Source organism: Lineus longissimus, chromosome 6 (assembly GCF_910592395.1).
Source record: "Lineus longissimus chromosome 6, tnLinLong1.2, whole genome shotgun sequence".
Lineage (NCBI taxonomy): Eukaryota > Metazoa > Nemertea > Pilidiophora > Heteronemertea > Lineidae > Lineus > Lineus longissimus.
Genome location: NC_088313.1, coordinates 16,205,152 through 16,709,764, shown reverse-complemented (window position 1 = coordinate 16,709,764; position 504,613 = coordinate 16,205,152). Strand labels below are relative to the sequence as shown.

The window sequence follows — 504,613 nt, the reverse complement described above, 5'->3', positions numbered from 1 at the left end:
CCTTAATTAGGCTCCCGTCGGCTGGTGTGGCAGATAATACGGGTGAAATAAAACTTTGAAATGAAATCATAGCCACCGATCGATCTCTTTTCTCACTCAAATCATTGTCAATTGAACAGAAACCTTAGGAGGATATGCAATCTGTGAGTCAGGGCCCATCTCCTAACCTTCTTATATCAAGGCTTTTCGTGTAAGTCCCATGAAGTACCAGCCAGAGACTTGGTTTAGCACAAGTTCCCAACGGAAGCTCGCTGACATTTCCTCTGGCTAATAGGCCGTCCGACACCAGTCATTCATAACCGACTGAACTGGAAGAATGCTGGGTAGCTCTGTACGTTCAACCACCAAAATGTACGTTCCACCGACGGCGATAAGAGACACTGAGCCTGCTAATTGTCTTACCTTTATGGATGCATCAGTGAAACCAGAGGGTCTTGCATTCCTGGGAGAGACAAAGAAAATCAAAGACTGACCCATCTTTGACATGTTTGATGGAACCGTGTCCAAGATATGATGGCAAATAAAACTTGATATTGCTTTAAATTGACATAAGAACCTGATGATTAATCGTCAAGTGTGCACTGCATGATTCCAGGCGTTTTAGTCGTGCCACTCCGTAGATTCGGATTGGCGAGTATGAGATCAAGGCTACCCTCAGGTGATTACTGTATGTAAAAGGCAGGTACACAGAAAGCAGTCGCAATTCTTTCCTGGAACACACGCTCGGTATTTGTAAAGTAGACTTGCTGAGAGATGCACTCCAAACAAAATGACATTGCTTCTTTGCCTTATCACAAATAGCTGTTAATTACAGGGATATGTACCAGATGCTTCATCCCCGCATCAGTGTGAATATCAATTTGAAGAAAGACACGCCGCAGCTCATCTGCGATCTGCCTGAAAGCACGTGAGCATGTCGTCGAAAACACGTTTGGAGGTCACGTAGTATTGATATTCACTCATTATCGTGACGGTTGATCCGATATTACTCGTTCAAATAAGACATGGTCGGATTGATTAGAAAGTATTTGGGGCTTCTGGTGGTGACGTGTCCCTGGGCAGTTGATTAGCTACAGTGTTGGCAATATAGATGTTCTCGTCTTTCGTATTTCTGACGTATCGCCCAAGACTCCTGTGATGACCTCAAATCAGCGACTTGATTTCATCACGTGCTTTCTTCAGGCTATAACAGCCTATATGGTAAACAACTCAATATCGTCGCAATTTTTTAAAAGTATTGACACAACTAAGTCGATGAAGTGTTGGGATAATCAGTTGCCTATAACCACGAAATGAGCTGAGTACCATTTGCCCATACAAATTTTCATCCACATCAGAAACGAAAACTTGTCTTCAGCTTTAGGGGTATGGTAGGCCTACTCAAGAGCTTTTAACTCGTGGACAACAGCGTACCAAAACTTCTTGTTATCCGTCCTTTGCAGACAATGCATTGACATTTCACGATAGACTGCTTTTCATCCGCTTTAAGATATGAAAAACGTTATCATTGTACAGAATATTTCGAGTAGTAAAAATCATTACGACGTGCTTAGCCTCAAAGGAACTTGGGCAGACTTTATGGTGTTTAAAACAAAGGCAAAAGTAATACGCCATCCCGCTGAGGCGTTTGTAACTTAGGGCGAACAGATAAAAGGAAACGACTCGATACTAATATTGTGTTGACACCTTAAAACAGCCTTAGTTGCGAATGTGCATGTTTTTACGTTAACAGCAATTTTCGGTAAACTTTTGCTCTGGTGTCTTAGAGAATATATGGATTAAAATCTTAACACGATATTACCATTTAGAATAATACGATAAGAGGCGGTCTTACGTCTTTTACTTATTAATACTTAGTAGATAGAAGTAGATGTGCCGAAATCTTGTAGTTAAAAGAACAGAAAATCGCGTCAGTCGATCTGAATATTTTCGCTGACAAAGTTGGCTTATACAAAAGTTTATTTCTGTCCTAAACTGTCGTACTCTTTGGCATCCAACATGTATCCGCTATCCTCCGTGAGAAAAAAGTGGTACTATCTGCACGCTGGATAATTCCAGTAAATATTGCAGAGATTGCAATGCTGTGGCAACATCCTCTATGGTATTTACACAACGTTAATGATTTCTCTAGGACTGTTCATCCCGAGATTGCTCACCTGTGCAAATGATGTATCGACACATTAACGGATCAATTCTACCCCGTTATCGTTTTTCATTTCAATTCCTTAAAGTGCGTTTTATACGTCATTGTTATTATATGATGTATAGGTGAATGTGGAAAAAACTGCAAGTCGAAAACAAACATAATCAAATTTATTTAGATTTTGCCCTACCCATTTAATGATTGCAACTTATTTAACACTGTACGACCGTGGAATAAATAGGTCCGTTCCAATTCATACGTTGCTGAACGTGGTCTCCACAGAGGCACTCAAATGCGTCAACACGGTGCAGAAAATACGATACGAAGAGTACCTGCGACCAGATGTGATTGACAATTTCTGACCAGATCGGGGGTCGAACCATCGATACTTGGATTGTGAGCAGGCAGAATCCCTGACAACTCCCCCCCCAAAAGGTCATCACTCCTGCCAACCGGTTCTATGGCTCACCCTGCCCAAAACCCCTCCATAAGCATGAGTCTGCGATCAAACCACCGCTCTCCATGCGTGATTTCCTCGGTAACGATTTCTTGACAATTCTTCAACATCTTGATCTATATTCCTTTGATACATCAACAAAGGAAACGTCTTTTTCACCTTTTAATTTCTGTTCATTTTTAGATGTGTACAGCTCTCATGTTGTGCTTATTTAAGTTGCCTGACTGCTTTCTACAAAAAGTTAATCCACGATCAGATACGCATTCTACTCGAAGGTGTTAAACTGCCCGATCTAGTATCAGTAGGATTTGTAGCCGATTCACAGAGGAAAATGCAAAAAATTTCGAACCAGCTGTCGAAATCTGTCACTTTGTTGATGATAGTTACCAAATGTTACCACCTTCTTACAGTAAATCACTAAAAACGATGTAAACCACCAGTCAGGATTTTTATGGCTGACAGATGTTTTTTCTTTGGATTTGGTATTGATGAGTTGGGTCAAACAATAGATTCTCGAACACCTCTCACGCTATGCGTGAGGCGGCTCTGCTAGAAGGAATGATCCCGCCATTGTCAATATGAATTAAAACATGTCAGTGTTACATGTAACTTCGTTGTATATCAATCAGTGTGAGCCAATCGATTCCTTCGGACTGGCAATCACCAATTTCTTTTTCATCATCACACGTGCTTTATTTTTTGGCTGTCAGTCACATTTGGCAGTTTGAAATGTATCGGCAGAGAAGACGGCGTTCAACATAATGTTAAGAGTCTGTAGTGTTATATTATCTGAGTTAACTCTATATTTTTTCTTCTGTATTTTATGTCGAGATTGAAAATTTACCAGTGTCGATTTCTTTCGCCTCAAAGCAAAACATCTTTTTCACTTCCGCTCGATAGAAAGGCAGCGTGCAACTATAGATGATAAAGTTAAAGCAGTAATTGCTGAAGGAAAATAGACTGCATAAATTGCTTATGAAAATGAAAAATTGAATGTTGGTCTGGCTGTTAGAGTTGCGTAGGGTAGTGAGGTAGAACCCAACACAAACCGCTGGCGTCAGGAGCGCGATGTAAGAGAGGGAGACTATCATAGTATTGACGATGAGCTTGGTTTGAATTGTCTCTTTCCTTTTCCCTGTAAGTTTGAACTGATTGTGCGCTAGCGATATGCCAACTAGGATAGAAATGTTGGCCATTATGATAACGACAACTGGGCCGTAGAAATATAAGAGTCTGTCCAACTGGCGTAACCATAACTCAGTGGTCACCGAGACATCGAAAGTACACTTTTTCCTGCCACCGAAGTCTAACACACCAAAAGTCACAGGTCTGTACAACGACGAAGTCAGACCGATACCAAAGATGATAAGTATAACGTTCCTACGGCGGGTGGTAGTAATGCTTTTCCTTTTCAATGGGAAACACACTACAATCGCCCTCTCCAGAGAATACGTTGCAATTAGAAATCCGGATAAATTAATTGCGGAGTAGACCAGATAGCCTAATATCTTACACGACGTGAGCGAAACTGTTGTCAAGTCAAAACTGACTTTTCCTTCTGTAATGTAATTGAGACCGACGGCTACCCAGATTATGAAACCGATGAAGATGACGCTCATGGTATCGGTAATGGCTAAGCAGCCGAGGTACTGCACAGCCGCGTCCCCTCTGTTTCTCACCCTTAAGAACACGACCAGGGAGAGAAGGTTCCCAAAGATACCAATGACTGCAACAACGATGGTCACATACCCTTGTATGAAAGCAATGACGGATTCAAACACGTCTACGTCACCGCTCCCCTTTGTTAACTCCGTGGCTGTGAAACTGAAGAGTTCTAGATTTGTCATGGTTCACGCAACATCGATCGTCGATCACAACCAAACAGCAAAGTAGTATCAATTAACCAGTGTACTGCAAGTCTATGGCATTGTTCAATCTGATGTGTTGACTCCTGCACGCCCGATGAAGGCTTTACGAATGAACAAATAGCAAAGCAAAGCTTCGGAATGGGGTGGTGATCTCAACAGAATTGCTAGACAAAGGAAATGCTACCAGTCTGATATTTACCGGAACCTTAATCAAAATGAAGGCAAAAACGAACCTCATGACTGTAAACTTTCCGTTTTGAATTACTGTGAGCTATTTTAGTTTCATCAAAGTCTTTTGTGAAGCGTATTAAAATTAATCAAACTTCTAAAAGCACGCAATGTCTATTTAATGATGTTTTCATCACGCCTAACGAACTATAAATATCGTTGTGAATAAAGCAAAGGTCGTTCTCTTCTCGGCTGCAATAACGTTAATTTTCGGAAGTGGCAGTAGACATGGTACGGTTATACCAATGGGCTGATCTTCTTGAAAACCAACATCATCTTCTAATATTTCAACTGTGTTGCTTTCCTCGAATTGAAAAAAGTCCTCTTGACCAACTGCGCATTAGCCACCGTTGCTTAAAAAAAGTCTAATATTCTCGATAGCCAGCATCATTTTGAAGAAAGAGAGGAAATCCACAGAAGAGTGGATACCTTCCTGTTACACTTTGAGCCGATTATTCGGATGAAAGCTTGAGATCTAATGGATAAACCATTACGAGCAATGCTCTCAATCTCTCCTTTAAAAGCAAAGGTTAGCGCTAAAAGGCGTGTATCTAGATACTCTAAGTGCTCTTTAAAAACTGTATTATCAGTGGGGTGGTAGGGCCATTTGCGTTTTCGTTCACACTAAACACTTAGACCTGGACGAGTACAAATTGGCCATGTGACTGCTGACAACCATGTTACCAACGTGACAAGCGTGGAGTTCACAGGTTTTATACATGATTTATTGTGTTCCTCCGCAATGCAATGTACTTTTGACAACTTCGCATACTTTGATAAGTATTTACCAACGAACTGCTTTGGTGTATCCAGTATTCGGCACGTCAGCTGTTATCTCCGAATTGTAATTACTGTTAGTAGAATTGGCAGTGAAATCTATGAAAGCCAAAAGCAAATGTGTATTTCTGGGAACATCAATAAGCGCTGAACAGTTTTGAAATTTCTTTTCTTCAACACTTTGGTAAGCAATAAAACAGCATGTTTGATTAGACATGATAAACCTTGTTTTTCATATCCTGAGGCGTCGCCTTATCCCAATCAACATGATTAACTCGATTTCAATAAAAACCTCTTCGGAAATTGCGTTAATTCGAAGCGCGGCCCCTGCTCAGCAAGTCCCGAGTAAACAATAGTTGACGTATTGGATACCTTAGCCTGTGTAGACACAGCCCACTGAGATTTGCGGTAGGAAATCAATAAAACGACAGAATAACATGTATCAATATTTGTGAAAGATTTCGTTTCTTGTCGATGGACCCAATATTGAACAGCGCTAAGATAACTGAAGCAGTTTTTATCTTTGATACCTATTCGTTTTGTCGAATAAAAAACGTTTAGACAGTGCCATGGTCTAATGAAATCGAAAATACTACATCCGAAATTATGACTGGCTTAGTGTAGGAGCGGCCCAGTTCTAATTTGCTGTTACACCGATTGCTTCGGGATAGCGTCCACCATCCTCCATTTCGTTTGCCATTCAGCTCGTCACAGAATACGCCTTCGATATCACTAATGACGGGCTCCTGGCAATACCAATTGAATTCTCATCGATAATGTTGAAATATCCATCTCATAAAATGAACGTCTTCAAGACTGGCAACTTTCGCTAGCATGAAAATACGGTCTTTAATTGCACTCAGAGCATCTAGACTTCTACCTCTCCCACATTAGTGCACTGTCGCATACCGTACACCTTCCGTCATCACATGGTGAGCCCCCTACTTATCAAATTTCAAGAAACGTCCCTATAAACCGGTGTGCAAGGGATAGTAGTCCTAGGGCTGATAGTCCGTGTAACAATAGCCCGCATTGCTAAATGTTTTGGTTAGGGTTAGCGGTACAATAGATCATGCTGCTTAATTGGTCAAATACAATGCTACCGGACTATGACTCCAGGGGGACTATATCCGCTGTCACACCGGCACTTTGACGATAAATTGTCCATGGGTATTAAACACGTCATCGGTCAATTATGGCGAACTTGACTTGACGGAGCATGATGGCCAAGTCCTTGTATATTGCCGCACTTTATACACGAGTCAATTAGCAATGCATTATCGACCAGTCACGGGAAAACATACCGAGCTGAGAGAAAACAAAACACACTCTCAAGGCGGTGAACAAGGCTAATAGGAGGTTAGTGGGTGGCTTTGTCCATCGTGTTTGAAGTGGGTTTTGGCGGGCCCTTGACACAATTGACGTCAGCGGGTATATCTCACATAAATCTGCCAAAACTCCCTCTTGTACAAAACTTTACCGTAGAACATCAGAATGGTTAGTGGAGAGGTCGCGTTGTACACATTCTCAGATACGTGTAGTTGACTTGATCCCGCGGAACTGCTTCGTCAAAAACCCGATACCATATCGACAATATTGTCCTGGTTGGGCAAATAACCGATAATTCTTATTGGAAGATAGAATTAAATTACGTTTAAAATCGAGTGCGCTTTTCCGCTAGGGGCACAAGAAGAAATTGGAAATTCAGTTCTCAAACGAATTAGTGGTTAGCATTTTTCTTCCCTTTTAAGAATATTGGTGACAGTGGGGATGATAAGGTATTTGGCAGCGGTTACGTTATATAAGAGAAGGACGTATTCTTTCCCAACTTGATACACAAAATCTGATACATGCGTAGGTTAGGACATGTTTTCCGATATTGAGTTCGAACTAGTCGATGTTCATGTCCATGTTGCTGAGGAAAAAAATCACTACATAGTGAAAGGTGGAAGCGAGCTGGATGTGACAGTGTGACAGTGTGACATTGTGACAGTTGTCAATGGTATGGCTATCCTAAACCCAGCCATAACCGTCAGAAGATTCGGAAAAGTAGATTCTGTAATAAGGAGTAAAAACTTAATATCTAATTTCGCTACATGTGTAAATGAACAATAGGGCCTATGGCCAGGCAGTTTCTTTATCTCTCGTCAGGTATACCAGCGCGTTGCATCCCGTTATCTTTTTCTACCCGACATGTAAGCCGTTGCCTACATCGCTGGTCGAATACAGTCCAGCGTGTCTCGGTCATGGAGATATCAACCCGCTTGTTTTGGTGCTGTAAAAACCCGCTTGGTATTCATGATGCCACTACTGCCATGATGGACTATCTAGTTTCTGACATTGAAGACGATAAGGTCTGCATTAATCCTTCCATTGTTGCGTGTTACAGTCACGTTTTGATTAAACTGTGGCCCTGGGTGCAATACAACACGCGCTGCTAATTTTGAAACGTAGCTCCTTTTAAAATTATAATCGGTTTCCTACTTTGGACGTGTGTGGCTGAGATAGGTGGTGCAAAGGTGCAATGTGGGAGACATTTTTCATTATCGTAACACAATTTTAATCAGTTTTTTCAACTTTAAAGTTCCTTTAAGACACAAACCATGTCAATCAACTTTAAAATTTGTACACGTCGATCGAGGCGTCTCATTTTCCCCGATAACACCACCGGTTTTGAAACGTTCACCTAGGAGTGCGTTTCAATCAAAATCCACCCCCTAAAGTTTAAAAAAGCGGCCATGACGTTGTTCGTTTCGTCCCAATATCAAATTAATCACGCTTCAAAATTTATTAAAAAAGCTGAGATTTATCGTAAGCTCTTGATTGGAGGCTTTGAGGTTATTTTACATCAGGTTTAGATATGATCGATTCTCCGCCAGGGAATCTCAATATCAGAAATGCGCGGCCAACTCTCGCGAGATTTCAAGGATGACGAGATGAACCAAAAATGGATGAGACAGAGCGGGATGCCATCTGATTCTGAAATTGATTGGTCATCAAGGTCACACCGAGCAACCTCGGCGTAAATCATTGGAAGACATTAGATTTATGGCGCAATGATCAGAAAGAGTGCTATCCAGCACCTTCATCGATCACTCGACAAGGTTCCCAAGGCTCCGTCTGAGATCGCAACGTCTTTTCTACCGTTGTAGATTTGACTTCTTATTGGGGTCAGATGAAACAGCCTACAGGCGTGCTTGGGAACTAAACACATATTTTGGTAATTAAATGACATTTTCCTTGATTGATATTACAAGAACCATCATCGTACATGTAGGTGATAATAATGAAATGAAAGTAAAGCAGGAACGTCAAGATCGAAAAATAGAGAAAGAAAATGTTTTCTTTTAGAAATCGTCAGACTTTCATGAGTTTGACGCAAAGTCATCCTTGCTCTTAATCTTTAAGGGAAGAGGACCGGCTAAATACAAAATAACCTTTTCTCTTAAGCCTACCACCGATCTTTTGAAAAAAATGTGTTACAATCTTGAAAATATCATTACGCCCCTCGTTGGTGTAGAATCATAACTTTGAAGTTCACCTAGTAATCGTATCACTGCGACTGATGCTAAAAATATATGTGATTTAAAAGAACGAACTTGATAAGTTCATTTTCAGCAAAACACATTCAAAAAAAAAGTTAATGCTTCTTTCCTAAGCTCTGAAACAGCAATTAATTGGCTTTCATTTCTTGACTTGAAATTAGGTCATGATGTCGAGGAAAAAAAACATTTTATCTTTAGTTGGATTTGCTGTTCATCTGCCGGAAGTTTCTTTTCTTCTTTTTCGCCTGCGTTCTCGATCATAGTGCATAGCACCCGCTGAATATGCGTCATAAAATTGCCAGCTGCGTCCGTCTTCAGTGTGGAATTTTCCCACAGCTGGGGATTGGATTGGTGACAGTCAGGGAGTTCCTGCAAGTGGAACTTGCAAGGCGGAGAAACAGTCTACCCAATGGAAGATTATTTTAAGACGAATCGAATGGATATGAGAAAATAAGACAATTGCAATCGACAGTATCTGTGATCAAAAGTTGCATTAAGATCGCCAGATGATCGCTCCTTGCTTTCTTATATCATCACTCAATAGACCGTCCTTGGAGTCAATCATAAATGACCCATCATTTATTTAATGTTCATTTTTCACTCAAAGTGTCTGAAGTTCATTAGGGCAATGATTCACTATCCATCCACTACAGACTGCTTCACTTGCATTAGTTTATAATTAGAGACCGCTCTGTCCTATTCATAACCTGATAAATAAGAAAGTCATGTAACCGGCAACATAGTGATTGGCGCATCGAAATAACATTCAGAATAATTTATAAGTTACGTTGAGATCGCATTCGAAAGAAGTGTGTTAAAAACGCTTCTTTTGAAAGACGATGTGCTTCAACATGTGCCCAAAAATTCCGCTATTCAATGTTTCGTCGCTTAGAATGGAAATGATTTCCCCAGAGTCCGAGTACTCTACGACCTTTTCGATTTTTTTTATGCGTATGGTCTGGTCTCCGATGAGGGGATTCTTCTCAACCGATTTTCTAAGAGCCATAATGATGTCATAACGACCAGTAGTTTAAGGAATTTCGATAGCGCACGGTCTTCTTACAAGAGGGTGGTTAGTTCGCCAGGCTGGGATGTGGACTATGATGGATCTGTGCTTACACGATCGATTCATCATCCATAGTCGTGAATTATTCACGAGTCACTTATCTCTCACAATGCCAACTAAAGGCTGTCTTCGGAAAAAAATACTAAAGGAACAGTAAATTTGAAGCGTGGCTCAGTTTGAATGTGTAATCATGGCAAATGACGATAAATAACACACAAAATGACAGGTTTACAACAGACTTACATTTTTGTATTTTCTGGAGTTAGACGGGTTGGTGAGCCGTTAAACTTAGTTTCGAAAGTAGCATCAAAAATGTATTTCAAGAACACATTTTGGTAATATCTCACAACTCTTCTTTCTATGGAGATTACAGTTCAGGTGAGATACTATCATTGCAGTGGCGCCGCATTTCTTCGTATAGACTATTGACAGTCTTCGCTAAATAACGCCTTTATACTTCTCGCCTTCTAATTGTTGACATGCCAGCGTGAGGAGTGACCAAATCGTTCGTCCACGGCTTATCAAAATAATGCAGCGTTCATTGCAAAGCCTCCTGTACTCATTTGACATCGGCATGAAATGCTATCGCGGTTTGGTATCTCAGTTAATTAAGAGTCTATACGGCCACATCATCTTATTCATGGTCTATGGTCCGGCTATAAATTATTTCAATGCGCATCTTCCATCATGATTGACTAAAGAACCGTGGAAAGAAGGTATCAAAGAATAGCTAAATCACACCATATTTGACGGGAAGGCTATGAGAGAATTTTTAATGCGATGGGTAAATGTGTGTAGGCGATTGAAATGACGGAGTACGGCTGTTAAGAGTGTTAGCAAGGATACTCACAAAAAGATACGAAACCACGTTTTATATACATGTACAAGGTGCATCTTTGACATTAGTATATGACTTTTGGTCGCATGGTATATTTCGATGATGACAAATGACCCGTGTTACCGAAGATAAACATGATATATGGGCAGTCGTAGCAGACACCAATGGAAGTACGTGGATGAGTCCGATTTGTCATAACTGGGGGCAAAATCAGCCATGATCGAAAATGCCATCGGATGTTCTCGTAGAAAAACGGTAACTGATGACGAGACGTGTAATTGTTGGTTGGGTTCTAACCAGTCTCGTACACAGCCATTAAGATCATCGCCGGTTCCCCTGTCTCAAGGTCTGCATGATTGTTGCTTCGTCTTTTGCACACCGAAGCGATCGACCAGATAGGCGCGTGGTTTTACTATTGTGCGTTCTAACGTCTAAAGTTTATCTTTAACGAATGTTTGATCGACAAATAACATTCAGAAAAAGGTTCCATATTGTATACGTGACCGTGAAGAAAAACATATTGGCGAAATGGCGTGCTGAGGTTATGATTATTGTTTATCATAAAGATAGAAGTAGTTTTAATTTGTTGCCTTTAGATTCGAGGGCCATTATCGTACATCACGAAGTGAGCACAAAAAACACAAGCTCGCAACGCTAGATATCTAAATCCGATTAAAGAGTAATGGCATCGCGCATCTTCGTCACGGTTTCTAAAAAAAACTAAGTCCAAAATCACCACAAATTACTTTAAATACGCCTTATTACCTTGAGTTACTTCGCATTTTGATTTCATTTCTTTGAAAAAACGTAAGAGCATTGGCGCGTAAGTGACCTTCATGCAACCCCAAGAACTAAAGAAAAACACCGTCGATAAAAAAGATAAATGGGTAAAATGATGGCGATATGAACCTTGTGTGAAATAGAGCGAATTTTTATTTCACACACGCCTCAGATCACCATGATGGACGAAGATCCAATAATACCAGAAACCGTGCGCCACTGTCAGAGTTTTTATTGTATACCAGTTTTTTCTTCTTCTATTACATCTGAACATTTTGTCTCATGGTGCGCTCTACGAATATCAGATGAATCTACCAATTCTTAAGTGTGCTTATACATGTATGCGTTCGGTCAAATCCCAAGGGCTAATCCGACCAAACCCGAGCAGTCCATTGACTGACTGTTTATATAGACCACTCAGATTGTCAGACATGGACATTTAGCGCGAGACGTAAACAAGCCGTCCAACAGCTGACGGTGTGATTCCCCCCGGTGTTTTGATTTCAGAGACTAGATCCGTCGCAGCTGATTCGGGCGCTGCGAAGCGTAACCCGGACGAGAAATCAATATTTTTCAATATTCGGATGTTAATAGTGAAGAAGACACGTCAAAAGAAATTGTCAAAATAGGGATAGTTCGTCGTGTTCATTATAATTGTGCCACAGAAGGTCTGATTCAAGATCAAACAACATTGCGAAAGGGTCCTTCAGAAGGCGTCGTCTTTTTACAGAAGCATGGACTTGATATTTCCGATATACCAGAAGTCCGTTCCACTGCTTAGGAATTATATGTTCCGATTTGGTGCACAGTTAATTGGTACAAGGCAAAAGAAACCTACGCCAAGATTAGGATCCTTAAAATATAATATTACATTTTTTTTCTCTCAAAACACCGTCTCCGCGCGATATTTGTCCTGCTTACCTAGCAAAGAAAACGGGATTAGAGAACTAGCCAAAGTCTTGTGATATGACCTCTAAAACATGGTAGGTTATTGGGAATTTTCATCCTAAAGTACAGTCCTTGTCGGTGCGGTACATCAAGGGCCAATATAGGAGACGACCCGACAAAGATAATATCTATTACTAGTGGGAGTCTTACATGTTTAGGCATTTCTAACAAGCTACTGTGTCTAAGGAGCTTTAGGCCAAATCGCCTCCACACCACAAGTAAATAGTCTGAAGAAGGGAGAATGTTTAATTAGGAAACCTCGTGGCTGTGTCCCATTAGCAAATGGATCTATATTGAGCCATCAGTATGATCAATGTTCTGATCTCACGACGTGACTGCGAAAGGTGATGAGAGCTTACCAGGGAGGCAGTAGAAGTGTCTGCTGGTTTGCCGACCACAGACCCGATGTGGTCGTAGGATATCGTATTATTCTGTGGAACAAGGGTTGCTTGTCATTGATGAAAATTGTGTGGTAAGGCTGATTATTGATCTTCGGGAGTAATCGTGAGAGAATAAGGGGATTTAGTTATGGGAGAGAGGGCGGAAATAAGAGCCAATAGTGAGGTTTCGCAACCGCCCGGTTAGGCCCTTCAACGACGTTTCTCTATTGTTCAGGTAAACTCACACAATAGATAAACGTCGTCGTAGGGCCTAAACGGGTGGTTGCGAAACCTCACTATTGACCGGAAGACGGCGACGATTCAGAGACTACATTGCGCTAACGGTATAGGCTTCCACTGAATGCGATTTTGCTTGAATCGCACAGGGCATGCGTAATCGCAGAACAAAATCCATCTTTGGGTATGCAATGCGGCGTATACTAACAAAGCCAGACGCGATTTTTTTAAGGGAAAGTATGGATCTCTTTGAGAAACAGCAATACTGTTATGACAGTGCATTTTTTGTTGTTCAACCTGCATCCACCGGAAAAAAGCGGAATTGACCATTACTATTAGAAGATAAGCTGTTAAGAGCAGTGGACATGGGTATCAGCTTCTATTGACTATTCGCAGGTATTATTGCGATGCACTTGTTCATCCGTCTAATATTGATGTCCACAAGGAAAGTGTGTTACGTTCATCACAGCTTAGGCTTTAAATTTTTTGGTAAATTACGTTTTTTGCCTCACAGTAAAAGAGATTTCAGGCCTGACCCAATACACGGTCTTTTGTCGTTAGACAAAGTTACCACACGATAAATCAGTTATCAACATTTTAAAAATAGTATTTGGTATGACCTCATTTCTATGTCATCAAATTCTTTTTGACTAAATTGGACAATTCGATACGTCTTTCTAATCAAGTTGTAAATAATTATGAAGTATGATTGCATCAATTTCGTTGCCTTTCCCCCAATAGTTGCTTAACTGTACATAGACGGGACATGAGTTCAGCAATGGAGTTCGGCCGCTATAAGGTTACTGTTCTCTAATGTGAAGACATGGGTTACATCGCGTCTCGTTGCATTTTGCGGTGGCATGATTTATCGATTACACCACATGCGTGAACAGTCTTTACAATCTAATAAATGCTGTATCCATTATTTAAATACGTCGTTTGCTTTTCGACCTGGTTTGCAGTGGACGCATAGCACTCGAGGTTATAGCCATAACCATCCATATCCGCCCAATCATTCCGGTACAAGGACATCGTTTTTGCCCTTGTGTAACTGTCAATTGTGGTTGAAGTTACATTGACCTGGCTAGTAGAATCCGTCAGTTCGTAATTACGGTATTGTTCGGGAATTTGAGAATCGCTTGAGGCGCCCAAAACTTTATGACCTGGTACCAGAAAGAGCCTGATTGAAGGTTTGGGGTCGCCACTGGCGGTGCATGTAGCCTCGTATCGTTCCTGGAACAAATAGGAAATAGGAAATTTTAGCATTTACTTTCAAGTTTTATACTTTTTCAAAATACATGTACATTGTACATCACTTTGGTTTGCGATAGATTAAGCCAACGTATACTTCCTTTGTCGACTGTGGATCGTCATGCAATCGGACCATGTCTGGCATATTCCATCATCGCTGAAATGTACGAAATCACAACCTCTATCACTACAGCATGTTGCCATGTCTACCTGCTCAAAGAGTTTTTTAATGGAGGTGCTGAACCCTAACGTAAAAAGGTGTGCCTTAGCTCTGCCATGTATGATTTAACGATAATTGAGTAGCTACATGTACTTGATTTTATTTTCAGAAACGCAAGTTTCGAAATCCATGCTATAAGCGATAGGCTATCACTCACCGTTCGGTTACTCCTGGCTACCTCAATCGTAACTTCCAGTGGAACCATACTAATGACCTTAATGATGATGCTGGTGACATCGTCGCCGGAGGAGGCGCTACAAACGTAATATGTTTCACTTCCCACGGGCTGGTTGACCTTGGTGTCGATAAAGCCAAGAGCCCCGATGCGAAAAGGCGGATAGGGGAGCTCAACTTGCTCCACCTTCGTGATGTCACCATTTGCGTCATTGACCGAGGCCAGTCTAGCGATTGCCATGTGTGGTGCCGTATCGACTCCCAAGGCCGCGCAAGTTAGCCCACGCATCCCCTCTGGTATGCGATAGTTCAAACCAACCGTCACCATGTCTAAGCCCTGCCGTTTCTGGTATCCCATCTGCAAAAGCGGTTTGTTCATGGCTGATGACTCAACACGCATTGGGAGTCGCTTTGAAATGTCCTTGAACTGTAGGCTAGTAAAAACATACATGTAGATGTCTTCTGGTCCGATTGCGAGCGTACACATAGCCGAAATGACAGCGCCGTCGAAAGGAAGAGACGACCCCAGTTGCACATCCAGTTCTGAAGTCAACGTTTTGAATCCGTTTGCACTGGAGTTCGTGCGACGGAAATCAAATTTTTTTGGCTCGCCATTTGCCCTGTAAACATAAATCAAAACCTTAAATGTTTTTGAACGATGAAATGTTTCGCTGTACAAAAACATTTATCGTTTGGTTTCAAAACAAATATCATGAATAGATATGTAGGCCCACATTTTTTATATGGTGCATGAACCTGCATAAATAAAATTTCGGAACGGAGAAGAAAAGGAACTTGCAGAAAGACGCAGACAAAACATACCTTGGTGCACCTTCACCGAATGTCGAATACATTATGTTCGTCTCATTCCATTGGTAGATTGGGGAAAAGGCTTGTCTCTCAATTTCTCCTAACTTCCCGTCGTCCCTGAACGTGATTCCATATCTCAATAGGAAGCTGTCATATTTGTCTAAACTGTACGCTCTCTTTGGAAACACAGACACAGCTGGGATCGCAATACCTTAAATGAATTGTAAAAAAAAAGATGTTAGGTGATCAGTCATTAGGTGTAAAATGATAACAGGTTCCAATTCGTCTACTGATTTTAGATGCTATACAAGCTTCAGATGAATGTAGGGATAATGAATGATAGAGGGAGGTCACCTAAGACTTTGGCTTTTATTTTTACTTCAATGATGAGGTCTTCGCCTTTATTATATAAGCATCAACTACGGAAGAAAAAATGACAATTGACATGTATTCATCCGCATGTAGTACATGTATTTATAGGAATACAACCAGATAAGCACATCACGAGACTATTGTTGTGTTCAGGTAGGCGTGGTAGCTGGAAATTAATGATATGATGTAGGTGTTTATGCTAGTACGCTCCGACTCTATGTGATCCTATTCTAAAACATCATCAGACCTAAGACTCGGCATGTGTTCTGTGTAAATGTACCTTCTTCGAAAATACGCCGGAGGCTGGGAAATCCGACCCACAACAATAAGGTGTTGCATGGGTGTTGGCTCCGCAATCCCAGCGAAAGAGACGAACTTTTCACTCCTTTTAGTGATGCAATGATGATAACGTAGTCATCGCCATCTTGGGACTTGGTGGCTTGGGTTGAGCCGTCATCTATCATTTCATCTGAAGGAAACAAATGTTATACAGTATGTTGAGAATATAAAACAAGGCTATTCCAATACATGTATATCCGAAAATCTTAAGCTAATATGGCTCAGGGAGATAGCTCACGCAGAATGCACGCGAGTCGGAAGGTTGTATTTCAAAGTCGTTTAATCTTATTATATTTAGCTAACCGCACAGCAGGAGTTGCGTAAAATTACCAGAGCGGTCTGTAACAAACTCAGAGCTTACACTGCACCCGTTTTAGATTGACAATTGGCTGAATTTCGACACGAGAGCACAACAAAAATGAGAGGAAGTTTACCTCTAACAACAATAGGTGTTCCGTCTATACTCATCGCGACATCGAGTTTGTATATTGACCTCAATTTTATTTCCATAAAGTTGGCATCACCAAGCTCCGGCTCCACGCCCACTTTGACAACTTGCAGTGGTTTCACAGGACCAATGCAATGCTCTGTGCCTGCAGTGGTAGATAGCTGAAAGAAGCGACGGAAACTCACAAAGTCGAATAAATGTCTCGATCCACTTAAGTGTTGTTAATGCTTTGCTGGCCACTACAGTTATTCGATCCACTTAAGTGTTGTTAATGCTTTGCTGGCCACTACAGTTATTCGATCCACTTAAGTGTTGTTAATGCTTTGCTGGCCACTGCAGTTATTCGATCCACTTAAGTGTTGTTAATGCTTTGCTGGCCACTGCAGTTATTATTGGTGATACAATTTTTCAAATATCGATTTTGCTCATGCATTACTATTCCCTTTCACTACTTGTGCAGTTGTTCGGGGAAATGGAAGAGGTGCCACCATATTATGTAATCACCCGTCACCCCTTCAATTAACTTGCGACAAGTTCGATAAGAAATGGATGAACGATTTGGCGTACGAATAAAATATCTTTTGTGTTTGAGTGAACATCAGAAATCGATCGGTCAAATCAAATGTATATATAGATGCAAAAGAACCAACCTTCAGTAGTACAGACAACAGGATTGCGAGGCAGAGGGCTGGTATCGAATGGGTGACCATTGTGGTATCGAGTAGCAACACCGACTGTCAACAGCAGAGGAATAGTTCAGTCGAGACGGCAATGACCAAAATTAACATTTACTGTAATATCAATAATTGGCCAATCGGAATATAATTTTCTGTAAAGCGGGAGTGATTTAACATATGAAGCAATTGACACAATTCACTTCCCTAGCTGACGCGGGAAACTGACAGCCTGGTGAAACTAAGTAATGTCCAAAGACAAACCGAGGCTACAAACCATGGGGAGGCCGCTGGGAGGAGGATACTCGACGAATACAAAATAATAGTCTGTGCCGTCTCTGTTCACTGGGATATCACATTTCCAAAAGACAAATGAAATCGTGTTATTGTTACAAATTTATATTCCTTCCTCTCACAAGGAAGTCTCTCAGATTACAAGTGCATTTATCAATGACTCTTTCGATGAAAATCTAGTTGAACTCAAGGCTTTGCATTGTTCATGAATTGCTGCAGTAGTTGTTCATGTTTTGTATGAAGTAGTATCAAAACGTAATGAAATCGTAACTAGGACAACACGATCATATTGAAGGCAATTCGGAAAAGGTCACATCCACTCGAAAACATAACATAGACCATTCACAAAATCATGTTGAAGAGGAATAATAGTCAATATACATGTCGTAGTCAGAAGAATTGTAGACGTCGTCGTTGAAATACCAAATCTCATTGGTCGCTAATTCTCGCTGGTGGAGGTTAGAAGCAATACACCAGAGAGTAAAGCCGTCGGAATCATGACCCTCTTGAAGAAACTCTTCCCAAAAGAATGACACAGTCTTTTCTGCAGTCGTTCTGGAGCTTGTTGAAACATTGAGCTTGCCCGATTGATCCATTAGTTCAAATTGCTCGTACTCCTGTTGGACCTTTGCTGCGTCAATATATGCACCGTTGTAGGTTACATTCGCCTCTGGAACAAGGAATATCCTCATAGTTGGCTTTGGCGAACCCGTGGCTGTGCATGTGGCCTCATATCGTTCCTGGAAGAAACAGATAAACACTACAAGTGCGGGGAGGGACTTTATGTTCTTGCTCAGCCATACGATGGCCAACTTGGTGGACATTGTTAGATTAATATTAGTAAGTTGATAATATTCTGGCAACGCAAGACAAACCGTCTTCAATTTTGTCATGTTGTTGGTGATTGGCGAATAACCTTGCCTCTTTTTAAGTGGCGTCTTTGAAGTTCCTTTTGTGGGAAGAAGAAGCCCAATTCGTTGCCACAGAATATTCAGATAACAACATGCATCACCAAAATATTGTGTTCAGCGCTCACCGTAGTGCTAAGACTTGTATCAGTTATACAGACGTTCAATATAATCAACTATGCATGTACGATCAATACTATTGCACTAGGTAATTTACAGGTGTTGAGGTGTTCCTCGCCAAAATTGCAGTTGTTGGTATCATTTCAACCAATAAAAAGTGATAACGGGAAGGGTACCTTACCTTTTTCTCCCTATTTTCTTCAATGTTGACCTTTACTGGAATAATGCTGATTACTTTTATGACAGTTGTCGTGACCTTATTTGCGGTAGATGCACTTAAAACGTAATATGCTTCACTCCCTAATGGCAGATCAATTTTGAATTCTTCAAAGGCCATGGGCCCGAAGTGAGACCCCGGAAGAAGCAGATCCACTTGCTTCAATTTCGTGACATCACCTATGACGTTACTAAGGGATGGCAATTCGGCTACGGCTATGACAGGGGCATTCTCCAATCCTACGGCAATGCATTTCAACCCACGTGACTCGGCGGGGGTTTCGTAATTCAATCCAACGATCAGCATATTAAAACTTCCCTTTTTTTGGTAGCCAAGAGAGAACGTATTCAGGTTCCATGATAGCTGCTCGACGCCCATTGGTATATCATCAGTGTCGGTGTAGTGAAGGCTCGTATAGACGTACACATATATTCTGTTCTTCTGCTGCGGACTTTCAGGTCCGACTTTAAACGTAAATTCGACGTATAGGACAGAGCCATCCATAGGGAAAGAATCACCAAGGCGTTCTTCCAGCTCTGCGGTCAAGGTTATATACCCGCTTGGACTTGTGCTCGAGTGTTGTCGTTCATCAAATTTGGGCTTATATTGCTCAAACCTGAGATAAAGAGCAATCTATCATATAAAATGACCAACAGTTTTGTTGACAGTTTTGTTAATGACCCAGTCCATTCGTCACGTATGACGTACAGTTTTGCCGACAGTTTTTCATGACCCATTTTTAATTAACTATATATATATCAATATATGTTGTCAGCCATTTTTTATAGCAATGGCAACCTGTGCTTAGAAATTTTAGCGTATAGAGCCAATTACCTTTCTTCATCCCCAGGGTGCATAGTACCCCGGATTATGTTGTCCTCATGCCAATGAAACGGCTGGCTGAAGTAACCGATGGCACTGGCATTATGAGCCACTAATCCTCCGCTACCCTCGTAAGTGACGCTGTACTTCAATACAACACTATCATCTTTTTCAACTCTGTATCCACGCTTTGGCATCTCAGTAACCACTGGGAAGCTGACACCTGCAAGCATAAAGTAATAATACAAATTTTACTTGATTACTCTTTTGGATCGCTTTTATTGCTCATTAAACTTTTCAACTAGTATATACCTTTTTACCAATGCTGTGCATTATGCCCATTCTCTCATATACGGCGGTTACCTTCCATCGGGCTGACCGCAACTGACTTGGTGAACGTGTGATTTTCATGTAGGCTAACATCGTACTGTGAATGTGCTGTTATAATTTTGATGATGACCACCTTGAGAAATAGTGTTTGCTTTCTTGTGAATCGCTCTGCTTTCCACCCTAGTCAGACGAGAAGCTGTGTTTAACTTAAGTGTGGCTCGTTAGGCTAAGACAATTTATGAGTTGAAATTTACTACACCGTCATACCTTTTTCAAACATATCTCGAAGGGCATCAAAATATAACCATACCGCCACTGTGTTGCGCGGGTGTTGTGTCAGCAGTCCAATCCCCAGCAAAGATGTGTTCATAGGTTTCGCTGAGGCAATGAGGATCATGTGGCTATCGCCTTGGCGAAATTTCCTTGCCTTGATCACACTGCCGTCATCTGAAAATACGAAAAGTCAAACATCGTGACAGGTTATGTGAGCTTTGATAGGAGTGGCTCTGGCAATGACACAATTTTTTCAGAAATTTGGCTTGACTAGAACATCGCTGCATCGCAATACCTTCTCATCAATCACAGAGAACGGCTGCTCCACACTGATTACTGCCCCTTATCAGACTTACAACAGTGTACATGTATATACATTATATTCACAGCTAACGACTGTGAATAGATCGTAACCGGATCACCAGAACGTAGTAGACCTATAATAGGCACTATTGTTAAAATTTGGGAGTAAAATGCATGGACAGAAGCTGATTGAAGGTCAGATTGCGTTGTGCCATCCCGAGTTAAGTTAATACATTTGTAGTATAAACTCGAAGATACAAAACGATTGAATCGTCAGTTCAAACACGGAAGAAAAGTATTAAAATCGCGTTTACCATTAAATACAATAGGTATGTCATCTAGACGCAAATGAACTTCCACAGCATAAGCTGACCTCAGACTGATCTGGATGTCACTGGCTGCATGATTGTTTGGGGATGCCATCACACTGGTTACTTCTGCTATTTCAACAGGAATGACGATGTCTTTCAGGTCTTCGGCAATGCAACCCTGAAAGTCATAGCATAGTAAAAAGTTTTTAAAAACTTGTATATTTCCTGGAGTTAATAGGAACTCCACTGGCATCACTGTACTGAAACCTCTAATTCGTACTTTTAGTTGGAATTTTGCATATAAGTATATAAAATACGCATTTTTCGAGGGCAATATGGTTTTTTCTTGCCCGAAAAATGTGACGAGCGGTCCATAAATAATGATATTTTCGCGGCAACATCAGATTTTATGCCCGGTTACATGACGTTGTCTGTCCAATGAAGCGAGGGGGTTCGCCCTGGTCATGTAATAAATGGCATCGTATACACACACGTCTATGCAGTGATGCATGCGATGAATACGCAATGCACGAAGAAGCAAAAATGTTATGTTATGACTTGCATTTGTGGCTTATAGTTGGAACGTGGGCTGCTGGATTGAATAGAGGGCTGCATTCACGGGGCTTTTACCTGTTTTTGCATCGGAGCGTAAGATATGTTTACTAACCTTGAGTAACCCACTGAGCAAGACTGTCAGGAAAATGACCAAAATCCAGTGGGCCATCATTTTAAGTTCCTTTGCTGATTGAATACACTGGAGTCAGGTGAAATCCGCAATGAACTAGATGATTTACGAGTGACTTGTTTGCACAGGACTAAATGACGCATCGCATAACTCCATACTCCGAACGTCGAGCTTCGTCGTTCGTAAGGGTTGCCTGCCTATAATATATTTGGTGCAATCAAAATGACTTACATTACGACCTGATTATGAACGATTCAGATTCCATTTGCTGAACCGTTCGCTAATTCGAAGTAGATAATCGTTCTCACATTTATGTATGGTACATATCTCCTATGCCACCGTGATCCCTACTAAATGCCAGGTTAGCGCAGTTTTGATTAACATAAAACGACATTTTATTCGAAAGGTCGTCCCAAAATCGGAATTACTGGATTGAAAACAAGACCAAAACACATATACCGACTTATGATTTAGATCACACAGGACATCTATATAGTCGCTGAACAACCCGAGCACAAATTGTTGTGCAAATTTTGCGTCCTCAATATTCATCAGCTATAAATCGTATTTACTCCAAGATATTAACCATCAGAGCACTGATTTATTGAGAAGTGACTGTCTATGGCCGGAACATTAATTGCTTATTAATTGCAATACCATCATTCAGTGGCAAAACTGGTATAGGTTTATGGATACGGATTAGTGGCAGCATGATTCGGACAAGGGTGGCAGTAAAGCATGGCTGAGGCAACTCCATTCTGACGCCATTCTCGGTACTAATGACTTGATTCATAAAGCTGTGCAGACGAAATCGATATATCTCACAGGATAGGTTAGATGAATTTACGACTCCGACTCTGACTCGCCCTTGAGACTGAATCTCGGTCAATTACTGGCAGCTTCAATGGAACTAAATAGACGAACGCTTTCCCACAGACGAAACGCATTGCTTTTAAATGATCTTACTGGCATTTTAATTGGAAGTTTGCACCCCCCCCCACCTCCTCCCCACGCACACACCCCGACCCCCACCCCCGAGTGGAATCCCGCCCTTTCTGTAACCGACATTATGATAAAGAGAACACACTCTTGATCAATAGCTGAATTGGGTAGATGTACTGATGTGAAAATCCCTGTGGGAGGACGGGATTTCGCGAAAAGCATCCATAGAATGTATGCATTGCCTTACTCTGAGATCTAATTAGCTCGATTCCGTGTCATAATCGCAAGGTTGCCCAGAACATTTCACACTCTTTATAAAGAACATTCTAACTCGTCGCATTGAACCGGAACATTCATTAGGCTATCTGAAGGGATGATGAGGCATCCCGAGGACGTGAAGAGAAAACTTCTTAGAAATATAGTAATCATGTTTTTTTCTGCGGTGACTGCTGTACATTACGAAAGGATAAAATAGCTGGCTGAGATTAGATAATGTATAGACACCTTTCTGCTCACTTCGACGCGTCCATGAGCTTGCCGTGGCATTTGGATCTGTGAAATGAAAGAATAAAGACATGGAACAGAAACGAAGCGGGACATGGATGGGTATGAATTAGAATTCAAGCACTGGCGACACCTGAAATATTGGCTAAATGGGCTCATAATCATTAAATACGATAGAGATTCAATTTGCGATCAAGTAACCTCTTTCTGGAAGATATCCACGATTGCCCTGTACACAATCTACTCAAAAAGCGATTGTACAGCAAACCCCCCCCCCCGTAAAATTGCGAATAATGTGCCATAAACAAGAAAAACGGTCACCATGTAAACCATTCAGCCATTTCTTACCAAATCCCGAGAGTCTCCAACACGTAATTACGTATCTTAATTAACGCGAGCGCCGTTAATAGAGCTGATATTATTCGCGTTAACGCTGGCTGATAAACCGCCTGATACGCAGCGTATTCATATAGTTCCTGATTAAATGTTCTGATATAACCATAGTCAGCAGAGATGAAATGATTGTCGGTGTATTACATGATAACGTGGTTGTCCGCTGGTGATTAATGCTACCAAATTGGCTGTATTACCAACCAAAGGAAGCGGCTCGACCTCCTGTACATGGACGTTGTCATACGTGATACGTTTTTTCCCCATGTTGTGGCTTTGGGTTGTGGACAAACACAAGGAACATCTGCACGACAGATTGACATCTTGTCAGAATGATGAGAACATTAATTGACTTTATATCAAAATACTGTAAACCGCAAAATGTTCGCATTTCTTTAATTGTACAATTCGCGAAAATAAAAAATAAAAGAATAAATTTCGCCGCGATTTTTCGCGTAGCCGGAGATATATACATTTTGATCAAGGTTAACGATACTCAGGTGCAGGAGAAAGTCGTTCACCTTTCCACATCATGTTTATGAATTCTACGAAAAAAACCGAGAATATCCCGTGGGCTTGTTTTATCCGAGGTCATGACATTTTCAAATGGTTTGATATCTAGCAGGAGTTCCAAACAGCCACTATATACAAAATTACGGATGATCTTCCTCAGATGTATGTAAACCGATATGAGGTACTTCTCCTATTAACTGCACCTTTGCGTTCTCGTGGATATTCTTATAACGATACGGCGTTTTTATAATCATAATTATGAATATTGTATAGGTTGAAAAAATCCATTGTCCCTCAGGTTATATCTTTGGTAATTGAACAGCTTTTCCCCCATAACTCGTGTCCTTGTTTGTTTCTGTCACGAGATACAGTGGATTATTGCACATGATGATGAAAAAACTGCCCCTCTGATAAAATCGTGAACAACAATGACCTAAGCCCTGCCGTAGTCATGGTTATAATCCTTCTTCTCACTCTCATAAATTTTTGATCAGGACATGCTTGCTTATTTTTTGTCTAATCTGCTTACAAAGACGATGTACATGGTGAGACTGCTGGGCTGTTATCACGCAGAGCTGAACAAAAATTTGTGAAACCTCTTATCTGAGGCACATATTCTCGAATAATTGAAAGCGAATCTCTATTTCCAATCAGTAAATCTTGAAGTTCATTTAATTAATAGAGGATACTTATAGTAAAGCATTTCCATAGAACGCAGTGGTTTTAGAAATAGGGAAATGAATTTTGTCGCTCATGCTGAGGCGTATCGTTAATTTCTTTAGATCCATTAGGATTTCTTGTCAATGATGTATGTACAGCAATGAGGATTGTCGGGCCAGGGTTGCGAGGGATGCAACGCGATCCGCGTTGAATCCTTTGACTGCGTAAGTGATTGAGACTGCATCGTATGGGCGCCATAAGTCAAATATCGACCCTCCCTAGAGATCTCGGCTGATGTACAGTTCACCATCATCATGATACTAAATAAGTGGTTGTTCCCGTACACAAGTAATATACCTCTGATCGTTTACTCAATGGACACAAGATACGCCATATCATCATAGCTTCTGAAGAATTTACACTCCGTATTTTGCCATACGCCACTATAAGGCATTTACGAGCTAACGTGACAACAGGAAAGCAGCTGGAGTAGATGGTGACCTTATCGAACCATTCCTTATCAGTTCAATGTTCATCGAAATAACAGCTGTGTGAACTGTTTGTTATCCAGCCAACAGACTGCAAACTAAGATCGCCTAACAACTCGTTCTGGAAAAAATCAAAGGAACTATTATATCACAGACCTTTGCATGTCGTGATTCATGGAAATAACAAATACTCTGAGCACATAATTAACAGTTTAATCTTACAAACAGTCGTGATGTCGCGCTTGTTAGTCTGCGAAGATTACCATGACGATCACAGGATGATGTAATGAGCCGCAGGAATATCCACAGGATGATGCAAATGAGCCACAGGAATCATTTAATGTAGTACCCGGAACTGTCGACTCTGATGGCTTGTGTCAATAAAGTGATGCCATGGTATGTCATTCATGTTAAGGGATAATGCCTTGTGTTTCAATCGTTAAACAGATTTTGTGAGCGGGTAAGCTACAAGATTATACCCAACGGAGTTATCAACTGTAATCGTCAGAGATGCCAGTTTTGGCGCCGATGGCCATTCGCTGCACTATAGCAAGATGCTAGTTCCAGGGTCATCATCAGCTGACCTCATACAGGGCGACCCCAAAAAATGTAACCCACAAAATGCTTATTTCATAATCACTTATACTCAAACTTTAGATTGTTTTGCACATTATAGCCACAGTTAGATGCCTCAACACTGCATGTCGGAATGTAAGATGTGTCTCCGTATTGGGGACATCAGCGGATTCGATCAGCGATCAATAAACCGATGGTCACCCACCCAAGCGACGTGATGTTTATTGAGCATCTTGGTTCTAAGTGGGCTGAATGCGAGTCGATTTCCATCTGGTCGACTGTACCACAGTCGGGGCTATCGATAAAGCGATAAAACCAATGAAGCGTGGGCAGTTGACGCTTAAAGACTTTTCTTCGATGGGTGGTCATCTAAGGAGTCATCAGCTGACGATTTCAAAAGTGTCCTGTCATGAACCACATTTTTTCATCGGATGTTAGGCATAAACCGCCGTACAGAAGAGGCGGGGCGTAAGAGTGCCGGTGTAGCATCGAAAGTTTCCTCTGGAAAGAAGTTTTGACGGATTTGAGACCATTGGGACCACAACCGTCAATGCCTCAGTAAATCCGCCATTCTCGGCTGTCATGCGTGCGTAAAAGGAAATACTGAAAATGATGTCCGTTCTTACAACAACTGAACGGCTACATGGCATAGTGGTTAGGAAATTAAAGATCAAGTGCCGTAGCCGGGTCGCAGGTTCGAACCCGGTGTAAAAGGAATGGACGTCCTAGGAATGCAGGACCCCATACAATAGCTGTGTATTGTCACCGAATGTGGTTAATGGTTTGTTTAGGGTTTGCTACATAATCTTCAACAAAGGAGCTCGGCGACTCTATTCACTTTAACAAAAGGACCGGACATAGATTCCGGGGGACTCGCATTTCTTTCACACCGGTTCAGGAAAAATTGTTCCTCTTTCTTAGACGTTTCTCCATTGAACTTGTTGTTTGTTCAGTCAAGTGAGACTTATTGCTTGGTGTTCGACGACGTAACGTAACGCATGTATTGAATGGTAGTTCCTGGCTATAGTGCAAGGTGAACACATGTTGTGTGGTCACTCCGCTGTACAAGTTGGAGGCTTCAGTGTACGAACATCGAAAATCTTAATGATATATTGAACAAGTGGGATTTTTCTGGTGAATCCTGTGATATAGTTGGGCACGTTGTGGTGTCCTTTGGTAGGTATGGTGTATTATCTTAAACATGTTAAAGAGCACGTGAAATTGTACGGTAAACTTCATATCCAGGATTGAGGTTATTCTACGTGCCAAGCTACATGTAGGTTTATAGCTGCTGACTACTCTATACATTACATGTCGGAATGTTCTTCGGTATGTGTCCCGTACGAATGTAATATGGTACTACATGAAATATGCGATTGCTCCTGGTATGGTCTTAAGGGCATTTATTAGATAGAAATCTATTACCATGATTACGTCTGATGAGTCGCAACGAGACTCCATGGTTTTCATTTCCAGTAGACGGATATCTATCAATACGATTTCACACCTGTTGGCCTATTGGCCATCTCAAATCGATCAATATCCACTATCGCATTTTCTCTTCATGTATGCTTCATGTCATTTAATCAATCAAAGTGACACCAAATTATTCTGATAAAACAGTCATATTATGACTGATTTTAGAGAGGAAAAAAGGACCAGCTGACTCCATGCTCTGAACAAACCATATTATATTGACGTTCCCACTAAAGTAGAATCAGTATGTCAACAATTTTTTATTTCGTATTCAATTTTATATTCTGTATTCCGCCAAAAATGTCAGAGTTTAGCAAAAATTTCCATCCGCTATACGTAAAATGTCATCAGTGGAAGCTGCTTTAGACAACACGGCATCGCGGAAGAATGTCGGGAGATATTCGAAACTTCCCCGGACACCAATCGTGAGGACATTGAGTATTGAGGCGGCTTGCCGTTATTGAATGCCATATCAAATGGCAAAACATGTCGTGATCTAATGAATGAATTGTGGTATGAATGAAATGCTGCAGTCAGCTCATCGTATTTCTTCTATTTGCCTTCGTCTTTATGGTAAACAGGCAACGGGAGCTCTCAAGGCACGGACACGAGGAATGTGCTGAGCCAAACAGCAGAAAGACGTGGTACATGTGTGTCCATTAGCCATGAGCGTTACGCCTTCAGCTTTCCGTAGAGCGTTACGTATGTGTTTCGCTAAGGCTGACGGCCTCTTTTGTAACAAAAAGTGGGATATGCCTTGGCCGCTAAGGTAAACTAGCTGCGGAAACTCCTCTCAGGCACGAAGATGATAATTTGCCGAGTTTGATAGCTAGGAACACCACGCCTTTGGATTTGTGCGGACAGTTACGTTTATCTGTGATGAGGATATCATGGCCGTCGCCAGGATTTGATATCATTTCATGGGCTGCCAGGAGTTCGAAAGGAGGTTTTTTTTCCCAAGAATACAAGCTGGGGTCAATTCTAAAAATGTAATACTGCTGGGCATTTCGAGGTCAATTTCAAAGGTTCTAGTCCTATGTCATGTTTTTGATTGATAAAAACAGATCGTCTTAACGATAGGCCAGCTCAGTCAACCACGGACCTAAATTATTTTGTACCAGTATTAGGGTCCGTGGCTCCACCTTCTGATTACAAGAGCTTTTGCCTTGCTTTGTGATGTTAGACAGAAAAATCACACAGACAGTCGTTTCTGGAACAATAATATTTGCTTTAACGAACATCAATCAAGATCATAGCACATTGGAACGATGGGCATACACATTAACTAGTTATCCAAGTTTAGCTTTTTTGAAGAACACCCATGCATTCAGATTTGGTTTAAGCTGTCACACTCTTCTCGCTCGCGGCTGCAGAGAAACGAGTTAGTTGAACTCTAAGAGAGCCAGGATAACAGACAGATGGTCATTGATCAAGTCTTCGATGTTGGAGATCACTTTCTTTCGCAGCTCCGTCACCAGGTACTCCCGTCACCGCCGCTTGGTCCGCTCACCCGTATGATCGACGCATTTGCAAAGTCAATAGCGGACAGGACAGCAAGGATAGTAGTGAGGATAACAGTTCATCTCATCAGTTCAGTTCATCATTGCGTTTTATCACTCTTGGTAACTTATTGTGCGATTCATTTGCATAAAAAGGAAAATAGTGTTCTGTTTGATAACAATAAGTTTAGTACATCATTACATATCAAGAAGGAATTACTCTTGTCCGTACGACCCTGGATCAAAAAAATAAATGGAACGTAACAAAATTATATAATCGAGGAAAAAGCAGCCTCCGTCATCATCCATTTAGTATTTCCGCATAAGTTAGGTTACGTTTATTACCACGGATAAGACCTTTGCGTTAAGTGCTGTAATAAACCAAGTATCGTGGTAAGTAAAACATTTTGACAGCTTTAATCTACATGTGTAATTGATTAATTGATTGATTGATATGATGATTGGCAGTTTTGTGATGGAGCATCCATTACAGTTTCGATGCTGTCTTATTTTGGACAAAGAAAGTGATTTATGAAGACATTGAAAACGTAGAGTGGAGTATTCATCAAACTCCTCAATGCAGATGGTGTGTCATCCGACGCGTCAGAAACACTTCTACAAACATGCTGCCTACAAAGTATTTTGAAAACAAACCACTAAGTGAAGACGAGCCTTCTTCAACATTTGCTTGAAGCGTTTCATTTCCTGTTTGAAGTTTCATCGGATTAGAAAAGTTTTAAAGAAGGTGTTACAGCACAATATCCTGCCTGTGCCTTCTTTCTTGATACTTTTTAAGCCTAATAGTAAACGCAATGACAGAAAATTTGTCGCTGGTAATTCTCTACCGAATTCAATTAAAATATGAAGGAGGAAGTGCATGGTTGCATGAATTCTATCAGTCGCGTTCACAAACCCTGCAAATTTGCGTGAGCTTCAATTCGCACAGAATCAACATTTATGCAAAGGCATTTGGTAAGAAATGAAAGATAGCTTGTCCCCCTTGGGTTTGATGTGCATACATGAGTTTGATTCCGTACATGTCAGCCAACAGCTCCTTACTTCAAAACGTGTTTTAATTTATTAAATGAAATGAAAAGTGTCGATCAACCCTCACTCTATTGGAATAAACAAAATTCTGCCTAAAGCTAGCTCTAAAATATGCATTAAATGTATTTCATTGTCCTAGGAGAAACTAAAAGAGTGTCTGAAGCACTGTAAGTCATTATGTTCTGGTCGATCCTGTGACATGCGCAAATATTGTCTATATCACAAGTTAATGATAAATCAGTATCAAAACATATTTTGGTTCTGGATCAGTGTTTGGGTTGAGACAACATACCTCTTTTGCCACTAAATGCGGCCAAAATCAGATTAAAAAAAACGTTTTGCACGACGGCTCATTCAGATTCGGTGCAATGTCACAATGAGGCTTGACATGGCCTTAGTCAACTTCCTTGAGATCTCGAAATAGATGGGAAAGCACTGTGGTTTAAAATCCTTGGTAATCCACATGCCTGGTCTAACAAATTGACCACTTGTACTCCGAGTTGATTTATTGGTTCTTCTTGTAGATCCATCTAGTTGATTTTGAATAAACATCGGGTGTTTGCCAGGACGAACTGAGTCAATAATTCAGGGCAAATAAATTTACCCGTGCACATGCTGTCGTGAGCAGCGCAGTTCTATCCGCCACTGAGAAGGAAGGACGACTTAGTTTATGAACATTCTGAGTCCCAGTTGTCGTACAATAGCACAGTGGATGATTAAAACGTGTAATTTCAAACGCTTACTAGTATTTTCCTCTTCGAGATTTGCTGTCGTCCTTCCGAATGTGTTTTCAGAACATTCTATAGGTAATGCCATGGGTTAGAATCAGGAAGTCTGCACGTATCTAGAAATCGAACTTAAATCAGATTACACTTATCAAAACTTAACCTTCGGCTATTATGTATCAAGTGCCGATGAGATTCCGAAGCAGTTTCACCAATTTGCGGAACTAATACATCAGCGTCGTCAAGTCAATGCATTTCATTATCATGAAATGATAAATTCAATCTCCTTTAAAATTCAGGGTTCATTTTGTCATCTTGAATCCCATGGGATTTCTCAAATGTCAATCAGCGATCATTCTAATCGTAAATCGATCCGCGAATTGTGACATGGGAGAATTGCTGTTAGGAAAGGCCGACGCGCTTTGCTCATATAAACTGTGACATTTCAAATGAGAAAGAATGTTATCATTTGATATCCAACATTAGCCACAGCACTTTGTGTACATTTAGTATGTTAAAAAAGTAGATCCCAGCCAAAAATAAATCATCCCAGTTACATTTACTGCCGCTTCAAATACCATCATCTTCTTTTATTGTCGTCCAGACAGAGCCTGACAACTTCAGGTGTTCAAATCAACATTCAAAGCACATCGCTCACTACAAAATTAACGGCCGATCGAGAATTTGTCCCAACACTTCAAAGACTCACTAATAATACCATTTTAACTTTCATGTCTGTTTTAGACTTTCGCATCTTGTTCGTTAGCTGTAAACTTGAGTCGATCGCGATCACTCAGCAACAGAATATCATATTTATTTTGGTTTTTCAACAACCACGAATGATTTTGCGTTGTTTTGGCCATGAGGCTTTCAGATATGTATACACAAGCCACATTTCCGCCCAGATAAATTTGACCTGAATATCATAGATTCCGCAGTTGATAGGATTTAACAGTCATCTTGTGTTGATCATCATAAACATATTCCTCCGATGAGCTGACGTCCCTATTCTCTATTTGATTATTATTAATATCACATGTATGTTGTATTCATTGATTTTCATATGAATTGACATCAATCTTTGCTTGTGCTAACTCAAGTAATTGATCGGGTCACTGAAAGTCACCAATGTCTATTGGATCAGATTACAAAACTAAGAGTTTATTTGATTAGTAATTTACTAAGCCTATATGATGTCTATGTGCTTTCTCAGAGAATGCCTCATAACGTTCACCAGCAATAACCACGACATTACAGAGGTTTCGCACTCTTCCGGCTCCTGCTCCGATTTCATCTCAGAGACTGAATTGCATACACTCATCCAGTTATATTTCGATTTAGTTCAACTGATGAACGTTTTCATATATGTAGACTGAGTCCACCTGCATCTTTACAACAATTTATTAAACCTGTTCATAAGACGGATATAACGAAGTCGATCCAAGTCGTAGGCCATCACCACGACATAATCATTTCCGTATACTCCGGACGGCCTCGTTCCTCACCATAAGGAGACCCAATTAGGACTGACGCAACGAACTGCCCATGGGAGTCTACATTTCCGGCGTATGCACAGGTCTGATCCAAAATTTAAAATACTCTTGTACAAGTACATGTTCATGAACACGCAGTTTATTAGTGTAAAAGCGTTCGCCAGTTCAGTTAAATCGAAGCAGTCATTAGACATGTTAGACGACTGTAATTCACTTTCAAAGTTGAAATCGGAGTGACAGTCGTAAATGATTCGCAGCCGCTGTATTTACTTGATACGCGGGGAAACCATTAAAATGAACCACATCGTCAGTTTGATTGATTTTGACTTAGTTTTCCACAAGAATGGATGTCTTTCGCGTGACTTTCTCAAATACTTTTCTCTCTATTGTTGGGTGAACTTCGAGTTGGATGAAATTTATATCATACAGCAATCCAGAGGACTGTAATAAGCCAAATTTTGTATCTCACAAAAAATTATTTATTTAAATTTTTTTTCACAAATTTTATTTCGGAATACGAAATTTTTCAGTTTTTCCATGAAAAAATATTTTCACGATTTTTTTTCCGAGGATTACACCCGTAAAAATATTGTATGCTGTTATGTTTTTATGAACGTACTATCTTCATATATATATGGTTCACGGCTTGCGTTACCAGTTGAATATCAATTTACTTGCCACGAACCTTTCCAGTTTCATGTACTCACGTTACACAGAAATGCATTCTTGAGACGGCGCTTCATTTTCCTTGGTTCAACAAAGGGCTCTATTCTTCTTTACTACATGTAAGATAGAACGGTACCATCCATCAATGTCACCCCGTGCATTGAGATTGCACGTCACGATATCCCAACTATTATATTAAATTTCTATCCCGAGACAGCGTATGATTTGGATCAGAATAGGGCGGCTTGGATCAGAATAGGTTGGCAAATTAAGACCGGATGTGACTGAATTGAAATTCTAGTTAGAAATTCGCTATGAACTTAAACACATATCTCTTCTACTTTGTTGGAAATTCGCTACTTCATGTTACGTAGAAAAAAAAAATGTATATGTTCTAAAGAAAGAAAACCTAACTAAAACTAATTGATTGTTCAAATTGTCAGCTGGTAATAGTATGATAAACAACTACATATTAACACGTGTTTTCCACTGTCTTCCTGTGTTCAGCTTTCTGTCATTGATTTTCTGATAACCGGGTGGTACGTGTTCTCATGACGAATTGTATTTATCTTTCGATCTTATTACATTTAAACAGATTTCAAATGACGACATAAATGGATTTTTAATTTGATTTTAATCCAATTCAATTGTCATGTATTACATGAAGAGCTGTAACCAGATCATATCCCGTACCGATATTGTAACCTGCAAAGCCGTATTTGTAAATGGACTTGGTTTTAAACAAACAATTATATTCATCAATGACGGTTAAAAAACTTGTAAAAATGTGCCTTTTTACAGCTACCAGTCACACGGTGACCCGATCCGGCTGCAAAAATGTGTCCTCTATACGGCAAAGTATATGTCCATTCACGCCGGATGGCCAAGCCATCAGTAAACACGTTAGCAAAAATCTTATACGTTAATATTACAGCTGGAGTGAAAAACGACATATCGGCATAATGATTTCACTTACACTGTAAGGATCTATAAACGTTCTATCTTTTAAGCGAGCTGCATCTTAACTATAAAGATATTGGAAGCGTCGATTACAGTCGATAATTTGAATTGATCCATCAAATAAAACCTGAAACTGGCATAAAAGATTGAAATGCATTGTCTATAGGCAGTGCACTGTACGGCATTTCTACCACACGTATACATGAATGCACTGTGTGCCTGCAGCAGTCCAGAGCGCGTTTCGACCTGGACTTTTACGGCAAACAATCCGTATACTGCTAACGCCTCTGCTGCATCCGGCAAAGGATTCCTTCAGCCGAGTGCGTGATCGAGACCGTATGGGTGGTCATGCCCCGGGAACCTGGCAATCAATTGGACAACATCTGCGCCATTGTGTAAATATTGGGCTCTTGGCGAGAAGGACGAAGCATTCTTTTGTCGTACATGTGACAACTAGAAGTGCCGTTAGGTACCCGACCTCATGCCAACAATGTTTAAACTGTCCCCAAGTATGAACGTTTGTTTTCAAATTGCTGGAGTTTGTTTAATCATGATAAAACCTAAGAAAGTTCAGATCAGAAGAAAAAGCACGGTGAACTGAATTAACAAGAAAGCCACCACACTCATCAATTAATTGTCACAACGTTTAACTCGATGGTGACATCGAATGAACTTGCGGTCATATCGAGTACAGATCAATCGAAGGATCAAGAAAATGCACTAATGATGGATAGACTTTCTCTTAATTAATTATCGTTTAACATTTCGAAAGACACCTCGGTGCAGCGGGGTTAATTAGTCTTGAGATCAACTGACGGTATGACAAGGCGGATTATCCCTTGAATATGCTTCTTCCTCACTAGTTTCATTAGTAAACTACTTTTCTGTTCGACGCTTTTCTAATTCTATTTCAACTCTTAGACAGCTGAAAATTCGTCATTGGTTATTTTGAGCACGCACATCTCCGTGCTGGGGAATTTCGCACCTATGGAGTGCAACCGAGGTATCATGTGGCAGAGTTTGGGCGTGCGGAGTGTCTGCGTTTTGGTCGCGTCTGTCAGGAAGTACCAGACGAGAAACAACCAGCGAACACCAGCACCAAGAATTTGACATGGATTTGGGTTGAACTTGCTGCCGCTGCGTGGGTTTATCTCCTGGTCGTCGTCTGACTTTTTTCTTTCTTTTCAGACGGCCAACCCCGAAATATCTTAAGAAGTGTGTTGCTGGTTCACGCACTTTTGCATGACACTTATAAACTCAGTGCCTGAAATCCTAGGCGTAAATTGGACTGGAGCGAAAGGAAAGATTTTGATATACCGTACAAAATTCTGATTGTAATTCCTGGCGTCATCCTTCCACCATAAAACTAACTTTAAGTACCTTATAGCTGTCTAGTCAACACTACGTTTAGAGAATGGTACTCTTAAGGGTAATAAATGGTCTGAACAGCAACGAAGGGGATAAAATAAACGAGGCAACGGGGAACTTAACTAATAGTACATTCATCACCTCTATCACTTGTGGGGTATTTACTTGAGTGTGCTCAGGCATAAATATAAAATCAGGCTCCTTTAAAGGCAGATACAGCGATATTTACACTGTCCTCTGTTTTTGACTCATTTTAAGTACGGTAGCGGTTTATCGCCTGTGCGGCCTTGGCTAGCTGTAAGTATCCTACAAATTTCCAAGTGCACCCTTCTCATATGGGTATAATGATACAAGCTGAAACAAATATGATCAAACCGTTCTTTTATCTGCTGACAACCGCCTAAAACGAGATAATCAAATGATTTTATCATTGTCACATTCATATGAGCGATGTGACGTCACGAGGCGGCTATTGCTTGATTTGATAATCATTCGATTAGCTATCTTCCCATTTGTAGAAATCGTTTGGTGTTGAATCGAAAATAGACACGATTCTGCCTAAGGGCCTTGGATGACATGCGATGCCGAATGCGAAATCTTCCATATTCTGCCAATCGTGGAGCTCATTCATCGTCTTCGTAGGAGTATCCGCCCCGCACCAGTGCTAGTGCTAAAACTCCTTAATGCGAAATGTCCCGGGTGTATTTCTCTTCCTCTCTCTGCAAGATATGGAATCAGCATCTGCATCAGAAATGGATTATGCTGTCGCTATCTCGTCGTTATAAAAAAAGCTTGGCGTACGGAACCTATCGGGTTTTCTTTAACTTAGCTCATTACACCGGGTACTTCTTTCCCACCTGTGTCCTATCACTCCTTTCAGTCGATAGCTGCGTTCAGCCTTACAACCCCCATCTTAACAGAGATAGCAGTTTTGTCGCGTTTGGAGGAATATAAAAAATCGAATGCATTTAATACCAAACTGACATTAATGGCAGTGAAACTGGCAGCAGTCGCGATTTACCTACATGTAGGTCTAGATGACAACAATGTTGTTTTTCTATAATTCCTCAATGTATCATCGCCTCTGGTTATACACGTAATGATCGTAAATCGTAATGATAAGATACAATTATGGCAATGCTATTTGTGCGGATTATAGCTTGGGGAAAGAGGTAAATGTCACATCTTGAATACAGGAAAGACCCGGTTGATCAAAGTCAGTTGACCTACGACTACATTGCGTTCGTTTTACTTTCTTAAAGTTATCTCATTCAGTTAAATCCAGTAAACGCAACTCCAAGTTATAGTTAGCTCCAATCACAAAATCTCCAATTTAAAACTTTCGGTTGAGGATAAATTAGATCTGAACAACTAGGCCAAGGGAACGGATTGTCATACATGTTTTTTTCCTCGATCCCGTGGCTTGGTAAGCAGATAAACGAGAGTCTAGGGATAGTTCTCCCTTTGCCATGTCGGAATGACGCATCTAACCTTCCTTCCACTCCAATCCATGTCACCCAACATCAATGGAGGCGTTGCACTTAGTCAAATGTCAAGTCGCGAAGATGTTAATTTCTTATTTATAAAGCAAGACAGATGTTTAGGATATTCCTTTTAAGAAATACCGGATTTCCTTTGGTTTAGCGGCAGCTGCTTTTGCTCTACAAACGTAGAGCATGTTCTAAACTTATCCGGGAATCGGGAAATCGTTTTTTTTTTATCATCATGAAATTTTGATCATTTGTACTTTGTCGTGCGTAGCTTCTCGTAAAGATTGCGAAACCTGCCTATTGTCTACTCATAGGAAGCCATCAGCGTATTTTGCCACGGTGGACCATTCGCATTGAAACTGGACTCCTCCTCCTCGAAACACATTTCGCGTAACGTTATCCCTGTCTTCCTCGCTCCGACCTGTTGATTGCCCAAGTTGACCACATCTCTAGCGATTCGTATTCATCTCGCCATGCCTGCCGGAACCCTGCCGGAGCCTGACATGTTTCGGGTGCCACGCGAGCATGTCCAGGCTAAATTGCTCTGTGCCTCTGGCGGGTTTCATAATCAGGCAATAAGCAAATTGAATGGAAAGGTCACTACTTTCATTCGGTTGTTCATCATGTGACGCGAGTAATGTTGACATATGTTTGGCATGAGACGATGACTGGAGTAGTCGACAAATCCATAAAAATCTTCCTCCCATAGAAGGCATTTGGATCGTACCTAAAATACACTCTGAGTGTTCTTTAGGAAGCTGCTTTGGCTATGTTAGGATAGTTTCAAATGTACACTCTGATTGTATTATAGGAATAATAAAGACCTGCAGTTGGAGGATGTGGAAAACTCATCCGTTTCATAACATCTTCTGTGCTGCCCACGTGCGACAGAAGGACGGCTTTCGCTGATGAATCTACGGGCAACTCGTGTCGGCCGATCTGCAGTGTGACGCCAAAGCAAGAGCGAATGTCATGGCAACGGGAAAACATACAATTTGGTCAAATGAAGATCTGACCTTTAAGAAACTTTGTTGTCTGTCGGTCTGTCGACTTCGACCTTCTATCATGTTTTGCATGTGCGTCGCACTTTAGTCGCGTAATAATTAAGACCTTATCGAATCTGCCCATTGAGGCAAATCCATATGTTGTCATTTTCATTTCCTGTAAATACCCTGTAATGAAATATAATTATATTTATCGTACTGTAGCAAAGAGATATACCCCAGGTAAGTACCTTCAAGCTAATTAGAACGTGGTATTTAGATTTGATATGAGAAGAAGCGGGAGATTCGACTGTCTCAGCCAAATGTAAACAGAAATCAATCAATGAATTATACTCATCCGCAATTTTATACGTCAGCTCGGCGGGATACCATTACAATTTAGAGTAGTTTTGGTAGGGAGGACGTGTTATTTCAGCCATGATGCGATTTGTTACCATAGTCGGCTCCATGAGTATTAAATGCCCACATCCTTTTAAGCGGTTGTGCGGAAGCTACTCGCCCGATTTCTTCAGAGTTTTCCTAAATTTATTTTTGGGACCCAACATAGTTTCCAGGTTTAAAATGTGGATATCAAGTTTATCTTTGTTCATTGCAACCCTTCGACATTTGTTTGGTATGGTATGGACAGGCAAAATCAATGTATTACGTTGTACGCGAATACACACAACAAGATTGGTTCGCAACCATAGTAACAGATATGTTGATCTCTATCCTCAAAGAGTGCAGGAAGTGTTCTTTATAGTTGTCAATGCCGACACGTATTATACACTTGAATTTGTGAATCTGTAATGAAATAATTGATTCTCGGGCACTCCCGTTTTCTCCTCGGCCGAGATGCAGGTAATCGTCACTCACAAAGCCAAACTTGATCAGGATGTCACTAAGCTTGATTTGACCAGGTTAGATGCTAATGATGAAGATCGAGGAAAAGAACTTCAATAAGACTCTGCGATTGCCATATCGTTATGATTGTGCACCTCACCAGTAATACCAGCCACAATCTTTGCTCAGCCCCTCTCATGATTAAAGGAGGATATAGCAATACTGTCCGTATGACATTTTACAGTTACTCTGTGGCATAACTCAGGTCATTTCAGAGAGCAATTATTCATCATCCAACTCCTATCTAAGACTTTCTCAGACGTGTAATGCAATACATCCCATTTGGCGAGAAATCGAATCAGTTATCACGACCAAAGGATTCGACTGTGACTCGATAAAGGGTGCCAGGGGTCTCTTATGAAGGCTTAGCCAACCACATCGAATAATGTAACGTAATAAACCAAGAAAGAACACGGGCGCAGTGCATCCGAGTCCTGACTCGAGGATGGAAGTTGACCAATTTTGTGACAGAGCTATTTCTATGCTACATGGTCTTAAGCAAAAGAACAACGCTCTGACAGTACCGAAAGAAACATCAACAGACAGCTGGTATCAGAATGAAATGGCGAGTTAGTTTGTTACGATACCGGCCGTTGGTTATTTCGGTCGACAATAATACGAATGCTAATTTAAAAGTTATGACGTCCATTACTACAATTAGAGAAACATCATCTGCCTTATATAACAATTTATTGTAGGCAGTTCAAATTGTAAATCATTCGAAAATCCAATCAGTGTACAACCTGGGTCAAAACTTATACAAAATAGGCCAAAGTCAGCCTCGTTCTGGATTGACCTAGTTTGTGTACTATCTAGTGCATTCCAGTTTCAATGCACTATGATCTCAGATAGTGCACTGATAGCTGGGGTCATTATTTGAATAATGTTTAACCTTACACGAACATGATGGACTACTATCTTCTGTTGCCTTTACATTACACCTCAAACAGCCATTAGGCGTAAAGACAGCTGTTTGTCTCTGTTTATAATGGTTTTTCGCAAAGTGCCATCCATTTTTCTTCACGAAATAAAAATTGAAATGCATACCCTGTAGAATAAGATTAGTTCGTCCCCGACATGCCTGTCACTCCCAATCATCGCGAGACTTCCAGAGCCACAGTAATTTTGCCTCATCCCCTAAACCTCATTCGACATTTTACGGGAAATTTGGCACGCGCTGCGAAGCGTAGAAAGGTCGAAACAAGCGCAATCATGTCCCGCGGTCATATTTATCTGTTATCATATTTGCTACACGATGACATGAAGTAGCCTACATGGCAGTTGTCTTGGTACAGATAGGAGGTGAGGGTACCACTTGTAACATCATTTCCCCACCACGCCACCCAATCCAACTTGCGGCGTGGCTCGATTTGACTCACATTCACTATACAACACGCCCGAGTGGCCCACGTGGTCTTTTGACTTTACCTCATGGTAACTTGTACTAGACCGGGTTGTGTCGCTCAAGTTGAGTTGAAATCCGATCCTAAGATTGTTTCCAGTACATTAAATATTATGACCAGTAAATTGTTTCGTTCCTCAGTGGTCTCATGAATCAAAATTTATAGGGTAAGATTATCATGCATCATAACTTTAATATGCCGCTTTTAGTTTAAGAGCCAAAAGGCTGCGATGTTAAGAAATTCGGCGCCGCAGCAATTTTGAGGATATAATTGCTCTTATCGTTGATACTGACCCAATCCATTCGAATGATATCGAATTGCTCCGGTCACTGCCCTCAGAGTGTAACGCCCAGAAGCGTGTTCTTGGTGCCTTTGGCATTGCGGATAGCTTCGTCGCACTGTCAGCCGGGGTTCCTCTTCTGAGTTTCTTGTTGATACGGCATATCGAATTATCACTCTTGTGTGCTGTCACGAACAGGTAGTAGGTAATTCATCTCATGACACCTTATTCTTCTTATTATTCTTACTCAGATCTGCTGTCCCCTGCAAGGCGTGCTCGTTTGGTTGGTTCAGTTGCTGGCATAAGCGCAGGTCTGGTATTTAGTGATGGCATACTCGCCATGCACATTCCTCAAACAGGAGGTTATGACTTACGATCAGATATTGCCCAATAAGAATAAATCTATCACGCTTGCTCGGCGCAGCCATACGGAGCCTTGAGGAGCACGGACTTCTGACAGGCCACACCATCCTGTCACATGAAAGGAAGTTGCAAATTATTTCAGCTTGAGGAAAATAGTTTATGATATGAAGCACACACACTTGTTGTAATTTGGTTTCATACGTGTAAAAGCTTTAGAAAAAAGGAATCAACTCATCACGGTCATACAACAAGAGAATACCTAAGTAATATCTTCTTTTGGAACAAACTTGACTGATTGACGCATGATCACATCGATTCTCCAGGGTAACATAAGGTGCGTCTGGTCTTCATCTGTCCTGATGAATTTCGCCTTTTTCAGGCGGATAATTATTATGTGGCTTTGGACACAAATCTAGAATTCCATTAGCTCAGAGGCGGATATCAGAGACAGTGATTCCCGGGAGGATTCGCACTTTTTACGGCCAAGAGTTTTCGTGACTAAACGAATGAAAAAGGTTGTTTTTTTACGTTTGAATAGATCTATCAGGTTGGATATTTTTTCTTCTGCGTCTGTGAGTTTCTTAGCAGAAAAGGTCATAAGTATCAAACACCATTGAGGGAGAAAACACCTGATATTCATTTCGAGTGTGAGGATGGCTTCTTGGTTTGACATAATGTCCAATCAGTGTGCTTGTTGCTTCGTATTCAACATTGTCCAATCAGAGTATTTGTTACATCGCTAAATTTTTATCAGCAACTACAGTCGCAAGGTATGAACATTGACTCGAGTTGATAACGTTCTCCGTGGATCTGAAAGTTCTGTATTCTTTCCTTCAGCATGATAAGACAACTGAGAAGTTGTATTCCATTTGATCGTAACATTGGTAGCATTGTTATCTTCTTTGAGATATAACGATATAACCTTTCATCATGAAATAGTGCGAGAAAAGAGGCATCCACTTACTAATGGTTTTTTCTCGTTATGGCCACTATAGTGAATATCCATATTCTTTTGCAAAACTTTTAAAAGAGGGGCACTAATGGCAATAATGGTAAAATAACTCAAGAACAGTACGATCGGCGACCGTTAGGGAGAAACGAATACAATGTGAGGTATCGAATGAACGATGCCAATGATGCTCATGGGACTGACCTATCCATTTATTCAAAGTGCTAACTTAATCCTGTTGTTCTTCACCATAATGTCTGATGATATGTAGTCGAGGGGTTTCTGAACCAAGAGATTCTTTGCTGTTAACTTCGCCGAACTGCAAAAAGTTCACTCTCACAAAATACTTGATTTATCATCTCTTGGCTTGATAATTTGATGTTGTCTTACCCGTGCTCCGAACTGTCAACCACGACTTTTAGCAACTGAATTGCTAGACAAATACAGCCCCTCCCCTTGATGACTCCATCAGAGCGATTTTAGAAAGCATAATGTATTCGCCTCACTATCTTTATGGTTTTCGATAGCTTAGATATGAAATATACAATAAGTTACATTCTTCTCTCCACAATCAATTGCTTTGAACTGAAGGCTCTGCGCTTCTTTCGCTCAGGTGGTTGCTCAAACAAGCAGAAAGGTACGCTATCACTAGGACTCTCGCATAGCCTGATATGTCGAAGTTGATTAATGAGAAAGTCAGCCTGGTAATGCTGTTAGATTTTATCAGTCAGATAGCCCGTTGTTGGTGGACCGTGCCGTTCGTATGAGGTAATGGAAGGACGGGCATGAATACAAGGAGTGAGCGGCCGGGTATAGCGTCTGTTCCCGTATCTGATTGGGGCAATATTTTGGCGAGAAATAAATCTTTGTCCTGACCGGGACTGGTGATCCCTTCTCATTTATCGATGAGCGACGGTAAAATCTGGTCTCGCCTTCTCGATAATGTCATAATGATAACCAGTTCAGAACCCGAGGAAAATAGGAACCACCTGCCTTTCAGGATTTTGTGCGGCGGTGACCGAACTTAGAAATCGTAGCACTCTAGTGAGGATAATTACAGTCTTTGACAATGGTGCGACAAATAGCTGGAGACGCGGTGATATACCCACTGAGGCTTATTTTCTTTTGCTGCGAATGTAAAAAACGAAGCAATATTAAAACTTTTCCTATAATGCCCAACTGATGAATGTAAGCAGGATATGAAGACATTACAGATGCAATGACAAAGCCTCGTAAGGTAGTCGGCATGGCACTAATTGTGACCAGTCCATCGTCATCACTAAAAGGCCGTCTTAAGGGATTTGCGAAGTAATTTGATGATGGACATTCTGTCTGGTGGAGCGATGGCAATGCTTCTTCGAGCAACGGCATATCTCGTGTTTTCAGTCAGGGGCAAGACGCAATAGAATTTCTTCTATAGCTTTTTTCTATAGCCCTAAACAACGTTTAGACAACCAAGGACATAGAAAGCCACAAATAACTGTAGAAAGTTCTGCCTTTTACACTTTCGATTCATCAAAGGACATCATTTTAAAGCAAACGACTCCCCTGGCCTTGTTTTTAGTGAAGGCATCTCGTGTTTTTCCTATTCATCTCGCTAATGGATCATCCGTCCTGTCATCGGAATTCTATATCGAACTCTGAATTTAGCTGAAAGAGATGTAGCTCAGGTGTGATTTCACGGATAACAATTATCATTAGTCAGTTTAGCATAGCGTACAAAAATAGAAATTGAGAAGGTACGGTTTGATAGAATCGTGGGTAAAAAAACATGATTTTCTCGCTATTAAAGGCTATTTTGTGTGAGATACTGAGATACTTGAAGGAAGTTAACCAATCCGGGCCGAGCCTAAAGGTGGATAGCGTCCCATCATTCGTATCAAATATTGCTCTGCTTTATGCGTCTCATAGGGCATCTGTTAGAATAGTCAGATTGCCTTTTTGTGACTTGTAAAAACCTTTCACAATCCTTTGATCACTCATTCCTCTGCAATATTAAGATTGCTGACAGACACCCCATCGCGACTTCGGCAAAAAAAGACCACACTGGTAGAATATCAATAGAAACTCTTCTCGGAAAGAAGCTTCTTTTCCGGCGAAGGAACACAGAATCCGGGCACCAGGCGTTTGAAGTCGGAGCCTAATTGGCCCCAATCGTCTATTTTTATCAATTATTTTGTGGCCATATCTTCCGTTGGGTATAATACTAGCATGTGGCTACGTAAATGGTTGGCATGCCTTCTCGGCGGTGGACAAAAATTGGCGATGGCTTGAAGGTAATGATTTGTCACCGGCATCACCTTCCGTTATTTTCGGCTTTGTAATGCATTCCTGCCTCTTGGGATACAGGTATGAGCCCTCAGAAACCTCTTCCACTTTATGTGGGTTTCGTACTTACCCGGGCGTGAATAACGATGTTTTTGGTCTCATCATATAACCTTTCGTGTTGCCTGGGTCTTATAATGTGACCGATTTCGTCTGGGAGCCATATACCATATATAACTGGCGATAATGACGAACCGAGTCGTACTCGCTCACGTCTGGGGTCAATCAGTGGTGAACCACAACTCTCTACTCTTAACATGTGTATGTTATTGTAATGTAAATTAACAATCTTTTATTAAGTTTAATCTTTACCTGATATTATGGATGTGTATAAATTAACAATAGAAATGTTCCGATCTCTTCCAAAACATGACGAGAACCGTATTATAACCTTTGTTTTGTTAATTATGTTCCTCATTCCCCATGTGTCCCTAACTGGTAACAGTAATCAGAGACTGTCTATAATGTAATGAACGAGCCAGCTCTTCAATATTCCCACGTGTTTAGTCCGGCTGACTTCAGCTAACAGGCTCACTACGGATTGCAAAGGTAGGAGAGACAACCCGGTGTGTCTGGAAGATTTACGATAGCCAGGGGACCGCTCATAATTCCCGTAGCCGTCGGGTTTACTGAGAGACGATGCGACAAATCAGCGACCTCTGATTTCGTTGCCCCGACATTTCCATCCGACTAAAAGTCATTGTCATGTTCAATCTATTCTAGGTCTTTTATGGTCATTACCTCGACGAGATTTAATTTGCTCAAAGATATTTCAACACTTTTGGGCTCTAGTCTAACTGCATCTTCGATGACAAGCAGAAATCTCTTCTTCTTGAATAAATTGGTCGCGCCAAACTGAGAATAAATAATACCGGCACATGAGTAAATACTGGGCCGGCAATGGAACACGATAATCTGGAATTTCAAACAGAAATAGTTAATGAGAAATTAATACATGTATAATTTAATTTACCGTACACCAAACCTTTACCCGATGCCCCTCTTCCATCAAGCATATATTATCTCTATTTTCTTGGTTTCATAGGTTTACAGTAAATAAGCAATCGGCAAGTGAGCCATGGTTTAGGAAGTGCAGACAAGTACATTCCATAATACAATCTATTATAATGACATATCAATATAATCGCCATCTTTTCAACAACAACAATTTTATTCATTAGGCTAGCGTTGAGTCGTTGCCTATTGACAATTCCAAATATCAACTCGTCATGCCAATTACCAGATCGTCAGAAGGCGGATTGCTCTAAAGATAGTATGATTAATGTTACATTTATGAGATGCTTTGTCATAATTTGAAATATGGCGCCAACTCACTGACAGATAGGTTCTACCGAAACAAGAGCCCTAAAACGGGAAGTTCATTCTTATCGTCGATACTCGGGTATGGTAGTCCCCGGAATAGAAAAATTTAACATATCGCTGTGTTTAGATTTAGATTTGATTTACCTATGACTTTGAATAGATGTACATGTAAGCTTACCTTTTTTTGAATAATGAATAATAAAATAATGCTGATTAAGGTGTCATTAACAATGAAATAGTTACTATATTCATTCGCACACATGTAATTACAGTTCACTGATGTCGCACGCACGACATCACACTATGATAAATCGTGATTAGATAATGAAAATGACAGATTTTTTGTCTCGCACCAACACTGAGACAGCGAAATATCTGATTAGAAAATTACTTTTCTGGTTTTTACATGTTATGTGACGGCAAGCATGTATGTAGCATATGTGGGTAATTTCGGCCTGCCGTGTTGCTGGCCAAAGCGAGTCCTTATTTTCAATCGCCGTCACTCAACGAGCATCTCAGTTCGCGTTGAGACAGTCAAGTAGGTGATATTACCAGAAAATGTAATTCATAGTAGAGTGTCGCAGCTTGTATTCATCCTACTGCGTACTAATATACGATATGAGGAACACATCTCAATAGCTGATAAGTATCAGAAGGATCAGAATTCGGGCATGCAACACTGTTTGAAAGTTTGGCCTCTAGGCTATTGCATGTGCCAAATGACATTAAATGAGAAGATGATATGTTTGATGTAATGGTTGGCTTCATCCTTGATCAATAGTCTAGACATGGACCATCTCAACCAGCACTCACTACATGTATTTGTATTTATCATATGGTAATTCAATATCTTCTATTCTTTGTAAATCAAATCTGTAAGAATTTATCATCTCCTACTGTAGACCGCTAAATTTCGCGAACGTTTGTTTTGCGTATTTCGCGAACGGCCTTGATAAAGTTGATTATTTACATGTGGTACGAAATCCAATAACCCAGGCCTTCAAAAGTTAACCTGCCTTCTTGTGAACTCACTATCTCTGTAATGATTTAAGACATAATCCAAAACTATTTCGTGTAAGCTAACCATGTTGTCTTCTTTGACTGATTGTTTCTCCGATATTGGAAATCAGTTGATTTTGAACCAATTGAATTAGCCCCAGTACCAGGAAGCAAGTTTAAATGGTTTAGTAGGAGCCGATAGCACGTAGGGAATTCGTGCACTTGAGTAGACTCAGTCCGATTTTTTTAACACGCATTGTGATTTATTGTCTTGACTATTTAACCTTTTGTTTGATAAGTCAGATCTTGTTTGTCTTCAAGTAAATTGTCGTGAAATGCAAATAGTACTAATACCGGGAACCAAATTTAAACGGATTAGGATGAAGCTTGAACGTGCACTAAAAGATCTATTTTTGAATTCGCTTAGGATTCGCTGGATGATGTATTGTTTTGCAATTTATCTTAAGGTGGCTTTGGTTATTCAATTGAAATAGCCCAAGTATCGGGAAGCAACGATTTAAATGGATTTAGAAGAAAATAGAAAATGAACACGAAAACTCTCAGATTTGTTACTATACTTCAATGGCAGTATATGATCAATCGTTGACATTTGTATTATTCCTTTAGCGGATTCCGTGGTGTCTCGATATCAGGAACTGAAGAATACTAGTGAGATTTGCCCGACGCCCCCCCCCCTTGGAAGAGGCTTATTAAATATTCTTTTTTGTTCAACTCATCAAGTTCTTCCTTCTTTGTATCATTCAGATTGACCAGATAAAACTTACGAAGTTGCTGTCTTCTGTACGATCGAGTCGAACGGAAGTGAACAAGCTATACTTGGATAGGCCAACATTCTAACTTGGCCTTCATTCGCTGATGAGTTTTACAGAAGTCCGTAGCACGAGTTATGAAGGTGAGGTTATCATCTTAAATTTATTTCATTTAGGCTACACAAGCCTTTAAAAAATGGTGTGCAGAGCAAACGGATTTGGACCACACTTAGTACGTACCATATCCATAAACTTAGCGACTTTGATTGAGCTGTCAGTGCAGACCAGTTGACCAAATGAAATTCAATGGGTGAAATAAAAAATTAGTGCTTAAATGTTTAACATATTGTGAAACTATCAAATACGTTGAAAAGCACGACCAGAAAACCTCATATTTGTACCGATATCTTGTGCTTTCAGGTTACATCAATGCAAGTTTCAGCAATGGATCGTTCGATATCCTCATCCAGGGCCTGCAGGACGATTTTAACCAATCAGAAGCCTCCTTGAATTCTACGCAGGATGGCTACTCCCTCCCTGGTGCTATAGTAACTGGCGCTCTACTTTCTTCAATCATCTGTATGACAATAAGTGGAAACGTGCTAGTCCTTCTTGCAGTTTTTGTGAATTCTCATCTCAGGAGTACAACCAATATCTTCATAGTGAATTTAGCCGTAGCAGACTTACTATTAGGGACGATAGTCCTGCCATTTAGTGCCAGTAAAGAGATCGTAAATTATTGGGCGTTTGGGCAGACCTTCTGTGATATTTGGGCGGCTGTGGATGTACTGTGTTGCACGGCCTCAATCATGAGCCTTTGTGTAATAAGCCTAGATCGATACATAGGCGTTACCAGGCCTTTGCAGCACTCATCTATCATGACTGAAAAACGCGCCATCTTGATTGTGCTGGCCGTTTGGATTCTCTCCACCGCTATATCAGTGGCGCCACTTGTTGGCTGGAAGGAACCACCTGACCAAAGTCCTGGCGTGTGCACAGTGACAGAACAACTTGGTTACGTATTATTCTCAGTTTCGTGGTCATTTTATATTCCTTTGGTGATAATACTACTTGTATATTTTCGTATTTATCGCGAAGCGTTAAAACAGTCCAAATTTCTCTCAACGGGGATTAAAACATCACGAAGCAAAGACGACGCAAGCGCAATTACGTTGCGGATACACACAGGTCGGACTATGGATAGCGTAGCGAACAAGGAAACACGATACACCAGTAGTAGTTCGAGTGAACATTCGGAAAGTTCAGGCAGGAAGTACCATTCAAGGCTCACGCTGGCGGGCAAAATGGCGAAATTCAAACGGGAGAAAAAAGCCGCGCAGACCTTAGGAATTGTTGTGGGGATATTCATTCTGTGCTGGTTCCCTTTCTTCTTTATTCTTCCACTAGGTGAGTATAAAACTTTAGCGGTTAGTAAGGTTTTGCAGGCAGGCGACCGATTGATGTTTACGTTCTCAAAATGCTAGCATGAGGATACACAATATTCGGTCGCTTCTTTGAAAATGAAAGGTTTTGAGTCTTTGTTAATAAAATCCTCGTGCTGTAAACAGAAACGTTGTTAAGACCTGAAACATGAAGCAAGAATCAAAACGTAAGGCTGTTAAACCTCGCTAACTTATGAAGTTTGGCCCTGATAACCTAGGAGACATTCCATCCGTATCGATGCGAATTGTCGCGGTACATCCGTATTCGTAACTGTGGCAAAAATCAATGTTCGACTCATTATCTCATTGTTGGCATGAAGAGCAAAAGCTGACACCACCTGAGTCTAATCAGTTAGAAGAAAAGCTGTCCGACCTTGTCTTCCACCCCCTTAGCCTGTGTAGTCGGAACCGGCGTGGCTAATTTACGTGTTTCTACCGTAATGTGACATAATGATTCCGAGAGCGTTCCGTGTTGGATAACAACGTGACACAAAGAGGCGCAAGAATCTGGTGTTTTACAGCATTACAGAAGGCCGCTAACGAACGCAATCACATTGCTATCTATCTTAATTACCGGTCGAACAACAGGTTTTAACTTTAAAGACGGTCTTTCATTATGTATTTGAAGACCTTTCACAAAATCAGTGGCAAAATGTAACCGTCTGAACCTCTCTCGGGAATTACCATAAACAAATAGCGATAGACTCTGTCTCCAATTAGTAGAAGGTAAGTCGAAGGCGGTGGCGAAAAAAAGGAGCCTCTCCGAATACCAATTTTGCCGGTTATTGAAATTAGACATCAATGCCCATAAATACTTTCGCGGTCTGCCGCAAACACCTCCCGAAATGGAAAGTTTTACATTTCAAAAAGAATAGAATGTTTACTTCTATATCCCTGCCTTCTTTTCGCCCTTTATGGCGACTGTACGTGATCTGAATATATTCGCTGGAACGTATTCGTCCATTAAAAAAATATTACTTCAGACAAGATACTTCAAATAAGACACAACGAAACCAGCGGCCGAAATTAAAATATATAGTTAAAATTTATAGTAACGGACATCAGATTGGTCCTCTATAAACTTAAACTTGTCTTCGACCTGATTGTAAGAAAATGGTAGATTCGTTGACAAGGAACGCTGATGACCCTTTGGCCTTGTTGAGAAGAAAGTTAACACTCGAGTCAAACCAATTCGTCATTAAAAGTAGGCGATTCATTGGACATGACTTTGGTGGGTTTCCGACGTGATTGATTTCTTCCGTGGTGATTACTACCTTGATTGGCCAGATTCCGTGCTGCATCGTGATTGTCCGATGCTCTCGTATCGCGCAGTTAACACTCCGTAGGTTTCAAAGTTACTGACCGTGTGTCGTCCGCAAACGAAATCGATAACTAGAACTTTAAATCATCGAATAATTATCAGGAGTTGAATGGAGCATATCTTGAGCTATAGAACTTTCAGAATTTTAATGCACTGATATTTTTGATATTTTTAACAAAAAGGTGCAACTTTTCATAAATATATAGGATTAAGTTCCTACAGTGGTGACTGTAACAATTTCCTTCCACTCTGTCCGATGGCAGACGTCAGGTGATCGGGAAGGTTCAATAGAACCGTCCTTACTTTTCACAGTCAAGAAGATGCCTCTTGACGAGAAGTATGTAGCTGTTTGTCTCGTCTCTTCACTTCATCAGAAAAAAATATCTTCTCCCAACCTACGTGTATTGCAACTAAATTGACCCATCACGAATAGAAAAAAATCTTGTATCAGACCAATTTACCGAGACGTAGGTGTACATGAATCGAGGGACTAATTTGTAAAAGAATATATCAAGTGAAGGTACATCTTTGTACTAGTCTATGAAGTGAGCTTATTAGCATCCCGTAAAAAAAGTGGATTGTGCAAACAAATTCCGTGTTTTTTCCTCAATATATCATTGAATCCTTTACGTAACAAAAGGTGGGAAACAATTTTAACATTCTCACCCACGACTAACGCACTCACTTGACACAAAATCAAAGCAGTATTACAAAGTTTCCGTCTCTGAATCCTATGGAGACGGACGTCTTTGTTCTATCGACTGATAACAAATTCTCTTTGGGGAGTGGACCAGCGCTGAATCATACACGAATCAAAGTTATTCATTTCAGTTGAGTGTCAAGGTTAGATAGATATCACAAATATAGATAATACTCAGTTTTTCAAGAGCAGTATCATGCTTTGTCAACCCACAAGCCCTTTACAATTGTTTACGTTGTGGTTTTTGTCTATTCTTTGTCTATTCTTCGCATCTTCTCTTGTTAATTCTACACCCTTGCTCTCTTCAAGATACCATCAATAGTTGGCATATATTTTTAGTTGAAAGTTTTGTAGGCATAGCTGTGATGTTCTCGCTCTATTCATCACTTTCTTTTACGAACCTGCACTTGATCGTTACAAGAAATGTACGTAAGACAAATAGGCAAGCCTATAAACCATATTGTTTGCTAACAATATAGGTTTGAAATATGACTTGACTTTCAACGTTTGGTATAATCTTTTTGGTCTGTGACAAACCTACACATGACAGCAGATTAACAGAAACGTACCAAGAATGTTATGCAAAACTAAATCAAAACTACTTCTGAGGAAGGTATCCCTCTTCAAAAACTTTTCACCTGCGTATGGGAATTGTTAAACCTGATTGAAATATGAGAATTTGCATGGCCGGTGGGAGGTCCCGTGTGCACTATCGAAAATGGATGACGATGAACTCAAAAGGTCAAAAGGTTTTGCTCTTTGGCAACCTCAATACCTGAAACCAAGAATTATTAAAGATTAGGATTTCGGAACTTCAGAAAAGCCAAAGGTTTTTCCTTTTTGAAAAGGGTTCCTTAACTCTTTTTGATAAAAAGCAACAGACACCTTTGACAAGAAGCCTTTTCATAAGGCAATTTTCGAAATACCTCTGGAAATAAAGTAAGGAAAGAAACACGAATATCATCGCATTGTACCAAAATACCAATATTGTACACCAATAGAGCCATTCTGTGAACAAAAAAACTGCATAGCATGCTGTCCAATAGCTAAACATGACAAGCCATCACAGCTGTTTGAGATGTCTCTGACATCCAGTACATGTGATTGGCTTGATTCTGTAGGTTTTTTCGTTCTTCAGTTGTAGGCTCATCTCTCCTCTCTCGTTCGATATCGTGCACTTTTTCCTTTCATGACTGATGCTGGCAAATGTGTTTGCTTTCCTGGAGAGCTAAATTGATTAGAGTGATGATCTGTTTAATTACATTTTTAATGATACGCAGTCAACAATGGCATTCAAGGTTACATAGCTCGAGTGATTAAGGTCGCAATCCATCGATCATACAAATGACATTTCTTTTCTCCATATTCCCCAATGTAAAGTCTGTTCCGTTAATGTTTTGGGTGTCGTAATCATCACTATCAAGGTTCTCCTTTTCTGCTATCATTGGCAGCAATCCAGAATCGAGTTATTCACTCTAAAAGCCTACTGATTCTACTTTAATTGTTTCCGCTGCAGTCGTAGCTACGGAATAATCGATCTTCTTAGACTTATGTTCAGGCTACTGGCAAGTCGAGGTTGAGGAGGAACGTAAATGACAAACAGCATTTATGACTGGGGGTGGGTTAATGGATTTCTTCGAAAAAAAACTGAGGTAAAGTTAAGTTCATTATGTTATGTGATCGATTTTGGACCCCCCCCCCCCCCCCCACCACCACCACCACCATTATGCTTGAGCTGGTGATCATAAAGATTACCAGTATCATAATTTAGTAGTGATTGGATTCGTAATCGAACCATCACTACAAATATATATAACTGTTTGATCGTGTTCCGCAATTACCGTGATTTAGCCGACCCTATACCCACCTGACAATTCCCCAGTGGCTGTCACGCGAGTGAAAGTATCCTCAGCCATGCATCAAGTTTCCAAACGCACTTTGCTCAATCCAGACACGCCGCAGTCGAGTTGTAACATGAGACATAACAAAATATATTGGAGGAGGCAGCTAAGTAAGCACACCATCTTGATTGCGATTCAAGGCTTTTTAACTCCTACCTCAAGTATACACTATGAGAAATATGCGAGAAGGAGAAAGTGGGTTGAAAAGCCTGGCGTAAGAAGATTGAGTCGACAGGTTTCGCACTGAATGGATTTTTCGATAGATATCTCTCAAATTGTGTCTAGACTTGGGCGACATGTTCAAACTTCGACAATCGTGGACCTGCGGGATTTGCTGATCGATGGCGGGATGATAGTCAAAAGACCTGAGAAGCAGCAGAGAGTGGATTGGTTGTTCGTGCTTTTGTTATGAGAAATGATGTAGGGAGCCTGCGATAGACCCAGGATCTTCAAAGATTGCCTCAGGCAGAATTCCGTTGGGGTAGTAAGAATGGGGACTTTGACAGTGGTTTCTATTTCACGCTGTTTGTGACACACTCCACTTACCAAATTCCTGGCTCTTCACTGTCCTTCGGATAAGACTTGAAGCCATGGTTCCTTGTATCTGGTGTCTATGCCAAGGCAAGGAAAATACCCTACCAGGTGTAAAACATGAGAAGCTTGCGATGGGCTCTACCTCTAGCCGAAGACTGAGTGACAGGCCAATGAACCCAATTGACCACTAATAGTATTGTACGTAAATAAAAGCTCATCCCGCCTTGGATGAGATATACTCCATGAAAAAATAACACTTTGACCTGAAATGTAGTAAATGGACGCGTTGTGTGACCTTGTAACTCTGACGGGCTGTGATTATGCCAACCAATCCCTCTCCCCTACTGGCACCAAGGCGATATCCAAAAGGCGCCTGTCCGTCACGAACTGTAAATAGAGGTCATCTTTCATCCCATGTTTATAGAGTTGTGTGACCCTCTGTTCGCGTGATGAACTAATGTGTTATGGGATGAATGGATCAATCGGGATATGGAGGGCGACAGCACCATTTGACCTAATGTTGATAATTTGGTATTATGGAATTGCAGTTAATCCTGTCCTTACTATTCCGGTCATTTGAGCAGAAAACCCATCTCCTGTCAATGGTGATGTATGGCGACGCAATATTGGCTATGTTTGTGGTTAAGATATTACTGGGCGTTATGAAATGATAATGCGTTTTTCTAGAACCGGTATCCCGGGGAAGCCGAGAAATCGAGTGTAATCGAATTGGAATGTACGTGGGGTCTACTCCAGATTACATCTAAATCATCGAAAATACTTCCCATCGTTTTAGAGGATAGCTCAAGTATCCCGGCAGATCGTTGCATCTTATATTTACCGCTGCCTCACTTACAATACAATTACTAGCAACGATGATTATTTATGACGCCCCAGTCTATCAGCTTTGTGGTAGAACACAATCAATGACAAAACCAAATCATCAAGTTGCCACCCATTAACACAGCTAACGAGCAGAAGAACACATTATGGCAGATTTATAATCTCTAACTGGCTCGATAATGAAATTGTCTTGGCCAATTGTTAGGTTGTTTATTACATTAAGTGAAGCCTGGGAATATTTTTAGCTTAGCATCTCTTGTCGATATCGGCGAATTGGCGTAGTTGAGAGAACCCCTACTTAGCGATAATGGCAAACCTTCTGATGTACTGTAAAAACACCTTTGAGATGAGATGATACCATTCTCTTCCAAGCTGCTAACGCTAATTCCTACATTAAATGTAGTCCCTATATACGCTGATTGAAAACAGATCATCTTCCAGCAAGGAAAGCCTATAAAGAATAATTTGTTCTAAACATGTATCTAGAAGACATTATTAGGTAGGTCCTATCAAAAAACGTGCAACCATCATGTAAATGATAGACTAACATTGCTTAAAGAAATTGGACTCTTTTCCTTCGTGACTTCCTCATAACCTTAACCGGAAATTAGCCAAATCATGTTTTCTCTCTTTTTCTCACATAATATTTTTTTAATTTATCATCTATTATAGAATAATTCGAAAGCAAATGATACTGCTGATACGCGGTGTTATCGAAGAACTCCCTTGACTGAATGATGACGACGGCTTTTATTTCAAATGGAAGATACCGTGTGTGAATGTTGGCCCGGGTAAATCGCTTGCGGTTCCATTCGTATTTTTTATTCGTTTCTCGCAATCAAGCGATTTCTCCTCTGGGATATGGTTTGGGTGCGTCAACACGAACACGGTACCAAATCCGTGGTCGTACCAACCGGAAGGTACTGTTTATGTTTCCCCTGTGTCTCATCAGGCGACAATAAACACACGTAACGAACGCAATAACTTCGTCCAAAATTAAAAATACCTTTTATTGTCAGAACCCATTATGGGTCCATCTATTTTGAAAGGATTGGTCCAGCTCTGAAACATTTTGTAATTGCCGCAAGATAAAGAATGCATTATCAAACAAAGGTTGCATTTTTGTGTCAGAAACCACATTTGATATAAGAATACCTCGGAGTTACTATATGTACCTGCTTACTTCTTTACGTCGTCGTCAGAATCGTGAAAATACGAAGCTTAAATACCACGTTCGGATTATGATATTTGATTCACGACTGTCTCATCTTTACCGTAAGAATAATGGTGTGTAATTTGTGTGGTATCTCCTACAAAACGTTTTCAGATTGAATTTTTACCAATGCAATGATGAAAATACGGACTTAGAATATTGTTTATAAGTCCGTGATAAAACCAAGCAGGGACTAGTTCTCTCACAGTGAAAGGGTGAATTAGATAAGCAAGAAAATAAATTGATTTTGTCGAAGAAGCCACAAAAACAGAACCATGTTGATAAAGTGTCATATCTCCATTTTAAAAGTCCCAAACGACTGCTTGTTCATCAGACAGTATCTTTCAGCGGTGCGGCGCAAGTCAGAGACGAGTTAAATTGTCTCATTACAAACGCTTCAGTGGCATCACCGCTAATTTCATAAACTCATTATTATATCAAAATAAAATTGGCAGTTTCATCACCATATCTCCAGCCGATCTTGAATAGTCAATAATCTGATAATGCGTTATCTTGTTGACGGGAAATAATCTGGCTTTGTCCGAGAGATTTGCTGGCGAACAAAATAATCTGGAAGGATAAAATGAAGCACCCGGGGAAAGGCATATCTTCTTCTGGGGAGACTGCTTCGGTAATGATATCAATGTCTAGCTGTGAATGCCAATCTGTCCACATCAGCATCAAAGAACATTCCTTTGAAGGCAGTTTCCGGCATTTGTGGCGTAAAGTGAAAATAGCGGCGTCCCTGTGGATGATGTTAATGTTGAACACTTCGAGGCGCAATCACCGGACTCGTCGTTCAAATCGGGCAGTTTGTTAAAGTTTTGAAAATCTCATTACCCAATCTCCCGTATTTGCAATTTTGAGTCATTTCATGCTCGTAACCAAGATGTTTCGCCGATCTATTGAACTTAAGGTTTCTTTTGCTGCTCAAAATATGTCATCATGTGGTAAACGCTGTCAGAAGTATTTCATAACAAGTTTTGACAGGCTTACATCTCTTGGTCTATGATTGTGAGTTCGACCTGTATCGTTTAAGTCGGGGAACAACAGTGTGCGCCTACTCCGGAATATAAATAGCAGCCTCTGAGTGATTGCTTCTCAAATTGGAGATCGCAGACTGCCTGAAGAGGCGCAACGTTATATTCTGTCCGTACAGGCACAAAACTAATTCGCAAACTATGTGACCATGGTGGCCTACACTCGTCCTTTGAAGAACGAGGATGTTACCTGTTCTGGCATGTCGTCCTTCTGGCAACTGGGTGGCCTTGTGATCTCCGAGCCTTGTAAGTCAGATGTCGAACCTATTTAGTAACCAGCTGCACTGATAACCAGCCCAAGGATACCAATCATGTGTCAGAAGACCATCCTCTAACAAGCTGAAGGGTCGTATTCCCTCTCATTGTACTAACAATATGTATAATCAACCTCATGGCATCGCCTAATGGAGACAATATAATTACTCGAACATAAACAATCTCGGCAACTTTTCATTCATCCTTGTGCAATCCCTGCCCTCGGCCCGGCTATCCTCTTCAAGGTCAGCCCCAATTACTAATATGACCCGGGACTTTCATAAGTGGGTTATGATTATCAGATCAAAGAATGGTCGGAATTCTTGTGTTTGTTCAGAAACTCCTTCCCTCGATCAGTTTGGGCCCAGATTCCACACTAGTCTTAGTACTACCCCCCCCCCCCGAAGTCATGTCTTCCTGTATTCATAAATTTCGATCATATGACATGTCCTAGCATTGCCCCGTCCCAGGAGTTGTTTGTCGTAGCTCTACATCGTTTTACGATTGGGAAATAACGCTTTCGCCCCTTAGACGACGTGTTCATAAATCATGACTATCTCATCGGACATGTCCAATTAGGCTTTGCAGGAAAAGACCAATGCAAAATTGCTTATCACTATCATGGAGAGTCTTGTCTCCTTGCATCAGATCCCCACGGTCTCATTTATACTCCTACTAGCGGTCTTAAGCGCTATGTCAAATCTTATCTATCACCTATGAGTGTCCTCAGTGTCCTTACGGACACTTGGTTTATTGAAGGTGGGGTGTGCTTTCGGCTAGTTGAAATCGCTATTCGCAGAGCAGTTCACGAGTTTCCGTTGTAAGTTCACCGGCCATTCAAAAACATGGAAAAGAACCAGTCGTTTCATTTGAAGCTTAGTATTTTTCGCTTCCCTTGTTGGTGCGTCGATACGGTATATACCACTAGTCCATTTTAACGATTACCAGTGCAGAGCTGGACTAGCATCTTCTACCTGTAATGCTACTTTCGAACTCTATTGACGAAAGCCCTTTTGACGAAAGTCTTGAAAGGCGAACACCTTGGCAAGAATAACATGGATGACCGGGGCTCAACTCGAGGATCAATTCAACATGCTTGGATTGCTAAATTGACTATCCGGAGGCTGAAGCAGCTTTTCACAACGCTAGACGAGAATAACCTGTGCACTAATGTGTGCAACTACATGAAATACATACGTTTGTCTAATCTAGATATGGTGGAACATCTCAAGTTAAACAGACATACAGCTGAGTGGATAAGCCGGATCGACTAGTCTACAGCGTTCGGTAAGATGGACGGCCGTAAACGGTATTCACTCGCTTGGCTGGCGCTGAGTGGAAACCCTCTGGCCCGGCAAGTAGCTTTGGTGGAATGTGAGACTAGATGACACGGAGACATCAATAAATGCGTCAGTATTAACCCAAGGCTCGAATTTGTCAATCATACGCGCCAGTCAGCAACACAGACAAGCCTGTCATAAATCGCCGACAACTCAACAGTCGAGGTGGAGATTATAAAGCTATTTTTATTGGCATCTCCTCATTCTTTGTGTGTCTCTTCTTTCGGTAGCAGGAGTTAGGCTGTTCCCCACATTTCCGTGTTTCCGTACAATTAGACAGCGAGAGACACCATGACTTTCCGATAGGGATAAATACAGAAAAACGAGTCAGTCTGTCTTTCAGCGTTCCTAAACAATGAGGAGTAACACTCATAAACGGAAACTCTCAAAAACGTTACACCTGCACAGCAGTTCGCCTTCTCTTACGCACGTTTTTCTCATTCGCCATCTCATACATGTACCTCTTCAACAACATGATCTAGGAAATACATCCCCACACATCTCGAGCCCTGAGGGTACTCTTTAGATATATGATCGTTTCTTCGAGACGGCTTTTTCATTTGAACCCACCAGTTGAACCCACCAGAGGGAGTTGGTCAATTCTTTGCGGAGAGTGTGATTATCCGGACATCATTAGTTTGGAGTTTGTAGGTCCGGTACGTGCAAGTGTACAAGGTATACATGAAGCGAATACTTTTAGGTTTTGGGTATTTGACATGAAAATAAAGATCGAGGAACATACCAATGTGGTACTGTAACCATTCTTTTAGGTAGAAGTCAATGTCATGGAGAAAACCTTTCATCCGAAATTCTTTTTGGTGGTACAAGCGCAATTCCAGCGCTTCTCAAAGAATATTCGAGCAATATCCTGCCCACGGCAGATATCATTTCTGGTAGGGTAAGTGTGACTTTGATGATGATTGAGAAAAGTTTTAAGTTTGCAGTTTGTGTATATCATCAACTGTGGTGACTTGAAACGCTGGCCAGCTTCTCTATCACATACGATTGACTGTGGAGTCGACGTTAACATGATGAGAATTGGAAAACGTGACTTGCGGGACTTCTTATTCTGACTCAGTAACCTTATCTGGCTTTGACCAGTCATCTAGACGGTTACGTGACAAATAGTTGACAATTATGTCTGGCAGTTCATACTGATTGACCATTTGTCGCTGAGATGACGGCGGAAGCTATTTTTGTGCTTTCTTTGCAATCTCGAGGGGAAGTCGCTGCGGGAAATAGTTCTGTCTCAGATTCAATATAGAGTATTGATGATATTTGTAAATGTCGGTTGAATGAAAAATTAGTGTCCGCTATTAATACCATTTGTAGACAAATGCAAAATAACTGTCAGCTATGTATTCGAAAATGAATGAAAAATGACTGTGAGCTATCAATACTATTTGTCAATGAATGCAAAATGTTTCGTTAGAACCATAATGGTTACTCCTTCTAATAATTCTACGAGAATATAACAATAGTCTTATCACTTTTGCTGCAACTTGTAATTGTGGGGTCCATGCAGTTGCGGAGCACGGCGAGAACTGGTGCTAATGCCTGTCAAACTGGTCGAGTTGGGTTCGTTGGAAGGGCTTTTGCCACCGACACTTCTTCTAGAGTTCTTTCCTTGATCCAACTCACTCACCGATGGGCGCTTGTTGACAAAACAAGCTCCCTTCACCCGGATGTACGCATGTCATGCCATTGGTCCGTTCTGCGAATGCCAGTTCAATTTGCTCGAAATTAAAACCAGTGAAGCGTAAATCCCTGATCGTGAGTCTCAAACGACCGCCTGGATATTGAAATCAGTAGATTTGAATTTCAGTTCGTTCTTTGTTTATTCTTGGCCCAGCAGTTTGATTCACTGTTTTCTTTCGATCAAGAACAGATTCGCGTGGCTTTGGATGTTCTAAAACCAGACAACCATTGTGTGTCTTTCTGATGATATTCACAACGAAATTTCACCAATAATCGAGGGTTTTATCACAGGACAGAAGTCTAAAGACGCTCAAATTCGACACTTGGTTAGGCATCTTTCTTGAAATTATACAACATTTGTTTTTAGATTCGCCGATTCGCTTAATCAAATCAACTAATTTGGGCTAACAAAATGTTCATATGCTTGACGACATGCTCGGATAACGTACTTTTTACCTCTAAAAAAGAAAGAGACCTTCTGAGACCTTTCGTCATCAAATCATAAGACAGTGGTTGAATTATCATGAAACGCAATTTTTTTACTTGTAAATACTCATCAATCAATCCGTATCTTCCAGCAACAGCAGGTCGTCATTCCGTCACCAGCCAATCATGGCGTTATGTTCTTTTAGGAATTAATAAAATCGTAACTCCTGAATTTCTGCAAACCGCAAAAAAATTCGCGAGTTTCATATTTTCGCTGATATGTGAATAATCTCGATTCACTAAAAAATGAAAATCGCGAAATATTTTTTTATACGAACGGAAGAATTATTTCGTACTCCGCCATTTTTTCAAGACAATTTTGCAAAATAGGCACGGACATTTGGCAACCTACAGTTTTTATGTTTTAATTAATCACAAAATCCAGACCATGTACATGTACATGAATCTTGGCAATGATGAAAACTCATATTGAAAATTTGATAATCTTTTCCCTCAAAGTGGGAAAATTGGATTGGGGCTCCATGGGATATGATGAGAAGAGGAATAACCTGAACGAGTTTCAGGCTAAATCAAATCACGTCCGTTTTACCCTGAATTGCTTTGTGTGGCCCACAGCAACATATTTTAGATTTGTTTTCAATGTGAAGCATTATATTCACAAACGTGACACGATGTTACTGTAGTTGTTATAAGCTTTTTTCCTGCGCGATACCGGTTTAACATCTGAAGTGTTGTTTCTGATATTTTAGTATTTTCATTCAATAGGCAACTAAAGGTACCATGACCTTTCAATGTATAACTTACCCAAACAACCAAGAGAAACACTCTGCCACGGAAACACACAAAAAAAATCCACCGGCACTCCTCAATCCGGTATCAAGCTTCTAAATCAATATGTAATGGCAATTACCTATGAACCTCGGTCAGATAGGTATAAAATAACCTTTGGATAACGGTCATAAAAGTATGTCGGTATTCATGGTCTGCGTCGAAATGACCGAAGGGAACGGTCAAAAACGTTATGTGTTCATGATCGACGTCGAAATAACCAACGGTAATAATCGTTATGTGTATTCATCGTCTACGTGTAATTTCGACTGAAACGATATCGCAGGTCAGTCACTGAATGGAAAGCAATTGTTTAGCTTTAGGTGGGTGACCGGGTTCATCTTGGCCAAGAGCTCAAGAAGAAAGTGACAGTTAGTATACATTTTTACATACCCCAACTAAGACATGTATATTTTATCTCGTTGCAGGTGCTCTCTGTCCACGCTGCTACATCCCCGACCTACTCTTCAAGGTATTCTTCTGGCTAGGCTACTGTAACTCCATGATGAATCCAATAATCTATGCATGTTCTAGCAGAGAATTCAAGCGGGCCTTCAAACGGATTCTGAAGTGCCAATTCAGGCGACGGCCTCGGACCTTCCTTGACCACGAGATCAGTACGGCGACTGAGATCATGCGACTTTCCGTGGGGAATAGTATCAATAATTCAAGAAAAAGGGGCTTAAGTTCTGAAAATGTTATGCACAATAATCGTTGGATGAAGAAAAGTTTGAGTAGTAATTTCTCTATGAGTAGACGATCATCCATTGAGGAGAGCCCAATTCTGCCTCTGCGGATGATGCTTGATAGGTCACGGCGCCGGAAGGACATAAGTGAGGCATGTTCTGATGAGGAGGACACGACGTATCTGGGGGATGCGTCGGATGAAGAACAGCAAGCGGAAAGGGGACAAACTACGAAAAAACTTACCGGGTCCAAATCATTATTGGGTGGCTTATCGTGTAGTAAAGTGAACAATAATAACCAAAATGGCCGAGTTAGGGATGGAATTCATACTAGTATGAATCCTGTCCCTGACATCAAAATATTTGATGTATCAGAGAAATCAACTGCTTGCTCACGTCCGCAACAGGATTTGTTTGCCACGTCACAGAATCAGTGCTCAAGTAACGTAGTGACGTCAGATCTTTCCGGCCATGGAACGTCGCGGTATAAAACAGGATACTCAAAAGGGATGCCAAGAGCAAGAAGTGGTTACTGGTGATAACCTCTGTGCAGGGCAATTGCATCAGTGATTATCTCACCTTATTCATGAATGTGCTATTTTAGACCAGTGTTGCATTGTTGAGTTCATTTGTTGAGTTGTTGAGTTGTTGAGTTGTGTATGTATACGGTTCCGTTGGTATTTGTACGTAGTGTGAAGTACATGTACAGACAACTGTCTTCTCGGGGGGGGGGGGGGGGGGGGCAGACAATTGATGAAGTACAATCCGCCAGTATGTCGGCCTCAGTTTGAGTGACGATCTTAAGGTATCTACGTCATAACAGAGCTCGTTAAATGGACTTCGCGAGCTCAAAGCCTTGTGAGTCAAGATGTTCTCAATTGTGAAACACGGACCTGTTCTCAATTATTCAAATTAAGGCAGATTCATTTCTAAGGATTACTTTAAAGCTCCTTAGTTTCCACAAAGAGAGAAGTGAATCAGTGAATTGCTAAATTAAATTTGGGATTAAATGCTATTTCAGCGGAGAATTTAGACCAGAAACTGAGACGCAATCGTGTTGTCGATAGAGGGAGCTATTTTTCAATGGAATCCATTAACCACGTGGGTACACGTTACTAATTTGTTTTCTTGACAAACCCATGTACCAAAATCATTCTTGAAAAATAAGAACATAGAGGAATAAAATCAGACTTGGCATTTTACGCCCGTTAAATCACTTTTATCTGTACAGAAATCGGAATTTGTAGATTACTCCAATGATATGGCACAAGGGCTGATCGATATGATGGTAGTTGAAGCACAAGTAGGGGATTTAAAATCAATTTATTGGTAATTGGAGCCTGTTAAAAGAAATCAGACGGATCACTATCAATTTCCTTAACTTCACGAGATGCCCTCGGCCGGGGAAGGCGGGTGCATGGATATAATATGAACAACACTTCATACACGTATGTTGTTAAAGGCAGAAGGATTTTGCAGAACATTTCATGTAGGTTCACGGTCATTTCCTGATAAAACCCACAGGCGTTGAATTCACCCAAAACGGAAAAAGATGCAAGACGAAGAACGTGTTTGAGCCATAACACATGTCTATGTCTGTAAATAACTGTGAAAAGAGGAGAGACTTGAGGAAGCACACTGTAGTTCGGGTTACCGAAATTAATAGGCGATAGGCACATGTTGTCATAATCATTAAACTCTCCTGGTAGGCCTATCAACCATCGCATTTGGTATCATCGCTATCCTCATCGACGTCATCTTAAAACACATCAAGTCATATCATCTTTAGCACCGATCATCATGATAGCAATGATTGGCAGGTTTAACCATCATTACGAAAAAAGGACGAAGGTCTGTTACGGTAGTGTCATCGGGTCAGGCATGCGCGAATTCAGTAACTGTACACGACACCTGGCGAGGGATCGGTGAAAGCTTCCAAAGTTCTTTTTACTTCTCACTGTTCGTAGCTCTTCGCAAGCGTTGCAAAACCTGCCTATCATTGCCAAAACAAATCATATACACTCTTAGAGATAACGTTGCTTTTAGCTTTTGAATATTGAACCTTTAGGAACATTTGACCAACTACCTGCACCCGGTGGAGGTCTTTCAGCACGTTTTGCTGAAAGGCCTCTACGGATTGATACTTGTAGTTGTGTTGGGCGAAAAATGCGTTTATTTCTAGGCGTGTAGAGTGTGTCTCGACAACAACTGGCCGGATTGTCAGCTCTTTCTATACTTTCGGCCCAACATTGAAGAAATTTCTGACGCTCCTGGTTATCAGAGTTTTTATCCACAGCCAATTCATCTGAACATCCAATTTCAAGACAAATTACAATACATCATCACCTCGTCTGAAGATGGCAGGCGACATCTAGTCTCGGCTACCGTTCACGGTTCTGGTAAAAGAACTTAGTGTCGTGAAGTAGCTAATAAAGAATCTATGCGCGAGGTTGACAATTTGTTTTGCGTCTGCCTCCTGCAGACTTGTCAAATGATGCAATCCTGGGTGAGATATTATCCCGTCTCGACAGACGCATCAAGGTTTTCGGGCCGCCAGCAGACTAGACAGATTACCCGGTCGACAGTGTAAAATTCCATTTTGACCACTTCTCGGGCGGTCAAGGTCGCATGATGTATGTACCACGTCACGACAACAAGTGCAGGTCACCATCAAAGAACTTCCGCATGTCCACTCTACACTATTGAGTGGTACAAACTCGACAAAATCGGCCAGAATTCGAACTCGTGTATAACGAAGATGCTGGCCATGGATAGTTCTCAAATCAGTGCTCATACAATGTAAGCCTACATGTACTTTATTGAGAGCTTTTGTCATTAGCGTACAAGAAAAACTTATATGAGGCAGGTTCTGCAATGCCTACTGACGACGAACTATAAACTAAAAATGTCTGTCGTGTCATCAAGTCATGAACTAATTAATTTTCGTGTGGTGACACAAATCCTCTTATCTGTACGTATTTGTACGAGGAATTGGGAAAATTGTTGTATATTTGCATACATTGTACGTGGTCGTTCATAGCTCCTCGTAGTAAGGGTTGGAAAACGTGCCTATCAAAATATTCATTGATTGTAACAGTGTTTATAATACTGTATATTATATGATAATCGAATGTTTGCATTTGTAAATTGTTTGTAATAAATTGTTATATTTGAAATGAAAATGTATACCTTCTGAGTTGTCATTGCAAAGTTACCCCTGGACATTTACGGCGGGGCAGGCAAGTGTCGTGACTGGCAAATTTACAGTAGAGAAATCAACACAATGGCAAGTATTATTACGCGTGAATCGATTAACATCCATATTGTCAAGCTTCTCCACCAGCTTGAGGTTGCCAATTTCTCCTGCAGTGGGTTGAGAGAGAAGTGTCTTGCTCCAGAACACAGCATATAACAATGCAGATCCGTCGGAGAGTTGAACCTACTACGACCTCCTGATTTTAAGCGCGGTGCGCTACCTCGGATTAGCCCAGTTATTCATACTCCCAGAGCTTCCTAATCACAATTCCAATTTAAGGAAGAGCCGAGAGTCTGAGTGTCAGACACGATTGCCATCTATGGAATATCGATTCCATCAGAATTGTGGAAGGCACTTAAACTTATTAGCAGGAACCATGTTCTTCACAATGGCATCACAAACTCCAACGCTGGGCAAGGAGTTGCCCATTCGTCGTTTTTGTCGTTAATGTAAACTTGTAGGATGTAATGAAAAACATGAAGGAAATCCGAGGCCCATGCTATTATGCAAGAAGCCTTATTGTTGCGTTGTATGAAAGAATCCTTATGGCGAAAAGGTGTTATTTTAGCAAATATAAATCCTAACACTAACTCTAAACATTTTAACATGGTATTTTAGGCCCTATAGAGGTTCCTCACGTGACGTTTTGACGGCCACCTGCCAATGCATTTCCTTCACGTCGTGACCACGTGTGACGGCCAAAGTAGCTTCACGTGACGGGCGGATCCGAAGCCTCATTCTGATTGTCCTCAATTACGCTCTCTAATTTTATTCGTACTTCCGAACTCGACTTTACTACCCTCCGCCCCTCTACTTTTGGACTTAAATCGATCCTTTTTGGACCTAAATCGATCCTTTCACTGCTTTCAAAGGCATCATCATCTGAATGTTCAAAGTCATTTTCGCTTTCGTGTTTACTCCTTTTGACGAACATAGGTGGCGCTAATGTCTCAACGACCAAGAGAATCCACACTGTAAAGAATGGTAGAGAAAAAGTCAGTCGTCTATCACACAAACGGAAATGAACAGGTTTTACCCCCAAGACAAGAAACACTGACTTTCAGAGGGGAACATCTGATGTAAGCGTGTACCAAGCATTGCTAGATCACTTTTAAAGTTACACTTTCTCTATTACGCCTAAATTACGCATTTTACATAAAATACATGTACTTGAAAATACCAGTAAGACCAGTCACTTACCTAATAATATCAAAACTGCTGCCGCGCTAGAGAGATAGAAACCAGGGTGTATCTTGATATTCAGGGTGTAAAATGGTACTTCGGTCCCAGCAAATATCTTCGTGATGAAAATAATAGTGTTCATTACCCCGACAAGCACGAAGACGGATATTTTACTGATCCATGACATGACCTCGTGTGTCGGGAAATAGTAACTGGCCCGAACGCTGAAGCTGGTAATGAAGCCAATCACGACAAGACCACAGCATATAAGGTTCGGTGCGCTGAAAATAACTTTCATTAGAAACGGACACCAGATGCGGAAATTGAAGTCTATAAAGTCGAAATCGAACAGGTTGAAGACACTGCTTTTCAACATCTTTATGAGATCTCTCCATAGTTTGATGAACTCTGGCGAGATGATGGTGGGCAGAAGCTCCTTAAGGTTCAGGTCTATATCAAAGATGCAATCTTTGCTGTCCTTTTCAATCTCGTCTTGAAGGACCATTGTGCTGTTGCTCTCGGAATGCAGTATTGCTCTGAAAGAGAAGGAGGTCAAACATGTTTAGAAAGAGATGGTAGTTGATTTTACGTGTTGTTCTGTTATTCCAATTTAGGGAACTAGACATACGTCCAAGTCGGATTCAAGCTTAGTTACCACAATCGGAAGAGTTGAATTCACCCTAGTTGGCCAGTATTACAGGTTTGAACCAAGAACGGTAAAGGAACTTACAACTTAACTCACTACTACTCTTGCTGAATACAAACACGAGATACAGTACCGATGCTCACCCAAATGAGTATGCAGCTGTCTGCTTTTAGAATAAAGTTAATGGTGGTCACAATTTAGAATCCCCAAAACTCGGGGACCAACGAATCTGCATTTGAAGGGTTACCAATTTGACCAAGGCATATATCATACTAAATACTTACATAAGTCTGGCCCACTTTGGTTTCATGATGGGGTCAAATGTCATCCATTCGTACGTAAACGCCATGATAGACAGCACAACCGCAATAATGGTGATCATAAGACACAGAATCCAGGCTCTAGGTGGCGCTGTATCCATCATGGAGGCGCGAAACATCTTCATTCTCTTGAGTGACTCATCTAAAGTCTCCGTGACCTTTTTTATCTTGGTTCGAGTTCTGGCTGATCGCCGCCTGAGATCTTTCTGGTCGGGGATGTGCAGTTTCCTCCGGATGTTTTCGTCACTGCCGACGCGCTTAATCAGCTTCCTTTTATCTGAAACGCCTGTAGATAACATCGAAATCAAAATCAACCGCAAAACACCACTTTTCTTTAATTGCTAACATTAGATATGACCGAAATGGAGATAAAAGACAGGGAGTTCGTTTGATCATAATATGGAGGCGTCGTAAACTGATTAGAATGACTCAAGTTAGAATATCCCACATTTCATATAACTCCTGTAGCAGCACGGCATGTTGTATTGTGTACGGTAAGCGCTTCACTACATTGATTCGTAGGAGTTCCAACGTTTTCAGACCAGCCAGAGGAAAATGACCTATGGGTATCCAAGGCAGAAGAACAATACAGACAAAATAATAGCCACCACAAAGCTGATGTCTTCTGTAGAAGCGGGGTGGAAAATGATCAAGAAGGTGTAAGTGGGAATGGGGAGGAAGGAAGAAGGAGAAGAAGAAGTTACTACCTACCAGTGCTTAAGACAATTGGTTCTTCTTCACCCGGTCTAAGTATCGAAAACACTGCCTGGAGGAAGAAGATGACCGAAGCTACTACAGCGCAAGCATATCCTCCTTCAACAAGCGGCCAACCTCTCTCCTTGACAAGTTCAGCAGTAGTAAGAGGAAGACCATCGGCGATAACCGCAAGCTATGCAACGAAAGGAAAACGATATCTATGAACAGTCCTGTATCAAAATCTGATACAATGTGAAGACATTCATTGACCATTGCACAGGGTCCATTTAACTCGTACGATGCTATCTGCACAGGTTACGAACGTGTACCTTGAGCACTTCAAATAAATGCAGAGTGATATGAAGTTGATGGAGAGCAGACATCGGTTTGTTTGTTGACCATGGACAAAAAGCGCACACCAATAAATGTAGTACAGTACGTCTAGTTCATCGAAACGACTCCGTTTGCGTGTGGACCCACTGGTTACACCCTTTCTAAAACCAGGGTATCATGACTAACATTCTCGCTTACCATAGGTCCCCAAACTTCGAAGAGCACCAACCCGAATGAATTGACGACCAAATGCAAGGTAGCCGTGCCGAGGACTAGGCATGATTTCTTTATTCCCATGAGAACATTCCCACTGCGGAGCTTCCTGGGCCAGAAGGCGAAGAAGATGACAATGATGCCGGTGATGATCACGGGCATGAGGAACATTATCTGGAAGTTAATAAAGACTTTAACATAAGACAGGCTGAAGGCATACAGTGTAGTCGTTGGCGAGACATATAGAGTTAGGGATATTGCGATGGAAGACAGACAATGTAGTCATCCACATAAAAGACAAAGGTACCGACGCGATAAAGACTTTGACATATGATCCGCTGAAGACATACAGTGTAGTCATTGGCGTATAAGATGAATAGAAATAAGGACATTGAGAGGGAAGGTCAATAATGTAGTCATCTACATAGAAGACAAATGTACAGACACGGTACAGACTTAGACTAAGATACGCTGAAGACATGCAGTGTATAAGACACATAGAAATAGCTGAGATGGAAGACACACAACGCAGTCATTCGCATAAAAGTCAAAGGACATGTCTCTTTTATGAAGAACTGAGAAAATTTAAGAATAAAAAGCCGACAAGTCGATCAGCGACAAAGTATGTTTCGGCAAGGTCCACGATCAATACCACCTCGTGGTCTGTATGTTTAAAAAACCATGAATTATTGTAACAATTGTTGTCAATGATAGAAGAGGCATCTCAAAGATAACCGAGGTACTTACCATACCCATGTTCTCCAGCGTTATTCCAACCATCAATGGTTTCTTTACATCGTTCACAACGCCCTTAACCTTTCTCAAGGTCGACCCCAGTCGGTAGAACTGTGACTTGTATGACAAAGCTTTACGTGCGAAGTTCCTCATGTACCTAGCAATCCTGAGAATCTGCTTCGTGGCTTGCCCTACACCTGGGATGATCACTGCCACGGCGGCGCCGGCCGCTGCACCAGCCATTTGCTCACAGGTAATGTCCTTAAACTCCTTCTCCGCCATCTCGATACAACGCGTTAACTCCGATGTAACATCAGTGATTGACTGGTTAAACTTCCTTATTGTCTCCATCAGTGTGTCTAGCTGTGGGTCATTTTCGAAATGTATTCTGAACCAGGGTAACGGGAGTGCTGATGCTGCTAATACCAAGCCGCACAGCGACAGAATCACCGCAATAACTTCACTCAATCGCAGCCACTTTCCGATCTGGGTAAAGTTCTTCATGAAGCCAGCCAGCCAAGCTACTTTATAGCTGGCCCGCTTTTTCTTTTCCGTGACGGAGGTGGAAAGAGAGAAGCCAAAAATCGGAATGACCATGGCAAACAACCCCAGCGTATAAAGCGGTACTTCGACCCAGACCACGTCAGTGAGCAAGTGTACCAGTGTTAATGCATTGATGATGACGTACATTAAACAAGCTTTGATAGGAGAAGGTATCTTCTTCTTCTTAACCTTTTTTATCTGATAGATGATGAAACCCATAAGAATGAGACAGAGGATAAGCTGCAGTATCCGCTCCACGACTGCTCTCCAGACACCCAGGCTGTTTGGGTTGCGGTGGATGGCTTCTGGTGAGAGGAAGATGAGAGCCGCTACGTTCAGACAGAGGGCCGAGATTGGTGGGACAAGGCAAAGCAACTTCACGGTACGAGTTGACGTGTTTTGCTTTTGTTGAGATATTCTGCAAAGATACAATACTTTAAACAATACTGGATGCCCATATAAATTTCATGTTAGATTTATGGTATCAAATATGTGGCGGTCTCAGCGACTTTTCTGCAGCACGAATCTACACAAAGATACCAAAGGAAAGGCAGACCATTAGTATCAAATATGGTCCTGTGGCCGACTGGGTGCCCATGGTTTTACCTAGACCATTATACACTGGAGCAACTTCGGCAGCAGTTTCCAAAATCCTGTCGATAAGGTTGGGGACGGACATATTAGTATATGTACCTAACGGTTTCGTAGCATAACAACACAACATCATGCAGCTAAATTTGGAATGTGATATCGTGCCGAAAGCTTACTTAGACATGTCAGAGAATACAGCGGATCCACAGCATGAAAATATTTCGACTAATCAACTTACGGGGCCGCTTCTAAGTTAATAACTGGAGTCCAGGTCTCGTCACAATCTTTGTGGGGGTTTCTATCATAGTTGAGCCAAGCATGGTCGGCAAATCCAGGTATTTTGAAGATGATTAACATGATGACACCACTAGCAAGAGTTACAGCAAACAGATCTGAAAAAGGTACGTTCGTCATTGTAATAAAAAGCTGTATCTGAACACAAAAGAAATTGTGTGATTGTAGATTACGTTTGTAGTTGTACTTCGTTTTACACAGATGGTACTTGATGTACGTTGCCACTGACGTACAGTGTGAAAAGCAAGGCAAGCCATGTGCCACTGTTCGAAATATCAGAAAGAAATAAAAAAATTAAGACATCGATTTTAACCAATGGCATTTGCTATTATTGTTGAATGATTTGTCACTTGTGATTATGGTGTTGAAGAACATACTTACAAAGGTAAGCTATTGCCCATGTATTAGACCATGTATCAGCAATGAACGTCTCGGCTGGGGTTGAATAGGAGGAGCAGACAATCAATATTAGGACAGTCCTTGCTAGTAATGGATGCAGGTCTATCTGCGCCATGAACGTACTGGAGGACTCTAGGGCCCCATTCAGGGAAGACCACGTCACCACTGCGTCGCCGGCAACCACAAGACTTGCTATCACCTCGAAGGCGAAACGTCTGTAATATAAAGAAAACTGCGAGAGTGAACCCATTTATCTTGCCACTGATGCTGTTTCGACTGCGTCCCAAGTCATTCGCAGGCAGCAATTGGATTGATGACAGACTCTATTTTTCAGAGAAAAGTTAGTTTTAGCGAATGTTTTCGCCTTAAATTGCTTTCATTGGGATTATTGTACCGGTACTGATATTGTAAGAGATATGACACTTAATCTTAAATTCTTTCTTCCTGGTCTTTTCATATATCTCGAATCTTCCTCACCATAAATTTAGATTCATTGACAAATCTCCCAACTTACATGTATTCCATGACTCCAGCAACATAGTCCTCCCAGCTGTAGCCTCCAACTCCCCGCAAGGCAACCGGTGGAAATATCAGATGGATCGAGAGCACTGCGAAGGCAGCGATGAAGTATGCAAACCGAATAAACCCGAGGATGCACCCAGTGACATTGAGGAGCATTGCGCTCGATGCCTCCTTCATAGTAGGTCTGCTCCATGGTCCTTGGACTCGAACTTTCCTCACGGAGACTCGTGACCACCAGCTGGAGACGCTGGACAACCGGTTGAGGTTGCCACTGGATCGGGTACTCAAACGGAGACTGCGGAAACGCCCTGCAATGATGAATTTTTCAAACGGATTACGCGACGAATGTGGCTTTATAACTTAGAGGGGTACGCGGTTCGTTCACATACATTTACTGTTGGTCCAACTATATCTAGTTCCTATTTCTAACGCCAGGCCATGCCAATAGTCAGCCATAATGCATGATACATGCATGCATGCTTGCGTTTTATTTGTATACAATTGGTGCGTGTTAATTTGGGGTATGTTTACATAAGGTTTGTCGTATGAGAATAATACGAGGATGGTGTGTTATTTCAATCATCGCTAATCTTTAAAAAACACCAAGTTTTCTCTGGTGACAGCACGGCAGTGGCGTATGTCATTTTCATGGAAACGACCACCAAAATAAACAAACGGCGAAAGCCTTTAAAGGCTTTCGCCGTTTGTTTATACGTTGTAAAGAATGAAATCAGGATCCATATGCTATCATTATATATGCAATATATATGCAAATGTTTTCGCTGTATGTCACCTGACATAACTGAGTGCTGGCGCGTTTGATCTCATTCCGGGGTGGGAGGGGGTATATTTGACCCGTCAGCTTTAAGCGGGGGTGATTAAGATGTTGATTGGAAGGTTTGTAAAATCTCTTTTACTAACACTGATAATCATGCGCGAAATCTTACGAACTGAGCAACAACGAAATGACCCAAATCACCGAATAATATCTTACCTGGGCTTTCGACCCGTAACATCTCCATGTTATTGTGATAGTGTCGTAAATCAATTTCACTGGCCGTTTTATTTGGAAAGGAGGAGTTCCAATAACATTCGCTTGGCATTTGCTTCTTTACTAGCATTTACTAGTATTTTCGTCTTATAGTATATCGTAGTATTCAATATGTCATCTACCGGCTTCACTGACATTGTGACATTCCTGTTTTGGACTTTTACTTATGAATGAATGATAACCCTTCAGGCCTACTCACTATTGCCCAACTACGGTTTTGTGATGAATAATGTTAGTAAGATACAACGAATTTGGTTTGTTTACAAACGAATTACACATCCGCCAGTAAAATTACTACACATTTGAATAGGTGCTATTATCTGAGAAACAAAATCACAAGCCTACTTTTCCTAAATTAGCGGTGCTTCAGTGAGATCTTTCTGGGAATTATCACAACCTCTGAGTTCTCGTGAAATTGGACGATATCGGATGAATTTATCAAAAACAACAATGTTCGAAAAGTACATGTGAGCGGTACTAAATATTGTGAGCTGAACTGATGTGAAATATTCGATTATGGCTCGAGACTAGTGCTATTACTGCGAACTGAATTGGATGGATTGAGTGGTGAATTAATTGCTTTCACAAAGCGTGTATCTTTCAGAAGGTTCTTCGGATGCGTACGCACATAGATACATGTATACGCATTTGCCGATTTCACCTACATGTACTCCCGGGGATATTTGAAACTGCGAGAATTCTTCAGGTGGACTAAATATACTATCACATTGGCAGGAAGTTGTCGAAAATTGCGAGTCACTCCCGCCTCATATTCCATTTAATGACCGGAGAAATAATCCAACTTAATTATCAGTCACTTCACACTCCTAGCAAATTATTGCGACCGCATCCTCCGCGCAAATCCGGAAGTTGAATTTAAAATTTGGTCACGTCCCGAAAAAAATTTAAACTTTGGAAGTGCTTAATTGGAAATAGTGACTTCCACTGATCGTTGGTAACAATCATGAATGAGACGAGGTCTGCAACTGAAATTAGTCTAGGTACATGTATATCTAAATATAGATAGATGCCTGTCAGATTTGTGTGGACATGAACATATTGTAAACGGTGATCTAGATCCATCACTGCAGTCGATGTCAATTCAGTGGCTCTAATAGGTGTAATCATGAAGACAAGCATGCCGTTTATAATTATGATTGGATAATTGTCTTTCGTTTTCAATCAATGGCCTATATCCTACATTGTCTGGTAGTGGTCCTGAGCTAAATAGCTCTTCGATGAAATGAAAACAATCGGGAGGCTCGTTCAAACAACATCGCTGCTTTGCGTAGCTTACCCGAGACAAATGCAATGCAAAGGGATGAACATCCGTTCGGGTCAGGTCGGTTAATTCCGACTTGCCGAATTCATATTCCGACGCTAGGCACGTCGGCGCCTAGATTTTGATCGTGCGTCGGACGCGAAATCACATCGGCATCAATTTTCTTATTGCACGTCGTACACCAATAGTCATGCGTCGGAACATGAGCGGTTCAGTTTTACGCGATCCTGGAGATACAAAAGATGCATTCTTGGCTTTGGTCCCCTTCCCGCTCATGGCCAAAAATTTTGCGATTCAGCAAAAGCAAAGACGCTAAAAAATGGTGAAGCCAACTTTTCAACCGGCCACTCCTTTCCTGTTATTACATGTAATTGAATCACGTACTATCAAAAGCTATATACCAAGAGGTGCATATCGTAATGCAGTTTCAAAGTTGAACAAAGTCGATCAAAAAGTGAGTTTGGGTGAAGATTAAAAACTGCTTACCTTCGCGGAGTGCCATGTTGGAGCTTCAATCTGCCCACAGACGGAACGATCAAAGCATCCACTTGTCCCGACCATTTCCGAACATAAATTACGACACGCGAAGGTTGCCGAATGGTTGGACCGGAACACTGACCTCACCAGCTTATCAGGTGATTGTCTATAATCATGTTCTGGTTCTCTACAGACAATAAGTGGCATCGAGGTTGATAATAATGGCAACCATTTTATTTCCCGGTATGATAATGAGCAGATAAGGACATGAGTGGCATCAATCAGCTGAAAATATATTCTCACTTCTCCTCAGAGCTACTTTTGCCTTGGTTAATCCATATTAGGACATTGTATGATTGAAAATTGGTATGACTGATATCCAGTTCTCATATCCCATTTCTGAGCATGGCGGCACAGTGTTCCGCATTGGGTAGGTTTAGATCGGCCCGGACTCCCGAGAACGCTGTGAACGATTTGAACGTTGGCGTTATATTAACTTGGCGTTATGTTCAGTTAAGCCCATTTGACTCGGCACTAAGTTGGTGGCTAACTTGTTTTAAACAACCACGCCCTGGAGAAAAAAGATAGAATGTTTCCGTACCGTTCTTAAAATTTTGTTCCAAACGAGCTGCATTTTCGGCTAAGGTGTGAGAAGTATTCACAACCAACAAGGAAGGAAGGAGTTTTGTTTTTCTTCGAGGAAGAATTAGAGTTTATTCATTTTTCTGTTACCGAATGAAAATGAACTACTGTTTGTAAGAATGCCACTCAATGTGGATGGAGCTAAGATCGCCCGATGCTGTACTGTAGTCGTTGCATTCGAGATATAAGCTTACAAGTAGTTTTTTATAGGGATCGTGGTACACAGAAACACATACATATTATATCTACCATGCGCATCAGCTTTCTGTCTTCCCTTCAAGCTCTGCAAAGTTCGCATATTAAAGATTTGTTTTATTGTCTTGAATAATACTCAGTGAGGTCAACACGAAATATAATTGCTCTCTGTCATACCTAACGTAAAACCACATGTTCTTATCTTACACATTTCCTTTCAAAGCAATCCTCACGCGCTTCCAAAACAGCTCCCTTTCACGTTTCAAAGTGGACAGAAATGGTTTGGTCTCAGGCCATTCGAAGCAGGGCGCGCCCAATCTCACCAAAGACTTGGGCAAGTCACTTCGTTTCTTACCCATCAGAACGAGCACGAATTTTCTGATGTTCTTCAATTCGCTTTTCTCACGTATTTCCGGCCACTGGTTCTCGATGAAGTCGTCAGTCACAATGACTAAGTAATGCTTGACATCGAACCCATGGTCCTTAATCTGTTTCCACAACGGGATAAACCGGGGACCCGCCGGCCACTGCAGGCTGATCTTCATTTTGTGGTTCTGCAGCATTTCCTCCAAGTGCTGGTTTGCCCATTGCATTATATGCTGTTCCTCCATGTTATAGATGATGTAGGCACCGGTTTTTCCCGAGATCTGGGTATCTGCATCTACCCTAAGCAGGGCGTGTTGCTCGTCATTTACTTGTGAACCTTCTTCCCCGCTGCTTACCCTTCTTTCCAACCACCAGTATTTTATATTGACCCAGTTGCAGTATACAATCAAAGCAACGATGGCCATGATCATGGCCAGGGCGATTATGAACAGCAGAGCAATGAGAGGTACATACTGGCTGCATTGCCACCAATACGCATCATAGTCAACCACCCTTTGCCCGAAACCAGCAACAGGACCACCGCAGATTATCGAATCCATATCCAAGACGATGCCACTTGAATTGACCTTACGAAGCCATCTTGAAAACCCTAAAAGGTCGCAATTGCAGTAAAACGGGTTACCGGCGAGTGTAATTGTTATGTTATTCACTTCGGTGTACATTGACAATGCACTAGATTCAATGTACATTATATTGTTGTCGGAAAGACCCAGGTATCCACCATTTTGAAGCGTTGGTAGTGATTCTTTAATGATATATGCGATATGGTTATTTATTAGAGTAAGTTGTTTAAGCGCTTTCAGATTTTTAAAAAAGGGCAACTGTTCATTGCTAATATCAGTTTCTCCGAGGATCAGTTGTTGCAGCGAGGTCTCTTGGTCTTTGAATAAAACAGAAGTATTAAGCCCGATTGGTATCTCTGTGTGAGTAACGCTGAAACCCGATAGGTCGAGATTTTCTAGACTTGTCAACCCATGAAGGAGGTACGGAGACGCCACTAAAGTTCCTTGAGGCTGGCCCATTGATAATGTTTTCAAATTTCGAAGATCACTAAACGATCCATTTTCAATGGTAAGAACTTTCTCCTGTGCTGAGTCCAAGTTGAGTTCCAAAAGGAGGTGGAGTCCTCTAAAGGTTCCAGTAACTATCTTTGTGATTTCGTTGTTCGTTAAGGTCAAATTGCACAGTTTGGTGAGCCCTTGGAATGTACCCGGTTCTATGTTGACGATTTTACACTCAGATATTCGTAAGCTCGCTAGGTTGTTGTTTTTGGCAAATGTTTCTGGGGTGAGAGACCGATTGACTTGAGGTTGACATTGATCAATATTTAAACTCACTAGGTTTTCACCATACATTTTGATGGCTGATATGATTTTATCAAATGACGTCTGTGTACAGCAGATTGAGCTAGTTTTACCCGCCGTGGTATCTTTGCAGCCAACTGGTAGGGCGGCATCGAAGTTCCCAGTTCTTTCCGCGGCAGTGCAAACATGGGCTTGCATGTAGACATGGCAGAAGACGATCATGGCGATCAAAATACATTTTCTTGGTTCGCTTAGCTGAAGAAGAGAAAAAAGTTTGTTGAGCGTGGTGACGTACAAGCTAAGACGTTCGCCTCTAAATCCGAGGGTCGTGTGTTCGAACACCGGTCTGGTCGCCTCTTTGTCCTTTGGAAATCGTAATCATGAAGTTAAGTGATGAATTTATGGCAGTCAACCCACCCGAGTGCCTCTGTGGGTACCTATAATAGCGCCAGATCTTGTGAAGCGCTTTGATACAGACTTTGGTCAGGGGAAAGCGCTGTATGACATTGTAAGTAAACGTCCCTTTCCGACATAACGATATGGGACGCAACATGAGAAATTCTATAATTGATGAAAAAGAAACACAGGCCAGGAACATGCGTCGGCCAAAAGAAGTCAGTTATGTTCAGAAGTTATTGCCTTTTTATAGCCAAAGATTTTGAAAATTCTTTGAGAGCCAGTCGGTCATGGACGAATACTCTTAAGCATAATACCACGTCAAAGAGAAGGTTTCCTTCCCCTGACGGTGTACCTCTGGTCATCCGGAGCCTGTATCCAGGACCAGCTATACGGTGACCAGAATCAACTACTGACTACGGCATTCGTCGCAGGAACCTACAAGTAACTATCCATCTAAGAAGGCAGCAGAAGAAGAAGGCTTCACTGTGAGGAAGCCGTCGATTTAAGGGACTCTGTGGTAGCTAGGTAGGCATGATTAAGTTATCCAAAGTAACCAATAGGGGTCTCTCCCATTTCTCAGTACGTCAAATCAATATGGCCAATTTACCCCCCCCCCCCCCCCCCCCCCGCTCCATATGTCCCCTGTTATACTTGTTTTTATAGCAGGTATAGTATTGGGATGGATCTAAATGCTGGGAGGGCCAACTTAACATAACGACCTCACTATCTTTGAATATGTTGGTAATGCTTGCAAAGCCTTCTGTCTGTATTTGGCGAAATTGTACATGTCAATCCTTTTTTGTCAAAGCTCCCAATTTCCTATGTGTTTTGTGCATATTTGATTTTCGGTTAACTTACCCACATAGCGAATACGATACCAGTACTATTCTCAGAGATGGCCGTTTCATGAGTTCCGTGATTGCGCAATTGAGATTTATATCCCTCGTGAAAGCACAGTATGAAACTCATTTACTACATAAGATATAAGTCTATGGTGTGTGTACTCTTAAAATCATTGATCACACTGTCCTAGTTCGGTCGAGTGTTGATAGTTTTATCAATACAAGCCCTTCGGCGGATTCGATCCACTTGGGCTGAAAGGGTGGATGTCGTCCTGGGTGCCGACAAATGGTACCCAAGTTCGAGTTCGACTGGACAATAAGCACCCTGGGTGCCATTACACTAGACAAACAGCACCCAGCTTCTTTTTGCCTGGCTTACGGATCTTAGGGACGAGGGCGTTTCTAGCAATCTCGTTTTATCTCGCGCCGTGGTACTTGCGGCATTAGCAGTGCGCGAAATAAAAAGAACAGATAAACAGAAAAAAACGCGTCAAATATAACCCCGCGGTTGTGGCTAGGGTAACCTTGGTAAATTTGTTCATGGACTTTCTGTGGCGAGGAGTCATTATATCCAATGTTTGTGTGTAGTATTGGGTGATGTGTATCTTCGAACACATGTTTGTAGACATTTAATTTCACTGATTTTTTTCACTGAAAACACCAGCAACACATTGATGCCTCTTGCACGAAAATTCGCTATGCCGTCGCCGAGCAATCGGCTTCGCAAAATGTCATCGTTGACGGACTGAGCTAATGATCACTAACATGTGAATCAACAGTCTCCTTTCGTTTTGTGATTGAACGTGTACAGTAATATGCACGAAACATTAAGTTTATAACTTAAGTATCTGTGTCAGTACACTTGATCTGTTTAATTAGGTAATCATGATCAACTGCATGCGGCATTGATTAAATATAGCAAATACTCAGTTGAGGACTTTGAAGCAGCCCAACGATCGGCAGAAGTTATAACAAAATTTCAAGATTGCATCCGGTTTCGCATGCGTATTACGGAACTCGTTTGAGCTCGTTTATACGCATGCGTAGCCGGATAAAAATCTTGAAATTTGGTTTTAGTTTTTACCAATCGCTAGCGCTGCGCTGATTAAAAGTCCCCAAATGAGAGTTTTGCTGATGTTCACCACTCACGACGCGTACCTTTCCACGAAAAAGAAGCCACACCGTATAGAAAGGGTAAAACTACAATAACGTCGTATCAAAATGCCAAGAATAAATGCATTGCATTGTCTGTATTATTACCGGCGTAAAACTGGTAGTAGGAGAATTCTGAGGAAGCAGACTGCTTCTACACCCCGGACGCAGTGGACCGGCCTCGTTCCTCACCCTAAAGAGACTAACTGCTTCAGGCATTTGGGCATGACTAACTCTCCAACTCGCCACTTTCCAAACGGCAAAGATTTATTGTCACACTGCGGTATCAACAAGCATCTGACGCAGCTGATATCTCAAGGTCGTCTGCTCACTAACGTTAAACGTAAATAGAACACGTGGCCGCAGTGACCTTGAAGAGGGCACAGACGACATTTGAACACCGATGAGCGCACATCAAATCCGACTCGAAAGTGAAATCCTTCTTGGTCTTGCCGACTAGGGAGAATGTTGACGGGAGTTCGGCTTCCGTAGACAAGTGGTAGAGGAATTCCGGTGGTGTGTTGTCAGACGGGTACCAACCAAAGGCTGCAAGGAGTGAAATCAAGATTATGTCACAAACTTGCTCCGTGGCCATGCTGGCTTCCACGCCCGAAATAAGTAAATGCATTTTATCGACAATAGTCTTCCTACCAATGCTACCATAACTAAGTACATGTATAAAATTGACTTGATGACACCACAGACCTTCTTCGTACATGTACATGTACTTCGAACTGTCGTTCGTACGGTTTCGAAAACCGTACGAACAACTGGCAAAGAGATAATTGCTTCACGTTTAAAAACATTTATGATACATTTCATCGCATCAGAGATCTGATAGGCCTACTGAGAAATATCAATGCATCTTACGCGTCATGATCCTAACATACATATGCTTATCAGCGGCAGCAGCAGCAGTGCAAACGTCAGACTTCAGCTGACAATCGCCTGTCCACTTTGTCCACACGTACGAGCGACAGTTCGCCCGACTGGTGCATTCCCATGCGCACAGCTTGATGGTCCGCCGGGGAAGCTGCAGGAGGTTGGTACCAAGGCAGTCACCAGCTGAGTATGTGTAGCCGCGGACAATGTCTGAAGGATGAAACAAGAAAATCTAGACGGTGAAGGCGTTTCTCTTGTTTGTTGGTGAAATCAAAATCTTTAGTCCGAGACACGTAGTGGCCCATGCTGGTGCCAGGCCGATAGATATTGGCGGTGCTTGAATAATTTAGGCTTGTTGTCACCTATCATCCGCATTTTACCTCTTCTTGCTATTTGTCTCTCCTGTTTATGCTACACTATTAAGAGATACATTTTGTACTTGTTAACTGTAGATATTTGTTTTTAAAAACCCGTACTCTCACAACCAACACCAACAACGACGGACAAGATCGCGTAACCAAAAAGTTTGGAAACCCGGCCTAGAGTTTGGAAAAGTCAGTTTTTACAAACTGTCCACACTAGATGGATGGATCCTCATAGTTCAATACAAATTGCGTTGGGTTGGGACATCTCCCTCCGACAGTGCCAAATAAAACAAATCTAATGCAGGGGCCTATACATACCAAAGCTACCAGTCTTGTCAAAGAAGTTATTTGCTATATTGCCCAAATTAGCGTTGGCGCATGTCATAGATTTCGGATAGCAAATACCTCCTGCATGCCAATTAGCTGACACACAGAACGACCTTGTCGTGCACCAGGAAAGGCAGTTCGACAGGGTCTTGCCCGGTAGGTAAGCCAAGTCGCCACCGGGGCAATCCGATGCGGGCCTGTGAAAAAAGTCTGAAAAAAAAGAGCGACTAGTGTGATGCGGGGCAGAAATGCACCCAAAAGCAACTTTTCTGTCCTACATTGGGCAATGCATGAATTGCATTGGGCTGGCGTTGTTACGGCCATGTTATTTACATGGCCATTCGGCCAGTTGCGTATCCCTGGCCATGGGATTTCACGATGGTCTTTCAGTTTTGTTCGATAAAGTGCGATGGGGCTTCATTTAGAGGGTTCCATGATAATTACTCTACAACTGACTAGACATACATGACACACCTCTTGAATGGTGGCAATGTTAGTGCCGCCGTGCGAGTTGGCCAGCAGATTCACGTTGAGTACTCTGACATAGAATTCTTGAGACTGCCTTAATTACCAAGCAATAAACTCGCAAGTATTCTTAGGAGCTACATGTACCGCAGAATTTTACGACGGTCGTGAATAAGTTTAATGGACTCATTTCTATATAGTTATTAACGGAGGTGGATGAATAGCCTGGGCCGAGCAGAAAAACATATTAGAAGCTCAGACTTTAGTTCGACGACCGGAATTTGCGTCAAGCGAATGGTGATGTCGCCTCAAAATCGTGAAATATGATATTTTTATGAAATCACACCCAAGACGACGCATATTGAAAGCGTTTCTATTCTGGTCCACACACGAATAAAAAGCGTCCTTTCAACGGCATTTAGTACAATTATCTGTCCTGCTTAGATTCGCAGCAAAGCTTGGTACAACCGGATCGATCTCTTACCCTGATAACTTACACCTCGAAGGCCAAACAAATCAAAATTGCACCTATATAGGAAGTCGTTAATCTCTCGTTACATCAACTCAAGCAGATTATTAGGAAAATCAAGTATTACAGCGGAATGGCTTTCCTGGTGACAGGAATTATCCGGATGGAAACAAACTGTTGCTGATGACAACGCTAAACGCTAGCCATATCCACTGACAAAACTTTGTGAGATAAAAACTTACGTTGTCAGTATAGGTAAAATATTAGACCCAGTCCGGCCGGATGCGGAAGGGCTTGTATAGAAGTCCGTAGGATTGATGATGGATGTCTTCTAAATACACCGGACTGGCCAATCCCACTGTACAAGAGGGCTCATTTCGTCAGCATCGGCGAACTATCTTCTAATTGGCCAAAAGATTTAACGGAACCCCCAACTCCCATACGGAGGAGCAGCCAAAGACGTTACACCGTCATAATGGAGACCGAAGCTCGACAAATTCAACATGATAATAGAATTAGATCAGTAGGCCTACATCTTACCAAATGGAAGCATATCGAAGAAGTGGCTTTGTGCATCCGCCGTGGAAACTGTCGCGCACGAGTCCGACATCAAGCTGCATGTCCCCGTCTCGTGCCACATAAACGCCACGCAGTTGCTCACCCCAGAGCACGCATCGGAGCATTGTTTCAGGGTCGTGCCTGCCGTGCTGCTTATCTGGGTTGCCCCTGTGCATGTTCCTTGGCGGTAGATTGTGCCGAGTCCAACGGAATCTGAAACGGAAACGTCCTACAAAGGCTACCTCAAAAAGCTCACTGTTAAATTTTCATATCTATGAGTTACCTGCTTCATTAAATTACACCAATTTGATCGTTAAATGCGCTATAGCAGATTTAATTCGATGAAAAATTTCATGTTTGAAAATCGACGACCATAAACCCCCAAAACACCAACATGAACGCCTCTACATCCCACTATTATATTCCGTACGGTGTTGGACAATGGGATAGGCGTTCGCGTTTGCGTTTCGGGGGCATTGCGAAAAACCCCAGTTATGAAAACGCCCATCAATTCAAATGACTTTAATTGAATATTGACACGGCTTCGTCAGTCGGAGTTGGAGTTGTTGGTGCGTAATTACCTCTCTACATTATTGACGTACCTGGAATGGTAAACGCAGCGGCAGCTAAAATAAAAGACAAAGCAAGTGATTACATATAGACAATATATTGCTATGCTGATCGTTTTCAATAATTTTTTGCCATTCTTTAATTATATTTTCTGTAGTCACAGAGTCATTCTGAGGTATATACTAATTGTACTATAGACAAAGAGTCGATAAGACAGTCATCACCTCTTGGTGGTTCTATCTCAAGGTACGCACTTCGATTTAAGAAATTGATACCTCACTGGAGGTGTCGACCAAAACCACGAGGGTAGAGCTAACATGTAGAACCCCTGCTTCCATACCAACCCAAGCGGTTGTGGTTGCGAAACTAAAACTTCTGCGCGCCATAACATAGAAAAAGAGACCTCGTTGCTGTAAGTTGTTGTAAAACAACCCGTGACAAAAGGGGACTTTGCAAAACGGGGACTTTAGTTGGCTATCTAGACGTATAACAAATTTGAATTTCTGTGGCGGCAATATGATATTATGCGTGGTGATGAATGACATTAATATCCATTCTTAAATGAACATTGCCATCCTGAGATCAGGTTTTTGGAAATATCGAGAGGGGGAGTAGGCCCTATATATATACATTATATATACATGTATATTGCAAATCACTGGTTTCGTCAGAATGAAGCACTGCCAGTTTTACAGAATGTTTACCGGGGTACAATCATACAGCATAACGGCTTCATCGCATCTGACTGATTTTGCAGTAGAACATGAGGTCTTGAATAATTGCTAAACAAAACATTTGCATTCGCCAGTTGTCAACTTCTCAATGAGAGTTTGATGGATGGAGTTTAATTCACGCCGTTGCCTTACAGGCAGCTCGGCAGGAAAGACTCGAGAAATCGAAATATTTCATTGAATACACGCGCATTAGGCATTCCGCATTAACCCCAAATTAAAAATGCTTCTTTTTACAAGAAAATATCGTGCGCACCAAGAGCAATACAAAAAAAATTAAATTGGTCCTAACCCGGTATTATAGTTATGACTTCGGCCTCATAAAACCAATTTGGGATGAATGAAAATTATGATCAAAAACCTTGGAATCTCAAAATGTGCAACTATTAAGGCCTATACACCGTTCATTTTGTTTGTCTCTATTTACAATGTATTGTATATTGTATATTCCCATCTTCGTCCCTATCGCTATCATCATTAGAACTTTATAAGCGAGCTCGACTTATACTCAATTATAGCAGACTCCAGATTACAAATGTATAATGGACTTTTTGAAAAAAGTAACAATTAATGAAAGTATTTTATCAACTTACCCGACTGCCCCATCAGAAGGAGGGCCCCCGCAAAAAGTGCTAAACCGTTCGTCAAGGTAGATTGGCTCATTTTTATCACTTTCGCCCTCAACGCGGCTCTTAATGTCATGTGTCCTTCTTCAGGGTGAAAAACGACTGAAACCCGTCCGATAAACGCCGCCGCTCATAAATGTATATCTTGGTGATATTGATTACAAAAAATATAACAATGTACGCATTAGTACGTTTGACTGGCCTGAGGCATCGGAGACTAACAATAAAATCCTGATTAGGAATCATGGTACATGTTATGTACGTTGTGTTTCAACCATGAGGATTGATTGCCCACGGCAACAAGCATCCTTTAAAAACCGGCGAGGCGAAATGGCTAGGCTGTCAAGTTGACGAGGAGTCGTTCCGACTTTCTGGCAAGAAAGTATTTTGCGGGCAAATCGGCGCTGAACATCTTGACCAGCAATGTATTGACATTGCTACATCGCGCGTCGAGTGTATGGGCGGAGGTAACGGAGGCAATACCGCTGGAAGTTCAGTATGGTGCTGAACGGAGCGGGTATAACACCAATGACTTTTTAATATCAGGACATATTTGCGTGTTCCACCTAGTCATACAGAGGCGACATCTATTCTTGAACATGAAAACTAACTGTCCGAAGACAACGATCTGATTGTGATAGTCCGTCAGTGCTATCGCAGTTGCACAGGTTGGTATGTAAGACCACCAAGGGACAACTGGATCACTTGATTGTGCTCCTAATGAGCTGTATAAAACACGAAACAATGACACCATGACGAGTGAGAAAGACGTTTTATCGAGTAATCTTGTCGGAGGGTTCTAGGGACAGATCATTCTGTTTCATGCCGGGAGGCATCACAGTAGATTACGTGTTCGACACTTTGTAATCACGCTGCGTACGTTCCCTCTCAGCCAGTCGACATGGTTTGAGATGATCCTCTGATCTGTTGAACGATGTCTTCTGATTCCAGTTCATTTTAAATGTATGACTTGCTTCCTTTCGATCGTTGCTACCCCAGGTTGTCATTGATCATTGCCCCCGAAGTTTTGAACTCCACTACACCGAACCGGAGCCGGGTAGAAAGCTCCGGACGGAGTATCTCTGATAGTTCCGAATGGTGGTCGATAAGCCGCTGCATTAACTTTCTTACATTACTCGTAGGACTGATGGATCTGTAGCTTCTGGAATTTGGGAACGGGGATCATGATTGCTTCTCGCCATATCTGTGGCCATGTGTCCCTGTCTTCCAGCTAACACGGTAGATGTGAAGAACAATGTCAAATGATTTTCTGGGCATCTCACTGGTAATGTCAGCCGAGCTGGGACATTTCACGAGTTTCAGCTCCTTCCTAATGAAGAGTTTAGTCATTATTTCCTTATTTGAAATGTACAGTATGATCACAATCTATCAGCGAAGTCAGTTTGACATTTTCTTGTACATCCAGCAATCTGGTCCGGTTTGGAGATCTGGCTTGTCTTCGATTGTACAGCAAGCTAGGACCACAATCTGGTCTCGCTGGAGTCCGTTTAGAGATGGCTGTTCATCGATTGTACACACCAAGCTAACTGGTCTCGCTGAAGACAGTTTCGAGTGGCTTCTTTGATTGTACAACAAGATCACAACCATGCCAGTCTCGCTGAAGACGGTTTTTAGTACAGCTGCTGAGTAGAGGTTGCTGAAGATCGAGTTTGCAGTGGCTGCTCTTTAAAGGATGTCTCAGAAGATTACAATCTGATCCCACTATAAAAGACAATTCCGATACGTCTGCCGATTAGAGGTTGTACTACAAGATCACAATGTGGTCTCGCTGAAGGCAGTTCGGAGATGCCTGCTCTCAGAGGGCGCACCGCAAGATCACAATCTGGTTTCGATCGCTGAAGACAGTTTTGGGGAGAGTGTGCCCTTGGAGATTGCAGCGTCAGTTTCTGCTCAGTTAATAACCTCGCTCAAGGCAGTTTTGGAGCATGGCTGTTCGGAGATAGAGTATCATGGGTTAACTGGTTACAACTTTTCGGGTGGCTAGCTGTTCTTGAAAGATCCATGGAGGTATTATTAAGATAATACCTCCATGAAAGATCCATATGCAATATCCCTTATAGATTTTGTACTTAAGGCGACAATCCAACCTACATGTATTTTAAGACGATTTGGATGAACAGTTCTCAACATCTGCAAGGACACAACCTAGAGACTCTGTACAGAACTGGAACAAGGCCACGTCTTAGGGGACTATTTCACAATGTCACAATCTAGCACATCGTTCTTCATCAGTGATGGTACAGCTCAAGGACATTTCCATGAAATTCCTTCTTTAACCGTTGCCTACAAGGCAATCTGGATTCTCTGAAACATGTTTTGAAGCATGGTTTTGCCTTTAACATGTCACATGCTGAACTGTAACGTCACAATCAGCGAATCTTACACTGAAGACAGGAGTCTTACACGGAAGACATTGTGGAACTGTCCTTATCTTTGGGGCTCAAGTCTTTGGTGTTCACAAGCTTAAAAACTGCAATAATACCACGTGAAAAACAGCAGCATTCTGATATTTAGACAAGAAATTGACAGGAATACTTACTACATAATATCATATAATTAATGTATCTACAGCAAGACTGCAGCCGATTTTCAAAATACAAGCTGTGGGTTGTACATAATCTTAGCACGAAGCGCTTTACAGCTTAAATTTTGTAGTCTTTACCAAAGGGCTAGATGCACCCAAAAAATGCAAAATGCTCCTCCCAAGACAACTCTGATAAAGAGAGTCTGACACAGGTTTTGACATGAAGTAGAATATGTCCTATTCTCATGCATAATCCATGTTCTAATCCTCTAAATCTGTACAGTAGAAAATTATCGAGATCACCAAGGTCTACTGGATTTACACACAAATCTTTTTGGAATGTAATTTCAGGGCAGTTTCCAGACTACAGTCCCTGCTGATTCACATCCATGCCGGGTCACATAAGTCAGTGTTATTGAAACCTATGATGATTATTTAGCTTGTTAACATGTATTACCTAAAGTATAAAGGTTAGTCTGAGATACATGCATTCTACAGGACTTTTAATAAACTGCACATTAGACATGCATAGATCACTTGGGTACTCAAAGTAAAGTACAATATTGCCATTGAAAATAATCGAACAAAGTCATTAATTCATTCAATGAAGACACTTGTACTCGTACTTAGGTGTTGTATCGGATCACAGAGGAAGTGGCATCACTAAAAACACTCTGCGACCTCACACAAAATTTTTTCGATTTTTGGTTTATCACTCTCTTGTATTTGTCATAGATGCAGAGAGCTTACGTACATATTTGCCATCCAACCTGCCTTGCGTAGTGTGAAAGCCTGAGTTAAGTAGAGTAGTCAGCATAAGAACTTTAATCAAACACTTCCAAGCCTGAATAGCAATAAAATATGCAAAGGTCGAGAATATTTTCAATAAAATCTCACAATGACCGAACTAAATATAAAACTCTTTCATATACCCCCTAGTTTAGAAATGCCAAGGTTACTGTTACAAATATTGCGAGAAGTGCAGGTGTTTTTGCAACACGATGAATTTTCTTTTTTTTCTTTTCACCTGTTTAACAGGTTTTAACAATTCTCAGGTCAAGAGCTTCAAGTAATCACCGCCTCTTCATGTTCTCTTCCAAATATTGATGCATGCATTAATACCAGCTGAAACACAGGTATTGTTGTCGAGCCACCCCACACAGCTGACGCCATTTGGGGCGTGGGCACCTGGAAAGAGATAACAGGGGACAATAATTCAGTAAATACATTGGAAATCACTACCAAATGTAAAATAAAATTGGAGTAAAATAATATTTCTGTGTTTACAATCTGGATCTGGATCTGGATGATAATCGACAAACCTCCAGTTGGAGTATGACGTCGATGAGGTATGGAGTCCACTATAGGCTACTGTCCACCTATGTGGGATCTTTTACTTGCCCTGGCATAGACACTCTACGGCTTTTAGTCTCATCCGACAGACCCTCGAGTATTTCATACGTTAATGTACGTGTTGTGAAGAGCCAGGAATTTTTAGTTCCTTGAAAGCCATGCCGGTTCATCCAGAAATACAATCCTGGGTTCTCCCCGGGATCGAACCCGGGCCCTATTGCGTGGTAGCCAGCAGTGTTAACCACTAGGCTATGAGGCTCCCCAATAACTGCCATTAACTCACCTTTTTTAATATACATCCCTTCAATGCCTTTGTTGACATCATAGAAGACGAGGTTGGTATCCAGGGAACCGGACACCACACTCTGACTATCTGGGCTGAAGGCTACACAATTGATCTTAGCTGTGTGCTTGGCCCACATATCACTTTGGAGAATCTGTAAGAGATATACCATAATGCAGATAATCAATAAAGTAGACCAGCTGATGTGACCAGTTCAAATGAAATGAAAATACTGGGTCAGGCCAGACAAACCACAACCCCCAATTGAAACCCTGTCAATAAAAAGTTGTCTTACACTGAAATCAGCCGTGCTGTAAAGTGTGGTCTTCCTCCCAGCATCTGTGGCCACGAAGTATTGTCCATCGGGTGAAAACGCAACAGCTGTCACATCACCGCGGTGTTCTAAGACAATCTGATTCTCCACCAGCTTGCTACCCTCTACAGTGTAGATGTGCGTCTTCTTGTCCTGAAAGAACAAAGATGAAATGAAAATTTAAGAACAAGTCATCGGATATCTCCAGAGGTGATATCATGCCCTTGGGATCCAACTCTGGCCGTTGTCCACTTTTGGTCTTTCTGTGCAAGTTGTTCACTTTTGGTCTTTCTGTGCAAGTTGTCCACTTTTGGTCTTTCTGTGCAAGTTGTCCACTTTTGGTCTTTCTGTGCAAGTTGTCCACTTTTGGTCTTTCTGTGCAAGTTGTCCACTTTTGGTCTTTCTGTGCAAGTTGTCCACTTTTGGTCTTTCTGTGCAAGTTGTCCACTTTTGGTCTTCCACAAGTCCCACAAGTACAGAATGAGTAATACTTCAGACAGGGAGATCTTCACGAAAGAGAGCATGCAGTAGAAGGTCTTCCTACAAACAGTACACGGACCGTAAGGGCTGTCCCTCCTCTTGTTATGTCAAACCGCTTTCACTGATGAACATGGATACTCCATTTCTGATAGCGGCGACAAGTTACAAAGTTTGTGTGACGTCACAGAGTGTTAGTCACGTCACACATCCTGATACTTACATCTCCCCCAATTGCCACTGTATTCCCTGAAGGACTGACTGCGGCACAAGATGCAGCATATGGCACCGCGTGCTTTATCGCAACCTCGCCATTCTTGAACAACACAACCTGAAAGGAAAATAGCAAGGATTGATGTTTTTGATGAAGAATGAGAATGAATATAATCGTTCCGAGTCAAACTGACAGGTAGTACTATAAAAAGCTAAATTTCCCAACTCGAAGTGCTGAAGAGAGTTTTTCAGTACTTATCTAAAGCAGTGTCACCACGTACATGGCCGTAAGACATACCTCTTTGAGGCAAGCGACTACCACAATTCCATTGGGACCTGTAGCAACACCCTGTGGTTGAGAATCGAGTTTAACAGAATTGCTGAAAAAAAGGAAAAAAGGGGTGCATTGAGCAAGAACTTTTCAGTGCCAATGCCGGAAGACATGTTATCACCACGCTGTGTGTTTTATCGCCGTTTACATCACAACACAAAATGGACCGAAAATTTACGAATGTCCTCCCCTTTTTGTGTATTTATAAAATTAATGACTCCATACGGTGATTTGTTTATGGCCATAACTCCTGCAATTTTCGCAATAAGAGCTTCAAAATCCAACCAGTGGTAATTTAGTACTATGTCTTCAGTCTCAAACATGATAAAACGTCACTCACCCGTATTTTTTCTCCGAAACTGATGAGAAGAACACAAGATCATCAATACCCACAGTAACTAAGGAATCCCCATCGAGTGCCATATCAAATACTTGGTTCGAGTGACCATCGCCTTCCATTACTTCGCTAGTACTCGTTTCCATATCCCAATAAAGTGAGCAATGTTAAGGAAAAATGTATGCTTCAGTGAAATATCAGTCCTGCTGACAAGCTAAAATGCACTAGCCCCACATACAAATGATATTTGGCATGGACCTGTCAATGCATTTTTCCAGCCCATAAAACAACTGACCCCAGACAGTTGATACAAGGACAAAATGTAATTCTCTTAGTCAGCTTTATAGCCCTAACATGTTCTAAGGTGGCACTGACTTCGGTCACCAATCAATACCTCAGTGGTTTAAGAAACTTGCCACGTTAACAGTGACAATGACAACATATGACCTGTGATCTCTCTCTCAAGCTAAAAAGGATATCAATTCGACCAGAGCCATCAGCTGTGAAGAGAGTCTTTCCATCTTCAGTTGGTGCTAATGCGTAGATGCCTGAATTGTGACCCTGAAAACAATTACAACATTTATGTAGCATTATATGAAGGCCGGTCTATTTGGCAAGCCGCTCGCCGAACAGGCATCTTTTTTTGTCCTGTTTGGAGAGCCGCTTGCCAAACAGCACTAAAAAGCCACCCTGTTCAGCCAGCCGGGCTTGCCAAACAGGTAAAAAATCTACCATGTTTGGCGAGCTGGAGACTTTACTTTAATATTAATGAGTTCGGCTCTCCATTCAGGACAAGAAAAAGTCGCTGTTTGGTAAGCCGGGCTTGCCAAATAGTCACTTCTTTATATGAAAAGTACTAATTTAACGAGCGTGTCAGCCAGTCAATTCAATTAAAAACCAGCAAGAAGAGACAAACGACCCAGATTTTTTAAATTGTGTTTCCTACCCAGTGTGGAATACTTATCCCGCTCTGGTACAGGCACCAACATACAGGTGCTCAAGTCATTGGGTGATATGAATAAAGACTAGCAAATGCTTTTATCTAAAACTCCATGTACATTTACACTAGGCCTTTCTGTACAAAATTGAAGTAAAAGCATTTGCTAGTCTTTATTCATATCACCCATTGTCAGTCCAGGATTGACCCTACAACTTCAGCCATTTTGTTTTCTCAGGTTTTCGAGTTAGCCCAGACGAAGTTCATTGGCCTTACCTTGATAATCCTAGATGGAGCATCAGGACATTCTGGGTTGATGTAGTTGAGGTAGCCTGCCAGTGATATAGTCACTAAGTAGTGTTCATCCATCCAAATAGCACCAAGTTGCATGTCCTCAATTGCCGAGCCAATCGTAGTGGTGCTGTAAGAGATAATGATTTTAAGGGACTGTCCGATAATTCCAATGTGCATCACAATCGAACAATGATAGGAAAGGAGAGAGGGTTAAGAAATATATTTTGGATTGCGGCACCGTAATGAAAATGAAGGGCAACCATTTTGATTGTTACTTCCTTCCGAACTAAGAATAATGCAAATATTAGTGACACATTTTCTGTTCCTTGTATTTCAGCAAACTGCTAGGTCAGACAAAGCAGAACTTTTTTTATACCTGAGAAGGTCTCGGGAAGCTACATCCCAGATTCTGACTGTCTTGTCCCCAGATGCCGTGGCCACCTTCGTGCCATCAGGTTTGAAAGCAAGCTGAAATACGATAATAGAGACACTGAATCGTTGGGAAGAAGGCAGAAATCAACTCCGGGGCCACTGTAGGAAGACAAAGAAATAACCACCGATGGGCCAGGTAATGCAAGGCACAATCAGAGATGCTTGTGGGGAGAGGACCAAGGCCCTTGCCAGTTGTTTCTCTCCTTGGCGTCAAAGGAAAGGTCGAAATACAATAATACATTGAAGACATTAGTTCTGGTAATGAAACACATAAATAAACGACTTATTGTTGACAAATAGAATACTGTTAACCTGGAAATATTTGTGCGACTTCTACATGTATATTCACTTTTACAGATAATCGTGAAAATACATGGTTTTGACAGATTAAAAGTTGTCCTTTAGTAACTTATTCGAGCAATTAGCATTCCACTTATATATGGAAGGTATCAATGCTGCTAATGATATCATGTGGCGTCCTACTCACAGCATAAATCCCACCTTTGTGAGCCTTGCCATCTCCACCGTCTAACTTGCCTATGTTTTCTGCCGTTTTTCCATCATAAACAAAAGCCTGGAAAGAGTAACAACAAAAGATTAATGTAAATACGCAACCAGGTCTCTTTTTAGGCTATGAAGATGTACCGCCATGTTCCTTCAATAATAGGCAAAGAAGGGCCCACTGTGACTGTGACTCATATTGTATAAGGAAACACGTAACAGATCTTCCTTATTGAGGAGAGAGACTACATGGTTTCGATTACGATTTCCATTAATCTCAAATTAGTCTCATGAGCACAAAGTCACAATCTGAAGGACAAAGTCACAATCTGAAGGACAAAGTCACAATCAAAGGGACAAAGTCACAAAGAGAAGGTCAAGATAATCACATTTTAATTTCTACTCCTCCAGCAAATGGCTTTGGACACTTCTTACCTTTCCGTCTGAGCTGGAAGTTATGAAAACACTACCGTCAGGTGAGTAACGAACACAGTTGACAAAATTGGTATGGTCCTGAAAAAAAAGTAGTCAGAGAATTAGATTAGAAATTATTTCAGAAGGGGTGTCACTTTTCGTAAATGGATCAAGGTCTCGACAGAGGAACTCTATGTATAGGGTATAAAGGACCTGCTCATCAAATGCAAAACTTGAGCTCAACTTTGGAGAGCAGAGGGATAATGTGACAAGGCTGGGTTCCCATGAAACTGGACAGAGTGTCGTCAGACACCTCTACAAGGTTGTAACCACAAACCTTGTATGGAGAGGAGGAACACCCTGATGAAGTAATGGGTGATAGGAATAAAGACTAGCAAATGCTTTTACTCCGGTTTTGTACAGGAAGGCCTAGTGTAAATGTACATGGAGATTTAGATAAAAGCATTTGCTAGTCTTTATTCATATCACCCAATAACCCAGACACCTGAGGTAGAGAGAGGAACAGCTACAAATTTTGCTTCGAATGCAAAATTGTTGATTGAAACTCGGAGAGTTGTTTGACACCTTTAAGACTGGGTTCTAACACATGTACTACCTCAGACAAAGAGTTAAGCGGTCCTCCCTCCCCACGATAGGGGGAAAAAGCCCATAGCACAATCATATCACCTTCAGTGTACACTTGAATTTGCATGGCGGCCCCTCGTGGAACCCTGCCACATTGTCTTCAGAACCTGTGACCACTTGATACGGACGGCTTTGTTTGATGTCACACGAATTGATGCTCTTGCTGTGCCCAATGATTTCTCCACTGGTTGTACCAGTGTCACAAAATATGGCCGTCCCATATCTGGAATCAGTAAATGTGTTGATGAATAGAAATAGGATTATTCATATCAGGTCATCAGATGTGTAATTCAATGCGGTAATATATCCTTTGTGCTATTTAGGCTACTGTTATTCAAATTATATTGATTGCTTCTCCTATGCTGTATTGAGATAAGTGGCAGGAGATCATAATACATGATTGGTCTAGATAATTCATTCATAAATATACTCCCTACACACAACAATACTGTGAATCACCAAAGCATCGCCCCTTTTATTTTGAGTAACGCAAACAAATTTATTTCTAGTTTTTATTATTCACTCTTAGTGGATACAACAAGCCAGACTGACTTTGCAAAAAGTTTTCCAAATGATAGCAGGCACCCTGCCTCAAACCACTCACTTTCCTCGTCCTTCGCCAACAATAACCAGGCGTTTGCTATCCTCGGTCCATGCTATATCCTTGATCGTTCCACCCAAAGCCTGGTATTCAGCTTTCATTTTGTGGTCTTTGTTGACCGTGTCCCAAATTTGGACCTTACCACTCGCATCTTGAATAAAAATTAGGTGAAGGTCAGCAACAACTTTTCATTTTCTTCGGTTAAAAAATGTCTTGGGAAGGGATAATTCTAATAGTACATGTACATTTGTATCATGGCTTACTTGAAACAGTGGAACCTCCCTTAGCGGGCACCTCTCTTCAAGGACACTAGATTTGGTCCCAATTTGGTTGTTCCCAATCCATTTGACTTCTCTAATCAGGACACTTCTCTTCTAAGTACAGCACTCATCAATCCCATGTCCTCAATAGAGAGGTTCTACTGTAATTACTTTGAACATGTCCTTTTAAAACTGGAACAATTTACCCTATTAGACTAGAAAAAGCAATCATCATCATCATCATCATCGAAGGATCCTGTTGACTATTATTTCAGATAAAACTTTAGAGCTCTGTTCAAATGTTTTTAACGGGTGTGGTTTTAGGTGTATGCACATAATCCTTTTTGGCGAATTCAGAACACTTTTAAAGACTCAGGGAATACGTTTGAATGCCATGTTTCAACCCACCTCCAGATGCAATGTAGTATCCACTTGGGGAATATTTAGCAACAGAGGCATCCTTGGTATGCCGCCGGTACAGGTCACAGTCTTGAGGGTTCTGAAAATTCAAAATGAAAATAATTTGTTGCAGGCACAGAAAAATGTTAGAATGAATGAAGTTTTTCTGACAGGCATTTTTGACAACCAAGGACTGTCAGTTAATGCCAGCCTAATCATTTTGATAATGATGTTGAAAATGCTTTTCTGCTGCAATTTAAGTCTTTACCTCAGCATTTCTGATGATCACTTGAGAGGAGTAGGTGTAGAGTAAGATCTTATGTTGAGGATCTTTGGTAATCACCACAGAGCGTCCTCGCTTAGTCTTTGGAAGTGGTGCAAAACACCTGTCTGAAACAAGAGAGGGGAAAATTGCACTGCCGAAAATTAATTTCCACAAATAGAAAGACACATCACTTTTTTCATCTGAGAAGATACTTCATTTATGTCCTATCCCATCATCCGTACACACTGGTCCACTAAGTACACAAACGCGGCTGACCGGATTGATATATTTTAAATGGACTGCGTAACTACTGTTATATTTTCACAGGTTACAAAAGTAAGAAGTCCTGAATTTGCCTTCTAACGTCCGGATCCTTTATTCTAAAACTGTTTCACAAGATTTAACACCCCAAAGTCATAGTTGATAAAGTAGTTCGTCGGGATGACGATTCGTGCACGACTAGAAAGACTCGGGAGCCTGGAATAACTGTAATGACTGCCTCTGATAACTAACTCTCTCTGCAGAGAGCGTGCAGACACGCTGTTTTATATCCACGTGCAGCTTTGTCTGCACCAATCAGGGGGCAACGTTGATGCGTCTCCATCCAATGAGGAGCCGCATCAATGTTGACGTAATTGATCACGTAATTGATCACGCTGGGGAGAATGGAGAATTATAAGACCTTGGGAATTTTTCCAGGATTATCCACCAGTATCTTATCTGAACCCAGTTCCAATAATCCCGCACACTTAATTCCAAGAATTACACATTACAGTGCTACTCATAAGAAAGGTTTTACAATTACTATACAAATTACAACACTACTACCAGAACACTAACAATGACAATGAAAAATAGATTTTTAAATTGACTGGAGGCCAAACACCCCCGGTCCAACACAGACAAAAGGGCTTTGGTTGCATCCAGACCAGGCCATCTATATCTCACCCAACAACATGATATGACCTATTTTTTTGGGACACCCTGTCGGTCTATGTACATCATGTACACAACACATATACAATGTATACACTCATGATATACTGGGAGGCACGCCCCAATTAGACTATCGGTTGCACACTTATTTCACACCAACACTAGATGCATCTGCACTGTCCTCAATGCTGTTGATTATAGGTATCTTAAAATCAAACTTTACAAACCTAATTCAAAAGGCATGTTGAGAAAATGAGAGTTATTTCAAAGAAGTAAAGCCGGCAAATGCGGAAGTAAATTACTCAAGTCCCGGGCAAGCGCAGTTCGTCGACGATGTCCATATTTGGCATAGCAGAATTATAGGGCAATCACCGCATATTTTATGAAAATGAGCAAACCTTTCTCGTTTAGTTCTATCGAGAATGGTACAAATCGCGGTTTGGTAAATACTTTCAAAATTCATGAACCACAGAAAAAACAACCCATGCAAGTCATGGATAGAGAGGTATTTATGGTGTGGTTGAAAGCATGGGCACTTCCAGGCACTGTCGATGGGGACTGACTGGATACCCAATGGGGTAGAGGAGTGTTTACAGTTTGGATATGTGTATTTTGTATACTCTGAATACTGTGTATTATTACCATACACAACAACACTGTATTGTTACACACTACTGACACAGTCGCACAGTGTACTGTACATACACAGGAGCAACTGCAGAATAGCCGGGACACTCTGTGCTAAATGATAGGAATGTGTACATAATGTACAGAGGGACAGAGTGTACATAATGTACAGAGCTACTACTGTCCCGGCTATTCTGCAGTTAGGCCCTCGTGTTGAAAGATAATCACTCCGTATCGTCTCGACATCTGATCATAAGGCATTCATTCGGCGGCCTATTTGAATGAGATTTCTTGATGATAGGCCTAAACGTCCAGGGTGGTGTGATATTACAATTGTATTTATTGTAACGTTTTGCTATATCTGATATTGTAGTGGCATTTATTTACGTCATGAGTCATGACGCCATTAAAAAATGGCAATGATGTTACGCGCAATCTAAAAATCTTACCACGATGTGGCGATACGTCACAACTCGCTGGACAGTCGTAATATTCAACACTCAGTGCATGACAGAACTGGCATCTAGCCATCTAGCCATCTAGCCATCTATCATCCTGGTGAGCTTGGTATTTCAATTCAAACCCCGGCACAGGTGAAAACAGAAAAGCCTACTGAGCTAGGTCATATGATTATGATGTCAATGTCTGGTCCAGCTTCAATAATTCCAGGGCTCCTGAATAACAATATTTTTGGCCCATTTTTGATAACATACCCCCATCTGTAAACCTAAAATTAAATCTTGCTTGTTTTCAGCAGTCTCTCTCCATAAGAATTCGAGATGTCAATCCTCACATTGTCTGCTCACTATGTGCTGGTTATTTCATTGATGCGACAACTATTGCAGAGTGTTTACACACATGTAAGATATACATTTAATCTCATCATGTTTGATGGCGAGCTAATACCAGCAGTCAATTAGAGGCAGTATTGATCTGGCCTACCACCCAGTGCAGCCTTATGAGCACCAAGCTAAAGGCTTGATTTAGCTGTATATGATGTAAATTAGGGATATTTGATATGATTTGTGGGTAAGGGTGTCATAAAAACAGCAAACAAATTTTGAAATGTGCTTTTGATGTTTGGTTCCAGTTCTTCGATATTTCATAGCTGTGATCAAAGTGTTTCTCCCCTTGATATTGTTTCAGTTTGTAAAAGCTGCATAGTGAAGTACCTACAGACTACGAAGAACTGTCCACAATGCAGTACAAAGGTTCATGAGACACAGCCCCTGCTCAACTTACGGCCAGACCGAGTTATGCAAGACATTGTTTATAAACTAGTGCCAGAACTTTATGACAGTAAGTATGTTTTAATTTGCAATGCATTTGATAAAGCCCAATTCATGTGCAGTATATCAGGCTGATCAGGATAGTTGATTTTTTCTGGTTTGTACTCTACCCATAAATGCATGCAGTCATGGATTGTACTGTGAACTTCAGACACCCTCATTGTTAAACCCAAGGCCCTTTTATTTCAAACAGGTGAAGAAAGACGCATTGAAGACTTCAATCGGGCAAGAGGCATTGCAATTCACAAGAAAGATGAGGTGGAAAATGGTGATATGGCTCCAGCTGTCAAAAATATATGCAACTTGCCTGATGGTCATCACTATTATCGTGATGAACTGGTGTCGATGTGCTTTGATCGATTCAGGTTAGTTTGATAAGGACATTATAGGTAGAACATCGCCTTAGTTTGATCGTTTACTAGGCATGGTTTAGGTCAATAACTATCAGAAAACCCTTCTTCTGACCATACCATGTCGATTGGCTGTTCGGTAAAAGGGGAGTAGACCCCCTGGTTTTGCACCTGTCAGACTACAATGTTACCTTGTTTGATTTCAGTGTGACTGCCAAATTCAATGATAACCTCATTTATAGATTACCGTGCCTGGAAAAAAAGTTTGTTCGGTGTTCCGTTCGGACCTGTGTCTCCCATCTCCAGAAGTTACTAAGTGGAAGACTAAATATTCCAAGGACATTAGAGGTAATGTGTTGTTCAAGGACAATGTTGTTGCCAACAAACAGTTGATTTGTTCAGGATATATGCAGCTTGAAATGCTTATGTGGAGATAAGCATATTCTTACTAATGTCTTATTCATATCAATGTACTATCAAATAGATCCAGAAATACTTTCTCAAATTCCTCACTGCCACAGGTATGTCCAGAAGTATCAATCGGGATTTCAAGCTGGCCCAATCAACAAAACAGAACAAAAATGTGAAATTTTTGGCCCATTTCTTATTTTCAGATTGAGATAGTTTGCGGAGAACAAGTTGTGCCTTCAGACTTCAACATCAAGCAAGTCTGGCTCATGTTATGGCAAGGACGGGTAAGTGATGAAGCCTGTCGACTCTAGCAAAGTAAAGAACGAGAAATAACCATCGAGAAACTTGATTTGTTCATCCATTTCTAACCTACATCTTATTGATCAGATTTATGTAGAGTTCAGGTTTTCACATGGAACGCATCACTTTTCACTTGTCATAAGTGACACCCTTTTGAAAGCCTTTTTCAAGAATCAGATGTTACGTACGTACATACCTTTATATCTATTTTTCAGCCTTCACCATTGAGAATGTTCTATCAAGTCCGGCCAAACAGATATATCCCCAATAACTTTATCAAATTGAGAGAACAAGACAATAGCTTAAATGCCCAAGAATGGACAGGTGAACTGTAAATTGCCATAAAGAACAGTCATGATGTGCATTTGCCAATGAAATCCGTTCTTCAGCTCTTGTGTTTTGCTTATCATGTGTCAAGATTCTCGTTCCACGAGTGCATTTAACAAACTAGATTTGATGTGATCTGATTTTCTAAGGAATATTCTTGTCAGGGAACTCTTGATTGTACATGTATTTGTAAATATACTGTAAATTGGAATAAATGTAACTATATTTTTAAATGCTTCTTTAACTCATTTGGTTGTTACGATCAAACAGAATTGAAAAGATTGGCCTAACCTTGTCATTGTCATATCAGTTAGGACAATTTTTACATGTATCTTGCAGAGCTGACCAACATATACATGTATTGACTGTCTTGCAGGACTACAATGTAACTCATTCTCCCAAGACAACAGAAACTTACTGTTTTGCAGGCCAAACTCTTCTAGCCAAGATATGGTTGTGAGAACTACATTGTGTTCCGGCCAGATGATGGTGTACGCAAAAATGAGCGGACTCGCCCATATACAGGATGTGGAAACCTATGACCATAAAAAACTTCCTGTGCAAGCACATCAAAGACTTTGCAATCTCTCAACGATGGTCACTAAGCTCAGACTCTGAAATATTTGAATGGGGGGGGGAAGAATCCTTAATATTGCGTTTTTCAACCAGGTGTCCAAATAGGGCAATAAGAGCTCCTGGGCTGTCCTTTCACCTGCCTTGGCATATGCTCCAGATACAAGGAATTTCAGTTTTATATATCATTTGAAGGACATCAACGATTTGCAAGGTGAATGTGTCGAGTCAAGAGTCCAGTTTGATTGACATTTGACAAGAAGCCCACACCGTCTTGCAACCTAAGCGGTTCCGAATGCACATGGACTGCAATGCAGCTGCAACCCCACATCATTTCCAATGCCAATTTGCTCATTGACTTTATAATGCAAACTACATGTAGAGATTTCTCCAGATAAATTATTACGAACAACAAAGACATACTTGAATACAAACTATGATATTATTTGCACTCCTGTAACTTCATTCAACAATTTGTACCAATGTTTACAACAACAAATCAACACCTAAAAAGACATGTACATGTACATTGTAATGTGTAATATACACAGTGTGTACTAACAGTTGGTAAAAAGGTCTTTGTACCATTTTGAAGGCCATTGTTTATATTAAAATTAATATTTTTTGCAATAATATTACGTTACCCTTGCATACAAAATTACATGTATAATACACGTTGGTGAATTACTATTGGTTCAACGAGCTGAACAACATAAATCATGGCAGTGTAAAAACTTGATAGTACTAATACATGCACATCCAACAAAACATCTCTGATCACCAGATCAGATCTTCATACATTGCCATTGATATTGCACAACAGTTCTGAATTTTAAAAAAAATGTGACAAAGTATAAATGCAAGTTGCTCGGGAACAGGGTCAAAACATTATCTGAGAAACAGGATAAATTACAAAGTAACAGAAACCAAATGGTAAGCGATACCACAAAAAATGTACTTATACACAAGTCGAGTGACAAATAACTGAACAACTGGCTTCCCATTTCACAAGTGACTGCCCAGGCCAAAATGGCACTGCCACAGTTTCGCCTCATTGTCCTTGAAGGATGGAAATAAAGGAATAAATGCTCCTTCGGCCACAGCAGTCCCTTGTGAAATAAAGAGGAAATAATCAGACAAGCTGAAATCTATACAACTCACGACATTCATACATGTATTTCTCAGTTGATTATAACTATTTACAAAATGCTGCCTTTTCGTTTGCTGGTTGTTGGGAGACTCATTCCCGTTTCTAACTTCTATTGCTAGCACATTATTGCCACCACCCAAAGCGCCAAAAAAAAAAGTCCGAACAGATCAATCTGTAACAACATCGACGACAAAATTGCCAAAATACACCTTAATAGCAAAATATTCTTCGTCTTACAATGGTCAATGCTGTTGTCTACATTCTGAAAAGCTTCGTGCATTGTGCACAAGATGTGATTCAGTTGTAACGGCCGATATGGTAGTTAGTGAGTTGTCACGACTTAGGATTACAACAAATGACCAATGCTAATTTATCGGCATTGTTCGTAAGAGTTGCTTTGATTCTTAATGAATACCATGCTTATTCAAAATCACTATCTTGTTTTACAATAATATATCAGGGTAATGCCTCTAGAGAATAGTGCATTTACCACTATTGACTTGATTTGTTTCCTCAACAGTCTTGACTAAGTCAAGTTCATGCGGTTCTTTAATCTGCGCGACATCAACAAAATCCAAACCATCCGATTTGTTAAACTCTTCGGATTTGAGTATATCTCCGCCGTCAATCATAGCAACCGTAGTTTCAATGACAGGCCGATCCAACATCTGCTTCGTGGCAAGGCGTGTCTTTCTTGTCACAGACGGACGGATACCCATTGTTTCCTTCTTGTTAAAACTCGGAGAGGACTGCACCGTTTTCAACTTGAGGGAGTTTTGCATGCCTGGTCTCATTGGGGTACATTTTCTATATGCTGCCTTCATGTGATTGCCACCAACTGGCGTCAGGAATTCCGGGGTGTCCGAAGTCAATAGCTCAATCTGGGATTTAACTTTTTTCCTCAACAGCACACGTGGGGATTCCATACTAGGTGTGGCATACACAGAGGTATCCATTTTAGCCTTCTTAGCTACATTACATGGCGATGGAGTCTTCTCTGCTGATCTTCTCTTTCTGATGCAAGAGGGTGCCTCAGTAAGGTCGGCACCTGCTGCAGCATTCTTTCTTGTGGTAGATGGTGTTTTAGTCAGCTGGATTCTTGAAGGCGTCTGACTTGATGTCTTTGACTTCGACTGGGATACCATTTCCGAAACTACGGAAGTGCCGAGTTCATTACTGACCAACGAATCTCTGGGAGTCTTTTCAACTGGAGCTTTTATGTTTACTGTTGAAGTTTGGAGTTGGTCTGAAGTGTTGCCTAAGGCATTGGGGGCCATGGACTCGAGTGTCTTGGGCGTTTGAGCTCGCTCCTCAGAACCTTGTGGGACAGACGACTGGGTCAATGTCTTCTTTACACTCACACGTACCAAATCCATGTTTGTGGCAGATCTTGATGCCGTTTTTGTTCTTGCTCCTCTAGGTGACAAGACAATATCGGACGATATTTTGTGGAGCGTAGCATTTGGACTGTTCTTAGATATTTTAGGTGACAGACTAACCAGATCTTTCACAAATACAGTCTCCTCAGACTCTGCTGTTCTTTTTACAGTGCGAGGTTTCAGAGACGTAGTGGAACTAGCTCTCTTCACGACAGCTGGAGATTTACTTTTTTGCTTAGCTTTAGCAGCAGAAGACATTGTAGCTCTTTGAACAGAACCAACCTTAGCAGGCACAGCATTCTGTGCAACCACAGAACCCTTTGAAGCATTACCTGGCGCCTCAATAACTTTCTTTCTTGGCGCAACCACTGGTTTTACAGGTTGAGTGTTCATGGCTTTGGGCAGCATGGACTGACGACGTGTCTTTATAGGACTGAACTGAGCTTGTTTAGTGGGTCTTGGTGGTCTGCTGCTAGGTTTGACTATCTTTGTGTCTGTAAGATTATCAGCAATTCTTTCATTAACCTTCTTCTTATAGACAGATCTTTGTCGAGTTGACACTGGCGGTTTAACTTTGGGTGGCATCATGGAGGAACGACGGCTAGCTGCAGATTTCACCATCTGCTCTTTTGGTGCTTCAACCTTCTTCTGGTAGACAGAAGACCGACGTGTTCGGCGAGGTGAAAGTTCCATGGGAATGAAGCTGGAAAACTCTGGTATGTTGAACACTGTTGACCTGAAAAGATTAGACATAATTTCATGCAACTAATTGCAAAATTAGTTTTTCAATCAATATGCATATGCCACCTGTGAACAAAACGACTGTCAGTTAATCTCAGGCCTGGTATTGGTAAGGTACTTTGACTCACCGCAAGCATGGAAAAAATCTTAAGAGAAGTACTTATTCACTGACACTTTTGTCAAGAAAAATCACCTTGAACAAATTTCCCTTGACCGTTAATCTCACTTGTAGTTGTAAGCCTTTTATTCACAACATGACTATACAAGATGTACAACAATATGACATATTTCTGACGGCGACTTTTTACTCACCTTCGAGTAACGCGTCTGTTTTGACATGGTGAAGGCACTTTGAATGTGTCCTCAGAAGGCGAGAACCATCCTGGTGTTTTGGTGACCCTGGTTGATCTTTTAGGGATCTTTGGAGTTTTGAAGGCCTCAGGAGATCTGAAAACGAATGAAATTGATTTGAAATAAGAGACTAAATGAGTTGAGCACAAACACTTTTGGTCTAACTGACACAAACTGGAATGATTATTGTTAGAAACTGGCATTGTTTTAGACTAAATGTCTCTACTGGCATTGTCTAAGAGTGACTGTCTTAGTCCAGATCACACATCGAAGCAAACTGAACAAGCCAAATCTGTCACTGTGATTGACCTCGGTTGGACAATTGAATGAGTACTCATGCAATCAGATCAAATTCTAATTTCTAACAGCAAATGATTCAAATTTACCCATTGGCATCATCCTCTAATTGCTTGGATGCCGACCTATCAGATGGTGTCTTCCTTGCTGCTGATATTGGGGTATGTAATTGTGACATGTGTGAACGCCCAATTCTTTTAGGGGTTTTTCCTCTTGGCGGCATGGTATGGGTTCCTGAAAAAAAATATAGTGCATAAAGTTATTTACAAGGGTCCTTAGGTGACACTACACTACATGGAATGGAATCATCACTACACTGCATGCATAATGCATGCACTATGCACTATGCACTATGCATGCAGGTATACTAGCGTAGTCGGTGCAAAAAATGTGTGTATCAGGAGATTTCTTTGTCACTTTGGTGTTTATTTCGTGCAACAAATAGACGTTATATTTCGCATCTTTACCCGGTGGTGAGATCTTTCAAACATTAACTTGATTTTGTTGAAACGGCTTCGCAGACCCTCAGAAATATCGGTTTGTTTACAAATTCTGACACACATGCACAAATCACAACAAATCGTAGTAAAACTCTAACGTCTTTTTGCACTATCATGAAGTTGACCTTAGGGTCATCACTAAAAATAGAAACCAGTTTAACGTCATTCCAGTTTTGACCAATGAATGAAAAGAACATGGTAATTTAAATTCGAGCCGGCCTCATTGCGCGCAAGCACCTGCTAATTACTGCGCGTGTGGATAGCTTTGTTATTGAATAGCATGTATGTGTTTTTAACTATTTTATGTATGTGTATGTAAAATAATATATATTACATATATATTTTAGATCATTTTTAAGTGTGTGATTACTCAGAAATTGGGATGAATATGATATAATAAAACTATTTTTTTATCGGAGGCTCATTATGCCAATTCACGCATCTAGGCCATTTCAAGTTTTTAGCGCGGATTCGAGCGACAGCTTCTACTTGTCGTTTTATTTCATTTTCAGGAAGTTCATCGTGTTTTCGTCTATTCATTGCTCTTGCATTAAAACGAATACAGTATATATCATCTGTAGAAGTAATAATTTTAATGTAAATTAATGTTTTAAAGGGTAGGTCAGTAAAAGTAATCGCAAAATTTGATTGCAACAATGCGCGCATCGAATATACAACAAAACCAGTGCATTATTGTGTACAAAATGTACACAGCTCAGTAGGCTCACAGGGTGGCCCAGAATTATTGGAAACCAGAGTATTGTGCATTAAGTTGACAGTAACCGTTTCCGATGATGGGACACAGGGAAAATAATTTTGGGCCACCCTGTAGATGTTAGTTGTTAGGTTTAGTCGGGGAGCTGCGTTGCCAATGCCGGCAACTTGAGTCTGAGATCCAGAATGCGTTATTCAGAATCAGATTGAATGAATGTGAGCAATTAAAATTCGAACATCAACATGACTTTGACTTGTTTCACCGAGGAGGCCAAACCCGACATTACTCTATTAGCTTATAGGGCCTTATGACATCACAGGAACAATGTAGGAGGCGTAACTTTGAAAACCAACAGGGTGATGTAACCTGTTGGGTCACTGCTTGAGAATGGAGATTGCCATCCTATTCTGTCACTTCTTCACCAGTTTAAAAGAATGTTTTATGGGAATTATGGGTCTTGTATTTCAGGAATAAATAAATGTCTCAGCGATGTCATTGTATGGGAAATTGGTTGTTATAAAAAGAAATGGTGCAGATGGTCAGTTCTTCACCTTGACTCAGACATCTTGTCTGTTTGGAAGGTAAGAAAAAAGTAAAAAATGACTTATGAATTTCAGTACATACATGTATCTGGGGCCGATAGATAAAAGAGCCACATCATCTTTCAGGATTTCGCTATTGATGTACACAGGTTTTCAAGAAGTTACTTGAAATTGATTGTAAACAGCTACAGTTGTTCTTTTATAAAGCATACAATAGAGTAGTGAAATGCCAGTCTGATTAACAAAGTACATGTATTAGAAAATAATTCAAACTAAATGTTCAGTGATCTTATTTTGAACATCTTTGCTTCTAGGTCTACAGCATGCGACATAAGGATCCAACTTCCTAATGTTTCAAAAGAGCATTGTCGTCTCGACGTCAATCAGGATGGTGCAGTAAGTTCCCTCTCTTAGTTTCTCTGGGACTGCTGTTTGTGCTATATCAATATCCCACGTACGACTACGAGTGCAAGAGTTGGATACTGGAAGATGTGATTGAATGATTGAATTCTTGTGAGACAAGACAAGTCACTGTCTTCCTTCGTTGGTGTGAAACTGAAAGCTGACTTGTGTCCTAATGTTGATAGTGAATGTGGCACCACATAGTTATCATATACATCTGCATCCGTTATTTGCAAAACATTCCTGTCCTGTCCGCGATAGTTACTAAAAAAATGTACTTTATAGTATATAGATGACTATTGTCTACATAAAATAATCTGAAGAGCCATGTTAATTTGGCCATTACGTGTGTACTGTATTTGACCTAGTGATGTTACCCATGTTATTTGATCTCTCAATCCAAATGAGCTCAGGCTGTGGCAAACGAAAATTTTGGACAATTACTTCTTGACATTATAACAGTAATGTCCTGGTTCTCTTTCACAGGTTTTTCTCACCAACCTGAGTCAGGTCAACCCAACAATTCTCAACAAGAGTCCTGTGATGCAGACTGTTGTCGTCAATCACATGGATGTCCTCACAATTGTGGATCGGTCGTTCCGATACGAGTTTCCTCCAGGTTCGCCTCATCGGAGCCCACCTGTCTCTCCTGCCAAGACAACACCAGCGGAATCTCCAGTGAAGGAGTCGCCAGCAAAGGTAATATTTAGGTTTATAGCTGGGTCCAGTCTGTCTGGAAATAGTCTTACATTTGGTAATGGGGTATTAGATCTTAATTGTACACGTACTCTACAAGTACTATAGTTGAGACTTGTAATTTACTTAAAATTGTTTAGTTTAGCAAAGTGAATTAGCATAAAATCTGTGTGGGTTAAATATTCATATTTTTTTGAAAATCATGTTTGCAGACTCCCAAAAATGATAGTTTAAAGGTTGCTACACCGAAACCTAAAACTCCAAAGGCTGCAACACCGAAACCTAAAACTCCAAAGGCTGCAACACCAAAGCCAGCTACTCCAAAGGCTGCAACACCAAAGCCAGCTACTCCAAAGGCTGCAACACCAAAGCCAGCTACTCCAAAGGCTGCAACACCAAAACCAGCGACTCCAAAGGCTGCAACACCAAAGCCAGCTACTCCAAAGGCTGCAACACCAAAGCCAGTTACTCCAAAGCCAGCTACTCCAAAGGCTGCAACACCAAAGCCAGCTACTCCAAAGGCTGCAACACAGAAGCTAGTTACTCCAAAGGTTGTTAAACCAAAATCCAAAACTCCAAAGGCTGTCACTCCGAAGCGATCATCTCCATCTGGTAGGTTCCAGTTGCAAGTTTTATATATTATTGACTCCTCTCATGACCTTTTGGCATAGTAAGTTGTCGGTTGAAATTAGGTAGTGTTTGTCTAAAAGTGACTGAGTACACTGTACAGATACATGTACTTTGTTTCTTTGTCTCGACCACTGAAATATGCTCTAGGTGTTAATATGTGAACTCAAATCAATCATTGATCTTTTTTTCTCCAATTTTCAGGACCTCCGTCTGCTAAGAAGGGCAAGAAGTCTACCCCTCCAAGTACCAAAGGAAAAAGGAAGAGTTCAACTGGCAGGGTAAGTATATGTTAGCATTGGCATTTCTAGTAAATTAGAAAGGGTTGTACTGGCATCGCTAAAGTATACATTGTCACTCAAATCAGATTTTGTTATATTTGGCATCATTCAAAGCTCACCAGCCCATAATCCAGGACTTTTTCCATTGGCTGATGCCTTTGATTTTGAATCTATACACAATGCTCAAACTTTTTCAGCCGCCATTCGGTAGCCCTCGAAGCCCAAGCAAGACGCCACTGAAGACTGGAATATCAAATCTCCGTCGACTGTCTAAGCCAGTTGAAGAAGTTGATGAGCCTGTGCCAAGTCCAGTCATTACCCCAAAACGTGAGTTAAGTTTTTACAGCTGTCCTGATGTCTACTTGTGTATCAAGTGTCATTCATTTGGTGGTGATGTGTGAAGATGATAAAGTAAGACAATTTAAACGAGACCATATGGATCTATAGAAGCAAAATATTTGACTTTATGCAGCAAAACTTTCTCTGTCTATTTCAGGGTCTTCCTCGGGAAAGAAGGGCGTTAAGAGAAAGTCCATGGAAAGCTATCAGCTTGGTCCAGATGCCAAGAGGAAACGAGTGTCCTTTGGGCCAAATCTTAGTCCTGAGCAGTTCTACAAGACCCTTCCTCCAAACACGCCTCTTAGGAAAGGTGCCACTCCTAACCGTCGGTCACTGCCTGCTTCACGAACCCCTAGGCATGCTCCTATTGTTGAGGAAAGTCCGCAGAACCTCAAGAGAACTCCTAAAGCAGCCACACCTAAAGCTCCATCTCCCAAGGCTTCACCAAAGACTCCAAAAGGCAAGAAGTCTCCAGCAAAGTCCAACACCACCCCAGTTGATGAAGCAGACACTAGTTTAGACTTGTTCTCGGCAACTCCCAATACCACTCCTCGGGGACGATCACCTAAAGCAAGGACCGTCACTAAAGCAGCCAACCAAGATGTCAGTTTTACGGGTATTGAAGACTTGTTTGCATCTCCAAAGTCGAAGACCCCAGCGAAGTCGCCAAAAGCAAAAACTCCTGTCAAGTCGCCAAAACAGTTAACTCCTGCAAAGTCTCCCAAAGCAGCAACTCCGGCAAAGTCTCCTATGGAAGGGCCAAGGACTAAGACACCAACCAGGTCTCCTGAAACTAAGACTCCAGCAAAGACCCCCAAGACCAAGACCCCAGCCAAGTCGCCTAAACTAGCTTCACCTGAACCTGTAGCTGTGGCTGCCGTAGAGTCACCAAAAGCCAAGACCCCAGTCAAGTCTCCCAAGGCAAAGACCCCAGCTAAATCTCCTAAGGGAAAGACCCCAGCCAAGTCGCCTGCAAAGACCCCAGAACCTGCAGATATAAGTTTTACTGGTATGGGAGACATGTTTGCGACCCCCAAGCAAAAGACCCCTGCAAAGAAGAAAACTCCTGCTTCAAAGAGGAAGAAGTCCATCTTGATCGTGAAGACCCCTTCCCCTGTGAAGAAAACACCAGAAAAGCCTGTTAGTGGTTCATTGGATATTCCTACAATTACTATTCAGCCAGCAACTCCACTTACCAAGTCACCTACTCCAAAAAAGAAGACGCCTGCCAAGTCTCCAAAACAGAAGACACCCAAGGTGAAAACTCCAAAATCTGTTAAAAAGAGGAAATCTATCTTGACTGTCAAGACCCCATCTCCTCCTGCCAAGAAGGTGAAGACGATTGCAACGCCATCAGATCGTATCAGCACTCCCCCTACAGATATCAAGAAGGCTGTTGCACTCAGAGCTATCCATGGTAAAGCTGCTACCCCCAAGTTGAGTGCGTCGATGAAACGAGCTGCTACACCAAAACGTATTGGAACACCCAAAGTGAAAACTCCGGCTGCCTTGAAGAAATCAACAAAGAAGACGTGGTCACAGGTGGTTCGAAGTGGCGTTGCTATGACAGGAGTTGCCAAGCAGAAGTCTGCCAAGAAAGCAAAGAATGTTGCTGCCATCAAGACTGGTCTTGACAAGAGGTCACCAAAGGTTTGTTTCTATATTCGTTACATTTCATTTACTGTGAATTTGTTGTATCCTTTATGACTTTACTTAACCTTTTAAAAAGTGTGATCAAGTTGTTGATGTGAAAGGTTCTCACAAATGAGAGAAGAAAGTCTTCAACACAATGTCAGATTTTATTGTACCTTGGTCATCCCGATGCTCACTTTTAGTAAACTGTAGATGTATCCATAACTTGATTTTTGTGCCAATTATCTACCCTATTCTTCTTCAGGTTCCACCAAAGACACCAAGAACCAAAAAAGTCATTAGTGCGTTACAAACAACTGGCCACATCGATTCACCAGCTGCTATTATCATCCGCAAAAAGCTTGCCAAAACTCCAAAACCGTTGCCCAAGAAGGGGAGAAAGACTGTTGGAACAAAGGTACTTGGATTATTTCTGTTGCTTGTAGATAATCTCTGCCAGATTGAGTGAAGCTGGCTAGAAATGTTGTCCCCCGCCCACCCACACTTTCAACAAAAGTGCTGCTTTTGAAACATAATATTCAGGTTGCCTTGTATTGCATATTTTACTCTCTTCTTTTCAGAAGACAGTTGATGATGCCGATACTAGTTTCACCGGGCTGAAGGACTTATTCAACACACCAGAGGTTGTGAAGACTACTCCCAAAACAAAAACACCGAAGTCTGCAAAGAAGACTCCAAAACCAAAGACACCCAAGTCAGTCAAGAAGACTCCAAAACCAACAACACCTGCCGCAAAGACCCCAAAGTCTTCTAAGAAAAGCCCAGCTACCCCACAATCTGCCTATTCTACGCTGCCATCGACTCCTCAGCATCCTAATGAGATGGTTGTGTCGCCACTTTCTGTAGAAACGCCATATGGAGGAAGTCCCATTGCCATGCGGAAGACATTCAAGACACCTCGCAACCAGAAGGACATGCAGGCAGATGGTATCAAACGTCTGTTTGCATCTCCAAAGCCTGATAAAGTTGAGGCTGGTACTCCATCTCCTGCTGGCATGAAAAGAATCTTGAAGACGCCCAAGATTAAGAAAGCACCTATTGGCTCTCCTGATCTCTCCGGCATTAAGGACATGATGGCTTCCCCCGAGGTCCCAGCGCGTGCTGTTGGTGGAAAGAGGAAAAGAGATTCCGTTGATGGCTCCCCTGCCCCAGCTGGCAAGCGTGCTAAAGTGTCGGCAGCTACCCCGGCAAAGATTGCAACTCCCAAAAAGGCAACACCAAAGAAGACTGCTACACCTAAGAAAGCTGCTACACCTCCAGCCACCACACCTAAGAAGGCTGCTTCACCTAAAGCCCCCGCATCTAAGAAGGCTGCTACACCTAAGAAAGCTGCTACACCTAAAGCCCCCGCAGCTAAGAAGGCTGCTACACCTAAAGCCCCCACACCTAAGAAGGCTGCTTCACCAAAAGCCCCCACACCAAAGAAGGCTGCTACCCCCACGGTCACCACACCTAAGCTCCCAACGCCCAAGAAGGCTGCTACACCTAAATCTGCCACAATTCAAAAGCCTGTGACACCAGCTGTTGAGGTAATATCATCTGTAGAGGAGCCCACACCTGTGAAGAAGCCCAAAACAACTAGAGGTAGAAAGGGCTCCAAGAAGGCAGTAACTCCAGTGAAAGTACCTACCCCGGTTAAAGAAGCCACTCCAGCGAAATCCCCTAAGGTCACAAGAAGTCGTCGTGGTACCAAGAAGGCAGCCTCACCCGTGATGGCTGTGAAAGAAAAGAAAGCAGGTGAGCACAGGCACAGCTACGCTTGCAATAGAGTATCGGCTATCAGTAACACTTTGAAAAGTCATGCTACATTGTTGTTCCATTCTACAGACCTAGATTTAACAATAAAATTGTTGTGTTTGTGTGTCCGCAAAAAACAATCATGAATGATTTAAACACCGGGGATGGGATCTTTCCCACACACCTGCAAGAGTTACTGGACATGATCTTGCAGGTTGATAGAAAGATGATATGTGTGACTTGTTCTTTTTCAGCTGCGACCAAGAAGACTTCCAAAGCCAAGAAAATCGTTGAAAATGTGCTGGAGGCTGTTGAAGAACCCAAGCCAGCCACTCCAAAGGTACTTGAAAAAGAAATTTTGTAATGAAATAAATGCCTTCTTGCTCCCCAAACTGAGCTCGGGGTCCTGTACTTGTTTCAAACGATTGTCTGATGAACCATTTACACTGACTGAACATCAACGGAGGTTCAGCAATTTGAGAGTACTGTTGTGGAACTATTCTAGCCACGGTTTTGATATGAGCTATTCTCTTTCAGCCCACAAAAGGAAAGAAGAGTAAGAAGGCTGCAGCATCGTCAGAAGTTGATGTTCAGGTGGTTGAATCTCCAAAACCAGCCAGGGTCTCACGGCGACAAGGAAAAGCAGGCACGCCTAAAGCAACCCCTGCCAAGAAAGTTAAAGGTAGTCGTCGTAAAGCTGCTGTTGAGGAAGATGTGCCTGTTGAAGTAGCGCAATCACCGTCCCCAGTCCCAGTGAAAGCTGCAAAGGGTGGACGACGTGGCAAGGCTAGTGTTAAATCTGCAACACCAAAACCTGCAAGAGGACAACATGGTCAAGTTGTGGTGGAGAGGCCGGTCACCCCAGAAGCAGTTGCACCTAAGCCAGTCAAGGGTGGTCGCAAAGGCCAGAAAGCTGCTGCAACAAGTCCTTTGGCATCCCCAGCTGAGGTGAAGAAGGCGGCTGCGAAAGGGAAGAAGGCGGCTGCGAAAGGGAAGAAGGCTGTTCCAGCAAGTCCTTTGGCATCTCCACCCAAGGCTAGGAGCACCAGAGGAAAACCAGCTGCCTCTCCGAAGGTTGTCTCTACACCGGCAAAGAAGACTGCTGCGAAAGGAAAGAAGGCAGCTAAGGCTCCAGTGTCTCCTGTCGCAGTTGCCGTGGTCACCCCTGTGAAAGCTGTTGGCAGGTGAGGATATGTTTATTATTTGCCTGGTATTTTTTCAATATTACAAAAATAAGGGCCCGGTTTGTTCAGCAGCTTACATGTATAAACTTCCATTTTAGACGCGGGGGTAAGCGAAAGGCTGTTGTTGATGACAGCCCAGTTCCAGTAAAGAAGATCATTGTGGAATCGCCAAAACCAGCTACTCCCAAGCAGACACGGTAAGAACAAAATGAAGGAAACTAGAGAAATTCTGACAAAAAGCTGTCTTTTGGGCAAGTTGAATTCATTTGATCTTTCATGAGTTTTGAGAAAGCAGTTCAAATGGCAGAGCTACATTAGAAATAACTTGAAAGACACCGACAGTCAACATCCAATCCATTGTGTTTTTATTTTCAGTGGAAGAAAAGCATCTGCTACTGTCAATTCAAAAGCAAAGAAATCGAACGCTAAGGTAGAGGAAGTGCCTGTTACTGAAAAGGCGTCCAGGGGGAAAAAACGTACTGCCCCTGAAACCGTTGAACCATCTCCAAAGAAACAACGTGCAACAAGAGGCAAGCCAGCGAAGTCTCCGAAAGCTAAATCGCCAGCTCCCAAAAGATCAACGCGGTCACGCAAATAGACAATACTATTGAATCGAACTTTTTTGGGGGACGGGCATTCAGAAATAATTGATATCAATTTTGAATTTGCAGCTAGAAAAGTCGTGGCATGGCCTGCGGTGTATTTTACTCGACTATAAGATCATAGAATTGAAGAGATGTGGTTTTTCTTCATGACCACAATGTGCAGGCAATCATCACAGTGCATAATTATAAATGAGAGTTATAACCAGTTGATATAGAAATAGATATATTTGTATTCAGTGACTCCTGTCAGTCTTCCATATCATGATGCGACTGCTACTGATTGTGACAGTAATTATTTATTTGTGCTGTATGCACATCACAAATTTGTAAATATTTCATATAATTTAGCTCGATTTCATTGGTTATGTCACACCAGAAAACAATTCTAATTGTAAACTACATGTTAAACTTTCATGGAAGATGATCTGTATAAACATGAATTATGAAATGGTAGTTTATAAAGGTACATGTATGCCAAATTAAACATTTGGTAGTGTTTCAATAGAAGGCAAGAGAGTATGGCTTGTTTTGCATTCTGCTGATACATGTATATTGTATATCAACTCCCTCCATACCCAACAAATAATGTATGAAGGATACTGTTTTGTCAGTAATTGGTTTCCATTCCAACCTGATTGATTCCCAGTTGGCTTTGATTGTACAGTCTCAGTTTGTTAGCCTTTCAACATGTGCAATGACCTTGAAACTTGTACCGCATAGGGTATGTAATTGTTGAAGGTTTTGTATCTAGTAGTAGTACATTGTATTTATGTTTGTTGTACAAACATTTATTGCATTTTAGTTGTCAATACTGCCATTTCTTATATTCCTGAGTGTATTTTAGGTAAATTTTATACAGATTTCAAATGTAATTTTCTTAGATTTTATTGCATTTCACCAAGAATAGATAAAGACTTCTTTATTTTATTTTTGATTTCATTGATTCAAATCATTTGCTCATTTCGTGTCACATCAATCGTATCAAAAACCGACTCATGAATTTTTCAAGATCAGCAACTCATAATACCAATTATAGTACAGTACAGTTGAACTTCTGAAAAATTTGTGAGTTGCTTGTGTACATGTTCATGTTTGTATACTCATTTTACTATCGTAAATTTGTGTTCATTTCATAGAAGCTATGATCTGTGTTGTACATTTTGTGTAATATAGGAGTGTGTCTAGACTGTGAGGGTTGCGTAAATGAATAATCAAACGGATGTCATAAAAATATTCCATTAAATGCATTTTGTCTCGCCTTATTTCTGCCACACTTCGGTTTTTACTTTGCCAATTGAAATTAAACAAAATCTGATGAGTTTCAGTCAAACTAAAAAGCAGCGAGATGTATTGCTGTTTTCACCATTCACGCATCTTGACCTATCAAGGGGGAAATATTCGCAAATTTATCTGCACATTCCTATTGAATGATCACATCAGAATTATGTCAATTTAAACCCTTGAAGTTTCAAGATGCATTCACGGGTCATAGTGGAAAGGGATATTGTAGTATAAAGGCTGTTCTAAGGACGACATTTTGCCACAGAAAATATTTGTCTTTTCTTTGACATGTTCAGCACACTTGCATTGCTGTTTGAGAGAAATATATTTTGATCCGTGCAAAACCTCAGGATTTTTAACATGGTCTATTTTTATCCAGGTTTGATGAGAAAGAAGTATGTACATGTAAATAGAATGAAATTCATTATTAAACAATGTAATATGATATAATGTTTTTATTTCTTAATTCCAATGTCAAACTCAGTTGGCCAGGATTTGACACCCAAGGATGTTTGGACTCAAAATCTTGGTATTGATTCTGACAAGTATGAAGGATTGAAGTGATTGATGAAAGTCTAACCCATACAGCCACAATCTCTGACCATGATTTGGATAGCCCTGGCCCCTGAACCCGCCTCCCCTGTATGGTCTTCCATTCTGACAAAATTATGAATCCCAACCCCCCATCAATTTACCATCATTTGACAGTGACTCTCAAAGTTTTGCATGTCTACTCACAATTAAAGGAAAGCAGGCTGACTAAAGCCTATAGGATTTATTCTGAGGGTAAGGCTTCTAGGATCTGCACTTGCCAGGATGCTAATCTAATTGAATTCCTGGAAGAGTGACATTCCAAGGTCAAGGCCATTTGACGATTGTTGGTCACCTGACCAGCGGCCATATTGTTATTCGCTTGAGACGGGAGGAATTTTACTCGTCATAGATCCTAAATCATCGGCCAAACCAATAATTATTTCATTATAAAATTTGTATCGAGTGGAAGATAATCACTCAATCTTCAAAATGTGGAAAGTCAGAGAGATAGCCGACAAAGTGTAAGTGAAATAGAAGGATAAGTTGAGGGGGGTTGGTCCCGGCTATCGTATATGTGTAGCTATGCAGTGCATTTAGTATAATGGTTGTGTATTTTTGACGCGAAGCAGACAGAGTGACACGTCAATGACAGAATTCCTCGCATATCCTGCAAAATAGGCAATAACCTATCCCTTTGCCAGTGAATACACAACCCTCATCATTTATTGAATACGTTATTCTGTCTCAGACTATGTAGGATACACTTTTTGCAGCGTTTTGTTATGTTAGTTTTTGTTGGGGATAGAATTTTTTTGACAAGTGTGAGTCACTCATCAAATAAATTTGTTAACTCCCATGAAAGCCTTGACTATCCTCAAACTGTTAAACAAAAGATCGACGCCCACCACACGCCACCCATTGCATTTATGCGCAGGCTAGCCACCTGCAGGATGGGGAAGTCCACCCGCACAACAGAATACGCGCCTCAGTTCAGGTCCGACTTTACTCGAATCCCTGCGTAACCGTAAAACAAGTGGCAGCCGTTAGAAACTGAAGTTCGCTGTATTTGCATTCACTTTAGAATGATGGTAGTCCATGGAATGGCATACTCGCAAAGCGAGAATTGGAATACTCAGGAATGTGAAAAGACCGTAGGGGCCTAGGCCTACATGTTGTTAGGTGACAGTCCTGATTAGGCCTACATGTACCCTACCCAATCACTTTTACATAGGTCCAAGGGCCAGGGTCTACCAATTCAGTCAGTTTGGTGATAAATGAGGTTTGCAGTACAATATCTTTAATAGGTGTTATACTGTTAATAAAATCCATTTTGTCCATTTATGGATGCGTGTGGATGACTAATGAATTGTATATTCATGGGGTTCTACTGCTAGTGCTATGCTGTTCCTGGCTGTATTATATTGGCACAAATGCACATCTGCTTCAATTGTCGGTATGGGCATGTGCAATGTATGACTGTAATTTCTAATGACGACATCTGGTGCCTTTCTACAGCAACTGGGCATTTTAGTTTCAAGCGCATCTCGGTGTCAGTATCTGCCACAATGATAATGATCAATATCAATGATTGAAAAACTGTTTTCAAGATCGATTGTTCAGGTGGCAGAAGTTACAATCAGAACCTGAGCTTATCAGCCAATCATCTTGTCCGGCCAATTCTCAATATCGTGGGTAAACATAACACATGATCTTGAATATGCCATCCGGTCATGCCATCATTCAAATCAAATACTGTTCACGATTTGCTGCACAAATCAAGTTAGAAATGTGAATGCATTTGGCCAATTCTCAATATCGTGGGTAAACATAACACATGATCTTGAATATGCCATCCGGTCATGCCATCATTCAAATCAAATACTGTTCACGATTTGCTGCACAAATCAAGTTAGAAATGTGAATGCATTTGTCCATTCCATGATATTGGTTTCTTAGAATGCTGTATCTTTTCTCTCGCCTTTCAGCACCAATGTGGTGATGAACTATTCTGAGGTCGAAGCCAAAGTGCGAGAAGCCACCAATGATGATCCTTGGGGGCCGACTGGGACGCTAAAGTCAGAGATCGCTCAATACACATTCACTTATGAACATTTCCCTGAGGTGATGGGTATGCTTTGGAAGAGGATGTTACATGATAATAACAAGAAAAACTGGAGACGCGTTTACAAGGCAAGTTTGATTGATTTATCACAATGTAGCAATTTGATATTTTTGACTAAGAATCTGGACTGTGATTACTTGGATTGGATGAACTGGTTGGAGTTTGGATTGGAGGTGCAGTGGTCACTATTTATACTGGACTTTAGTTTATGGTAGTTGGTGCACTCCTAAATGGCCTTCTTGCTTTCTCAAATCTTCTTTCAGTTACACACTCCCCAGTACAGAAGGCCGGAATGGCTCGATATGGATAACTCGGAGCCTACTGCAAAGGATAAGGTCTAAAACAAACTGTCTGTCAGTCATCTGGAGACTTGAATATTCTAATGCATTCTTTTCTGTTTTTAGTCACTTTTACTGCTGTCTTACCTCATCAAAAACGGATCGGAACGCGTTGTGACCAGTGCCCGTGAGCACCTGTACGATCTACGCAGCTTAGAGGGATACACGTTTACAGATGAATTTGGAAAAGATCAGGGTTTAAATGGTGGGTATCAGCTTTACACGCAGGAGTAGGGACGGTTTATGACATTAGAAGACGACAATTTTTTGAAAGGTACTGCGAGTCGTTGACTGAAGTAGTTCTCTGAGCTTCCACCTGCTCAATTCAAAGCAAACCAGAATATCTGGGAGTAATAATTTCAGTTTGATCATGAACTACATGTATTGCTTTGAACATTGAAAATATTGAAAAGTGCAAACAGATTTTTGAAAGTTTGATAAATTGTTTCTTTTCAGTTCGCCAGAAAACAAAAGACCTTCTAGAATTTATACAGAGTGATGACCGGTTACGAGAAGAGAGGAAGCTGGCAAAGAAAAATAAGGATAAATACGTTGGCATGTCTAAAGAGTCTCTTTCTGGGAATTACAGTAAGTGTAATGCAAGCATCAAGATTTGAACCATTTTCCTTTAGCTTTGTGTGCTTCAGACCGTGTGGGACGGGGGAAAACTGTTATGGCCGAGTCCATTGTTTGCTCTGCCCGATGACTATGGGATCTTCACGCTAAAGCCTTCCCTCGTGGGGTTCCGAAAAGAACATTGCTCATGCTTAAGTAAAACTGGTTCTACTTTGTAGGTGATCGATACGATGAAGAACCTAAGAGAGTGGAGAAGCCTTCACAGTTGGATTCAAAATTAGACAATTTTGACGACTGGGACAAAGGCAATCGATCAAAAGCAGTTGAAGCGCTGGACAAAGTGAAAGAGTTTTGGAATAATCGCCGAAGGAGTTTTGATGACACTCCCGATCACAGGTAAGAATCAACAAACATGATCCGTATTATTCATTTTGACTTAGGTTCCTTGGTGACTGGTTCTAGCTGTGACGGTTCGAATGATAGATGGATATCAATTTGTAGTGAAAATCACCTCTGCAGCTGCTGCCTCAGAGAAACAGCTGCAGTATTTCTCTTTCTGCCCGAGGGTATGGTATTGTCCTGCTGTCTGCCTGTGATCATACATGCAACTCTAGCCAAGTGCTCTGTTCACCAACAACACTCGATGACCATGTTTCTTGATACTTTCCTGAATGGCTTACTCAATTTCATGAGCAGAATTATGGGTTATACTGAAATAAAAAGGTATCTAACAGTGTTTGTGAGGGGTCATTTGTGGATGAGTTGTGACCTATTCACCATTTATGTATGAGGTCCTTCGGAAAGTCTTGAGTGTTATGTCCGACCATCGTTATTTAAAATTGTCATCCTCAGTTTTGGTTTTGCAAGGTGTCCTCTGCTTAATTTCAGTCCTGCTTTCAATGCATATTTCCTAGCACACTGACCACACAATCTTGGCTTTTCCACCACAGGGTCACCCCCTGCTTCCTTCGCTTTTATGCATGCCCTTGAGGAAGCACTAATAACACCGAAGGCTGACTTGGTCCGCTTTGATTGTTTCACTAATCCTTCAAATTTTGACAGTTACTACGAATTTAATGATTTTCAAGCAAAGTTGTGAATTGCCAAATAATGGGTCCCTATTTAAGAGAATTGATATTATCAATTCACTTGTTTCCTGCTGTTGCATGTATATAAATTATATCCTGCATAACTTCTGTTGAATGTATTTTGTGATAATTTGTGTTGCTAACCCGTTCTCTTTAAATCTTGATATCTTTTAGTCAAATTGGTAGCACTGAGGACCCCCCATATCGCAGGTTGGTCATTTTGTCAACATCGGAAAAAGAGAACGTTCGTCAGCCAAGTCTGAGCAGTGACTTGCTTGAAGAACATTTTCATAGTTTTTTTATGGTGCATTTTGAAATAATGCGTTGTTACACTATCATTACAATTGTTAGACAATCTTTGTACACCTCTGGTAGTGATTCTGTTGGGTGATTTTTTTAGGGTGGGCAACTCAAGTCTTATAAAATTCAAGAGTGTGGGGACGTTCTTGAAGTCCTTGTGACTGTTGAAAACGTTGTTATCTTCCTTATGTACATTCTATTCTGTTGGATTCAAAAGTAAGAATTTGAATCCTCATTCCCAAGTGTTATGAACATTGGATGACAAATGGCGATGCCTTCGGTATTTTCTCAATTCGGACATCGGCCTCAGTGAAATGTGATTTTAAGCTAAAACAAAGAAATCTAACTCCTCCATATAATTTTTGAATGACATTACAACTACAAGTGAACAAACTCATCAGAATAGTTCGGTTGTCATCAGTCATTCACCTAGTTATTCGTTATTTTGCAGGGTTATTCTTGAGTAAGCCAATCAATCCCATTCCATAATATCTTGGGTTATCCCTTAGTCTAGTTAGGTCATCCATCCCTAGTCTTGTCAAAGCTGCTAGTATATGTTGTCACTCCCTGGGCTAGATAAAGTTTTCCTTTAAATCCAAACTAGAGTGTCTGTGTGGTCCTGTGTGATGTTACCATCCGTTCCTTGTTTGTCTGGGCTCTTGCCTCACCAGGTCCTTCCTTCCTCTGATCACTTGATTGGTTCATGTCCTATTTATCACAAGTCACTTGTTTAGAAAAAATTCGGAGGGGGAGAGAATGCATAGAAAGTGTTCGCGGGTGCTGTAGTCCCAAGAAATTGTTATGGGACACTGCCTGTGAAATCTTCTGGAGAAAAAGATTCATGGAATTGTAATGTATGATTATGAAGGAAAAATCTGGGGATATCAGTATATTTTGTTAAAAATGAATTATACTTACAAAAATCTTTTAATCCAGGAACATTTTAAGTGAAGATCTACATGTATTTGGATCTATGGATGACCCGAAGAGTTTAAGACAAGTTCTCTCAGCCATACAAAGCAAACGATACTCTGTTGTGTAAGAGTATGACTTTCTTGATAAGAAATGTATGGGGTCTGTTTAAAGGTATTCCATTATGGGCTTGGACTGCGCTTGGTGGGGTGATGATAAAATGAAAGGTCCCAGAATGATGAGCTTCCACTGCATGAGAAAAACAGGCAAAATTGTTGTTTGGTGAAAATGGTGAAGAGATTGGCCAAGTCAATGAGGTAGCTGTGTTGATGCCAAAATCAGTAGCGTTGGTTGCAGAAGTGGTCGAGTGCCTGGTTGCTGTTTTCGGTTTGGGTAGTATTGGGAAGGTTGTTATGTTTGATGAAGTGAGGTTCAAATTGTGCAGTATTTCTTTGAAAAGTATCGCCAGTGGGGTGGGGTGTGTGCGAAGCAGTGATACATGTAAAAGTACTGTATTTTGTGTTGAGGTGTACAAAGATTGATCTCCCGGTTAAAAAGTCAATTATACTCTGCATAATACATGCAATTTTTGTTGTACATGTGCATTTCTGATCGGAATGAGCAACCACAAACCTTTCTGTTTCATGTTAGCGCCTATCAGTACCACCTGCACCCTGGCTTCATTCTGACTCGATTCCAGAAACGACGTATATTCCTTCTGAGCAATGCCTGGCCAACATGACCCTCCATGCATGCATCGATGTCATCCCTGACCCTGTGTCTCCTTTCCCCCTCATGCTTGGCCCTTTCCGGAGGGTTTTTGTAACTCATGAAAAAAGTTGGGTTCTTGCGCCAGTGAGGAGCCTGTCATGTGTCTTCAAAATCTCATAGTGTAAGAAGAAGGGAAGAACTGGAAGAAAAAAACTGTTTACAATGTGGACAGTCACATAGCATGCATGTCAGGAGAGTGGTTAAAAGCACATCCTTTCAGCAGCATTTATCTAGTTGTGGTGTTGGTGGCCTCGTGAGCATGCCATGTAATTAAATGATCGGTCTGCTCTGTGGGGTCGAAAGGTACAAGGCAATTTTTGTAGCGGCGATTAAGAAGTGGGTCATTGATTTAATTTCTAATAGAAGTTTTTTAGAGTAAAAGTTTGCACCATGTTTTTCGTATTCTAATTGTTCAACTATTTGAGTATGACCTAGATAGTAAGGTATATATATTGGCACTATTGTTTTCTAATAAAAATGCAGTTTTAGGCCACCTATCCTGTTCAAAACTTAAACTGTTGTTCCTGTTCATTGATTGAGTAATGTTAGTACTTTCTTATCCTCAAGTTGATACCTGTGCTGGTTCTCAGCGTTATTGACCTACATTACAAGTGGGCAGACGTCTTCCTGCTTTGATAATGATGCCATGACCTCCTGTTATACTGTAAACCAAAAAATATTTGCATGCCTTTTATTTTGTGTTTACAGATATCACTAACGTGTATGGCTCAAAAAAAATTTATTGAAATCACTTTCACCGCTCTGTCAAAACGCTAAAGCTTATTCCAGCCCTGTCTAAAGATGTAACCTTCAATTGACACGTACCCTGAACTTATCAAAGTCTTACTTGAGTCTTGATATTTGATAATGACTCAACAAAGTTCTCAACAAGTGTATGATATTTATCTTTGCAGTAATGATGAAGATTATCCCGACGAGAGAGACAGTAACGGCAAATACGAATTCAAGGATGATGACGAGGAATTTACGCATAAAGTGGAGCGAACACATACGACAAAGACAGAAAAAATTACAACAAATCGACGATCTAGAGGCAATAATAAAAAAATAGATTTAGGGGCAGCATCATCATATGGAGGAGACAGAGACTCTGTGGTAAGTCCATATGTACCCTTGTCCTATGAAATCTATAATGCTGGTCATTCAGGATAGAGTTTTGCATCGAAGTTTCCCCAATTCCGGATCATGCCTCAGCCTTTTTTTCTTCTTTTTCTTGTTTCAGTCATGGATGTGTCATGATCGCACCTCAGTTGGCTGAATTGGGGTCTCAAAACAAATATCTGACTTAGTGGAGGAAACTATGCTACTTCGAATCAATCTGCAATCGTTAATATGTTGACATGTTTCTTTCAGAGTCAAACATCTATATCAAGTGACCCTGGTCCACATCTCATAGACACATCACCAAGTAAAAGAAGTGATCCATTCGGAGAGGAATTGACCACTAATGCAAATGGTGACTTCGCTGATTTTGATTCCTTATCTCGAGCCCGGACAGTTTCACAATGTAAGTTTACTATTAGAAAGAATGAGCAGATGTATTCCATGTCGAATAGTGTTCAGAAAGTACACTCAATTATCCAATTGAGCTACTGTCGACGTCCTCGACTCTCGTCTGTTGGCAGATTTCCCCCCTGGCCAATCTCCATCACAGAGTTCTCACGTTGCTTTGTATAGCATTTCACTCGGACATTATTGCTCAAAACCCAAAGAAGTCTGACTTTTGATGACAGCATCTTTTTGTTCTTTTCAGCTTCAAATGATTTTGGAGACTTTGCTGCTTTCGGTTCACAGAAAACCCCAACAAGGTAAGTGACATGGATTGATGTCTGGGCGCCTTGATATTTCTTGAACTGATAAGACTGGTCATGTAAGAGCAAATTCAGCTAGTGTTGGTACCGACTACATTTACAAGGACCTATTGATGTTCGCACATTATCAGAAGACCGGCATTGCAAGTGTAAGCAGCCATTTTGTTTCCACCATTCTTCGTTGCGACATAAAAATAATGATATTTGATCTTTTTCAGCCCATCAAACGAATTTGGTGATTTTGCCGCCTTCAATGCTAGTTCAACAAAAACTCAACAAACTACGGCGTTACAAACGACAACAGTGACAAAGTCATCGTCGGTGGATTTATTATCGGGACTGTCAATGCCCGCGTCTCAGCCCCTCATGCCATCATCACAACCCATCCAGCCAGTGCCGTCGGGAATGGCGCTAGGCCTACAACAACAAACGACGCCCGCCCCAGGCATGATGTCTCCGGTCTCGCCACCGATGGGTATGGCACCCATGATGGCGCCAATGGGACAATCAAATATGGCTGGTATGAATATGGTAAACCAGCAGGGAATGATGGGAGCTAATGTGGCTTCTATGAACATGGTAAGTGCTAAAATGTCATTTTTGTTCTAAAAGTAAATGTTAGCAAAATATGTCCAATCTGTCATAGATTTTTAGTTGTCATTTCACACATTGCTGTCACATAATGATAAAACTGCATCAAAATATTTCGCACGTAAAGAATATGTGATTCTGAATCTGAGGCTGTTTGACATGACTTTATAATGAGGAGAGAGAAAAAACTATGTTGATACATGTAGGATAGCCCGTTTAGAAGACCTTAAATGTTCGAATTCTACATTTGTGGTATCAGACTGAAATTGACACTAGTGTCAACACATCGTCTGTGCCAAACGAGGAAGCGAGTTTGTTGAGTGTTGACTCTGTTAGTGTGAGTACTGTTGTAGCTTTATGTATGGTGTACCATCGGCTTGTACCTTTCATACTCTCCTCAGACAATCGTTGTGCTTGGCTGAAATGGCATTTTATTCCTCTCTAGCTGAATTTCAAGAAGCAATTGATGGGTTCTCATGCAATTTCTAAAGGAATGAATGCCATTTTGGCCACGGTACAACCTTTTGCTGAGGAGAGTACTGAGTAGCTGCTAGAAAAATAGAATAGCTTGATTCTGTTGCTTTGCAAAACAAGAAAGTACTAGTTCAGGGGATGTGGGCATCTTTCAGAGTCTTTTCAATTTGAAAATGAATTGCAGCCTGTTTTGGCAAATTTTTCTGGATCATTTTAGCCTATAGCTATAGTTTAGTTTCAAATTCAATTGGGTACCTGGTAGTTGTGGTACTGGTAGTGGCCCTGGTCTGGAAATTTAATGGGTTATTCGTTTTTAAAATGAATAGGTGGGTCCATAAAATATGATATGAATCATGAATGATTATCTACATCATTGATTGATCATCTGCAGATGGAGATCCAAATATGGAAATGACTTTACTGAGCTCTGTCAATCCAGCTGCGACATTTAGTGAAGATAGTACGTCATGAGAGCAAGGCAACCTTTAATACTTGATCTGGTAATATGATATCTGAATGAACAACGAATCGCTGGAAATCAGGGGCTGACAGTGATTTTCGTTGTATTTGTGACTAGATAATGGTACATTTACGCTGAGAGTGAGACTCGACATCTACTCTAGCTTCTGGGCGATAACGTGTTTAGCCTTCTTTTGTGCTTGTTCTGTTGTGTGCACGTTTGTTGTATCTCTGTCAGGGTATGACTAGTCCTTCCGCCAACATGACGCCTAACCAGATGCGAGCTCAACAGATGCAACAACAACAACAACTACAACAACAACAACAACAACAACAACAACAACAACCAATGCAGCAGGGTTACTTTCCTATGCAACAGCAGCCCAATATGATGGGCCAGGGAATGATGATGCAGCCGCAAATGATGAACCAGGTTTGTATGTGAAGATAACGAGGGAATGGGAACTGCAGAAAATACCAATTACAGTAGAACCTCTCTATTAAGGATACCCTCGGGACTGACAAGTGCTGTCCTTAAAGAGAGGTGTCCTGATTAGAGGGGTCAAATTGAATGGAAACAGCCAATTTGGGACCAAACCTAGTGTCCTTAATAGAGAGGTTGTCCTTGATAGAGAGGTATCCGCTAAGGGAGATTCCACTGTCCTAATTTGCTACTGATTATTCATTCTGTTTGTTTTGTGTTATGATGACAGCTGACAGAAAGAGATAAAAAAAGACAATATTTTCAATCGAAGGCAGTCTCCTGCACCAGTGAGCAGTAAATCGAGAGGGGTAGGGCTTTGGCTTTTTAGAGACGTTGAAACTTTGAAAATGGCATGAAAAGGCCACTTGGTGAGAATTGTCACTCTTCCTGTGAAACCTACTGAAACAGACTTGTTCAGATCTCTTTCCTTGTCAGTTGGTTGTCTGCATGATCATTTTATACTTGGTCATCTTAAACTTTGTATATGACTCTCCTTCATAGAAGCACATTGCAATTATCTAGAATAGGATCACCTTGAATATCCGCTAGCCACTTGTAAAAGTTGCCAGTGTGGTTTTTGTAAAATGTAAATATCAGTGTTGTGTTTTATTTTTTGCTTAAATTTTTTAGCTTAAAAATCTGAAATCTGTACCTCCAAAATTTTGTTTTACAAGAGGCATTCATTCTTGTAATTTTCATGATTATTCAGTGATGCCGATCAAGATATTCCTTGATTATTTCTTTGATCACAGATTCAGATCTCTACATTTCTTTTACAATTCCTTTAAAAAGCACCCCCTTTTTGTGTGGCAGTGTGAAATATAGTTTTGCTGGCATCTTGGCTGATTATCAATTGTTGCCAAAAGAGTATACTTCATTGCCATTGGCAGTGTGCCTGTCAGTACATCATGTTGTCTAGTGCATGGTATGTGGTGTTTCAGCATCATTTTGACATTCCTATTCATGCCTAGTACAACCTGTTTAATCTTGGGTGTGGAATTATTATTGGCATGATGATATACCTTGGTCTATGATGTTTGTGTTATCTTGGAAAACAGAAGGTTCAGATATGGTCTTATATAAGTTGGAAACTTCTGCCCTGCTGTGGACTGTACTAAAAACTTCAGAAGAGCTGTGATTCATTCCTTTTGCTGCAATAGGCATCAGCGCTCGACATTTCTATCTATCGATGAGAATGTGATGAAGTTACAGGACGGGGGGAAAATTATTATTGGAACATATAGAATGAACGTGGATTACCTGTTGTATCATTGGTCTTGAAGATAGATTTGAATATCAATACTCCTTTCTGCTATGTGCATATCGACCATATCCGAACCCATCATCGGATTGAACTCGCCTAGTCATCGGTGACGGTCTAATATAAACCGAGCATTTCCCTCTCCCGACAGATGGGCATGCAACAACAACAAACCCCTGGGGTACAGCCTGTGATGTCATCAATGTCTGCCACCTCATCTGCTGCTTCGACTCCTTCAAAAACTAGTGCACTTTCCATGTCATCAACGGTAAGAGGGGCAACACAGCCGATTTGCTTTTGCACATGAATTTGCTGTTCAGCGATTGTTATGCATCATGTTTTCTGCCAAGCTGCTTTCAGTTCTAATTGGCTCATTTCCTCCCAGTCCTATATTCACATTTTCTATGGAACAGCAGTTGTCAAGTTTGTAGCAATGAAAAATGATGCATAACAATTCCCAAACAGCAAAAATTTTGATGTGAAGCAAGTCACTTTCTGGAAAAACTGCACACGCCATTCCACGCTTAGAATTCTTCCCTTTAGGTGCCCGTAAATGAGTAATAAAATCACTGTGACCTACCGTCATGATCGCCTTCAATGGAAATATCTCGTTTGCTGTGGTCATCACAGGTGCCATTAACCAGAATCATTGATTGCACCGACCTACGATCAGAATCGGACCCAGCGGTCTTGACCCTCAGAGCAGCGGCGATCATAATCGTAGGTTGCAGCAGCAGAAATTGTTTGTTTGCGTGGTGCTGTATTATTTTATTTCCCATTTTCATTTTTGAATTACTCTCGGGATTCAAAGGATGTATCAATGCAAGCCTCTGTTTCGTGCCCGGATTTTCATGGCAAGAGGTATTTTCTGTTGCCATCAAAACATTTGGTGGTGGCTCGTCATTGAAAATGGTGCTATGTACATATAATGATTAATAATTTATTGTAAAAAACCTCCAAATAAGGAGCAGACAACACAAATATGCAATAAAAATCATACACAGAGAACGAATCAAAAAAAAAAAAAAAAAAAAAAAAATACAATTTTAAAGAATCTAAAAATTGGTGGAAGGAATTCTTCATTTGTATGCATTTTATAATTGTGATCAATGATTATAAATGGTAAATGGAAATATCTGTAATTGCTATTTCTTAGTACTTCTGAAAATATTTTGAATAATACCTATAAAAGGCCTCATGAAATACTGTATGTAGTCTTCACAATCACATGGTACTGTTGTACTGTCACTTTGTCTGTAGCCGATCAAGGCCTCTCGATCGAATTGAGTCTACTCTTTAAACTCCCTTCTTGGTAAATTGTGATTAAAACCACCTGTGAAGATCTCAACATGACTCTTCCTTTTTTTCAGAAGATGAACAACACCTGGTCTAATACTGGCAGTATAGATATAAGTCTAAACGACCTCAGTCCGGCAAGCAAGTACCAAAAACATCAGGCACCCTCTATTAACCAGCTTCAGCAACAGCAGTCTCCAGTCATGCCAGGTGAGTAGAAAAGGTGGTGACTCTCGGCAATGGGAGAAACTACTCTTGGCTGTATTTCTAGTTACAACCATGTCTCCTGTCAATGGCATACCTGTAGGTTATTTTTGAGAATTCCTGTCTTTTTAAATACTAGTTGGAGATATGAAATAGATGAAAATAGATCTTATTGTTAGCTCAAAGATCGTTTTGCTTCTCCTCAAAAGGTTACAGTGAATTTGGGAACTTTCGGCCCAACAATTCTGTGATGAATTATCAAGGTAATGATTGCAATCATTCTTGTCCATGCATTCAAATTCATTTTGATTACTTTATATATACTTTATATTTTCTTCGGGTAACATATTTGTCTACTTTGTGCCAATGTGGCAAACTTTTCCCCCGTGCAATTGTGTGTGGCTTTGGTTCCATGCATGACCACACAGTTCCCTGGGGTAATGAACTTCTTATCCCATTCAGATTTGTTTATGTGGTATTTTAGAGACAAGTTGTCCTTTGATCATAATTTCATTCTGGTGAAGGTTTTGCATGTTGTCTCTTCATTCAACTTTATATATCACTTTGATTGTCTGTGTTAAACATTGCTTCTGAATCTGAAATTACCCAGGGGGGTCTTTATTGCTTCCTGGAATACCTTAGTCTCAATTTCAAGATCTCTAGTTTTCAAAATCTGAGACAAGATAAAGGAAGAAAGAATGTTTGGGTGTTCTTGAATCATAGGTTCTTTATATGTCCTTGTTGGGTTTCTTGTTTTCCAGTCTGGTGATTGGATCATGTCAGGTTGTGCATGTTGACTGATAAGTAGATTCTTTTCAGGTTCAGACTTGCATGGTGCATGAACAAAGAGAATATAACAGAAAAAACCTAGTCTTGATCATCACCTCATCATGCCAAAATCACTCATACCATTCATACCTCTTGCCTCGCTAGTTCAGTTATCTCAAAGGTTGTTCCCCTCGACCAAGATCACGACGTGTTTACGAGCATCTAATATGTCCTATTCTCCCTCCAGCCTTGAAACTGTCCAGGAGAACTTGCGCACCCCTCGCCTTCTTCAAATACCGTCAGTATTCAATTCAATACTAATTGCCTGGTATGGTTGGCAAGGGTTCATGTGCAAGGGTTGGGTTTGGTTCAAGGGATTGGTGTATTGTCAAAATATAGTATACCAACGTTTAAGTACCCGATGTTTAAAGATGTTATCCTTGTGGCGATGGGAACTGTCTGGAATCGACAACGACAGTTACAATGTACTTTATACCACTTGCTGTTGGTTTCGTTCTCCAATTCCTGATTGTCATATCATTCTTGGCAGAGTCAGTCCTATCTTATAAGGGATTTCACCAGACCAGTTCACATGTTTGTTCGTGGTTGCACTTTTCCGACATTGGTCAAATATGGTAGTAGTCTGGTGACACTCTCCTCCAAAATGTGTTTAGTTTGTAGAGGTGAATTGATTTAGAGAGAAAGATGACCTTTTTGTCATCACTCACTCGGTCTTTTCAAATATGAACCTTTCTAATACTACCCATTATACAGTCATGTGAAGAAGCTCTGCAGAGTCCCCCGCCTTCGAATTTTGAACGATAGAGCTGCAGAGACTCGCTTGGGCAGCTCTCTAGAGACCACAGGCTCAACTGCTGACCATTTGCTTCAATGTATTTTCAGGTGTGGGAGGTCAGCCAAACAACATGTATGTAACTAATCAACAAGGTTACAGTAGCCAAGGGCTCACACAAGGCATGCAACAGATGAATATGGGACAGGCAAATATGGGTAAGTTTCAGAGTCAGTTACTGTTGTAAAGTAATTGTAAAACCTTTCTTATGAGTAGCACTGTAATGTGTAATTCTTGGAATTAAGTGTGCGGGATTATTGGATTTGGGTTTAGATAAGATACCGGTGGATAATCGTGGAAAATTCGCACGGTCTACTTTTAATCCTCCATTCTCCCCAGCGTGATCAATTACGTGATCAATTACGTCAGCATTGATGCGGCTCCTCATTGGATGGAGACGCATCAACGTTGCCCCCTGATTGGTGCAGACAAAGCTGCGCGTGGATACAAAACAGCTATCCGCACGCTCTCGGCAGAGAGAGAGAGATAGAGAGAGTCCCGAGTATTTCTAATCACGTGCACGAATCGTCATCCCGACGAACTATTTTATCAATTATGACTTTGGTGTGTATAATTTTGTGAAGCAGTGTTAGAATAAAGGATCCGGACGTTAGAAGGCAAATTCAGCTTCTTACTTTTATAACCTGTGGAAATACGACATTACCATGGGGGGTGTGGTCTCTCTTTTAACAATTTGGCGGTTGGCAGTAGTGCCTGGTGTAAAAAGCACTTTGAAAGCATCCATGTTGGTTTGTTCTGCAGTCTTTGAGTGGCTTCATGTCGGATAGTGACCATTTCTCTCTTTTGCTTTCAGGCATGAACGTTCCCCCTAGTGGTGTCCAGATGGGCCTGGTCGGTACAGGCATGACCATGCAGACAATGTCCATGAACACTGCCAAAATGCAGCAACGAGCAGACCAGGCGTTCGGTACCCTCGGAAACTTCAAGTGAGCACTGTTTCCGATTCTCGAATTAGGTAAATGTCATCGGAGGTACATTGGTCTATGGCTGTGAGGAGGATCTGGGGGCGTCACCAGTCCAGGATAAGTTTTCAGGCTATGTGTGCACGTGTGGAGAATCTCCATTTGAATCCTACTCCTTGAGCGCTGTGTCTAAAACTCTTGAGGAGTTGTGTGAAACAGAGGTTTCAAACTCTCTCGACTTGGCAATGTCTCTTTAGCCCTGCTCATTATAGTGCGTCATAGAGAATAGCAAGTAATCCAACTTTTCCATATGAGGGCTCTGTTAGGTGTGAGGGCTCTGTTAGGTATTTATGTTGTGTTGAAGAAACATGCCCAGTCAGCACATTTCCACTTCCTTCTCTGTTGGCCGTTATCACTGAAGCAATTCCTACATTGAAGATTTTGAGTACCAAGATTGGAAAGAATTATTCAATCTTTTAAGTTCTAAGATTTTAGTATTTTAGATGGGCTGTATTATGACTAACAGTGTTGAAACTGGACATGTGCTAATCGTTTTGTCAGTTTGTTATCATTTTTGTGTTTGTCTTTGTTAAGAAAAAATGATAATGTAAAAATTAACCTACAAATGACTTTACAGATGGATAGGCATTTTATTTAACGCAAGTTGTAACTGCCATGTATAAAGATAGCACCAATTACTATTGCACTAAAGACACTACACTGAAGAGTGTATGATAGTCGTTCTAACACCCATCGATTACAATGTAGCATGTATTATACACAGCGCCTCGTTTTGGCAACAGCAGTCTGAATTTTTCAATCGAGAAATCGACGATGCAAGAGCTACAGCCGTAGAGAGTTTTCAATATATTTTGTTCGGATAACTTGTTTAAACTTAGGTGTGATAGTAGTGAAATTGACACTGCCCTGTTGGGTCTCTGTACTAAAATGGAGACCGTATATCCGCTCTTGATTTCAGTAAAGAGACAGCACAGTGTTGATTCCTCAAATAAATTGTATGTCATGGCTGAAATTTACATTCCTCAAATCAAGGCGAAAATTTCCCGAGATATATTTTTGTAAGACAGATAATCAGCCACTAATGAGGGGTGGGTACATTGGTTCGGTATGCCGAGATGGTCTATATCTCAAAGCTTGGCCCACGCACGACAAATTTTTGTATATATGTATGAAACGGGGGACCAGTGTTTTCAACTCATTCAAGACTTTATTTCAAGCCATGGCTCTGGAGTTCTAGCGTGTTAGGGGGATGAGAAATGAGTGCAACTCATTTTTTAACTGTTCTTTTATCATCCAGTAAATGACATATCTTCTTTTTCGCATGCTGTGGGTGCATAAACTTGCTGGGTCAAGTCACCCACAAACTAGCCATGGAATCCATTCCAAAAATCTCTCAACTTCTGTCATGTCCCCAGTCTCAGGCAGAAGCAATCATATGCGCAGTGCACAGGTAAAATGCCCCAATAGAATACGTAATCTTCTATATTTATTAAAATCTATCTTTGTAATGAATTTCATCTGTATCAGTTTGGAGTTCAATCTGATCAGATGTCGAATGTTCTTCCTACTAGGCTACATGTATGTAGCCGATGGGATTCCTACTAGACTACATGTATGTAGCCGATGGGATTCCTACTAGACTACATGTATGTAGCCGATGGGACTCCTACTAGACTACATGTATGTAGCCGATGGGACTCCTACTAGACTACATGTATGTAGCCGATGGGATTCCTACTAGGCTACATGTATGTAGCCGATGGGACTCCTACTAGACTACATGTATGTAGCCAATGGAATTCCTACTAGACTACATGTATGTAGCCAATGGAATTCCTTCTAGACTACATGTAGCCAATGGGAATACATTATTATGATTTGGGCGAGTGACTCAATTATATATTTCTTTGTTAATATCACTTATGTTGTTGTTTCCCAATGCTTTCTCTAACGCTTCTAAAATCAACAAGTTACTGGTTGTTTGCGATTATCATAAAGTTTTGGTGAAAAAAATATCAGTGCTTTGGTCACAAGAAAAATGAAAAACGTGCATCTCACTTGAGCGACTGACTGCAGATTCAGAATGTGTATCCCTGTCCCTATCATTCCACAGTGATATGTTTGGTTCATAAACATCAGGTTTCCATATCTTCACTGTAGAAGCACTCAGGAGCCCTCATGACTTTCTGGTTTGCAGCATTGGCTGTGAAATGTTACATTCTATCATAATGCAGGCGGCCAACTTGACAGTCATGATGGCTCCTGAGAATGTTTACAGTAGCGTGGTGAGTTATTTCATTCCAAGTATGATCTTAAATGATGTTGCATTGTTAGTACATGTATCTGTAAACTCTGTGTCCCTTCTTCCCCTCTCCATATGTTCTAATAATCATTACTATAAAGTTTGTGTCCCGAGAAAAAAATACTTCAGCCCCTCTCATCTTGGACAGGTATGTGTTGAAACGACCCGCTTTCACTCGATTTGTTCTGTGATCAGTTTATTGGGCCTGAAAATATGACTTGAGCACTGCAAGCGCTATAGTCAGGCCTTGGAACAAAAGCGGCAAGCCTGATATAGGGCGAGTGAGGCTATTACTCAAGGTGTGACAGGGTTGCTTGGAGTTGGAAATGATTTGTTTGTGTGAGTTATTGTTTCTGTACATATTGTTTGTGTTACCTGTGAGTGTTTTGAAGATACAAACAAGTCTGTGAACATGGATAAGAGTCGTTCGACCGAAGACAATAATGTTATTATGTATATGCATTGCTGATCTACTCTCAATGAAATGACATTCTTGAACATAACTATTTATTCAGGCCGACCGTACTGTCAAACTATAGCTTCATGAACTCTCGACAGAAGGAAGTTTCACTCAACCGATCTACATTTTAGCAACAATGGTTTTCACTGACATTTGTTCACAAATTAAAAACATGTACATAAATTTGCATGACCAGGTGGTCATGAATGACATTCCATATGAAAACGAATTTGTTTGGTCATTGGCTGTTAAAGAAGTTGGTCTCTTTGGCTCGCCCTTTCAAATTAAACTACAGGTACATGAATCTGCTCTAGACTTTGATTATTAGAATTGGCAGCTGAGTATATTGTTTGTGATGTTTTAACGTTAGAAGAAATAGTTTGGTCCGTTTTGAAAAAATGAGTAGCCTGGGGCAGACAGGTTGTTCCAAAAAGAACTTCTGAATGAGGTTTGATGAAATCATGCGTGGTTCTTGGAAGTGTAAATTTAAGGGCCAGTGGCACAGAGTGACTGAATCGGATGTGTCTTCTTCATAAGTTCTTTTTGGAACCATCTGGAATGATATAGATTTTTAAACTGATTTGTTACAAAAAAATGAGTTAATGTAGTGTTTCACAATTTGTTGTTGCACTTGTAAGACTTTAAAATGATTCTCTTCTGAAATCTTTTAAGACAGGGGGTTAGTTTGTAAAATTTCCCACTTGTTTTAACATTTTGTTGATATAGAAACTACAGGTCACAAATTGTCATCCCTATCCTCTGTTAATGAGGTAGTCCATCACATGACTGACTGTACATGTATATTGGTAGAGTATAAATGCTAGGTTGCAGGCAATATGATAATGATCAAATTTGCTGTTTTGAATAAACAAACTAATCCTCTATCATTTTGAACAGCTCATGCCTTTTCTTTGCAATTTTTATAATCAGTTCCTTATTTTGTATGCTCTCTCAGACCTGTTGAGACAAAAAAATAGGGACAAACTAGCATGAACTTCTGGTAAACTCGCCTAATGCATTGGAGAGGTTATGGCATGTACGTTTCCCTCAACCTTCCCCTTGTAAATTTTATTCACTCATTCTTGGAAAGCTCAATCGTGTGGCCATCTTGAATTTTCACGGTCTGCGGTCACTTCACCAGTTGGTCTTCACTCCCTCCTGGAAGGAGTGGACCCAATGTGTGTTGTGACTGTTAACCTTGTTGGGCCAGGATGGATTCGTGATGAGCAGGACTGTTCTGAAATCTGAAAAGTGGGGAACTTTGTCCAGTTCCCTGGATGTGCATGTATGCTGGTGTAAAAAGGCATGATTGTCCGAAGTGTACAAAGGTAAATTGTATATCCTAGTAGTTAATATATCTATGTAAATGTACACTCTTTGTTATAGAAAAATGAATTATATTCAAACACACATCTGTATAAATGAAGTATTTGTATGGTATCACATGATACGTAAAATACATCACCACTCTGTAAATATTATAATATTGCGTTCTACTTGTTATTTTAATACATCTCTTGGTTCTATCGGATTGCATACTGGGCTGAAAGACATCTACTACTAGTCCAGACTCCTTGTGACACGTCTTCACTTCGAAGTTCCGTATCGGGCTTTTTGCAGCCTCTGATCTTCAAGTTTCTGATTGAGATGAATAATTCAGACATGAGTCCCGGTCAGCCAGCATGGAAAACACTTAATGAAATCACATGACTAGACGTTGGCTAGTTCTGAAATGCCCCTCTGATATCAATCTGAATCCCTTTCTTTCATATCAACACACTTCGTCACCCGTTCAGAAACGGCCATGAAAGGTAGCAGACTGCAATAATTGCAGCAATTGGTACTGCTATTGCCATCTGGTGTGTGGAAGCTGAGTTACAATAGTCATCTGTGCAGAGACAGAAATAAATCGGTTTGCCTGTGACAGGATCCGTCTTGGAACTGCAACCAGACCAGCTTACTGATGAGTTGCCTGAAACATGCAAGTGAGAAGATAAAAATTATGAATGTGACTTCTTATAAATGAATGAATGTAACTTCTTTAAAATGTACGACAGTCCTTGGTGGGGATAACTGATTTGGACACATGTTTCTAACAAACAGTACTCACCCGTTTTCTGTCTGAATTCGGTCATATTTGCCTTCTCAAGACACTTTCTAGTGGCATGGGCAACTCCTGAAAAGTAACCAAATACATCTAGAATGATATATGATGCTAAAAAGTCTGATCACACCATCCGATCCTGCGTTAGGAGAAAAATAACACCACCACCACCACCACCAAAGGATCTTGATCGTAGATCTACGTGGTCCAAATCCTCCCTCTTTGAGCTGGTTATCGGAGTCTCATGGACTTCATGAAAGAACTACGCCATCGCCATCTTCAGGGCACGGTAGAAACTGAAAAGACCGCCGTTCAGAATATGAAAGAACTACGCCATCGCCATCTTCAGGGTAAGGTAGGAACTGAACGACCAAACAGTATTTTCACGGTCTTTTCAGTTCTTATCTTTCCCTGAAGATGGCGATGGCGTAGTTCTTTCGTGAAGTCCATGAGACTCCGATAACCAGCTCAAAGGGGAGGGGGATTTGGGCCACGTAGATCTACGTTGTTCGAGGCTGAAGGTGTTTAAAAGACTCAATCAAGCAACATTACAGATCAGAAGGGCTACGTAGATCTACGTGGTACGGCGCAGAAGGTGTTAACAAGTCACTGATTGTGCCCTTGCCGTGAAGGAGTTCATTCTGTACGATGCATCAAAACTGTCCCTTGAGCAAGACAAGGGAGAGAACTAAGTCCAGATTTCGATATCATCTACACAGATCTACTGGTCTGCATGATCTCGTGACAATCCATGCTGTGCTCTCACCCTCTTTCCATTCCTTGTAGCATCCATAACATCCCGTTTCCAGATGAGCCACGGGGAATTTGTAGTGGATCACCGGACAGTCCATCCTCGCTGCTTCACAGACAAAGCATATTAGGTCAGGGTGGGCTGTGGTTGTGGGAGTCGTCCGATTGATACCTGTGGTTAGAGGAGAATATGGGTGAGATTAAACACTCCACATAAATCCTGTCCCGAGGGGGCTAACGTTTATTAGAGAAATGAGGGATGAATTATTATTATTCTGGTGTTGTCTTGAAAAGAAACATCAAACACAGCACATAGTCCTTGAGAAACTAATACAATACACTTCCCAAGCACTGTTTCCATTGGCCTTCTTAACCGACAAAATAATCTGGGGACTTACCATCACCTGCTGCTTGAGCCAAGAAGACGAACGTCATCAGACAGCAGACGGCAAGATTCAAGTTTGACTTCTTGACTAAGACTTCTGATGACATTTGGAAGCTCGCTCTCATAATGTGGGACATCTGTTTCATCTGCGAATCACAATAGCATCATCGAAACGGACAGGAAATACACAAACAGATATTCCAGTGGATTCCACCCATCATCGCGAATCAATGGGTGCATGCCGTGCCGCAGCGGGAAATCCGCTGCGCCCGGTCCTCATACCCATAGGGCATACTGAATTTCCAGCGGTATTGCCTCCGTAGACCCTCATTGCTCAGCTTCAAGATAACGCGGGAGGCAATGCTGCTGGAAGTTCAGTGTATGGGGAGGTTGGGAGTATAGCTCCATTATCATTCATATTGTACACTCCGAACGCAGTGGGCCGCGATTACATGTATGATGACTAATGGACTGCCTCAGGAGTTTACAGTTGGCGTATCTATAGGATTTCCTATAACGAAAATGCAAATCTTCCAATTGATTGAGTTTTGAAAAAACACACCGCAATAATGATTTGCAGCATCGTTCCTTTATTAGGCGAATGGCTGTATCGAATTATCATCTTCGAATGCTTTTGTGACATGAGATTGAGGCGTTTCCTATCTCTGTTCAGTGGGTGTTTCCAGTTTGAAATTATTGATTGTCTATTTTTACCAATTTGACGGGAAAAAACGCAATGCTAATAATATGCGGACAGTATTATACGGTAATACTGTTACTTCCTTCGGCACCGTTTCTGAATTGGGTGCATTTACGGCTATCTGTGTTTGAGTGCGGCAGCAGAAAATGATATATTTAGATTCATGTACAAGCTAAATGATATAAAATACCCTCGTTTTTCAATTCTTAGTCTCCTTCTCTAAATTTGAATTGAATTGAATTATATGGTCAATCCTTAATTGTTACAGTCGTTTAAACTTGCAACAAATCCTTATATTTGCAACTACAAATCTTTGTTCTCAGCATGCGGTCGCAGAAATTGATGTCAATAGATATTAAAAGTCACCTACCTTCTTCAGTACTCAAAAATTGCACTCCATTGCTACAGCGAACAGATACCAGCCTCATCAAATGCACCCAGCGTCTGTTTTCTCGATACTAACATGACTACACACGAATACAGCCAAACCCTGCATCACCAGAGAATAGGCCGATTAATGACAGACCAAACGGGAGCAGTCCGTGACGCAATTTGTTTGATTATGTTGCCTAGCAACTGCTTGGATGTGAGCGATTTGCAGAAAATACTGTATTATCAGTGGTGACCGATCTCTTTTCTTGGTGTGTGGTACATTGGTCATGTCCGCCCAATGATGTTGAGCAATTTTATGTCCATGTTGTGAGTGAAATTAGTCGCGCTGTCATGCATGCAACCCCAGAATTTCACTTGACCTCTGTGACCTTGAAAAGTAGGTCAAATAAAAAAACGCAGGTACATATTATGACGTTATCCAAGGACATATCAAACTTCTACACACCGCGGTACCCGACCCAGTGGAAGCACCGGCCGAAATAGAAAATTCCCAGCCTATCTACTACAGGACAGGACAGGACAGAAAGTGTCCCATCCTCGGTCCTCCCTCCTCAGTGGTCACCTAAATCCTACACCCAAGTTTCCCTCTAAATCACAGTGAGCTATATCAATGCGATAAACTATCCCAGGCATTCTACTGCATGACATAAATAGCATCAAGAGTGGAGTGGCCCGTACTCCGTCTCTCGATATTTCATAGAGTGAAAGCTATGAGGATGGTGGTTTGGTGTGGAGAAGTTATGTTTTAAACGGATGTGAAGAGAGACTTGCGCCAACGGCTCTGCTTTAGGAGTGTATAGGCTACGGCACCTAGGCTACACCCTTTTCCCGGCTCTTTTCTCCCTGGAGTGTGTGTATAATAAAGTCATTCGGATAAAAACCTAGAACTATGCAACAATGTAGGCCTATAGTACTGAAGCGCAATATTCGATGTTGATAATGGCAATATTAATGCCATGCATACATAAATAACTCGTGAATGGAACCCCAGCAGACGACACTAAATGACGTCATTCATTGATCGCATACATTAGCCAGCCGGTTTATAGTCAATCTATTCCGCCTCGCATTCAGCTTGCCCCAGTAGCACAATCGGTCAGCGCGTCGTACTTATAAGCAGTACTCCCGCGTGTGCGGGTAGACTGAGATATGCGAAGGTTGTGAGTTCGATCCTCACCTGGGGCATAGCATTTTTTATTCTTTTATTTCTTTTTTTTATATCATTTTCTCATTTTATTTCTATTTTTTTCTGAAACTAGGCGATATACCAAGACTCTGAATCCAAAGATCATGCGTTCCTCTATTCTAATTAGAGAATTTGATTAAGTATAGTAGTTTTTCACCAAGATTTTTAATGACCATTTCAGAAATGGGAATGGTGTTGTCGCTTGTTGACCAGAATGAAGATTAAATGGAAAGAGGGTTATGACGCCATTTTTTCGATCAACTTGCAACACTACCGTGTCTTTAGATAATGAGAGGGGCAGTCTGTAGGGCCTCTATACATTGTAGATCTCGTAAGAGGGAATCCGCGATCCCTTGTGTGTCAAGATGTCATCTTTAGTCTCGCGCACATAAAATGAACTTCCGAGTACTTTCTCGCGACTGATTCTCGTATGGTACTTCTGTCAAACTCCCAATGAGTCAAATTTTGATAATTTTCATCAGCCAAAAAATGACGTAAATCACCCAGTTTGTGTTTCATTGCGACTGTTAGTAATTCAGATTTTACATATGCATTTGTAGCTTTGTTTCAGACAGTTTGAATAGAGCTTGATCGCTATGATTTTGTGACAAAAGTGTATTTTGAGATTTTGATTTGGGGCAAACCAAAAGCGAAAGCCTATGAGTAGGCCTATGATGAAAACAAAAAAGGGGAATGTCAGGTGGGCTTCGTTGGCCTGGGGCTTTATAGCTGGCACCGGCATTAGCCTGGGTCTGGGGGAAGAAGAAATTCCAAGAAGCATTACACTTCTAAAGGATACAAGCTCAACGCTTGCCCCCCCCTCCCCAGGCATCCTAATGTCGGGATGATACTCTGGCCTACCCTTACTTAGGCACTGTCAAACTGTCAAACAAGCAAACAACCCATTGCCTGCCTCAGCAAGTTCTAGGGCTGTGCTCACCTTGGTTCTATTGCGTAATCACTTTCTGTCGAGAAGGGCGGCTGGGTCTCACTCACTGCAATAAATTGGCATTTCGTTGATATCTGTGCCGCTCAGAAGATTTAATTTCATGTTTTATCTCAAATAAAGTTAAGAATGCCTTACTTTTAGCATCCAATACTCAACTATGGCCGACATCAATGACGGGGGAGGAGAGTATTTGCATCTTTATTGCCCCACAGAAGATGCAGAGGAGGAGGCATCAGATGATGTTGCAGGCGACCAAGAAGAAAGGATTCAATATCTCAGAGAATCTTGTGTAAGGAACACAATCCTCAAAACACAGAAATCTTCAATTTGATGTTCCTAGTTCTGTGATAAGTCAAACTTACTACACTGTCCGTCCAATGAATGTGGAAACAGATGTTTTAGTAGCCAAACAAAACTATCAAAATCACTCGGCAGTAAAAGGGTTAACTGGTTGATAACCTTGTGAATTGCAATTATCATTGAACAAGCCAGAGTAGAAATTGCCTGGTCGATCTCAGCTCTTAATTCATTGACAAATTGTAGACATTTTTTCAAACTTTTCATGATGTTGGTTTTCTCAGGCTATGGTACATAGATTCGTGATGTCAAACCTTGAACCAATTGATAAATTGTTGTTGTTTTTTGCAGCTCCAAGGTGACACATGTAGTTACTGATTTAGATTCCCTGGACCAAGCTGAAAGACTTCTACAACTTTCAGCCATAAAGGACAACTTCATTGTTATTTCTTCATCTTGGATAACCGACTGTCTGAAAGCAGGCAAAGTTGTCCCCATCAAGGCAGCACAAATGCTAAAACCGAACAAAGAGGTATAGTCATCATTGTTGTTTCTTGATCTTTATAAGGAAAAAAATAGGTCTATCCCTCCCTAACCATATCAGAGCATGGTCAATTTTGTTTGTGTTGCTTTGAAATGAATCACCCATTATCTGTACAATCCCTTATCAAACCTAAAGGAAAAACAGCAAAACAATGCTTTTAGACTTTAAGGAATCAGTACCAAACTGAAGGTATTGGTTGTCTCGCCATACCCTGCGAGGATGGAGATAAAATGTTGGCTAAAACCGAGGCACCTCATTGGGGTTTTGGGCAAAGTTGATGACATGTATGATATCTTTTCAATGCTATTCCTCAAAACTTTTTCAGTCTGATACGACAGCTGAAGAAGGCCAGGGTGATCCGTCCATGCCAGAATATGTCTGTCAACGTGCTAACCCACTTCACCACCACAACAAGATATTTACGGTGAGTTCAGAATGATTACGAGAACCTAGCACAATTTGGAATCATCTATCAAAGTGTCGCATGAGGAAAGCTTCCAAAAGTCTTATCAGAACCATACATATGAAAGAAACCCATCTTCTATTCCCAGCCTCTTTCAGATGTCAAAAGATACAGAGCATTCCTAATGATAAAGGAAAGCAGATGTACTGTGAAAGCTCTCTTGAGTTTCCACTCCCTAGACTTTGCTAGTTGTTTAGACAAACATATCTTTCTCATTGATAAATTTTAAGGAAACTTGTCAACTTGAACTTTTTCAGGATGCCTTGGAAGTCCTTGAGAAGTTTGCAGACATGCGAGATGAGGGAAGTGACTATTCCCGAGCCCTTGCCTTCAGGCGTGGTGCCTGTACATTGAAGTGTCTTCCGAAAAAAGTCAGCGATATCAAGGAAATAGAAGGTCTTCCGGATATTGGAGGTCATGTGAAACGAGTTGTGAAGGAAATACTCGATGAAGGGTTTTGTACTGAAGTTGAGGAAATCCGTCAAAGTGAAAAGTTCAAGACTTTGAAGGTACATGAAATATAAAGGCTTTTTCAATGAATATAGGTAAAAGCAACAGTGCACCAATCATCAATCAATCAATCCATTGATCAATCAATCAATCAAATATTTACAGCTTCTTACTCTTATTTAGGCTTCACTGAATATCTTAAAGGGTTCGTGTTACTTCGCAGCTCCTTCTAACTCAACATACATGCTAGTCCTCTCTGTGTTGTAGGAATTCACTGGTGTGTATGGAGTCGGACCAGCAACTGCCAAGAAATGGATGAACCTTGGATTCCGTAGTGTCTACGATGTAATAGACAGCGATGAAGTATTCGATCCCCGAATTACTGAGGGTAAGAGCTTTCCTTTGTGGTGTAAACCTCTAAATTGACAAATAAATAGATGTGATCTTTGCACGTCCACCCCCGGTTACAAATGTGACCTTATTTTTGGACCATGATTATGGATCATGTCTGGTTTGGGGAAAATGTCACCTTGTCTTGACTGCACTTTGTGAGGTATGCCCAGATAATGTCATCTGATGTCAATCCCGATCTTATTCAAAAACGTACATGTACATGTATGTCCCATCGCATCGAAGTTAGGAGGGCTTAAGATATATCAGGCAAACAGTAAAATAGGCCATGCAGTTTAAGAGGTTTCAAACTTTTGCTTTCCAGGTTTAACCTATCGCCATGATCTTAACTCCTTGGTGAGCAAGGTTGAAGCTGTGTATATTGAAGATATGGTGAGGGAGGTCGCGGAGAGTATACTCCCTGGTGTCACTGTGCAGGTCACAGGTGGATTTAGGAGGTGAGAACAATATTCATTCACATTTGCTCTTTGTTTGCTTTTGTGTTAATTGCTGTAGTTTCTTGCTGATTTTAATCTTTATCTTCCCCCATTGATTTCAGGGGCAAGGAGATGGGTCATGATGTTGACCTTCTCATCACTCATCCCGAGGACGGTATGGAAAAAGGAATTCTATCACAAGTCATTGACAAACTGACAGCAAAAAATATCATTCTACACGGCGGCTTAGAAAAGAGTACGTACAGAGAGGAAATTTTATCCAAAAGGCACGACTCTAAACAAACTCCAAAAACTACATTCGATCACTTTGAAAAGTTCATCGGGATAATGCGAATACCAAAAATTTCACCAACGGATGAAACTCGGCAAAAAAGACCAAAATTGGAACCGTATATTGGGAAAGGTGCAAGCGGGATTCGATTGGATAGTTGTGAGCGTGATTGGGCAGCACGGCGCGTTGATTTGATTGTGGTTCCTCAGCGGCAATATTACTACGCACTTTTCGGCTGGACGGGAAGTCGGCAGTTCAATCGTTCGGCTCGTCTGTACGCGTTACGGAAGATGAATATGAAACTTACGAGCCATGGATTGTTTGATTACAGCAAGGTACGTAAATGAGGCACTAAGTGAGATTTTTCCCACGGATTTAACAAGCTGGTGAAGAGAGACGTCTTTGATATCTCATGTTTGCCTATTAATTGCATGCTAGTTGATCATGACCACCGTCTATTGACTGACAACAAACATTTTTTCCGAGTGGCACTCCTTTCAGATCAAAAGCATCACACTGAGCTAGCTGAATCCGGCACTTTATATTTGAACATTATATCATAATGTAAGGTAAGTTGGTACAATTATCATCCCAGCACAGCCTCTACGTCTACTGTGCTGTTCTCTACACTGTAGGTTGTATAATTACACCACTTTACCTTACAATTTTGCTGTTTTCTGCACTGTAGGTAGTATGATTGTATCACTTTACCTGACAGTGCATGTTGATAATTTCAGGGTGAATCGATTCCTGCAGACAGTGAAAAGGAAGTCTTTAGGAACTTGCAGCTGACTTACCGAGAGCCATCGGAGAGAAACGCCTGACAGGTAAGAGAAAATGTCAGTGGTCACATTCTCATGGTGGTTTGAGAAATCAGAACAAAGTCTATAGATGGCGATACTGAAATATTCTTTGATCATGGAATTGATGAAGATCATGTGGTGTGCAGCGCTAAGGAGAGTATGGCTACCTGGTACTGATGACTGGGGAACGTTTCTGATCGTTTGATTTTCACGATCTGCTGCAGATGTGTTTATGACTTCTTAAGAAGGGTTTTGGGGGCCCGACTCATGTACTCCCTTTGGCTATATGCCTGATAGCAAGTATGGATCAAATCTATACTTGCTGCTAGGGCCACAGACAAATTCTTTAACTATGAACATGGACATGTAAGTGATGATTAGTGATGTCTCGCTCAGTCTGTAAGTTCGTTATGTTCCCTTGAGGTTGGTTGCCTCGGAAGCTATTAGATTATGACAAATTTCCTCCGCTCCCTTGGCAGGTAAATTTGAAAATTAGATTTAACTGCCACCTTAAATAGATGGATTGAAATTGAATTTGTTTGCCTGAATAATTTATTGCTGGCATCCCTTGTGACATGTACCCCGGTAGGTATGACTCCATAAAATCCTATGAAGTGATTTCATCTCACCTCTCGGTGCATGACAAATGAAAAAAAGTCAAATTTTTAATTTTCCGAACTTTTATTTTGGCAGAATGAGAAATTTCTTTCAAATTTTCTAACCAGAAAGTTTTTTTGTGATATTGATTTTCGTAAATCGCGAATATTTGCATAATCCGTGAAAATAAAACGCACACAGAAATTTAGCTGTTTACAGTAATGCCAATAACGTGTTCTATAATCGATCCAATTGCTGAACTGCCGGATGGCCCACAGCTTTCATCCTAATGGTCACTTCCTTGGGCCATTTATAAGACTGACAGGCTTCCTGTATGACATGGTGGATTACTAGTATATATAAATCAGGTATTTGACAATTTTTTGCTGACCCATGACATTTGACTGAGGTCGAAATTATCTTTATCACATTTTATCACCGTAAAGCATCATTTTAGTATTGCTTGATGGTCTTATTTTTGTACAATAAGCCTGTACAATGCCCTAACTTCCAAGTGGTGGGTCTTACAAAACACCCTCTCCTCAGACTTGCATGTTTTGAATCAAGTTGTCTGTCACTTTCACAAGTAAAATAGGCAGATGTTAGTCTTTTCAATCTTATCAAGTATACAGCCTCTTGACAAACTTAGCCCTGCTTGGAGACAACAATAGCGAGTTTCCGCATCGCTTACGATTACGATTACGATTACGATTTGTGTTTGACGTCATCGATTTTTGGTGCTACGTCATCCCCAGCGAAATCGTCGATGGTACTTTCGTCTCGTTCTTACGAGGATTCCGGCTGATCTTCGTAAGTCGAAAAACGATTACATGGATTAGCGAAAAGCCTATTTTCCACGCTACATATCAAATTCAAGGTGAAATATTCATTGAAGAATACTTCAGAACATATCTGTCAAACATAGGAACTGCATTTAATGTGATCGACGGCGATTTTGATCATGTTTTAGCGCCGAGAAAAGTGCACCCAGAGCATGAGAGCAGAGTATAGGGCCTATACTACAGTACACCAAGTCGTTGGTGTGAATGCGGAAACTAACTAAATTTCTGGTTCATGCCGGTTTTGAGAGTATTACGATTACGACTTTGAAATCGTAATCGTAATCGTAAGCGATGCGGAAACTCCCTCATAGCTGAATTCCACCATGTAAGAATGACGAAACAAAAAAAATCATCAAATAATTCCTGATGGCATCCAACCTGCCAATCCTGTTTTTCTTGTCTCGCTAATGACCGACAATTCAGTCTGTCATTTTTGTTTAAATTTGAAACCTCCGGAGATTGGCGATGTTCGTGTAATTGCCAGGATGTTCCTGTTGACGTGACTGGCGTATAATTGAGCTGCTTGGTGGCAGACTCTTGTACATGTTAATCTGTCCTGAAGATGTTTGGCCGTGAATCATGGGTAAGAGTCTGTTGTTGCTGGTGACAAGATGAGGTGAAATAAAGTTTGAAAAACTAGCATTTTACTCTGTTGAAAAATAGAGATCTGGCAATGACCTGGTCTGTTTGTTTCACTGACTCATCTAACAAATGAAACCTACCATTACTGTATTAAAGTAATCCACTTGTCGCATGTGGATAAAGGGAACAGAAACGGGAAAACGGAAAAAATCTCAGATCTTTTTTTCTTCACGAAAATAATTGTATAAGTCATTTCAACTTCCTTGGGTTTTTTAGAGCTATAATAGTTGTGTAAATCATCATATGAGGTGATTTTACTAATGGTTTTCTTATTGAGAAACAAGTCTTATGAGATTGTAGTGTGTTCTAAAGTCCATATCTCAATCAATTCTCAAAGCGTCTGATGACAGTCATATATTATTTTGAATGTAATGTAGTGTCAATCAGCCCACACCAATAACTCAAGGACTGTCTTTTGCCCCAAGCACCCTCTTTCACGCAAGTGGGTCAGATAAGAAACAAGACTATGATAGAGTAGACGAACATCACATCAAATAATTATGTCTGTATCATAGTGTATGATCTGCAGTTAAAATGAGATAATACTCCTCCACAAGAATTATCTCACTATCATCAAATATGGATGAGAAAATCTATATTCACTTTGATAGAAACTCAACAATTCCCCTCAAACAACTGTTATCAGCTGTCTAAACACTCTATTCTCCTCCGTTTTGTCAACAAGCCTGAACAAAGATTTTGCAATGGGCTATACTGCCAGTTCCCAAGTTGGCTATAACAGCGTTGGTAACTATCTGAGGCGAGTAGTTCGTCAATAGCGCTTGCTGGAGTGAGCTAGCGATTCACAGTTACGGTTAAGAGCTGGTCATCCAGCATCATTGGATTCGCATGATATCATCAGTAAGGTAAGAGGTTTGATTATCAATAATGTCATTGGTGTTTTCATCTCTTTGGAGACTATTGGTAACGTGTTTGATGTCATATGTTGGGAAGTATTTGTCACTTTTGAATTTTATCATCTGCTTCATGACTTTTTAGAATTTGTCGAGTATGTGGTCTTGAAGTCTTTATCCTCCCACATCTTTCACAAGCAATATTTTGTCCTTTTAGCCAAAATAACCCCCCAAAAAATCCATAAAACCTGAAAAGTCCAGAAAATGATTAAAATACCGTAACTGTTTAAACTTTTGGTTCCTTTCATAATAATTTTAATAGAGTATCACTCATTAAAACTATTGATTTCACTGACATACATCAAACCTTTTAAAGTCTTGCCTGCTAGAGCTTGGAGATACCACCAGTCTAACAATAGAATTTTGCAGTATTTTTGGCATCGGACAATATCAGGTCATTAAGCTGACTGATTTCTATCATACAGGAACATCCTGACAGGCTCACATCATCATGTTGAAAAGAATATTTTCACCTGCTGTAACTTGAAAACACCAAAATGCTTACAATAAGCTGTAATTGTTATCATATTTTGGTCTCTGTCAACCGAAAGTTGTTGAACTGACAGATATGCGAAGTTGGAACATTTTCCCATCGGAGTTGGTTGCTAAAAATTGATTGTTCTGTGGAATAGCTCCAAGCAGGAGGATGAAGGTCTTCATGCAATCTGAACTTTCCCCATCAGGGTCTCTGATATTTGATCGCAAATATCAATAATTAGCTAGATATATATGGCTTCTTTATGATTGTTTCGTGAGCATAGAAGCCCTAAGTCCACCTTTATTATGGTGAGAAGTGCATGTCGAAAACATGGAAAGTCGTTGATGTGAAAATCCCAGTTTAGTTTCAGAAAGTAGTGCAAGGAATGTATAGGAAGATACTGGAACTGGACCAGTCAGGTAGGGATCCTCAATCACTAATCGTAGGCCAATCAAGCTATAGCTAGTCAAGAACATAAATAAAGTGGCCTTATCATCTGGACTAATATTTCAATTTTCATTGTATTTGGCCCAGATCTCAATAACGTCTGACCCATATGGGATAAAAATATCCGGATTGCTCCAGACACATGGGGGAGGTGACCACACCTTATGTCTGCATTTCCCAGGTTGTCAAGAGTGGCCAGTTTGTCATTCTATTTCTAATCCGTTCCAGCACTCGCATCAGTATTCATCCCAACCTATGATGTATCTCCCCACAAGGGCCATTGAGCCAGGGCTTGATGGGGTCTTCATATTTCCATTTATAGTGATTGCAAACTGACTTTGTGTCACTTTGAAACGCAAAATCATTTGTTGCTTTTCGCCTCTGCTGCTTTTGTTGACCACTCGCTCAAGGTTGCTCGAGATAATCTCAAGTTAGTAACGTGGCTAATGGAAGTCTTTTTCTCTCCCTCTTTTTTCAAGATTATCCCGTGGAAGAGACATTTTGTGATTAACAGCATCTCTAACTAATCCTCTTGACTAATGGATCTATTTGAGTTGATTTACAAGCCCCCCTCCTACCTAAGCGACTGGCTTTCTCTGACACAAAGCTACAGGCTGTTCAAATCATAGAGGCTGGATTTATACCTCTGGTTTGTCTCTCTCTTCAATAGAGTCCAAAACGAAAGGTGTTCCAAATGCCATTGGTCCCTGTTTGATAAAGGACCACTTCATACCTCACTGTCTGTGACCAGTTCATTTGCGTACGTCAGCCTCTGTCCAATACTGCTGGCGATCTCCGGCAAACTATTCAACGCGGCTATTTTTATTGATTGATGTAACACTTGCAGTAATTCTGCTTCCTGTCACATACGCTTATCAAACTGCGCTAAAAGCTGTTTTGTTTTTAACTGCGGGTGAGAACTAGCATGTCGATTTCTATAGACGATAAATAAAGTGACGTGATGGTAATCTAGATGCATATTGCATGTTGTGGTTATCTGTTTCCACGCTTTCGTGATCTGATCACTTACGATTAGCGGAAGGTACGTGACATGATTTGTTGCATGTTCAGTTCCTGGCGTATCTTGGGGCTGCTGCAAATTTCGTGCCTTGAAGCACGTGCCCAGCTATGCCTAATATTAAACGACTGCTCTTTCACCAGCTGATGTAAGGCAGCGTAAAAAAGAATGGCCAAAAACTGAACCAAGAATGTGTGAGCTACAGAAAGTCTCATTTTTTGCCAAAGAAGGTCTCTGTGATGTGTTATAAAGCAGTTTTTATTTACATCACGAAACTGGGATTTTCCAGATCTTGTCGTCTTCTCTCAAAACTACATCAGTCTGCCGTCTGCCTGAAGTAATGGGCTCAGAGGGTGGCTCCCTTGACCTGTCATGAGATGAGGCGGCAGTGATGAAAAGAAGCTGTGACGCTACCAGTAGTCAGATACTAAATGTAGTATATAATTTATCTATCAAGGAACTTTAGTGACTCTTGAATAATGTCTGTATTTCAGATTTTCAGCTCTTTCTTGTTGATATTAAAGGTGGATGATTGAATATCAAACATGCCAAACTTAACTTTTTAGCCAGAAGCGTCTCAATACATTGTCGCCTTCTTCAGTCACAACGTACTAGTGATGTCTACTTCATCATTGTCTATGGGCTATTACTGGCCAAGCTATTAGTACGTGATATTTCTTTGTTAATGTTGTAGACCGACGTTATCACTCCCATGGCAGTTCTAACATGCCAAGCATATCACCGTAAATCGAATCACTTCCAAGTTTCCGATCGTGACTCTTTGGAAATCTGATCTGATCTTTATTTGTTATTCTCGCAGATGAGAATACTTGAGAGCGGCAATGGTAATCACATTGACTCCATGTCTGGTCGATTTGGTGATCCGGTTATGAGAGGTATCCGGATATTGGTCTGAATAACCAAATGCAGGTTTGAGAAATAATCTGTTAACACTTCCAAGGGCGAACCACACAGATCTATGAAGAAACAAATACCTTGCGCAGGTCTCCAACAGATATTATATCTGGCAATAAAACTCTCATGTCTGTGGGGCTCTTCAGATGAGGGCAATATAACATACCAATGTCAGAAAGAAGTCAACAAGACGAGCTTCCACGCCTAAAGATTATTTTGATTCGTCAGTACGTTCAAGGCGTATGATACCAAGACGATAGCATTTTTCAGCCATCAAGTAATCTAGACGAGATGTTTTCTATACGTTGTCGCTTTCAAGCCATTGTTTTGATATTTCCGATGGCTTAGATCAGCCAGTCTTATCGCATTGGTTGATATCTGATAGCCTGTTGCATTAGCCGGCGGAGACTCTGACCTTTTAAACAAAGCTTTTCTTTTCGTTCGTCTCCTCTGCAATAGCCATCATAAACAAAGCTGAATCAATCTGTAAGATGAGTCATCCCGATAACAGAATAAAGCGAGATATTGCGATCTCTTAAAGCTAGCCGCTGCCTTTTTTACTCATGAGAGCGAGCGGTTTATCCATGAGGCTATCGTTTGGATTGAAACTTTGTTGGTCTTTTGGTGCTGTTCAAGTAAAAGTTATATCAGGACATGAAAGGCCAGTTCATGGTCTAGTTTGTTCCACAAGGCTGTCTGATTTTCAGTTAGCATCCACTTTGATCGCCCATCTTATGAAAATTTGGTTCTTTCTACTGGCAGGGATTCAAACCCACAACATCACGATGATCACAGACAAAAGTCTAACCATCTACACCACCGTCCACACATACAGGTGGGTGAACATGTAACTCTACAGATAAGAAAGAACTCAGGTGATAGACCTTTCTCAATGACTTCACCATGCACAACTTAAATTTAATCTCTTTTTGTGAACGATGACAAAGTTGTCATTTTCCTGTCATTCCAACATTAGGATAGACAGAAAGATGTCTCCTCTCGGCTATAACATGTATTAGGAGTAGTGTTGACCTTTTCAGCTTCAATTGTTGGAGAATCTTTGGTGCTAGTAGTGCAGCTTTCCTTTGATCTGGCGGAACTAGTGGTAGTTCCTGCAAGGCAATTTCTAGAAAACCAGCTCTGGATAAGATCTTAAAAGCAAAGAAGGTTCCACACTGTGGAAATTGGGCTGTCATCATCATATCATTACCGGCGTCGTAACCCTATTGGATTTTTGCCGGAGGTATGGAGTCCACTATAGGCTACTGTCCACCTATGTAGGATCTTTTACTTGCCCTGGCATAGACACTCAGGTACAAGGGACCACGGCTTTTAGTCTCATCCGACAGACCCTCGAGTATTTCATACGTTAATGTACGTATTGTGAAGAGCCAGGAATTTTAGTTCCTTGAAAGCCACGCCGGTTCATCCAGAAATACAATCCTGGGTTCTCCCCGGGATCGAACCCGGGCCCTATTGCGTGGTTGCCAGCAGTGTTAACCACTAGGCTATGAGGCATCTGTGACAAAGACAAAGAACTTTGTGATGGCTTTGTGTGGCATGGCCAGCATGATGATTCCTTGATCTGATGGAGTATTAAGCTTTGATCGTGCGTGATAGATTGTCATGTTCCATACTTAATGTATATCACAATATCGTTTCATGTATCATTCAAGGACAAAAGGACAAAAGAGGTGTTTTACCACAAACAATGTCAGAAGAACCTAAAACCTCTAAACATGACCCTCAGCATCGGCGTTGCGAAAACACGGAACGGAACGGAACGGAATAATGTTACGGAATAGGGTGAAAATCCGGTCTGTAGTTTATAACTACGTAAAAAGGCAAGGTTGAGCACTTAGAGGGAGTCCGGAGATGACTTTTCCAGGCCCACATTGTTCTACTCTAGCTCTGGTGCTACATAGCCAAGAAAAGTGTGATGAAACACAACAAACGTTGACCAAAGTTATAATTTTGTTGTGTTTTCATCAATCTTGCCGACAATTGTCAGTTTTTTGGGCGCTTAGCACCAGGCCATCACCCGGGGTTTACTGTAACGACAACATCAACAACTGGCATGATCATTACGGGGCGTCTGCAGACCATATTCCGTTCCGTTCCGTTCCGTGCCTCAGCATAGCTACAGTGTGGTGTGATATTGCAAAGTCTTCCTTCGTCATCGATTACGAATTCTTCACCACATTGCAAATTATTCACGTCTGATTGGCTCAGCGACTTGTCCCCTCAAATCGAATTCTCGTCACAATTACACAAATGCTTCGCGTTGTGAATAGTGTCAATTCAGACTTGGTAAATATGCTCGAAGCTACAGGTTTGCCTCTCATCCTCAGAATTTAGTTAATACCATTGCGTCGATATCTGGTACCGTATTTTTTCCCTGGCTATCAGAGCTTATTGCGGAGCACGTTTTGCATCCTTGCGTCTCTTCAGAGTTCATTTACCTCCTGTCTCGTATCTTGAAATTCAATTTTCGTTTCGATTGAACGGAAGTGTTGAGTCGTCGATTTACCAATTTTAGCCGTTAATGTACAGGGAAAGATCTCTACCAGGTGGCAGTGCTGTAACTGAAATTTACATGCCATCGTTATCTTGCGAATTTCAGCTCGAGAACTGTCTCCAAGGTTTTTGCTTTCTTCACACCATGGCTTTATTTTTCAAATACAAGTCACATTATGCGACCCTTTGACTCTTTGCTAATTGAATCTGCTTGCACTTAGCGATATCTCTGATGAGCGGCATTGCGTTACAAAATAATCTGTTATTTAATCTGCCTTCAATGGCAGTTTCTAAAGAAAAGAATTGTTATACAGGATCAGATTACCAGAGTGAGAACTTGAGCTGGAGGCTCATCCAGAGATGTTCACTGCACAGGATTAGTGATACAGATATTAGTCGGGTGACTTGACCGAATAATCTTGACGTTTCATGATATTTCATCATACAATGAAATTCACTTTGGCCTTTGCCTTGACAATGGTCAAGCATGCCTTTCTTTTCCAATGCCTTCAGGCATTTAATCTCAAAAGCAAATATTGTGAGATAGCTCTTTATCAGCTGTATCTTTTGGCTATACAGCATTGTGAAGAAAGTTCCAGTGTGTCATAAAATTGTTTTCCTCTGTTATTATTCTCGCCGTCTATAGAAGGATGGCAAAAACTGCCTATTTGGCTGCTTTCTTGGTATACAAAAAAGAGATGATGGTGTGTTTCACCCACCATGATGGATGTGCCCTGAATGCCCGAGATTTCTTGCTGGAATGACAAAGGACTCATCTCATCATTGCGATCAGCATATTGTCAAAATGATGGATGGAACAGGTAAAAGGTCCTTGTGACAATTTATGAGAATTTCATCGGCAGTTTTTCAAATTTGCGCCAAGGGAGTGATTGGTATTCTTAACATGGACGATGATGGAGCTATTTGCAATGACTAGAAGCCAATGGAGTGTAATTCTTAAGGTGGTCATTGGGAAATTGCCAGTGTGTGATGAGATTTGAAGTATACCATGCAGGGCCATGTTCGTCCAAACAGGGTTTATCTTTAAACGTTGACTGTGGGCTTTAACCATCACTGGAATAGGTGATGATGTCGTCATCAAATGTACGCTTTTTCACTATCTAATCTGTTGGCCGTGCAACGTGGTCGCTGACGGTTACAGGTCAACAAGCACTGGGCTGATTCAACACTTTAGGCAGTGTCAACAGACAACTTTGTGAAAACTCCAGGCGGATTTTATCAGCTTTGAAACCTGACAGCTGATTTAATTGGCTTATTTCCTCAGTATTTGTCCTTTGGGTGAATATATTGCGACGGTAGTTATCAATGGAGGAACGGCATTGTAATAATATTCGCTTGTCTATTTCTTGATTTATTAGCTCATCTTTAGAGACTGATTCCAGTATGTGGATGGCTATTTCAGCTGGTTGCATGTGGACTCTTCTGATTGGCTTGATTTGTTTGTTGGAATCGACATGCAGTTACCGTTCCTGTTTCGAATGCATTTTCCATTAAAAGCAATTGTGAGCCTATTAACAATATGGTGTCATAGGTATTTCTATATGATTTTCTTGTTGATTAGATATGAGTGATTTTTGTGAATACCTCTGCACAACTTCGGGAAAAAGCTGCATTTTCATTTTACAGTGTTTAAATGAAATGGAGAGTTATGCGCTCACCCCTCTTGGGACTTGCAAAGCCTATAGCTGTAGATCAAATATCTGCATGGTTATCTAATACTTCTGAGCAGGTGAGATAGGATTCTCGCTACAGTCTTTGGAGAAGAAATATGGCTGCCCACACAAGATTCTAAACTGGCCTTATATGGTGAATTTTCAAAGTGTGAAGTCGAGGCGATAAACATACAGGTACTAATTTGATCGGGGCACGAGTTGCTTGGCAAAAAAACTGACACTTTGCTCAGAGTGGGGGTGCTATCTCCATCCCATATGCGACACTCTTCTGCTTTAATGCGGTCCCACACTACCTATTGATTTGAATGTCGTGTATTTTAAGGCGAGTATTGTTTGTTAGTTTCAGGTTTATTTGCTTAGCTTTTATCTCACTACAGCACTTCTGCTTTTCAATCCTTTTCCAGGGTTTTGGTAATCAAGAATAAATCAATACACATGTAGTCCAACATATACATGCATAGATGCTGAGATGACTTTGTAAAGTTTTCAGACCATTCTTTCAGCCTCTAACTATCTCCCTCCATTCATCTATTTTCAGAACAGAAGTCAGAAGGATTTGGCTTCAAATTAGTCCTGCAACTGGAATTGACTTCCAGCCATATTGTTCAGACATCATTTGTTGACGCAGGCATCAAGGTATGAATCTGTTCGATGTACTGTTTGGTTGCTTTGCCTGATTTTTTCACACTTGTAAGAAATGGAATATAAGACAAATGTCACCGCTGAGCGATTCTCTTGAGTCATTCAGATGGGTTTTCAATGACCAAGAACACAAATTCTGGAATTTTCCAAATTGGTTCAAGTAGTTCAAATTGGTTCAAGTAGTTGATAAATTGGTTCAAGTAGTTGATAAATCTTAGTAGTGCTTTCTAATGATATGTTGAGTATTGCTCAGCGTGCTTTTGGGTGGCGGTTATTATCCCAGTCTCGATAGAAAGTAATAATGTGGTTTCAAGGGACCCCTGCAAAGTGCTTGATCGGTAGGGAAATCAAGGAGTGGCTGGGAGTCGAACCCGCAACCTCTCGATCAAGAGACTGATGCTCTTCCCCTGCCACATTATTTATCTGTTGAGGTGATCAGCAGACACAGATAGCAATCAGACTGATGGGTCAGGGTTTGAATGAAAACTGCAATGTTGGTCCATTATTTTCACGCGGAATAAACCATTGATCCTCATTGTAAGTGATATTTACCTGAATAAAACCCGCCTCTTGTCAAATACTGTATCATTTACAAGTGTAACAAAGAGACAAAAGAGCTTTTATGGTCGATTACTGTTCAGTTTCATTGGCCAATAGTGTGTCTGATGCTGGTCTTGATTGTATGTTTATTGTAGGAGGAGCAACTGTGTTTGTTGGTACATAATAGGGATGGAAGTCAGAATCTATAACAATGTTAAAAGTCTATTTGGTCACTGTCAAAAGCATCTATTTGAGAATTCTTTCTCCCATACTGAATAAAAAGTTGTTTTGATACGGTATTGGACGGGGCGGAGTGATTCCTGACTCACAGTCATATTCACTTAGTTGTTGTGTACATATGATGTCGCTATCTCCATCAAACTGTTTTCAAAATCGCTCACATGATGTGCAGTCTGAGCGCTCTGAAAGTGAAATAATTAGCTATTTCTATCGCTGCGACTTGCAGCGTTGCCTTGACAACGTGGCAATTGTGATTGGAAAGTGGCCACAGATTAGTTAAATTGCAATCGATCATCATGTTGAAGTGACACAAATGGATTGTTAGCAAAGCACCTAATATACTTCAATGTTGGAAGACTATAAAGTCAGCCTAAATTGATTTCAACTAATCTCGAACAGCTTCATGAGAAAATGATGAATTTCTCCTTAGACATACATGTAGTAAAACATTGTGTTAGGATGTATTTGTGATATCTGTGGACTTTGGAAAAGTATATCTGTCGGTTTTTTACTTGAACTAATGAATTATGATTATCTAATTCGCTGTACTACAGGGTGTAACTGAAAGAATTCAACACCTCCACCAAAAGAGACCCAAGTGCCATGATTGAGAAATTCGAAAATGGTTTGTTGCCTTTTCGGGACGCCCTGTATTTTATTCTATTTCTATATATCTGTGTGTCTGTATTAGTCTTAAAATGTTAATAGTTTTTTAGTGTAAATATTGACTCTTGCATATTATTTTTTATGAGTTTATGGAACATCTTTTATGGTTCCTTGTGGATTGCAATTTTCTTTACTTACTGTATTGGAGATGAATTAAAGCTTGTATCGATTAAAAATACTGTATATACTTTGCCATAAAATCTGTCAGAAGGTTTCTTGTGACTTCATAGATGCGAGTGCCACTTCTGTAAAATTGATTAATTGATTGAAAGTTACAAATGACATCAATTGTGTGTTCAAATTTGGTAACTATAGCACATCTCTCAGCCAAAGTAAAACCAGTGAGCACAATGGCCCCCGGCCATTTCATTTTATAGCAATTTGTGTTGGCGAAACATCACCCGAACGATTTTTCCATTTCTCTTGGTAAAAATCTTTTCTTACTGTTTGTGATTGGCTGAGGATAAAACCACTCAAGGATGTTGTGTGAATTTTTTTTCGGGTTTTCACTTGCCAAAAACAGCTAGTGCTACTCACAGACATTGTTGATTTCATCATCTTATGTGGAACGTTTTTTTTCAATATCCATTAAGATTCACTGCCATGTGTTTTAGTTATCCCTAAGGCCACTGAATCTTTATGTCATTGTTCTCGTCACCGCACCCACCTAGTTTTGTCATTTTCACAAATCTAGGTTATTTGCAAAATTGGCCAAAGATAACTCGCTGTGTTCATCTACAAATGCAGCCCAGCTCATATGAACGAGTCTGATTGCCAAAGGAGTGGTTCTAAGTGATTGAGGGCTTCCTTGCCTGGCAGAAATTTGGTAGAGACGGATCCGTCATTCTTATTGACTGATGTGTCTGTGTCCCTGTTGTCTTGAAATAATTTGTTGATAGAGCGAAGAATTTGTTCTTTATCCGTCCATTGTCTGAAAATTTGCAGCAAATAGTTGCGGCATGGATTTAGTATTGACGCATCTTTTGATTACGTAATGGTATGAATGAAAATGTAACACAAACAGTTGTATAAAAATGTAAATCGCTGTCATGAGGAGCTATAATTTATCGCTGTTATGCTGTCTTAAAAAGTTGACGACAAACGAACTTGGTAGTCAATTTTACGTCTATCACAAGGTACGGCTATGAAATGTAGTGATATAGAATTTTTTTTCAATTTAGAGTTTTAATAAACGAACTATGACCTTGATCTGTTGATTTGTTATTTCCTAAATGGAGGAATGACAGACCTGCACTTGGCCCCAGCAGGTATTTGGTAATTCAAATCACCCAGTAGCGAAGTTGGTGAGAAGTGAAAGTATCATCAAATGCTATACGCACCAGCGGGTATTTTTTTACCAAATAATTGCCTGGGTTGAGTGTTGTTAAGCCGCATGGCCTGAACAACCAAGGCAGAACTTCCTTTTGCACGCCTCGGTTCCAGTTATTGATTATCGTGTCAGTGGCAGTTGTCTGCCTCAAGAGGGTGCGCTACAAGGAAAGGACGAGTGGACCCTTGGGGTCGATCACGCACGCCTGGATCGGAAGGATGAGAGAACTTCACTGATGGGGTCGCTGTACCCAATTATGGCATGTCTGTTATAAAGATGGAGAATGTAATTAAGGTTTTGACACCAGTTCCGTATGGTGATAAGATGGTCTCCTCTGACAGAGATCCCCGTAGATGTTTCGTCAATGTCGTCAAAGTCTTTAATTTCTAAGCATTTTCTTCCACTATCCCTCCATCTGGATTTCAGCAAGACATTAAGACGGAATGAGCTGACACAATGATTGTATTCAGTAGCGCAACCCTGAGTTAATGCTCAAATTGATGACGAGCTTAAAACGATTTCATTCGAACTGTTGATCATCTCTGCATTGAATCTTCTTTCAGTTGTATATTTCAGATATTGCCGTCTGCTTAAAATCACAGGGAGGAGGATGCTGTGTGAGTCTTGGTACTATTGACGGCATATATATCATAGCGCACGGAACTTGCTGGTTGAAATTCCCAAGTTGCTGCCACAGACCAACCTGTAATCCCTCTAATCGCTTGAAACATTTGAATAAAACAGGAATTGAGGAAATACGAAACCAGATTATATCCAATTCAAGTCACAGGGAACTTGTTGATTGCCAAAACAGTCCAATTCCAGTCACAGGGACATTGTTGTCTGTTTTATATCATGTAGAAGGTACTATGGAATTCAAGGATTTGTTGCCTTCACCAAAACATCAATCAATTGTCCTCTCTGAAAACTAATTAGGAAGCCAATGTTTGATAGTCTGTTGGTTCTCAAGATGGAGTTAAAGACGATTCTCATAGCAATATTGATGGGCCTGCTACAGACCCCGAGACATTCAGTACAGAATTCTATAGAATATGGTGCCAAATTCATCAATTTCAACAACACGTTTCATGAAGTTCAACCTAATTCCGCTTTCAAGTGCCCAGAACAGTATTTCATTTGGAACATTGACATCACATTTCTGTCCATGAATCTCACGAAAAGCTTCGCATGGAATTTGACGTCCTCTTATAGTTTTAACGACACCACGCTGAAATGGATGTCGAAGCCGGAACCATGCGACTCCATACGTCATTGTCTCGGCTACCAGTCCTGCTTATTCAAATTCGGCAACGAGTTGTGCCAGAAGGATCCACTGCCGCAGCAGAGAAAAGTTCTGCAGGTGAACTACACCTGTGCTACCGATGATCTCTACTCCCAAAAATTCCTGCCGTTTTTGTCGCAGCACTCTGGGAGTCCAAAGTTGCGTAATCAACACAGTTTGTTCATGAATGCACGAACTTTGCCAGATGAAGACATTTTGAATGGAGACTATGCAAAAGCGAATATCGCGTTCAATGTCATCAATGAGGAAGACGTGTTCATGATCGAGTGTCCCCCGGCAGCTGAGGCTAGAAATCTTGGGTAAGTTTCATTGATACTTACTAAAATGCCTTTATGATGCCTATCAGATACATTGAACAAACTCGGGAGACATCTTTTGGCAATGTACTGGGGTCTTTTTCGAAAGGGAATGTCAGGATTTGCCAGAATTGTCTGTTGGGATTTGGGATGGGGCCTTTGTTTAAATGGGATGTCTGACAGATACCCACTTCCGCCCCCCCCCCCCCCCCCGACATCCCATCCCATTTTAAAAACGAGATGACACTGTGGTTATTGCAGCTCCTCGGTCACACCACTAATGAAGCATTTGTTGGAGCAAGACCTGAGCACGGTTAGCCTAATTAGTAGCTCTTGATTACTATATTGTCTGGTCTTGTCATGCAGTAGCTGTAGCATGCTATGGAGGCGATGGAAACACAAGGAGACTGCCTGTAGCTACGCAGCCTAAGGTACAATCCAAAGGTTGTGATTTTCAACTGATAACAAAGATGATGTTGTCCTCTGAAGCCTGAGTTCTTGCCACTAAATAAACTATTTCAAGCAGTCCTTAGGATGGTGTTGGACTAATATTTTTTCTGTCTGCCAGAGAAAAAAATCCTCTTTTGAGAGTAATCTTTAGGTAAGCCCCTTGACATTAGATTGTCTAACAGCAGTAATGTTGCTGTCAGTTTTGAAGGATCGACTTCTTAAAAGATCAAATTCTTCTAATAATTTGTTTTCAGTTTCTATGGTAACTGTAGTTTGGATCCTCCAGCAAGTAAGGATGTTGCTGAAGATTTGTGGAAAGTGCTAGGAAGGTATGTAAAAGATTCTTTGCCAGTTTGAAATGGAGATTTTGTTAACCTTTCAACCTTTAATTTGCATAACTTAACTCTCTTGTCGAATCTGAGACTTTTTGCTCAGTGAACTAAAAATCTTCCTCTGAATGTCTGATAGTCTTTGCAAACAGAAACTAAACAGACATGATAAGTCCATTCATCACGAAAAAGTCATTCAGGAGAAGCAAGGCAAAATAAACGAACTACAAAACTTGTCAAAAAATATTTAGCTATTTATAGCACACATTATTGCTTAGCTAAAAACCTGCTCTGACGGTCATTGCAAATACAAACTACCCTAATATTATGATACATATATGTCCTTTCATCTAGAAAATCATCACCGTCACTTCAAAGGAGAAAGCTATTACTATCATCCTCGTGTTATTTGGATCATCTCATCCACATTTCATTAACGTTGTGATGTTTGGCGCAGAATGTGATGGTCATTCGGACGTATGATCATAAAAGTGATTAGCCATTTCTGTCATGTTGGTGGCTTTCTTGGTATTGGTCAGGTTGAGTTGGGACTTATATTTGACCCGCTCTACCAAAACTAGGCGCTTGTCGCATCTGAACTTGCCAGGTTGATACGGACTTGTTGTTCATTTCCCTATTGTAGACCTTTTGTGAAATGTGACCAAATCAGTTTGTAATAGATTTCACAAAAGGTCTACAATAGGGAAATGAACAACAAGTCCGTATCAACTTGTCAAGTTCAGATGCGACAAGCGCCTAGTTTTGGTAGAGCGAGTCACATATGAGTGATTGCAAAGACACCACACTTTTTACCATGGACAAGTTACTTTACCTAGTTGTCAGGTCCTTTGAAGTGGACGTAAAATTGAGATTCCTCGTACCAGATGACGAGATGCTACTGCTGTCTAGCAAAAGACCAAAGCTGTTTATACATGATGAAGTTCCACATCTCGTGTCCCAAACCCCCGTCGCCTGGATTAACTTATTCATGTTACATAGATATTGATGTCGTACAAATGTTGTTAGATGTAACTTTATGGTCTATAGAGCAGGCCCAAAGCTTTGCAAAATTATATTTGTAACTATTTTACTCATACTTAATACATCTAACTGATGGTCTCATTTGTCAATCATCAAAATGGAATAGTTTGACAAACTTTCCAGTTTATCCCCAGTGGAATTGATATCAGTAATTGGTTTCATCGAAATACAAGTTTGTTACTTAATTCATGAAACGGAGTGAAATGGAATGGGTATAATCATGCCGTTGAAACCAATTAATGTCAAATTCCATTACAGTCTTGAGCCCATTATCCAGCTGGTTATATCTTCTCTGATGGACTAATCAATTTGTGATGTCCATTATCTGATGGCCACCTTGATAATGGCATGGATGATGGAGTTAACTCTTAAAGGGCTGACGGCGACATCGATATTTGCAAATGGCAAAAATGTTGAAATTATCTTTAAAAGGATTGAGGTTCTTTGAGAATGTGTGACCCGCTCTACCAAAACTAGGCGCTTGTCGCATCTGAACTTGACAGGTTGATACGGACTTGTTGTTCATTTCCCTATTGTAGACCTTTTGTGAAATGTGACCAAATCAGTTTGTAATAGATTTCACAAAAGGTCTACAATAGGGAAATGAACAACAAGTCCGTATCAACCTGTCGAGTTCAGATGCGACAAGTGCCTAGTTTTGGTAGAGCGAGTCACATGTTCCAAATTCTCGAAACTTATTGACTGGGTTGACAGTCCAGGTCCAAGTCAAAATAACTGCTGATGCTAGTCACCTGAAGACTACCAATTTGACCCCTACATGTAGCTCCTGCCAGACTTTTTGTACTTGCAACTCCATGTGTTCCAGACCCAGCTGAGTCTGTCATGCTAAGATCGTGTATGTGGTCTCAAGATCCATGGCAACATAAGTAGGACATTGACAGTGCCGACATGTATCTTGTTAGCCATTAATTGAGGTCCATCTCATGTCGGATTATGGGTAATGCCATCTCCTATTCTGTGTTATCTGTTGACGCAGCAGCAAACTTGCCGAGCCCCTTCGTGACTCAGTCTACTTAATGCTATAGTGTGGCGATTGGTTTGTGGAGTGAAGACGATTAACCCTTGAATTCTTCAAAGGGAACGAAATGTGCTTTGGAATTGATATTCAGGGTGGATAAAAAACTTATGAATTTGATGTCGGTGATCCTCCTGACAATCAATCAGCGATGACACTTAGAATACCACCTGAAAAGGCTCATTGGCCTTTCCAGCCACCATGTCATGACTTTTTGGGTGCTTTCTGTCCGATGTCACCGAGAGTGCAAGATGACCATCCAGGAAAACAGTGCTTGATTCTTTTCAAATGACTAATTCTGATATTCAGTAATTTTCATTCCAGAGTTGAAACTCCCCAATGCCGACGTGAAATTCTGGATGAATACTGCGCTCATAAGTACAACAAGCATGGCGATTGTATCCCTCCATTTTTTGTCGAAAAGGTGAAAGAATGTTTAAACGAAATTGACTTAGAGAAAGAGGAGCAGTTCAGTAAAATTCCCATCCTTTTGTTCTTTGCGCACTCAACTAGAGTACATTGGATCTTCAAAATCCAAAAGTGTTGTTGATTTCATTACGAAGGGATGGAGTACTATCGCTATTCCAATGACAATATCAGTTCTGTTAGCAAATCTGCATCATCAGTCTCTGTGACATATCCTAATGATTGAATATGCTGCCTTCTTTTCCAGAGAAACTCCAGCAAGCCGCCATTTTCCTTCAACAGTCTTCCAAAGAATGGTTTCCGTCCAGATACTGCAAATTATGTCAAAGGTAACTTGTTCTGTTAATTCCCTGGATTCAAATTGTCTAATCCAGTAGCATTGATTACATGATGAGTTAAGTAATGGAAGCATTGGGATAGACGTGTGCTCATGGCTTTCAATACTCATATCATCGCTGTGCTGCATGGAAAGAGATTTCGAAGTTATAATTTCCTTTTGTTCCAAATGGGTCTGTTGTGGTCAGAGTCGCAACCAGCTGTCACAATTGCCGATATGTTCATTGGAGTCATGGAGTCAATTCTGTTTGTAGTGGTGGCATCATTCCTACTAGCCCAGGCTAGAGGGAAATTCCCTTTAGCTCAGTCGGTAGAGTGATGGCCTTAAGCGAGAGGTCCCGGGTTCAATCCCCGGTTGGACCTTGATGTTTTTCCTCTGTTACATGTTGTTATTTGCTTTGATGTATGAAAACATCTTATTCCAGTTCACCGGGATCCTCACATGAGCCTGATTCCTGCCAAAATGGGGTTTTTCCTTCTCGTACATGCCAATGCAGAAGCAGTCGTAAGTAGAATCATGATTATTTTGATTGAGAGAGCTGTTGCATCCCTGTGACCTTGAGCAAGACACTTTGCATTGATTGAAACATAGAACCATGATTCTTGACTCAAGTCATTAACTTCTGTTCATGGAATTGAACATTTTCTTTTTTTCTTGGTGCTATACTTTACTCATTATGATTCTATTTCCAGTTCCAACTTGTTGACCAGATATACCGTCCACACCATTTCTACGTCATTCACGTCGATAAAAGATCTACACAATTCCGAAAGGTAAGCTGTGCATTTGATTAAGAGGTTTGAGTCACTTACTTAACCCTATGACTCCAACAGGTGGAGCATAGGTCGCAAACAACATTTTTCACTTCCTACAGTTCTCTCAACTTGGGTCCAGTTCAAACTCTTGAGGTGGTGGCTTTAAATACTTACTTTAATCGTGTGCTCTCCACTTCAAATCAAGAAACAAATTTGTGATCTACATGTACTTTCTCATCTCAAAGATTAATCAATGTAAATGGGCAGACAGTTATATGTGAAGCTATTATTATCTGTATCTCAAAGCCCATAACGTGCCTGAAGGCAGGGACCCCCAGTTTTCGAGTTGATGCCAAATAGTAATATTGACTATCGCAAATTCGACTGTACCATTAAGTATGGATTAATTTATACTTTAAGCTTAGTATCAATACTTGGTATCATTGATATAGAATCTTGATTGGCGTCCTTTGATGCTTTTGTTTTTCAGAAAATTGGAAATTACATTAAAGAAGTTCACAAGAATGCCAAGAATATCAGAGTTATTCCGATTGAAAGGTCAGTGGTCATTTGTTTGAATATAGATCCTGTGATAGTTATCAGGTTTTGCAAATACCCTCTAAATGTTTTGAGAATACAGCAAATTAACTGTGGTGTCAGTATGATATGATTCTGTATAAATTCACCTGCAGGAAATTTCTCCTTCCTTTCAGGTCATTTTCAACGTCTTGGGGTTCATTTCAAATACTAAGAGCTGAGCTGGAGGTAAGAGTGTACACTTTAAACAGCTAAATTTTCCCAGCTGTTATATTTTTGCAGATTCTGGCGGCCATGCTGCATGATGTAAGACTGCCTAAGTCACATTTGTTTGATTTAGGCATAAGGTAAATCTGAGTAAGTCCCCAGCTTGACTTAGGCAGTTATTCCAATGACCTTCCTACACACCAGGAGATGAGACATTGAGTTAAGCACTTTTGCCACAGGTGACCCTTGTGATAAAGAGCTGACTCAGGCAAAAATATCAACTTGGCGAAAAGATAACTAATGGGCATTTATTTTATGAGGGTGACGATATACAACTGCCAAACTTTGATTATTTGGTCCTTTATGCATCTCTTGATATGTTCTAGTGCTATGAAGAACTGCTGCGGATGGGCATCTGGGATTTCATCGTCAATTTGAGCGGTTCTGACCTGGCCCTCAGAGATGTGGACGACCTTGCTGCGGCTCTCGCACCACACAGAGGTACGATTACATTCATGGGAAAATACCATGTTTATTCCTTGAGGGTCAAAAGGAGAGGCTTTCCTCACCCTTGTACATCATCAAAGGCACTGGATCTTTATCCAGTTCCTCGAAGAGGCTGAATATAGGGCCCCCATGACCCAAATTACAAACTTGTATTCTGAATGTGACTTCGCCATTAACAGAAAGTAATTTATAATGGTTTCAATATAGTGCGAAAGGACAACACGCGTCATGTCTTCAGTTCCAGCCTGCAGGACTTTCTGCAACTCACTGCATTTGGCTCAGTGTCTCCACCTTTTGCTCTGAAAAAGGCTTAATCAATATTGCTTTGTCAGGTTATAGTTTGATATGATTCTTTTGACAGGTCATACTCTCTACAAACCTCTAGGTAGACTTCCAGGTGGCGATGATACAAATAATTTTAACGTCTGGTGAGCAATTGCAAGTGGATAAGGTTCCTTCTCAGTTTTAGGCCAGAGTTTCTATTCCTGTATACAAGAGTTTCTATTCCTGTATACAGGAGTTTCTATTCCTGTATACAAGAGTTTCTATTCCTGTATACAGGAGTTTCTATTCCTGTATACAAGAGTTTCTATTCCTGTATACAGGAGTTTCTATTCCTGTATACAATAGTTTCTATTCCTGTATACAAGAGTTTCTATTCCTGTATACAAGAGTTTCTATTCCTGTATACAGGAGTTTCTATTCATGTATACGAGAGATTCTATTCCTGTATATGAGAGTTTCTATTCCTGTATACAAGAGTTTCTATTCCTGTATACAAGACTTTCTATTCCTGTATGCAAGAGTTTCTATTCCTGTATACAAGAGTTTCTATTCCTGTATACAAGAGTTTCTATTCCTGTATGCAAGAGTTTCTATTCCTGTTTGCAAGAGTTTCTATTCCTGTATATAAGAGATCATGACATTGTATGGTATGGTATGCCAGAATCATTTTGCCACAGATGCCAAATAAATACCTTGATAAAAGCAGGGCCGTGCTTTGGACTTGCCTGTCAGATGAGGGTGGGTACAAGAGTTAAAGTCCACATGATTTATTCTATATTGCTTCTCTCGCTTCTACGGTGATGGTCTTTTCTTTCAGCTGCAAATTTGCTTCGGTTGAATAAACCTATCTGGTTTGTCTTGGATAAGCCATCCAGATATGCTTGGTGAGCAGCATCTTTACAAACAAGTACTCCAGTTACACCAATCTAAGAACGCTTCTCTGAAATCGACACTAAGGCCAAGCTAGTACAAGAGGTTTTGACTATCGGGCGACTGGTGGTCACCTGAATCCATTGTCTATCCAGGTTCAGCATGTTAAATGGAGTTGAGAGACCATCTGTATTTGGAAGTGATTTTAGAATGGTGAAACTAGGGTATTTTCTGATTTACTTTTAACCTGATGGTAGTGGTAGAAGAAACTGTTGTCTTCACTACATTATATTGAGTTGAAATCAAATCTCTAACAGTTAAAGTCATGTACCAAAGTGGCATCACTTAAACAGTTGTCTGGCTTGTCAAAGTTCAGTGTAGTAAGTTTCCTTTACTACTTTCAAAAAAAGTAAGGAAAAAAGTAAGGACTTGAGTAGAAAGTCCAGTATGAATCTTTTACCTTTTGACCCTGTTGATAAATGCATAATCAATCCCAATGACTTTCTTTGTGTGTCATATCTAATTGTACACCAACTCAGCCTGTTTTAATCTTTGAGGCTTGAAGGTGCTTTCAAAATGATAACTTTGCCCTTGGAAGGAGACATAAAACTTAGACTGCTTGTGCCTTGAGGCGTTGCCAGAGCATGGATTCCGTTCTGGCCAAAGATGGAGTCACTAGGACAGCAAATCCAATTGGCCCTGACCGTATTGGAACATAAAAATGCTCATCCTGCCTTGGAGGAGGAATACTCCCTGGAAAATAACAAGAAGAATACTGATAACTGTAACCTATGTTCCTATTCATTCCAGGTACAGTTGTGGTGCACATGTTTATAACTCCTCTGCTAGGGAACAGAAATATCCTCAAGTTTCAGGCAGTTCTCAATTCAAGATAATCAGTAGGGATTTTGCCACTTTTCTTGTGTCAAATGATAGAGGTGATAAGATCAACGCGATGACCCATTACCTGCAGACCTCCATTATCCCCGATGAGAGTTACATAGCGACAATACTGCAGCATTCTCGATTCAAGTGAGTTTATAAATGTTTTTCATGAAGCAAAGTCCCCTAGCCCCGTTCCACGCACAACTCATGACACATAGTGGAGTGAGGTCAGGAGAGATGTTGCATCACCAACCAAGGTGGATGGCTCATTCTGTGACATCAACATTGAAGAGCCCGTTTCAAAATAAGCCACCCAGCTCAAATCTCTGTGACTACCAAACATGGCCGCCCGGCCTGGAAGACATGTATAGAATTACACCAAGTCTTGTATCACACTGAAAAGAGACCACCCACTCTGTTGAGGAATATCCTTTCTGGGGTTGTGGTTGATGTACTCGACCCTGTCACCAAAGTTAGGCAACGCTGAGAGCGGTTAATCAGTGGATGGGTCACCAAACTTGTTCATGTTGGTTGCAAAGTGTTATGAAACCGTGCTTATTTCAGGTCCACACTTCTGTTAAGCAGCACAACACTGCTGAAACCATTTGAGGGGGAGACTGCTAATAAACTATGCAAACATTCAGATGACGTGGACCTATGTGGAAGTGTGAGTAAACATTGTTTCGTCTTTCAGGGAACAACTCTGTGCAAATAAGCAATTAGTTTTATCAGTAGCATTACTCGCCGAGTTACATTCCTTGATGTGAAGCCTATGGGAAGAAGTGGAAGAAGATTATTTGTTTCATGATGAGAGGTCATGGGTTCGACTCCCAGTTGAGACACTTCTTGGAGCCTGTTGTTTGAGTTCAAATGATTGCCTTTTAGCTGCTCTTTGAAAACCGAGAAAGTATTTTGTGGAAAGTGAATGATATGCTTGTGTGGGGTGTATGACATGGTGTTTGGTTCTGAGGGATTGGAACATAGTCATGATAGTATACCAGTTTTTTCATCTATTTGAATCAATTCTGTATTCGTCTTCTTTTGCAGGGACCAGGAACCATCGTTCCACACGACTTCCCCAAGGTGCAGTACGAAACGAATCATTTCTACTTCGCCAGGAAGTTTAGTCCTAATCATGAAGACCGCACCAGACTTGAGGTCATTAAGTGGGCTTTAGATGGCTACTATCATGAAGTCAGCAATATACTGCCAAGGAACATGATAGGGTGAGTTATGATGTTGTTTAAATTTTCATCATCATTATCATTACGGTAATACCAGAATACATTTTGTGCGAATTGCAAAAAAGTGTGAAAATTTGGCAGTTGACAGGACTTCATCGTTGTGGAAATAGACCAATGGAACTCGGCCTCCTATACTAAGGTCTCCACCAAAGAGCAGGAGTTACCCAAACCAGATTCAAACAGACCACTTCGTGGTGAGGAATTAGGCACCAGGCTTTTCTTCCTTGCCAATAAACACAGAATTTCACCATTCAACTCTTTGGTGTCTTTCAGGCAAATGGGTGAACTGGTGATTGAGAAACTGCTTGCAGAAAGGGGTGAAAGCTATCTGATAGAACACATAAAGTTTGCGATGTTTAGGAAACTGGCACCATCTGATCCATGCTGCGAACATCCCCATGCCATGGGCAAGAAAACTGTCGATGAATTTGGATACTGGCTTGATATGGATGTGGTAGGTGTTCAAGCAAGATGTTCAATGGTCACTTGTTGAACTCTGGTTTGATTGCCTATAAATTTGACCAGTTCAATCAATCAATCAATCAACAATGTCTTATAGAGCGCCAAACTCCAGGTAAACCTGCTCAAGGCGCTACCTCCCCACCAAGAAATGCTTCCTCGAACAGCCAGGATTTTAGGAGTCGTTTAAAAGCAAGCAGCGCGTCCGCCCCCCTGATGTGCTCCGGTAGGGCATTCCACAACCGGGGACCACATGATGAGAAGCAGCGGTCACCGAATCCTGTCTTTATCCGCATACACGCCAATGACGTGTCATTAGATGACCTGGTGACACGCTGCCTCTCAACATGTTTGAGGCTCAGGTATGCAGGTGCATAACCCCGGACCACCTTGAAACACATCAGGAGGACCTTGAAAATGACACGCTGCTTCACCGGGAGCCAGTGAAGAGACCTAAGAACCGATGAGATGTGGTCATACTTTCCCAGTTGCAGACCATGTAGCTTTTATAATGGGTGTGCCGAAAAAAATAACACTGTGCCAAGTTGCTTTATAGAGTGGCAGTCTTATGATCGAGAAACGCTCCGGATACGTAAGCCCGTTGATCAGGGTTGACTCCTTGAAAAAAGTTTTGACCTTTATTTTCTCATGAACTCTCTCATTTACCCTTCAGGTCAGCAGCACCAAGGGGAAGCCAGAGAAGAAGAAACAACTGCGGGCGTCACTTGATATGGTGAAACCATCGTCATGTTACCCTGGAGGACATCTACGCATGCTCAATGTCAACACCAGGCCTGACATCATGCATCCTGAGGGACCAGATGGGTAAGCACTTGGCGTTGATGATAAGAGTCCTTTGTTCATTTGATTATACTTTATGAGACCAGTCCCTAGAACTGTTTTGGAAGTTTGTTCCTATTCAAAACATATCTGATACACATGTATTCACCACTTGTCCAAGTACCGGCCCTCAATGTTGTCAGAAATCTGATTTTTACTGGCAAATTTAATAACATGTTAGATGATACTTGAAACTCAATTTTCAGGCCACCTTGCTTGTTTCATAACTTCCCTGTGCCTGTCCAGCCATCTGGGGGCGTCTTCATGTGGGTGAACATCTACTTTCACATCAGCCCTTCTTCAAAGGCTTGTACAGGTAGGTGATGATTTTGATGAAATCTCAACAAATTTATGTTTTCAGCTATAGGTTAATTTACTCTTGTCAGATATAGAACCATTAAAAAGAGCCAGTCGGAAGCTTTCCAAAGAATGGTCTTGTCAAAAGGTTTTGATGAAAGGATGATAGGCAGAGATATGGGGTCAAATGGACGGTCTTCATGTGACTAATAGGTACAGTTGTAAGGAAAGGGTATTGTTTTGTTATCGAATGTTCAGGTTTCTTATTTCGTTTCAGATACGGAAAAGATAAACAATGCAGACAACAGAAAATACTTCAGCTTCCCAGTCGGAAGTTTGAATCGAACCTTTTCACCAGACGGTTACCCATTTATTATTGGAAGCGCCAATCCAACTGAGTCATCATCTAATATTCTCAGGCTGTTCATCACTGTGATGGATCCAAAGGGGAAGGTTCATTGCTGGAAGGATGCTGTCATGGACTTGAGCAAGTTGAAGATTTCGGAAGATGTACGTATACAAATATCTTCATTGATTATCGGTGGCTCAGATTAATATCTGCTTGAGGCATCTTCGAGAAAACGCATAAATATGGCCGGTTCCAATGCATTTCACAGTTGGGATCCCCGTGATTCAACCCCGACCTTTTACAGATGTATGCGAAGGCATTGCACAGTGCATTAGTGTCGTCTGCATTACTACATTGCGACAGTGACATATCTTTTTCAGGAAAACTCCACGATGCACACTAGCATTTTACACTGTGATCCTTTCTATGAAGGCCTCTGGACTGTCAAAGTGCGAGATGTGAGTAGGTCTATGTTGCCTGAAATGGCTAAGTGTAGTGCACTTCTTGTTTCCACAGAAAGGTTCCTTGAGTAGACCGAGAATGAATGTCAACTTTGAGACTGTATAGTGGAAGAGTATAACTGCTATATATTAAAGAACTTGTATTTCATTTTTGATAGCACTTGCTGGAGGTTGCTGTGCAATGATCAACAGCACCGTGTCAATTAAAATTTTTGTTTTTAGCTGAAGGAAGACCGTCCCTTTAACTACAAGATGTCAGTTTATCTCTATGATGAACAGAAGGAAGGAGGGATTCCATATGGTAAGTGAGGGAGATATTGACTGTTGATGCATGTACAGTAGGTCCGTGACTTAAGTTGTTAGTACTCTAGTTTCATTGATCTAAGACCACTTCATTAGTCATCATGAAATTGAAACAAAAGACTGTGCCATCTCTATACTTCCTGTAATACGGCGGTTGATGTAAACTCTGTACCCCTGTAAGCCTCTGCACACTTTTTTCTTGGGTCAGGAGCTCGACCTTAATTTGACACCATAAGTTGTCTTAAACAACTTTGTCTGTTCCAGATATTGTGAAGACATTTTGGACAGTCACCGACGTCATGTTTCTGCCTGCAACTGATTACTATAGCGACAAAAGCTCTGAAAAACCAACAAAATCCAAAAATGTAAAAAGTAAAGGCAAAAAGAAAACAAGCAACAGCAAACCTATAGCATCGAACACAAGTGATGGTAAATCGAAGATGAAAAATGTTGGTGGAAAACAGGGAACTCCTAATTCTCCTAGGAAGGGAAAGGTGCCACCAAAGGGGACAGCTTCTGATAGGCAACATGGGCCTGAACAGGAGGTAAAATGAGCTCCATCATTCTCGACACGCTTTTTGTAGAAGTTACATTCGCTGAGAATTTAGCTGTATTCAGTGCAACTGCAAAGGGTATAGTGGCTTGATCTAGTGGTGGAGGTATCTGACTCGTATTCTTGAACAAACCGGACTGGATACCTACCATGGATACATTGCTGGAGACCATGGGCATGTCACCTCAGTTCACTTTCATATCGTTTGAATGATATTGCTCAGTGAGATTTGGTAAACTTGGTGTTGTCGCCAGGGCAGACAAAAGATCTCATACCCAAGCAAATAATTGACTCCTCCCCTAGCCGAAGAAGGAGCCACAACATCAGCAACCCAAATATTTCTTCCTGGTGCTATAAATTCTCGTGCTTGTTTTTCTTTCAGAGCTAAGGTTTGTCCTCCTGTATTGCGTGCCATATTGATTGGTGCAAGGGCGGATTGGTGAAGGCTCTCTTGTCTGTTATACATACTTGGTAATGGGTGTTTTTATTGCTTCTACATATATCAAGAATGATAAAGACTATTCTTTTCAATAGCCCATCTATCCCTTTCTGACTTGTTTATCTTTGTATGAATGATACAGGTATGTTTGCATAAAGAGCTGGCAACTCACAATGCTGTTGGTCAGCAGTGGCATATTTCCATATATGCTGGAGCAAAGTTCCCGAGAGCATGAAAACCTAAGTTAAAATTACACTTCTGTGGTTGATTTACCGTTTTTTGCCAAAATTGCTTGACTTGGGGGTAAGGGAGGTCTGTTTTTTTATCGGGGAGACTTGACATAGCAGCTTCAGTGACTCGTAGGTCTTGGTCTTCAAGGAAAACCATATAGGAAAAAGTATTAGTTCTATTCGGAAGGATTTTGTGTATTTATCTGACCTAACTGGCTCCTGCTAAAGGTCTCCCTTTAAGATGGTGCCATTCATTCATCATCTGCTTTTTTTCCAGGATGTTCCCCATGAAGATATTCCCGATGATACTAAAACTGGGTGGGGCCTGCCCCATTGGAACCTGGCCACATTTAAAAGACTTATGGCCAAGATTGGCCTGAAGAACAGTGAATGCATGAAATCTGACTCCAAACACATGAAAGAGCTTGTCAAAAGAAGCAATGAATTTCGTGATGCCATTTATGGGGTGGTACGCAATAAAGAGACGTATCATCATCTTATCAACGGAGCAGTGTATGCTTATGCATATGCCAGGGAGTATTTTGGAGGATTCGGGGACAGCTCTTGGGGAAAGCCTGGTGATCAACGGGGGAATAAGGCCACTAAAGATGGGATTGAAAATTTTCTCCAACATCCTCACATTGTTGATTTCTTGAAACGAAATGGGGATGGTTTAAAAGGTATTGCAATGAAATATTTTGGTGAAAATGAAATGATGAAAAATATCATTGGTCGTATTCCAAATGAAAATCTTGGTGAACTTGCTCTGAAACTTTTTCATGAAAATAAGAATAAATTAAAAAGTGCTCTGTATAATGCCCTTGGTGATAAACAAATATTAGTCAAGGAAATGTTGGATGAATTTTTAAAAGATGAAAATGGACAACTCTTTGAACAAATTTTAAAAAACAAGAATATGAGGGGCTACTTGATGAAATTTCTCAAAGATGGAAACCTAGATAACCTGGCCAATGATTTCAAGAATTCTAAAGATCTAACACTGCTAAATGTTATCTTGTCTGATAAATTAAAAGATGGCGGGGGACTTGGGGACTTGATTGGCAGGTTTAAGGGAATTATTGGTAAGGAGTCTGATGAAAAGTCTGCCAAGCAGCAGAGTGAGGGGACGAGGATCAAAGAGAGAAGCAGAGTAATTGGAAAAGATGGCAAGAAAATGATGACTGAGAAAAGAGAAAATGCTGCTGATAAGGTGTGTATAATGTAGTTGTCATTTTGAAATAGTTTTGTAGGAAACGCAGATGTGTGGGTGAAGTTTGAGCCAATAGGGCGTTACCATTCACATTTGCTTGAAATATTTATCAGTTTGCCCGGAATCACGGTCCTTCTCATTACCCATTACTATTCATGTTTGCTTGAAATATTTATCAGTTTGCCCAGAATCACAGTCCTTCTCATTACCCATTACTATTCTTGTTTGCTTGAAATATTATCAGTTTGTCAAATCACAGTCCTTCTCATTAGCCAAATGTATGTTGCCTGCTCGAGTGAAAGATTTATAAATAAAGTTCTCCCACACCATTATGCAAAGTTATTGAAACAGTGGAAGTGACGAATTTATCCACTTTTTTTTCTCTTCACCCCATGTCTTTAACGTTTAAGCTAATGAAATACTGATGCTAATTTTAGGTCCAACCAACCAAGACACACATTGTGTCGGCCACAAAAGTCCAAGATGCCCTGATAGCCTTTGGTTTCCTTGAAGAGGCCGACAGACAAAATTATGTCCTGGATGAGCCTGTTCAAGCTGTGACCAACTGTGCCATAGCATTGATTCTGCAGACTCAATCTCTACTCAGTGATGATGAGGCACTTGGGCAAGTTATCGACTACATTCTTGAGGTTTCGGATATCAGGGTGGATGAACTTCAAAAGTGGCTTCGTCAGAAGGAAGGATTGAGGAGAGATGTGGAGGATGTTGTTACAGATGTGATTGGGAATGATGATTTGCGTGACCGTTTCATGAAAATCTTTCCGATTCGACGATTTGGTGAGAATTTCAGGACGTTCACAGAAACAGGTGGTAAGGGGCATAATACCGACAGTATCTTGATGTCTGTATTTACTAGTCTGCAGAAGTTCTCGCAGGTGATTCGTAATGTCAGAGATATCGAACAGCTTGGTGTGCAGACGTTTGAGTTCTTGAAAGGCTTGAAGTTGATATTTGAGGAATTCGTGTATGAAGTTCTTACACAGGAGCAACTCTTGACTTTTAAAGTTGCTGATAAAAAAAAATTTAAATCAGAAAACAGTGTCAAAGATAGGAATAGGATTGAAGCGCACGTTGAAAACATTATGAGAAACTATTTGCAAGTGCTGTATGGTTTTGAACAAAGTTTGTACGAACTTGAAAATATAGGAAAAGGAGATGGAGAGGAAAGACAGGATGCTGATGATGGTAATGACCATAATGTGGAAATATCTGCACCTTCCATGATCATGACAGGAGTAAGTGGGGAACAAGAACAGGACTTTACTAAGACCACTGATTTTGATTGGATCTCTGTGGGGGAGGGGGAGTTTGAAGACAAGAATAGCAGAGACTTGCATGATGAAACTGACTTAGAGTTAGAAAATATTGAAAACTTTGGGAGACCTAGAAGAAGTGAGGAACTGGATAGTGATGAAATGAATAGTGAGGAATTTGATCACGAGGAAATGAATAGTGAAAAACACGATGGAACTGATGGGAATTTCGATGAAATACATGCGGGTAGTCACGAAGACATTAGTGATTATGAACGTGATGGTATCCATGGTAACGGGGACCATAACAATTACCATAGTAACCAGGAAGAATTGGAAAGTACATCAGGTGACTTGACAGAACCTCTTCCAGATAAAGTTCTTGAAGACAGTAATCCGGCGGACACAGTGCAGGAGACAAATGGACTCCCTTTCCAACTTGACGATCGATTAAAGTCGGCCATATTGGGATATTATGAGATGTACAGCAAAACATGCAGCATGGGCGACTGTGTACAACTCTGCTGGTTGTGTATGAAAAGGTAACTTTATAAACTTATCTGTTGTGGTATCATTCTGCTGAAAGATGTCATTATCAGAGACTTCCCAGACTGCAATTCCTTCTATGACTTAATTTCTGCTCAGAAATATGTTTAACCAGTCAAACGCAGGAAAAGAACAAATTTAACAAGAGGGAGTCCATTGGTGTGCCTCCAATGTTTATAAAATTTTGAAGAACAAATTCCTTATTTTACCACTTCTGTTTCAGTAATCCTGGATTTACTACGTTGAAGGCCATCGTTAGTCTCATTGCTGGAGTTGGTATCCTCATATCTATCATGTCCTTATGGTAAGATGTGACTTTGTCCTGTTGCTTGGTGGTTGTGACTTTGTCCCGTTACATTGTGGTTGTGACTTTGTCCCGTTATATAGTGGTTGTGACTTTGTCCTTTGCAGAGTCTCTGGTTTCTCTTGTATGTGACCAAAAAATAATGTATAAGCGAAGTCTGGGAGGTTGTGACATCTCCCCAAGGCGCTTCCTTCGACATAACTCCAGCATGAATTGTTGCCTTACCATCATGTATCTATTCCTCAAAAACCTATTAGTGTTGGCTGTGAAAGTGACCCAACCAACTTAATATTCAAACATTAGAGCTATAGATGAGCCTCAATCGAACACAATTGGTATCATGAGGAAAAAGACCAAAAGGGACACCCTTATAGTTGCATGGAGACAGAGGTAAATCATCAAGTGATAAAGTAAACACTCATCGTAAATGAATTATTCGGCCTAATTAAGGAGGGCAATTCTAAAAGTCTGATTTCATATTGTCTGTTTCAGGATCGTCGGAAAGAACGGTTCGAGTTCTCCAGTGATTGTGTGGCTGTTATCAAGTGTCTCCCTCCTGTCCTCCTCTATCCTGTTTGTCATGATATACGTCTTATCAAATACTGGTACTCGACTGGAGAAAGAGGAACTTTAATGACTCTGTCACTTGAGCATTCTGAAATCCTTAAATATTGAGTTGAGAGCGAAGTGTCAACAAGGACAATACCTCCGTTACCTCTATTAAAAATACACAAATGTCGGACAGCGTCATGTAATCTTTGAGGAAGACAACTGGAGACCCTTGAGGAAAAACAATCTCGCTGTGAGAGTAGCCTGCTTTATCAAATGAAATGTGATTCAACCAGAGATCTACCTATCACAACATGTTTAGTGGTGGCAGGCACCAACGTCGAGGGCAATCAAGAGTAGTCTTTGGTGAGATCTTGTTGAATAAAATATTTCAAAACGATTCTGCTTCGTGTCAATTTTAATTGAATGTGCAGTTCAGTAGAAACTCTCTATTATTAAGCCCCCCTCTTAGGAGGGGCTCTTAAGATACACGTGTGTGCGGGAGTATATAGTGAATGATTAGAAATAAAGAGAGTAACAATTGTATATCCTACAAACAATTTTTTTTGGTATTTTTCTGAATTAACTCCGTTGAGTTTACCGATTTCTCCGCGATCTTCCGGTGGTGGTTGCTATCCCATTGGTTGAAATTAAGTTAAATTAAATTTAAATCTTCATGGGAATTCGCTACATCATATGCCTAAGAAATTGGCCAATTATATTAATATTTTTATTAGAGAAATATCCGTCCTAAATAATGACAGAAAAGGGTGGTTTATTTCAATTTTGTGTCGACATGGTCGAGGTCACGTGACATAAAAACAAAACAATCGCACACACCCGTCCAAAAAAGGCACTTTAAGAAAAATAAATACGTTTTTCCAGCTTAAAACCACACTGACGACTAAGTTATATTGGTCTACTGCCCAAATCTGAAGTATCAAAATGAATCACAAACTAGAACTAGCTCTATTTAGCTATAGTTGCGTGAAAATTTCGGGTGAGCGACGTACATTCTGTACCCTAGCGGCCAATAAATAAACTACTTTCAGCCGTCTGCTCCGGTCTCGTTAGGGAGTTTTTCCCAAATGTACGCGATGATGACGTGCCCCATTCCCCCCCCCCCCCCCCCCCCCCCAGCAGTATGACACAGAAGGGCTAGTTGACTGTCCACCTGGGGGGTTTGGGGGGAGCTTCCCCCCAACGCACTGGTAAAAACCTATGTCGACGGAGGGGGGTTTGGGGGGTGTCCCCCCATTGTAACAGCTGTAGTTGTTAGAGCTTGCACTTAACATATGCTCGTAGGGGGGTTCGGGGGAGCTCCCCCGACCTAAAGGGGGGCTCACTAAGTCCTTGACTTTACATATTATCCACTTGCTATTATCTTTGGTTCGAAGGATGGCCTGCTGGCAGTTGCTTCTGAACTGCTTTGGCACAACCAGGCGAAAGACACTTCTGTGTAACGTTATTCCAACTGTGGTGTCAGATACGCAGCACTATAGGGACAAATGGTGACGACTAGGACTAGCGGTTACTGTGTAAATGTGGTTACTACGCAACGACAACAACGCTGAAGTTTTTTTCCGGGAAATTTGATTTTCTGATTTTCTGATTAATACCTGGATAATCGTATAATCACTTATCAAAAGAAGTAAACAGAGCGACAACCAGCTTGGCAATATACATTTATATGGTAATTAAATAAGAAGTTGGTCTTCTTTGACGTTTCGGACCTTTTGGCAGACGAGAGAGATGGACTTGCACAGACGACATGCATGCATGGCTGATGCATGGATCCCTACAATACCACGCATGCACGTGGCAGGGCGCCGCGCCGTTGTTCATCAGTCGTACCATGTTTAAAGCTACCAGTTCATTTGCCTTTTTGTGTGGTGGACTTTTTACGCTGTTGTAACTTCCAGCCAGATTATCGCCACTGACATGATTTACGTTTGTGGGGTTGGTAGGCTACGACGGGCAGGCCTACAGTTTAACTTATTGAACCCTGGCCCCAGGCTGCCAGGCGGAGAGGTGTAGCGGGTGGGATGCACCATCCCGCCGTATACCTAATCCCGGGAGAGGACAAGTGTAAACATTTAAAATAACCTAGTAGGCCCTTCATGTAGTATAGAATGGCCCAGGATTTCAAAGGATTTGTATGCACATCTTTGGGGTCTATATAATATCGACAGTTGGTCTATAGGTAGGACCATATAATGTTTTGCCCGGACACTTTTTCCAAATCCAAAGGACATTTTCGACTGTTACATTTGGCCAGAGTGGGCTCTAGGCCTATACATCTAACTGGGTTTTTAATTTTTGAGTTAAAAAATGAACTAATGAAATTGGAAAACCGAAAGAAAAGACAGGTCATTATCAATATTACGATTACACCGAATTTTCCGAACCAAAATGATAGTTGCATGTACCGGCAACGTTAAGCCGTGTACATCCATGGGTGCGGTACTATCATAATGAAAGTAACGACACATCGTGAATAAACTCGTACGAAAATTTACTTTGAGAGATTAAGAAAGTCTGCATCAGCTGAAGAAATGATATATATATATATTGACATGAATAATTTATCTTTTAGGTCTCTCACCGATGAAAACAACAGGTGTACCGGAACGAAGATGAAAAGCGCCGTTCGATTTTGTGCGAGTGTCGGGTTCCTCATTCTCTTGTGTATCTTTATCATTCACATGACCACCGTCACCATCATCCTGCAGAGGAAGAGCACAACAGTCATCAAGCAGACAGTCACATCCTTGGTCAACCACATCCATCAAACGAGGAATCTTACGCAGGGTTTGGTGGTCGAATTGCGCCGCCAGAAAGACAAGGCTGTTTTCCAAATGAACGCATTTGGAAGATTTCGAAAGGAACTCTACAACAACTTACATGTCATTGACACTGATGATGCTCTTCTAGAGACACTTCCGACGTCTGAGCCGGCGATGAATGGATCGGGAAAGGTTCCGTTGTTTATACCGAAGATAATTCACCAGACGTACAGTTCTGAGGCAGCAGTCCCATGGGTGTATGCGGACTGCATCAGAAGTTGTCTTCGTGCGAATCCAGATTGGCGCTACATGTTCTGGAGCGACAAAGACGCCAGGAATTTTATAAGAGATAAATACCCAACGTATCTTGGACTGTTTGACAAGTATGACAACAAACTCTTAAAGGCCGATGCCATGCGGTATTTCGTCTTAGACTTTTACGGTGGGTTGTACATGGACATGGACATGCAGTGCCTCCGTCCGATCAAGACATTCCTATCAGAGAAGCGCTTGGTATTGGTGCCTGAGCCCCACGTCCAGAGCTTCTTGCTTTACAAGAACTTCAGCATTGTAACGAACGCTATCATGGCTTCCGAGCCGTCTCATCCATTTTTGTGGTACGTCATTGACCATCTACAGCACTTTCAGCGACACACGTCAATCAGTAATGCCATTTATGTCACTGGACCAAACATGCTCCAGAAGGTTTTAGAAGATTACCAATCACGAATTCCCTGTTTGGAGAGTAGATGCAAGGTCTTTGTAGCAGACCCTACGGAAATGATGCCGACAGTAGATAGATATATTTTCCGCCGTGTGAAAAAATTTATAAAAGACTGCATGACGAAAACAAACTTTGTAACCTTTGTGGAGTTTAAGACTTGCATTTGGGTTAAATTGAAGAATTACAACGCAACGTTGACCAACAAAAGTTACACCAACCACCTCTGGAAACACATTGGCTATATGGGTCGATTTTATGGCAAGAAAGTGTCAGTTAAAGATATTGTGGGAACTGGTAGGGAGATTGAAAGGTATGTAAGCGAGCGTTGATTTGAAAATCCTGAAGACCGTCAGGTACTTCTTATTTTGTTAGATGTGAACGGGGTGGACGGGTCGGCAGTAACAACTGGCTTGCCAATGAGTATTGAGAAAGTTGTGTGTAAATATTTCCTGATCACCTTGACTCATCAAGTGTTAACATTTACGAATTGATCTGTTTTAGCTTATCGGCTGCATTTAAATTTTAACCAGTGAAACATCCAAGAAAGTCCTGATGGGACGGCCTAAACCTATCACTGTGATGGGGATCCTCAGTTTGATCAAAACGTCATGCATTGTCATGGTCTAGGTAAGGTATTTTCATCATCCTTCGGCCGACACGCGTACTGGCTAATGGACGACTTCAAGATCAGTGCAACTGGTGTTTTGAGCAAAAACGTACATGAAAATAAAGTGCTTTTTAAATATATACTTCAACATATTGTACTAAAATACAACATGTTGAAGTCGCACTGTTTTGGCATCTTTCTTGTATAATTCAAAGTCCGCCCTCAAGCTTGGAGCACACGGATATCATGAATACAGTGGATACACGGATACAGTGAACTGCTGACGCAATGAGGCAATTTTTTCGTGGATACTTTGTTGTAACAGCTGAGGTTCAAATGCTCTCGCCAACAAGTTGCCCTGGCATCTAAAGGGTCATTGTATCTATTGAACAGGTTTTCCTTATGGCGTAAAATAATGATGACATCATGCCTTATGAATATCAGGTGTATGGCTGTTTCTCAACAGGTCCTAATGTTGGAAGGTATGGAGACATTTTATGAAATATGAATTTATTTGAACATTTACATTAATTGCATAGGCTATACTTTTCAGTACGACACAGTTTTTTTTTAATGAAAAAAGACCCTCTGGAGAGCCCAGTCATGCCAGTAGTAAAATGTATGGTTTGATACAATCCATAGCTCTCTTCAAGGTCAGGTTCGTTCAAGGATATATAATTTAGGTCATTCCTTGCACTTTTCCATTTTGGCTCAACCCTGTGATATTTATGGATCCATCAGTGGAAGACTTCTCCAAAGCATGCAAGAGATAACGCACATGTTGATATTCGACATTTATAGCCTCGGGTTTTGCCTTATTCTTACGACGATGAAGCCCGTCCAGGCTGAGCCTTCGTCATACGTTGCTCTCATAATTATCAAGATTTCGCGTCACTGCGTCATAGCTTGGAGGGGGACACTGAAAAGATGATAGGTTTATATCATGAAATCAACTACGGAAAGGTATTTTTTACGACTAATTCAAGAGGATTTGCTGCACATGATGCCACATAATATTCATCTTCAAGAGAGAGGCTAGTGATTTCCATAAACGACACTCTGCTTTCTCAAATCAGCAGGTCTCAAATATTTGCTCAAGTTCACAAACGAAAACCATTTCCAAAGAGCATTTGGCACTTTTGCAGTGGTATTTCTTCAAAAAAATCAAATATATTCTTGTCGTTTCGATGCCATTGAGTAAGAGGACGGGCGCCTGTATGAAGAATGTTGTGTACATGTAGTCGATTTTTAAATCGACTATATGATTTGGCAACATATTCCGTATAAAGCTCAATCGCAAAATTTTAGACAACCAGGTATTGTAAGTTATACAATATCAACGTATGTCCACTGGACACGCGAAGTCAGTGAATAGGTCAATGTATTACCTCGTCTTGTGTATATCACTAGCATTGTACCCATGGCGCAGGCAGGTTCAAATGGGCTATACCTTGAATAGATTGAATTGCAATAAAAATCTAATGCAATATCAAAGGAGCCATATCGAAGAGACAAATTAAACCAACCATTTGTCCACAGACTCGGACCTAGCTGTGGCGTGCTGTATGCGTGCATAATATGTAAAGTCAAGGACTTGGTGAGCCCCCCTTTAGGTCGGGGGAGCACCCCCGAACCCCCCTACGATAGCGTAACGTTTTTACCCAGTACAATGGAGGGGAAACCCCCCCCCCCCCCCAACCCCCCATGTTGGGACCATCCATAGTTCCTTAGGCATATGATGTAGCGAATTCCCATGAAGATTTAAATTAATTTAAATTTAATTTAAATTAATTTCAACCAATGGGATAGCAACCACCACCGGAAGATCGCGGAGAAGTCGGTAAACTCAACGGAGTTAATTCAGAAAAATACCAAAAAAAATTGTTTGTAGGATATACAATAGTTACTCTCTTTATTTCTCATCATTCATTTACATTATGTACTCCCGCACACACGTGTATCTTAAGAGCCCCTCCTTAGAGGAGGGCTTAATATGTAAAGTCAAGGACTTGGTGAGCCCCCCTTTAGGTCGGGGGAGCACCCCCGAACCCCCCTACGATAGCGTAACGTTTTTACCCAGTACAATGGGGGGGCCCCCCCCCCCCCCCAACCCCCCATGTTGCAGGGACCATCCATAGTTCCTTCCGACACATTTTTGTTTTGGTAATGTAATACATTGTGATTGTCCTTATTCACGGTAAATGGGTTGTCCTCATGCATTCACTTTCGAAACGCATTTTAAAATAGATGTTACGTCCTGTTAATGGGGCACGCCATCATCGCGTACATTGGGAGAAACTCCCTAACGAGACCGGAGCAGACGGCTGAAAGTAGTTAATTTATTGGCCGCTAGGGTACAGAATGTACGTCGCTCACCCGAATTTTTCACGCAACTATAGCTAAATAGAGCTAGTTCTAGTTTGTGATTCATTTTGATACTTCAGATTTGGGCAGTAGACCAATATAACTTAGTCGTCAGTGTGGTTTTAAGCTGGAAAAACGTATTTGTTTTTCTTAAAGTGCCTTTTTTGGACGGGTGTGTGCGATTGTTTTGTTTTTATGTCACGTGACCTCGACCATGTCGACACAAAATTGAAATAAACCACCCTTTTCTGTCATTATTTAGGACTGATATTTCTCTAATAAAAATATTAATATAATTGGCCAATTTCTTAGGCATATGATGTAGCGAATTCCCATGAAGATTTAAATTAATTTAAATTTAATTTAAATTAATTTCAACCAATGGGATAGCAACCACCACCGGAAGATCGCGGAGAAATCGGTAAACTCAACGGAGTTAATTCAGAAAAATACCAAAAAAAATTGTTTGTAGGATATACAATAGTTACTCTCTTTATTTCTCATCATTCATTTACATTATGTACTCCCGCACACACGTGTATCTTAAAGAGGTTGAATAGCGCCTCCAGAAGCAAGCAACAGCGCCACCCGTAACAGAAATAAGAACTGCTTACTGACGTCATGGTTTCCATATACGACATCTCATTTGCATATTTTTACAACCTTATTTACTACGAGTTATAAATATGCCAGTAGCACGTGGATCATGCCGGGCGGCGCTGTCAGGTGTTTCCACTATGGGTTACATAATCGGCTACAAAGAGGCCAGTGTTCTAGTAAATGAAGTTAGCAATGATAGCGAAAGAATGTTAGTGTATGTTACGCAGTCAATAGTGATAGTAGTGAGTTGGAGAGAGGAGAAAATGGAAAATTGAGAGAATAGTAGTATGGATTTCGAGTCCCAAGAAGAAACTTTGCAAAGTTTTCATCAAACTGATAATCATATTCCTTCCTTCTCTGTCTCCAACAATTAAAAGTTGCTGCAGTCAACCTGATGCGTTTATCCGCGAGCGAATCGACGAGACGAAGCATTTTTCAAGCATGGTACCTTACAGATCCGCAAGGGGCGCGTTACCGAAAATGTTGCAAAAATCAATAACGTGATCGTAAATATTGTCATACTTTTCAAAATGAGAGTATGTAAATGATACGCAGACGGTAAACCAATGAAAGGCCAGTATCTATTGAACCTTACAAGTGATTTGGGGGCCTTGAAACTCCTTATATTTATCAATGAAACCTTATTCCCGCCTAAGGTTTTGACCGGGCCGTCCAAAACTCCCCATTTTTTGGCGGGCCATTCCCTTTAAGAGCCCCTCCTAAGAGTTCAATGTTCAAATGTCGGTGTCCTGGGTATTTTGTGAAGAGGTAGCTTTGACGATTATTTGAGGAAAATATCAGCTTCTTCTGTCAGTGTACAACCTTGGTCAAAACTTATACAAAATAGGCCAAAGTCAGCCTCGTTCTGGATTGACCTAGTTTGTGTACTATCTAGTGCATTCCAGTTTCAATGCACTATGATCTCAGATAGTGCTTTGATAGCTGGGGTCATTATTTTAAATGACTCTGACACAGCCCAAATCTTTTTTTACCTCAATAAACATGCTTAATATTGTTAGATACATACCACACTACAATCCTAATGCAACATGTATTCCATTTAAGCACTTTTGAGAGCATAAAATGAATATGCACACCCCTTGATGTATGAGGCTTATGAATGGCTGGAGTCCACCCAGCACAGCCCCCTCCCCCTCAACTAAACTGTCAATAACATTCTTGGTGGTCAACTTGTGTATGGTATCATGATACAGCCTGGTACAGGGACCTTTCTGCTTGATTAATTACACACATTTGGGTTAATTTGTTTATACACTTGTCTGCTATAATCTCTCAAACTCAGCAGGCTGCTTGTTTGCAAGGCGGCATATTCCTTTGATCTTGTAATAGGGATAGATTTTGTTTCTGATACGTCAAGTGCAGAAGGTCAATTCCATGGTGTTGACCATGTCTTACTGTAGTGAATGAGTACAATTTACACCCTTTCTGGTCATCAACGAAGTGGCTATCACATTTTTGATGTTGCTTGTCCAGCTCATTATCAGCCGCTCATTAGCATATTGACCACAGTAACCATGATGAAACACGTGGTGGTGAAGATCAAGTGCTTCCTGCCTTGTCAATTTTGTTACATCTTTCCTGGTTCCAGTTCTTCTGAACAGGTTCCTTTGGTGGATTATATTCTTACTTCTTTTCATTACCAGCAATCCCCAACTTTATTATGCCGCTGCTAAATGCAGGCGCTACGATCGAGTTTGACACGTGACCCAATTTAGCCAATCAGAGCGTTCATCGAATAATAAAATATATTTTTAGTACAAGAAATCAATGCCTTTTGTCAGTTTTATGCCTTCAAGTTGTGGGTTTACAATTTTGAATGTGTTCCAGCTCATCAAAAGAACAGGGTTTTGTCTAGAATCACGGTTTTCCGAGTTTCTCCTTGTCAACACTGTCAGGAACCCCCCCCATCCTATCTACCTAGCCAACACCCAGACAGAGGTTACCAAATGACAGAGCTGAGAGAGCCCAAACATCTGAGGAATCCATGCAACAGCAAAAGCTTTGGCAAATATGCTGAAGAGAAGGATGCAATATAATATTTCGGGCTTGGTCACCCGCCTACCCCCCCCCTGACATGACCCTTCCCAGCCCTAGTGTCCTTAATTGAACCATCCAAAGCTAGGGATCTTAGGCCATAAAGTGGACAAATAAAGCAAGAAGTTATCAAAGGACAGTCATTCTCATATCTTCAAAGATCACTTGAGGTCCAGCTTTTCATGTATGTTGATGTTTGGACATATATTCTCTCCTCAAATCCACTTGGGACGCCAATTTGGACCCCCCTGTGGACATGGAAAAATTTTCAATTTTCCCAATGGCATGTGTTTCAGTATACTCAGTATGATGCTGCCTTCTGCAGGAGCTATCGGCAAACTAAATTTGCAAACTCTATGTGATTCAAAAAGGCCACAGAAGTCGGCCAATTTTCATGTTTTCTTAGAATTTACATTAGGAAAAATTGCAATTCACGTGGTATTTTCAACCCATAGGTGGACATGGAAAAATTTTCACCAATCAACTCAAAATTTGGCCTGCAAATGCCTTGATAGTCATAGAATCACATACGCTATCGGCAACTAGGCTTTAGTTACACAGAAAGCCGTGAGATGTCTCTCACCTCGATCTGCTATAGAAAACGTATGCTTGGCTCTGGAAGGGAGTTTGGCGCATGCGCAGCTAAAAGGTTGGGAATTGCTGGTAATGAATTCGCTATTGCAGTACAATAAATAAAATCACCCTCTCAACATCCCTAATCCATTGAATCAAGAATATCCAAATATCCAAACAATTATTTCATTCCATATTCCTTTTTTGGTCGAAAAATATAAGTCAAAGTAAGGGTAACTGAATGAATATAGGCCTACAAAGGTGAAACATTGATAATCCAATGCACATTTCAGATGGACAAACTCCACTTTCCATGCATGGCACTATTATTGTTTACATTCCTAATATAGGTAAACTAGGACATATTATGCATGAATCTATGTCAGTGGGCGGCCAAGTTTATGCTAACCAGGTATACTAAACCGAGGCTATAATCTGCCAGCAACTGGGTCACTTTGGATATCAGTTACACTTTGGCTACCCAGAGCACTCACTGCGTGCACGTCCGCAGTGACCAGGCCTCGCATGCTTTTTATTGCTCAATCGGTGTTGACATGAACAGGTTCCTGTCAGAGTGCGCATGTTCTCAACGGCTGTTATAAAACGCGGATTCCGCGGAAATCCGCGGAAAAATCTAACTTGGCTACATGGTGGCTACCTGAACCGCAGGTGAGAGTTTTTCATATTAATAGTGTGCATTGTTGTGCGCATGAAGTACTCCTGGTGACAAGGTCTTTGGGAATCCCCGTTATATGGTGCGCTGTATGCGCCGTAAATCACAAGCACCTTGTACAGTAGTTTGAAATAAACTTATACTCCAGGACGGGCCGCGAAGTAAGTTTTTGTGATTGCTAAAAATAGACTCCAATGTGCAGTCGCATATATGGTTGGTTAGGTTCGAGCTGCAAGGAGATTGTCCTAAAACATTTTCGTAGACCAGAATTCAGTTCGTCATCGACCTAGGCCTATATTTGAAGGAGGCATACCGTAACGTACATCAATCCGGGCATCAATCACACTTGAAAGCAGCCTCGTAATATGTTCCGTTAGGGAATCAGGAACCACGGTGGTGTCGAAGATAGGCCTAACATGCAAAGTTCATCAACACCAAGAAAAAAGAGGGAAGAGTCGATCGGAATGGCATGAATGGCGCTCCAGAGGATTAAAATATGACCGATGAAATATGCAGATAACTGGTAGTTCTTGCCTCCGATTTATGATTTATGTTGTTATTTGTATAATATAATTATCATTAAATATTATGCGCGTATTTACTGGCGGCTTTGTGATTTTTCCGCGGATTTCCGCGGAATCCGCGTTTTATAACAGCCGTGTTCTCAAGGTGAGACTTCGCGGTCAAAATGCTCAAAGAAAAGCCGCAACGACACCCTATTTTGGTATCAAAATTTAAAATTGTTATTATTTGGCTTTCTCAAGGTGATAAGTAGAAGTTTATAAAAATATTATTTCACCATGCATGTTAATCGTCAAGTTATAAGGCGGCAAGGTGAAATTTTCAAAATTTTCATCGATGTACAGGGTGTCTCATGTATTGTGCTGCCCCCATGTTCTCATGACTGAATTACTTGATAACAATGAAAGCTGGCCAGATGCATTCTGGAAGCGACAAGCTATTCAGAAATGTATAGGTTTATGCGTGAGAGTGATATACTGCAAGGTCGACAGCCACTTGAACAGGGGTATGCATGAAATGACGTCGCGCCATTTGTGGAGCCAGGTAGGCCCGGCCATTGCACTGGCTAGTGAGACCTTAATCAAAATACCAATAAAAGTGAAATCATAAAATATGATAATAAATGTCATTTTGAACATCATTTGACTTCATCGAATGCATTCGGGTGGATAAAGATGCTTTCATCTCAGTTCATGGACCAAAAAGGCCTCCACAGCTGAGGTGTGCTGTTACTCGAATTCCCTCTGAATTCCCTCTTGTTTTCCAGCTTCAAAGTGTATGGCATGCATGTTGAATAACTGGGTAGGCCTACCCTCGTTCTCCAAACCTGCTAATGTTCGCATATACATTTGAAAATGGACGAAGGGCCTACTGGGCCTACTGGGCCTACTGGGACTTACTAGTATACCATGTAACAACTGAAGGTTTTGTCATCTTTCTTCAGTAATACTAGCAACAGTGTGGCAAGCAGTGTAGCAAGTGAAAAGCTTACACTTTTACAGCATGTCTCAAAGTCCTGGTGCATACTGTCTCCCCCTATCCGAAGGTGACCAACAACAACTAAAAAAACAAATGATGACTAAAATAACTAAAACAGGTGATTGCCTTCTTTGGGGTGGGGAGACTTCCTCTCTGGGTTACGGTGTTTTTCGGTTCACTTTTGCTCACAAAAGATATAGGGTTAAGGTTCACCGTTTCCTTTATTTCATTGAAGACAACTTTTCACATTATGACCAGTCACTCCATGTCAGTCACACCTGTCATCACAAAACTTGTGTCAATCTTTCCCATCTCTCTCTCGAAGATGCAGGTGTAAATAATCAGGGAAAGATATGCTATAATGCTCGTCCACAGCACTGTATAGGGCATGGTGTCGCCAAGCCATGTCTTTTCTAAGTGGGTAAGAGAAAACCAGAACACATTAATTTCTGTTTAATCTTTTAATTGATAATAATATTTTTGTTTCAAAAGACGGTTTTCATGATTCATTGTTCATTGTTCTCACTAGCATATACCCATGGAGTGGGCAAAGTTGAAATGTAATATACATTAGTTAAATGGGCACGATGATTGAGCTACATTAAATTTCTAACGTTACTGAAGTTTTATTAAAGGTTAAACACGAAATTAACTGCATTTAGGGACTTATTGCTGCTATCTACATGCAACCCCCAATAGATTGATTGGAGTACGCTATTTTGCACAATGCATTGAGACCAGTGACAGCAGGTCCTGTTCCAAATAAGGCCCTCACATATTAGGCATATCACCTACCCACTCCCGTACCCAATGCCACTGTCGGACCAAAGCCAGGCGCATGGAGAGATGCAGAACGCAATTCAAACTGACAACATCAGTCAGTAACGAATAAAACAAAGAGCAAGCGCTGGCCACTGTACATATTTTGTCCATCCTGGCATAACTGTTTATTGATGCCCTGACTGCATGTTCCGGTAGGCCACTCTGCAGAATTTGCCTCATCACTCAGGTCAGTGTTTCTCGAATAGAACTAAAATAGAACAGGCTAATCATTAATCTCCCTGCTAATACCCTGCACCATGGACCAGGTTGTATAGCACTACATACGTGCTAGAAGCTAATACTGATGTGGCAGGGAGAATATGCGTGGAGTTTGTGTATGCTTTTGAGAATGAGCGGAGCTCTCCAGTCGACGTGCTCTCTGAAAAGTTGTTATTTATTCTAAAACCACGAAGATATTCGACGAATGACACCCTCAGTGACACTCTTACGTATGATCCAGACCATCGAAGCCAAAGGTTGCAAGAATTCGACGCATTTCCAAGGCCCAATTTTGAAACAAAAATTACCTCCTAAATAGCGGCCACAACGCGCATTATAGTATAGATTGTTCTTGTTCAGCATTCTGTGTGAAGGAATTAACTTGGCCTGAACGCGTATGTGTGTAGAGTGTCAATGTTTACATCCCCATGTTGATATGCAGACCCTGTTGCTTCTGCTCTGTTTACTTTTCTGCGCTTGTTGACATACCGCATCGTCTTGTAACGCTTGCTAAGTTGGCGGGAAGCATCATAGTTGGCTTTCTTGTCTTTCAGCTCAAGCAGAATCGTGAACGGTGTCTTCTTTTCAGCAATTAGATTAAGGCGCTTCGCTATCAGCTTTGTAGAACGCCCAGGTCCGAAAGTCTTTGTATGGGTGGCTGAGTGGCTTAGTCCTTTGAAATTTCGGGCATACGTTGACCCTTTCGGTGCGTAGCGAAAAACCATTGAATGAAGATTTTCGCACTGGTTGGTTGTCTTGCTGCCGTGAAGCGTCTCCAACTGTACTGGGGTGAAGTACTTATTAATGACTGCCAGGACGTTCAGAGCTTCTTCGGTACTTAGTGCGACGTATTTTCCATGTGGAAGATACCGTGGAGCGTTTCGTGGGCACCCATTACATACGAGGGAATTCTTTCTGCAGTGTGCGTGATTTCCTCTAAAACACTGGACAGAGTTCGCAACAGCCCTGTAAATGATTTCGGTTGACCTTCCTTTAGTTGTGCCCCATTTAATCTCCCAGAATATGCGGCGTCTGAGGGCTGCCAGAAACTTTCCTTTCTGCTGACTATCTTTCAGGGACTTCAACTTCAGTTGCGCTTTGTATGCCTTCTGAAATGTCCGCATTCTGTGCACCAAACAATAGAAATGCTTCAGCCTGGGAGCTTGGGGATTGTTTTGACTGTCATTCACGTCCTTCACTAGTTTTTCTAGCTGACTGCTTGCATCGCTGGTGAGGGAGCTGAGTAAAACTACTCCATTATCTGTAACTTTTTTCAGCTTTTCCTCCGCTAGTGACCGTTCCGAAGATGATATTGCCTTGCTGGAATCATAAGTTTTACAACAGTCATCGTGTTTGCAATTCTGTCGCCTGCATAGTTTGTTCGCCGTGCTTACAGCTAATACAAGTCCATGCTTTTCTTCTATCAGTCCGCAAAAAGATTGAGTTGCGGCCTCGTAGCCATGCAGATTGGCAACGGTTGTTAAAGGCCGCATCGGTTTGTCCTTCGACCACTGGCAGTTGGCCGAAGTCAAGGGCATCTTGCCGGCACAGTCTTTGGTTCTCCTTCATGGATTCCTCGTTGATTTTAATAACCTTTTCCGAATTTTTGTTCAGCTTCCTGTACAGAGTAGACGAACTAGGGGGTGTTACATTCAGAGCCGAAACTGCTAGGCGGAGATCCTGTATGCCAGCACTGCTCTTCATACAGGCCAAGGTGAGTTGCTCATTAAGTTGAGAACCAGGTTGTCCGGAACTGCTTTCAATCTCATCCGTCATCGCAAATGACTCGGGCAGCTTTCCGTGGCAAACTCTGCAGTTTAGGGCAAAGAAAACGAGTAGGCCCCTTCTACGTTCAATGGTTAACTCAGGTGGAGCCTTACCACTGCAGCTCTTGGCGTGCTCGTGTACCATCTTTAATACTGTCTTTTCCTTCTCCATTGAAATGAATACGTTTTCACTGTACTCTGATATTCTCTTGCTTGCACTTGTAGGCCGTAACTTCTGACTGGTGTTGAAGTCAAACTTCCTGGAGACGGGCAAAGTTTCTTCATCTACTCAAGTGATCGGTGGAAGAGTTGGAGGAGATTCAGCTACCTTGAGATCCTTGTTCCATGGTAACACATCTGGCTTGAACCTAAATTGATTCAAATGGCCAAACCTGCTGCTTTCCAGGCCTTTCTTTTTTCTACCACGCTGCCACATTGAGTTGCTTCGTCGTTTCTCTTGAGCTGTGTTCTGTGCAGTTGAGTTCATTTCATTCGGACACTGTTCTACTGACAGTACTGTTGCTTTTACTTGTAACGACGCCCCGACGCCCTGAGGGCGTCATATGGCGTCATGACGCCAATGACGCCCCCAGGGCGTCTGGAACGCTTCCATTTTTAAGCCCCCCTCTTAGGAGGGGCTCTGAAGATACATGCGTGAAGGAATTAGTGCATTTCCATTAGAAATTCTAACTGTATAGCTTGAAACAAAAATTTGTGGTCAAAAATGGCGCTGATAAATCTGCGGGGTAGTTTTTATGTGTCTGTGCGTCACTCCAGTGGGTCGGTGGGTCGCGCGCCCATTGGCTGATTTTCAATTTTCAAGAATTAATTTCAATTTTAGGGGTGTTCGGGGGGCCTTTCCGCCCGACACATGCCTAAAAAAATCAGGAAACATTTATTTGTATTCTAATTAGGAAAACTGCCGCCTGAATCACGCATTACTTACAAAAATGCCGACGTTTTATTTCAATTTTGCCGAGGTCACGTGACATATAGTTTATTCCACACACGCGCGCGCTCGCCTGGTAACTGTTGCCAAGACGTGTTTCTTCAGTGTTTTCTCGAAATCACACTAAATCAACAATACAATATGATCCAAATAATGCAAATACGCTTTTCGTGCCATCTAACATGCACTTGACTGCCCACTGCGCGTGCAAATTAGCGAGAAAAAATTATTGTTATTGACTTTTTTGTCAATATATACACCAGCGGAACCATTTCCACCTCGGCCGTGGCCTAATAATCCCAACAATTTTAGGGGGGTTCGGGGGGATTTATCCTCCCCGACACATACAGTTTCAGGACAGATCAAAGAATTTCATTTGCATGTCCGCCTTAACAGCTTAAATCCTGTACAAAAGTGCTGTTTATTTGCGGAATTCAATCAAAACTCGCGCAGTACAGATGACATCCATCGCCCCCCCCCCCCCAGCGGTAAATGACATGGAATTGGAAGGGCTAGTTGACTGTTCACCGGGGGGGGGGGGGGTTGGGGGGCTCCCCATTGCACTGGATAATATCATGACATCCATCGCCCCCCCCCCCCCAGCAGTATGACACAGAAGGGCTAGTTGACTGTCCACCGGGGGGGGGGGGGGGTTTGGGGGGAGCTTCCCCCCAACGCACTGGTAAAAACCAGGTACTGTTATTCACTGTAATCTACAAGAGTACTCAATTTCGACCCGGCCATTTCATTCGATAATAACCAGTTAAAAATACAGAGTTGGTAGATAATCATAAAGACATTTAGTAGAGGACAGGAAGGATCCAAGAAAGCATCCACAGAACGAACTTCTCTTTCCAAATACATAAAATTAAATAAGCTACACTACTGAACACTGACTGGACCTGGTGGTCCTGGATGATCATATGTCTCAGGCAAACTGCACTGCAAAACTTACAACTATCAATAAGACTGCAGACAATTCAGACACTGGCCCATCCAGACTGCCAGATCAAAACGTCCAGATTGAATGAACAGTCTCACGACGAGTGACCAGTCAGACCACCAGTAGGCCTTCTGGTCTCGGCAGTGGATTTCGACTGAATTCAGTGTGGACATTTCAAAGCCTTTAGGCCTATGGTGGCCAGGCTTCACCACTAACAGGGCTATAATGTACATTGCATGTAGGGCCTAGCATGCTAGGCCCTACATGTACATATGTACATGTAGAATAGCCTATATACTGTAGGTGGTATAGGCTTTTGTACATGTACAATAGCCTATACACTGTAGGTGGTATAGGCTTTTGTACATGTACAATAGCCTATACACTGTAGGTGGTGGGTCAGTGCATGCAAATCATGAATGAATGAATCATCATCTGTTCTGAATGAAGCGTCTGTGTCCGAAGCATTTTTCAGCAAGACATTTCACGCAATATGCGTGAATTTGACACTCTGCTATAATGAGACAACAATTTCTGCTCGCAAGTATTTGGAAAAGGAACATTTGGCAGAATGAGGTCGAAATCGATCGCATTTTAGATCAGTATAAAACGTCAACAGTCCCGGCGACTTCCGCCATCGATTTTGAGCTCGATGCGAGTGCACCCTCTCGGAAATACTTCACACTTACGTCAACTTTTTCGGCGGGAATATTCAAACTAACGAGTATCTCATTAAATGCATGTAATGCGCGAATGCTCTACTAATACTTCGGAACAAATTTTCAATAATGTTCATATAAAATTTAGCACTAAAATCGAATAAAACTGTTTGAAACTTGTTCTTAAATCGAGAGTGCGACACTTTGCTTCATGGCGCGCACTCGCATTATCACAAGAGCGCTGACGGGCGCACACTTTCGCGGGCCTTTTTAAGTTGTCTTTTACTTATCACATCGCCTACAAACTTCTTCTTTTTCCAGTTAAGTGCATTCTTCATTAATAGAGTAGCCTACAGGCCTATCGAACTGGTGATAAAAATGTTTTGTGCATGCGTCGTGAGAACTGAAGAAAAAAGAGAACTAAAAACAGGTTTCGAATGGTGCGCGTTTTCTTTTTTGCCTTAGGCCTTTACAAAATTGTCAAAAAAAATGTCTCTTGTGCTGTCGGAAACATGAAAAAAAGAATATCTACAAAAGCTATATCTTACCCTTGAACACTTTAAACAGTTCTCCCATCCCCCATGAGGCCAACGTTTCCTCGACGTCCATTTCAAAGATCAGCGAAAACGAAGTTTGGCTTTTGAAGCGGGTTAAAAATGGCGGCGATCGACGCTGGACGTCTGCTGTCTGGGGGCGCATTCTGATTGGTCGAAGCTTACTACTTCAAGTGGTTAATTCACAAAATCAGTGATTCTGATTGGTTGGCTGATTTTACTACTTGAAATGGTAAATAAGTATTCATGCTGTTTGGATTTCAAGTAGTTACTCTAACTATGAAAATAGTTATGTTAACTACTTATTGGTAAACGTATCGTTAACAACTTCAAATGGTAAATGATTTACTATTTAATTTTTGGAGTGTATGTCGACGGAGGGGGGTTTGGGGGGTGTCCCCCCATTGTAACAGCTGTAGTTGTTAGAGCTTGCACTTAACATATGCTCGTAGGGGGGTTCGGGGGAGCTCCCCCGACCTAAAGGGGGGCTCACTAAGTCCTTGACTTTACATATTATACTCCCGCACACACCTGTATCTTAAGAGCCCCTCCTAAAGGGGGGGCTTATAACTTTAAAATGCGTGCTCCTCCTACATGTAGCCAGGTCTCGGGCAAGGCACTTACTCGACAGGAAAGCTAGACGTTCAGCACCGTGAGCAGCTCCTTGATAAGGCCATTTCAGGTTCAGCGCGCCTCTTCAGATCAAGTATTGAAAGCTGTGGTGAGCACATAAACAGACCATGGTAACATTCATTTGAAAATCCCCTCTGGCTAACACAGCACACATAAACAATAGACCACCAATTTGACCCCAGCTCCTTACTGCGGGAAAACCCAAGTCCAGCAACCGAAAGTTAAAGTACCAAAAATACATTTTTGTTTACATTTGAACTGCACACATACGTTTGTTTACAATTTCTTTCCCCGCGAAATCTCGAACATCAGGTGACCTGCAATCGTGGATTGAAAATAACATTAACCTTAGTTCAAGGTCAACAGGTACAGGCTGTTCCAATCATCCCCCTACAGCCAGCTGTTCAACAGGTAATGTTAGCCACCCCACAGGGAGTGGAGGTAATTGATTAAGCCCCTGCATAACTAAACAGCTATGACTTGGCCTCTGTGAGTGGTAAGGAGAATTGACAGTGTCCGATTAAAAATCCCTCATTGCTGCTCCGCTGAAGTAAATTTCCGAAAATAAACATAACGTTGCATCAGGATAACATATCACCTGCAAATAAAGATGTATACAGAAGAAAGGAAATCATCAGTAAAGGAAAGAAGGAAGTCATCGCGCGTTTGAAAGTCGTCTCAGTTGATAGTACTCTTAATAAGATATGTGATAGCACTCCTAAGATCTTAAAAATTAATCCTAGCCAGATTTTAGATTTTTTTGTGATACATGTGGGCTGTACAATGTAGCGCCAAGGAAGGTCTGCAGTCGCCGTAATAGGAAATTATCACGAAGCCAGTAAATAAACAGGTTACCCTCACTTTCTACATGTAGTCTGGTAAAACTCCTTTGATGTGGAGATGTATCTGTTGTTGGTATCGGTTCAGCCGTGACGGCACCGCCAATGTTGTCTTCCTGGCTTCGGCTCGTGGATTCCTCACACGAGTCGCATATTTGTCTGCAGCAAGCCGAAAAGCAATCGCAACAGTTTCCAAAACAATCGCGGATAGTTCGTACGATATGAGACAAGACCACAATTGATTTTTTAAGCCTTTTAGCAGTTAAATTGTCAATGTTTGACCGCGACGCATCAAAGAATGCGTGGTGTTGTGAATCTGAAATTTAGATTATGTTATTCCGGACAGTCGGGCAAGTGAATGGTGAAAAATAAACTGGTGATTGACCACGGAAATTTTTTGATAATCGACAAATTATACAGACTTTGATATTTCCACTCTTTTCAGCCAACTGGCAGAAAAAACTCAAAACACGCCCCATATTACCCAATTAGCAAAATTCGAAATTATAATTTTTTCATCAAATAATTTCTTTATATCTGTAGACTGGCCACAACAAATTATTTTCAATACCTCTCCAAATATGTACTTGAGAGTTAAAAACATGCACTCGTCTTATTGATAGGCCTCGACCCTCCAACCTATGAAGATTCATTAGTGGTCTTGTCTCATATGACCTGATGGAGAAAGAAACGATGAGTAAGAAAAACACAACCTATTACCAAAATTCGTAAATAAGATTTCTGAAATACATGTACCAACAGAATCAGGACGGCTATACGCGCAGTAACTCCCATTGATATTTCCTGAACTGCAGTTCCCAGCCTTCATCTCGAGATAGAGCGTAAATGTCAGGATATTTTGCAAGATATTCTATGCATTCAACAGCTGTCCGGACCGTTGTTTTTTGCATTTTAAAAATCTCAAGCATCTCAAACGGACCACATTTCTGTTTTACAGGTATGGTACGATTTAGACAGAAAAGCCTACTGTAGTTAATCATTACATTGCCAAGAGACACCATTTTTACATTTTCATTCTGATCCATCAAATCATCATAGACTTTCTGGCCTACAATATACACACTTGACACGGGTTCTTTGCCACGTGAGGTAAACTGCTCATGCAGCACAAAATTAAGCGATGCTTTGACGGGTACAGCTAGACCATTCATGATGACTGCCTGACATTGAATGACACCACAACACACACACACATGAGGTTTTTATCAACTGCTTGAATTATTAAACGTTCAAATAAGATGATATGTTGGCCATTGCTTCCATTAGATTGTACCAATTGTCCACCGTTAGACCTATACCAATATACTGAGGTCTCTGAATGTCTGACCCGTATGTAAATTCGATCAGGCTTCCGTAAAAGGAACAACACATTCTCAAAATACGTCTGAACAAATTGGGTCTTGAATGCATCCAAATCCAAACATGGTCACTGACTTGGAACGGGGCGTTCTTTTCTATAGACGTGATCGCATGATAATTCACAATCCAGGTGAAACGTTTACAATACATCATTTATGATATTTTGGCAAATTTTGTGCTATCTTGGTTGTTCAAATGCAAAAATCAAACACCCCTTCCAAAGAATTTGCTTGGAATATGTAACTTAAAACTTACATTCACTGGAAATTGAGATAATTGCAGTACTCGTTCTTCTTTTGGGTAAGTTAGCATTTGCTTCTGCCTATCTTTCTTTGCTAATGCTGTGGTTTTCACTCAATTATAGACAGTCAACATGAAATGATGGTTACTTCTGGCTGAATTGACCCACGAATCCGTGTGGGGTTGGTAGGTTACGGGCAGGCCTACAGTTGAACCCTGGCCCCAGGCTGCCAGGCGGAGAGGTGTAGCGGATGGGATGCACCATCCCGCAGTATACCTAACCCCGGGAGAGGACAAGTGTAAACATTTAAAATAACCTAGTAGGCCCTTCATGTAGTATAGAATGGCCCAGGATTTCAAAGGATTTGTATGCACATCTTTGGGGTCTATATATTGTTTTGAATATTGCGCCTATTTTCCCAGTTATTTGCCTATCGTCACCTTTGACATGTTCTTTCGCTAACTTTAACTTGCGCGCGCGCTGAGACAACCCCGCGTCGTGAGTTGCGATGACGTAACATGCGCTTCAGCCATTTCGATTTGTCAGGGAAGGTCTTCGCGGACTTCGTCCCTCTTTTTTGTGGGTTTTTTGTAACTCTTTATGGTTTGAATCGGGAGGTTTCAAGATTCAGGTAAAAGCAAAATATGTATAGAAACCCCTAGCCCACTGTCATTCAGAATAGTTAAAGGTGTACATCAAAATCAAGGTTTGATTGTCCGTTGTCTTGAATGCTTCGCCAGAAGTTTCGATGAGTGCGCGCCTCGTGCGATGCGTACATCTATGCATTGAGCATGCACTCTGTGTATAGGAGCAACGTCTCCCAGCGATTTTACAGTACCAATATCATTATGTCATGTACTAAGTTGTGAGAATATTTAGGACTGCTTTCAATGATCTGTGTGACAGTAATATGTAGGTTTTAGTTCTCCGTGTAAGACCATGTTGTAGGAAAGACAAATTTGAGGACATTTGTATACTACAAGTATGGTTGTGATGTACTGTTTCTGATTGTGACACATGTTTGTACTATTTCAGAAAAACCCATGTTATGGTGTTAAAAGAAGATTAGAAATCGACTCCCGAATTGTTGAGTTTTCCAACCCTGTCTCCACCATTCTTTTCTGAATCCTGCTTCTGCACTGGTGAAGATCGACATGGCGCCGATGGAAGACTTAAAGAGCAAACGCAAAGGACTGCGTGCCCGTTGCACGAGGGCTATCAACCGCCTTAAAGAGAACATCGATAAGGACACGATTTCGCTGCTGAGACTTGAGCGAGAACTGGATGCCCTTGCAGCGGACTTTAGACAGGCATGTGACATCAATACTGATATGATTTCGCTGGTGGAGGAAGATTCGACGGATGCTGATGCATTTGTTCATTGGGAGGCGGAACTGATTGAGGTGTATTACAACTTTATTGATGAAGCCGCTGCCCATCAATCGAAGCTGGCCAAAGCTCGGCCACCTTCCCCGACAGCTTCTACTAGTGGGCCTGCATCCGGTGCTGCTGTCATCACGTCGCCCCCTGCTGGACTGGTTCCTGTGTCATTGCCGCCAGTCACTGCTGTCATCACGTCGCCCCCTGCTGGACTGGTTCCTGTGTCGCTGCCAAGCGGTACTACTGCTGCTGCTGCCACGACGGCCCCTCCTGGGCTGTTTTCCGCCTCGCTGCCGACTGTTCCTGCTACGTTGCCACCTGGTTTTGGTCCGCCACCCGGCTTGTCCCCAGTGATGACTGCTGCTGGTCCATTGTCGCTGTCAAGTACACCGTCCATTGGTGTACCGCTTGCCAGCCCGTCTTCGATTCGGTCTGGTGTTCGACTCTCTGCCGGAGTCGCGTTGGATCCAGAGCCCACCTTCGACCGGTGGATCGATGAACTGGTGGAGTTTCAAGAGACGGTATTGCCCGGTGGGGTCAGTGGTGAATTGACTATAGCGTCTGCCCTCTATCGCATAGAGGCGGGTAGAGACATTCCTACATTAAAGATAAAATCGTTCAGCGGTAAAGCGATCGATTATGTAGACTTTATCGATAGCTTTAAACTACACATTCATGAGAAACCACATCTCAAAGATGATGCCCGTCTTGCGCAATTGAGAATGCATCTCTCTGGTGATGCTGAACGTTTGATAGCTGGTTTAGGATGTGCAGGTGTGATGTATGCAACCGCGTTGAAACAACTTAAGGACCAATTTGGGGCCCGCAGTGTAGTTGCTCGTGCCTTTATTGATAGAATTGCAAGGGGTAAAAAGATTGATAATTCTAGAGATGCACTTCGTGATTTCTCCATTGATGTTATTAATGTCATCGCAGGTCTGCAGCGCCTCCAGTACTTCGCTGATGTGAACGCCGTTGCAACTCTACGCCGCATCGTCCAGCGTCTCCCTGATTACCTCATTGACAAGTGGCAGGACACAGCCGCCCATATTCGCGAGCGTGACCCTATACGCGCGCCATCAATAACCGATCTGTCCGATTTCCTACGCAAGAAAGTCCGGGCAAAGTGCGACCCAGACTTTGGGGATCTCCGCTCCACTGACAAGGGTGTTGCTGGTAGTAAGTATGAAAAGCAAGGTACCGGTAGTCGCTCCTTTGCTGCGCAGGCTGTCAAGTATAAGTGTTACATCTGCTCTGAGCCACACAAGGTGCCTGAGTGCCCCACATTTGTCAGTAATTCAGTCTCAGAACGTCACAATCTTGTCAAGACACATAATCTGTGTTTTTCATGTCTTGTCAGGGGTCATCGATCTAAAGACTGCAGGTCGAAGAGGAAATGTGGGAAAGCTGGATGCACTAGGTGGCATCATGTGATGCTACATGTTGACTCTCCACCTCCGATTGTCCAGTCTGCTCCTTTTTCAGGTTCTGCCACAGCGGCTATTGACAAAAATGGTATTCTGCCTGTAGTTAGGGTGTTGTTTAGGGCTGAGAATGGTAGGATCAGGCAGGGGAATGTCTTGGTTGATTCAGGGTCAACGACCAACATTATCCGGAGGGATTTTGCAAGAGGTTTGGGCCTCCAGGGCAAGAACGAGCCCATTGAAGTTCAAGTTGTTGGTGGGTCACAGCAGGGCCAGCAGGATAGTCGTAGACTAAAGTTCTAGATTTCCCATTTGGATGGAGGGGAGGAGCACTTAGTTGAGGCTCATGAGATGGATTGCACAGTATCTGAGGTCTCACCTTTGAACATGGAATATTTGCATTCATTTTCTCATCTCAGGGATTTGAACATCTCCCACCCTGGTGGTCCAGTCGACCTAATATTGGGGGTTCAGTACAGTCATCTCCACTCGGAGGAAGAGGTCAGGCGTGGATTGGATTTTGAGCCCATAGCCAAGCGCATCCCACTGGGTTGGTATGTAATCGGTTCTGAGGGGAAGGCCCCTAAGCGGCTGTCTGTGAATCTGGTTAGGAAGGTCGATATGTCTGACTTGTATGATCTGGAGGTGCTTGGGGTCAGAGCCCCAACTTGTCAATGCCCTGTTGATCCCATGTCCTCAGAGGACAGGAAGTCTCTAGCGCTGTTGGAGAGATCTGTGAGTCTGGAGGGGGACCGATACATGATCGGTTTACCCTGGAAGAGAGATCCCTGTCTCTTGCCTGACAATTATTGCCTGACCAAGAAGAGGCTAATCTCTTTGGAAAGGAGTCTGTCTCGTACTCCAGAGAAGGCTTTGCTTTATGATGCCGCCGTCGAGGAGTATGTCGACAAGGGATGGGCCGTAAGGGTTGACCCCTGTGATCTTGAGAAGAGGCCTAGGTTTTATCTGCCGCATCATGGCATATACCGTCCTGATAAACTCAGCACACCCCTAAGAGTAGTCTTTGACCCAGCTTGTCAGTTCCAGGGTGTCTCCTTAAATTCTTTTCTATATAAGGGCCCAAATTTGATTGGAAACTTGTTTGGAGTATTGCTTAGGTTCAGGGAGGACTTAGTTGCTATTGTGGGTGACATCTCTAAAATGTTCCTTCAGATTTTGTTGAAGCCTGAGGATACCGAGGTGCATCGTTTTCTGTGGCGAAACCGGGATGACACAAGAGACCCTGAAATCTTCAAGCTGACCAGAGTTGCATTTGGTGATCGATCATCCCCTGACATGGCGAGCCTAGTGATGTTGAAGATAGCTGAGCGCCACAAGACGTCTCATCCGGAGGCTGCCCAGGTCCTAGAAGAAGATCGATAAGTGGACGACCTGATACATTCCTGTGGAAAGACAGACGTTGCCCGAGGCAAGATGAGTGATCTTGATGAAATCCTAGCGACAGGGAGCTTCAGAATCAAGGAGTGGTACATTTCTCGTGGTATCGGTAAACCTGAAGGTCAGTCAGCTAGTGTGCATAGTGGTGAGTCTATTAGTCTTGGAGGTAGCGGTAACGATAGTGTCAAGACCCTTGGGGTCTCTTGGGATCATAGCACTGATTTTATTCATTTCAAGGTGAAGGATCCACCTGACTCGTCTTTGACTAAGAGGTCTGTATTGTCTCATCTGTCAACTCTCTTTGATCCACTTGGTCTTGCTACCCCAGTCACAATCACTGCCAAAATTGCCATGCAGGACATTTGGAGACTCAAGGACTTTGGTTGGGACACTGGTCTGCCCCCCGACCAGGTTCAGCGATGGAATGAGATTTTCTCCAGTTTCAAACAACTTGAGACAGTGTCTGTCCCTAGGTCAGTTAAACCAGACGACGCATTTGGAATTCCCCAACTTCATGTTTTCGGGGATGCCAGCATTCATGCATATGGGGCTGTTGCCTACATGCTGTGGCCAACAGCTGATGGTATTAGCGTCCGCCTGTTCTCGTCTAAGGCTAGGGTGGCCCCACTCCACCAAACCACAATTCCGCGCCTTGAGCTGATGGCAGCTCTCATTGCCTCACGTCTGGCTAAGACTATTCATTCTGAGCTGCGTACCAAGCCTGAGGTCCACTTGTGGTCTGATTCTGAGATTGTCCTCCACTGGGTCAAGTCTGACTCTCTCTCCTTGAAGCAATTTGTTGGGGTAAGAGTTGCTGAAATTCAGGCAACCTGGGATCCCTCAGTTTGGAAGTTTGTCCCAACAGCCCAGAATCCTGCGGATGATCTCACCAGGGGATTGACACCAGAAGAGATGGCCGGTCGCTGGATTGAGGGGCCAGAGTTTCTGAGGAAAGGAGAGACACATTGGCCAGCTCAGCCGTCGAAGATTGCTGAAAGGGATTGTGAGAAGAGACCGGAAAGACAACCCCCCAATATGTCTGCATCAGCTGTGAAGATTGTTCCACCAATCAAGTGTGAAGACTATTCAAGTTGGCCTAGACTTATCAATGTGACAGCATTGTGCCTCCGCTTCTTTGGTAATCTGAGGGCCAGGGCAAGAAAGGAGGATATAAAGACCGGAGAGCTTGAACCAGGAGAACGAGAAAGAGCTGAAAGGTACTGGGTTTCTACTGCGCAGAGAGGGCTCATTGATTGGGAAACTCGTTGCAAGGATCTGGCTCCCTTTGAGGACAATCAGGGTTTGCTCAGGGTAGGAGGTCGTCTTCGCAAGTCTCCGCTGTCCTATGATGAAAATCATCCTTTTCTCCTCCCAGCATCTTGCCACATTTCCAGATTGTTGATGAGGAATGTCCACTGGAAAAATGGACATTGCGGGTCTGAAAGTACTCTCTGCCATGGCCGGAGAAAGTACTGGTTTCTGAGAGGTCGGAATTTGGCACGTCAGATTGTTAGAGATTGTGTGGTGTGTAGGAAATTGCGCAAGTCTCCACTGGTCCCTTGGATGGCTGACCTACCCAGTGAGCGTCTTGCATTGTTTGCTCCAGTCTACAGTACTACAGGCCTTGATCTGTTTGGTCCATTCTTCCTCAAATGTGGTAGAAATAAGAGCACGAAGGCTTGGGGAGCCATCTTCACCTGTGGTACTGTAAGGGCAGTACATCTTGAGATTGTGGAAAATTTGTCCACTCAGGCATTTCTCCATGCCTTCAGGAGATTTGTCTCGCATCATGGATGGCCGTCAACTATCATCTCAGACAATGGTAGCTCCTTTATCAGCACGGAGAAGGAGCTAAGAAAACTTGTACAGGAAGGGCGAGAGCAAATTCAAAGGTTTGCCGTCCTCAACCAAGTCAAGTGGCGTTTTATAACCCCTCTAAGTCCAAACCAGGGAGGATTTTATGAATCACTTGTAAAATTGGTCAAGAAAGGTCTCAAGTTAGTTGTTGGACAACAAACCCTCACGTGGAATGAAATGTCCACAGTATTCGCGGAGGTCCAGAATCTGGTCAACTCCAGGCCATTGGGTTATAGTTCAAATGATCCCAATGATTTACAGCCCTTAACGCGCAACCACTTTCTTCTTGGAAGAGCATCGGCTGAAACGCCACAAGGTCCATTCAACCCAACCAAAAATCTCCACAAGAGATTTGAATTTACCCAGAGTTTGGTAAATCAGTTTTGGACACGGTTTGTTCGGGAATATTTGCCCACATTGCAAAGAAGGTCTAAGTGGCTTCGGAAGGACAGAGAGGTTCAGGTTGGTGACATTGTCCTTTTGGTTGATCCAAGTGCAGTGCGCGGTCAATGGGAGCTAGGTCGAATCGAAGAAGTATTCCCTGGAGACGACGGTGTCATCCGCAATGTTCGCGTCAAAGTCAAGACCGGTTTCAGGAATCGTTCAATTCAGAGATGTGTTCCTATCCTAGAGTGTGATGGTGAGGAATGTGATTTCGTTGGAAGTGAGGAGGTGGTTCATGGGGACCAATAGATATTGTGTTTTTGTGCCTATTGGTCTCGCCCCATATTCCATCATCATATTCCGTCATTCCAAGTTTAGTCTATTATAGACATTTCTATTGCTATATCATAAAAAATTAATGCGTCCGCGTTATAATCATAAGCGCGTCCTTTGGCGCCCGGAGGATGTTTTGAATATTGCGCCTATTTTCCCAGTTATTTGCCTATCGTCACCTTTGACATGTTCTTTCGTTAACTTTAACTTGCGCGCGCGCTGAGACAACCCCGCGTCGTGAGTTGCGATGACGTAACATGCGCTTCAGCCATTTCGATTTGTCAGGGAAGGTCTTCGCGGACTTCGTCCCTCTTTTTTGTGGGTTTTTTGTAACTCTTTATGGTTTGAATCGGGAGGTTTCAAGATTCAGGTAAAAGCAAAATATGTATAGAAACCCCTAGCCCACTGTCATTCAGAATAGTTAAAGGTGTACATCAAAATCAAGGTTTGATTGTCCGTTGTCTTGAATGCTTCGCCAGAAGTTTCGATGAGTGCGCGCCTCGTGCGATGCGTACATCTATGCATTGAGCATGCACTCTGTGTATAGGAGCAACGTCTCCCAGCGATTTTACAGTACCAATATCATTATGTCATGTACTAAGTTGTGAGAATATTTAGGACTGCTTTCAATGATCTGTGTGACAGTAATATGTAGGTTTTAGTTCTCCGTGTAAGACCATGTTGTAGGAAAGACAAATCTGAGGACATTTGTATACTACAAGTATGGTTGTGATGTACTGTTTCTGATTGTGACACATGTTTGTACTATTTCAGAAAACCCCATGTTATGGTGTTAAAAGAAGATTAGAAATCGACTCCCGAATTGTTGAGTTTTCCAACCCTGTCTCCACCAATATCGACAGTTGGTCTATAGGTAGGACCATATAATGTTTTGCCCGGACACTTTTTCCAAATCCAAGGGACATTTTCGACTGTTACATTGGGCAAGAGTGGGCCCTATACATGTAATTGGGTTTTTAATTTGTGAGATAAAAATGAAATAATGTCAGTAATGAAAATGGAAAACCGAAAGAAAAGACAGGTCATTATCAATAATACGATAACACCGATTTTTCCGAACCAAAATGATAGTTGCACCGGCAACGTTAAGCGGTGTAAATGGGTGCGGTACTATCATAATGAAAGTAACGACACATCGTGAATAAACTCGTACGAAAATTTACTTTGAGAGATTAAGAAAGTCTGCATCAGCTGAAGAAAGATATATATATTTATTTACATGAATACTTTATCTTTTAGGTCTCTAACAGATGAAAACAACAGGTGTACCGGAACGAAGATGAAAAGCGCCGTTCGATTTTGTGCGAGTGTCGGGTTCCTCATTCTCTTGTGTATCTTTATCATTCACATGACTGATGATGCTCTTCTAGAGCCACTTCCGACGTTTGAGCCGGCGATGAATGGATCGGGAAAGGTTCCGTTGTTTATACCGAAGATAATTCACCAGACGTACAGTTCTGAGGCAGCAGTCCCACGGGTGTATGCGGACTGCATCAGAAGTTGTCTTCGTGCGAATCCAGATTGGCGCTACATGTTCTGGAGCGACAAAGACGCCAGGAATTTTATAAGAGATAAATACCCAACGTATCTTGGACTGTTTGACAAGTATGACAACAAACTCTTAAAGGCCGATGCCATGCGGTATTTCGTCTTAGACTTTTACGGTGGGTTGTACATGGACATGGACATGCAGTGCCTCCGTCCGATCAAGACATTCCTAGCAGAGAAGCGCTTGGTATTGGTGCCTGAGCCCCACGTCCAGAGCTTCTTGCTTCACAAGAACTTCAGCATTGTAACGAACGCTATCATGGCTTCCGAGCCGTCTCATCCATTTTTGCGGTACGTCATTGACCATCTACAGCACTTTCAGCGACACACGTCAATTAATAATGCCATTTATGTTACTGGACCAAACATGCTCCAGAAGGTTTTAGAAGATTACCAATCACGAATTCCCTGTTTGGAGAGTAGATGCAAGGTCTTTGTAGCAGACCCTACGGAAATGATGCCGACAGTAGATCCATATTGGCTCCGACTTATGAAAAAATTTACAAAAGACTGCATGACGAAAACAAACTTTGTAACCTTTGTGGAGTTTAAGACTTGCATTTGGGTTCAGTTGAAGAATTACAACCCATTGTTGACCAACAAAAGTTACACTAACCACGTCTGGAAACACATTGGCTATAAGGGTCCTATAAGTAGATTTTTTGGCAGGAAAGTGTCAATTAAAGATATTGTGGGAACTGGTAGGGAGATTGAAAGGTATGTAAGCGAGCGTTGATTTGAAAATCCTGAAGACCGTCAGGTACTTCTTATTTTGTTAGATGTGAACGGGGTGGACGGGTCGGCAGTAACAACTGGCTTGCCAATGAGTATTGAGAAAGTTGTGTGTAAATATTTCCTGATCACCTTGACTCATCAAGTGTTAACATTTACGAATTGATCTGTTTGAGCTTATCGGCTGCATTTAAATTTTAACCAGTGAAACATCAAAGAAAGTCCTGATGGGACGGCCTAAACCTATCACTGTGATGGGATCCTCAGTTTGATCAAAACGTCATGCATTGTCATGGTCTAGGTAAGGTATTTTCATCATCCTTCGGTCGACACGTGTGCTGGCTAATGGACGACTTCAAGGTCAGTGCAACTGGTGTTTTGAGCAAAAACGTACATAACAAGAAATGTTTTTAAAAAAAACATAGGGTGGTTGTTTTTGATATGTAAGAAATTTATTGGTGAATGGGAAAATAAGTTTTTAGAAGGAATTTGGTAGGAAGGTAATGGAAATTACCAGTACTTGTACGGTACTTTTAATGTTTATTGTATATCTGAGTGATGAAAATTATGTAATTTTCAAGTTGGAATACATGTAATGTAATTCAATTAGAAATTGGAATATTTCTTTGTTTCTTTCTGTTGCATAGGTTGCAGGGATCCCAGGGTTAAGTTTTTGATTAGACAGTGGAAATGACATTTAAGATCATCTCAGGCATAATCCGGAAGGTCCTCTGTTATAGCGTTCTTGTGCCTAAGAGAAGATGGATAATACAATGCTTATGAAAGTCAATGCGAGCAATCTATATGGCTGCATAATGCTGCCTCGGTCCACTTAAGCAGCGATATGCGCGGCATCATCTAATTTTTCTTAGGCACAAGGACGGTGTGACAGAGGAGTGTCCTGACTGGGGTAAGTTGATCTTGGATGTGAACATGTAGGTTTCAGAAGACTTTGGGTTCATAAGTGAGCATGAATTGTCAACGAGCATGATTCGCATGAGATCATGATTCAGAGCCAACTGGTAAGAAAGGCCGATTTGCAGGAGAATATGATTCGAAAGGGAGCATGATTAGTAGGTACCAAGTACCCTGGTAGGATGATTTGTAAGGAATCTGGATTTGCAAGAACATGATTTGCAATGGAGCATTAATCACAAGGGAGAATGATTCAGAAGAGACCAGGACACATAATAGTTATTTTGAATCGAGGATGAAGAGCATCTTTGATTGCTCGCATTAATTAATGCAGTTTTTGTGGAAATGGGGAAGGGTAGAGATGATGTATGACCAGTGAAAGGTAGGAAATGGAAATAGTGAATGGACATGGAGACATTTTATAAAATATGAATTTATTTTAACATTTACATTAATTGCATAGGCTATACTTTTTAGTACGACACAGTTCTTTTAAAAATAAACAAAGACCCTCTGGAGAGCCCCAAGTAGTAAAATTTATGGTTTGATACAATCCATGCTCTCGTCAAGGTCGGGTTCGTTCAAGGATATATGATTTAGGTCATTCCTTGCACTTTTCCATCTTTGGTTCATCACTGTATACGTATTTATGGATCAATCAGTGGAAGTCTTCTCCAAAGCATGCAAGAGATGACGCACATGTTGATATTCAACATTTATAGCCTCGGGTTTTGCCTTATTCTTACGACCATGAAGCCCGTCCAGGCTGAGCCTTCGTCATACGTTGCTCTCATAATTATCAAGATTTCGCGTCACTGCGTCATAGCTTGGAGGGGGACACTGAAAAGATGATAGGTTTATATCATGAAATCAACTACGGAAAGGTATTTTTACGACTAATTCAAGCATTTGGCACTTTTGCAGTGGTATTTCTGAAAAAAAATGAAATATATTCTTGTCGTTTTGATGCCATTGAGTAAGAGGACGGGCGCCTGTTTGGAGAAGGTTGTGTACATGTGATTTGGCAACATTCCGTATAAAGCTCAATCGCAAAATTTTAGACAACCAGGTATTGTAAGTTATACAAAGTATCAACGTATGTCCACTGGACACGCGAAGTCAGTGAATAGGTCAATGTATTACCTCGTCTTGTGTATTAATTATATCATATGATGGTGCAGAAGGAGTTCCCTCTCTGACGTCATTATAGGACGGGGCAGTTGCGGGGGGTGGTCGAGCAGTAACCTCGTCGTAAGAAGGTGGCGGGACAGACGGGTCTTCTCCATCGGACCATCGACTGTCCGGGTCGGCTTCAATTTCGATGCCTGAAATCGAATCCGAAAATGACAAATAAACAGGCTTCACATACTTAAGAAGTAGCTTGCAATTTTCCAACAAATATTAGACCGCTTATATAGGTATCCTGGCATACTGGATGTCTTCAGTAATCGCACTTTAGTTATTGGTTTGTCAATGTATACATATACATGACAATAAAGACGTATACAGAACAAAGGAAATCATCAGTAAAGGAAAGAAGGAAGTCATCGTGCGTTTGAAAGTCGTCTCAGTTGATAGTACTCTTAATAAGATATGTGATAGCACTCCTAAGATCTTAAAAGTTAATCCTAGCCAGATTTTAGATTTTTTGTAATACATGTGGGCTGTACAATGTAGCGCCAAGGAAGGCCTGCAGTCGCCGTAATAGGAAATTATCACGAAGTCAGTAAATAAACAGGTTACCCTTACTTTCTACATGTAGTCTGGTAAAACTCCTTTGATGTGGAGATGTATCTGTTGTTGGTATCGGTTCAGCCGTGACGGCACCGCCAATGTTGTCTTCCTGGCTTCGGCTCGTGGATTCCTCACACGAGTCGCATATTTGTCTGCAGCAAGCCGAAAAGCAATCGCAACAGTTTCCAAAACAGTCGCGGATAGTTCGTACGATATGACCTGATGGAGAAAGAAACGATGAGTAAGAGAAACACAACCTATTACCTAAAATCGTAAATAAGATTTCTGAAATACATGTACCAACAGAATCAGGACGGCTATACGCGTAGTAACTCCCATTGATATTTTCTGAACGACGACTTATAAATGTAAAACACTTTGGGAATGCTGTACATTATGAAGCGCTATTTAAGAACTTGCCTTTTTTACTAGTATTGGTACGATTGCGGGATAATCTCACGCGTGTCGAGGCAAATACGGCCAGCTGGCGCTAGTGTTGGTAGCAGTTTTGGCCAATATTCAGCCGATAATATTATCAGCAGAAGGCAAGCCTTATTTTATTTTGTAACTACAACCACTTACCAAGTATTCGTTTGAATCCGTCCTTTATACACTTCACTATCAAAGTACCAGCGAAAATGACGAAACCAAAAATGATCAGGTACTGAATGATCACCAACGGTATACCTGAAAAAGTAAATACATTCTGAATAATTTTTTTCCTTGCATTTATCGTGCTCTTTTTAACATCTGAGGTAAATTCTTATTACAGATATACTATCCAAATCAAAAACCAGAGTGTGGATAGACTACCAGCCCTATAAGAATCCTGTTACGCGGAGTTCGATATTAATCCTTTAATCAAATAAACAAAAGCCCCATGTGGAAGTAATAATACATAGGTATACATGTATGAATAACAATATTAATTTGGGCTATATGTGGTATTTAACATGCATGACATTTTGCGCTTTCTGCTCTCTACAGATTCATCATCTTACAAAATAGAACATAATGGCTTGTGGGTAACTGGAAGACGGGTTTGAGTCCTTCAGATTGAACAACACAACACTGAGCATCTCAAAATATATATCGGAACTACATGTACATGTTTACCGATGACAAAGTTACGGATTACGGACTACGGATTTCGGTACCTACTCTCTTCATCGTATATTATCGTTGTGTTGGTCGTACTGTTGGGTGACGTGGTCCAGAGGGGCTGAGCGGTGGCCATCTTCATGCTAAGGAGTGGGTATGATTCGGCAGCGGCCTGCTACCTGATTGGATAAGAAATTGGAATTAGAATTAAAAAACTAAATATTCTAGATTATTAATAATTACTGAATATAATAATGGACTGTTTGCTGCAGCGGTGGTTGTTCAGTTACATGTAGGGCCTACATTCTGATGAGCACGTTGCCGCAAGGATGGAGTTGTCTCGCGGTACGGGGAGGTCCACGTCTAGTCTGAATGCGATCATGTCACTTTATACGTGTTTAATTTGGGCTCGAAGCAGAAAATGATTTGCCATGGTCTCCCATCAAGGACCATCCTGTCAGAAGTGACAAAAAATTTTCATTCTCTAGTGAATGCTAGACCTTGTACAGCTCATACATACCTTAGCCACATGCTAGCTAATGACGTCAGCATTTTATCCATAGTATTCTGAACCTCACAGTCCTTTCATCTGCCACTGAATCACTGAATCACTGAATTACCTTTGACTGTTAAATCCCCGGCCATCCTAACTATTTACCTTATAGAAGTCTAAGACTTTTCTACCACAGTACAGGCTTTTGCTTTTTCTACAGGGGAATGTATTTAAACCTACAAGTTTATATGCTAGCCCGTTCCAGTGGTCAGATTAGTAAGCCCTGTGTACGCAATATGTACAACGTAACACAAATATTGATCGGCCTAGCAATCTGAAGACTTCTGATAATTGGTATGGCTTCATTGACCTTTATTTTAGCCAAAGGTTATCACTGCTTGTAGCTTTATGCACCTTTTGACCAAGTTCAATACTAACATTTGTGACCAGTAGGCCCCATTAGCCTATCAATGTCCTGAATTATTGTTTTTCAGATTCCCCATCTAATTTATTCACGAAGTCCGCGAAAAATTGGTGGTTGAATTTTTTTTTTAAATAATGGTTTCGACAACTAGTATCCTATTTGGTTACCTGTAAGTTATCGGTATGCCCACTGTACTGGATGTCACATATAATGACATTTCGATTCAACTGAACTGAGAAATGGTTTCACATTGCAGTCGTACTCTCGAACGTTGTGATGACCTGCGACTTGGATGAGGACTTTGTTATATATAGTACAATGCATATTTGTCATGTGCATGTCCAATTTGGAAATTTTAATCGAAAACATCACTAGATGACTATAATTCAACCTTGGAGGTGAAGTCGCAACATCTTGGGTATCCGATATAGCCCCCTGTAGCCAGAGGCCAGCTAGATGCGCTGCTGCCACCAACCGTGTTAAACACACACTAAGAGTTGCTTTTTCATTCAGCAGTAGAAACTTGGCAACTGTGGGAAGGATTAGATACTGTTGTATTGGTGAGTGGAATTCTGTGGCTGATTCGTCCTCGGATAACGTTATTAGTGCGCATTTTATTTAAGGTGATAAACATTTAAAGATTGGAAAAGTACCGATCGCTTTTGATTATTATCCCTTTGAGGAAATTGCGAAGGTAGGTTTCTTCTTTAATTTTGTAAATCCTTGTCTTATAGTTGGCTGCATCTCATCTTTAAAAACCTGAAAATAAGATGATGTTGTTGATCGAATTACTTGAATGATACGTTGTTTTATGCAAGAGATATATTGTTTCAGACAGTACAACTCTTCTTGGTACGGTTATAATTTGCCGTGTGCGCCAGGTTACAAAAATGATATCAGTGTCGGCTACTCAAGGGGCGAGCATTCGCGAACAAGAGAGGACACCTTCGCCACGCTGATAAAGTGCCTTTACCAGAGAGAAGTTTTCTCGAACTGTAGTTTCTAAAATTGCAGCTCAGGGCATCTAGATTTTAAAATTCCCTGGATGGTGGACCTCTCTCCCCATGGAAAAAAATCTCGGATCCACCCCTGCATCACCAACCGCGACAATGATAAAAATAATAAGCCAGACAGTATATCAGATACGTGACAATGAGACTTTTAATCCGTGACTCTATCAGTGAGTTGATATTTGAAGATTACCGGCTGTTCATGACGTTTTGAACAAAATGGAAAAGATTAATAGATGCAGACAGAGAGCACCTTTGTATTCGAAAACGCGGTGTTGGGCTATAGTTGCACACTCCTTACACACAAAGAACATAATTATTTAAAACGAAAATTTTAACCAATCGACAGGGCCACGGGGGCATTTTCAAAGAATGATGACAGAGTGCTGCTGAAACATTGCCTTTCGTCATCATACGTGGTAGTAAAGGAATAACAAATATCGGTAATGTCCTGTCGTGTGTGCTTTTTCAAGATACGGTTATCGAATGTCATATACGATTGTTTGGCTAACAGATTGGGCAGTAAATTGTAATGGGTATTAATTGACCCTAATAATTAGTGATAAGGCCATGACACGTTCAGCTACAACGGATGTGGGCTTTGCAGTGGTGTTTTCTGGCTTTAGGCCTAATGGTCTCTCGTTGACGATAAACCATTTTTAAGGTGGCTTGTTTGGGATGAATCTAGGTAAAAAAAGCAACGGAATAAAAGACAACGGACAAAAAAGCCCGGTAAAAAAGACAACGATAAAAAAGACAACGGGTATGTCAGTACAGAAGTAAACCTTGGACGCGGTTGAAGAAACCGAATGTAGAATACTACAGACGCTGCCAGATAGCGAACTCGTTGATACCAGGATTTAGGTAAATTACTTTGGAACGCAAAGAAGAAGAGATAGAAGAGGAAGAAGAAGCAGGAGAAGCAGACAATTTTGCCAGGTTCATCTGCATCTTCTTGGTACATGTACCACTGTAGGCAACTTTTATTACGACACGGCATCGAATATGATATGACCAGTATGTCACTTTTCATTACTTACCATATTTAGTACCGGTATCAATCGATAACATTACTATACCTACTAGCATTTTCTAGCTTGCCAGAAAATCCATATTTTACATTCCTCACAGTCTCTCCTGCCATGATATACCAATTATTTCAAGTCTCTCATTAGCAGAAGATAAGCACATAACCTGCCTGTTAAAGGTGTAATTGTATTGATACATATGTTCGTATTTCCTCAGATGTAAGACGGAGCTTATCTTAAACGCAATCTTCGTATTGGTAAAGTCTGTTCATCCAAATAAACATATGTTTTGTATCCCTCTGTGTGGCTAATCTAAACACAAGGGCAGAATGAATATATAGGAACAAGGTTAGGTTTGCTGTATAATTTTCTGCAGGCCCAGCTGCCTGTCGATACATCATATATGCCAACATAATGATTTGAAAAATTTAAACTGATGTGGTATGAATTCAACGTTGATTAATGTGTTGTTACTGCAACACCAGGTGTAAATATTGTCCATATTCAATCAATGATAGTATCATTAAATACTATTGTTAAAGAGAGTAGTCTGCTCTACTTCGGCAGCTATACAGCTATCACGTAATCATCAACGCACTGGCGCGTCCATTGAGGAAAAGGTGATAGAGACTGATCGCTTTCCTCATCATCGCCGCCCGCGCCTATTAGAGAGGTTAGCTACTTTGTGACTGGAGTCGATCAGCGGGAGAAACTCCTTAAACCGTGAGATGCTGATTCGGTCAAGTTCAACGTGGCTACTCTCGGCGGCGATTGCCGAGTCACGGATCTTGGTGAGAAATTCCCCTTGAACACGATTCTCATTAAACACGATAATCCAGCAGTGTCTAGTATTTTCCAGTTAGACATCAACCTTGTCCCCTCGTTCACTACACGTCATCGTGATAACTGCCCAATGATAATCCTTGGTCTTCCTAGCTATCTTGACCTTGGTGTCAAAAGTCATCGATTCTTACATACCTGTTGGAACTAGCTTAAATTTACATCGTGACTGAAAACATAACCAAGTACCAATCAAATAGGGAAAGGGTAGCTAAAAGTGGCATTCACCATTTAGCCCCTTCTTTCAAAAATATCACAAGCCTTCATCCATCTCTATTAGGAGAAGGCTATTCAACTACTGCCGGCCCTTAATCTTCATGAGGTCATCAGAGCAGGGCAGTTCCGATAATGTTATTTGACGGCTGACTCCCATTAACCCGCGGTTTATGAGATGTGTGAGCAAGAGCTCTTGTAGCTGGGATTATGACATACAAAATGACCAGACAGAACAGGAAATCGATCTGCTTGTATGAGCGTTGTGGTACTGCCGCTCACTTTGTGCATTGCATCATATTTGGAAGAAACTTTAAAACATTTCATAAAGCAATTTTTGATATGCAGGAAGCAAGCAGTATAGTACATGTAGTTGCGCGTAAGGCGAGCAGGATGGTACTGCGCCTTCGCAATGTGCAGCGTGATTTCTGAGAAATATTGAATTCAAAAATTCAGTGCCAGTCTCAGTCTAACCCTTCTGTTCACGAGTTCCCCGTCGATGTGTCGACTGTTATTGCATTGACATCATGTCCAAATAATAGCCATATCATTATCACGGCTTTGCCTTGGTATTTGCGGCGGACATGGACCCACTTAATCATCTATATCAAACCTTTACATACATGGAGGTCGCCGGACTGGTTCGTATTTATGATGATAATATATTACACTGTCAACAATGATATACATTGTACTCTCTGTGAGGTATTACACTGTCGTTATTATGGTCATACAACTTGATTAATGGCTCTATCAGTTAAACAAACTATTGGCAACACTTTGCCAAATGTAGGGTAAACCATGAAAGCGAAAGATGATAGTAAACAGATCAATATGTGGCTTATTCTGATTAAACATTGTTTGAGATGCCACCGACTCTTATGTCGATACTGCCATTGGTACCTTCAGAGCTACCCCAGGGACCTTCCTTTGTGGTTTGTCCAGATACTGATCCAAACATCACAAGGCTGCTATTGAATTTGAGTGTCATGGAAGTACTTTGTGCAATAAGGACCCACATCGGTATGTAATCAAAAAGTCACTCAGAGAAATTAAGTCTTAAGACAGATTACAACGTAACATTAGAGTAATCATTTAAGATGAGGATGGATTGTAGATGATTTCTATGGTTCCTGCTATCGAATGCTGGACTGTGACCACCGGCACAAGAGAGAGTCAATCCATGCCCCGCACTACAGTCATCATCTGAGCCATTAGCTATGTCCCTCAGCGACGTTGACATCAGCCACATTGTTCGACATCCATAGAATGCCTTCATGTCCTCGTAACTCAGACAAAGCTGGCAATAGACTTGAGGCGATCATTCAGAAGTTGTTTAACACGTTTTTATGTCGCTGATAGAAAGGTCAAAGACGCTGACTAAACATTATCATCATCATTAGTTTTCGATATATTGGCCATTTCCATCGGCTAAGACTTAGAAATCTGTGTGAGAAAGAGGGCCATCTGGTCCGGTGAAATGTGAGATTACCAACTACAGTATATCTTACACATATTGCCTTTCAGGGGCAATTAAAAGGGGAGTAACGTGTCTCTTAGAAATGATTGATGATGTTTGAACATTTGTCTCGTCGTTAATTGGACAAATGGAACATCTTTGTTTTACGAAGCCGGTATTCATTTATCTCGAAAATACCGAATGTGCAAACGAATTAATTGCGTATTTTTTTGCCGCAATAATATGTCTTCATGGGTGCAGCGAGCGTTGTTTCTTCTTTTAAGTTTCTTAAAGGCTTGAAGACTTGAAAACTTTTGCCAACTTCGACAGTTTTCTTTAGAAACTAGTTCCGCAGTCAAGAACGTTCATGGCGTCTGATGCTGTGCCGTGGATGCAATGATTGACTTCCGTATTGATTCTGCGCGTCAAAGCTACGCCTCCATGCCAGATATTCCTAACATAGACACATGATTTGTGTGGCAATGTCCGAAGTAGGGCAGCAACCACCTTTTTGACTGATCATTAAAAAAAACACTCCTACGTTGTATTCTGATCTGCTGTGGAACCATACCATGCCGTACTAAGTTACTGGATCAATGGAACGCGATTATATGAGATGGCTAATAATGGCGACCACGATTTTTTGTTTCCTTTGACTTGTTCTTTGCGCTAGAAATTTTATATTGTCGTGAAGAGAAGTGAGTTCTTTGAATATCCTCCCACGACTTCGGCTAAGTTTCATCTCTCGGATCGTATTGCTCTTTCTAATCATGTTTTTTCTCAATCTACAACTCAAGAATTTCAATCTCGGCCAACCAATCACGTTTATATCACTTTGTAGTTTTTGCACCCTGTCAAACAAACAAATCGACTTCTGACTTCACCCACTGGCTGGTGATGTTGTTGAAATTACTTGTAATTTCTTCTTAAAGATGAATAAATGAAGTCCCTTTAGCATCGAAAGAGATATTGAGGCTTCAAAGGTACCGAAAGAAGCTTAAAACGTACTGCGCTGTATGAAAATCGGCCAGGCCTACTATAGGATTAGACTGCTGCTAAACTGAACGTGTCTCACTATACCGACAAGAGACACGCCAGACAGAATTGTATGGGCCTTGCTTTCAGTGTTTCCGATGGAAATAAGATAATCCGCCGATTCTACACATCTCATCATACTTTGGAAATCGTTTAAATTCATACATATAGGGAAAAATATATTGCGAAATAAAGTGCTGAACAGGAGAACACTCGTCCAGTTGATCTTAAGCTGCATAGGGAAAAAAACCTCCGCGGATATTTTCCGCTGATTATTCGGTCTTGTTTGAGGAGGTTTCGCAAGAGGCAGCGAAACATCTTGATCAAATATGGCCACCATTGATGGCCACCAATTACCGCTTCGGATTCCATGCTTCAGCGCTCCTTGAACGCAAGAGACCTCCGGTCTGCGGGGTTTTTTCCGATGCAGAGACCGAAAGTAGTCTTACCTGAGTCAAAGATACTTTTTTTACTGATCAGGATGACTTTGCGTGGTTGATAGATTTCTTCGTCATATTTCTACTAGCTTATTCTTTATTTGTTGCTTTTTGACGCACAATATAATGATTGCATCCGGTTACGCATGCGTATGAACAAGAATGCCTTAGTTACATGCACGGCTTGGATACCTTGGTAACTTATCAATGACAATGGCTTAACCATGCAGTCGATTTAATGCTTCTTTAGCGAAAGATTGTAGAAGGGAACGGTATTTGGCTCAGCTAAGCTATTTGGTACAGCACTATTGCTTGGAGCAAACAGTAGCACAGATATTGTCTGCATGTTTGCGTATCCTAGAAACCCCATTAACCAGAATGCATGTTATAGACCTACATTTGAAAACCTTTGCATAATAGTACAAAAGGCACAGCGTTAATCCCAAATTCAAAATGATTGTTGTTCAAGTCAGCCGTCTATTTTGACAGAAAAAAGAGTATACATTAGTTTCATTTGATTGGCATCAGCGCCTGGCGATAATGACTTCATTGATTTCCCGTCAAATGCTATGTCAGAGAAGCTCTTACTTCGACATGATTACATAGATAATACAAAGCAATCAATTGTTACTGTCAAAATAGAAAAAGGATCTGTGATTTTGTGGATGTGGTTTCGATTCTCGGACTTGGACTCATTCATGATATTTGTGATGATGAAGAGGTCAACATTTCGTCGATAATCTCACAGAAGGCAGCATTACTACATCATTGCTCTGACAAGTTGTTTGACTGCAGTCTTATTTATTTAGATTTTCCATTATTGCTGCGCTAAAACGCTTAATTACCAGGACAAAAGTTATGATTAGCGTAATGACTCTGTCAGTCATAGTCGTGGTAATGGAATGCACATTTCTTATGGGTTTTTACTGTACTGTCTCAAAGCGCTTTACATTACCTAGCCTAATTGACCATTTCAGGCCAGTTGAAATTTGTGAATGACACTGGTCGAACCTCGACTCTACGACCTCCCGATCACAAGCCAGACGCTCTTACACTGCACCACCATGCTTCCCAGTTACCATTTAATGTGGTCTTATTACATCTGACTGATCAAAATAATAAACAAAATAGCATACTTAATAGTCTTCCAAATATGGCATCGTCATTAAAGTGTAGGAGATCTGCTTGATAGGCCAATTTCAGTGCTATTCGCAAATGAAAAAACACACGTACAGTAATCATATTGTACAAAGCAGAACAATTTAAGATTAAAAAAAAAAATTCGCATATTATTCAAAGTTCAAATAGATATATACCTGTTTAGAAGAAAAATATATGTTATAAAAATGACGCGATCCTACATGTACTATACTTAAAGCTCCGTCGTCTTCCGTAATGAGTCTTCCTCATTTACACTCACGCTTGAATGGAGATAGCAGGCTCTGTTTGTGGAAATGTTCCATCAATGTTTTAAGTGAATTATCGAAAGTTGGTGGTTGAACGCCTATTTCAATTATCTTAGGAATGGGAAATAAGAGAGAAAACCAATTTAGTAGTAGCTTTTGTTGCGGTATCATTGGGTGAGACGGGGAAACCAAGAATTCAAGATACAAGTAGAAAGTCTTTGATACAAACTCTTGTTCTGCATTGATTGATTGTTTGGGGAATATCCTAGAAGATTATGATTACAATATTTGAGAAAACGGAACCTTTTTACAGAAAATCCCACAAAACGATGTGAGGTCGTTTAAACTTTGGTTTCACGCTGACCTTTTGAGAATCATTCTCATTTCAATTAAAGTTCCTTGTTGGTGGTTGAACAGTATGGAAATACTTCCATTCATACGCCTTTGATCTTGACGAAAGGTCCGATTGAACTACTTACAGGCATGACAGGATTCACAGTGGGCGTTATGTTAAAATCAAATTTCATTGGGCTTCATGCATACAATAAGAGTTTAAGAGATAACTTGCCCGCAAGTACTAGAGTATACTATCAGAAACACTCTATAATGGATATTGATGAACAGCAATAATCCCGCAACACGTTGATAGACTGGGAGCGTCACCTACTTATACAGGCTTAATAATGTTTGGCACCACTGGGACTCTGCAAGTAGCCTGTAATACAATGTCCAGCTGACAAAAAATCGATGTTCCGCCAGACTGGCTGGCATCTACAGAAATGAGAGGATTATATCTCCAAGCATGATGGACAAAACTGGCTTACCCACTTGGTTTCAAATGGACGTTTATCAATTTCTGTCCATTATTAGCAGTTTTTTAACTTTCGTTTGATTGAATCGATTTGCATATTCATATGCACTGGTTTATCATGTCTAGTGACCCCGCATCAATGGCTGTCTAATCCCCAGCGAGGTCAAAACAGACGGGGTGTTTCAATAAAAGTGGATCGTAGTTTTTCTCTAAGCACGGATTCAAGTTGCGAAAGGAAAGTGGAGGTTGGTGCAGCGGTTTCAGAACTTATCTGGATCATTCATATGCTCAAAAAGACAATAAATGTGGGTTAACCCTGAAATGGTGAAGGTTGGCCATACAAAGTTTCTGTTTTAAACAGTGCTTTTAATTGTCCCCTTTCTTCCTCTTTCTTATTCAACCGGCAAAAGGTGGTGAACTGCACCTCACACCATCAACGATTCCAGGCCGTTTTGGCTTATAACAAAGAAAACCTTTTTTTGTGCGACGCTTTGTGCCATCCTGTGCTCCCAGCCACGGTCATGGCAGCCTTTATTGACTTTGCTACTTGAGATTGTGTCACAGTTTGCCTGATTGCCCGAGATTCAGATAGCATGATCATGATAAATGAGCAAAAGTAACTGGACTACCAGAGATGTTCAATAAATACTAGCGCTAAATGAATTGATCCTCCTTCTAGCCAAATGTTGTTACATTATAAATGACCATGTACATGTACATGTGTACATGTACATGTAACTGCTGTCGCTGAATTTGCACCGACGTACAATGTACATGTACATGCAAGCTTACTATGTATTTAGTATTTTTGCAATGTACTTCTATTTCAGGTTGTGTTGATATATCAGAGAATCATTCTTCTCAGTATGAAACTACATTGCGTATCAAGTAGCCAACTTCATCTCAAACGTTACGAGTCCAATTATCATTTCTGTTTTACTTTTAGTTACTGGAGGTTAGGTGTACGAGGTTTTAAATCATTTTCTGGAGCAGTTTGGAAATTTGATTCCGATTCCTGATTAAACTTCCCGTATCTTTTAACGCCCAGAGGTACTTTCGGTATGTTCAAGCGTTATGTGTTCGATGGTGTGCTGCTTTGAAATGATTAAAGCAACAACAGACTGTAAACAGCTTTAGAAGTGCACTAAATAACTAAATAACTATACCTGTATGCTTTTGAGATGTTTCCATCAGCGGTTTCATCACCTTTTTTTATTGCAAGGCGTTGAATTTGTGTTATTCGGGGCTTATCTTATCTGACCATCACATTAGACCTTTAGTCAAATGCACTTAGTAGCTTCACCCCGCCTCGCACTTGCTTCCCTCACACGCACTGACAGTAGACACTGGCCATTATCTGTCCGAAAGCTTCGATTGATTGCATTAACGGTCACGCAAAATAATTCATTCGGTACTAATAAATATTTCTTAGTCGAAATGAAGCATAAATGCCAGCCAGTGTTCGTCCATGTCCTTTGTTTCATATCTTGATTAGATTCTTTTCTATTCACGTCATGGGCGGATGTTCTAAGTAATTACTCCTAAAATACCAGACAGACAACTTCAAATCATGCTTGGTAGCTATTAGTATTATGCCCAATCATGCTGCTAGCTAAAACGGCTATTAGCACAAAGATGTCATAATAATGATAGGTTCATTTCGCTAACCGCGTTGTAGAGACTATGGAGACCATTTGTCCTTGAATTTGAAATATATATGCGAAGCGTTCAGGTGCAAACACTCGCCTCTATCTTTTCATTTTACGAGGAAAATGTATTAGGGGGATCATTACCGACGCCGGGAAATTCATTAGAAAGTTGATACCCGGCCATATATTTCTGCTGATGAAATCGTGCAATGTCCGACAGTGGTTCGTTTAAGTATGACATTTTTTCGGAATGATCGTTCTTTACGTGTTATGGTATCATCTTTCATGGCATGTCGCTGTATTTATGCATCAACGCTTTCGCTTAGTAGTCCTGAAGACAATTCCTGTGCATTTAGTAAGCAACAGTGCTTTCGTTCAATGTATCGGTACGTATTCTCTCTTTAAAGTGCCCCTAACAATTTTAGGCAAATTTCATTGATTCAGAAAAACCATTGAAAAATTGTATATTAATAGTTATTACCAGTTATGCAACACTTTCTCACTAACGACTGGCAAAACATTTCTTTACCGATTGTGACTTCCTTGCAAACTACCGCAGGATCAATCAACGTTACATAACGCAGCGCGTGTCAGGCATGAGATCGGTGTGTTTCTAGGGACACCCTTTATATTCTGTGCAAGTTGTGACTTCCTGTGTGTTTGGCTCAGGGTGAGAAATCAAACAGCCACGATATCAATATGTGATGACACTATAATGGGAAGTAATTGACCATAAATGCCTGTTATATTACCAATGAGGCATCGATTCAGAGTTGACGTATTTATTTTGTGTTTACACAAGGGGTTTACGATGACGGAAACCTTTGGTCGCTTGCTTCAGGGACATTGGCGAATATGTTGCCCTCGATCGCGTCCCCGGGTGAAAAGGAAATTGTCAGTCAATGGTTTATTAGAAACAACTTGCCTGAAGCGAAAAACGTAAATCTTTCAGAATATGCAAAAACTTTTAAAAAACGTCTTCATGTGGGACGCCTAAGAGCAACAGATAGATCGTCTGACTTCCGACCACGACTTCAGCTTCCTGAATTCTGCTGTCTACTGATGCAAATGTCTGAAAAAGATAATTGAGCTTAATCGGCTTAACAATGACCGAGGGGAAACACTCAAAAGCGTTACACTAACACTAGATAATGTTTTCAAATTTTTTTATCGGAACAGAATTATCAATGATAACATCAAATAAAATATTTTAATAATGCACACAAAACCATTTATTTGTCAGATATTACAAAAAGTAGCCTTATTTGCATTCAATAACATTTAACAAGTTGTTCCTATTCTTAACCAGTCTACTAAAATATTTGTTACATTTTAGAAGGCGAGCTGCATGTCAAATAGATTTTCCTATATATTCAAGATGCATGTGTTTTTTTTATTTATACATGTAGGTTCACCCTCATGACCCTGGCGGTGTTGTTTTGCTGAGTACGTTTTATATGTAAAGAGTAGGCCCTTGTGTTTGATCACTGACAAGTTTGATACTGTTTTATTTGCAGTTAACGACTCAGTAAATAGATGAAAGATTCCCCCGTCGGCTTACTGACACAATACTCTTGTTTAGATTGTGTGGGCAACGCTTTATATCATGGTTATGTCAAATATTTTCTGAATCATCCGCTTGCTCAAGGCGGAAAACGCCCCACACGAAACAAAAACAAAATATGTGGAGGTTGCGTGAACTTCAGGGGACGCAATTCAAAAAACTAATTCCGTAGAATGTAAAATGGTCCTGTTTTACTGAATCAGTTTCTGTCTAATTTTTTTTCAGGTTAAATTGTAATGCTTTCGTCATGTTTTCGCCACTAGCTATTCTCAGTGTTTGATCTGCCTGTATAATTGGACTGCATATCACATTGGACAGGTTGCCTGTAGAGAGTTATCTCGCCAGGCTCATAAAACAGCCTTTATAGCGGCAAGCTTCTCCGTGTTGTTGCTTTAAAATCTAAACAAACGCATAACATTGAAGTCGCCTTTTTGTACTTTTGGAAAAAATAACTCTGATCTGAGCAAAGAGCAAAAGAGCATGAGGCACACTGCTTAACCTGTTCATATAAAGCTAAAGTATTATATTTACTAAGCGGTTTATCAACATTTTCTGACACAGAACTGAAATCAAGACATTCCTCTTCACGTTTTTAAGAAGATACGTACAGCTTAAGAACATGCTGCTTACGGACATATGCGATGAGCTTTTCCTGAGTCGTGACTGTTGTCATGTTATTTGGATGATTGATCACCCAACATGGCATTGGCATTTGAAAAGATAACAGCCTCGTGGATTTATATGCCGACATACCGACGCAGCTGGTGATCGGTCGCTTAGGCTCTCCTGACAATCGCGACCAAAACGCATGTACTCCGCATATTCGCCACTTTCCTCAAGCAGCCATTTGGGACTTCCTGACTGGTATTGACCAATCAGAAGAGAGCTATCATGCTTGTTCGGCACAGACAGCACGGCATGATCACATACAACGGTTTTAATTTGACAAAGCCTGTCACCTGACAGGAAGTCCTACATGATTTCTGCTTGAGGAAAGTGGCAAACGGGGTTTGCTGGCAGAAATGTCGCCCCGTTTAAGCCCGAGTATGTTCCTTCTAAATTCAGCTGCAGCAAACGAGTGCAGGTAAACCGGTAGAACTCTTACGACATCAACATAGTCAATAGTTAGGGAATCTTTGTCTTGCACGTTGAAGTCAAGTTGCCGATCTTCTTTTCCGACCATCCAATCCAGGTTAACGCGGTTTATGAGCACCGACGTCCTAGACTGGAAGCGTTACGTAGTAGCAGCAACGCCTCGCAGTTTACCGATAGTATTCTCCATGATGTCCAGTCTGAGGGCAGGGAAACACTGCCCCGTTGACAAACTCAGTTTAATTTCCGTTTCGTGTGACCAGAATCTCTAAAGGCTATTCGTAGATTTAAGGCCTTATGTATTCCACTTGTAAGGGCGTTTTTCCGCCTTGGTCTTGGTCGGCGACAGCACAAATACACTAGATGCCAGTGGATAGCGCAACTGCCGGGAGCGGAAGACTCACCAAAAGTCGCCAAACGCATCAGCGGGTATTTTTGATTACCAAATAACCGCTGACCGAGGAGTGAAAATGCTCTAATTGAATCAGTCCTTGATCTGTGAAGACACCGCAAATTCGATAACTTTCGTATTGGAGGCAGCCTCGACCTTTAAGGTAAAGCTTTAGTAACTCATTTACGTTACGTGATGAAAAATAATCATGCCCGTCACCTTTACTTTGAAGAAAGCAGGAAGAGCCTTTAGGCAATTGAATATAACATCAACAACAAAATTGCGTTTGCGATAACGTGAGCTAAACTACTATAGCACAAAATGAGTTTTCTACTTTAAACTTTTTCGTGTTTAGGGTAAAGATCATCAGTCAACGATGGTGGGTCCCTTTGTGTATTTTGATGAAGCTTGATGTAACGACTACGATTTCTGAGTAATCATACATGCCTACGTATATCAATATACCTCAAAGGAAAGTAGCATTATAAAATTATTTATTATTAATCACCGCCTTCGGATCTGTCCCACGCTAGCTGTCGGTTGCTAAAGACACACATATGTTGCTCTTCTTCATGGCTTCACAGCGCAACAAAAGGTACTGTAAAATCGAGTAGGTATATTTTGTATGCCAGTTTAACCTGATCCAATCGTTCAAACAGAACGACTTGATGTATTGAGAACCCAACAATAATGTACTCTTCTTTCTGCCAGTAACATTTACATTTCTCATGTTTTCCGGGAACGGTACAACGTATGCTAGTTTGTAATATTATAATGAGCACCCCTTGTGAAATCGTATCTCACATAAACAGGTGCCTTAACAATTTAATAAAGCTCGTCTTATTTGCCTTTCCCTATCGAATTTCGAATGAGATTTTATGTTTTATTTACATCTTGGTGTTTGCACAGGCAAGATCTCGGGTTAAGTTTAAATTGTAAATACAAAGTGATACATGTATATAATAGCCATTTAATACAAATATGATATTGCCTACAGTGAATTATTTTGCCTAAACACGTGAACAACCGAAGAGAGTTGATCGTTGGTGATCTGTTCCGCAGACTAAATCTTGGATTCAAGGTTTGTCATACACTTCAATCTTTCATTTCACTCAATGCTTGCTAATTTCCTACATGTCAGAAACCAACTTGTACATTCAAGTAAACTCCATTTTCCACTGGCAACAGCAAAGACAATCATTCCTGTTAAGTAACAAGCATCTACCTTATATCTGTTGAGTACCAATCCCATATTTATGACCGATATTTGGATTACAGTTAATATGGCTAAAGGCGGAAGAGTGGCTGTCACGTGCTAATCATACGCGTTAGCTGCTACGTGATAAACAACTGAATTATATAATTATTATAATCACATGTACATTCTGTACATCTTGCATATCAAATCGGGACATTACTCCTTTCCCCTTAAATATGACTCCAGTAAGATTGTGAGAGAAAACATTTTATTTGCGGTTTCGTATTGTGTTTTTGGCTGCTTTATCATTTATCATACGCATAACTGTCATACCCATTCGTTGTGACAGTTCAGTCTACTACGCCGTCGTCACTATACGTTCCAGTCCCGGGGTCCTTAGCTTTTTCTTGGGGAACTCAGTCAGCATGTCAATAAACTTTATTGCACTTTCAATGCTATTATCAATCAACTTTCAGTCCGAAGGACAGCGACAGCGCCAATCGAAAAGTCCTATCACAAAGTCTAGACCATGTCCTTAGGTTTGCATGCACATGTATACCCATCACCATTCAATTAAGGTTGACAACACATCAAGTGATTGGTTACAAAGAGCTTGGTAGTCAGGATGCAATCTTGTGCCAACCTGCGGTTTCCGCCCCAGACCACTTAGGCTGCTGATGGAAGTGTTACTGTCATCAGAGCCATGTTGATAAAGGACAAAACATGTGTAACGCCGTCACTTGCTTGTGTATTCAAGTATGACAGATATCACGCTTTCATTGACTACATGTACCGTGACCCTGGCGGTGATCATGTTGTACTTTTGATACCTGTTCCGGAGCTTGAACTATTTTTTCAAGCTTGGACGTAAGGTTAATGGTCTAATGAGGTACACTTGTGTTAAAGTATCTTGGCAATATCATAAATTATGGTGCTGAAATCAGTTAAAAAAAGGTACCACATCACTAAGCAAGCAAGTACGCTTGTAAAGGCGGTATGGGTGCAGAGTGAACATATGAGAAGGAAATGTGTCGAAGTTGTTGTTATGTGGGAAAGGTAGGAGTGCGTACTCGGTATGCAGCTTGTGATCACTGTTCCCTGCCTCTGCCTCTCATTAAGATGCTTGTGTACAGGAGGCTAATACATAAAACAGATATGCTACAACTTACAAACATTTTTATGATTATTTGTGATAATACAGTAACTACCGGCGTTGATCTGTAAATGATTCCTCGGTATTTATCAGCAATGTTTCGGTAGCCAATGTGTTCTACGTGTGGTGTACGGCTGTCTGTTTCCAGCTTACAAGCCATCAGCTCCTGGCTTGACCGTCTATCGACCAAAGGCTAATGGTTCGTGGTGATGTTCTCGGCTTATTTTACATGATGTCATTAGCCATTTCACGATAGATTAGCCGCCAATATTTGTATTGTGGGGTGATTGGCCGCTATCGATAACCCTACACAGGGTATTCCGAAAACCAGGTGTGAAAGTAAACCAATTCCATCGGAAAACACGTCCTTTCCTATTGTTTATCGGCGGAATAAAATCCATGAATACAATGTAAGTCAGTAGTAACCAATAGCTTTTGATCATCAACTTATGATAGAATATTTTGACCCAAGATGTTTTGTCCAGGGAATTTTCCCTTTCACGTCCTCGTTCGGCAACAGGTTGCTCGCAAAGGTGAACTTCCCATTGCTATGGTTTTATGTAGCTGTATAGCAAGTGAGAAGGCACTTCAGCCCTCATCGTTTGAACCCTTGGTTCACGGTTTTCTTTATCATCACTTTTTCAAAGGGAAATCACAGAAAAAAAACAGAAGAACAGTGCCTGAGAGACAAGCAAAGAATATCGACTGACGAACATAATAGTGCCACCAGGCTCTCCGGAAGTACTTTGATCTTTTAAATACAAACATAACCCGCTTTAAGTTAAACTAATTTTCAACGGAGGTATTCCTTTGCTGAAAGTATTTACCAGCACTAAGTTGGCTCGAAGATATAAACGGATGTTATTTTTGGTAATTACTTCTCCCCATGGCATGAAGTCGTGAGTTAAAAGACTTAATGTGTCTTTCAGCTGTACACCAGAATGTGGGATGTTTAAGTCCTACAGATGCTGCCTCCCTTACTCAACAGTTTAGAATAAACACTGTTAAAAGAATATGCGTAATTTGTTGAGTATTTTCGAGACGGAAACATCAGTTAACTGCTGGGCGCCCTTCGTGAATGAAGCTTTACCTCCTCTGTCTTGTGAACAGGTGAAGGCTCCGTTCAAAAAAAATTCCAAAGGCTTGGCATTTGGCAATTATGAATGAAGCACTTCTCAGAAAGATCAGGTGAATGATGTACTGTATGCACCGATTTATAACAAATAGGTCGTCTCTCGTACCCCCCAACCGGGCGGTCATTTCTTCTGATGAACCGATTACTTCTTGTTTGAAAATGGCAATGGTTTCGCTGCGCATACTGGACATATTGAAAGACATGAATTGATAGCGGAACCTGTTAGCCACTAAGGCGATGCCTACGATATCAAACCGCTGAATTCTTTAAAGTTATTTACTTTTAGAGAAATGAACGTTGAACGCTACATTACCAATGACGCTATATGAACAACAACAAAACGTTCTCGTTGCTGATATCTGCCTTCAAAGAAATGTTACCCTCACCAGGAGTTCAACTGCCTCCAAATGAGGATATGTACGACCAGAATGTGTTTCAAGAAGAAGACTCATGGCCAGTCTTTCCATTTGAAGATGCTACAGAGTTAATCTCTGTTTATTTGTCTGATGAATACGTGTCTGAATGCGCCTCATCTTGCCTGTAAAAGATGGAACATTCACTGCTCGCCTGAGGCCAATGAAAGATAAATATGCATGGCAACTGTCGCAAAATTGACAATCAGATGTACCGCTTTCGGCTAGATTTGCACATAATAAAAATACCGTGATTTCATCAAAAACAAATTGGTTCCAATCAATTGCTTTAGTCGATATATTAAGCCGTATGACATTTTTCATTTTGAACTCCTTTGCGTTTTTTTTATAGAGAAAACGTATTCTTTGTTATCGAATTGTTTAGTTTATAAAACGAATTTTATTTAATCGATGAGGGCCAATAGATAATCAATTATCCCTGTTGTGAGGCATTTACACGCATCGGATGATGAGGGAGCTTTTTAGAAACTCCCCTAGGAATATGATCAAAGATTTAGGATTTGAACATTTCTGAAAATAAAACGCTTATCGACGTATTATTGTTCAAGTGTATATTCTAAAAATAGTTTACCCAATGGCTTAATTTTCTCTTCGATATGCATTTCACCTTTTATGAAAGGCACACTAACAGAAATCGATTCTGCCGCTATTTCTGATTAAATTGTCAAAGGGACAGGTGTAAAAGAAAAGTGTAAAACAGAAATTCGAGTTGGGATTTTATTTTGTGGCGGAGGCATTTCTGTGTATACGTCCATGTACATGTACATGCACGCTATGTTCGCAATACATTTGCTGACTATTACGCGCAACATCAAATGAATGCTTATGCCAATACCACCCATATCTAATAGGTATCATTGAGTGATTCTGCAGTGATGAATGTCGTCAGATTGTCCATTACCCATGGAAAAAGTGCAAACAATAATATATCATAACAGGTGTTGAAAGTAGGCCATGATCATTGATTTCTCATTGTATATCTTTGTTTAGATGATATGTAAAATGATTAGGCCAAATAAAGAGAAAATGTTGCTAGTCATTTGCTAGGTCATTTTCTCCAAATATTTTGGGGTTTTAAGTGTTTTGTTTATTTTATTTTATTTTCAAATCACAGGTTCGTCGGCATTATCAAATACAAACTAAGTGACGATTAAAGATCTATTCATCCTTTTAAAATGCTAATATACTGGTATAGCGCTTCTCATGGTTAGTCACCGATACGCCCTTGCCCTAATTATTCTCTCACTACACCCATCAAGGTCACCCGCCATGTTACATCCGCGGTTTCTCGGGTGATATTACGCCTACTCAAAACGACAACTCCAATAATGAAACAAAATTGGTCAAATTGTCATTTTAAGAGACCTCATTACGTGAGCTGGAGTAATTTTGAGGCTGTTCGCAATGAAACCAAAGCAAAGTATAATCAGGGACAATTTGTTCGCCAGACAGAACGAGTTTTGTGCATGAGGAGGCAATGTAAATACATAATTGTTCATTGACACCATTAATACCATTGTTCATTCATATAATTTATGATGCTCGAGTATGAAAGGTTCACCTTGACACCAAATATCATCACTTCAGACCAGATATCCGAAAGCTACACAATGGAGTTTGCCTATATCAATTATTTAAATAATGTATAGGCCCAGATGTTTTTTCCAACTTTTTCTCATATGCATGTGCATACAAGCCATGTAGAAGGTCATCACAATACTTTGGTTGAGCATGGGCTTCGGACTCAAAATTGTTGGATATTGGGGCATGGCAATTGTATCTAAATCCTCGATTTTTTCTGAAAAATTCTCGTTTTTGCAAAATTCGAAAATTCCATACGTCATGATATAGTTTTTGTGCTGCAATATTGATTTCTTTAGTAAACCATGCTTTCCGCTGAAACCCAGATGGGTCACTTGCTTGATATCCACATTTCTTATTTCGGTGATGCCTAAAATCCGATTTTTATGCTCAAACTAAGCAGTTTAACCAAAAGATCCTCATGACTGTTCATTTTTCATGTTATTCGCATCGTGAAAACTCGTCAATCACTCTGATCCGAAAGATCCGCCAGTCTGTGCAAAAAATTTAACCGTGATTATGTTTACCAGGTTGACGGGAGCAAAAATTGTAAAAATTTGCGATGAAACCGAGACTGGATCGAGCGATAAGTTGAGAATCAATCTTGATTCGCATTGCAGGATTTTTGTGTTTTGACTTGGATGGTTTAATGGGAATTAACGCTTCAATCGCAATGGGCATCACAGGTCAAGTTCTGTTTCACTGAAGGAACAGCTCTTCATACGGTTGTCCAAATAACTCCCGTATGTATTATGTAACCTGTGGCGAAACACTTTCGTGATAAGACAACAATGTATACTTTCCTTCGTATCATTGATTATAACAAGAAGGCCAAATTGTTGATACGCGAACCTGCTACGTACGCAGCCTCCTTTATATCTGATTAGCAACAAGTCTACCATAAATCGAAGCTTATCAACAAAGTTAAGATGAGCCCGGTGATAAAGTTCAAAAGCATTATTAAGCAATAGCAAGCCACGTAAAAAGTATTAATCTAATACCTTCTTCAGCTTCATCAACTTCTCATCACAAAAACATAACGTACTTAGTAATTTCCCGCAATCTTAACTATACAGTGCATGATTGAAATTACCGATCTGCGCATGACTAGACACGAAACGTTTTACGACATCTCGTTACCGTAAATCTTGCTGCCCTTACGACAATTGGGAATGCAGTCACAAATCAAACTCGCCCTCAGTTGTACTGTCGGACTTCTATACACGAAATACAGTATGGAGTTGCTCACTTATTGGCTGTCGTGTCGGCGAGGTTTATATATTACTTGATTGCTTGCACTTAAGAAAGCGATGCCTACACATAAAGTGCAATGTGCCTGGCATCCTGCTCATCAATCGGTAATCTTCATTTGTCTTAGGAAGGAACCAATATTTTGATTCATTATGAACGATTTGATGGTTACTAATAGCAAGGATGTTTTATAGAACCTCCTTGCTAATAGCAAAGGCAATGTCCTTTCTATTAGCCGCACTACGCCAAAGTCATGATCATGATCAAAGTATAATGAAATAAATAATATTGAGGTCTTAACTGGCGCTTTTTCATGTTTCCCTGATCAAAGCGCTTTTGGGTCAAGTAGTGTACTTTATTACCACCGTCTCCACAGAAATCAAGCAGCGGTTTGAATGAGCAACCAGAAGGCGCTCACTTGAACTCGACCAGTCGGGGAATCAAGCAGTGACTCGACCGGCAGTTGAACACACGACCTCGGCTTTAAACGCTTCCCCGGGACCACTTAATGCCACGTAATTTATGAACCGTGAACACCATCAAAACTCATTCGAAGAAACAGATTTTGCACGGAGTCTCCTTTATCGCCCCGTACGAAAATGTGGCCATGGACCTATCTGCGAGAATAGCGGCAAATCGCCTCAATCCACATCCATTATGACGCTTTCCGCAGGAGACCCATTAATCATTACTTTGAAAGCCGACTGATCCGCGACGTCACAGATACAACATCGACCTCTGTATCTCTGTCAATGGGCGGTGATTAAATTTTACAGTTATGTCACACTATGCAAAGTGTCACAAAGTGGTGGAATTAACATGTTGACACGAGTTAAATCGTTTAGGAAAATCGATGCGCTCTCGTCCCATCTGTTTATCAACCTAGTACGTACCTTTGTAGAATTTATGCTTGGTATCAATGCCCCATTTTACTGCTTACTCAGCGATTTTCAACAACCTTATCAGATCTTTATCAGAGTCCTGGTAAAATCGCAAACCTTAATTAGCAGATCTTTATCAGAGGCCTGCAAAAATCGCAAGCAGTTACGATTCATGAGTACTCATGCGCTAGAGATTTGTTGATCAAAGGATGGGGATGTCCAGTCGATACGAGTGAAGCCAGTTAACCACCACGCCGAGGTCTTTGACGTTGCCTACGATTAGCGGTCAGTGAACGCTAGGACAAGATAATATGATATCGGTCAAGCAGTATCTTCATGTAGAAAGCTTATCGGATACATTTTGTGCACAACTCTATTTCGTTGACCGACCAAGCCACGGTCAAGGGCCGTAGCGTATGCGTTGGAGTCACCCATCACTGTGAAGTAGACATTTGACCGCGTCGTCACTTTCGATTTGAAAAGACAGCCAATAGAATTATTCAAATTGATAGAAAGCACTTTCTCTTCAAATAGCTAAATCAAATGCCCAGCCATTCCTCATTCATACGGCATGCCTCCCTCGACGAGGGTTTTCATTTTTGCTATTAAGTGGCTGGCTGACCTTTACACACTCTCGTCTGCTGTCGAAGTACTTTAATCCATGCGTGCCTCGAAAATTAATGCGTATTGATTTGAGATTCGGCTAACTCTAAAAGTTGGACAGGGGAATGGCACATATAGATTTCGAATGGATGCGTTGCTCGATGAACTCTCTTCGCTTTATACATTTAGATGCATGTATAATGAAAAAAGGAAAACCAAACAAATCATACTTTATAAATGTTATTTATTTCAACCTCCGCAAGGGAGAAATATCACATATCATATACATTTACAAATTCACATATGATACGTTTTGACATCAAAACGTTTTAATGTTTAAAAAAAAACAGCTGTAGGTTCACAATATTTGATTCATGTAATAAGTATACATGAGTGCTACTGCCTCTGAATATATTATAAGTACAATTCAATATTTGGTAGTGTACCCTTTTTTGTTGCCCATGCACCCGATATAAGCACGAACCCTCAGTCCTTGACACAGTTTGAAGGCCGTATATCGAACAGTAAAACGACTTTCGGATGGAGAATATACAATCTAACGGTCAGATAGATGCAACTATAGTCAATCACGCAACATAAATACACGACAAAAATCTAATCAACTCGAGAAAAAAAAACTCGCTGTAAGTTGTACGGTCTTTTGAAAAGAAATGAAGAATCGTACTCCTGAGATTTGATTTTGTGGCGCGGAGATTGGCTCTGCATCGAAAGGATGCTGGGTTGAATCGTGAGCTATGTCAAATCTATCGAATCACGACCGTTGTTTGAAGGATTTCACGTTCAAGATTTTGTCCTCCCCAGCAAGTAATCATGTTGCCCTTCATGTCCTTTGCATGCTAAGGACTGCTCAAGAAACACCGTTTAAAGGACTTGGGGCATTACGTTTCATTAATCTGCTCCCGAGACATAGACTAAGACTGTAAAGCCCTCCCGGAATATATCACACGCTGCTGACAAGATGAACCGTGTGGCCTTCCCGTCTCGCCAATTCCCTCGCGGAGATACGTACCATATCCATCCCGTCTCCCCAATTCCCTTGGTATCCGAACCTAATATTTACATTCTGGCGATCTCGTATCTGTATGTGAAAATCGACAGATGTGTCGACGGGTCCAAAGAAAATTTATAACCCAAGCACTAAACATGAAACTGAAAAAAGACACGCTATCCTACAATAGGTAAACTGGATTTTTATGCTGACGAAAACTCCAATAAAAACACTGCGTTAGAATTCTCCAGTAAGTTTAGTTCATTTCTTCTGAACAAATCCTCTTAAGCTGCTTTTAAAATTCAACTAACTAAAAAAATACAGCGACAGGTGATTATTTATTTCCCATTTTGCGGAATCGGATTCACCTCAGAGACAGTCCTTCATTTGAATGAAGTGTTATTGCTCTCCCGGCCTCATTTGAGTTTCAAACTACCTCGTTCGCCATCCCTCTGTGGGAACAGGCTAAGATTAACGATTGGGAAACACGTTTTGGCGTGACAGTCGGCTTCAGAAGTAAATGTCAACGTCCTTTTGGCCGCTGTAGAAAACTACATGGACCGGTTTGTTGAATGACTTCTCCAATACCCATCGAAGGTGATTTGTAGCCACTTGTACACTGAGGTCTGACGGATGGAAAACCATAAACCAATGATGATTGCTTTTTCTCGAATAGGTACTGCATGTCGACCAATTTCAAGCAAAAGGTGCATGCATATGGACTTTTCAGTGCCGGTGTGGCTCGGTTAAGTTAACATTATTACATCACATATGCCCTGGAGAAATAGCATTGTGTTATCATTCTCAACAAGGAAATGGGTAGCTACGTGCAGCAGTTACGGGATATAGCGTCACAAATCATTTCAGTTGCTTTCATGGATTCTATATCGCTTCAAAGAGCGTTATCACATTGGACCATTCAAGGCTGGTCGTGTTATGAAACGAGGTAAAAAAGAGACCAAGCGTGGTATCAAAAATCGTTCAGAGACCGAGGACACGATGGTTGAAAGTGTCACAAAATTGCCAAAATACTACTATTCTAGCTGTTGATATGAAAATAGGGGAAATCAAACGCCTTTCCTGGTGCACACTGTTGCTAAATATAAACTTCATAGCAGGAGTCAAGTGTCACTGTCTGCCCACGATTAAGGCTATACCTTCTTCTTCTCTTTTCTGTGCGTTCACTCAGACTGTCAGCGGTGTCCGCGTCTGGCGTACTCGGTGATCCTCTGCATTAATTTTCCGCCTTGTCTTCCCGTACAGTTGTTCCTGCAAGGTGGCACAATTTGGCCAGATTTCTTGTCTGAGTACTTCGTGCTGCGGGAGTCCTTGGCTATACGTGCGATGAAGGATGTTTTTCCCTAAGGGCCTTATTGTCGAAAGTGTAGAATAATTTTACGGAGATCATAGTAATTCGAAAGACAATTCGAACATAATACATATTTGTCGAATACCATACTGTAATATCCGGTGTTACCTTTTCGTACATTCATCTTATAACATAAGATACCAAAAGCATCTCATCATATTACTTTACCTAATTTCCTGAGATTTCCTTCTTTTTTCATCAACACGGCTTCTGCTATATTTATGATTATGCTTTTTTGTTGGTTAATGGAAAGGCGCATCCGGTCCGCCCGGGGTTGTTGGGGTAATCAAACACTACCTTCACCATTGGTGCATTATCCGGAGGCAGTTTTGAAATTATTTCCTCTATTACTCCAATTATTCTCTCGATTTATGGAAGAATGGGAGCAAAGATTGCCAACCATACGTTGCAAAGACGCATGCTTAGCTTCTATAACAAACTAACGATGCTTGCGCCATGTACTCAAACCAGGTGATGAATACCTTTATTCCAGATATGACACTGACCGTAATTATTTATTGTCAAAAATGTCAATTTTGTGGGATATAAATCGGAAGCAATACACCATGCGGACACCAAAGTTGGAAGAATACGATATGATAGAATCCGAGGCGAAGAAAGATTTCACTCTTGTATTAAAGAAGGGCCGACATTTTGTCACAGAAACGTGAAGAGTTACCAAAATTCAATCGAATTTCATCTCAGCACATTTGTAAGACGCAAACAAACTCCAATGAAACATACACTACGACTTTACCGAAAAAAATCCTGATGATTTATATCTTTCGACTCAATCTGGACCACACGTTCAGTTCGATCGCACAGCCAAAGGTTATTTTTCTCGGCAACTAAATCGATAAACAGCAATGAACATTAACCGCACCAGTAAACGAACAAGTCGTGAAAAAAGTCAGTTGTTCAGCGAAACATGAACTTTCATTTTCAATCTGGTGGAAGTGTTATTGATCCTGGAGTGGGGCATCAGCTGCAGGGAGAATGCACATTTGGTGGTTTGCAAGTCAAAGCTCAGATGTAAATCGAATCACACTCACCAGATAACTTCTTGGCGTGAAAGCATCATTGATTCTGCCACGGCGCACAAATTGAACGCACCTTGTAAAATGTCAAACTTCTTGAAATCAATGGCTTTTTGTCTCATGACGGGCCATTGGGGTTGCTAACGCTTACCGAAGCACTGACACGTAGAATAAGGCCACCGGCATCACTTGAAGATTCCTTCCGAGGACTATAATTCCCTTCGCACCTGCTCCACCAATCTCCAAATCACCACACCTGCGGTACAGTGATTGCGTGTTGGGCGCAGTTATGGCCAATCGCTCTAAAGGGAAGGAACAGTGGCGTGCAGCGGCAGGTAACAGCCAGCAACAAGCCCAACTAGACAAGATCAACATGACACAATTTTGTCCATCACGTTAGGCAGTTCATTGTTTGTCATAAACAGAGATTTATTTCTGTTTCGGCTAAGGTTCTGAACGTGGAAGCTGGCCAGTATTCCTGAGGCGGATTAGATATTGTGGCGAAACAAAGATAGCTTAATTTTGGAGAAAAGTCTTACCACGTTTTTGCCAAATGGTTCTGAATTCAAAAATATCACTGATATTGATTTTATGATTATGAAGTATGTCGGAATCATTGTTGGAACATTGACGACATGTTCCTTACCTCTTGAATACCACCAGAGATGCTGAGATGCCTGAGGAAATCCATATCCTTTTGCTAGCTGAGAGGCTAATGACCGCCGGTGTGCTAGCTCGCAAGGAAATATCTTTTCCTCTAGTTTCCATTAAAGTTTTATTAGTAATGATAAGTGCTGTGAGCTATTTTATATCATTGATTAAGGCATTTTGAAGGTGACCTCAATGGTAGGAGAAAAGTCGCTTTCATATCATGGGATAAATATTCAGTATCCCTAAAATTTCCTTATCAAGGAAAACAAGAGTGGGTGGCCTCCGATTAGCCAAAAATTCATTTACAACAAAGTTTCATTTTGTGAGCAAGGAACAAGGAAAAACGCCACAGGCGAATAGTGCCACAGGCGAGTAGTCTGTGGATAGTGCAGCCTGAGATGATGTACAAGCTGTTTACCAAGAAATCCCTGAGAACGCTGACCGTATTTTGAAGATTTTCAAAGAAAATACGATATTCTACCATGGGGACTGTTCTCTATTGGCATGTTATGTGCATAAGTATACATACCCTAGATTAACATGCAGCGATCGAAGTATTGAAACACTCATCACCAACTTCTCTGTGAACAGCACCAAGTGTCCATTCACTCTGCAGTCAGCCCATCGAGCAAAACTGATAGCTTAATAAGTGTTCATAGCTAAGGACCTTTTTGCTGTTAAACTGTCGCTGTGCTGCATTTATTGATGCTTAAATTTAAAAACAGATAAATTGCCTGTCACAGTATTATCATCTTAATCAAACATCACATTTAATTGAATTGCGCTGCATGAACCATCAGTGATATCTCTATTCGATTAAACCATGATATGATTGAACTACCGAAAAACTACCCGACAGGAGCAGATGGTCAGAATTGTGATAACATTTGATGCATTGGTTTTTCAGTCTCCTTCAGCAGTCATCTACAATGTCTGTGCTGATATGCCAAAGATATTTCGTATCCATGGAAATTAGGATACAGACCTGGTCGAGCCTTGGGCGGTGGTGCCCAGGACAACCACAGTGTAGATGAATACGATCCAGTAGAGATAGAAAGAAATCACCAAATGTCACCGAGTATGTCTGTCACTGCATTTCAAATTGAACTTTTGAAAACGTGATGAACGAAAGAAACCTTTAGATATAGGTGCTCCAGCACTGCGCACTCCGTGTATACTGGCGGTGCATCTCTTCAGAGTTATTCATGGTTCGTGAGAATGCAAATGCGAGTCTGTGAAAATTGTTATCGACTATCTCCTCTTAACTACAATATATACGTACACTTACAAACTACTACAAACTCGAAGAGGCAGTAACACTTCACTGCAGGACCACTCGGGCCAACACCTCAGCACCACGTGAAGAGCATGGCACGCCATTTGAAAGCCTGATGTGAATATGACTTGACCATTTATGGGTGTGAGTGGTGGAATATTGTCTCTAGATACTCTTTAACAGAAGATCTCACATTAGTTTGTCCGAAAAGAACCATCCTCCAAACGATTCCCTTGGCTTTTATTCAACCATTCACCTCATCGTTGTGTCATCTTGTAGTCTATCGTAGCCTTCGACATTTGATATCTATTTCGTTCTGAGTGCTCAAGTGAAAAGTCTTACATTGAACAGTTTCTTGTCAGCACAGAAACTTAAAAAGGGTGAAGATTTTCTGTTGTGGCAGCTGGGAACGCTCATTGAATGTCACGGGTCGAACGAATACCAGATCGAGGCACGCTCACTCTCATTTTTAGCAAAACATACATGTATTAAGGTCATTGCGCAGTTTCGAGCATTTGTTATTTCATCGTCCAGCGCGCACGCAACGAAATTTATAAGAAATCTACACATCGGATGCATAGGATGAATTTGTCTTAAAGGGAGGCTTTAGGCACGAGTCGGGTAGGCCAATTAAGTTTCACAAAGTCACCCATAGTGTTCTCTCATATTCCATAACCCATCGTAACTATTCGTGCCTGTATGAGAAATGTATAATCAGTGCTGAATCGAACACAACCCAGGATATAACTGTGCATCGTCCCATACAATGTCATAATCTCGCTCCTGCCTGTGGTGCCCCTTAAACAACTGTGCATGTAACAGTTCGATGGAAGCTTTCTGCTTTCCTACGCGATGTAAAATCCGTTGATCACCATGAAATGTCATGCAAAAGGAGCGAAGCATTTTCACTTTTACTTCGAAATTGCAATAACAAAAACCATGACAAGAGGACACTGCTTGATAACATTTTCTTCATGTGAATAAGGTCCAATGTCCCGCCCATGAATATGTATGTTGAAAAGCTATTACATCACCCAGTATTCTATCATCAGACTGAGAAAAATAGTATTAGGCACTTTGTTGGTTTGAATTGATTATACACGCTTTTGAAAACTGAACTGCTATGTCTAGCTGGGCTGACAAAGAACACTTAAGAGTTATCTTCACAGCCACGATTCAACATATCAAAGCAATCGGCGTTTGAAGAATGAGAAGGTTTGCAATTAGCCTCTAGGCCCCTTTAAGAAGATGGAAAAAGCGATGATTTTTATATTAGATTAGAAACACGTATCAGGTGACCATGTATGTAAGATCTTGATGCGTTAATTTTGTAACAGAGCGTGTAATTATAAGTTTACCGCTGACGTCACAGTGTCTTTTGTCTTCCAGTTATCTTTAACTCAGTTTCACAGAATACGTCAGTGATATGGTAGAATCATTTGAAAATGGCAGGACCATTTGAAAATAAAAACAGTAAGAATATATATTTGAGGTTAAAATCTGAAGACATCTGATTCTAGTTGCTCTTGTCTCCAACATGGCTAAATACCGCACGCTATCGTGTCAGTCATGTAAAGTATTACTTTTACTTTTACTAGAACATAACACGGGAAATATGGCGCAGATTTTGATTAAGTCTCAGATCACTCCAAGGAACATTGGAATTACACCATAGATCATTAAGAAACTCAATCGAGAACGTATAACGGACTAGTTGAACGGGCAGTCCCAATCTTCTAGAGGTGATTTAAACGCTCTCGTACTATTAACTTTGAATGATAGTAGGGCCGAACATACTGAATTGCTTTCATTTGTCATTTCCTCCGTCAGCAGCGTCGTATCCGCACCGACATCGTACGATGACTAGGTAGTGGCTTCCTGCTTCGTGGTAGTTTGCCTGAATGGGCGTGTACGCGCGTGGGCGTTTGTTCGTGTGGTTTGGATCTATGGACGCCATGTCACTTTGAGAACACAACAGCACATTTTTTGGGAGCCTCCTTACCCATCTATCGATATAGCCACAACTTCTTGCTCTTAAGATATCTCTAAACTGAGAACAGATTTAGCTATAGAGCATATCCCGCTTCGGTCGCCATCGTGACAGAACTATACGCTTGCCTCCGAATTACCAAATACCCGCCTTGACCGAGTGCATATCTTTCCGCGGCAGCTAAAGCTAGAAAGTGCTCTTCGTGAAATCATTTCGTAATGTCCAAAGCCGTCGGATTCGATGAAGCTGTTTGATAAATAATATATACAAACATCGTTTGATAAATGTTTGCCTCAGTGGACCGTGATCCGGCTTATGTTATCAAATCATGGGAACCGTCGCCAAGGTCACATGTTTTGATTAATGACGTCTGGCTAAAACTTGAAAACAATCATTCTCTCATTCGTATCTTTCATAAATGAATGTATGACTTAACGTGTACTTGTAAGCTCGTGGGTTCAGAATGCAAAAGACTGATTGTACCTTGGTGGGAAAGATTACCATAGACGACACCGAAGAGTTTTTCTTGTTCCTTTCGAAGCCTCATCTGAGACACGTATTGGAAAGGTATTAGAAGACTACACAAAGATTCCGCTCAAAAGGATAAGTCGACTTCCTTTTGGAGGCGTGGTCGCCTTCGAAAAGGACACTAAAGAACACGCGCCATCAAAGGAACGCGCAGAAAACCGACGTCAGATACACTACACGTCAACGTCAAGAGACAAACAAAAAACTTTGATTAACACTTTTTGCGGCGAGCTGTGTTGGCTTAGTGCAAAGCTCCTTGAAATGATTAATCCTTCAACATGAAATCCATCACAATACAAAGAAGTATATTTGTTTTAGGTCCAAAACTGCAGTGAATCTTCTTGAAAAACCGATACATCATTCTCGTATAAGGGGATATTCACTGGATGCAGACAGTGGAGGTTTTGGATTGAATGAAGACAAATTTATGTACCAGCCTGTCGGCCATTTGTCCTGCTGGAGTCTGCGCTCAAACCCCCGAGACATTTCCCCTCATTGGCTGAAGCAGCAGTGTATGCACGGTCATACACTACTGGCTGGATCACAAGGCGCAAAACGAAATGTGCCTAACCAGAGCGTCGCGAGCATCCGATTCTAGGACTTTCATCAACACTGTGGCAACAATATCCAAACTCTCATTTCCATTGGTTGCTATCTTGCCGACGGAAAAGAAAAGTAGTAACTGACTTTGGTTCCAGGATTTTTAGTGCTATTTCCACTCATAAAAATCATTAGAAGTACCGGAACCGAGACTGACAGTTAAATCTCGGACGTTGACTTGGAGTTGATGTAAATGTACACTGGTACTTCAGCCAATAAGGGGAAGACTGGTACATATAGTTTCAGAGGTTTTTGTGCAGGGCCGGAGAAGCGAACATTAACACAAGATTTCCTCCGGATGAGTATTTCCGGCCAAATTATCATATTTTCTCCATCAATCTGGCCAAACATCCCACACAATTTGGCTGGACTTCCTGTACACCTCCTTATATTCCACAGTAAATAAACAGGCCGTTGCGATGTTATGGTCCATTAGATAAACTCATCGATATTCGAAGTACAAATATATTCGGAATGAGAAATTTGTCCCGAATAAAAACATATTAGTTTTTCATTTGCGAACACGATGCTACAATGTACTAGGTAATTGACAGTTGTTGGAACAAATTGAAGAATGTTCGGGGTTAAAGCTTGGAAATGAATATTTCATACGGATCATGTCTTGGCACGTGGCCTCGGTATCGGGAAAAATTTCGGGCATGTTCATGCAATGATGGAAGCGCCTTGGGTTGGAGATAGATTCAAGCCGAAAGCATTTAGCTGCGGTATTAAGTTAACCTAATGCAAAGGTAAAAAAATCCATTCTTGCCAGCAGTTGATAAGAAATGAATTGTAGGCATTGGCTATAAGTCGAACTGCGTTTCATCTTTCCGATGGACTCCCTGATCGTCCAAAGGCATGCTGTCAGACAGTACCTGACTAATTCTATGCGACGAGTGACAAGACCTGAGGTCACTGTGTCAGAGCCGCCCCTGGGTCTGATTACCAGACAAACGGAATGTCCCAACAGACTCATAAATGTTATCTGAAGCAAGATTCTGGTGTTGATATCAGCAAATACATATAGTTACCACTGAGGAATTGCCCCTAAAGGATGTTATGTCGGGCCCTTGTATTGTGTAGTCTCGCAAAAACCCAATGCATTTGATTGTCGACAGATTGGTACCTTTGCGACCATTACTAATGTCGATTGACGTTGGTTTTATCGTCTGTTAGTATAATGGTGTCGGATGAAAGAAACCGATTGATGAAAAGCAGACGATCAGGAATCTCGGGTAATGCAATTACATATTGGTATAAAGTGTTTTCCCGAGTATAATGAGACGGCGACGAACTTCCTGTAAACATAGACACGTTGTCCTGGCTGAGGCACTGTTGTGCTTGAGAATAATTTTTTTTGAAAAAAATAAAACAGTTTAGGGAATCGGACGTCAAGATATCAGAAGTATCTGCTGTAGGGTGACGAAAAAAGCCAAAACCTAAGAAATAGGTAAAGCAGGACTCGAGATAAAAGATACAGAAAATGTTATAAGCAGTCATTGCAGTCTGACTGAAGCAGTACATTCATACGGTAATCCCAAAGGTACTTCACGAAACCAAGACTGATTCACACAGCAAAAGCTACACGAAGCAATCACCGACTTCGGCACGCGCAGCCGTGAGGAAGAAAAATGAATATGATGAAAGATTGGTTTTCCGAGCAACAAGTTTATAGGCAATTGAAGGGATACACACTCGGGTAAAAACAAATTTCAGAGTATGAAATGAGTGACGGCAACTACCATCTAGACAGTAAAGAAATTTGTTTATTGAATTATAAATGAGTCTCACCTGCTGAACAGAAGCTGCTTCAAGCCAAATCATCTGCTAACAAGAAATTTATTTGAATTATGAAGTTGAACAGGAACTAAAGCTTTAAACAATTAGAGGAATTAAAAACGATAGAACGAAATGAGTGGCGGTGACTATCATAACACTTGTGAAATAATGATGTTATTCATTGATTTTTTTAATGAAGCTCGCCAACTGAAAAGAATCCTACTGTATAATCAAGTCAATTTCTCGAATCTCGAACATAATTCGATACATGCCAGTGAGTGAGAATGTGGGAGTTTAGGTGTGTTAACGACAATCACACTACATTTCTCACCTACAGCTTTTCAGCATATATTTCGAATGTGACGCAGGTGTATGCAATATTTTCAAATTAGATTGAGAAACTATCTATCTGTCATCATTACAACAGTTTGTGTCATATTCTCAGTAGAAGCAGGTATTAATTTTTCACCTGCCTGTTTGCAACTGTTTTCAAGCTCGAGTACATACATGTAGAGGTAATTTATTGCGAGGGCGAAAGATGCGTTTTTTCAGCGTGCTGTTGGTCCATTCATTTTCCTAACACCAACTTCTTCATCCGGGGATTACTTAATTAGCAACTCAAAATAGCCGCACCGCACCGGAAGTGGGGAACGCATTGACCCCATGGGAGTAGAGTGTGTCCTCGCACATCATCAATCGTCTCGATTCTGTGTGCGAGGCATGGCACATTTCCCCCACAAACCACCGGCTGGGCGTTCTGATTTCCTCCATTGTCGCCAATGAGGTATTTGTTGTGTTACGGAAAGGAAGAGTCCATTGACGATGTTATTTGTTATGCAGGTGTAACACGTGCACATAATGTGGGTGAGAAACGACCTCACTGAGGGTGGACAGATTCCTGGCCGATTTGAATTGACCACTTTGAATGAAAAAAAAGAAGGCCAATAGTGTCTTCTTTCCCTTTCAGCCTAATCTACGTCAACACGATGATTTCCAGCGTAACACTCATCTGGTAGCTTGTTGTCCACTCCACGTTAACAAAAGTACGCTGACCGTCAAAGAGAATATACTGGGCAACTTCATCAAGTCGGCCTTGTCATCCAGCTAATGCATCATGATCTTGGTTGGACAGGTCCCGCTGGGTTGGACAATAAAATCTACTCGGGAGCGAAGGGCAACACTGACTGGGAATGAGAATTCCCCATTGATCTTGAGACGGATCTGAAGCAGACACTTTACCATAGGAGACAGCAACATGTTGTAGTAGACAGGTAACTTTGTCATAAATACTAATCACAGAATCTATGATCGTACAAAGAAGCATTATCTGTTAAAGACGTAATTCCAGCCACCGCAACGTGCCGTCTCGATGATTCCTCTGTTGACCTTTGTCTTCAAAGCATGAATAAATAGAACCAACTAGCTGATTTTGCCTAACCATCATTTGATGGCCAGCACTTTTTATTCAGACATTCACCCCATTCATTGGAGGCAAGTTTGCAAAAACTGCAATCCAGATGCCAGTAATGACTCGAGAGGCAACGGGGAAAACTGCCAGCCAATGACGAGATTTACTATCGGGCGGCCAGAAGCTGGCTGTAACGTTGGTCTCCCCTGACGGCAATTTGTAAACGGACGATAGATTGGACAAGATTTCATTTGACTTTTTTTTCTTCTCGCAAAGTGCTGAGCTATATTCCCATGATGGAATTTGGACGAAGACGACTTCTAGCTTTCCAGATTGCCTGATTCTTAGAAAGCAATACCAGTTTTGGTGTTCGACTGGTTTGCAATGGTATCTTTGGTGGGTTCGGTCTTGCTTTCCAAAAATCAAGATATTGGCTCAGTACGTACTGTACCTCAGTTTTGTAGAGCAACAGTATCCGTCGTGAAGTCCATGATTTGTTTTTGCAATATGTACTGATGACATCCTTTACTTCTATCAGAACCCTCAACTGTTTCCTCTTCGAGCATTGATAGATTAACGAACTGTAACATGATCACCTTCACAAATCTCCATGTCGAAGCAGATAGCAATGGCGTCTCTACCATTCAATTTCAAGGTTGCTTCAAATCATTTCTTATAGAATACAGTAGACATCCACTGCAACCGCCCATACCGTCGATCATGCCAACGTCTTCTCACAGTGTCGACAGCAAGTGAACCCCCTTATGATTTTAATAACGCATGGAAATCTGTAGACACCTTCGGCTATTATTCATAAGACAAAGAGCTAATTAGAACATAATATGTCCCCTGGGGTGTGCATGTGACGTTTCTTATCCTTGGTAGCTGTTACTCGCCCTGGCCATCCCAGTGAATGATGTTGCCGCCAAGAGGGTTTGATGTATTAGATTGGATTAGCAGCCCAACTCCAACTTTCCAATGTTCAGTTCAACTGGTTAGCAGCGTCACTACTCTCAGCCCGAGTTGATGGACATGAAGGTATTTACATCAGTTTTCAAAAAATGGCAAAGGTTCCACCCCGCTACAAAGATGTATATTTCACAGAGTGTTCTTGCCTTCAAAAGTACATCACTGGCCTTAGCGTTTCACAGAGATCCTCTCTATTTAGAAACAATAAGGAAATGCCTTGAATCCAGGCTGAGAAAGATAATCTACACATGAATTACCGATTACCACTTCCTAACTCAATTGATTTTCCAATTTGACAACACATTTTCCTCAAATATACCCATCTGATCTGTCGATTGGCAAGTTGTCCGCTTTCACTGATTTGCCGAGAGAGCAGGAAATCTATCGAATGACAAGTTGAGAAATCCCTAATTGCGTCGAGGGTGTTTATTGCTTTAGCATAAGTGCGGACTGAAGTCGTGAGATGCTAACACCACTTTTGGTTACAGAACTTGGTTAGGGTACATTTGCATTTATGAGGCATCCGCAATGAGTGCACACGGCAGAGTCTTGTCCCGCAAATGGTAAATACGTAATTGAAATTGCGATGGCGCTTGGTGTTCCCAACAGTGTTACCTAATCGGCATAAATGGTGAACATTTTGCTAGAGAAATTTGGGTTTGATAGGCTTGCTTTGTGAGGGTCTTGTCCAATTGGGGTGGGGTGGGGGGGGGGGGGGGGTGTTGGGGGTATTTTGATGCTTTGTTGAATAGCAATTTCGATGGCGCCTGTTTTCGTACCACTTGTGCTGAGCACGTTCTTGAAATGACCAAGGCAAATAAAACTCCCCTCAATCAGAGCGATAATTGAAGCATTCGTAGTCAGGTCACGTGTAACTTAGTCAAATAGGTTATACCTTATTTACTGATGGACCTATTGGTTAAACGCAAAAGTGATCGATTTTAAGAGCTACCGTGAAATGTATGAGTATTTGTCTTTCAATATGGTCATCGTTATACCAAAATAGTGAACCCTGTGGTGCGTGTACGTCAATGGGCATAAGACTTAATCAAACCTTCCTGGCTCCTGCTAGTTGTCCCTTTAATGACCATCGGTGATTGTCCTTAACTAGCAAAGCCGAGTGCCATTTCCTCAACCGGAGCCGCCGGCGTGACATGTCCGGTCATGGAAATGGCTTGTTAGGGGTGTAGTCTTATTAGTAATGAAGCATTTGGTGAACCCATGCTAAAGGCAACCGTGAAAGTCATGGTCGGGTAATACTGGCATGTATCAATGCTCAGGCACTTGTCGCCAAAGGAGAAAGTTAGTCACAGCATGGAACTGGGATCTTGCGGCTACGGAAAGCAGAAGCTGACAGTATTTTCTTTAGTAAAACAAGTTTATGGACGATTCTAAACGCTATCGTAGGGATAACTAGTTTTTTCCCCAGAATAGATATTCCTCAGTATGAGAAATAATATGGTTAAACCCAGGCTGACTCGGCGATCACTTAAATTGTTTAATAGATTCAAAAAAAATATTGTCGGGCTTTTAAATATTTTTCATATTCAAGGTCAAAAGGGCAAACAAATGATCGACAAGCTGACAGCGAGTCGTAGCTTAATTTCAGACGTAATTATAGATCCCTAAAGATTAATTTCCTTATAAAGAATTTAATTAAAACTTCATACAAAAAGGGATAATAAACCGAGGTTATCGTTAGAATAAGATAATTTCTAAAGCCTTACTCCAAAGGATCCTCCATGTTTAAGTTGAGGTTTAGATCGGATGACCTTGGTGAGCTGGAGACGTCAACTATTGACAACAAACAGTCATATGTTGAAGATAAGATGCCGGGCTTGTTCACTGGCTCTTTGATTGACGTATCTTGAATTTGCACGCTCGAGTAGGTAATCAGTTCGGTATACACGGAAAGAGAGATGGTTTAAAAGGTTCAATATGGTTTCGAGGTAGCGCGCAGGTCCGTACTTTGAATAGACTCTTCCAAAGGCAGTATCGAGAAACTGCGGGGGCTAACACTTTTTAGATCGTTAAACATGCATTAATTGGTAGGTGAGGATGTCAGTTGGCAAGGATGACTGACTAATTCTCGGTTTTAAGTCAGAAATCGATAGCTTTCAGACATGTACCTCATGAACGTGGCGATAGGATAAAAAATGAACAAGATAACCAATATGATAAATTGTCATCAATTCTTGAGCTCGAAATATCTACACATTTTGTTCAGAGTATATATTCGCCGTCTGAATGTTGCAGCGATCTTTCCTACGTTCTCTTCTGAAGGTGCTCTCGTGCATCAGAAAAACAATCCTAAAGTTCTTTTGCCATTCACCATTTTTATGGCGAATCACTTGTCTAAGCCAACCTCCATCGGGTCCACCTCTAGCCACAGGAGAGTAATTGGCAATAGCCTGACTTTCCATGGTTTGTGATTTGAACAGTCAGCCACTTGTTACATGGAGTATTGATCTTTCATTATCCGCAAATCACAAGTTAACAATTGGCTGCAAGGAATGATGTGTTATACAATGCTTTCGGCGCCTGTAGCGACGTCCGCTTACCCAATACATAAATGCATGGAGGTGAATGTCCGATTTGGCGATTTGCTTTTTCGTACAGGCCGCAATTCATTTTGTGATATATTTTTTTGGAAGTGACTATTTGGCAAGCCCGGCTTACCAAACAGCGACTTTTTCTTGTCCTGAATGGAGAGCCGAACTCATTGATATTAAAGTAAAGTCTCCAGCTCGCCAAACAGGGTAGATTTTTTACCTGTTTGGTAAGCCCGGCTGGCCGAACAGGGTGGCTTTTTAGTGCTGTTTGGCAAGCGGCTCTCCAAACAGGACAAAAAAGATGCCTGTTCGGCGAGCGGCTTGCCAAATAGACCCGGCCTATATTTCTTACTGCAAAAGTGATCACATCCCTGCATTGTGACTTTGTCCAACAGAGCAATGATAAGGACCCTGGAATAAACCTGAAGCCATTCCTTGTGCAGAAAACTGGACGTTGCCATTACAACCGTTTTCATCAAGCAAATCCTTAACCTTTCTGACACTGAGCTAGCCAATCAAAAGAATCAATTGAATTAGGAAGAACAGTGCCAATCTATTTCAGGCGCGCATGCGTAATGATGAGTGATGATGGATGGAAACAAATCTACTTTGCAGTCGTGGCAATCAAGTATAAAACAAATAAGATTAAGATGTGAGTCTACGTGGTTGACGTAGACCAGTCTGATGATGTTTGATTTATTGCAGTGTGAATAATAAATTGTTCCGGCGTTACCCTTTCACCATTGAGGATGGTTTGCATATACTTTCCGATACAGATTTTGGCGGAGCTCGTGGTCGGCGGGGCTCCTTCAGGCTTGCGTTTTAACTGACACTGTCTGCTTGTCCAAGTAGTTATAATCAGGCCAAGTCAACAGCCAAATCCTTCGTCATATGCCAAGGTCATATGCCTTGATGATGACGGCTGTGGTGGTTAAACATTCGGAATAACTCTGAAAAAATCATAATACTACGATTCTCGAGATTTTGGAACGTGGCATATTAGCGAAAATATGTCAGGCTCACTTACTTTGATATTAGTAATACGAGTCAAAATGAACACTGCTCTAGGTCCGGGAAAGCTTCTTCGTATACTGCACACGATGAATAAGAAACATGATAAGTATTTTCAGTAATAAGGTGCAAAACAGTATTCAGTATATCATTTGAAAGAATTTACGAAAGTGTTTATCAAATGAAAAATGTGGATATAGCCGTGGCCTTCGATTATCCTCCAAGCGTAACTCGTAAAAACACTGATTAAGCCGCCTATACCTTACTTAATGGCAAGCTTCGTTGCTCTAGTAACGCTCTAGCTTCTAGGGGAATCCTTCGGGATCTAAGATTTCTGATAACTTGTGCAGAGGTTGCATTGAGCAAATCTGCAGAAGATTGAGCGAAATTGAATGGAATTGGCTTTCGGTCGTGACGATATTGTAATGGGAGGTGGCTGACGAGAATGACAATGATTTTCCAATACTGTGCGCACGAGTGAGATTTTTAACGTTTTATTACCGTTCTCTGGTTTAAAGAAAAAACTGAGTTTAATCTCATCACACGTTACAATATTAAAAAGAGGTCGTCAATCTTCCATTTTCCATTCCCCCATTCTCTTCCTTCCGATGACGGATATTGAATATCTGCTGCTTGCGAGAGTGTACTGGATCGACTGAGAATCTTGTCATTTCAAGCCACATTTACAGGCCCTGTGTCAAAATGATTACCGACAACAAGAGGTGATCGCGTTGATTCGGAGTATTGCGAATATAGATGCGTTAAAATTAAATATCCGTCCGTCCTTCCTGTCCTTAAGACACGTGACATGTACTTGTATCACACCGGATATAAGTGGTGGCAGTGATTGAGATTTCCTTTCCGAATACCCTGAGCCTTTCCGGTTGGTCGTGCGCAATTAATTCTGAATGAAAGGGCACTGTGGGATAACTTATGAACCGTGGTACTGAACTTCCTTATTAGTTCCCAAGTACCACCCCCTGGGGTAGAATCTGAACGTCCGATTTATGCATCATCTTGTTTCTGAAGGTAAGAGTCGAGACAAGAGTACATTGGGAGGTGTGAAGGACATTGCGATTGGTAATCATTCCAAACAAGTTGTATATTTTTGCCATCTGGATAGGCCATATTTTGTTTCCGGCGATTTCTCATTCATACTAACTGGCATATGAGAAGATGGACACGAAATAGTAACAACCCGAAGATATCTCACAGAGTGGCGGTGAAAAAAACGTACAGAACGGATAATGTTTACTAACAGCATCAATTTACACAAATACATTGATAGATTTTATTTCGTGGCTATGGTAACTATTAAATCAAATGGTTTTCCAGATGAAATTAGTAAAAACCAAACTTCGAAGAAATCTGACCAGCAGTTCGCGCTCCAGAGCCCAGAATGGTGTGGATATAACATTACGAATGAGCTACATGTATACTATGATTCTGGTTCGACTTGTTAGGAAGAATCTGATAAGCTCAGGCAGTGTCAAGCTATTAAACATGATGGCGAATATAACTTTCGATAATAAGCAATAATTGGAGATCCACGAAGAATGTGAAATGGAGACTGAGAGTAACAACACACCCACCTTAACCATCATGGTTGTAATCGATCTGTTAAAAGAGCTCACTTTTCATAATGTCGTCTTTCATGTTCATGTGTCATTGAGCATCGCATCTCAGATGGGTTTTACCAAAGCTGAGCGATATTCCTTGCAGAAATGGATATTCTCGAAGTTTCTTGAAAGAGAAAACTCAGACAACTTAATCAGCGTGGTTTCTTTTCCAGGTCTTGATGGCATTGTTAGACTGTTATGAAGGCGGCTTCTATTTTTGGTTAGTTTGCATTGATCAGAGAAGAAGGCTTAATCGGGTCCAAAGCCGCTCTTTACATTTTAAGATGGAGACAAATGATACCAGCTTTTAAGATATCGTATACAGTTTGGATCTGTTCCTGTGAAGGATCGTAGCATAGACTAGTAGTTTCATACCATGTGTTGATATCCTGCCTTTCTGGGACAACCGAAAACCGAAAAACTTACCTGATGTTTTGCATACATCTATCAATATTCCAAGAGCTGAAAAATGAAGAAAGAAGAGAAGAAGAAAAGAAGACAATATACGATAAAAAGAGCGTGAACATGAATACAGGTGATAACAATTACCTTGATTAGTTCGCAAAAAGCCACCGAAAGTATCAACTATATTGTGTAAAAAATCACTATAGAGAGGCCCAATGAGAATCAGCGAAGTGCATTTAATTTGTTTCCTGTACCCCTTCAGGGAGAGCTTATAAAAGCTTTCCCTAGACATCTCTTCTCTATAAAAAGCATGTGTTTTATCCTGACATGCTTCGGATTTGTCGCGAAATAGGTTCCGTATCAAGGAGCTATATATGCTGATCGATGACTGCTCGGTTTTAAAGGAAATATCAAGGTTTTATCTCCTTCCGAGACACACACTTTCTGTTTTACACTACGCCTTGACTCCGACTAAAATTACCAATTGTGCAATATGATGCACACCGATTTGACTCAAGGTCAGCTGGGATGGTCATAGCAGATTTACATCGCTGAAAGAGTGATGATCCTGGCTTGTGTGATTATGAAAATCCGTTCCATTCCAATCACAGCGTGCATCACCATGCGAAAGATTTTCTACTTCCTGTAAGTTCGATAATTTTTTTAAATCGAAGTAGTTACGTATCTTGGAATCTTTTTCATTTTACCATTTCTGATTCTTGATGCATAAATTTAGAATTTTGGAGAATTGTCATTTTGTGAACAGGATAGTAAGGGAAGTTTTCTTAAAATTTCGTCACGATTATACAAAAATACATAATTCTTCAACAATGGCTTTTAAAAGCGTCTGCAGGGCTTAAAAAAGGGCCCTAGATTCTGCTCAATTAAACTTTGCCAAAAGGTAGACCCACTTAACTTTTTAGAATGTTTGGATTTGAGTACAATGTTTTTTTTATGACTTTAAGGGAAATTCAGTGGTAGAGTACGGAAGAACACTTAAGATATAGTGCAGGCAAGGCCTTTCTTTTTGTGACTGAAATCATGTTGGCATTTCGACTACTTCACCGTCAACGTTGTAAGATCTTTCAACTCAATAGACCGAGTACCAATTAGCTTCGCATTGGAGTATCAGCAAGAAACTTGTAAGTTCACATATTTCATTATCATCAGTAGGCACTTTTGCTTGATAAAAGATACAAACATATCGTTCCAACTAGTTAATTAATAAAAGCAAGTGCCTGATTCATGCTACATTGACTCTGCATGAAGGGCTTAACCTCGCTTTCCCGAATCAAAGAGATACATCGTCTCGGCCTCGAAAACGTTCCTTCTCGGCAGTCAATCAGACAATGCGACCGAGAAAAATCCCATGATTGCATTGACTGCAGCACCATTTGAGAATGGAATCGATGTTAATAATGCACCGGATGGTCCTCCGTGATTGATGTGCCTGATGAGGAAACTTTTTAAAAGAAGACAAACTCCGTTCGGTCAACAGCGTAAATTGGCAAATGAAATCTCGAATGTCCTCCGCCACTGCGTAATTACATTTTACAATTGCAAGCTGTAGCACGAGTAGTTGAATAGCGTGATCAACCGATTCCTGAATAGCGTATAGGCGTAATCAAAACATCTTTAGAGATGCAGACATTGCACTGTAACTTTCTATTGAACAATACAGAGTTGTAACTTGTAGTATATAGTTAGCAAGCTGTGGTTGATTTATTCCTTGATATCGAACACAAAAGAAACAGGGATGTTGCTTTTGACCACGATGTAATGGGCAGAAACCGACACTTTGACCAGGCCGCGGCCTTTTTTGAGAGAATCATTACTTTTTTCACCAGAGAGTATTCCACTATTTGGTCAATAACATCTGCTGAGGGATTACACGTTATTAGTCGTTAACAGGGAATTTAATATTTTGCGTCGTGAATTTAAATATCTCATTTGTGGTATTATAGATTACCAGTCGTGATAAGCGACTACTTAACTCCCAAAAAAGAGGATTCTCTGGACTAATGTAAATACTTACTCCGTTGCATCAGATCGATTGTTCGTATCGCGTGACTAATCCTACCTGTCTCATCAGTCTAAATGAGGTTAGCAAGGTAACAGCGTGTCAAGCTAGTAAGGCTGTAGATGAATCATTCAGATACTGATCTGATGATGTTATAGTTAAGGTTTTGCTACGTTTTCGATAACTAGATTCAACCTGTACAATATGTGCACATAGTTTTTCCCCTATTCACTAATGTTCCTCAGTATCAATTAAAAAAACACCTTACTTGCACCTTAAAATATATTGAGTATGTATAATTGGTTGTTGGTATGTTACTATGGAGTACATTAATTCTTCTCTAAAGAGGAAAGTAAAATTCTTAGCACATTCTACTACTTAGTAAGAGTACCTCATCTATGAATATGATATGATATTTATGATATAAAAAAACTAGTCTGAGAAAGATACCAATCCATTAGTTGTTCACATTGCGTGCCTAATCGTCATCTCTTGTCAAGGTTAGCGAGGTTACAGTGTGTCAAACTAGAGAGGCTGTCGATGCATCATTCAGATTGTTATTGATTTCTGTCAAATGCAAGTATTTTCTCCGTGTGCTGTCTCGATTAGGTACTAGTGCTGACTAATTGTCAGGTAGAAAGATTTGATGAAGCAAATTATTCTTGTCACGCACTACTTTAAGGAAAACGAGTCGAAACCACAGCGGGTCAGGTTAGATTGAAAACTGAACAACTTGACGCAAACTCATTTAGAGATTAGTGACACCGCTGAAAATGAACTACAAGTACATCTATATTGACTGATAGTAAACCTACCATCCATTGACGTCATTACTTGGCAATACAATATAATAAGTTTAAATTAATCTGATTTCGAGGGACGTATCGTGTCAATATACGCCATGTTCGTTGTATTTTCTTGTGCAGCAGTTAAATGACAACACTCGGTTCCACTGGTATAGTTATTATGCATGCAAATTTGCCGAAACTTGTCATCTATATTATAGTTGTTTACAATTCCACAACGTCATTGTTCAAATTTGTATTCACGTATCGACACAGTTAATAATTTCAAAATTCAAGTTCTATTTTAAATTTTAAATTTTTTGAACCAACGGAGTAGCCTTCCTTTAACAATGGTACATTGTAGCAACTTGATTGTTGTAATGAAACAGCCTGCAGCTATTACCTGATAACAGTATATGATACATCAAACCATATCAAAGGTGTTTATGTACTTTTCTCACTTGTGTTGAGTAACCATTACAGTATTGTACCATTGTACAGCCAATTGGCACGTGTCAGTTCAGGCTGTGCACGTACGTAACAGTCGTCGAATTTCTCTTCTGTTCATGACTTGTCGATAATTGCCTCTTATAAGGATATTATTTCTGATATTGAATTAAAAGTAAGTTGTGACAATGCATTTTGTAGTACTTTGATGGTGTTACTTCCTGAGAGCGATATTTTCCGTATAGCACAGTTTGAAATTGTCTTGTTTCTTTTGCTCGGAATGTGGGCAAAATCGTTTTTCTTTGACAGGCAAAGTCGAGTTACCCTTAGTTTTCTATGCCTTTTTTTTTCCTGGAGGGGTGGGGAGCATGGCGTTCCTTGACATTCCTTATTAGAGATCGTTTCCCGTTACTAGTTGATTAGGTCAACTCAAATTCTATCTCTGAATTACCATGGGCGCCATTTTCTGGAATTCTGTAAATATCATGAAAGCTTATTAAACATTTGAATGGAACAGGTGTTGGGTAACGCCATTGATTGATAAAATACCATGCTAATCTCTAAAAAGAACCGAATTTAAGGCTTAAGATTTCTGTAAGTCATCACCCTCTTCAAGTTATTATCATTGGACGTTTGCTTTATGGTCGACCGTGCCACTTAGTTGTGACTTATCCTTTCCCAAGGAGCGATAATCGTAGTCACTTATCTAAACAGGTGGTACTTTGAGAAATCCACCTGCCCAGGAAATTGCACATTCCGCAGCAACTTCAACTTTTGCATGTCAGTGTCGGTACCATTAACCTGATCAATAGCATGTCAGTGTCGGTACCATCAACCTGATCCATAGCATGTCAGTGTCGGTACCATTAATCCGAACAATAGCATGTCAGTGTCGGTACCATTAATCCGAACAATAGCATGTCAGTGTCGGTACCATTAATCCGAACAATAGCATGTCAGTGTCGGTACCATTAATCCGAACAATAGCATGTCAGTGTCGGTACCATCAACCTGATCAATAGCATGTCAGTGTCGGTACCATTAATCCGAACAATAGCATGTCAGTGTCGGTACCATTAACCTGATCAATAGCTGAAATTGTTATCGATGTCTTGATGTGGTATTATTTGCAAAGCATATGTGCTCGATGCTATACGTCATGATTTATCACAGGAGATATTTCTTGTCAACAACAGGTGTGTCTTCTGCTCGTGTTATCATTCTCATGATTAATGACACTCAGTCGTTAGGAATGTCATTGACTAATCTCGTAAATTCAGTCTGGCTATATGTTTGATATAAAGAATCCCACCGCAGGCAAGGTAGCGGTGGAATAAGAATTATGACCTCGTTTCCTTAATCCAAGCTTATCTTGGAACTGCTTCGTTTCGTCTTAATCTTAGACGACGAAGGTGTAATGAATAGGGTGACGTTACTCGATAAGAAACCATCGTGTTTCGTGTTGGCAATATAAAATACTCCCATAATCAACATAGTATGTATACTGTAATCTATATCATAATACTATAAGGCGGCTCGCTAAAGTGCCATTTGGGGGTCGTGTTTCGTCTCGAAATTTTGCACGTTTGCAGGTGATATGTTATCCTGATGCAACGTCATGTTTATTTTCGGAAATTTACTTCAGCGAAGCAGTAATGAGGGATTTTTAATCGGACACGGTCAATTCTCCTTATCACTCACGGAAGCCAAGCCATTGCTGTTCAGTTATGCAGGGGATTAATGAATCACCTGCACTCCCTGTTGGGTGACTAACACTACCTGTTGAACGGCTGGCTGTAGGGGGATGATTGGAACAGCCTGTACACGTGTTGACCTGCTGAACCAAGGTTAATGTTATTTTCAATCCACGATTGTAGGTCACCTGATCTTCGAGATTTCGCGGGAAAGAAATGGTAAACAAACGCATGTGTGCAGTTCAAATGTAAACAAAAATGTATTTTGATACTTTTGGTTGCTGGACTTGGGTTTTCCCGCAGTAAGGAGCTGGGGTCAAATTGATGGTCTATCGTATATTGGTACTGTATTAGCCAGAGCTAGCCCTTGATTATGAAGGGATTTTCAAATTAAGGTTACAATGGTATGTTTATGTGCTCACCACAGCTTTCAAAACTTGATGTATCTGAAGAGGCACTCTGAACTTGGCATGGCCTTATCAAGGAGCTGCTCACGGTGCTGAACTTCTAGCTTGCCTGTCGACTAAGTGCCTTGCCCGAGATCATGCTACATGTAGGAGGAGCACGCATTTTAAAGTTTTAGTAGTGATAGTGCAATTGGTCCGAGCCATTTGGAGGCCGACATGTGAAGGCCTATCTGGGTTCTCCTTCATCTCCGTATAAAAAGGGGCATATTGCTGACTAAGGAACGAGGTATATTCACATTGCCTCATCATCTCATTCGGACCAATTGATTTACTTTTATATGCACGCATACAGCACGCCACAGGGTCCGAGTCTGTGGACAAATGGTTGGTTTAATTTGTCTCTTCGATATTGCTCCTTTGATATTGCATTATATTTTCATTGCAATTCAATCTATTCAAGGTATAGCCCATTTGAACCTGCCTGCGCCACGGGTACAATGCTAGTATCAGTTATAATATCGCTTGTTTAAAGAAGAAATTCATGCAGAGCATATAGCGACAAACGGCAACAAATCAGCATCGCTTAAACAGTTTGGATTGTCAGGCGTTAAAGGATTCTGTGAGAATGAAAAAAAGAAGCAAGTAGTTTAAAATAATGATGATTCTATGACTAAATGATCAGTGATTAGTTCTTCTTCAGTGTACCTACTTCTATTGTCGCAAATACTGTAAACATTGAACTTCTCCTATCATATTTTGCAGATCAAGGTACTGCAAGATGAAACGTCGTGGCAGTCAGCATATCAAGAATCTTTGCGGGGGATTCTTTGAGGAGACGAGTAGAAGGAGTTACTTGCCGATCTGTTTTCTCAACCTTGGTCAAAAAATGACATAAGAGGCCAAACCCGGGAGATATAAAACAGGATATATCATTTTTTCCTCGCCAAAGTTTGGCACCTAAAAACATTGATCGCTAGGTATGCTAGTTTTTCCGGCCTGTGTGTTGCTGACGGAATCGGCGTGGAGACATTCCGACTGAATACGACACTGGCTTGGCCGCTTGCCCCCGGGGAACAGACTGAACGCTTCGGATAGCTACTGGGAAATGCAAATAAGTGGAATATATCAACTTCTCTGCACGTAGGATTTATATCGACGGATAGTTTCAACATGTGTGTCAGAATATACCCATAGTGTCATGACTGATAAAGAAAAAAATCACAAACGCTTTCATCTAAAGAAATGCCCAGCACACTGTTCAGAGCAGATTGCCTCATCATTTGATTGAACTCTTTAAAAAAATCAAAATGCCCGAACAGTATCTTGAACTATGATTTCAGGCTTGAACGAACAATCTTTGGAAAAAGTTGAAGGTTTAACCATTTGAGTGCAAGTTAAAGGTGGATCAAATGCCTTCCTTTAAAGTTCGATAGCATAATTATCAAAACACTTTAAAAACATTTATGTGAAGGAGGATTAACGATTTTCTCCAAAAAATGAAATATTTGTTCTTTTCGAACGTTCAATTTGCGTGCCCGTGAGAAGCAGGATCAAACATTTGTTAATTCGCTGTCTAAACATTTGTAGAGCCATTACACCGGGTTAAACTGTCCGTATCATCGATAAGCAAGGCAAAGCCATTCGCAGGATTGTTGCCGATATTCCGGAGATAGCAAGATTTGTTCGCGGTATCTTTGTCCACGATCACGGACTGGCCGCCTTGTGGTCGATACCACAGAATGGAAAATTCACGACGCGACAAAATCATTGTCTGATCCATCAGAGCCTGGTCGAAGTCAAAATTGAGTTGTTTATAGGTAGAGTGATGGACAGGGTCAGCTTGGAGTCAATCGAGCATCTATTGTATTACTAGAATTCATGGGTTTGAGGGCAGAGGCAAATCAATAAGACTGAGTGAAGATTCACCGGATACAGGAATGAGTGACATTACACGGCTGTTACGTAGAACAGCCGATTAGTATCTGGAGTAATGACAGTTAATTCGTGGCATGCAGTTGTAATTCGTATTGTTTATCATGCAAATAACTGGTATTGAGAGATTCGTTGGAATGTTTATAAACTTTCAGTGATTCTGTAGAGTACGTAGGATGGCACAATACTTTATACAGTGATTCAGGCGAGTCTGGTTTCGTCCACTGTATCAGTTAGGCTGACAAAAACCAGTAGATAATCTATTGTGTATTACAGGGATTCACGCAAATCAGTGGGATATCTATTGTGTTACAGAGATTTACGCAAATCAGTAGGATTATCAATATTGTGTTAGAGATTCATGCAAATTAGTAGGAATATCTACTCCGAGGACAGTCAAAGGATTGTGTTATAAAGTTACTCAGGGTAATCAATGGTGATGATTTGATTGAAGCGATGTTGAGTCCGTGGTGCGTGATGCAGCATATCAGGGCAAGTTCATAGGATTATTGTTACATTATGGAGAGCCATACACTGTGTAATACTTTACAACGATTGTCGGATTGTCAACTGTATCAGAATGATTAAGCTGGACCTGTAGGATTGTCTATTCTACTGTTATCCTGGATTGGTGACAGGATTATATCATTAGTATATTGGCGATGACACACAGATTCGAAACTATTTACGTATAGGCCTACATGTTTGTGGTGGATCTCGAATGGAGTGGTTCTTTAACTTGAGGAGATTAGTTGATTTTTTCTGAATTCTTCCGAGCAGCGCTTTTTCCAAGCTGGCCGCGTATAATGAGAAAACGGAGTATTCGACTGACAAATCAGTCTTATGTCCATGTTTACGTTGGTGCTACAACAAAGGATGCTAAAATGTCTCACAGAACGCCAGGGTTACCCCTGAACAAAACTGAAATGAAGCCTACGGTGGGATATTCTCCTAACGATACGACGACGGCCGAATTCACAGCATATAATCGGACGACACCGCACGGTACCCAAAACCCACTGTTTCGTCCTACGACTAGGACCACTTCAGGTGGGTCAAGCGGAAGTTTGGGGACTACAACAGATGGTGATTTTTATAATTCAACGTATACGATCTCTAGCGAATCTCATAATGCGACAAACACTACTAATGAGTCGTACAATGCAACGGACACTACTAGAGTTCCTTTTTCTACCAGTGATTATGTGAACAACCAAACCTCGAAATCAGGTCTTTCAACTTCTGATCATAATTTCACTTCTTCTGTTACAAACGCTTCTTTCCCATTGTATGAAACCTCCACTGCTATATCCAAACGAGCCACGACAGACGCTCATTCTTTTTCTAATCACACTTCAAATATTGCATTATTCAATTCCACAATAGAACTAAAGACACTTAATTCAACAGCTCAACCTGGCCCCGTCCAATCATCAACGCTCGCAAGCGACTTCGTACATTACGCCAAAACGACTCATGATAAAGGCGTCGTGGAAATAGTCTACGGCATCGGAGATTTGGCGAATGATTCCTTGACATACAATTCGACGGATAATTTCACGGATTACAATAACACGGGACTTGTTCAGATAAACTACAAACACCCAGCATTAGGAGTGGTCCTGTGTCTGTTTGTTGTTGTAGTGATTGTTGGTAACCTTTTAGTAATAGCCGCCGTTGCCAGGGAGCGCTATCTCAGAAGTGTGACGAATTACCTCATCGTTTCGTTAGCTGTTGCCGACCTTCTGGTAGGCGGGATAGTCATGCCGTTCAGTATTATTCTAGAAATGACAAACGGGGTATGGTTGTTCAATCACATCTGGTGTGATCTGTGGCATAGTTTCGATGTCCTAGGCAGCACTGGCTCCATCTTGAATCTCTGCGTCATTGCGCTAGATAGGTACTGGGCAATAACAGACCCCATCGCGTACCCAACGAAAATGAGCAACAAGCGTGTATGGATATTAATCAGTTTGGTCTGGGTGTGCTCCGCCCTGATCTCATTTCCGGCGATTCTCTGGTGGCGTGCTGTGTCTCCGCACATGAACGAGGAATCGTGTGTCTTCTCCGAAGATAGCGGTTATCTCATTTTCTCATCAATCGTATCATTCTATACTCCGCTCATCATAATGTTATTTGTTTATTATCGGATCTATAAGGCCGCCACTGCTCGGACTAAGAGTCTAATCACCGGGACTAAAGTTATTGCCCCGGATGGTGTCCGAGGCGAAGTGATGACACTGCGGATTCACCGGGGAAAGGCCGCGGTACGGAACGGCCACGTCAACATAAACTATCACCGTCCGGCATACACGGACACCGACAGAGAGACAGATAGTGCCAGCCACATGACAAGGTCGGACAGTGATGACGAGAACAGACCCGCAAGATTCATCAAGAAAAAAATACAAAAATTTGCCATTGGTAGAAAATTAAGTAAGCTGGCAAAAGAGCAGAAGGCCGCTAAGACTTTAGGAATAGTCATGGGTGTTTTTATTATCTGTTGGGTGCCGTTTTTTGTGACTAATGTCCTTTGGGCTATCTGTCGCACAGCCTGCGTGGTTCGTGCTGACATTTTCTTCCCAATTTTTACATGGTTAGGCTATCTTAACTCCGGGATGAACCCGATCATATACGCTCTCTCGATGAGAGATTTCAGGCGGGCGTTTAAGCGTCTTATGTGTAGCTGGTGTCCAAATTACAACATTCACAAGAAGGCCAAGATGTTTCAGGTCCGGAGTATGTCAACGTCGAGTTTCACAGGACCTAGTTGCGCCACTGAAAGATTCTCCACCGTGCGGTTATGACGAAGACTAAAATTAGAGCAATTAAAGGTTAAAGGGTGATGTTGGAGACAGGCCTTTACGTACTGTGGCGATATCATTAAAGGCTAAATTCATGCAATAATCAGACGGGGCCTTTTCAAGAAAGGTCATGCACTCAGCAGCTCTTGTTAAGGACAGGAACAGTATCTCATTATCAGAAACGTTATAAGAAATTGCCTGTGGTAAAGGTGATCACCATCGAATACTATAGAGATAGTAGCCGCCGATTCATCTTAGTCTTGGTCAGTCAGCCGCTGATTGTATCTCATATATGGCAGATTGCCAAATATATTATTGATTGGACGACTAAGGTATCGGTTTGGTTAAAAGAAGTTTGAAAGAACAGAGAGCGGAGGCTGGCATCGCTTTGCAACAAATTGCAAATAAGCAAACTTTCACGATTTCTTTCGTTGAAAGCACATTGAAATTTTTGACATTGAATTTTTTTTCTTCAAACCTTATTTCATAAGGTTATCTGCTGATGGCTAGTGTACATGTTTAACACTAGTTTTATTCTTAATGTATCCCTGGGTGATATCGGTTTATCTTTCAGATTCCTAAGTTTTGAAAGAAAAAATGGTGATGAAAATTTCCGTTTCTGTTATAGAATTATTGACCATAAACGACCTTTGTGGTATCGTGTAGTTAAATCTTTCTTTGGAAGGATTCAGCTGCCAATGTGTCTCGGCTTAAGTCCGAACTAGAGATGATTTATAATTTGTTCGTACGGCAAGTCTGGATTGGTCGGTTAAATAATATGAAACTTTATTTTGAAATTTCGAATTATTATTTCTGTCACGCTCTTGGACGGTTGCCCGTCTTGGCGGCTACGATGGGGATATGGGGGTCAATGTTTGTCAATAAGTTGCCTGCTACTGCCGTTGACAGAGTGTGTGATACCTTCTGTAAATTTAATGGTATGATGTATGTAAATATTAAAGGTTTGATCCATAAAGAATCTTGATCCGTGTTACATTCAAACTTCGTGTTATATTTCTTTGCTAATTACGTGAATCATTACGACGAAGGGACATTTTCGGATGGTGCCTCTTGAGATAAGAAAGAAGTTGAAGGCTATGAATGCTTCATTATGTTATAGATACTTTATTCGTGACATGTCACAGATAAATACACAGGACAATTATAATTGGTGTGAACATAAGCAAAGAATGGTGCAAACAAAAAACAACAAAACACACAACATAAAAACCTATACCGCACACAGGAGAAATCAGGTGAGAAATAATGATATTATAATAAACACAAGAAGTGAAGTATATTATTGACTTGTTCTCTTTCTGCTGGGTTAGCATCCCTGTACTCGGCGAACTCACGTATGGCACGCGCCCGCCGACGAAGGTCTTCGTCAGGCATGTATATATTATGAATGGCACAAGGATTGAGATGAAGTGTGTCCCTGGGTATATTGAGAGCTTGAGATAAAAAGGTAATATTATTTGAAACTGAAGAACCGCTGCCTCTGAGCGCGAGGTTTCCTGAGAGTTTGATAAGAATGTTTGAATGGTTCATGACCCTACTGTAGTAACTGACAAAGCGTTTTTTTAGAGTGATGTCTATAGGTGAGGAGTCCATAATGAGAGGTAAGAGATTGCCATGAGTCCAAGGATGCAAACCCAGCAGTCTCCTTGCAGCCTTTCTCCAAGCGGTGTAAAGCCCATTTGCTTGCCCGTTGCTTAAATCCCACAGTGAAGTTCCGTAGAGTGACATACAGTAACTTTGGAATAAACGAAGCCTTGTATCAATATTACAATAGTGAAATCTGGACATAAGAACATTAACTCTCCGATTAAAATCTGGCTGTAACTCCAATCAGGTGACCCAGGTGAAGCGCAGAATCCTCGGCCACAATGAGTGAGCCTTGGAATACAATGGATGGAGGATTAGCGCGCCAATCCCGGCCACCCGATTGAAAGTACAACAAATGACATTTGGAAGCATTGAATACTGTAACACTGTAAGTCTTCATTATGTTATATAAACAGGTCAAGCAACTTTATAGTAACAGCGACTGATTTTCATCGAAGACTTCTCCCGCGGATGTTTAACCTTCCCTTGCCATTTCATTCTATAAAGATTTCATCCAAGTTTTTTTCTTTCGCCTTGAAGAGAAAGTCTACAGATCTTATCAACTGCATATAGCCTGCAGTAATAGCCAAGATTACGTGATAAATAGCGAAATGAACATTGCATTTGCTACAATGATTTGTAGTGTGTGTTTTCGAGCAATAATTGTCAAGACTATAATAAATGTAAACGACGAGAAAGAAGTCATTTCGATGGAAAGAACGGGATGCCGTGGAAAGTTACGGTTACATTTCAAGACATTAATTGAATCTCCTCCGCATTTACTATCGACTATAAAGCATCCGGCATCCTATGTTACTTGGTCTCGCTTGAAGTGCGATGGAGTTTAATTGCAATTGAATATCCTCGTGTTGAACGAACAGCTAATGACAAAGGCCCATCGTGTCATAATTCGTGGATGGATTACAAAAGCCAGAATTTGGCGCCATGACAAGACCGAGAAGCTGCGCAAGCTAATGATAATATATTTATAAAGCGACCCTCTGTTGTTAGATATACATGTATGTAGCAGGGAACTTTGCTAAATAGAGAACTCTACCGCTTACTAATAGTGCACTGATTCTAATGGTTCCTACTGTATTCGCGACAACCCATCAGTTTGCTCTTTTTCTTGATTATGATAGTTTATAGCACATCTACATGTACAGTACACATTCTAGACATATAAGTAAAACCCAATTTATACTAAGAGAAACATCTCCATACATAATGATATATGCTTCTGCCCATTTCAATAAGTATCATTTTATTTTCATAAGATGTAATCATCAGAAGCATCCCCCTCGATTCAAACTTAAGTCTCTCCCCAAATGAGCCAATAAATCTTACACCGATGAGAACGCTAGCTATACTCTTCGATGTCAATCAGGTGGAAATTTCAAATTATCTTAATCGTGTTACTGTTGATTTCAAATATAAAACCGCAACGATCTTTTTTATTGCGGAGAGGCGACCGCCGCTTTCCAGATCGGTGTAAGGGAATCCCGTTGTGGGGAAACAAAGTCTGACTAGCTTAATGTTGTTATATAATTCTATGCCGTGACGTCGAAATAAACTCGGCGAAGAGCTCCGCCGCAAGAGACGCTCATTTGGGGAGGGGGGGTTAAGTCAAAGATTTTGCCATTAAGTTATGGTCGAAAAAGAAGCTTATCAGATCGGGATGCTGAATTTGACACATTTGATTGGATAAAATGTCCGAAACGTACCCAACATAAATTCTGCTTTTAGGTTTCCCTGAACAAAGGGTTTAACCCCAGCCAGGCACATTTCCAAACAAAACGCAAGACACAATCATCTCACTTACTATTAATTTCTATCAGAAACCATAATACTGTGGATGGAGACCAAATGTGACCGGAGACAAAATCACTTTTACGGCTTCTGCTAGTTTAAGCCATTTCCACGGGGCCATAACAATCAATTTTCCTATTCATTGGATAATGAATACTATTTGGCACTGTTTCGCACGTGACGGCAGTATCATTTTCGTTAATATTCTTTCTTATGATGAAGACGTATACAAATGCGATGGTCAGAGCTTCTGGTTCAGCTTTTACACAAAACCTTTGCCCCCCCCCCCGTATAAACAAGAGCTTGTTCTAACAAAGGAGACGCGTTGGGTGATTTAGGCAAGAAACGCATGGCGTAAGAGGTCATCAGCTGATGGGCGATCCTTTGGTTCTTTGACAAAACAATGGTTGAGGAAATCTCTGGCTATCTGGGAGACACCGTCTGGCAGGGTATAATCGGGACGCTCGCACTGTGCAATGTCCCTCATCAGAATGAACCTTGATATGCCAGCCAAACATTTAGCCTTCCATGGTGGATCTGAAGATAGCATCTGGACAACAACACAGCCAGTGCTCCTGGAAAGATGATATACAGAGTGATTTGGAACCCGTAGAAATAATGTCAGTGAAGTTGCCTACGTTATCTTTGATGGCATTTTACCAGAAATGAAATGAAAAGCTTGCGATGATTTAGTTCATTTTACTTACCATATATCTGTTTTTAACCCATGTCCAGAGTCTTCCAAACTGGTTAAAATCATTTCGGGCGACATAAAAAGGGGGGTTCCAGCATAAGTATGAGCTGATTTGCTAGTTTCCATTATCTTAGAGAGACCGAAATCAGCCAACTTTGCACTGTCTACGCCATCTAACAGAATGTTGCCACCTGCAGATTAAATATTTGCTGTAACGTATGGGAGGAATTATACAACAAACATATTGTGTACTCTAATTAAATCTAGTGTACTGTCTGTGCTGAATGATGCCAAGAACTCAATATCTATCATGAGAATATTCAAATTCTGAAATAAATTTTCTCCTGCCCTGGGCATTAGGATGGCAGAAGACACCTCCTTTCGATAAAACAAATCAGTGTATCACATACAGGTTACGCCAATATCGCCAGGTCATAATAACTTTGGCTTTTTATCTTGTTGGCCTTTTCGTGGAGTCCACGATCACTGCCCCTGGCATCCTTACCTTTGATATCTCGGTGGATTATCTTCAATCCATGGAGATAGCGGAGTCCTTCCATGACGTCTCTTGTATAACGCTTTGTCCTTTCCTCTGAAAATGGTGCGGCTGTTTTGTCCAGAAGATAGTCTACGGACCCCTATGATGAGAGAAAAAAGGATGAATCCGTATATTCAGCACTGTTTTCACAACTAACAGCGGTTTGTATGTGTGACAGGAACTATTTGCCTCAAAATATCAAAAGATTTAGGGAGCACCGACATCACATGGACAAAAGGGATAGCACGACTTCTACTGACAAATACCGTGCAAGCTTCGATTCCTTTTTTGATTTAGTCATTAATCGTGTTGTTTCTCGTTAAACGATACGGAAACAGAATGTATTGTTCGAGATCAACTGATGTTTGTGTAAGGTTCATCAATCATATCGCGATAGGTGGAGCAACAATAGGTATCGAGATGAAGTATGAGACAAGACCACTAAAGAATATTCATAGGTTGGAGGCCTATCAATTGGACGAGTGCATGTTTTTAACTCTCAAGTACATATTTGGAGAGGTATTGAAAAAATATTTGTTGTGGCAAGTCTACAGATATAAAGAAATTATTTGATGAAAAAATTAATTTCGAATTTTGCCAGTTTGGTAATAGGGGGCGTGTTTTGAGATTTTTCTGCCAGTTCGCTGAAAAGAGTGGAGATATCAATGTCTGTCTAATTTGTCGATTATCAAAAAATTTCCGTGGTCAACTACCAGTTTATTTTTCACCATTTACTTGCCCGACTGTCCGGAATATCATATCAAAATTTCAGATTCACAACCCCACGCAGTATTTGATGCGTCGCGGTCAAACATTGACAATTTAACTGCTAAAAGGCTTAAAAATCAATTGTGGTCTTGTCTCGTATTGATCGAGTGTAACATACCCCAGACATGTATTGCAACATGATTTGGATGAATGAGCCATTGACATGGTGACCCAGATACTGAACAATATTAGGATGCGTCAGTTGGCACAGGATATCCACTTCCCTGCAGATACTAGCTGTGATCTACAAAACGAAAATAACACGAAATTGATACAGGATGGTTATCGCAAACCGCGTTTCACATAGTCATAGATTCTATAATTCCATGAGTTCCTTAAGAGATTCCATGACGATGGGTCCAATCATTGTGCGCGTAAACATCAAAATAGTCTACTGTAGGCCATTCTACACCTCGAGTCCTCCGAAATCTCAAAAATAGGAATAGTTTACCAATTCCAATGTAGATTCTTTGATGTCTCATCATACATTCTATGTTATGCAAGCAAATATTCTTGGCCAATGGCATTGATCGAATCACATCATAAAAAAGCAATGGCTCCATCATAGAATCGATGACTATAGCGCTTGGTGGAAACGACCATGTTGTTCCATCATATTTGGTGGTGGTATAGATCAGAACGTCAGAAGCTTTCACTCCCCCTGACGAAAACAGTCATCAGAACTGAACCAATCAGGCGTAAATTAAAACTTCCTGTCAGTTTTGCTGAAGGAAGGTTGTAATAAAATGTAATATACCGTTGCATCTGGACACACCGCCTGTTTTACCGCCATATGGCTGATCCCGTTATCGACCCCTTGCTTCAGTTGATAAAGAAGGACTTCTCCAAACTGCCCCTTTCCAAGATCCTTTACTTTTTCATACTTCTCGATGTCTATATTCGCTGTAACAAAAAAGAAGGCCAGGGGTTCGATAAAATAAGTATATACATTTGTACCCTGGCTATGCCTCGTCCACATTGTATTGCTGACATCCAAGGGCACAGTTGCATTCCATCGTTGGACTATTTCTCCAAACATGGCGACCCCTTGAGCGAATGCAAACGTGCATGTACATATGCCTTCTTTACTGAAGCCGTTTGTGGTCATTGCACTCTGTGGGCAGACATACATGAACTTTCCACCAGCTAACGAGGAAACAAGGATTCGTTGTTGGAAATGTCTTACCGTTTGGCTGAGCCATCGTTTTACGTCCAGCTACACACAGATGTGGTAAAAACAAGCGATCCGACCGAAATAGTTTACTTCCCTCCTAAAGAACGTAAGAATGCCAATTGCGAATTTGAAAGTGCATGAAAAGCAGCCGACTTCGAAACTGTCTCGGTTGGGGATGACTTTCCTTTCAAAAGGACGTGCTATTAAAAACGAGTTCAGTGGGGCAGACAGTAAACACCCCTCAATACGAAGTGATAAAAAACCAGGTCGTCTTGTACATTCCAATATATATATTCGCGATAACACAAGGCGGTCGATATCTATACCAGATTTATGTATTGGGGTCACTTCAAAAAAGAAATTTAAATAAAACGAGCGTAGATTAACAAGAGACGTACAACCTACTATTACTTTGAATGCAGAAACATCATGTAATCTTTTTGCCGATGATTCTCATTATCATGATCTGCGACAGCGCTCTCGCCATCTATAATTTCTGCGTGGTGTCGCGGCAACCATTGAGAGGGATGTCTCAGAGAAAGCAGTTCTCTGGAAGAGAGGACAGAGGCCAGCACTCCGCTCCTGATAATAGCAGCGGGTAGAAAGAGCTTAAGGAAGAAGCGCGTAACACATTGTCAATTAATTTTTTATATTTACTTTAGGTTTTTGAAATAGTTATTGTACTGTGCATACAGCCATTACATTTTTCGTAATAAGTACATAACAATTTACATTACATTACCTTATGTAATCATATTATGTTTAGGTACATTTTGTGCAGATATATACAATGTGGTATCATTGTAAATGGTTAGCAAACCGACTTGACAGAAGAAGCCGCAAAATATAACCCCTTTTGTTTCGTTCAAAAACATATTCGGGATGTTTCTTGAACGTAAGGGTTCACAACCCCGGATTCGATGTCACAATGTTATATTTGCATTGTATTTTCAGGCAAAACCCCACTAATTGTCGCAACCAGTCTGCGTCCTCCAAATACTTCTCTCATCACGATGCATAAAAAAGTTCAATACAAGTAAATATAAGTACTTTTATTTAAAGGAGGGTTGATCTATTGTCATTTTCAATTCCTTAATGCCAATTTCACCATTACACCATTTTTTGGTACAACCGTGGCCTGTTCCGTAGTCACTAGTACCTCCGCTGACTCTGGACATTTCTCGATATTGTATTTCTGTAAGATTCTGGCCAGGGCAAGCTTGCTTTCCAGTAACGCAAATCGCATACCAACGCAGTTCCGGGGGCCCACCCCAAAGGCGAGGAAGGCTGCTGGATTACGATTGGCCTTTCTTTCAGGCGAGAATCTGGAAGTAATGTTAAGATGAAAACAATGACGCAAAATCCTTTGTAATGTGTGCAATACCCTAGCACACTGTGCGATGCTTTCTGGATGTGTCCCATTGCCTTTGTATGACCGCTTATAAGTATCCATTTTAAGGGGGCTAGGAGGCATTGTTGGACTGAAATTTCGCTAAGCATAGTGTAGAGATTATCATCATAACAATTTAGATTCAAAGCGATTTACTGTTTGACAGGGAACGTATTTTGTAGATAAACTGTTCAGGATTCTTACCTTTCTGGATCGAATAATGTTGTGTCCGTTGGCCCCCAGATCTCTGGATTGTTGTGTATGGAGTAAACATTCCCCTGCACACACATGCCAGCTGGTATATCCATCTCGCTAACTCTTGTGTCTTCCATGCATAATCGTGTAACAAATCTAGAAGAGGAAAACAATTTGAGGGCGATTTTGGGCAGGAGGAGGGGGTTTATCGGTAGTCTCAGTGAACAGTGACTGTTACTGTCAGAAGCGTTGGTCTAGTTTTTGAAACTTTAAGACACATAAAAATACATAAAATTTGTTTAGAGGCGTGAATTGCGCAGACCATGTACAGTGAGAGAGCAGAGGAGTCTGTGGGTCCCCTGGTGTACTTTATCATGGCCCATGGCTCCTGCGTGAAGTCCACCTTCAAGAATACGTCGATGGCGATCACATGAGTTATGTCATCGTCCTGTCGCTGCAATGTCTTCAATACAACTCTACTTTGATTAGGTTTTCTGCTGACGAAGTTGGCGCTCTAAGGCTCTGTGTCAGAGACAACTGTTACCCTGACCATTACTTTATAGAGTCCGTCTTTTTAAAACTTTAAAAAATGTTTTCCTTAGTTTCCAATGGCCGAAAACAATCAACGGTTGATTGTCTGCTAGGACTAGTGACACAGTATACAAACGTCAGTCCTTAACTTACGATGGAGCGATGGGATGCAATCTAAGGACTTCGCTGAAGACCATGTCCAGGTACTGTAGTTGTGACAGACTCTGATATTCGGGGAGATCCTAAGATAGAAAGACATTTTAATAATTGACAAATTGAACAAATTTCGGGCTTAGTCGTTAACTTAACCTGGCTGAGCAGAAAATATGAAAATTCTCGACTTGTAATAGAAAACTTTGTTACGTACCCCTGACAGTTCCTTGTCCAGCTCCTCCTGAAGTCGCCGCTGTACATCAGGGTTGGAGGCCAACTCGTGTGCGGCGTAGCTGAGAGCTGTACTTGTTGTCTCGTACCCAGCCAGCATGAACACCACCACATTGCTAACCATTTCCTGAAAGAAAAACACATGCTTCGCTTTATTTGTCGTTTTCTTGCGACTCTGAGCGGATTTTTGTTTATTTCTTTACGCTGTATTTGTGATGTTTCCAATCTAGTAAAATCGGGCAAATCAGTAAATTGTTTATGCCAATGATTGCCAGAGATGTCCTCCATCGATGTTGGATCATTTTATATGAAAGCGAACACTTTTTTTTAAAAGAGATGCAGGTAGGGGAGGGGTGAGGTGTGGTTGTGGGATTGGATGGGGGTGCGATGGCACTACCTGGTTAGTGCCACTCTTAGGATTAATAAACTTACCTGGGACGATATTTTCTTTGCAACTCTCACCCCTGCCTTAGTCGGTCGTTTTTCAGGAGCGGTTCCATTCTTCGACTTTGTGCCTTCATCAGCGTCGTCTTGCGTCATGGTCAATGCACTGTCATCGATCATTTCATCGGGCGATTCCGCATCCATCATTAACTGGAGTAAGTCAATCCTCTTCTCTGTCCCTTCGGGAATCTGAAAAAAAGTTAAATAAAAGTTAGAAGTGCTTTCTTGATACAAGGTAAACGATCAAGGGTCATGTTCAACATTTTCAAGTTAGTAACTTTTTCTAAAAATAACTTAGATGGCATTGACTGGCATTTATCAGCCTAGTCTTCAATTTTTTAAACAGTACTCACACTGTTAATTCAAAATTTAGAAACTCCACACCGGTAGTGCAATTGAACTGCGCGTCAGTCTAAAACCGCGCTCAGAAATATGTTTACCGTTTGGTGTTTTCGTTCCTTGATAACTTTCTTTGCTTGTTCGGCCATCCAGAATCCACCTAATTCAATGAATTTCTTGTCGTTTAGGAATCGGAAGAGATCGAACATCAGCTTGCCGACAATGGGGAAGGAGACTGAAAAGTTATAATTAGTACATATAATGTGCAAGATGATATAGCAATAAAGTGTTCTTCATACTTGCGTGTGGCTGTTCAGAAAACATTGCGAGTTAGTCAAGTTCTATGACTATCCTTGCCTTGTGTGTGTGGGTGTTCTGAACACATTGCAAGTAAGTCAAGTTCTATGACTGCCCATTACGGCTTGTGTGTGTGGGCGTTCTGAACACATGGCGAGTAAGTCAAGTTCTATGACTACCCTTTACGCCTTGTGTGTGTGGGCGTTCTGAACACATTGCGAGTAAGTCAAGTTCTATGACTGCCCGTTACGGCTTACGCATACACCTTGTGATTGAAGATGTTGTGCTAGTCATCAATAAGACGTAATTACCGTTAGACGAATGAACCTAACAGTGTCAAGGGACTATCGAGGGAATATTGGTTCGCTTGCAGAGCACTGTACCCAAATAATACAAGTATATACTTCATGCAACATCTCACGTGAAGTCATCAAAACAATGGCCGCCTATATTATTCCAAACACTCTCCTTCTGAGCAAGATTAAGTTCTTGATCAGTGCAACCTACCGGCAAGAAGGAAAACACACTTTCTGACTGGCGGAAGGTTGCTGAAATTCTGTTCAGCGAACACCTGGCGAGCTGATGATGTGAATTTTGATTCTTTGTTTCTTTGGGCATCAATGTCCAGACCGAAGGCAGCGGAGCTTATCACATCCATGGTTAGGCCCTGGAATAATCTAAAAGCACAACCATTCGATCACATCCACGGTTAGACCTTAGAAAAATCTAAAAAGGACAAACCGACGTTTACAACTAACAATCAACATTAAATATCGCTGGGGAAACCATGCTAGATCTTATTTAATTGAGATGTCTTAACATTAATGGGTTCTACTCAGTGTCGATTTAGAGTTAAAACGTCCCAGAGGCCATTCATATTTGAAATGCCTTCCAAACAATTGACTTACTCCATGATATTGAATGACTCTCCTGACTCCTGCTTCTCCTCGAGAAGCTCCATTAATGTGTTGACACTGTTCATCACAAGTGGGGTAGTCTGCAAAGAAATTTAGATTATTACGCTCCACAAGTACTCCTTGGGTACCCCTCATGACTGAATTTGTTATGGCATTATGTACACGTTGAAGATGATCGAATGACGGGATTACTGCATGTTTGGGAATTGTATGTGATGACTGCTTTTATGGCCTCCTTCCACTAGATGTGCTTCATTGAACAATCAAAACCACTTAATATTTGCAAACATAACTTTAACTTCCCAACATCTGTCTACAAAATCCTCCCTCATACCTTCTTTAGTTTATTTGTACTGAATGTTGGGCTCATGATGCTTCGCAAGCGTTTCCAGCGATGGCCGTTTGCAATCACCACACTGACAGTCTGTCCATCATCGGGGTCGGGTCCTACTGGAAAAGGCTACAAAATAGCATAACATGTTACCTGTTTCAATTTGTTAGTGCTGAAAGTAGGACTCAGAATACTTCTGATCCGTTTCCAGCGATGCCCATTGGCGAGGATGACGCTGACCATCTTGTCATCAGCAGGATCAGGCATGATCGGAAATGGCTGGAACAATAGAAAGCTGCATGGCAGTTCACCTGTTTCAATTTATTTGTATTGAAAGTTGGACTTTTCTGATCCGTTTCCAGTTGTGCCCATTGGCGATGATCACACTGTCATCCACTGCGTCAGGCATGATCGGAAATGGCTATATCAACAGAAAGCCGTGTATATTTTTAACAGTGAGCATGGATATGCTGCGCTCTGGTATCGAGCTCTTCATGAGTTAGCCATTCTTCAGATGGCAGACCAAGGCGTCCAATGTTGCCAAAGATATGTCAAACTAATCCTTAGATATAAAGCTGTCAACAAACTGATGTAACTTTCATACCAGCAAGCAGCCCTTACAGCTTTAGAAGCATTAAATAATTGTTTGGCGATTTGGACAATTCTGTATCGAAACGTGTGTTTCATAGTCTTCCATCTTGCGTTCATAATGTTTGTATTACCTTTCTGCCTGTGAACTTGCTGCAATCTTTGATGAAAACCTGCTTGATAATGTCAAGATCAGATGTGACCAATACTGGTACAGGGCCTTCGAAATACCTTAAAGTTACAAAAGCTCGTGTTAGAAATGATAGTTATAGATCAGTTATGAAACTTCAAGTTAAATGCTACTAACTTATCGTGAACAAAATAGACTTCTATCAATCCCATAGTTAATTGTTTATATTGTTTCAGGCGAGTTGATAGGAACCCTCTATCATTAATCAAATTAGTCTCACACTTTGCTGAAATCTAAAACAGTAAGTATTGCTAAATCTAGAAACAATGTAAACAGGTCTAAAATAGATGAATGATATTATCATACATGGTAATATTGTGAATCATAAATCGTGATGAACAAGTACGCATAACGAATTGACATCCTTGCGGACTGATAGGCCATGAGAGGATGGTCACACGTACAACGAGAGGCCTAACGGAACCAATCTGGTTGTTACAATTTTGGTAGCCACAAGAGAACCTCATTTCCTTCCCAAAAGCCGTAGACATGATCGATACAGAGTCGGCAGGTTGGACCAGAAAACCCCCAACGCCAGAATCTACAACCCTCATACAACAAATTCTTGACTTCACCCAAAGCTACGTGATGCTCGCTGTAAATATATTGGGACTGTTTGGAAACACGTTATCCGTTGCAGTCTTCTATCGTACGAGGAAGCGGGCTGATGCGTGTGTCCATTACCTCAGCTTTTTAGCTGTATCCGACACAGTAGTTATCCTTTCCCTTGGTAAGCAATTTTCTATTTCGTGCAGTATTTACAGAGGTGTTTCTTTTACTCGTGAATTGGCAGTACCATAAAGCAATGGCAGTCTTGGTATTGAATCTATACTGCTGCAGACTTTCTACTTTTAGGTATTTACTTCTGCATGATGGGATTTAGTTCCACAGTATTCTACAGTCGATCAACTGATTATTCATAGCAAGGTTCAATTCGGTGGTGACCTTGGGCGAAGGGTGGGGGTGGGGGCGTATTGGAATGGCGTTAAACTCACCAATTACTAATCGATGGCCAACAGCAAGAGCAAGATAAGTTTCTAAATCCCTTTGGAGCCCCTAAGTCACTTAGGTCGTCGCCAAGCCTAACCAATGACGATGAAAACCCACCAATACTGGTGAATGAATATTTATATCATGAATTCTTTTCCCTAGGTGTCACGGAGTGGATAACTTTCGGATTAAAACATCTCACGAATGGACGAATATCGTTCAATTTCATGATCTATAGTGGCCTCACGTGCAAACTACAGCAATTCACCCTTCAGATTTCCATGTGCATCTCGGGTTGGCTCGTTGTGGCTTTTTCAATGGAGCGCGCCTACGTTGTTTGGTGTCCCCTGAAGCGGGCCAACATCACCGCGAAAAAGCGACATATCATCATCTTCACCATCATCAGTATCGCAGTCTTAGCAAGCATACACAGACTGATCCTCTTTGACATCATAGAAGGGAACCCAGTTGTTTGCTACTACAAACTCCTGCTACCCTATTCACAGATTCTGAGGCAATTTGACACTTTCCTTTACAATTATTTCCCATGTGCTTTGATTTTCTGCGCAAATATCTTGATCCTGTTGGCAATTTCTCGGTCGAGGAATCAGATGATTCGGAGCACCCATAACTCATCTAGTGACGGTAGATTACAATTTTCTTTGATGTTGGTTTCGACTCTATACGCGGTCCTCTTGCTACCGATGACGATCCCCCAGACGTATCGGTCATATCGAGGCGATGCAATCAAAATTGATGAACTCGTTTTATTGTATTACGTTGTCAAAATACTGACTCAAATCGGCATCGTGAATTATTGTATGAATTTTATCATTTATGGCTGTACTCTGCCTTTCTATCGCAAGGAAGCTGCTAAGCTTCTTTCATTTAATTGTAAAAAGGCAGATCAGGCGGATGTTAAGTCGAAACAGTTTTCGTAGAATATGTCCATTTTGTATAGATGCATTTTGTTGCGATGCGAGACCTTTTGAAATTTCGGAGAAACGAAGACCCCCACCATCCCCATTCCCACTGTTTCCCCCGAGCCCCGACTACTTACCCAAATGTGTTTCCATATTGTTTTTGCCACCGGGCAACAGCAATTGATGGCCCCTGAAGGAAAAGCACTAATGATAAATTCTGATGGCAGTGGTTTTATGCGAGTTTTTCATCGTCATTCTTGAAATACAGATTTCAAACTGCTCGTTCTTTGGTCAAGCGTTCTTGTTCAATCTTGACAAAGAGAGTGTTTTAGAACCGTAATAAGTCGAAGTCTCTCATGAAAGAATATTCTATGTTCACTGACGGTGCGCTGCTTTTAACCAGATACACGAGAAGCGGTGTCGTTCGGTGAGATCTTACCGGTAGAATATCCAAAATGTTTCCTAGAAAGAGGTTGGGCGGAGGTCCAGGGATACCAAGTCTTTTGAACACATTGAGAGTTCTTCGTCGTTCCCTTGAGAAAGAAGTGACCAGTTTCAGTTTTAGGATACATGAATTTACAGAGATGTGGGCTGAATTTTAAAGTCAAAAATGACTTTGCATAGCTTTGGTCGACCTAACAACAGAGGTTTGTATTATTGACCTTGAAGTAATCATGTATTTGATTATGTGATAATATAAATTGAGACTTACCTAACGAATTTAACAAAGAGAATCACAAAAATCGCGATAACAAATCCGAATATCATTTCGAACCCTCACACTTTCAACTTCCACAAATGATGTGTGAATGTGTCAATGTCACGCACCCGATCAGCAGGCATTCGTTTCCAAAAGATAAGTGACCTCGTAGAAAAATGTATTACACGGCATATATGCGTATATCTTTACATAAATAGGCCTTCACATGTATGTACAGATTTCATAATGTAACGAACGTTCATTAAGTAGGCCTTCGACCTTCACCATAGCTTTACGCTTGTTGGGCCAATGTTTTATAACATACTGGTCAGTTCCTCTGTACTGACATGACCGAACACTTCATAATACTGTTGGATGACATTGCGGACGATGACTATGCCAATATTTGTCAAGTATCAGACAATTCAGCCAAGTGAAGTCATCAGACCGGCCTTGATATTTTCTTCTTATGTATAAGATATGACATCAAATGATGTCCCATTGAGAAAATATATATATATATCGGAAATATATTCCTCGATGCATTTTCCAGGCATTTTGCATAGATCATAAGCCGCACACCTGGTGGTGACAAGGCATATGAATGATATTTCAAACCACTTCTTGTTCTGCAAAAAAAGACCTTATTAAACCAATAACAGGACGACACCAAGCAGAGCTTGAAAAACTTCGAAGGCTTCAAATATAAATGAGTCTGGCTTAAAGGCAGAAGGAAGCGGTTGGTTAGTGATCCGGGCTACTCAAATCAAATGACAACTTGCAATGTTGCTCATTTGCATATTAGTTTTCGTTGATAGTATATTTTCTTGTTCAGCAAACATTGCCCATCACCCATCAATGGAGGTTGATAGTTCCACGCAATTCCACCAGACACGCCGCTGACAATCGTCAAGTCAGATGGTTCGGCTGGTGTTGCTTGCATCTCAGTGCTAAGGGTATTCTCATCAGAAGGTGAGCATCGAATGATAGCGGCGTAGTGCTGAGAATCACCACGGTACTGGACCTATTGATTCACATCATACATGACTAAAACTGTTAAATATTACCGATATGTCTGAATTCTTACCGGTATAAAGGTTTTTGAAACTGTCTTGAGCGTTGTAACATTTATAGAAATGTAAAGCCGTGTTTAAAACTTTCGTTGGACGTGACAGTGGTTTTGACGATATTCACTTGAGGATAGAACACTTATTTTGGTTTTTGATTCATGGATAAAATGAAAATTTATGGTAAGTCTATTTTTCTTTGCAATGGTTGATTTACCGCTGTCATTATAAGATCCCGTTGTACATGTAGTCATCGCGTCTGAGCAGACAAAGGATTCTCTTGTACGGTGTAGTCTCGAGGGTATGGTCTCGACCGATCATTTCTTTCGTTACTTTTCTTGTCTTTTAACTGTTATATATACATGTAGATGGGTGAATAATTCAGTGAGAATTAGTAACAAATACTTATTTTTGATAATAATCAAGGACTTTCGACCTGGAAAGGCACCCAGTTTGGTTGTTAAAGAAAACCGTATCCACTGTTGTTTATGTATATTTTCTACGCAAAAACCATGCATATTTACTCAAACTTCGGTAGGCCAATGGGTGACTTCTATAGCTTTCAAGCCTTTGTCAAAAATAGGACGCGTGAAAATGACGACGACACATCGCAAAAACAAGGCTGCAGGCGAAATCGACTCAAATAACGAAACTAATAAATTTCAAAGAACGGATCTTTGTCACTGCAGGTCCCGTCATTAGTGGCCATTATTCTTCGCTGTCAGTGCTACACGCCTGATCTAAACAGCAGAAATCGGTCTTTGAAGATCGGAGGTATTTTTATGTGAAACTACTGGTAATTCCTTTTGTGAATGACGAAAACGCCCTACCCGATCCAACCGCCTTCGCCAATTTTCGTTGACTTCAAGTGCTTTTAAAGTACCAAAACGATCGTCAGTCGATGTATCTAGTGAATGCAGTCATGTTGCATAATAAATCACAACGAAACTTGCTCTTGTGCGCGCCGTGTAAATTAATAATGATCAAAGGCTTTTGTAATCCCAATCTTTTTTATACTAAGGGACACGTAATGCCACACACACAAGTGTTCAAACCATCTTTTTAATCATCTCTCCACCTGAACGCAAAATGAAATTCAAATCACAAATGCCTCCCCCTTGGTTATGTCCGTACTAAAATAACGAAGAGCAGTAAGAGGTACAGCAATTACGGTCATGAAATTACGATAGTGCAAATTATATTCACCGGCTACAAAGTTTTATTTAAACTGATCAAAAGAAGGGCGTCTTTATGCTTCCCAGTTTCTTTGCCATCGTACCTAATCTGACTGGTTTATCGACTGCAAACGAAAGCACAATCAGTCTAGTCGAGGTCGTCGTGGACATCTGCGGCTTGTCCTCACTCTTTTGATGTGACAACGCTTTGAAGATGTTGGACTTTGCGCTTATCACATGCTCAATGCACTTATAACAAGCAGCTGTAGTTCACCAGCAAATCCGAATGAGTTTCGATCACAGCTACAGGGTCATTACAGATTACAAACGCTTTCGTTTTGTTGCCCCAGACCGAACCCAATTTCAAAATGAACGTTAACAAAAAATATCACGCCAGGATTACAATGAGAAAGAACCCTTCAATATACGATGTCGCTGAGGTTTATAGCCAAGCTGCTAAATGAGACAATTACTTGCCACTGATGTTCAATCTACAGCTTCCGACGGCCTCTATATCACTGTCAGGTTTCTGACCGCCAAAAAAATGGGAATCATAGCCATCGTCATAACCAAACACATTCATCAAACGGTACTTCAGTGACCCGCGTTATCCCTAAACTATTGTAGTACGTGTACTAAGGGTTAACTTCAGAAAATCAAAATATTTCCGTGCAAGAGTCCTTGACCTTTATCTTTATTAGTTTTAGGCCATGGTCCTCACTGCCGACGAAAGAAGAAACCGTGTCTTTGGTTCCAAAGTCTACAAAAAGTTGTTTCTCAATCACAACGGTTCCACACACAGCCTAAAATAAATTGTCCCTCAATCACCATCACCCTGTCGGATAGTAATAAATTCTCTTAGCCTCATCCAATCTCTACCGCAGCTTACAGTCCGTATTTCCTAATGGGCGCGACAAATACCGCACCGTATTCCTCATCCCAAGAGCCCCGTGTCTTTGTCGTTATTGGAATTTGATGCAGTCGGATATCGAAGGCGAATGAAAGCATCGATGACTACACTCAAACTGTCAACATTATTTTTGTCACCGAGACGTTTGCTCAACGCCAGCTACTGTACGGGAATTGTATTCGCGTACATCGCGGTATAGCGTTAATTGTCCCAGCGGCGGATATACATGAGGGTGGTATGGGCGGTTATTACCGCAAATAAAGACAAACCAAAGCAAAGACACTTGTGTAGCATATCAAGGACACGTAGATTGATACTCCTGGGCGGTTATTACCGCAAATAAAGACAAACCAAAGCAAAGACACCTGTGTAGCATATCAAGGACACGTAGATTGATACTCCTGGGCGGTTATTACCGCAAATAAAGACAAACCAAAGCAAAGACACTTGTGTAGCATATCAAGGACACGTAGATTGATACTCCTGGGCGGTTATTACCGCAAATAAAGACAAACCAAAGCAAAGACACTTATGTACCATATCAAGGACACGTAGATTGATACTCCTGGGCGGTTATTACCGCAAATAAAGACAAACCAAAGCAAAGACACTTGTGTAGCATATCAAGGACACGTAGATTGATACTCCTGGGCGGTTATTACCGCAAATAAAGACAAACCAAAGCAAAGACACCTGTGTAGCATATCAAGGACACGTAGATTGATACTCCTATGTGTGCCACATCAAAGACATCTGGACCATACACCACATCAAAGATAACGATGCGAAGTCAACAGGCGGCGCCACCGTCTTGGGACAAGTAAAAACGATTTCGACAACTATAGGTTTTTGTTGATATAAGCGACTGTTTTTATTTTTATTATCATTTTTTTCTCGCAGTGAAATTTTTATTAATTGATTCAACTTCAATAAGTTAAATGAGAAGAAAAATAAATATCTCGACTTGAAAAAAAAAAATTAATTTCAAATTTTTTTTCTTGACATGAAAAAAAATATCTTGACTAGAAAAAAATCATTTCGACTAGAAAAAAAAATCATTTCGACTTTTTGAAGCAAACGGCTTGCCATAGGAGAGAGGTGGCAAATAACAACAACGTCAACAGGCAGCGTACGGCCGCCAGCAATCTACAGTGGCGCCGCCTGTTGACTTCGCATCGTTATCTTTGACGTGGTGTATGGTCCAGATGTCTTTGATGTGGCACACACAGGAGTATCAATCTACATGTCCTTGATATGCTACACAAGTGTCTTTGCTTTGGTTTGTCTTTATTTGCGGTAATAACCGCCCAGGAGTATCAATCTACGTGTCCTTGATATGCTACACAAGTGTCTTTGCTTTGGTTTGTCTTTATTTGCGGTAATAACCGCCCAGGAGTATCAATCTACGTGTCCTTGATATTCTACACAAGTGTCTTTGCTTTGGTTTGTCTTTATTTGCGGTAATAACCGCCCAGGAGTATCAATCTACGTGTCCTTGATATGCTACACAAGTGTCTTTGCTTTGGTTTGTCTTTATTTGCGGTAATAACTGCCCAGGAGTATCAATCTACGTGTCCTTGATATGGTACATAAGTGTCTTTGCTTTGGTTTGTCTTTATTTGCGGTAATAACCGCCCAGGAGTATCAATCTACGTGTCCTTGATATGCTACACAGGTGTCTTTGCTTTGGTTTGTCTTTATTTGCGGTAATAACCGCCCATAGGGTGGCTGTCATCATATGACAGAATCAGTGCAGAAGAAAATATCGAATGAGTTGGCGACAGCGTTTAACTCCCACAATGAGTGTTGGTAAACAAAGCAATGAATGTTTTAGTCAAAGCTACGGTGGCTGGAAAAGGACATCACATGATTTTTTTTTAACATGAAAATCTTTTTTCAGGAAATATCTCGATCGCCCGAGTTAGGCTATTCCCGAAAAATAATTTTTCATGTTGAAAAAAAAGATAATTGTGATGTCTTTTCCCAGCCACTGTAAATTAGAGGGTAAAGTTAAGCCGACTGGTTAGGGCGGTCAGCCCGTACTTGGGGCAGGGGCGGATCCACGGGGGGGGGTACAGGGGGTGCGTACCCTACCCCCTTCCCACGTAAAGTTCCATTTTAACGTTCCCCGTGCCATCGGGGCTGGTGCTAATTCGACTCCCTTGTAATCGTTGCAAGCAAGTCTAAGTATGTGGATCTTGTTTAGTAACATGTCGGGAAAAGTCAAAGTCCTGGTGAAGAGCTATGAGGAAATTTGGAGTAGGCCTACTCTTGTTCCGTGTTGTGTTTCACCTCTTTCTTTTGAGGTAAAACGAGACAGTGTAACATGCCTTTCATCCAGACAAGAGGCTGGCTCGACCAAGATCTGTCTCGCTTGATGTTCTATAACGCGCTTAACGAAAGGTCTTAGTAGATGTATATCAGGCGAATATTTCTAACAACTTTTTTCCTCTCCGAACAATTACTCCTGTTCCGGAAGTGCAGTCATTTGTGTGTTGGTTTGTCTTCATCCAATTGGGCTAGGCTAAAAATCCCTCAGTCTCCAGCTCTGTGTTCAGTTGTTCCGAACCATCAGCGTTTTGTCTGCAAGCCTTTACACTTTGCCAGTTGCGACATCTTGGTAAGAAACCCTCCTTTTTAGTCACAACAGCCGGAATACATGTTTATTGATTGTTTCATTAGATCTTGACCTTTTTTTTCCAATGCAGAGTTTCTATATTTGTTGAACGTTTACAATATGCATTGTTTTTATCAGCTTCGACATTGTACAAAATGTTTGTGTCGGCTCCGTCTACTTGCCTTGCTAGCTCTACGACATGAAAGGTTTTTGTCTTTATACGACACTTTGCCATCTGCAATATCTATCGGCATGAAGCCTTAAGAATAACTAGATGTTTAGACGACAGCTGACATTTACATTGTTACATCTTACTTCGCAAAGAAACAAAACCCTTTGTCAATGTCATCAAGAGTTGGGGTTTTGGACTTTGCTTGGCAAGATGCGAATATCATAGCCTGTTCAGCAGTTTTATGAAGTAGCGATGAATACCCAACTAGGGGCCAGGTTAAGATGAGTATAATAAAAAACGTTCTTAAACCTACAAATGCCTCGACAGCGCCAGAACCTGTAACAATTAATTGGCTACCCTCTTTGTATGTTAACGCCTGTGTAACAAGTTTACAGACTTTCGAATAGCGTTAGACAAAGGTCAAAGCAAACCAGCGATAATGAGGATGTTTTTATTTATTAGTGGAAGTTATGCGTTAACGAAAAGAAAAATGTTTCGCGTTTATTTTGTCTTCTACATACATCTTATCACTTTATGGCTTTTCTATCCTGTATCGGGTCAGTGGAATAAAAAAATATCTGTGGTTGATAAGAGAACCGAAACATGCAAACTATTCATCTTGAACAGGAGGCAAAGTTGATTGAATTCAGGCGGTGGAATCCAACAATGTAACCTCCAGCGTCCAGCGTTCAGAATCCAAAATCTGCGTCCAGCTTTTACCAACAACTCATATTACCAGTGTGATCACGTACATCTATTCTTCGAACTATAACGTTATGATATTCGATAAGGAGTCATCCAACCAAGATTATATCTTTATACTTTATCATTAGTATGCGGCTATTGGATTTATAATCCTTCTCCTACCAACAATGGTATCATTCTATTGATACCCTTGTGGCATCACTTAACCAGCCGTGATGAATTGCTGCGCGATGATAATATGATAAGTCTCCGGCAAGTGTTCGCGGGGGACAGTGGTTTGCGCAGCTGAAGAGGAGTGAGTCCCCGAGGCCGTGGGTGCTTGAGGTTAATCGTTGGTAATGTACCATACCTTCTTAAGTACATGTGTGATCATACTGAAGTTATATTCTCGGGGCGTTAAAAGCTTTTAGCCATCATTGTCAATATTTGACCATTGGCCTTGAGAACGCAGAAGAAGGAAAAGACAGAGTCTACTTGACCTTTGGCCGGAGTCGAAATCTGTTCATACAAGACCCTGAAATCGCTAAGCCATCCATTCCATACGCACCTACCGCTTCAACCCCCATCCGGGATACAAAAGATCGAGATAAACAAGTGACCTTCATCGTTCATGTACTTAATGAAGAACGGTACTTAAAGTCAGTGACATATTTGTTGAAAATGCGATGAGGCCCTGGCGATTTAGTTTCGAATCCTTGGTGAATTGGTGTCGAATCCTGGTCCAGGAGAAGGAGCAGTCCATCTCTTCCTCTGACCGGGACTTACCAACAACCTCGGAGGTGACAGGCGCTGATAGCAACTTTGAGCATTGATTTTATTAACACCGGTCAAAATGCCTGCCGAATCAAGCAATCTTGCGACTCTTTTGACCAGAAAAGCATGACCAATTCCCCGAGTCCAATATCGAATATGTCACATTGTGATTGTGTATCTGTTATCCTGTTTCGAAGATGTTGCATGGCTTCACAAATGAAAGACATTGGCGTGATCGTCATTTCGATATTTTCATAGGCGGTGGTAGATGTTGCACTTGGCTAATAATAGCATCCGCGTCTGTATTCATAAAAACGAGTGAGGCTAAGCGCTGGAATTGCCAATCGAGATGCAAGCCTTCTTGTATTGCAAAATGTTGCCGATGGACACCAGGCATTTAGTTTGTTAATGCGGAAAAATAAAGACGAGAACATTTTCTTTGAGTTCGTGATGGGATTTGCAAGGCAGTTTGTTCAGGTGAACCTGGCAATTTCTAGTAAGGTGTTCCCCGGCCGAGAAGAAAAGCATTCCTTCTCTTCTTGTTGTTCTTTGTCATCTTCGTACTGATGCTACAAGCTGTTAGACACCTTAAAAACACTAACAGCTTCAGTGATACTTTTGCGTCGTGGTTCTCGCTTTGATCTTACTCCCTTCGCCTCCCCTGAGGTGCAGAATGCATTTTTGTCGTAGCAACTCCTCTTAGATATTGGATAAAACCCATTTGCCAGAACAATGCGCGCTCATTGCGTGTTTGAGATGGATGACATTATTGTTGCATAACGAAAAGGGCGATGTTTTTCACTCATCATCAATCTCTCATGACCTTGTCTATATTGATACAAGACGCTGTCATTCTCACGGTTTTGTATCAGTTTTGTTTTATATCTGCCAACTGAATGAAGAAACCGTAAGTATCATATTTCATGATTTTGCATTATCAAGGCAAACGGCAGCATTCTGTCCAATGTTTGGCCAATGCGCCACCACGCGGCGACTAATGGTATAAGTCTAATTCATTCCTTGCCCGATCTTTCTCCATTTTACTAATGGCAAACTGTATTCGCAATGAAGAACGCATCAATCTACATCGTCTCACCTTATATCGAGGCTATCAAATTGCTTCTTGGTTTGTTCACTAAATTGAGTATTTACTACATGTATGTAGACATGGCCTGTATTGATCACCTGCAAACAAGGTCACTTTCAGTGGTATTATTGCGAACAGGCAAACATGGCAAAACGACTTAGATGATTAATAGATGATCGTCTATTCGTGCAGGTCAACTCCAATATGAGTTGGGGCTGTGAGAGACAAAATTCCCATGTCATCGAGTCTGTCGCAGGTGACTAAAGCATTTTTTGATGACATCAACATCATAGATGACGTTCTGTTACACAACAGTTTCTCTCAACTATTTTCTATGTGCCCTCTTTACTCTTTGCTTCCGCACCTGGTCCCGCTGCTGGTTTGATATCGAAGCTGAACCTTCTACCGCAGCCAAGATCAAATATGGATATCCAAAGGTCAAACCTTTGGTTGAAGGTCGCGGCATTGCGCTCTCTAGCACCAGCACCGCTTTCCAGAGACTTGACTTCAGCTCTGGTAACTTCGCTTCATGAAAGCATTGATTGGGACACTGGTTAAGTGCACGATTTGACAAATATGGCAATAAACAAGGTTATTTTTTGAGAACCTGTCTTCCCATTTAAAGTGTTCTCTTGACTGAGCAACTAATCTGGCGCCGACTGATGACATTGCCGCTAAGCCGGAGAGACATCGTGTCAACTGCACAACTCTTACAGCCCTACACAATCATCATTTGATTGCTCCATATTAAAGCCGCAAAACAGCACACAATCTCCTCTTTGAGATATTTTGACTAAGAAATCGATTGTGACAGTCATTAGCTTCGAGTACGTCAGACTCCCTTCCGAGATATGAAACTTGTTAGCTCAAGGATTTCCCGAGATGGAAGAAAAATGATAATGCTACGAGAAAAACAGGAAATCGATCTAAAATGTATAGCCCATCACGTCACTAAAATCGGCCATTAGCCTTTATTTCTACATGTAGTGAGTTTCTTTAACCAAAAAGACATCATGGTGAACTGACATGCTAAGGGTCTCCTCTTAAATTCAACGGAACCGAGTCAACACAAGATGCTCCTGAAAACAGCCCATGAAGAGTATAAAAAGCTGTTGATCTCAAATTGTAGGTCGTTTGACGATAATCAAGGTAGAACAGTGCCATTGTCGCACACTTCTATGACAAGTGAGGGTAATAAGTTAGATCGTTCTTTCTCGAGCCGCCCATTCTGCTTCACGATCAAGTGCTCACATTCTGATAGCAGCAGGTAGCCAAGGTCTACGGTGGCCCATAGAGGACATGCGTATATTTTCAATATATTAGGATTTTTTTTACAATGCGATTTTTTTCTCTCGAATTACAACCGCCGTCGGATTTATTTCTCACCGCCGAAAAAATAATTCCCACCGCCGGGTTAAAAATAATAATTCCCACCACCGCCAAAGAAAATAATATCCACCGCGGTGGAAAATAATATCCACCGCGGTGAAAATAAACGCATGTCTTCTATGGGCCACCGTAAAGGTCTCAGTTAAAATGCTATTTAGGCACTTGGCATATGGCGTCTAATGGCACGTATACACTTGGTGGCAAGTAACTGACTATGATAATGGCCTGTCCAAAGTTAATGGGTAGATTGGTTGTTCTTCTAAGCTAAAACATTTAAGCATATAAAAACATTTTAGGATGCCTACCACTGGACTCACTTGTTCATCTCAAAATCTCACTGAAGGGCGCCCGAGGAATCGACTCAGTCGATCGATATGGTTTTACAGAGCACACCATGAGGACTAGAGCCTTCATCAAAGGCAGTTTATTAATGTACTGTACGTTCTATCTTCATGTGCGTGATGGAGAACATTTATCGTATAGCAGGGCCTTTAATAAGCTTTTGATATGGGTTACGGCCTTGATTTCTGCTAATGTCATACCGTGGGGAAGACTTAATTCCCAAAATATTCGACCAAGGTTTCTTTAAAAAAAACGTTTTATAGCAATTTAAGCGCCATTATTCTTGTCGGCCATGAGTACTAAAACTTTTTAAATGTTTATCGTCATTTGATGAGAAATTATGATCATCGCGAATTCAAAATTTCTTGAGAAGTTCACACATGAAAGCGACGGAACAAACAAATCCTAATCAGCGTTGAAGGCCAAATTTGCAGTTTGCATAATGAGTATTCCAAGGCTGAATCTTACTTTGAAGGCTATTTTTCAGCGTTTTCACTGTTCCAAATCTCCTACCCTGCTTTGAATAAAAGCGAATTGCAAATTAACACTGATTTGCATTTCTTATCAACGAAGGTTTACCAAAGGGCCAACTTAGAATTGGCAAAGTCATTCACCTTATGATTTTGTTATATTGACGCTATAGTGGCAGTGTGACGGTTTTATGTGAAAACTCTCTGTAACAGACAGCTGATGTTTGACCGACAGCGGCTTTTATTTCAACATGTCATGCATTTTCATCATAAAAAAATAACTTCTGGTCTTCCGGTGTCTTCCTTTGCAGCAGAACGAACATGGAGAGCGTGTATGTGAGCTCGAATTTTCTTCTCATAATTGGCTTTTTTGGGCAATTTTTTAAAGGAGGCAAGCAGGGCTTCTTGAAAAAGCCGTGTGGACTTCTCTGTCACATGATCATACCGAAACCGACAGGAAAATCGGAGTCGGTACCTGGGAGGTGGCCGGTGCTGTTGACAAGGGTGATAAGCGTTTCCATGTGTCAGTCTGTCAGCTGTTGATCGACAATCTCCTTACAAATCAGTGATGGCACACCGGCTTAATTAATGAGGTGCTCGTAATAACCTTCGATTCACCTTGCCAACTGGCCAACGCAAACAGTCATAACCAGACGTCAACCCAATCGTACAGAACAAATCTAAGCTAATGAGTTAATCACCTCTACAACAAATATGTTGGTAACTGCGCAATGTTCAATAAAGCTGTAAATTGCCTTGGTCTTGGGTTCCAAGGTCGTTACTACGTTTCTTCGCTTATTCTTGCATCTCGTATTTCGTTCTCAATATCGTAATGCGATTTCCTCTCTATACGCTAACTGAGTTTCTCATGTGATTGTATTTCAATGCAAGGCAAAATATGACACTCCTGGCCACAGTCAAAAAACGGAAGCTCAACTGGTTTGGACATGTATGCCGACATGGCTCGCTTGCAAAGACAATCTTGAAAGGCACTGTCGCTGGAGGGAGTAGTAGTAGTAGTAGTAGTAGTAGTAGTAGTAGTAGTAGTAGTAGTAGTAGTAGTAGTAGTAGTAGTAGTAGTAGTAGTAGTAGTAGTAGTAGTAGTAGTAGTAGTAGTAGTAGTAGTAGTAGTAGAAGTAGTAGTAGTAGTAGTAGTAGTAGTAGTAGTAGTAGTAGTAGTAGTAGCAATATATGATACTGTAAATCCATAACTATTTTCGCGATATCTTCCAAAAATTTAAGAATTACGAAAAGAAGTTTGTTTCATAGACTCTACACTCTACCGTGTTTTTGGCTTGGTAGGCCAGAATTCTTTCCACTCCGAGGCATAAGGGGCGAAGTCACTTATGGGAAATCTTTGAATGGCAACTCAAGCCTTCGCTCACAATTTGTATCTCGGTGAATTATCCATCTTGCAAATAATACAGTTAGCCACTAATTGCCTCTTCACCTACAATCATGGTTGATGTATAAATAGGTAAATACCAGGCTTCCAGCCCTCGGTCAGATCTGCAAGTGTCATCTACCTTCCTCATATCACGTAAGACAAACTAGCTAATGAGAATCACTAAGCAGATACCTAATTACTTTATCCTAGGAGATCATCTGATAGAAAGTGGTGTTACCCATATGACGCCATATGACAGCTGGCCGTGATCGTGTCTATACAATCTTTTATGTACATTTATATCGGGTTAATTAGGAAAAAACCGCCTGTCTTTTAGATCAACCTAATCATGTTAATGATATCAAATGCACCATTAGTCAGAGCAGAGAGGGTGAGAATCCTCTCTATCCCACTTAAAAATTATAAACTTTATGATAGATGTGGAGATCAATTTATTGCAAGAAAAAAAGCATTAAGATAATCTCCTCTGTTTGATGGAACGTACTTCCCCATCTTTGCCAATAGAAAGTTCAAATTTCTGCCACATGGGAGTAACAGCGAGGCACATAACGGTACTTCAACCCAATCAAGACGCCAATTTGTTTTCTTAAGCATCATATATCTGCGTCTAATGTGGGACTTGGCCAATAAGCCAAACTTAACGAATATTTATTACTACTCTGAAAAATCCGAAAAATCATCTTTGGCATTTATTTAGACGTCGTTGTGTTTGTCAATTTGTTTCACTCGAGCGTTTTTATTGATCTAGAACGAGTAAATATTGACTCTCCACGAGATGTTCCCATCGTACACCCTCGGCCCATCACATAATATCCTTTCATATAAATTCTTGTCTCAGATGACATGTTAACCGAACATGATATCATTCACATTCAGTGCATAACTTTCATAAAGGTACAGCGATATGTTTTAACAGCACACATTGCATGCGCAATATACAGTATGCTGTACAAGGTTCCAAAGCTACCACGAAAACGAAATTATTATAACTTAGCGGAGCTTGAGGGCACTTCGCGAGTTTCCGCATCGCTTACAATTACGATTACGATTACGATTTGTGTTTGACGTCATCGATTTTTGGTGCTACGTCATCCCCAGCGAAATCGTCGATGGTACTTTCGTCTCGTTCTTACGAGGATTCCGGCTGATCTTCGTAAGTCGAAAAACGATTACATGGATTAGCGAAAAGCCTATTTTCCACGCTACATATCAAATTCAAGGTGAAATATTCATTGAAGAATACTTTAGAACATATCTGTCAAACATAGGAACTGTATTTAATGTGATCAACGGCGATTTTGATCATGTTTTAGCGCCGAGAAAAGTGCACCCAGAGCATGAGAGCAGAGTATAGGGCCTATACTACAGTACACCAAGTCGTTGGTGTGAATGCGGAATCTGGTTCATGCCGGTTTTGAGAGTATTACGATTACGACTTTGAAATCGTAATCGTAATCGTAATCGTAAGCGATGCGGAAACTCCCTATTAAGTTGAATTAAATTAATACAATCTGATTTATTGCGATGTATCATTGCATAACGCTCTTGATATGCTGATCGGAGCGAACGATAGAATAACATTAGATGTCAATTGACAGTTGAAAGAACACTTTTCTAAAAGAAGCCTCATAATACAAGAACCCCCGCGGCCGTGTCTGGTTCTATCGATTTCTTTCGAGAAATAAAAATCATTCCGAGCGTTCTCGTGTACAGACAGATGCAGAAATGATCGAATAAAAAATCCGTACTGCTATATCTGACTCTAAATCTAAAATTCCGCTCCGATTATGTTACCTTTTGAATACCTTTCTTCTTCAGTGCAATGCAATTATCTCCAAAGATGTACACGACCCGCTGAAAATTCGTGTCTATTTGTTAATATACGTATCGTTTTCCGGCTTTGATGTGTAAAGGCGTTCATTGAATTAGCTGAAGTGAGTAAAATATATAAGGTGACATGGAAGGAGCCTTTCGTCTTTCAAGTCACCAGTTTCGCAAGGAAATCTTTTTTTATCTACCAAATTACAAAATTAAGACGAATAACCTGCTCCTTTGATATGTCTCTCTTGATTTGAGTGATAGTCTGAAAATCTTTGTGGCAATTTAGTAACAATATCATCAAAGAAGCAAGCATAAGTAATGCACTCTATTTAGAGGTATTCATTTCTCCTAGATAGCTTCAAGGAGATTTCAGTTGCGTCTTGTATCGCTTTCTATGAACAGACTGCAGGCATTTGCAAGCATTTGCAAGACACTTCTATTTCGCTGATTTTGTTATATGATACTTTGGCGAAATGCATGTCTACATTAATGCTTGAAATGAAATATTGCACACTCTCTCAAATAGTTTGGGGGTCGACTACATTGTTGGTTTCGACGATGCTTCTTATGTGATAACATTCAACGTCTTTGTCAACTATCGGTATTAAGGTGAATGTATTTTTCATGTAAGTTCAATTTGACAAGATCAGTAGGGGATTTCTGAAGTTGAGAAGGTCTTGCTTAAGAGATGATTGACATAAGAATAACGTCACATACATTCCACGTATAATACCTTCCTCATACAGATAACTCAGCTAAAGATCATGGTTGATGCCAAGTGGCTCTCGTAGAGACACCATCGAAATGCCTTACATGTCAGTGCTCTGAATGAACAACATGGACAACATACTGGCGATGGTAATCATATGGTAGGCTAGTTTTGCCGCAGGGGTATTGGATGATACCTTGGATATCATGAGCCGGTGTTGGAAAGATGACAGTGTGCTTTGCAACTGATCTGAATAAAGTGCATTCCAATAACCATAGTCAGATATGACAAGCTCATCGCTCGTCCTTGAATCCGATCCGGAAACCGTGTGTTTGATTACTTTATAGCAAATAATAGCAGACATTAGTAAGTGAGAAATGCTAGATGGACCTGTTCTGTAAGGCGTTACTTGATAATCTAATAATCAAATCCGATTAGCCTTAAGAAATTGAGAATGGCAACGAAATACAAAGAGAAAACTGTGCGAGATGATATGTGCGCGGTGACACCACAGGTCCTTTTTGATCATGGGATAAAATATCATTGTGCTATCATGCCCTCGTGATCACCCATGAAAGAGTGAGAATTGCCCAACGCAAAGGCACGTTTGATGCTGTGAGACCAACAGCCAAGTAGACGCTTCGTGTTGTTTTCATCCTTTGTGACAAATCCGCCTATAGACAACTAGTGGTGATATACTAGCCATTGATTGCATCAACAATACCCAACACAATTAAAGGTCATTGATAGTTTATGCAAGGTTAACACTCTGAACGTGATACCTCGTGTTAGTTCTAATGAACAGTGTAACAACTGCTAAGTTGTCTCACATTGATGTAAGATTGGCGTTCGAGTCATTTCTGTTGACCTTATGCCGGTGTGAAAAGGGACCACTGACGGTGAGATCAGACTTATACACTCACTGAAAGCGAACGGCAACCCCGGACTGCGCAGTCTACAAAAAAGAAATATTTCCATCTTTAGAGTAACACTAAGGTCCATCTCGAAGCTTTCGATGCTCAACAAACTTGGTAGCTACGACGGCTTGTCATAACCACCCTTCTGATGGGAGTCACAGACTCAAAGACGTTTCAGCGTAGACGGCGAATTATCGAAGGGTGAGATCGAAGAAAAAAGCGGAGATTTCTAAGTACGTTCGTGTCGCCAAGCATAGAGCCACCTAAGACCTCGATACCGAGCTGATTTTCAATTATGTTGAAGGGGAGCCCCGGGCAACAATTAATCCTGGCCTCGCAAAGCTTTCTCACCAGTGGAGTATTGGTCTGCCCAACACTATTCGCGCAGGTGAATGAGTCTATAAAGATTGGTGTTGGAACGAGATGAAAGGCGATCATGCCTCATTACGCCAGTATGGGGATATATAATCGGTTTTTCTGTGGTATATCATCATTTCAGATACTGGATATATCATGGAGTTGTTATGATATTACATATATGTTGTCAAAATATAGCGGAAATACGTGCGGTGCATCTCTTGATTCATAACACCACTGTAAAAAAAAAATATCATGACTGTCCTATAGTTTCAAGCGACATTTATCAAAATCCTTATATCGTGTTTTGGAGTCGTTTAAAGGGATTTTGGTTATTTTTGATGGCACAGCGTTCACTTTATATTACAGGCATCGATGACAATCGCTTTCTTTCAAGTGATCTGTGTTTAATCAAAGAACATACATATTAATATCTCTACATTAGATACCGGTTCGAAAATTTCTGTTTGAATACTAGTTAAACCTTCATGTAACCTGCTAAAATTCCAACGTTCTTTTCCATCGCCCCTCCAAACATGTAGTTGGAGGCATAACGTGTTATCTTCTACATCGTCTATACGTATGGAGATAAAAAGAATATCTGCGGAAGGAAGTGACCCATCCAATCCAATCCACTGTTGCATCCTGGTAACCGCCGCCTCCGTGTGATTTCTTTATTCATGTCATATGCGACCTCAAATACTCCCCGTTGTTACAGCTGAAATCGATGCCATCAGTGGGTGGTGATTAAGGTCAAAGGTTCAAGACTTAGAAAAATACCGCAGGTCTCGTGTAAAGCCAAGGGAATGTTGCCCTACTTTTCATGTAGATACGTATGCGTGTACACACTCTTCAGCATCACACCAGGTCGATCAAATGCTCCCGATTTAATGCTCACAGGATTCTAAGCTTAGTTAAGATCTTTAAAATATTCAGTTTTTTGTTCAGGATCTCAAGTAAATTAGAATCTTACAGGAATGTTGACGGAACTGAAATCGGTGATCTTAAAGCGGAATCTTTTCTAACGAGTGTGCAGTGTACATGTGTAAGAAACTAATTAATGTACTAATTAAGAATCTTACAAGAATATTACTGGGATTTTTGGCCTGGGATCTTCTACATTTTCATATCCATCTGTTGTTTGCAAACAACAGATGGATATGAAAATGTAGAAGCATATCCATCTGTTGTTTGCAAACAACAGATGGATATGAAAATGTAGAAGATCCCAGGCCAAAAATCCAATTTCGCCACCTATCACTTAGGACGTTATGTAATAGTAATTTGAGCGACCAATTATAATATCAGAAATTATATCACCATGCTCCGAGTATAGTATGACATCTCTTTTCTTTCATTATGCAACTAGTGCCATTGCCTGCTTTCTGGAAAGGTTACAATTCGAGTATAGATGCTGAGATACGAGTGCCATTTTCCGGGCTTCACTTGCCTCTCTATGCTTTTGGCTTTCACTGTGTTGGTGACATTTAGATGTTCTGCCGCTCGCAATAAAAGTATTGTTTTATATAGTGTCACCTCTAATGAAACGGTCAGCCAGCTTTGGTTTATGAGACACTATTTACTTCCAAACTCCTACGTGTATACTATATCTCAAATGCCAGGCGCCTGGCATGAAGGTTAATTTACGCAAGGATAACCTATTATGGTCGACGCTCATACTTTGACAGCGCAAAATCGGCTTATCTTCTCTCGATATTAATCAGAAACGGCAAAATTTACAGATGAATTTCGGAGACAGTTCGTTGCGTGTAGAGCATCTAAGTCGATGTCATCAAAAAAAAAAATTCATCGTGGTATCAGTGGACTACCAAAACATAAAGTTTTTAACAAGGTCGTGAAAGATCAAGTACCAATAGAGAGCACCACCGAGTTCACTTTCCCTGGATCAAAGCCAAGGGAATCGTCCTTGATTGTTCATTGTCTTAGGCGTTGGACGCACACCACGCCACGCCACCATGAATATCACAATCACCAACAAGTAGCGGATATTCAATTCATAAGAGCATTACTGAACACGCCAACACCCCACTAGCCACATATTCTTATCTGTCATCCCGCTGTCTTGCAAAATCCATACACATCAAGAAACACAAATATCTTAATTACAAACTCAAAAATGATACACAAATCTCTTCTATACTACAGTCGAGGTCGCCATTCGTGGCTGCGGAATCAGGAAATGATTTGTTGGCGGGGCGACCAATACCATTACGCCTGATTGGGTATTCGTGCATGTCTCCGATCTAATATGCTATCCATTACTCCTCATGTCGCGTGATTGTCGACAGAGCATTGACAAATTTTCGCAGTAAAAGAACAGTGCAGGGCGTTCAACGGACGAGATTTGAATTCGAGAATCGGCTCCAGTGCTAATCGGTGTCAGTATTTCACTTAAATGGCTCGATCTTCGTCATGCATTTTTCGATTCTGGGATGATAAGTATTTTAGACGCTTTGGGCATTGAAGTTCAGAATCTGATGAAAGATCACATTTTGTTCAAATGTTGCTTGATTTTGAAGTTTCCGATGCATTTTCTCTGAGCGAAATCAATAAAATCAGAGTCCACTGAAAAAGACTATCGTATATGCTGTGTACCGCGGAATATATTTGTAAACTTAGCCGCGGAGGAATACGTAAGGGAATACACTGTCTTGTAATATCTCAATATTGTCGACGAGTGGAATAAAACCTGATTGAGTTATCCTCTGGTAGGTAACTGTTTCAACTCCCATTGGTGCTTTTTCGCGTATCTAGCTCGTTAGAAAATTATTCATACTCGCAGTCTGCCCCACGAGGAATTGGCCGTAACTAACATGCATATAACCTACTCTCCTTATGGGAATATGTATCTGTGGAATGTAGAAAGTGATTCCTGGCCATCTCCTGCTCTTTCCAGTAACTATCCGGAAGATCCTGATGAGCGATCCCAAAACTGCTCCCGGCAAGGTCATAAGGTTGCGTGAGACACATAATATGTTCAGGTCGGCATGGCATTAATTTGGTATTCAGAAAAAAACAGTATTCGCGAAAACATCTCAGCAACTCATGGTCATGTTTGGATAGAAGGAGCATATTCCCTTTTTGGAATTTTTAGACTAATGGGTTCTACCCGAAGCGATTTCTTCCACTTTGAAATACAATGTATAACTCAATAACCCCACCTGCCCTCAACATATTAGCCGGCGATGTTCGGGTGTAACGCATAATCAGGATGACATGGCCATGATTGGGTATTCAGGACACATCTTGCGACCAAGCCACTCAAAATAGACACGCGATGTATCAAGTCAACATGCAGATCGAATGGCCAATCAATGAAAATTTGATAGGAAAATTCCTCGGCGGGCGTGCTGATGCCGGTTAGCAATCACGGTGTTTCCCATGAACATGAAACACTTGGGCGACCGGGCAATCATTCGGGGGATGTTTGTCGTGATGGGAGCATGAGCCACTCAATAAACTACCTGTGAAAGCTGCAGCACGGATGCAATTTTGGAACGTATTGTGTTATTAACGGGATCATTCAGGCAATTCACTGATTATTGCTTTCAGCGAATTTGTTTGCGTGATAACTGTACTGGGGTATTCTGTATTTCAATTTCAGAGTCTCAAGTATTAAAATACAACGAACAAGAATCGCGCACCCCTTCACCGGCGTTTTTTTGTCAGAAATAGCCCTTAGCTTAGAAAATGCCTGCGACCCCTTGTCAATTCTGAATATGGATTGTTAGTATTGGTACACTATCAATAAATTACTGGCTTACCTATATCATCAGAGTATAATTGACGCCAAAGGCGCCCAAATTTTTCCAATTAAGGTTTGAGTAGAAAAAAATTACGTTCAAGTTCCCGATAAGTCCCTTTTAATTACCAGCAAAATCTGTACTTAATGTTGTTGCACGAAGCGGACGAGTTTCTATGGTATTTTAGAAGACCATCATAGCATATTCCTTTGCATTTACTCCTGTATCGTTCATGCATTATCGAGTAGGTTTTACTTATTCAGAAATGCATATTTCCACCAACACAAGTTGAAACAATCCTATGTGCTTGACCATGGGTATGCTTTGTATCCGGCTTCAGCATGTAGGCTAACGGTCCTTTGGTTTTTTTTCGGAAATGACGGTTTCAACCTGCAAAAGATTCTAATACCAAAAAAAAATCGTACGGTTATTTTCTTCTATTTTCAGGTAAGCTGTAGGATAAGAATTACATTTTTCCGGCACCCACATTGTAGTTTGTTTTGAGACCATACCGTCTTGAAAAATATAAAGGAAAAATCGTCAATCTTTTATTTTGATTTAGTTAAAAGGACTCACAGCCTTGTATTCCTAGAAATCATCAACCAAAAAATAATATGACCCAAGTCGTGCTCAAAAACTAGTTGCAAATGGAATCCAATTACAGTGTTCCACCGAATGTCCTTTGACACAGTCAAACATGGCGCACGAATTGATCGGCTTTTGAAACATCTATGATATTCTCGTAATTTCTGCTTCGTTATCAATTCCCTCACGAGATGACTTCGATCTATTTAGAGTCACGCAAATTTCAATTTAATGCGCCATATTTTCTTTTGGAGTTCACTGAAGCTGAAGATAGATTGCTTTGAAAAGAAGACTGCGATAACTAAGAAAAGATAGCATTTTAATGAGATTTGATATGACAAAATGCTCGGTTTCTCGATAAAGAGCAATCGCTAGCTTCAATATGGCTATGAGGTCATCTTATTCAACTCTACTAAATCAAAGCACACAACATTACGGCAATTTTTTTAATTATCTAAAATATTTGAAAAATTTCTTTTGCGCTGTTTATGCCTTGTTTAAATTCTATCTTGCAAGTGTACGTGATTTCAGGCACACTATTTTTTTCTAAAAAAATCCGTCTTGTCTAAGAGCTTTGCCACAAATTTGGTGTTTCTCTTATAAAGTTCGGTTAACGATAAGCAGAAACCATTCTAGAGATATTCGATGTCAAACATGTATAGGCGCCTACTGTAAAATCCTTTCTATGACTTACATGTAAATCGTGTAAATCGTGTAAATCATGTAAAAAGGATTTCAAAAGTGTATCGTTGAAATTCCGTGAATGATTACCTGGCGAAGGGCAATCGAGCACGACCGTATTCTGCAACTTCAAAGCTCCTCTCTAAAAACACGAACAATTGCAAGTAATTGCAGAGACACTCACTTTGATGTTGGTTGATAACATATCTGAAGGACGTTACCATTACATATGGTGCGTGGAGCTTGTTTTTTGGTGTGTTTGGTGTTAACGTTTGCTGGAAAATGAAGCTCAAGTGTGAAACGGCGAAGTGCTATTTCACTCCACAAGCTTTGGAAATCCCGGCAGGGAATTGACACATTTGGAACACTAACAGTGATTACAAAACTTTCAATGAAAAAGATGCACTTTTTAATTATGTGATGGGCGGAAGCCAACATTGGATTCAAACACGTACATTTCAAGATTTTGTTTCTGTTAACATGGTATCATCTTGCCTTAACCCAAATGCCCTACTGTGACACGTTGTAACGAAGCGTATTTAGTTTACGAACGCGCACCCTAATCAAACATATTGCAGGAAGGTCCTATTCCTCAGGAACACTGACCCCTCAAGTCATGTCCAAAATGACCTCATCGATTAACAGTCATCTTGTATGCCCATTTTCGACGCTAAACCATCGATGGCCCATGCTGACATGTTCGATGGTTCATGTAATGCGTAATACTCAGTAAACAATGCTTTTCCATTATTATACGCTAATGATAAATAGAGGGAAAGAAATGACAAATTTCTGTATATTTTATCGACATGTTGTCACAAACAGCAAGCGCCATGATTAATGCATCCACATAATAGGAACGACGTACACTTTGTAGTAGATGGGTGTGCTTGGAATACATCAAGAGTTTGATATGAAAGATGCTGGGTGACAATGCGCCTGGCTACAGGAGAGGACAGTTCTTGATCTTAGTCAAGAAAACCCAATCAGATGAGACATCGTACTGGCAAATCTAATTTCGGATAGACTGTAGCCTGATACCTCATTTAACGCCCGCTGCATCTTCTCTCTAAGCGATAATGACAGTTAATGTCCCAGAGATCACTCCCTTAAGGTAAGACAGACACGAAATACAAACCACATATCTCAAAGGAATACGATGAGAATATGCATACATCGATTTCTTCGAGTGGCTTACTCGGACTCGTATGCGACTTTCATTAGCGACATGAGGCTAAACGGACTCTAGAGAACTGATGTAACACTACGTATGTGTCGCAAATTTAACTTGGTTCATATTGATGGCCAGTTCTAGAAAAATGATGCTGTACTTGCACAACATATACTATGTGGGCAAGACACTAAAGTTACTCCCACGATATCTACCAAAAGATATTGAACTATTATCGGACAGCTTTGTTTTTGCAAATACATGTATAACATGACCCAGAAACTTCGAATATCATTGAGCATTTTCCAACTATAATAAACGTACTGAATAGTTCAGCAATGCACGAGGTAAAAACGTGTTGTTTTATAATTGAATAGGTGATTGGTCAGTCAGTGTTGCAATTTTTGATGAAAATTTATCTAGCGGATTTGCATTTGGAAAATGGAACAAATCGGTTGGTTTTAAAACCACTTAGTCGAGAATGTTTCCATTGAGGTGCTCCGACTGCCCGACAGATCTGTTCCTTTAGAAGCTGGTTGAAGGACAGTCGGAAGTAGGCATTCTTATAACCTTGTGACCGTGGTTATAATAAAACGGATTTCCCAGATCCAGTAGACGTTTGACTTCACGCATTCAAAGGGCCTTCACTTAGGCTAATAGGATGCATTATGGTAAGAGGAATTTTGGCTCTTCAGTGATGAGTGCTCCAGGAAATGATAATTTTGAGATGGTTCCTAACTTACAACCATATGGCTCGAGAAATAATCCCTTGTTTAGGGCCGTGATATTAAGTTGTCATATCATTTCAAGACTGGCAGATTCCGACAGTAAATCAATAGAAACAGACAAGCCAGCACTACGTATTGTATTCGTTGAAGTCTCCGTTATAAATCAATTAGAAAATTAGTTCATCGCCCGTCAAAGCGAGTGCAATCGGAGTAAGTTGTCAATGTGGAGGGTCGTTGGTTAAACGAATTCAAAATTGAATTTGAATTTGACTTCTGGTCTGGAATTTTTGGGCTGAACCTCCTCAAGGCTGCTGAACAGAGGCCCAGGTGTGAAAGACCAGCCATATACTTATTCATTGTTGGACTTTTAATCTTAGGAATAACCTCTTCGACATATTGGACTATAGATTATTAGTAATGAGGCTTCATCGCTGTTGCTGAGAGCACAACCAATATCCTGATCAAGCGTTCACAAGTCCAATACGACGTCTTTGAAAGTAGCCAATCCATAGCATGACCTTCTAACCCTCTCCAAATAAAGCATTGAACCATCAATATATGATAAGTAATGAGTTTTTAACGACTGCCTCGGGGCGATGAAATCGCCAAAGTGGAAACAGGTTCCTCTTACCTTGCTTTCGATAGACCCAACCCCCGGTGCTTTCGCGTCTGGGAAAAAAAAGGAACAGTGTCTGTAATATCCTGAGTTTGTCGTAATGGTAATGGATGAAAGTATACTGCCTCCAGGGAACTTCTTACTGATGCTCCATAGCATGTTCTAACGTGGCTCGTCTTCTAATGATACCAACTACAAAAGACGACTTCTATGTCATCTTCCAAACAAAGTCAATGAGGGTGGATATGGCTTTATTGAAAATCTTGCTTTGAAGAATCTCACAGGAAAGATTTGCTTTATAGCATCATTAAGACAATGGGGCGTCTTTACATGCACACTGGTGATGCCTTAGGTATATCTTCGATCTTCTTTACTTTTAAGTTGTAGTTTACGTGAGGATGTCTACATCATTATGGAACTTCCCTTTGGCTTATCTTTGTAAAAGCATGTCGGTCTGTACTTCAATAATAACCTTTGCTTTATAGGTCCAATGGCACTATTAAGGGCAGCAGGACAAGAAAGCTGTTGGCTGTCAAGGAATATTATGGAGACGTCATAGTGTTGGCTCTCGATTATCCCGCTACTGCGACCGCAAGATAACCTTAAGTAACTCCCAGACATACACATATTGCATACCAATCCACGGCGCATTTTCTCCTTCAAAAACAATCATCCCCTAGAATTTGGTTGCTATAATATTATCATAATTGCATCAGTCCTTGACATATATCCCAAGAGAATTCACATCATATATGCATTATAGAAGCTTTATTTTTGAGCCCAAATTGATCACAATTATTAAACGTGTAATGAATGATACGCCTGACTTAACGTTATCTATGGTCATAATATAATCAACCATGGGTTGTCACCATCTATGTTGCAGCAGCCAAAAATCGGTATTGTGGGTATGAGTGCCCGATCATACATGTTTGGGTCCCGTTCACTGGCTAGTAGACAATTAACCAAGTAAAAAACTAATGAAAGACGACCGGGAAATTAGGGAACTGACAAATCGAAAAATCCATATGAGAGACATTCCATCCATGTCTCAGCAATCTGGATGGGTGCACCCTTATTGATACGCAATTAATCCTTTTCAGAGACTTTATTGCAGTGCAAAAACAGTCATGATGGTTGACATGTTGTGTCATTTCATTCGTTATATCATTTCATAACGTTCTATGCGATGCTATATTTCTTCCAACTTATCAACCAAACCGTAAAAACGTATGCCGCGCGTGACTTAATGGCATTGAAATGCTGACTTTTGCAATGGAATGGGCTATTAGGAATATCTCCATGGCTGATGGAATTTAATGCTGGAGGTTTATGCATCGAAATGAAAAGATTTATAGACTGCGTGGGGGAATTGACGATATTTCTGTTCAGAACATGAGCCGTGTCATTTTGTTTATCATCGATAATTCTCTCGAGTGATTTACTAGAACGTTGAAATAAGGAAAAATAAAATTTATGAATAACGTTACGTTATTTTGCAGTTAAAAGATTTCTGACCTGGCCAAATACACGGTCTGTTGTTTTTAGACAAAGGCCGCTCGCACCTAGACCTAAATTCTAATGTCTCATCGAAGGGTCATCGGGGCAAACCCAATTTTTGGGCCGACTACACCAGGTCAAACATGGTAATGCGTGACCACAGTCGAGAACCTTGTCTTTAAAAAATAGTCTCAGGGGGCAATTTACTGGAAGATAGTAAACAGCCGTGACGATAACATTACCTTCTTTTTGCATCACAGTAGTTAATGACTATTGTGCTGAAATGGCGGAGCTTGGGTGATTCTGTCTTCATGTCGAATTCATCAGAAGCAGTACGTCTTACTTTATCGCCAGCATTGTTGGAAATTGCTCTGTCACTGACAGAGTGATGGATGTGATGGTTTGCTAAGAGATATAAAAAATGCGCAACCTGATCTAATATGCCATTTTAAATATCGATCATTACAATTCGAATCGTCGAAAATTCCATCACAGTGCCTTAAGCTTATCTAGTGTCATCTGCTTGAACTTCTTTTCCATGAGTTAATGTCCATAGCCAATCATAAGTGCAAATTCCTGATTCCTAATTTGCGGATTGTAGTAAATGTCAATTATTATTAGTCTGAAGTGAATCACTTACACAGTTCAGACGAGCGTGGTCCAAAACATTAAGCAAACATTATAGACCTTTATTCGTTATCATAAAGGTTACCGCTTTAACGAAGTTCACAAAATTTCCGCTTTAGTCGTAAAGTGATAATGAAGACAAAAATATATGTAAAAGGTGAACAAAGTCATTGATAACATAGCCTTTCTTGTATCTCAATAATTCATAATTTCCTCTGCTTTGTTCCTGTCTTCGCTTATCGATCCATTGTCTCTTCCTCATAGCTGAAGCAACTTTATCGACACTGTCATAAAATCCTTTGAGATATTTTTAATTTCCGGCCAAGATGCCTGTCCACGATCCCAGTGTTTGCCAAGATCCCAGTTCACATTAGAAGTAAAAGTGGTGTTGTACCTGAATGTTCTGGGGTATCCCTGCTAAGTATTTTGAAGAGGCCGCTCAGACTTCTTGATTAGATCCTTTACACATCATTCCGCATTCTCTTTTTAACAACATCCGAGGTCGAACTTGCTTTGTTATTTCTTGTGCATCTGCGAGCTCCCAAGAAGTACATAAATGTCAGCCCCCGTACCCTTAACTCTTTATTAATCCACCTTTGTTCAGCGGCAAATTGACAAAATCGCCTCAGGCATGCACCTGAGATCTCATAGCACTTAGTTAGTTCGGTGGATCTCAGGTCCCCCAATACTTATAAACAGCCTTAATTGCTGTCTTTTGCCCTTCAAATGGCAACAAGGACGAGATCGTCATTGCCGCACCTGCGAACGATCGATAGACGATTACGGAATTGGTAAGGTGAAAGCTTGGTGTTAGTTCCCTTCCGTTGGATCTTGTGAATTTCACCTGGAGATGATTTTTTTCCGATTATCGACTTACTTTCATATTACAAACATCTGTTGATAGCCAATATCGGATGAAATAAATGGATCCCCTGACCCTGTTCTTGGTCTTAAAACAATCCGCAAAATCTGTATCGATCATTCCGAGCCCACTGCTTTCGAGCCTCTTCACCATAAACAACACAGACTCTGTGGTCAGATATTGGGCAGCAGCCGAGCGTGTTTGGATTTTGGGTATGGAAAATCAACTGCCGGTGCCCCTTCTCAATAACCCCTTTACAACCAGGTTCTGAATTATTATTAGAAGCAAAGGTATTGGTGACGTGTGAACACCTTATATCAAAAGCGCGGAATTATTTGAAATTAGACGAAAATCCGATATCCCAATATGGCAGATAAAAGACAGCCATCCGATGGCATTAAAAAACTTAGAAAAATCGTTCGTGTTGATGAGCGGAAGAGGGGAATCTGGAGAGCGATACATGGCCTTGACAAACAAAAAATGATTGGAAGTGTTAAATTTTGTCTCATTATTCACTATTCAGTGTTCACAGTGACTTTTTGAGTTTTATCTAAGCAAAATAGCTTCTTCTCGAGTTCAGACTTCATTGACTTAACTGTAAGGTTCAACCCTGCTGGTAGTGAGCAAAATGCTAATGATGTAGTAAACAAATTTCCCATAGGTCCAATCTAACGCTCAAGCGAACATGAAATGGACTCGTCAAAGTCACCAAGCGTCATAAATGCAACTTAACCGACTTTTTCCTCGAACATGCACACGCAATGTCAAAATCATTGAAAGAAATATCGTTGTCTTGTTCCAAAACATCGTCCGTTGTAAGAGGTTTGTTTGTGACAGTTGAAGAATATGAAGGAAGATAGACATGACTGCGACTCTAGTTCAAATGAAACAGTGCTTTCCAAGAGATATTCCTCAGTATCATAAAATGGCTTTTTCATCCTCGTTCACTTGTTTGGTGATATCTTAATCCTTACGCCAGCCCGTAGTTAAAACGCAAATCATACCTCTTGCAAAATAAAATGATCAAAAAATTTAATGTTTGCAATAACCAGGCTCGCTCCCTCAATTCCCCAATACATCCTGGACATGTATTTTTTGTTGTGCGACAGCCTGTTATCATCAGATTATGATCCACACCCACACACTTGCCTTAGCAAAGTATGTATTTGCGATCCTTTTCAGCACTCCTGAGCTATTCCGCGAAGGATATCATCGAATCGATGTGTAATTAAGCTTACCTAACTATATACGGTAAATCGTGTCAGCTTGTATAGGAGTGGTTTGAGCAAGGAGACGCAATCGGAAATTAAGCAGCTTCAGAATTTTCCATAACAATCTCTTTAGTGTTTTTTGCACTGTATGGCCTGCCGTATTTCACTGGATAAGACGAGCTCCGAGATTTTATTGCGTCAGGGTCATTCATACGAATATATATACAAGATGGAACCACTCTGGTCTTTGCATTGTTTACGATCCTAGATGATCTCATCAAACGTGAATTCTCTCATCTCACGGAACCAATCGGATGTTTGCATTGCTTACGATAATAATGCTCTCAACGCATATCACAGATACAAAATTGAGTTATGTTCGTGAAAGCTCGAGAGCATAAGATAAATGGATAATGAGAACATTTCTCGGGTTTTTAACCTCCTTGGTCGTTTGATGGGGCTAAATGATCTGAACTTGTCGAAAGGATTTATATTTGACAGTGTGCTTATCATAACTGTGTCATTGAGCGAGTGCGAGGATCTCACTCAAACGTGTTCTGGTTTCTAACATGCATGGTTGATGTTAGCCCAGTTAAATTGCGACCAGCAATGTTTCCATTTGTCTTGCACAAGCAATTCTGTAAGATCTCGTCGTGAAGATTGAGATTCCGGTCCAGTACAACCACTCATGGGATATCTCCACTCACAAACACACTCGTTTGTTTTTTTATTTTATTTCTTTTACTCGCACTTACCGAATAAAAGATTCACAATACGAAACATTTCTCAACTAGAATAATTCCGATGCATAACCTTGGATCAGAATGGAAGTACAGTTCTTTCGCTTAAGATTCAGAAAGGCACACACTTGCCATGAACCTTGCGTGATAGCAAGCCCGGAAGCACTTCAGAGATATCGCTGGCTGTTCGTTCGTAAGAGTGGTTCAGAACAAACCACAACAAAGATCCGTCATACGTGCTTTTTCCAGTTCTTAACATTTTTGCTCGAGTCGTGCCAAGTGCAATTTCTGACAAACTGTCACATTTCCTATTCCTTTATGTGTTATACGAATGAATATGTTTTGGATGCTTTTAGCGCTGAGTCGATAGCCTTGTGTAAGTGCACTAAAATACTGTATTTCTCAGTTACAGTGCAGGAATTGACGGGGTCGAAAGATATGATGTTCAAGACAAGTTAGCCAATATAAGTTTAAGTTTAAGTTAGCGTTAAGTTAGAGACAAAGCTACTTTTTGAACGACCCGGCCGGGCATTAATAGAGCCAGTATTAGTGTGACGAGGCGAGATTAAGGGTTATGATGGACACGGGTCTGGTCAAAAACACGAAAGCAAAAATAACACTGAGAGTGTAATTTAAAATGATAAATTTATTTTAGAACGAACAATTAGTACAATACAAAACAGTGGTGGCAATGCCAAGATAGACCAGCTGTACACGGCTGCTCAGAACACTGATGTTTTGGTTGCAACAATGCCAGCGCACGTCCCTACACACAGATTATGAGCAGGTTACTTGTCGCTACAACACAGCGTCCCAGCCAAAGCTTCCTTGGTCGACGCATAGTCGTTGTACACACAGCACCATGCACCACACTCCGCTGCAAGAAAGACCAGTATACAGCTAGTCCGCAAGTAGCTCTCACACAACAGGATCCGGTTGCAGCAGTGCCTACACAGCTAATCCTCAAGGCCCCCCGCACACAACAAGATCCCTACACACACACAGCACCATGCACACTCGGCTGCTAGCCTCAGACTGCCTGTTCCAGTTAGTACACATTAAAAACAAACAGTCAGTGACAATAGGTTCCATTCAACTCGCAGTGTTCATTCAGAGTGCGCTATTCAGCTCGGTGAACCAATGTCACTACTGTCACAATACACACGCGTAATGCCTGAGCTGACAAACAATAAAAGGCGGTATTACACAGGGCATGAGAGTAACCTATTTTATTTATTTATTTATTGTGTGGCTTCTGCAAGGGAGAGATTTAACATAATCACAAATATCACAAATATTGTATTTAGTAGATAAAAACTGTAGAAAACTGCTATGAGCTTAGAGTAGAAATACAAACATGAATAGTTATCTGGCGCCTATACTGGTTTCGTGAAAATGTAAATATGTAAAGTATGGCCAAGGAAAGCCGATTGGCTCTTAGATATAGCTAGCTAAGGCATTCCTTATCGTGAAATAATGGTTCTTAGGGAGCCAACAGGTGCCCAAGGGCGACCTTGGCCAACATCATGACGTGGCACCCAGTAATGGCAGATTGTGTCATCACGATTAGGTATATTGTCCCGTAATGCCGACCGCCCCAGAGGTATTGATCAATAAAGATTGCATTTCTTACGCAAGGATGGTTCCACAAGGCCCCAGCTTGCTGTTCGGATGCATTGGACAACCACTATATGATGATCCAGTACACTCGCAAATATACATGCAGAAGCATGCCGCAAATCTCGATCATGTCGAACGTGATATAGTGGTTGTTTTCGAGCGGTGTTGATTTCTTGCCTGTCATATACTACCGGTAAACGTATAATTCGGTACCGATGCGTGTACTGGGTACAATGTATGTCGCGGAAAAGCGATGTATTCAGAGTACGCTGCCGATGAATGTGGTATGGACCTTTTTTTGCTAATGATACGTAACCAGGATATCCTCCCTGGATCTCTTAATTGAGTATGCTTCCGAAAGTATGAAAGGCCTATCCTTGTTAACGTTTGATAAGTCAGCTATGGCTTACCGATCAGATTATCTGTTTAACCCTACCACCGACCTACAGGGCCGCGTTGGCGATATATTTTTTACATGTATATCCTTATTTTTCATAGAAGATTACCGCAGGGCAATAAGAATAAAATATCGTGTAACATCCATACATAACTGATAGATAACTGAAATATTAAATCAGTTGGCTGCTATTATGAGAACTCACGTTCAATTACCAAAGTGAATGACTGATTACTGTGAGATTTTAGAAAGGAACGGCATGTGTTTTATAAATAAACTGCCGGTGCAATTTTAGATTACTTCTTTAGATTTTTTACAATCCAGAGATAATCAACCCTGTACCACACTGCGACGGAGAATTTTAAAATTCCATTAAATGCCCTGCACCATGCCTCTAATCAGACCAAGCAAGTCACACAGGAATCGAGTTTTCTTCCGCTTCCACGGCGGAACCAATAATCCAAGATTTTTAAAATCGGATTCTATCGGAATTCGGTAAAAAATGCACTTAAATTTATCCCTCGCGGCTGCATTGGAAATCCTGTGCCTAAATACGGTATTGGATTGTAACTTTTCCATTAATTTGCGTCATAATTATTCTGGTGGCAGTCAGGTTTCAAATTAATTTCAGGCGAGTCAATATTTGAAAATTATTCCCTTGTCTACCCTTGTGGTTGGTAAGTTGAATCGTTTGGCCAGGGACTTGATAATTAGTACCTTGTTGACTTGCTTCGCTCGTCTTCCGTCCGCGCTGACTTTCTGGTTGGGGTCGGATCGATTTGGTAACAGTATGATGAGATGGGTCACTCTGTAACTCCAGGGGAATGATTCTGTGCTTGTATACCATTTAGATAATCGATCACTGACGGCACAGCGAATAGTTGGCGAATGCTTCCCACCTGCGTCTCCCGCCCGAGAACCCACGAGGAGTAAGGTCATGCATCCGGCCCGAGGCCAGGACGTTGTGTGTGCAGGGTTTGAATAACTGCAAGTTACCATTAACGGTTTATATCAACATTTTTTTCCCGACGAAGAAAATCAAAGTCCTTTTTATTATTACTTGGAGCTACTAGTTCTTTCCTCCGATATCGCGTTGAAAAAAATATATTTTGCATATCACCAGCAAACATGTGTGTGCATTCGATGATGTATTGGGTTGTTACGCCGTATTTTAGATAACGAGTTTTGAATTATTCTTCGCGATATCAATTTCCAATGCAGGACGCGATATTCACATTGCTCTCGTGATAAGATCCGCCGACACGGCTTTTTGTATCTTTTTTACGTATCAGTAAATGATTATGTAGATTATGCGGTTGGGGTACGTGAGCATTTGAATTCGATTTCTGTCAGTGGCAACCTACCCCTATCTTGAAATTGACAGCCAGTGTAAAAGTTTGATCAGAAATGTTCTCGGATAGAATGATTGGGAAAAAAAGTACCATTCTCAATGCGTTTTTAATCTCAATCATATATACCCTATGGAAGCATATACCATAATACGTCAGAAAAAAAGGTAACGGACCTTTTTTTCCAGGGGGACATTTTCTATTTCTATACCGGTGCGGCAGTCCCAACCCGAACTCCTTATAACCCCAATCTTTATTACCTTTTGATAACAACGAATTCCGAGATCACGAGATTGCATTTGACTTGAAGTGATTTATTGAGATTACATAGACCGGACGGCAATCTTATCCGGGCTTGATCTTCTTCGAATAGCACCAATTTGGCCGTAACTCTTCTCCGACAGACTGCAATTTGCGGTCATTTTCCTAACAATCGCCCTTATAATGTATCGCCTGACGATATCCTATTCTTCGCAAGGTGATCCACACCAATTGAGAAAGATCACATGTATGAAACTTAGGTAAATGCATGTGTGAAGTACAGCTTCCTTCACCCTTCATAAGCTGAACCAAATGTCTTCCTTGCGGGTTCCATTTCACCGATGTTGGGTTAGGTCACATGTACATTAACATGTATATTGAACATCAGATTGAAAAGCATGCCATTACCCCGTAATTAATATGACTAACATAAAACTAATGCAAAGTCAGAAATCAGAATTTGTATTGCCTAGGTCCCTTCCAGCCGATGTTTATCAAAGCTGGACGATATGTATACCAATCGATAACTATTGCCTTTTGACTGTCAATTGTTACGGCTCACATTGATTTATCTTTGTTGATATTCGTGACAGAGTAATGACGGATTCGAGCGACAATTCCTGTTATTACGGGACAATGAGGAGTCTAAAAATATATAGGGTGTCTCGAAATTTTAAGATAATCAACTCGTTATCGGTTAATAATTACGTTCCTGTCGTCAGCGGAGTAATGATGTTTGCAATTGGAATGGGAAGCGGTCAGTTCCTTATGTTAATATTGTCATACGGGAGAAGGGGGCAGGGATATTGCTCCAACCAAGATCCATAACTCATATATCAAAAGCTGCCGACGTATATACCGTAGGAGCAACCTCGCAGTGATTCAGCACCTTTGATTCGCCGTTAATAAAGGAATTCGCGCCTTCATGCCCAATCCACGTTCCTTTGTCTTTAGACAAAGCCCTCTCGCACCAGAGATAGCACAGACTACATCCTATCGCAACCCCATCACGACACTCGCGTGATGGTGGATATACCTCGCTTTAAGCACACCTTATCTGTCTTCCTCAAATGCACTTTTTTTATTTTGGACACAAGAGCTGCCTTTTTTATTGATCTTCAATCACCCGAACTCCGGCCACTTGGTCGCATGTCCAAGTCAAATTCGGGTCTTAGGAATTCTGTTACCGGGTCGATATGTCTGACTTGCCGGGCCGTATTTTTGCGCGTCTGACATTTTCATTTGCATAAATGAATACTGATTGCGATTAATCAATTGGCGACGAAAAAATGACCCGATAGTGGCAGACTTTTTTCAATATTTCGCCCGCTGCCTGCTATCATCTCAGTTTTTGTGCCAAATCACGTTTTCGATGACGGCAATTTGGTTTTGACAGAAAAGTTTTAAAAAGGCAAAAAAGGGAGATCGATATAAACCTAACGTGACATATCATTCAAATGCAACGATCCTTCCCATCTCCACATTTGTCTTGTGAGGATGAGTAATCATTTCGACTCGAGTCCTTGACAATTTCAGGTATGTTGCTTGCAGTTCACTAATTGATACCGCGATCAGTCACGAATCATATTCTAAACGACCTCCTCTTACACCTGATCCCTTCCTTCTATAACTCCCTAATCAAACCCAACGCGTCTACATCTCGCAAAATGAGCGTTTTACCTCCATTCATTCAGTTATTAGCAGGTGTGGTAATCAACATCAGAGCGTCCTCGAGGTAGATATCAAGGATATGCCAGCTAAAACGTCTGCCAATTTGGATAACAAGGTTATAGCATCTACCAAGAACAAATCCCCTAACATAGTCTTGGCGAGCACCCTATTATTCGTCCTACTCCACTGGGACACAATCAGGTCGAACACGGCGTTTTACAAGATAACCAAACAACGGATCCGCAAGATTTCCTATAATTCATCGATATTTTGCAGTTAAATCCATTTGACTGAAGGAATTTCTATACTTTCTGATAGGGGTGTTACTGGCTCTGCTACTCTCTTGAAAATAAGTTGTTTTGTATTTGAGAAACCCTGAAGGCTCTTTCAGCAAACACGAATATGCACCCCGTGGTTTATCAGTGAAATGAAAAAAAACTTATGGTCTTTGAGTTAAATTAAAATATCAAAACCCTTTAAGATTTAGTTGTGTACTATACCAACGCAATATATATACATGTGTATTGCTTTAGTTTCTTTAATTCATAAGTTTGGTTCTGTTTGCGCTTAAGTAAATACATCACAGTGATTAACTTCTTGGTCTCTTCCAATAATTGGTTGACACAGCGTTGCATTTCACGATACATTGGATTCTTCATGGCTTTGAACTCTCATCTGATTTCAACTTAGCGCGATATTTTGTAGCTAAACCGAACTTGAGGTCAATGTAGCTAAATCGATTAATGTCGCCTGAGTTTCTTCATTTCGGATTATTGAGCTGAACATCTGCTTCATGGAACACGGCAATACTTTATAGATTCGTCAGATTCTTTGCCCATGAGCTTTGTTGTCAGCAGTGCTTTTAAAAGTTTGAATACTCCCGAGAATATCTTGACAACCACTGAATTTTTTATTCGTCTCCGCGGGCATGTACATGTATGTACCTTTTTACCACCATGACAGATCATCTCCTATTACACTCCAAAAATTAAATAGTAAATCATTTACCATTTGAAGTTGTTAACGATACGTTTACCAATAAGTAGTTAACATAACTATTTTCATAGTTAGAGTAACTACTTGAAATCATAACAGCATGAATACTTTTTTACCATTTCAAGTAGTAAAATCAGCCAACCAATCAGAATCACTGATTTTGTGAATTAACCACTTGAAGTAGTAAGCTTCAACCAATCAGAATGCGCCCCCAGACAGCAGACGTCCAGCGTCGATCGCCGCCATTTTTAACCCGCTTCAAAAGCCAAACTTCGTTTTCGCTGATCTTTGAAATGGACGTCGAGGAAACCTTGGCCTCATGGGGGATGGGAGAACTGGTTAAAGTGTTCATGGGTAAGATATAGCTTTTGTAGATATTCTTTTTTTCATGTTTCCGACAGCAGAAAAGACATTTTTTTGACAATTTTGTATAGGCCTAAGGCAAAAAAGAAAACGCGCACCATTCGAAACCTGTTTTTATCTCTTTTTTCTTCAGTTCTCACGACGCATGCACAAAACATTTTTATCACCAGTTCGATAGGCCTGTAGGCTACTCTATTACATGTATTAATGAAGAATGCACTAAACTGGAAAAAGAAGAAGTTTGTAGGCGATGTGATAAGTAAAAGACAACTTAAAAAGGCCCGCGAAAGTGCGCGCCCGTCAGCGCTCTTGTGATAATGCGAGTGCGCGCCATGAAGCAAAGTGTCGCACTCTCGATTTAAGAACAAGTTTCAAACAGTTTTATTCGATTTTAGTGCTAAATTTTATATGAACATTATTGAAAATTTGTTCCGAAGTATCAGTAGAGCATTCGCGCATTACATGCATTTAATGAGATACTCGTTAGTTTGAATATTCCCGCCGAAAAAGTTGACGCAAGTGTAAAGTATTTCCGAGAGGGTGCACTCGGATCGAGCTCAAAATCGATGGCGGAAGTCGCCGGAACTGTTGACGTTTTATACTGATCTAAAATGCGATCGATTTCGACCTCATTCTGCCAAATGTTCCTTTTCCAAATACTTGCGAGCAGAAATTGTTGTCTCATTATAGCAGAGTGTCAAATTCACGCATATTGCGTGAAATGTCTTGCTGAAAAATGCTTCGGACACAGACGCTTCATTCAGAACAGATGATGATTCATTCATTCATGATTTGCATGCACTGACCCACCACCTACAGTGTATAGGCTACAATACATGTACATATGTACATGTAGGGCCTAGCATGCGAGGCCCTACATGCAATGTACATTATAGCCCTGTTAGTGGTGAAGCCTGGCCACCATAGGCCTAAAGGCTTTGAAATGTCCACACTGAATTCAGTCGAAATCCACTGCCGAGACCAGAAGGCCTACTGGTCTGACTGGTCACTCGTCGTGAGACTGTTCATTCAATCTGGACGTTTTGATCTGGCAGTCTGGATTGGTCAGTGTCTGAATTGTCTGCAGTCTTATTGATAGTTGTAAGTTTTGCAGTGTAGTTTGCCTGAGACATATGATCATCCAGGACCACCAGGTCCAGTCGGTGTTCAGTAGTGTAGCTTATTTAATTTTATGTATTTGGAAAGAGAAGTTCGTTCTGTGGATGCTTTCTTGGATCCTTCCTGTCCTCTACTAAATGTCTTTATGATTATCTACCAACTCTGTATTTTTAACTGGTTAATATCGAATGAAATGGCCGGGTCGAAATTGAGTACTCTTGTAGATTACAGTGAATAACAGTACCTGGTACATTATCGAATTGATATATCGGATCTCAGTAGGGTCTCCCCATGATCCTTTCCTTTTGCAACACAATGCTTGCCTGCATTAACAAGAGTGGTAGGCCTAGATAGATGGAAATTCTATAATGCATAGGGTTAATTCTATAATTTTGACGAAAGTAGGGGGGGGGTCATAATTGGTAGTATTGATAGTATTGAAAAGTCTCACAACAGGATGTACCAAGATTAATTGCTGGTTTTTCAACCATATGCTAGCGATAGTGCGCAGCAGTGGTTGTTGAATGATTGTGGTTGATGAATCTTTTTGTTCCAAAATTTGTTTTATTGATTCTAAATTGGCTGCTAGTGCTACAATTAATTTTGCACAGGATGTTGAAAATACTCCAAAAACTGCAAACCATTCCATTACATGTCTGTCTGTGACACTGTGACAGACAAGCCGCTGAGAAGGGGTGGTGCTTTTGGACTACAACGTTTTTTGTGTCCATTTTGTGGGAGTTGATGGTGACCTAGGTTTTTTTCTTTTTTTTGTAGAATTGAATCCTGATCAAACCAAGAATTACTCTATGGAAGCATGTCAGTATTGACTGGCTGGCCTGTTGTCATCAATTACTAGTACTTAGTATACGTAATACCACCAGATTAAGCTTAAAGTATGGCAACCTTCATTTTTGCATGATTTTCATTTCATTTAGGACTACATCTATTTTCAGATGAAGGCATTGATGAGGAGGCATTTTGTATGTTGGACGATGAAATAATAAAGGAGCTGATTCCAAAAATTGGTACCAGAATGAAGTTTGCAAGGAAGTACCGCAATCTACTACTATGTAATAGTCATGATAGTAGTCTTGGGGTAAGGATACCAGTGTTGAAGATGATGTTAATGATGAAAGTGTTGGTAAGACTTAAGTACATTATTATTGTTCAAGTATCCCTTTTTTTAAGTGGCCATCTGACATGCAATTTGTATGACTGTATTTACTGCATTTACCCCAATTTTGTCTCAGATGCCTTGAATTGATACCAGAAGCAAAAAAGATTCTAGTGATCCAATGAGGAACCAGCGAAACTAATCCATGACGTGGCGCTGATACACAACTCAGTCTTGACGGCGTCATTGAAAGCGAGGCTAACGTTAATTTCCATTTATTTTGGAAAATACTACAATTTAGACCAATGAATGAATGGAACCAGTACTGCTAACTGAGTATCATTTCCAAAATACATTATAATGGTTATTTTCCAGTGGAACAGAGTGTAGTTGCAATGCAACTTCTACCGATCATGCTGCCCCCCAGGCCAACAAAAGGTCATAGACCATCCGTGACTGAGGCAATGTCGTCGTTCATACAGTTCAAGCAGGTATAAAGTTATTGCCTTCATGTAGTTTTTGCGATTTGAGCATGGCGACCTTGAATATTGCATACAGATTTTTGATTGTATCATAACAGGGCCATAGTTTTTTAGTAGATGACTAGTCTAGAGGGGTCTTTGCTTACATGTATATTACATTAGCTTAATTGTCTGATAGAAATTGATTTGTCTTGCAGGTGACAACAAATATCCCCTCATTCCTTCAGGACCTCCCAAGTGGAGCTGTGCAGCCCTTCGTGTTGGCTCTTGGGGATAGAACCTCTCCAACTCAGGCATTTCTTATCATTGAGGTGAACGCTTTAGAATATCCGACACTGCTGAAAGCCGTTGAGGCCTGTTTTAGGCTTTGTATGTTCCTGACTTAGAATATCCTACTGGACTGCATTATTGTGTGGCAATTCATTGAGGACTTTGGTGATCTCTGATGAATTTCTGTTGTAAATACATGTAGATGTTAATCAGACTAAATCTGCTAGAGTATAAAGAGGAAGATCCTTTGATATTTGCAAAGGTCTGGGCATTTATAGTGTGAGGATACATGTATCTTGGGATTACCGTATAGGGGCAATGTATCAAGGGGTTATTCTCCTGAAACAGTTTTACTGTTTTCAAATTGAATGAATGTGAGTAATGAATTGTTAACTTAATTGATAGATTTCTGCTTAGATGCAATTTGAATGTCATGAATTGAAAACTATAGTTAATGATAAATTTATGTTGCAAATACATGTAGATGTAATCAGACTAAATCTGCTGACTTCTACTTTAGATTCAATTTGAATGTATGAATTGAAAACTATAGTTAATGATAAATTTATGTTGTAAATACATGTAGATGTTAATCGGACTAAATCTGCTAGAGTATAAAGAGGAAGATCCTATGATATTTGCAAAGATCTGGCCATTTATAGTGTGAGTATATCTTGGGATTACTGTATAGGGGGCAATGTATCAAGGGGTTATTGTACTGAAAACGTTTTACTGCTTTCAAATTGAATGAATGTGAAATGAATTGTTAACTTAATTGTCATTGATAGATTTCTACTTTAAATGCCAGTCACAAATTTGAATGTAATGAATTGAAAACTATAGTTAATGATAAATTTCTGTTGTAAATACATGTAGATGTAATCAGACTAAATGCGTTTAGTGTTTGTTTTTCATTAAAAGGTAATTCTTTTAGTGACAACATGGTTGTGTACCCTAGCTTAAAGAAGATAACGCCGTACAATAAGTCTTGATCTCTTTGAGAATTAGTTGTACGACGCTATCTCCTTTAAGAAATACAACCCAATGATGGGATCTATGACCCTGGCAATATGTAGCAAATGCACTTTCAAAAGGCTCTTTGGACATCAGTTCTATCACTCATTGTTCTCACACTGTCCAAAATACTGGTTATTTTGGACCCCTCATAATGAGGAAATCCGGGCCTCCTTGCTGCCGATATCAAGTAGACGAACAGGTGTCGGCTTGAGAGAAACAGTAGCAGTTACAGCCCGGATTTCCTCATTATGACCCTAACTAGCCCATCCGCCAAAAAGGGAGCGACAAGTACATAATAGTTAATCTGGATGGATAAAGTAGTAAGGATCACTATCAAAATGGTTCAAATTGAAACTATAAAATGGTTAAAAATCAACTACTTATGGTAGTTACTTTATTAACTATTTTGAAATAGTTAAAATAACCACTTATTAGTCGGTGCAATACTAAGCCCCAAAGTAGTTACCATTTAACTATTAATAGTTAGTTTTCACCATTTAATTTTTGGAGTGTAGGAATGTAAGGAGAAGGGCAAACGCCTACTTATCTCACACTCTATTAATCTGTCTTGCTGAGTATGAGTACTCTTGACATTTGCAGCATGATGTTTTTACTCCGCCTTTCGCTTACCCTATCGAGCCCAAGTAATGGTGGGGTTTTTATAACCATGCAGGAGATCATTGTAGTGGTTGTCTGGGGAAATATTTCGCGTGCCCTCTATCTGGCGTTAAAGTGGCCATCGCCTAAATTTAGCCAAAACCAAGCTTTTACTAGTTATTTTTTGAAGAAGTGTAGACAATTTCGCGGCAATAAGGAAAGAAACATAAAATATCTCGTAGTTATTAATGACAAGTACAAAGATAGCAATATGACGAATTACAGTATACTCTTCTTGATAATAATCGGTGAAATAAAAACTGAAAATTCGACTCTGGATTAACTTATTCCGGTGAAAAAAACCAATCACGAGTTTGGTAATTAATTCTGTATTCTTTTGGCATTGATACTTTTTTTTTCTTGCGCTCTGCTGGACGTTTCATCAAACCGATTGTTATTCATCAGCGCTCGAGCATACTTTGAGAGCCATCATGCAGGAGTAGGAAATCAAGAATGTTGTCTCATATCAACTCAAGCAAGTTTTTTTTCCACGGGGATACTTTCATACGAGTCTACTGCATCCATTCGCTTGTGGTCTACTTGTGTCTTATAAAGTATATTCCTAACGGGACTTTTTTATCTCATCTAGTTAATGCTTTGAATTAATTTGACAACCTGAATTCTCTAAATCAATAGATTTTCCTTTACAATTTCAAGGTCGTAACAAATAGGCCGAAGACTGGATAATTAAACATAAACACTGAAACTAAGACATAGCGATATAATTTAGAAATTAGGCTTATCCCTGGGCTAGTCGCCTGGCATGATCCAATCTAACCTCTTTTTTTCGACCTAGGCTAAAGCTGCGTAAAGGATTTACGCGCGACAAGTTGATTGATGCGCTCCAGAGCTGCAACACGCAAGTCACATGACCCTATTGACCCCATCAAGGCCATAAAGCCAAATGACCCGATTGAATTCATCCAGAAGGCGTGAAATAATACTGCGCATGGCTTCCTTCATCTATCGTTCAGCCGCTGGCATGGCTGGCATCCTCAATGGTACGACACATGATATAATACATCATATTCGATCATCTATTCGACTTGCAGATGTCATACAATGTGTGGCTCGTTTCTCGTTCAGACCGAGGACTCATTTATAACGCTATGGCGATTTATAAACTAGATGGTGTTACAGAGGATAGCTGATCAGTCGTGATTGTGCTAGGTTTGAAAGGTGACCTGCGCGGCCATGCGGGATCAGCTCTGCAGTATCTTTTGCGAACTCCTGTTATGTACCCTATTATAGGTTACCATGACTGAAAAGAATACAGCCTGAATTTGGGGGAAGGGAAACTATCGCAGATGCTGCATTTTTTGAAGGGGTGATCAAAGAATGTCATCAAAAGATGTGTCTTCAGAAAGGGTTTGGCTGGGCGACAATTCAATGTACAGTGATTCATCCAATCCCGAGTTTGCATATTCTGGCCTTTGGCTCCCGTACTAAAATCTATATGATGTGTAGTAGTATACATGTAAAAGGCACACACACTTCACACACACGGCCGAACTCTGGGGGACATGCTGAGAACAATACTTTTTCATAGGTCGGTTATTCCCACAACCATTCGATAACTAGAATATGGTCAGGATAGCGAAAGTCTTGGCGTTGTGTAGTCAAAGAGGCGTACATGCATGACCCCTCTTTAGTCAAGAAGGTCAGAAGGTCTGATAAACACACTAAAATCAATATTGCTGCACTTAATCGTGTCTTGAAATAGCTGCCCTGGCCATATTGTACTTTATCGTCTCTAAGAGTCTCGTTTTGTCCATTATCGGTTATTTTTGGCCATACTACAGCAACTGTGGAATTGAGCTTTCATCAACCTGATCCTGTTTCCCTTAATGCGATTGCTCTCATGAGAGTCAGATTAACCTTTACAGTCTTGGAAACCCACGCCGGTATCGTAGGAAAAACTATTGTAATATGACACGGGACCGGGCGTCGCGAGTTATCTAGTGGAATGAAGGATGATTACTGGAATGGCCTATACTAACTTTGATCAATCGGCAGATATAATTTTTTATACTCCTTAATAAAGGACACAACTCGTTGGGTTCTTCGCTGCTTGAAATATTGAGAACATTTAAGCGATAAGACGTGATTGTACAGCTAAGTGCACAGAAAGGTAAAAGTCTGCGAGATCGTATCACAGAGGTATGAAGCAAAACAAGGGGGAAAAATAAAATCTTTTGGTAAATAAACAATAGTCTCAAGACTTCGGGGACATGTCCTCTCAGACATATGCATCCATGTGCTTCAAGCTTAATACAGTGTACACTCAAATAAGGAATTCGCTAGACGACATTCTACCTGGCGTTAAAATGATTGATTCGTGATGTCTGGCTGGTTTATCGAAAATAAAGCTGTCTCCGTACATGTCATGTGTGCTTTGAAGTAGATATTCAATCTTCCAATTCAAATCGTACTCGATACGGAGCTGTCGTGCATGTAGCTAACTGGCGTTGTAGCCTACTGCTGATCATGTGATGGTATTCCCTAACATGTTCGATCGTGCTCAGGATCATCCTGACAATATCCAGCCATTTCACCCGACACATACTTACTCCCTTCGGAAACATGCGTAAGGAGAAGTCGTGTTGTAGGTCGTGTTTGCAAGAGGATGGCATTTCCTACATGCCCCCCTCAACAAGCCAATCAGCAGTAGTATGTGGGAGACTGTGGGACGAATTGACCTTTTAACCTGGTTTCGTGTGACTTAGGAACATAAGTCACACAAAACTAGGTCAAAAGGTCAATTCGTCCCAAGGTAACCCACATGCTACGACCAGCCTCTTTCTCGCCCAATACATGGGACTAGGAGTAGGATCGACTGACCTCCCGATAACTCTGTTTGCCGATTTTGCTGGCTGAATCGGCCAGTAGTGTCAAGATGCATCAATCATTGGGAATATTCTGACAAGCTTGTTAGAACTGTCATTAATCTAATGAGATCAGGCTCCTATTGGGGGTCAATATTTGTCAGTAAGTGACTTGGCAGGCCGTATGTCAATTGCGTTGAGTGGTTGTGCTCTACGATAACCAACACGATTCGTGCTTATAATTATGTTGGTAGACTATTCCATTCTATTTCTACTCCTTATGAAATTAGCCTTTTCAATAATTGCTCCTAGTGTAATAATGCAATATCATTTTTTATAGTAACACTCCAATGATGGAGCTGCCAATTCACAGTCTTCGATGCCCATGTCATGGCATGTACACATGATGTACACGCATCGCATGCGCATCGATGTGCAAAAAAATCGCGAGAATGCCACCCAACAAAGATGCCCATACAGAGCACCTTTTTTCCACCAGAACTACATTGCTGGGCATTGACATATCCTTGAAAGCATTTACATTTAAAAACGATCAGGAAATACTCCGAATCTACGATGATAACAGAGAAATTTGCACTGGGAGCGCACTTACGAATAGAGGACGTCCAACTCGAGTTTACGAGCGAGTACGAGTGACCACTTGGGAAACCCCCGCACTGTTGATGTCGTAAAGCGCAAAAATGGAATCACCTCGTACTCGGAGTCGGAGTCGGGCGTCTGCTAATCCTGTCTATTGCCTGAGCAGTCACGAGTTGAGATGTTTACTGATACTGTGTATTAAACCTTATTCGGTAGATATGCTATTGGTGTTGGCTCTAAAGGTATGATTCTACTGCGAGGGTTTTCCGGCTGCGACAAATTACTTTTGGCACTATCGTTACCCCGGCAGTACATTATTCACAAGAATCTTATAGGTTCTTAGTTAAGATCTTAACTAAGAATCTTGCAACTACATGTTCGTGTAAACGGACCTGAATGAGAGTTTAACTAAGTATGCTGTCGGGATTTTCGACCTTAGTTTACTTTCAGCTGTTAATGAACTATTATAACTACGTCGCTTTTGCCAAGCCTTCCATCATCATTGAGTCCTTAATCTCACTTTGCCGTACGTTTAATTAGATTCCTTGTCGATATTGTTAGTTAATTCTGCAGAGCATGCCATCTGAGTGATATTCAAACCACAAATGAGTTCTGATCGTTTATCATCCTGAATATCAAAGAATTTTGCATAATTGCTTCAATTTTATTCTCAGAGAAGAATATTGAGTCGTTTATAACGTCTTTTTTCATCAAAAACAAGCAATAAATTACAATTTGTCTGCATCCTCTGTGCTCAATCTTGACCAAGTCATTTGGTTTGAAATGCTAAGATTATTGCCCAGTTTGTTTGCGACAAGTTTGGACACAGCCAGTGCGATGAATAGATATGTGGAAACTTATTTTACAGCAATAACCGTTATTTACTGATAGTGTGGGCAAATATTATCTTTACAGAAGAACCTCGTGGTCAATACTTAAATATGCAATACTTGTTTAAGAAGGATGTTTGTTGATTTGATTTGCATCATGTTGCTTCACTCTATTAGGCAGGACTCATCCCCAGTATCTCCAACATTACAGAAATGAAGATAACACGACGCAAAAAGCGTCAGATCGTCAAACTTTAAAGACACGACCACAAACATGGTTCCTTAGTTACTAGCTTACTTTTCACCTACTTTTAGTTCTTCGAAACGTGTTTAAAGTTAGACTTTAAAGAGGCTTAGACATGCCTTACACAGAAAAAGTTTTATCTATTTTCCATTTTACTCCAAAGAACATTGTCGCTCATAGCATGGCATTATCGAATAACATGCATTTTATAGCAAATTGTGAAATTGTTTCTTACATCGATAGTTGTCATGGCTTTTATTTGTTTTTTCGAAGTCTTTCCGAGATACTAATGGCAAGGATGTTCTTGCCTTGTCTCCCCTGATACTAAACATTGTGGTCCTTTATATTTTGATGCTTTTAGAGAACGTGTTTCATTTCTCTGATGGAACCAAATGATTTTTTTAGATCTAGTTTCCAACATGGCATCAGAATGGTGTTCTAAACTTGTCAGAACTAAATCTGTAACAAGTACAAGTACGATTATATAGCAATTTTCAAAACGGGCTTAGATGTTTATTAGAAATTTGCGTTCGTCTTCTCTTCTCGATTCTTGTGAGACATCGAATTTCACTAGGTTTTTAAAAAAAATTACATTTCAGTACGAAGGTAGAAAAATGTTAAAAGCTCTCTTCTTTTACGACACTTCTTTGGAAAACTGTAAACTTCCTTGGGGTTTTTTTGACAGAAATTATGTGAAAATGAAAAAAACAATTAAAGCCATGCCAGCCAGCCATGTACACAGCTAGACTTTGCAATGAGTTTAAGTTAACAGTGTACTGACTAGACAATCAGCCATAAAAAAATGTGTCCGTGCAATTAGATTATTCTAATCTGCACGATTTACTTAGGAAAATCGTTATAAAATCACTGAATTTCCAAGCAACTGTTGTCTCCTCCGTGTACCACGACAGTAGACACGGCAGAGAAGATAGCCTAATTTAAATGCGAAAGGGGAAGAAAATATATATTACCAAGAATTAATAAACACTATATAGTCTCATAAATACTTGATAATACTCTTCCTAGTGACTTTCATAACAAAAGTATGAACACACCTTTATCGCGAGCATAACATACACAATGACGTTACGATTACGTCATACAGTTTGGCCCTCGGTCACATAGCCATCTAATAAAGTCGTTAGAGTAATATAACAATTAATGAAACAAACACCTTAGAGACAAATACTATCAATAGAAATACGTCGGTTAAATGAATCCATTAACGGTACTAACTCCATTACCGAACTTTTGTAACTCAATGTATTCTATCAATAACAAGAAGACTACCCTTTGGATGATAAAGTCAGTTAGTCTCTATGGCTTAATTGCTACAATCTTTGCGGGGCATGAATGGTTAAATATAGCTATTAAGTCTAGTTTGGGTGTGGATTTGATACTAATTTGGTGCAGTTTAAGTTATTTTCACCTTTCCATCCCCCACCCACTGAACCTCTGTTGGTCTTTAATGGAAGGCACGCAGTTACCATCGCTTTAAGTTCTTAGCATTCATGGTGTGGAAATACGACCTAGACTTTTCTCGTCCGCCAGCCGGCGTTGTTTGATATTGAAGAATGGGTGTTTTAGCAGCAACTCATTAGTAGGTCATTTAACCTAAAAATGACACTTCCCGCAGGAAAAGCCTCAAAGGGCTGTGACAATTTAACAGAGTTTTGCTCGAAAAGTGTCTCGTTCGTGTAGTGAAGTTCATATTTTTAGATCATTTTGACTTTGAAGTTTAGGATAAACTGTAACATTTTCATCAACTGTTGCATTTTCTGTGTGAAATCACAAAAAAAACACCTGAGTGAAATGTTCTTGAAATAAACTAAAGGGTGTCAAAGGAGTAACCAAAGCGTATTTGAAGTCTTATCGTATGTTCATTATCGCTGATAAAAGTGCACATTATCCATTGATAGTGTTTATGGTATAGATGAAGAGAAAAAGCAGTAGTTAGGCGGGGTTTTTTATGCGCCAAGACGAACAGGAGATTGCACCTGATAAAAGGAAAAACCGCCAACACATTATACTGCCAACGCCTACCGAACGTAAGACCTGTTTCTGCTATAGTCCATTTGTTTATGTTTGTCCCATCGTTTCGGGCTTTGGAGCGCAAACAACTGGTTTGGATGTCTTTAAAGTATGGTTTTTATCATTACGGCAAATCTACGCACGAGAGCTGAGATTTTGACCTGCTAGAGGTTCTACACATTTTACTTATTCCGTGAGCACAGCACGTCGACTGTCTCATCAGGAATAAAAATGGAAACTAGAAGAAGAAAATGTCTCACCAATATTGCCATCGCAAAAAGGACACCTGTGTAGCATATAGATAACCTATCAATATTTCACCACTAACACTCCAAATGAACATGACAAAGGCATATGGATTCATTCATGTTTCATTACCCCTTTTAGCCACTTGCATGCTATGATATGTCAATAACGTATCGGTGACAACTGGATCTTGTTGGGAAAATGGAAGTGCACGTTTTGCCTTCGCCTTTACACTTACAACTAAAACAAGTAGAGGCGTTTGGAAAGCCTATTTTTATGATAGCTATTAAAGACTACAAACCGCCAAAACCTACTCTCCAAAATCGTAACCTCTGCTACCAAGAGTGTACTTGACCACGGACCTATCACATGACCGTTCGTTACGTCGCCTCCACTGCGCTGCCCATGCCCTAAGATCATGGACGAGTGCCAGGGGAAGTGCGGCAAGAGTTATCGAAGAAGCTATTATGTGTTGACACCGTCGATACATGTCATCGAATGTTGCAAAGGATCATTGGGGAATCGATCACGTCAGATATCCGATTACTTCCAGCTGGTCTCGATGTCCTGAGATCAGATATTGATCTTGTTATTTGTTTTGGATAAGTGGAATGTCTCGGGCTTGCTGTAAACCTCTAGATTTCTGCGCCTCCTTTATTTTGTAATTTGCGAAAATTTCTAGAAAATATGTTTTAGTTGGATTTGTATTGAATGATTTTGGGCCTAGGGGATGATAATTGATAACGTATTGAGGAGAGGGGGCGGGGGCGTAATCGCCCTGTCGCTCCTTGACAATTGCTTCGAATGACTCTACCTCTGAGTAGACTAGTATCAGGATGGTATCAGATTGAATTCGGTTACTTGCCGGAATTGTTTTTTGCTGTCAATTTCATATGCGTTTCTCTTGAATAAGATTTCACCCATGAAAAGATTTTAAATAAGTTTGCCGTGTTCAGCTTTGAAATAAACGCTTTACTTAGTATTGCTTTTCAAATCATTCAAATCCCGTTGTTTCTCGTTTGAATTCGTAACAGCTCGACTGACCATGAGAACAAAGTTCACTTAAGACGATATTGCTGTTTGATTTTCTACGTATCCAATAAGATCAGAATTTATTGGATCACTCCAACAACGACAAGACGTTTTTGATGTTTACATCTTTTTCCGTGTTTCGGTACATTGAAGAATTCTACTACTGGAAATGTTATCCAAAGAAAATGAGTAAATATGGATAAGATCAGTATGGATTGATTGATGTTCGACTTAGTTTCGACTATCGAACTCGCCAAATCGTTTGTAGATATCGTTGTGTGATGAGTTTGTGAAACAACTTAAGAAAGTTATCCTGAACTCGCCTTCGCAATCAATTCGACTTTAGATCGCCAAATTTTCACGAATTGTACGAAATAAGCTTTAAGTTCGGAAATAAAATCGCGAGATGATTTTTTTTTATTGGAAAAGCTGAAAGACGTTTCGATATCCGCCAAATGTTTCGTCACACCACTTTATTCTGAGAAGTTAGGAGTGTTTTCCCCTTAAAAGAGCATTTATGACTTTTGTTTTACTATTGCAGCAGCTGAACACTTTAATTGGATTGGCAAACACGCTAAAATCTACTTACAGAATCGATCAGAAGCTATTATCATATTCTATGAAACAATGTTGTCCTCCCATATAGGTTTGCCTGTATGCTTCTTGCCTTGTGACGAAGTTGTAATGGTAATGACAGTCAATTTCCGCAAGGTGTTTTAATATTCCTGATATCCGTATCGCCATTAAACAGAATCTTCTCGCTGCCTTGAGCCGTTCTGACCTCGCGAAGGTTCAAAGCGCAGTCATTCTAATAATCCTGCTACTTTTAACCAAGATTTTGATATCATCACAAGGAAAACATCTGAAGCTAAGACAAATATAATCGAGTGATCTTTATGGGAATAGCCTTGAACTCATGATGGGAAGGATAAGACATGGGTTTGAAAGGATAGAAAAGTTGATCTCGGGACATGAACAAACTTGGCCATTTCGATTAAACAGACTTTTCCATAGATGCAGTGATTATCATTGACGTCATTTGGTGCCAGTGGAGATGCGGTTTGATCTGAATAAATCTCATCAAAGATTAAAGAAGAATGGTCAATGTTGATCGTGTCAGCAAATATCTTTAAGAAGTCCAACACACTTCCATTCAGAGTTGAAACACATATCTTAAATAAGGTCAAAGCGATCAGATGACGTTTATTTGCCCGTGCCGGTTAAGGCATATCAACCGTTATGAAAGCTACCCTCGCATCGAAACTTCTTATATACAGAAAATAGTTATTTCTTACTTGGAAAAAAACAAGTGTTCCCAGATTATTGACATATGTTAGGCTGTTCAACAAGTCTTGATAATCAACGCTGCAGATGACGGGAAAAAATTACTGCTGTTAGGTTTTACAGTGATAAAGAATGAGTGTCCACATCTCGTCCAAGATCGTTAAGAAATAATGGTCATTAACAGTGCCCAAGGCTGTATTTGATCAGACACGTTGTTTTCGTTAATGGTAAGCCACGAGCGGAATAATTCTTCCCTGGTCGTGGCCTAACCGATCCTTGCTGATTTTTTTCTCAGCTCCGCCGCAAGGAGGTTTCTTTGATAAGGAGGAAGAGGCGAACCAAGGCTGGCATGAGTATTTTTTCAATTTTTCCTGTATGTATTTGTGCCATTAACTGCCCACTGCGTTTCTTGATAGTTCACCCTGCACACGACTTGGCTGTATTTTTGCGTCAGACATTAATGAAGTGGTGATCATGATTGCCATAAAGGAATTCCTTCTCTTACTCAATGTTCTGAGAGAATTCCACTCTGTATTCATAAGGTATCTTTGCCACGTACGGTGTACTTTAAGGCATCTTCCAAGATCCCTGTAATTGAAGGTATCTTTGCATAGAACACCGGCGCAACTTTTATTTTCCGTTTGCTCTCAGTCTACCTATTCGAGTCGCCGGCAGAATTATTCAAATCTGTGGCCTCTTCAATTAATCACCACAGTAACAAAGGTGTCCTCCGTTCCCGCCATTCTTCCTCGTCATGCGAGGGTCACGAGAGAGACCAGCAGGCATGGCGAACACGGTCAATAAACAAGTCCACGACTCAAAGGGTGATGCTGTACGAGGGTTGCAACATGGTTGGTTCATTCATGCGTGTTATAGCCTCCAGTAGCTGGCGTAGCCTATTTTAATTAACAAGGTCTACCCTGATGATATATATCTTGTCGATCTTGTATTTGATCTGACAAGAGAGGAACCCTTTTGTAACGCAAACTGACTAATCACAAGGTTGTGAGGGGAATTTTGATTGTCCAAGATTAAGATGTGAACATTCCAAGCAATTATGTAGCGGTGACACTTCATCAGCTTGCTTTTGTTCTTTCTGATGTCATCTCTTGTAACTTAAGAGAGAGACCATTATTATGCAAACATGGTTTAATGGTATAGATGCCGAAAACATTCGTGTAGACTGTATTCAGGGAATCTTTATTATAACTCCCTGCTGCATTAGAGTTAAAATTGTGTCGTTCTGAGAAAGCTTTGATTAGCTATTTGAAAAAGCATGATACACGTATGTTTTTCTCTTTATTCCTAACCTGTTTCTGGATCTAGGAGATTGACCTGTCCGCACTCGTTTAACGTTCCAGTTGATTCCGTAAATTTCACTTGAGTGTTTCGTCTTCAATCAAGATGGCTGTAAATAACCGAGGTAGGAGTGGGAACAATATTGCCAATATGTAAATCAGAAGACGACAAAGTGGTACCTTACCCGACTCCAGATTTAAAGGCGAAACTAGGTTTAGTAAAACATGGCTACTAATTAAAGAGGATGACCATGAGAGTGGGGCCAATCCGATAATTGCTCTAAATCACCCCAAAGCCGGTCCATCATGACGATAGCCATGGCGTAATGGATGGGGATGTTCCGTGACTGAATAGGCTTCGAACGGAGTGATGATGGGTGTTGGCATGCGTGGCGCGGAAATAATTGGTCAGGCACCCGACATGAGACTCTGGACAGTGAAGAAGTCTGGAAGGGTAAATCGATTTTCAGAAAATATAATTCGGTTATGTAGTATAATCACTCACTCACTCCAATCCTGCAATTTGACATTTCTATATATGTCAACTGTGCCGCTGGTTCATCTCCTAAAACTGCCTTGGTGTTTCATAACATATTACCACACATTACTACAATGACATTTTCCAATTCGGTTTTGTGACAATTGAAATCACTCTGGGAATAAACGTACACCATATTGCTTACTTGCATGCTCATCTTACTAGTTGAATCCTATTCAAATTATCAATGTATTGAAGTCGTTTTGTCCGATATAATGGGACTTCAACCCATAACCACATTTAGCAAGACGGCGATAAAGGCACTACATGTAGTGATAACGACCATTAAATCACTCAAACTCTCATGGCTGTGGCATTCCCATGCTTTGAGTAAGCCATAGGGACAACCAGCCGTCTCGAACTGGTGTTATGCTTGATTTCTACGAGGAAAACTTTATTTACGTCTATTATTAGTGACAAAAACCTCGAGACTTCTCACCCATATAGCACTCCCCGAGTTTTTTGTGATTATTTTTACATGAGTGGCTTGCAACTTGAATTTTATCCTAACGTTGTCTCAACCATTGTAATTGCTATCACCTCGCATCTAAAAGTTGCGTTCGCGCTACTAATAAGCTTGTTTAAGTAGTGGCTTGGTAGCAATGCATCTAGCTGTAGTCATGGTAACTTGTAATAGATACTTAAGTTGAACCTCAGGCGAGATATTTCTTCAAATAAAATTTCTTGACATGAGGTAAATATGAAATAACTTGAAGTGGCATCGCCATTCCGTATTTAAAATCTATAGCACGTATTACAGGCGAAAGATTTGAAGGCAATGTGTATACAGGAAATTTGTTCACATGAGGCCCGCTAGAAATAAGAAAAATACATGCCAAGCATGAAGAAACATTATTCTCATAATGATATGCAGATTAATAGTTAGGTTGTTGACTCAGTGTCATATCATCAAATCTGCCAAGTGTATGAAAAACGCAGCGGGCCTTTTAAAGGACAAGAAGAATTGGGATTGAGTTCTGACTTGTGTACTGTTTATTGCAGTTTGTGGATCCTGTTTGGGGAAGTACCAGTCCTACTAGAAACAGTTTTTGTATGACAACAACGCATCCCACACACTTACTGTACCCTCGAATCTCACAAGCTACTTGTCGCCGAGATCATTCAAATTGAAGTCATGACTAAACGTACTTCGTGGTTGTTTGAGAGGGAAAATATGTTTACAGAAAGACTCTATTTGAACCAAATACCGGATCTGATATCAGAAATTTGAAATCGAAAAGATCGTGCGAAACGTACTGAAGTATTCATGGACACGCACTGAAAACAGGAAAGAAACCATTCTACGATATGAGTGTGAGCCGACATAGAGTAATTGCACCACGTTGACGTTACGGAGTCATCCAAATACATTAAGTAGACCAACAGCCCATTTCAATGTCATCTCGAGCTCATGTCGCTGATAAAACACGTACATGTGATGGATCGACAAAATGATTTCGAATAAATATTTAATGAAGCATGTAGTTTATTGGTTTGGCATTACAGTCACTTAACGATGTTTTCCCTCTTGAACAACCGCGTGGTACTTTTAGCCATGATGTCAATATGAATAATCTTGGCGACCAGCAAGTAGTTTTGTGACTTTGGTTCCCATCACCATTAGCAAATGCGTGTTATGAATCACTATACGTAAATGCGGACATTACGCCCCTCAAAATAAAATAATTTTTTGTATGTTTCTTTCGTGTCGCCATTTCCTTTCCAGGTAAGCACGTATTTTTCTTAGGCAAACCGGAACTCATACCCACCGTGGTCACATTCAATTCTACGTAATCATTCCTGAGGGAGATGTATGAAGACGTTTGACTTATCAGCTCTGGCCAACAATGCCACGTTATGGCTTTGGTCGTGAAAATAACGTCGTAAATAGCGTACCCCTTTCACCAAAGAGATCTACTGCCGATGCACTATCACCATATGTCTTGTCTCTTCTGCTATGCTGAACAATTCCCCCATAGGAGAGGTGCTTAATTGCCTTCTTACCGCGCCAATTCCGAAGGAATCACCTTATTTCCATTTGGGTCAGAGTGTACGCAAATCCCTCACAGGAAGACCTTAGGTGGGGACGAGTTTCCAAGAAACATTTAAGAAGGAGATTCGTTTCGTGAAAGTATTGAACAGCCGATTTTAGGACATGAGCCAATAATATTTCTCGTATCCAACGAAGCCATCTTATGATTACAGCAGAGTCGTGTCACAAAACCGATTGACTCGTTGCATCATCATATTGAGTTCGCCACCTGAGTGCCCTACAAAGATTCCATCAGATTGGGTTCTGTATGTTGGTAACAGAAGAGAGCCAATTGATGATATTATGGGGGCGAACTCGGTGGGGTTTATACCATTAGATAAGTCATTATCTGATATTGCCAAGAGTATTATTGCTATTGCCTCTCCATTAGCGTAGAAGACAGAATTACTTAAGATAAATCGGAGTCATATTTGAAACAAAAGTCCTTTGTTATTCTCTTCTTATATAGCTGAAGGGTAATAACTATGATTCGTTTATGTTATAGAACGCGTTTTGTTCACTTTTATCATTGAGTGTAATTATTGGCTATTTTCAGTGTTTTGTCATCTTGGGAGATGATGAGGAATTTGTGTGTGTGTTATTTTCAAACAGAAAATTTCAGTCTTATTGAGTTTTAGCAGGTGTCCAGGGTCCAATAAATTCCATCCCATCAGAACTCATGATTCAAGCTACGAATCCTATAGAGATATTGATTACTTACCCCAAACAGACAAGGCAATAAAGCAACAGCTTATCAAAGTTATTGTTTTCCTAAACGAGCGACAACGCTTTATCTTCATCTTCCAAGTAACACAGATCATGATTGAATCAGAAAACCAAATATTTAGAGGTCAACAAACCGCTGCTCTCTCTGATTATCAATCAGATGTGGCCGTTGGTCTTCAGAAAGAGGCGCGATGAACTGGAAAATGATAAGGTTTGTCAGTCCTTGGGAGACACTTGTCATCTTAGTGCTGTGAACCTGGATGAACTATCGCGATGAACTGGTAGGTGATAGAGGCAATATGGCATTGGATTTGATGGTAACTAGGATACTAGCAAGTGCTGTATTTCCGAAACTAAGGAGAACTAGCTGTCAATGAGGTGATGTTCAATAGTATCGCACGAGATGGCCCAAAGCACATTGTGCATCTCACTCTTTTGGTGTTGTACGGATTCAACACTACCCGTGACTTTCGCGTATGTGTCAGGTTTCTCCGACTCGATTATTGATAGCCGGTCGGCGTTTTTGCTTTCACTCTGGGGCACACTGAGGTGATCATACCTCGGAAGAGATTAGCATTTATTCCTGCACCGTACGTAATGGCCAAAAGAAAGCGGCCAGAGTGTTTTTTTACCTTGAGGGATGATGGATCGGTTAAAGGAAAAATAACAGTAAAAAGATCCATTTAATCGAGGGGATATTTATCGACGACCCATTTGATCTTTTGTTTGAATATTTCGCTAGGTTTTCTATATCTCCAAATCACTGTCTTAGACAAAGGTTCGCCAGTTAAGCCTTCACCGTTTGCACTACTTGCAATGATTCCACAAAGGGGTAATAGGTGATTCCTAGCTAAGATTTATCATTGAACTAAAGAAACATCGAGGCATTTATCATCCCGCTTCATTACGAATTGTCATTCTGAGCTCATTGTTGCAGATTGGTAGCCAAATGATAGCTGATTTTGAGTGAAGATTCTGATCACGTTATCAGGTTTCCGGGATTCTCTTTTCGTACAAACAGCCCATCAATGCATCCGAACTGATTCGTTTTTCTGCTTGAGATCTGGCAAAAGCAGTCAAAATCGATATCGGTTTCTATACATTTCAATGAAATAGACAATCGGGGCATGATTGAGAACTTTTCAGGTCGACCAAGTGCGGGGCGTGAACGCGATTGTGTGTAACGAACCTTTACAAAATTGAGTCATTGAAATTGTTAAGTAAGGCGCGTGATTCCAATTCAAGCAATATAGGTTTTCCGGTTTAAAGTTTGCACTCCTTTCTTTGACATAACTCCATTTCACGAAAAAAATGGCAATCTGATTCAGGCGATTGCGCACAGAATATGAAATATTTGAACAAAAATGCTATGTTTCATCTGAAACTTCTAATTTCAAAAATACCTTCTTTGGAAGAATCGGATAGGAAGAAACACCAAAAAACGAGCCATTTGTAGCGAAATACTGAAAATTTCTGAGCAATGTTAGGCTTTGTTTGCGCACAATGCAATTTTTTCGTGAAATTGTGTGTAAGTCAATTACTCTGTCAAGTTAATAAGCTGATAACCCTGCAGCACTGTTCGGCGAAGGGTGGGCAGAGATACCCCATGTCATTCAGTGGGAAGTTTCTGAGCTAACATTTTATATAAAACTGGGCGTTTAAAGTGATTAGATATAATAGTCCCATGAATCCATACACAAGCTGAATTGGAAAGACACCTTACACCGAGATAATAATGTAATGTAGCAAGCAGTGGCAATCAAAAATGACTTCGATATGAATCCCCGTAAAAATATTTATTAATCTCCGGTGAACCGTTATGCAGATTGTATTCATTATCTTTGAAAAACAAGCTAGCTTTCGATATGCAATATCACCGAGTCGCAGTAGAAGTGCGCAAGGAACAGCTGATGTATTCAAGAAAATGTCAGCGCTCTTCGGAACTTTTCAAATAGTATTCTGTAGGGCAAGCATTGGTAAATTGCGGTGCGGTGATGTCAAAATACGTAAGACACTCGGCATCGAAGGTGACTTAATATCTTCCTGCCATCACTATCCATGAAAACTACTACACCGTCATTGACCATGCAGTGAATGCCATGTGACACCTCAAATAGGTCAGAAAGTAAAGCCTAATGTGTATCAAAGGCCAGGATAATGTTAGTTAACATTTTGTTCAATCTTTATTAATTGAGCTGCAAAGAACACTGCTCAAATGCGGGCTAACGAAATCCCTATGCGACCGTTACCTTAGTCAGAATTATCAACGGCGTCCGGGGGAAGAAGATCGGCGCCAAACGGGTAGATAAGAAAGAGATGCAATTGAAACAACTCCCTTGGTGACTGTGTGCCGTTGAGATAATCAACGCTCTGAGAAAGGTACTATGCGATTCTTCAAGGATATTTTCTAAAGTTGAGACAGATAAGAAAGAGAAGATAAAACTTTTGGCGTAGAATAATATGCTTCTACTGGTACTCCCCAGCAAAAAATCCATATTTTTATATCATGATTCTTAGTTAAGGACTTATTCAGTGCCGTGTACATGCGCCTGATTTTTATATTAAGATTCTTACAGTATTTCTTTCTTGCGTTCTAATAAAACATGGAAAAGCGCTGGTAAATTTAGGCTTCACCAACATGACCAAGAAACCAACAGTTCGAAGCTACTGGAGGCTTTAACGCCCGGGAGTGAACGTTGTTATTGTTGTTGTCGTTGATAGGTAGAGGTCAATGACCACTTAAGTACTGGCCGCACAGCACTTCATCTCACTCTCATCAGCAGGACCTGTTGAGGCGGAAATATATTGGTGTTTAATGGATTTCCTCTCGAGGCCGAGTTATTGATCAGTAATTGATTGCTGCTCATTTGGTGGATGATCTGCTCTCCTAATGACACGTTAGCTGTCAGGCAAGGAACCCTTTGCAACCAGTTGTCGGCAAATCGGGCAGTTTCGCCCTTTACGGCTGCAGATTCGTGAAGGGTAATGGTCAAACTTCTACATAGTAGTACATGTACCATAAGGAGCTAAACTGCACTAGGCTGGTAGTGACCAAGTAGGAAACAGCTAGCTCACTAAAGCTAAGATTCCATTGAAGATTCGGATGGACGAATAGCATGAGGGAAGTTAATAGACCCCAGGGAAATTATGGCAGGTGTCTGATGATCTCCTTTGGCAGGTGCAACATAGATGCCTCGTGCATTATTTACCTCCATGTAGTGAGGTGTACGTTACGTTGTAACGTGTAGTGTTTAGGATGTTTCTGTTGTAAGCGAGATGGTATGACCTGGTCTGTGATTATATACGTCTTACTCTAAGAGAAACCAGCTGCATACAGATTTAACTCAGATATTATGCCAACAGCACAATTTTTAGGTCCACACGACCAAAAGAGGAAGGTTTTAGTTTTTTTCTTGACGACCGAGATGCTGCCATATATATGCGTGTAAAGCGTGGGAGACGGTTCCACATATTTGGAGCAGCGCAAGAAAAATCCCGGTCTCCAGAAGTAACAAAATCTAATCCTAGGTCGCAACAGTGGAAGGTCGTTGGTCGTATGAAGTTACGTATTTGCTGATAGATAGCGCATTAGTGGCTAACAAGCATAGCCCAAGTGGTCACGTACCACCAAGACAAGCCGTGTATCGGTCAAGAAGATCTATTACATTACCTTATCAGGTCAGTCCTTTACCGCGGCCAGTCTGTCTGACACTGGTCTGTAAACCCGTGTAGGTTATCGTTATAAGACTGCTGCCCAGGGAAATTGTCGTCGAGTCGGTCTTTGATCTGCCCGACTCGATTATCCGGCCAAGATAATTCGATATATCGCGGTGTCACGTATACTTTATCTGAGACACATCCGTTATTGGGAAGACACCTTATTACAGTCCCAAACTGATTACACGTGGAACACCTTAAAGTTGGCATACTTATGTTATGCTACAACAAGTCATTGGTCAGATCGGTCAGGTCACTTTTCTAGACTCTGGTTTGAGGACGTTGAGACACATTGAAGAGAAAATTTGGGTTAACTCGTCAGTTGGAGTGTATTTTGAAGAAGACCTTCCACGTCCAAAATTTAAATTTGCGTCTGCTCTTCTTAACACAGTTATTGAATGGGCATAAGTGAAGCAACGCCAGGTCCGACAATAGACACTTCCCATTTCGACAGAGATTACATAGTTAGAGTACCCACTCGTCCAACAATCGCAACAATTTGATGAGTCTACAGTCATCAGTCAGTTTAAGTGCAGTTTGATATCATTTACACTGCAGCGTCCAACAATCGAAATTCGACTAAGTTTGCTCAGTTAGAGAAATAAGGTGTTATTCCCTCACTGACTTTTTTTCTTCGCCTGCATCGTTGGTTTGATGGGGAGTACCGTAGAGTTGACGGCGGCTGTTCAGCCGACAGCTTGGTTATAATATTGCCGTCGGTCCTTTGGATTTCCTTTGATGGAAGAGCTGCCGCGTCCGACAACAGATACTTGTCACACGGCTTGGATGATTAAGTGTGGGTACGTTTCAAAAGAAGAACATTCGTGTCCGACAATCGATCTTTGTTCTCGATCAGCTATCGCTTCCGGGTCCGACAACCAATCTGTTTTCATCAGCTCAAATTTCGATATCCACTGTTCATGCGTATTCACCATGATAAAGGATCTGGAGACACATCGGAACATTAACTCCTATCTATCATCATTACGTATCCGGGAGTGACGGCGCTGATAGGTGTACACTGTCGCCAATCGTTAGCTGATGGTCGCAAGACTGCCTGGAGAATATAGATTGCTAGTGATCATCGTTATTCATACCATATATATCATATAATTATTATGATACATATGTAGGATCTCAGTCCAAGTATGCCAATTCTTCTGCCTTCGGCCATTTCAAGCACACAGCGGACAATCCCTCCGAAGGAAAGGGTAAAACCGCAGAGGATAACTAATTTTCTCTTCTGTAACACCTTATCATCGTCGTTTGCAGCACCAATATGACAAAACGTAATCATCATTGAAGTCACCTTGACGCCAATTCGTTCACCTCCGCCCTATTTCAATATCATCGCCGACGACAGATAATAAGAACTGGCATGTAATTTAGATGAATTATCACCAATCACATCATAAGACGCAACTTTGCAGCTCAATGTTCAAACAAAGCTTAAAAACAATGATTGATTACCCGTCAAACGTTAAGAAGTGACAGCACCGTAAAAAGCTAATGAACCACATGAGGCAAACTTTCAAGGCAAAAAGAAAGGAAATATTTGTCTTTCTTTTCTAAATCAGGGAGGTTCGACGAAACGAAAGGATAGTCTTTTTCGATTTGTTGAGAATTGATTGCTTCCAACTGAAAGCACTTTTTCCGCATGTTATTCCGCGACTGACATGAGCTGATAACGCTTCTTTGTCGATAATAAAGCTGTCGCTGCTGAATCGAAGGGGATCATCATTCACTAAAACGTAGTATACTTTCTTTGCGACTGTTTAATTGGTAATCTCATTATGTAAACAAATAGGACGCGAATGCTTGTTTCTAAATCCGGTTCGGACCATCCATCGATCAAATGTATTCACATCCGGTGTGAATAAAGACTATCAACAGAACACCTGAACCATTTCCAGAAGACGAGTATACGCAATATTTTATGTGATGGCACATAGCAGATTATGAGCAAAATATTGAATAATCATGCTTTCATCCAGTCGATTTTGAAAATGTTAAAGTACATGTATAATCCATTGTACTTTAGTGCAGTTCAGCATGTTAAAAACGGTAGAAGCCTCCTCAAAGCGGTATCAAACCCACCTACATTTTACTTTCTATTATGAAAGTGTAAGCGTTTCTGCACGGCGCAGTTCCCCCGACGTTTTTACGTCGTCAAACTAAAACGTACGCAAACGCGAATTCGATAGAAGCACAACGAACAAGGCGGATGGAAGTGATAATAATTTTGAAAAATTATTGCAGCTGCAGTGTATATTTTTGTCTCGCACCTCGGAAGACAGATATTCCTTGTTAAAATAACAAATCTTCTTGTCAAAATAAGAACAATGTGTGAGATTTTTCAGAAAACAAAAAGGGGATAGCTTGTACATTGTATATACATGTATGAACAAACGAAAAGCATAAAAAAGCGGAATGCGAATTGAATATAAGATAATGACAATACTTTCTTTTCTCTTATTCCAGATTCCGCAACGCAACTTGCAAGAAAAAAAGCATATAGCATTACAAGGTTAGTATTTTGTAACTCTTTCTGTTCGTTTTGTCTTCCAGCTAATATGACACGGTTATGGCTATATTTTCTTATGACCAGCAAATGGTGAATCACTAAGTTCTTCTGGAATTGGATGGGTGAAGACCCCTGAGGCCACTTTTGGACAATATGTTTGTTGAGAACATCGATAAAAGGTGACAGGGAGACCACCGCCAGCTGGTCCAAGAACGACGCCGTGTCTGACGCCCGTACGTGATACTCCGATCAGTAAAGAATTGAACACGCAATCCAATAATATATTGCAGCCTCCCATACGGTTACCTTTCTTTAAGGGCAGCGATTTTACTTCTCGATAAGTATAATATTTTTATACCACTGGCGTCTGTTGACAGCTCTCTATAGAGGACAAAATAACAGTGTATCAAAAAGATCAAAAAGTATCAAAAAGTTCTAACATGTGGTTTTTTGGCTTCTGTATTATCAAACTTGTTCATTTTTCTCTTGCATTCATAGTGTAACTATCATAATCTTATATTACAATCACTGCTTTGAATGTAGACTTTTCTGTTGCACCCATAGTTATCATTCACTTCTCATTTCTGTTTTCTTCTATCGTCCGATATACTTATTTCCTGGTATAGGGACAAATAATACATGTTCAAAATGCTTTTTCGATCCGATGACGCTGGGGGTATTTATACATAGTTCTATTACGGCCACATCACGAAATCACCAGGTGAAAAAGACAGATCAATTATATTGCGAGGTGTACTTGGACATGTGCGTTTGACACCGGCGATTATCTAGGTTTATCTAGGTTAGACCGAATCATCCATCGATTGTAATGACATGTAAGTTTTGAGAACGTGATAATAACAGATATTGATGTTTCGCACACAATACGATTTTAATGTCATGCACACTTTAAGCTAGGATCAACTTTTCACAGATAAAATTGAAGGAGCTTAAGTAACAGGGGGATTCACCTACAGAGTAACTGCGAGTATGAATGTACATAACAAAGATAATAAACATAGCAAAAATCCTCATTGTGTTTAGAAGCTGACTCTCCTAAGGTTTTAGTGTAACCTGCATGGTTACATCATCAGTGCTTTTCTAAGTTCTATCATATTCATTCTCTTTATTTCCTATCCCATAGATATGAAAAAAAATTGTTATAAGTTACAATTCTTGCATACCAACTAGCTCACAGTACCGGTAGCATTTTTAGTCAAGTGCACTGCTTCCACTATACCAATGCAAGAGGTTAAATATTGTACCCTGAAAGTCTTGAAATAGAGTCCTTTTTCTCTCAAGCATCTCGCCAGTATCACATCAGCATTAATTTATCAAATTACAAACCTATGCAGGACATTCCGTTGTAAGCCTCATTCCTTATCGTATCTAGTGGAGACCGCCTCATCGTGCAAGCTAAAATACAATTCGAACATATCAGTTTTCAGCGTGTGCATAATAACTAGGCTAATATCTAATTCCCGAAGCCAAAAAGGGCATTTTTATTCATTTTTGTGATGATATACGGCACCACAGGGATCGTTTTCAATGACATGGACTGCAATCTTATACCTATATGATAGTTGTTCATGATAGGCTGACTTCTGAGTCCCCCAAAGAGAAGGTCGATTCATTCAGATATGTAACAAAGAGCGCGTTTGCTTGGTATTTTCTAGGCGATATAAGGTCGCATGGGTGAATACACTGGAAGATATGCACACATCGTGAAATGGATTGTTTGTTCATACATTTGTGGGTAGTGCACGGCTCGGTAACATTCGGATTAAATTTAGAAGTTACCACTGACCTCCGCAGATGACCGGGGAGTTTTATCAAAATCTGTTCATTAACTTTGACGCAGCAATTAGCTAAGGTGTTTTTTAATTCGCAGATCCAAGGCACATTAAGGATTTTGAAACACAAATTAATTAGCAGTTTAAATAAGCTTTCCCGGAAGGATTTAACTGCCGAATAGATTAGGAACTTCAAAGTTTCTAAATGAAAACACCGCGAATAAATCGTAATCAAATCAGATACGATAACAGGATGCGGAGAACCCTTTTAAAAGTGAACAGGTTGTTACGCATGGTGAATCACAAATTTACTATGTGCTATAATCCAGGTCGTCCTGTTCTGTCTTGAGACATAACAGCCCTATGAAACGCTGCCGACAAAAGTCCTCCCAATTTCAGTGATTAAAAGTCAACACAAGCGCCAATTGTCTGTTTCGGATCTGGCCACAAGGTATAGAACTTCTTTTTTTTACTTAACAACATACCCGCGCTTTTTCCGGAGAAATGACGATATGGCATTATAAAAACTGAGTTCGCTAAAAGTATCAATATCACACGTCTTTTGGCACTCTAGTCCTGTCTAAAGGTCGACTGGCAACTCTTGGCAAAGAACTTGCCTCTGGCATCGAAAGTTGCCAGCGTTCCTAATGACCATCTTGTTCTTTGAGAATGCCTTTGGCAACGGTACGTCAGTGACAAAAAAAGCTACACAATCGGCGCTGTCAATAGTTTGTAGCTCTTTCAAACATGGCAGTCGTTCTCTCGAAGAATGGATAGCTACAACCCCGGAGTCAATTCTTGGCTTTAAAGTACCTGATTTATATAAACTAGCAAATTACCCGTGAACCGGGGAAGTTGAATGGACTGTACCTTGAATTACATGGGCAGAAAGAGTGAACTGAAAATGTAATGCAATTATATCAAACTGACTTTAAGATACAAATGAACATTCGAAAAGGGGCATTTTGCATGATGCATGATTCAATTTTTTACCGTTCAATTTTTCAATTTTCTTGAGCTTCTAGATAAAAGTCGAAAGGAGGCATAAAATATCATCATGGCAGTATCTGCATAGTAATTGATTGCATACCAAAAGTACATGTGAATCCCAGATAGTGTGTTAAACTCAATAACGGGACACTGCTTACCTACCGTTGCTCTCCACCACGGGTGACGTAGTGCAAAACCATTACGTTGCAGTATATCCTCATGGGGTGCAACAATTTTCCGAATGTAGACTTTCGTTATGGTTGCAATTCATCATTCTAAAAGTCAATTAACCTTTAAATCGACAATGAAAACAGCAAAGAAACAGTATTTCGTTGTTAACGCTCATTGAGAAACATTTCAATATTGCCGAAATGTGTCATTTCGAAAGGGGAATTGATTTCTTGAGTTTCATGAGATCTGAGTTCATATTTGCTTCATTAGAACCTCTCTGAAGAAACTTTTATGTCGAAACATCGGTGGTCATTTGGTGTGTTTCGACTTACACTGACAGGTTAGGCCAGTATCTGACTTTCCAGTTTTGTTAAAGTGTAATATGCATATACCAGCCTATACTACACAGTTTGCATTGTTATGTCACCTCAAGCTCCCCAGGCAGTTGTAAGGGGAACACTTGGCCTGAGTCTGTATAGTAATTGGGAAGTCTCATTCGCGGAAGCCTTCTTATAAGCCTAATTTCAGCCTCCACTGCAATGGTGACGTACAATACCAACACACAGGGCTGTGTCGGTGACTGATGTATTGGCGACGGTTCAGTTTATAATCAACAGTCGATAATCGATATAAAATACGTGACTTGGTGACCACTTTAGTTGTCCATAACACTAATAACTTCAGAAACCCACATCCGCGCGTAGGTTTTAATAAGTCCCTTCCTGTCTTATTTTGACGGGCACAGTTACCCTTCCTGGCTCAATTAGCTGCCATGCCCCTAGGTAAGGGTAACAAATCCATTAACTTGATTAAGAGGATGTTTCTGTTTCCGGCCAGTTAGTGGATGGCATTACTGGGATTCGCTGTGGCTCATTACGATGACCAGTGAAAGCCGGATGGCGATAAAAATGATTTTAGAATTGCATGACTTTAAGATATGGTGCTCGTCTTAAGGGGAGCACATTACGATGTCAGAGGCGGACCTGCATTTTGCCTTGGGGAAATCATGATAGGGAATATTGGGATAAACATTCGGGTGTGAGAATTATTGCTGGTGATGACAACGAGCGAAAATCCTTTCTATCCTCAGTAGGTTGTGAATACTGTTTAATTGATCGGAACCGGTTGTACTTGAACGTAGTATACGCACTACTTTTCAGATTTGGGACATTATACAGAGTGCAAACATAGCGGGTAGCAGCCCACGCTGTATGGCTGCAGATTGAATTACAACGGTAAATGCAATTGAAACACAAAACATTCTTTCTGACAGCGAAGCCCTCCAATGGTAAACATGGATTGTGTAAATCTCACCGACTAATTGAATTTCTCCTACGATTTGTGCTCAATGCCTCAGTAGCAACTCCATCTCATTCACAATGCTGACTGTGAAGTCGATGTCCTTGGGATAAGCGCTCAGTGGAATACGTGTGATAACGGTACTGTCTCACTAACAAAAGCCTTTAAAAATTCTCCCTATCCTCCCCTTTCTCATCTTATTTCGTTGTAATGAAACCCGGCGGGCCTTTGAAATGACAATTAGAAATACTGGCAATGACCAACTGAACAACGTTCTCCAGCACAAAATGTAATTTAGTCAGACCTTCCTGGCATCCACACCGCAAACTTAAAAGCTTGTTCTTTATTAGCGATAACAGGGTACCAGATAAAAGATGATTTAGGAGTGTCGCATAGATGATTTAGCGCAGGACTTGATGACACCAAAGACCTTCGTACGGAATACGAACGCAAGAATTCGATCATTAGAGACCTGCATCATGTAGTAATAACATTAAGCCAGTCGCAATCTGGACAGATTGGTTTACGCCGCACGCATCCTCCCTCACACTCAGTCTCATTTAGACACTCAAAGTGGCTGATATTGTTAACCCAGGTCGTAACAACCATGACACCTTGTCATATATGATTTTTATTAATTTTAAATACGTTTTGCTGTTTTATTATACAGAGCCAATAAAAGCACGACATAGCTGTGGACTAACCAGTCTCGTCAATAAACATCATCCGCACATTACGTATTGCAATGTTTCTGGTATAATTTGGTAAGTCATTGCCAAACGTCATTGCGATCATTGTGAAAAGAGCAGCTTTTCAACTTTTTTACGCTGTGCTAGTCCGCGTGATATATGCGGCAATGTGCCTCCAACTACCATTATAAGATTAGGAAACAACCCGATCAGTGGTCCAGATTAAGAACGAAAGCGTGTTGTAAATAACAAGCAACTTTGGATAACACTCATCATTATATCATATTAGAGCGTTACGATTAGCTTCATTGAAGTCTAGTCTGGCTGCTTCCAGGAAGAGGTAAAAAAATGTAATGTCCATGTTTATCAACATCCAGCAACGTTTACTGTCACGCTCTGACTACTATTGTTGACGCCCTTGTCTCCAAACACCGATTCTCCTCCCAACAAAATAGCTAGGTTTTTTTTTTATTTATTGGCAAATATCCTGCACAATGTCATCGCCACTTCATTCGTTTGCGATATCTAATCACCATGCGAAGCGAAAGACTCTTTCGCGAGGCTATTCCCTGCGAAAAAGAAAAAATAGCGGCGCAATATATTTCATTGATGGTCAATGTTAATGTGGGGATCCCGTGCCGAGAATCCATATGAGCCGCCGCTTCGGCAGTTAGCTCAGACCAAAAGCTTTTTTAAGGTCATTTTTGCATGTCAGTTGGTATCTTATTGATCTTGGTTGGGTTGGCTTAGAGTGCCTTATCATAATTTTTTACTATCCAGTATATAATGTCTGTTTATGATGTTTTCTTGGCGAAAAGTGTTGCAGAGATGATTTCTGGTCGACGGTTGTCCAGCTTTTTCTTGCATTCTTTGTGTCAATTAGGCTGTTATTTACAACACTCATTCTGACAGTAAACACGTATTAAATGTAGGTTCATGAGGTTCTACAAGCAGCTCCTCCTACTCGTATCGGGTTAAAAATATTGATCAGTTGAACTTTCCAGAACTGATTGCACTGAATTGGCGCTCGTCCTCTTGTAAATGTCGGTAACCACAATCGTTCGAAAAATTTAATGTTACTCAGATCTAGTGGCATTTTAAAGCACCTTCTATTCAATTTAGGGAAACCATTTGCTGCGCTATTCACGAAGACCATGAACTCAACTTAAAACAAATTCTATTCAATTGAGAGAAGCCCTCTGCTGTGCTGAGTATGCGGACTGCAATCACCTTGGATATTCAAGAAAAATCTGCGGGCTGCGACATCCCTGAAGATGTCAATGACCAACTTGAGCCAGCAAGCCAATACAGACGCAATTCATTCATTATTCTGGTGCTTCGCACGGAGTAGAGAGGAAGTGTCCCCACTTCTTAGTGCATCGGAAGGAGTTCCTACCGTGACTCGAGTGTTTTTCTCACCATGCTAGCTCTTAGAAGATTTCCCTGTTTCCTTTTTGTGCTGTCCTAGCTGCTGCAATGCTGCTCAACCGAATGCCAGGCGGATTCTTTATGCTTCTAGGGAAATGCAATAATCGGAGACACCAACGAAGATAATGACAGTTTCTCAAGTTTTTCTCGTTGTGATGGCCGTTCTTAGCTTTTTTTACCTCTAATTTACCAATGCCCGATGCGTAGTGAGCTTTGACCTATCTCTGGCCACTCAGTCTGTTAGTCACTAAAGTTCGATATGACCATTCCCAGGACTCATTTCTTTGTATTCTAAGTTCAATATAACCCTCTTCATCACTCAGTTTTCTTGTACTTTTTGACCTATCTGACACTAACTCAGTCTCCTATGTTGTTTTTGTAATGTTCTTCGCGCCCGATACAGTGTTGCCATTCTACCTATACGGCTACTGATTACACCCGTGGGCAGACTTGCTGAAAAAATTAGAAAAACTATCCAGTGTTCGGGGACAGTTTACCATGAGGGGTGACGCCATGTGTTTCTTTATGTAACTGTTAGCGGTAGTTTGGTGGGAATACTGCAATTGGGTGATGTTAAATGACCCCACCCCATATTCCCAGGCCACGATATGCTTCGTCAACAAAAAAGGTGATGATGCTAATTCACGGCCTGAAAAAGACCAACTCATAAAAAACTAAACTCGTGGTGCTTGTTTTTGATAACGTTTATTACATCAAAAACTGAAACATACAGAATAAATGAATTACAATAATAATACAAAACAATACACGTTGCACTCATAAACACAATTGCTACCCCTCTCTCTCTCCGCAGTAAGCACAATATACAGTAGCTGTTAAAATCATCATCAATTCAAAATAGATGCATCGATCTGCAAACAGTATCCAGGAATCAGCAACATATCGATGTCTCTATTATGAATTGACTTAGAGTAACTCTAAGGAATTGATGATAATTTCGACAGCACAAACATACACCACGACACATCACCAACACACACACCGGCTAAAGCATTCACGACACCTCACACCTCGACAGACAAACCATGACTGCCAGCACCTAACATATAACATACACGACCCATAAACCCATTACGTCACATGACGTTAACAATAAAGGGAACGTTCATTCACAAGTCATAACAGTTACACATATTGAATGGTTTATTGACAACATACATACACGTTACATGACAATGGGGGAATTGTGGTACACAATGGCTTAGTGCTTTCGCGCATCACAAAATTAGCAAAGCCATTTATTTCGTTTAGATTTCCGCTAATGGTACCGGCGGGCATGCTTCATTACTTGATGTAAGCATGGAAAAACCAAGAACCAAAGAGTGGCCAAATTCATCTTCACGCTGTTCCTAATTAAATGCTAAATGGCCTACATCTATTCAGCTGTGCCTTGTTGGAATCTGCCAGAGATATTGCGGATGTTGCCTCATTCAGTCGTCCTGAGATGATCAAATCTTCGCATCCAGATGGACACTGCGATGTCGCGTATAGCACCTCTAATTGAATTTGGCATAAACCTTTGTCGGCTTCCTCATCAGTGCTGTCTGACAACATTAATTAACATCAAAAGACTATCATGATTTCCCTCTGCGTCATTCTTCCATATGAAGAATTGTGTCGTTCTTAAAAAGTTAGTCAAAGTCTTAGTGTATCTTAAAATCAATCCGACAAAATGTTACCTGAATCTGAACAGATCTGCATTGCTCTTATTCTTTAGATGATGGCTTCGTCCCACTTGACACTACCAGTTCTTCAAATAACGGCTTTCTTCTTTACACCCACAGCCTGTCTGTTCATATCCTGCCGTTAAAAGATGATATCAATGCTTCAGTGGGCTGTCTCAGTTTGTCATATCTTTGAAAGGTATCGTCATCTAACAATGCGCTCTCGCGGTTAGGTCTGATACCTGTCACAATATGGAGAGCAGCGGCTATCGAATGATCAATAACAGCATTCGATTCCACCTCGTGCGTGACTGGGTTACCTTAGACATCAGGTGCGAAGGCTTCTGATCCTAACCTAACCCCCCCGGTTAAAGTGGTCAGATTGGCAATTAAAGGCAATAATACTGTTCGTGTCTACAGCATCTCGTCTTGGCTAACTATGGTCAGGCTACCGGATGAGCGGGTTAGATGGTGATTGATGGATAGGATCACGTGAAGTAGAGATTAAGCAACTCTTTTGCACTCACATTCATGACTGTGCTCTTTTACTTCCTTTGGGCCAGCTCCAATTGATACACCTCTCTCGGGTTTATAATCAGTGGCATGGTCGGATATCTGTTACATGAAAAGGATATCTCATTTTATCACCTGATCGGCAATGCGCTCACGCAGTTTGGTTCAGAAATCAGTCGTCAGTTCTTCCTCAATTATCATATCCTATGGGAGAGCTCCAACTGAAACTTCTCTTTCGTGCTTGAATCAGTTGCATGGTCGGGATTTCAGCGCTGTCAACTGATATTTACTTCATCGTTTTATTATGAATTGGCACTCACGCGACGTGGTCTGGCTCATATATCAGTCCCCATTACTTTTATTTTTCTCTCCAATTCATTCTCCTCTCTCCAGCTTGAATCAGTGGCAACCCCCCCCCCCCCTTCCCCAGCTCCCCGTTGACAATGCCCTCCATTACGCAATATACACACGTCTATAGGGGCATTCCATATGACTTGTTAACTTGATAATTACATTATCTTGTTTTACAATCAACTGAGAGGCGCTTTAATAAGCTGTGTTATACCGGTTTATTCCTGTTTCGCCTATTCCTGTTTCGCCTATTCCTGTTTCGCCTACAAAATTCCTGTTTCGCCTATTCCTGATTCGCCTATTCCTGTTCCGCCTATTCCTGTTCCGCCTATTCCTTTTTCGCCTATTTCCTGTTTGGCCTATTTCCTGTTTGGCCTATTTCCTGTTTCGCCTATTCCTGTTTCGCCTACTTTCCAGTACCCCTACAATAAATCGACTCTCCCACGGGGAACCTTAGGGATGCATGTCCATTTTATGGGGAAAATGTGAGGGGACAATTGGATGATGTTAACGATGTGATGACAATTTGACTAATCAAATGCCATCAACTTTGTTAACAAACCATGCCATGACCGTTTTGAAAGAGTCACCTTGAAAGCGGGGACAGTCCAGGACTTATTTGACCATAGGACCATAGGACCATACTGACACACAGTAAAAACTAATAGATTAAGTAGAGTAAAGCAGTCGTTTATTTTGTTTATTTGTTTATGAAAACTGAATTCATGAGTTTTTGATAAAAATACATAATATTGTACATTCTCATAATTATCAAATTATCAAAATCAGCTGTAAAACCCATGTCATAACATACATGTAGGTACAGCACATATAAAGTCAAACAAGGTGGAAAATACATATCATGATATTATGTCAGACAAGGTAACTGATGGCATCAACGTAACTCATTATGTCCCTCTCTCCATTGACGTATTGTTCTTTGAGGCGTAACATGCGTTCGTCAACGCGTACATATGTGGCTCTCCTCGGTTTTGGTCGGCCGCCGGCTTCGAGTCTCTGAATCTCTGACCTTTGAAACATTTCTTCTCGTTTGAGGAAGCGAACTAGTTCGTAGAGGTTCGGGTGAGCATGGCCGGTGTACGTATTAATCTTGTGGTGCCACCCCTCCACAGCATTGATTGTTCGTGGTTGATCAAGCCTGTCATAATGATTCCATAGAGTTCGGTCGAATCTTGCATCCATGTCGTCTATCCAATTCGCCGTAACGTAGTCATTGAAAGCAGCAGCCTGTAGGATGGCGGGTGCTTCGTTCATCGTCGTCATCCACACTTCGTCAAGGCGGTCAAGGGGTACTAAAGGCAGGGCGAGCGTTCGTCTGATCCATTTACGGATGGGATCCATGTTGTCTGCATCACGGTACTGTGCTGCTAATCCTAGTCTCTGCACGCTTCGATGTATTGCCTGACCGAAGTGAAATCTGCATCCTTTTAGTTGTGCCCCCGGCAATTCCCCACGACATGCTTGAAGAGCGCTCATTTCGTAATCCACGACTATTGTATTCGGGTTGAAGGCCACGTTTTCGTTCACTTCACGAATTTTGTCGCTGATGAGACGGATAAAGCGTTCATATGTGGCTTGGCGTTTGTCCGGTAATAATCCATATAAGAGCGGGAAGATCTGTCCGTATATTTTCGCATGTACTGTGTACAGTTGGGTGAAAATGTTTGGTGCTATATAAAATGTTCCATCCATGAACACAGTGTCTGCTATGGCGACTTTCATCAAGCTTTCCACACTCCCAAATATGATGAGCTTATCAATATCCCCATCGTTCGCAATTAAAAAATCTCCACCATCGGCCGTTTGCCGCCACTGTCCCTCCAATATGATATCTTCCCGTAAGGCAGGTAGTAATGGCATTTGCTTCCTTCTATGCGAATAAGCCGCTGTATGACATCCGATAAAGTTGGGAAGATACACCGAGACATCGTCCGATAGAATTCCTTGTTCTGCAGAGTTTGCGACTTCTTCTTGATAGATACGGGGTATGGGAACAACTTCTTCGAATGCCCGTCGTTTAATCCCACGCACGATCTTTTCTGCTGTTAGTTTGGCTGGGTTCGATAGGTGGTTGTGTTCTCCTACTTTAATGACGCTGAAAGGAAAATCAAAAAGTGCTATACATCCGTGCTACAATGGGCGGCGAATTTAGCATTCAACTTATTTTGTCACATAATTAAGTTACAGTACGATTAGGTAAAGCAACTTAGAGCAAACAAACTAATTATGTTATTACTTTATGGTATATGCTAAGTATGTCTAATCAAATTGAGCCATGTGTATCTGAATTGAACCATAATATTACCTATTTGCTCTATCAGTAACTGCATTAGCCCTGCACGTCTCTACGATACATTTCCAGTGTCTTTTGCCATCCCTTCCTTTTCTGTTCAATCGAAACTTGAATTCTCTGTAGATTAGACTTTCCCCTCCTCTTTTGGTCGGAACAAATTGAGCTTCATCAGCCATCATGCAAAGTTGTTTTGAGTGTGAAAAGCCCCTGCATGACCTCTTTATTTATATGGAATGAAACCCTCGAGAAAATATTATTTTTCAATAGGAAGCCATCACATCGTTGAACGCAATGAAATCAGGAATAAAAGAACAATGTAGCTATAGGTATTCTTTCTATTAAGAAGCCAGTTACTGACTAAGACAAAAGAAAGAAAATCCACAATATAAAATGCAGGCCTAATAAACCTTTCTCAAATCTAATGATAGGGTAAAACTTTCTTACTATTTTATATCTTGCCTTTTAAAAAAACGTTTTGATCGGAGCGGTCTTGGTATCGTAACCAATGACCGCCTGGGTAGGTATAAAATGCGTGACGTCATCTTCACAAGCAACAATAAGGCGGAGTTCCGGACACCAGGCTGGATCATTCTTTGACGAAAACGGAACATATATACCTTTCAAATCGTATTTAATTTGTTTAATTTTGAAACCTTTTAGAATAGAAATTAATACCTCGCTGTCGGTCATTTGTTGTATAATCAAGACCGCTCAGGTAGACCTCAAATTACGTCCAAAACGTTATACAACCAATGACCGCCAGCTCGGTATTGATGCCTTAAGTAAGGGACGGTTCATATTCCTACGTCTGTGGGGAGGTTAGCAATACATTTGAATAGGCGAAACAGGAATAGGCGAAACAGGAATAGGCGAAACAGGAATACACCGTTATACCTCCTGAATTCTATTCTATGACAAAGGTCTGATTTCCCAGTGCTGGCATCGTGACCGGCGCATGCACTGTCGGAATATCAAGCAATTACTGGCAAAGCCGTTACTGACTTGAACTTGGAGTGCGGCTAAGCCGATTCTTATTTGCGATAACTATTACCCTTAGATTATTTGGCTAGCCTGACGCGTAACTTAATTGATGGATAGCATTGTTAGCACCAGCTCGTTTATCCCACTAGGTATCTATAATTGAATTTGAAACCATTTGTCACAATTTCTGCGGCTCGTTCGCTGAGTGGGGCAACGCCGTTGCAGACGTATGAGATAATCAATACATGTATGTGATTGGAAATTTATGGGTCCCCGGAATAACATGTATATGAGGTGCTTCTTTGAATTTTCCAGTTATCGCGGCTTATTGAATGACACTATTTGTCCCAGTGTAAAGGAAATGGTATGCAGTTGTGAAAGAATTTGTGTATACTTATGAAAGAAATGGTGTACCATTGTTAAAGAAATATTACGGGTGGTGGATGAAACACCACACTACCCGAGTAAACTTGCCCTGACCATCTGAAAATGAATAATTCATTTACTTCTTAGAACTGTGACATATCATAATGAAATTTGGTATCATAATGTGGTTTCAACATCAAAGCCACCGCCCGTTTTGAAAGACGTGCGTCGGAACAGAGCGCTCACATGAGCTAGAATACCGTTCTTCCATACCTTCTTAAGTAAAGTTTCTTCAACCAACACCTTAAGACTTCTCCGATATTCATTACATGTTAAAGTACTGAAATAGGCTATTGATTGGATTTTCTTGTGATTCTTTAACCGATCCGTTGTCAAATTGAAGTGACAGGGTTCTGTGTCAGGTCAGTGAACTATTCAGCAGTCAGCACCACGCAGCGACTGTGTCCCGCCGGAACCTCGCTGATAAAAGCATGGAGAAGTTCTATGCTGCCAATCTAAAGTCACATTAAAGTAATATTCAGATTTCTATCAGAAGTCATCGCGATAATGCTCGCACCTAGTAACCGACCCCACGAGAGCCAATTTGTCGAAAATCAAAGAGCTCGTTCTTTTAAATAAAAGTGCTCTTTAGCTGAATTGCTGTGAGTCAATATGAAGGTCCACAGCTGTGTAGTGATTTCCAATTGGAACATATTTGCTGGTCCCTTTTACTAGAAATGTAAGAACTTTTTTTTCAATTTTGTCTGTGAACATTGATTTCGATTTTCTGATAAAGATCCCCATGGCCTACAAGTATCACAGGGAAACCTGTGAAACTATTAAATTGTGTTGAAAGTTATTCACCGTAAAAATATGACAGAGGTTACAATTGTCTTAACTTCATCGTTAAATGTTAATGTTGAAACATACCTTTGGGCACAGTGTAGTATGTGAAACTTTTACTAGGTAAAGCCAGTCTTTCTAAGCTTTTTTAAATCGAAAACATAACACCACCTTTACTGAATGGAATACGACCAGGACGTGTGGGAGAAGAGTCTCTTACTTTAAATAACGTACCTGCAAGTGATATATGGGCTACAAACAAGTGTCGCATGACAGTTGTCAGTTTTTTAAGGTACATTTATGTGGGCTGTGAAAATGTACGTCATTACTTCCTCTTCCTTCAGTAGCATGCCTGGATGAACCAAAGATGACTAATGCGATGTTATGAAAACCCTTAACAGCTAATTTTTATCACCCATCATGTCACGAAGCCGTTGATGTGATCGGAGTGAACATAGTTTTCAGTTTTTCTTTTCACGTACAAGCTTGATGGAATGGCGTATTTTCGGTCCCATCTGTACCATTTTCTCAAAGTTGCCTTAGAAAGGATATTTTATGGTGAACTGATGTCCATGTCGATTTACCGCATCCCGTGCTCTGTTAGTTTATACGGTAGCACCACTGCTGACTGCTGAATACGGCAGCTCCACTACTGCGGTCTGCTGGTACTCTTATCATACTTGTGGACGTTTGAAACATGGCCAACAGTCGTTCAAAACGGTCGAGCTTTTGTGTTTTCTAACTTCGCCGCTGTGATTTCATGCATAACGTCACTTCTCCTGCGCATGTCCTCAACATCTTGTATGAGTGTCATCCGAAGCGGGAGGTCAGTAATTGAACACGCTAAAGGACGAGTGACTGGTGAACCTATGTGACGGAACGAGAACGAAGTAAGAGACAAGGATGGGCTTATCGTGCACAGTTTCCGGCAAATGTCAGGTTACTTCTCCCTTTCCAAGAATATGGATGTCGTAAAGCTTTAGCTGAGAGCCATAGCTTTGTTACGCGTACTAACTGGTGTGATTATAGACTCTGAACAATATTGTTACGAAATCGTTTTCCCCGAAGAAATGAGTATAAATACATTACCTTGTACATCTAGATGAAGCTATTTAGCAATTGAGTATTGCGCAAAACCTCTAATAATTGGCGTTACCTATTACCTTTACGCAATTTCCCTACCCACGTTTGCTAATTTTGTGCCTCACTATTCAATTTCATATTAACGGTGGCTGGGAAAGGACATCACATGAATTTTTTTTCTAACTATATTTCATATATTTATCAAAACTGTTTCCAGCAACATGCCGGCAAAACATACGGGTTTTTTTAACAAGCAATTTTTGCCAAAAGGGAACTTTACTTGGGAAGGGGGAGGGTACGCTTCGGAGAGTGCTAAATTCCGCTGCGCCTTTGAACCTCACCCTCTGTGCTACTTAGTAACCTAGTACCCATGCCAACCGACACGGCAAAGGAATTGTTAATTTGATTAGGGTCTCGCCTCAGGCTAACCTCTCGTATCCTTGACTCTCGATAAATTGTTTAGCGACATGCTGCAGCGGTGACACAGGTGTCCGAGCTGCATTTGCGCCACGAAAGGTAGGAGCACACGGAAGTAACCCTCTGCGTTATCATATCGCAAATATCGCTCATAACTATATTTGCACTTGCCGATTTAGGCCTATTGACCGTAATGTAAGCTGTTCCGTGGGGGTCGATGCCATCAGGATTTGCCCTGATAAACCTTTGATCAGGCAAATGAACAATAGGACTTTAGAGCTAGGTGCAGCGAGGGGGCTTTGTTTGAAGATAAGAGACCGAGTATTGGGCTAGGTCTGAATTCGTTTAACTTCGAGATGTGGCAAAATAACGTAATGTTTTAGTCCTCAATTAATAGAGAAGGTTTGTTTGGTAGGCGTCAGTGGCATAAGTCCACGCTGACACAATACAATTAGGCAATGTGAAGCATCACGTTCGAAGTTATTCTACAAAATATATTTTAAAGACCTCTGTGAAAAGTTGGGTTGAATTTTTTCTCGATAGAACATTTTACGGGTACATGTACTTGTTTCATGAGTCAAAACTAGTCGGGCGTTAAAATGTGTTCTGGTGTCAATAATTTGCGGCAGGTATCAGTGAAGTTTCTGAATTGCGGAAGGCGTCACAGCCTTATTGTGGTACAGAGCAATAAAAAGGATGTGTGTCTGCGAACTTAGGCTCGAAAAGAAAATGAGCTAAGTAAACCTAGCTTGTCGCAGAATTCTTTAAAATATTTTGTTTAGAAAAACTTAGAACGTGATGCTTGGAAGTCGGTGAATGGTTTAAAACTGGTGCCTTCCACCTATGGGGCTTTCTTTAACTGTATGCTATGATTTGACGATGAAGAATGTCAATTTAAAACAGACGCATTATCACGACCAGATAATAAAAACTGGTTAATCGAGCTCAATCATGACCCGGACTGCATTAGCCTTTGTTTTGCGGGTCGTTGACTGCAGGCCTAGTATGCATTTATTAGAACTCAACACCCTTGGCAAAAGCGAGAAGTTTACGAAAGTTTTCTTATAAAGGTGAAAAGTTATAGTCAGGGCGTGTGGGCCTTTATGACGTGTTTAGACTCAGTGAAACAGTATCGCAATTAAGCCAGAATAGAACAAATTACTGTGAATATCCGTTTGGTTAAGAATGTTAAGATAGTACCGCTGGCAAAAGGACGTGGCCACCAAGCTAGAGTACGCTCTGGGGCATCCAACGCTCGAGTTGTCCTGTGTGCATTGCTACAGTCAAGAATTTAAAGGTATTCCCAAAATAAAACTTTGCAAACTTCCCCTAATTGGTGATTTCCTACGTACGAATTCATGTCTTCTGACCCATGTCTTCGAACAGGGGGCTCATCAACACATATAGGCCTATGTTACGTTGTAAACATTATCATCAAACGCTTCTAGCGGTCAATGTCTTGTTAAGCATTGGTCCGTCTTCAACTGACTTGATACTGTCTAACTTCGAGACGCATTAGCACTTTTTAGACCAACGGTTCGGGTCGCCCACGACAGGAATATGAACACGAATGTGCCAAGGATGGTAATGATGTTTCTTCACCAGAAGCCTGAGTTTCCTTGAAGGGTATCAGTTCTCTTAATTCAACCTCAAGTAATTTCCCGTGATCAAAGAAAACACTGGCACATTTGGAATTAGTTGTGAGGAGCAGTTTTTGTCGGGCCTCTCCGAGTTTTGTTTCTTTAAGTCTGGAATGATGATTGTTCTCTCGGTAGTGATACGTCGGCTGACTCTGCCATCTGATTGTCTTATTTCCTAGAAGTACATGTACGAAAGTACTGCGTAGAAATACTGAAAGGAAAGAAGTGGATGCTTTCTCTGGTTGGGAGCCTTTGGTTAACTCTAGACCTTCTTTGACTGATCGAAAATGTCTTCTTTGCGTGAAGCACGAAAAGGTGTCGTTGGCCGAAGCTCTACGGCAAAGGTGGAATTCTTTTTCTGTCTTTATCAATAACAACAACAGCGCCCGCAGTATGTGACAGCAGTTGTTCTGTTCGATGTGCGAAAAGGGTTTGGTCTTTGAAATAGAATGTTTGGATGAGCCTCTCCCAGGCAATGAAAGACTAAAAAAACATCACTTTGCTGAAAAACCACTGCACAAAGTGATCGAGTGCATTTTCGTGTTGGTCAAACACAAACTCGCCCCGCACTCTGCAGTTCTTTCAAATAATGCCTAGAGTTTTACACTAGAGAATCAATTCCCCACAATTTTAAGAAGTCTATGGGTTTTTTTTCATCATTTGCCAACATGCCTGCTGATTTAGATCCTATTAGATACCTGACGTGTACTGACTGATTGATTTCCTAAATTCTAGCTAAAACCTCGTGAAACAGACATTAGTACTTAGTCAAAACGTTATAGGAAATTCCACGAATTCTACAAGTGTTACCATGGAGCTTCGGAATTCCGACCAAACTTGGTATGATAGGTTTGGGTTTTTTTAAATTATATTTTCCTTATGGTAGAGTCATGTTGAAAATCTCGTTAATATGACACGAACATCGTACTTGCTGTATGGTGATTACAATACCATACCTCAGATCCATATCAAAACATCATGGTGCTCCAATCCCAAATCATTGCCATATTTATTGCACCGGTTCGTTACAATAAAATCCTAAGTTTCCCCATTATCTGCCAGGGAACAGATGATTTAGAACCTACTAACCACTTTATACGTCAGGTTAGCTGACTAATAACTTTCCTTGATGCCCTGTGAGCATGGATGATCCTCTTTTATTGGCTGCATGAAAATTGAATGCGGGGTGGAAAGGCGAAATCGAATATTATCAAAAGTGTTACAGTGAGCGGCGGAATTTGATAGAAGAGAACAATGCGTGTTTCAGATAAACGGGTTATATAAGCTCAGATACTACACGGGCTATAGATGGCAATACACTAAACAAACGTGCATCTTTCCCTTCAGTGGGCGAGCATAGTTATGCAGCAGGAAGTTTTGTTCAATGGTAAGTACATACCAGGTCGATTACAAGTGAACAAGTTTGATAGAACTTCTCAAATTCCCGACAAATGTTTTTCGAAAAGTAGTGCGCTGATGGGTGCTGGTATTTTGTCTTATTTTACAATGTTTTTATTTGTAGGCGATCTCTATATACTGCAGAAACACATGAAAAACACTATATGTGATTTACCTCAATTCCTGCCCGAACCTCTCCATTCCAATTAGCTTGAACCTGCTAAATTCATCTATTATTAACTTTTATGATCGCAAAGGGATATTACACTTGTCCTCTATGATTTCCATCAGGTATAACTCAGAACTATCATTATAGCAACTCGCACGGCCGGTACTTACTTTGCAATTTCGGCACTTAAATAATAGGTTTTATAGACATCTCAATAGCTTGTTGGTAACGAACCAATTCGTAAATTGTTCCTCTGGGGAAGAGCACTCGAGCAAACGTGCTGATTGAAACTGTTCATTGGCGATGCCGAACGAAGCTACAATTCCCTTGCATCCCGCAGCGCAAGTGTACCCTAATGCTGCTCAGGGAAGGAGCAGAACATCCTTAAACGGGGATTATAGGCAGGAGCAGAGAGGCTAATTTTGCCATCTTCAAGTGACTAGTATACACATTATGGGCCCTGTCAGACTCAGCACTAAATATCGTGAATCATTCCGACGTACTGTGAGATATGAAACACCCCTATTGGCGACTTTGTGTGGATATTAATCTTTTTCACACCCTTTCACGAATCGAATAGGTAAAACGGTGCAAAGATTTAGCAGTTTACACGTGCGATTGGTGAAAGGACTCAAATAACAGCCGATGTTTGCCAAGTAAATTCTCGCACCCTATTCGGATATCACCATACCAAACATGATAGGCTTTCGATTTCGTGCTGCAATGTTTGGACAACCGAGATAAGACAATAGGAAGCGCCAATTCAATACAGAGATGGGATTAGGCTGGTCTATTGACCCAACTGACGTGGTTTATCCAGTTTGTCACGGTACAATACCATAAAGAATCGGAAATGACATAGAAGTACACCAAGTTGGTCAATAATTCCCACACTTTCTGTAACTGTGTTTATATGAACTCTTAACTGAATATTTCCTTGTAACTGGTTAATTCTGAGGGCTGTATGCATGGCTTCTGATGGCCAATCTATTCTTCTTCTTCTTCTTCTTATGTGCAACATGATGGTTTAAGCCATCAAACGTGCGAGGGACCTTCGCCATTGACTTCTATCGCTTGCAGCCTCCAACATGTCTTCACCAAACCTCGCTTCACTGCATCAAGTCATCTGACGCGTGACCTACTCTTTCTCAACTGGCCACCAACTTGTTCCGGGCGCCAGTTCAGCAGCTTCTTTGGTAGTCTGTCTTCTACCATTCGGTCAATATGTCCATACCAGCGGAGACGTCTCACTTTTAAGAAGAGGGATGGTGCCAGTTGGTTAGTTCTTATCCTGATGTCAACAAGATGGAACCATCTGATCCCGAGAATTCGGCAAAGGCTGATGGCAAATACGATGACGGAGCATCATACTATCTGCTGGTAAATCGCAAGCGTACTGTATAATTTGCCATACAGTAGAAAGGATGATGACGTATGAAGTTACCTGTTTAAAAAATCTTAATGATGACATCATTAATTTGCTTAAGTGACGCCAAAGGTTGGTATGCGAACAAGAACATGGAGATTGACTTGACGTTATATCACCCAACACGGGCCCCAAAATGTATTATACCGTAAAGAAGCATTGTTGTTAAGAAAGTACATGCACATCAGCAAAACTTTAACTCATCTCTCGAATTTCCAATGAAATATTAATAGAGGAACAAACCATGAAATGGAAAGTTGTGCAATATACATGCAATAAGCCGTTAGTTGAAAGAAATTTCCAATTCTGCCCGTTATCATGAGAAATTAGAGATGACATTTGTCAAATTTCTAAATGAGTCTAGGGATATGAGGCAAGAAACTTTAATTAAAAAAAAGAAAATTTCATTCCCTGAGAGTAATGATGTAGTAATCAGACCGACATTCATTTTCCACCAAACTTGCTTTGTTATTTTGCTTATAATATATCATTATAAGCTTGATTTATTTCGTGCCGATCACATTGATTGTGTCTTGGTGAAATAACAACCTGACTTGAGATTGAGCAATTTCTAAAAAAATATTTTTGGATTAAAGTCTGTTGCAGCTGCTCCTTCTATACAATGATTGACATTTCAATAATGCGCCCGAACAAATCCAATTTTGTATATATAAATAACTGTAGAAACTTCGAAAGGGTAAAGCATCAACAAAATTCTTGAATCATTACATCTGAATAATCTTTTAAATGAGTAACACTATGTTTCCGAGTCACTGCTTAGTTCCCCTACTGGTCGAGTTCAAGTGAGCACCTTCTGGTTGCTCCTTAAAACCCCGGATTGATTTCTGTGGAGACCGGGGTAATAATATGATATCCCAAAGCGCTTTGAGCGACAACTATAGTGTCACGGAATTGCGCTATATAAAAGACTCATTATTATTATTATTTCCTTGTAAAATGACCTTATGGAATTGTTGTTTTGTAATTGTAAGTTTCGAGAAGCTAAACTCAACAAATATTCTAATGATGACAAAGATAAGTCCAGATTGGTAGTTTTGATAATGCAGGATTGTTGGAGTAGGCGCCCTGGCTGAGTTACAGCTGTCTCCTGGTAAACAATTGCATACGTAAAGGACCTGGAAGTGCTCGCTTGAAGGAAATTAACATCGTCCTAGTATGTATTCCCAAGCGTTGGCTCTCGCTCGCTCCAGTAGCCACTGTGTTACAGCTGGCGTGGTTTTCGCTAGAATTGATCATGTTGATGGGCACCCTGAGGTCTAATCACACGGGCTTGATCAAATTCTACAAATTGATGATCGCCTGGCCGTAGAAAAAAATGTCCTAAGACACGGTGATGAAATGCGTCGCCTAATGAATCCCACTCAATTGTCATTTCAATGATTTTATTTCTCTGAGACTCACTCAAAAAAATTTAAACTGCAAGAAAGAAACGCGTCGTTTAATGTGGCTCACTCGTGATTCCTCTTTGATATGTAGGCACCCGAATTAAATGCCATTTTGCTATCCATTCCATACCCTTTTGATGTGATTACATACCGGTAGCCATTTAGTAATTCCTAAGACGAATATAAATCGTTTGAAAGATGCCTTATGAATGCAAAAATATGTCTTCTCGTCAGTCTGATGACAGAAAATGCCCATCGCTCCTGCTCTAAGATACTAGGCAGGTTTTTTACTACAATGCGTTTCTGACTTTTTATTACACTAATTGTCACGCGTATTCATATATACAATGAATGGCACATATTTGAATAATGATCGAATGACACAAAGTGAGGATATTATCAATCATCTTTCTAACCTCTATCATGAGCGTGACAAGCATCCCCAATTTTCACTCCATGCACCAATAGCCATATAGTTTTGGTACGATTAGGCGATATATACCGAATGATACCTTGTTCTCACCATGAGACCAGTTGCCAGCGGTTCAAAATTATCCTTGCAGCAAAATCGATCTCTGAATAAGTCAACCCAGCGACTGTTGGGTCAAACGGGTCTAATGGTGAAATAAAGAGCCAAGAGAGAGGGAGTAATAAAACATTACCAAGTACACTTGACATTAGGGAGATCGACATTCCTACTCCTCTGAAGCTGTTGCGGTTAGATTCAGATCACGAAAGGTCATGCGAGGTTGGTGTTTAGTTTTTCTGTTTGGTTGTTGGATGTTTATCGCGGAACATTTCTTCTTCATAATTAATAGTTTTGAGGCCAGGTTGGCCGCGTGAAAAACGATCTCGCAAGCAAGTGTCGTCACAATCTTACGGAATGAACAGCACGCCTCGATTTGTCTCAAGCACGTCTAGGTTGAAAAACAAAACCTCGACTCGCCTCAATGCCTAAAAGCTTTCATCACCCTCCCTCTCTGATGTTCGTTTTAACCTTTGCCGTTCTCGTAGACTTATTCTTTCACCTTGTTCTTATCTAAGTGCGGCATATTTCACCCAATCTACTCTATTGCGAGCGTAAAGTTAATGGAACTAATCAAATTTTCTGTTTCTTTCGGCTACATTAACCGCGATCTCCTTGCTCCAACTGAACTTCGCGTCTCCGTTTTCAATTCAAGCTGCAACATCAGTCATGTCGGCAGTGTCACTTGGAGTCTTTCTATCTTTTTCTACAGTTATCAAATTGCGGATTGAAAAGCCCAAACACTCAGTGATCTGGACGAACATCTCTCTATTCGCGAGACCTAAAGCTTCAATTAAGGCGTAATAATAAATGGCTAAATTGGACAATCGTATCAGTTAAAAATATAGCACCCCCCCAAAAAAAAAAAAAATTAATTAATTGATAAGAATAATAATTGGTATGTTTTACATCAGCCACACGAAATCTCCACAGCAAATTCCAATCATCGTGTACAGGCCTTGGTTAATCACCTGAAAAATCAATTGATATTCATCTACTACCTCAAGACGACGGATGCCGAAATTATTCATTATATGTATTTTAAAATTCTTGTCGTCGTATATGTTCATTTCCTTCTGATTCCCTGGTGTTCTTCAAATTACGCTTTTGCATAGGCAATTGGTGACAGATGTCGAAATTGCATTTTTCTTCTCGGATTCGATTCCCCGAGCTAATCGTGCAACACTTGGTAATCTCGTGATAGCGGATGAGGGAGAAATGAACTGGTTTTCTGTCTCTAGTAAAATATTTACATAACCTTTCCTCTTAACACACAAAGATATGATTTTCTTTTAGATTTCTTATTCCCTACCGGACATGCCGGACGCGTGGTGATCCGATTTGAAATGATACTGTGCAAAGGTTATTTCAGCAATTCTCATGATATCGGATGCTGGAGCAATAAACTGTTTTTTCTTTCTCTAGTAAAATATTTACATAACCTTTCCTCTTTTTTTTCGGGTATATACATTCCCTATGATAGTTTCTTTTAAAGTTTCTTACTCTTCTAATTCCTCCTTATATTGGAGGCGTGGTGATACAATTTGGCTACTGAACATTACTTCAGCTAAATGATAACTTAAACATTCTTAGTCGAAAATGTTATCCCAATACCGGTACTACACTACAGAATTTGCTCTTGTGGATTTCTTGTTGCGCGGTGGTCCAATGTATGTATTAAAAATTACTCGATATGAGCTAATCAATATCAAGTCAAATCTACTTTCTTCTGTATATACTTATTTACACGTATTCAAAGATGAAGCCTGTACTTCAGAATAGTTCTGGAGAACAATACGATTTGTTATTCATTGGCAAAACAAATCCAATCTTCACCAAATTGTGAAATCCGTCGATAACAAAGTTTGTACACAATTACTAGACTACAAAAACGGGTGCATGATCGATAATGAATTAGGAGATTTAGGGTGTGTATTCGACGTCCACAGGATTCGATAAAGTTTTGCGAGCCACGAGCACGACTACTTATTTTTTATTCCTGGCATCGTAAAAAAATAGTCAGCAATCTATTCGAACGAACGTGATTCTTCGCTGATACGCGCACCCTTAATGTCCATCCCACACGCCAGTGGCAACTTTCCCTGATATTATAGAACTGCGGAAACAGCCCGAGGTTAACTCTGCTATTCTCAGTTCCAGGAAAGAACTTAAGGCTTTTAGTGGACAAGTTCCTCGATGCAAACTTTGCATTATACTGTCCCTACAGCAGCACGCCAACATCATTGGAGCATTTCTGGGTGACGTGAATGCGGAACAATTGATGTTGTCATCACGTGAAAGTCCGAGCAAAAGAACAAAACCTGTTCGGAAATATTGCCTTAATGCTGACATTGCCTTATAAGAACGCAAACCGAGAGCCATGCCAATACTCAACTGCAATACTGAACAGGTGTCTCCTCTATTTGAATTCACACGATGCAGGTGCCGTTCGATTACAGCGACATGCAATTACTGGCTAAGCAGGGTTTTTGTTGGCCACAAGGGCAGTCTAGTTGCTGTTGCAGCAGGTGGGATGATTCATGGAAGGGAGTGTTGCATCCGGCTCGTGTAGAAGAACGTGTTATTGCTTTTGAATATAAGGTCATGTAGGCGATATTCAATTCGGCCTATCATTATCTGTGCAGGTAAGAGATTGGGCTTTGGGCTAGGTAATCAATTGACCAATACCATTGAAGTCTACGTTAAACTTGTGAGAAGATGAACCTTTCTGGTGTTAATTAACAGCTGATTTCACCCAAAATCATTGTAGGATCAATCATCTATAAATGGGGTGGTGGGGAGTCGTACAAACAGTTTGCTTGGCTCGAACAATCTATTTTCTGAGCTTCTCTTTATTGTAGCGCGAAACGATGGCCTCTGCGGAATCTCCCATGCCCTACCCTACCTAAGATGTTAGCTGGTGAATCGATTTCTTCACGGCGCACTGAGGCACGCAATTTTCCGATCACTCATATTCCGCGTCGAGAGATCTGCGGCAGAATAAAAAGTGTGCCTTCCGTGAAAAAAAGTGGCTCGCTACTTTTTTGGATCGATACGGCACTGGAAGTTCAGTCAAGTTTTGCTTATACGTGACAGTGCAGTACGTGCACGCAATTGAGTCTGTAATAATTTATGTATCATACCCTTGAGACGAAAGCAATAGTTGTATAATCTGATCAGTCATCAAACTTCGTACTAACACCGGTTTTCTTCATCCTAGTCATTATGTGTTAAGAAACTTTTTATGTGCTGAATGACAGCCCCCCTGAATTTGATATTTTATACGTTTAAATCGGAAGCGAAATGCTACCACGTCTGTAAAACTCGGCTCTATCCGGAAATTGTGGTTTTGTGTTGTCATTTTCGGATTTGTAGTTACAGTGCTGTTTATCATGTTGTGTTGTGTATCATGTGTCCGTATTGGCTTCTCAATGTATAATGTTACACCACCTGTACTCCTCGGAAATGAAACTTGTGTCATTGCAAATAAGAGTATTTGCTGATTGTTTATAACCGTGCTGCGATAGGTTTTTTGAAATGATACTAAAAATCGAAAAAACGGATACGACTTGTTTGATCCAATTCTAGTCCATCTTCAAAATTATGAAAAATGGATTCACTTTGGTATCCTAGAATGTATGCTCGTGTTTCTTTAATACGTAGAGCAGCTCATGAAAGTGTGCAATGTTGATGAATACGGTTTCACACCATACATTTTTGGTTACAGGGTGATGAGGGGTAATTAGATCTAATCAACCACTGATATGATTACCCGTTGTCGTCAAGTTACCGAGTCATGTTGTGGTGATCAGGTGAGCGACATCCTGACCTGTATGTATACTAACTTGCCGTGGCCATACTGATATTGTACCAGCAATGAACAGAAAATCAGAGCAGTATAGATTCAAGTGCTAAAAAAACCAAGACTTATCTTCATATAACACCAGATATCCATTCATTTCATTATAAGCTAACTAAATTGAGACGAAGTCTTTGAGTTTGAAGTGAGGCTAGGTTCGTCACTGAAAATGTTTGCTGTAAAATCTTGTCTGAGAGGATCACTTATTCGGCCTAATAAAACATTGGAAGTGACTACTTGGCAAGCCCGGCTTACCAAACAGCGACTTTTTCTTGTCCTGAATGGAGAGCCGAACTCATTAATATTAAAGTAAAGTCTCCAGCTCGCCAAACAGGGTAGATTTTTTACCTGTTTGGCAAGCCCGGCTGGCCGAACAGGGTGGCTTTTTAGTGCTGTTTGGCAAGCGGCAGGACAAAACAGGACAAAAAAAATGCCTGTTCGGCGAGCGGCTTGCCAAGGACCCGGCCTTAAACATTCATCGTTTCTCCTATGCAGAATAACGATCAGGGGACATGCATTTCTTTTTTTGAAAGGAATTAAAGTTATGCTAAGCTAACTTATAATGGCAAAGTTTTGCGTTACCGTATAAGAGTTGCTTTGTTGACATAAAAAATAATGAAGATCAGTTACCAAGCACGGTTAAGGCACCGTCTGCATTTTACGTTTTTCCCTTTGAGGATATTCCATTTAAACAGTTTTCACATTTTTTTCATAACCTACGCGTATTGGAAAGTTTTGACTTTGAAGAACAAGTTCACACCCACCTCACTTAATTTTGACTGCTGTCAAAGTGAAGTTGAATGTAGTTAGAGGCTCCCAGACATCGTCAAACACAGCTAAATGTCGGTTCCATGAATGTATGTCCAATATTCACCACTTGTATTGTCTTATTAATATTAGATGATATGAATTAAGACTAGTAAATGCTTTTCCTTTAAACTGCATGTACATTTACACCAGGTGCTCTGTACACACCCGAAGTAAAAGCATTGCGTATACTGTTTTATAATAGCAAGATAACAGAAAACACTACATGTACGTGGACAAGTTAATCAATCAGGATGCCCTACAAGACTCTTTGATGTTGTTTAGAGCTGCACTTGTTGGTCTTCGTACTCCAACGCGATATCTTTCAGTTGTATTCATCGAAGGCTTACCATGCCCACACATGACTGGTCACCGCCCACGACTCTAATTGGATAGTTGGTTTACTATGTGTTTGATTTGATTTACCATTTTGATTTAAAGTGCATTACAATAGGTCACTCAGACAGCTTCTTTTAGACAAAATCGACCATCAAAACGTGACTGGCTTACTGTCGTTATTTGGATGTTAGCTGTCTGGTTGATCTTAAACAAATTCTTAATTGAATATGTCGTGGACTTTTTGCCCTCCCCATGCGCTGCAAACAATTTACAACTACATTTGTAAATCATCTTCCTTCGCCGTAATTCCCACTGACAATACGTTTCAAAAGCTTGTGAATATCGCGATCGATATCTTCCGTGCCCTGGTGGGAGTATGGTACGTGACGATGTAAGCGTAGCCGGTTAGTATCGAGTCAGGCGCTGTCTCCGGCGGATCGCCTCACCCATCCAGTCGTAACTTCGCGAAGAAGTACTTGATGATATTGAATTTCTTCTTTTCACAAACGAGATGTGCTTTTCGTTCTACCTGTTCAGCGAATTTCAATTCTATTTCATCTGCCGGATAACTGTGAAATAAGCCGCGTTCATTATTCCTTTTTGGAGTTATTGGCGACTGAACATTAACTGGATATGGCACTAATGGACTCTTGTGTTCGGCTCTGACTAGGAGATTCTAAAACGTTATAACGGACTTCGATATCATGCTTTATTGCATGCAAGGGACAGGTGAACTAAAACTTTTTATTTCTAATGGGTCCTTTTTTTCTTGGTCTTAATATCAAACTGTTATGTAGCTTGCAGCTTGATCAAACTTTACGTCACCCCAAACCCGGCAGCTCGATAATAAATTACTCAATGATTTTTTTGGTCCATTGATAAAGAAAGTTTTATGTAAAGTAAAGTTTGCCTCCCAATCTTGATGTCTTATCCATCATGTGCAAGTTTGTTTTCTACAGAATGAGCTGCTAACTTTTGTCGTAAGCAGATGCTTCCAGCATTGATCTGCCTTATTCGTGAAAAAATCTCTATGTCTATATTGTTAGCTATATTCCACCGCACGTATCGTGAAAAGCAATATCTCACCTTTGGTCTGCTTCTCAAAGCACACGAAGACAGCGGGCATCAAGCATCTCTCGCAACAATATTCCGCCGAAGCTACACCTGTACATCCCATCACCCATTTCTTTCAATGTCATTGTCAAACGTTGTTGCTGGATCTTCTTAAGAGGGATTTTTTAATGAATAGACAGGTCTTTGACAACTAGAGATGATCATGATCATAATCTGCTCAACTCAAAGGAAGTAAATGGCTCTAACACATGCTCCGATGGAGCCGAGGAGGAAAATGTAACCAACTGAAATAAGCCATCTGACAAGGAAGTCATTCAACTAATACAACCGCAGTATTCATTAACGCTGAAAAGCAAGCGCAGATTTAGCGTCGAGAACTTTCACATTTGCGCTGGTAAGCGTGACAATTTCCACCTCAAGCCATTAAAATTTTCAATTCGAGAATGTTATTGACGGCGGAGAGGGGTGACATGTTGAAAAGCGCCAATAGCATCACGACATTCTGCTCAATTTATTGTTCTGGCTGTAAGCTAACTTGTTATTGGCTTCGTCTTGCCCACTGGCCATTTCTGGGGTTTATCGTAAATGTCATACTACCAATCTCGTATTTATTTGTTTGATATATGTTATACGCCAAAACCTAACTGTGTCTGGTTCTCTGACAGGAGGCAGTGAAAATCTACTCCAAGGCCAAGATGATAAGTGTATCGGAAGAATTAGCACTATACATTTGCCAAGGGCGTGAAGGACTACCTGGAAATGTCATCCCTAATCCCGAGGTCATATCGCTAACCCGCAGAAAATACGAAAATTTTGCAGCAGAATATCAGTTAGATGACTCGAAAGAAGCCTACTGATTTGGTGATCCGGAAAAATAAAACAGCAGGAAATTCAGCCAACGCAAGTGTCAGCAAAGTGATTGCCATTCGGTGTTTCTTTACCTGCCAATTAAAGAACATGTTTCGCGTATCACTTCGTCTTGACGTCAAGAGAAGGCAAATGCAGTTCTCACCTTATGAAGGTTGTTGCTTGGAAACTTTTTTTTAAAAACACCATATATTGAGATGAACAACGAAAGATTAAGGGATCGTGTACAAAAACAAAACACCGTAAAAGTAAGACATTTTCTGAAATTTTGCAATGTTTTCTGTTTCTTCTCTCGAACACTTGATCATCAAATGAAACAAAACCTCCACTTGAACGACCTACATTCAATGATCAACAAGTAAATATAGATCGCAAAACACTTTTATGAGGATTTGTTCATGAAAGTTGGTTGATGAGGCAAGACATTTATGTTATTCTTGGGCTGAAAGCGTTGCAACAAATAAGAAAAAATATACAGAAGTTTATGATCACGCTGTAAGCCAGCACTTTACAAGGTCTCTGCTCGAGTTTGGTAAGTAGAAACGCGCTATCCTTTTTTCAAGATTTAAAAATTTTGGTGTTATACCTCACTCGAGGCTATTCCGGTCGGAGATAGGTATCGTTTTAAAGACGAGAAAAACCAAGATGCTTTCAAACGTGTCCCATTAGTGTGCTCGAATTGCAAAACAACGTTCTTAAAGAGTTAGACATGTTAGAGCAACTGCAACTTTGAGGCAGGTTCCAGGTAAGCAAACAACAGCATTTCGGCTTTCAAAACTTTCCTGGCAGAACGTGGTGGATTTTGGTCATACGTGGTGGATTTTGGTCATACGGAGACGCGGTGGTGCAGTGGTAGAGAGTCGAACTCATGATCCGAAGGTCGTGGGTTCGATTCCCGGCTTAATCGTCACTTTGTTTCTCCTACTGGTCGAGTTCAAGAATGAGCGCTTTGTAGCTGCTCCTTGAAACCCCAGATTGACATCTGTGAAGACCGGGATGATGATAGTCCCAAAGCGCTTGAGAATACCCAGCTATTGAGTAATTTGAGCGCTATATAAGCGCCGACTATTATTTTTATTTATACTGAATCCCGAGATAAGTTGGGCATTTGATATTTTGATCTTTCCTACGAAAATGGCGTCCGGCCTGTCAGCGCATAGTGTTGACTGGTCAGTCGAGGAGGCCATTTGATATGGCTTGAGACTGTACAGTCCGATAATTCTATTGAATCAAACTGGTTAAATATACAATGTACTATTATTCGAAGTTTTATACCCCTTAGCATGAACCTTACTATCATGCACGAGTATACAATGAAACTATGAACAGGAGCTCCCGGCGTGAATTGCCCTGGCGAAAGAAGAGTGCGCGCGCGTGCAGTTCTCAGATAAGTAGAATTGAAAATCCATGTCGAGTAACAGGTGTTGCGATACTTATGTTTACCGCGTGGCTTTCGTGTATGACTATCGGATTAATATATTCGCCTGGAGGGCTTGGGAGGCTTGTCAAAGGACGTTCTCTTCGATAAATGAAGAAAGTGACATTTTGTTGATCATCACTTGATATAACCTAAAGGAGAAAAGTCGGCACGGCCGCAAATGCATGTTTTTTTTAATTGAACTATAAAGTATAACCCTAACTCACTTAATCGTCCTTTCGAACTTGACACAATTGCTATAGATCCTCTTCCTAATTTGAAAGTTTGGGGTTGTGTTATAGTAAAAATTTCCCCTTGGAAAAGGTGCCCTTCCCTATTGTATGGTGAAATTTAACAAAGGTGTGCTTTCATCACGATCCCTTGGCCGAGTTGTATTTCATGGTCTCCTCACATTGATGATTTACTCTACTTAATCAGAGTTTCAAACAGCATCACTGACTAAAATTGGTGACACCCTTCACTCGCAGTATGCATATAATATAATTGGATTAAAGAGGAAGATGTCAATTAGATCGAAAGCATATCATACACCTGATTCCAAAATCCAGAACTCTAGATCTGTACCTCTTTTCAAGTAATATACAATATGTAAAGTGACTTGTCACTGCCTTCAAAATGTTGATGTGATCATTAACTTTAATCTCTTCTGCAAAAGTGCAAATACATTAGCAAAAGCCAGTTGAAATATTCTGGCTCAGGGTATTTTCCTTCTGGGGTAACATTAAGACGAATAACCGGGCATAGCCTTTAGAAAAAGCTTAATATCCCGCAGCCAAAGTGCGTGGGCTTGTCTTCTCGTTGATCTCAAATCTTGCAGTTCTTATCATATTGCCCACTAGTATATTTCGGCGTCATATCTGTCCCTGGGTATTAATCTAGTAATTAAAGGCTCATCCTAAAATAAGTTTCCTGGGCAAGCTATATTTTTTCTTTATCCTCTAACCGCTGCTGGTGAATATTTCTCCAGGAAAGCTACACTCTTTCTCGATTCATCTATGACATATCCTTCCCAACCCCAAGGTATGCAGTTTACCCCAACTTTCATTATATTGTGTTGAAACAAATATCATTCACGCGTGAGCCTAAGCCGCTGCTGCGATGGCTGCCGATAGGCCTCTGCCAGACAATGGCATTGTAGCTGGATTGTGTCGTTAAGTTCATCTGGCAATTCATTATCAAATGGAGGAAGCAACAGTTGGTCAAAATATCCCTCAAATGTTGTTTTTCAGTCCATGCTTCAAATTAAAAAAAGCTTTCCGATTTGTAAAAACTTATCAGATCAATTTCAATTAGATATTGCTCGTTATCGGCGTTCCGTGAACACTGAGTTTTTGCTGCTGCCAGTGGGATCAATTAGATTTCTATATCGCCCTTTCACATCTACAGTTAGAAGGCAATCACGACATACCTTCACATAACTCTATACAATTCTATACACACTAATAAAATCCTAATCCTGCGGTAAAGAAGCTGTCACGAAACTATATTGAAATTCACCTTATTTTTTTCGTCTTTAGCCGAAATTCGGAGTATTTTTATTCCTCACGCAATTCACATGTTCGTTTGGAGCGGGAAAAATCGATGAAAACGTCTTATTTTTTCGTATGGAGAATTGCCTCGTCTAATCAGTTGGCGTGATACGTGTAGACACATATATAGTACGTTTTTTCCTTCGTGTACAGCGACGTAATTAGCTTGTCCGTTCAGTCCTTAGAGTTGTCCATGATATTTCAAGAATAAAGGTTAACTTTTAGTCTCATTGCTAAATCAGTCAAAGCTTATTTATTCCTGCGGTCGCTCCCGTGGCAGGAAAGGTGTGGTTATTGGGTCATTCAAACTAACTGCTGGCGCGATTGATGGGACCATCCGGTCATTTCTAATTACCGACTGTTGGAGTCGAAATCCGCGAAATAAAAATGGTTGCAAAAGTTTGGTTCTTTACAGTTATTATCTTATTAAATGCGAAAATGTTAAAACACTTTATTTCATACTACATTTAGTTCATTCCGCAAAAAGATTATATCATAATAGATTAGGATGTCGGTTGTAATTGAGGAGAGTCTTGTTCTGGCTTATCATCAATAAAATGAGTAATGACTACAATTTAGCCTGCCATTAACTTTAATTAAGTCGCCTGAATTTGTCATCAACATTTATTTAAATCAACGGTATTATATTTTAGTAATCGCACACTCATCAGTGCGTTCGAATCACTAATGGCGCCAACAAAGGACAAATTTCTATTTCAAACTAAAAAACCCATATATCTTAAGTGATTAAACACTGCGTGTGGTTAACGTCGCATTCTGGCAGCGCTGATAAAAATGCTTAGTGTAATCATCCAGCAAAAGCTATAGCATGATAAACTGTTGCCTGTTTATATCATAATTAGTGCAATGGCTCGTGTAAATAATAGTATTTTAAAGTGCATTTTAAAGTACTGTGCACCTTGTGCAAATGATTAAAAACAATTAAAATTTCTTCAGTTCCGGATGAACGTAATCTGCAAAATTGAGTAATTGTGACCCAACTAAGCGGAGGTTATGACCTGCCTGGAGAGAAAACAGGAAACTCGTGAAACAACCATAACTATAGTCCCCCGAGGCTCTGTTGATCCTTTAAGACACGTTGATTGTCACATTAATGTCTGCCACGCTGTGACGCCCAAGGCCCTTAACTCCGTGATTTTTATAAGCAACACATGTTCGGTTAACGTAGCAAGAAATTGTTCCTCACCACATTGAAATCATTTGCTCATAATAATGATAATGATAAGAAATGACTTCATAATGGCATATAAGCTCACGAATTATATATTCTTCTTGTGACGATAAGTTACAAAAACAACCTCTCACTAATGTTGAGACATATGAAAATCAAACCGCCGTTGTGATAAGCGATTCTTGACACACCTCGATTACATTGCTGCGTGTACAGGTCATCGTCGTGATTACCGGTATCGGATGCCATTTTGAAGAGGCCTCTTGGGGTGCCATATATTGCATGTATTATAATTGACTTCGATGCGATGGATTCGATGGAACGAAGTCACAACCGAAGAGTTTTCATAAGATTAAATTCTGTGTGCACTAGGCCTACTCGTTAAATTGTAAGGGTGAGACTGGTACTGAAGTTATTTCCTCACTGTTGAGTCTCTATACATACGACAAAATCGAAACCGTTGGATGGAGTACGAATTCCGCCCTTCGGGGTCAAGTGCCTCCGATCAGGTTGTGTCTACATTATCTTAACTCCATACCCAGTGCCGGTTCCTATTTTAGTACAGAGACTCGCCAGTCCCTATCAGTTCCTTAAACAAGAATCACAGCTTTAATCATTTTATTCGACTGAAGTTCTATAAGTGAATTTCACTCGCCATCTCAAGCAATCAACATTTGTCTTAAATGATTATACAACTAAGTTCGCGAAAAGAGCAAGCGTTCCTTGAACTATCGAACAAAGAACAAAAATCGATAGTTAATCAGCTAAATGTTCATGATTTTATTTGAAATTTAAATCATATTTTCAACGATTTGACACGCTGTGTCAGGCAATTCAATAGAGTGGTAATCGATTGGTTCCACGATATCAAATTATTGGTCTCCAGCTTCGATCATGCCGATTAGAAAGTTATCGACAGAAAATTGCACGAGTTCGCCGACCTGTCATGTCCTATTTATCTGGTCTTCGCGCTTTATTGCCCGTAGGAAAGTGTGCATTGGTAAGACGTCTGAGCTGTACTTATGTCGAGTCTATTGTTCCATTTATATGATGCCTTTTATAAGATAGCTCTGAAATATTAGTCCTTTAAGATATTTTTGAATGTGTACTGATGGCATTTTGATTATCAGGGAAAGATAACCTTCGTATAGTTTTCGAGCTATATTTCGATATACAAAGTGTATCTATAAAAAGATAGGCTTTAAAAATGACTGTAGTTGTTTATTTTGGAACAATCAGTAAATCTGTTGATGACTTGTCATGAAGGTACCCACTGGGTAGTTGTTGGCTGAGAAATCATTCACCTGTGACCATTATTAGGCTACCAATCGTAGTTTACAAGAAGGGTGTGAAAATGTACAGCGTGAACCTGCAGCAGTTGGAGCCACAGTTACGTAGCACTTAATTAGCATGTTAATGAGTATGCTGGTTTCATGTTAGGTGTTCCATTGTTACATTTGTAATGTGTGGAATTGGATGCATTTATTTGTGTCATCTTAGAGTGAATCTAGGTATCACAACTTAGGCCGAATCAGAAAAAGTTCAATAGCATCCCCATGGTCAAGGCATTGAGCTTGTTAAAGAGGCGATGTGACTTCAATGAACATGTCACTATCTTGACGGGCTATTCAATGCCGGAGCGGAGAATACAGGAGGTGCGTAACAGCGGACTGCATACAGCTCTGAAAGCAACACTCCGATTTATCGTGACTTCTTCCTCGGATAGTGAAATGGCTTCATCTGTTGTTGCAATCCATAAGCTGATGGCTTGTGTCAGTATGAATACGGCACGTGGGTGGACGTAGGGGCCTTCGGTTTCGTCCTTGGTGCAATGCCTGCTTCCTAGTCTAGCAATCCAACTGTTGAATATAAAGGGTGTTGGAGGTTATTATTCTGCATAAAACAATTATTTTCTTGCGGATTTCAAAGTTTGAAAAAAAAGAGTTTTATATAGAATTGATTGATTTGCAAGTCGTCTGTCTATTTTTCAATGAAAGCACACTATTGCGGTTTCTGATTCGATTTCTCATCACTTCAGTCAAAGGGGATTTAAAACATAAAGTACACATACTTTTTTAGATCAAGGCCTGAACAGTCAACAGATAATTCCTACTCCGACAAACTGGATAAAATCGGGGTCAGCTTTGAATGTTCTGTCAAAACCAGGTAAACATATACTGTCGCCGCGTTGAAGCTGTTCCAACGTTGAAACCGAGATCAAATAAATTGCTTTTTATAACAACAAGGTTACAAGACCGTTTCCCTTCCAAGATGCGTAATGATGTTATATTTGTTCGTTTATTTTCAATGCCTGGTTAGCGTTCACAAACTGCTTTGTCGATAAGTCTTTTCATCTCGAAATTGGACGGGGAAATGAAATATTTTATTGCTTTAGATCTAGTAAATCATATAAATGATGGTTGGAGGACCGCTCGATCATATTGAAAGCGTCTGTGTTTTCCTAATAGATCTGGTTCGAATATTTGGCTTTGAATCGGAATTTAGATTTGATATAAGTTGTTGCTAAGGGTTTTCGTTTAGGGGTGGTAGTCCTTCAATAATTCCCTTAGTAGCTCCCTCTTACACTGCGGCGATAATGCTTTGCTTTGCTAATTGCTGTTGAAGACAACAATTTAGATACTGATTCGTGCATGTCAATTTCTGTAATGATATTGTGAAACTGAAACATATAAATTGTTCCCTTTAGAAAATAGCGTAGATTATCAATTTTTATTAAGGTTAATAGCAATTAACTACTTCGTGTCGGGAAACCTCGCACAGCCTTTGGAGGTCAAACTTACCAAGATTTCTCTATCCATTCTCCGATGAATGTTTCGCCAATTTCCTGCTGGGCGATCCATTTCCAGCTTCAAAGATGCAGAAATCGAACTTCTAACTGTTGTGAAAGTTTTATGATATATGACGTCAAAACCCAAACACTAATTAATGGCGACTGAAACTCCTCTGCTAAAATTATTGATGGCGATGATGCCGTCGGGCCATGCCTGACAGGTGAATCCAGGCCACGCTCTTGCAAGTCTGATGAAGCAGACAGATCAGCCAGGCCTGACCTCAGGTCCTCTTTACCGTCCATTAATTTATCTTTTTCCCCCGGCGTGGTGTCACCATGGATAATCTGTCAAGTTGTTTGAAGAAAAATATACGCGTATTTTCCGCTCCCACCAGGATATACATGTAAGCCAATTTGAACGGAAACTCTCCAAAGTCGATATGTCCATATGGATGGTTAGTGTTTCCGTGTCCTGTATTACATAGTCCCTCAGAATTTCACACACCTTGTGTATAAACCAGTATAACGATTTTGCATCTTGGCATACCATGTGGATGCGTCATCGATTGATAAGAAAACCCTTCTTTGCATTTGTGTCACAAAACACTTTCAAAAAGAAAAAGTGTCGTGCCACAATTTCCGTGTTGTCTCCATAATGTTAATGAAAACTTGAATATGACAGTTTTATAAATGATTTAATCATGTTCTGCCATATCTTGTCTATTTAGGTTGTTCCGCCAATTCCATAAGACCTAGGCAAACTTGCTAACAATTTCCGTGAGGAAAAGGGTGTCGTCGTATATTCCAATCAAGAGTTTCATATCCTGACTGCCCGGGGCAGTGACAGAAACTAACCAAACACGGGATCAAAAACGACTTCCTGTGAGTGCTGTTCAAAATGAAGATGAGGGAGATGTCAATTTGTAATGTTAAAATGGGTTCAATAGATCATCAGGCTGCAGTTTAAAAAATTTAAAAATTCATATCCAGAAGTATCAAAATTCTTTCTCCATTTCGGCAAATTGACGTGATTCTCTCACTCTGGTGTACTTTTGAAAAATGTATTTCCACGAATATGATATTTACCAAACCAGAAGTAGACACAAGAAATGTCAAAGATGGCAGTCACTGCGACGGAAGCAAATACTGCCAATATACACGGATGATGCCCCTACTTACAGCAATCTGTTAAGATCACATTGTACACATTTTACTTTGTTACAGAATTGAAAATGAAACGCTGTTAGCGTTTTCTCTTACTTTTCTCATTCTTTTCTATACATGTGTTGTAAAAGTTGTAGTGCGCTTCAACAAAAGATGCCATTAGGCTATTCGCAGTACTAATGGTTTGTTCAGATGGGAGGCGACCCAGGTTCTGGTGATTATAGGAGATAGTAGCCGACCAGATAATGGACAACACTCCCTGGGGTAACTGATTTACTTAATACGTATATAGACTTTTTCAGTTCTCATCTCAAGTTAGTGGTGCCGCTGTTCACCTGATCGGCTATACCATTACCGGTTATTATATAGGCCTAGTAGTATTTTCAGATTTTCTCATGCACTCGCTATTTCGACGAGTCGGCACATTCCGAGGGTGCATTTCGCGAGGTATGTTTTTTGCCTTGTTTAATCGACGGTTTTTGTTTTTCGATGGCTTAATGCAGGGTTTATCACTAATCTTACCTTCTCCTTTTTTAGACTTACGGAACATAAAAATCAGAAAATTAGAAAATTATGAATGTTGGGTACGCGGTTTTTTTAGGATGCCTCGCAAAGTGTATTCCCATGAATACATAATATGGCGTTCAGCAGCCGTATGGAGTACGATTAGATTGATGACCCAAGATGCTACCAGCGCCCCAACCACTCCTGCAGATAATTTGATGAGAAATGCCAAAGGAAAATCTGATCAAGGTTTTCTGGGCGCAAGATTGATTGGGTAGTAACCCTGGATGAAAAGATTGCCCGTATTGTTAAGTGCGCAATTGCTCCGACATAATAAATAAGACGACATGAAGATGGTTATATCATCTGTGTTTCATATCCGCATTTTTAACATTTTTATCTTTTTTTGATGATTGATTGTTAATTTACAGCCAGCTGATCATCGTGTTGCAACTTGTTTACATCCTGTTTGTTTGTCCTTGTGAGATGCATGGTATGAATATGATGTAATCGTTTCCTGTAAGATTATCACGAGCTCGTAAATTCTGCTTAAAAGAAAAAAAGAGTAATCATTCCAAATTAAATTGAGTCGTAAATCTTTCTCTAGTTGGAGAGTGACGTCCTTTACGTTTCGTTTCAACGGTGTTTTTATCATACATGGCCAGGTGCAATGCAATACGATATGCCTCAAAATCAACAAATAATTAGTGAAATTTCCATTTTACTCTAGACTACACGTCTAACGTGATAATGCAAAAAGCCAATTAATTCGATTCAGCGGCATTAATGGTTTTAATTACAGTAATTAATTTGTCTTTGAAAATGCTGTTTTCGATATTGACACTCAGGAATGCGCAGTTTTCACATAACGGTCAGTTCATATTCATTCCTGAACGTGAGTGACTACTGCCGGATTAAAGTTCACGTTAAGATTTTGAAAAGGATCAGTTGTTTGATCATGAGGTAACCGTGATCCAAGAGACTATTTCGTTGGTATTCGAAATCTAAGGCCGTTGTTTCTTCAGCCGAAATCCTTGAACAGTTCGGAAGAGCACTGAATTTACGTTTTACACCTCAAAATCCGACAAGGGCAAGGGGGTACAATTGTTGGTCTCCAGGTAACTAACAAAAAAAGTTATGGAGATGGGTTTGGTTTGATGCAAGTATAGTACCCCTTTCACAACAACACCGCCGAAAGAAAGTTATTGCCTTGTATAATTCTAAAAATATCACAAACAGCTCATTGCACGGGTTACTGAGTTGATGATAGCCATACAATGTACTTCCCGTCACGAAAACCAATCTGATGATGCCGTCCGGTCAGCCGCATTTGATTTTGAAAGTCTTTGAAGTATATTTGTCTTCCTTGGTCCAGAGGACTCTGGAGACGCCTTGGCCGCTGAGTAGCGGGCTATCAAATATTTGCCGTCCCTATCAAGCGATCAGGATCTTCAGGGAATGTCTGAACAACACGACTAAAGGTTGATAAGATATATACTGAGATTGGAGCCCTTTCTATAGTGTTTGCCTTTGTCGGACGATTGAGTACATCCAATAAGACCAACCACGTTGAGTCAACTTAACCAATGTGATGAGGTCTTGCTTATCACGTTGGAAATATGTGCTTGAATAATATAAGAACCCGCGCGTGATAAGTTACCTAGCAAAGAAAGTTCTTCATATATCCTCACATCAGTGTAGATTCAATTCGGCCATTGGCTCACCAGCAAATGGATAAAGTAATGGCTTAGAAGGTCCTGTAATACTGCCGTTAAAATAATGAGAATTAAAACATTTTCTAAAACGCTATTTCCGACATCCAGAGATTCCGTGACAACCACCCAACACTGAAAATGTCGCGTCCACGCGAAACATTACACGTATTTCCTGTTGAACTTGTCACAATTTGCCGGTGTAACATTTTTGTAAGGCTCCAAGGATTGAGTGTCCCGAGGACAAATGTTCTATAATGCGCTTTTAATCACGGATGCATTGACAGTGAGGGTCATATAGCTTTTTATAGATCCATACCTTAATTACTGACCGTATATACAATATATGGTCGGACCATTGTTACAGCGGAACACTTAAGACTGCTACACCTACCGTGTCACTACGCTCGATATCTAAGGAAGTGATAATTTGCAAAAGTTATACCCTGGTCGCTGATAGAACAAATTTTCAAAACAGCCATATCTGATGGTTTTTCCACTGATGCCCTCACGGCTGATAGAATAAATCGTTGATCATCCCATCGACGACATCTGATCACTGGACGTGACCAATCTCATATATTAGTTCGACAAGTACTCCTCGTTGTCATTATTTACCATCTCCCATGAGTGGCTTTTAGCGCGGTTACTTGGACTCGAGTAGGGAGACCTGGCCATTCTAACTATTGCTATTCACAGATAGATCATCTGAAGATGGATTGGGTTTAGCAGTGTATTACTGCTGCACGTTATAATCGCACTTTCAATACAAGTATTTGAATAATTAAATGGATACGCATGTTACAAGTATGTCGTGTCTTTCCTTCGAGTGTTCCTTCGAGTGTCAGTATTCCCGCCCGAAGATAGAATGTTCATGCTACTGGGCCCATTTAATAGTTGATATACCTCCCATTTATTAGGCCATTAGGCTTAACGCCTTCATTATATTCCTAATTCAGCGGTTATTATAGCTCGGATTAGTGATAATTGTTCCATCGTACTGGATCATCTTGCTAAGAGCCGTTTAGGACGCTGATCCCTCGTGATGTAGACGGCTGAGGTGCTCCGCAAATGAGATTTTTTGTCGCAGCGATCTGTAATAATCATCGCAAGCGATAAATATATCTTTAGTCGTTTTAGGTGCCATTGCAACGACAGGAATCGGGCTACGGTAAATATCAAACCAGTGATGGTTTCAAGAGGGGTAATTCAAGCAATTGACGTCTTCTTCGTGAACGGAAAAGAGAGATCGTGAAATCCATCCTTCCAAATACAAAAGGACGGTTTGGGGTTCTTGTGGAATGAATGTGAGGGAAGTTGACAAATCAACTGGCTGAAAGGTACTTTTTAAAAAATAAGTCACAGGACAGGCAGAAAGGATGACATCAGGTTACCGAATAACAGTGTTGCTAAAATAGTAATAATCATCATGAGACTTAGCGCTAAATCCAACTGGTTTTAGTCGCTCAAAGCGCTTCAACAAGTTAATGAATGTTAAGACAACTTAAGACATACAAAACGGCTCGTGCCTATCTTTGAAGTCAGAATATCGATCTGTGACATTCTCAGAACATGCCATGACTAAGATGTGATAAATTCTTTTGTTCAAACATGCTTTCTGAAAACCTCTTATCGGATATTTTCAGTTTGTTTGATAATGCATTAAGAAGCTTATTGGCGTGGCGGTGTCTGACATTAACCTGTATCGGGGATTAACAACAGTCGCATTAGACTACCAAGCGAATTCCTCCACTACACGACTTCGCCGGCTGCGATGGCCAATTTGTCGTGTTCAGAATGACAACTTGGACTGCCTTCCTTTTACCACTTCTCTTTTGATGGAGGTAAATCAAAACGACATTTAAGAGATTTACACTCTCCTTCAATATGGACAATGGTACACTGGTTTCTCACATTGAGGAAGAGTCTGTTGACTATTGTTGGGGAAGCACGTCCATCTCCTTCTGCAATCGAGAGAGAACTTGTCCGCCTCCCTAGATGAGTCGAATTGACCTCCCAACAGAAAATGTCAATGGTCTCATCAAAGAACAAGTGCATCATTTTCCACGGTGGCATCTAGCCCCTTTACTTCCATTATCGAGTTCTCATCCAATATCATCGAACTGTAACTTACTGTCTCTTTTGCTTTGATATTTGAAATTCCAGACTGATTGGACAGAGAGACCTCACATGGCGAGTGGCGGACGTGCTTGTAAATTTAAAAGAAAAACTTCTCCAGTTCCCTGGTATGACCATAATCCAGATCTTTTCTTGCAACAACCTTTAACATCTAAGTGATATTATATTTTTCAGATTGCTAAGTCGATCGCCCTGCTATAGTTTCTATCCAGGAACCGGCACAAGAGGTGCAGCCTTCGTGCAAGGAATGTTACAGGAAAAGGCACTTCCATTCCCCTTGACCATAATCACACTCTGCTTCATGCTCTAATGCTCCTTTCATTTTATGTTTTCCAGGTAGTTAAGAGCGAGTGAGATCATTGCAGTCCAAGTACCGTCACCAGAAGCGCACGCGCTCGGAATCTTGTAAAGAAAAACATTCGCCAAAGACGCAAATCGACCAATACGCCAGGAGCATCGAACGCGAGATAAAGGGGGAAATCGCAATCGGATTTACAGAGACGAAACCGAACAGGACATATAGTTATGAGAGAGAGAGAGAACTTCGCATAACTTTCAAGTGGAAGCCAACTGCCTTTGTTGTCAATGAGATTGTCTTCAGCGTATCTATCAGAGTTATTATAGACGATCCAAGATACTTAATACTAGTCGTCTGGTCTCTGATGTCCTTCTACGTGGGTACTTCGAGCTCCAGTTTGGCTTCCGTCTATTTTGAGTTCAAAGGAAATCTTAAGCCAAGTTATAGTTGGTAGACTAGGTGGTCTTTCCTTTCTAAGGATATAGAAGGATCATGTTAGTTTGGTCATCAAAACCAATAGTCTTAATAGTGCAAAGTTTTAGCATGTTTACTGCGGATCCAACGGATGGCACGTATTGGCAATAGTCTGATCTTCGCTTGTTTATTCCAAGCGACCTATTTCTTTATGGTAGGTGCAGAGTAATAAAAAGAGCTAGCCATAGGCAATGACGACGTACATGAGGTTTTTTTAATGGATGATGTTGTGATAATGCTGCTGAACTATAGCTGACAAAATCGGAAATGTACCGCGAATTGTGCAAAAATGTAGATAACATCTTTACATCATCCGACAGAGTACAGCTTCCCCCTTAACATTTTACTGACCCAGCATGTCGCTGGCACCATGACAATTGACAGTTTCTAAATGTTAAGTTCATCAGCTTGATGCTGGTCTGAAGGTAAAGAGAATCAAGTTTTCTCTTTTAAAAGTTATACGCGGAACCGATCTCAAAATGCCGAGCGTGGACATCAACAAGATCATGAATGAAATGATGATACCATTTTATGGAAACTATTCGGAGGGAGCCGGTGGTTTCAAGATAAATTTCAGCCAAAGTGCCGCCGATGACATTTTTGCGAGTGAGCGGGCAAATCGTTACCGGTTTGATATGACTACACAGATTGCACTCTGCATTGCCTACGCAATTTTGATGGCGTTCGGCGCTTCTGGAAACGGTCTAGTGTGTTTCGTCGTCGCAAGGAATCCCCACATGCGAACTCCACGAAATATATTCATAATAAATCTAGCAATATCCGATTTCACCTTATGCGTTTTTACGCAGCCGTTCAATTTGTTGAAACTTATTTACAAGGACTGGTTCTTTGGGGAGTTTATGTGTAAATTTGTTCCGATGTTTCAAGGGACGAATGTGTTTGTTTCAACTATAAGCATCACTGCCATAGCACTGGATCGATTCCAAGTGATTGTCTACCCAACCAAAGACAGCATGAAAAAGGTCGGGTCCGCCGTGGCGCTAATTTGCATTTGGGTCATATCACTGCTCATGGCAAGCCCTTTACTGATATTCAACGTCATGGAGGAATTCCCGGGAGTCTACAGATATAACATGTGCATTGAAAGCACGTCGTTGGTTTTCGCCAAAGGATCGTACTCAATAGCCTCCATGATCGTGCAATATATTGTACCAATAATCATAGTTTCTATTGCACATGCGCAGATATGTAATAAACTGAAGTACCGCATGGTGAATCAGCCTCGTCCTGGAAACGTGACGACACCTAGCAATCAACGGAGACAAGAACGAGAGGCAGCTCGGAAAAGAAAAACTAATTTGCTACTGTTGATGATTGCAGTAGTTTTTGCTCTTAGTTGGCTTCCTTTGAACGTTCTCAATGTTTTGTTAGACTATAAGAAACTGGACAACTTGAAAAACATCAACTGGGTTTTACTGATTTCAATATGTCATATGATTGTACTGAGTTCTGCGTGCACGAATCCTATGCTTTATGGTTGGCTCAACGATAACTTCAAGAAGGAGTTCATTAAGGTTCTATGCTGCCCCTGCTGTCGGCACCTGGCTATGCTGTGCCACTGCCAGTGCCAGTGCATCGAGGACCCGAACGCACACCCCAACACTGTGATCAGGTACTCACGGACAGATGTGAACGGATCGTCCCTTGTTGTGCCTAAAGAACAGGAGAATGTAACGTTGGTTACTGATCAAGCGACACCGATGCCTTCGCCCTCAAAGCTAAGATAAGGGCAAAAGATACTGGACTAACTTCAGCAGAAATCAAAATCTGGTTCCGTCATTTAATGTAAATATTGTTGAACAATGTGGGCCGCACATGATGATGCCATGGGTGCAAAATAACATGTGGCACGCAGCAGTGCCTTTTTGACTGCATTTTGTTGTATATATCAGTATATAATAATTTCATCAACGAGCGGCAAGATATTTTGACTTGCATTAAAAAAACTTTTTTTTTTCTTGAATGTTAATAATTTAGCATACCCAGTTTCCCAAATGTGTACATTGTGTGTTTGAATGCACTCATGTGCGGACGTTTCGGGGACCGGAATTCTCACGACAAGTACCTCAGTACGGTAACCTTAACTTCGGTAGACTCTTCTTCTCCATGTATTCCACTCCTGTTGGTTCCTCAGGGGTGACATTCACACTATTCTGGTCACCATCACCTGTTGCTCTTCAATGATAGAAGGCAGTAAACTTCAAATCATGGTAACAACCACCTATTGGGCACTTCTGAGACGACTTGGGATCGATGGTCCACCTCCTGACCTTATAAAGATTCATATCAAATATTTACAGTGATACATGTGTTACTGCCTTTCACCATTGCATGGTGGGCAGACATGATATGCTTATATACTTCTCATAGGTTTGCTGTTGATTGTTGGTTGAATGGTGGAGTTTTGGTGTTTGGCGAATAACTGAGAACGGTGTTTGCTGGTGTGACTGCTGGTGTGATAGCATTGCCATTTGGCCCATGTGCCTAGTGTTTATCAGGACCTTCTTCTCTCTTCATTTTGACGATGTCAAGGACGTTTTCATGAGACGACATTAAGAAATAACAAAACTCTTTCAACCTCCGAAATCCACGGACTTTTATCATTGGTCAATTCAACATTGGCCGTTCTCTGCCGAAGACAATAGAGTTCGGATAAACACCCAGGCAGGGCTCGATTACTCCGACTTCGATCTGAAACTGTGGTTTTTGGCGTGCCGGGCTGCCGAAGTTGGTTGCGACAAAAAATGACTTGCAGATTCACCGTACAATAATCATGTTGGTCCAGTACAGCCCCGCGCGTTGTGTGAATGAGTTGAATGTGCCAATGATGGTGATATTTGGCTGCAAAAGTAAATCCTGCACTCTATTCAAATCGGGAAAGGGCATTTCGCTCCTGTTTTGTTAAACTTATCAAACCTTGTTATTTGTGTCCAAATTGCAATTCAAAATGCTCGGCTGTTGAAACTGGTAGATGTGATACAAAAATGTAGTTTATTGTACTGTATCATATCATAGTATGTTGATTTATGTTATGCCTATTTTGGTTTACATGCTGTCATTAGAAGAGGAGACAATGTTGTAGGGGGCTTGGGCCGTGCTATATGGAGGGATACCAGAGAGAACTACATCGACACCTTCTGCCTTAACTATGACTAATACGGGACTTGGCGGGGACCGATGCTCGGTCGCTTAGATAGCGAATCTTAAACAACTCTCAACCCTATTTGGGGATAAATCAATCTTACACCATTCACGCGATTCGTTGCATATGAAACACTTTACTTTGCTGCCGCATTCAAATGATGCAACAATATCTTGCGAAAGTCAGATTTTGCTGGGCGGCCATCTGCAATGGGCCGGTTGATCTGTTTGAATATAACACTGTATCATTACTTACAGTCAGTGGTCATTTGTAAAAGATATCAACTGTTACGTAATAAAGATGAGAATATACTTGTTTTCTTTAATAAACTGGCTCCTTTTCACTTCTCGAAAACCAAAGTGACGTGTAGCGGAAAGGAGATGTATGCCACAACCGTAATCCTTTTCGATTGCTGGTACTTTAATCATATGTACGAAGATAGCGCATATTCATCAACACTCCTATTTACATGTATGCAGCCGTCAGTGTTAACCCTCTACATCCTTTGCCAGGGGTCACCTCTGATTTTCGCATTCCTTTATTCATTTTCGCATTCAGTTGATCAAAGAAATTACCGATTAATCACAAGGATGAGATCAAAACAAAGGCCAGGCTGCAACATTACGTCGTGACCATTATACGACTAGGTATCGCCAACCAATTGTCCATCCAAAAAGGAAATGTTAAATGGCATCGAACCACCACATGCACGACAGGGATAAGGCTAGCTTATTAAGTCCTGGTGACATCTATCTTGCATGGAATATACTGAACAGATCGTTAAAACTAGAGTGCACATGTTCCTTTTCAGCTGAAGGTTACTTAGAATAATAATTTAAAAGCCGTAAGTACTTTAAACGATAAGAATCTTAAACGTTTAAGTGTACTTTAAAGACGATCAAGACCGTAATACTGGACGCAAGGGCCCAACGCGCCGCGTAGCGGCAAAAAAGCGAAGCTGGCGAAACATTTATAACGGGTCACCGTCACTTATTATTGGACTTATAGCGCATTTACGGGGTTGCAACTATTTTGCTTTATAGTGTCACCAGGAAAGAAAAGCATGCGACCTAACGCCGATCTATTTGTATAAAGTGATAATTGGAAGGTATATAGTAGGAAATATCAATAAAATAATCATTCCATGTCGTCTTTTGAGGGCATTTTTGATTGTAAAAAATATATGTCTACGTCACCGTAGTCTCTGCAATGATAATTTTATCAGAGCAGTCTCGCGCAAGTAGAAGTTCTTTACCTACTAGTTCTTCACTTATTAGTCTCAACGTCTGGCGCAAAGCCAGACGTTTTCCATTACGATTTCACTACGATGTTTGACAATAAGGAGCAGTGCGCGAGATATGCTAATGAGCAGACTTCCCTCGCTTGAGTTTCTGAAGAATGTTCCATATCGCGCTAAGCTCATCACTGCTGATTATGACAGGCGTGCAGCGGTAGGTATCTCACTATCTGCTCACCAACTTCCACCCTAATACGGTACAATAAGTTACCATTTGATGGGAATGGGACAATGCCCTCACTGTGTATGGAGTCATAGGGATAAGAAGACATTATTCATTAGTGTTGGTACAAGTGATTTTGCCCAAAAAGCATGCGCATTCAAAAAACAAAATATGCAAGGTATCACGTACATGACCATGACGACGTGCAGAAAGTGCACTGGCCAGTGCATACCCTATGGCTATGTATAGTAAACATGGTAAACATGAACAACATCATTATTCATCGGCAGTTCATTTTACTCCGAGCTTTTCCTGAAACATATTGCCATGATGATTAGGCCTACCATGTACCATGACCAATAACGGCACTAGATCATGTAGATGTCAACAAGTTCACATGAATCGTATAATCCCGCATAATCCCGCATGGCGCATGTGGGACATGCGTCTAAACCAAAGCCCCAAAATCACTTGTTTTGGTCTATTTCACTTGTGTTTCCCCTGTCTCCCAGTCCATAATACATTTACAGTTTACAATCCCCGATCATGGCCCAACAAAAGGTCATCGGTTGACTAAAGCCAAGGAACACAACTGTTCAATGGATTTATAGTTGAATGCGATCAAACTACGTCTTTTCAATCGTGGATTGTAAATTTAACCCCATGGGCCTAGGGAAGGCCCTATAACAATACTTTCGACACAGTTATTATCTCCGCTGCCTCCACCATGTTACACACAGTGCTCACTGCTGATTCTAAAATGCGCCACCTAGTTAATTGCACTATCGTCATCACCTCATCATACTTCATTGACATTACAGGCACACATTGACATAGACCACTGTTGCAATCAACGACACAGTCGCTATCCAAGTAGCATTATAGAGGTAATTATCATTATCATACCTCATTAGCATGTGAACCAATCGCGTCGCGTCCTTTGCGATCACGGCAAAGCCTCATGGAATAATGTCTTTCAACGTTGAATAATTTTTCATATTCCATGCCTACAACTTCAATTTGTTCATAATCCATGGCTAGAAGTTCAATACTAATATAATATCCAATATAAAGTTACAAGAAGTAGTCAATAGGGGTCTCTCACCTCTCACTGTATGTCCACACTATTCACGCTTGTACGAGGAATACATTCAATGCTGAATCTAACAACACCCAGTGCCCTTACTCTGTATATTAGTCACTGGAAGATGGCCCATTTCACTCCTTGCTTCTACTTCACCTATAGTCTCATTGCAAACGCCTCAGTTCTATGATATCACATTCACTTTCAGCTGTCATGCAACGCAACAACTGTGCTATCTGCCATCGCACATCAACGAAGAAGTGCAGCCGCCCACATTCCACCTCACGTCTGTCCGACCAGCTGCAATCCTCGAGGACGCCCCACTGTACCACGATTTCACTACGATGTTTGACAAGAAGGAGCAGTGCGCGAGATAGGCTAATGAGCAGACTTCCCTCGCTTGAGTTTCGGAAGAATGTTCCATATCGCGCTAAGCTGACCACTGCTGACCATGACAGGCGTGCATTGGACTGGTACAGGTTGGAACTGAACATTGAATATGCTGGTGGTGACGCTTTCTGATGAGAAGTTGGTCGTGACTGATGCAGTATCCTTGGACTTGTCCACAGCATCGTTCAATCATTGCTCTCTGAGCTGCCTTGATTCTGCCTTGATTCTGTACCCAAATACTAAGACCAAATGCCTGTTGACTGTGCTTTAAGAGAGACTGGCGCCATGCCTAGAGATATGACTGACCCCTATTGGCAAATTTGTATGACTTTATCTTGCCTACCTAGCTGCTGCCTATAGTCTCCCTTTAACTGCGGAACACTTCAAAGTCGATAAAATGCCATGTTCCACCTTTTAATGTGTTCAGACTGCCATTTTCAAAATAATCAAGTCAGGACACTGCCTTCTAGTCTCATAATAAATTTTGCTTTCCTCAATATATAATAACATTTCTTCTTCTTCAATGCTTTCATCATTCCAAACTTCTCCTCCTCTGACTTTTACAGGGGTACAGTCATGGCAATCAAAACCCAAATACTGAGACCAAATGCCTGTTGACTGTGCTTTAAGAGAGACTGGCGCCATGCCTAGTCTCTCTTAAAGCACAGTCAACAGACACCAACCCCCTCAGACTCAGAAACCACAAACGCCCAACCCTTCCTGCTACCCTAATACTTCTGGGTGTCGCACAAAGCGCTATGAAGACATATAGGAATTCGAAGCAATAACATTTTCGAAAATTAGGCCTTAGGCCTTCTGTAAACGTGTTGCAGAATATCTTTGCACGGCAGAGGTTTTTGAAATCTCCATGATTTTTTACTAGTAACTGTGAAATTCTTGATAAAATCGATATTTGTTTGAATAGCTATTTCTCGACTAAAGGGTTCACTTGTTTGTAAACGCCAAAGCCACGAGCTCCTTATGGGCAAGCACCCGGTGCGTGAAAAGATTATCATTACGATATCTAAATATATAGGCCACAGAATTGTCGTAAAGCTCTGTACACACTGACAGGACGTGACCTTACGAGCTCCATGTTTAACAGGAATGCTAATAAACCGCCAAGGTGTGCTATCGTATGTGCCCTCGTCAACCTATCGTACATTGAGATAGCTTTTGAAGAAGGCTGACGATAATCAGCCAAGTTCCAAACAACTCGAGTACAAAGCAACATATCGGGCTTACTGGACTTTGCGCAACGAAACGAGCGAAATGGGGGAGCGACCATTATGTTTTACCCCGGTACGTCAAGTTCGATACATGGTGTCAATTATCAGTATCGATGTGTTTTCCATTATGAATACGGGTTTTTAAAAATCAAAATCATGAATTTCCTTTCCATTAGAAGAAAACGATGACGACGTTTCAGTTTAGGAGCAAGCCGTTGTCTGAATATGATGTGAACCTGTTTACGGTTCAATGCTGCTCCCTGTGACGCTTTCCCCGCAAATGTTCAATGAAAAAAATGCTGATAATGACTTACACGGCTTGTTCGCATCGTAAACATAGTGGTACCCGGGTTAACTGTCTTTGCGTTTGGCCTAATTTTACAACGATTACTCCCCATGTAACCACGATCTAGGATGGACAGGCTGTGTATTATAAATAAGAAAAGTCACCTAGGGACCGTTGCGTAGAATACTTTTTTGGCGAAATATTGCGCAGAGTCCAGTAAGCCACATATGGTGCCAGACCAACTAGTCTTGATTTAGCTAGGATATGAGGCGATTTACATTGATTTATCACGTTTTTTCCGCAGTGTCATTGCTTCTCCAACCGTTGTTATTGCTTTTTTCTCGAGACAGCTTTGCGGACCTGGTCATTAGAATGACCTATGATTGCCCATTTGCTTCTATACCAAGATCTGGCAGAATTGCTGACCCAGTGTACAGAACATAAGATTAATGGAGAATATCTAACTGTATACCTCGTATCATGAATGCATCAGGTCGGGAAAAAATACTCAGAGATTTCCAACCATTCCCCTAAAATTATTTTTATATATGTTTTGCCCTCAGTGCTATGGTTCATATCTCAAATATAAAGGTTCATAATGTAACTACAAGTTAGCTCAATAAGATGAATCAAACAGCTTTGTAGGGGGCCACAATAAACTAACTTTTAAACCCTTATTGGTACGAACCACAAGCATATGGTTTACTTTGGGGCTCATGCACTTTAAACTTCGGAGATTTCTATAGTTCGTAATCTTTGAATGCACTTAGAAGGCCATTTCTAAAAAACGTCTAATAAACCACCTCCATACAAATAAAGCTCACACAGTCTAGTGATAACACGTCAAAAACTAATTCTTAAATACACTAGAGTACATCTCTGGAAATTCGTTAAAGGTCACGCACTTTACATTGCCCTTTATAGGCCCTGACCAGTGATGGGCTTTGTTCACTGGTCTTCTGTACTTTTGGTAATTGGCTAATAGTACATGAACCTTTTGGCCGATATTAGTAAGATTCTATGAATTTGCTTCATTTGCTTGCAAGATGTCGTCTGTAGTGTATGCAGTGGTCATTTTTGTCCTTTCCGTCCTGTTTTTAGGGGCTCAGTCCCAGATTCCCATGCTTGGGCCTTGTCCTGGAGACAAACTTCCAACGCAGGCTAACTTCGACATGCAAAAGGTAAGCGATAATAACCAGAGGCCGATTTCATGACGATTTCTTTAAGTTTTGAAATCTAGGTCCAAGATTGATCGATAAGACACCTCGCTTTTTCACCGGTTTCTTTTGTTGGCTTTTAGCTTGATGTTCGTCATCATACGGTACAAATCACAATCGATCTCCGTCCTGCTGTATGTGGGCCGCGAGACCCCCGTCAACACAAACGCCCGTCGGCCACCAAGTTTAGACCAACGCCTTTTCATGACATAGTGTGTAATACAGAAACTTTTCGAACGAGCAGAGTAGGCCTTTCATGATGTCTTTCTTCTTCAGTATATGGGTATCTGGTACGAGTACTATAGAAACTTCATCTTATTCGAACTAGGAGACAAGTGTTCAAGGGCCAACTACACCCTCCAGCCTGACGGAAAGATCAAGGTGGTAAACACTGGCGAAAAAGCGTAAGTACAAACATTCGCCTATCGGTGTCGAAAGCCAGTTCTGTGCCGTCGATTACATATTTTTTTTTAAGGAAGTGACTACTTGGCAAGCCCGGCTTACCAAACAGCGACTTTTTCTTGTCCTGAATGGAGAGCCGAACTCATTAATATTAAAGTAAAGTTTCCAGCTCGCCAAACATGGTAGATTTTTACCTGTTTGGCAAGCCCGGCTGGCCGAACAGGGTGGCTTTTTAGTGCTGTTTGGCAAGGGGTCTCCAAACAGGACAAAAAAAGATGCCTGTTCGGCGAGCGGCTTGCCAAATAGACCCGGCCTTTTTTAAATTGCCTGTCTACTTCGTTATGTTATTTTGTCGTTTCCATGGTTGTTTCAGAATTTTCGGTACAAAGAACGTAGCGTTCGGGGAAGCCTACGCACCGGACCCAGCTGATGCCAGTAAACTCATCGCAAAAGTTGGGGGAGGTAGGTTTCAAAGTTGAGGAGTTTATATACCATTTTCTGAGTAATGTACTAGGTGACACCAAAAAATCATGTTACTATTGATTTTGAATAAGTCTCACAACATATTTTAACTGCCGTGAAAGGTTTTTAAGAATAAAAACTGGATGTCTTTGAGGTTCACTTGTTATGTAAACCTATATAAATATATTCAGAATCATCGGCGGTTTTTTTAATCTGATATGAACTCCGTTAGAGGTTATCGTCCTAATTTACTCTTTAAGTTTGTACTTGGTAAATGAATCAACATGCAGCACGTTTCACACAAATGACCAGCAGCGATTCCCCCAGAGTGCGTCGTTCGTGCAACTTTTACTCATGACCCGTTAGTTGATTCTTTTCTTTCACCAGTCGGACTGTAACCCGTGACATAGTTACTTGAGGGCGTTATTCTCAAAACGACCACCAACTTATAATCGAATTGCTTGTATGTTGCAGGCCCTGAGTCGCCCTACTGGGTCCTTGCCACAGACTACGAGAACTACAGTGTTGTCTACTTATGCGTGGACAAGCGTATCCCCGGTCTCCCCATGTTCCCATGGAGGAAGGGTACGTAGAGTCTTACCAAATCAAGAAAGTAGTGCACCGTGAATTATTTTTAGAAGATCCAATGATCTCTCCAAACCTCGCATGAAGAATCATGTTCGCCACCTGAGGGCCTAGGCAGGCGAAAGACGCGTAGATGACACCACTCGCACCTAAATTGCCAAGAGGTGTGTCCGTCAGAAACTCATAAATAATTCCGCATGTGAAGAGGTTTTCAAATCGGTGTACATTTTGTCAAATTCCTTTTCAGAAATTCTGTGGGTCCTGAGCCGAAGCCGTGAAGATTTCAGTGCCGAACTCCTGGCGGAGATCAACGAGAAAATCGACAGACTGAACATCACGAGGAAATTCCTGATGCGAACGGACCAGACCAATTGCAGCGATGGACCCGAGACCGAGTCAACAAAAATGAAATTTATCCCGGCACAGTCCGCAAAGAGGCCACCAACCATCTCCTTCAACGAAATTTGAATTCAAAACTATGACTTTTTTTCCAATGATAACCAAGCTTTGTTGCTCGTAGTAACGGATTGACCAATGAGCACCTTTAAAATTGGGTCACAAGAGAAGTAATGTGATGCGGAAAATGCTGGTACTAGGTGATATTTTTACTGTGGTATACCACGCCTTTACATGTACATGTATGTTATGTCGTGTCCATCATATTCTGATGGAAATCCGCTATGCGCTTCAGTCTCCAAGTATCGTTCAACCACAGCGTAAAATCGTTTGAACTATTTCATCAAGTATCTTATTCTCGTGCCGCTACAGTTATCGAAGTGTCAGGCTTTCTCCGTTTGGCTTGCTGCTGTGTTGCAAACGTTTCACCGCATCTTTCCGTCATTCAAAAACTAAGTGTCGCAACATTGTAAATACTCCAATGCTGAAAAATTGTCATGACATGAGAACGACATGTCTTCATTGGCGAGGAATTTACCAGCCAGTGCCGCTAATTGTAGAATAATATAAAAATTAAGAATTCAACAGTTAATGAAATTATTCTTCGTTCTTACTTCAAAATCCATGGCAGTCGAGTAATCTGTTCCTTGTGTGTTTCGTCCGGCTCGGGCACACACATGTACACATGAGGAAGTTTCGTAGTAAGTCTTAGGCTGCCTGTGGTTAATTACTCTCAGGTCACTCTCGAGATCTGATAACCAGCTAGCTGCAAGAGTGTCATGAGACCGGTTGTGACACTGTCATCTGGAGGTTGGTCTGCTTTTGACTGTCTCACTTGTCTCGCCGTGATGGCAACATGGTGGAAGAACCAGGTCCCATTCAGCTTTGCTTTGACTGCCTCTTATCTCTAACCGTCTTTGCAGGACGGTGGAGCTACCAGGCCGATTTGGTCTGAGTGAGGCCGTTCCAGCCCTCTCACCGTGTGGCTAAACGATGCCAGATCCGATTCGATCTAGTTGTGACTGTCAGGTCCCATAGAAGCTGTCAGGTTCCATTCGGTTTGGTTGTGACTGTCTCAACACTCTCAATGTGCTGACAAGACCGTGAAACTGCCTGGCCGACTTGGTCTGAGTGTGACAGTCTCATTTGTCTCACCGTGGTGGCAACGTGGTGGAATGGCCAGGTCCCATGATTCAGTCGATTGTGACTGTCTGGACAAGACGGTGGAGCTGCCAGGCCGAGTCCGTCTGGTTGTTACCGTTACAGCCCTTTCAGCGTGTGGCGATGAGGTCAGCCTGTGACCGAACGGCAAAGCTGCATGCCAGGCGCGAGTGATCTAGATGTGACTCGACGTGGCTCTTCACATCTCTCAGTCAGCCCAAGTTCGAACTATACATCACCTTGTCGTACCTCTGACACCAGCAGTTTCCGGCTCGGTGTGATGACAGCATATTGGTCAGGCAGACTCGTTTTCTCTTATACATACTGCTGTCCCTATGAGGTTATCAAATTCTGTGTGTGATCGGGCAGCAGAGTCTCATCTTTACTATACAGAGTGTCCCGACCCATGGATGTTTGCCTAGGCAACGCTATCTGTCGGAATCAAATGATACCATTACACACTCGAAAGAGATTTTTGTGTTGCTTGTGATGTTTGGACGGAGTTTTTTAAAGCGAGCGAAGGGGTGTCATTTAGACTATAGGTTCACCATCTTTTCCCGCAATCATACATCTCATCAATCACCAGTCTTTTGAAAGGATCAGTATAGCTTGACAGAAGACTTGAACTGCTTTGAAAAGAATAAAATTGCTGATTCAGATAATCGCACATCCTGAACAACCTACAGTTGCTTCGTTCCAAATCCTGGAGACAGCGCTGCCGTTGTCTTCATCTTTTTTGCAACAGACGCGTTGCTCTTGAACGTCAACTGTCCAGTTTGAAACCCTGACTGTGAAATGATCACCGTACTTCATGGTCCTTGAACAGTTGGCCTTGGTGTCATTCGTCACCCCGCCAGTTATGGATCGTAAAGACATCAAAAATCATTCTATCGTGGAGTTGGAATGAGAAAGATTCGTGGTTGTTATTCTAACTTGCAATCATCTCAAATTTTTTCTTGGAGGACAAAGTCACAACAGGAGTCGTGTGTTGCAGACCCAGTTTGTTTATTTGGCGATTCCCATCAAAGGGTGTCCCACATATTATGAATGCCTGGCTCGGCGACTTCATCTGTCGGAAACAAATGATATTAACACCGCACTGGAGAAGAGAATGTTTTGCTCTCCTTTCACTTCATGAGCGTGTGAAAATGACGCATCGTACTCTTCCTGTCCTTCTAGTAGGCCCAGGGAAACCCACTGGGACCCTAATTATGAGATGGAAACACATTACTCTTACAAACCATTTCTTATAATGGCAGTGTTGCACGGAACAATATTCTGCGGTGAATGTCATTCATCCCTAAATTGTTCGTTCGAGGACAAAGTCACAACAATGACGTCAGGATAAAACCACTTTCAAGGGAATCCGGTATGTAATCAATGGCCGAGCTATATCACTTGCCATTACTGTATCTAGTTGTTTACCAATTTTGATAAATGACAATGGTAATTCACGGGGATGCTGTATTCTGATGAATGGTTCCGTGGTGGCCGAAAAAAACGACAACAACAACATTATAAAGAAATTATTTGGGAACGTTTCTCTTGCATCAGATATCTACGTATACAAATATATAGTGATCCAGCCTATCAAATGTACACAATGGTTTATGTGATAAATACGTTATACATATACACAATACTCTCTGGAGATCAATTTACATATTATGGTGACGTCACATTCCATGATGAAATTCAACCTTTTCATATACATGTATGATTTTTATCCTGTTTGATGAAAAATATTTACAATAGGTTATTTTATGAAATTAGTCTATATATACTTCAGGTAAGAGTCACATAAAACTTCTTTGTACGATTTTACGATAACAGATAATGAAGACGATCGAGGGAAGCACTGCCCTGGAAGAGAGAATGCTTTGAACATTATGACTGGTTTGGAGAATGGAGGGGGCTCTCAACACGTTAATTAAGATGGCATGCCGCAAAATAATTTTCACATCACGAACTTGGAATTTGTTTGGCTTTTCTCAATCAATCAAGGGCACAGAAATCAGCATGACATAAATACATTTACCAAGTTCCGGCCACGTGTGATGCTAATGAAGATCAGGCCATTATGCGAAAGAACTCGTGCCTGTAAGCGTGATTTGGAAAGTACATGTACCAATCCATCCAGGGGAAAGTACGGGGAAATATTGTTTTAAAAGACAAACAGATGTTCCTGGACGTTTTTCAAAAGTGAACATCGCCGATTTTTAACTGCTAAAGAAGAAGAACGGTTTACATTTTATGGCAATACTGATAAATAGATAAGTGAAGTTTACATTCTCACCATCAAATCTATTTACATAGCCTACATGTAAGGGATGCCCTTGTGTTTATAGGTTTGTAAGTTTTCGGCGAATTTTATCGGTGTTCCTTCTGACGCAGGCTCTGGGTTGATACATTGATGCCTGTTCTATTGTATAATGTGGTACTCATTGTGTCTAGCTGTCTAGCTCTAAACATTTCATTCAAACAGATTTTTCACAGTTGTTCGCTGAAGTATGAAAATAAAAGTGTCGGACGAATTCACTTGAAACTCGCCCTCCTGAGAAAGGTACACGCCCGTTTTATTGCCAAAGTACATGTAGGTTAGTGAAAAATTAAGGTACGGGTATCATTCAAGAGTATATCACATCATATAGGTCCTTTACACAGTAAAGATAATGGAAATTTGACTGTACACGTGACGTTAAGCACACGCTCTAGATAGCCACGCCCTCCCCCAAACAATACTAACCCGTTATAACCGCCAGTCACTTTTTGCCTTTATTTTTTCATGGAACAAGAAATCAAACAGGAAAACTACCATGATCATCCATGAGAAAGTTATGGCAGAAATAAATTAACCTTGAGGAGCCGACAAAGGATGTTGCCACTGCCAAAAAAAACGAAAATCAGCAAAATTGTCACGCTTAGCTTTTCTAGACCAATTTTCGATCGCGAAACTCTATTTCGTAATCACAATGCCTGCCCCCAATGGCTAACAAATCGATTATTGGTAATGTTTTCCGGAAACCAGGTAATTTGATATAATATTTTTCTTGCCAATTTTGGGAAGGCCGCTGGGACATTCATTTGTGATGTAAGTAGGAGTTATTTCGAGAAAGATCAAGTTCCCCGAATAGATTATCGGTCCGTCACATGAAAGAAACACCGTGGGCATCAGGACAGTGAAAGCGTGAATGTCAGAAGGAATAGGCTGGTGGCTTGACGGTAACTTCAGACTCGCAAGGGAGCTTTCCGATAAGATGCTATTGCTTAGAATATAAATGAAAAAGTTATAATAACGCTGGCATTTTCAAACGCATAGAAAAATACAGCGATTGCTTGAAATACTGATGACACCCGACAATACAACTTTTGAGAACATACGTTCCTTTAAAAATGTCCTTTTTGACCACGATAACTCTCAACCCAATATTTGTTAAGGTTCTTCTGAATCATCAGCTTGATGATACATTAAAATTTACAATGCATTACAACATTTTTGGGGCTTTGAATGCTGAGAAGGGTGAAGTCTGTTCAATAGAACAAGATAAACCCGATTCGTGAAATGTAAACATGACGAATAAAGCCAACTGCAAAAACGGCATCGTTGACATTTCCTATCACGAACAAGTCCTAACTTGTTAATCGGCAATATAGAAGGACGTCACAGGGAAGATTTTACATCAATTAACAGACCATCGTGTGAAAGGGTGCCAGTGATCATGACCAAAGATGCCTTATGTGATATTGGCCTCATTGACACGCATGTCACATGTCGAGCTTGTACAGATAACAAGGAATATGAGAGGCTTCTCATTTGCTAGGATTAGTAGACAAGGCAGCAGATGCAACTGGATTTATCTCTATTAATAGAAAACCATTAGTAAAAGTAATGGCGGACAAGGTTTCAAGCTGATGCTGACAAAGACAAGATGATATATACATGTACAAGTACCCACTTGGCATGGGGATGATGATGATCGTAGTGGGCATCAATCTGTCATTTGAACATGAAATGATATTCATAAATTCACTGATAATTTCCAATGTGACGATGTTTGACTGAACACAGTAAAGGCGCATAAGATCCACTTCCAAATGATTGATGTCACTGTAAAGGCAACTCCTTCCAGAATCATCGAAACACTTCTTACCTAATATTTGGAGATTCGTGTTTCAACTCAGCCTTGTGCATAACCATTGGGATAGTAACATAGTCCTTGCTATCTTAAAGTTGTCATTACAAAAAAGAGAACGGTCGGTGAGATTGTACAGCAAGAGACTCGGGAATTGCTGCTGCGACATGATAGCCTCAATAGACTTCGACCGGCGTCATTATTCAGTGGGAACTTGTACGCTATTATTCTCAGAACGTCTACGCTATTGTACCGTGGTTCCTTTGGGAACCTTTACCTCCCTTTAAACAGGAAGCCGACGAGCAGGTGCTGGAAACGGAAGTGGTCATAGCTATACATGATCCAGGGTACTTGTTCCGGTTTCTACTTTGGAGATGAAGCAGCTGCGGGATTGCATGACCTTTTGATCTTGGGGGGGGGGGGGGGGGGGGTGGCTGAAAGACATCAATTGATGTTCTTTTTTCTGTTGGATATAAGTTCGATATAATCGACGGCATTTTATCTGCAAAATTATGATATTTTATTGAAATGATGCCGAAAATGAAATGTTTGGATGAAATTATCAAAATTATTTACACCGGTGATTAAAACGAACGTATCTTATACAAATATACACAACATTGGTACATATCACACGACCTTACTGTTCATAGCATGCTTGTAATCACAGTTTTAACGCTTGTTGCTTAAATTCAGCAATCCGTGTGTTACTTACACTTCAAGGTACTTTCTTCAGCATAAGCTAAAATCACTCATGTAAAATGTGGAAAATCACAAAGCCCTCTGTGCTGATATTTTTCAGTATCACTGACAGGTTGTCGCACTCAACACAAACATGGGAATATTTCGCTTGGAATTTTGACGTTGACCAATGTTATTACGCCTAGTTCAAACGCAAACAAGTTTGTTGAGGACGTTCAGATTTAAAGGTAACTATCGTCAGGTAAGAGAAGAGATGTTTTTAAATTAAAGAACAAGATAGTATCAAATGAAGAAGTCCTTATAACTAAAAGTATTTCATAGTCGTGATCAGATTGCCATTTAGTATTTGTACCTCTCAAATCGAACTTACAAGATACCTGATGGGTATGGTGAAAGTAGTCTTTCATGTTTACAAACCCGTATAAAACTCGGCTCACTAAAGAAACCCTGTATACATTTCTACCATTTCCCGAAGTCCCTATCACAAATGAGTTGTGTACGTTTTTTACATTTCGTTCCTCAAATACAAAGACCTTTCAGTCAGCCTCGCCAATAACCCTGACTACACCAGTAATGTTCCGGTCGAGGTGACAAGAGAAGAGGTTCGGTAGTGCAAGTTATTGTTCGACATCTTGGTTGTCAGGGGGAATCTGGTCGAATTTCAAGAATGTGTGTATTCCCCTGTACATTTTTGTGTAATACATACCAAGTAGGTGTCTACCAGGCTCTGCTGAAAACCAAGATGGTTCCCGGCGTGGTTTCGATGAATACCAAGAATACATGAAAGTAAAAGAAGATAGTTCCGAGAGACAAAGTTACAAAAGATTTTCAAAAGAAATCACACAGCAGCAGGAATGTGTCTACCGAACCTCTTAACTCGATATGGCGAAATGGTGACTTGGCGATATTGCTCTTGGAACTGATAACTCCATCTATATGTAGCTACTAATAGAAATGTATGCAGAGCTTCTTTAGATCTCATATCATTCAGACACAGCGGACATTGTCGTGTTGTTGAAGTTGTCATCGAAGTCGCCCATCCGACAGGAGGAGCACATGAGAATCTTCGTAAAAGCAGTCCGGAATGAGCGATTAAAGAAATAATACAGGAAGGGGTTAATGGTAGAATTGATGTAGCCTAACCAGATGGCTACGGACCAAGGGATCGGATGGATGGTATAGTCAATAAAAGGGTCCACGACATTGAATATGAAGAAGGGAAACCAGCATAAAGAGTACACTCCAACGATGATTCCGATTGTCTTCGCGGCTTTGGTCTCTTGGCGCATGTTCTTTGAGGCTCGCATTGCGCCCGGTGTCTTGATTTCCAAACTCCGGATCTGCATTACTTGTTTTCGTGCAGTTTGGTAGATCTTAATATTGCACACTAACATGAAGACTGTCGGAATGTAGAAAGCAATGGCGGAACATATAATGGCGTATGCTCTGTTGACTAGAAAGACGCAGGAGCCTGCTTGATTCACGCAGTAGTCCACCTCCTCAATCCCGAGTATGTTCCAGCGGTTGAGTATTGGGAAAAAACTGATAAACAAGGGAAGGATCCAGCACATGATGAGTAAGCCAATCACAGTGGGTTTGGTCATTCTGTCATTATAAAGGAACGGATGGCAAATAGCTAGATATCTATCTACGGCCATGCACATTAAGTGTAAAATCGACGTCGTCGTGAACATGACGTCAAATGATGTCGCGACTAGACACATCGTTTCACCGAGATGCCACGTGAAAGTGCTCATGTTTTGATACAACGAAAACGGCATGACCAGTACCGCCACTAATGCGTCAGCCGCAGCTAGAGACACTATAAAAGCATTCGTCACAGATTGCAGTTGCCGGAACAAATACACTGAGGCAATCACCATAAAGTTTCCGGCCAATGTGAGCAGAATTACCAAAACGAGAAATATTCCTAAAATGACGCGCCCGGCGTCCGAATGTTGGATAGGACCCGGGCCTTCCGGGCACGTGATGTTCATTTTGACGTCACTTCCGCTTTTATATCCTCTTTTGAATACAAATCTGCCTTTTTGGACTGAGGTTCCAGCTATCTATCACAAGCCAATTTAGCTGAAGCGATGATATTAAGATCGTGTAAAATATGTGTTTCTTTATTTGCGAATGTAGCTCAGTTGTCAGGATCCTGACTTTAAATAAAAATATCCAATCGTCTTTCGAATTTCACGATATCAACATCTTTATTATAATCCGAGAGAATAGATCGTGTTCGCACTCACTGTTTTAAAAACAATATGATGTTTTCAATACTGAATATGCCAACTGTGATAAGACAGCGTATTGATTAATCGCTTCCTAACACAATTCCTCAAGGATTCGATCCTTGCAAGTTCTAATCATAAACTCAGTGAAAATTAATTTCTATCAAAATTACAATTCCCCTGTTTTAGTTTCATGAGAATCCTTCAGTTCGATATCCAAAGCAATCCCGAGAGCATTTCTGCTAAACATCGAATGACTCCCTGGCCATCAATGTGCGACGGCAATGCGTTCAATCGTGAAGTAACACTACGAACAGCCAAGATAAGGTTGTATTCCAGCGTCTGTCAGGTCTGTTCAGTGCATACTCCAACTGGTGATATCCTGGGTACCAGCATGTGACTATTCCAAAACCTGATTACAATACAAACCTTGTCCAAAACGACGCCGAGGTACAATTTCTCCAACTCGCGAAAAAACAAATTCTGACTCGATATCTTCTCCTAATCCGAGATCTGGTGGAACTTCATCGAATGTCTGCTCAAAATAAAAGCGATGAAGTCATTTATAGAATACGCCTACTGTTTAAGAATGTAACTTCATCGTTTTCCTATATCACTGACTAAATTTACAGATAATCTGTCTCTTGTAAGTTATTTTTGTAGCAGAAGTCGCGCTCTCTTCATCAACCATCAGCCTAGAAGGCGGGCACTGGCGATGAAGTCACAGACGATAATGTACAAGTATCCCCGGAATATCAATGTCATTACCACTCTGATAAAAAAAACGTTTGATATTTTCGTCATTTTACGTCTCTAAATCCCTCAACTACATATTTCGTCTTTTAGTTAAAGTAACAAACAACGTCTTTAATGGGGATGAAGTTGTCGGAAACTTGACACTCTGATTCTCCCTTCTCTTCAGATTGGCGTGAATCGTATTCCAATCTCCGAACTCCGACACGTAGCCCGGTTGTATTCGATCCTCTAAGCGTACAGATGGTAACGACAGTTCGACAATGGTGTGTTAAGTACTCCAGAGATTCTTGAGGCAGTTTTGCAGTTGGTAGGTAAGATTTTTGCTGTCGACTTGTGCAGGGGTTATAATCAGTGATTGACTAGTAGTTTCTGAAAATATAGAAGATACCCGGATATTAGATTGAGAAAATTGGTGATGTAAGTGTCATCATTACATGGTCAAGTGAATCTGAAGGTATGTCTGATCGATAGGACATGCAATGGAATACAATGGCAGAAAATAACAAGTCTGCATCTGGAGAATAAACTGAAAAGATAAAATAATTTTTTATTTCGATCGAGTTTTTGCCTAAAATGGGCCATTGTTTATTACGCTCAGCATATGAACACTGCACACTGCAACATTGCCACATTGCAACATACGAAACGAAGATTTGATGAATGAAGAAACCAAAGCCATTAAAATTACTTGTAATATTTACTATCCATCCTGTCGATAAGTCAGTGTCGGTAGTATTGCGGCAAAAAACAGTCTTTCTAACGAAAACATGCACCTGGTGTATTTATCACTAACAGTAACTGGCTATCAACAACATTAGATTCTGTTTATGTTTCGTGAAAGAGTTGAGTTGTTAACTCGTACATATCAAAAATGCCACTCGGGCCGACTGACTCGATGCGCAGCTGGTGATATAATATACATCTCCGTATGTGGAGCTAGCTCATAGGATTTGCTTTGTCTTGTGTTAAATTATCCCTAATACAGGTGTCATAATCAGAGGGTGACAGTAGTATCCATACAAACAAGGATTCACAAAGAACGCACTATAGCCTTATACGCAGCATCATGGTCCATTTGCACGGATAAACTAAGAAACCATAACAACGGCAAAGATAAATGAAAGAAAGGATAATGAGATATTTAATCATTAAGTAAGTACGTATAAAGACTAAGATATTCTTGGGCGTTTCACTCTTCAATAGCTTTTCCTTAGCAACATAGATAGATCAAATGTTATCTATCTTACCTGGCATCGCTCATAAAATACCCCAGAGTGGTATCCGTAATAAGATAAGACACCAACATAGGCTCAGATCCCCAACATACGCCGAAATACAACTTTCGCATCAGTGAAGACATTGACGTCCTTCTCTTTTCCCCACCCTCAGGGCATTCCCTTTCCTGATCGTGGATTGCTCGATGTCTACTGGGGCTCGGGAAGCCAAGCAATCGGCTTCATAAACTACAGTATAAAGCGTTCTCGGGCCTAGGGGCGAATAAGGAATGATGTCCTTCTATCAGACTACAAAGCAATAGGTAAGAGTTTGAGGTTTTCACACCGATCATTGCCTGACTGCCAAACATCTCCATGATGAAATAACCATATTTTAGTATTTCACGCTAATACTGTGAAAAATCGTTCACAAATGCCAAGAATACATCGAGTTGATTATGCATTCTTTTTGGGAACTCGATTGAGTATCACGCCGCTGTGAACGAAAGGTAAACAAGAACCATAATGATCCAGGTTCGAATAAACAAACCATCCAACATTTACGTATACATGTGGAGCGTTTAATAAAGAAATAGGTTCGATGATAACGGATTCTGGAACGTGAAACTTGTATTATGCACCTTACCTTTTTGTTACTGCCAAAAGTAGAATGTATTCCCATAAACCACGAAATGTATCACTATGATTGGAACCGTTTACATTTTGTATTCCAATACGTTTGTTCTTCCTGTAGTTCTCAGTGTCCAATCTCCCAAACTCCTGAAGTTACTCCAATGACGGCAGAGTGAGACAAGAAAGAGCCAAACCAGTGAAAACTATCACACAGAATATGTATAGTCAGTCCTATCTACTAAACTAACAAACGGAAAATAATCTCACAAAACCCTGCAGAATATTTGCAGTCGCCTGTTAACAGAGAAGACAGTTACTCCTTCCCCTACAGAAGTCAGAACCAGAATGAAAACACCCAAAGCATGTAAACACAGAAAAAGAGTAATTATTCATTAAACTATTACTCAGACAACAAGTTGTTGTCAAAAATGTAAATGAAAACGAAAGATCCGCCTTATAACTTCTACAAAAGTAATCACAACAATACTCTCCAAGATGACAACGTCACATCAACGCAGACGGTCTTTGACTTTATTCAGGCGTTGCTAAGCGTCCGCGTGATTCAGACTTCTCCTCCCTTAGCAGTTAAATGTCTGTTAGATTTGATGCTATTGGACCTGTTGAGAGAGTCAAGGTAATCCTTTTATAAATGACTCATATATCAGGGGAGCGAGTGTCAGATACATTCCATATACGGGATTTTTTAAGGGGACGCAACAAATAAGGACTTTGTTTAATATGGTTTTATTTCGTCGTTGTCCTCCTTGGTTCGACCGTTATACAATCCCCTGAAAAGTAAAATATTTAGGATAACAATGGGCAACCAGTCTTACTTTGAGACAGTATGCTTATCGTTGCCAAGCCGAAATAATGTTCAGGTTTTATTCGTTTGTTTACCGTTTAAGAATGGCATCGCCACTTAGTAGTCCTCTCATCTTCATTAGGCATTGGACATCAGACCGCTTTTAAGTCTTGATTGCCCGATGATGAACAGAATTCGTATTACTTAACCGGATTTTTTCATTTAGGGGGACGTTGTTTCTACATTCGCTATCTTTATTGGTAGGCTACTTAGTCGCTAAAGAGAATCGATAAACGACATTACACCCACGGAGACCCATTGGTACCTTTTCGCCTTCCTAATGGTTTTGTTTACAGTTTGGTCTGAGTGTTTTCCTTTACGACCGCAGACAATAAACAACCGAAAGACCACGTTAAAAACGCATATGCGATTCGGAACCACGTTTTGTATCTTTGGATCTATCTAATATCTATCTATATGGCAGCTTTGATATTGACCTCAAAGCAAAAATGCGGTAAAATTGCATCACATTCGCCCATGATACGATCACAAATGTTATTAAATACAGTTGATATTTTGATAAGACTTCGTTCGTACTCTCATCGTGTTCTCTGTTAATGACTAGCTGATTGCGGAGCTAAACGTGACATTCTAAATCCTTTTTTTCTAAAATAAAGTGTAGCTCTTGTTGTTTCTGCTGCAGGTGTCTTTCTTTATTATTGCTTCATATTGTTTGTCATACGTGGTGATCTCTAACTAAAAGGTCAGTCCTATTTTGTTGCTAATAAGTTTCTCTCATACGTGATGTTTTCTATCTAATAAAAATCGGCCTTGATATACAGATTTAGAACACAGCAGGGACCTAGCAAACAAGATATGCCTCCACAGCAGAACACCTACAGATACAAGTTAATGATTCATATCAATAATTCATCCAACCTATGAGCCGAGCCGAGTTTTATTATGACGACCAAGAAAAGATGAGAATATCTTCGCGTCTATCTACAGCCACCTTGCGAAGCCAAGGCAGCTGCAAACAGCTTGATAGATAATCGATTATACCATAGAAGAAGAGTACAATTTTTCAATTCACAGATATAGGTGTTGTGGCCCATGCTGAGTCCAATGAAGCGAGTGCATGGCTGGGAAGAATACGATATCGAGCAGATAACAGAATTGTCATCTCTCACAATGACGTCCTGGAACCCATTGTTGATAGTTACTCTTCTTACTATCCGACCATTTTTTCGCCGTATTATTCGAAAGGGTTACGGACAGATTTTGTTGCATAATTATTGACTAACTGGTAGCAGAAACTACAATATTATGGCGATCTTGTCAGCTATAGGTCGTTTAGTTAGGACAAATCAATGTGACTTGAGACAAATGGTGTAACATTGCCATTTACCAGCCTGCCCCTCCCATGCGGAGACAATGCCCGAGCCGAATGTATTGTTCGTTGTTTTCCTTTGGATGCAATTATTCATCATGGTGTTATTGTTTGAATATCATGCACCGACATCATGCCAATATTGACATCATTATCGGGTGAATGGATGATAGCCTATTTTAGATTCTTGGTGTGTTCATCATTTCCAAAAAGGACGATTTATCAATATTAGCCAAGCTGGCATATTTATCATTTTCACTTCGAAAATCGAAGGCGCTAACCTTGTTTTTCATATTCACATTCTACCAACCTCGTTTCAGAGGGCCTACTTTCGGTGAATTCCATTGGCGCTGGTTGGCAGGCAAAGACATTGCCTGGCACCAGACGAAAAACGGCAGCGCGTGCGCACAAAACAAAGATGGTAACCGGATGGAAATGATGAATAAGTTAATCGTTGAGACTGAGGTAAAAATATCACGAAATTGCCACGAATATTTGGAAGCGTTTCGTAGCACACCGAAAGATGATTTATTAGTATCGCCACTTTCTATTGGCTCTCGTTACCTCGAGAGGCTGTAGAAACAGTAGCCAAGACGAGATCCCGCCAAGAAACGTGCAAAACATCCACCCATATTAATCCTGCGCTCCCCGTGAGGCGGTGGGATTTCAATTAGTTCTCTGTTGATCTTGTTTATCCGATGGCGATGCTGGAAGTAAGCAAACCACCTTAGAAGCGTTGGGTACCAGTTCATGTTTCGTCCATCAAGGCTGACTTTCCGACCATGTTTGGGTTTTTTATCGACGATTTTTTAGCTATTTTACAAGTAAGGCCACATTCCTACGGCAGGAAATGTTTGGGCGAATATTTTGATCCACTTTATAACTTGATTATCCCTGTACCAAATTATTGTCAGTAATACGCTGCACGTATCTCACGAAATATTAAGATTTCATCGCGAAACCTTTCGGTGGAACAGTCCATATTATAAAGACCGTTAATCAGTTTCGGCTACTGGGTTCTCAAATTCCAATTATGTCATGATTAAGTGTCGATTTAATCACGATCTCAGGTGGCAGTCTGGATTGTGAACACGTCTCTAGCAATATCTCAATTTGGGTGCGCAGAAGCATGGTCAAAACCGGTACCTGCTTTTTGGTCATGCGTATCACCAGATGACCGATCAGCGCCGGGAATTTGGCACGGCTCAGAACTAATATACGTCGTCATGGTTGCGGTCTGTTTTCCTAACAACGCCTTTAGATATACATAAGATGATTAACTAGAAAACATAAAAATATTCAACGGCTTTCAGTCTTTTAGTATTAAGAACTATATTGACTTTGATAACAAGATAGGCTACTTCTTATTAAAATCTATCTCAAAACTGATACGCCATTTAACCAACCAACGTTCATCCGAAGTTCATGTAAAAAAATGAGTAACTCCTTCTTTTCTAAACCTTCATAGCGTGACTGTTCTTGATGATGCTATTTTTCTGGTGGAATAAATGCACATCAGGCGCAGAACTCGACTGAAGTTTCAGCCAAATCTGTTTGATCCTTATAATCCGAATTTATTGGTACCTGTCTTCCGGTGTATTTCTCACATTAGTGTAACAACATAATATGAAGCAGTCCGTCTAGATTACAAATTCAAAGCAAGATGAGTCGACCTCGCTGTAGATGACATGATAGTATCCTAATAACTGGTTTAAGTGGATGCTTTGAAGATCTTCTTGGTATTCTAGACACAGCAGGTCGCGAGGTACTCCAAGCATACCTTGCTTTATGATCAGAAGACATTATGGTTTCGCATAACAACATTTTAATAAATACATGATTAGCTTATGGATATACATAAACCAAAAATGCGTTTTTGTGTAGTTGAAACCCTTTTCTTACTTATATTCTTCGCTAAGCGGGAAGGGGTTATGGTAAAATCTGATTCAACATGGTAAGCAATGGCTAGGAACGATGCAATGGCATGATGTGGGAGGATTGTAGACAAATTACAGCATCCTTCTCTCGGCTCCGGACCTCACTCTCGCTGTGCTCTCGCGATACTAAACACCCGAGATCGAGGCCGGCGGACCAGGCTAACAGCATCCCTTAGTGAATTCCATCACTACCCCACCGGTTGAAAAACAATACGTTTAAGGCCTGGTCATCCTATATAGCTGACATCTGAGATCGGCACCAATTGGCTAGAATAATGGTAAGGTAATCACGTTACCAGGGGCGAGATCATTATCTTTACCAAAGACTGGTGTCGGTTTGTAGACTCGTGGCGAGCTCATCTTCAGGCAGACATGACCAAAGCTTTGACAACATCCCACTTTGTCTCTCTGGCGAACTTCTTAAAGCTTTGTGACCGGGATTAGGGAGACCAGTAATTGGGAGGTTATAAGGGCATCAAAATCAAGTCATTCGCTCGATATTCTCTTTTTATAGCATACCAAATTAATTTTTACCCCGAGGTAATGGCGGGTTCTTTTGACCACGTCTGGCAGCAGCAGACAGTGTGTTGTGTTGCTGCTTGGAGCTGCCTAGGCTACCAGCTACCAGGGTCTTTACAGTCGGAAATAATTCAAATAAGGTAAGTTCTCGTTGGCGATACGGAAATACATGTAAGCAAATATATGTAGTAAGGCTAGATTCGTAAAACCACCAACATGAATCGAGACGACGAGGGCTACAGACTAAGTCATGTGTGGGATCAGAGTCTGTCCGCTACGACATCTAGCACGTTTAGCGGTCAAACTAACGTCTGAAGAAGAATGGTGTAACCATTTGAAACGGCAAGTTGATGAACAATGTTGATAGTGTAAAATCTACTTTTTGTTATCGGTACAACTCACGATCAGATGAACGTTTTCGCAGAAGGGCTAGATATATTTGGAAATGACTTATACTTTCAAAGCCAATGATCTCGAGACTAATTAGTCTGATGAAATAGTTTGACTGAAGTCTCTCTTGGGAGTACCCGATAGCGAACTGTGGTTGTTTCAACCGCAGTTCCCAGGTACGCTACATCTCACTCCTGTGACATCCCACGCAGCACTCCCTGACATTTTATCGTCACTTACAGCGTTTTTTATTAAATCCGTCAGCAAAATAGAGATGTTTCGTTTCTCCAAATTATAGTGGTGCCGTACGAAATGGGAACATTGAAGTACAAGTAATTGTTTTCTGTGTCGAATGCATTTTTAAAACACTTTTTTCGAACTTGAAAATCCAATCAGAAAATATCAATTCAAGGCCAATATCAAGCCTGCTGGCTAATTTTTCATTTCACCTTTCCGATCGCCTATAAGCAGGAAGATAAAGGTAAGAAAAAATGGCTTGGGGACTTCATTTTCAGCGTCAACCTTTTAAGTACTCAAATGGCATTGAAGCATCTAAAAACAGAGCGAGAGCTGTAATCTCAAAGGAGATAGTGGGCGATACTTCATTTCATTTCAGAAATTTCATACTTGATGAAGGAAATGCGTGGGTTTTGATATTTAACGATAAAAGTACGTACACGTATTTGTTTTCTTCAAGAAATATATAGACTATGTTTACACCGACGAAAGACAAATGGCAAGACCTCAAAATTCGATTTCAGAACGCGTGTATAATCACGGCACCATCAGGTTACTCTGTCATCCAGACATAACAAGAACGGTATGTTAGAATGACTTCACCTTAGTCCACTTAGCTTGAATTTCAGCGAATATCCATCAGAAGCGCTGTCGAGAAATTCAAGCGAAAATATCGGTCACCTTGTTCATATAGACAGTTGGTATCGGTGTAGTTGAATAGTTCGAAGGAACCAAGGTCTGGAGGGAACCGATTTGTATATTGTTTTTGTGACTGTGTTGTTGGTGTAAGCTTCTGGAGAAAGTCGTTGTGCTGAAAAAAAACTGATGGGGGGAGGCTTTGATAGAGTTGGAATGAGAAACCGCCTTGTAGAATCGGATTCAGCATTTTATAGCCGGTCTCTTCCCTTCATCTGCCACGTAACATAACTTGGCGTTATTTACTATCAGAACAATGTGACAATTATTGCACTATTTCGTCACGTATTACATTAAGCAGCTCCAGGTGCCTCTCGATCATCTTCGAGATCATATAATGCTTTCAAAGCAAAGGTAATTATGTGTCATCTGTCGTTTACTAATTATCATAAATCCTATTTGTTGTCGTGATCCATTAACCGATGGCAGAAAATAAAAGGTTTGTGATAGACGACCGCGGAGTATATATTGGAAGCCACTGTGTTAAAAATTGAGCACGTTCTATTTAAAATTGGAATATGCTGGCACCATCAAGTATAATGAGTAGATTTGCTCATTAAAGGCAACCTTGTCTACTATGAGGAAGGTCGTTGAATATTCTCTGCAGGTAACGCCCTTGTGATACTCCATGATCATGGTCAAGTTGTTTTATTACAGTAACACAAATCATTATCCCATAATGTTCATCATCATTCATCATTATCATTATTGTCTTTCTCCCATAAAGAGAATGATGACGAAAAATCGAGATCTGAATCGTGTCATCTCTTCAACGACTGCTCATCGACTCTGGCCAAATGCAAATCTCGTCATGGAGGATCAAGGTTCTGTGACCTGTCCTGACGGAACTTGTTAATACAAGTATGGCCATGGTAAACCTAATCACAGGTAAACCACATGTAAACACTCATTCATCTAGTAAACACACGCGTGTGTAGTGCATACTAGCACTAATTCAGTTAGCTTTCTAATCAACACAGTACCATGTTCAGGATTGATCAACACGCACGCATCGTGTACTCAGACTCTTGTAATCAAAGCGGATTCATACTTGGCGAATAATTGCCGAATTAGATGCGGCCGTGCAACCTCGGTGCTATTAGCTATTACCGTATGATGATAGAGTACATTTTGTGCAGAGGGCTCGATGATGACGAGTCACAGGGACGAGAATGAGTCCTGAGATAACTTGATACGGTCAACACCTCGCTCAATCACTCATTAGTATATGAATATTAAGTTCTCCACCGGATCATCTCATCAGGTGCATCTCTTGTGATGTCCTTATACGAACATACATTGGAATCATGACATGACCGTATAAATAAGCCGTAATCAAGGGCGTTGCCCCTAAATCAAGGTTATTCGTTGGCGTGACCCAAAACAGGGTGAACGCCAAATATCTAGTTGAGATGATGTTACGGATACAGTTAACAACATTATAACACGGCCATCTTGAGGGCGAACTGGTATTGATCTACGGTGAGAAAGGGTACATTGAATATAGTATCCAATATTTCCTGCAACAATCCTATTGATACCGTCCCCACTGGGTACATTGTATTTACATAACACAATAAATTGTCACAAATCCAGTTCGCGGAAATGATTATTGGATTGGCAAATATCGTATGGAAGAATGGCTGTCGGTGTTTGTACGTGTATTATGAGTTTATTCCAATAACCAAGTATGAATTAATGAATCTATATTTTGCAATAACTAATAGAAAATAGCTTTGAAGTTTGACCAACTACTGTATAGACTCTGATAACAGGTCCGTTTGCCTGTCATTGTCGGCGGTCTTCCCGAGCAACAGGCCATCCTTTATAATCATGATAATAACAATACTCGGTTATTGAACTGGTGTGATTCTGGTTAACGGGTTAGTATATATTGCCGGACGTCCACTTTGCGCGATAAATTGGAAGATATGATACAGGACCCGGAAGCAGAGACACTGCTTGCATCGGGCTATAACCATAGGTGCTTCGGGTACAACCAGCGGATGTCCAAGCCAATATATCGATGTAATTCGGCGTCTCGACAGGAGAAGACATGATTGCGCATGATAAAGTCTTGATACCGCCCCACGAGGTCGTCATTCAAGTTATGTACGGAAATGGTGGCGACAACTATTCGGCTGTACGGGGCTGGGGCTGTACGAGGCGATATTCGTTTTAACCGAAAAAATCCTTTTATACTAAGAGTGTCGAGAGTTAACAGGTACAATTTCGGAGTATATTTAGCAGATTTGTTACAGCTATTTAATAGCACTCAGACTTTTGTAAATAAACGACCCTATTGATACTCATAATTACTTAATTGCCGATATCGACCTCCGCGGGAAATTTGGTTGTAGAACCTGGAAATCAGAGCAATAACGTTGTCCTTGTGGACCATGTGTCGAGAGTTAACAGGTACAATTTCGGAGTATATTTAGCAGATTTGTTACAGCAATTAATAATAGCACTCAGTCTTTTGCAAATAAACGAGCCTATTGATACTCATAATTACTTAATACTTTTATGTGCACGCATACAGCACGCCACAGGGTCCGAGTCTGTGGAATGGTTGGTTTGATTTGTCTCTTCGATATTGCTCCTTTGATATTGCATTATATTTTCATTGTCATTCAATTTATTCAAGGTATAGCCCATTTGAACCTGCCTGCGCCACGGGTACAATGCTAGTAATTACTTAATTGCCGATATCGACCTCCGGATATTTGGTTATAGAACCTGGAAATCAGAGCAGTAACGTTTTCCATGTGGCCACAGACACCGAGGTAAAAAATCAGGTTTGCCAATTCTGTGATTAGTACAGTGACAAGGGAGCAATTTTAGGACTCATTTCATTTGCAGCCATTTAAGCTGGAATGATGCCATGAAAGCTTTTATGCGAATCATGGAGTTGTTATTGGAACAGTGTTTCATACGTGCGCGACCCCTTCCCAGTTTCTTAACGCGCCCTCTAACAGTCATGTTCGGAAGCTTTATGATCTATTGAAGTGAGTTTTGTGCTATTGAAATGCTTCATCCGTCCGAATGCGTTGGTGTGACTATAGTGAAGCACGTAAACTAATATCATTTACAAGCTTACACACAATTCCATTGATATAGAAATACAATGATAATCTGACCTTAGTATTATAACAGAGGCGACGGCGCCATTCGCTTTCTAACACGTTTCAATGGGACGCGTCACGTGTCGTCTCAATAATCACCAATAGAGCATATACATTGTTAATGTTGGTATATCTTGAATATCGGATTGCTCTTAATCCACTGGAATACAGGTTGCAACTTCACATAAAAGAATGACGATTTGCGTCGGCGGAAAATATGACTAAAAGATGCTCTTTCGTGCGGGGTGACTAAGGATCAAAAGGTGCAACAATGCAACACCGACACAACACGACGGGAACATCAAATAAAAATACTAACAAATGCATCCTTTTATGTCGCGAGGACATTACTTAATCACATCCGTCCGGCAAAAATGAATGGATCTTTTTTACCATTTTGTGGCACTGGCAGAAGAAGCTTCATGTACCATAAGAAATAACATATGTCAACCTGTAGCCGTGAGCTCTTGGATGCCGGTGCGATTGGAGGAAAGCTTTCGCTCCACGGAAAAGGCTATATAGTAAAAAGCTGAACTTCAACAATAGGACCTTTCCCGACTGAGATGCCTTGTCCTCCTGACTGAAATGCCTTCTCCATACCCTTCTGAACCAGTAACCTAAATAATCACTATAGATACTGATAAAGATAATCATTCAAGAATGCCCGTAGTGGATGACTACATCACCTAGCCGTCCGGCCAGATCGCCTGACAATAGAGTCGTGATGAGTCTTATTGATTTGATGGGTAACAGAGAGATAACAACCACTGGCAGGAGGTTATTCCAAGCCTGGTCAGCTTAACGAAGGATTCATTTTATCAAGTATCGGGGAAAGACGTTAGCTATCTCGGCTAATGTCGTATATGAACCACAGTTCAATCTGTCAGTAAGTACAACGTATTCCCCATCACCATACAGTTTTCAGTGTTGCCATCAAGACCTGTCCGCCCTGCTATTAAGGGAGTCCACCTACACATTCGTTTGCTATCCATGTCTGTCACACATTTCTTTTTCACCTTCACGAATAGTTGCTCAGGAAAACGAAATATTGTTCAAAATACCATTTTCTACATACATGTAGTTGTAAACATTATGCCTTTCATGGCGCGTCGGCAACTAGTTCTGATGATGGCTGTGTCAATGCGCAGCAGCACTTCCCACAAATTATTTCCGGCAATGGCGCAAGAAAATCGGCAGCGGTAGCATGGTAGCACTTTTTCAAGAGCGGAAATTTGCTTCAAAAGATTGGTACGGGGTTTTTTCTATTGTCGAAAAGGAAGTAACGGTAGGGCATTTGCGAACCTTTTTAGGTCGTGGCCGGCAGAACTCGTCATTGTGGGCGATCCAGTAGAATTTGCTTGAACAGACATAATATAGAAAGTTCGGTTGAAAACGTTTTCTTATCGAAAAGATTGTTGATAACACGATCACCGAGTCTCAAAATGAACACTGGGAATTCTTTAAACACTAAAAACCAATGTTTTAGCGGCTTATACGGCAGGGAAGAAACCAATTTTATGTACGAAGTTTTTAAGCCGACGTAATCCTACCTTTGAGGGGCTTCTCCAATATTGCTAATTAATTAAACGACGAAAACCTGCTTAGCTGTGTATCCTAGGTAACTTGGTCATAAGATCAACTCGAGAGTATATGTTTCTTAAGGCGTCACCTTTGGGGCTGCGTATTAGAAATTACTATTATCGAGTCTGCGATAACAGGTTGTTGCATGCAGTGGTGCTATATCACAGCCACTCCGGTGCTTCTGTTTTCTTAGAGCTTCTGTGCTTTGAGTGCATTACACTCGCTCAGTAGTTTCGAAAGGTGTTGTCATTGTTGGCGCGATATTTTCTACCGAGGTATATACGTGGATGGCTCAGAAGGACAGGACATTATGCACGTCTTGTATCTGCCTTGTCGACGCGTGTGGCAGAAACGTTAATTGATGAACCACTGCGTTAAAAACAAAACTTCTTCCGCGTCTGTTCACAAAACGGACATAAAGTGCATGTGCCAGCCCTATTTGTGATGCTGGTAAATTTCTTCCAAAAAAGACTTTGTCTTAGTCTTTTTTCGCTTTTTTCATTAATTGTCTAAGAATGCGTAAAAAACATTGCACTTTGATGAGATACCTTCTTCTCCGACTTCCACTATATATCTCACTTCAAGTAGCTCTTTAAGATTTAATACGGATGCTGCTTTGAATTGAAAGAAGATATACTTAAAATTCTGGCTCCTACGGGCATTGCGACGAACCTCTTCGATTATAAGTTATATCTTCGTTTGAAGGCGGGGTTCTTCAGTCGGTATACTTGAGACCGCTGCTCGCGGCCATCTTGGATAATCAAACCTCAAACCTCCATGATAGGAATCATTAAAGTGAGAGCGCCGAGCTTCTCCAAGCGACCACACTGATTGACTGGAAATTGACCTCTGAAAATCCAATATTATTTGCTGCATTTTAAAAGGTGCAGTCAATGGAACTGGATTTCACAAAGTCTACGTTCATTGTACGAGACACAAATAAGCCAGTTGCCGAGATCGTCAGGCGATGGTCACGCTTTGTGTATGAGCGAACGTAGTCGATACGATGGTTTATGCCTGTTTCGCCTATTCCTGTTTCGCCTATTCCTGTTTCGCCTACAAAATTCCTGTTTCGCCTATTCCTGTTTCGCCTATTCCTGTTTCGCCTACTTTCCAGTTCCCCTACAATAAATCCACTCTCCCACGGGGAACCTTAGGGATGCATGTCCATTTTATGGGGAAAATGTGAGGGGACAATTGGATGATGTTAACGATGTGATGACAATTTGACTAATCAAATGCCATCAACTTTGTTATGCCATGACCGTTTTGAAAGAGTCACCTTGAAAGCGGGGACAGTCCGGGACTTATTTGACCATAGGACCATAGGACCATACTGACACACAGTAAAAACTAATAGATTAAGTAGAGTAAAGCAGTCGTTTATTTTATGAAAACTGAATTCATGAGTTTTTGATAAAAATACATAATATTGTACATTCTCATAATTATTTGATCAAAATCAGCTGTAAAACCCATGTCATAATATACATGTAGGTACAGCACATATAAAGTCAAACAAGGTGGAAAATACATATCATGATATTATGTCAGACAAGGTAACTGATGGCATCAACGTAACTCATTATGTCCCTCTCTCCATTGACGTATTGTTTCAATGCGTACATATGTGGCTCTCCTCGGGTTTGGTCGGTCAGTAAGGGACGGTTCATATTCCTACGTCTGTGGGGAGGTTAGCAATACATTTGAATAGGCGAAACAGGAATTAGGCGAAACAGGAATAGGCGAAACAGGAATAGGCGGAACAGGAATAGGCGAAACAGGAATACACCGATACGATATGTTCTTTAGTGTATAAATGCATACTGTATTCTTCATCCAGGTTCGTGCTATACACCTTTCCAGAAATGGGGCGCTGAGTGTCCGAAATAGTGATGTCATAAGGGGAAACTAGGCCTTATGGTGGAGGGACAAAGGAGATAGTCATGGTTGACCAACACACTTGAATGCCTTTAATGACGGACAAGGGGGGTAAAGTTAGTTCCAATGCAAGCCATCAATTTCGGGAAGCATGTATACAGAGACCGGGCTGGCGTTGTGTAGTCAAACTTGAGGATCAAGCTGTTTAAGCGGAGCGAACGTGGAAAGTCGAATAGAACTGATCATGCCAAATCGACATAAACATAAAGAGAAAACTCATGTTTTAATTCCGAATCAGGCCGGTCGAATGAGTTTGATTTACAATCGGGTATACTTTTCAAAAGCAGGCATAGCTTCTCACAGCAAAATATACACCAGTCCTGTTAACTACTAATGGCAAAACTGTATCCCCTTCCTGATTCTCATCAGAACACTGTGTGCTTCTCAAAAGAAATAAACAATCACGTTTGGCGGGCAAGGCGATGACAGGCCGCCGATGAAGTCAACGCAAACGATACCTTATTGCTTGACAATCCACAAATCGAATGACCTTCCAATCGATGATCAAATCCAAGTAGTGCATTGCTGTCAATAGAGAAGATTGATCGTGTCGCTCTCGTGCAGGGTCACTTTCTATTTTTAATTCACTGAAATCATCCGTGGGCTGACATGATGAATAAAGAGCTCTTACTCTCGGTATTTCACGCCGAGAAATGCACCTAATTCATTTCGATTGGTTATTGATTACTCTCCCGGCCTAACAACGGGTAGACGTAGACCGGTATGCGTATTCTGATTCTGCTTGGAGTATATATATCTGTGACGTTTATCATTTCCATGCGGAGGTATGTATTAATTCTAAATTAGTGTTGTGGACATAAGGCGATCTTATCCTTTTTGCAAATGACTTATGATGAATACAACTTACTAAGTTCAAATTTCATTCCTCAATTCATCAACTGACTTATTGTATGTCGTCGCGGTGTCGCGGTGTCTCCAATGACTGCGTTGACCAATTGCCCAGAGCCTTTGACAGACATAGAACCGTGAGAGGCGTTGATGTTACGAAAATAATTTGTAAGTATGTTACGCATGGTGGCTTCTCAAAGGATGTACTCAGTTTAAAATCGTATTGCCAAGTACAGATAATGCATAGAATCCAATGAGGCCATGGTATTACTGTGAAAGACATATCATAAAATCGAACACGAAGAGCTGAGCTTATACGGTAGGTGTATCTGATTACTTATGCGTATTCACACCGACAAATTCCTCACCTGGTTCGTAATAATTACTTGTACTGTAGCACTTTAACCACAAATAGCGAAAAGTGTTACCTAAGTGTTTTTAACAACAAATTATGCCTCGACTCATGATATTCGCGACACTGACGCACACTGGTCCGCAGGCATAAACGATTCGTATATCTTAGTACACCCCCAACTGAATAATACATTTAACAGTTTATGTTAACAATATATGCGCGGTCGCATACTTGTTATAATGTACGAAGACTTTGAGCACATACATCAATACCCGAAGAATCACATTCCAACCTACTTGATATGGTGCTGGGCGAACTTCGGGATTTTGTATGGACCTGGGACAAGGTCGACCAGTGAGAGAAAAAGAGCGGTCGAAACCTGAATCTGCATGGACCGCATTCTCCGTTTAAAATACCGGTAAGTCAACTATTAACTTTGGTGACTGAGGATTCGTATTTCGTTACATTTAGGGCCCACTTGGCAACACTTCAACCACATCGTTTTCTACAATTTTACATGGCTAACCGATAATGTCATAGTCAGTTATACACTGTCACGTACATGGCTCCCAGCGCCACCACTAACCGGGAACCAATTTGGATCCGAGGAACTCGAGAAGGACCACGTGATCATAAGTGAGAGCACGTGACAGGGCGCATGGGACATTACATATTCACATTACCCTACTCTTGTTTCATGCTTCATATACCCATTTTTACCAGGTACACTTTTGTAATGTAATTTTATCAACAAGGACCATCGTGTTGGTTAGTGAGGTCTCTTCTAAGAAATTTTACATCACGAAAAGACCTTCAGTGGAGAGTAAATCCTACACGATATGTTCACTTGAAACATGACCTTCACATCCAGCGTGCAAATCCTTCTCTCCCCGTACTTGGTTTCCAAACAAAAAAAGCTCTCACAGCTGGCTATACAATGACGTCATGATATCGACTGCAGACCGATGAATTCTCTGTTTCCTCCGATTCCTCTGTTTCGCGGAGCCTGGGACGCGTATTTTCTTTTGTAACAATGCATCGCGCAGCACGACCCAATGCGCTTACATCTAACTGGTATTATCGGTAAACAAAGCCTAACGATACACACAGTGTATTATCGATCTGACGATATAACCTAATGCATGTTCAGTAACGTTTCAGTTAGTCGACTTCCTTTGAAGCCATTGCAATAGGTTAAACTTGAATACTACAAGTTTATATATGACTTGGAGAAGGGGGCTACGGCGACTATATAAATCAAGGATATGCTTTGTGTACAGGTAGGTTCAAAATATGGATATTCACCAAGATAAGAATATTAGGCCTATAAGTCATCAATTTGAGTCGCTTCAAATCATTGTGAACATAATCACACTTTTCTTCTGTTAGTAGCGGCCTTGGACCCGGTCATCATATCTGACCATTATATGCCCAGTGCCCTTTGACTTTTACCAAGGAGAGGGAGTCCATCCCGAGCCAAACCTGACGTTCGTGACCGCGGACACTGATAAACTAACACGACGATATCGGCGTCCAGATATCGATCGCGATCGCGCGTCGGAGGCCGATGGTCATGCGCGGATTATTGAATTAACGATTTTTACGGTGGGTAAAGGTGTCCGCTAAAGGAGGTTGCACTGTAGATTTCTCATGTGAGAATTTCGAAGATCATGCATTTATGCATGAATTTATAGATTAAGTTATTCTTCCCACCAGGCATGTACAAAATCACACACAAACATTAATTCTCTATACCCAAGTTATAAACATTATAGTTTAGATAATGAAAAAAAGACTTGCCCGAAGTAACGACCGAGGAAAAGCATGTTGAAGCGCGCTTGGCAGTGGATTTGTTTACATTTGTCCAACGGCGAGCGAATATTCTAACACAAGTAGGTGCAGCAGTATGACCCCTCCCCCCCAAAAAAAAAACAAAAACAAAAACAAAACAATTATCGGTAAATATTGCACGCTCGTGGTTGGCGCGTGGTACAAAAGACTCTGAGATCACCAGATCCTCAGACGACACAAAAAAGATAACATAAGATTGAATTTATTTTTCATATGTTGATACAAAGTGTGAACTCGAGGTCATGGTCGTAAACGCATGAAGGTCCAGCATACCTACAACTGTTCGGCTTCTCTTCTGAACAGAGAAAATTATCGACGCAAAAGCAAACGATATTGATCTCTGCATGTTTAATTGGAACCTATACATTAATTAAACATATCGTCAAGAGCATGTTCGAGCCACTTAGGCACTGGTACACAGGATATTTTGATATCAAAACCTGGAGAGTTGCCATGGACATGAGAACCATCACACGAAGGGACAATTCCCTCGACCCTATAGATTGAAAGCCAAAGCATTCAATAATTCTCTCGTTACCTATAATTCCCCTAGCAACAAGGTCGCTAATTGTGCCGAAGCGGTTACCATGGCTATATAGTAATAACACAATATCAAGAATATCCGAATCTGTATCTGTTCTTGTCTCTGGAGCATGTAAATGACAATGTAAAACCCACATGAAAACAAATTTCAGGGACTGTTGCTCTTTCCGTTCATAGTTACTATATACTCCTGTTGGATTTCAATAAATTGCTAACCAAAAAATATAGCATTCAAATGGCGAATCCATGTATATGATGCATACACACAGTGTAAGGTTACTGATAATGCTCAAGCTAAATATCCTAAGTAATAAACCGTGTCATACATTTAGATGTTTCACAATAGTAACTGTGTTATGCATTTTTAAAATAGGACGTTAATGTCAAATATTTCAAAAGCCGTGAGCGGAAATCGATGAAAGCACTGTTTCCTACAATACATTTGTATGTACATGTACATGTATATAGGCCTATCATACCGAACTTCCAGAGGTGTTGCCTCCGTTACATCCGCGACGCGCGTTGTCTGTAAAGCTTAGCAATGTCGATACATATATAAGATAATTTGAACCCCGAGCCAAGAGACCAAAGTCCTTGACGGGTCTGGAGCTGGTATAAGGCACAAAGAAGCTCACACCACTGACATCAATTTTTTTTACTTAAGACGCATCGCTGATTATTTTGAAAAGCCATTCGTCTGATGGTTGCTTGGTGCAGTGGCTTAAACCTGGCTCCAACAGTTATGTCACCCTTTCAACCCGTACCCAAATGCAGTATCTGGGATGGGAGCGTTTCTGGGGAACACCAAAAATGGCAAACACGGACGATTCCAGAGACCGGTGTAACACCGTCCTGTCAGTGTTTGCCATATTTTATTTGTTGAAATATTCAAAACCCTCAAAGGAATGTCTCAACTTGAAAAGCCTGACCTAAAAATACATGAAAGTTTCATTGAATTGTCTGCATGTGTCCTGTCAGATCCTTTCGTCGTAACCATCATTGTTGTTCAAAATCAACGCAGCATAGCATTAAGGTCGATCAATGAGATGTATCGTTTGTGTTCTGTTAAGACACGTTACTTGGACGTTCTAGGTGTTCGGGTTTTGACGCGTAGAAGCGGACTTAATGTCAGGGGGGTCGGCCTGTAGGCCTACAGAACAGAATTTGAGGACCCTTTTCTTCTTAGTTTAGGTAAGAGTTTAAAATTCGCTTCTTTATGTGTTGTTTCTCTCGCTGCGTTTATCAATATGTGAGTAGCCCTATAACGCGATATACAACACAGTATGTATTACCTCGGGTATACTCTGCTTTTTCTAGCTGGGCGTTGGCTAGTTTCCTCGTGAAAAAAACGATCTAACTGATCGCGCCTGAACCTATAGCTCCTGCATGGTCTGAGAAGATTTCCGATCGGAGCGGGCTCAGGGAGTCAGTCTCGAATGGGTGTCATGCCAATGCATCGGCGTTGCACATCAGAGTCTCCACCTCTAAAACGCACCTCTCACGCACAACGCCGATATCCGTACATCAACATGGTATCTGGATGTATATAGGCCTATACTGTAGAACAGAAAAATAATCGCGTTCAGGTTATTTTGTAGGTCACGATCGCGAATATATTCTGCCGCGAAAATCACTTGCGTTTTGCCACACCAAGACGAATGGCTATTTCCCAACTGGAAAGACCGGAAGACTAAAATTGCAAAACGTGCCACAGTAAAGCCTTACAGTTAAGCCCATGTGACCTTGAAATATAGGTTAACCTAAAACATCCGGGTAATATGTGATGGGGCCTTATTAGAAACACGCACCATAAAGATTTAGTCTCTCTACCCTCAACCATCATGAACACATGAACCACGCATAGCCAAGATTTCTCCAAGAGTTGTTAGAAGTGCCGTTTCACCCCCAACGGCGCGTGTTCACGTCAATAATGTGACCTCAAATCATACGAGACGTTTACATCCAGTAAAATGGCTCTGTTGTCTTCGGGATCCGACCTGTGACAGATATATCAAGTCGGATAAAGGACTTCTTTATTTCCCGTCGACCGCCTCCGTGACTGGAGATATATAATAACAGGTACATATTGACCGTTTTTTGTGAAGCCATAAACCAAAGGATGAATACGCGCGTCTTTGAAATACATGAATTTTGTAAAAGTGTCAAGTTGTTACTCGTCATCTCGCCCGGCTATTCGGGAAAAACTCCCTATCCTCACACGTCGTGGTTTTTATCTGACGCGTCGTTACGTAATTTGCATTGTTACAGCCCAACAATGAAAAGAGCCGAGTCGGAGTCGTACACACGCTTTCAGCCGGCAGCTGCAAATCTGATATTGCTTGTGCTGCAACAGAAACTCAAAATCCCGATTTTCAGGTATTATGAGCGTAGTATTTGCCTTTGTATAGCAGGGCCCGAAAGACAGTGATAGTTGGTACCCTCAGGCTCGCTCCTCCATACTTCGTGTCATGAGATTGATAGGACAGGTCCCCCCGCGCGCCCGATCCAGTCCCGAGCCCAGTGCAGGGGAGCTGGTTCGGGTTGCACATACATTTACATACGGCGTACCGTATACTATATACATGTACATGTATGATGTACGTGAATAAAGATCATGCTAATCTGTCGTGGTAGCAGTAGAACTTTGAGCATCCTACATAGATAGGAATATATAATCATCTTTATTCATGTAAATTAAATTACATGTACATTACAAATGTGCAAAAGTGCAAGTGCAACAAAAGTACAAAAAGTGATGACAAAGAAATGAAAGACCCTCCCAAATCCAATCCCTACATATAAGGCATAGACATTTACACAGGGCTACCCAGTAGGCCTACAGAGCACCCCAAGAATTACATTCATATTATCGATATCTATCCCCGAAAGTAAGTCTCTATACATTAAAAAATCTCTGATAACACTAACAGCAGCAGTTTGCTGCAGTCTATAAAACTCAGCCCTAATAAAGGTACCTTGAAAGTTAGAGGAACGTGGTTTCTGGGTATATCTAACTCACTAGCCAAGTGTGAGAGTGTATTTGATACATTGGAGCCACTGCCATTCAAAGAAAGCGTACTCGCAAGATTAACATACGTATCTACAGTACCGGTTTGTAAGCCAGATATCATGCTAGAAGAGGATTATCTACCACAACTTTATCCGTCTTTGTCACCACCTTGTCCTTGGGACCACCATTGATTTCATTACTCTCTTCGGCATTAGTCTCATTTTCACAACTTAATATCTCGTCCGTTCTATTCACCTTTGAATTTGGACTAACAGACTCTTGCGGAGAGCGTTGGTCACCTTTCCATTTTTTTCCTGCCAGCCGTGGCGAGGCGAGCCGTGGCGGGGCGAAATGATCATTATTGTCATTGCCATTGTTTACTCAACCGTGACGAATTATGCGGTATGTATGTTGTTTCTATATTGTTTATACTACACACACAAACATATACATATAGGCTATATATATGATACACTAAATTACAATGGCCTGGTGTGGGAGGACGAATATTCCAGACTGGCATTTCAATCTGGGCATTTGTTTGATCAAGAAGGAGAATGCAAACATTGTCTCGTGAATTTTCATTTCATTAGCATTTTCGTTCATATTTTGCAGATCCGGCATCGGGTGCGGATGCGCTGGAAGCATGGGGCCGTCCTACGCCAAGCTCTTCCTTTTCTGGGTAGTGACGCTACTATTAGGATTACTGCTGCTGCTGACATACACAAAGTCATCTTTCAAATTTCTTCAAGAATCACGGTGCCAGATGCTGCAACAACCCATAAAACAAAAAGCCCCAGTTTGTAACATAACCACACAGACAGTCGAGAAAATAGTCGAAAAGAAGATACAGGTTCCCGGACCAACGCAAAAGATTAGCATTCCTGGATTGACATCACAAGGGAATACCTTCGACTCGAAGAAACCGGTTCCAAAGATTGTCCACTTCACCTGGTATAGTGGGAGCAAGCTGACGCTAAGGTTCCATCATTATGTGTGCATTTGCGCCGCTTTGAAATTTATAAAGCCGGAGAAAATTATGTTTTGGTATGAGGTGGAACCACAAGGAAAATATTGGGAGCAAAGTAAAGTGAAAATCAGTGCGACTTCTAAACTTGAGATGAAGTATCGTGTTGGCCCCACTTCCATCTATGGCAATCATATCAGTGTTGCGGAGCACAAATCGGATGTTGTGCGGTTAGAAGCAGTGTTAAAACATGGAGGAATCTATATGGACCTAGATGTAATAATGTTAAAATCTATGGACGACTTTTTGCATCATGATACAACAATGGGATTCGAGTTACCAAACTGGCTATGCAATGGTTTCATTATGTCCAAGGCTTTTGCGCCGTTTTTGCGAATGTGGCACACGGAATATGTGTCGTTCAACGACGGGAACTGGAATTATCATTCCGTCCAACTCCCTGGAATTATGGCCAAAAATTATCCGAGTTTAGTCCACACAGAATGGGATACCATTCACCGTCCCAACTGGCAGGAAATTAAAAAAATTTACGGAATTGGTGTGAAGTATGATTGGAGTAGGAATTATGCAATGCATCTATGGTATAGGAAATATGACAAGGAACATAATGAGGAAGATATTAAGAAATTAAACAGCACTTTAGGTGAAATGTTTCGATATATTTTATATGGAAAGAAAGAAATCATGAGCTAGGACACTGTGATTGGAAATAATCTAGCCTTCACTTCTGTAGTTGTTTATTAGATTATTGATTGTTTTGAAAAACCGGTCCCCTGCATTACCAGGTGAACACTTCGTGTTGATGGATGGTTATATAATTCACTCAGAGGACTCATTGTGGTGCGACAATTTTCGACAACATTTTAATGCTGAATTTGAGCTACTGCTGATGGTCTCCTGTAAATCATTTGCCCGAATGTATTGTAAATACATTCATTTGCCCGAATGCATTGTATATATTCACAGTGGTGTCCATCTGCACAGATGATTCCAAGAACAACGATATGTAATATGAAAAGTAGTACACCTACAAATGATGTACATACATGTAGTTATATAAAAGAGAGAGATTGTGCTCAGGAAACTACTGTCTAAGCTGTCCATTCGAACTATTAGACATATTTTCAAGAAACTTCTTTTTTTAAACAAAACATGTGTGATGTTAAATGATGGACTTTATTACCGCTAGGCGGCAGTAATTTGCCTTTTGATACAAAATCGTTTTCAAGCCTAATAATTGATGTCAACTGGACATTATTTGGTTGATGTTCTACCAGTTGATTTAATGTGAGCGAACATTTATCTTACAAGATAGATGGACATCAACAGAACTTCCTTGTGTAACGGCATCTATAGATTGTAGCCGCAGTGAACGATTGCCGGATAAATTTATAACTACAGGGTGGCAAATAAAAGTTCGAGCATTCTTCCATCATCCGCAGACCCAAAGCACGAGTGGATGAAGAACCTTACTTGAAGAAAAACGAGAGTAAGCACCGTGTTTCAGTCCAGTAGTTTTTCCCTCGGAGACAATTTTGTGAGCAGAGTCGGGGGTAATGTTTCAGTTGTTCCAACCATGAAGCTCAATGTTCCAACTCCGTTCTTCTTTCAACTCAAATTACCCCCTACTCTGCCACAACAAACTGGTAGTGGAGCTGAAACCAGTCCGAAGCGAGATATCGTGAAGAAGCAAAACATGGTGAAGATTCTAAACTGGTAGGCCACTGATGCGTTGAGTCCGAGGGTGGAAATGGAAATGCTTTTCCTTTTTGGGCCATCTGTATATTCGTTGATATATATGATAAAATCTTCACACCGTTTATTTTCATGCTGAGCATAATAAATTTTGAACTTTTTTTTTTACAGGTTGGATATTTGTTTGAAATACATTAGTCAATGTGTTGTATGTATATGCGTATATACGATAATATATATTTGATTATCCTATTTCCTTAACTTGCTTGCGGGCTTTGGTTCCTTCGACTAGAGCATAATTCGAAAACTGGCCAAAGTTTGAAAGAATGAACGAGACATGTATACTACAAACTGAAAGCATAGTGTACATATACAAACTCGTACCGTACCGGAATCTTCTACGAATTAACGCCCATCTGGTGTCAAGATTGTGCCAAGATGCTGATGGTGTCATCACGTCTCAACGATAAGCTAGATGCGCATTAGAATTATTTAAAAACATCGAGAATACGTTGTAAAGACTGAGGCGCCATCTGCAGATTTTTAGTCAAATTGATATCACACGAGCTGCATCTAATCTCAGCACGTGCCCGTATCTGATATGCGGGTTCGCCGTAATCGAACACATGCGACCAGATGGAATCAAACAGTTTAGGGGTAAACAACTCTCGTTGACATCGATAAAACGGAGATAGACACTGTTCAGTTCGAAGATGGCTTCATTTTTCATCCTTTTATCCTCGTGAATTTCAAGAGACAAAGATAGCTAGACAGGCAGAGTACATGTAAGGTATATTTAGGAGGTCGTCATCAAAGGACGTGCTTTCCCCCGAGATCCAGACTAGCAGCATTGTTGGACGCTTTGGCAAAAAAAACTCATCAGGTTGTCACATTAGCTTGAGAAGAGGCGAACACCGGCAGCAGATGGTCACTGATTAGAATTTCTGATGTCGGTGATGGGTTTCGCAAGAGATCAGAAGAAGGTTCTACAAATAGAAAGTTCTTTGTGGACGATGACTCTCAAGGGTGGGTCCGGTGGCTAGGTAATTTACATAAAGCTTACATGTAGCACAATTGATTTGAAGGAATTGACACCGAACTGGAGATAGTGGTTGTCACAGTCGACACACAAACCGAGGAGGTAGAAATGAAATTCAATCATCATCTCATGCAAATTCTCTAAAAAAGTAGCGACATTCTTAAATAGGATACCTAGAGCGCCAAACAAGATAAGAGAGCATCACTTTACCAAATGACAACAAGATTTGATAAGGTCAAGATCAGTTCTAAATTGGGCCCGAAAATAAATCCGAAGAAGCAGTGACAAGAAAAGGAAATTATCACGGCATCAAAGAACGTTTCGAATTTCCTCTGATCGTTTATTTAGCACTGGGATTCTATTTGCTTTAATCATTCATTATGCATGAAATGATCGAATAGCGAGCCGTGCAGGAAAACCCTTGTTTTTGTAGACAGTCGTATATCATGTTTTGTACGAGTTCGAGGAATCGACGTTCCCCATAAATACAGCGATGAAACAGTCATTACAGTTGCGAAATCTGCATCTAACAGTAACATTGTTGAAGAGACAAAAACCTTACCATATACTCCGGATGACGTGAAGATCATTGATTAGAATGTAATCCACAGAAATCGAAAACAAAAGATAAGACCATCACGTCCGAAGCAGGCAATTCTTCACTCATTTAATACACGACGACTAACAAGAGAAAACCGTTAAACCTGTCAAAGTCCACAATAGAGTTGCCAGAATATCGACTCGTACACTGACACACGCGGAGCATGTATATTATTCCTGCGTTAGTTCCAGCGCCGAACTCCTAACTAACTACCACTTTAAGCTGTTTCTGCTGTCATAACTAATGGGAAGGATCCATACATACTGGTATCACCAAAGCTGGTAATAAGCGAAATGCTTTTATACTCGTTTCGCAGCTCTCATAAGATTTAAATATCAATATAAGGCGGGCAAGGAATAAAATAGACTGGCGTGCGTCCAAACAAAATATCGTTGAAATCCAACCGACGCAAACACAGCTGCACTTGTTTGCAATGGTGGAGAGAAACGTTGAGGTGAATTAAGCTCCTTACTGGATCGACAGAAAATCTACCTTCCCGAATGGTTTGCGACATCGGCGGTAGTTGGTAAAACCTGGACACAGATTCTGGACGCTGGACGTCCCAGCCATATTTCAGTCCAGTCCGTGCCGAGAAATCGACGCCCCGTCGGGTCACCTGTGTCCCTTTGATGTCAGTGCACTAGTCTAGACGATAATTGAGGAAGTTCAATAAGGGGCGGTCGTCTCATGTTACAGTACAAGTTATTTAGGTCAACGCCAAGGTCAACGCTATAAACCTTGGTTGATCTGTTCACGTGATGAGGTTACAAAAGCAAAAAAACTACTCATCTTGAACTAGAGGCCAGGTTCATGGAATCCAGACAGTGCAATCCAATGGTACAAAACTTACCGTCCAGCGTCCTTCGTCAAAATCTGCGTCCAGGTTTTACCAGTTACCGACATCAGCTGGCCATTTACGGTGTCATTTCCACGTAAGGACACTCTAGCGACACTTTTTCGGATCTGATACAACGTCAGTCACAACGGTCTTACCCTTTGGAAAAGGCAGCAGCCAAACTTCGTTCGCAAAGTACATTCATGTAAGCTACCTCTTGTTCCATTATCAATAAGAGAAATACCCAACATCATAACATCATTGGTGAGGTGATTTGTTGTGATTCAGAAGTTTTTTTTAATAATAATTTCCTTTCATACCAAGTGGAGTCACAGCCATAATGCCGGGATAATACCACCTTCAGTGCATTGCTTTTAATGTTATTGCTTGCAGAAGGTTTCATCCAAAAGTCGCATTGGAGTGTAAGGTCAAACACCCTGTAGGAGTCGATGGGCTGTGATCGGTGCCGGAGCAACCGCAGCGATGGTGAATCCATTCTTCAATTTCTTCAATCACACTTATCATGTGTACGATATTGTTGGTCACCACTCTGTTTCAGTCGGGTTCACAGCTCTTGTGGTCATTGACGAACTCATCATCTGACGCCACGTTGGAGATTACTCACAGAACCTATTTGTGGCTGAAAGCAATGATCGACTCTCAAAGCTATTGTATTCTAGCTCTTGTTGATTGCCGCCCTTTTGTTGACTTTTCTTTTCTCACAGTGAGGTTAGTGTCATAACCCTATGAAGATAGCTAAGCAGATTGTCTCCCTATTGTTACGGCAAGTCCATCTCACATTCAGAACGTAGAAGAAGAAAAGCGACCAACCTTGGGGGCTCGCCTCGGGTATGTAACGGATGGTGAATAGGACGGATGGACACCGGCGAATGAGCAGACTATATCCTGGCGCGTTTGGAATGTCAATCAGATAGGGTTTCTGTCTGTTGTGCAATATAGCCAGGGGAAAGTATACTCCATAACATCATGACGGTAAGTAACAACCCGAAACTATTGTTACATCGACAATAGATGGATAGACTTACCAATCTAAACGGCGAAAGGAATTGCCGACATCCCAGGCAATATCCTTGAGGAGTTGAGGCTGTGTAGTCACGGCCACATTTACCATTTGTTCACAACATCTCGCCGTGGCTTCAATCACATGACGATATGATACACTGCTGGCACTGGAGCAATGCACATTAAAATGCACATACAAACTCCAAGTAACTTACACAACACAACCTTATTCAGATGTCATTTAATTATGCGGGCCTTGGTTCGGATCTCTTACTGACTTAACTATCCATTACTCACTGCCATGTCCCAACAATCGGCTAGGTTTTTCTCATCACACCGAACAAATATCAATACATTCATAACAAGCACTTGTGTGTGGCCGGCAGGCAGTGATGGGAAATGGTGTTTTTCGCCGTATTTTTTTCTTGATGTCAGCTTTCTTGTGCAAGGAGGATTGACTGAGCGTGTTTGCTATCTGAAGGAAGCTAGACTGTTTTGACGCTTTTATTTGTAAATCCAGAAGCGTATGATGGTAATACATACTTTGAAAAATAGCCAATTCTGGTTTTCGCATCCCGGCTCTTAATACATATCTGTAATGTGGAGGGTGAACATATTATTTCCATTGATGCTTAATCTTCTGAATAACTCATCAAATCGCTATATCACGAGAATCATCCATTTCTCATGATGAATCAGACAACATCTTCTCAAGCAATTGAGCACGTAAAATATGAGACGCAGAACGCTATCAATTACGAAAATGATCAACAATATATCAAAATGAAAAAGAAATGGCTAATTTAGAAATGTACATGAAATAGATAAATTCGGTCAGATCTATTCACAATAACAAAGATGATTCGTGGTAAAGTATGATAAACGTATTAATAACAGAAACATCCGAAGCAAAAAAGAAATTGGCACTATACTATGACAGTGCTGTATTATTTACTAGCATGTTTATTTCGTAAATGAATAGAAGTACATTTACACTAGTGTATGTGTGTAAGTGCTAGCGTGCATTGTGATACAGTTTGCCTAGATCAGAGTTTATATTTATCACCATAATGACTTATCATCTGTCATTAGTAGCTATTTCTGTATACACTGCCGGATGCATTTAGTTCTAAGAAAGTGCGAAATGCTTTTAGTAATGCGATTTAAAATGCTTTCCATATTTAATAAGGTATGCAACATAATGGGTGTTATTGTAAATAATGAAAAAATAGGTTATTGGAAATGCGAATCCTATACGTACAGGATTTGCCAAAACTCTCGCTAAGATAAAGCATGTCTTTGTCATATACGTAGTTTCTGCTGGTTTCCTCCCCAATTAATTACTTGATACTTACACGAGTGGGCCTGAGAACGCATTTTTCTCTGAAATGATAATCAATGAACAAAAAAACTTCAAAAGAAAATAATTATTTCCTGTGGTGTAACATAAAACCTTCCCTGTCAAATAGGGGGATCCTTCTTTGTTATCATCACCCACAAGGTTTTGCTCTGACGGACTTACTCAAAAAGATAACCATTGTCAATGAAATGCAGTGGTAGATCTTCAAACTAATGATACTTACTACGAACAGTTATTTCATAGCGAAATTTGTTCATAGACAGTCATGAGGACCATTTGTGTAGGACAATTATATCAAATTGATGGGTCATGGAGAAGGCTAAGGTTGAACTTAATTAGCTCTAAACAAGGACTAATCTACCCTCATCATTTGATAAAGTCACGGATGGGTGTTGCGCCTATTGACACAATTAGAGACAAACGTGTTTGTCTCTAATTGTGTCAATATATATACATGTATACATCATCTACATGTATACATATTCCATATTCACAGAGCAGGTCAAGGGAAGCTAAAAATGTTTTCATGCACACATATTTGTTGCTCATGGCATCAGTGGATGGTTATATACATGTAGATAATGTAATGGTTGATGATTTGATGAGGATACGCGTCATCGCAAACACCAAATCGCCAGATTCTAACCTTTTAACATCAATCACATGGTTGACGGTACTTATTGCACACAATTGCAACAAAGCCAATGCTTGTACGCTGATTGCTGCTTCATTAGCCAAATCAGTAACAGAATCATGGTATTGGGCCCATCAAGAGGTATTTGAGTGGCTGGACCAACAGCACGATAACTACCATTAAAACCATTCAGGACCGGCGAAGGACGATGCCTGAGTAGTACATGTACATGTACGGCCTCTGTAATGCTTGTATTTTTTCGTGTGGGGAACCGTATGTGTCAGCCAATCGACTGCTCTGGCAAATACTAATCCGCTAGCAACATGTCGCCGCCGATGTCGGCGATATTCGTACAACCGACGATTCATCCCGACTATTTCCGATTAGGAAACGCGAAGGTTGCCGCATGTCACGATAAAATGTTCAATTGATATACCACTTGTTTACTGTTTCGTACCGATTGTCCAGTTCCATCGAAAATAACATCTGCAATATCCTGTTTGTTGCTCTTCAACCCAAACACATTGATTAAAGCGAAGAAGATGAAATTGCCTAGCATTGTTGTTCAAAGGCAGATTCTTACACAAATCGGAATAGCGGAAACCCAATCAATCAAAGGAAATTGAAGGTTCACCCAACAAATTGATAACAACAACGAACATGAAAGGACGAGCAGTTGAAGGGAGGGGTTTATTCATTCACAGGTGTTTACTGTTTCATTCAATAACAAGGCATGATGATAATTAATGAAGGATTTGAACTGGTTCATATTTAAGGTGAATCACTCTCAGCAAGCCAATACGAGACCAACCACTCGAACTGAATGATAACAAGGGTTTTCCATACTGCATTCAGCCTTCCCAACTAATGGGGCCCCTGCGGCACTGCTTTTACCATCACGCCTTGGTGTGGCCAGAAAAAGCCAGAATCCGCTTAGTACCTCTTCGAGGCATTCAGAAATCGATACACATGCCGCTTTATCCGCCGCTGCCATGATTACAACGGCCCACACGTCCGTTACGATCTAATTTGCGTGCGTGTCAGCAGAAAACGACAAAAAAGCCAATCTGTCAGAGCTTACCCGTGGTTTTATATCATTAGGGCCAGAATGGGTGATTTGCCCTCTGCCTCGAATCTCTTTGCCTCCCAACACTGTTTACGGCCTTGCTTGTCTTGCAGATGGCTGTGATGGCCTGTCATGGTAACCCTTGTTTTTGTCACAAATTCCATATATGGAGAGCATCAATCTTACAATTTATGCCAATGTTCAATACATCTTTATAAATTTGTACAGTCGCATGGCATGGTCAGTGACCTTACCTAAAGTGACAGATAAAATACGACATGTTGACTTCATCGTCAATTACATGATGTCGCTTCTGCAAATACACGTGACTAGTTTGTTTAATGAGAAAGAAGCACGAAAGAGAGCGTTTGTTTGGATAATTGTGTTTTTAGGAGGCTATTAAAGCTAATTTAGGGTCATCACGTTGTCTCTTAAATCGCAATGAACGACGAAATAATCGCAAAAACCGGTCTTTTTCAGCACTACGCAGAAAGTTTTTAGACTCAGTAGCGGATGCAGAAAAGTTGTGTGGCTTAGCAGTTTTAAGTCTTGCCTCGCAGCTTTGTATCCTTTAGACAGATGGTAAAAAATAATGGTATGGCACAAAAGCAAATCGGCGGAGAGTTAACTTCATTTGAAAGGAGTTTTTCAAGCCTGCACAGTGCAGCACTTGGATTATAAGTTCATCACGTGCTGCAAAAAACGCCCACAGAATGTAGCAAGGCGCACGGGTTGTGTAACCCTTATTTCACTAAGAAATTATCACTTTTGCTCTAAATGTCATAGACTGCGTACCCGGTGTAGCGAAATCGAGACGCCGGCTAAGTAGTGCACTTAGCCCCAGGGTTAGATACGAGAAGTCTGCTGCACTTTCAATTTCTGGAGTACATGTATTGACCGTCATGGACTCTATGGAACTATACAGCATAATCCGTCAGAATACAATAAGGCCGGAGACTTTTTCCTGAGGGATATTTTCGACTGCTACACCGGGCCTCCTCCCAACACGTTGGCTTCCATTGACTAAGAGGATATTGTGATACTTAGCCCAAGTAAGAATAGTGTAATGACAGATAGCCAAAGGGACATAGATACTGAAGTCAGATATCCCCGAAATAGATTCTAAAATACATGCTTATAAAGGTTAGATAACGCTTTTGGCATTGACTCATGCTTTTTTCAAAGAAAAAGTAAGCTTTTACCACGTTCTCTCCGACAGTCCCCAGGAGTGTTTTAAATGCATTCTACACCACATCGCAAAAACGCACGGACGAACAGCTAAAATAGACACAAAGACGTTTTGGAAACAGAAACTGTGATTCTAGGAAGCCAATTACGATATTCTGCTATATGTGAGGGTTTTTTTAATTGCTTTACCGACTGCGTCTTTGCCACATCAAAGGTTGGCACTAAGTCTGGCGCTGCTGCAGCGCGAAGTGATATTCGAGAGAGAAAAAAGAGGGGGAATTGTCGGGAAAAAACAAATGGAAAGATGAACGTCCTTTTATTTCAGAAAATCCTCGGTAATGGATGGCATGCACACCGCAGTAGCTGTCATCTTGGTCATTCTATCTTCATCTCAGCGCTAACGTTCTTACATGAATGAGGATTTGCCTTTGGCCTGGAGGAAAGACGGCAGGTCAAAGCAAGATCAAGGTATGAAGTTTCAAGATTGGATCAAGGAAGGAGCGCGTTGGATTTGATGGACTTATGTAGCTGTAAGCCAGCTTGTTGGAGGGACTCAGCCGATTGAACCCCAGAGCTGATTTTGAGTCAATCAGCTGACTTATCGTGAAAGTGATAAATCAAAGCTGACGCGAATCGTCATCTTGACTCTCAATTTATTGATATTGCTCAGCTGTATGGGCGTAGACTACGGAGGCAATACCGCTGGAAGCCTCAGCATGCTGCGTTGGTGTGCTTATATAAATACTTGTTGGCACACTAGAGTCAAAGTAATGGGTCATGACCGCTATTCAGAGACCCGGGTCACTGCAGCACCGCGGCTCTTCGACTCGAACTGATACACGAGTCTGCAAGCCATGCGTGCCAGTCAAGTGACTGCAAATGTTTCTATGTGGTAATGAAAGGAGACTTCGTCATTTAGTAGCGCTACTTCTGTTTACCTCTACAACGGTTTCATTATTAATACAAGACGCCGGTGGCTATTTCGATCGACGAACATTCGCTGCGAAAGGGGTAAGTCACTGTCAGTATCCCTAGAATCAGTCCCTCAACAAATTTATTGAAGGATTCTCAGTGCCAGAATGAACCCGAGGGAGTGTTTTGCTACTTGCTTGATTATAAACCCCGCACCATAATGGAAATATTGATGAGATTTTAATGACTAGAAGCCATCAATGGTCGGGTCTCATCAAATCTACATTACGCATTGGTGATGTCAATAATAAAGAGAATTATGAATAAGAGACATCAACGGTTGGGTATCACGACTAGACATTAAAGAAAGATGGATGGATTCGGCATCATTACTTCTCTTAAACAAGCAAGGTACTGTTAATGAACATAAGGATAAACTGATGAGACTTGGTCCGCTGAGATGTAATTTCATTCCAAGTTCAATAATCGGTTCAATTGATTTACTTGTTGTGCACTAATCATGCAAAACAATAGAATTCCACAACTCTACGCTCAAACAAAAAGGAAGGTATTGCTGACAAGTTATGGACAGTTTCATTGCATCTTTCAATGGAACGAAGTACCTCTTCTATTAGATCAAAGGATTGTATCCTAATTCGCGAAGTGATTGGAAATAGCGTTGAATCCATTTTGTTAAACGTTTATCAATAATGCATTTCCGATGAGGAAGTAAGCAATGCTCTCTCAGTCGCGATGTAATAAAACCGCCACATACCCCGCGGATGAACAAAGCCAATTTTGTTTAAATTACGATAAAACATCGCGTAGCCGTAGGTAGCACGAATAACACGATTTTATTACAGTAAGATGAGGCAAAAATAGTAACATTTTATGGAGCAATGCCGTATTGAATGTTACCTAGAAGCTGACTTATTACAAGATAGGAAATGCTTGATTTCTCAAATTTCTACCAGAGCAGTGCTTTCAACAGTTCGATGGTTTCAACAGGGTGGGGAAGCTAATTCTACCATTGATGAAATCTCATGAATGCGAAAGAAATATTGAATTCCCCCTTGTGATAAAGAACATTCCCGAAATTCCAACGGCTATCGTCCTTCGCTACCCAAAATGGCCAATGGCAAAATCAAGCAAACTGAAAGCTGATGAGCGAATTCCGTTGGTTAGCATGTGCGTGTAAGAGGCTTCATGTTGGTAAAGTGGGTCGTGTAAGCTATATTTAATGTGATTGAGACGAGCGGACACCTGCTGCAGACGAGACAGGTTGATTGGCTAATGGCGTGGTTGCGGCCTAGCCTGTGACTGTCACCTTGATACCAATCTTTATGGCTATCACAGTGGCGCAATGAATAGATCGACGTTCGAAATCGACATCAGCGCTTGTCCACTCTGAGGTCGTGCTTTCGATTTCGTGCACCGCATCCTCTGAGATGACAAAAGGCGACTCGACTCGGCGATTATTCTATCTGCGCTCCGCCATATTGTTGTTAAATTATGTGCCAAACAAGATACAGAGTCAACGAGAAACCAAAATCTGACCCCCTTCAAATGCCAATGTTAATACAGAGTCAGCGAGAAACCAACATCTGACCACCTTCAAATGCCAATGTTGATACAGAGTCAGCGAGAAACCAACATATGACCACCATCAAATGCCAATGTTCGGGAGAGGTCAGCATCGACCGCAGGGTAGGGTTGCTGCAGGCGCTCCGCTTGTTCTTCTTCCCTATTCATTTTAAAGATGATTAAGTTATCATATGAAAAAGCTGTCTCAAAGGTTGTAGCAACAGTAATGACGCACTGCCATACACAGAGCTTTGTACCCTCGAGTGAGGCATCCTTTCTTTCATAAGGTATGATACAAGACATGATGCTAATGTTATGAAAAGCTATTATGAAGAATTGAGGTGCACAAAGCTTAGTCCACTCCAGGGCCGCTGGCACCGATGTGTTGGTGGCCGGGCTTTTTCAAGTCTCCAAACAGAACCCAGGGAGCGAACAACTGCAAATTGCATTTAGACCTCGGCTCTACCAAACAACGAGTAAAATATTCACAAGAGCAAGTGGCGTTGTGCTCTTATAGTGAAAAGTGCACCTTACGTGTCGGTTGCATTGAAGAAGCTTCGGCAAGAATACTTAAACTTAAGTTGTTATGGTTTCCTTTTTATGTGTTATTGGTAAGTAAAATTGGTTTTCGCTTTGTTCTATCGTCTTGTAGGGTGAATAACCGTCCTATCATCTCGCCCCTCTCTCATCTCTGTCGGGAATAATCAGCAATTATATCCAATTACAACAAGCGCAAATGGAAATCTCGCAGCGATTAGCAGGAAGGACACGTTTCCCCATAGAAATCTCCAAGTATGCCTTAGGGAATAACAGTAGATAAAGAAATGGTGTCTAAAGACTGGATCGTTTGATCTGTAATTTCACCGAATAATTTCATTCTTAAATTTGAGTAAATGATGTTATTTGGTTTAATTGAGTTAACGCTCACAATTGGAGGGATTTATTGTGGAGTCTTGTTTGTGTCTTTTCTGGTTCCGACAAGTGTTTCTCTTGCTACCAATGGCAATAATGGAGGAGGCATGTGTCTGCGGTGTTTACAACACATTTTTGGTGAATAAAACCATAATCTTTTTCCTAAAACGTTAAGACCAACCTACGTTTTGCCTCAAATCAAAGATGGCCGCCTTTATCAGACTAAAACAGATAATTTCCAATTCCAGCCTGCGATTTCTGATCGCCTTCTTGTTATAAGAGGACCGATTTTCAACGCCCTTAAATCCAGAGAAACCTGCCACAAAAAGCTGATACAAAAATAAAACTCAGTCAAGTTTACACATAAAGATCATTTCAAACCATTAGGAAAGATTTAAGCGCCTTTGCGAGCAAAGAAGTGAGTCAAGCTGTCACGGAAACATGATGTGTGTCAGGAATTAATCATGTTGTATAAGTTCAGCGGTGTTTTCAAAATAGGAAAAATTATTTCACTGACGGGTGCCACTTTCATCAAGGGCTCAGTCTCTGCTGATCCGTGTACAACAAACACTCGCAAAAAATCTGAATTACAGCTTCACTCCAGGGTATGCTCTGCGACAAAATATATACGCTGATGGGTCTGACAACACAGGAATGGTAGCTGCTATATGCTAAAGATCAAATCCTAAAGAATAAACTACATATATTTCGTACTTTCTGACATGGCAATCATTGGGCTGATTGCACAGGGTAAACACTAATTTTGATAAAAATTTGATTTGACTAAGTCAGTTAGGAACTGATTTTCGAATATATACTGGTTCAATCAACACCTATGGCATGGACAAATTTGATATTGAAAGTATAATCTTCAACGTCTTATCTCAGACAGTTCTTGATAGCATCTCACACGGCCATAACAAGATTAACAAAGCGAAATGCAAAACCTAAGACGAAATTCATCACCTAATCCGTCACACAAATTGCAAAACTGTCAGAAGCAATAATGTTACCTCGTTCATGTATATGCACATCCCATGGTGGCAACATTGCGGGTAAAGTTAGCTTTTGAATTTTGACGTCATCAAAACGATGGATATTTAACGCTAACCAATGACATTTTAGCATGAAAGAGCAAGATGTTGCAAATGAGTTGACGTGACATATTAAAAATAATCAGGACAATTTTCAACCCAGAAACCGGCTACTAAAGCAACATGATCTATTGAGTGTTATTGAACACGGTGCGTTTGATCAAGGACGCAGTCTTTTAATTCATCCTAGAAAGCCCGCTCTGAAGCAATACCAGCGCGCACTGATGTAATGTTCCCCGAGTCCAAAAACAGCAACCTGTAATTGCAGTACGCAAATTGACAAATCTGCCTCATGAGTGAAGAACAAACCATTCAATTTTCAGCCAGACTGAACAGAAATTCATTAGAAAACATCAATCCCACTATTTGTTAAAGGTATTTTTTGCGGGGATATTTCCATACATTATGCAGTTAAGCAGTGGAGAAATAATTACTCAAACGAACGAAATACCTTTTTACTCTATTTCATTATATTGTTTTTACGTCTTCACAGCATTCTGCGGAATAACGCCAGCTGGGTATTCCGCGATTTTTATCATGAAGCTTTTTAACTTTTCCCTGTCGTGCATTTGCTCAAAATCCTGCCCTAGACTAAAGGAAAGGCATTCGAGTCGATTCATCAGCATGAGGTGAGTTCAGCCGAGAGACTATACACCACTCGTGAGCTATATCAATAGGATAAACTATCCCGGCCATTCTACTACAGGACAGAAAAGAGTCGAATAGGCACATTATCCTCCTTGTCAAATAAATCCGACACCTTGGCATTCCTTAGGATTCCTTGTTTTCTAGAACCCTTAAAATCTATATGGCCCAACTCACGTTCACCGCATTTTGGACATACGCTCTTTGAGCAACAGTCTGTTGAGATTCCCGATTAAATCACCTCAACTCGCGATGTCAGCCTAAACGTCGTTCTTCTATGAATAAATGTCGGTATTCCTTGACGAAAGCAATTCCCAAGCCCATAGTGACGGTCAGATGGTTAAGTCAGGTGTCTGACAACTTGATGGGACGTCTTGGACCGTATTGATCAAATCTTTGTTAAGTTTCGGTGTTGGCGATATTGATTATACGATCAGAGACAGGTCCTGTGAAGATAACACTTGAGCAAGTCAATGGCGCCATTGTGTAGTGAGCTGGAACAGCTACTTCTTCCAATGAGATTATATTGGTGATGGTGTCGATTTGGGGGCGCTTGATCCGAAACTCGATAAACGGTGAATATCCAAATGAATAAATGGATGTAGGGAGGTAACCCAGCCCTACTTTATCAATTGTTGGATGTAAGAATGATGTAGGTTAACCCCGTCACGCACTTGAGGCTCCGTTGGAAGCCATCCATTCTCGAAAAACCACGAATTTTCGAACATGAATTCTGGTTTAAACCAGTCACGGATCACCGCTCTTTCTGAAGATCTTCCTCAGACCTGAAGGGATACCTCAGATCTGAGGATGTACAGCATCCCGTGTTTGAATAGAATCTAGGTCTCAAGTTATCTCATAGGCTGCTTCATCAGACAGTGCCTCAGGCAAAACTGACTTTCAATTACATGTATTTCCCCTAGCGAAGGTACCTTCACGCAAAATGACGTCCTTATGTGTCATTCGTTTTTTACTTCCGCCATCTTGTGATATATATATCCTCGATTGGACTTAAATAGGTGATATGATTAGTGCCGAAGCGCATACGCCATTATAAGAGCTCCATGCCATCTGCCCGCTCAATCATAACGCCTTTGTCGAAGGCATACCATTTGCAATAATTGAGTATAAAAACCATTAGAGCGGTGCGTCTGTTGAGGGAACGGCATCAATTTGGACCCCATCTCCCCACACGAGATTCTCCACTCAGTTTCCTTGAGGAGTACGACTATTCCGTTTTCCTTTTGGGTTGGTGCGCTTGAGTCCTTCATGCGTGATCACGGTTCTGATGAATACTGTACCACTTGCCGCCATAACCCATACGCCATTCATGTCATGTTTGTAATAAACCATACCGACTATAGATGGTTGTTGTCTTTTTACGGGGAGTTCGACATTGCCATACTCCGCCTGAGGATTCTGTGCAGATTTCAGGACAGTTTAGCTCTAGTGTTAACTGTTATGTAACTAGATACCTCAGAGCGAACATACGCCGTCAGACGCCCACTTTTTCACAACATGAAGACGAGCACTGATCGGGAATCGAAGCCAAGTCACGACCCGAGAGGGGCATTCAATTTATTGTTTACAGCGGGACTTACTATTGGGCAACTCTGCAGTTTGTTCGTCGCAATGAGCACACGCTTCAACCCTCTCGGCAACTCATCAGATGCTGACAAATTGCTTGGCCTCGGCTCGGCTGTTACCGTGGGTTTGGCCTGGTCATAGCTTTGGAACACCACGTGGAGCAAGACGACTAATACATCATCATCATCCTCATAACATATCTGTTCCATCATTCAAACTTATGCCAGCATCCGATCGGGACGCAAGACCAGAGACATATACACATATACATGCAAGGTCAGCCACGCAGCAAATAAAGTCCTGGATGACAAATAGACTCTCTGGTCCAATCAAGAGAGTGAAGAAAGAACCAATATGGACTGACGTTATCCCAAATATTTTCCTGAGTCATTATAGCGGACCCGTCATGCGTCATCTTGGGAGGGCATTTCGGAAGATAATACTCATCTTTATGCTTAAGGATGCTTTGTCTCATGGCCGGCCGTTGAAGGTTGGGGAAGTGAGTTGAATTTCATCTTAGAAAATCCGGGCAAATGGAGTTATTTGTAAACTGTCCAGAATTGTCAGGTCATCCTTACTTGGAAATTGCTTCTAAATCAGGCAAGCCCAGAATTACAAAATGAAATAATCATTACCAGCGAGGTTTCTGCCAGAAAATGTCAATTATTGCGTGGGCGCGGAAATGTATACAGTTATCAACTATAAATCCGCTTCTGGATTGGAAACAACGGCATCATCATCATCGCTTTGCCAATGATCATGATTGATGCTGATCAACAATACTGGCGACAGATTATGCAGCGACGACACGAAAACATCATGGCTTCTCAGATGAATAATTTGTGATGAGTACATTTGTATTTGTGCAGTGTCATTCGATAGCCATCGCGTATCTCAGGATGCAATGTAACGGGCTCCTACAGTCACGGAGCGTACAGATCGGCCTGCACATTACATCCATGCACATTTGGGCACCGCGTATACACTTATATATAACTTATATGTAACTTATATGTAGGTTCATACTTCAATTCACACACCAATAACTCTCAGTCCCATCCTGATACAGCTTCTTCATTGCTGGTCATAATTCGCATATTTGAGGAGATGTATCATGCGGCCCAGGAGACAGATTGACCAGTGGCATCTACTGTCCTGACCATTAGCTGTGGCCATATAGGCTGCGACCATCTACTCGTTCGTTTGTGCCGAGCAGCGTATCTGTAGAATAACACACAGAGATTTGCTGTTGCTTCGATTCTTTGTATACTTATACTACGAAAGCCGATACATGCATATTCGCCCTCTCGAACTTGCGAAACCTGCTCGGTATGCTGAAACTGTTTGTGCGAAATACGAATCTTGGAGTCTGAATCCGCCCATCTTACGAACTGTAGACATCAGTGAATTCTGTGTCGATGACACGGTGGGCACAAATCAAACCAAATCGCAATGACAGGTCACAGAATGTAGCAGACACATCACAAAACCAGCCAAAAAATCCGCGCTATATCAACCAAATGATAGTCAAGTAAGTACATGTTGGGGGTCATTCCATGCGAATTAGGCTAGTCTAACAACCACCTGCGTAGCATTTCCAACCTGTGATTAGTACATAGACCTGGCAATTGGTGAATCTATTACTGTAGAGCTATCCCAATCTCGTCTGGAATCTATAGGTTGATGAGAGTTGACATACAAATGTTCGCCGAAATGAGCGTTTATTCAATACGGCCTGTCCTAAAGCAAAAGGGATTGGAAGCCTAACTCAAATTCTCTCAGGCCCTTACAATTGGTTAGATCCAGAACACTGCTGTGGTGAAACATAATTGAGGGCTTCTGATTGGCCAAGACATAAACGTGCCTTATAAAGGCATCATGATAATGCAACAGGTGTAGTAGGTTTTTCAAACGCATTCGCAAAACCATGGGAAGCTGGTAGACATCCTGTATGTTCGGAAGTAAGTGCCTCGATTCCAATATTTTTCAGACGTGCGGTGGTGAGTTTTAAGTTTGATTACGCAATTGTCGCTATGAAACCAGGGCCAGGAACCAGGCAACCGTATGTTTAAAAATGTCCATGCTTCCTGAACACAATGGAGAGATGCAGAAAGCCTGGAAACACATTCTTCTGGTTCCTTTTCTTCGTTCCCATTTAGACAGTAAGCTGGAAGCTGGGTGCAGGGAGGTAGGCTATGGAGAAGCCAGGCTGAGGACAGATTGGTTAGCTGGGGATACATAGCAATTAAACCCAAATAGGAATTTTGAATTGGTTTTCATTGCAGTTGCTTCAATCCAAAGCGGCCCATACATGTATGGGTCGCTTCTGATTCAATCAAGCAAAGGCCTCGCAGAGAAAACAGCAATTCTTTATATTCAGCCTGGCGTGGAAGTAAATCTAGCTCCCTCTGGAGAAATAGTCCGAGCCTTTTGCGACAGATTAATTCGATTGCCAAGAGAGAGATATATAGGATAGACCAGACGATCTTTTGATAGAACATTTTGTTTCCCGGGGTCTGAGATATACTCTTTCACGCCGGCAATTTCGCCCGCAGATGTAATTCAAGGGTAAAGGAAGAATTCCAAACCTACCCTAGATATCGGTAAACACAAATCACAGCTTCCTAATTCGACGAAACCATGGCTACTGGATACTTCAGATCTTTGTTCGAAACCTCTTGAAAGATCACGTCCCTGTAGTTAAAGACCTCCGACACGCTGTTAACACACTATCCAAATATTTGCTATCCATTGCTGACTTACGCTACTGTGGTAAATCAAGAGAAAGATACTGAGTCTCTGAGAGCAGGGCGTCACATTATAAGCTTTATAAACAATTTTTGACGATTTGTATAATGTAGGGGGAAGGCGGAGACCCCGGAGAAAAGATACCATTATCAGAGATCCGCCCTTCCTGTCGCGAGGACTTAGCTCCATTCTTTGAAACACTCGTAACTGCAGAGATGCAGATAATGCACACAAGCTTACAGTCGGTATCTTTCCCACGACATGTTTTCGTTTTTACAAAATGGTAGCGTGTACGATCTGTCCAAACACCAAATCAAAGGCATGATTACAACCGAAAAAGACGTGTTCAGTGATCAAAGCGATCTGATAATTCACTCAACACTTTCCCTCTCTATTTACAGCTTTCTCGCTTTTTATCAAACATCGACAGCAAATCTTTCTTTTAGAGAATCAATGCCGAGAATTCCCCAAACCCCTTGCCTATTATCTAGATTTGATCCGAACGCGGAATAAAAGATCAATAAATCAGTTCTCTTTTTATCAAACAAGACCACATTACGACTGTTGCTTTTTTCACTGATGGAACAAAGATTTTGCAAATAAGCTTTTATGCATCAATCTCGGTAGGAGAGATGTATAATTTCATCATCACGTGTTGATGTTCTTTATTTTCTATCATTTTTTAGTCAATCGGTTTACCACAAAACAACCTTTTCGGCCAGGGTTTCTCACGTATTTCATATGCTCTTACATGCATCAGTCTTGGTGAGTCTTGCCAATTCAGGCGAATTTCATAGGAATAGTGCCCCCTTTTTCTCTTCAAGTATTGACTAGAGGCGGCGTCCGAAGCTTCTTTTATTTTCTGATCATCAACGCCAGGCCAGCTCCCAATTGTACCACTTTCAATCAGTATCTGCAGGGATGGTCAGCATCTCGACTACTTTTTACCATCAAATGGCAGCAGAATCTTGTTAGATCTTGTTCACCATTACCTGACACATTGATCATGTCTGCGCCAAATCTGCAAATCTTATAAGCCACCTTCTTGCGTCTAAGTGTAATCAACGGGTAATAACCTATTTACTAGCGTGGCTGCTACATTGATTTAGAAAGAGGACGGGCACCACAGGAGATGGTAAAGAAGTGGCTCAGTCCAGGAAGCATTTCAAGCACGAGACACGATTTAGAGTACAACATAAGACAGTGACCCCATCGCCCGTCTAAATGTTATCGACTTATTGACTAAGTATGTCTGCTACACTTATTTACAGAGGTGCCAGTAGAAACCGTCTTCAACTCGCATTCTCCGCACAAGACACGATTGGAGTACAACATAAGACACTTACACCATCGCCCGCTTAAATGTCATCGGCAGGTACATTACATGTTTCGTCTTATTGACAAGCGTAGCTGCTACATTGATTTAGAGAGAGGGTGGACACCAGGAGAATGCCAAAGAAGTGGAAACCGTCTTGTGTACTGCTGAACATGATCACAATGGCATAGCGATATATCATTAAAGATCCTTTAAAGAGCGTAATAAATTGGTTATTTCGATGACAATTGTTGAATCTCAATTATCTTAATGGAAACAGATTAAGGGGGTTTTGTGCACCGAAATGGGCTTTAAATAGCCATTTTAATTGCTTGCTATTTCCGAGCACACCTATGTTACACGGTGCCACAGTAGCTTCGCTAGTTAAGATTGTACATTGCTCGGAATTCAAACCGCGAAACTAGTCAGTCTGCGTGCTGCTTTGAGCGACGACTGGTAAGCCATTGCTTCAAATCTAAGACCTCCTGGGTGATGCAGTTTTGGGAGCCTCTGATTTGACAAACGACAGGTCTTTCACAATAAGCAGCAATTGCAGAGGAAAGCAAAAGACACCGAAATCTCGATGGGAGAACAACATCAGACAGTGATATCGACAACGTATTAAATAAGACACCGCTATAATATTAGATTAGTCGTGTAATCGAATCTGTAGGAGACCGGAGCAAAAAATCGGCAATCCCTTCCTTTGCTCCGTCTTGTCATAGCAATTAGATAAGGCTTCTAAAATGTACTGTGCTTTCTTGTTATCTCTGCCATAGGAGACTACAAAGACCAACGAAATGGAAAGAAAAAAAAAACGATTTTTTTCTCCTTTTTCACCGTCTTCTTTTGGTGCAGGTATTGCCAGAGTGATTGGCTATAGGTATATGGCGAGGAATAACGGTGACAATGACGAGCTGCGACGTCTCAGGGCGGTCAATCCCCCCCCCCCCCCCAGTTTGCCTAGGGCGCTCATTGCACTTTCGTAAATAAGGATAGTTTTGCCTCATCGGGCGTACTCGTTGGTGTTTAGCCAGCTCTGGGCCTTATCACAGAAATTAACCTTTCAACTCACATCCTCTTGGGTATCATATCCTAATTGCTCAAGAATAAGGAAACAAAGACGGCTTGGGAGCGCACGCTGGCCCCACTGTTATTCTTAACTCATAACGCCTTAGACCCAGTTCCCCATGTTGGTCACCTGGAGAAAAACAAATTGGACCCCTTGTGAGGAGGTCGCCGTGAGGGAGTTTTGGAAGTCCCCGAAACGCCAACGCCCACGCCTCTCCCTATGTTCTACGACGTCGTGATCACGGCGCCCATTGGAGATTATCCCCGGGCCTCATCACAGAAAGGAACCTTCCCACTCATACTGGCATCACTCGGATGGGGAAACAAGAAACTGCAGAGGCCTCGGGTAGAGAGGCTGGCGTTTGTCACTCTAATGGAGAAAGGAAGGATGCGAAATGAAATGATAATTGGGTTCATGGCGGCAGTTAATTGGCAACCGTTTTGGCCGCGATGAGAGGCAAGTATTATTCCCCAGTGGCTGTGAACAGTACGGAAGTTTACAGAGGAAGACTTTTCAAACTTAATGTGCCTAAAAAATCGAAGAAAGTCCGGAAGAACCTTACACCCAAAATAATTCTGCTGGATGCGACGGGAATTGTTCGAGCTTTTCGATTCTTTTGACAACCTCGTCTCGCCAGTGATACCAATGGCGATCTATAAGGTCAACAGCGACCGTCTAGAAAACATTCGGACAGAGCTGTTTATAGCTTATTCGTACAAATGGACCACTTGTACTCTTTCCCGCAATCGTCAATAACTCTTTTGTCGATTAGAATAATGAACCCGATCCAGCATCTTCAGCTCATATAGGGTATTCAAAAGTACATCCGCTTCTTTTCCCTCGGCCTTTTGCGCGTGCCAATTAGCGTTCCAAAACGGAAGCATCGCCATCTTGGTACATGACAATTTCCGGTAACTGTAAAGTGGCGTTTGGTACATTTGGACCGGATGTCGTTAGATATGACATGACCATTGGCAAGTTGCTATTATGTATGTGATGAGCGACAAGTCGGGGTACAATGCGGTCATTCGGATACACTAGTTATGGTGGCTGCTAAAGGAAACAGCTTAATGGAGCTGGGCGATCGGTCGTTTGTATGCGGCTAATAGACTTTAAAAGTCAACGTAAACATCGCATCAAAGTAAAAAGCATGCCTCAACGTCTACGGGTGACATCGGACCACTACTGGTCTTACTTCTGAGCCGTCCCCAATCGACAGCATTTCCCTTTTATTCTAAATATAATGTAAACAGTCACTCACATCATGTCGCCATGTCCTCATGGAACTATTTAGATTAATCAGGATTGATCCTATATTTGGATGGAACAGACCCCTTTCAAAACAGCTATACAGTAAAAGGGTGACACATTGCCAATATTGACTTGAATTCTTCCAAGGACGGATTTTAATGAAGAACAACTCTTCAAACACCAATTACATTAAGACAGTCTTCAAAAGGCCATATGATCCAATTAGTGCTTGCAGCCCTGATTCAAATTCCAATAGATTTGCTCCTTCCAACTCCGTAATGCAATAGTCTTCTCTTCAGGCAGTGTCTACTAATAAGTTCTACATACCAAAGGACATGGAGTATCTCGAAATTGATACAAGCCTATCGGCGACCGGGTTCACAATGGAACGGTAAGGTTTTGGTGAAAGTGTAGGCTTGCGACAATATTGGACGATTTGGAAAGGACATTATTGTAAAAAAAAATGCTGAACTTACAATCAATTAGTCATTAGATATTGGTCGACACGACATGTCATGTCTTATCAATTCACTTTGTTCGTAATTCATCGCCATTCATAAAAAAACATATACATGTATATGTAAAAGCTTAGTATTTTGACACCAAAACTGAATTTCGAGACAAAGTGCCTTGATGTGGTAAAAAAATCATGCCTGATATTTCCAATGATTTCTTTCACTGTTGAACATTAAATGTTGTCAAAGTCATGTCTACCTGATATGTTCTCTATTAAATTAAAAATCACGTGCGTGTTTCTTCAAATGTCAACTTAGATATGTTTCCGAAGGTGGGTGGATCGTGTTCGAATTGTACGTTATTTTTCTTTTTGTTTCTCACCCGCATTTCCTCGACAAATGACATTTGAATCGTTAAGAAGGAACTGTGTTTAGGTAGACGACGATGTAACCAGAATAATTATCAAATGCACTTTCCAAATTTCATTAAGATCTATATTTCAAAAGAGGCTCTTACACTTTTACACTCTCTGATCGCCTCTAATTAGTCTTCATCCCAATTGTAACACGAGGCTGCTTCGCGATTTACTTTGGTCTTAAAGGTGTGATGTTTTCATTTGTAAGTATCACAGAGCTTTTTACCAGTTTTTGAACTTCAAATCCACATTTTCTTATAAGGAGCGTCATGTACAATTACATGTATATAAACATTGGTGCTGTATACATCATCCCTGCATGACCTAATTTACCGTTGGGTCATTGCGGACCACTTGCACGGCGAAGGTAAAGAGTCGACCAGAGCCACCGGAAGCTTCGGGATCCGTAATTGAAGCACCGGAGGCGAAAAAGCAGCAGTGCTGATTACTTGAGCGATACTGCGTATCGCCATTCGTGACATCCTTAGAACATGTAGATTGTCACATGAGGGAGGGACGTTGAGGAGATGAATATTGAGATGGCAGTGGCAATCTTGACGCGAAGAAGAAGAAGAAGATGATGTTCCTGGCAAACCAAAGATGATAATTATATAGGTTAGATAAAATGGAAGAAAAAAAGATGTCCAAATCACAAAAATATCTCATAACAAGTTCTGTACGATACAGCCTCCCTCCAGATCCGAGAACGTGATTGCGGCAATGAACCCATCATTAATTTACAAATATTGTTGACAAATATCATTTCCATCGTGTTTTGGACAAAGATATCGGCAAGAGTTACTTATAAAAACATTAAAACTGATATCTGTTTACAAAGATTTGCATCAACAACAATGCCGCCAAGGCCACTTTCAAAAGACCCATTGTGTCAGGAGTATCATGTTAATCCTGTTGTTGACGTTATTTACAGAGTAAACCAAGACTGGTTCTTTTAACGTTGCCATATTAACGGTGAAACCGAACGATGATACTTTTATATTTCCTTTGCTAGTGTTTGTATTCCTCAATAGCGGCGATGACGTCAATCGTTGACTTCTAAAAAGATATCAAAGTTCCCCATGCTTAAATGTTGCATTTACCACTGGATCTTCTCCACTCTCTGACTCTTCTCATACAGAGATTTTGGAGTTATATAAATCAAGTATTGACCAATCAGAAGAGACCTACCAGGCTTGTTCGGCGCAGGTCATGGGGGTTACAGGGCTGCTGATTGGTCAAAACCTAATGAAAGTGGCGAAGAAAGTGAATTCGTGCATCGTCGTTACTTCGAATTAAAACGGACGGCAAATGATTTTAAAAACACCAAAGTGTTGGTCAGGTATTAGTTCCCAATAAAAGAAAGCGTTGTCGGGCATAAGGTACGGATATAACTTCATATGATGTGCACAAATGTATTGAACCAAGCTTTTCTTTGCGGTTCTCTTCTGCTTTTTGTTGTAGATCTGACAATTATCGAAACTGCTTTCAGCTCCATCGCAAAAGCTGATCTGTTTCTGACAAATCCTGATATAATAGCATGCATTGGCAGATTAGCAGCAATATTTTACTTTTAGGAAGCAGAATCACATCCTGTATGGCAATGATGCGAATAAGAAAGCTCCGACCAATGACGTGTGGATCGGACTTAAGGAAATGACAAAGAAGAAAAAGTAGTACAGAGACAAAGGCATGCGAGGACCCAGTGGATTGAATTGTTGACTTGGTTAGTATTCTTGTAGAGTCTAAAAAGAGCATTTTGATAATGATGATAAATCTTGTAACAAATGCCTGGTCGAGAATCTTGAAAAATTATGGTCAAATGTTAAGAGTTTGGCTGAAATGGTCCAGTCCTATTGTATTCTGACCGAATATTGTATGTTGGGTTCAATAGAGACTTTAAACGTCTTTTACCTCAGAGACAAAATTGCATATTCTAGAATCAGTTGTTCCCCGGACGTTCAATCCTGGGACATTTCAACCTTTTTACACCAGGGTGGTCATCATCAGACCACAGACAGATCTTGATATTTGAAATTGTCCAGATGAAGAGCAATATCTACAGATGGTATTGGCAATCAGAAACGGTCCATGCAGATATCGATATTTTCATTGGATCTACTCTATAGCTTATTAACCAATTCGTTAATCTGTAAGCTTATTAACTTGACAAGGATACTAATCAACAGGACCGCATAAGATCGCATAACAATATTAACTGGACTACACTATGTGGTTAGATGACACGAGTGTATTATTTAACTCCGTCGTATGACTGATGGCATGAGAGATACTATTGGGCAAAATATCGCAGTTCTGCGAACTAACAAACCTCTACAACATGGTGGGTGGAGGTATTGGTTTACCACATTAGAACAAGGCACTCCCATTACAGAGGTGGAGGGGTACACTCGGATAGAAATAATAAATGCGGACCTAACGCCCCTTGAAAATGAACTGATCTTTTGTCTGTTCCTTTTGAGTCGTCATTTCCTCTTCACGTAAGCACGTATTTTACTTTTAGCCACAGCGCGTGTACAATAAGCCAGCGTATTGCAATGTAGAAGCCATTAATATGTCATGAAGGTTAATTCGAAAGCCAAACAATTTCTCCCCATCGGGAGGGCTTAGCTTTGCCAGTCATACTTGCAATCCAAGGCAGTCGTGACTCAGTTACCCAATCATACTGATATTCTAAGGAAACTAGGAGAAAAGCAGATAGGTTTTTCGTTATGTCTGCGTCACCATCTGACGCCTTGGATACAACAATCGGGAAGCCTTACAATACGAAGACCAATAATTACGACATGTCGCTATCATAATATAGGAGCTTGTTTCTTTTATGCGATACTCCATGTTTCCAAAAACGATCATCTAATTTATTATTTTTGATGGATCCTTTCTCCGCCAACTACTTTTTCCTTGAGTGAGCTTTTTCTGGATACTAATAGGGCTCTCGATCGATATGTAAGATCATGATAGTGTGACACATGCTTATTCGCCCAGCCGTGTTTATCATCAGAAAACAATTGGTTGTATTTTCCCTCCGACTCTTTCACCAGCTTTTTGCTGGTAAGAGTTGAGCTTTGTCAGGCGAACGTGTCATAGTAGTGTTTAATAATATGCATACCCGTCAGCCCTAAACAAATTGTCCTACATGTATCAGTGTCATAATTTGAAAACACTCAATGGATAAGTAATATTTGTTCATCCGCCAGCCAGCCAATTTCAAGTCTGCGCGTTTGTTGATTTCTAATTCACATTGCAATATTGATTTTACTGAATATTTAAAAAATGATAAATCAACTGTATGTTTGTAAATGTCCCAGACAGAATGTACAGTGAAAGCAGCTGTTGCCTTATACTGCAATCAACATGAATACATTTGATATCAAGTCATCGGCGGTTCGTCACGCCATTTCGATTATTCGTTATTGGGAGTGTGTTAAGAATGATCATGAAACTGATTTTGTTGCTAAATGCAAACAGGATACGAATTGCAAAACAAATAAGATCCGATGCTCTTTGGAGGAATTAACGCAACCAATTCTGATTGAGGAACAGGTGAGTTCACACACCGACAAAGAATTGATACCAAAACAAACTAAAGAACGTGACGGCATCGGTCGTGACGATGCTGTAGCTTTATCTCCTCGAATTCACCACGAAACTAATCTTCCCATCAAAATCTGTGAAGAAACTACGCTATATTATCACGGATGTAGCATTCGTGCTATACATCTGTGATATCATCAAATAAGTCACAAATATGTAAAAAAAATCTGTTCATCCGGATTAATGCAAATTGTCTCGCGTTTTTACCATTCATAATGTGCATTTTTTCGAAATGGCGTTCGGCGACATTTTGCATCTGAATTCTTTTACTACACTGGGCGATTAGAAGTGTTCAAGACTTAGATCATGCATGTACAACACAAATGCAATAAAATTTTCACTTACTCAAAAAAGATACCCTTTCGCCAAATATCGAATTGAATATGGTATCCCGAAGACTTACACTATGACCGATACGATTACGATTGCTATTCCCGAAGGTTTCCCTTGTTGGATAGTGGTTAACCGTGGTTAACACACGTGATTTGTTACAGCAACAGTTATCGCAGTCAGCGTCATTGCACGGGGTCCGCGGATGGATTGTTCAGGCGGCGGTATGTAGGGAACAGGGCGTCATTAGAAACACTGCGGATTAAGATTTCCTCGCGGTCGGTGAACTCGGGGAGAAAAAGGGCCACGGCTTTTCTTTCGCGTTGTCAAAGAAAAACACTTTGGTAGAATCAGACCCTAACTAAATAAAACATAGATGTATCTGCATGTCTCCAAAAGCGTCTGGCACAGCAAGACCCGAATTGAAAATGTTCAACCAAGTGCTTTCTTGTCAAAACATTGTTGTAGCAGAAGACTACGAGTTTCTCTAGGGGGGTTAGGATGCTGCCCTGCCACCACCAACGACGTAGAATCTGGAAAAGTGCCGTTTTCTGAACGTTTACATATGATATAAACCCGTGTTTACAACACAAAAGAACCGCGCGTTTCACTGACGTTACCAGAAAGAAAAATTCTCACACAACAGTAGGAGAAGAAAAAAGGAATCGTTTCGCAATTTATTTTGAAACGAAACAGGCGTTGATTGCATTTACTGTTATAGTCTACCGTTATAGTATACCGTTAGAGGACGACGTCTCGATGGATAGTACCTGGCAATGCTGCATTTTTCCAAAGATGAAGACCAGGCTTCACCTGTGAAAAAGAACAGACAGAATACGACGTAACGCCTCTTTGGTGATGACAAGTCAGTGACGGGTTGAGGTGGTGGTGCAAGAAGCGCCCCACCCCTTTTCGGCGGAGATCGAGGTATAATGATTCATCGCCGCCGCTGTAATGTGCGCATCATCTCAACAATGATTGAAAGCATGTGAAAGCATGTGATGAGATTTAGATGAGTGGTGATTTTGCACAAGTGTCAGCCGTAGCATCGATGTAAAGATTGATGACGAAGAACAGTGCCCATTAAGGTCATTAACTATTAAATAACTGGTCGCCAAGGGTTTTACTCCTATCCATCTGCCAATGGCGGTTTACAGCCAATCATGTAGCGAGACATTTCACATACTCGTGTTGATATTCTTCGCATTAGTTGACAAAGTTTTCTTATCACGAACCAGATGTAATGTTAAAGCATCGGCGTTTTAGCAACGGTCGATATCAATGGTGAAGTCATCTTGACACAGCTAAAAACCCATTCTGAACTTGATACCTACCTGCGGCTTCCTTGTAACTTCCTTGTGACATTTTTTCCAGGTCAAAGTGGTGTCATATTGAAGCGGCATCCTTGTGACTCCACCCGAATACAAAATTGCCAAGACAATGCTTTCAGCATGCATATTGGACGATTTGAGGAACTGATACATTGTATAGACGCCCTTCAACATTCTTCTGACCGTCTTCATAGTGCCAATATCAAACTATAATGAACTACGATGTGACATGTTATATCAATCCGATTTGACCAACGCTTTAGACGTTGGAGAACGTTCTCAAGTGGAAGAAACGTTCTTCACGTCAATGATTTCTTTATAGATGGACCGCCAGAGCCAAACTATAAGGATCTATCAATCTGACTGTCGGCAGAACTGTCAGGCAAAGATCCCCAAATGGCTAGTTGTCGCCAAAACGAGCTTTTTTGCCGACATGGACACCCGCCTCTTCGACTATCGCCGCGTCTGGGATCTGACCGCATGCACTCTCGCTAACCAGTGTTTCTGACAGGCTTTACGCAAAAAAAGTGCACGTGTGCATGTCCTCGTTGATTTCAATGATGATTTCATCATTTTTTCTGTCAATTACTGTAACACCAGATGACAATCGGTTAGATCTAGCGAGACATCGCATATGTAATTTCGGCCACATGTCGGCAAAGCGAGATCTAGCTCACTGGCAGGCTATTTCCGTGAACTCGCCGATCTAGCTATACGCGGATATATCTCCCTGCCTGAATTGGCGACAATTTGCCGTTCGGGGGGCCTTGCCTGACTGACTATTGGACCTACACTCTCAAGGACGACACACCTACCTTGCCTAAGATTAAATGACTTGAGCCAGCAGAACATCCAAAATCCGAGACAGCAATTGTTCACCTGCAAATCCTGAACAGATGATCGGAAAACACAATGAACAATACTCGATCAGTATCTAATGGGCCGCTCAAGCGTGAGATTGCCTTGATAGAATCTGATAATATCCTAAAATGAAGTTCACAAAATCGAATTACAGAACGAAATTGCCAATGGTATTGCCAGTGGTATTCCTGTCGTCACGTCGCCTCGACGCGCGTATGGTTTTTGCTATCAAGGCATTTACATTACAGTGCGGCCCGAGGACGAATGGCCCAAAAGCACACAGATCATTGACCAACAATCTCACCAAATATCTACCTATTATGTAAGAAACATGGCCCATGACTGTTTATCATTATTATTATGAATATCATATTATGTATATATTGCTCGGGTTAAAGAGGCCACCGATGGGACAATCTAGAGGATTGGCCTGTCGCACATGCGGGTCTGTCGCATCCTGAGGAAATCAGGGGCTAATGTTCTCTTCACCGGCCCTGCACACAAACAGTTTGTGTGCAGAGCTGGAGAAGGGAACATTAACCTTTGATTTCCTCAGGATGGGTCAGTCGGGGTAACTTTGTCAGGGACTCTCCCCTACAAATTTATAGAGTCCGTCTTTTAAGAATGGGATTTCTGGGTTGGAAAGATTTGCGCCAACTAGACACTTGCTCACCATGTATTATTCCAAATTCTCATCTGTATTCGCTTATCTTCGATTTTGTAAAAGGATAGTAGTGACGTCCGGACCTTTGAAGGTGACCCAATCTTCAAGTTGTTAGTACCTTTGCCTTCAACAATCTTCTTTTTGATAGAGCAAAACCAGAATGGAAACGCTCACCAAACTACCGAGTGACCGTAATGAAATTATCAACAACTGCATTCTCTCCATCTATGTGAAAACAGTAAAATTACGAGAGAATTATCGAGACACTAGAAATCAAGTGATAAACACAGAGAATTCAAGCAAGACGCGGTCGGACAGCAGTTGCGGCAGTGGATCAAGGTTCCCGAGAATCCACCTTCAACATCTCAACCTCCTCTGATTGTGTGGCCCCGTTCTGGTCCGGTTTTTTCCCTCCATGCGGCGGAAGATCCTCTGGTAAAGGCTTCCCGTTGGTCTCGGGCATGATCCCGTAGAATAGGACGAGGGTGACCGATGCAATGACCAGATAGAGGACATACGGGCCAGACGTGTGGTACTGGGACTGCAAGGAGATCAGCAATTTTATAATTCAGTATTGGCATAACTAATTCCGGGCTTGGCCACCAGGGGGCCAAAACCGAAAGCATGAAAATATTTTCAGGTAAGAAATCGGGTGTATCCCGAGCTTTCTGGTAACTTAAAACTTTTATTTTCGCGGATGACACGAATGGCAAAATGATTAGCAAAACCAAAAAGTCTAAATACGTACAACGCCGTTGTGCAAACTGACATACTAATGCTTAAGTTTCAGCAAATTTACGAGCATAATATCTGCACTAAGGCAATGTTTACTTCTATATACCTGAGCAACACGAAACTACAATTAACATGAACGGCGTATAGGCGGATGGTTATGTTTACTATTGAAATTTTTCTTAAATCTAAGCGACTTTTATGTTAACTTACCAGCAGTCCTACCTGTGGTGCCACAATACCAGCCATCCGAGCAGACATGTTCCCTAAGGCGGTTGCTCTGGTCCTGAGGAGACGAACAGATAATTATCATGTCAATTAGGTAGGCCAGAGAATATGTCGGCAAGACGTGCCTATTTTAAGAAATACTTCAAACGGACACTGGCATTACTTTTGTCTTGTCCCAGGACATTTGAAAAAACTATTGGTTATTCGACCAACACAAATAAACACCCCCCGTGAAGGTTTTCAGTGACTGAAAGGTATTTCAGATTCTCAGAAAGCCTTTTAGGGGGTTTCTAATTCGCTGAAAAACTTCGACGGGATGCATATCTATGTTGGCGAAAAAACCCTGAACTCAAAAACCTTTACTTCTAGAGCGTAGATTGCCGGTGGTAGAATGGTCAACGTTTTTATCCGTCGGTATTGCCATACAAATATTGTAAGAGATGAATATCAAACCCCGAAAAGAAGTTCCGAAACTCTTTAGAGTTCACCTACCGTAGTAATGTTGGGTAGGCTTCGGATGGGTAAATGAAGACCATGCACCATACTCCCGCCTGACAGACAAATGAGGCTAGGACCATCCCCGTGATGACCGTCCCAAACCGTTCATGGTCCATGATGGCTAGAATCATAACCACCAGTAAGCAGACCATGACACCAATCTTCGAGAGAAGATAAGTCTTCCTTCGGCCGATTCTGTTCGCGATTGGTATGGCAGTCCATCTGAGTGATATCATGAGAACGCTCGTGATGGCCATATTGAAGTAGATGCTCCCGGTTAACTTTTCCATATCAGCTGTTATACCATAAGCAAGGATCGCGATGTCAAACCTAGAAGAAGGTTTATACTTATCTCATTCATTTATTGGTACGACTAAAGAGAACGGATGCTCACCAGTAGGATGACAAATGTGCAATTGCCTTTCAGTTGAGGACCATGCAGACAGTGGACAAATGACGTCTTCTGAAAACCTCATCGACTGACATGAATTTTTGTAAAAGGCGATGCAGCCCAAAAACTGCCGTAGATGAGTGTCGGTCGTCTAGGGGCAAGCGTTTCCTCAGAAACTGTTAGGTTAACCTGAAGGATCGTTTGTTTCAAGGCAGACTCCGTTTTATATGTCATACTGCCGTAGCTCTAGACATGCTTGAAAATCGAACCTTTCCTTGACGTTCCACAAGTGACCACGTTACCTACCAGCCCAACATAAGCACCAGAGAGCGGACCGCGTATTTCTTCGTCCGAAAGAGATCCAGATAGGTATACCGTTCCTGCATACGCATCCTAGCGTTCTCAGCCTCAGCTATCTTGTCTAAGACGCTCAGATCGGATGGGGGACGCCGGTTGTACTTGGCGATTCTTTTTATCCACAACTTGGCTTCCTCGACTCGACCTTTCTGAATCAACCAGCGGGCGCTCTCTGGAATGAAACTGGGAAGAACATAGTGAAGAAAAAGTACGGACTGTAGCTTCAAAAGATCAGGGTAGTTTAAATACACATGTTAGGCTCTTTTAGCAAGAAAAGCAGAATGTACGATTAGAAAAACGACCCGAGTTTACAATAAATAACTGCGCTTAGTTAATTAGTAAATCATGCTGAACTTAATGTGCTAAATGCTTTGAGCTACTTTGGGTTTGAATGTTGGGGGAGTTTCGAAAAAGGGTAAACTCAATCATGTCTAATATTGTTTAAAATAATACCAAGTACGAGCATACCAACGAAATTGGGAATTCATTCAACTCACAGAGCAAACAGTGGTACAAATGGCAGCGTCAAGAGACCAACCGCAAGTGCAGTCTTCCGCCATCTCCGGGTCAGGTAACCTGCCAGTGCCAATAGCATGCCTCCTATCTGCCAGCCGATTCGATTCGACGTCAATATGCGGTACTTTGGACCAAGGTATTCCATTGGTAGAATGAGGGCGACAGTGGCACATCCCCCTAAATTAACGAGTATGAGGTATATATCTTATTATGATGCTGATGTAACTTTTTCTCTCTATAGAAAGCAGTTGCAACCACTTCCCAGAGAATGTTGTGGTCTGATTTACTTAAAAGGGCTACGTTTTGCCTCCTAATCGCGTTCGCTGGGCAGTCACTCCTACTTTGAGCGTCTCTTTAATGCAAACCTTTCTAGGTCAGTGATAGGATGCATCTAGTTTGCATATACCATAAAATCCTTTCGATGTCATGGATCGGATGCATATAGCTTGCACATACCGTAAAATCGTTTCAAAGTGGCAAGTGATAATATCCTATAGATCGAGTGGTCAATAGTGACAGGAGTGGCTTCAAGATGATTGTCAATACTTATGACAATGTTCTTGGCGGTACTTATAACTGTCTTCTAATCATTAAACCCGGGTCATTTATTAATCTCAAGTACTTGGGGTTCACATGACGCACCCGTTCATCATTAGGTTACAACATATAGGCGTGATATGGCGGAAATTCATTTTCGGCCAATTTCAAGGTAGTAATCTTTATATGGTGTCAAGGAGTGAAACATGCTTCCAACCCTTGCCCCGAAATGATATATACCAATTGTCTTTTTATCATCTGACTTCAAAAATATATACTTGGGGCATAAAACACCCGTCAGTGATAAGAAAAGTGCACGAATGTCCATAAATTATACAAAATTATAGAGGAGGAAGAAATTGTGAGGAGGAACGTTAGTCCATTTCGATATTTTAGTGCATGTATACCTGCGAATACTCCGGCAAGAATTCTGAGAGGAAGATAAACCTCCCAATTTGGGGCGACTCCCGTACATGTCTGGAAGATGATGAGGCTGGTCCACATCACCAGAATGGTCTTCTTTCGGCCGAAGGTGTCCGAAAGTTGACCACTGATGCAAGCCCCGAGGAGGACGCCAACGAAGTAGAGGCTGGCCGTCAGTCGGCCAATATAGCGCCTGTCGCATATCAGATTCCACTGAAGTGAAAATGTGGTGGAAATATGTTAAGCAAAGAGAACAAATTCGAATTCATAGAAATGGGATGGGAATTGGGTGCCTGCAGTTTCTGTTAGACGGGCGGGGTGATGATGTTACGGACAACAAAGTTGATTGCTACTGGACATGGAGCGCTAGACGTCCTTGCATCCTATGAAGCTTTCGCAAAGCTCCCGAAACGCAAACGTGAACGCCTACCCCATTGTTTAGGCTAACAATGGGACAGGCGCCCACGTTGGCGTTTCGGGGATTTGCGTAAACTCACTACTGATTATCTTCAAGATCCCAAAGAACATGCGGTCCATCAACTCAGTGGTATACCCTGGCAACTAACTGCAGTGTAAACTTTCATTTGAACTGCTGATGGTGAACAGGAATATCCGGAAAGGCGAGAAAAATAAATCTGGAGTCAATCCTTACCTCTGTTGATATGGAAGTGTATTCATCAGAGTATGTTAGATTCACGCACGAAGAATTGGTTAACGGGCACACATTCTCCATCAAGTTACCGGAAGTCCATATACCAGTTTCGTTTCCGGTTCCGTTTTGCGTAATCAACGTATCTGATGAGTTTGAGACTTCCAGGCATGTCCAGCCAGGATTTGCGTATTCCAAAGAATAGAAAAGAACAGACAAACTGACTGCCACTTCTATTACGCAAGCAATTAAGTACATGCATACTTGAGTAGTTCCGATATGACCGATTAACTCGAAAATATCTTCAAAAATTGGAGCCCGATTTTCTGAGTTACGACGATCCATATTCATGAATGACGAGTTCGTATAAATGCTATTGAATTATTCGCTCGCTTGACCATTTCTATAGAACTTGATTAAAATATATACCAGTACTACTGTATTTATCTAATTGGGACATCATTGGATAGTCTCCGTCAAATCGTGACCAGTGATTGACAGACTGTGCAGTTATAGATTCTGACACGGTTATATAGATTACCTGACCCAGTCAAAACGCGAGATTGCTTCGAACCGACATAAGCTTGCCAGTTTGAAAAGTGGGTCAACGATCACATTCGCGGGTTACGCTGCGTATTCAAGACAAGGCCTTCGTTATTTGCCCACTGCCTTGCCCCGTACGGACAGAGGAAGGCCTTTAGCACTTTCAACACCATCCGAACTATAGCTCAATTCCGGCCAAAATACCCCCTCCAGCCGCTTGTTAGTTGGCCAAAGGCTTCAACGTTGTATAGTTATATTTTTAATCTAAGAATGATTCAGTTCCTCCATCACCCTGAAGATGGCGATTGTGTTTGTGTTTAACGAAACACAATCGCCATCTTCAGGGTGATGATAGAACTGAATTATTCACAAGACAATCGCCATCTTCAGGGTGATGTAGTAACTGCAACATTCACAAGACAATCGCCATCTTCAGGGTGATGTAGGAACTGCATCAATCACTCGTTTTAGTCACTTTGATTAAAAATATGACTATAATAGGGGGCATAGTAATCGATAATCGGTTGATTCAGCAGCAGTAGTAGCTACATGTATTGCAAAAAATCTTTGAGCAAGCTCTGACATATTTATTTTCCTTGGGTCTAAACATTGGCCGGGGGGAGCTACTGAAAGTCAAGGGGAGATTGGGCACTGAAAGGAATTTCTGGGTTCGAAAGATTTGCGCCAACTAGACACTTGCTCGCCAAACACCATGTATTATTCCAAATTCTCATCTGTATTCGCTTATCTTCGATCTTGTAAAAGGATAGTAGTGACGTCCGGACCTTTGAAGGTGACCCAATCTTCAAGTTGTTAGTACCTTTGCCTTCTAACAATCTTCTTTTTGATAGAGCAAAACCAGAATGGAAACGCTCACCAAACTACCGAGCGACCATAATGAAATTATCAACAACAGCATTCTCCCCATCTATGTGAAAACAGTAAAATTACGAGAGAATTATCGAGACACTAGAAATCAAGTGATAAACATAGAGAATTCAAGCAAGGCGCGCGGTCGGACAGCAGTTGCGGCAGTGGATCAAGGTTCCCGAGAATCCACCCTCAGCATCTCAACCTCCTCTGATTGTGTGGCCCCGTTCTGGTCCGGTTTTTTCCCTCCATGCGGCGGAAGATCCTCTGGTAAAGGCTTCCCGTTGGTCTCGGGCATGATCCCGTAGAATAGGATGAGCGTGACAAATGCAATGACCAGGTAGAGGACATATGGGCCAGACGTGTGGTACTGGGACTGCAAGGAGATCAGCAATAATAATTCAGTATTGCCATAACTAATTCCGGGCTTGGCCACCAGGGGGCCAAAACCGAAAGCATGAAAATATTTTGAGGTAAGAAATCGGGTGTATCCCAAGCTTTCTGGTAACTTAAAACCGCCTTTATGCGGGCGTTTTATTTTCGCGGATGACACGAATGGCTGCCAAAAAATGATTAGCAAAACCAAAAAGTCTAAATACGTACAACGCCGTTGTGCAAATTGACATACTAATGCTTAAGTTTCAGCAAATTTACGAGCATAATATCTGCACTAGGCAATGTTTACTTCTATATACCTGAGCAACACGAAACTACAATTAACATGAACGGCGTATAGGCGGATGGTTATGTTTACCATTGAAATTTTTCTTAAATCTAAGCGACTTTTATGTTCACTTACCAGCAGTCCTACCTGTGGTGCCACAATACCAGCCATCCGAGCAGACATGTTCCCTAAGGCGGTTGCTCTGGTCCTGAGGAGACGAACAGATAATTATCATGTCAATTAGGTAGGCCAGAGAATACGTCGGCAAGACGTGCCTATTTTAAGAAATACTTCAAACGGACACTGGCATTACTTTTGTCTTGTCCCAGGACTTTTGAAAAAATGTTTAGGGTTATTCGACCAACACAAATAAACACCCCCCCCCCCCCCCCCCCGTGAAGGTTTTCAGTGACTGAAAGGTATTTCAGATTCTCAGAAAGCCTTTTAGGGGGTTTCTAATTCGCTGAAAAACTTCGACGGGATGCATATCTATGTTGGCGAAAAAACCCTGAACTCAAAAACCTTTACTTCTAGAGCGTGGATTGCCGGTGGTAGAATGGTCAACGTTTTGACTCCTCGGTATTGCCATACAAATATTGTAAGAGATGAATATCAAACCCCGAAAAGAAGTTCCGAAACCCTTAAGGGTTCACCTACCGTAGTAATGTTGGGTAGGCTTCGGATGGGTAAATGAAGACCATGCACCATACTCCCGCCTGACAGACAAATGAGGTTAGGACCATCCCCGTGATGACCGTCCCAAACCGTTCATGGTCCATGATTGCTAGAATCATAACCACCAGTAAGCAGACCATGACACCAATCTTCGAGAGAAGATAAGTCTTCCTTCGGCCGATTCTGTTCGCGATTGGTATGACAGTCCATCTGAGTGATATCATGAGAACGCTCGTGATGGCCATATTGAAGTAGATGTTCCCGGTTAACATTTCCATATCAGCTCCTATACCATAAGCCAAGATCGAGACGTCAAACCTAGAAGAAGGTTTATACTTATCTCATTCATTTATTGGTACGACTGAAGAGAACGGATGCTCACCAGTAGGATGACAAATGTGCAATTGCCATTCAGTTGAGGACCATGCAGACAGTGGACAAATGACGTCTTCTGGAAACCTCATCGACTGACATGAATTTTTGTAAAAGGCGATGCAGCCCAAAAACTGCCGTAGATGAGTGTCGGTCGTCTAGGGGCAAGCGTTTCCTCAGAAACTGTTAGGTTAACCTGAAGGATCGTTTGTTTCAAGGCAGACTCCGTTTTATATGTCATACTGCCGTAGCTCTAGACATGCTTGAAAATCGAACCTTTTCTTGACGTTCCACAAGTGACCGCGTTACCTACCAGCCCAACATAAGCACCAGAGAGCGGACCGCGTATTTCTTCGTCCGAAAGAGATCCAGATAGGTATACCGTTCCTGCATATGCATCCTAGCGTCCTCAGCTTCAGCTATCTTGTCTAAGACGCTCAGATCGGGTGGGGGACGCCGGTTGTACTTGGCGATTCTTTTTATCCACAATTTGGCTTCCTCGACTCGACCTTTCTGAATCAACCAGCGGGCGCTCTCTGGAATGAAACTGGGAAGAACATAGTGAAGAAAAAGTACGGACTAAAGCTTCAAAAGATCAGGGTAGTTTAAATATACATGTTAGGCTTTTTAGCAAGAAATGCAGAATGTACGATTAGAAAAATGACCAGAGTTTACAATAAATAACTGCGCTTAGTTAATTAGTAAATCATGTTGAACTTAAGGTGCTAAATGCTTTGAGCTACTTTGGGTTTGAATGTTGGGGGAGTTTCGAAAAAGGGTAAACACAATCATGTCTAATATTGTTCAAAATAATACCAAGTACGAGCATACCAACGAAATTGGGAATTTGTTCAACTCACAAATGAAACAGTGGTACAAATGGCAGCGTCAAGAGACCAGCCGCAAGTGCAGTCTTCCGCCAGCTCCGGGTCAGGTAACCTATCAGTGCCACTAGCATGCCTCCTATCTGCCAGCCGATTCGATTCGACGTCAATATGCGGTACTTTGGACCAAGGTATTCCATTGGTAGAATGAGGGCGACAGTGGAACATCCCCCTAAATTAACGAGTATAAAGTATATATCTTATTATGATGCTGATGTAATTTTTTCTCTATATAGAAAGCAGTTGCAACCTGTTCCTAGAGAATTTTGTGGTCTGATGTACATGTACTTAAAAGGGCTACGTTTTGCCTCCTAATCCCGTTCGCTGGGCAGTCACTCCTACTTCGATGGTGAGGATTAAATGGTGCTGAACTTCGGAGCTATTGAGCGTCTCTTTAATGCTTAGCTTGCTTAACCATAAAACCCATTCTAGGTCAGTGATCGGATGCATCTAGTTTGCATATACAATCATGTACCATAAAATCCTTTCGATGTCATGGATCGGATGCATCTAGCTTGCACATACCGTAAAATCGTTTCAAAGAGGCAAGTGATAATATCCTATAGATCGAGTGGTCAATAGTGACAGGAGTGGCTTCAAGATGATTGTCAATACTTATAACAATGTTCTTGGCGGTACTTATAACTGTCTTCTAATCATTAAACCCGGGTCATTTATTGCACGCTGGTTAAAATGGTTGTTAAAATTCTATCTTCACGCAAATGTTATGGTTGAACCTTCGTGACAAGGGAGTGAAGCGTACTTCCCGTCACCCGGAAAGAGCAAGGCTAAACTGTTTTTTAAAGTGATCAACTGGTTTTACGACGCCAACTTAACATTCACCTATTAATCCTAAGAATGTCCATAAATTATACAAAATTATAAAGGAGGAAGAAATTGTGAGGAGGAACGTTAGTCCATTTCGATATTTTAGTGCATGTATACCTGCGAATACTCCGGCAAGAATTCTGAGAGGAAGATAAAACTCCCAATCTGGGACGACTCCTGTACATGTCTGGGAGATGATGAGGCTGGTCCACATCATCAGAATGGTCTTCTTTCGGCCGAAGGTGTCCGAAAGTTGACCACTGATGCAAGCCCCGAGGAGGACGCCAACGAAGTAGAGGCTGGCCGTCAGTCGGCCAATATAGCGCCTGTCGCATATCAGATTCCACTGAAGTGAAAATGTGGTGGAAATATGTTAAGCAAAGAGAACAAATTCGAATTCATAGAAATGGGATGGGAATTGGGTGCCTGCAGTTTCTGTTAGACGGGCGGGGTGATGATGTTACGGACAACAAAGTTGATTGCTACTGGACATGGAGCGCTAGACGTCCTTGCATCCTATGAAGCTTTCGCAAAGCTCCCGAAAGGCAAACGTGAACGCCTACCCCATTGTTTAGGCTAACAATAGGACAGGCGCCCACGTTGGCGTTTCGGGGATTTGCGTAAACTCACTACTGATTATCTTCAAGACCCCAAAGAACATACGGTCCATCAACTCAGTGGTATACCCTGGCAACTAACTGCAGTGTAAACTTTCATTCGAACTGCTGATGGTGAACAGGAATTTCCGGAAAGGCGACAAAAATAAATCTGGAGTCAATCCTTACCTCTGTTGATATGGAAGTGTATTCATCAGAGTATGTTAGATTCACGCACGAAGAATTGGTTAACGGGCACACATTCTCCGTCAAGTTACCGGAAGTCCATATACCAGTTTCGTTTCCGGTTCCGTTTTGCGTAATCAACGTATCTGATGAGTTTGAGACTTCCAGGCATGTCCAGCCAGGATTTGCGTATTCCAAAGAATAGAAAAGAACGGACAAACTAACTGCCACTTCTATTACGCAAGCAATTAAGTACATGCATACTTGAGTAGTTCCGATATGACCGATTAACTCGAAAATATCTTCAAAAATTGGAGCCCGATTTTCTGAGTTACGACGATCCATATTCATGAATGACGAGTTCGTATAAATGCTATTGAATTATTCGCTCGCTTGACCATTTCTATAGAACTTGATTAAAATATATACCAGTACTACGACTGTATGTATCTAATTGGGACATCATTGGATAGTCTCCGTCAAATCGTGACCAGTGATTGACAGACTGTGCAGTTATAGATTCTGACACGGTTATACAGATTACCTGACCCAGTCAAAACGCGAGATTGCTTCGAACCGACATAAGCTTGCCAGTTTGAAAAGTGGGTCAACGATAGCAAAGAAGATCCCGCCTTCACATTCGCGGGTTACGCTGCGTATTCAAGACAAGGCCTTCGTTATTTGCCCACTGCTTTGCCCCGTACGGACAGAGGAAGGCCTTTAGCACTTTCAACACCATCCGAACTATACGTCAATTCCGGCCAAAATACCCCCTCCAGTCGCTTGTTGGTTGACAAAAGGCTTCGACGTATTATACATGTAGTTGTATTTTTAATCGAAGAATGATTCAGTTCCTTCATCACCCTGAAGATGGCAATTGTGTTTGTGTTGAACGCAACACAATCGCCATCTTCAGGGTGATGATGGAACTGAATCATTCACAAGACAATCGCCAACTTCAAGGGTGATGAATCATTCACAAGACAATCGCCATCTTCAGGGTGATGTAGGAACTGCATCATTCGCTCGTCACTTCGATTAAAAATATGACTATCAGAGGGGGCATAGTAATCGATAATCGGTTGATTCAGCAGCAGTAGTAGCTACATGTATTGAAAAAAATCTTTGAGCAAGCTCTGACATATTTTTTTTCCTTGGGTCTAAACATTGGCCGGGGGGGGGGGGGGGGAGTGGAAGTCAAGGGGGGATTGGGCACTGAAAGGTTAGAAAAAGGAATCAATGGGGTATGCCGTACTATATTTGTCTCGCTTTCTCCGAACCGCTGGTTATTATGCAGTATCAGGCCTACCACGTACGTCCAACCCAATTTTAGGGCGTGGCTTGTTATCTTCAAAACGAGCGACTCCAATATTTTTTTCTGGCGTATAACTGATTACTGTGCATCCATTATTGACTCAAGGCCCGTTTTCTTATTACATTTAAACTAAAAGTACAACTGCTTATATAACCCGTAGGATTCTGGGTTACAAAAAACTTTATAGCAACTTTTATGGATGTTTCCCCAAATGTTTCCAACTTTGGAGTTGGGGACTCACTATTTTAGGAAATTTGGGCATGCGCACACCACCGGGCCAAGATGGCGAATTCTCAGACCGATGCGAGTCCGGGTGTCCGGTGGAAAAAGCTTGCCACTGCTATCATAAGCGGAGATGTGGTCCATCAAGAAAATCTTATGGTCCAGCAAGATATGCTGGTTACTGAAATCGAAGCTACAGACGGCTCTATGGCCACAGCTCTTAGGTAAACACCATCGAAATGGTTCAAAATCCGACCCTCCCCTTCCTGTGTATAATCTCTGTGCATTTGCACAGTGGCTGTCAAAAAAGACCGTTCGTTTCGATCTTGAATTCGCTCTACTGCAACCATCTTCGTTGCTTCCGATACTGTCTTTGGCGTCTGCTGTACTAGTTGCTCTGTTCTAATATGAAATGATGTGATGCTGGCGAGAGATTCGGCCAATGAGAAGGATGAGAAATGGGTCGCCTGATGAAATCAATACTGATGCACAGCAGCCAATGCACTACAATGTAGGCCAGCTTGATATTGTATTCATCATGGCGGACCAGTTTTGTGAACGTCTGCGATGTGATATTTTGAGGGATCAGGACAGTCTTTTGCAGGAATTGGAAGTAGGAGAGACTGGGAGTATTGGGGTGGTAATCAGGTACGCATCAAATGAAAATATTGATGTCCAAGCAAGTTCAATTGCGACAGATTCCCAGGGTTTGTGACAGTGAGCTAGTGGTTTTAAACCGGATGATTTACTTTTTGCTTATTAGTGCTGTATCATTGATGTACTGCTACTGGTCTGTTTGCCTGGTCTATACCTGTTGAGTTGACATGCCGTGTTTTTATCGAGATGTACAATTCCATCTCCTCAGCTCCAATCGAATCCAGTATCCTGATCTGTTAGTGAGATGGTCTGAGATTGGCAGGTGAGGGTGAGCAGATGAGATTTAATACACTTATGTTTTGACCAGTATGACATGTTCAGTTCACAGCCCTAAGGGTTACTGAATCTGCAAGATCAAAATGATTAAGTCCTATGCCTGGAACCTGGACCTTGTCTTGAATACAAAAGGAAGTCTGCTACCTGGGCATGTTATCTCAAATCATGACAGCACATCATGATCTAGGCTCCAACCAGGGACCCACCCCCTCCACCTGTAGCACTGGATGGATGTACACTGTAGATCTGGTTTGTTTGTGCCGGTCTGGGCCTTGAATACTCCTCCAGAAATAATGAGATGATGCTGACTAAGATACTTGGGCCCAGTGTATACATGCACGAGTCATTTCCAAATAATGCTCATATCCTGTATCATTTTTAGGTCAGTGACTGTGTTCACTCCTAATAGACAAATCATGACAACTTTAATTGACCAACAAATTTGTTTAATACCAAAGATATTTTGATATGAGTTTAAGGCTGTTGGCTCTCTCAGTCACGTCTTCTCCCAATAATTACTAAGGGATGTTTGGGTGATCGTCCCCAAACATGAATAAATGGCTAAAACCTGACTTTGTTTTGCAACTCAGTTGGTCATGACAGAAGTATGCCTGATCCAACCTGATGCATGGTCTATAGTGTTAATAGTTGTTGGCTTGAAGCAAGGTCCCTTGAACTGCTGTTTCATCTGTTATTTCATTGGGTGTAAGAAAATGGCGTGGCAAGATGTTAAAAGGTACACAAATAGTGTGTTAAAATACCCTCCCTTCTAGCATGTCTCCAGATCAGCTGTCCTGATATTAGTGATATGTGATTTTCATGTCTTTTTCTCTTTCATTTCAGAGCTGTCTATGAAAGTGAGGAACCCCAGAAGTTTATGGAAAGACTGGATGCGAGGATCAAAAGTCATGACAAAGAGATTGAACGCATGTGTAACTTTCACTACCAGGGTTTCATCGACTCCATCCGTGAATTGTTGCAGGTCCGCTCAGATGCCGATACTCTACAGGTGAGCACATTTTAGCCGAGTGATATCGGTGTACGAGCATCAGTCACGTCCAGTGAGTTTCTAATTCTAGTCTAGTGATCCCTTGACGGCTGCATGATTCTTACATCACCCTGTTGTGTATCTTTGCATGCTAGACTTCAGAATGTGTTGCATTCTCAGTAATCACAGTCAGCCAGTGCTTGACAGCCTTGTTCTTATCTTTTACATTATCCATGTACCCTGGCCTCTTTAACAGATTGTCTCTACAACATCATTTTGTCCAACCCTGTCAGTGCTACTTCATTATTTTCCTTTTGTTTTATCATACAACTTTGTGATGTCAGACCTTGGTGAGAACCCCTGTATCAATCGTTATCACTCATCTTACCTTAAATTCCTTCAATGGTGCCGATTCAGAAATTGCTTCATCAAAAATGGGTAAGCAAGTTATTCTTGCCTGAGTCTCTGCCGAAATTCTCTCTATCAAAAACTGTCTGAGCGCTTTCAGTTCATTCTTAGAAGAAGGGTGATTTGGTTGGATCTTTTCAAATTCTGAGTTTCATAGTTCTATTACTATAAAGTCATGCAACCAGCCAAAAAGGTGGCATATCCTTGTCATTTCCGAATCCGAAGTTCGAAGGAATTTAAGGTTCCTTTTTGACAAACCTCCCATGTACAGTTTTTCAGTATTATTTTTCATTAAAAACACCACAATACACTGTAATTTTTTCATTGTCATTAATGAAATTGATTCCTTACTTTCTTTTTTACCATGGTGACTAATTTTAGGTAACTAGCACTTCGAATACATATCAAACACTTTTTCAATACCTTTTCTTTTGACATTTATTGCTTACTATTTCTTTAACCTCCAAGACTGTCTTTGCCACCTGCATGTTACGAGGAACCAACCTATTTTCTAAAAAAATATGACATGAGAATATTGAGGAGAGTGCATGTACATTTTTCTAATCATCAGAGTATTGACTTTGTAGTATCAATGATTAAAAAAATATGTGTGTTCCCCATTGCCAGGCACCATCTTGAAAATGTTTGATTCAAAGAACCAGTTTAGTGACCTATATTCATCATCTTTTTTTCATTGCTTAACTTTCTTTTTCATAATCTTTCCTGATCTTCTTTTGCAAAATTTAAGTCTATTACGCAGCCATTAGTATTCCAAATTTCTTTACAAATATTTATTTCATTTACCCAGGTTTATTCTCCTTTATTAACCTTACACAATCGGTTTCCTTTAAGAGTAACAGCACCATACATGCAGGTGGAGCCAGGGCTTCCAGAGGGTGGGTCCTTTTACAGAAAAATGGGACAGATCTTAGCTTCATTGGGAAAGACTTTGACTTCTGAAGGGATTTTCATCCCCTTGTAGTTTTCTATAGTTATAGACTCCATGCCTCTGTCAAAAATCCAATAGGGTTAATGCCGGTTATGATGATGAGAACTTCTGCAACGGGCCGAGTTGAGGAGAAGTTGGAAAGCCCGGCAATCAATGTTTCACTATTCCTGATGTTAAGTGTTCCCTTTTCAGGAAGAGATTTCAAACATCAATGGTTCCCTGCAGAAGTCTGGTCACAGCCTGATAGGAAAGGGAGAGGAACTCATCAAATGCCGCAAGATACAGAAAAACATTGCGGCAGCAGTTGAAGGATTAACCCTCTGTTTACCAGGTATGAGTACACTTGGGCCCCCCCCCCCCCCCCCCCGTCCAGTCTCGCAGTCATTTCACATCTACAATTTTTCACCAGAATTTCATTGAAGGCAATTGAGAAGCAATTTTTGCTATGTCTAAAAACATGAAACCTTCGAACCATTAATATTGTTATTTGGGTCAGTAGTTGGTTTGAAAACTAATCAACTTTAATGATGGTTTATTTACCCAGCCTACTTCTACATCAAATGGAAGTCATCAACATTCCTCGTCTTAGGCCTATGCCATGACTTTCTTATTCTGCCAACAAGGAAAAAGTCAGTGGAATTGTCAAATATCATGGGTGTCTCTCTCTCTTTTTCCAGTATTGGAAACCTACAGTAAACTAAGAGAACAAATGAAAAATAAACGCTACTACCCGGCCTTGAAGACGTTAGAACAACTGGAACACACTTACCTACCCAGGGTTAGCAAGTACCGGTTCTCACAGACGATGGCTGATCATATCCCGAAGTTACGTGAGAACATTAAGGAGGCATCCATGATCGACCTCAAGGATTTCCTGGAGAATATCCGCAAGCACTCAACCAAGATTGGAGAAGTAGCTATGAGACATGTAAGATAACAGTGTTTTCACGTATGTTTTTACTGTCCCTTTCTCCCAATTCCCCTATGCACTGGGCTTGTATGGGTCAATTGAGATTACTTTAAGGAATACTGGCCAAAGAGCACCACCCTGATCACAAAGCTATGTGGCAGACCTCTAGGACAGCCAACTTCGGTTACCGAAAACAGACTGACTGTCTTGCATGCATTTAAAAAATTAGAAAACTCTAAAACCATGATTGAATCTACAGGCTCTATTTCTGTTTATCTGACCAGGCTGCTGAACAAAACAACATCGACCCAAGCATAGCTGTGACAAAGCAGAAACGCAGAGCCCCTGCCCCTCCCACGAATCCATTCGGGAGCGAAGTGCCCCTCCCTTCAGATTTAGTACCAGATCATGAAGATGAAGAAATGAGTGCTCAAGATGTGGTGGATTTCTCTCCGGTTTATAGGTGCTTGCATATATACTCAGTGTTGGTAAGTTGACAAATTGACTTTCGTTTAAAACGGAGATCATTCTGTTATTTTTAAGACTTATAGATGAAGTCGATCATCTCATTGTCTTCAATTGTGTTGTTTTCAGGGTGCTAGGGATACCTTTGAAAGTTATTATAGAAAGCAGAGGAAGAAACAGGCCCGATTAGCACTACAACCTCCTCCTAATATGGTAAGCGCATTATTTGTCATTAGGTTTGTGATTCTGGTCACGAGTTTGGTACATTTCTTAGGCAGGCTGTACTGAAATAGTGAGACTTGTAACTGTCTATAGGACCTCTGTGTGAGCCTGACATTACAGACCGGTTGTCATTAAACGACCAATTGTTGTCTATACTGCATACACTGCATTCATCCGCATTATCAACCAGCGTCATATTCTATGATTCTATATTTCAGCATGAGAGTATAGAGGGCTATCGAAAGTATTTCCATGATATCATAGGGTAAGCTTTTCACATCCGTGATTCAGAGTCATTTTCCTTACTTGTCATTCTGACACGCTTTTATAGAATGTTTTCCAAATCACTTTCTTGAACCTGCACATGCCTGACAGGTGAATGACCACTCCTTCCCCACTGCACTGGGGGGCTAGTTGGGAGCAAAATATTTTGATATGTCTGGGAGGCTGGCTACATGTATATTTGAACCAATAACGTGTGAGTTAGAGTCGGAATTATGCTGGTTGCCAGCTACTTTTGAAAAGGGTTGAACGTACATTTTGTGTGTCGTTTCATTTCAGCTTCTTTGTAGTTGAGGACCACATTCTGAATACGACGTCTGGTTTAGTGAACAAAGCATACATTGATGACATGTGGGAAATGGCGCTGACCAAGGTCGTGGCAATGCTTCGAACGAACTCAGTAAGTGTGCAACATTCGTAGCTGCCAAACCATATACTGCTTGATAGTACTCATTTTGTCTTATAACTATGACATGCAAAACATTTTCAATGATGAAACATTAGCATTACCGTTACAATTCAGAACCTGTATACATACTGTACTGGAAATTCAGCAAACATTCACTTTCATTGTTTGAAGTTTCAAACGTTTTTCTGTCTTCTTTCAGAAAATCTGTACGAATCCACAGCTGATGTTACAGCTGAAGAATCTTATCGTTTTATTTTCACATACACTGAGGGTAGGTATCTTTGCTTGTTTGGAAATGGATACGATTTGTTGTATTACAATAAAGGAACAAGGGCTTGGAACAACCCTTTTCCTAACTTTTGTTAAACTCGACCTCTTGTCAGTTATTTTGATAATGCCTGCTATTTGACCAACATGATTTGAGGTTAATTTGTACTTTTCATGGCCGTTGGCTTCTACAGAGGCGGAGGGATTTCTAACTTTTTCTATGCTCTTGTTTCAGGGCTATGGTTTTCCAGTAGGTCAGTTATATGACTTGCTACTCGAGCTACGGGATATGTACAGTGAGGTTCTCATGAAGAAGTGGGTGTCGATATTCGACGGGATCTTCAATGAAGATAACTACACACCAATCCATGTTGAGTCCGATGTGAAGTATCAGGAAATCACCAGTATTTATCCATTTGAAGATGATGGGTTAGAAAAGGTGAGTCATGTTTACCTTACCCCAGACAGGCCACTGCAGACGAAAACCCCACGTTGAGTAACACATTCCCCTTATTCCTGATAGACGACTTCTGGCTAAAAGTTACGCACGCATACAGTGAGCATACCATGAACAATTCACTGTGTTCTCATTTCCTCTGTATTTTCCTTTTTGCAGTCCCAGTTTCCAAAGACGTTTCCATTTTCCCACTTTGTGCCAAAGGTTTATAACCAAGTTAAAGAATATATCTATGCATGTCTCAAGTTCACCGATGATTTACACCTTAGGTAAGTAGCGGCGACAGTTTAGTAGTATTAGTACTTTTTAACGAAGGGAAAATTGCGAGAATTTTACTTGCCTGAATGTTTCTTCAGTTTTAAAGTCAGTGTATCAAGTTGAAGATTAATGATGAGAAGTAAAAGGGCTGAGTACGACCACTGCCCTGATTCTTGCAGCAGTCACATGATGGCGTGCTAGTACGAGCTTGCCACTGGCGTGAAGACTTTCACCAGGGCGTACCAGACTAGCATACAGTAAAAGTCCTGGTAAAGGATGATGTGAGAAGCTTTACGCATCATCTCCACCTGGATGGACACATGGGGTGGGGGGCAGTCGAGCCTGAATGGAGCTGTTTGTTAGTTTTAGGTGCAGGAACTGTACACTCATGATCAGAACCGATGTCTGAAATCTTCAACTGATACATAATTTTCTGAGATTTAACTTCAAGGTGTCTTGAATAAGATCTGCTATATTTTCAGAAAATGAACTTGTTTCAAATTCTTTGCATCTCATTGGAAAGTTGGTCAATTCTGGTTAACTTCATTATGCCAGATATTTTACATCATTACAACGGTTGTAACTTCATGATGAGCTGTAAATTCATTTCCAGTCAAACAGAGATAGACGATATGGTGCGTAAATCAGCGAATGTGTTATTAACACGGACCCTGAGTGGATGTCTGTCTGCGCTCATCAAACGGCCCAGTCTAACGTTACATCAGGTAAATTATAGAAATAACCTTTTGATATTTCTGTGCAAAATTGGCTGAGAGGCCTCAAAAAGTGGCAGAGTGGTTGGATTGGTGTGAAATACACGTGCTAGACTAAGTATGCTCAGTTTTCAAAACAACATTGTATGGGAGAATGAATGAAACTCTTCCCTCATGAAACCTATTTGTGATGGTTCTTTTTTAGAGTTAGAAATATTTCAACTCTTCATGTTCAGAGTTGATTGCAGAAGTAAAGGAGATCAGAACATCACAGCACGTAGTTATATCTACGCTATAAAATTACTATTTCACATTTGCATATCATCATACAATTTCTTTTCAGTTGATACAAATCTCTATAAATATGAACTACTTAGAGCAGTCATGTGTTTACCTGGAGACCTTTATAACTAATATTACTGGGTAAGTGTCATAAATAATAGTACCTCGTGTGTGTGATTAATCCTTACTAGGTCAAAAAATGCATAACCACTTGCATTTTGGCACATTTCATCTTCTGTTTCATTTCCACAATCTTTTTAAATTTCTTAATTTGAGAATACAAAAAATTGTGTTTCACAGGTGGCCACCGGAAACATTGTTACCACTATTTAGAGTACCTATATCTGTTTACCGGTACCTTAAGTCGAGGAACTCTTATATGTATTCATAATTAAAGCTTCACATATTTTTTCAGTATAAAAAAACAGCAAACACAGTGGCAAAGGTAGTGATTCAAATTTCACTGGTGTGCTGACTAAACTCCCAATAACTGTGTTGTCTCTAACTTGGCTGTAATACTGAATGGCTCGCTAACATCACCTGTAACAGGTGTCGGTCCAATTGCATGGTGCACATAATTTAGCGCTTGCAAGATCAAAATTGCCATCCGAATACAAGTACAGGTTTATCGGACTTTCAAGCAAGATATTTTGATGTTTGAACAAGTCAACTTTTATCAAAATTAACTCTTCAAAAGTGCCTACATGTATTTTCATGTTTTAAAAATTTACAGTATATTCTCACATGTTTGTCTTGTGTAAAAAAGGCTTCAACGGTACTTTCTTGTAAGGAGCTATTTTCCAAATGGTCTTGTTGGTTAACATCCTTTTTGTGAATGATGTCTATAGAACTAACTTCATTAACTCAATGCATGCCTGTAATCCTACACCATTCTGGTCCATCCTTATTTTCATGTCACATGGTATCTGTTTTAAATCGTACCGTGTGAGCTATGTCCTATCCTGATGTTTGGAAAGTTAATACAGTGGTTGACTTTATTTTGGGAAATATGACGAAATGATGCAGGCTCTTCAGATCTCGTGTGTTACCAATGCTGGTAATTGCGGTGCATTTCTCACAGCATGCCATATTTGATGTGTCATTGATGACACACTGTCAGCCAACACATCACACAAGCTTTCAACTAATTGCATGTTTGAGATGTCATGCTGGATGAACACCATATTATCATACGTTCGCTTCACCCAGCTGTTCGAATGCACTAACTTTTTTAACATTCATGTATGTCTGTATGGCATCCAAAGCTAACAAACCACTCGGTCAACACGCTCAGTGTTGGCTATGTGCATGTACATGTAGTGCTAAAAGCTTAATGCTTTGCACAGTCAAACAGCAGTAACATTGTTTGTGCATGAAAATAAATAGGCCTACAGATTTATCTTCCTGTTGTTCTTGAAGTATAGGTTGTCTTCTGAACTTTGTGTCAACGCTATGTACACATATATACACAAGTAACTGGTTTAGTGATTTACTGTTGTAACAGTACAGCATTTCCTCACAAATCTTCCTGTGTTTAAACCGTAAGAGGTCGTTTATTTAGTATCGGTATGTACGCACAGTTTCCTTGATTTCAAATCGTCCATTCAATCCCCCCCCCACACACAAACAAAGTATGCAAAATGGACCTAAGATATATAAATGCCCCCCCCCCCTTGTTACATACATACTGGATGAATGTCTCCTAACTCCAAGTCAAGTCAAGAGTATCATGTCCTGCAAAGTAATTCATCAGTAAATCTGTTGACATTTCAGTGCTGAGAAAGACGGTGTTCACCTCTCTCGGTTGCACGGGACTTCCATGTTTAAAGATTCGCGCAGCGAGGCCGAGGCACAGATCTATAGAGCACTCAACACCAAGATAGACGAATTCTTGGATCTAGGTGAGTCTCTTACTGAGGAGGAGCTCGGGCAAAGTGTAGAGCCACAGTTGCAGGGTTGGGTTCATGACAAGTTAGTCACTGAACTTGGCATTGTCTCCTTCAGTCCAGCAAATAACCACATAGCCCTGGTCGCAGAAGCAGCCAGCCACCACCTGACCAGGTGTGCAGATATGGTCTTTCCAGAAATGTATTAGCACGCGGATATCAGAGTCTTTTCCATGCCTGTTAATGTAACTGTCTTATATCCTTTTATTTCAGCCACCTATGATTGGACATTACAAGAATCGAAAGGCCATGCCAGCGGCTATGTGATGGACCTTCTAGCGTTCTTAGAAAGCATGTTCTTATCCTTCACAAATCTACCGGTAGGTTACACTCATCTTTCCGGAAAAACTAGTTTTTCCCCATTTTGGATAAATCTGACAAGTATCTCTGATCAGCCTGGATGCGCAGCTGCCAATCCTTTTCTAGTATTCAGCCAAAATCCACCAGCCAGCACACTAACTTCGTCAACCTCTCATTTTCAGCCAAAGGTCGCGCAGACCGCATGCATGTCTTCATGCAAATATATCGCACAGAAGTTTCTAGAATTTCTGATCGATCCCGATATCCGACACATAACAAGTGGAGCCTTGCAACAGCTCAACTTAGACCTGATGCAGTGTGAACGTAAGTTTTTCAAGATATTTTCAAATTGACTTTGCTTCGATTGGTTTCTCAAGTAAAAGGAGGACAAAGTATGTACTCAAGGTTGTTGAGTTCGATGTGTTGATGAAATCCTTATCTTTCTCTTCCAGAATATGCCAACTCGGAGCCAGTACGTGGACTCCGGGACACGCTACTCCTAGCCTTTGCAGATCTTCGCCAGTTGTTAGATCTGTTCCTGATCTGGGACTGGTCAACTTATCTTGCCGACTACGGACAACCCAATAGTAAATACGTCAGAGTCCATCCAAACATTGCCATTACGCTGTTAGAAAAGTAAGTCCTCTGTTTATATTGCTTTGCCAGCTCACTAGAGCCTCAGACAACATATTTAGGCTAGAGTGAAAACAGAGGGATGATGAGTGCGAAAGGGGCCATGTCGATCTTCATGTGCTCTGCTGTATGCAGTGGGGGAGTAGAATTCGACTTCCTAGAGTGACATTTTACTTGGGAGTAGGTTGTGAATTTTCTTGCAATGAAAATCAACCACACACCAGTTGCCTTATTGAATGCCATCGTAAGTTCTAACTCTTCCCTTTCAGGATGCGAGATGCAGACAAGAAGAAGAACATCTTCACTTCCCTTAAACAGAAGGAGAAGGACAAGAGACGGTTACTAGAGACAGTTCTCAAACAGTTACGTAGCTTGGCCGCTTCAAATGGGACAGGTCCACACAGCTGATGCAGCGTGGAACAGATCACCATTTGAAGTCCTCGTCTGCCAAGATATGTATATGGCTGTCTTCAACTTCAGCCTGCTATCAGCATGTTAATGTTTTCTGAACAAAGAGGCCAAATATGAAGCTCATCACGTAGGAGCTGTGCTGTGACTTGGTTAGGTTCTTTGATATGATTTGTTGAGGCAAATGCTCTGATTGAGTAAGATAAGGTCTCCATCATGCTCGACAGATTTGGGCAATTTACTGTGATGTGCCAAGTGGCACTCTGTGCATTTGTGGTTTATTTTTAGTCACATGAGGTGATGAATTTTTGGAGCTGTCCGTTTTCCATGATATGAGGAAGCCACAGACTAATTGGGTTGCCCAGCTTAAGTTGTGAGCAACTTGCTATTGACAATTTTATTTTTTTGATGCAGACTCAAATTTCTGTGGCTATGGAGTTGGCAGTATGCAATTTGCTGAGCTCAAAATGTCTTGAACATTTCTCTTCTTGTTCCCTAAAAGTGCTTTATATTCTCTCTAAAGGAGCCGTTACTGATTAAAGTGTGGCATTGTGCTATATCTCAGATGATCACGTGCAAAGTTGGGGAACCAATGACAACATTACTGGAACTAAGAAATTTGTTATTCAACACTTTTTAGTTTTGACTTGAATTGAAATACAGCATCATACTGTCAAAACCATAGACAGCAGTTCTGAGTTCAGCGTCAATCTATATAAGTTGCCGGCCTTCCTTGTATAGTAAACTTGCAATTAAGGAAGATAATTGCGACTCTTTGGTGCTATGACAATCCGTGTGTTTTGTTTGCCCATGACCAAATACTTGTTGCGTTTTGTTTGATGTGCAATACTCTTATAGTTAGCCTCTTAAATTCTAAGGACTCTTCTTCATCATGGCCATGTTTGCCACAAAGACATCTTATCGAGGCTATTCGAGAAATATCCTCAAATTGTGTAGTTCTCCTTTGGTTTTGAGTAGCAAATAGTTTATTACAAGTTACAAGCTGGGTTGTTAGAGACAATTATTTTGCCATCAATGGGTTGTAAGAATCTTCAATCAGCTTCGTCCTTTTACTAGAAGATCAACCAGGGTTCTGGTGATTTCACCTCTAACTAATTTTTACAAAACCAGCTTGCATCTGTTTTTCATGATGGTGATATTTTATAAGTTTTGTGCAAGATTATCCACTTCGTCTTTCTAAATGTTGCTTTCATTGTCCAAACTGTAAATACCTCAAACTTTTCTACAGGGTGTCCCAGAAAGAGTGTAGACTTATCAAAAACCAAAGGTAGTTGGTCCTAGATATGAATCAGTTGTTGGAGGTGTCTGATCACACCACCATACACTCCGGTCAGGTTTGTGTGTGGGGAGTACACGCTTCTTTTTGGGACCCCCTGTATGACTGTCTGTGAAGAGTTGTTGAACTAGCATTATCAAGGTAAGCCCACTAATATACATGTCTTGTATACATGTAGCTTTAAAATATTGTTGGTTGCAGAAGCAGAATTGATGAGCAAGTGATTTGCCACCACAATTACCATGGGGTTACAAATTAACTAAGGTGAATTTTGCGATATCTGGTAATTTTTTTTACATCTCTGTCATCTGTATCACAATGTTATACCTGGGGGAGTTAAAAAGTGACATTTTGGCTGTGTTATAACAAAGATTACATCATGTCTAGTTTTGTTCTTGGTGATGAGACATCTTCCATCACTTAACCTCGGACTTGGAAGGAATGGTTAGGGAGTTGAAAAAATGATGGCTGTGCGGTCTTGAAGTAATTTTGGTCCTAATGCTTATAGTCATAATGACTCGAGGCCAATGGTTGTAATCCAAGTGTATGTATTGTAATATATACAATATTTCCTCATGCAGTACATGTAAAAATAATAAATTCCATTGCTATATAAATTGTCTTGTTAAAGTTCCAATGTCATTATCTCCCGAGTACATGAAATGTTCAACCTTGCACCTTGAAGGCCATAACCCACCGTATGCTGGTTGTGGTGCACAAAGAGTTCAGTTCTTGCATTGCTCAAAGTTCATCAGAAGAGCACTCCGATTCCAATGGTAGCTGAGACTTAAAAGGTGCATTCAAAGAGAATTCAGTCTACCCCAACCTCCCTTCTTTAAGTCGTCGACCGTACGATGTGGCTTGTCCTTGGAGTTGCCCAGCTCGGCCATTACCTCTAATCCAGAGGCTGCCCCTGACACTCTCCGGCCATGTTGACTAGCTCCTGAAGATGTCCGTCTGCCATCTTGCCCTTGACTTGTCCTTGAAGATCGCCTTCCCTCTTTGTCACCATGGACACTGCTTTTGGATATCCTTCTGCCATCCTGATCTTGACTCTTTCTGGATGGTCTCCTGCCTTCTTTTTCCCCTTGACTCGTCCCAGATGCCTTTCTGTCCTTGTGATCACTTTTTCTGGAGGGCTTTCTGCTTTCTTGGTCTTGGCTCTCGGCAGAAGATGCGACTCCTGGGTGCCCATGCTGGTGGGTATGAGAAGACCCTTCTTGGTCATTGGGATCAATGTCCTTCCTTGCCTGCCTCTGGTCCAAATGTTTGTTGCTTGTGACTATTGGTTGGTGTTGGCGACTGCCATCTACTCCCTCAACTACACTGTCAGCTCCAGTAGGCTGTTCATGTGTTTGATGACAGCTCCCATGTTGGACCACAGGGCATCCCCGGTGGTCCTGACCCTGTTTGTTACCAATGTCAGCAGCAGGCAGATTACATTCCTTTGTCAGAGGACATGCTTCGGCTTCCTCACGTTGGCTCGGACTTGAAGACTCCTTGTGGTCTTCGGAACGTTTATCTGCAGCATTATTAGACTTTGGGGGCACACCAGGAGTCACACTCATTCTTGTTTAGCTAAAGTGAAAACAAGCAAACTGTATAACAATTAACCGAGTAAAGTATTGAAATGAAAACTCTTAAAGGTCGTCAGGACAGAGTACGATTTGTTGACGTCTACCATTTTCCGCCAACCGTATTCAGACTAAAAGACCACATGTTCCAAGGTTCAAGGAGATGTTGTGTCCGAACAATGAGAGGCACCTGAAAACGGTAGGCCTACCAGGTATGATTTGCCTGGCAGATTTTGACATGCGAAGCTCTAATGAAGACAATGTCACAACCAGTTGCACTGGATCGTTTTGGAATCAAGATGTCAGTAATTTCGTTATCATCGTTGTCATATCTGCTGAAAGAACACTGTCTTACCCAAAAGAAGAAACTGTGTTAAGGTAATTCTATTGGCCACCCAAGTTTAAGCACTTAAGAGGCGGACTGCGTCTTTAAAGGGAGACAGCGAATAAAGGCAATACCAAGATTAAGTTACACGAAGCACCGAAAGGGATCTCTCCTATTATCTCACGGTACATCGTAACTATTGACACTTGTATGAGAAATAAATTTATGAAACACAATCACGTCCCCTAAATGCGCAGAGGCCTACCAGCTCCTGCCTAATTTTCCTTTAATACCTCTGCTCTCATGCAATGCCTGTCAAACCTTATAGTAATTACCTCTATCCTCTGAGAGTGTTCACTTGTCCGGCTTGTACTTCCTCCAGCGATCCTTTCATTAATTACATACTGCGTATGTATCGGTCAACGCATAAAATCGATGGCAATCATCGTGAAATGATGATAACCTAATTACGTGACTGTATTTTCATGAAACCTAGACATGACCCAGTTCATCGAGTCAAGGATGTCAAATGAGCCGAGAAAAACAACAACAAGAGTTGTTGATCTAAATATCGTAGCAAGATTTCTGAAGGATAATCAATGAGTCAGTCATGGAACCTGCCCCTTCATGAACAATGCATTGCTTAACCATAAAACTGAATTTCAAAGGAACTACCTCAAGATAGACTCCCGGGACAGTCCATTGCGTCATCCTAATGGGATCTTATTATGTGAGAGACGAGGCTGGTGTTCTGCCTCCGGAATGTACCTCAATGATGCCAACTCGTCACATCATGTGAAGTGTGCAGTTTGGCCTGGACACAAATCCCCTCAAGACGTCAGCACAGCTAGCTGCCACATTTAAACCAAAGACCACTTACTTAGGATGTCGGGAGGGCTACCCGATATGATTAGCACCCAGATAGAAGGGGGTCCACCTGCCTGTCCTGACGACAGTTATTTATAGCAGGGCACAAATTCATGAGGAACAATCAGGTTAGCGCGTTCCATATCAGAAGACACTTATAATTATTCCAACTGAACTTCCTATTTCTTCAAATGCGCTATAATAAGGACGGTAGAGAAAATAGAGGCAGGCCCTGCCATGGTACACATCGGACGCAGTGGACCGGCCTCGTCTTGTCGCAGAAATACTATCAGGGTGACAAATTGGACTGCATAGGAGTCTATGCTATGATGTCATGGAGGTCCTTTTTCACAACCAAAGTACAGCGACAGACCAATCTTTGCTTTTACAAACACGGCTGTTCAACAGGCTGCGTTATCGGACGGATTGAAGTAGAATTCCATGGTTACAAAAACCATGGTTAAATCTTGATTTATGACAACCATTCATCCCATCTAGTACACCACTGCAGGCTCCATTTGCAAAATATCAACTATGCGGTCTTCTGACAGGATCGTTCTTCAAAAGTGCATCTGACCCACGAATCTGACCCATATGATAGACCGAAGGTATTATGTCCACTTTCGTTCAGGGTTCTCCCACACGAATAAATTTTTTTAAATCTGGCCTACGCGGCGGATCACACTAGTCCATGCAGTCTCCATCGCTGACACAATCGAGGACAATAGCGGCGAACACGCTGCAGCAGAGACGTCAGTATTATGAACTGAGAAAACAAGTGTATCGGATCCGCGGGGATGAATTATGGGTTTTGTCCCCGCATTCAGAGCACAGCCACAGGGCGTAGCTGCAACATCGTGTGAAGTGAAGGGATTGTGCTGCATTCTTTATTTCGTAAAGAGACATTAAGGTAATCTTTGGGTTGACAGCGTATGGAGGACCAAGCGCATATGAAGGATAGCCATGTCGCATATGAGGTATCTTTCAACAGAACAGTAAGCATGGTAAGTAAGCATGGTAAGTTGCAGAGACTATTCGTGGACATCTTACGGGTCATATTCAGCGAGAGCCTCTTTTCTATGCGGACCGATTTGACGTTTGATCCGTTAGTATTTTGGGGACAGACGGTAATACACGACTTGATTATTTCTCAATTTAAAATACATGTACAACAATATAAAGCGTTTCAATGTGCTTGCTACCAGGCTACAGGGGGCTTTGATACTTCGGCAGGATTTCTGCTGGACTTATTGGTCCGTATCAGTTCAACATCATTCCAATGTTCACCCTTACACGGCCAGACGATGGCAAGGACAATATTTTCGTTAAGCTGTTACCCTTCCTGTCGTAATCTTTCTAGTTTGGAGGCAACTCTGAGCAACGTGTCTTAATCTTGGTGAGTAGCCGTATCGATGTCGTGTCTGACGAAAATGCCCCAAACCACTCCCCTTTTGTCTTACCCATACCCTTTGCTCATGGGAAGTGTCCATTCGTTTTTAAAAAAAAGTGCAATCATGGCATTGTCCTCGGATCTAATGTGCATTGCCAGTATGCTTGACACGGCGGAGATTTCCCATTGTCTGGGAGTCTGGGATGCTTTCACAAAGGATCTGTATCCTGGGGGTGAGAGCAGTCAGTCTCTCGCGTGTATTTACGGCAGATTGTACCCTTGGGAATGCCATACAGCAATATTGTTACTCCATCGATTGCACATCTAAACGGTTGTGGTCGAATCCCAGGGGAACTCAAAACCCACAATATTGATGGACTATTCTGGGTTCATTCAGTGAATATTTCATCAGCAAGGTTGGCTGTAGATAATAGCTGCCAGTTGGAAGTCCATCGGAAGCAGTGTGTCGCCGATATAACTCTGGTTCAGGAATCTTAGTAAGCGCATCAAAGTTGAACACATACATGTATTAATTTCATCGCACAACATAGGGCATTGGTTCCCAAGGGAATCACCGCTCCCAGGTCGCCGCTGTCGTTAGAGGTTGTCCGTTGATTGTATGTTCAAAGCACAATCTATGGTGAAGACGTCTTCGTGGACCCACCCAACCAAGTTATCGACCAATATCGAAACCAGCAGGTCACCACTAATTAAATTCAACGTTTATGATGAGAAATCGCACTAAGCATGAGTGTTTGGGTTAGATTGCGCTGGTCTTGGGCAAGGTTCTATGTTATCATGATCGATAAACCTATTTGAGCGAGTCGCGTACCCAGGGCTTGTCCATAACGTTTCGAGTCAAATGTCAATACTTGAGTTAAATCGTTGCATTCTTGCATGTCATCAATCGCGGTGACTGTCAATATTGAAATTTATCCTCCGCTACACACCCACGACAGTAGGTCTTACAAGAGCATATCGGGGCGGAAAAGGCCGTCTGCTCCGGACCCAATTCAAAGTAAGATGTGTATGCGACGCAACCATGCCAGGTTGAAGACGTTTATCAAAGATGTCAATGAAATAGTTTTGCGCTTATAATAATTTTTGTGGAATTAACGGTGGACATCATGAATATCTTGTCCGATAACGCCTATTTTAGTTTTCACATCTCTATTGTATATCATGATATGAATTGTCACAATCAAATTAATCACGAGCCCTGGGGTAAACTTGGCATGGTTCCATGTCATATCGAGTAGTAGATCACAATCTTTGTCAAATTAAGAGGCATGGGTGTGCATATACATTCGGTCCCATTTAAAGCCGATAAAGTTGTTTTCATTCGATCGGCTATTTACGTCCATTTAGGAATACGGTCTTATACTTGGACCTGTCCGGGCAAAATTTGCGGGTTGTTGGCAGATCTTTCGCCTTTGTAAGCTCGTTACGGGTTGGATTGCTCAGCAAATAAAGCCTGTTCCCTACCTATAGCGAAAGTACATACTAAATGAGTCGCTCTGCATGTTTAAGATGTCACCATATTTACCAGGTAGGCCTTAACATCAAGGCCTTGAGAAAGACTTTTCAGTGTGGTTTCTGATTTTACTATGTCCACACTTGAATATTTTGACGCAGAATATTCGCCCGTCTTCACTGAGAGAGCGTTCAGTTGGACTTGCCAAGTGCTGATCTGGTGCGCTTCTATTCTTGTCTTCGGACAGGAGACACTACTTTCTAGGATCCGTGTACCATTTCCAAGGCAACGACGTACGGTAAGGACGGCATACTCGAACCGTCGCATTCCAATCGGAGTCACAATGCAATGTTAAACACTGTTTGGGTCGTTGCCAAGATGAGGACAATGTGATGGGAGACTGCATTGGTCGGAGACAATAGGGATTTTCAGATCAAGACACACATCTACACAGGGCTCAACTCGTAAGACGTGCATGTCGAGCAGATATCACGATATTTAGAGTTGACCATCAATCCACTTAATATCATTTCTAATTTTATACCTTCCAGGTCAGATAAATTATATGGACTGATTAGCCGAAACAGAAAATGGACAACATGGACTTCTCAAAGTTTCGGGACACGGGAGAGTTGTCTGATATTGTTGTCATAGTCGACGACAAGGAGTACCAACTTCACAAATTTCCACTCTACATCAGATCGGACTTTTTCAAGGCGCTGGCTAGATCTCCAACGGAGAACGACAATGTCACTCTCACGAACTTCCCCGGCGGACCACAAGTTTTCGCACTGGTCGCTGACTTCTGTTACAACATAAAAGTGGATATTACGACCGAGAACGTGGTTTATCTGAGATGCGCGGCCGAATTCCTGCAGATGACAGGAAAAGGAAACTTAGCGGAGATTTCTGATAGGTATCTTCATGACGTATTGACGTCTGCTAGACTGTCCCGCTCACCCGTTGGAGTCGTGGACCTGTTGTTGCACTGCTGCAAGCTGGGACGGGTTGCGGATAATGCGAAAATTGTTCAAAGGTGCATTGACGCTGTTGTTCATATCTGGTTGAAACCTCCGACTAAATTTTTGACACCGCGGAGTAAGCAAGAAAGCAATGGTAATGATGATACACATATGGACAAGTTTTCGAAACTTCCGTTGGACCTGTTCCGCCAGTTAATCCTGGCGGGAAAAGAACGTGTCGTCTGGCCGAAGACGCTGGCGTTGGCAGTCGTCAGGTACATAGGCAAGCACATGTTCCCAGAAGACAATGAAAAGTGTTGCCAAACTCCTCGCGACGACGAAACTGAGAGTGAAGATGGCGACAGTTCTGTTTCTGGTGACGAAGAAGAGAAATGTGGCGGGACACCTGAAAAGGCGGAAACGAAGCCAAATTTAGGTGATGAAAGGATGGGAAACATGCTGGATTCGTTACTGCCCGAGTTACCAAACGACACTCCACTGGAGGATGTGACGTCGTCACGTTGGGCAATCAGATCTCTTCTGATTGCGGACAATCAAAACTGCAAATGTCGGCCAAGCCTCATGAAACTCGCAACGCAGATCATGCACAAATTTTCGAACGATGAATTTAGCGGTTTGCCCGCAAAGTTGATATGCGAGATTACAGAAGAGGCGTGCAAAAATGATCGCTGCATCCCCGACGTGGTGTGCAAAGTGATTGACAATTACATGTTGGATTTGGCCCGAAAGGAAGAGCTCGCGCTTGAGGTCTTCCTGAAGCTGTCAATGTCTCTCCCAAGCGAGTTTCGCCCTAGTCACGATCTACTGTTTGATGTGCTCGAAGCCATTCTTCAAACAAGTGAGTATTGACTTATTGTAATTCTAAACTTTTCGAAGCCGCATACATGTACTGTCAAGTATAAGACGGCTAAGAGGGAGGTTTACAGTTAACTAAAACGTACACATTGGCGACAATCCAAAATGTGTTTTCTCCAAAAGTTATTGCGTTATCGTGCAATTAACTTATCTGTAAATGGCATTATACTGTGAAACTGTTGAAACATTACAAATCATTGTGATTAATTATAATACGCTTAAATCCGATACCACTCGTGGTCGGCCCGCCTGTCTTTGAATGTATTCTAAACTCGGAGGAACCGTTGCGACTGACAGTCGCAGCAAAGTTGCGCTTGACCCCATCTATCAAGACATTGCGACGGCGTCTGGTCGATTTTACAGTGAGATATGCCTGACATTTAGCTATGTGCGGTTCCACAATAAACCATACGTAATACATCTCCAAAGTAGACTCCCTGGGCAGTCCATTGCGTCATCCTGATTGGATCTCCTTATGATGGGGACGAGGCCGGTCCACTGTGTCCGGAGTGTACGCCAAGTGGCATTCGTACCACGTTGAGCAATTACTGGTCCAAAGCCGCCGCAAGGTCCCGACGCCCGCATTCGATTATCGATATCCGACAAATATCGTCACAAATCTTCTACTGAGCACATTATCATCTGCAGTCATGTTGATTTTCAGACAAAGATTTATCTCCCGAAAAAAAAGAAGAGTTGCTCGGTGTCCTTGACTTTGGACGCCTTGGAGAGGAGACCCTGAGGCGGGCATACGACTGTGAGCTCGTCCCTGCCACCTACATCACACCCGCCGCACTGGACCTTTGCTCTCGGCTCAGAATAGAGTTAGATTCTGCCAGGGCCATCATTAAGCTGCAAGAGGAGGACATGAAGAGAATGGTCCACAAACCAAAACCAATCGGCACACCCAAGCATGGATGGGTATCGGAACCCAACACTCCGAGAACAAATGTCAGGTTTGCTACAAATGGTTCTTCAAAGTATCGCAAAGATGACGCCAATACGGCCGTCACATCCACACTGATGACGTCGTCCGCTTCGTCTGCTGTGCGCATGATGAATGGAATCGACGAGATAGGTACGAAATCGTACGTCCGTCAGTACCCGTCGTCGTCTTATAGAAGTAGCCGCAAAGCTGCCGATATTCTGAGATGGGCTTCCCTTCGCTTAATGAAGAAGAAGCCTATTCTTGGCGGAGGTAAATGTTCAAAGCTTCTGGTTGCAACCTTTTTCTCGCTGGTTCCAAATGGGGTGAAGATTGTGCTGCCGGCTAAATTACTTTAACCATAACCTTTATGCTCTTCTCCATGTACAGTAGAACCTCTCTATAAAGGCACCCTCGGGGCTGACAAGTGCTGTCCTCAATAGAGAGGTCAAATTGAATGTAAATAACCAATTTGGGACCACAATAGTGTCCTTAATAGAGTGGTGTCCGCAAAGGGACGTTCCACTGTAGTACCAATAATTGGCACATTCGCCAACCTAAAGTGCAGAGTAGAGTACAGTCGCACCCATTGATTTTTATGGTATCACCACCCAGCTTTGTGCATGGGAATACAGTTTATGGATTATTTGTTTATGGTATCACCATAGCCATCTCATGGTGCATATCTTCTTGAAAACAACATTTCTAGACAATAGTACGAAATCACCGTCTTTTTTATCAATGAGTTGCCAGAGCACAATGTCCACCCTACTCTGACCAGTGGCCAACTCACTTTGGTCGTGTCAATAACCCAATTGAATCCCTCTGGCCTCTGTCTCTGTCTCTACGCTTGCTTGCTTGCACTGCTTTTCATGTTGTTGATTGTTACTTGTAGTTCATAAAGGCTAAACTTTAGAATTACCGATCGGATGTTCCTTCGCACTATATAAGTTGTGAATCGGTTTAAAGGGTTAGGGTTAGGGTTACTTATTCATTATTTGGTCTTCATTCGCGCCTTGGACCTATACTTCCGATCGTGAATTCTAAAGTCGTTCTTTAATAAGGCTTAATAAATACTAACGGCCGCCATATCAGATCTACACTGCTGCTCAAACAGTTAACAGCAAAATGAGCTTTAATAATGTGTCATATTTTGTATAGCTAATAGAAAGCATATCATTCCAAATGGCTGCTATTGATCAACAGTTCAGCTTTAAACCCTGTAAATACACCATTAGAAGTCACAACTGAGTGAAACTGATATGTGATTACATCAGTGCATGGATTGCTTCAGTTCAGCTTTATAATAAGCTAGATCCAGCATTTCTTGAATTGGTAGTGAAATTGATGTGAAACTGCCAGCACTTTTTACACTCTACCAGCCTAGAGCATCCTGTAGCTGATGGCTAAAACTAAACAGTTCAGCTTTAGGATCTCAAGAAATCATTGGAATTCCCACAAGATTTGGTTGAAGAAGCACTTTCCTACCAAACCAAACCCTTCACAATCACATCTCCCCAATCCATCACTATCTCATCATTCATCTCCTCTCCCCCTTACAGGTCCTCCCACCTCACAGAATGTGACACCACCCTGTCACGATCTCTCACCCAATCAGTAAGACATCTCATATTCCATTTCACACATCACTAACTATAGCTCACCGGGGTAATACATTATCACTCATCATCATCATTGAATTCAATGTTGTGACTTTGTCCGATCATGGGATATATTTGGCTCCCAGGACCTGATTGTGACATTGTCTCTTTCATTTGTTCCTTAATTATTGTCCCTTTTTGTCATTGGTCATTATCAGCACATGACAAAATCAAATCAAATCAAAATACTTACATGTTTTGGAAAACAAAACCTACTGACCCGTACTTTGTTCTGTACAAGTTTTGGGCCCAGGCACAATACTTTCCTTTCGCCTACAAACTGATCCAAGTAATCTATCTTTTGCAGGACACCAAGATGAGGGCCAGACCTCGAATAGAAGCGATATCTCACGAAGTAAGGCATCAGATGATCTGAGCCTTGACCTGTCCAAGCTGACCGATTTCTCTTCTTCTGGGATCAATACGGATGATGTGAAAGACGTGATGACTGGTCTGGCTGAAAGCAGTCCAAGGTTCTCAAGTGTCTACATGAAGACACATATAGCCCAGAAGTAGAAATGAATACGATTATATCTGTATCGATGTTCGGACCAACCGGCGGAAATCAGGGGTTAATGTTCCCTTCTTCAGCCCTCAGCCCCCCCCCCTCGAGACATTTCCCCTTGGCTGGTGTACATTACTTTACTTTTAAGTCAACTTGGTTTGTGCAAAGGATGGAGAAGAGAACATTACCTCCCAATTTACTCAGCATGAGCAGGACACAACACTGGACTTTGTCTCCCCATACCAGTACAGAAAAGCCATCCTGTGAGGTTAATGTTTGGGTACAGAAACAACACTTCACCACTCTGTCATTCTTCCAAAGGATATCTACCTGTGTCAGCATGCTGAGGAGGGGTACAGTGAGGGGTCGTGGTGTAGGAATCTGGAGGGGGAATCAAGAATCATGCAAACGGTCAATAAATCATGCTGTAAATGGGTTAGAATGAATAAATGATTTGAACACAAAATAGATTTTATTGCATTTAGTCGTTCAACAGCAACATAAAGTAAATAGAAACAATTATAACAGATCAAACTTTTGGACTCCTACGCGTCCAAGACAACATGATATTTCCCGACTTGGTAACAAAAATGTTCTCCCCATTCATCATCTGCTCAACCCTTCCATCTATTCTGCCAACAAGACAACAATATTCTGATATTTTTCCAACAACATCGACCCAGTCTCATGTAATAGCTCAACAGAGGTTGTCTCAGATCACAAACTTTTCTGAGAATGTGATACTACATGTATGTTCTGCCTAGCATTAGCCCCTACTTTACGGGTGATACCCTACTTTAACTAGCCAATCAGTACGAACTAAGAATCTTCACAATGGGATTAATGCTATTTCATGCCTGAAGAGCGTAAGTCTACCGCACAGCAGACATTTTATGACCTAGCAATCCTATAGAGATCAGAGACATTCCAGATGTCCCCAAGTTTTGCCACAGCTCAGTGACACTCGGAGTGGCACTTTCAGTTCCACCAAATCTCCACACAATCCTTCACTCGATTCCATGATGGACTTGACCAAATCTGAAACACAAATTTGACATTTAGATTTACGATCAGCAAAGCCGAATGAGGTGTTGTTTTAAATCAGGAGACTGGAGTAGGCAGGGGTGCGCTATCATTATCAGGCTTTCCTCCCTTCAAAAATTATCTCAATACTTCCTCTCTGGTTGTGCCATGACCTGACAATTGCTCATTAAGCTTACATCTCACCTAGTGTTTACTTCTGCCAGTGAAGAACAATAGTCCCAGCTGTCTGGATGATCATGAATGCACAGGTTCATCAAGACAGTTGTTTATAAAGCAGACAACTTGTTCTGGACCCACCTTTGACTTCCGTTATCTCTTCATCAGGCACCTCCAGTAGCAGCTCATCATGGATCTGTATTAGCAGCCTTGATTTCAGATGTACCCTCTGCACCAGAGCATATTCTACTTGGACTAAAGCTGCCTTGCACAAGTCAGCTGCTGAGCCTAAAGGGCAAAGGAAATGTGCATTTCACCGCAGACATGCATGATAGACAACATTGGCCAAGAAGACTGACCACACCATGTTGAGATTCCTAATCTTGCCCATAACCTGTCACTTGCAAGACCAGATATGAGCTCAAGAACACAGAAGGAGCTTTATGTCCCTTGACACAAACCTGAGACTATCAGAAGTTGTTTCAGAAAACCAGTTGCACACCAACCTTGCACACAAAAGTTGACAGCTTGTCTTTCCGCCTGCGCCCTCAATACAGGAGACTTGTGTTGGATGTTTGGGATAAGGCGTCTCCTCTTGAAGATGGTCTGTGTGTAGCCTTTTTGTCTACACGTCTCAATGGACTGGTTGGTGTAGGATTTTACGCCAGGAAAGCGTACTGCAAAAAGAATTGGTTACGAAATATATTCCTGTTAACTCACTAAGAAGACAATAACCTGAGCTGACAGGAGCTGCAAAAATAAAGGCACTTTCAGTATGAGGTAGTTAAATGTCTTCCTGGCAGAGTTAGTTACGCTGGGTGCTGTCAATGGACTATTAACCACCTGAAATTAAAACCTGAAAGAGATAGTGCTTTCAACAAAGACTGGATTCAAAGTGATGCCGGGTATTCCAATGGCGAAGCAAGCAGACAAATACATGACAATATGCTTGTACAGGAGAATCTCCCCTAAAAAAACTCATCTCCTTGCATATCTTACCTAAAAAGCTCTGCATAATTGCCTTAGCAGTATCTGGAGAGGTCTTCAAGTAATCAGCCAGCCTCTCCTTCCCGACACCATACATAACCGAGTAGACAACTCGCTTGGTCTGTTCCCTGTCACTGGTTGTGATATCATCATATCCTTTACCCAACCTGCAATAAAGAGATAAAAATGGTTACTAAACATTTTCCAAGATGTGGTTCAACAGATGCTCCCAAAATAAAAAGCAATAATAGCTTACTTACCATTGTTTGGTAAGTTCAATGAATATATCCTTGCAGTTTGATTCACTGAAGGCTTGAAGGAGTTGGGGGTCATTTGCAAGATGTGCAAGAAGCCTCAGCTCAATCTGCTTGAAATCAGCTGCAAGAAGGGAGCAACCTTCTTGACTCACGAATGGATCCCGCATGAAGATTGTGACAGTCTCCGAGTCTCGTCCTAAAACACGAAGAAATCATTGAAAAAGAAACAGACAGTTGTTAAATTCTAGTCTGAAAATTATAAGCATAACAAAAATGTCTCGGTTAAAGACACCTGGCTTTGCCACTCACACTAACACAAACTGAAGGACCTTCAAAGCTCTTGGCAGCTTCTTAGCCTACAAACCAAATGTCAAATTTTTTTGAGTCTTCAACAACTCAATCTATCTTGCCCTTCCCTTTTTCACACGATACATCCTCAAGAACTCTTATTAAAGACTTTTTTAAAGAGAAACTCATATAATCTTTCAAATAACTTTCGTGATTTTTCAAATCACATTCTCACCCACGATGAAGTTATCAACAACACCAGTCAACTCTACAGGTTGTTTAGGAATAGCCTGCACATTAGGATTCGTTGATGTCAGCCTGCCTGTCGCTGCAGCAGTTTGGTCCCAGAAGGTATGAAGGCAGTCATCCTTCACGTGAATTAACATGCCGTCAACATAAGTAGACTTCAGTTTCTGAAACTATGACAAAAGATTGAACAGGTTTCGAAAGATATTCTTGAAAATGCACATTTTAGACATGGGCAGTTTTCGAACAAATGGACTCACCTCCATTTTGCCTTCATTGGCTTTTAAAAGCCACGAGGAAACTCACCCTAGAAGAAATCAACAAGACTTTAATGGCATGGTGCTATTTTGTCGTGACTTACCTGCATGGTGCTATTTTGTCATGACTTACCTGCAAAAGAACCTTAATGACATAAGAAGACAGCACTAATCACAATGTCTGACAGTCAACCTCAATTACAGTGAGGTCAAGGACCATTTGTTAACCCTTACCTGTCTATATTCTAGAATAAGTCCAGGTAAGGGGTGCACCTCCTTTAGCTGGTTAAGGACACTTTCAGATGTTGACTTCTGATGACTCACAGATGTCCTGGCTATCTTTGCCTTGGCAGGGAGTTTGGCGTCCAACTTGAGCTCTTCGAAAATTAACTATAATGGAAAAGAAGCTTTAAATCACCTGGGAGAAGTCCTCATGGAAATATCTTCTGGAGGAGGCATCTGCAGAGGAGGGCAAGTGTAGGTGGATGTGACACTGTCTTCATTGTCCAGGCACAACATATCAGAAATGTCTTTTTTACCAGCAACTCAATTCCCAACTGGAACTGTTCAGTTATCACATTCTAAAAGCTCAGACAGACAAACAGCAGGAACAAGGATTCAACTTAACCCCAAGAGAGAAATAGTGGTTTAGGGAAGGTAACCTGTCTAAGCTGTGGGTGACTGTTGATCAGGAACTGATGTCCAGCACACTGATGGGCTGCTGCTTCAACCTTTGCAGTCTTTTTCTGAAAGGAAAAGGCTATGACAATTGAAGGGAAATCACGTTACCAGGTCCACTTTTCCCTCCAACTCTCATTTTTTTATTCTTCCACCCAATTATAAGACTGATAGCACTCTACACAGAGCCTTGATTTAGTCCTGGCGAAGCAAAAAGTAAAATGTGCTATTCAAAGAATCTAATCTTAATCTGGCAAGTTTGAAGTTCCCGATCTGCTTATTTTGCCGCAAAAGTCAGCCAAACTGCAGTCTGTAGGTGCCCACATAACGAGCAAATAAGCATCTTATAATATCAACGTACCTTTAGTAGCTCACCAAACTTCACAAATGTCTCTGTGTTGATTTTGATGCCCCTTAATTCCATCAAGGACAATATAGGTGTCAGTCTCATCTCCAGCTTCAAGAAGAGTGACCACTGGCCCTCAGACGTCAACCGCTGGTAAAGCAGCTGCATAGCTGAGCTGAGTTGCTTCAGGTCATCTTCAATGGAACCACTCTCCTTCAGCTCCATACCACATTTCGTCAAGACTTGTTTGAATGATGCCGGTGGGTTGTCTGCGTCGGTCAGCCAGCATGCTACCTTCGGATCCATCATAACTAGTTTATTTACAACTGAAAGCGACAAAGCAGTTCTATTCATTTACCTTATACCTGAAGGACACATGAATAAACACTTGCAACAGGGTGTGATTTTGACTTCCAACTTCCAAATCATTAGAATTTAATGGTTAAAGACACGAGTTGGCTGTGAATTGGAAATTCTGGCCCGGCGTGAGTCAGGCACAATCCTGGATTATTTGTCTCCGTCAGTCACAACTTTCAATTTCCCTGTGCCTGTGTCCAACTAACAATGCAACCTGACAAGACATGTTCCTATCATTTAAATGGCTTCAAGAAAATATTTTTTGACTATACTTACCATCAGCATGTGACAGACGAAACTGGACTATGATAGCTTTGATGCAGTCCTGGGCACAATAGCAGATCTTGCGAGCCTCTGAATTCATAAGGTTAATTACAACTTCCCTGCAAATTAAGAGCAGAAACAGTCAAATGGAACATATGGTTCAGAAGACTACAAATGTTATCTTCCTCGAAAGAGAACTTCTTATTCAATGGAAATTACATTACCTTCCAATTTCTAAATAGTCTGAACTTCCTGTGTCAAAGGGTACATAGTACACTGATCCTGCATTATCAAGAAATGAGGTGAAGTTCATTCCAGACAGCTTGTCTTCGATCTTGCAGCCTCTCTTTTTCTGGAAAGACATTGGATGATATGAATAATGACTAGTAAATGCTTTTACTTCAATTTTGTACAGAAAGGCCTAGAGTAAAGGTACCAGTGCCACCGGCTGTTACAATCAAAAATGGTTTTATGTCTCATTCAAAGGACTACGTCAACAACTGCTCTCATCCTCGACCATTACATACCTCAATTAGAGCCTCTCTGAGCTGTGTTGCTCCATTCTGATAACTCAAAGCTACTGCTATTTCAGAAGCATCTCTAATTTCCGAGGACAACCTGGAAAGACTTTCACTGGTGAGCTTGGTGACATCTATGGTCCCTGGCTGGATGTGACTAGGACAATTCATTTGGTAGGTCATGGCTGTCTCAGTAATCTGGAAATACAGGTCACAGAACTATTGAGAACTTAAGAATTAATGTTTGTTGTGTCCACCAAGGCGACATCGCATGACCAGGAGAAACATACTGGAAGACATAGGTGTATTACCTTGCTTTGCCTGGTAGATTCCACCTTCTTTGGCTTGACTGGAACTTTAAACCCTGCACATTTCTTCTTGGATGGAGTTTGAACGTTTTTGTCCAAGATATTCTCTGGAATTAGAAAGAAATGCAATGAAGCATGTCTCCCCTGGTACAGAAATGGTCATTTATAAAGGATGCAGTGCACGATATGATATATTAACATCTGGTAATATATTCGTCAGAAAACCTGATTAACTCACCTATGTCCTCCAAATCTTTTTCATCAGATTCCAACTGAGAAATACCAAGTTGTCCTTCCACAAAACCAGTAGGTTGAGAAACTCTTTCCTCGACATCACAACCATCCCTTTCCATAAATTCTGGCGCCGAATATAAGGACTTACGTTTTCCCCCATTCCTGGACACTTTTGACATGAGTTTTTTCTTCAGATGTACAGGGTTTGGTGCTAAAAAAGAAAAACTGTCGACAGAACCTTGATCTTCCCCAACTTGCTGAGGAGGACTGAGGTCAATGGGTGGTGACCCTGTAGAACATGTCAGTCCATAGGGGAAGGGCATATTGATATCAGAATTGTCCTGGCATAGCAGAGGAGTAGACACACATTTGGGAGGTGAAAAGTTCGGATGAGAAAATTTCCGATCAGCGTGAAATGAAGTAGGTGTCTGCCTTTCCTCGAGGTGAGACAAATGTAGACTAGATCTTCGACCATCCTGCAACAGGACTTGCACCTTGTCATCTTCTTCATCAAGATTCATATAATCTGTGGTATGAGTCTGAGTCAAAAGCAATTCACATTGTCCGGATGTACTGCCAGATGGGCTCTGTTGATCATCCTCGACAGATCTTTCACTTCTGCTGTACAGCGAGTCAATTCTTGACTTGTCTTGCCCAGGTGTTGCTGGTTCTTGCTTAACTTTGGTGAAACGTCCATGATATGTGAATTTTTCACCATACGTTTTCTGATAAGGGGATGGAGCAGGGGCTGAAACAAGAATGAGTAATCTGAATCATGGAAAATTATCATTAATTGAAAGATGTTATTTGAAAGATTCTTACAGATACTAGGTCGCAATCACAAGAGGAAATCAGAGGATGTGTGCAGGACCAAAGGAGCAGCACAAATAAACTCCCCGTGAAAAAACAGCTGGGGAATAAAAATAAAACTAACAACGCATAAAAGAAATAGAGATAAATAAGTTGAAGAAGTCTAACCAGTGTTAAACTGGGGTTCTTCCTTTTTCAGTGGATGCCCATATTTGGCTTGCAGAGCTCGGAGTACTATTTGTGCATCAGTGGAATAAGGGCTGACAGTGCTTGGGTGAGGAGGAGGAAAAGCCGGAGTCCACACAGGGCTCATCATCAGACTGGACTGCCTGCAGAGGCAAAAACGTAGCGGTTAGTAAGGATAAGTGCAGCCCCAGAGGGTCACTCTCGATGACAATATTGTGTAGGCCCTAGGGCATCCTTGTACCAAAAAATGTGTGACACGCAGGGCAAATAGACCTCATTTTTCCGAGCCCCACAATAAGCTCAGGCCACCCACTGTAGGCCTCTTATTTTCAACTCTCCATTTATACGATATTGGTCAACGTACACCATCTATCTGCAGCAGTCTATTGCCATCTGAATAAATCAGATGTACGACACAGTTTTGGTAGGCCTAGGCCTGGCTATAGGGCCTACAGGCTACTGTGACCCCCACCCCACCACCACAAGTCAACAACTGTCTTCTTAGACTTAATCACCTAGACCTCCTCGCCATCAACTATGAGCTCCCTTTCGAGGCCTTAACTGGCTTTAGCCTTGCCCGTGATGTCAGTAACGCCGCATAACCAGCACTTGGCTGGTTTTACAGTAGGCTAGCTGAGTAGGTCTAAATGACATGAATGAATGGACACGTGGCGCGGCGTATACATGTACTGTAGCCTATGTACGTGTATACTCATTACTGTACAGCTTTTCGGATAATTCGATTACATTATTTGTTTAAAGCGTAGTGTTGGCATCAGCTTAACTGATATCTTATATCTTACTATACAATATGCAAGATGATTCAAAGCGTTGATCATCAGTATTTTGTTAATTGTCTTTAGGCCTAGTCTAAAAGTCGTCTGCTCTTTTCGAAGAAGATGCGGCAAATGTGGTCTTCACAACAATTAGTCTTTAAAATATACATTTTATATACCAAAACTGCATTAAACGTTCGAGATCATATCATATTATCAAGTTGTGCCAAACGATACATATTGCTATTTTTGTTATCTTTACCTAAATTATATTTCGGAAATTTTGACGAATCATATCACGCTACCGAAATCAGCCCTTAGAACGTGTGACCTGAGAAACGAGATGTTGCGTTTTGTAAATATCTGACAAAAAATCCTTTATTTTGTCGAAATTGACGGATCGATGCATTCTGATTTTATATAGTATGTTTCATTGCATTGTTGTTAAACACCACGCCGATTTTCATCATCTAACTCTTTTTATTTCATGCTGAAATCAATGGAGGGAGTGGTGCATATTTTTCTTTTTTGCGGCTGGTGGGCAAAAATGTACGCAATCATGTATACCAGTATCATGTACATTTAGTGATTTACATGATTTACTGGCATGACTGGGTACTGCATGTACTTGGGAGTTGCACTGGTAAAGCGTAGCACTACTTGGTGGCTAATTACAATGTTAATTCTCCTCTGGGAGCGACATGACAATTCACCTCCATTTCCGGGTTCCCGAAAAAAGGTTTAGGCCTATTCATTAATGGCCGTGGATGTGGATGGAACTTGAATGGAACCCACTTGACCAGTCCTGTAACTAAGTAGAATGGTGTACCGGTCCAGTAACCGCCAACCGCGGCCAACATATCACCAAACCTTGTGACTCTGCCTCACTTGACCAAGACTGTGCGCATAGCCATCATGACCTCTCCCTTTGGGCCCCTCATGAAATCACTTATCAATGGTTTACCTATTCTTCTTTCAGGTCATTGGTAGTTGTAAATAGTAGACATCATGGTGAAGCATTACCTCACAAACAATGTATTCAAGTACACATGGGACCAATTAGCAGTGGCGTTCTGGCAGAGATATCCAAACCCAAACAGGTAAACAATGCTAGATGCTAATCGGATCTACGTGAGGCACGAGTCCCCTCTCCTCAATGCAATTGACATGGTGGCTTGCATTTTTAACTTGCTGCACAAGTGAGCACCAGCCATGATGACGATGCCGCCTCCTTCTGGGAAATTGCGAGATTGGACAAGAACAATAACAGTCCTTTGGTGGACAATGGTAAAATTGTAGACAGTCTCAGTCTCTAGTAAATTCAAATAGAGTGAACAGATTGAACTTCCTAATGTTGTTGAGAATGTCGGGCTCGAACGCTCCTTCTTCATCCTCACTTATTGCCCATAGCACACTTGACTGTTCCACAAAGGCCTTAGTATTACACGTAATATTGGCCTTTGGTACAGGTACCCTTCTAGTGGCTTAAAAGCGTCTACAAAGTGTATTTATCTTCTTTTTGTAGTCCTGAATGGCATTTGAAGTGTGCTACTGATTAATTTGAAAGTATTATCCACCTATTTTCTGTATTTTTAGCAAACATGTACTCTCTGAAGATACCCTTTCACGAGAAATCAAGAATGATCTCCTAATTACCAAAAGACTCCTGACCAAGACCAATAAATTGCCAAAATGGGGCGAACGGTTTATTCCTGGGAGTTCACGGAGCATCTGTATCCTGGAAGAATCCATTGTTGACCTAAAGACTAAGACAATTACCACCTACAGTAGAAATATTGGAATGAGTAAAATTCTGGTGAGCAATTTTTAACCGAACAAATTTCGACACAATATAAGTGCTAATGTCAGACATGTCAGAAGCTAGCAAAGGGATGCACTGAAGTTTTGTGTCCAATGCCTAACTATTGTGGCACATAGAAATGATCATCCTACCCTGCAGTAACACACCTCTCGGTGCAGAGCCGAGAGAAAATTCTGAAACTGCACCGACACTCATTTTAAAAGCAATCGGCTCTAAATTATCTCCTTTATCTTGTATTTAATATTGTTTTCTTGTAATTTCAGACTGTTGATGAAAAATGCCAATACAAAGTTGACCAAGAAAACAACTCGAAAACAAAATGTATACGAGAAGCTTGGATCGAATCACATGTGTATGGATTTGCTCGAGCAATACAGCATTTTGGAATCGAACGTTTCAAACAGAACATTTCGAGAACAGTGAAAGGATTCGACGATGTTATGGATAGACTCTATGCACCAAAGATTATGGATTCTGTCTCGCACCCTGAATCTAGAAGGGAAAAAATACGCACAACGGCAAAGAAAGCAACAGAGAAGGCAACAGAAATTGCCCGGAGCAAGGCTGGTCAAACAATGGTTGCAAGCTGCACTGGCCAAACACCAGCATAAAGTGTTGATAGTGGTCCACTTGGGGTTTTTTGTTACTTTTATTTCAAAGTTTAGTCTGCATACTGATCCTGTCATTGTAGAAGTGGGGTAGTTTTCTTGAGGAATCTGGTGCCACTTTCATGGTCAAGCCAAATGAGTCAATGCTAAATCGAAGAAATGTGCTTTCTTGCTCTTTATCCAGGCTATTTGATTCAGTTGACTGGGTCTGGCCCCTGTCTAATCTATGAACATTGGAAAGAGAATTCTTTTGCTTATGTTCGAAATGTCTTCTGGTTTATAATGCTATTGAGGGTGGTCTTCTGGTCTTGTTTTTGTGTTGATTTCTCAATGAAGGATTTCCCATTCCTGTAACTAAATTAAGATGATTCTGTTGTTCAGGCCTGGTCCCAAGCAAGTTGACAATAGTACATAGACATATTTATTGATGGAGCAGCTAATTTTACACCTCGAGATCAAGTCAGTTATATCAAAATATATCAGGATATATTGATGATGTAGGTGCATTTCTTTACTAAACCTACTTACATTGTATGACTCTTGCATTTACCTGCTGGTACTTATGTACATGTAGAGTAGATTGGTAAATGTACGTATGGATGCAATTATTGTAAGAGACTCAGAAGGTGACTCACTGCAATTACCTCAGTGGGGTGTTACAACCAAATCATCACTGGAACCTGACCAGTGCGTATTGTCTCAAGAGACTGCAAGTGTTAGTACTTTAGTACAATCAATTTGCTAATCCTGTCGATTCCAAGTAATAGGTTTCGTTCGTTATTCCAATCGACTGTAAACCTGGAATTATTCACGGCCATTCCTTTTCACGGTTTTGTGAAATTGCAACTTTTTTGTGTACTTATGTTATAAATTGTTACTGTCAACAGTGTTTTCAATTACTGGGAGATATTCATTTTCGCTACCTTATCTGCAAACGTGAAAAAAAGCAATAAAATGGCCCACTTATATATCCAGGTTTACACTTGTACGTTCATTCCAAGAGAAAGAATACAAAACTTTTGCACAAATTATCATACATATTTATCGACGACGTATGAAATCATGTATTCTTTATTTCCAAGGTAAAAGGTGTTAAATAATCCTACTAGGTTCTTAGAATGTTACATGACTTCAACTGCACAGGTAAAAGTCACCATCATAGAACGTTTGACGGTGATGAATCGTCATAGATTCGAATTCAACCTTGCATCATCAGGGTTTCTATGACGGAACCTTTAGTCTCTGTGTCTGGTGTAACTGTGTTACTGTGCTAAAAAAGTTGAACTGTATCAGCAAAGCTGGAAAGCATGCATCATTTAAAACATAGTTGCACTTTCAAATGTTGTATGCAAGACCTTGCAATGAATATCAGTGAGCCGATTATGATATATCATTTCACTCCTCCCTGTTTTGGATTGGATAATGGACCACATCCCAATACTTGACTTGCCAAACTCAGAAATGCAGCGCCACTCGCGGACAAAGATAGAACAACTCGACATTTTTTCCACCGGTTTTCGCTGCGCATGCGTACCAGCCGTCATCTTTGGCGGCGACGGACGAGAAAAACAACTGTTCTTCACGCAGTGAAAGCAAATTCACACAGGTAAACTGGTTATAACTGTGGTACGTCTGTTTCTTAACACGTAATAGTTATCAGATTGCTAAATTATCTTAAATCATGAGCCTTAAAGAACTTTTTGAACTCTCAAAAACTTACCCAAAACAAGTTCAGATTGCCGCCATTATTAGTTTCCGGATGGCTGGTACGTATGCGCAGCGAAAACCGGTGAAAAAAATGTCGAGTTGTTCTATCTTTGTCCGCGAGTGGTGCTGCATTTCTGAGTTTGGCAAGTCAAGTATTAACAAACACTTTTTAAATGATACAGAGATCCTCTGTAGCTAGATAGGTTTCAGTTATTAGAAGGTCTGTGAAAGGGGTAGTTGATTTACTGTTTTACATGTTGAGGATGTGAAAGGTCTTGTTTGTAATAAAAAGATTAATTCAATTGCATTTCTTTTCCTATTCTCTTCTCCCGACCCTAAAACACTTGAGTTCCAGTCCAGCATTGAAATGAGACCTCATGATGATAGTTATCCATTCATTAATTGACAAATCAGCCCATTTCATTGTAAATATGGTCCTCTTTTGAAGGATTACTTCTATACCTCATTGTCTGTGAGAAGATTTTATTTATCAGAAAGACCCTCTGATAACATTACCATTGGAGGCCCTTTCTATCGTTTCCGTGCTTTGAGCGGTTTTGTGAATGGTTCAATATGGATTTTGATTGACAAATTGAGGGATCAATTCCGAGACATGACTATTCAGTCACCTCCCAGATATCAGGTCAAATGTGTCGCCCAGGTTCTGAAGTACATGTATATTCACTGATGACTTTCAAAGCTGGCCTTTGGATTATTTCTGATATACACTTACTCTTTGGGGATCCAATTAAACCCCTGAGCGATGATACATGGTGGACGCGTGAACTGCCTATATTGTCCCTTTAAAATCTATTAATACAAACAAACATGTGCTTTTGTTTACTTCCTATGCGCGCAAAGCGCACTGGGTAATTTGGTTATTAGCCAATCAGAAGCCAAGAATCAATGCACTAGATTTGAACGTGCAGTTTCGAAAAGACTGGAAAATACATGAACGACCAACAGTAAAACACCGTTATTTTATCATTTTCAGGGAAAATAAAATGGAAAAGAGTGGGTATGTTGTTTATTTAACTATATAGAACAATAAGAATTAAAATCGCATGAAATGGGTTGCGCGAAATCGTTATTATGGCTGTCAAAAATTTGCAGACTCGTTCGTCGATTTAGCAGCGCGTGTATTCATCGTGTGCATTTGCACTGCAATACACGAAAGTTGATCATTCAATATTCTTTCAGGCCTGCTGGAAAAGATTTGGACCGTTTTGTTCGGCTTCAACCAGTGCTGAATGAGTTAGAGGAAATATGGGATGAGATAGGCATTGTCAGCGACCAAAGGGAGAAGAGAAAACATGTTGTGTTCCTGCATCTCAACAATCTGCTGCAGGACATGCTCGACGAAGAGAAGATTCTGAGGAAGAATCTGGTGGAAAATCTTGAAAAGAACAGCGAGGCAGTTCTCAAGCTGACTAAAGAGTTAGGATTGTCTCAATATGAGGTGAGACATACCAATACTCAACTTACAAAGCCAGGGATTTTGTAGAATATTCAAAATGAGTGCGAGTCCCAAAAAACTACAGTAGAACCTCCCTCAGCGGACACCTCTGCCAGGCGGACACCTCTACATAACGGACACGTCCGGCCAGTCCCGATTTTTTCTAAGTCATTTCCAATAACAAAAACCTCTGTACGGCGGACACCTCTCTATTCCGAATTGCGGACAGGGCGATAGCCAATTTTTGGTCCAATTCCCTCCCAATTACGGACAGTAGGCAAAAACAATGGCTTCCCGCTTGCGCTTGGAGAGTCAAGTAGGCCCGACAGGTGTGATATTCGCGCAATTAATCAACGTAATTACCCCATGGCATTGTGTTTTTGTATCCTAATTAAGCCGCGGCATTGGCATTGTGTTTTTGTATCCTAATTAAGCCGTGGCATTTGTTTACTCATCTTTTCAACTAATCACATAGGCCTTTTGTGTCTACGGACACTCATAAATCCACGCGGTTTTGTCAGTGTTGCGGCGAATATGCGTTAGTAGAGAAATTAGAAAAAAATAATTATTTATCAAAGGTGGCTGATGGACAGAAATTATGGTGTTTTTTCACACATTATGACATGTCGAGGAGATTTTGCAATAAAAGGGGCACCTTTTACTAGAGAGATTATTCACGCTCTGAGTTCCAAAGTAGCTCACGTCATTCAACGCAACATCACAAGCAAATACCGATCAGCCAACAGGTTTAAAGTTTCTACGCTAGATGTCGACACAGAGAAAACCAAGACCTGCAAGGCGGGAACTTCAAATCCACCTATCGGACGATTTGGCATAACCTCTCTATTGCGGACACCTCTCTATTGCGGACACCTGGGCCCAGTCCCATGGGTGTCCGCAATAGAGAGGTTGTACTGTATATCCAAATCAAGCAAAACTTCTTATGGGAATCTGTCATTGTCTCTAAATGTAAACCATGGTCTGACTGCATCCTGACTTTGGTGTCTTTCTTGCTTAATTTGTCCCCAACAGTAGCGACACAGTTTGAAGACTATACACCTACGTAATGACACAACCAAGAGAAAACTTTGATGCCTTCAAATTAACTTAAAATTCATTTTGTCTTTCCAGCCCAAGGATGGTCTCTCGATGCTCAAACTTGATGAAGATCTACGTATGAAAGTCAAGGAGTTGACAAAAATGAAACGCGAGCGGTTGGCAGAACTCGACAACTTAAAAGAAAAAGAACAACATCTGTGTGATGTCCTGTGTGTGACGCCTTATTATATTCCGAGTGGATCTGTGCCAGATTCTCAACAAATAGCAGAACTGAAGCAACACATTGCTACGCTTAGTGCTGAGAAGGTAAGTTCATTTACAAGGCCATCGTAAAGATGACCTCTTTAGTGTAATGTTGGCCAAACAATATTTCTCTAGTGTTCTACTTGCTAACTGGGCTTAGATGCTCTAGCCAACCGATTCTCTGGACAAGCAAGTTTTGTCAGTAGGCAGTTGGAGAGGGTGCAGTACCAATAGAAATATAAAATAATTATCATGCTGTTTTGAGAATTTGTTCACTTGCTTTGGGGCATTGATCAATTGATGTATTGTAGGCTTCTCAAATGGTGAAAACTAGACTGATAGTGGATGATGCCTTAAAAATGGGGTAAATTTCCTTGTCAAAAGCAGTTAGTATTCTCATCAACTATTGGGTTGTATTTTCCAGGTTCAAAGACATGGAAAGTTTGTTGACACACGAAAAGAAATCTCGACCCTGCTCCTAGAACTGGAGAGAGTACCAGCGAGTTCCTTTGAGAAAGAGATCCTGTGCGAAGTTGAAACGTCTTTCCTTCTTTCGTCAGATAACATGAAGGGGTTGGAATCCCTCCACAAACAGGTGAGCATAAAACTACAGTATTACTATTAGATTAGATGGGGATCCAACCTGCACCAAAATTTTGCACATGGAACCTTTGCCAGCATTAAGTGACAACAGGACATATGGCACCCTTGCCAATGTTCAAGGACAGCACTCACTACAAACTAAATCCCCATCTACAGATGGATGGTTCATCACCCATACCATGCCAAGTCCCTGAACTGCCCTACCAGAGACTCCTGTGAGGCCCTTTTTAAACCAACAAAAGCCAATGGCTAAAAAAGCATGTCGTTTGAATTGGGTACTAAGCTACTGGCAGTCACACCCATGAGAATCTATGTGTCCGACAGAAATTTTACAATTCTTTGCATTTCACTTTCAGCTCAAATCTAAGCAAGAGGAGAACTTTGCTCATGGTACAGGACTCCGAGAACGACTGATGATATTATGGGATAGATTGGAGGAGCCAGAAAATGAGAGGGAACAATATTTGTCAGATCACACAGGCTTTAAACCATCGGTGTTGGCACAGGTATAATTTCTTATTTTGTATGTTATTAATATGTGCTGTCCATAGGATCAGTGAATTAGTACGATACTGTATACCATGTTGTCATGTGCTGTAACTACCTCAACCCTGGATAAATTGTTGGTGGGTGCAATTCCTCTTTGAGACTGATCACTCTTTCTTCAAGCCACGGCTGAGGCTGCAGTGTCCTTAATACTACTCCCATTAGCCGGTAACAAGTTTGCTGTATGTGGTTTGAATTTTCATATTGCGTTATGTTGTTGCAGCTTGAAGAAGAAATTGCAAGATGCGAGCTACTAAAATTACAAAACATCCAAAAGTTCATAGAGGGAGTGCGGAAAGAGTTGGTGGAATGGTGGGACAGATGTCGCTACTCGGAGGAGGAGAGGGATTTATTTGTACCTTTTCATGATGGTGAGTGACCAGTTAAACTCGTAAAAGTTGCAGTATTGTGTGTTTTGGGTTGTCCAAATCACAGAGCAGTTACCCTCTGTGTGGGGTCAAACTTATTCTGGCGAGGTCTCCCAGCACTTGCAGGAAATCTGATCGTGCCTCATTCAAATAAGAGGACATAGAATATCATATCATAGCAATCAGACAGCTCAGCCTGTTACTGGGCGTCTTTGTGACCAATATGATTGAAAGACGACAGTATGGATGAAGTCAAGCCACACTGAAGAATCACTGTGTTGTTTTTGGAGGTAATAATGGCCCTGAAAAATAATTGGCATTTGTCTTTGCAGACAACTACTCTGAGGAATTAATGGAGAAACATGAAGCAGAGGTGAATAAGGTGAAAAAATACTACGACGAACACAAGCCACTGTTCCAGAAACTCCAAAGAAGACAGAGCTCTTGGAACCACTTCTTAGAATTAGATGTAAGTTTGGTTTTGTTGGATCGTTTCTTTCAAAGTTTTTGGCTGTTGCTGATATGGCAAGTTCTCTCGGATGAATGTTCATAGTCTGCTTGTTTATTTTAGACTAAAACCCTTTTGGAACTTGCCTGTCGTACATGCAGTGGCAGTCTTCTTTTCTTCATATTCTAGGTTGTCATTGTTCCACTGGTTTCTTGAGTGTCATTTGGCTATCCTCTGCCCAATGAATTCGAACAGTATCCAGTTCTCGTTCACATACTCTAAGCTGCTTTCCTCACCAGTTAAAACTACAATCTAAATCTCATGTCCATTTCAGATTAAAGCTAATGATCCAAATCGGTTCAATAACAGAGGAGGTGGTCTACTCCAAGAGGAGAAGACCAGAAAGAAATTACAAAAGACTTTACCAAAGGTGAGTGTGTTCCAATCATTGAGCGGGCAGCATATTTTTGTGTATTTCTTCTAAATGCATAACTCGGTTCAAAAAATCATGGCATTAACTAACCAAACAAACAAGTGTTTCTTGCAATAACTTTCAGCCAGGCCGACTTTAGAGGATCCAAAGACCTCACCACACAATTTGGTCGCACAATATTATCTTGAAAGATGGAGGCCAGCTATTTTAGGGCTACAGTGGGACAGCCAACTACGTCACATCCATTACTCTGATTTGTACCGAACTGACTAGTCGAGAGATTCTAAAGAAGGAGGAACTTTAAATCAGTAACAACTTGTCACCTTATGACAAAATAAACATCTGACATTTTTGAGAGAAATGCCCATGCTGATCTTCAATTGATTTGTTTCAGTTGGAAGAAGAGCTGGAAGAACTCATCGCCAAGTGGGAGGAGGAAAATGGCCGAGATTTTTTAATTGACGGTGCTCGGTATTCGGACTACATCAAGTCTGAGTGGGAGAACTTGAAGTTGCAGAAAGAAAATGAAAAGGCGCAACGGGTAAGCATCTACATGTAGAAGCTAGATGAAGGATGGTCCAGCTACGAGGGTGTTGGTGGCACGAAATGTTGTGTACTTGTGAATTTCTTGTGCCTTGAATTTGAGATGTGAAACATCTCTGAACCTCTGCCCGTAACACTGTAAGAAGAACTAAACCTCATCAAAATATTTGCTTCCAGTTAATTCATTTGTGGGTTCAGTTCATTTGAACTGATTAATTGATTTACAATTATTCGCTACATTTCAGCAAAAGAAAAAATGCCAAGATTATGGAGGAGGAGATGTTTTATGGCAGTAAGCCGGTTACTCCTGCACCCGCTGCTAAAAGACGCTTCCTGACCACACCCTCAAAGACGCCCAATCCTAAGATGAGAAAGGTAGGGCAACCGGTATGAAGAAGTGTTTGATCATTTTGTGGTGGTGGTGGTCCAAGATGTACAGAAACCACTGAAGTAAAGTGGTTATCAGCTGTCTGTGAGAGCTGTATTTGATGTGTCTAGTATCGTAACACTAGATTCTACTGTCAGTGATCCCTGAACAATGAGCTGCAAGTTCCATAGTCAGTGATTTCTGTGAGCACACGTACCTTGAAATGGATATATTCTTTGGCAAGTTTTTCTTCAGCTTGTTCTTCCTCAGATGTTTTTTATTCAAATGTCTTGGTGCTCATGTGGTCTTTCTCCATTGTAGCTGAACAGCACACAGAAGACTCCTGGTTCTGTCAGCCGAATCGGACAGTCCCAACTGAGCATATTTGCTTCACCATCGATGTGCAGACCACCTAAGTCAGCAAATGCCAAGTCTTTTGCCAAGGTAAGTGTAATGCATTGATCTAGTTTTCATTTTGAATACTCGTAACATTGCCTGGAAATTTTCCAGGCTACTTCTATCACACACGAGTGACCACCCAAAAAAAACATGAGGCTGTCCAGTAACAGCATCATCACAAATTTGTCCTTACACAAGCTGAGCTGAACCTAGTGCTGAATTGGCTGCAGCTTCTTTAAGCAGAATGTCTGTTGTTGTGATTGCCTTGCCTGATCAGTTTTTGCGTCACTGGATGGTCCCTGATAACTTCCCTGTCCATTTTTCAGACTCCACGCCGGTTACGACCAACGCAGGACCGCTTGAACCGTAGCAGACGTGCCCTCATTGATAAGAACAAATCAAACAACTGCCAGGCATCGATGAGCAGCAATGGATCCGTGATGACGCAGAAAGATACGAGTACTCTATCAACTGTGTCAGGGATAACATATCAAGACTTTTCAGTAAGTGGTGATTTTGATAATGAATGGGTCCATGCTGAAAAGATTGTAGATCTGAGGCAATGACTGATTGAGGGGTTCAACATACATGTACAGCATAAAGGGTCCATGCTGCTCTGTGGAAAAATATGACACACTGGTCAAGATTGATAAATTAGCTACTTGAACTAAATCATTGTGATTTTATGATCATTGTTCATTCGTCAAAATGTGGCTGGCTCTGGCAAAATTTAATGACTTGCTGACTCACCCCAATACACCAGCTGTAAGTCAGGTTTTGATTTTAGTTTTACTTCTCCCTGCCAAATGATTCTTTCCTTGTCATAAGTGAGAAACAATATATCACTACAAAAAAAACTTGAAAAGCAGAGCCAGAATATGTGAAACATGCCTGCCACTCGTGATTCAACCAGTAAATGACTGGTCAATCTCCCATAAAGCTGACTTTAAAAAGAAAATTAAGATCCGAATTTGTTTCAGCAGGTATCACCTTTTGCCAGAGCCATTCGCAAACGTCCAAGACTATAGGTCAGACTCTATTCAAGTCTCTGCTTGATTGCTGCTCTAATTGTTGTGGTGAAAGGGTTGCATGATTAATGCTCAGTGCTTTAGCTTTTGATCCTCTTGCGGGCACGAGTTCCAAAAATCGCATCTACCTCTATCTGCTCAGTATATTTCAGTATATATCTCAGTATAACTTCCAAAGTGTGGGGCGAAATAAGCTAACCCCATTGATCCTAACTTGAATGTTCTTCTCTGCCAGTGTTAATTGCATACCAGTGATCTTATCATGGCACATTCTTATCTTAGTATTGCACTGCAGCCTATTGGTCTATTGTAGAATGTAACTTCATTCTTTCAACTTATCCAGTGCTCATTTTACTGCCAAGCAACTGACTGTGGAAATGTTGATGTCCTACATTTTCTTTCCTTCCATTTTCAGGAGGGGTTGAATCCCAAAACCAGACCGAACTGCCGGAGCAGCATATTACACAAGTCTTCCCACACAAGAGTGACGTTACTTTAGACAGTGAACTGTATCAACTAGCTTTTGACCTGCCTTGAAATGGTGTTTGATAGTTGATTTGAAAGAAAGTGAGACTGGTTGTGATTGTATGATTGAAACTTGTCAACAAGTTGATGACCTTTTTCAGGGTTACCAGAAGTTTTTCTCCTGAGTTAGTTGCAGATGTGCCAGAAAAAGTCAATTTTGCAAGAGAAGTTAAAAGTGGAATCTCGGGGTTGACTAAATCTTGTTTGACTGTGAACTTCTTGTTTTTCAAACTGAGATAATGAAAGGAGTGAGAGGAAAAATAGACTACTGGTACTAATGATGAGGTCATTGAGCAATAATCAAGGATGGCATCTCTGCAACTGACTCTATCAAAACTTTTGTAAATATGATGTGTATAGATTTTAGAATGCTTTCTTAGTGTCACAACTCACATTCAGTGTTTCATATTGCCAAGATTTTTTCCACACTTGGTGGCAACTGTTACTGAGAAAGCTATTGTGATGTTTTAGAATGTGGGAAGATCATGAAGTACCTATCAATAGAGGGCAAGAGGGAGATGTTTGAACTTTGACAAGGTTTCGAATGAAACATGTCATTATTTACAATGGGTATAGGTTATTCTCCAGTTTTATCGAGTTTAACTGGTCTCGAGGGTTGGATTTGAAAATAAAATGGGGAAGGGGGGGGGCTTGTATATTTCTGCTGCTTATATTCGTGAAGTTTTTTCATAATGTAAATGTAAAATGAACGTTATTATGTAGTACACCTCATACTTTATTTGCATCTTTTAGCCGGGAATGTATTTCATGCCCCATCAATATTAAAATTTGTAGTCATGCCCCATTCATACTACATGTAGAAAATATGTACTGTAAATATATGTGTGTGAGTGTGTATGAGTACAGTTTCAAACATTGCTATGCATGCACTACAACAGGATGTATTCACGTCATGCACATTTTGTAAATAGAAAACAGATGATTTTAGCTGCGAAATGTCTGGTAGCTCACTGCTGCCATCTGCTGGGTGATATTTATACTAAAGCTATGCCTGAGTAATAAAAATTTTGTAAAAGAAATTGTTGACTTATCGTTTAAAGTACTTTTTTCCTGTTTCTATTTTTATTTACTAAAGATGTTCTTTGCTTGTAAGTAGGAATAACAAACGGAGCACAATGACACTGTTACCTCCTAATGTTTACGGGGAGATGATTCAGTTAGCATTCAGTGCAACCTCTCTATTTATGACACCCTCAGAACTGAAAAGTCCTTGAAGTGGGTTGTGGAAACTATCCCAGGGGCCACACCTCTATACTGCTTTGTTTGAACTGAAGGTGGGATAAAGTCTCCCAAGTGGGAACACGTATATGAAAATAGCCTTGAGGTGCCATATAGCCCCCCCCCCCCCTCTTATATGGGCCTCACGTAATCTGGCGGGATGGGTCGTTCATGTCCCCTTTCCACTGTACTGTTTTGTGTACCGGCAAAGAATGAATAAAGACTTGGCTTTATGTGTTCTTGGTACCATGTGTAACAGACAATGCGTATGTGACAGCTGCCTCCAATACTGTTGTCATTGACCCTCTATATAAGGTCATTCAAATCATGTTGACTGAACTTTGAATGACATGTTTTAATATTAGTCTGACAGTAAAGTGGAATGAGGTCAGTAGGCCATATTTTAAAGGTTTGTTTGCCTCTTATCATGTTATTGAATAACAAGAAGTGCATAGCCTATTATTACTTATCAGGAGACGGTTTCAATACCATCTATTTCCTGAATTACTCATAATTCTTTTCCATGCATTCTGTACTTCAAAAGAAATCAGTAGAGAGCCTTGTACCTGTTAGATGTAGGCCATCCACTTTTACTTGCTGTGCAGAGAGGTACTGACCGCAGTGGCAAACAACCCCTACCTATACATTGTGGGTCAAGATGTGACCAGGTAGAAGCAATGTTAACTTTACTTTAATAATATCATCACCTTGGCCCAGCCTTTACCTGTGGACACCACCAGGAAAATAAAACGTCAACCAGGTTATGACAATATGGGTCTGAGAGTCCCAATTTCAAATTCAACTAGTTCTATCTCGTTTGGTTTCTGTATGTGGAAATCAAAGGGTTGAAATTTAGCCCATTCACCTATTCCAAACTGCTGTTCTTTATTGATTTTTAGCTCAGCTGACAAATGGGGCATTTTAGCTCAGCTGACAAATGGGGCATTTTGTAACCGTAAAACCAAGGCACTTCAGATCTGATTAAAACTTGTGTTGTTAAATCTAAAGGTTTGAAGATCAGTGACTGTACCGATATTTAATCAGAGGGTACAAGGAAGGCCTCCTATATTAAGCAACTGACAAGGTCAATAGAGGGGTACACCGAACAACAAGCCCCTGCCACTGGAGTGGTGAAAGTCTCGTCCACCGTTGTTGATCCCATCAGAGAATCATATCTACTGTCGTTTGTGTGGGAAGATTGCTTGTGGCTGTGCTGAACATGTCTTGACAACTAAAGCAAGTCATTATTTCAAATTCCCTTGTTTGATACTGGCATGAAAACCAATCAATTCCAGGACCCACAGTCACCCCAGTGTGAAATTGGCTCAGGCGACAGTGGCGCTGTTTCGCGGCAAAACATCGAACTGAACGTTTTGGACGAAGATTTCAGTTCAATATTTTGCCGCTAAGGAGCAGCACTGTCGCCTAACCCACTTTCCTATGAAATTGAACAATGCTCTCCGACTCCCTTATAGGCCTTTTGCATGAATAGATTTTTTGGGTATTGCCAATGACATAACACACAGGGTGGGCCTATTACATGTATTAGCTGTATTTACATGTACTAGTCTTGCAAAGAACCTCAATAGATCTACCATTTTTATTCATTTTCTTCATATCTTGGACAAAGATTTTAAAGCTTTTGATGTCAATGATGATGGACTGTAACCTAGGCCTACCTTCAAGGCAAGACCACCAAGCAATAGCGGTAAGACTTCTTGACATTGGAACCTACCTCAGCGAACACCTCTCTATTAAGAACACTAGGTTTAATCACAAAGTTGTAGTTTCCATTCAATTTGACCTCTCTAATCAGGACACCTCTAGAACCGCACTTGTTAGTCCCAAGGGTGTCCTTGATAGAGTGGTTCTACTGTACTCTTTTATTGTTGTTACCCAATCCATTGCTGTACTTGCCACTCCAGAGCCAAATAGTGTTAGGGACTCCAATACAGTCTGTTTTGACATCCTGATTGTCCTTCCTCTTGGCATCAAGACGAGGCCTGTCCATTGCGTCCGGAGTGTAAATGGGGCATGTTTGTTAAGCTAATAATTAGAATATAGCACTAATACAGGATTTACCAGCTCTTCAACTGTATTAGAGGGGAACGAGGGCTTTATTTTCCTCCAAAGGACGATGTCAACCTGCTCAACACCAGCTGGAGCATGGACTAACCACAGGTTGGGACATTGTCCCTATCAACCTGTTTGCAGCATGGTGAACAGAGAGGGCTACTCATATGACACAGCATCCTCCTCCTTAGAACCAGGACATTCTTTCTCCACCTGCTTCTGTGCTCCAAAGATGTGGAAGAGGAACGTACTTTGAAAGTACAGTTGATAGGCAACGCTCAATTTGGGTTAGCTGAAGACCTTCTGGTGTACCCTTTGCATGACCTGACCTGAACTTCAAGCTGTGCCATTGTGTGATAGCACAGTAAAATTTCCAGGCAAAGTTCACAATGTTGAAACTGGCTCTAGACAATTTCATACCAAGTATTAAATGTGACGTCCCAAGATAAAGCTTTCACCTTAATGTCCGCTTTAAAATGTCGAGAGGTGGAGTATATTGAAAACATCAAGTCATTCCTAGATGTGTCAGCTCTTATCGGGGAATTGGCCTACATTTTGTTTATAAGTTAGCTTAGAAATTTCAATCTGACACAATAGTTGACTTCCTATGATAAATAGGCCTACTCTGCGTCACAATCACAAAACATGATCCACATGTCACAATAGTATGACTAATTGCAGTGTACTGAACTTTGCATGTTGTTCAGATAGCTTACTCTGACCTGTGAAATGTCCAGCAGGTGGGCCAAGCCCTTCAAGTTTGTCCTCTTTAGATCATTGTAACCACCAGAGGACAATGTTACAAACTTTCCTCAGGACAATTTTAAATCAAAAGATATCTGATATGCCATTGACAACTCAAAGACATACTTGTAGTCTCATCCAAAGGCCATGGTTACTGCTGTACTGGCATGGCAGAACCACATTTTCTCTGGGGTCCCTGGCCTGTTTCTCTCCTTCTGAGAGAGCAGCAATGTCATAGTTGACCGTCGGCTCTTGCCTCACTATTTAAAGGGACAATCCACAGACGTAGTTTCATCCAAAGGCTATGGTTGCTGTACTGAAATGCCGATTG

General features: G+C 41.0%; 32 protein-coding genes, 3 long non-coding RNA genes and 1 other non-coding gene across 75 annotated transcripts; 20 read left to right on the top strand and 16 right to left on the bottom strand.

The window, feature by feature from the left end:
• Positions 1-13,337: 13,337 nt before the first annotated feature.
• LOC135489646 (uncharacterized) lies at positions 13,338-17,631 on the bottom strand. The gene is made up of 6 exons (XM_064775086.1): positions 17,532-17,631; positions 16,868-17,042; positions 16,375-16,563; positions 15,735-15,933; positions 14,896-15,532; positions 13,338-14,500 (listed from the first exon to the last, which is right to left on the bottom strand). Exons 1-6 carry the CDS (start codon positions 17,589-17,591, stop codon positions 14,171-14,173), a joined length of 1,590 nt encoding a protein of 529 aa, XP_064631156.1. The 5' UTR covers positions 17,592-17,631; the 3' UTR covers positions 13,338-14,170.
• Positions 17,632-17,751: 120 nt separating this feature from the next.
• Positions 17,752-22,127, bottom strand: LOC135489645 (uncharacterized). Its single transcript, XM_064775085.1, has 6 exons — positions 21,801-22,127; positions 21,137-21,311; positions 20,514-20,693; positions 19,929-20,139; positions 19,059-19,710; positions 17,752-18,589 (listed from the first exon to the last, which is right to left on the bottom strand). The coding sequence occupies exons 1-6, from the start codon at positions 21,858-21,860 to the stop codon at positions 18,200-18,202; spliced, it is 1,668 nt and encodes a 555-aa protein (XP_064631155.1). The 5' UTR covers positions 21,861-22,127; the 3' UTR covers positions 17,752-18,199.
• Positions 22,128-46,307: 24,180 nt separating this feature from the next.
• Positions 46,308-61,880, top strand: LOC135489154 (alpha-1A adrenergic receptor-like). 2 transcript variants are annotated; one of them, XM_064774362.1, is made up of 4 exons: positions 46,308-46,369; positions 46,909-47,056; positions 47,334-48,320; positions 60,904-61,880. In XM_064774362.1, exons 2-4 carry the CDS (start codon positions 47,020-47,022, stop codon positions 61,698-61,700), a joined length of 1,821 nt encoding a protein of 606 aa, XP_064630432.1. In that variant the 5' UTR covers positions 46,308-46,369; positions 46,909-47,019; the 3' UTR covers positions 61,701-61,880. The 2 variants fall into 2 exon arrangements, with proteins under 2 accessions (XP_064630432.1, XP_064630433.1); XM_064774363.1 differs by having other exon boundaries at positions 46,338-46,348.
• Positions 61,881-61,890: 10 nt separating this feature from the next.
• Positions 61,891-73,799, bottom strand: LOC135489153 (uncharacterized). The gene is made up of 10 exons (XM_064774361.1): positions 73,711-73,799; positions 70,884-71,199; positions 70,352-70,584; positions 69,915-70,068; positions 68,555-69,503; positions 67,793-67,981; positions 67,277-67,454; positions 66,530-66,851; positions 65,618-66,135; positions 61,891-65,389 (listed from the first exon to the last, which is right to left on the bottom strand). Exons 1-10 carry the CDS (start codon positions 73,724-73,726, stop codon positions 65,127-65,129), a joined length of 3,138 nt encoding a protein of 1,045 aa, XP_064630431.1. The 5' UTR covers positions 73,727-73,799; the 3' UTR covers positions 61,891-65,126.
• Positions 73,800-73,930: 131 nt separating this feature from the next.
• Positions 73,931-77,716, bottom strand: LOC135489712 (toll-like receptor 4). Its single transcript, XM_064775201.1, has 2 exons — positions 77,487-77,716; positions 73,931-76,484 (listed from the first exon to the last, which is right to left on the bottom strand). Exons 1-2 carry the CDS (start codon positions 77,595-77,597, stop codon positions 74,742-74,744), a joined length of 1,854 nt encoding a protein of 617 aa, XP_064631271.1. The 5' UTR covers positions 77,598-77,716; the 3' UTR covers positions 73,931-74,741.
• Positions 77,717-77,791: 75 nt separating this feature from the next.
• On the bottom strand, positions 77,792-83,762 carry LOC135489713 (uncharacterized). Its single transcript, XM_064775202.1, has 6 exons — positions 83,583-83,762; positions 82,291-82,314; positions 81,671-81,901; positions 80,188-80,406; positions 79,493-79,714; positions 77,792-79,168 (listed from the first exon to the last, which is right to left on the bottom strand). The coding sequence occupies exons 1-6, from the start codon at positions 83,689-83,691 to the stop codon at positions 78,960-78,962; spliced, it is 1,014 nt and encodes a 337-aa protein (XP_064631272.1). The 5' UTR covers positions 83,692-83,762; the 3' UTR covers positions 77,792-78,959.
• A 2,409-nt stretch (positions 83,763-86,171) lies between these two features.
• On the bottom strand, positions 86,172-95,475 carry LOC135489142 (WD repeat-containing protein 1-like). Its single transcript, XM_064774341.1, has 16 exons — positions 95,379-95,475; positions 94,219-94,340; positions 93,960-94,050; positions 93,295-93,442; positions 92,733-92,913; positions 92,067-92,144; positions 91,618-91,704; positions 91,075-91,166; positions 90,681-90,825; positions 89,947-90,028; positions 89,471-89,624; positions 89,098-89,179; positions 88,810-88,917; positions 88,092-88,262; positions 87,797-87,950; positions 86,172-87,348 (listed from the first exon to the last, which is right to left on the bottom strand). Exons 1-16 carry the CDS (start codon positions 95,392-95,394, stop codon positions 87,245-87,247), a joined length of 1,815 nt encoding a protein of 604 aa, XP_064630411.1. The 5' UTR covers positions 95,395-95,475; the 3' UTR covers positions 86,172-87,244.
• A 19-nt stretch (positions 95,476-95,494) lies between these two features.
• LOC135489143 (polycomb group RING finger protein 1-like) lies at positions 95,495-98,688 on the top strand. 3 transcript variants are annotated; one of them, XM_064774344.1, is made up of 7 exons: positions 95,495-95,593; positions 96,533-96,638; positions 96,925-97,077; positions 97,261-97,432; positions 97,624-97,765; positions 98,032-98,112; positions 98,344-98,688. In XM_064774344.1, exons 1-7 carry the CDS (start codon positions 95,534-95,536, stop codon positions 98,461-98,463), a joined length of 834 nt encoding a protein of 277 aa, XP_064630414.1. In that variant the 5' UTR covers positions 95,495-95,533; the 3' UTR covers positions 98,464-98,688. The 3 variants fall into 3 exon arrangements, with proteins under 3 accessions (XP_064630414.1, XP_064630413.1, XP_064630412.1); XM_064774343.1 differs by having other exon boundaries at positions 95,553-95,656; positions 96,536-96,638; XM_064774342.1 differs by having other exon boundaries at positions 95,553-95,656.
• A 781-nt stretch (positions 98,689-99,469) lies between these two features.
• Positions 99,470-103,537, bottom strand: LOC135489694 (putative uncharacterized protein ENSP00000383309). Its single transcript, XM_064775179.1, has 4 exons — positions 103,414-103,537; positions 103,036-103,180; positions 102,611-102,745; positions 99,470-102,293 (listed from the first exon to the last, which is right to left on the bottom strand). The coding sequence occupies exons 2-4, from the start codon at positions 103,167-103,169 to the stop codon at positions 100,649-100,651; spliced, it is 1,914 nt and encodes a 637-aa protein (XP_064631249.1). The 5' UTR covers positions 103,170-103,180; positions 103,414-103,537; the 3' UTR covers positions 99,470-100,648.
• Positions 103,538-103,897: 360 nt separating this feature from the next.
• LOC135489341 (nascent polypeptide-associated complex subunit alpha, muscle-specific form-like) lies at positions 103,898-113,920 on the top strand. 2 transcript variants are annotated; one of them, XM_064774655.1, is made up of 14 exons: positions 103,898-104,010; positions 104,630-104,742; positions 105,018-105,099; positions 105,592-105,804; positions 106,014-106,413; positions 106,633-106,709; positions 106,907-107,036; positions 107,206-108,698; positions 108,946-109,098; positions 109,262-110,438; positions 110,693-110,778; positions 110,976-111,622; positions 111,721-111,819; positions 111,998-113,920. In XM_064774655.1, exons 2-14 carry the CDS (start codon positions 104,651-104,653, stop codon positions 112,218-112,220), a joined length of 4,872 nt encoding a protein of 1,623 aa, XP_064630725.1. In that variant the 5' UTR covers positions 103,898-104,010; positions 104,630-104,650; the 3' UTR covers positions 112,221-113,920. The 2 variants fall into 2 exon arrangements, with proteins under 2 accessions (XP_064630725.1, XP_064630724.1); XM_064774654.1 differs by having other exon boundaries at positions 103,898-104,063.
• A 444-nt stretch (positions 113,921-114,364) lies between these two features.
• LOC135488892 (clathrin interactor 1-like) lies at positions 114,365-133,561 on the top strand. 10 transcript variants are annotated; one of them, XM_064773806.1, is made up of 18 exons: positions 114,365-114,563; positions 116,028-116,232; positions 116,569-116,707; positions 116,959-117,090; positions 117,297-117,474; positions 118,341-118,376; positions 119,403-119,504; positions 121,064-121,265; positions 121,524-121,677; positions 121,924-121,978; positions 122,200-122,560; positions 123,744-123,938; positions 125,402-125,518; positions 126,624-126,756; positions 126,960-127,013; positions 127,766-127,816; positions 128,422-128,529; positions 129,186-133,561. In XM_064773806.1, exons 1-18 carry the CDS (start codon positions 114,532-114,534, stop codon positions 129,320-129,322), a joined length of 2,391 nt encoding a protein of 796 aa, XP_064629876.1. In that variant the 5' UTR covers positions 114,365-114,531; the 3' UTR covers positions 129,323-133,561. The 10 variants fall into 10 exon arrangements, with proteins under 10 accessions (XP_064629876.1, XP_064629875.1, XP_064629879.1 ...); XM_064773805.1 differs by having other exon boundaries at positions 126,621-126,756; XM_064773809.1 differs by lacking the exon at positions 119,403-119,504 and adding an exon at positions 118,918-118,929 and having other exon boundaries at positions 126,621-126,756.
• Positions 133,562-133,599: 38 nt separating this feature from the next.
• Positions 133,600-136,505, bottom strand: LOC135488893 (uncharacterized). The gene is made up of 5 exons (XM_064773816.1): positions 136,387-136,505; positions 135,330-135,462; positions 134,948-135,103; positions 134,188-134,253; positions 133,600-134,049 (listed from the first exon to the last, which is right to left on the bottom strand). The coding sequence occupies exons 2-5, from the start codon at positions 135,460-135,462 to the stop codon at positions 133,862-133,864; spliced, it is 543 nt and encodes a 180-aa protein (XP_064629886.1). The 5' UTR covers positions 136,387-136,505; the 3' UTR covers positions 133,600-133,861.
• Positions 136,506-137,486: 981 nt separating this feature from the next.
• Trnai-uau (transfer RNA isoleucine (anticodon UAU)) lies at positions 137,487-137,594 on the top strand. Its single transcript has 2 exons — positions 137,487-137,524; positions 137,559-137,594. It is a non-coding gene; the product is annotated as a tRNA-Ile (tRNA).
• Positions 137,595-138,042: 448 nt separating this feature from the next.
• LOC135488949 (DNA nucleotidylexotransferase-like) lies at positions 138,043-152,907 on the top strand. Its single transcript, XM_064773943.1, has 10 exons — positions 138,043-138,125; positions 138,686-138,833; positions 139,193-139,373; positions 139,711-139,809; positions 140,106-140,357; positions 140,566-140,686; positions 141,014-141,146; positions 141,248-141,752; positions 142,155-142,244; positions 152,823-152,907. The coding sequence occupies exons 2-9, from the start codon at positions 138,715-138,717 to the stop codon at positions 142,239-142,241; spliced, it is 1,497 nt and encodes a 498-aa protein (XP_064630013.1). The 5' UTR covers positions 138,043-138,125; positions 138,686-138,714; the 3' UTR covers positions 142,242-142,244; positions 152,823-152,907.
• LOC135488948 (uncharacterized) lies at positions 152,834-175,114 on the top strand. Its single transcript, XM_064773942.1, has 25 exons — positions 152,834-152,920; positions 156,266-157,304; positions 158,006-158,080; positions 160,482-160,581; positions 160,831-160,912; positions 161,345-161,424; positions 161,613-161,693; positions 162,166-162,233; positions 162,389-162,440; positions 162,806-162,920; positions 164,029-164,095; positions 164,892-165,113; positions 165,531-165,633; positions 166,014-166,192; positions 166,484-166,664; positions 167,343-167,494; positions 167,716-167,825; positions 168,084-168,316; positions 168,536-168,613; positions 168,839-168,917; positions 169,184-169,464; positions 170,419-171,351; positions 171,789-173,167; positions 173,395-173,475; positions 173,968-175,114. The coding sequence occupies exons 2-25, from the start codon at positions 156,646-156,648 to the stop codon at positions 174,107-174,109; spliced, it is 5,532 nt and encodes a 1,843-aa protein (XP_064630012.1). The 5' UTR covers positions 152,834-152,920; positions 156,266-156,645; the 3' UTR covers positions 174,110-175,114.
• Positions 175,115-184,321: 9,207 nt separating this feature from the next.
• LOC135489082 (uncharacterized) lies at positions 184,322-204,584 on the top strand. Of its 7 annotated transcripts, none has more exons than XM_064774234.1 (5): positions 184,322-184,402; positions 188,562-188,661; positions 188,939-189,061; positions 202,462-202,561; positions 202,948-204,584. In XM_064774234.1, exon 5 carries the CDS (start codon positions 202,988-202,990, stop codon positions 203,990-203,992), a length of 1,005 nt encoding a protein of 334 aa, XP_064630304.1. In that variant the 5' UTR covers positions 184,322-184,402; positions 188,562-188,661; positions 188,939-189,061; positions 202,462-202,561; positions 202,948-202,987; the 3' UTR covers positions 203,993-204,584. The 7 variants fall into 7 exon arrangements, with proteins under 7 accessions (XP_064630304.1, XP_064630307.1, XP_064630310.1 ...); XM_064774235.1 differs by lacking the exon at positions 184,322-184,402 and adding an exon at positions 185,078-185,170; XM_064774237.1 differs by lacking the exon at positions 202,462-202,561.
• Positions 198,103-199,098, top strand: LOC135490012 (uncharacterized). The gene has a single exon (XM_064775658.1). The coding sequence runs from the start codon at positions 198,103-198,105 to the stop codon at positions 199,096-199,098; it is 996 nt and encodes a 331-aa protein (XP_064631728.1).
• Positions 199,150-201,663, top strand: LOC135490011 (uncharacterized). The gene has a single exon (XM_064775657.1). The coding sequence runs from the start codon at positions 199,150-199,152 to the stop codon at positions 201,661-201,663; it is 2,514 nt and encodes an 837-aa protein (XP_064631727.1).
• A 4,602-nt stretch (positions 204,585-209,186) lies between the features above and the next one.
• LOC135488896 (dopamine receptor 2-like) lies at positions 209,187-258,684 on the top strand. 2 transcript variants are annotated; one of them, XM_064773820.1, is made up of 2 exons: positions 209,187-209,349; positions 254,145-258,684. In XM_064773820.1, exon 2 carries the CDS (start codon positions 256,121-256,123, stop codon positions 258,119-258,121), a length of 2,001 nt encoding a protein of 666 aa, XP_064629890.1. In that variant the 5' UTR covers positions 209,187-209,349; positions 254,145-256,120; the 3' UTR covers positions 258,122-258,684. The 2 variants fall into 2 exon arrangements, with proteins under 2 accessions (XP_064629890.1, XP_064629891.1); XM_064773821.1 differs by lacking the exon at positions 209,187-209,349 and adding an exon at positions 251,415-251,456.
• A 536-nt stretch (positions 258,685-259,220) lies between these two features.
• LOC135488898 (mitogen-activated protein kinase kinase kinase A-like) lies at positions 259,221-265,018 on the bottom strand. Its single transcript, XM_064773822.1, has 6 exons — positions 264,722-265,018; positions 264,293-264,438; positions 263,654-263,779; positions 262,735-262,867; positions 262,243-262,420; positions 259,221-262,110 (listed from the first exon to the last, which is right to left on the bottom strand). The coding sequence occupies exons 1-6, from the start codon at positions 264,735-264,737 to the stop codon at positions 261,870-261,872; spliced, it is 840 nt and encodes a 279-aa protein (XP_064629892.1). The 5' UTR covers positions 264,738-265,018; the 3' UTR covers positions 259,221-261,869.
• Positions 265,019-265,334: 316 nt separating this feature from the next.
• On the bottom strand, positions 265,335-273,148 carry LOC135489175 (cytochrome P450 3A4-like). Of its 2 annotated transcripts, none has more exons than XM_064774394.1 (13): positions 272,941-273,148; positions 272,668-272,761; positions 272,366-272,418; positions 270,260-270,356; positions 269,541-269,666; positions 269,198-269,286; positions 268,797-268,966; positions 268,094-268,227; positions 267,642-267,842; positions 267,193-267,336; positions 266,979-267,067; positions 266,304-266,450; positions 265,335-266,034 (listed from the first exon to the last, which is right to left on the bottom strand). In XM_064774394.1, the coding sequence occupies exons 1-13, from the start codon at positions 272,994-272,996 to the stop codon at positions 265,794-265,796; spliced, it is 1,641 nt and encodes a 546-aa protein (XP_064630464.1). In that variant the 5' UTR covers positions 272,997-273,148; the 3' UTR covers positions 265,335-265,793. The 2 variants fall into 2 exon arrangements, with proteins under 2 accessions (XP_064630464.1, XP_064630463.1); XM_064774393.1 differs by lacking the exon at positions 269,541-269,666 and adding an exon at positions 269,691-269,816 and having other exon boundaries at positions 272,941-273,144.
• Positions 273,149-273,855: 707 nt separating this feature from the next.
• On the top strand, positions 273,856-377,703 carry LOC135489742 (neuropeptide F receptor-like). 3 transcript variants are annotated; one of them, XM_064775235.1, is made up of 3 exons: positions 273,856-274,178; positions 332,516-332,561; positions 373,798-377,703. In XM_064775235.1, exon 3 carries the CDS (start codon positions 374,713-374,715, stop codon positions 375,979-375,981), a length of 1,269 nt encoding a protein of 422 aa, XP_064631305.1. In that variant the 5' UTR covers positions 273,856-274,178; positions 332,516-332,561; positions 373,798-374,712; the 3' UTR covers positions 375,982-377,703. The 3 variants fall into 3 exon arrangements, with proteins under 3 accessions (XP_064631305.1, XP_064631307.1, XP_064631306.1); XM_064775237.1 differs by lacking the exon at positions 273,856-274,178 and adding an exon at positions 291,098-291,556; XM_064775236.1 differs by lacking the exons at positions 273,856-274,178; positions 332,516-332,561 and adding an exon at positions 359,477-359,780.
• LOC135489797 (uncharacterized) lies at positions 308,529-311,831 on the top strand. Of its 3 annotated transcripts, XR_010447228.1 has the most exons (4): positions 308,529-309,070; positions 310,045-310,187; positions 310,581-310,696; positions 310,885-311,831. It is a non-coding gene; the product is annotated as an uncharacterized LOC135489797 (long non-coding RNA). The 3 variants fall into 3 exon arrangements; XR_010447227.1 differs by lacking the exon at positions 308,529-309,070 and having other exon boundaries at positions 309,137-310,187; XR_010447229.1 differs by lacking the exon at positions 308,529-309,070 and having other exon boundaries at positions 309,137-310,232.
• Positions 342,125-343,967, bottom strand: LOC135490010 (uncharacterized). Its single transcript, XM_064775656.1, has 2 exons — positions 343,804-343,967; positions 342,125-343,593 (listed from the first exon to the last, which is right to left on the bottom strand). The coding sequence occupies exons 1-2, from the start codon at positions 343,965-343,967 to the stop codon at positions 342,351-342,353; spliced, it is 1,407 nt and encodes a 468-aa protein (XP_064631726.1). The 3' UTR covers positions 342,125-342,350.
• A 1,060-nt stretch (positions 377,704-378,763) lies between the features above and the next one.
• On the top strand, positions 378,764-380,932 carry LOC135489895 (uncharacterized). The gene is made up of 3 exons (XR_010447254.1): positions 378,764-378,847; positions 379,678-379,743; positions 380,149-380,932. It is a non-coding gene; the product is annotated as an uncharacterized LOC135489895 (long non-coding RNA).
• A 1,892-nt stretch (positions 380,933-382,824) lies between these two features.
• On the top strand, positions 382,825-385,487 carry LOC135489638 (apolipoprotein D-like). Its single transcript, XM_064775072.1, has 5 exons — positions 382,825-383,026; positions 383,339-383,466; positions 383,838-383,926; positions 384,401-384,511; positions 384,759-385,487. Exons 1-5 carry the CDS (start codon positions 382,892-382,894, stop codon positions 384,977-384,979), a joined length of 684 nt encoding a protein of 227 aa, XP_064631142.1. The 5' UTR covers positions 382,825-382,891; the 3' UTR covers positions 384,980-385,487.
• Positions 385,488-390,632: 5,145 nt separating this feature from the next.
• Positions 390,633-443,519, bottom strand: LOC135489658 (5-hydroxytryptamine receptor 4-like). 4 transcript variants are annotated; one of them, XM_064775106.1, is made up of 2 exons: positions 443,347-443,519; positions 390,633-394,265 (listed from the first exon to the last, which is right to left on the bottom strand). In XM_064775106.1, exon 2 carries the CDS (start codon positions 392,898-392,900, stop codon positions 391,887-391,889), a length of 1,014 nt encoding a protein of 337 aa, XP_064631176.1. In that variant the 5' UTR covers positions 392,901-394,265; positions 443,347-443,519; the 3' UTR covers positions 390,633-391,886. The 4 variants fall into 4 exon arrangements, with proteins under 4 accessions (XP_064631176.1, XP_064631177.1, XP_064631179.1 ...); XM_064775107.1 differs by lacking the exon at positions 443,347-443,519 and adding an exon at positions 433,173-433,202; XM_064775109.1 differs by lacking the exon at positions 443,347-443,519 and adding an exon at positions 419,254-419,304.
• Positions 408,768-417,890, top strand: LOC135489669 (uncharacterized). 6 transcript variants are annotated; one of them, XM_064775124.1, is made up of 2 exons: positions 408,768-409,146; positions 415,585-417,889. In XM_064775124.1, exons 1-2 carry the CDS (start codon positions 409,085-409,087, stop codon positions 416,648-416,650), a joined length of 1,128 nt encoding a protein of 375 aa, XP_064631194.1. In that variant the 5' UTR covers positions 408,768-409,084; the 3' UTR covers positions 416,651-417,889. The 6 variants fall into 6 exon arrangements, with proteins under 6 accessions (XP_064631194.1, XP_064631198.1, XP_064631196.1 ...); XM_064775128.1 differs by lacking the exon at positions 408,768-409,146 and adding an exon at positions 409,462-409,529; XM_064775126.1 differs by lacking the exon at positions 408,768-409,146 and adding an exon at positions 409,570-409,983 and having other exon boundaries at positions 415,585-417,890.
• A 2,669-nt stretch (positions 443,520-446,188) lies between the features above and the next one.
• LOC135489155 (solute carrier family 22 member 15-like) lies at positions 446,189-451,203 on the bottom strand. Its single transcript, XM_064774364.1, has 7 exons — positions 450,522-451,203; positions 449,854-450,082; positions 448,891-449,086; positions 448,343-448,576; positions 447,640-447,975; positions 447,133-447,205; positions 446,189-446,728 (listed from the first exon to the last, which is right to left on the bottom strand). The coding sequence occupies exons 1-7, from the start codon at positions 450,867-450,869 to the stop codon at positions 446,522-446,524; spliced, it is 1,623 nt and encodes a 540-aa protein (XP_064630434.1). The 5' UTR covers positions 450,870-451,203; the 3' UTR covers positions 446,189-446,521.
• A 439-nt stretch (positions 451,204-451,642) lies between these two features.
• On the bottom strand, positions 451,643-456,553 carry LOC135489323 (solute carrier family 22 member 15-like). The gene is made up of 7 exons (XM_064774632.1): positions 456,140-456,553; positions 455,472-455,700; positions 454,503-454,698; positions 453,956-454,189; positions 453,253-453,588; positions 452,731-452,803; positions 451,643-452,307 (listed from the first exon to the last, which is right to left on the bottom strand). The coding sequence occupies exons 1-7, from the start codon at positions 456,485-456,487 to the stop codon at positions 452,101-452,103; spliced, it is 1,623 nt and encodes a 540-aa protein (XP_064630702.1). The 5' UTR covers positions 456,488-456,553; the 3' UTR covers positions 451,643-452,100.
• Positions 456,554-457,734: 1,181 nt separating this feature from the next.
• Positions 457,735-469,548, top strand: LOC135489867 (exocyst complex component 6B-like). Of its 3 annotated transcripts, none has more exons than XM_064775469.1 (19): positions 457,735-457,897; positions 459,450-459,615; positions 461,144-461,282; positions 461,629-461,879; positions 462,146-462,349; positions 462,456-462,539; positions 462,767-462,813; positions 463,110-463,230; positions 463,439-463,510; positions 463,742-463,945; positions 464,123-464,232; positions 464,835-464,946; positions 465,278-465,357; positions 465,632-465,661; positions 466,990-467,117; positions 467,376-467,482; positions 467,645-467,786; positions 467,915-468,098; positions 468,365-469,548. In XM_064775469.1, the coding sequence occupies exons 1-19, from the start codon at positions 457,830-457,832 to the stop codon at positions 468,501-468,503; spliced, it is 2,388 nt and encodes a 795-aa protein (XP_064631539.1). In that variant the 5' UTR covers positions 457,735-457,829; the 3' UTR covers positions 468,504-469,548. The 3 variants fall into 3 exon arrangements, with proteins under 3 accessions (XP_064631539.1, XP_064631540.1, XP_064631541.1); XM_064775471.1 differs by lacking the exon at positions 457,735-457,897 and adding an exon at positions 458,242-458,321; XM_064775470.1 differs by lacking the exon at positions 465,632-465,661.
• Positions 469,549-470,069: 521 nt separating this feature from the next.
• Positions 470,070-472,203, bottom strand: LOC135489869 (uncharacterized). Its single transcript, XR_010447247.1, has 2 exons — positions 472,035-472,203; positions 470,070-471,378 (listed from the first exon to the last, which is right to left on the bottom strand). It is a non-coding gene; the product is annotated as an uncharacterized LOC135489869 (long non-coding RNA).
• A 1,030-nt stretch (positions 472,204-473,233) lies between these two features.
• LOC135489868 (uncharacterized) lies at positions 473,234-480,825 on the top strand. 5 transcript variants are annotated; one of them, XM_064775476.1, is made up of 5 exons: positions 475,516-475,728; positions 475,982-477,251; positions 477,933-478,346; positions 479,756-479,810; positions 480,162-480,315. In XM_064775476.1, exons 2-5 carry the CDS (start codon positions 476,021-476,023, stop codon positions 480,172-480,174), a joined length of 1,713 nt encoding a protein of 570 aa, XP_064631546.1. In that variant the 5' UTR covers positions 475,516-475,728; positions 475,982-476,020; the 3' UTR covers positions 480,175-480,315. The 5 variants fall into 5 exon arrangements, with proteins under 5 accessions (XP_064631544.1, XP_064631543.1, XP_064631546.1 ...); XM_064775474.1 differs by lacking the exons at positions 475,516-475,728; positions 479,756-479,810 and adding an exon at positions 473,234-473,570 and having other exon boundaries at positions 477,933-478,466; positions 480,162-480,825; XM_064775473.1 differs by lacking the exons at positions 475,516-475,728; positions 479,756-479,810 and adding an exon at positions 475,253-475,505 and having other exon boundaries at positions 477,933-478,466; positions 480,162-480,825.
• A 28-nt stretch (positions 480,826-480,853) lies between these two features.
• On the bottom strand, positions 480,854-487,664 carry LOC135490009 (DNA polymerase nu-like). The gene is made up of 16 exons (XM_064775655.1): positions 487,660-487,664; positions 487,278-487,438; positions 486,304-487,047; positions 486,069-486,172; positions 485,767-485,955; positions 485,464-485,591; positions 485,252-485,358; positions 484,634-484,944; positions 484,257-484,340; positions 483,829-483,984; positions 483,327-483,510; positions 482,807-482,999; positions 482,559-482,713; positions 482,066-482,236; positions 481,701-481,847; positions 480,854-481,397 (listed from the first exon to the last, which is right to left on the bottom strand). Exons 1-16 carry the CDS (start codon positions 487,662-487,664, stop codon positions 481,276-481,278), a joined length of 2,961 nt encoding a protein of 986 aa, XP_064631725.1. The 3' UTR covers positions 480,854-481,275.
• Positions 487,665-488,401: 737 nt separating this feature from the next.
• LOC135489503 (PRELI domain-containing protein 1, mitochondrial-like) lies at positions 488,402-492,510 on the top strand. The gene is made up of 4 exons (XM_064774885.1): positions 488,402-488,494; positions 489,051-489,171; positions 489,668-489,887; positions 490,157-492,510. The coding sequence occupies exons 2-4, from the start codon at positions 489,080-489,082 to the stop codon at positions 490,502-490,504; spliced, it is 660 nt and encodes a 219-aa protein (XP_064630955.1). The 5' UTR covers positions 488,402-488,494; positions 489,051-489,079; the 3' UTR covers positions 490,505-492,510.
• Positions 492,511-493,144: 634 nt separating this feature from the next.
• On the top strand, positions 493,145-501,237 carry LOC135490008 (protein regulator of cytokinesis 1-like). Its single transcript, XM_064775653.1, has 13 exons — positions 493,145-493,226; positions 493,409-493,667; positions 494,796-495,029; positions 495,391-495,561; positions 495,926-496,075; positions 496,339-496,486; positions 496,816-496,952; positions 497,266-497,361; positions 497,759-497,919; positions 498,153-498,294; positions 498,596-498,718; positions 499,000-499,176; positions 500,117-501,237. Exons 1-13 carry the CDS (start codon positions 493,213-493,215, stop codon positions 500,198-500,200), a joined length of 1,896 nt encoding a protein of 631 aa, XP_064631723.1. The 5' UTR covers positions 493,145-493,212; the 3' UTR covers positions 500,201-501,237.
• The last annotated feature ends 3,376 nt before the right edge of the window (positions 501,238-504,613 follow it).

Coding starts and splice junctions, on each gene's coding strand:
- LOC135489153 (XM_064774361.1), bottom strand. Junction 66,852..67,276: donor ACCAATTGTCTTAAGCACTG/GTAGGTAGTAAC, acceptor TGTTATCTACAG/GCGTTTCAGATAAAAGGAAG. Junction 65,390..65,617: donor AGCAGTTTTGATATTATTAG/GTAAGTGACTGG, acceptor CATTCTTTACAG/TGTGGATTCTCTTGGTCGTT.
- LOC135489742 (XM_064775235.1), top strand. CDS start 374,713: ATGCCGAGCGTGGACATCAACAAGATCATGAATGAAATGATGATACCA.
- LOC135488896 (XM_064773820.1), top strand. CDS start 256,121: ATGAGAAAACGGAGTATTCGACTGACAAATCAGTCTTATGTCCATGTT.
- LOC135489503 (XM_064774885.1), top strand. CDS start 489,080: ATGGTGAAGCATTACCTCACAAACAATGTATTCAAGTACACATGGGAC. Junction 489,172..489,667: donor AGATATCCAAACCCAAACAG/GTAAACAATGCT, acceptor CTGTATTTTTAG/CAAACATGTACTCTCTGAAG. Junction 489,888..490,156: donor TTGGAATGAGTAAAATTCTG/GTGAGCAATTTT, acceptor TTGTAATTTCAG/ACTGTTGATGAAAAATGCCA.
- LOC135490011 (XM_064775657.1), top strand. CDS start 199,150: ATGAGTGATCTTGATGAAATCCTAGCGACAGGGAGCTTCAGAATCAAG.
- LOC135489645 (XM_064775085.1), bottom strand. CDS start 21,860: ATGATGGCCCACTGGATTTTGGTCATTTTCCTGACAGTCTTGCTCAGT. Junction 20,694..21,136: donor CATACCTATTGTATTTAATG/GTAAACGCGATT, acceptor TCGTATTTTCAG/ATGACGGCAGTGTGATCAAG. Junction 19,711..19,928: donor CACCCTGGGGATGAAGAAAG/GTAATTGGCTCT, acceptor TCTTTATCTCAG/GTTTGAGCAATATAAGCCCA.
- LOC135489867 (XM_064775469.1), top strand. CDS start 457,830: ATGGTCCAGCAAGATATGCTGGTTACTGAAATCGAAGCTACAGACGGC. Junction 465,358..465,631: donor TTTATAACTAATATTACTGG/GTAAGTGTCATA, acceptor ATATTTTTTCAG/TATAAAAAAACAGCAAACAC. Junction 467,483..467,644: donor TATCCTTCACAAATCTACCG/GTAGGTTACACT, acceptor TCTCATTTTCAG/CCAAAGGTCGCGCAGACCGC.
- LOC135490010 (XM_064775656.1), bottom strand. CDS start 343,967: ATGGCTGATGAAGCTCAATTTGTTCCGACCAAAAGAGGAGGGGAAAGT. Junction 343,594..343,803: donor GTTACTGATAGAGCAAATAG/GTAATATTATGG, acceptor TTTTCCTTTCAG/CGTCATTAAAGTAGGAGAAC.
- LOC135489143 (XM_064774344.1), top strand. CDS start 95,534: ATGAAAATGAGCAAACCTTTCTCGTTTAGTTCTATCGAGAATGGTACA. Junction 95,594..96,532: donor ATGGTACAAATCGCGGTTTG/GTAAATACTTTC, acceptor GCTTGTTTTCAG/CAGTCTCTCTCCATAAGAAT. Junction 97,766..98,031: donor ATATTCCAAGGACATTAGAG/GTAATGTGTTGT, acceptor TCTTATTTTCAG/ATTGAGATAGTTTGCGGAGA.
- LOC135489175 (XM_064774394.1), bottom strand. CDS start 272,996: ATGATATTCGGATTTGTTATCGCGATTTTTGTGATTCTCTTTGTTAAA. Junction 272,419..272,667: donor ACATTTTGGATATTCTACCG/GTAAGATCTCAC, acceptor CTTTTCCTTCAG/GGGCCATCAATTGCTGTTGC. Junction 266,035..266,303: donor ACATTATTCGATCCAGAAAG/GTAAGAATCCTG, acceptor CATTACTTCCAG/ATTCTCGCCTGAAAGAAAGG.
- LOC135489142 (XM_064774341.1), bottom strand. Junction 89,180..89,470: donor GTTTCGGAGAAAAAATACGG/GTGAGTGACGTT, acceptor CCTTTTTTTCAG/CAATTCTGTTAAACTCGATT. Junction 87,349..87,796: donor AGGGATGTATATTAAAAAAG/GTGAGTTAATGG, acceptor ATCTCTTTCCAG/GTGCCCACGCCCCAAATGGC.
- LOC135489638 (XM_064775072.1), top strand. CDS start 382,892: ATGTCGTCTGTAGTGTATGCAGTGGTCATTTTTGTCCTTTCCGTCCTG. Junction 383,027..383,338: donor CTAACTTCGACATGCAAAAG/GTAAGCGATAAT, acceptor TTTCTTCTTCAG/TATATGGGTATCTGGTACGA. Junction 384,512..384,758: donor CATGTTCCCATGGAGGAAGG/GTACGTAGAGTC, acceptor ATTCCTTTTCAG/AAATTCTGTGGGTCCTGAGC.
- LOC135488949 (XM_064773943.1), top strand. CDS start 138,715: ATGACGGGGGAGGAGAGTATTTGCATCTTTATTGCCCCACAGAAGATG. Junction 138,834..139,192: donor AATATCTCAGAGAATCTTGT/GTAAGGAACACA, acceptor TGTTTTTTGCAG/CTCCAAGGTGACACATGTAG. Junction 139,810..140,105: donor ACCACAACAAGATATTTACG/GTGAGTTCAGAA, acceptor GAACTTTTTCAG/GATGCCTTGGAAGTCCTTGA.
- LOC135489868 (XM_064775474.1), top strand. CDS start 476,021: ATGGACAACATGGACTTCTCAAAGTTTCGGGACACGGGAGAGTTGTCT. Junction 477,252..477,932: donor CGAAGCCATTCTTCAAACAA/GTGAGTATTGAC, acceptor GTTGATTTTCAG/ACAAAGATTTATCTCCCGAA. Junction 478,467..480,161: donor GAAGCCTATTCTTGGCGGAG/GTAAATGTTCAA, acceptor TATCTTTTGCAG/GACACCAAGATGAGGGCCAG.
- LOC135489646 (XM_064775086.1), bottom strand. CDS start 17,591: ATGGTCACCCATTCGATACCAGCCCTCTGCCTCGCAATCCTGTTGTCT. Junction 17,043..17,531: donor TGTTGTCTGTACTACTGAAG/GTTGGTTCTTTT, acceptor CGCTTCTTTCAG/CTATCTACCACTGCAGGCAC. Junction 14,501..14,895: donor TAGCCAGGAGTAACCGAACG/GTGAGTGATAGC, acceptor TATTTGTTCCAG/GAACGATACGAGGCTACATG.
- LOC135489669 (XM_064775124.1), top strand. CDS start 409,085: ATGCGTATTCTGATTCTGCTTGGAGTATATATATCTGTGACGTTTATC. Junction 409,147..415,584: donor TTTATCATTTCCATGCGGAG/GTATGTATTAAT, acceptor CATATTTTGCAG/ATCCGGCATCGGGTGCGGAT.
- LOC135490009 (XM_064775655.1), bottom strand. Junction 485,359..485,463: donor GACTATTTAGAAATTGGAAG/GTAATGTAATTT, acceptor CTTAATTTGCAG/GGAAGTTGTAATTAACCTTA. Junction 481,398..481,700: donor AGAGATAACGGAAGTCAAAG/GTGGGTCCAGAA, acceptor TTTGTGTTTCAG/ATTTGGTCAAGTCCATCATG.
- LOC135489694 (XM_064775179.1), bottom strand. CDS start 103,169: ATGCCGCCAAGAGGAAAAACCCCTAAAAGAATTGGGCGTTCACACATG. Junction 102,746..103,035: donor TTAGAGGATGATGCCAATGG/GTAAATTTGAAT, acceptor ATTCGTTTTCAG/ATCTCCTGAGGCCTTCAAAA. Junction 102,294..102,610: donor AACAGACGCGTTACTCGAAG/GTGAGTAAAAAG, acceptor TAATCTTTTCAG/GTCAACAGTGTTCAACATAC.
- LOC135488893 (XM_064773816.1), bottom strand. CDS start 135,462: ATGAAACAGATGTCCCACATTATGAGAGCGAGCTTCCAAATGTCATCA. Junction 134,254..134,947: donor CTACAAGGAATGGAAAGAGG/GTGAGAGCACAG, acceptor GTTACTTTTCAG/GAGTTGCCCATGCCACTAGA. Junction 134,050..134,187: donor CGAATTCAGACAGAAAACGG/GTGAGTACTGTT, acceptor TGCATGTTTCAG/GCAACTCATCAGTAAGCTGG.
- LOC135488948 (XM_064773942.1), top strand. CDS start 156,646: ATGTTTGATAGTCTGTTGGTTCTCAAGATGGAGTTAAAGACGATTCTC. Junction 168,918..169,183: donor GGAAGGAGGGATTCCATATG/GTAAGTGAGGGA, acceptor TGTCTGTTCCAG/ATATTGTGAAGACATTTTGG. Junction 173,476..173,967: donor ATATCTATCATGTCCTTATG/GTAAGATGTGAC, acceptor TGTCTGTTTCAG/GATCGTCGGAAAGAACGGTT.
- LOC135489155 (XM_064774364.1), bottom strand. CDS start 450,869: ATGAATATGGATCGTCGTAACTCAGAAAATCGGGCTCCAATTTTTGAA. Junction 450,083..450,521: donor ACACTTCCATATCAACAGAG/GTAAGGATTGAC, acceptor TTTTCACTTCAG/TGGAATCTGATATGCGACAG. Junction 446,729..447,132: donor CACCACAGGTAGGACTGCTG/GTAAGTTAACAT, acceptor ATCTCCTTGCAG/TCCCAGTACCACACGTCTGG.
- LOC135489154 (XM_064774362.1), top strand. CDS start 47,020: ATGAGTTTTACAGAAGTCCGTAGCACGAGTTATGAAG. Junction 47,057..47,333: donor CCGTAGCACGAGTTATGAAG/GTGAGGTTATCA, acceptor TTGTGCTTTCAG/GTTACATCAATGCAAGTTTC. Junction 48,321..60,903: donor CTTCTTTATTCTTCCACTAG/GTGAGTATAAAA, acceptor ATCTCGTTGCAG/GTGCTCTCTGTCCACGCTGC.
- LOC135489658 (XM_064775106.1), bottom strand. CDS start 392,900: ATGAACATCACGTGCCCGGAAGGCCCGGGTCCTATCCAACATTCGGAC.
- LOC135489082 (XM_064774237.1), top strand. CDS start 202,988: ATGAAAAGCGCCGTTCGATTTTGTGCGAGTGTCGGGTTCCTCATTCTC.
- LOC135488892 (XM_064773805.1), top strand. CDS start 114,532: ATGTGGAAAGTCAGAGAGATAGCCGACAAAGT. Junction 116,708..116,958: donor AAAAGATCAGGGTTTAAATG/GTGGGTATCAGC, acceptor GTTTCTTTTCAG/TTCGCCAGAAAACAAAAGAC. Junction 123,939..125,401: donor AGCCGCAAATGATGAACCAG/GTTTGTATGTGA, acceptor CTCTCCCGACAG/ATGGGCATGCAACAACAACA.
- LOC135490008 (XM_064775653.1), top strand. Junction 495,030..495,390: donor CTACGCTTAGTGCTGAGAAG/GTAAGTTCATTT, acceptor TGTATTTTCCAG/GTTCAAAGACATGGAAAGTT. Junction 498,719..498,999: donor ATGCCAAGTCTTTTGCCAAG/GTAAGTGTAATG, acceptor TCCATTTTTCAG/ACTCCACGCCGGTTACGACC.
- LOC135490012 (XM_064775658.1), top strand. CDS start 198,103: ATGGAATATTTGCATTCATTTTCTCATCTCAGGGATTTGAACATCTCC.
- LOC135489712 (XM_064775201.1), bottom strand. CDS start 77,597: ATGAGTTTCATACTGTGCTTTCACGAGGGATATAAATCTCAATTGCGC. Junction 76,485..77,486: donor GTATCGTATTCGCTATGTGG/GTAAGTTAACCG, acceptor TCTCTTCTTCAG/CTAAGCGAACCAAGAAAATG.
- LOC135489323 (XM_064774632.1), bottom strand. CDS start 456,487: ATGAATATGGATCGTCGTAACTCAGAAAATCGGGCTCCAATTTTTGAA. Junction 453,589..453,955: donor CTGGTGCTTATGTTGGGCTG/GTAGGTAACGCG, acceptor ACCTTCTTCTAG/GTTTGACGTCTCGATCTTGG. Junction 452,804..453,252: donor GCCTACCCAACATTACTACG/GTAGGTGAACCC, acceptor TCGTCTCCTCAG/GACCAGAGCAACCGCCTTAG.
- LOC135489713 (XM_064775202.1), bottom strand. CDS start 83,691: ATGACATTAAGAGCCGCGTTGAGGGCGAAAGTGATAAAAATGAGCCAA. Junction 79,715..80,187: donor TGACAAGACTGGTAGCTTTG/GTATGTATAGGC, acceptor TTCATCCTTCAG/ACATTGTCCGCGGCTACACA. Junction 79,169..79,492: donor GTATGTTAGGATCATGACGC/GTAAGATGCATT, acceptor CACTCCTTGCAG/CCTTTGGTTGGTACCCGTCT.
- LOC135489341 (XM_064774655.1), top strand. CDS start 104,651: ATGTCATTGTATGGGAAATTGGTTGTTATAAAAAGAAATGGTGCAGAT. Junction 110,779..110,975: donor CCAAGCCAGCCACTCCAAAG/GTACTTGAAAAA, acceptor ATTCTCTTTCAG/CCCACAAAAGGAAAGAAGAG. Junction 111,820..111,997: donor GCTACTCCCAAGCAGACACG/GTAAGAACAAAA, acceptor TTTTATTTTCAG/TGGAAGAAAAGCATCTGCTA.
- LOC135488898 (XM_064773822.1), bottom strand. Junction 262,868..263,653: donor TGTTGCAATACATGTCTGGG/GTATGTTACACT, acceptor CTCTCATCATAG/GGGTCCGTAGACTATCTTCT. Junction 262,111..262,242: donor GGGTTAAAAACAGATATATG/GTAAGTAAAATG, acceptor TCATCTTTCCAG/GAGCACTGGCTGTGTTGTTG.